Source organism: Rutidosis leptorrhynchoides, chromosome 3 (genome assembly GCF_046630445.1).
Source record: "Rutidosis leptorrhynchoides isolate AG116_Rl617_1_P2 chromosome 3, CSIRO_AGI_Rlap_v1, whole genome shotgun sequence".
NCBI classification, from domain to species: Eukaryota; Viridiplantae; Streptophyta; class Magnoliopsida; order Asterales; family Asteraceae; genus Rutidosis; species Rutidosis leptorrhynchoides.
In genome coordinates this window covers 80,272,615-80,849,330 of record NC_092335.1, presented here as the reverse complement: position 1 = coordinate 80,849,330, position 576,716 = coordinate 80,272,615, and the positions used below count along the sequence as shown (strand labels likewise).

The following is a 576,716-nucleotide window of genomic DNA, read 5'->3' as shown; positions in this document are numbered from 1 at the left end:
AACACCCAGATCAAATGGCCTCGTTAAATGGCTTGCCTGATCAAAAGGCCCCTGCAAACGGCCTGCTAGCCGTTTGCAGGCAAAAATCTTGTTTATTTAAAGGGTCTTTGTCATTCATTCCAACACACACTTCAATTCACTTCTTTCTCTCTCTTGTACAATATTAGTCATACTCTCAAGGCCTTCGACTCCGTGCGGGAAACCTAGTACCCGGAGAAGAACGTTGAAGATTGTATTAGGAGTGGTCTGGAGTCTTGAAGTTGTCACTTTTGTATTCGGAACTCGTTTAATCTACTGGTACTTCTATCCCTTATCTTTATATAATGTCTTCTATCATTATATTATGTGATATTGTTGATGATTAGCGAGTAGTTATCTTTAGTGTATGCTATGATGTAAGTAGTTATAATGCCGAATTTATATTATGGTTTGTGTATGCTGTTGAAATGCTTTCCGATATGCTTTAAACTCAATTAATTTTCCAACTAATAGAACGTAGTTATTGGCTATGTTATTGGGAAGTCGCGAACCTCGATTCAGAGTACACTATCTGTGTCACCCCTTGGTAAGAGAAGTCTATCGGATACAACGTGAAATAGACTGAGGCACACACTATTGTAGTAAGTCTATCAAGCTTTGGATTCTGACTGAGGACTCTTTCGTAGTGAAACATCTGACTAGACCCTTAGTACATTGTCGGTCCCAGACCATGCTAGTGTAGTCACCAAGCATATAAACTTTGTATGTGCATGCTGAAGCATAGCGGTTGTTGTAAGCTGTACCTCTGCTAAGTAAGGCCATGGAACCCGGTTAGTGTTGACTAGTACACTGCACCATAATGCGGTCTCAAGCATTGCACCCCACTTGAGGGATTCTTAGTTAATTAAGGAACTGTATGTTTAGACACATAAAGGATTGGACCGTTAGGATAACTAAATTTGTTCATGGAAGTCAGCTTGACTTGGCCATGGTGTTCTTTATGGTTGAACTCTTTTTAAGGGCCTAACTATCTTTTAAAATCAATCATTAACGTAAGCATTGAAACACATCACGTCTCTCGGATATGGTAAACCATGTATTCTATTATGCTTAAGAAAGTTTAGACCATTGTGGAATGTTAATACGTCACCCAACCGAGTCGCTCAATTGGATGAGCCGTCTGAACGTGTATGCCTGTAGTCAGACTACACGGGCGTCGGGGGTAAGGGACGTTGCTGTCTATTCAGAATCTTTAAGCCTAACGCAGTACCCAGTGACATGTCTTATGACAGGGGAGTTTAGGACCAGTGTAATGAATATAAGGCCTCTGCCTATTCATGAGCCAGCACTCCATAATCTCGGCAGAATAACTGATGAAGTCATAGTATGCACTCATTTTAACCTTATATGAATTACGAATTTTATCGCATTTACTTTATCTGTTTTATAAATAAGGAAATAACAAAATTAAGTAACCACTACTCCTTCCTAACTATCTTAGGCTTAAATATAGGTTCAATTCTACTGATATCTCAAAAATACGACTCTAAGTAATACTTCCCTTACTCATACTAAGGAGTAGTACGATTAGGCCCCGTGTGATGACCCAGAAAATTTCGACTTATTCTGAACCAAAATCTCGATATGGTTTAATATTCCTGACACGATAAGCAAATGGATATGTGGATTTAAAATAATTTCATACGTTTAATTGTTCATAGGACTTAACCCTACGATTCACGAATAAACTGTAAGTAAAAACTGGAAACCATTATGACGTATATATTATATGATTTTACTTTATGAAAATATTTTATGATATAATAATTTCTATTATTTAAACCTTTTAATAAAGTGATTTTGAATATAAGTAGTTTTGGAAAACTAAACCTTATAGTATTATTTGATTTAGTTTCAAACGTACGAAAACATTTTTTTTCGATATAATAGAATTTGATTGTTAAAATGTTTTTATGGATTTTCAATGATATGAAAATAAAAATAGAGATAAAATAAAGGTTTCTAATGAGCACTAAAAGACTACAACATTTCATCTCAAGATTTCAAGTTAAAATGATGGAAATCACTAAACCTGCGCACTTGCACGAGAAAAATCATAACTAAATCATACTGACTCGAAAAAGGGTGATTCCGGTGTCCAGACGTCCGTAACTCAAAAATCTACAACTTTCGTGAAGACACCATACGCGGACCGCGTACCTATCTACGCGAAACGCGTAATGTTTGTCGACATAAAAAGTGATGGCGGTTTATTATTATATTATATATATGTATATATATATATATATATATATATATGCATATCATCTATCATTTTATTTATATTTACTCTGCATCAATTTTATTTTTATTTTCAAAAACGGTTTTTGAGCGGGATGAAGCTAAAGGAAATTATGGGTTATTGCCAAGGAGGTTATGGGTAATGTTCGGGGATATATTTATGAATCAAAGCTAGTGTTTATCATCTCCATTACGTCTACATATTTTCCTACAATATTGAATCTCAATATTGATAAGTTGAGATCTACGATTATTTGATAATCCGAGTTTCGGTCACATTACGATGAACAACTTTATATGCTGCTAAGGTGAGTTTCATTTGCTCTCTTTTACTCTATACATTTTTGGGCTGAGAATACATGCAAATGCTTTATTAACTGTTTTACAATATTTGTATGGTGAGTTTCATTTGCTCCCTTTTTAATTGCTTTTGCAATATATATTTTTGGGCTGAGAATACATGCACTTTATTTTAAACGCAATGGATACAAGTACATACTAAATTCTACACTGAGTCTGAACCGAAAATTCCTTAGCTTTGGTAACTAGTAACTGCCAGTTATAAGAACTGGTGGGCGCGAGTAGTAGTATATGGATCCATAGGGCTTGATATCCCCGTCCGAGCTAGAGCACTAGCCTTTTAACGGACGTATGTGATGTGCGAAAAGTGGTATATGAATTATCGTATGGAAAATACCGGTTTTAGAGATTGCTACACACTAACGGGCAGTGTACCCAATCGTGTAGTAGTATAGTAACTGGTTTAGTTCCGTGTATCGTTCCAAGGACAGTTATATCAGTCAAACTAGAATTAGAAACTATATTATGATTAACTAAGTGAATGAAAGTTAAAAGTACAAGTTTTATGTTTTGGTGGCTATTTAACGATTTAGCCAAATCAAAGAAGGTTAAATGTAAAAACAATATTTTTGTCTTTTAAGTTTATGAAATGATAATAAATGCAAATAAAGCAAGTAAGATAGTTTTGAATTAAATCAAAGAGATGAAATGTTTATCTAGATATTTTACCCTCGGTATTGGATGTAAGTTTAGATATTAAGTCCTGATTGAATAATTATGTGTGTAGTTATCTAATAGGTTCACTAAGAGTTCTCTCGGATAAACACGCAAATACAATAACAAGATCAAGGGTTCCCTTTTCACTATGGTTCTTGTATTTGTAATCAAATAACTATAAGCATGCTAATCACCTAAATCGACTCGCCAAGAATTCTCTTTAGCAAGTACTCAAACTAGAATTACTAAGCGAGGGTTCCCTATTACTTAGATCTTTTCGTCTGTGACTAGTTGATCAACAAGATCAAAGACTTGAATAACAATTGTCTTTGCGTTCGCTCTACACAATTCATTCCTATTTTGTTTAACCGTTTTAATCTAGTTTACCCCTTGGTCCGGTTTAGCAAACAATCAATCTAAGACAAGTTGATTGTAAATCAATATGATACATCAACAAGAGTTCTCTTTATCAACAACATATCAATTAACTAGATACAAATGATTTTAACCACAATAAGCATGGTTCTTAATTCAAGCTTCAATCTATCACGCATAATACATTCAATCAATAAGATTACATCCAATACCTTGGTTATTAATCTAGACAAACATTATAGAAACTAGCCAACAATCATGGTAACAGACAACAATACAATCAAATTATTAACTGAAATCATTGCTGAGAACAAGTAAATAACCTACAAGAACAAGAGTTCTTGGATGAAAAAGGTTTTGATGGATGATGCCTTGATGTTGAGCCTCTTCAAAGAGGTTGGAGTTCTCCAATTTGCTCCTGAAAATCGCCTCTAAACTCTCTGCTTCGTATTCTCTTCTGAAACAGTCCCAAAAACTGAAGTTTTAAAGTGGAGAAAGTAGGTAAAAAGCCAAAAAGTAGGCCAAACCTACTACGGGACGTCGTCCCAAAAGGCAGGATGGCGTCCCATTTCAAAGGTCAAGACGGCGTCCCATATGCCCTAGACGGCGTCCCGATTCGAAAGACAGGACGGCGTCCCACCTTCCAGGACGGCGTCCTGTTGTGCTGATTTTGACTGTTTCGTTTTCTTTTTAATTTCCTTTCATTTGGACGAAGTCTAACATATCTGAAATCTTGTTTTATCATTTTAGAGTGCTATCTTGACTCTAACTCATATCGGGATCAACCAATGTCATAAATCATCGAAATTCTTTGTAAATCATTCTTCCGATACAAATTTGTACATCTTGGCCTATAGCTTGTAGAACACCTTCATTATCTTCGATTCTAGAGCGTTTTTAGTGATATTGCGATAGATATATATGATGTTATTGAGCAATATCAAAACACCCCACACTTAAACCTTGCTTGTCCTCAAGCAATTCTTTCTTTACAAAGTAAAACAATATCAAACATAATCATACAATATAGATTACAAACATTACATGAATCACTTGAAACACACGAAACACACACGTTGATATAAAACACAACTCACGCTATATGAAACACACGCTTTAAGTAACACACTCACGCTATGTACACAATGGAAACACACGCTTTAAGTATAGCACACTTCTATTGAAATAACACGCACGCTATATACACGATGGAAAAACACACACACATTTTTGGGAGATTAGAGCCAAGTATCCGAAAAATTTGATCCTAGGGAAATCAGGACCTTGATGAAAAACGTTTTATGGTTTTGAAAATATCATGCTAGTTTTTAATACTAGACACGTTTTCCGATTTTGTCGGATTTTCTGAATTTTGAAAAATGAGTGCGGGTTTCCCGCTATTAGTCAAGCCAATCCCTCCCACGGTACCTAACATCGCGAGATGTCGGTAGAAAATAATGTGCTTAGAAGGATACACATTACGTCCGGATATCATTGATAATCATGAGGTAATCATATAATCCGTTAAGTCAATCATAAAGATTGAAGTTCATCAGGCTTAAAAGCTAATATATTACCTTTCTGGAGGTTATCCTTCCGGGGATCTGATAAATCACTAACATTTTGTGTATACATGGTGCCCCCCCGTTTTACTAGTTAATCCCCCTCATTGAGACAAACCTTGACTACCAGTTTCCCTGTTTGACGTTGAGGCCTGGTAGATTTCCAGTCGATGTTAGTAATGACTTTTCAAGAGTTTTTGTCACCCTACAACTGGTCTGGACTACATCTTCTGAATTGAATCAGTAAGTGTGTCATTCGGAAGACTTTACTTCCTTGAGGATGGAATAGATACATCCTATTGGTCATAATAGGTGGTCGGACGCAACATTGTCCTTGTTAGGAGAAACAATGAGGATCGTCCTTAAGGTTTTCGATCTGGCGCGAGATCCGGTTTCCGACCACGCTATACAATCACCGCTCTCTCACGGTTTACACTCGTTTTGGTACAAGTGACCTACAAGTTAGCTTACTAAACTAGTAGGATTTTCATTCAAATAATTGAATGATAGAGCAACTTCAAAGACTATTAATAATTTAAAATGCAAAACAACATTTTATAATAAATGCCTTAATTTTTTATTTTTTTTTTTAAAACGAGTTCCCGATAAATTTCTATTCCCCACCCCACACTTGAGATCATGCAAGGCCCTCATTGCATGAAATCACAAAAAGGATTAAATTTAGAGGGCAAAGTGATAGGGTGATTGTAGAAATTTTCAATTTTTTAACCTGTAAATCGTGGAATATGTAGACGGATGCCGCTGAACTTACTGCCAGCATAAGAGCATCGTCCATTCCGCGATTATCATCATACACATATCATAATATCAAATGTCGCTGAACTTAATGCCAGTCTTTGAAGTTCAATCATGCTGCACAAATTAACAAACCACACAAATCATAATAAAAATAACGGTGTTTTTACAACCACAACCGTTTATCAAACCACACCATTAGTAAATTATTACAAACCAAAATATTGTCTAAAATCACACCACACAAATTAAATTGTCTCAAAACAAAGTACAAAATGATCAAAGGCACGCAGGCCTAGTTATCAAACAGCCAAAAATAATTACCCGAACCATCTCTGTACGGGCGTCCCTGTGGATATTGCTGCTCAAATCTGTTCCGAGCATCCTGCAACGCAGCGGTATTATCATAAATCGGGTGAGGCGGAGGTGGGTTTTGAGGATCCGTGTAATATTGGGGTGTCAGACGTGTCGTCCCATAGTACTGCTCGGGGTTGGAATAAAACAACTCTGAGTTATGGTTATTCCAATCAATACCATAACTCATCCATCCCTGATCGTGCACTTGAGCAATCTGTCGTTGCTCCATTCGCTGCTGACTACCCCACATTCGATCGTTGTGCATCCTTTGTTCGTTCGGGCTCAACCTTATGTTATTAACACTACCAACCAAACTGTCCCAACTTGATTGGGACGGATGCCACGGAACCTGTTCACCAACATTAGTCTGTGCCTCCATTTCCGCCTCCTCTTCCTGCCGCTGCTCTTGCTGAACACCACTGCCACTTGCGTCACCTGCACCAACTGCCACAAAAGGCACCAAATGCCCATTTCTATCTTTCATAATGATTTCAGCATTAATATAAAAAACCTTTTTTAATGGTTTCATTACGCTCGTGTACTCCTGTAATCTACTGAAATCAATGTTAAAATGTCGGGCAATTCGGGTGATGTAGTGGCCTCCCAGAAGTGGCTTCTGTAGCCGTGTCTCAGTCGCAATGGCAAGGAAATAATTACCGATTAGCCCAGGAATGTCGGTATAGGAACCCCGCTTGATTTGATCCATAATCTACAAATCTAATGTTTTCACCTTCTCATGACCCTCAATCCTCGCATTAAACGTGCATGCGATGAGTCGATGAAGCAGCTTATCATCCCGGGCTGCGATTTCGTTGTACCTGTGCTTACTTGATCTAAAATGTGCAGGCGCAATATTTGGCTTACAAATTCTGCGCCAATAAGAGGTGTCATCAAAAACATGCCGGCCAACGTAATCAGAAGCCCGCAAATATTCACCTAACTGATTATCGGTGAATTCCCCAAAAATTCCCAGAACTCTACAAAGCTGTAAACTGCTTATACCCCTATCTTGGCCCCCGAGATGAAACCGTAGAAACTCATTCGATAAATAATCGCTGACATTGTTAAACCGCATGGTAGAGTAAAATTCTTTAAGCAGCACCGGATAGATTGGTTCATTGATGCTAAAAAACCTGTTCCCAAGCGTGGGTGACTACTCTACCGTAAGGAATGGCGAGTAAATTAGAAACATGTCGGCGCATGCCCGCCTCTTCCAATGGCCCCCAGATAAAATACCAAGTGGCATTAATCGGCATGCTGTTTATTCTCTCAAACGTTTCGGTGTAGTCTTCGTCGTTCTGAACCTGTGTTAAAAAAACTCGAGGATCATTTAGATCCTCCTCCTCTTCTTCTCCGGAAGACGATGATGAATGATGTTGTTGTTGTGGTGGTGGTGGTTGTCGTGGAGGAGCCAAACCTGCTGTCCTTCCTCTTTTTGCCGGTCCTCCTCTTCTTGGTTGTCCCTGCAAAACATTATACACCAAACCAAAAGAACATAGAAACCGTTGTGTTAATGTTAGCTAAAACATAACCGAGTAGCAGGAGAACTTAATCATTCAATTCCTAGTTCAAAAGTATCAGGATTCATTTACACAAAAGTGCATGTTCACCGTTTCAAACCAAAATCAACCAAAGTCAACATGAATTCGTTAAGACACCTTTAAAAATGAAAATCATAACTTCACAAAGTAGCACAAACTTAGGACTCAAAGATTCAAGTATGTTGTGTCATAGGTCATAACATTTAACTTTGTATTCTAATCATATTCATCACAAATCATAATACAATTTTCACATTTTTTAGCTCAAATGACCATTATAACATCATACATTAAGGCATTCCATTCCCTTAATTTGATTCAACAGGCCCTTACAAATGAAAAACAAGCATACACATTTCATAAATTCATTACAATTCAACAATATGCTTAGAAATTTACTAACATTAAAAAAAACGACCCGGCCAAGTTGACATCAACATCACCAACACAATCATATACTTCACAAGAATCATAAACATCATACATAAACTCAACTTCATAAGTTAAGCACCCTAAATTCGGATTTAATTTCTACAAACCCTAGAATCATGAACAAAACCCTTAAAAGCATGTAATCTTTGCAAAATAAACACATTAAGGGCAATTAAAACATCTAAGGCATGTTAATCTTAACAATAATCATGCAAATCAAACACCCCACACTTATCTTTAACCAATTGATAGATATAAACATACAATTCAAGTAATTGATAAAGAAAAGTGTAAAAATGGAGTATCCATACCCAAAAGTCCATGATTTGAAGCTTGAATTTGAAGAAGGAAACGCAAAATTGAAGTAGAAATTAGGGTTTTTGGAGAGTGGTTCGGGTTAGGGCAGAGAGAAATAGAGAAGAATGTGTTTTGTGGATAAGAAATGAGTGGGGAGGTGTTTTAAAACGTCATTTTTTTCTGAGTCAGTAAGTTGGGACGGCGTCCAGGGTTCCAGGACGGCGTCTAGCTTTTAACATTGGGACGGCGTCTTGCCCTTTAGGACGGCGTCTAGATATGTAAAACGGGATGGCGTCTAGCAATTTGGGACGACGTCCTGTTACACTAAAACCCACTGATCTGTTTTTCTGAGTCGCGCGCGTTTAGAGGTCATACGTTAATCATTTTGTACCAAACTAAAATTTATCGTGCACACAATACAAACCTAATTACAAATGTGAACCATTTTTTTACGAGTCGTTCACCAAACTCGTCCCCATTTAGATTTAGGGGTTTTTCTTGAAGTTGAGGCTAACCTCATCCTCAATTTCTAGGGGACCATCAACATAGTGTTTGACCCGGTGGCCATTCACTTTAAAAATATCACCCTTCCCGTTCTCCATTTCGACTGTACCATAAGGGTACACCTTTCTAACAACAAAAGGTCCCATCCATCGGGACTTAAGCTTTCCTGGTGATAGCTTGAAACGGGAATTGTAAACAAGGACACGATCTCCTTCCATGAATTCTTTTGGATGTTTCAATCTTTTGTCGTGCCATTGTTTGGTTTTTTCCTTGTAAATTAGAGAGTTGTCATAGGCTTCAAGCCTCAACTCGTCTAATTCTTTTAGTTGGGTCAAACGTAACCGACCCGCTTCTTGGTAATCCAAATTGCATGCCCTTAGCGCCCAATGTGCTTTATGTTCAATCTCCAACGGGAGATGGCATGCTTTTCCGTATACCATACGGAAAGGAGTTGTTCCAATTGGTGTTTTGTAGGCCGTGCGAAAGGCCCACAATGCATCGTTTAACTTGGTTGACCACTCTTTTGGATTGGCACCAACGGTCTTTTCAAGTATGCGTTTTAATGACCGGTTGGTGTTTTCTACTTGCCCACTCGTTTGGGGATGATAAGATGTCGAAATTCTATGAATTACTCCATATCTTTTCATCACCTTTTCCAATTGCTTATTGCAAAAGTGGGTACCCCGGTCACTTATAAGAGCTTTTGGTGTGCCGAACCTAGAGAAAAGTTCCATCAAAAAGTTTACCACTACTCGGCCATCATTTGTTGGTAGAGGTTTTACCTCCGCCCATTTAGAAACATAATCTATGGCGACAAGTATGTAGAGGTAAGAATGAGATTTTGGAAAGGGGCCCACAAAGTCAATTCCCCAAACATCGAACACCTCGCATACTTGGATGCTTTGTTGAGGCATTTCATCCCGTTTAGTTATTTGACCGGCCCGTTGGCACGCGTCACAAGCTTTACAGACAGCGTAGGCATCTTTGAATATGGTAGGCCAATAGAAACCGGCCTCGTAAACTTTCTTCCCCGTGATTTGGGGACCAAAGTGCCCACCTGTTGGACCAAGGTGACAGTCAAGCAGAATTTCGGTGCATTCCTTCCCCGAAACACACCGACGGATTATCCCATCGGGACACTGTTTAAAGAGATATGGGTGTTCCCAAAAATAGTATTTTAAATCACTAAAGAATTTCTTTCTTTTCTGGTGTGACATACCGGTTTCTAGGAATCCACCCGCAAGATAGTTGGCAATGTCTACAAACCATGGATCATCAATTTTCTCAACTCTCATGAGATTTTCATCAGGAAAATTATCATGGATAACGGTCTCATGTAGAACCCCAAGATTCGGGTTCTCAAGTCGAGAAAGGTGATCGACAGCTAGGTTTTCGGCACCCTTTTTATCTTTTATATCGATGTCGAATTCTTGCAAAAGCAACACCCAACGTATTAAACGGGGTTTAGCATCTTGCTTAGAAAGCAAGTACTTTAATGCCGAGTGGTCTGTGTAGACAACCGTCTTTGCTAGCACTAAATAGGATCGGAATTTGTCAAACGAAAAGACGATTGCAAGGAGTTCCTTCTTGGTGGTAGTGTAATTAAGTTGGGCTCCTTGCAGTGTCTTAATAGCATAGTAAATGGGCTTGAAATGTTTTTCTATTCTTTGCCCCAAGACGGCACCAATAGCAAAGTCACTGGCGTCACACATAAGTTCGAATGGTATTGACCAATTCGGCGATATGAGAATCGGTGACTGCGTGAGCTTTGCTTTAAGAAGATTAAAGGCGGTAAGACACTCGTCCGTAAAGACAAATAGAGCGTCCTTCTCAAGAAGTTTGTTCATGGGGGTTGCAATTTTGGAAAAATCTTTAATGAACCGCCGGTAAAAACCGGCGTGCCCCAGAAAACTTCTAACACCTTTCACATTCGTTGGTGGTGGTAATTTGGCTATTACTTCCACTTTAGCCCGATCCACCTCAAGACCTGCACAAGAAATTTTATGACCCAATACAATTCCCTCTTTTACCATAAAATGGCATTTTTCCCAGTTTAGTACAAGATTTGATTCTTCACACCTAATCAACATAAGCTCAAGATTTTTAAGACATGAGTCAAAAGAATCACCGAAGACTGAGAAGTCATCCATGAATACTTCCATAAAGTCTTCAATCATGTCATGAAAAATAGCTACCATACACCTTTGAAAGGTAGCAGGAGCATTGCATAAGCCAAAAGGCATACGCCGATAGGAGAAAGTACCATAAGGACATGTAAAGGTCGTTTTCTCTTGGTCCTCGGGTGCTATAGGGATTTGGAAATATCCCGAGAAACCGTCAAGAAAACAATAAAAATTCTTTCCCGCTAATCTTTCCAACATTTGATCAATGTAAGGAAGGGGAAAATGGTCTTTTCGGGTAGCATCATTTAATTTCCTGTAGTCAATGCATACCCTCTAACCCGTGATAGTCCTGGTAGAAATTAATTGGTCGTCTTCATTTGTGACAACGGTCATGCCACCCTTTTTGGGCACGCATTGGACCGGACTCACCCAAGGACTATCCGAAATTGGATAAATAAGACCCGCATCTAGGAGTTTTACAATCTCCTTCTTAACAACTTCTTGCATATTGGGGTTGAGTCGCCTTTATCTTTGTACACACGGCTTATAGTTATCTTCCATTAATATCTTATGTGTACAATAAGAGGGACTTATACCCTTGATGTCATGAATTTTCCATGCTAGAGCCGTTTTATGGGCTTTTAACATGGAAACAAGCTTAGATTTCTCACTTACAGAGAGTTCGGATGAAATGATCACCGGGAGAGTAGAACCTTCTTGTAGGTAAGCATATTCCAAGTGATTTGGAAGTGGCTTTAGTTCCAAAACGGGAGGTTCTTCAATCGATGTTTTACATCGGTATTCATTCCCTAAATCCAACTTTCTGTACTCTTCATCATTTGGCTCATACCCGTTAGCCATCAAAGTGGTCAACATCTCCACTTCTTCCACCATTGTTTCATCATCACCTTCCGCAAAAATGCATTCTCCTGTACCTTGCAATTCTGTAAATTCCTGCAATAACTCCGAATACGTGTCTACGGTTTGCAAATAATAACATTGATCATCAGTAGACTCGGGGTATTGCAAGGCATGGTCAACGGAAAAGGTAACCTTCATATCCTCAATACTAAGGGTCAATTTCTGCCCATGAACATCTATCATAGCTCTAGCGGTATTGAGGAAAGATCGACCTAATATAAGAGGCACACGTGTGTCCTCCTCCATGTCTAGAATTACAAAATCAGCCGGAAATACTAGGGTACCTACTTTTACTAACATATTCTCTAAAATTCCACGAGGGAATTTAACAGAGCGGTCTGCTAGTTGGATTGCCATTCGAGTTGGTTTCAGTTCCCCGGGGTTTAGCTTAACATATAATGAATAAGGCATTAAATTTATGCTAGCCCCTAAATCCGCTAATGCTTTAATGCATTCCAAATCTCCCAGGAGACATGGTATGGTAAAACTTCCAGGATCAGCTAACTTTTTCGGTATTTTGTTCATCAAAATTGCTGAACAATTAGCATTCATGGTGACGGATGAAAGTTCCTCCATTTTCTTCCGATTAGTAAGTAAGTCTTTTAAAAACTTAGCATACTTGGGCATACCTGAGATTACATCAATGAAAGGCATGTTTATGTTAATTTGTTTAAACATATCTAGGAATTTCGACCTTTCGGCCTCTAGCCTCTCTTGCTGTTGTTTTCTTGGGTATGGGAGCGGTGGTTGATATGGTTTTACTACGGGTTTTTCCCGTTCTTCCTTTTCAACCACTTTTTCCGGCTCCTTAACCGGTTCATCATTTTGGTTCAATGGAACCCTGAAATCAGAATTTTCGGGCATTTTTGGAGCATCGTATGCTAGACCACTCCGTGTGGTGATAACATTTGCGTGCTCATTTCGTGGGTTTTTACTGGTATCGCCCGGTAAACTACCTGGTTTCCTCTCGCTCAGTAAATTGGCTAAACCACTCATTTGTTTTTCTAAATTTTGAATTGATGCTTGTTGGTTTCTAAATTGATGTTCGTTTTTCTCGTTGGTTTGGTTTATATTTGTGACAAGCTGAGTTTGTGATGTAATTAACTTTTCCAACATACTCTCTAAATTTGACTTTTTCTCTTCCTGTTGGGGTTTTTGGTAAAAACCCGGAGTTTGTTGTTGGAACCCACCACTTGACCCTTGTTGAAAATTGGAAGTTTGACCTTGAGGGTTGTAGGGGTTGTTAAAGTTTCGGTTAAATTGGGCTCTTCCCTGAAACTAGTTATTATTTCTTTGGCTTATGAAAGCCACTTCTTCTTTTTGAGCCATGGTTAACCCGGCATCACAATCTTTTCCTAAGTGGAGACCTCCACAGTATTCACAACCTACTTTCATACTATGGATTTCCTTGGTGATTTTGTCCATGTTTCGGACAACACCATCTATTTTTACACCTAGGGAGCTTAAGTCATCATAAGCACCGGCGCTTTGGACTTGAGCATTTTGAGTAATTGGGCGTTCTTGATGCCACTCATGAGAATAATCGGCTAGTTTCTCGATTATCTCATAAGCCTCTTGCTCGGTTTTGTCCATAAGAGAACCACCGGCCGCTTGGTCAATTGAAATTCGGGTTGCTACATCACAACCTTTGTAAAAGATTTGGACCTTTTGAAAGGTATCCAAACCATGGTTTGGACAACCTCTTAGCATTTTGGAAAATCGATTCCATGCTTCGTACAGGGTTTCCATCGGCTTTTGACAGAATTGGGTAATTTCGTGTTGGAGTCTCGCGGACTTGGATGCTGGAAAATATTTCTTAAGAAATTTTTCCAACATACCATCCCACGTTTCTATCGTAGCCTCGGCCAATGAATCTAACCAACTTCGTGCTTCCCCTTGGAGTGTCCAAGGGAAAAGTCTTAATAATATGGCCTGGTCAGTTTCTGGTTTAAGTTTAAATAGAAGACATATCTCTTGAAAGAGACGAATATGTTCGTTTGCATCTTCATTCGGACCACCACCAAATTGACACCTGTTATTAATCATTTGAAGAATAGGTCCTTTTATTTCAAAAGTTACCTCACCAGTAGGTGGAGTAATAGCACTACCTTGTCCGGTCCGGGTTGCTTTCATCTTTGCTGCCATTGATTGTCGTGGTACCAACGGTCTTTCTCCTTCCATTTCAAAATTTGGGGGTTGAACGGGTTTACCAAAGTCTGAATATCGAGGCTTGGTCGTACTTGATTCTGAATCAAAGGTTTCTTGCTTTGATGAAGATTCAAAAATTTCAAGTACTTCTTTTGAAATCCTACCAAGCTTTCTATCAGGTTCTGTAAACGGTGTAAGTAATGGAGATTCTGAACTTCGGGTATGTGGCATATGCGACCTATAAACTGTCAATCACACAACTAACAAAAATTATTAAACATACCGATTCTATAAGTTTAAAAATCAAAGATTATTAAATAATTAAGAAACTACTTAATCACAAATCAGTCAATAATTCTATTTTGACACAAAACTGTCCCCGGCAGCGGCGCCAAAAACTTGATGTGCGAAAAGTGGTATATGAATTATCGTATGGAAAATACCGGTTTTAGAGATTGCTACACACTAACAGGCAGTGTACCCGATCGTGTAGTAGTATAGTAACTGGTTTAGTTCCGTGTATCGTTCCAAGGACAGTTATATCAGTCAAACTAGAATTAGAAACTATATTATGATTAACTAAGTGAATGAAAGTTAAAAGTACAAGTTTTATGTTTTGGTGGCTATTTAACGATTTAGCCAAATCAAAGAAGGTTAAATGTAAAAACAATATTTTTGTCTTTTAAGTTTATGAAATGATAATAAATGCAAATAAAGCAAGTAAGATAGTTTTGAATTAAATCAAAGAGACGAAATGTTTATCTAGATATTTTACCCTCGGTATTGGATGTAAGTTTAGATATTAAGTCCTGATTGAATAATTATGTGTGTAGTTATCTAATAGGTTCACTAAGAGTTCTCTCGGATAAACACGCAAATACAATAACAAGATCAAGGGTTCCCTTTTCACTATGGTTCTTGTATTTGTAATCAAATAACTATAAGCATGCTAATCACCTAAATCGACTCGCCAAGAATTCTCTTTAGCAAGTACTCAAACTAGAATTACTAAGCGAGGGTTCCCTATTACTTAGATCTTTTCGTCTGTGACTAGTTGATCAACAAGATCAAAGACTTGAATAACAATTGTCTTTGCGTTCGCTCTACACAATTCATTCCTATTTTGTTTAACCGTTTTAATCTAGTTTACCCCTTGGTCCGGTTTAGCAAACAATCAATCTAAGACAAGTTGATTGTAAATCAATATGATACATCAACAAGAGTTCTCTTTATCAACAACATATCAATTAACTAGATACAAATGATTTTAACCACAATAAGCATGGTTCTTAATTCAAGTTTCAATCTATCACGCATAATACATTCAATCAATAAGATTACATCCAATACCTTGGTTATTAATCTAGACAAACATTATAGAAACTAGCCAACAATCATGGTAACAGACAACAATACAATCAAATTATTAACTGAAATCATTGCTGAGAACAAGTAAATAACCTACAAGAACAAGAGTTCTTGGATGAAAAAGGTTTTGATGGATGATGCCTTGATGTTGAGCCTCTTCAAAGAGGTTGGAGTTCTCCAATTTGCTCCTGAAAATCACCTCTAAACTCTCTGCTTCGTATTCTCTTCTGAAACAGTCCCAAAAACTGAAGTTTTAAAGTGGAGAAAGTAGGTAAAAAGCCAAAAAGTCGGCCAAACCTACTACGGGACGTCGTCCCAAAAGGCAGGACGGCGTCCCGTTTCAAAGGTCAAGACGGCATCCCATATGCCCTAGACGGCGTCCCGATTCGAAAGACAGGACGGCGTCCCACCTTCCAGGACGGCGTCCTGTTGTGCTGATTTTGACTGTTTCGTTTTCTTTTTAATTTCCTTTCATTTGGACGAAGTCTAACATATCTGAAATCTTGTTTTATCATTTTAGAGTGCTATCTTGACTCTAACTCGTATCGGGATCAACCAATGTCATAAATCATCGAAATTCTTTGTAAATCATTCTTCCGATACAAATTTGTACATCTTGGCCTATAGCTTGTAGAACACCTTCATTATCTTCGATTCTAGAGCGTTTTTAGTGATATTGCGATAGATATATATGATGTTATTGAGCAATATCAATATGCTATTTGAGAAACGTATACGTTGGTTTGCGTGTATTATTAAGATGATTATACAAAGGGTATAAATTATATATACGTTAAGTTTAGTTACCAGGGTGCTCAATTTCGTAGAATATTTTGATAAACATTTCTGGATGAAACAACTAAAATCTTGTGATCCACTTTTATATACAGATTATGCGAAATACTAAAACTATGAACTCACCAACCTTTGTGTTGACACTTGTTAGCATGTTTATTCTCAGGTTCTCTAGAAGTCTTCCGCTGTTTGCTTATATGTTATACAAGCTATGTGCATGGAGTCTTACATGACATATTTTTCAAGGAAACGTTGCATTCACCAAATCATCACCATGTATCTTATTTTGACTGCATTGTCAACTGAAGTATCATTGTAAAATGTTATATTACGGTGATTATATATATGTAGAAATCATCAGATGTCGAAAACTTTTGATTTAAATATTCATTTATGGTTTGCCTTTTTAAAATAATGCAATGTTTACAAAACGTATCATATAGAGGTCAAACATCTCGCAATGAAATCGATGAATGACGTGTTCGTCCATATGGATTTGGAGCGATTGTCACAGTTGGTATCAGAGCTTGAGGTCATAGGGAACCAGAATTTGCATTAGTGTGTTTAACTAGTAATCGTTAGGATGCATTAGTGTCTGGACTATGACCGTATCTGTTTTTATCGAGTTTTGCTTATCATTTCTTGTCGAAAATTACCTGCTTATCATTCTTAAGTCTAGACACGTTTTCCTGCATTTATTGCATAAATAGTGTATAGACAAAATTCATATCTTAGCATATCTGTTACTGTAAACTTTTCTTGACACCTTTCGAAAATTTCTCCGTAATTTATGGGATTTTGGTATTATATATACATATGTAAATTATGTATCCGAGAATACCAAAGTTAATCCTATAATCTATTTCATATTAAAAACCCTTTATCCGATCATATAATATAGATTTCTCACTTGATTCCTCGAACTCCTCGAGCTCCGAAAGCAGTGTAACCGGAATAGATCAACCAATCAGCCATCACCTATTCTGGATGAATTGGGGATGGGTCCGTAGTTTATTTAATCATTGGAGACAAGAAGAAGGTGATCCGTTCCATCCACCACATTGCCCTCTTGGCGAAGAACCTGAAGCACTTACCGGCGAACCTATTTAAGACACCATTTTCTCTCTCATTTCCAGAGTATCTCGTCACGATTATATATTATCTCAAATTCTAGATCTTATTCGTCCACTCGTCCGAACCGACAATCACCCAGGTGTAATAGAAGAAGTCAACGAGCTTCGCGCTCGGATAGTGGCTTTGGAGAATATGGTGCAAAGGTTACAAGCACCAGCAGCAGCACCGGCAGCAACAGTACCACCATCAGCAACACCAACAGTACCATCACCACCACCAACAACAACATCCGCATCACACACCTCAACATCACAATCTGTACCTCGAACATCAACGTCATACGCACCATAGATACCAAGGAATACCAACAACAACAAACGATGAAGTATTGATTCATAACTTCATCAAAGAAATATTTTGCAGAGAATATGTAGTTTCTAAAAGTTTTGGAGATTATATATTCTACTCCTAGTTGAAAACCAGATGAGATTAATATTATGTTAACTCATTAAATCCACGATTACATCTAAGGAAAATATATAAGTAGGTATATTTTCATAAAGATTGTAATTAAGAAAATTCTTTTGTACAAACTGTTAATGGTGAGAATATTTTAACGGGTAGGTAATACCCGAGAGATATATAAATTCACAATTAATATGTTACATTTTTCGATTCTGATTCAACAAATCATCAACTATACTCACTACTTTCACACAATATATATTCTTTTATAAAAATCAAAACAACCATCCTCATCCAAATTTGATTACATATTTTGATTTTGACAAATCAAAATCCGAATCAAGATTTAACAAAAGACATTATTCTTAGACTCCTAAATCTTTTAAAGCTATACTTTGACTTCAAAACTGTGCTAGAACATTATATGTATATTAATGATTACAATCCATGTTCAAACCTTTTGAAATTCCTGAAGACACTTCAAATAATGAATCATCGAGATGATGATCCAACCACATGTTAACCGCGGTCTTGTACCTAAAAAACCCCCGAAATCAAAGTCATAGTTTAACACGTATCCGTGTCAGACCCTTTGGCATTTATTAGCTAAAATAACTTTTCAATTCCTTTTCAAAATAGACAGTTTTGTCACCACTCCAGCAAATCACCTTCAATTGTTCATTCGAATAAGCCTTATTATAATGATTACCCCTTCATCATTGTTACCGGGGAACCTTTCAAATTCCACCACATTAGCAATAAATCTACCAACAACTTCATTGATCTTTGACCTTCCGAAAAATCCTTATACTCATAGAAACCCTATCATGTACTCATCCACGTCTTGAAACGGTAATTACCATACCAACTACCGGGAATTAGCAATCAGTATTTCGAATTTCGCAGCAATTCTATGCCAACAGTTATATATATACATATAATGTCTATCTTCTAGACTTACATACTTCGAATGTGAAGTTTCTGAAAAACACCCCAAACTACGAAACTAGTTCTCCGAATTTTGAAAAAATGCTGATGAAGCAGCAAAAACTATAAACGACTTTAACAGTCAAAAGTTTGATGATAAAGAATAGTGTATTTGCAAAGCTCAGAAAAATTTTGGTACTGAAAAATGGATTGAGCAAAGTATGAAGGAGGCTGTAGATAAATCACAAAGACTAAACCTGCCTTCAAAGAATCCAAATGATTCAGTATCTGCTAAAGCCATTAACGAATACCTTGCTTCCGAATCTAAACCCTTGCGGACAATATTCTTCATCATCCTCTGATATTAGAAATTCTAAGATATCAACGTATCTTTCATTATAAATATCCTCCATATTTCTGGAGATAATTTCATAATCATTCTTATCGAAAATTAATTTTCTCCTTGCGATATCTGTGTTACATCATAAAAGAAACTATTTTAGTTTCTAAATTCTGAAACTTTCAAGTTTAAAATATGAATATTTTGGAGTAATGTTGGGAATTGAAGTATGAGTTAGTATAATATAATGACACTTGATCAACGTGATTATATTACAGTAAGTCATGCTGAGTTTCTAATGGAACGTGATAAAGGTTCACAGATTCCACCCTCATCGTGAACCATGTTACATAACTCTTCCATTATATTTAACCTCTAAACATATCAAGAAAATAATATTCTTGATGATTCGGTCTTTTTCGGATATTCTGGTAATTTGACAAATCAAGATCGTGCCATTACGATTACTGATATTGCTCTAAACATACATATTATTCGACGCAATATCAGTTATATTTCATCAGCTTTTATCATTTACAAAGACATTCAACGTATAATATTCAAGAAAAACGACAAAAGTAGACAAGAGCTTGCTATTTGAAGAAACAACGATAAACGATGAGTTTAAATCAAATATATATCGAGAAAACGTTTATCCGAGTTCAAGAATAAAAGTACAAGATAAAAGAAGAAAAGAGTTCAAATGGGAAGTGCCAAATCAGTACACGTCAACACGGGATCAACAAAGAACAAACGAAAAAGAAAAATAAGAAAACTGCTGTTTACTCTTACACGAATCGTGTAGGTCTACACGAAACGCGTAGCAATTAAGCCTTACGCGAATCGTGTAGCCATACACGAAACGCGTAAAATTAGGCCACAAAACTTTCCAGAACGTGATATTGGACGGCTGCTTTATGTATTAAAAATAAATTCTTTTTCTCTAAGTGGTACAGAGCAGCAAGCATTCAACATTTTTTAAGTAATCCTCACCTACTACAAATGATAAATAGAGGTACGAGTCAGTGTGAAAAAGGGAGAGGGAGACTACAAAATTATTATACACACATACAAATTATTGTCATTTATTTTTAGCACTCTGTATCATTTTCATTTTAATCTCAAGGTTCAATATTTAGGATAGTTTCAAATATTAAGGGGGTATTGTTCGTGATTAAGGGGGTGTTATTATTGTAATTTTCTACCGTTTGAAGTTAATGAAAGTGAAGATATTTTAGTAAGTTAACTCTGTTAAAATTATCATTGTTATTATGTTTGCATATCCATATTTTTATGTTTACCCTAGCGTAATGAATAGCTAAATTTTTATAGTGTTTGCTTAGATGTAGAGCCCCTAGTGAAATGGATTGTTACCATTTGTAAAAGTTAAAAATGTAACTTTAGTATTTTTAATATTGAGCCTAGTTAAAAGAACCAATTTTATGTAATTAGGTATTTAACCCTTGCCACTTAATTTATTAAATTTAAAATAACGAAAGTTGTTTTTATTTACATAAATTAAGCTTCAACATTAAAAATGATCTAGACGAATTTATGGATAAGTTATTAACACCAATTTAGAAATAAACTTCGGTGGTTTGGGTAATATCAATAATTATATGACAGTGAAATTGTAAAAAGGGAAACCGTTACAATTTGGGTATTGGCGAAAGTCAAAACTAGGCTAGGTCTCAATTTAAATACTTGGGGAATAGTAGCTATCTAAAAAGAATCCGATGAAAATTAGATTTTAATTAGTTAGTCGTAACCTTATATTTTCTCGAAAGAAAAATATAAAGTTAATACTAAAACATTTTAAATAGGGCGTAAACTCAAAAAAATCCATGGACCTAGGGGTGACACATTTAAGTAAACACTCCCATTTATCCCATTTATATTTATTGTAAACGTATTATTATCATTATTTACGAATTATTATTTTAAAATATAAAAGAATACATAAAAGTACTTTAAATTCGCAACAGACTGTTTGTCACATCGTATAAGTCATACGCGAATCGTGTATGATATACGCGAAACGCGTATGCCTGTAATTCAAACTGTACGACCAGAATCACACAATTCGCGTAGGTTTTAAATTATACGCGATACGCGTATAAATACGCGAAACGCGTAAGGTCTACAACGCGGCTACAGTACCAGTTAGAGTAAAATTAGGGTTTTAATTATTTAATTATTTATATTTAGGTTATTACTATATAATTAATATTAGTTATTATAAAATACCTTAATACATGTTTTAACCTTATAATTAGTGTTAATTAAAAGTTTATAATTTATAATTAGTTTGTAATTAGTTAAATTACTATTCCTAATAATTTATATTAATATAATTAAAACTTGTCATTTAGTTAATTTAAATAAGTTTATATTATAATTACTCAAAACAAAATTCTAAATATATAGTTTTATTAAAAGTTACTATTTTACTAATTACCATTTAGTAATATAATTGATGCATCATAATTAGCATAATTTCATTTAGTTCCTTTTTAAGTTATTTATTGTAATCTTGTAATTTTATTTATGAAGTAAATTAGTTAAGTTATTTTCTGTTACTGTTATATTATAAATTCCTAATCCAAAACCCCCTTTAATTAAGTTTGACATCAAAGACTATTAAAAACCATTAAACACTCCATCTCCCTGTGGAACGAATCGGATTTACCGACAAACTAAACTACATGAATAGGACTAGTTGCCTATATATGTGTGAAATCAACCTAAATTCAATAAAATACCACATATACAATAAATCAATTCGTGTAACAAAACAACTCAAATCCGTTCATAAATAAAGGTTACGATCCAGCACATCAACTTTTTGGCGCCGCTGCCGGGGAAGTTGGCAGTTAAATAAATAGATAATTTTTCTGATTCGTAGTAGTAGTTGGATTTGTACGTGGACCGGGTTGTTGGATCATCAATTTTATTGATCAATAGAAGGATCCTGCCCCTCTGCTGCATCTTTTGGCTATTCGAAACGTGGGCAAAATCAGAAGGAAAATCTGTTTGTTTAAGGGTTTTTATCATTGTTTTTATGTTATTCGATACTCTCGAGGAAATTCATTTCCAAGAAAGTTCAAAGTTTTTGAATAAATCCTTTAGTTCTTTGTACAATTTCCCAAATTGTATGATCCGTTCAATCCTAAACTCGTTAAACTTAATCCGGAACCTCAAAGAATTAATAAAGGACAAAAACAACAAAAAGAAATAGGAAATACTAGTAATTTTAAAACACCGAAAAACACTAAAAAAGAGAAACAAATAGGTAACCCTAGATAAACCTTTAGTGAAGTGATCTCATAATAGAAATTAATGTATGAACTTACGTTCCTCCAACGCTGAATTAACTCCTTCACATCCTGAACCCGAAAGAAGATTCCACGAACGCTTAAGAACTCAAGAAGTAGAATCTCTTGCTAAAAATTTAGAGTCACTTTTCTTAGAATCCGACTCTGAAACAATAATTCAACCAATCATAGAGCCGATTATTAAAGAAGAAGAAGAAATGGCTGATACAAATCAAATGATGGAAGCATTAATGAAGGCCACAAGAAAAGGTCAAGGCCACGCAATCATCCAACCCACGATGACTGATGGCTTTGAAATAAAAGGTCAATTTTTACACATGGTGACTAATACATGTCAATTCGGTGGAGCCCCAAATGAGGATGCTAACGAGCATCTTCGTAAGTTTGTAAGCATTTGCAAGCTTTTCAAAATCAAAGATGTCACCGATGAAGTTGCATGTTTAAAAATCTTTCCATGGTCCTTAAAAGATGATGCAAGAGATTGGCTAGACTCATTACCAGAAGGTTATATTGAAAACTGGAATGATATGATGGATAAATTTTTGTCAGAATTCTTTCCTGCTTCAAAAGCAGCAAAATTACAAAGTGACATAAATCACTTTAAACAAAAGCCTAATGAAACTCTTTATGAAGCTTGGACCCGATTCAATAAAATGCTTCGAATATGTCCTCAACACGGGTTGAATACATTCCAAAAGGTCCAAATATTCTATAAAGGAGTCAATGTGGCAACTAGAAAAGATATAGATGTTGCAGCCGGAGGTTCGATCATGAAGAAAACACCTGAAGACGCTCACACAATCATTGCTGATTTAGCTTCCCATTCTCATAATTGGCATCAAGAAATAGAATTTTCTAGATCATCAAATGTTGCTAGTATTGAAAGCAATGATGAAATTGCTTCTTTAAAAGTTCAAATAGCAAATCAAGCAAGGCAAATCGATAAAGTAACCAAGGAAATGCATGCTATCAGAGTAGGATGTGAACTGTGCCAAGGTCCCCATCTTACTAGAGATTGTGATCAAAGTACAATGGAAGAACAAGCAAATTTCTTAGGTTACTTACGAAAAGGTGAAATGAACTTCAGTGATTTTCCAGCTATAGAAGCAAACAACCGAAAATATCCTCCTATAAACAGCTATCAAGTAGGAGGACCTTCAGGATCAAATAATAATAACTATCAAGGAGGAAATCCAGGTTACCAAAATAACCGGAATTTCCCAAATCAAAATCAAAGAAATCCACCACCAGGTTATAATAACCGAAATCAACCTCAACGAAATTATCAAAATAATTTCCAACACAATCAACCACAACCACTAGCATTCAATCAACCACAACCATTAGCAATTATGCAACCTCAACCTGAGAGGAAATCTGGTTTAGAAGATCTCTTAAGAGATTTTATGGTTAAGCACGAGCAAAATGCAGAGCTCCAAACTCAGCAAATCCGAAATCAACAAGCCACAATACAAAACTTAGAAAGGGATGTTGGAAGGATATCACAGTTACTATCAGAGAGACCACCAGGTACTCTCCCCTCAAATACTCAAGTGAATACCAACAACCCCCAAACAAGGAACGAGCATGTAAATGCTATAACTACTAGAAGTGGTTTAACTACTAAATCAGAGACTCTTAAGTCCCCGGAAGTTTCTTTATGTCCTTCTGTTTTACAAATACCGGTTGATAATGAGCAAGTTGACAAAGAACAAGAGAAAGATGATCCACCAGAGGTCATATCAAAGAAAAGTGAAGAACCACCAGTAAAGGTGCATAAGGAACCTATTCCTTACCCAAAAGCATTAAAGAAGGACAGACTCGCAAGGCGATATGAGAAATTTGCGGACATGATTAAGCAAATTAGCATTAACATGCCACTCGCGGAGGTTCTTAGGGATATGCCCAATTACGGGAAGTTTTTAAAGGATCTCATATCCTCGAAGGGTAAATACCACGACGTTTCTGCCACATTCCTCCATGAGGAATGTTCGGCCATTCTAAAGAAACAAAATGTACCTCCAAAATTAAGAGACCCTGGTAGTTTTATCATACCATGTATGATGGGTGATTCGGTGGTTTACGATGCACTAGCCGACCTAGGTGCAAGTGTTAACTTAATGCCTTACTCGTTATATTTAAAACTTGACTTAGGAGACTTAAAACCAACCCGAATGGGTATTCGATTAGCAAACCAATCATTTGATACTCCCATAGGTATAGCCGAGGATATACTTGTAAAAGTTGGCTCACTTATCTTTCCCGTCGACTTTGTTATTCTAGAAATGCAAGAGGACACAAAAGTTCCTATCATTTTAGGACGTCCTTTCCTAAACACTGCAGATGCTATCATTAATGTCCAAAAAGAACAATTAAGTCTAGGTGTGGGAAACGAGAGAATAATTTGTCACATTGACAAAGCCATGAAAAGACCCACTTCTACCGATGACTCTTGTTTTCAAATTGATGTTATAGATATTTGTGTCGAGAATGAATTGAAGGAGCTACTTGAAATTGATATCCCGGGGTTAGCCCCGGTAAGTGAGAATGAATACTTCAATATTGATAAAGATTTTGATGAGTTGATGAAGGTGATCACGGATGACGAGACCATAATAGAAGAAATTCCCATGGAAGAGGAATCGTTTGAGGAAATCAAAAATGAAGATAGATTTCGTATAAAAAATTCCTTAGAAGAACCACCCGTACTAGAGCTTAAAGAGCTACCCAAACACTTGGAGTATGCTTATCTCGAAGGTACATCTAAATTACCAGTAATTATTGCTTCACATCTTTCAGATAATGAGAAGGATAAGCTAATTTCTGTATTAAAAACCCATAAAAAGGCTATAGCCTGGAAAACAACCGACATTCCGGGAATAAACCCGTCTTATTGTACACATAAAATTCTCCTTGAGAATGACTACAAACCCGTAGTACAAAGACAACGCAGGCTAAATCCCAACATGAAAGAGGTTGTAAAAAAGGAGGTCGTCAAGCTTCTTGACGCCGGGTTAATCTACCCCATCTCCGATAGTCCATGGGTTAGTCTAGTACAAGTAGTACCCAAAAAGGGGGGTACAACCGTTATATTAAATGAAAAGGACGAACTCGTCCCAACTAGAACAGTTACCGGCTGGAGAGTCTGTATTGATTACAGACGTCTAAATGATGCCACTAGAAAGGATCATTTCCCGTTACCTTTTATTGATCAAATGCTTGAACGATTAGCAGGAAAAGAATATTATTGCTTTTTAGACGGTTTCTCCGATTACTTCCAAATTCCAATTGATCCCAACGACCAAGAAAAGACCACATTCACTTGTCCTTTCGGTACCTTTGCCTATCGCCTCATGCCGTTTGGTTTATGCAATGCACCCGGAACCTTTCAAAGGTGCATGATGGCAATCTTTGATGATATGGTAGAGGATTGTATGGAAGTCTTCATGGATGACTTTTCTGTATTTGGAGACTCCTTTGAATCGTGTCTTTTCAATCTAGAACGTATGCTTATCCGATGTGAGAAAGTAAACTTGGTCCTAAATTGGGAAAAATGCCACTTCATGGTGAAAGAAGGCATTGTACTTGGTCACAAAATATCTCGTGCGGGAATAGAGGTAGATAAAGCTAAAATTGAAGTTATCTCTAAGCTACCTAAACCATCAAATGTTAAAGCAATTAGAAGCTTTCTTGGTCACGCAGGATTCTATAGGCGATTTATCAAAGATTTTTCTAAAATAGCCCGCCCATTGACCAAGCTTCTTGAAAAGGATGCTCCATTTGACTTTGACACTAATTGCGAGAATGCATTCTCGATTCTTAAGTCAAAACTCACACAAGCTCCAATTATGGTATCTCCGGATTGGAGTATGCCATTTGAGCTAATGTGTGACGCAAGCGACTATGCTTTAGGTGCTGTTTTAGGACAACGTCCCGATAATCATTTTCTTCCGATTTATTATGCAAGTAAAACTCTAACGGGAGCCCAAATTAATTATACCACCACGGAAAAAGAACTCCTAGCGGTTGTTTATGCATTTGATAAATTTCGGTCATATTTGGTGTTGTCCAAGACCATTGTTTACACGGACCATTCGGCACTTAGGTATTTATTCTCGAAACTAGATGCAAAACATCGTCTCATACGTTGGGTTCTTTTACTTCAAGAATTTGACATTGAGATACGTGACAAGAAAGGAGCTGAGAATCTAGCTGCCGATCATTTATCCCGACTTGAAAACCCCGAATTAGATAAACTTGATGACACAATCATCAAGGACACATTTCCTGACGAATCTCTAATGAGGGTTGAAAAAGAATCTGAAATCCCATGGTTTGCCCATTTTGCAAACTATCTTGCTTCAGGCATTCTACAAAAAGGACTTACTTATCAGCAAAAGAAGAAATTCTTTGCGGATTTAAAGTCTTATTTCTGGAATACCCAGACCTATTTCGTGTTGGTACGGATCAAATAATTCGCCGTTGTGTGTACGGACAAGAAGCTCAACAAATTCTTGAGCATTGCCATCAAGGGCCAACCGGCGGTCATTTCGGACCAAACCACACTGCAAGAAAAATCCTTGAATCAGGCTTTTATTGGCCCACGATCTTTAAAGATGCCCATGATTTCGTTCGGACTTGTAACGCATGCCAACGAACGGGTAACATCACGAAAAAGGATGAGATGCCTCATACCGGCATCCAAGTTTGTGAAATCTTTGACATTTGGGGAATCGATTTCATGGGACCCTTTCCAAGTTCACATAAGTGCAAGTACATACTAGTAGCCGTTGACTATGTATCCAAGTGGGCTGAAGCAAAAGCTTTGCCTACAAATGATGCTAGGGTGGTGGTAAACTTCTTGAAAAATCTCTTCTCACGCTTTGGAATCCCAAAAGCACTCATATCCGACCGAGGAACACATTTTACCAACAACCTTCTTGAAAAGGTGTTGAAGAAGTATGGCGTAACTCATCGTTTCTCTACTTCGTACCACCCGCAAACAAGTGGTCAAGTGGAGAACACGAATCGTGCTTTAAAACGCATACTTGAAAAGACGGTTAATAACAACCCTAAAATCTGGCAACGCAAGTTAGATGACGCGTTGTGGGCTTTTAGGACTGCGTATAAAACACCAATAGGTACCACACCATTTAGACTTGTATACGGTAAAGCGTGTCATCTACCTGTTGAAGTTGAACACAAGGCGTACTGGGCTATGAGAGAATGTAATACCGACCTTGTACAAGCCGGAGAAAATAGGTTATCACAACTTAACGAACTAGATGAATTAAGATTACAAGCCTACGAAAATTCTAAAACATATAAAGAAAAAACTAAAGTATGGCACGATGCACGATTAAAAAAGAAAGAATTTGAACAAGGGGATAAAGTATTGGTATTCCAATCACGTTTCAAGTTTTCACCTGGTAAACTTAGATCCCGATGGAATGGGCCATATATAATAAAACAGGTTTTTCCATCTGGATATGCAGAGTTGTATGGTAAAGACGGTGGAACTTTCAAAGTGAACGGACACAGACTCAAATTATACTTTGAAGAAATCAATACTACGGAAAGAGACGAAACCACCTTCTACCCTAAGGACAAATAAATTCAGGGTAACTCTAAGGTTTTAAACTCCATTCTCGATTTTTATTCTTATCTTTAAGAGTGGGGTTAGATTGGTCTTTCCCTAGCAGACCCTAAAGAACTAGTCTTCTCCCTCCATTCTACCTTTTTAATTTCTTTTTGTTTTTATTGTATAATTTCAAGATGCGCAGTCAGTATATCTACAACCATTTCATTTTAAAGTGCGATAAGATTTTACCGAGGGATGTGGTGTTAGATATTAAGAAAAGATGCGATAAGGCGAGGAAAGAAGAAAGACAGAAACTAAATGAGACAAACTATGCAAGAGGAAAATCTAAATCAGCTAAAAGACGTCGAGCACGTCATTTGGGTAAATGTGTGAAATGTGGAAAACCGACTCACTCCGGAGATTGCCCAAAGAACCAAACGGACTCTAATTACGAGTACGTAACCTTATGCCGAGAAGGGCCTTTAAAATGTGCAGAAGAAAACCTCTTAAACCAGTGAGGTTACGCCTACGAAGCAATGGGGAGCGAAATAATGCGACTCCACTACGAGGCGAGCCAACGAGGCTTCACTCTTTAAATCTTTTTCTCGCCAATTGTGTGTTTGTGCATTTTTTTTTTGTGTGTAATGTTTTGGTGTGTTTGGTTTGTTTTTGTTTGTTGTATGTTCTATTAAAACGGTCTACCATTTAAAAGTGATGAACCTTGAGTTCAATATGTTTTCATTAAAAACGATAAATGTTAAGTGTTACAACTGAATTATCGTTTTTCAAATTGCACGAAATTTCTTATTGGATTCATAAGATATCTGTTAAATAGTAAACCACGAAAAAAAAAATCCTTTCTACTAAATTGAAGGTGAAACGCCTTGAGTTTAACTTGTTTCTTTGAAAATGAAAATGTTTAGGTGTCACAACTGAATTTTCATTCTTCAAAATTGCACAGAATTATTTTTTGTTAAATTCTAAAAGTCTATAGTAGATTGAAAAAAATATACCTTTTTATCAGTAACCGTAAAAATATATAACTTGTAAATCTTTGTCGTGGATAATGATAGGTTTGACGACCGAATTTATCTCTACCTAATCGATAGGAAACAAAGTTTTAAGTTTGAAAATTAGTTGATTTAGGGGTATACAAAAAAAATAGAGTGTATTTTAATTTGTGTAATTTTTATTTTTCATGTACTTAAAATTAAAAATGTTAATCTTTTTAACACAAAAATAGAGTGTTTTATTTTATTTTAAATTTGTTTTCGAAAAACATTAAAAACTTTAACTTTTAATGGATTGAATTTTATAAATTGAAATTAAAAATTTATAAACGGATTAAGATCAGGTGTAACAACCGAATTTCCGTTACAAATATAAATCTATAAAAGATATTTTAAAATCAATTGTTTATAAGTTGAAAAAAAAAAAAAAAATAGAGACAAAGCATACGCGAATCGTGTAGACCTACACGAAACGCGTGGAAGACAAAGCTTACGCGAAACGCGAAGACCTACGCGAAACGCTTAAGGTCAAAAGTAGCTGAACGTAACAGATGGGCAGAGGGCTATTCTTCACACACTCTCTTTCATTTTTTTCTGCTGTGGACGAGAAGAAACCCCAAAAACCCGAAAATCACACCCAAAAACTTAAATTAACACTTCCAATCTTCTCCAATTCTTCAATCTTTCAACATGCCTAGATTGGGACCATTTAGAATGAGGGCATTTAACCAACAACAAGGACAAGATCAAGTTACCCCCGAAATGGAACAACAACTCTTGAACCTACACCCGATCCTGCAATTTCCTAACGAAGTACATCAAAGGGTGCAAAAAGTTAATGATTTACTCATTCTGGTAAATCGAACCATCTCTCCAGTTTACGTTGTTGATTGGGATCCCTTAGGAGACCCAGTCAATTTAGATACACCGATAAGGGAAATTTTAACCCAAAGTTTCACGAATGAATTTGGGGAAATTAGGTATTATAATGACTTTGAGAGATTGTTTAGGTTAAATTCTCCTGTATATAGAGAATGGTGTTTAGAATTTTATTCTACCGTTAGGATGAATATACACCCGGAAAATATCGAAGATACTAGTTTCCTACAATTTAGATTGGGTGGTGTAGATAGAGTAATATCCCTAGGCGACATGACTATGGCTTTAGGGATTTACGACGGTAATGAGATGAATGCTCCAGGTTTTTGGGAATATATTTTTACAGGAGCTAGGTATACAGGAGATTATGATTCTTTGAGTGTCTGGCGCTCTTTTTCCCAAAAGAATACATATGTAGCAGGCCAAGAATCATACCTTAAGATCACTGATGTTCATAAATTTATAGCGAACACAATTAACCAAAGGGCATTCCTTAATACAGATAAGATTAATTATGTTGACCTTTGGTATTTGGATGCAATCATAGATAGGAATACATTTATTAGTATACCCTATGGAGTGGCCTACTTTTTAGCCCACTTTGGTAAGGGTGCTCGAGGATCCAGTGACATGTCGGGGGGTCACTATGTCACGTGTTTGGCAGCCTGGTTCGGTCTCGACCCGAACGAATTTGACCCTCCAATCCAACCAATAGATCAACCGGTTCGTAGTTTGGGATTGGAGGTGTATAGGACAGCTAAGGCTATACGTGTAAGGGGTGGGGTACGTAGTTTAAGGCAACAGGAAGTTGCTGCTCACGCACCTATGGAGGAGGATGATGAACCCGCGAGGGAAGCAAGGAGGAGACGCAGAGAGACAGATCAGGCTAGCTCGTCTCATACAGGTACTTCTGATTTCGATATGCTCCAAAACTCGTTTAACGCATTGAGTTTAGATGTACGTAATTCATATCAAAACTGGGGAGCGAGATCAGAAGATCAGTACACTGCTTTATCTCGGCAATTAGGGGACATTAGGCATACCCAGCTAGATCAATATAATATGCTGTCCAACATCCGATATGATCAGAGGGGAATGGGAAATCAATTAGAGTGGGCGCACCAACAGGCATATCTATACGCGTCTAACCCGCAAGCTTACGCACCCTCAGCCTTTCCATCATATCCCCCATGGCAATCACCCGATGACCCTCTACCTCCACCCTATGACCATAACGCCGCCATAGCCGCGAGTCAGGATGCATATAGGCGTTTCTACGAGGAACAACGCCTAAACGAGCAACGGCAGCGACAGCAACAGGAGGAGGGCGAACGAGGAGGACCATTTTGGAGCCCATTTGACTAGTTCTATTGTTTTAATCATTTTTATTTTTATGGTGTGTAATAACAAAATTGAATGGTGTGTATTGATATTTTTTATACTTCTTATGTTTTATTATATATTAGTAAGAAATTAGTGTGGGGTAATATTGTTTTGTATGATTGAAGTACAACCCCATGTTTGTGTGCTTTTACATGGTTTTGACAGGTACAGAAGAAAATACAATTAGACGAAACGAAACATCGAATTACATTGTGATACAAACGTTGGATAAAATCATAGGTAAAACAATTTGAAAATCCAAATCGGTTAACAAAGGAAGTTCCAAATATTCTACACTTTTTGTCCTCTCAAATTTATACATTATTATCTGCTTTTATGTAATGAGGGCATTACATAATCTTAAGTGTGGGGTGGGAATATATAAATTCTCGAGAACTTATAATTTGGTAATTTTTATCAAGTTTATAAAATTTTTAAACAAATGTAACAAATAAATTTTTAAGGTAACTACGAGCAATTAAAGATCAGGTGTCAAAAACCGAAATTGTTGTCTCAATACATTAAAAACTCATAAGTTATTTGTTTAAAACCTATAAAAGAAAACCAAGTATAACAAGAATTTATAAAACCTTATGTTGAGAACCATATATCACATGTTTCTATGAAGTTATTGCAGATATCATTGCTTTGGAACGTATAAACCTGAATATTCCATTATCACGAGTTATAGAGGATGAATCAAGTCCATCCCGTAAGGAAGTAAAGTCTTCCAAAGTGACACACTTGCTAACTTATGTTAGAAGATGTAGTCCAGAACAGCTGTAGGTTGACGAAAAATCTTGAAAAGTCATCCCTAAAATCGGCTGGAAATCCACCTAACCTCAGCATCAAACAGGGTTTTTGGTGGTCAGATTTATCCTAACCATGAGAAGGATAAGTTTCGTACAATGGGGGGGCACAATGCAAATTAGCTTTTAAGACTAATGAATCTAATCCCCAGATGGATGATCTCCGTAAAGATTAACCGCATCTATGTTTGACCGCGGTCAACATACATATGCCATAACAAATTGAGGTGTGCAAACTCATGGTTCACCGATGATATTTGGACACGATATAATTTTGTTCTAAAACTTATGCTATTTTATGAATTATATTTGTGTAAAACCATTTTTTTGGACATTCGGCTTCAAGTTCCATAATACTACAATCATGGGGGCGAATAGCTTGCTAATCGCCGACTGAGACTTCGGTTTTCAGTTACCCTCAACCGGAATTTGAGGTTAAAACCGGAAAACGTGTCTAGTGTAAAAACTAGCCTGACATTTTATAAAATCATAAAACGTTTTCACAAGGTCCAATTTTCCCTAAGGATCCAAATTTTTAAACCCTAATCACGAGTTTCATGTTTGTTTCTGTTGTCAAAATTTCGTTTCGTGTGCGTGTGATCCAATAAATACTGTGTTGTGTAATATATTTCATATAGCGTGTGTTTCATTTCGTGTAGTGTGTGTTGTGTGATCTAATGTTCGATAATAAAGATATATATAATGTTCTAATTCTGTTCAAAGATGTAATTGCTTGAGGACAAGCAACGTTCAAGTGTGGGGTATTTTGATATTGCTCTAAACATACATATTATTCAACGCAATATCAGTTATATTTCATCAGCTTTTATCATTTACAAAGACATTCAACGTATAATATTCAAGAAAAACGACAAAAGTAGACAAGAGCTTGCTATTTGAAGAAACAACGATAAACGATGAGTTTAAATCAAATATATATCGAGAAAACGTTTATCCGAGTTCAAGAATAAAAGTACAAGATAAAAGAAGAAAAGAGTTCAAATGGGAAGTGCCAAATCAGTACACGTCAACACGGGATCAACAAAGAACAAACGAAAAAGAAAAATAATAAAACTGCTGTTTACTCTTACACGAATCGTGTAGGTCTACACGAAACGCGTAGCAATTAAGCCTTACGCGAATCGTGTAGCCATACACGAAACGCGTAAAATTAGGCCACAAAACTTTCCAGAACGTGATATTGGACGGCTGCTTTATGTATTAAAAATAAATTCTTTTTCTCTAAGTGGTACAGAGCAGCAAGCATTCAACATTTTTTAAGTAATCCTCACCTACTACAAATGATAAATAGAGGTACGAGTCAGTGTGAAAAAGGGAGAGGGAGACTACAAAATTATTATACACACATACAAATTATTGTCATTTATTTTTAGCACTCTGTATCATTTTCATTTTAATCTCAAGGTTCAATATTTAGGATAGTTTCAAATATTAAGGGGGTATTGTTCGTGATTAAGGGGTGTTATTATTGTAATTTTCTACCGTTTGAAGTTAATGAAAGTGAAGATATTTTAGTAAGTTAACTCTGTTAAAATTATCATTGTTATTATGTTTGCATATCCATATTTTTATGTTTACCCTAGCGTAATGAATAGCTAAATTTTCATAGTGTTTGCTTAGATGTAGAGCCCCTAGTGAAATGGATTGTTACCATTTGTAAAAGTTAAAAATATAACTTTAGTATTTTTAATATTGAGCCTAGTTAAAAGAACCAATTTTATGTAATTAGGTATTTAACCCTTGCCACTTAATTTATTAAATTTAAAATAACGAAAGTTGTTTTTATTTACATAAATTAAGCTTCAACATTAAAAATGATCTAGACGAATTTATGGATAAGTTATTAACACCAATTTAGAAATAAACTTCGGTGGTTTGGGTAATATCAATAATTATATGACAGTGAAATTGTAAAAAGGGAAACCGTTACGATTTGGGTATTGGCGAAAGTCAAAACTAGGCTAGGTCTCAATTTAAATACTTGGGGAATAGTAGCTATCTAAAAAGAATCCGATGAAAATTAGATTTTAATTAGTTAGTCGTAACCTTATATTTTCTCGAAAGAAAAATATAAAGTTAATACTAAAACATTTTAAATAGGGCGTAAACTCAAAACAATCCATGGACCTAGGGGTGACACATTTAAGTAAACACTCCCATTTATCCCATTTATATTTATTGTAAACGTATTATTATCATTATTTACGAATTATTATTTTAAAATATAAAAAGAATACATAAAAGTACTTTAAATTCGCAACAGACTGTTTGTCACATCGTATAAGTCATACGCGAATCGTGTATGATATACGCGAAACGCGTATGCCTGTAATTCAAACTGTACGACCAGAATCACACAATTCGCGTAGGTTTTAAATTATACGCGATACGCGTATAAATACGCGAAACGCGTAAGGTCTACAACGCGGCTACAGTACCAGTTAGAGTAAAATTAGGGTTTTAATTATTCAATTATTTATATTTAGGTTATTACTATATAATTAATATTAGTTATTATAAAATACCTTAATACATGTTTTAACCTTATAATTAGTGTTAATTAAAAGTTTATAATTTATAATTAGTTTGTAATTAGTTAAATTACTATTCCTAATAATTTATATTAATATAATTAAAACTTGTCATTTAGTTAATTTAAATAAGTTTATATTATAATTACTCAAAACAAAATTCTAAATATATAGTTTTATTAAAAGTTACTATTTTACTAATTACCATTTAGTAATATAATTGATGCATCATAATTAGCATAATTTCATTTAGTTCCTTTTTAAGTTATTTATTGTAATCTTGTAATTTTATTTATGAAGTAAATTAGTTAAGTTATTTTCTGTTACTGTTATATTATAAATTCCTAATCCAAAACCCCCTTTAATTAAGTTTGACATCAAAGACTATTAAAAACCATTAAACACTCCATCTCCCTGTGGAACGAATCGGATTTACCGACAAACTAAACTACATGAATAGGACTAGTTGCCTATATATGTGTGAAATCAACCTGAATTCAATAAAATACCACATATACAATAAATCAATTCGTGTAACAAAACAACTCAAATCCGTTCATAAATAAAGGTTACGATCCAGCACATCAATTACCTTCTCAGAACATTAACTATGTTCATCCAAAACTCCATACCTACGAATTCTGGACCATTACAAGAGATGCCTAATTGCAAGAAGAAGAAACGAAGGGACAAAGCTCCGAAATAGAAATGGGAGTCTAAATCACAGCAAATAGAAGGGAGCATTAACTGTAGACGACAATGATTATAGAAGGAAGAAGCAGGAACTCCGAAATATAACAGAGAATATAAAGTCCGATAACAACACTTAAATTACAAACCGTGTATATCAATAAGTATTGCAACGTAAAGACACGGGAGAACTAAAAACACTATAAAGCCAAGAGTATAGTAAAAGTGAATAGATTCCTCCGGCGGCAGATGAAAAAGAAGAACGATAGATATGAAAGTTAGAAGTATATCAAGGATCAGAACTGGATAAAGCATTTTCATAATCTTTTGGAAGTATGAAATAAGGAAGAAGATTATAGGAGTGATGAAAATAAATGAAACGGAAGTGGTCAATTTATAACGAAATATCAGACATAGCAATCGAGGCAGATTACGTATTTAATCAAAGGAAATCTTAATTTCCTTACATTTTGAAGAATCAAATCTTATTTGGATTATGAAGATTTTCTATTCCTTAAATTACGGAAATCAATCGTTAATACGTCAAGAATTAAGACGAATCTCTATTCTTCATTTCACTCTTTTATGATAACTTCTCTCATACGTTTCGAGTAATTGGATTGTTTTATCTATATTATTCATCGGTGATAAAACTCTATTTATCGACACATATACGTCATGAAAACATTTTTATTGTTAGCCATGACGACCTCACTCAAATTTCGGGGCGAAATTTCTTTAACGGGTAGGTACTGTGATGACCCAGAAAATTTCGACTTATTCTGAGCCAAATTCTCGATATGGTTTAATATTCCTGACACGATAAGTAAATGGATATGTGGATTTAAAATAATTTCATACGTTTAATTGTTCATAGGACTTAACCCTACGATTCACGAATAAACTGTAAGTAAATACTGGAAACCATTATGACGTATATATTATATGATTTTACTTTATGAAAATATTTTATGATATAATAATTTCTATTATTTAAACCTTTTAATAAAGTGATTTTGAATATAAGTAGTTTTGGAAAACTAAACCTTATAGTATTATTTGATTTAGTTTCAAACGTACGAAAACATTTTTTTTCGATATAATAGAATTTGATTGTTAAAATGTTTTTATGGATTTTCAATGATATGAAAATAAAAATAGAGATAAAATAAAGGTTTCTGATGAGCACTAAAAGACTACAACATTTCATCTCAAGATTTCAAGTTAAAATGATAGAAATCACTAAACCTGCGCACTTGCACGAGAAAAATCATAACTAAATCATACTGACTCGAAAAAGGGTGATTCCGGTGTCCAGACGTCCGTAACTCAAAAATCTACAACTTTCGTGAAGACACCATACACGGACCGCGTACCTATCTACGCGAAATGCGTAATGTTTGTCGACATAAAAAGTTTGTCGACATAAAAAGTGATGGCGGTTTATTATTATAATCTTATATATTATATTATTATATTATTATATTTATATTATTATATTATATATATGTATATATATATATATATATATATATATATATATATATATATATATATGCATATCATCCCTCATTTTATTTATATTTACTCTGCATCAATTTTATTTTTATTTTCAAAACGGGTTTTTGAGCGGGATGAAGCTAAAGGAAATTATGGGTTATTGCCAAGGAGGTTATGGGTAATGTTCGGGGATATATTTATGAATCAAAGCTAGTGTTTATCATCTCCATTACGTCTACATATTTTCCTACAATATTGAATCTCAATATTGATAAGTTGAGATCTACGATTATTTGATAATCCGAGTTTCGGTCACATTACGATGAACAACTTTATATGCTGCTAAGGTGAGTTTCATTTGCTCTCTTTTACTCTATACATTTTTGGGCTGAGAATACATGCAAATGCTTTATTAACTGATTATATCATTGTAAACTACTATATTACGGTGATTATATATATGTAGAAATCATCAGATGTCAAAAACTTTTGATTTAAATATTCATTTATGGTTTACCTTTTTAAAAGAATGCAATGTTTACAAAACGTATCATATAGAGGTCAAACACCTCGCAATGAAATCGATGAATGACGTGTTCATCCATATGGATTTAGAGCGATCGTCACACCCCGCTAAATATAAATTTAAAACAGTACCTTCCCCCTTGGTGGCTGATTCTGGCGTGCTGCGGCCCGACAACACCGCGCGAATAAAACTGTTCGTTTTAGCCATATCAAGGGGGAGCCTACACGGGTTACCTCCTGAGAAGCGCTTGTTTTTGTTCGAGTCACGAGCCTGACTCTAGCCTTATTTCTCAGGAAATCTAGGCGGATCCCTTGCATCCATCAGTAAGACACAAGAGGTAACATTGGAACATACCGATGAGATTGAAGCGGACATAGAATAAGGTATGTCCAACGAGAAGAGAAGGTAGTTTGAAGTGAATGCTTTGTTTAACTTGAGGTAAAACAAAGCTATCAGTTTCTTCTACCTTCTTGATTTGTGCGGGTTGGTTAAAGGGGTCTTCATCACTCCATGATGTGTATGTCATTATGCATTTGAGTGATGATTTATAGGGTAGCCCTGACACAAAACACGTCTTTCTTCTTTGTGACTTCAGGTTGGTCGTAATGTTGTACTCTAAGGATGGAGGTGGGACGATGTCCATTGACGTCTCCAATACGGTAACAACATTAACAACTACCTCGATGCTAGAATCCTCCATCTCTTTCTTCTCATCCAGGCTTTCCATTTCTATTTCTTCATCCACCTCCTCATCTCTCTGGTCAGGAGATTCAAGTATAATTGGTTCAGAGAGTTCTTCTAGAACGAAATCCTCTCCACTCATTAAAAGATCAAAATAAGGTGGGAGTTAAGATTGGGTAGGTCTGGAGTGGTTATTCTTCTTGTCTTCTACTTCTATCTTCTTCTCTTCATTCTCGAAATAGAAGGTGACTTTCCTAGAGGAGATGGTATTTACTTCGGCATTCCCATCAAAAGGACATACAGACTCGTTGATCGTGAAAGTGACTTCTTCTCCACGGGCTCTCAAGGTGATAGTCCGTGAATAAACGTCAACGATCGCTTTGGCTGTATTCATGAAAGGCCTTCCTAAGATGATAGGAGTTTTCATGTCTTCTTTATAGTCCATAACCACAAAGTCGGTCAGAAAGAGGAATTTTTCGACCTTAACCATGGCGTTCTCAGCTATTCCCTTAGGATATATAGTGGATTGGTCAACTAGCTTGATGCTCATTTTGGTAGGGTTAAGGTTTCCAATTTCGAGTCTCTGGAACAGTGAGTAGGGCATGAGATTGATGCTGGCACCAAGGTCAGCGAGAGAATAGATAGTACCAGATTGGTAGATAGAACAAGGAAGGGTAAATCGTCCGGTATCCCCTAGTTTTTCAAGGAAGAGTATTTAAGAGAATGGTTGAACAATCTGCGTTTAGCAGGACATTGGATACTTCGGGTACCTTATCCTTGGTTGATAGGAGTTTCCTAAAATACTTTTTACTATGAGGATTTTTAGACACAGTGTCCAAAAATTTACCGTCAAGCTTGAAAGATTTTATCTTGTTATGTTTTTGCTTGAGACGGCTCGGGAATGGAATGGGTGTTTTAGGTGATGACTCAATGACTACTACCGAACGAGTATTAGCTAGTTTCTTCTCCTTAGAAGAAACTGTAGGTTAGCTATGTGCCACCTTTGAGTCATTTTTAGGACAACCCAGAGAATCGAGACGTTGATTTAGCTGGCTTATTTGATTTTCAAGACTACTCAAGTGATTAGTCATGACTAAGTCAGCTGCATCTTGTCTTGCTATGATCATTTTGATGATTCGCAGTAAGACATCGTTTGGAATTGTCTCTAGTGGGGTAGTAGGTTTAGTGGGTGGGTTGTGTGGATGAGCTAGGATCTTATTGGTGTAGGCAACAGAGTCCTCACATTCAGCCTCGTATACCTTGGTCGGATGTGGGTCAGTACAATTCTGGCATAATTGCACTTGAGACACATGTTGCGGGAGTTTCTTTAGCTCACCGACTTCTTTAGTGAGGTTTTATATTTGGTCCAAGAGAAATTTGATGGTTTTATTTTCGATAGGATCAGAGGCGGAAAGTGGTGTTGCTGATGAAATGTGCTCTTCTGTGTTTCAATCGTGATGGTGCATAGTCATCTCCTCGATCAATCTCCAGGCTTCGTCAGCAGTGAAGTTCATGAAGTTACCCTGAGAAACAACATCAAGAGTAGACTTATTGTTCTGATTCAGACCTTTGTAAAAGGTCAAAATCTGATCAGAGCTCTCAAGACGGTGATTCGGGCATCTTCGAAGCAAGTGTTTGAATCTTTCCCATGCAGTGTAGAGTGATTCATCGTATGCTTGTTGAAAGTTTACGATATCATTCCTAAGTTTGATTTGTTTTGATGGGGGAAAGTACTTGATTAAGAAAGTTATTGCAATTTTCTCCCATGAGGTGATAGACTTGGGTTCCAACCCCTCAAACCAAGTTTTTGCATGAAGAGTTAAGGAATAGGGGAACAGATATAGATGAACTACATCTTGTTCAACCCCGATTTTCTTATATGAGTTGGATAAGGAGAGGAATCTATCTAAGTGATAGTTGGGATCGTCAATTGGTAAGCCATGGAATAGACAGTGATCCTGTATGAGTTTTATGATGCTATGCTTAAGCACAAAAGACGCTCCGTTAACCTCTGGATAGAGTATCGGTCTTCCTCGTCCTTCTAACGAGGGTTTGGTGATGTCAGCGAGAGTGATGCGCGCGACCATCGTTGAACTATCGGCAGGTAAGTGTGGATCTCATCGGATAGGAACAATGCATGATATCGGATAGAAGAAAGTATGTGTTGGAAGAATTCTTAGCGGTCTAAGTAGGTTAAACCATCCTAAAGGTTCACTAATAAGGAAGTCCATTTTAAATTTTTTAATTAATCCAAATTAAGCTAATATTATCTAACCTAACTACGGTAAACTAGTAACTTCTGACAAAGCTAGTCTCAGTCAAAAGGGTCTTCTAAAAACTAACTAATCTAAACAGGCTCCAAATCGTACTACCGCTCCCGACAGCGGAGCTAAAAATTTAACTCTCTCCTGATATGCCCGAAACGGACGGTTTTATTTATGCAGTGTCGTTAGGTCGCAAAACGTCAATTCAGGATATCAACAGAAGAAGTTGATTGTTTAATTTATATGTGCTGGGCCTAAATCTATTATTCCTTCCTATGGGTTAGCAAGGGCAAATATGACCTAGGGTCGTTCCTTGAGCGGTCGAATTTGAAACGGAGCTTATTTAGATAATTTAGTAATTAAGATGGGGTTTGTACACAATTCAGTATCCAAGACTAGTGGCCAGGTACACCTTGTGTGGAGAGGCAGGATCCTTTTGGTCCCAATAAATTGGCGACTGTTCGGAAAATCCAACAACCAAGTCCAACCAGTTTATTCTAGACACCACTTTTATCCGGAATATCAAATTGTGTAAAGGCAATAATTGGGTTGATTTAATTTATAATTGTATTTAAAATATTAAAGCAATATAATTAAAATAAGCTAGCTAGCATGCAACAACTAAGGATAGAGAAGACGTGGTTCACCATGATTTAAGATAACGTAGTGTCGGGATGATTACGAGACACTCATTGGATAGATATACCTCAATGTGAACACTAGATTCCCTACTAAGCGATTTCTCGATTAGCATGTCACGAGGAACTAGACTTTGAAGATTCTGATCAAATGGGCTATGCTCAACTCCTGACGCTTTATCTGGTTTAAGAATATAAGCGGCCCATCTTGGATGCAATGCATACCTTAAGCGCACGAATAAAGTAGCATAGCCTTATATAGATAATATCTAACCTTTCTTAAGACCTTAGTGTATCACCCAAGTGAGTGGTTATGATTATGTTTCGAATTCCTTTCTGTCAATGGTTTGGTAAAATCTAAGGGTTTGTAGACAAATTAGAACCTCTGATGGTTCTCAGCCATCCTTAAAGATTTATAAGCTTAGTTTGTATTGTAGTGCGTTAAATTCCCATTTATGACTTAAACCAGCCCTTACTTAAATCTACCCAATAAATCTCTTAGTTATCCACCATGTACTAGACTTATAGTGGTTCCATAGCTTCTAACCTTGACCACGCTCAAGTGGTCCTATAGTACATCAACACTGTACTCTACTGTTGCAACAATACTTCATCGAGTCTTATACTCTTAACCAATGTCTTGATCTGGTCCTATGGTAATTCCCCATGTACTTTATAGTATTTCTGATGGGTTCATACCTTGACCAATGTATAAACACAGATAATTAATTACCTTTATAATGTCGACTTTATAATAGGTTTTAATCACATTTATTGGTGGAAGGACGATAATAACGAGGTTTAATATCATAGACAGAAAGCGAGTACTCCCTAACTAACATTATTAAATCATGAAAAACAATCAAGCAATTACCCACACATCATGGCAACAAGCATTTCTAATATTAATAAATCACAAACATCTAACAAGAATATTATAATAAATTAATAAAAGAAAGGATAGATATTACCGAATAATGTCGGCAGAATAACACTTGTATTTCTTCATAATATCCATAACGTTACAATGCTTGATAGCTTCTACTACTAACTACATACTAATCTCCTATTGATCACTAGAGAGCGACAATAGAGAGATAATTACATTTCCTAATCTCTGTACTTTTATCTCTCTAGAATCTAGAGAGAAAGTAGAGAGAGAACTAATCTCCTATAGATCACAAGAGAGCGACTATAGAGAGATATTTGAGAGAGAAGTGAAGAATTGGTGTGTTGAAATGAATGCAAAAAGCTCCTTAAATAAGCAAAATTTTCCTGACAAACGGCTGACAGGCCGTTTAGCAGGCCGTTTGGCAGGCCGTTGAAATGTCCCGTTCTTATTGATTAAAAACGTTCCATATTAATTGATTTCGTTGCGAGGTTTTAACCTCTATATGAGACATTTTTTCAAAGACTGCATTTATTTTTAAAACAAACCATAACCTTTATTTTATAAATAAAGGTTTAAAAAGCTGTACGTAGATTATCAAATAATGATAATCTAAAATATCCTGTTTACACACGACCATTACATAATGGTTTACAATACAAATATGTTACATCGAAATCAGTTTCTTGAATGCAGTTTTTACACAATATCATACAAACATGGACTCCAAATCTTGTCCTTATTTTAGTATGCAACAGCGGAAGCTCTTAGTATTCACCTGAGAATAAACATGCTTTAAACGTCAACAAAAATGTTGGTGAGTTATAGGTTTAACCTATATATATCAAATCGTAACAATAGACCACAAGATTTCATATTTCAATACACATCCCATACATAGAGATAAAAATCATTCATATGGTGAACACCTGGTAACCGACATTAACAAGATGCATATATAAGAATATCCCCATCATTCCGGGACACCCTTCGGATATGATATAAATTTCGAAGTACTAAAGCATCCGGTACTTTGGATGGGGTTTGTTAGGCCCAATAGATCTATCTTTAGGATTCGCGTCAATTAGGGTGTCTGTTCCCTAATTCTTAGATTACCAGACTTAATAAAAAGGGGCATATTCGATTTCGATAATTCAACCATAAAATGTAGTTTCACGTATTTGTGTCTATTTTGTAAATCATTTATAAAACCTGCATGTATTCTCATCCCAAAAATATTAGATTTTAAAAGTGGGACTATAACTCACTTTCACAGATTTTCACTTCATCGGGAAGTAAGACTTGGCCACTGGTTGATTCACGAACCTATAACAATATATACATATATATCAAAGTATGTTCAAAATATATTTACAATACTTTTAATACATTTTGATGTTTTAAGTTTATTAAGTCAGCTGTCCTCGTTAGTAACCTACAACTAGTTGTCCACAGTTAGATGTACAGAAATAAATCGATAAATATTATCTTGAATCAATCCACGACCCAGTGTATACGTATCTCAGTATTGATCACAACTCAAACTATATATATATATATACATATATATATATATATATATATATATATATATATATATATATATATATATATATATATATATATATATATATATATATATATATATATATATATATATATTGGAATCAACCTCAACCCTGTATAGCTAATTCCAACATTCACATATAGAGTGTCTATGGTTGTTCCGCAATATATATATAGATGGGTCGACATGATAGGTCGAAACATTTTATACGTGTCTATGGTATCTCAAGATTATATAATATACAATATAAGTTGATTAGGTTATGGTTGGAATAGATTTATTAATAACTTTCACGTAGGTAAAATGAGTAGTTTTTATCAATCTTGTTTTACTCGCCATTTCTTCGTTTCTAATCCGTTTTGAGTGATTCCAGTGGCCACGGTTTCGTATTGAACTTAAATTTATGAATCTAAATAGAAAAAGTATAATTTTATAGTCAGAAATACAAGTTACAAGTCGTTTTTAAAAGAGGTAGTCATTTCCGTCGAAAGAACGACATCTTGATGACCATTTTGAAAAAAAACATACTTTCACTTTGAGTTTAACCATGATTTTTGGATATAGTTTCATGTTCATAAGAAAAATCATTTTTCCAGAAGTATAGCTTTTAAATCAAAGTTCTTCTTAGCTTTTAATTATCCCAACCAAAACAGCCCCCGGTTTTTCTACTACGGCGTATATCCAGTTTTATGGTGTTTATCGTGTTTTCGGGTTTTAAATCATTAAGTTAGAATATAATATAGATATAGAACATGTGTTTAGTTGATTTTAAAAGTCTAGTTAGAAGGATTAACTTTATTTGCGAACAAGTTTAGAATTAACTAAACTATGTTCTAGTGATTACAAGTTTATAACGTTGAATAAGACAGCTTTTTATGTATGAATCGAATGATGTTATGAACATCATTACTACCTCAAGTTCCTTGGATAAACCTACTGGAAATGAGAAAAATGGATCTAGCTTCAAAGGATCCTTGGATGGCTTGAAATTTCTTGAAGCAGAATCATGACACGAAAACAATTTCAAGTAAGATTTCCACTCGAAATAAGATTGTTATAGTTATAGAAATTGAATTAAAGTTTGAATATGATTATTACCTTGTATTAGAAAGATAACCTACTGTAAGTAACAAAGGTTTCTTGATCTTGGATGATTACTTGGAATGGATTTAGAAAACTTGGAAGTAAACTTGCAATCTTGGAAGTATTCTTGATTTTATGAAACTAGAACTTTTGGAATTTATGAAGAACACTTAGAACTTGAAGATAGAACTTGAGAGAGATCAATTAGATGAATAAAATTGAAGATTGAAAGTGTTTGTAGGTGTTTTTGGTCGTTGGTGTATGGATTAGATATAAAGGATATGTAATTTTGTTTTCATATAAATAAGTCATGAATGATTACTCATATTTTTGTAATTTTATGAGATATTTCATGCTAGTTGCCAAATGATGGTTCCCACATGTGTTAGGTGAATCACATGGGCTACTAAAAGCTGATCATTGGAGTGTATATACCAATAGTACATACATCTAAAAGTTGTGTATTGTACGAGTACGAATACGGGTGCATACGAGTAGATTTGTTGATGAAACTGAACGAGGATGTAATTGTAAGCATTTTTGTTAAGTAGAAGTATTTTGATAAGTGTCTTGAAGTCTTTAAAAAGTGTATGAATACATATTAAAACACTACATGTATATACATTTTAACTGAGTCGTTAAGTCGTCGTTAGTCGTTACATGTAAATGTTGTTTTGAAACCTTTAGGTTAACGATCTTGTTAAATGTTGTTAACCCAATGTTTATAATATCAAATGAGATTTTAAATTATTATATTATCATGATATTATGATGTACGAATATCTCTTAATATGATCTATATACATTAAATGTCGTTACAACGATAATCGTTACATATATGTCTCGTTTCAAAATCATTAAGTTAGTAGTCTTATTTTTACATATGTAGTTCATTGTTAATATACTTAATGATATATTTACTTATCATTTAACATAATTAACCAAGTGTATCAATATCTTAATATGATTCATATGTACCTAGTAAGACGTTATAACGATAATCGTTATATATATCGTTTTCGAGTTTCTTAATTTAATAGTCTCATTTTTATGTATATAACTCATTGTTAAAATACCTAATGAGATACATACTTATAATAAAATCATGTTAACTATATATATAACCATATATATGTCATCGTATAGTTTTTACAAGTTTTAACGTTCGTGAATCACCGGTCAACTTGGGTGGTCATTTGTCTATATGAAACCTATTCCAATTAATCAAGTCTTAATAAGTTTGATTGCTTAACATGTTGGAAACACTTAATCATGTAAATAACAATCTCATTTAATATATATATAAACATGGAAAAGTTCGGGTCACTACAGCCGTTTGGCAGGGGGTTTGGCAAGCCGTTTGCCAAGGCCGTTTTTGATGCCCGTTTGCTGGCAGACTGTTTTCAATTATGGCAAGCCGTTTGGCAAGGGGTTTGCTGGATCTTTCACCATTTTCGCTCTAGAATCTTCATTTTAGCTCCGTTTTTGACGATTCTTACTCCCACGTGTTCGTAATTGAATATACTACAACATGAGATTAAGTAATTAAACTTTTCCAAAAATTATAAAATAAGTTATTTAAACGCAAGTTAATCTTCTTAGCCGGTTTTGCTCGTTTTTCCTCGTTTCTCATCCGTTCTTAGTGATTCTTGAAACATAGCCTTTATAATGACTAAATCTACCAAATTAACCAACAAAGTGATTATTTTGGCGATAAAGTTTGGAACTTTATGGTTTTAGGGCTCAATATCGGAGGTAAAAATGTGACTTTTTGGCCGATACCAAAGATCAAGCCAGGCTTCCAAAAATAGAAGATACCTTCCATTTGTAGGCATATAGCCGTTTGATGTTTTTTTATATATAGGGTCCATTATAAATTATCAAAGTACCAATTCAGCTTTATCAATTCATACAAATCAATAAAATGATCAAAGCTTTGTCATATTGTTCTTTATTTCAATTCAAACATGGTATCAGAGCATTATTAATGATCCTGGATCAGTTAACACTCTTTTTCATCATATTCATTCTTTTTTCCCTTCAAATAGCCAACAATGTCTAGAGAAGACAATAATCCCAACAACCAGCTTATTAATGAACTAACTAGCCAATTGGTTAGGTTACTTCAGTCCAATAATGACAATCAAACACAAAGGTTACCAGATTTGAAAATCAATGTTAACCTCAACAATTCCAATTTTTCATTGTGGTCTAGGATGATTAAGGTTGCCATCGGAGGCAAATCCGAAACCCTCCTTAAACATATCACAGAAGACCCACCTGCAAATGATAATCAAAAGTAGAACCAGGATGACCTGGTTATGTTTTCTTGGGTGATTCAAAACATTGAACCACAAATTGCAAGCAATCTTACTCAATTCCCAACTGCAAAGTCATTTTGGAATGCCCTCATCACAACTTACAGTTCAGGCAAGGATAAGTTGTAAACGTTTTATCTACACGTTAAAGCAAACAACATTAAACAAGAAGGTAATTCAAATGAAGATCTGTGGTTAAAATTACAAGGAATTTGGGATGAGATTGAAACGAGGGATCCAAACCCCATGGAACACCCAAATGATATTATGAAATACAACAATTTTAGATCAGAGCAAAAACTTTTTCAATTCTTAAACGCTCTGGATCACAAACATGATAATATCAAAAGGGAATTACTTCGAATCGAACCCTTACCAACAGTTGAGGGAGTGTATACTGCAATTAGAAAAGAAAATGCTCACCTGAATATATTTAACAACAAGATCGAACCCACAAAACACTCAGGCATAGCCTCTGGATTAATTGCACCAGCACCAAAAACCAAAGAGACAGATGGACATGGCCTGTATTCAAGGAACCAACGTCGATCGAATTATCTTTCATCCAAAGATAAAAATAATCTTGTATGTGAAGAGTGTGGAATGAAACGACACACCAAAGATCAATGCTTTCGATGGGTTGGGTATCCCGAATGGTGGAACGATGGTCACAAAAATGGAAAAGCATCGATGGCAGCAGGAGTAACGGTGACCAAAAGCAATCAAGAGACTACCAACTCCGGTGCTACCACTGCACAAGGAGAATTTGGGTTGATGGCGGCTGAAAAACCTGCGTCATCTTCCCAGGTTAAGGTAAATTAGGGTTAGGATTAGGGTTCACACCAAAATCCGTTCAATATTCGGATAGAAAGGGGATGGGTTATTTAACCCAAAACAAATTTCACTTATTGCAAAAAGACCCTTCACCCAATTTTCCTTTAGAGATTAACCCTCTTTTTAACCCTTTGACAAAGACCAACTGTGACGACCCAGAAATTTCCGACCAAATTTAAACCTAACCTTTATATGTTTCCGACACGATAAGCAGAATTTGTAATGTTGAATCTCAAAAAATTTGGAACTACATTCATGTAATCAATTACCCTTTGACCGTGTTCGACGATTCACGGACAATTATGTGTATATAGATATGTATATATAATATATAATATTAACTGAAAACATTAACAAAGTATTAGATATATGATACTTTACATGAACGTATTTGTTTTGATATATTTATCGATAGAATTAAGAGATAATATCAAATGATTGAATTATCAGATACATTATGATATGATTACGGGCCAATGTTATGAGGTCCACTGTGATTTAAGAAATCTATTCTTTTTGACAATATTCAGAAAATGGTAAAGTGATCTATAAGTAAGAACGTGGAGTGTAAATAACTTAGATGTTGGATATCGACAAGTTAAGTAACTCGACATTTTTCATTAAGATGATTTCATACGTTTATTAAACCTTTGGACTTTATCCCATGCTTCACCAACAAACTGTAATTTAAAAACTTGAAACCTATTATGAATATATATAATTTTACTTTTCTAAAATGTTTTATGATATAACGATTTAAATTAATATTAAATATATTTATACGCGTATTATACGTACATAGTTTTATACTTTTACTATACTTTAACTTTACCTTTACTTTACTTTTACTTTACTTTTACTTTACTTTAACTTTAATCACTTTAATAATTCATACTTTAATAATTCACTTTAATAATTCATACTTTAATAATTCACTTTAATAATTCATACTTTAATAATTCACTTTAATAATTCAAAAATCTATTATAAATAGAATTCAATAGGTTTCATTATTTCATAGAAACTTAAAAATATATTTCTCTAAACTCTCTCAATCGAATTACATATATATATATATTTATTTAGTATTATTTCAAGATATTATTAATATACATAAAATACTACGACGGAGTTATATTCAGACGATTTCAAAATAAGTTTACAAACGGGATAGAGCTAAGGAAATTATGGGTTATAGCTATGGAGGTTATGGGTATTGCTCGAGGGTATTGCTCGTGAGGCCAACCTAACATTTATCATTTTCGTTGCGTCTACGTACTTTCCTGCAATATTGAATCACAATATTGATACGTGATCATTCATATCTTATCTTTTATATATTAATAGTGTATCCCTGACTAGTGCTCGAGTATATATGATTATGCATGTTTGTATGCTTAGTTTCATCGTTAAATAGTTTATAATAAATCACGAATTTGATACATATGCTACTGAGATAAGGTATATGATATGCATGTCGTTGAAAAGCTAAATAAAAATTAATAACTTTTCATTTAGAAATCGTGTGGGTTCGATGAACGGATTAAAAGATATGGTCAACTGAATTATTATTAATTTTAATATTATTATTAAAACGATTATTATAATTGTTATCAGTTGATGTTATTACTAAAATTATCTTTATTACTAAAAATTAATATTTTTATTGAAACTATCATTTTATTATTTTTATCATTATTATTATTATCAATATTATTTTATCAAATAAATATGCGTACAAAGATATTTTTACCACACGTAATATAATTACATTAATAATACATACCACTATATTTTTATGATATTAAGTGAATTTTATAAATTTTATTACTTGAGATATATAAAAGTATATTTTTATCATATATGAATTTAAATATAAATTTTTATTTATTAATAAATGACTTGTATTATTTAGTATAATAAGATCTGATAAATATATTTAAATATATAAAATGACTATATATAAGTTATATAATAAACATGTATAGATTTTGGAAGTCATTTTGGGTCAAGTTGACTTTTGTTGACTTTTGCATGTCGGTCTCGAGCATTAGGATTGTGATACACTACGACTTGACCTAAATTGTTAGATAGATATTGACCAACATATAAATATATATACTTAATATAGGTTCGTGATTCCGAGACAAACCCTGCACTTGTTCAGTGCCGTCATATACATAATTGCTACGAAATACAGTATTATGAGTTTCATTACTCCATTTTTATATATATTTTTGGGCTGAGAATACATGCACTGTTTATAACTGTTTTACGAAATGGACACAAGTACTAAAAACATATTCTACGTTGAGTTGTACCACTTTGCATATTTTTCCCTAATAGCTTGGTAACTACCATTTACTTGCGGTATTGTAAACGCGAATCCTGTTGATAGATCAATCGGGCCTGATAACCCCAACCGGACTGGACGACCAGTATTCAACAGTTGCACAGTACTTCGTTTTAGTGACTACACTTGGTACAGTGTAGTGAGATTTCATAATAAAAGGAATATGCGACGTTGATTAAATGTTAAGTATGGTTACCAAGTGCTCAACCACTTAGAATATTTTTATTAAAACGTTTATGTATATGAAATCTTGTGGTCTATTACTATTACGAAAATGATTGATTATGATAAACTAATGAACTCACCAACTTTTTGGTTGACACTTTAAAGCATCTTTATTCTCAGGTATTAATGAAATCTTCCGCTGTGCATTAGCTCATTTTAAGGATATTACTTGGAGTCATTCATGACATACTTTGAAAGACGTTGCATTCGAGTCGTTGAGTTCATCAAGATTAATATTAAGTCAATTATAGTTGGATGTAATATGAAATGGTATGCATGCCGTCAATTTTAGATGTAAAGAAAGTTTGTCTTTTAAAAACGAATGCAATGTTTGTAAAACGTATCATATAGAGGTCAAATACCTCGCGATGTAATCAACTATTGTGAATCGTTTATAATGTATATGAACGGGTCCTTTCAGTTGGTATCAGAGCGGTGGTCTTAGCGAACCAGGTCTTGCATTAGTGTGTCTAACTGATAGTTGTTAAGATGCATTAGTGAGTCTGAACTTCGACCGTGTCTGCATGTCAAAAAGTTTGCTTATCAATTCTAGTCGGAAATCATCTACTTATCATCCTTAGAAAATTACCTGCTTATCATCTTAAGTCTAGACGCGTTTTCCTGCATTTATTGCATAATAGTGTATAGACGGATTCTTATCTTAGCACATCTATTACTGTGAACTTTGACTTACATCTTTTCAAAGATTCTCCGTAATTTACGGAATTTTGGTATTATATATACATATGCAAATTATGTAATTGAAGAATACCAAATCTAAATTCTACAATCTATTTCATACCAAAAATTCTTTCCCTGATCCTATGAGATGGATCCCTCAACCAGTTCGAATTCCTCATATTCTGACAGCTATTCCGATATGGATATCTACCTGAGCTCCGAAAGTAGCATCACCGGAATGGATCAACCAATTTCCCATCATCTATTTTGGATGAATTGGGGATGGGTCCGTAGTCAACTCAACCATTGGAGACAAGAAGAAGGTGATCCCTTCCATCCACCACATTGCCCTCTTGGCGATGAACCTGAAGCACTTACCGGCGAACCTGTTCGAGACACCATTTTCTCACTCATTGCTAGAGTATCTCGTCATGATTATATACTATCCCATATTGCGAATCTTATTCATCCGCTCGTTCCAACCGCCAATCATCCCGGTGTACTAGCAGAAATTAACGAACTTTGCGCCCGAGTAGTGGCTTTGGAACACATGGTGCATGGATTACAAACACCATCAGCAGCACCAGCAGCATAATCAATACCGCCAGTAACATCCACATCGCAAGCCTCAATACCACAAGCTTCAGCTGAAATGTCCCGTTCTTATTGATTAAAAACGTTCCATATTAATTGATTTCGTTGCGAGGTTTTGACCTCTATATGAGACGTTTTTCAAAGACTGCATTCATTTTTAAACAAACCATAACCTTTATTTCATCAATAAAGGTTTAAAAAGCTTTACGTAGATTATCAAATAATGATAATCTAAAATATCCAGTTTACACACGACCATTACATAATGGTTTACAATACAAATATGTTACAACAAAATAAGTTTCTTGAATGCAGTTTTTACACAATATCATACAAGCATGGACTCCAAATCTTGTCCTTATTTAAGTATGCGACAGCGGAAGCTCTTAATAATCACCTGAGAATAAACATGCTTAAAACGTCAACAAAAATGTTGGTGAGTTATAGGTTTAACCTATATATATCAAATCGTAACAATAGACCACAAGATTTCATATTTCAATACACATCCCATACATAGAGATAAAAATCATTCATATGGTGAACACCTGGTAACCGACAATAACAAGATGCATATATAAGAATATCCCCATCATTCCGGGACACCCTTCGGATATGATATAAATTTCGAAGTACTAAAGCATCCGGTACTTTGGATGGGGTTTGTTAGGCCCAATAGATCTATCTTTAGGATTCGCGTCAATTAGGGTGTCTGTTCCCTAATTCTTAGATTACCAGACTTAATAAAAAGGGGCATATTCGATTTCGATAATTCAACCATAGAATGTAGTTTCACGTACTTGTGTCTATTTTGTAAATCATTTATAAAACCTGCATGTATTCTCATCCCAAAAATATTAGATTTTAAAAGTGGGACTATAACTCACTTTCACAGATTTTTACTTCGTCGGGAAGTAAGACTTGGCCACTGGTTGATTCACGAACCTATAACAATATATACATATATATCAAAGTATGTTCAAAATATATTTACAACACTTTTCATATATTTTGATGTTTTAAGTTTATTAAGTCAGCTGTCCTCGTTAGTAACCTACAACTAGTTGTCCACAGTTAGATGTACAGAAATAAATCGATAAATATTATCTTGAATCAATCCACGACCCAGTGTATACGTATCTCAGTATTGATCACAACTCAAACTATATATATTTTGGAATCAACCTCAACCCTGTATAGCTAACTCCAACATTCACATATAGAGTGTCTATGGTTGTTCCGAAATATATATAGATGTGTCGACATGATAGGTCGAAACATTGTATACGTGTCTATGGTATCTCAAGATTACATAATATATAATACAAGTTGATTAAGTTATGGTTGGAATAGATTTGTTACCAATTTTCACGTAGCTAAAATGAGAAAAATTATCCAATCTTGTTTTACCCATAACTTCTTCATTTTAAATCCGTTTTGAGTGAATCAAATTGCTATGGTTTCATATTGAACTCTATTTTATGAATCTAAACCAAAAAAGTATAGGTTTCTATTCGGAAAAATAAGTTACAAGTCGTTTTTGTAAAGGTAGTCATTTCAGTCGAAAGAACGACGTCTAGATGACCATTTTAGAAAACATACTTCCACTTTGAGTTTAACCATAATTTTTGGATATAGTTTCATGTTCATAATAAAAATCATTTTCTCAGAATAACAACTTTTAAATCAAAGTTTATCATAGTTTTTAATTAACTAACCCAAAACAGCCCGCGGTGTTACTACGACGGCGTAAATCCGGTTTTACGGTGTTTTTCGTGTTTCCAGGTTTTAAATCATTAAGTTAGCATATCATATAGATATAGAACATGTGTTTAGTTGATTTTAAAAGTCAAGTTAGAAGGATTAACTTTTGTTTGCGAACAAGTTTAGAATTAACTAAACTATGTTCTAGTGATTACAAGTTTAAACCTTCGAATAAGATAGCTTTATATGTATGAATCGAATGATGTTATGAACATCATTACTACCTTAAGTTCCTTGGATGAACCTACTGGAAAAGAGAAAAATGGATCTAGCTTCAATGGATCCTTGGATGGCTCAAAGTTCTTGAAGCAAAATCATGACACGAAAACAAGTTCAAGTAAGATCATCACTTGAAATAAGATTGTTATAGTTATAGAAATTGAACCAAAGTTTGAATATGATTATTACCTTGTATTAGAATGATAACCTACTGTAAGAAACAAAGATTTCTTGAGGTTGGATGATCACCTTACAAGATTGGAAGTGAGCTAGCAAACTTGAAAGTATTCTTGATTTTATGAAACTAGAACTTTTGGAATTTATGAAGAACACTTAGAACTTGAAGATAGAACTTGAGAGAGTTCAATTAGATGAAGAAAATTGAAGAATGAAAGTGTTTGTAGGTGTTTTTGGTCGTTGGTGTATGGATTAGATATAAAGGATATGTAATTTTGTTTTCATGTAAATAAGTCATGAATGATTACTCATATTTTTGTAATCTTATGAGATATTTCATGCTAGTTGCCAAATGATGGTTCCCACATGTGTTAGGTGACTCACATGGGCTGCTAAGAGCTGATCATTGGTGTGTATATACCAATAGTACATACATCTAAAAGCTGTGTATTGTACGAGTACGAATACGGGTGCATACGAGTAGAATTGTTGATGAAACTGAACGAGGATGTAATTGTAAGCATTTTTGTTAAGTAGAAGTATTTTGATAAGTGTATTGAAGTCTTTCAAAAGTGTATAAATACATATTAAAACACTACATGTATATACATTTTAACTGAGTCGTTAAGTCATCGTTAGTCGTTACATGTAAGTGTTGTTTTGAAACCTTTAGGTTAACGATCTTGTTAAATGTTGTTAACCCAATGTTTATAATATCAAATGAGATTTTAAATTATTATATTATCATGATATTATCATGTATGAATATCTCTTAATATGATATATATACATTAAATGTCTTTACAACGATAATCGTTACATATATGTCTCGTTTAAAAATCATTAAGTTAGTAGTCTTGTTTTTACATATGTAGTTCATTGTTAATATACTTTATGATATGTTTTCTTATCATAGTATCATGTTAACTATATATATATATCCATATATATGTCATCATATAGTTTTTACAAGTTTTAACATTCGTGAATCACCGATCAACTTGGGTGGTCAATTGTCTATATGAAACATACTTCAATTAATCAAGTCTTAACAAGTTTGATTGCTTAACATGTTGGAAACATTTAATCATGTAAATATAAATCTCAATTAATATATATAAACATGGAAAAGTTCGGGTCACTACAGTACCTACCCGTTAAATAAATTTCGTCCCGAAATTTTAAGCTGTTAAAGGTGTTGACGAATCTTCTGGAAATAGATGCGGGTATTTCTTCTTCATCTGATCTTCATGCTCCCAGGTGAACTCGGGTCCTCTACGAGCATTCCATCGAACCTTAACAATTGGTATCTTGTTTTGCTTAAGTCTTTTAACCTCACGATCCATTATTTCGACGGGTTCTTCGATGAATTGAAGTTTTTCGTTGATTTGGATTTCATCTAACGGAATAGTGAGATCTTCTTTAGCAAAACATTTCTTTAAATTCGAGACGTGGAAAGTGTTATGTACAGCCGCGAGTTGTTGAGGTAACTCTAGTCGGTAAGCTACTGGTCCGACACGATCAATAATCTTGAATGGTCCAATATACCTTGGATTTAATTTCCCTCGTTTACCAAATCGAACAACGCCTTTCCAAGGTGCAACTTTAAGCATGACCATCTCTCCAATTTCAAATTCTATATCTTTTCTTTTAATGTCAGCGTAGCTCTTTTGTCGACTTTGGGCGGTTTTCAACCGTTGTTGAATTTGGATGATCTTCTCGGTAGTTTCTTGTATAATCTCCGGACCCGTAATCTGTCTATCCCCCACTTCACTCCAACAAATCGGAGACCTGCACTTTCTACCATAAAGTGCTTCAAACGGCGCCATCTCAATGCTTGAATGGTAGCTGTTGTTGTAGGAAAATTCTGCTAACGGTAGATGTCGATCCCAACTGTTTCTGAAATCAATAACACATGCTCGTAGCATGTCTTCAAGCGTTTGTATCGTCCTTTCGCTCTGCCCATCAGTTTGTGGATGATAGGCAGTACTCATGTCTAGACGAGTTCCTAATGCTTGCTGTAATGTCTGCCAGAATCTTGAAATAAATCTGCCATCCCTATCAGAGATAATAGAGATTGGTATTCCATGTCTGGAGACGACTTCCTTCAAATACAGTCGTGCTAACTTCTCCATCTTGTCATCTTCTCTTATTGGTAGGAAGTGTGCTGATTTGGTGAGACGATCAACTATTACCCAAATAGTATCAAAACCACTTGCAGTCCTTGGCAATTTAGTGATGAAATCCATGGTAATGTTTTCCCATTTCCATTCCGGGATTTCGGGTCCCATTTCCATTCCGGGATTTCGGGTTGTTGAAGTAGACCTGATGGTTTCTGATGCTCAGCTTTGACCTTAGAACACGTCAAACATTCTCCTACGTATTTAGCAACATCGACTTTCATACCCGGCCACCAAAAATGTTTCTTGAGATCCTTGTACATCTTCCCCGTTCCAGGATGTATTGAGTATCTGGTTTTATGAGCTTCTTTAAGTACCATTTCTCTCATATCTCCAAATTTTGGTACCCAAATCCTTTCAGCCCTATACCGGGTTCCGTCTTCCCGAATATTAAGATGCTTCTCCGATCCTTTGGGTATTTCATCCTTTAAATTTCCCTCTTTTAAAACTCCTTGTTGCGCCTCCTTTATTTGAGTAGTAATGTTATTATGAATCATTATATTCATAGATTTTACTCGAATGGGTTCTCTATCCTTCCTGCTCAAGGCATCGGCTACCACATTTGCCTTCCCCGGGTGGTAACGAATCTCAAAATCGTAATCATTCAATAATTCAATCCACCTACGCTGCCTCATATTCAGTTGTTTCTGATTCAATATGTGTTGAAGACTTTTGTGGTCGGTATATATAATACTTTTGACCCCATATATGTAGTGCCTCCAAGTCTTTAATGCAAAAACAACCGCGCCTAATTCCAAATCATGCGTCGTATAATTTTGTTCGTGAATCTTCAATTGTCTAGACGCATAAGCAATCACCTTCGTTCGTTGCATTAATACACAACCGAGACCTTGCTTTGATGCGTCACAATAAATCACAAAATCATCATTCCCTTCAGGCAATGACAATATAGGTGCCGTAGTTAGCTTTTTCTTCAATAACTGAAACGCTTTCTCTTGTTCATCATTCCATTCAAATTTCTTCCCTTTATGCGTTAATGCAGTCAAGGGTTTTGCTATTCTGGAAAAGTCTTGGATGAACCTTCTGTAGTAACCAGCTAGTCCTAAAAACTGGCGTATGTGTTTCGGAGTTTTCGGGGTTTCCCACTTTTCAACAGTTTCTATCTTTGCCGGATCCACCTTAATACCTTCTTTGTTCACTATGTGACCGAGGAATTGAACTTCTTCCAACCAAAATGCACACTTTGAAAACTTAGCGTACAATTCTTCCTTCCTCAATACTTCTAACACCTTTCTCAAATGTTCACAGTGTTCTTGGTCATTCTTTGAGTAAATAAGTATGTCATCAATGAAAACAATGACAAACTTGTCAAGGTATGGTCCACACACTCGGTTCATAAGGTCCATGAACACAGCTGGTGCATTAGTTAAACCAAACGGCATGACCATAAACTCGTAATGACCGTAACGTGTTCTGAAAGCAGTCTTTGGAATATCATCTTCTTTCACCCGCATTTGATGATACCCGGAACGTAAGTCAATCTTTGAATAAACAGACGAGCCTTGTAGTTGATCAAATAAGTCGTCGATTCTCGGTAGTGGGTAGCGGTTCTTGATGGTAAGTTTGTTCAACTCTCGGTAGTCGATACACAACCTGAATGTACCATCTTTCTTCTTGACAAACAAAACAGGAGCTCCCCACGGTGATGTGCTTGGTCGAATGAAACCACGCTCTAAAAGTTCTTGTAATTGGCTTTGCAGTTCTTTCATCTCGCTGGGTGCGAGTCTGTAAGGAGCACGAGCTATTGGTGCAGCTCCTGGTACAAGATCTATTTGAAATTCAACGGATCGATGTGGGGGTAATCCCGGTAATTCTTTCGGAAATACATCGGGAAATTCTTTTGCAATGAGAACATCATTGATGCTCTTTTCTTCAGTTTGTACTTTCTCGACGTGTGCTAGAACAGCATAGCAACCTTTTCTTATTAGTTTTTGTGCCTTCAAATTACTAATAAGATGTAGCTTCGTGTTGCCCTTTTCTCCGTACACCATTAAGGGTTTTCCTTTTTCTCGTATAATGCGAATTGCATTTTTGTAACAAACGATCTCCGCTTTCACTTCTTTCAACCAGTCCATACCGATTATCACATCAAAACTCCCTAACTCTACTGGTATCAAATCAATCTTAAATGTTTCGCTAACCAGTTTAATTTCTCGATTCCGACATATATTATCTGCTGAAATTAATTTACCATTTGCTAATTCGAGTAAAAATTTACTATCCAAAGGCGTCAATGGACAACTTAATTTAGCACAAAAATCTCTACTCATATAGCTTCTATCCGCACCCGAATCAAATAAAACGTAAGCAGATTTATTGTCAATAAGAAACGTACCCGTAACAAGCTCCGGGTCTTCCTGTGCCTCTACCGCATTAATATTGAAAACTCTTCCACGGCCTTGTCCATTCGTGTTCTCCTGGTTCGGGCAATTTCTAATAATGTGGCCTGGTTTTCCACATTTATAACAAACTACATTGGCATAACTTGCTCCGACACTACTTGCTCCGCCATTACTCGTTCCGACACCATTTGTTCCTTTCGTTCTATTAACCCCTGGTCCGTAGACCTCACACTTCGCCGTGCTATGACCATTTCTTTTACACTTGTTGCAAAATTTGGTGCAGAACCCCGAGTGATTCTTTTCACACCTTTGGCATAGTTGCTTCTGATTGTTGTTGTTGTTGCGGTTATTATTGTTGTTGGGATGATTGTTGTAGTTGCTGTTGTTGTTGTTGTTGTTGGGCCGTTTGTTGTAGTTGCGATTGATGTTGCGATTGTTGGGATAATTGTTGCGATTATTGTTGTAATTGCTGTTGTTGTTGTATTGGTGATTCTTATCACCGTTTTCCTCCCACTTTCTTTTGACTTGCTTCACATTGGCCTCTTCAGCAGTCTGTTCTTTAATTCTTTCTTCAATCTGGTTCACTAGTTTGTGAGCCATTCTACATGCCTGTTGTATGGAGGCGGGCTCATGTGAACTTATATCTTCTTGGATTCTTTCCGGTAATCCTTTCACAAACGCGTCGATCTTCTCTTCCTCATCTTCGAATGCTCCCGGACACAATAGGCACAATTCTGTGAATCGTCTTTCGTACGTGGTAATATCAAATCCTTGGGTTCGTAACCCTCTAAGTTCTGTCTTGAGCTTATTGACCTCGGTTCTGGGACGGTACTTCTCGTTCATCAAGTGCTTGAATGCTGACCACGGTAGTGCGTACGCATCATCTTGTCCCACTTGCTCTAGATAGGTATTCCACCATGTTAACGCAGAACCTGTGAAGGTATGCGTAGCGTACTTCACTTTGTCCTCTTCAGTACACTTACTTATGGCAAACACCAATTCAACCTTCTCGGTCCACCGTTTCAATCCGATCGGTCCTTCGGTTCCATCAAATTCCAAAGGTTTGCAGGCAGTGAATTCTTTGTAGGTGCATCCTACACGATTTCCTGTACTGCTAGATCCAAGGTTATTGTTGGTATGTAGCGCAGCCTGTACTGCGGCTATGTTTGAAGCTAGAAAAGTACGGAATTCCTCTTCATTCATATTCACGGTGTGTCGAGTAGTCGGTGCCATTTCCTTCAAAATAGTTAAATGGAACAAGTTAATCATACAGAATATTAAGAGTAGTTAATAGTATTTCGTAGCATAATATGAACTCATTTATAAAAGCTTTTTCTTCATATTAGCGTTTTATAAGTTTAAATTCGGGTAGTACCTACCCGTTAAGTTCATACTTAGTAGCTAATATACAATTCAACTACTACAATTCTATATGAAAAACTGATTATAATAATATTTCGCGTTCAAACTTTTATACAATATTTTACAAACTTACAATACCGCTTATTTTACATAAAGCATGAAATATAGCACACAATAACTTTGATACAAGATAGTTGTGAAGACAATTCTAGCTAGTACACAAGTTGTTCAGCAAAGGCAATAAAGACACGTAATTCATACGTCCAGAAACAAGTCATGCATTCTGGTTTTACTAGGACTACTTCCCATCCTTGGTCTTGTGCAACATAACCGTTATGGCCGTTGATAAGACAGCGTGTTGTAACGTCATCAAAGGGACGAGGGTTACGTAATGTCCAACAGTCCCGTAATAATCTAAAAACCTCATTTCTTACCCCAATTACCGACTCCGTCACTTGTGGAAACGTTTTGTTTAATAGTTGTAGCCCGATGTTCTTGTTCTCACTTTGGTGAGAAGCGAACATTACTAATCCGTAAGCATAACATGCTTCTTTATGTTGCATGTTAGCCGCTTTTTCTAAATCACAAAGTCCAATATTCGGATATATTGAGTCAAAATAATTTCTTAACCCGTTGCGTAAAATAGCATTTGGGTTCCCCGCAATATATGCGTCAAAGTAAACACATCGTAACTTATGGGTTTCCCAATGTGATATCCCCCATCTTTCAAACGAAAGTCTCTTATAAACCAAGACATTCTTGGAACGTTCTTCGAATGTCTTACAAACTGATCTCGCCTTAAATAGTTGTGCCGAAGAATTCTGGCCGACTCTAGACAAGATTTCATCAATCATGTCTCCGGGTAGGTCTCTTAAAATATTGGGTTGTCTATCCATTTTGTGTTTTTAAACTGTAAAATAGACAAGAGTTAGATTCATAAAAAAAAATACTTATTAATACAAGCAATTTTTACATATATCATAAAGCATAAGAACACTATATTCCATATATTACACCACACGAATACAACTATCTTATTCCGACTCGCTCGTTTCTTCTTCTTCGGTTTTGGTTCGTTTTGCCAAGTTTCTAGGGATATATGATGTTCCCCTAATACGAGCCGTCGTTGTCCACATTGGTTTAGAAAAACCTGGTGGTTTAGAGGTTCCCGGGTCATTGTTACAACTTAAGGACTTCGGGGGTTGACGATACATATAAAGTTCATTGGGGTTGGAATTAGATTTCTCTATTTTTATGCCCTTTCCCTTATTATTTTCTTTTGCCTTTTTAAATTCAGTTGGGGTAATTTCTATAACATCATCGGAATTCTCGTCGGAATCCGATTCATCGGAGAATTGGTAATCCTCCCAATATTTTGCTTCCTTGGCGGAAACACCATTGACCATAATTAACTTTGGTCGGTTGGTTGAGGATTTTCTTTTACTTAACCGTTTTATTATTTCCCCCACCGGTTCTATTTCTTCATCCGGTTCCGATTCTTCTTCCGGTTCCGATTCTTCTTCCGGTTCCGACTCTTCTTCCGGTTCCTCTTCGGGAACTTGTGAATCAGTCCACAAATCATTCCAATTTACATTTGACTCTTCATTATTATTAGGTGAGTCAATGGGACTTGTTCTAGAGGTAGACATCTATCACATAATATCAAACACGTTAAGAGATTAATATATCACATAATATTCATATGTTAAAAATATATAGTTTCCAACAAAAATGTTAAGCAATCATTTTTAAAGAAAACACGGTCGAAGTCCAGACTCACTAATGCATCCTAACAAACTCGATAAGACACACTAATGCAAATTTTCTGGTTCTCTAAGACCAACGCTCTGATACCAACTGAAATGTCCCGTTCTTATTGATTAAAAACGTTCCATATTAATTGATTTCGTTGCGAGGTTTTGACCTCTATATGAGACGTTTTTCAAAGACTGCATTCATTTTTAAACAAACCATAACCTTTATTTCATCAATAAAGGTTTAAAAAGCTTTACGTAGATTATCAAATAATGATAATCTAAAATATCCAGTTTACACACGACCATTACATAATGGTTTACAATACAAATATGTTACAACAAAATAAGTTTCTTGAATGCAGTTTTTACACAATATCATACAAGCATGGACTCCAAATCTTGTCCTTATTTAAGTATGCGACAGCGGAAGCTCTTAATAATCACCTGAGAATAAACATGCTTAAAACGTCAACAAAAATGTTGGTGAGTTATAGGTTTAACCTATATATATCAAATCGTAACAATAGACCACAAGATTTCATATTTCAATACACATCCCATACATAGAGATAAAAATCATTCATATGGTGAACACCTGGTAACCGACAATAACAAGATGCATATATAAGAATATCCCCATCATTCCGGGACACCCTTCGGATATGATATAAATTTCGAAGTACTAAAGCATCCGGTACTTTGGATGGGGTTTGTTAGGCCCAATAGATCTATCTTTAGGATTCGCGTCAATTAGGGTGTCTGTTCCCTAATTCTTAGATTACCAGACTTAATAAAAAGGGGCATATTCGATTTCGATAATTCAACCATAGAATGTAGTTTCACGTACTTGTGTCTATTTTGTAAATCATTTATAAAACCTGCATGTATTCTCATCCCAAAAATATTAGATTTTAAAAGTGGGACTATAACTCACTTTCACAGATTTTTACTTCGTCGGGAAGTAAGACTTGGCCACTGGTTGATTCACGAACCTATAACAATATATACATATATATCAAAGTATGTTCAAAATATATTTACAACACTTTTAATATATTTTGATGTTTTAAGTTTATTAAGTCAGCTGTCCTCGTTAGTAACCTACAACTAGTTGTCCACAGTTAGATGTACAGAAATAAATCGATAAATATTATCTTGAATCAATCCACGACCCAGTGTATACGTATCTCAGTATTGATCACAACTCAAACTATATATATTTTGGAATCAACCTCAACCCTGTATAGCTAACTCCAACATTCACATATAGAGTGTCTATGGTTGTTCCGAAATATATATAGATGTGTCGACATGATAGGTCGAAACATTGTATACGTGTCTATGGTATCTCAAGATTACATAATATATAATACAAGTTGATTAAGTTATGGTTGGAATAGATTTGTTACCAATTTTCACGTAGCTAAAATGAGAAAAATTATCCAATCTTGTTTTACCCATAACTTCTTCATTTTAAATCCGTTTTGAGTGAATCAAATTGCTATGGTTTCATATTGAACTCTATTTTATGAATCTAAACCAAAAAAGTATAGGTTTCTAGTCGGAAAAATAAGTTACAAGTCGTTTTTGTAAAGGTAGTCATTTCAGTCGAAAGAACGACGTCTAGATGACCATTTTAGAAAACATACTTCCACTTTGAGTTTAACCATAATTTTTGGATATAGTTTCATGTTCATAATAAAAATCATTTTCTCAGAATAACAACTTTTAAATCAAAGTTTATCATAGTTTTTAATTAACTAACCCAAAACAGCCCGCGGTGTTACTACGACGGCGTAAATCCGGTTTTACGGTGTTTTTCGTGTTTCCAGGTTTTAAATCATTAAGTTAGCATATCATATAGATATAGAACATGTGTTTAGTTGATTTTAAAAGTCAAGTTAGAAGGATTAACTTTTGTTTGCGAACAAGTTTAGAATTAACTAAACTATGTTCTAGTGATTACAAGTTTAAACCTTCGAATAAGATAGCTTTATATGTATGAATCGAATGATGTTATGAACATCATTACTACCTTAAGTTCCTTGGATGAACCTACTGGAAAAGAGAAAAATGGATCTAGCTTCAATGGATCCTTGGATGGCTCAAAGTTCTTGAAGCAAAATCATGACACGAAAACAAGTTCAAGTAAGATCATCACTTGAAATAAGATTGTTATAGTTATAGAAATTGAACCAAAGTTTGAATATGATTATTACCTTGTATTAGAATGATAAACTACTGTAAGAAACAAAGATTTCTTGAGGTTGGATGATCACCTTACAAGATTGGAAGTGAGCTACCAAACTTGAAAGTATTCTTGATTTTATGAAACTAGAACTTTTGGAATTTATGAAGAACACTTAGAACTTGAAGATAGAACTTGAGAGAGTTCAATTAGATGAAGAAAATTGAAGAATGAAAGTGTTTGTAGGTGTTTTTGGTCGTTGGTGTATGGATTAGATATAAAGGATATGTAATTTTGTTTTCATGTAAATAAGTCATGAATGATTACTCATATTTTTGTAATCTTATGAGATATTTCATGCTAGTTGCCAAATGATGGTTCCCACATGTGTTAGGTGACTCACATGGGCTGCTAAGAGCTGATCATTGGTGTGTATATACCAATAGTACATACATCTAAAAGCTGTGTATTGTACGAGTACGAATACGGGTGCATACGAGTAGAATTGTTGATGAAACTGAACGAGGATGTAATTGTAAGCATTTTTGTTAAGTAGAAGTATTTTGATAAGTGTATTGAAGTCTTTCAAAAGTGTATAAATACATATTAAAACACTACATGTATATACATTTTAACTGAGTCGTTAAGTCATCGTTAGTCGTTACATGTAAGTGTTGTTTTGAAACCTTTAGGTTAACGATCTTGTTAAATGTTGTTAACCCAATGTTTATAATATCAAATGAGATTTTAAATTATTATATTATCATGATATTATCATGTATGAATATCTCTTAATATGATATATATACATTAAATGTCTTTACAACGATAATCGTTACATATATGTCTCGTTTAAAAATCATTAAGTTAGTAGTCTTGTTTTTACATATGTAGTTCATTGTTAATATACTTTATGATATGTTTTCTTATCATAGTATCATGTTAACTATATATATATATCCATATATATGTCATCATATAGTTTTTACAAGTTTTAACGTTCGTGAATCACCGATCAACTTGGGTGGTCAATTGTCTATATGAAACATACTTCAATTAATCAAGTCTTAACAAGTTTGATTGCTTAACATGTTGGAAACATTTAATCATGTAAATATAAATCTCAATTAATATATATAAACATGGAAAAGTTCGGGTCACTACATCAGCAGCATCACCAGCAGTTACCGGCAGTATCATCAGCATCAATAATATCGTCAGCACCACCATCACCGTCAGTACTGTCAGCATCATCAGCACTAGCAGCACTTATAACATCACAAGTTCCGTCAGTTCAAGAATCGCCGTGGACGTCATCATTGATCAACAACGAGTATTTTGTATCAACGAGTTATGAAGTATTAACTCATTCTTCTGAAGAAATTATATATATATATTTTATATATAGGAATGCTGAAACTATAAAAATCTTTCGTACTAAGCTATTGAATATGAATTGAAAAAGGGTAGATACTACTCAGTTAAATTCATATTACTAATATGTTATGATGTACATCCTTCGTTAACAACCTAACCATCGTAACTACAATCTTTGATTCAATTAAATGAATTCGGTTTCATAATAAACCAAGTGTATCTTTCAATAACATGTTTGATTTTACACTTTCATCTTCAATGTACTCGAAACTTACTGGAAAACAACATTCGTATCTTGTGAAGTTAGCAAGAGTTCTATGAGCATCAGCATAATTCACTAAGGAAATATCTATAAGAATAAATATTGAAGTATTGATTACATTAGCGAAATACTCTGCGAAGATTATGTAATCTCTAATGTTTTAGAGATTATTCTTTACTAATCCAAGCCGAAAATTAAATGAGCTTAATATGATATTAACTCATTAAATCTATATTACATCTGAAGAAAATATACATACATATATTTTCATAAAGACAGTAATAAAAAATTCTTGTTCAAAATATTATGTGTGATATTTTTTTAACGGGTAGGTAATACCCGAGAGATATATAAATGCACAATTAATATATTACATTCTTCGATTCTAATTCAGTAAATCATCAACTATACTCCCTATTTTGGCAACAGTATACCTTCTTTTATAAGAAATCAAAACAACCATACTCATTCAAATTCAATCACCTATTCTGATTTTTGAAATCTCAGAATGCAACTCGAGATATAAGCAAAACCATCATTCTTAGATCCTTACATTTTTCAAAGCTATACTTTGACTTCAAAACTGTGATAGAACATCACTTTTAATTGTAACACTCAAAAGGATACGAGAATCAATCGAGATTTATGATGAATTTATCCTTTGGATATTGACAATGACAAGCTGCATTTAAAATGCTTCGAAATTTTGAAAGACACTTCAAATAAGGAACAATCGAGATGATGATCCAATCACACATTACCCGAAGTCTTGTACCTGAAAAACTCTCGAACCTAAAGTCATAGTTTAACACGTACCCGCGTTGAATTCTTTAGCATTTATTAGCAAAAACAACCTTACGATTCTTTTCAAAGTAGCCAGTGAAATGTCCCGTTCTTATTGATTAAAAACGTTCCATATTAATTGATTTCGTTGCGAGGTTTTGACCTCTATATGAGACGTTTTTCAAAGACTGCATTCATTTTTAAAACAAACCATAACCTTTATTTCATAAATAAAGGTTTAAAAAGCTTTACGTAGATTATCAAATAATGATAATCTAAAATATCCTGTTTACACACGACCATTACATAATGGTTTACAATACAAATATGTTACATCGAAATCAGTTTCTTGAATGCAGTTTTTACACAATATCATACAAACATGGACTCCAAATCTTGTCCTTATTTTAGTATGCAACAGCGGAAGCTCTTAATATTCACCTGAGAATAAACATGCTTTAAACGTCAACAAAAATGTTGGTGAGTTATAGGTTTAACCTATATATATCAAATCGTAACAATAGACCACAAGATTTCATATTTCAATACACATCCCATACATAGAGATAAAAATCATTCATATGGTGAACACCTGGTAACCGACAATAACAAGATGCATATATAAGAATATCCCCATCATTCCGGGACACCCTTCGGATATGATATAAATTTCGAAGTACTAAAGCATCCGGTACTTTGGATGGGGTTTGTTAGGCCCAATAGATCTATCTTTAGGATTCGCGTCAATTAGGGTGTCTGTTCCCTAATTCTTAGATTACCAGACTTAATAAAAAGGGGCATATTCGATTTCGATAATTCAACCATAGAATGTAGTTTCACGTACTTGTGTCTATTTTGTAAATCATTTATAAAACTTGCATGTATTCTCATCCCAAAAATATTAGATTTTAAAAGTGGGACTATAACTCACTTTCACAGATTTTTACTTCGTCGGGAAGTAAGACTTGGCCACTGGTTGATTCACGAACCTATAACAATATATACATATATATCAAAGTATGTTCAAAATATATTTACAACACTTTTAATATATTTTGATGTTTTAAGTTTATTAAGTCAGCTGTCCTCGTTAGTAACCTACAACTAGTTGTCCACAGTTAGATGTACAGAAATAAATCGATAAATATTATCTTGAATCAATCCACGACCCAGTGTATACGTATCTCAGTATTGATCACAACTCAAACTATATATATTTTGGAATCAACCTCAACCCTGTATAGCTAACTCCAACATTCACATATAGAGTGTCTATGGTTGTTCCGAAATATATATAGATGTGTCGACATGATAGATCGAAACATTGTATACGTGTCTATGGTATCTCAAGATTACATAATATACAATACAAGTTGATTAAGTTATGGTTGGAATAGATTTGTTACCAATTTTCACGTAGCTAAAATGAGAAAAATTATCCAATCTTGTTTTACCCATAACTTCTTCATTTTAAATCCGTTTTGAGTGAATCAAATTGCTATGGTTTCATATTGAACTCTATTTTATGAATCTAAATAGAAAAAGTATAGGTTTATAGTCGGAAAAATAAGTTACAAGTCGTTTTTGTAAAGGTAGTCATTTCAGTCGAAAGAACGACGTCTAGATGACCATTTTAGAAAACATACTTCCACTTTGAGTTTAACCATAATTTTTGGATATAGTTTCATGTTCATAATAAAAATCATTTTCTCAGAATAACAACTTTTAAATCAAAGTTTATCATAGTTTTTAATTAACTAACCCAAAACAGCCCGCGGTGTTACTACGACGGCGTAAATCCGGTTTTACGGTGTTTTTCGTGTTTCCAGGTTTTAAATCATTAAGTTAGCATATCATATAGATATAGAACATGTGTTTAGTTGATTTTAAAAGTCAAGTTAGAAGGATTAACTTTTGTTTGCGAACAAGTTTAGAATTAACTAAACTATGTTCTAGTGATTACAAGTTTAAACCTTCGAATAAGATAGCTTTATATGTATGAATCGAATGATGTTATGAACATCATTACTACCTTAAGTTCCTTGGATGAACCTACTGGAAAAGAGAAAAATGGATCTAGCTTCAATGGATCCTTGGATGGCTCAAAGTTCTTGAAGCAAAATCATGACACGAAAACAAGTTCAAGTAAGATCATCACTTGAAATAAGATTGTTATAGTTATAGAAATTGAACCAAAGTTTGAATATGATTATTACCTTGTATTAGAATGATAACCTACTGTAAGAAACAAAGATTTCTTGAGGTTGGATGATCACCTTACAAGATTGGAAGTGAGCTAGCAAACTTGAAAGTATTCTTGATTTTATGAAACTAGAACTTTTGGAATTTATGAAGAACACTTAGAACTTGAAGATAGAACTTGAGAGAGTTCAATTAGATGAAGAAAATTGAAGAATGAAAGTGTTTGTAGGTGTTTTTGGTCGTTGGTGTATGGATTAGATATAAAGGATATGTAATTTTGTTTTCATGTAAATAAGTCATGAATGATTACTCATATTTTTGTAATCTTATGAGATATTTCATGCTAGTTGCCAAATGATGGTTCCCACATGTGTTAGGTGACTCACATGGGCTGCTAAGAGCTGATCATTGGAGTGTATATACCAATAGTACATACATCTAAAAGCTGTGTATTGTACGAGTACGAATACGGGTGCATACGAGTAGAATTGTTGATGAAACTGAACGAGAATGTAATTGTAAGCATTTTTGTTAAGTAGAAGTATTTTGATAAGTGTATTGAAGTCTTTCAAAAGTGTATAAATACATATTAAAACACTACATGTATATACATTTTAACTGAGTCGTTAAGTCATCGTTAGTCGTTACATGTAAGTGTTGTTTTGAAACCTTTAGGTTAACGATCTTGTTAAATGTTGTTAACCCAATGTTTATAATATCAAAAGAGATTTTAAATTATTATATTATCATGATATTATGATGTACGAATATCTCTTAATATGATATATATACATTAATGTCGTTACAACGATAAACGTTACATATATGTCTCGTTTCAAAATCATTAAGTTAGTAGTCTTGTTTTTACATATGTAGTTCATTGTTAATATAATTAATGATATGTTTACTTATCATAATATCATGTTAACTATATATATAACCATATATATGTCATCATATAGTTTTTTTACAAGTTTTAACGTTCGTGAATCACCGGTCAACTTGGGTGGTCAATTGTCTATATGAAACCTATTTCAATTAATCAAGTCTTAACAAGTTTGATTGCTTAACATGTTGGAAACATTTAATCATGTAAATATCAATCTCAATTAATATATATAAACATGGAAAAGTTCGGGTCACTACAGTACCTACCCGTTAAATAAATTTCGTCCCGAAATTTTAAGTTGTTGAAGGTGTTGACGAATCTTCTGGAAATAGATGCGGGTATTTCTTCTTCATCTGATCTTCACGCTCCCAGGTGAACTCGGGTCCTCTACGAGCATTCCATCGAACCTTAACAATTGGTATCTTGTTTTGCTTAAGTCTTTTAACCTCACGATCCATTATTTCGACGGGTTCTTCGATGAATTGAAGTTTTTCGTTGATTTGGATTTCATCTAACGGAATAGTGAGATCTTCTTTAGAAAAACATTTCTTCAAATTCGAGACGTGGAAAGTGTTATGTACAGCCGCGAGTTGTTGAGGTAACTCAAGTCGGTAAGCTAATGGTCCGACACGATCAATAATCTTGAATGGTCCAATATACCTTGGATTTAATTTCCCTCGTTTACCAAATCGAACAACGCCTTTCCAAGTTGCAACTTTAAGCATGACCATCTCTCCAATTTCAAATTCTATATCTTTTCTTTTAATGTCAGCGTAGCTCTTTTGTCGACTTTGGGCGGTTTTCAACCGTTGTTGAATTTGGATGATCTTCTCGGTAGTTTCTTGTATAATCTCCGGACCCGTAATCTGTCTATCCCCCACTTCACTCCAACAAATCGGAGACCTGCACTTTCTACCATAAAGTGCTTCAAACGGCGCCATCTCAATGCTTGAATGGTAGCTGTTGTTGTAGGAAAATTCTGCTAATGGTAGATGTCGATCCCAACTATTTCCGAAATCAATAACACATGCTCGTAGCATGTCTTCAAGCGTTTGTATCGTCCTTTCGCTCTGCCCATCAGTTTGTGGATGATAGGCAGTACTCATGTCTAGACGAGTTCCTAATGCTTGCTGTAATGTCTGCCAGAATCTTGAAATAAATCTGCCATCCCTATCAGAGATAATAGAGATTGGTATTCCATGTCTGGAGATGACTTTCTTCAAATACAGTCGTGATAACTTCTCCATCTTGTCATCTTCTCTTATTGGCAAGAAGTGTGCTGATTTGGTGAGACGATCAACTATTACCCAAATAGTATCAAAACCACTTGCAGTCCTTGGCAATTTAGTGTTGAAATCCATGGTAATGTTTTCCCATTTCCATTCCAGGATTTCGGGTTGTTGAAGTAGACCTGATGGTTTCTGATGCTCAGCTTTGACCTTAGAACACGTCAAACATTCTCCTACGTATTTAGCAACATCGGCTTTCATACCCGGCCACCAAAAATGTTTCTTGAGATCCTTGTACATCTTCCCCGTTCCAGGATGTATTGAGTATCTGGTTTTATGAGCTTCTCTAAGTACCATTTCTCTCATATCTCCAAATTTTGGTACCCAAATCCTTTCAGCCCTATACCGGGTTCCGTCTTCCCGAATATTAAGATGCTTCTCCGATCCTTTGGGTATTTCATCCTTTAAATTTCCCTCTTTTAAAACTCCTTGTTGCGCCTCCTTTATTTGAGTAGTAATGTTATTATGAATCATTATATTCATAGATTTTACTCGAATGGGTTCTCTGTCCTTCCTGCTCAAGGCATCGGCTACCACATTTGCCTTCCCCGGGTGGTAACGAATCTCAAAGTCGTAATCATTCAATAATTCAATCCACCTACGCTGCCTCATATTCAGTTGTTTCTGATTAAATATGTGTTGAAGACTTTTGTGGTCGGTATATATAATACTTTTGACCCCATATAAGTAGTGCCTCCAAGTCTTTAATGCAAAAACAACCGCGCCTAATTCCAAATCATGCGTCGTATAATTTTGTTCGTGAATCTTCAATTGTCTAGACGCATAAGCAATCACCTTCGTTCGTTGCATTAATACACAACCGAGACCTTGCTTTGATGCATCACAATAAATCACAAAATCATCATTCCCTTCAGGCAATGACAATATAGGTGCCGTAGTTAGCTTTTTCTTCAATAACTGAAACGCTTTCTCTTGTTCATCATTCCATTCAAATTTCTTCCCTTTATGCGTTAATGCAGTCAAGGGTTTTGCTATTCTGGAAAAGTCTTGGATGAACCTTCTGTAGTAACCAGCTAGTCCTAAAAACTGGCGTATGTGTTTCGGAGTTTTCGGGGTTTCCCACTTTTCAACAGTTTCTATCTTTGCCGGATCCACCTTAATACCTTCTTTGTTCACTATGTGACCGAGGAATTGAACTTCTTCCAACCAAAATGCACACTTTGAAAACTTAGCGTACAATTCTTCCTTCCTCAATACTTCTAACACCTTTCTCAAATGTTCACCGTGTTCTTGGTCATTCTTTGAGTAAATAAGTATGTCATCAATGAAAACAATGACAAACTTGTCAAGGTATGGTCCACACACTCGGTTCATAAGGTCCATGAACACAGCTGGTGCATTAGTTAAACCAAACGGCATGACCATAAACTCGTAATGACCGTAACGTGTTCTGAAAGCAGTCTTTGGAATATCATCTTCTTTCACCCGCATTTGATGATACCCGGAACGTAAGTCAATCTTTGAATAAACAGACGAGCCTTGTAGTTGATCAAATAAGTCGTCGATTCTCGGTAGTGGGTAGCGGTTCTTGATGGTAAGTTTGTTCAACTCTCGGTAGTCGATACACAACCTGAATGTACCATCTTTCTTCTTGACAAACAAAACAGGAGCTCCCCACGGTGATGTGCTTGGTCGAATGAAACCACGCTCTAAAAGTTCTTGTAATTGGCTTTGCAGTTCTTTCATCTCGCTGGGTGCGAGTCTGTAAGGAGCACGAGCTATTGGTGCAGCTCCTGGTACAAGATCTATTTGAAATTCAACGGATCGATGTGGGGGTAATCCCGGTAATTCTTTCGGAAATACATCGGGAAATTCTTTTGCAATGGGAACATCATTGATGCTCTTTTCTTCAGTTTGTACTTTCTCGACGTGTGCTAGAACAGCATAGCAACCTTTTCTTATTAGTTTTTGTGCCTTCAAATTACTAATAAGATGTAGCTTCGTGTTGCCCTTTTCTCCGTACACCATTAAGGGTTTTCCTTTTTCTCGTATAATGCGAATTGCATTTTTGTAACAAACGATCTCTGCTTTCACTTCTTTCAACCAGTCCATACCGATTATCACATCAAAACTCCCTAACTCTACTGGTATCAAATCAATCTTAAATGTTTCGCTAACCAGTTTAATTTCTCGATTCCGACATATATTATCTGCTGAAATTAATTTACCATTTGCTAATTCGAGTAAAAATTTACTATCCAAAGGCGTCAATGGACAACTTAATTTAGCACAAAAATCTCTACTCATATAGCTTCTATCCGCACCCGAATCAAATAAAACGTAAGCAGATTTATTGTCAATAAGAAACGTACCCGTAACAAGCTCCGGGTCTTCCTGTGCCTCTACCGCATTAATATTGAAAACTCTTCCACGGCCTTGTCCATTCGTGTTCTCCTGGTTCGGGCAATTTCTAATAATGTGGCCTGGTTTTCCACATTTATAACAAACTACATTGGCATAACTTGCTCCGACACTACTTGCTCCGCCATTACTCGTTCCGACACCATTTGTTCCTTTCGTTCTATTAACCCCTGGTCCGTAGACCTCACACTTCGCCGCGCTATGACCATTTCTTTTACACTTGTTGCAAAATTTGGTGCAGAACCCCGAGTGATTCTTTTCACACCTTTGGCATAGTTGCTTCTGATTGTTGTTGTTGTTGCGGTTATTATTGTTGTTGGGATGATTGTTGTAGTTGCTGTTGTTGTTATTGTTGTTGTTGTTGTTGGGCCGTTTGTTGTAGTTGCGATTGATGTTGCGATTGTTGGGATAATTATTGCGATTATTGTTGTAATTGCTGTTGTTGTTGTATTGGTGATTCTTATCACCGTTTTCCTCCCACTTTCTTTTGACTTGCTTCACATTGGCCTCTTCAGCAGTCTGTTCTTTAATTCTTTCTTCAATCTGGTTCACTAGTTTGTGAGCCATTCTACATGCCTGTTGTATGGAGGCGGGCTCGTGTGAACTTATATCTTCTTGGATTCTTTCCGGTAATCCTTTCACAAACGCGTCGATCTTCTCTTCCTCATCTTCGAATGCTCCCGGACACAATAGGCACAATTCTGTGAATCGTCTTTCGTACGTGGTAATATCAAATCCTTGGGTTCGTAACCCTCTAAGTTCTGTCTTGAGCTTATTGACCTCGGTTCTGGGACGGTACTTCTCGTTCATCAAGTGCTTGAATGCTGACCACGGTAGTGCGTACGCATCGTCTTGTCCCACTTGCTCTAGATAGGTATTCCACCATGTTAACGCAGAACCTGTGAAGGTATGCGTAGCGTACTTCACTTTGTCCTCTTCAGTACACTTACTTATGGCAAACACCGATTCAACCTTCTCGGTCCACCGTTTCAATCCGATCGGTCCTTCGGTTCCATCAAATTCCAAAGGTTTGCAGGCAGTGAATTCTTTGTAGGTGCATCCTACACGATTTCCTGTACTGCTAGATCCAAGGTTATTGTTGGTATGTAGCGCAGCCTGTACTGCGGCTATGTTTGAAGCTAGAAAAGTACGGAATTCCTCTTCATTCATATTCACGGTGTGTCGAGTAGTCGGTGCCATTTCCTTCAAAATAGTTAAATGGAACAAGTTAATCATACAGAATATTAAGAGTAGTTAATAGTATTTCGTAGCATAATATGAACTCATTTATAAAAGCTTTTTCTTCATATTAGCGTTTTATAAGTTTAAATTCGGGTAGTACCTACCCGTTAAGTTCATACTTAGTAGCTAATATACAATTCAACTACTACAATTCTATATGAAAAACTGATTGTAATAATATTTCGCGTTCAAACTTTTATACAATATTTTACAAACTTACAATACCGCTTATTTTACATAAAGCATGAAATATAGCACACAATAACTTTGATACAAGATAGTTGTGAAGACAATTCTAGCTAGTACACAAGTCGTTCGGCAAAGACAATAAAGACACGTAATTCATACGTCCAGAAACAAGTCATGCATTCTGGTTTTACTAGGACTACTTCCCATCCTTGGTCTTGTGCAACATAACCGTTATGGCCGTTGATAAGACAGCGTGTTGTAACGTCATCAAAGGGACGAGGGTTACGTAATGTCCAACAGTCCCGTAATAATCTAAAAACCTCATTTCTTACCCCAATTACCGACTCCGTCACTTGTGGAAACGTTTTGTTTAATAGTTGTAGCCCGATGTTCTTGTTCTCACTTTGGTGAGAAGCGAACATTACTAATCCGTAAGCATAACATGCTTCTTTATGTTGCATGTTAGCCGCTTTTTCTAAATCACGAAGTCCAATATTCGGATATATTGAGTCAAAATAATTTCTTAACCCGTTGCGTAAAATAGCATTTGGGTTCCCCGCAATATATGCGTCAAAGTAAACACATCGTAACTTATGGGTTTCCCAATGTGATATCCCCCATCTTTCAAACGAAAGTCTCTTATAAACCAAGACATTCTTGGAACGTTCTTCGAATGTCTTACAAACTGATCTCGCCTTAAATAGTTGTGCCGAAGAATTCTGGCCGACTCTAGACAAGATTTCATCAATCATGTCTCCGGGTAGGTCTCTTAAAATATTGGGTTGTCTATCCATTTTGTGTTTTTAAACTGTAAAATAGACAAGAGTTAGTTTCATAAAAAAATACTTATTAATACAAGCAATTTTTACATATATCATAAAGCATAAGAACACTATATTACATATATTACACCACACGAATACAACTATCTTATTCCGACTCGCTCATTTCTTCTTCTTCGGTTTTGGTTCGTTTTGCCAAGTTTCTAGGGATATATGATGTTCCCCTAATACGAGCCGTCGTTGTCCACATTGGTTTAGAAAAACCTGGTGGTTTAGAGGTTCCCGGGTCATTGTTACAACTTAAGGACTTCGGGGGTTGACGATACATATAAAGTTCATCGGGGTTGGAATTAGATTTCTCTATTTTTATGCCCTTTCCCTTATTATTTTCTTTTGCCTTTTTAAATTCAGTTGGGGTAATTTCTATAACATCATCGGAATTCTCGTCGGAATCCGATTCATCGGAGAATTGGTAATCCTCCCAATATTTTGCTTCCTTGGCGGAAACACCATTGACCATAATTAACTTTGGTCGGTTGGTTGAGGATTTTCTTTTACTTAACCGTTTTATTATTTCCCCCACCAGTTCTATTTCTTCATCCGGTTCCGATTCTTCTTCCGGTTCCGATTCTTCTTCCGGTTCCTCTTCGGGAACTTGTGAATCAGTCCACAAATCATTCCAATTTACATTTGACTCTTCATTATTATTAGGTGAGTCAATGGGACTTGTTCTAGAGGTAGACATCTATCACATAATATCAAACACGTTAAGAGATTAATATATCACATAATATTCATATGTTAAAAATATATAGTTTCCAACAAAAATGTTAAGCAATCATTTTTAAAGAAAACACGGTCGAAGTCCAGACTCACTAATGCATCCTAACAAACTCGATAAGACACACTAATGCAAATTTTCTGGTTCTCTAAGACCAACGCTCGGATACCAACTGAAATGTCCCGTTCTTATTGATTAAAAACGTTCCATATTAATTGATTTCGTTGCGAGGTTTTGACCTCTATATGAGACGTTTTTCAAAGACTGCATTCATTTTTAAAACAAACCATAACCTTTATTTCATAAATAAAGGTTTAAAAAGCTTTACGTAGATTATCAAATAATGATAATCTAAAATATCCTGTTTACACACGACCATTACATAATGGTTTACAATACAAATATGTTACATCGAAATCAGTTTCTTGAATGCAGTTTTTACACAATATCATACAAACATGGACTCCAAATCTTGTCCTTATTTTAGTATGCAACAGCGGAAGCTCTTAATATTCACCTGAGAATAAACATGCTTTAAACGTCAACAAAAATGTTGGTGAGTTATAGGTTTAACCTATATATATCAAATCGTAACAATAGACCACAAGATTTCATATTTCAATACACATCCCATACATAGAGATAAAAATCATTCATATGGTGAACACCTGGTAACCGACAATAACAAGATGCATATATAAGAATATCCCCATCATTCCGGGACACCCTTCGGATATGATATAAATTTCGAAGTACTAAAGCATCCGGTACTTTGGATGGGGTTTGTTAGGCCCAATAGATCTATCTTTAGGATTCGCGTCAATTAGGGTGTCTGTTCCCTAATTCTTAGATTACCAGACTTAATAAAAAGGGGCATATTCGATTTCGATAATTCAACCATAGAATGTAGTTTCACGTACTTGTGTCTATTTTGTAAATCATTTATAAAACTTGCATGTATTCTCATCCCAAAAATATTAGATTTTAAAAGTGGGACTATAACTCACTTTCACAGATTTTTACTTCGTCGGGAAGTAAGACTTGGCCACTGGTTGATTCACGAACCTATAACAATATATACATATATATCAAAGTATGTTCAAAATATATTTACAACACTTTTAATATATTTTGATGTTTTAAGTTTATTAAGTCAGCTGTCCTCGTTAGTAACCTACAACTAGTTGTCCACAGTTAGATGTACAGAAATAAATCGATAAATATTATCTTGAATCAATCCACGACCCAGTGTATACGTATCTCAGTATTGATCACAACTCAAACTATATATATTTTGGAATCAACCTCAACCCTGTATAGCTAACTCCAACATTCACATATAGAGTGTCTATGGTTGTTCCGAAATATATATAGATGTGTCGACATGATAGATCGAAACATTGTATACGTGTCTATGGTATCTCAAGATTACATAATATACAATACAAGTTGATTAAGTTATGGTTGGAATAGATTTGTTACCAATTTTCACGTAGCTAAAATGAGAAAAATTATCCAATCTTGTTTTACCCATAACTTCTTCATTTTAAATCCGTTTTGAGTGAATCAAATTGCTATGGTTTCATATTGAACTCTATTTTATGAATCTAAACAGAAAAAGTATAGGTTTATAGTCGGAAAAATAAGTTACAAGTCGTTTTTGTAAAGGTAGTCATTTCAGTCGAAAGAACGACGTCTAGATGACCATTTTAGAAAACATACTTCCACTTTGAGTTTAACCATAATTTTTGGATATAGTTTCATGTTCATAATAAAAATCATTTTCTCAGAATAACAACTTTTAAATCAAAGTTTATCATAGTTTTTAATTAACTAACCCAAAACAGCCCGCGGTGTTACTACGACGGCGTAAATCCGGTTTTACGGTGTTTTTCGTGTTTCCAGGTTTTAAATCATTAAGTTAGCATATCATATAGATATAGAACATGTGTTTAGTTGATTTTAAAAGTCAAGTTAGAAGGATTAACTTTTGTTTGCGAACAAGTTTAGAATTAACTAAACTATGTTCTAGTGATTACAAGTTTAAACCTTCGAATAAGATAGCTTTATATGTATGAATCGAATGATGTTATGAACATCATTACTACCTTAAGTTCCTTGGATGAACCTACTGGAAAAGAGAAAAATGGATCTAGCTTCAATGGATCCTTGGATGGCTCAAAGTTCTTGAAGCAAAATCATGACACGAAAACAAGTTCAAGTAAGATCATCACTTGAAATAAGATTGTTATAGTTATAGAAATTGATCCAAAGTTTGAATATGATTATTACCTTGTATTAGAATGATAACCTACTGTAAGAAACAAAGATTTCTTGAGGTTGGATGATCACCTTACAAGATTGGAAGTGAGCTAGCAAACTTGAAAGTATTCTTGATTTTATGAAACTAGAACTTTTGGAATTTATGAAGAACACTTAGAACTTGAAGATAGAACTTGAGAGAGTTCAATTAGATGAAGAAAATTGAAGAATGAAAGTGTTTGTAGGTGTTTTTGGTCGTTGGTGTATGGATTAGATATAAAGGATATGTAATTTTGTTTTCATGTAAATAAGTCATGAATGATTACTCATATTTTTGTAATCTTATGAGATATTTCATGCTAGTTGCCAAATGATGGTTCCCACATGTGTTAGGTGACTCACATGGGCTGCTAAGAGCTGATCATTGGAGTGTATATACCAATAGTACATACATCTAAAAGCTGTGTATTGTACGAGTACGAATACGGGTGCATACGAGTAGAATTGTTGATGAAACTGAACGAGAATGTAATTGTAAGCATTTTTGTTAAGTAGAAGTATTTTGATAAGTGTATTGAAGTCTTTCAAAAGTGTATAAATACATATTAAAACACTACATGTATATACATTTTAACTGAGTCGTTAAGTCATCGTTAGTCGTTACATGTAAGTGTTGTTTTGAAACCTTTAGGTTAACGATCTTGTTAAATGTTGTTAACCCAATGTTTATAATATCAAAAGAGATTTTAAATTATTATATTATCATGATATTATGATGTACGAATATCTCTTAATATGATATATATACATTAATGTCGTTACAACGATAAACGTTACATATATGTCTCGTTTCAAAATCATTAAGTTAGTAGTCTTGTTTTTACATATGTAGTTCATTGTTAATATAATTAATGATATGTTTACTTATCATAATATCATGTTAACTATATATATAACCATATATATGTCATCATATAGTTTTTTTACAAGTTTTAACGTTCGTGAATCACCGGTCAACTTGGGTGGTCAATTGTCTATATGAAACCTATTTCAATTAATCAAGTCTTAACAAGTTTGATTGCTTAACATGTTGGAAACATTTAATCATGTAAATATCAATCTCAATTAATATATATAAACATGGAAAAGTTCGGGTCACTACAGCCAGTTTGTCACAGCTCCAACAAGTCAACTTCCACTTTTCAGTAAAACTAATTTTATTATAACCTCGATAGATACACTGCCCTTTCACCATCGTTACTGGGGAACCTTTCATATCTCACCACATTAGCAGTAAACTTATCAACAACTTCATTAACCTTCGACTTAAACCTCTCCGAAAAGTCACTATACTTATTCATTGAAACTCCATCTCTTACTCATCCGCATCTTGCAACAAGAATTGCCATACCAATTACTGAAAATCAGCAATCAGTATTTTGAAATCTCACAGCATTTGGACTTCAATAGTTATATATACATATAACGTCTATCTCGTGAACTTACACACTTCGAATGTGAAGTTTCTGAAAAACATCTCAAACTGTGAATTAGTTCTCGAAATGCTAATGAAGCAGCAGAAACTGTAAACGACTTTAACAGTCAAAAAGTTTGATGACAAAGAATAATGTGTTGGTAAAGCCCAGAAAAAGAGAAGAGTTGGTACCGAACAATGGATTGAGCAGACCGTGAAGGAGACCAAGGACAAATACAAGGACCAAAGTCTATATTTAAAGAATCTTGATGATTCTGTTTCTGACGAAGTCATTAACGAATACCATGCTCCTGATTCTAAACCTTTGCGGACCTTATTCTTCATCATCATCTTATCTTAAATATTATAAGATATCTTCGTATCTCTCATTATACATATTCTCCATATTTCTGGAGATATTTTCACAACTATTCTTATCTGAGATCATTTATCTCTCCATAATATTTGCAACATAAAAGAAACTGTGTTGGTTTCTAAATTCTGAAGAAAAAAAATCAAATATGAATGTTTTGAAGTAGTATTGGGAACTGAAGCATGAGTTAGTATAATATAATGACACTTGATCAACGTGATTATATTACAGTAATTCATGCTGAGTTTCTAATGGAACGTGATGATTCACAGAACATACCGTCATCATGTGCCATTTACACGACTCTTACATTCTACCAAATCTCCAAACATATTAAGAACATATCTTCTTGATAGTTCTATCTTTCCGGATATTCTGGTAATTTGCCAAATCAAGATCATACCATTACGATTTCCTTCTTAGAACATTAACTATGTTCATCCAAAACTTCATACCTACTAATTCTGGACCATTATTCGCTTGACTTAAAGCCGAAAAGAGACAACAAAAGTATGAAACTCCGAAATGTAAGGGAGAATATAAAGTCCAATAACAACACATAAATTACAAACCATGTATATCAATGTTTATCGCAACATAAAGACACGGGAGAATTAAAAACACTATAACCCCAAGGGCGAAGTAGAAGAAAACAGATTCCTCCGGTGAAAGTTGGAAAATGAGAATGATTGTTGCGATAGTAAGGATAAGGACAAGGATTAGAACTGGATTAAGCATTTTCGCAATCTTTTAAAATTGGAATTGAGTATAGAAGTGGTAAAAACTAATGGAATGGAAAAGGTAAATATATAAGGGAAATATCAGACGTAGTAATCGGGACAGATCATGCATTTAATTAAAGAGATCATAATTTCCTTAAATCTCGAAGAAACAGATCTTATAGATTTCCAAGATTTTTTTTTTAATCCCTTGAATTCCGGAATTCAACCATGACTACGTCAAAAATTATGACGAAACTTATTTTCCTCATTCCACTATTTTGTGATAGCTTCACTCATACGCTTCGAGTAATCGGATCATTTTATCCATATTACTCTATGGTAATAAAATCCTATCTATCAACACATATCCGTCATGAAAACATTTTTATGGTTAGCCATGATGACCTCGATCAAATTTCGGGACGAAATTTCTTTAACGGGTAGGTACTGTGACGCCCCGAAAATTTCCGACCAAATTTAAACCTAACCTTTATATGTTTCCGACACGATAAGCAGAATTTGTAATGTTGAATCTCAAAAAGTTTGGAACTACATTCATGTAATCAATTACCCTTTGACCGTGTTCGACGATTCACGAACAATTATGTGTATATAGATATGTATATATAATATATAATATTAACTAAAAACATTAACAAAGTATTAGATATATGATACTTTACATGAACGTATTTGTTTCGATATATTTATCGACAGAATTAAGAGATAATATCAAATGATTGAATTATCAGATACATTATGATATGATTACGGGCCAATGTTATGAGGTCCACTGTGATTTAAGAAATCTATTCTTTTTGACAATATTCGAAAAATGGTAAAGTGATCTATAAGTAAGAACGTGGATTGTAAATAACTTAGATGTTGGATATCGACAAGTCAAGTAACTCGACATTTTTCATTAAGATGATTTCATACGTTTATTAAACCTTTGGACTTTAACTCATGCTTCACCAACAAACTGTAATTTAAAAACTTGAAACCTATTATGAATATATATAATTCTACTTTTCTAAAATATTTTATTATATAACGATTTAAATTAATATTAAATATATTTATACGCGTATTATACGTACATAGTTTTATACTTTTACTATACTTTAACTTTACCTTTACTTTACTTTTACTTTACTTTTACTTTACTTTAACTTTAATAATTCATACTTTAATAATTCACTTTAATAATTCATACTTTAATAATTCACTTTAATAATTCATACTTTAATAATTCATTTTAATAATTCATACTTTAATAATTCACTTTAATAATTCATACTTTAATAATTCACTTTAATAATTCATACTTTAATAATTCACTTTAATAATTCAAAAATCTATTATAAATAGAATTCAATAGGTTTCATTATTTCATAGAAACTTGAAAATATATTTCTCTAAACTCTCTCAATCGAATTACATATATATATATATATTTACTTAGTATAATTTTAAGATATTATTAGTATATATAAAATACTACGACGGAGTTATATTCAGAAGATTTCAAAATAAGTTTTCAAACGGGATAGAGCTAAGGAAATTATGGGTTATAGCTATAGAGGTTATGGGTATTGCTCGAGGGTATTGCTCGTGAGGTCAACCTAACGTTTATCATTTTCGTTGCGTCTACGTACTTTCCTGCAATATTGAATCACAATATTGATACGTGAGCATTCATATCTTATCTTTTATATATTAATAGTGTATCCCTGACTAGTGCTCGAGTATATATGATTATGCATGTTTGTATGCGTAGTTTCATCGTTAAATAGTTTATGATAAATCACGAATTTGATACATATGCTACTGAGATAAGGTATATGATATGCATGTCGTTGAAAAGCTAAATAAAAATTAATAACTTTTCATTTAGAAATCGTGTGAGTTCGATGAACGGATTAAAAGATATGGTCAACTGAATTATTATTAATTTTAATATTATTATTAAAACGATTATTATAATTGTTATCAGTTGATGTTATTACTAAAATTATCTTTATTACTAAAAATTAATATTTTTATTGAAACTATCATTTTATTATTTTTATCATTATTATTATTATCAATATTATTTTATCAAATAAATATGCGTACAAAGATATTTTTACCACACGTAATATAATTACATTAATAATACATACCACTATATTTTTATGATATTAAGTGAATTTTATAAATTTTATTACTTGAGATATATAAAAAAGTATATTTTTATCATATATGAATTTAAATATAAATTTTTATTTATTAATAAATGACTTGTATTATTTGGTATAATAAGATCTGATAAATATATTTAAATATATAAAATGACTATATATAAGTTATATAATAAACATGTATAGATTTTGGAAGTCATTTTGGGTCAAGTTGACTTTTGTTGACTTTTACATGTCGGTCTCGAGCATTAGGATTGTGATACACTACGACTTGACCTAAATTATTAGACAGATATTGACCAACATATAAATATATATACTTAATATAGGTTCGTGAATCCGAGACAAACCCTGCACTTGTTCAGTGCCGTCATATACATAATTGCTACGAAATACAGTATTGTGAGTTTCATTACTCCCTTTTTATATATATTTTTGGGCTGAGAATACATGCACCGTTTATAACTATTTTACGAAATGGACACAAGTACTAAAAACATATTCTACGTTGAGTTGTACCACTTTGCATATTTTTCCCTAATAGCTTGGTAACTACCATTTACATGCAGTATTGTAAACGCGAATCCTGTTGATAGATCTATCGGGCCTGACAACCCCAACCGAACTGGAAGACCAGTATTCAACGGTTGCACAGTAATTCGTTTCAGTGACTACTGTGACTACACTTGGTACAGTGTAGTGAGATTTCATAATAAAAGGAATATGCGACGTTGATTAAATGTTAAGTATGGTTACCAAGTGCTCAACCACTTAGAATATTTTCATTAAAACGTTTATGTATATGAAATCTTGTGGTCTATTACTATTACGGAAATGATTGATTATGATAAACTAATGAACTCACCAACCTTTTGGTTGACACTTTAAAGCATGTTTATTCTCAGGTATTAAAGAAATCTTCCGCTGTGCATTAGCTCATTTTAAGGATATTACTTGGAGTCATTCATGACATACTTTGAAAGACGTTGCATTCAAGTCGTTGAGTTCATCAAGATTAATATTAAGTCAATTATAGTTTAATGTAATATGAAATGGTATGCATGCCGTCAATTTTAGATGTAAAGAAAGTTTGTCTTTTAAAAACGAATGCAATGTTTGTAAAACGTATCATATAGAGGTCAAATACCTCGCGATGTAATCAACTATTGTGAATCGTTTATAATGTATATGAACGGGTCCTTTCACCAACCCCTGGTTAATATAGATTTACCAAACAGACCCTCAAAAGATACTGAATATCTTGAACAGTCCCATAAACATAAAAATAACCCTAAATGTCAAAAGTTTTTGCAAAACAGGTCCTTTCTAACTAACAACGTTTCATATGCTAATGTTATGTCTAACAAAACAAAAAATGAGGAATGGATTGTCGATTGTGGTGCCACCGACACCATGACATTTGATAAAACTGATTTTTATTCGGAGCCAAAACCAAATAAAACTCATATTAAAAACGGCTAATGGAGGGAGTGTTCAAGTTAAGGGAGGAGGGACGATTAAAATATCACCGAGTTTAAAATTAAAAAACTACCTTTACATCCCCGCACTTTCACACAAACTTCTATCCGTTAGCCACGTGACCAAAGAGCTTAATTGCACCGTATTATTACACCCGACGTTCTGTATCTTGCAGGACATTAGAACCGGGAAGATTATTGGTCGTGGTACTGAACGGGATGGGTTATACTATGTGGACGAACTCACTCAAGATGGTACAATCATGCTAGCTCATGGGACTCCTAATAGATAAGCATGGTTGTGTCATAGACGTCTAGGACATCCATCTGCTGGTTATTTAAAGATTTTATTTCCGAGTCTTTTTTCTTCAAATAAAGTTATTGAATGTGAAACTTGTATTTTGGCTAAAATTCATCAAAGGTCGTTTAATACTAGTGATTCTAAATCTCAACACCCTTTTACCTTAGTTCATTCTGATGTGTGGGGACCCGTAAGGGTAAATGGGGAGCATAACCTTCGATATTTCTTACTCTTTATTGATGATTGCACGCGAATGACATGGACATATTTTTTAACTAACAAGTCCGAATTATTTGAAAAATTCAAAACCTTTTATTCCATGGTTGAAACACAATTCAAAACTAAAATACAAATTTTAAGATCCGACAATGGTGGAGAATTTGTCAACACTCAAATGAAACTTGTTTGCGAAACAAAAGGGGTTATTCACCAAACTACCTGCCCTCATACTCCCCAACAAAACGGCATTTTCGAAAGGAGAAATCAGATCCTTCTTAAAATTACTCGTGCTTTGATGATAGAGTCAAATGTTCCGAGGTCTCTTTGGCCTGAAGCTCTTGCTACTGCGACCTACCTTGTTAACAGACTTCCAACCAAAGCCTTAGAGTATACAAATCCCCTTGAAACCCTTGCTAAATTTTATAAACCTCCGTCAAATCTTACTCTAAAACCTAGAATATTTGAATGCACGGTCATTGTTCATATTCCCAAAGGGGAAAGAACTAAACTCGACCCTTGTGTTGAAAAATGTGTCTTTGTCGGCTACGGGGTTAATCAAAAGGGGTATATGTGTTATAGTCCAAAAAGGAAACACATGTTCACCTCTATGAATTGTGACTTCTTAGAAACTGAGTACTACTATACCCAACACACAAGTCAGGGGGAGTCAGAATCAAGTGACTGTGAGTTGGCTAGATCTGCCGTCATCTGAAGAAGTGACTCATAGTAACCCTCCTATCAGTACTTCTGACAGTGGTCTTCCCAATCCTACTGAGGTTAGTTCTCAATCCTTTGAACTTATTACTATTAACCTTGAAAATGAGGTGGATTCATCAGTACAGGAAACAAGTCAAACTGAGGAACAACCTAACCAACAATGTCAACCCGATCAACCAACTGAACCTGAACCCGAACCTCCACAGGAACAATATGTTCTTCCTCCAAGAGTTAATCGGGGAATTCCACCAAAAAGGTATTCTCCCTAAAGAGAAAATCCAAAGTCAACATATCCAATGGCGAACATTGCCAAAGGTAATCTATCACAAGAAGCAAAACAATTCACTTTCGCGATATACTCTGAAAAAATTCCAAACACTGTTGAGCAAGCCCTAAAATCACCCAACTGGAAAAAGGCAATGGAAGACGAAATGAAAGCTCTTATGGCTAACAATACATGGGAAAAATGCACGCTTCCGGAATCAAAGAAACCAGTTGGATGTCGATGGGTGTTCACAATTAAACATAAATCCGATAGAACTATTGAAAGATATAAAGCTCGGCTTGTGGCAAAAGGATATACTCAGACATATGAGGTTGACTACTCAGAAACCTTCTCACTGGTAGCCAAGATTGATACGATCAGAATCCTCTTTTCAATCGCAGCAAACAAAGATTGGCCACTTCATCAGTTCGACGTAAAAAATGCCTTCCTACATGGAGAATTCAAGGAAGAAGTTTACATTGAAGGACCTCCCGGATTCACGTCTACCTTTAAAGAAAGGAAAGTTTGTCATCTTAAAAAATCTTTTTTTGACTTAAAACAATCTCCTAGGGCTTAGTTTGGGCGGTTTACCATAGCAATGAAAAATTACGGTTTTAAACTAAGTAATTCCGATCATACACTTTTTTTGAAACGTATAATCTTATCACATGTCTGATAATCGATGTTGATGACATGATTATTACCGGGAATGATCAAAAAGAAATTTCAAAATTAAAAGCAAATTTGTTTAAAGAATTCGAAATGAAAGATTTGGGCGGCCTTAAATACTTCCTAGGGATTGAAGTCTTGAGATCCCGACAGGGGATATTTATTTGTCAAAAGAAATACATACTTAATCTTCTTGCTGAAACAGGTATGATCGATTGCAAACCAGCTGACACTTTGATGGTTCCAAATCAAAGGCTTTATATGGAAGGAAAGGCTAGCTTAGCTGATCGAAGTCAATACCAAAAGATCGTGGGAAAACTCATCTATCTTGCTCATACTCGCACAGATATTGCTCATGCTGTTGGGGTCGTTAGTCAATTCATGCATCAACCTCAACATCATCATATGGAAGCCGTATGGTGGATAATCAAATATCCAAAGGGAACCGCAGGAGATGGGGTTTTATTCAGCAAAAACAATCACCTAGACACACAGATATACATAGAGGACGGGTACGGGGGAGAGAAAGGAGATAGAAAATCAACATCCGAGTATTTTTCTCTCGAGGTAACCTGGTCACATGGAGAAGCAAGAAACAAAAGGTTGTAGCCCTATCAAGTGCCGAGGCCGAATTTAGGGGAATTGCTAGAGGTGTAACCGAAGCTTTATGGATTAGGAAACTCTTAACAGAAATCGGGTTTCCTCCTAATGCTCCTATCAATATTATGCGTGATAATAAAGCAGCAATAGCCATCTCCGAAAACCCAGTTCAACACGATCGTACCAAGCATATAGAAATTGACCGACACTTCATCAAAGAGAAACTCGAAGCCGAAATAATCTCTCTACCGTACGTTCGATCCGAAGACCAACTAGCCGATATTTTAACCAAGTCCATCAACGGAAGACTCTTCAAAGATATACTTGTCAAGTTGAATATCGAAAACTCCACTATTCAACTTGCGGAGGAGTGTTAGAAATCAAATAATGTAAATATTGTAAACTTAGGGGATCAGGAAAATATCATCATTTCCCTCTAAATGACAGCAAGGATACATGGACTAGAAGATCAAGACAGCCAACCTTCCAACCAAAAATAGAAGATACCTTCCATTTGTAGGTGATATGCGTAAAACACACATAATCTTATTGTAATATGATTACGAATTCGTCCATAGAGAGCAGTGTTTAAGATTTAAAAACTAATAATTATTCTGAAGATTTAAATTGTAAAAATGGGGGTTTTATTTAGAACTATTGAAACTAAAATACACAAAGTAAATAAACAAGAATTCAGACGAGACAAGGGTATCCACCTAGAATCAATTCCCTAGGATCCGGATTGCTTCAATTAAAACAGATAAATCATGTGACTCAGTCCAGTTTTATTTTCATAAAACATAGGCTACTTTGGTGTCCTTATGTAACCTCACGATTGAAAGAACTAAACGCAAATCAATCTCCAATTATGTTCCTACTTCGGTGTCCCTACGTATTCACACAATTGTCTAGATCACACAAGGTGTTGAAGCATAAGTTATTAATCGTCAATTAACTGTCGTTAACTAATAAATAACCTATGTGACGGGTTCAATTCGAATAATTCAACCAACAATGGATCTTTCAACCAAGCACACAATCTTTTAAATAATAATCATTCAAGATGTCAGTTAGTGAAGGATAAATTAGTGTTTTTTTTTAGTTTCACTATTACCTACTCGATTAATGGGTCAATTGTTATCGTTTTCTTGTAGTTTGGTGTCCCTTATACAATTCAACGAATACTAAATCATGTGTTCATAACCTAGCAAGTCTATCAATCATTTAACTGTCGTTAATTAATCAATGAAACTTACAATTGAGGGATTAATCAATGGGAGTAATAAAAATCAACAATCAAGAACAATTACAATTATGTAGAAATCATAAAAATGAGCAATCCATCACCTAGGTTCACCTAGCTTTAATCATCTAGGTGGATAAAAGGAGATTAGTTCATAATATGGATTGAACAAAAACACAAATAAATTAAGTACAAATAATTCATTACTTGAATAGACACAAATAATTAAATTAAAGTAATAATAATAAATATGTGTTAATAAATCATAATCCAATTCAATCCAGACATGAATTAAATTAAAGGAGTAAAAGTGAAAGATAAGATTAAACCAATTGTAACTTGCAACTCCCTTTTGTCTCCTGTTCGTGACCTGACGTCGACCAACACAAAAGCAAGGCGGGTTCTATCTTTGTTATCTAGCCAAACCAAACACTAACAATTAATTAAATCTACCTCCTTTTGCCTTTGCATACGTCGACGAGCTAGGAACCAAAAATAAATAAATACGGAGCAAACTAAACCTAATAAAAATATGAGACTAAAACTCTCCGTTTGCAAGGGCTACGTGGGGCTTTATATAGTGCAACACTTGTGCCCTTCTCCCAATTAGAACTTCATATTTTTTAAAAGCATCGGACCAAATTTTAATTGAATAAATACCTCTTTTGTTCTTTACAACCGACCCAATTAATTAAACAACTAACCACCCATTTTCATTAACTTGCGTTCGCGAACTATTGTGCCTAAGGAATTTCACAAACTCTCATCCGTTATAATTTATTCTTCTGCCCATTTTATTGTTCAACAACCATGTTTTTCTTCTTTACAATCAATTTAATTCTACATTCTAGCCTTGCAAATACAATTACTTGATCCACCCAGTTTGTTGTTAACTTTTACATTCAATTTTGTTTGATTATATGTTATCAGTTTTTATTTGATGGAACCACGGTTTGTTTGATTGATAGAACCACACTTAATACGCTCAAAATTTTATTGATGTTTCTCTTAGTTGTGTTATCATGTGGGAGTTGAATATTCTCAATACACTCAACTTAATTACGATTATTCGATTCAACCAGGTTTGTTGTTAACTTTTACATTAATTTTGTTTGATTATATATTATTTGATGGAACCACGGGTTTGTTTGATTGATGGAACCACAGTTAATACACTCACAGTTTTATTGATGTTTCTCATAGATGTGTTATCATGTGGGAGTTGAAAATTCTAAATTAGAGCTTAGTTTTATGAAGAAACTTTGAGTGTATTAATATAGTGCTTAGTATGTTCTTAAACTTTGAGTATAGTAATATGATATCTATCTATGCATCTCCGGTTAAGGAAATATCCATTTGCAGTATATAGATATAATTTTTATGATAATAATTTAACTATGAATTTGTAGTATATATCTTATCATTGTGGTGACATCTTTTCTTAGAATGTATGTTACAACAATACAACATCTATGATGGGTATGTACCTATTGGAGTGATGTTGATGAGTTTAGATTGTTGTTTTTCAACTTACTCGTGAAATCACGGGTCATTCGGCTAGTATATTAATATACAACCAAAATTGTAAATACATACTTATTAAAAATATAGAAATACTGAAATAAGGTTGGTTAATGGAATTTCAATTTTAAAATTGAAGCTCAAAAACCGCTTTATATATAATAAAAAGATATTATGATAAGATAAGATTTAATAATTATTTTATATTTAATTTAAAACATCATGAAAGACATGGGCTCTCATACGGGCTTTTCCATAGAAAGTTATCATGTAACAATTCTATTTTATTTACGTTTTCATGTTCCTAGTTTTATAAGCCCGTCCGTTAGACATAAATTGTAATTATTATCGTTAGTATTGACGACAATTGCAGATGTTATATTTATAACATATTTATAGTGTAGATACGAAACCCTAGAACATAATTAAACAATAATGGACCCGAATCTCACAATTGAGCTTCAAGTAACATGCTCACACGAATTAAAATTAAAGCAAAGAAAGCATGAAGATTGATTGTTGTAATCGCTTGAAAATTGCTTGACTTGCTATGAACCCCTGATCGCTTGAAATACGGAATAGAATTGAGATTTGTGGCGATACATTAATTGTGTAATACCCTGGCCCAAGCTCAACTTAAATTTGTAGGAGACATAATAAATGTACTAGTTCAAAGACCCGTGGTAACACGGGGTTTTAAAGGAAAATATATTGAATGATAACTTGTATTTGAAGATGGTTATTTGTCCATGATGTGTATTTGGATGTTCTGTAATCAACGTGTATTCAACGATCTGCAACAGATGTTTAATTTGTGGTTCGTCTAAATCGGGATCACTTTCGTCCACAACTTCATTTAAAAGTTCACAACATTCCCAAATACTCATCTCCAACTTATCCTATTTCTTATACTCTTCTCTCATCTTCTTCACCTGCATTAATCCAATCCTAGTTCATGTTAATCATATGTTAAACATCACTAAAACCAAAATAAAACAATAATCATCATACAAACAAACAACAATCTATAACTGAATCCCATGATTCTATATGTTACATTATCTTAAACAATCTAATCAAGCACAAAAATTAGGATTACACATAACTGAAAATTAAACACAAAAGTCAACAGTTATCTCAAAATCAAACACACACACACAGTTTAAAATGAAGGTTATCAGTCCAAACCCAATTCTCTGCCCATTTAGCCACCTTCAATTTTAGTTAAAACCACATAACTTCAATACAACCTAACATGTTCATTTGATCAATTTACAAAGTACAACTAAGAAAATTAAATACCTAGGGTTAAACTCAACTTCCAAAATATGATAATGTTTGCTTCAAAATTAGATCATCTTCGTCCTATTAGCTGCCTCTCCCGCTCCTCATCTACATGGTTCAATTACATGATACGTGATTATTATTATATTTAACCATAACATTTTTCTATTTACAAAATAATATTTGCTATAACAACAATAATACAAAGACTAACAACCAAATCCAACAAGCTAACAACCAAATCAAAATGGGTCAAAAATAGCAAAGTAAGCTTAAAAACATATGGTATTTCAAAACATCAAAATCTAACAAAAATGAACAAAATATCCAAATTTTGTATAAAAAACAACAATTATTCCAAATTAATATTACCAATATAAAAGCAGTAAAGCTTCTATCATTCTAAACCATATTACTATAATCATAAACAAACTTAAACAATAAATGATATATCACGAAACTTACATGCTATAAGAACAATAACACCAATATTCTTGAACATGAATAACACCACTTAATAACACCAACATTCCAAATTAATATTACAAACATAAAAAAAGTAAACCTTCTTACATTCCAAACAATATTAATGATATATCACGAAACATAAATGGTATACGAACAATAACACCAATATTAAATAACATGAATAACATACACCACCATCTGAAAAACCCTTGATATAAATACAATCGATAAAGAAACAAAGGAAATATTTAATATGTACCGGTAAGTGAACACAATTTCAGCATACATGTACTTCAATATTGAATCGTCATGATATCCTGTATCCAAGTATGAACCAATTTAGTGACTAAAAATGAAAAATAATGCAACCATATATAATTTAAAATAACAATGTTCAAACTTTCGATATGTGATGGGGCGTGGATATACCAAACATAACTCTCTAAATTTATATAAGATCCAAATATTAAAAAAAACACGCACAATCTATCGAGCACTTAAAACCCGGTTATTATAGCACTTAATGCAAGTATTCTTATCAAGTTCGTCCCGTGAGAGCGGTGTAAGTTGATGTATTTGAAACTAATAGTTATGCTAGGGGTTTGTTTGATTGGGGGGTTTTGCGAGAGCTTTTGACTAACAACTAAACTTTGCAATTAACAAACTAAAACTTAACTAGCAACAAGTAGCAAGTAATTAAGAAATGAGAATAAATCAATATGATAAAGAGTGTTCACTTATCTAATCCTCTTTATGCTTAGATGACCCTTGTTTTACCCAATTTGTTATTACTTAGGTTGTTTGAACTAGTAAATGTTCTTAATCCAATTATACCTCACAAATTCACATAAGCTTAGTATCATAAGATCAAGTAATATATGAGTTGATTTTCGAGATTATGCCCGGATTGAAATCACTTAAAACCCTTTAACCATCAAAGTCACCCAAGATAGTCAAACACCACCATGATGAACAAAGGTCAATTGAAAACCAACTTAGACTAGAAACACAATCACTTGGAATCTCTATTCTAGTTATTTAGATCACCTAAGGTGTTGAAGCACAAATTGATTCACTACTCAAATCACTTAGAGAGCTACTCAACCTATGTAATCAAAGTAAAACCAATAACAAACATAACAATGGACCTCATGGCTAACTCAATAACACTAGCTCATGTATTTTCATTCAAAACAACCTCATTCAATAGATTAAGGGCACATCTTATGTGACGCCCCGTACAAAACCATCGTGTACGATTCGCCAACAACAGGATCTTTACACGGTTGAATACTACATGCTGTTTGAAAACCAGTATGCATTCATAAAAACATAACGTTTTACAAAAGATAGCGCGCATCTTACGAATAGGAGCATAAACATAAGTACTTGACCCTAAGGTCGTTACAAAGCCATTGTTTGAAATTAACATAAACTACGAATGCAACAGAAAAGTTCCATGAATGAGACATCTCTAGTAATGCAGCGGATAACTAATACAGCAGGTCCTTAACAGCAATTCAATAACAGCATGACAACAAATCTAACAGCGGAAGCAAGAAACCTCTAGGCACCTGAGAAATACACGCTTAAAAGTCAACACGATTGTTGGTGAGCTATAGTTTAAGTTGTAACAGTAACGTAAGGTAGGCCACGAGATTTCAGTGTAACAAACAGTATGAAAAGTATATGTATAACCGTGGGCACCCGGTAACTAGACTTAACGTTTATAACCCCCTGAAAGTACACTTGGCGAGTGCGTATGTTCACGAAGTATTAAACACCCGTTAAATGCTAGCGCGACTAGCCCGAGTGGGAATGTCAAACCCTATGGATCCATATCTAAGATTCGCGTTCACCGGTTCAAAAACCAATGACTAAACGTTACCGTGCTAAGGGGAATGTTTATGCCGTTGTATAACCCACACACATATAAAGTTTAAGTACTCGTGCCTAGTATGTAAAACGTAAAAGCATGTATTCTCAGTCCCAAAATAGTTAAAGTAAAAAGGGATGCTATAACTCACAGTGATAAAAGCGGTAAAGTCGGTAATGAAAGTACGCAAGTAGTAAGTCGGTCCAAAAGGTCGTCAACCTAAATCAAAGGTTACTAGGTCAGTAGGTTGTCTTTATAAATTCTAATAGTGCATAAAATAAGTTTAAGTGTCATCATCATCATCATTCATCATCATAAAAGCTAAGTAAGTTCGACAAGAATAGAGATCGAAACAATAGGCTGACTTTGGTCAGCTGCTACGACCTCTACGTAAATTGAAAAGACGCATAGTCAGTGGCTTTGGCTCCGTATATGAGTTCCCTAACAGATGACCAATTTTCAGAACCTAACTCGTCTTCGTTTGACCGTGGCGACGGTTTAAGTGCGAGTAGGTCAGAAATTTCAGCACAACGTTAATAGGGTGTAGTGACTCTCGGAGGGCCATAAATCCTAAAATGTAACTCGGATTAAGACGAGGCCTAATCGGAAAATCATATACTCGAATCGAACTAACTGAAAATCAACTTTCCAGTAGCCCAGGTGCTCTGATCAGATACGAAAATCAGTGGACAAGTGCTCCGGTGGGGTTCTTGGTGCTTGATGCTCATCACGGTTCTCATCCTTGATGCTTGTAGCTTCAAGTGTACAACTCGTTGATGGTTTAGCATCACTTTTGACCAAGATTCTACTATCAATACACAATATGTTAAGACCAAGTGGTAACACAACTCATTTAAGAGTCTTAGATGGATGATGAACCAAGGTTACATCATATCCTTAGTCTTAACATAATTACAAGTCCTATTTAACAACAAAGTTACAAACTTTACATCAATCAAATAAGTATGAATATGATCTAAGACAAATGAAGTGATGGAACCCTAAGCTAGAGAGCTTGGATCCTATTCACACAAGTTACAAGGTTGCAAAGCTAGAAAGCTTGAACCTTTATTGTTCTTGAAGATCTTGAAGCATAAAGCTTGGATCTTTAAGTTTCATGAAGACCATAAACACAAGTTTTGATCTTTATAACAAAACAACAAGATCATAAGCTAGAAAACTTAGATCCAACAACAAGATATGAAGATTCAAGCTAGAAAGCTTGCATCTTGGTTGTTCTTGAAGATCTTGAAGCATAAAGCTTGGATCTTGAAGATACATGAAGATTACAAACAAAAGTTTGAATCTTTATCATAAAATAACAAGATTAAAGCATAAAAGAAGTAAATCTACAAAGTTGGTGAAGATTCAAAGCTAGAAAGCTTGAATCTTTCATGTTCTTGAAGGATTCATGCTTGAATCAACAAGATATAATCAAGATCAAGTTAAAGGAACTTGATCTCCATGAAAGAATGATGATGATACACGAAATTGGAAGGGAAAAGAAGAAGAAAAAGAGAAAACTTACAAGTAATACTAGAAAGGAAAGAAAGAAAGAACAAGTGTGTGTGAAAACCAAATGAGCGCAAGTGATTGAATGAGGGAAATGGCTAGTATTTATAAGCAAAAATTGACAAGGATTGATGACTTGGAAGGGCCTAGGGCCGTAGGTTTTAGGGGAGGGGGAGGGGAGACACCATTTTGCTTTATGGATAATGGTTGTCTAAAGTGTGTAATTATGCTAGAATCCTAAGTGACAATATGGATAATCCTTATCCAAATGGCTAGTATGACTCATTTAATTATTTATTTTATTATTATGGGTCACTAATAATAATACTTGGGCTAATTAATTGGGCCACTAGCTAGAGTAGGGTAGGCTTAGGTCCAAAAAGGTAGAAAGTCCAACAAGATTAACTATTGGGCTCTAGCAATTAAATAAATAAAATTAAGCATCCAAAAGCCCAGGTAATTATTATTATAAAATAATAATTAATATTTCGCAGTCATAATATTCCGATTACGACAAAAGTCAAACGTGCGCGCAGTACGCGATTTATTCGTAACGGCAAGTAACACTAACGGTTATAAAGCATCCGGTGGACAAGTTAAGCATTCTACATACACCAAGGCATGTTTTAAAGTATATATGAATATAAAACACGTGTGCCAAGGTTCCGGAGTAATAAAGTAACACAGTATGCACAAATACGCAGTTTCGCTGAAATACAAAGCATAAAAGCTAGTCGAAAAAGTCGGGTCGTTACATTACCCACCTGTTAATGGAAATTTCATCCCGAAATTTAAGCTGATGGTGATGGAGTCGGGAAAAGGTGAGGATACTTTTGCATCATTTGATCCTCTCATTCCCAGGTAAACTCAGGTCCACGCTTGGCATTCCATCGAACTCGGACAATTGGGATCTTATTGCGTTTCAAGGTTTTAAACTCACGGTCCATAATTTTGATAGGTTCTTCCACGAAGTGGAGTTGGTCATCAATGGTAAGTTCTTCCAATGGTATAATGAGTTCCGGTGGAGCAAGGCACTTCTTCAAATTTGATACATGAAAGGTTGGATGAACAGCACTCAACTGAGTCGGAAGATCCAAACGGTAAGCGACGGGTCCAACATGTTCCAAAATTTTGAAAGGACCAATGTATCGCGGGTTTAACTTTCCGCGCTTTCCAAAGTGAATTACACCCTTCCAAGGTGCGACCTTCAACATCACACGGTTACCTACATTAAATTCGAAGTCTTTACGTTTAAGATCAGCATAACTCTTTTGGTGATCGCGGGCCGTCTTAAGTCTCGCTTGAATCTGAGAAATCTTCTCTGCCTTTTCATGGACTATCTCAGGTCCGGTGATTTGCACTTTACCTAACTCGGCCCAACAAATAGGAGAACGGCACTTGCGACTATACAACGCTTCAAAAGGCGCGGCTTTAATACTCGAATGATAACTGTTGTTGTAAGAGAATTCGGCTAGCGGCAGATGCCTTTCCCAAGACTTTCCAAAGTCAACAACACAGGCACGCAACATGTCTTCCAATGTCTGAATCGTTCGTTCACTCTGACCGTCGGTCTGTGGGTGATAAGCGGTGCTCATGTCGAGGCGAGTTCCCAAGGCTTCTTGCAAGGAACGCCAGAATCTGGAAGCAAAGCGGGGATCGCGATCTGAGATAATTGATAGAGGCATGCCATGACGAGATACAACCTCTTTGATGTACAGTTGAGCAAGTCTCTCCATTGTGTCTGTTTCTTTCATCGCTAGAAAATGAGCAGATTTGGTAAGACGGTCAACGATAACCCAGATTGTATCGTATCTGCCCACCATCTTTGGTAGCTTCGTGATAAAATCCATCGTAATTGCTTCCCATTTCCATTGTGGGATTTATGGTTGTTGAAGTAATCCAGATGGCCTCTGATGTTCAGCCTTAACCTTCGAGCAAGTCAAACACCTCCCAACATAAGTTGCAACATCCTTCTTAATATTTGGCCACCAATACTGTTCCTTAAGATCGTGGTACATTTTGTCGGCTCCTGGATGAATCGAATATCTCGACTTGTGGGCTTCATCAAGTAAAAGGCTTCGTAAATCTCCATAACAAGGTACCCAAATTCTTCCGGCATAACATCGGAGTCCAGACTCCTTAACCTCGAATTTAGAGACCAGGATGTTCAGGTATTCAAGAGATAAGTTCTCCTCCTTGAGAGCCTCTTCTTGGGCTACCCGGATTTGACTGTGGAGGTTCGAATGAATGGTGATGTTCAGAGCCCGAACACGAAGAGCTACCGTTCTCTCCTTTCGACTCAGAGCATCGGCTACAACATTGGCCTTACCAGGATGGTAACGAAGTTCATAATTATAGTCATTCAGTGTCTCAATCCATCGTCGTTGTCTCATGTTCAGCTGCTTCTGATCAAAGATGTGCTGGAGGCTTTTGTGATCGGTGAATATGGTACTCTTTGTTCCATAGAGATAGTGTCTCCACAGCTTCAATGCGAAGACCACGGCTCCAAGTTCGAGATCGTGAGTAGTGTAGTTTCGCTCATGAATCTTCAGCTGACGAGATACATAAGAAATGACCTTCGTTCTTTGCATCAATACACAACCAAAACCATTCTTCGAAGCATCGCAGTACACAACGAAGTCGTCACTGCCTTAGGGAAGAGATAAGATAGGTGCGGTGGTTAACTTCTGCTTCAGGGTTTGAAATGCTGCTTCTTGTTCGATTTCCCAAACGAACTTCTTTCCTTTGTGTGTCAGTGCAGTCAAAGGACGCGAAATCAACGAAAAACCTTCAATAAATCTTCTGTAGTAACCGGCAAGACCTAGAAATTGGCGAATGTGAGTCGGAGTAGTGGGTGTCTCCCACTTGCTGATAGCTTCAATCTTGGCGGGGTTAACTTTGATACCTTGATCACTCACAATATGACCCAGAAATTGGACTTCCTTCAGCCAAAATTCACACTTGGAGAATTTGGCATAAAGCTGCTCTCGTCTCAAGAGTTCAAGCACTAACCGAAGATGTTGCTCTTGTTCTTCTTCGTTCTTAGAGTAGATGAGGATATCATTTATGAAGACGATAATGAATTTATCCAGATAAGGCTTGCAGACACGATTCATGAGGTCCATGAACACGGCTGGTGCGTTGGTTAATCCGAACGGCATCACGAGAAACTCGTAGTAACCATAGCGGGTTCTAAACGCAGTCTTTATCACATCACTCTCTTTCACTCTCAACTGGTGATAACCGGATCACAAATCGATCTTAGAGTACACGCTCGATCCTTGTAGCTGATCAAAAAGATCATCAATTTGGGGAAGAGGATATCGATTCTTGATCGTCAATTTGTTGAGTTCGCGGTAGTCGATACACATGCGGAAGGATCCGTCCTTCTTCTTCAAGAATAAAACGGGCGCGCCCCAAGGCGACGAGCTCGGTTGGATAAACCCTCGGTCGAGCAATTCCTGAAGTTGACTCTGCAATTCTTGCAGTTCTGAAGGTGCTAGTCGATAAGGTGCGCGAGCTACGGGTGCAACTCCCGGCACTAGATCGATCTGGAATTCCACGGCTCTCAGTGGCGGTAATCCAGGCAACTCTTCTGGAAAGACGTCAGGGAATTCATTCACGATTCGCACGTCATTTACACTCTTCTCCTCCGTTTCTAAAGCCTTCACGTGCGCTAAAACAGTAAGTCGTCCTTTCTTCATGATCTTCTGCGCTTTCATACAGCTAATGAGGTTCAGCTTCGAGTTACATCTTTCTCCGTAAATAGTCAGTGGCTCACCGTCTCCTTATGGTATACGAAGAGCTTTATCTCCACAGATAATATCGGCCCTTACTTTAGTCAACCAGTCCATACCGATAATCACGTCAAAACTCCCCAATTTGATGGGTATCAAGTCAATTTCGAAATCCATACCAGCTATGTTAATAATAGCTCCTCGGCCAATCTGATCAACTTTCTCAAGTTTCCCATTGGCTACTTCTACTAGCATATTCTCCTCTAGAGGTACTAATGACCAATCTATCTTAGAGCAAAAGTTTCTACAGACATAGCTTCTATCGGCACCAGTATCAAATAGGATAGAGGCTAATAGTTTGTTGATAGTGAATATACCTGTAACCAAGTCAGGGTTCTCACGTGCATCCCTTGCATTAACGTTGAAAGAGGACAAAGTGAAGTACGCTACGCATACCTTCACAGGTTCTGCGTTAACATGGTGGAATACCTATCTAGAGCAAGTGGGACAAGACGATGCGTACGCACTACCGTGGTCAGCATTCAAGCACTTGATGAACGAGAAGTACCATCCCAGAACCGAGGTCAATAAGCTCAAGACAGAACTTAGAGGGTTACGAACCCAAGGATTTGATATTACCACGTACGAAAGACGATTCACATAATTGTGCCTATTGTATCCAGGAGCATTCGAAGATGAGGAAGAGAAGATCGACGCGTTTGTGAAAGGATTACCGGAAAGAATCCAAGAAGATATAAGTTCACACGAGCCCGCCTCCATACAACAGGCATGTAGAATGGCTCACAAACTAGTGAACCAGATTGAAGAAAGAATTAAAGAACAGACTGCTGAAGAGGCCAATGTGAAGCAAGTCAAAAGAAAGTAGGAGGAAAACAGTGATAAGAATCACCAATACAACAACAACAGCAATTACAACAATAATCGCAACAATTATCCCAAGAATCGCAACATCAATCGCAACTACAACAAACGGCCCAACAACAACAACAACAACAACAACAACAACAGCAACTACAACAATCATCCCAACAACAATAATAACCGCAACAACAACAACAATCAGAAGCAGCTATGCCAAAGGTGTGAAAAGTATCACTCGGGGTTCTGCACCAAATTTTGCAACAATTGTAAAAGAAATGGTCATAGCGCGGCGAAGTGTGAGGTCTACGGACCAGGGGTTAATAGAACGAAAGGAACAAATGGTGTCGGAACGAGTAATGGTGGAGCAAGTAGTGTCGGAGCAAGTTATGCCAATGTAGTTTGTTATAAATGTGGAAAACCGGGCCACATTATTAGAAATTTCCCGAACCAGGAGAACACGAATGGACAAGGCCGCGGAAGAGTTTTCAATATTAATGCGGCAGAGGCACAGGAAGACCCGGAGCTTGTTACGGGTACGTTTCTTATTGACAATAAATCTGCTTACGTTTTATTTGATTCGGGTGCGGATAGAAGCTATATGAGTAGAGATTTTTGTGCTAAATTAAGTTGTCCATTGACGCCTTTGGATAGTAAATTTTTACTCGAATTAGCAAATGGTAAATTAATTTCAGCAGATAATATATGTCGGAATCGAGAAATTAAACTGGTTAGCGAAACATTTAAGATTGATTTGTTACCAGTAGAGTTAGGGAGTTTTGATGTGATAATCGGTATGGACTGGTTGAAAGAAGTGAAAGCAGAGATCGTTTTTACAAAAATGCAATTCGCATTATACGAGAAAAAGAAAAACCCTTAATGGTGTACGGAGAAAAGGGCAACACGAAGCTACATCTTATTAGTAATTTGAAGGCACAAAAACTAATAAGAAAAGGTTGCTATGCTGTTCTAGCACACGTCGAGAAAGTACAAACTGAAGAAAAGAGCATCAATGATGTTCCCATTGCAAAAGAATTTCCCGATGTATTTCCGAAAGAATTACCGGGATTACCCCCACATCGATCCGTTGAATTTCAAATAGATCTTGTACCAGGAGCTGCACCAATAGCTCGTGTTCCTTACAGACTCGCACCCAGCGAGATGAAAGAATTGCAAAGCCAATTACAAGAACTTTTAGAGCGTGGTTTCATTCGACCAAGCACATCACCGTGGGGAGCTCCTGTTTTGTTTGTCAAGAAGAAAGATGGTACATTCAGGTTGTGTATCGACTACCGAGAGTTGAACAAACTTACCATCAAGAACCGCTACCCACTACCGAGAATCGACGACTTATTTGATCAACTACAAGGCTCGTATGTTTATTCAAAGATTGACTTACGTTCCGGGTATCATCAAATGCGGGTGAAAGAAGATGATATTCCAAAGACTGCTTTCAGAACACGTTACGGTCATTACGAGTTTATGGTTATGCCTTTTGGTTTAACTAATGCACCAGCTGTGTTCATGGACCTTATGAACCGAGTGTGTGGACCATACCTTGACAAGTTTGTCATTGTTTTCATTGATGACATACTTATTTACTTAAAGAATGACCAAGAACACGGTGAACATTTGAGAAAGGTGTTAGAAGTATTGAGGAAGGAAGAATTATACGCTAAGTTTTCAAAGTGTGCATTTTGGTTGGAAGAAGTTCAATTCCTCGATCACATAGTGAACAAAGAAGGTATTAAGGTGGATCCGGCAAAGATAGAAACTATTGAAAAGTGGGAAACCCCAAAAATTCCGAAACACATACGCCAGTTTTTAGGACTAGCTGGTTACTACAGAAGGTTCATCCAAGACTTTTCCAGAATAGCAAAACCCTTGACTGCATTAACGCATAAAGGGAAGAGATTTGAATGGAAGGATGAACAAGAGAAAGCGTTTCAGTTATTGAAGAAAAAGCTAACTACGGCACCTATATTGTCATTGCCTGAAGGGAATGATGATTTTGTGATTTATTGTGACACATCAAAGCAAGGTCTCGGTTGTGTATTAATGCAACGAACGAAGGTGATTGCTTATGCGTCTAGACAATTGAAGATTCACGAGCAAAATTATACGACGCATGATTTGGAATTAGGCGCGGTTGTTTTTGCATTAAAGACTTGGAGGCACTACTTATATGGGGTCAAAAGTATTATATATACCGACCACAAAAGTCTTCAACACATATTTAATCAGAAATAACTGAATATGAGGCAGCGTAGGTGGATTGAATTATTGAATGATTACGACTTTGAGATTCGTTACCACCCGGGGAAGGCAAATGTGGTAGCCGATGCCTTGAGCAGGAAGGACAGAGAACCCATTCGAGTAAAATCTATGAATATAATGATTCATAATAACCTTACTACTCAAATAAAGGAGGCGCAACAAGGAGTTTTAAAAGAGGGAAATTTAAAGGATGAAATACCCAAAGGATCGGAGAAGCATCTTAATATTCGGGAAGATGGAACCCGGTATAGGGCTGAAAGGATTTGGGTACCAAAATTTGGAGGTATGAGAGAAATGGTACTTAGAGAAGCTCATAAAACCAGATACTCAATACATCCTGGAACGGGGAAGATGTACAAGGATCTCAAGAAACATTTTTGGTGGCCAGGTGTGAAAGCCGATGTTGCTAAATATGTAGGAGAATGTTTGACGTGTTCTAAGGTCAAAGCTGAGCATCAGAAACCATCAGGTCTACTTCAACAACCCGAAATCCCGAAATGGAAATGGGAAAACATTACCATGGATTTCATCACTAAATTGCCAAGGACTGCAAGTGGTTTTGATACTATTTGGGTAATAGTTGACCGTCTCACCAAATCAGCACACTTCCTACCAATAAGAGAAGATGACAAGATGGAGAAGTTAGCACGACTGTATTTGAAGGAAGTCGTCTCCAGACATGGAATACCAATCTCTATTATCTCTGATAGGGATGGCAGATTTATTTCAAGATTCTGGCAGACATTACAGCAAGCATTAGGAACTCGTCTAGACATGAGTACTGCCTATCATCCACAAACTGATGGGCAGAGCGAAAGGACGATACAAACGCTTGAAGACATGCTATGAGCATGTGTTATTGATTTCGGAAACAGTTGGGATCGACATCTACCGTTAGCAGAATTTTCCTACAACAACAGCTACCATTCAAGCATTGAGATGGCGCCGTTTGAAGCACTTTATGGTAGAAAGTGCAGGTGTCCGATTTGTTGGAGTGAAGTGGGGGATAGACAGATTACGGGTCCGGAGATTATACAAAAAACTACCGAGAAGATCATCCAAATTCAACAACGGTTGAAAACCGTCCAAAGTCGACAAAAGAGCTACACTGACATTAAAAGAAAAGATATAGAATTTGAAATTGGAGAGATGGTCATGCTTAAAGTTGCACCTTGGAAAGGCGTTGTTCGATTTGGTAAACGAGGGAAATTAAATCCAAGGTATATTGGACCATTCAAGATTATTGATCGTGTCGGACCAGTAGCTTACCGACTTGAGTTACCTCAACAACTCGCGGCTGTACATAACACTTTCCACATCTCGAATTTGAAGAAATGTTTTGCTAAAGAAGATCTCACTATTCCGTTAGATGAAATCCAAATCAACGAAAAACTTCAATTCATCGAAGAACCCGTCGAAATAATGGATCGTGAGGTTAAAAGACTTAAGCAAAACAAGATACCAATTGTTAAGGTTCGATGGAATGCTCGTAGAGGACCCGAGTTCACCTGGGAGCGTAAAGATCAGATGAAGAAGAAATACCCACATCTATTTCCAGAAGATTCGTCAACACCTTCAACAGCTTAAAATTTCGGGACGAAATTTATTTAACGGGTAGGTACTGTAGTGACCCGAACTTTTCCATGTTTATATATATTAATTGAGATTGATATTTACATGATTAAATGTTTCCAACATGTTAAGCAATCAAACTTGTTAAGACTTAATTAATTGAAATATGTTTCATATAGACAATTGACCACCCAAGTTGACCGGTGATTCACGAACGTTAAAACTTGTAAAAACTATATGATGACATATATATGGATATATATATAGTTAACATGATACTATGATAAGTAAACATATCATTAAGTATATTAACAATGAACTACATATGTACAAAATAAGACTACTAACTTAATGATTTTTAAACGAGACATATATGTAACGATTATCGTTGTAAAGACATTTAATGTAGATATATCATATTAAGAGATATTCATACATGATAATATCATGATAATATAATAATTTAAAATCTCATTTGATATTATAAACATTGGGTTAACAACATTTAACAAGATCGTTAACCTAAAGGTTTCAAAACAACACTTACATGTAACGACTAACGATGACTTAACGACTCAGTTAAAATGTATATACATGTAGTGTTTTAATATGTATTTATACACTTTTGAAAGACTTCAATACACTTATCAAAATACTTCTACTTAACAAAAATGCTTACAATTACATCCTCGTTCAGTTTCATCAACAATTCTACTCGTATGCAACCGTATTCGTACTCGTACAATACACAGCTTTCAGATGTATGTACTATTGGTATATACACTCCAATGATCAGCTCTTAGTAGACCATGTGAGTCACCTAACACATGTGGGAACCATCATTTGGCAACTAGCATGAAATATCTCATAAAATTACAAAAATATGAGTAATCATTCATGACTTATTTACATGAACACAAAATTACATATCCTTTATATCTAATCCATACACCAACGACCAAAAACACCTACAAACACTTTCATTCTTCAATTTTATTCATCTAATTGATCTCTCTCAAGTTCTATCTTCAAGTTCTAAGTGTTCTTCATATATTCTACAAGTTCTAGTTACATAAAATCAAGAATACTTTCAAGTTTGCTAGCTCACTTCCAATCTTGTAAGGTGATCATCCAACCTCAAGAAATCTTTGTTTCTTACATTAGGTTATCATTCTAATACAAGGTAATAATCATATTCAAACTTTGGTTCAATTTCTATAACTATAACAATCTTATTTCAAGTGATGATCTTACTTGAACTTTTTTCGTGTCATGATTCTGCTTCAAGAACTTCGAGCCATCCAAGGATCCGTTGAAGCTAGATCCATTTTTCTCTTTTCCAGTAGGTTTATCCAAGGAACTTAAGGTAGTAATGATGTTCATAACATCATTCGATTCATACATATAAAGCTATCTTATTCGAAGGTTTAAACTTGTAATCACTAGAACATAGTTTAGTTAATTCTAAACTTGTTCGCAAAAAAAAGTTAATCCTTCTAACTTGACTTTTAAAATCAACTAAACACATGTTATATATCTATATGATATGCTAACTTAATGATTTAAAACCTGAAAACACGAAAAATACCGTAAAACCGGATTTACGCCGTCGTAGTAACACCGCGGGCTGTTTTGGGTTAGTTAATTAAAAACTATGATAAACTTTGATTTAAAAGTTGTTATTCTGAGAAAATTATTTTTATTATGAACATGAAACTATATACAAAAATTATGGTTAAACTCAAAGTGGAAGTATGTTTTCTAAAATGGTCATCTAGACGTCGTTCTTTCGACTGAAATGACTACCTTTACAAAAACGACTTGTAACTTATTTTTCTGACTATAAACCTATACTTTTTCTGTTTAGATTCATAAAATAGAGTTCAATATGAAACCATAGCAATTTGATTCACTCAAAACGGATTTAAAATGAAGAAGTTATGGGTAAAACAAGATTGGATAATTTTTCTCATTTTAGCTACGTGAAAATTGGTAACAAATCTATTCCAACCATAACTTAATCAACTTGTATTGTATATTATGTAATCTTGAGATACCATAGACACGTATACAATGTTTCGACCTATCATGTCGACACATCTATATATATTTCGGAACAACCATAGACACTCTATATGTGAATGTTGGAGTTAGCTATACAGGGTTGAGGTTGATTCCAAAATATATATAGTTTGAGTTGTGATCAATACTGAGATACGTATACACTGGGTCGTGAATTGATTCAAGATAATATTTATCGATTTATTTCTGTACATCTAACTGTGGACAACTAGTTGTAGGTTACTAACGAGGACAGCTGACTTAATAAATTTAAAACATCAAAATATATTAAAAGTGTTGTAAATATATTTTGAACATACTTTGATATATATGTATATATTGTTATAGGTTCGTGAATCAACCAGTGGCCAAGTCTTACTTCCCGACGAAGTAAAAATCTGTGAAAGTGAGTTATAGTCCCACTTTTAAAATCTAATATTTTTGGGATGAGAATACATGCAGGTTTTATAAATAATTTACAAAATAGACACAAGTACGTGAAACTACATTCTATGGTTGAATTATCGAAATCGAATATGCCCCTTTTTATTAAGTCTGGTAATCTAAGAATTAGGGAACAGACACCCTAATTGACGCGAATCCTAAAGATAGATCTATTGGGCCTAACAAACCCCATCCAAAGTACCGGATGCTTTAGTACTTCGAAATTTATATCATATCCGAAGGGTGTCCCGGAATGATGGGGATATTCTTATATATGCATCTTGTTAATGTCGGTTACCAGGTGTTCACCATATGAATGATTTTTATCTCTATGTATGGGATGTGTATTGAAATATGAAATCTTGTGGTCTATTATTATGATTTGATATATATAGGTTAAACCTATAACTCACCAACATTTTTGTTGACGTTTTAAGCATGTTTATTCTCAGGTGATTATTAAGAGCTTTCGCTGTCGCATACTTAAATAAGGACGAGATTTGGAGTCCATGCTTGTATGATATTGTGTAAAAACTGCATTCAAGAAACTTATTTTGTTGTAACATATTTGTATTGTAAACCATTATGTAATGGTCATGTGTAAACAGGATATTTTAGATTATCATTATTTGATAATCTACATAAAGCTTTTTAAACCTTTATTGATGAAATAAAGGTTATGGTTTGTTTTAAAATGAATGCAGTCTTTGAAAAATGTCTCATATAGAGGTCAAAACCTCGCAACGAAATCAATTAATATGAAACATTTTTAATCAATAAGAACGGGACATTTCAGTTGGTATCAGAGCGTTGGTCTTAGAGAACCAGAATTTTGCATTAGTGTGTCTTATCTAGTTTGTTAGGATGCATTAGTGAGTCTGGACTTCGACCGTGTTTACTTGAAAAATGATTGCTTAACAAATTTTGTTGGAAACTATATATTTTTAACATGTGAATATTATGTGATATATTAATCTCTTAACGCGTTTGATATTATGTGATAGATGTCTACCTCTAGAACAAGTCCCATTGACTCACCTAATAATAATGAAGAGTCAAATGTAAATTGGAATGATTCGTGGACTGATTCACAAGTTCCCGAAGAGGAACCGGAAGAAGAGTCGGAACCGGAAGAAGAATCGGAACCGGAAGAAGAATCGGAACCGGATGAAGAAATAGAACCGGTGGGGGAAATAATAAAACGGTTAAGTAAAAAAAAATCCTCAACCAACCGACCAAGGTTAATTATGGTCAATGATGTTTCCGCCAAGGAAGCAAAATATTGGGAGGATTACCAATTCTCCGATGAATCGGATTCCGACGAGAATTCCGATGATGTTACAGAAATTACCCCAACTGAATTTAAAAAGGCAAAACAAAATAATAAGAGAAATGGCATAAAAATAGAGAAATCTAATTCCAACCCCGATGAACTTTATATGTATCGTCAACCCCCGAAGTCCTTAAGTTGTAACAATGACCCGGGAACCTCTAAACCACCAGGTTTTTCTAAACCAATGTGGAAAACGATGGCTCGTATTAGGGGAACATCATATATCCCTAGAAACTTGGCAAAACGAACCAAAACCGAAAAAGAAGAAACAAGCGAGTCGGAATAAGATAGTTGTATTCGTGTGGTGTAATATATGTAATATAGTGTGCTTATTGAAATGTCCCGTTCTTATTGATTAAAAACGTTCCATATTAATTGATTTCGTTGCGAGGTTTTGACCTCTATATGAGACGTTTTTCAAAGACTGCATTCATTTTTAAACGAACCATAACCTTTATTTCATCAATAAAGGTTTAAAAAGCTTTACGTAGATTATCAAATAATGATAATCTAAAATATCCTGTTTACACACGACCATTACATAATGGTTTACAATACAAATATGTTACAACAAAATAAGTTCCTTGAATGCAGTTTTTACACAATATCATACAAGCATGGACTCCAAATCTTGTCCTTATTTATGTATGCGACAGCGGAAGCTCTTAATAATCACCTGAGAATAAACATGCTTAAAACGTCAACAAAAATGTTGGTGAGTTATAGGTTTAACCTATATATATCAAATCGTAACAATAGACCACAAGATTTCATATTTCAATACACATCCCATACATAGAGATAAAAATCATTCATATGGTGAACACCTGGTAACCGACAATAACAAGATGCATATATAAGAATATCCCCATCATTCCGGGACACCCTTCGGATATGATATAAATTTCGAAGTACTAAAGCATCCGGTACTTTGGATGGGGTTTGTTAGGCCCAATAGATCTATCTTTAGGATTCGCGTCAATTAGGGTGTCTGTTCCCTAATTCTTAGATTACCAGACTTAATAAAAAGGGGCATATTCGATTTCGATAATTCAACCATAGAATGTAGTTTCACGTACTTGTGTCTATTTTGTAAATCATTTATAAAACCTGCATGTATTCTCATCCCAAAAATATTAGATTTTAAAAGTGGGACTATAACTCACTTTCACAGATTTTTACTTCGTCGGGAAGTAAGACTTGGCCACTGGTTGATTCACGAACCTATAACAATATATACATATATATCAAAGTATGTTCAAAATATATTTACAACACTTTTAATATATTTTGATGTTTTAAGTTTATTAAGTCAGCTGTCCTCGTTAGTAACCTACAACTAGTTGTCCACAGTTAGATGTACAGAAATAAATCGATAAATATTATCTTGAATCAATCCACGACCCAGTGTATACGTATCTCAGTATTGATCACAACTCAAACTATATATATTTTGGAATCAACCTCAACCCTGTATAGCTAACTCCAACATTCACATATAGAGTGTCTATGGTTGTTCCGAAATATATATAGATGTGTCGACATGATAGGTCGAAACATTGTATACGTGTCTATGGTATCTCAAGATTACATAATATATAATACAAGTTGATTAAGTTATGGTTGGAATAGATTTGTTACCAATTTTCACGTAGCTAAAATGAGAAAAATTATCCAATCTTGTTTTACCCATAACTTCTTCATTTTAAATCCGTTTTGAGTGAATCAAATTGCTATGGTTTCATATTGAACTCTATTTTATGAATCTAAACAAAAAAAATATATGTTTCTAGTCGGAAAAATAAGTTACAAGTCGTTTTTGTAAAGGTAGTCATTTCAGTCGAAAGAACGACGTCTAGATGACCATTTTAGAAAACATACTTCCACTTTGAGTTTAACCATAATTTTTGGATATAGTTTCATGTTCATAATAAAAATCATTTTCTCAGAATAACAACTTTTAAATCAAAGTTTATCATAGTTTTTAATTAACTAACCCAAAACAGCCCGCGGTGTTACTACGACGGCGTAAATCCGGTTTTACGGTGTTTTTCGTGTTTCCAGGTTTTAAATCATTAAGTTAGCATATCATATAGATATAGAACATGTGTTTAGTTGATTTTAAAAGTCAAGTTAGAAGGATTAACTTTTGTTTGCGAACAAGTTTAGAATTAACTAAACTATGTTCTAGTGATTACAAGTTTAAACCTTCGAATAAGATAGCTTTATATGTATGAATCGAATGATGTTATGAACATCATTACTACCTTAAGTTCCTTGGATGAACCTACTGGAAAAGAGAAAAATGAATCTAGCTTCAATGGATCCTTGGATGGCTCAAAGTTCTTGAAGCAAAATCATGACACGAAAACAAGTTCAAGTAAGATCATCACTTGAAATAAGATTGTTATAGTTATAGAAATTGAACCAAAGTTTGAATATGATTATTACCTTGTATTAGAATGATAACCTACTGTAAGAAACAAAGATTTCTTGAGGTTGGATGATCACCTTACAAGATTGGAAGTGAGCTAGCAAACTTGAAAGTATTCTTGATTTTATGAAACTAGAACTTTTGGAATTTATGAAGAACACTTAGAACTTGAAGATAGAACTTGAGAGAGTTCAATTAGATGAAGAAAATTGAAGAATGAAAGTGTTTGTAGGTGTTTTTGGTCGTTGGTGTATGGATTAGATATAAAGGATATGTAATTTTGTTTTCATGTAAATAAGTCATGAATGATTACTCATATTTTTGTAATCTTATGAGATATTTCATGCTAGTTGCCAAATGATGGTTCCCACATGTGTTAGGTGACTCACATGGGCTGCTAAGAGCTGATCATTGGAGTGTATATACCAATAGTACATACATCTAAAAGCTGTGTATTGTACGAGTACGAATACGGGTGCATACGAGTAGAATTGTTGATGAAACTGAACGAGAATGTAATTGTAAGCATTTTTGTTAAGTAGAAGTATTTTGATAAGTGTATTGAAGTCTTTCAAAAGAGTATAAATACATATTAAAACACTACATGTATATACATTTTAACTGAGTCGTTAAGTCATCGTTAGTCGTTACATGTAAGTGTTGTTTTTAAACCTTTAGGTTAACGGTCTTGTTAAATGTTGTTAACCCAATGTTTATAATATCAAATGAGATTTTAAATTATTATATTATCATGATATTATCATATATGAATATCTCTTAATATGATATATATACATTAAATGTCTTTACAACGATAATCGTTACATATATGTCTCGTTTAAAAATCATTAAGTTAGTAGTCTTGTTTTTACATATGTAGTTCATTGTTAATATACTTAATGATATGTTTACTTATCATAGTATCATGTTAACTATATATATATCCATATATATGTCATCATATAGTTTTTACAAGTTTTAACGTTCGTGAATCACCGGTCAACTTGGGTGGTCAATTGTCTATATGAAACCTATTTCAATTAATCAAGTCTTAACAAGTTTGATTGCTTAAAATGTTGGAAACATTTAATCATGTAAATATCAATCTCAATTAATATATATAAACATGGAAAAGTTCGGGTCACTACAGTACCTACCCGTTAAATAAATTTCGTCCCGAAATTTTAAGCTGTTGAAGGTGTTGACGAATCTTCTGGAAATAGATGCGGGTATTTCTTCTTCATCTGATCTTCACGCTCCCAGGTGAACTCGGGTCCTCTACGAGCATTCCATCGAACCTTAACAATTGGCATCTTGTTTTGCTTAAGTCTTTTAACCTCACGATCCATTATTTCGACGGGTTCTTCGATGAATTGAAGTTTTTCATTGATTTGGATTTCATCTAACGGAATAGTGAGATCTTCTTTAGCAAAACATTTCTTTAAATTCGAGACGTGGAAAGTGTTATGTACAGCCGCGAGTTGTTGAGGTAACTCTAGTCGGTAAGCTACTGGTCCGACACGATCAATAATCTTGAATGGTCCAATATACCTTGGATTTAATTTCCCTCGTTTACCAAATCGAACAACGCCTTTCCAAGGTGCAACTTTAAGCATGACCATCTCTCCAATTTCAAATTCTATATCTTTTCTTTTAATGTCAGCGTAGCTCTTTTGTCGACTTTGGGCGGTTTTCAACCGTTGTTGAATTTGGATGATCTTCTCGGTAGTTTCTTGTATAATCTCCGGACCCGTAATCTGTCTATCCCCCACCTCACTCCAACAAATCGGAGACCTGCACTTTCTACCATAAAGTGCTTCAAACGGCGCCATCTCAATGCTTGAATGGTAGCTGTTGTTGTAGGAAAATTCTGCTAACGGTAGATGTCGATCCCAACTGTTTCCGAAATCAATAACACATGCTCGTAGCATGTCTTCAAGCGTTTGTATCGTCCTTTCGCTCTGCCCATCAGTTTGTGGATGATAGGCAGTACTCATGTCTAGACGAGTTCCTAATGCTTGCTGTAATGTCTGCCAGAATCTTGAAATAAATCTGCCATCCCTATCAGAGATAATAGAGATTGGTATTCCATGTCTGGAGACGACTTCCTTCAAATACAGTCGTGCTAACTTCTCCATCTTGTCATCTTCTCTTATTGGTAGGAAGTGTGCTGATTTGGTGAGACGATCAACTATTACCCAAATAGTATCAAAACCACTTGCAGTCCTTGGCAATTTAGTGATGAAATCCATGGTAATGTTTTCCCATTTCCATTCCGGGATTTCGGGTTGTTGAAGTAGACCTGATGGTTTCTGATGCTCAGCTTTGACCTTAGAACACGTCAAACATTCTCCTACGTATTTAGCAACATCGGCTTTCATACCCGGCCACCAAAAATGTTTCTTGAGATCCTTGTACATCTTCCCCGTTCCAGGATGTATTGAGTATCTGGTTTTATGAGCTTCTCTAAGTACCATTTCTCTCATATCTCCAAATTTTGGTACCCAAATCCTTTCAGCCCTATACCGGGTTCCGTCTTCCCGAATATTAAGATGCTTCTCCGATCCTTTGGGTATTTCATCCTTTAAATTTCCCTCTTTTAAAACTCCTTGTTGCGCCTCCTTTATTTGAGTAGTAATGTTATTATGAATCATTATATTCATAGATTTTACTCGAATGGGTTCTCTATCCTTCCTGCTCAAGGCATCGGCTACAACATTTGCCTTCCCCGGGTGGTAACGAATCTCAAAATCATAATCATTCAATAATTCAATCCACCTACGCTGCCTCATATTCAGTTGTTTCTGATTAAATATGTGTTGAAGACTTTTGTGGTCGGTATATATAATACTTTTGACCCCATATAAGTAGTGCCTCCAAGTCTTTAATGCAAAAACAACCGCGCCTAATTCCAAATCATGCGTCGTATAATTTTGTTCGTGAATCTTCAATTGTCTAGACGCATAAGCAATCACCTTCGTTCGTTGCATTAATACACAACCGAGACCTTGCTTTGATGCGTCACAATAAATCACAAAATCATCATTCCCTTCAGGCAATGACAATATAGGTGCCGTAGTTAGCTTTTTCTTCAATAACTGAAACGCTTTCTCTTGTTCATCATTCCATTCAAATTTCTTCCCTTTATGCGTTAATGCAGTCAAGGGTTTTGCTATTCTGGAAAAGTCTTGGATGAACCTTCTGTAGTAACCAGCTAGTCCTAAAAACTGGCGTATGTGTTTCGGAGTTTTCGGGGTTTCCCACTTTTCAACAGTTTCTATCTTTGCCGGATCCACCTTAATACCTTCTTTGTTCACTATGTGACCGAGGAATTGAACTTCTTCCAACCAAAATGCACACTTTGAAAACTTAGCGTACAATTCTTCCTTCCTCAATACTTCTAACACCTTTCTCAAATGTTCACCGTGTTCTTGGTCATTCTTTGAGTAAATAAGTATGTCATCAATGAAAACAATGACAAACTTGTCAAGGTATGGTCCACACACTCGGTTCATAAGGTCCATGAACACAGCTGGTGCATTAGTTAAACCAAACGGCATGACCATAAACTCGTAATGACCGTAACGTGTTCTGAAAGCAGTCTTTGGAATATCATCTTCTTTCACCCGCATTTGATGATACCCGGAACGTAAGTCAATCTTTGAATAAACAGACGAGCCTTGTAGTTGATCAAATAAGTCGTCGATTCTCGGTAGTGGGTAGCGGTTCTTGATGGTAAGTTTGTTCAACTCTCGATAGTCGATACACAACCTGAATGTACCATCTTTCTTCTTGACAAACAAAACAGGAGCTCCCCACGGTGATGTGCTTGGTCGAATGAAACCACGCTCTAAAAGTTCTTGTAATTGGCTTTGCAGTTCTTTCATCTCGCTGGGTGCGAGTCTGTAAGGAGCACGAGCTATTGGTGCAGCTCCTGGTACAAGATCTATTTGAAATTCAACGGATCGATGTGGGGGTAATCCCGGTAATTCTTTCGGAAATACATCGGGAAATTCTTTTGCAATGGGAACATCATTGATGCTCTTTTCTTCAGTTTGTACTTTCTCGACGTGTGCTAGAACAGCATAGCAACCTTTTCTTATTAGTTTTTGTGCCTTCAAATTACTAATAAGATGTAGCTTCGTGTTGCCCTTTTCTCCGTACACCATTAAGGGTTTTCCTTTTTCTCGTATAATGCGAATTGCATTTTTGTAACAAACGATCTCCGCTTTCACTTCTTTCAACCAGTCCATACCGATTATCACATCAAAACTCCCTAACTCTACTGGTATCAAATCAATCTTAAATGTTTCGCTAACCAGTTTAATTTCTCGATTCCGACATATATTATCTGCTGAAATTAATTTACCATTTGCTAATTCGAGTAAAAATTTACTATCCAAAGGCGTCAATGGACAACTTAATTTAGCACAAAAATCTCTACTCATATAGCTTCTATCTGCACCCGAATCAAATAAAACGTAAGCAGATTTATTGTCAATAAGAAACGTACCCGTAACAAGCTCCGGGTCTTCCTGTGCCTCTACCGCATTAATATTGAAAACTCTTCCACGGCCTTGTCCATTCGTGTTCTCCTGGTTCGGGCAATTTCTAATAATGTGGCCTGGTTTTCCACATTTATAACAAACTACATTGGCATAACTTGCTCCGACACTACTTGCTCCGCCATTACTCGTTCCGACACCATTTGTTCCTTTTGTTCTATTAACCCCTGGTCCGTAGACCTCACACTTCGCCGCGCTATGACCATTTCTTTTACACTTGTTGCAAAATTTGGTGCAGAACCCCGAGTGATTCTTTTCACACCTTTGGCATAGTTGCTTCTGATTGTTGTTGTTGTTGCGGTTATTATTGTTGTTGGGATGATTGTTGTAGTTGCTGTTGTTGTTGTTGTTGTTGTTGTTGGGCCGTTTGTTGTAGTTGCGATTGATGTTGCGATTGTTGGGATAATTGTTGCGATTATTGTTGTAATTGCTGTTGTTGTTATATTGGTGATTCTTATCACCGTTTTCCTCCCACTTTCTTTTGACTTGCTTCACATTGGCCTCTTCAGCAGTCTGTTCTTTAATTCTTTCTTCAATCTGGTTCACTAGTTTGTGAGCCATTCTACATGCCTGTTGTATGGAGGCGGGCTCGTGTGAACTTATATCTTCTTGGATTCTTTCCGGTAATCCTTTCACAAACGCGTCGATCTTCTCTTCCTCATCTTTGAATGCTCCCGGACACAATAGGCACAATTCTGTGAATCGTCTTTCATACGTGGTAATATCAAATCCTTGGGTTCGTAACCCTCTAAGTTCTGTCTTGAGCTTATTGACCTCGGTTCTGGGACGGTACTTCTCGTTCATCAAGTGCTTGAATGCTGACCACGGTAGTGCGTACGCATCATCTTGTCCCACTTGCTCTAGATAGGTATTCCACCATGTTAACGCAGAACCTGTGAAGGTATGCGTAGCGTACTTCACTTTGTCCTCTTCAGTACACTTACTTATGGCAAACACCGATTCAACCTTCTCGGTCTACCGTTTCAATCCGATCGGTCCTTCGGTTCCATCAAATTCCAAAGGTTTGCAGGCAGTGAATTCTTTGTAGGTGCATCCTACACGATTTCCTGTACTGCTAGATCCAAGGTTATTGTTGGTATGTAGCGCAGCCTGTACTGCGGCTATGTTTGAAGCTAGAAAAGTACGGAATTCCTCTTCATTCATATTCACGGTGTGTCGAGTAGTCGGTGCCATTTCCTTCAAAATAGTTAAATGGAACAAGTTAACCATACAGAATATTAAGAGTAGTTAATAGTATTTTGTAGCATAATATGAACTCATTTATAAAAGCTTTTTCTTCATATTAGCGTTTTATAAGTTTAAATTCGGGTAGTACCTACCCGTTAAGTTCATACTTAGTAGCTAATATACAATTCAACTACTACAATTCTATATGAAAAACTGATTATAATAATATTTCGCGTTCAAACTTTTATACAATATTTTACAAACTTACAATACCGCTTATTTTACATAAAGCATGAAATATAGCACACAATAACTTTGATACAAGATAGTTGTGAAGACAATTCTAGCTAGTACACAAGTCGTTCAGCAAAGGCAATAAAGACACGTAATTCATACGTCCAGAAACAAGTCATGCATTCTGGTTTTACTAGGACTACTTCCCATCCTTGGTCTTGTGCAACATAACCGTTATGGCCGTTGATAAGACAGCGTGTTGTAACGTCATCAAAGGGACGAGGGTTACGTAATGTCCAACAGTCCCGTAATAATCTAAAAACCTCATTTCTTACCCCAATTACCGACTCCGTCACTTGTGGAAACGTTTTGTTTAATAGTTGTAGCCCGATGTTCTTGTTCTCACTTTGGTGAGAAGCGAACATTACTAATCCGTAAGCATAACATGCTTCTTTATGTTGCATGTTAGCCGCTTTTTCTAAATCACGAAGTCCAATATTCGGATATATTGAGTCAAAATAATTTCTTAACCCGTTGCGTAAAATAGCATTTGGGTTCCCCGCAATATATGCGTCAAAGTAAACACATCGTAACTTATGGGTTTCCCAATGTGATATCCCCCATCTTTCAAACGAAAGTCTCTTATAAATCAAGACATTCTTGGAACGTTCTTCGAATGTCTTACAAACTGATCTCGCCTTAAATAGTTGTGCCGAAGAATTCTGGCCGACTCTAGACAAGATTTCATCAATCATGTCTCCGGGTAGGTCTCTTAAAATATTGGGTTGTCTATCCATTTTGTGTTTTTAAACTGTAAAATAGACAAGAGTTAGATTCATAAAAAAAATACTTATTAATACAAGCAATTTTTTTTACATATATCATAAAGCATAAGAACACTATATTCCATATATTACACCACACGAATACAACTATCTTATTCCGACTCGCTCGTTTCTTCTTCTTCGGTTTTGGTTCGTTTTGCCAAGTTTCTAGGGATATATGATGTTCCCCTAATACGAGCCGTCGTTGTCCACATTGGTTTAGAAAAACCTGGTGGTTTAGAGGTTCCCGGGTCATTGTTACAACTTAAGGACTTCGGGGGTTGACGATACATATTAAGTTCATCGGGGTTGGAATTAGATTTCTCTATTTTTATGCCCTTTCCCTTATTATTTTCTTTTGCCTTTTTAAATTCAGTTGGGGTAATTTCTATAACATCATCGGAATTCTCGTCGGAATCCGATTCATCGGAGAATTGGTAATCCTCCCAATATTTTGCTTCCTTGGCGGAAACACCATTGACCATAATTAACTTTGGTCGGTTGGTTGAGGATTTTCTTTTACTTAACCGTTTTATTATTTCCCCCACCGGTTCTATTTCTTCATCCGGTTCCGATTCTTCTTCTGGTTCCGATTCTTCTTCCGGTTCCGACTCTTCTTCCGGTTCCTCTTCGGGAACTTGTGAATCAGTCCACAAATCATTCCAATTTACATTTGACTCTTCATTATTATTAGGTGAGTCAATGGGACTTGTTCTAGAGGTAGACATCTATCACATAATATCAAACACGTTAAGAGATTAATATATCACATAATATTCATATGTTAAAAATATATAGTTTCCAACAAAAATGTTAAGCAATCATTTTTAAAGAAAACACGGTCGAAGTCCAGACTCACTAATGCATCCTAACAAACTCGATAAGACACACTAATGCAAATTTTCTGGTTCTCTAAGACCAACGCTCGGATACCAACTGAAATGTCCCGTTCTTATTGATTAAAAACGTTCCATATTAATTGATTTCGTTGCGAGGTTTTGACCTCTATATGAGACGTTTTTCAAAGACTGCATTCATTTTTAAACAAACCATAACCTTTATTTCATCAATAAAGGTTTAAAAAGCTTTACGTAGATTATCAAATAATGATAATCTAAAATATCCTGTTTACACACGACCATTACATAATGGTTTACAATACAAATATGTTACAACAAAATAAGTTCCTTGAATGCAGTTTTTACACAATATCATACAAGCATGGACTCCAAATCTTGTCCTTATTTATGTATGCGACAGCGGAAGCTCTTAATAATCACCTGAGAATAAACATGCTTAAAACGTCAACAAAAATGTTGGTGAGTTATAGGTTTAACCTATATATATCAAATCGTAACAATAGACCACAAGATTTCATATTTCAATACACATCCCATACATAGAGATAAAAATCATTCATATGGTGAACACCTGGTAACCGACAATAACAAGATGCATATATAAGAATATCCCCATCATTCCGGGACACCCTTCGGATATGATATAAATTTCGAAGTACTAAAGCATCCGGTACTTTGGATGGGGTTTGTTAGGCCCAATAGATCTATCTTTAGGATTCGCGTCAATTAGGGTGTCTGTTCCCTAATTCTTAGATTACCAGACTTAATAAAAAGGGGCATATTCGATTTCGATAATTCAACCATAGAATGTAGTTTCACGTACTTGTGTCTATTTTGTAAATCATTTATAAAACCTGCATGTATTCTCATCCCAAAAATATTAGATTTTAAAAGTGGGACTATAACTCACTTTCACAGATTTTTACTTCGTCGGGAAGTAAGACTTGGCCACTGGTTGATTCACGAACCTATAACAATATATACATATATATCAAAGTATGTTCAAAATATATTTACAACACTTTTAATATATTTTGATGTTTTAAGTTTATTAAGTCAGCTGTCCTCGTTAGTAACCTACAACTAGTTGTCCACAGTTAGATGTACAGAAATAAATCGATAAATATTATCTTGAATCAATCCACGACCCAGTGTATACGTATCTCAGTATTGATCACAACTCAAACTATATATATTTTGGAATCAACCTCAACCCTGTATAGCTAACTCCAACATTCACATATAGAGTGTCTATGGTTGTTCCGAAATATATATAGATGTGTCGACATGATAGGTCGAAACATTGTATACGTGTCTATGGTATCTCAAGATTACATAATATATAATACAAGTTGATTAAGTTATGGTTGGAATAGATTTGTTACCAATTTTCACGTAGCTAAAATGAGAAAAATTATCCAATCTTGTTTTACCCATAACTTCTTCATTTTAAATCCGTTTTGAGTGAATCAAATTGCTATGGTTTCATATTGAACTCTATTTTATGAATCTAAACAAAAAAAATATATGTTTCTAGTCGGAAAAATAAGTTACAAGTCGTTTTTGTAAAGGTAGTCATTTCAGTCGAAAGAACGACGTCTAGATGACCATTTTAGAAAACATACTTCCACTTTGAGTTTAACCATAATTTTTGGATATAGTTTCATGTTCATAATAAAAATCATTTTCTCAGAATAACAACTTTTAAATCAAAGTTTATCATAGTTTTTAATTAACTAACCCAAAACAGCCCGCGGTGTTACTACGACGGCGTAAATCCGGTTTTACGGTGTTTTTCGTGTTTCCAGGTTTTAAATCATTAAGTTAGCATATCATATAGATATAGAACATGTGTTTAGTTGATTTTAAAAGTCAAGTTAGAAGGATTAACTTTTGTTTGCGAACAAGTTTAGAATTAACTAAACTATGTTCTAGTGATTACAAGTTTAAACCTTCGAATAAGATAGCTTTATATGTATGAATCGAATGATGTTATGAACATCATTACTACCTTAAGTTCCTTGGATGAACCTACTGGAAAAGAGAAAAATGAATCTAGCTTCAATGGATCCTTGGATGGCTCAAAGTTCTTGAAGCAAAATCATGACACGAAAACAAGTTCAAGTAAGATCATCACTTGAAATAAGATTGTTATAGTTATAGAAATTGAACCAAAGTTTGAATATGATTATTACCTTGTATTAGAATGATAACCTACTGTAAGAAACAAAGATTTCTTGAGGTTGGATGATCACCTTACAAGATTGGAAGTGAGCTAGCAAACTTGAAAGTATTCTTGATTTTATGAAACTAGAACTTTTGGAATTTATGAAGAACACTTAGAACTTGAAGATAGAACTTGAGAGAGTTCAATTAGATGAAGAAAATTGAAGAATGAAAGTGTTTGTAGGTGTTTTTGGTCGTTGGTGTATGGATTAGATATAAAGGATATGTAATTTTGTTTTCATGTAAATAAGTCATGAATGATTACTCATATTTTTGTAATCTTATGAGATATTTCATGCTAGTTGCCAAATGATGGTTCCCACATGTGTTAGGTGACTCACATGGGCTGCTAAGAGCTGATCATTGGAGTGTATATACCAATAGTACATACATCTAAAAGCTGTGTATTGTACGAGTACGAATACGGGTGCATACGAGTAGAATTGTTGATGAAACTGAACGAGAATGTAATTGTAAGCATTTTTGTTAAGTAGAAGTATTTTGATAAGTGTATTGAAGTCTTTCAAAAGAGTATAAATACATATTAAAACACTACATGTATATACATTTTAACTGAGTCGTTAAGTCATCGTTAGTCGTTACATGTAAGTGTTGTTTTTAAACCTTTAGGTTAACGGTCTTGTTAAATGTTGTTAACCCAATGTTTATAATATCAAATGAGATTTTAAATTATTATATTATCATGATATTATCATATATGAATATCTCTTAATATGATATATATACATTAAATGTCTTTACAACGATAATCGTTACATATATGTCTCGTTTAAAAATCATTAAGTTAGTAGTCTTGTTTTTACATATGTAGTTCATTGTTAATATACTTAATGATATGTTTACTTATCATAGTATCATGTTAACTATATATATATCCATATATATGTCATCATATAGTTTTTACAAGTTTTAACGTTCGTGAATCACCGGTCAACTTGGGTGGTCAATTGTCTATATGAAACCTATTTCAATTAATCAAGTCTTAACAAGTTTGATTGCTTAACATGTTGGAAACATTTAATCATGTAAATATCAATCTCAATTAATATATATAAACATGGAAAAGTTCGGGTCACTACACTTATGCTTTATGATATATGTAAAAATTGCTTGTATTAATAAGTATTTTTTTTATGAATCTAACTCTTGTCTATTTTACAGTTTAAAAACACAAAATGGATAGACAATCCAATATTTTAAGAGACCTACCCGGAGACATGATTGATGAAATCTTGTCTAGAGTCGGTCAGAATTCTTCGGCACAACTATTTAAGGCGAGATCAGTTTGTAAGACATTCGAAGAACGTTCCAAGAATGCCTTGGTTTATAAAAGGCTTTCGTTCGAAAGATGGGGGATATCACATTGGGAAATCCATAAGTTACGATGTGTTTACTTTGACGCCTATATTGCGGGGAACCCAAATGCTATTTTACGCAATGGGTTAAGAAATTATTTTGACTCAATATATCCGAATATTGGACTTCGTGATTTAGAAAAAGCGGCTAACATGCAACATAAAGAAGCATGTTATGCTTACGGATTAGTAATGTTCGCTTCTCACCAAAGTGTGAACAAGAACATCGGCCTACAACTATTAAACAAAACATTCCCACAAGTGACGGAGTCGGTAATTGGGGTAAGAAATGAGGTTTTTAGATTGTTACGGGACTGTTGGACATTACGTAACCCTCGTCCCTTTGACGACGTTACAACACGCTGTCTTATCAACGGCCATAACGGTTATGTTCCACAAGACCAAGGATGAGAAGTAGTCCTAGTAAAACCAGAATGCATGACTTGTTTCTGGACGTATGAATTACGTGTCTTTATTGCCTTTACTGAACGACTTGTGTACTAGCTAGAATTATCTTCACAACCATCTTGTATCAAATTTATTGTGTGCTATATTTCATGCTATATGTAAAATAAGCGGTATTGTAAGTTTGTAAAATATTGTATAAAAGTTTGAACGCGAAATATTATTATAATCAGTTTTTCATATAGAATTGTAGTAGTTGAATTGTATATTAGCTACTAAGTATGAACTTAACGGGTAGGTACTACCCGAATTTAAACTTATAAAACGCTAATATGAAGAAAAAGCTTTTATAAATGAGTTCATATTATGCTACGAAATACTATTAACTACTCTTAATATTCTGTATGATTAACTTGTTCCATTTGATAATTTTGAAGGAAATGGAACCGACTACTCGACACACCGTGAATATGAATGAAGAGGAATTCCGTACTTTTCTAGCTTCAAACATAGCCGCAGTACAGGCTGCGCTACATACCAACAATAACCTTGGATCTAGCAGTACAGGAAATCGTGTAGGATGCACCTACAAAGAATTCACTGCCTGCAAACCTTTGGAATTTGATGGAACCGAAGGACCGATCGGATTGAAACGGTGGACTGAGAAGGTCGAATCGGTGTTTGCCATAAGTAAGTGTACTGAAGAGGACAAAGTGAAGTACGCTACGCATACCTTTACAGGTTCTGTGTTAACATGGTGGAATACCTATCTAGAGCAAGTGGGACAAGACGATGCGTACGCACTACCGTGGTCAGCATTCAAGCACTTGATGAACGAGAAGTACCGTCCTAGAGCCGAGGTCAATAAGCTCAAGACAGAACTTAGAGGGTTACGAACCCAAGGATTTGATATTACCACGTACGAAATACGATTCACAGAATTGTGCCTATTGTGTCCGGGAGCATTCGAAGATGAGGAAGAGAAGATCAACGCGTTTGTGAAAGGATTACCGGAAAGAATCCAAGAAGATATAAGTTCACACGAGCCCGCCTCCATACAACAGGCATGTAGAATGGCTCACAAACTAGTGAACCAGATTGAAGAAAGAATTAAAGAACAGACTGCTGAAGAGGCCAATGTGAAGCAAGTCAAAAGAAAGTGGGAGGAAAACAGTGATAAGAATCACCAATACAACAACAACAGCAATTACAACAATAATCGCAACAATTATCCCAAGAATCGCAACATCAATCGCAACTACAACAAACGGCCCAACAACAACAACAACAACAACAACAGCAACTACAACAATCATCCCAACAACAATAATAACCGCAACAACAACAACAATCAGAAGCAGCTATGCCAAAGGTGTGAAAAGTATCACTCGGGGTTCTGCACCAAATTTTGCAACAATTGTAAAAGAAATGGTCATAGCGCGGCGAAGTGTGAGGTCTACGGACCAGGGGTTAATAGAACGAAAGGAACAAATGGTGTCGGAACGAGTAATGGCGGAGCAAGTAGTGTCGGAGGAAGTTATGCCAATGTAGTTTGTTATAAATGTGGAAAACCGGGCCACATTATTAGAAATTGCCCGAACCAGGAGAACACGAATGGACAAGGCCGCGGAAGAGTTTTCAATATTAATGCGGCAGAGGCACAGGAAGACCCGGAGCTTGTTACGGGTACGTTTCTTATTGACAATAAATCTGCTTACGTTTTATTTGATTCGGGTGCGGATAGAAGCTATATGAGTAGAGATTTTTGTGCTAAATTAAGTTGTCCATTGACACCTTTGGATAGTAAATTTTTACTCGAATTAGCAAATGGTAAATTAATTTCAGCAGATAATATATGTCGGAATCGAGAAATTAAACTGGTTAGCGAAACATTTAAGATTGATTTGATACCAGTAGAGTTAGGGAGTTTTGATGTGATAATCGGTATGGACTGGTTGAAAGAAGTGAAAGCAGAGATCGTTTGTTACAAAAATGCAATTCGCATTATACGAGAAAAAGGAAAACCCTTAATGGTGTACGGAGAAAAGGGCAACACGAAGCTACATCTTATTAGTAATTTGAAGGCACAAAAACTAATAAGAAAAGGTTGCTATGCTATTCTAGCACATGTCGAGAAAGTACAAACTGAAGAAAAGAGCATCAATGATGTTCCCATTGCAAAAGAATTTCCCGATGTATTTCCGAAAGAATTACCGGGATTACCCCCACATCGATCCGTTGAATTTCAAATAGATCTTGTACCAGGAGCTGCACCAATAGCTCGTGTTCCTTACAGACTCGCACCCAGTGAGATGAAAGAATTGCAAAGCCAATTACAAGAACTTTTAGAGCGTGGTTTCATTCGACCAAGCACATCACCGTGGGGAGCTCCTGTTTTGTTTGTCAAGAAGAAAGATGGTACATTCAGGTTGTGTATCAACTACCGAGAGTTGAACAAACTTACCATCAAGAACCGCTACCCACTACCGAGAATCGACGACTTATTTGATCAACTACAAGGCTCGTCTGTTTATTCAAAGATTGACTTACGTTCCGGGTATCATCAAATGCGGGTGAAAGAAGATGATATTCCAAAGACTGCTTTCAGAACACGTTACGGTCATTACGAGTTTATGGTTATGCCGTTTGGTTTAACTAATGCACCAGCTGTGTTCATGGACCTTATGAACCGAGTGTGTGGACCATACCTTGACAAGTTTGTCATTGTTTTCATTGATGACATACTTATTTACTTAAAGAATGACCAAGAACACGGTGAACATTTGAGAAAGGTGTTAGAAGTATTGAGGAAGGAAGAATTATACGCTAAGTTTTCAAAGTGTGCATTTTGGTTGGAAGAAGTTCAATTCCTCGGTCACATAGTGAACAAAGAAGGTATTAAGGTGGATCCGGCAAAGATAGAAACTGTTGAAAAGTGGGAAACCCCAAAAACTCCGAAACACATACGCCAGTTTTTAGGACTAGCTGGTTACTACAGAAGGTTCATCCAAGACTTTTCCAGAATAGCAAAACCCTTGACTGCATTAACGCATAAAGGGAAGAGATTTGAATGGAAGGATGAACAAGAGAAAGCGTTTCAGTTATTGAAGAAAAAGCTAACTACGGCACCTATATTGTCATTGCCTGAAGGGAATGATGATTTTGTGATTTATTGTGATGCATCAAAGCAAGGTCTCGGTTGTATATTAATGCAACGAACGAAGGTGATTGCTTATGCGTCTAGACAATTGAAGATTCACGAGCGAAATTATACGACGCATGATTTGGAATTAGGCGCGGTTGTTTTTGCATTAAAGACTTGGAGGCACTACTTATATGGGGTCAAAAGTATTATATATACCGACCACAAAAGTCTTCAACAAATATTTAATCAGAAATAACTGAATATGAGGCAGCGTAGGTGGATTGAATTATTGAATGATTACGACTTTGAGATTCGTTACCACCCGGGGAAGGCAAATGTGGTAGCCGATGCCTTGAGCAGGAAGGACAGAGAACCCATTCGAGTAAAATCTATGAATATAATGATTCATAATAACCTTACTACTCAAATAAAGGAGGCGCAACAAGGAGTTTTAAAAGAGGGAAATTTAAAGGATGAAATACCCAAAGGATCGGAGAAGCATCTTAATATTCGGGAAGATGGAACCCGGTATAGGGCTGAAAGGATTTGGGTACCAAAATTTGGAGGTATGAGAGAAATGGTACTTAGAGAAGCTCATAAAACCAGATACTCAATACATCCTGGAACAGGGAAGATGTACAAGGATCTCAAGAAACATTTTTGGTGGCCAGGTGTGAAAGCCGATGTTGCTAAATACTTAAGAGAATGTTTGACGTGTTCTAAGGTCAAAGCTGAGCATCAGAAACCATCAGGTCTACTTCAACAACCCGAAATCCCGGAATGGAAATGGGAAAACATTATCATGGATTTCATCACTAAATTGCCAAGGACTGCAAGTGGTTTTGATACTATTTGGGTAATAGTTGACCGTCTCACCAAATCAGCACACTTCCTACCAATAAGAGAAGATGACAAGATGGAGAAGTTAGCACGACTGTATTTGAAGGAAGTCATCTCCAGACATTGAATACCAATCTCTATTATCTCTGATAGGGATGGCAGATTTATTTCAAGATTCTGGCAGACATTACAGCAAGCATTAGGAACTCGTCTAGACATGAGTACTGCCTATCATCCACAAACTGATGGGCAGAGCGAAAGGACGATACAAACGCTTGAAGACATGCTATGAGCATGTGTTATTGATTTCGGAAACAGTTGGGATCGACATCTACCGTTAGCAGAATTTTCCTACAACAACAGCTACCATTCAAGCATTGAGATGGCGCCGTTTGAAGCACTTTATGGTAGAAAGTGCAGGTGTCCGATTTGTTGGAGTGAAGTGGGGGATAGACAGATTACGGGTCCGGAGATTATACAAAAAACTACCGAGAAGATCATCCAAATTCAACAACAGTTGAAAACCGCCCAAAGTCGACAAAAAACTTCAATTCATCGAAGAACCCGTCAAAATAATGGATCGTGAGGTTAAAAGACTTAAGCAAAACAAGATACCAATTGTTAAGGTTCGATGGAATGCTCGTAGAGGACCCGAGTTCACCTGGGAGCGTGAAGATCAGATGAAGAAGAAATACCCGCATCTATTTCCAGAAGATTCGTCAACACCTTCAACAGCTTAAAATTTCGGGACGAAATTTATTTAACGGGTAGGTACTGTAGTGACCCGAACTTTTCCATGTTTATATATATTAATTGAGATTGATATTTACATGATTAAATGTTTCCAACATGTTAAGCAATCAAACTTGTTAAGACTTAATTAATTGAAATATGTTTCATATAGACAATTGACCACCCAAGTTGACCGGTGATTCACGAACGTTAAAACTTGTAAAAACTATATGATGACATATATATGGATATATATATAGTTAACATGATACTATGATAAGTAATCATATCATTAAGTATATTAACAATGAACTACATATGTAAAAAATAAGACTACAAACTTAATGATTTTTAAACGAGACATATATGTAACGATTATCGTTGTAAAGACATTTAATGTATATATATCATATTAAGAGATATTCATACATGATAATATCATGATAATATAATAATTTAAAATCTCATTTGATATTATAAACATTGGGTTAACAACATTTAACAAGATCGTTAACCTAAAGGTTTCAAAACAACACTTACATGTAACGACTAACGATGACTTAACGACTCAGTTAAAATGTATATACATGTAGTGTTTTAATATGTATTTATACACTTTTGAAAGACTTCAATACACTTATTAAAATACTTCTACTTAACAAAAATGCTTACAATTACATCCTCGTTCAGTTTCATCAACAATTCTACTCGTATGCAACCGTATTCGTACTCGTACAATACACAGCTTTTAGATGTATGTACTATTGGTATATACACTCCAATGATCAGCTCTTAGTAGCCCATGTGAGTCACCTAACACATGTGGGAACCATCATTTGGCAACTAGCATGAAATATCTCATAAAATTACAAAAATATGAGTAATCATTCATGACTTATTTACATGAAAACAAAATTACATATCCTTTATATCTAATCCATACACCAACTACCAAAAACACCTACAAACACTTTAATTCTTCAATTTTATTCATCTAATTGATCTCTCTCAAGTTCTATCTTCAAGTTCTAAGTGTTCTTCATATATTCTACAAGTTCTAGTTACATAAAATCAAGAATACTTTCAAGTTTGCTAGCTCACTTCCAATCTTGTAAGGTGATCATCCAACCTCAAGAAATCTTTGTTTCTTACATTAGGTTATCATTCTAATACAAGGTAATAATCATATTCAAACTTTGGTTCAATTTCTATAACTATAACAATCTTATTTCAAGTGATGATCTTACTTGAACTTGTTTTCGTGTCATGATTCTGCTTCAAGAACTTCGAGCCATCCAAGGATCCGTTGAAGCTAGATCCATTTTTCTCTTTTCCAGTAGGTTTATCTAAGGAACTTAAGGTAGTAATGATGTTCATAACATCATTCGATTCATACATATAAAGCTATCTTATTCGAAGGTTTAAACTTGTAATCACTAGAACATAGTTTAGTTAATTCTAAACTTGTTCGCAAACAAAAGTTAATCCTTCTAACTTGACTTTTAAAATTAACTAAACACATGTTCTATATCTATATGATATGCTAACTTAATGATTTAAAACCTGGAAACACGAAAAACACCGTAAAACCGGATTTACGCCGTCGTAGTAACACCGCGGGCTGTTTTGGGTTAGTTAATTAAAAACTATGATAAACTTTGATTTAAAAGTTGTTATTCTGAGAAAATGATTTTTATTATGAACATGAAACTATATCCAAAAATTATGGTTAAACTCAAAGTGGAAGTATGTTTTCTAAAATGGTCATCTAGACGTCGTTCTTTCGACTGAAATGACTACCTTTACAAAAACGACTTGTAACTTATTTTTCTGACTATAAACCTATACTTTTTCTGTTTAGATTCATAAAATAGAGTTCAATATGAAACCATAGCAATTTGATTCACTCAAAACGGATTTAAAATGAAGAAGTTATGGGTAAAACAAGATTGGATAATTTTTCTCATTTTAGCTACGTGAAAATTGGTAACAAATCTATTCCAACCATAACTTAATCAACTTGTATTGTATATTATGTAATCTTGAGATACCATAGACACGTATACAATGTTTCGACCTATCATGTCGACACATCTATATATATTTCGGAACAACCATAGACACTCTATATGTGAATGTTGGAGTTAGCTATACAGGGTTGAGGTTGATTCCAAAATATATATAGTTTGAGTTGTGATCAATACTGAGATACGTATACACTGGGTCGTGGATTGATTCAAGATAATATTTATCGATTTATTTCTGTACATCTAACTGTGGACAACTAGTTGTAGGTTACTAACGAGGACAGCTGACTTAATAAATTTAAAACATCAAAATATATTAAAAGTGTTGTAAATATATTTTGAACATACTTTGATATATATGTATATATTGTTATAGGTTCGTGAATCAACCAGTGGCCAAGTCTTACTTCCCGACGAAGTAAAAATCTGTGAAAGTGAGTTATAGTCCCACTTTTAAAATCTAATATTTTTGGGATGAGAATACATGCAGGTTTTATAAATGATTTACAAAATAGACACAAGTACGTGAAACTACATTCTATGGTTGAATTATCGAAATCGAATATGCCCCTTTTTATTAAGTCTGGTAATCTAAGAATTAGGGAACAGACACCCTAATTGACGCGAATCCTAAAGATAGATCTATTGGGCCTAACAAACCCCATCCAAAGTACCGGATGCTTTAGTACTTTGAAATTTATATCATATCCGAAGGGTGTCCCGGAATGATGGGGATATTCTTATATATGCATCTTGTTAATGTCGGTTACCAGGTGTTCACCATATGAATGATTTTTATCTCTATGTATGGGATGTGTATTGAAATATGAAATCTTGTGGTCTATTATTATGATTTGATATATATAGGTTAAACCTATAACTCACCAACATTTTTGTTGACGTTTTAAGCATGTTTATTCTCAGGTGATTATTAAGAGCTTCCGCTGTCACATACTTAAATAAGGACGAGATTTGGAGTCCATGCTTGTATGATATTGTGTAAAAACTGCATTCAAGAAACTGATTTCGATGTAACATATTTGTATTGTAAACCATTATGTAATGGTCGTGTGTAAACAGGATATTTTAGATTATCATTATTTGATAATCTACGTAAATCTTTTTAAACCTTTATTTATGAAATAAAGGTTATGGTTTGTTTTAAAAATGAATGCAGTCTTTGAAAAACGTCTCATATAGAGGTCAAAACCTCGCAACGAAATCAATTAATATGGAACGTTTTTAATCAATAAGAACGGGACATTTCACATCAATACCCTTAGCTTGAGCCAGTGTGTTCCACCAGGTTAGGGCGCCATCTGATAGCGTACATGAGGCATACTTGGTTTTGTTCTCCTCTGAGCAGTTGCTGACGCGGAACACATCTTCTAATTTCTCAAACCACCTTGTCAAACCAACTGGCCCCTCAGTGCCACTAAAGTTGTGGGGCTTACAGCTTTGAAACTCTTTGTAAGTGTAACCGTTCTGGACGTTCTGGTTTACCGGTGGGGCTGAGGGAATGACATTTGCCATGGCTGCAGCTACTCTCTCGGTGATTATTTCCTCAATCTGTGCTGCTGTGGGTGCTGTTCGTTCGTTTGCCATTGCTCTTCTAAACAGAAATTTTGACTTAAGTCAAAATCCAGCATTCAATAAGTAGTAATATAGTATATAGCAACCAACATGGAATCAACGCAACACATGTTAACTAAGCAATGCAACCAGATACAGATACCACAAAAACACCATACAGTAACGTAAATAGAACACTTTGCAAGAATTAAACAATACAAAGTTCCATTCATTAATAAAGAGTTACATACATTCGCTTAGGTTCGTACAATACATAAGTAAAACATGAACTACAAACGAGATTACATAATGAAATCTACTACAAAGCCCTATGGTGATGGTGGGTAAAGGATGTCCATTACGTGGGACATCTGGTCCTCGAGCTCAGTTACCCGAGCATGGAGGATCTCCACTTCCCTCGCTAGTTCCTCGACAGAGGGAGGGGCTGGCGGAGCAGGCGGTGCAGGTGGTGCAGGTGGTGCCGGTGGTGCAGATGATCCGTCTCCAGAAGTAGAGGTCGCAAAGCGGTAAGGCTTACGCACGAAAGGATCAGCAGGGTAAGGCACAACCCGCTTACGGGCGGTAACCCTACGACGCTGACCATGTGCGTTAGTGAACGCTCGACCTCCGTTGATCCCAGGAATAATGGTACAGTCGAAACGGTACCGCTTCTTCGGCGGGGTGGAGGGTGGCTGTACATGTGCATCATCAGGGTCCTCCTCGTCGGAGTCATCATCACTAGAGTCGTCTGTGGATGAGTCGTTGGATGATGAATCGTCGAAAACAGCTGGAGGTGGCGGCGATCGGCGACCGGTAGTCATGATCCGGTATCTGAAAGGTGGAATTGGTATGACACGTCCATAAGGAAGGCGTCGGCACCAATGGTTATGCTCATTACGGAACAGAACGTCCCCGTATTACCCGGGAATCACAACACCACCGGAGTGGGGCTGTGGCTCCGAGGGTCCTGGGGCAAGTAGAGCTGGAATCTCTGGAGGGGTCCTGGGCTCCGCCTGAGGTAACCACTGGGGCAGGCGTATGGCTGCTGGTTCCGGAGGATGAAGCATCGGGGTCACTGGTTAACGGGACCGATGTGTCGGTAGCAGCAGTAGGTAAGGTGGTTGACGAGTCTGAATCACTGTCCAAAATGATGACAGGTGGAATATCCGACATCTGAACAGGGAAAAATAACTTTTCCATGTCAGTAAGTCATAAAGCAAGCATGTATTAGGCATTACAGCAACCTAGCATGGCAGTAATAATAACAGTGCTAAACAGAATTAACATGTGAAAGCAGATAGTAATCATGCAATAGCGAAAATAAGCATACAACAAGTTCGCATGGCAGTGAAGATAAGCAATAGCATGCAGTAAGTCATACAGCTGAAAAAGTAGACAAAAGCATGCAGTAAGTTTCGTAGAAACAAGTAAACTAGCAAGTTGTAGATTAGTCCTATTAGTGAATCCTAATTAGGTCCGGTCTAGACTCACTAATGTAACCTAATTCCCTACAACCAATGCTCTGATACCAAATGTGACGCCCCGTACAAAACCATCGTGTACGATTTGCCAACAACAGGATCTTTACACGGTTGAATACTACATGTTGTTTGAAAACCAGTTTGCATTCATAAAAACATAACGTTTTACAAAAGATAGCGCGCATCCTACGAATAGGAGCATAAACATAAGTACTTGACCCTAAGGTTGTTATAAAGCCATTGTTTGAAATTAACATAAACTACGAATGCAACAGAGAAGTTTCATGAATGAGACATCTCTAGTAATGCAGCGGATAACTAATACAGCAGGTCCTTAACAGCAAATCAATAATAGCATGACAACAAATCTAACAGCGGAAGCAAGAAACCTCTAGGCACCTGAGAAATACACGCTTAAAAGTCAACACGATTGTTGGTGAGCTATAGTTTAAGTTGTAACAGTAACGTAAGGTAGGCCACGAGATTTCAGTGTAACAAACAGTATGAAAAGTATATGTATAACCGTGGGCACCCGGTAACTAGACTTAACGTTTATAACCCCCTGAAAGTACACTTGGCGAGTGCGTATGTTCACGAAGTATTAAACACCCATTAAATGCTAGCGCGACTAGCCCAAGTGGGGATGTCAAACCCTATGGATCCATATCTAAGATTCGCGTTCACCGGTTCAAAAACCAATGACTAAACGTTACCGTGCTAAGGGGAATGTTTATGCCGTTGTATAACCCACACACATATAAAGTTTAAGTACTCGTGCCTAGTATGTAAAACGTAAAAGTGCATGTATTCTCAGTCCCAAAATAGTTAAAGTAAAAAGGGATGCTATAACTCACAGTGATAAAAGCGGTAAAGTCGGTAATGAAAGTACGCAAGTAGTAAGTCAGTCCGAAAGGTCGTCAACCTAAATCAAAGGTTACTAGGTCAGTAGGTTGTCTTTATAAATTCTAATAGTGCATAAAATAAGTTTAAGTGTCATCATCATCATCATTCATCATCATAAAAGCTAAGTAAGTTCGACAAGAATAGAGATCGAAATAATATGCTGACTTCGGTCAGCTGCTACGACCTCTACGTAAATCAAAAAGATGCATAGTCAGTGGCTATGGCTCCGTATATGAGTTCTCTAACAGCTGACCAATTTTCAGAACCTAAATCGTCTTCATTTGACCGTGGCGATGGTTTAAGTGCGAGTAGGTCAGAAATTTCAGCACAACGTTAATAGGGTGTAGTGACTCTCGGAGGGCCATAAATCCTAAACCGTAACTCGGATTAAGACGAGGACTAAACGGAAAATCATCTACTCGAACCGAACTAACTGAAAATCAAATTTCTAGTAGCCCAGGTGGTCTGATCAGATACGAAAATCAGTGGACAAGTTCTCCGGTGGGGTTCTTGGTGCTTGATGCTCATCACGGTTCTCATCCTTGATGCTTGTAGCTTCAAGTGTACAACTCGTTGATGGTTTAGCATCACTTTTGACAAAGATTCTACCATCAATACACAATATGTTAAGACCAAGTGGTAACACAACTCATTTAAGAGTCTTAGATGGATGATGAACCAAGGTTACATCATATCCTTAGTCTTAACACAATTACAAGTCCTATTTAAAAACAAAGTTACAAACTTTACATCAATCAAACACGTATGAACATGATCTAAGTCAAATGAAGTGATGGAACCCTAAGCTAGAGAGCTTGGATCCTATTCACACAAGTTACAAGGTTGCAAAGCTAGAAAGCTTGAACCTTTATTGTTCTTGAAGATCTTGAAGCATAAAGCTTGGATCTTTAAGTTTCATGAAGACCATAAACACAAGTTTTGATCTTTATAACAAAACAACAAGATCATAAGCTAGAAAACTTAGATCCAACAACAAGATATGAAGATTCAAGCTAGAAAGCTTGCATCTTGGTTGTTCTTGAAGATCTTGAAGCATAAAGCTTGGATCTTGAAGATACATGAAGATTACAAACAAAAGTTTGAATCTTTATCATAAAATAACAAGATTAAAGCATAAAAGAAGTAGATCTACAAAGTTGGTGAAGATTCAAAGCTAGAAAGCTTGAATCTTCCATGTTCTTGAAGGATTCATGCTTGAATCAACAAGATATAATCAAGATCAAGTTAAAGGAACTTGATCTCCATGAAAGAATGATGATGATACACGAAACTGGAAGGGAAAAGAAGAAGAAAAAGAGAAAACTTACAAGTAATACTAGAAAGGAAAGAAAGAAAGAACAAGTGTGTGTGAAAACCAAATGAGAGCAAGTGATTGAATGAGGGAAATGGCTAGTATTTATAAGCAAAAATTGACAAGGATTGATGAATTGGAAGGGCTTAGGGCCGTAGGTTTTAGGGGAGGGGGAGGGGAGACACCATTTTGCTTTATGGATAATGGTTGTCTAAAGTGTGTACTTATGCTAGAATCCTAAGTGACAATATGGATAATATTTATCCAAATGGCTAGTATGACTCATTTAATTATTTATTTTATTTATTTTATTATTATGGGTCACTAGTAATAATACTTGGGCTAATTAATTGGGCCACTAGCTAGAGTAGGGTGAGCTTAGGTCCAAAAAGGTATAATGTCCAACAAGACTAACTATTGGGCTCTAGCAATTAAATAAATAAAATTAAGCATCCAAAAGCCCAGGTAATTATTATTATAAAATAATAATTAATATTTCGCAGTCATAATATTTCGGTTATGAAAAAAGTCAAACGTGCGCGCAGTACGCGGTTTATTCGTAATGGCAAGTAACACTAACGGTTATAAAGCATCCGGTGGACAAGTTAAGCATTCTACATACACCAAGGCACGTTTTAAAGTATATATGAATATAAAACACGTGTGCCAAGGTTCCGGATTAATAAAGTAACACAGTACGCACAAATACGCAGTTTCGCTAAAATACAAAGCATAAAAGCTAGTCGAAAAAGTCAGGTCGTTACATCTTATGCATTAAAGATTCATAGATAAGCAAACACAAGTGATTTAGCTACTCATAGCAAAGATTACACTAGCAATAATGATAAAAGCATCAATAAACATCATCTTGAATGATTATAAGCAACAGATTCAAAGATAAATGAAGATAAACAAGATTACAAGTAAAGATTCAAACTAGATGAAGATAAAGTGAAGATTACAACTAATTGATTCAAAATATGAAAGAGTAAAGTAAAGATTACAACCCAAATTGATAAAAATAGAAAGATCTAGTAATAATGATGATGAAACTTGAGCTTGCTTCCTCCAAATCACCTTAGAACTCTAATAGATGATGAAATTAGGGTTTAGTGTGTGAAATTCGGAGTAAAACTACAGCTCTCTTGAAAAATGACCTATCACTTTCTATTTATAGTGGTGAGAAATTGGGCTGTAATAGCGACAGGAGCGCTGCTTCTACTACAGGAGTGGCGCTTTTGGACTCAATCTGGAACGGCGCTGTAGCTTCTGGTGCATCACTTTTGGCCTGTGAGGAGCGGCGCTTTTGGTCTTGAAGAACGGCGCTTCTGATCACTGTGAAAACGTGGGTTATTGCGCCGCTTTGGGTTGTGGTACGGCGCTCTGGGCTGTGAGGAGCGACGCTTTTGGAGCTATTTTCTGCACTTGTCATTTTCTTTGCACTTTTTGAGCAATTCTTGGTCAATTTTACACCAAGTTAGGCATTTTGCCTTGAGTGTACACTTTGGCGCAGGAAAACAACTTTTAAGCCCCAACGATCATCAAAACCAAATAAAATGAAGTCGATATTGCGTAATAAACATATCTAAATGGTGCAATATCAAACCCCCTACATTTAAACCTTGCTTGTCCTCAAGCAAGCAAATTAATAGAACAAGGCATGGAGAAAATTAACGTTCAATGATTCAAGCCAAAGTGCAATGATTAGGAGACAAGTGATATCTTTGAGAATGAGCACTTTGTTGGCTAGAATGAACTCCAAAACCTATAAAATTGCCGAGGGCCAAGCATTCTCCTACTCTCATTCTTCTACTAGTGGCATGAGCAAAAATCAACGCTTCCATAATCTTCAATCACCACCAAATCAACTACAATTCAAACCTAGGTCTACCCGAAACAATCATTCCCCGGTCAAGGTCAATTACATCACCTAAGAGGCCATCAAACACCAAATCATCAAGCCTAAGATTTTTCACAATCAAAACCTTGACCTCTTTGACTGATGTGTTGAAAGTGTGTGCAGTAGTGCTTAGCTTATTCTTCAACTTTTAAATTTATAAAACCTTTTATTATTACACTTTAACACCCTAACGAGCAACAAAACCCGATCAGAGGTAGTAATTTAGGTTATCGTCCCAAGGAAGTGTAGGTATTGATAAGAGTTGCTTTATTCTTTAATTCTTATTAAAGAATTAAAGATATATTTTTATGTCTTATATGGGATAGATTTATTTCTTAGGAAAGAGATGCTTTTAAGGATAAATAAAATAAAACAAGGAATTGAAGATTCAAAATAAAATAAAATAAAATACAAATAAGAATACAAGTGATTACATGGACAACCAACTCATACGAGAATCATATTAGGTAAGTTTCATAACTTATATTAATACAAAGCAGAATAACAATCATAGACCAATCATTATACCTTAATAGGTTAAACTAAGTGTTGCATATCAATCAATAGGTAGGACTTAAAGCATATGCTAGACATGTGATGTGCATAACTAACATCTTAATTCTTCATGTTTAATTCAATTACATGATACATATCAATCTTGTGATGAGGATCAATATGCAAATAGACAGACAAATTATATAAGCTATTAAATACCAAGTAGATCAACGCAAGTTACTAGCTGAAAGTCAATTACTACTAAGTTCTTATGCAATCATTAATTAAACAAATCCAAACAAAGGTTCTTCGATTAAGCCTAACAATATCAATTCCTATTATATAAGCGTAATTCAAATCAAATAAGTTTATCACTATTAAGCTATTTAACTTAGTTGCATGCAATTCAATTTAACAAGTTTGATGGACTAGATCTAAACAAGTAATATGAATCGAATAATAGATTATCGGATCAAGTACTAATCAACCCTAAAATTATGTTATTTAATTATTAAGCATGGAAAACAAGTGTAATCAAGCTAAACAGATTCGAAATAATTCAAATATCATTACAGAAACTCAACCATACAGATCTGGAAAAGAACCAGAAACTGCACAGAATCAAGCACGAAGCCGGCGGCTTCCTTCACACCAAGACGGCGGATTGAGGGTGAGGCTAGCGACTTCATCTGATTCCCAGATGAAGTTTAGTTTTCGTCCACGTAATCACTATGAACGTTTAGTACATAGTAAAAGACGAACAGAAATAAATACAGAAAATAAAATAGATAAAACAATAAGATAAGGATAGAATCATACCTTTAAAAGAAGGTAGATGTAAAATAACTTGAATTAAAACTTGAATCTTGATTACAATAAGTAAATCTAACCTAAGGGTTTAGAGAAAACCCCTAAAACGACCTAACAAAATTAGTGAATTCTGGAAAAACTAACTACATATGAGAACTGAGACCAGAGGCTGAAATTTATAGAGTTTTGGGGCGGTGGCCAAGCCGGCGGCTTCATTGGGAAGTCGGCGACTTGCCTTGAGTCGGTGACTCATTGTGCAAGTTAAACTTAATCCGCAAGCTAAATCTTTTAACCATCATACTTAAGTCGGCAGCTTCATGCCAGGCCGGCGGCTTCAAAGATCCGCCAGATCTTTTGATTTTATCTTGATTCTGTTTCTACTTTTACTTGAACTTGGTCAAAGTGTTGAGAAACCGTGTCAACCAGGCTGGCGACTTTAGGATGAAGTCGGTGGCTTCCTTTGCCTTTTGCTTGATCAACAAGTTCTTTCAACTTTACATCGATTCTGGAACATTCTGGTGTATTCAGCTCCAAGCCGGCGGCTTTGTATACTCCATGCCGGCGGCTTCATCTAGCCGATTTGCAATTTTCTCTATTTTTGATCCTGTTTAATACATAACTTTGACACAATCATTACAAATATCTTTTTCTCATTTCTACCCATTCTAGTGTGTTTTGGCATTAAAATGACTCAAAAATACTAAGATAACTCCTCAAAATGTTATCAAAAAATTGTATAATTTAGGAGTTATCAAATTCCCCACATTTAAACCTTTACTTGTCCTCAAGTAAACTTTATAAATTATATCATGGGTATTAAAATAAAATTGCAAAGTCAAAAGTATGTCTTAATAAGAAGTTAGTAATTATTATTCGTAAGAACTAGTCTGAACCAGACCAAGGATTACAAGTGGTCCTAATGGTTATTAAGTCAAATTTATACATTTTGGTCATCATTGGACTCTTTTGTTTTCTAACTTTTAAAAGTCTATAGTTCTCATTGGAACTCTTTTCTTTTGTTGGCCTTCATTGGGCTCTTTTTCCTTTTTATTTCTATTGTTTTCATGCTTAGCTTTTAGCTTTACACTTTGGCAAATTTTCTAAATTGGCCCTTTTTTGGACTTTTTTACTGCCTCAGTGGTCCATGCTTCTTATTGTTGGAAATATGTTCTCGGGTTGGCTAATAGTTTGACCGTGGTACATATATTCCGAAGGTATGCCCATGACATTAAATAATATAAAGTCCATTTATCCTATTCGGTCACACACAAAGGCCAATCGTTAATTATTTGATACACCTTCTAATCGAAAATTAATTTATTAATCATTTGTTAATGGTTTAATAAATTAAATAAGTTTTGAGATTAATTTAATTAATTAGTTAATTCATTAACTAGTAATTGATTAAATGATATGCATGAAAGCTACAAGCTAATGTGTCATGCATGCATGAAACCTACTAGCTAATGTGTCATGCATGCATGCTATATAGTGACATGTGTAACTTGCATGTGTAACGACCCGACCAAAACCGTTATTGACGGCGCCGTTAACTTAGGTCCCGTTGCGTGGTCGTAGTCCCTATATGAGACTCGTTTGACCAAAATTATGTCGCATTCATTTGAAAGGTACAAGACTTGCAAGTTTAGTTTACAAAACCGTTCGACAACAAGTCTAAGTTTACAAAAGTCATAAAGTATAAATGAAATAACTTGCGACATAATATAAGTTGAAAAACACAGTTGCTATAAATAGCGTAAGTATGTAAACAAAAGTTTGAATCCAAAAGTACTATCCCTAGCGTATGTATGTATGTATGCTTGACCCCAAGCAAGAATGAGTGTACACGGAAGCATGTATCAAATAGCCAAGTATGAACCTGAGAAACATATAGAAAACTGTCAACGAAAAACGTTGGTGAAATCATAGGTGTTTGTAATAAACGTTGTTTTTGAACCACAAGATTTAGTATTCCCATAACGTTGATTATCAAAATCGTTTGCATTCCAAAAGAATTGTTCGCGAGCACCCAATTATCAAGACTTAACGTTTCCTTCCATAGAACCCCATCACAATAGTGTTAGAACATACACTGTTTCTCGAAAATATATTTCATCCGTAGACGGTAGCGAACCGTCCTTAATGAGGGTTTGTCAAACCCGTATGGCCACACAATATAAGTTCTCGCTTACACCCTGCAAGTGTAACTAATGATAATCGAATTGAGGATTTTTGTTCTAACTCGCTGTGGAATGTTTGTTTTCCTTGTACTTGTGTTTAAAGTATAAAAGTAAGTAGCACAAAATATAACAAAGTATATGTTTCTCAGCCCACAATTTAAAAGTATAAAAAGTTGTTGAAAAGGTGGGACTATGATCTCACCTCGAGTGCACGAGTATAAAAGTACTTCACAAAGTAAACGTGTGCATGATTGTTGCTTAGCCTTGACCTAAACAAGTAAGTTGTATCAATTAACCGGTTACGACACAAGGTCGGGCGAAATGTGTTCAATTAGTCCTATGGCTCGTTATGACTCGAATAGTATAGCATGTGAATCACGTTGTCAAGTTTCATGCAAGAATCAAGTATAAAATAAGATTAGAACGATTGTATAAGTGTTTTGTTAAGTTTGACTAAAAGTCAAACTTGGTCACAGTCAACGAAAAAGTCAACACGTTCGGGTCAAGTCCCAAACTATTTTTCTAAACTTAGAAGTCATATATGAGCATGTTGGCCAAGTTACATGTTAATCGGAGGTGCGTAGCATAGCAAACATTTTTCGAAATTTGACAAAGTAGGTCAGAACCCAAACACGACTATTGCCGCGCCGCGGCCAGAGGTGTCGCGCCGCGACATTAGGCGTGGCCTGGTACCTGGTCAGTTTCAAAAGTTCAAGTCTTGATCCAAAATTCAATTTAGCACAAAACGCAAACCGTAAACACTTAGAATACGCATCTTATATCATTGGAAAGCTCTTTTGACAAGGAATACAATTAACTACCTTTCACAAGCAAAAACATCAATTACAATAACCGAAAACTCGTCAATTGATCAAGTAGGGTTTATTTTCAAAGTTTCAAGTTCGTAAAACGTATTTTATGATTCGGGAATCCAATTTACACACACGATATGCCGTTCCGAAGGTAATTAAGCATACAATGCATCTAAACACTTACTAATAACATTAACAAGCATTCAACGCATCAAAAGTTCATTTCAAAGTCTATCAAACCCTAACCAAAATTCACAAAAATCAATAATCACATTTTTGAAGTTTTCTTAATCAACCTACGCATCAAAACGAAGCTAGTGATACTAGTAACACAATTAAAACATGAACTTTAACAATCAAACAACATTTAATCTTCCAAAATGCAAGATTAAGCAAACCCATTTTAAATGTTCAAACTAGTTACTCAAAACAACAAATCGAGCAAGTAAATCATATATTCATGCTAGACACGAGCCATAGACACTAACTAACACCATTTCAAATCAAAAACACGAATTTAGAGAAATCTAGAGTTTTAGAAATGTTACCCAAACGAGATGAAGTTGGTATCAAATTGTAGAGGATGAAGAGAGGATTCCAAATATGTAATTTGTTTTGTTGTAAGCCTCCTATATCGAATTTAGATGATGAATGATTGAATTGGGTGTTTGTGTGTGTGTTCTTGCTAGAGAGAAAGAGAGAGAGATGGAGATGATTGAATGGTGGTGATTGGGGTGGACTAGTTGACCTAGTCAACTAGTTTGCCCCGTGTCAATTTTAGTCCCTCGAGTTTAGAAGCGGGTGCGGGATTTTACCGAACGGATATTTTGAAAACGCTCGAGTAAATGAGTGATGTTATAATTAAATAACGGAAATATTATGAACGTTAGTCAACGAAAGTTACGAATTTTAAATATCGAAAGATATTATAAATAAAAAAAAGACAGTGTTAAAAATAAATTTAACGGAAAAACGCGGGATGTTACATTACCTACACCTTAAAAGAAATTTCGTCCCGAAATTTAGTTGAAAGTAGTAGTCGTTGTTCCTTCATCGAGATCGTGCGTTGCCCATTCTACGGATAAGTGAAAGTACTTCATCGGGCATTTCAACGAACTTTGACAGTCGGGGTTTTTTTTTTTTTACGTTGGTTTAAAGTTTGGTTTCACGATTCATGGTTTCAACCGGTCCTCCTAGGAAATTAAGTTTATCATCGATAGGAAGTTCATTAAAAAGATATCAAGTTCTTGTTTCGCAAAACACGTCTTTAAGTTGATACAGCGAATGTAGGATAAACGGAGACTCAAATGAGTCGAACAATCTAAGCGGCTAGCAACGGGTCCAAAACACCCCAAGATTTCAAAAGGGTTAAAATATCGCGGATTTAGCTTTCTATGTTTCCCAAAACGGATTTCACCTTTTCAAGGTGCGACTTTTAATATTATGCGGTTCCCCGTGGAATTAGAAAGGTTTACGTCCAACATCGGCGTAGCTCTTGGTGATTATGAGTCGTGTTGGGTCTTGCTTGAATATGAATAAATTTTCTCGGTTGCTCATGAATAAACTCGGGCCCGGTGAATTCGTCATCGTTTACTTGGGTTGACAAAAAGGAGAATGACGTTTCCGGTCACATGTGGTTTCAAAAGGTGTGACTTTAAAACTCGATGAAAATCATGGTAGTACGAGGATGCGGCTAAAGGAGAATACGTCTCTCAAGTAAATTTGAAGTTGATAACACAAACTCGTGTTATGGTTTCCAGGGTTTGAATCGTATGTTCGTTCGGCCAGTCGGGTTGTGGTTGATGCGCGGTACTCATGTCTAGACGTGGTCCCGAGGCTTTTTTTGTGAGGCACTCCGAAGTCTAGGAATGAAACGAGGATCTCGGTCCGAAACGGAGTACATTCCGTAAGGTATATTTGAACAAATCCTTTAGGACTCGAAAACGTTAGTTAGAACAAGTTTCTCAAGAAATTTGCTTTGCGGAAGATTTATCGGTTTTCAAAAACGTTCGTCGGGACTACTCACCCTCGAGGCGAGTACTAGTATAACGTGAAGAGTCTCTCTCCATTGAGAATTTACAATAAAAGATTTCCTGAACCGGAATTACGAGTGTAAGGCGAGAGAAGTTTCCGCCTCGATGCGAGCATAACGAGTAAATTGTAGTTAGTCAATAAGACTGTGCGAGGACGAGATAGTATACACGTGTAACATATGGTCGAAGTCGAAAGAATTCGTCATTCATTCGGAAGCATAAATATAGTTCGACAATAGTCGAAGGTGTGTCCCCGGTATGGTTGTTGTCAGTACTTGCGGAGTTTTCAGATGTCCAAACATGAAAGGATGAAGTCATGTACATGGCACATGGTGGTGATTAGGTTGATCGAGTCTAACCACCATCACGTGTCATTAGAACTTCGGTATGTCTTACCGTAATATAACCACGTTGATCGAGTGTCGTTATATTACGCCAAATCATACCTCCATTCCCACATCACTCCATGGGTTCAAGTTCGTGTCATCGTGAAAATCTAAAATGAACAAAATGTAACGACGTCTCAAACATGATTCGTATTGAATCGAAAAAATTAGTGCAACTCTAAAGATGCGTTCCCCGAGGGAAGTGTATAAGTGATTGTTCACGTCAATGCGGTTCGAATCAGACAATAACGTAGTTAGGTATGAAAAGAGTAACGAGTCATGATAGCGAGTAGTACGCAACCGTAGCGATAAATAGTGATGACGATACTCATCTAGAGTAGTGACAGTGACTTTACAATACTCATGGATAGTAAGATGAAACGGGGTGAATAACAACCAAGGAGTCAGAGTTCCCGAACCAAAGTGGCTGAATACTAGTTCGTATGATGAAGGTTGGGTACCATTAAAAAAAAGTTTTCCTAAGAATGATTCAAGTATAATGCACAAGTAGTCAAGTAAGTGCTATCTATAGCAATGTATGTCAGAATGCAATGGCTAACTATCCGGTTGTAGTCTAGATTCACTAATGCATCCCAACGACTCTGTCAGACACACTAATGCACATCCTAGTTCCCTACAACTAACGCTCTGATACCACTTGTAACGACCTTACCAAAACCGTTATTGACAGCGCCGTTAACTTAGGTCCCGTTGCGTGGTCGTAGTCCCTATATGAGACTCGTTTGACCAAAATTATGTCGCATTCATTTGAAAGGTACAAGACTTGCAAGTTTAGTTTACAAAACCGTTCGACAACAAGTCTAAGTTTACAAAAGTCAAAAAGTATAAATGAAATAACTTGCGACATAATATAAGTTGAAAAACACAGTTGCTAAAAATAGCGTAAGTATGTAAACAAAAGTTTGAATCCAAAAGTACTATCCCTAGCGTATGTATGTATGTATGCTTGACCCCAAGCAAGAATGAGTGTATGCGGAAGCATGTATCAAATAGCCAAGTATGAACCTGAGAAACATATAGAAAACTGTCAACGAAAAACGTTGGTGAAATCATAGGTGTTTGTAATAAACGTTGTTTTTGAACCACAAGATTTAGTATTCCCATAACGTTGATTATCAAAATCGTTTGCATTCCAAAAGTATTGTTCGCGAGCACCCAATTATCAAGACTTAACGTTTCCTTCCATAGAACCCCATCACAATAGTGTTAGAACATACACTGTTTCTCGAAAATATATTTCATCCCTAGACGGTAGCGAACCGTCCGTAATGAGGGTTTGTCAAACCCGTATGGCCACACAATATAAGTTCTCGCTTACACCCTGCAAGTGTAACTAATGATAATCGAATTGAGTATTTTTGTTCTAACTCGCTGTGGAATGTTTGTTTTCCTTGTACTTGTGTTCAAAGTATAAAAGTAAGTAGCACAAAATGTAACAAAGTATATGTTTCTCAGCCCACAATTTAAAAGTATAAAAAGTTGTTGAAAAGGTGGGACTATGATCTCACCTCGAGTGCACGAGTATAAAAGTACTTCACAAAGTAAACGTGTGCATGATTGTTGCTTAGCCTTGACCTAAACAAGTAAGTTGTATCAATTAACCGGTTACGACACAAGGTCGGGCAAAATGTGTTCAATTAGTCCTATGGCTCGTTATGACTCGAATAGTATAGCATGTGAATCACGTTGTCAAGTTTCATGCAAGAATCAAGAATAAAATAAGATTAGAACGATTGTATAAGTGTTTTGTTAAGTTTGACTAAAAGTCAAACTTGGTCAAAGTCAACGAAAAAGTCAACACGTTCGGGTCGAGTCCCAAACTATTTTTCTAAACTTAGAAGTCATATATGAGCATGTTGGCCAAGTTACATGTTAATCGGAGGTGCGTAGCATAGCAAACATTTTTCGAAATTTGACAAAGTAGGTCAGAACCCAAACACAGCTATTGCCGCGCCGCGGCCAGAGGTGTCGCGCCGCGACATTAGGCGTGGCCTGGTACCTGGTCAGTTTCAAAAGTTCAAGTCTTGATCCAAAATTCAATTTAGCACAAAACGCAAACCGTAAACACTTAGAATACGCATCTTATATCATTGGAAAGCTCTTTTGACAAGGAATACAATTAACTACCTTTCACAAGCAAAAACATCAATTACAATAACCGAAAACTCGTCAATTGATCAAGAAGGGTTTATTTTCAAAGTTTCAAGTTCGTAAAACGTATTTTATGATTCGGGAATCCAATTTACACACACGATATGCCGTTCCGAAGGTAATTAAGCATACAATGCATCTAAACACTTACTAACAACATTAACAAGCATTCAACGCATCAAAAGTTCATTTCAAAGTCTATCAAACCCTAACCAAAATTCACAAAAATCAATAATCACATTTTTGAAGTTTTCTTAATCAACCTACGCATCAAAACGAAGCTAGTGATACTAGTAACACAATTAAAACATGAACTTTAACAATCAAACAACATTTAATCTTCCAAAATGCAAGATTAAGCAAACCCATTTCAAATGTTCAAACTAGTTACTCAAAACAACAAATCGAGCAAGTAAATCATATATTCATGCTAGACACGAGCCATAGACACTAACTAACACCATTTCAAATCAAAAACACGAATTTAGAGAAATCTAGAGTTTTAGAAATGTTACCCAAACGAGATGAAGTTGGTATCAAATTGTAGAGGATGAAGAGAGGATTCCAAATATGTAATTTGTTTTGTTGTAAGCCTCCTAGATCGAATTTAGATGATGAATGATTGAATTGGGTGTTTGTGTGTGTGTTCTTGCTAGAGAGAAAGAGAGAGAGATGGAGATGATTGAATGGTGGTGATTGGGGTGGACTAGTTGACCTAGTCAACTAGTTTGCCCCGTGTCAATTTTAGTCCCTCGAGTTTAGAAGCGGGTGCGGGATTTTACCGAACGGATATTTTGAAAACGCTCGAGTAAATGAGTGATGTTATAATTAAATAACGGAAATATTATGAACGTTAGTCAACGAAAGTTACGAATTTTAAATATCGAAAGATATTATAAATAAAAAAAAGACAGTGTTAAAAATAAATTTAACGGAAAAACGCGGGATGTTACATTACCTACACCTTAAAAGAAATTTCGTCCCGAAATTTAGTTGAAAGTAGTAGTCGTTGTTCCTTCATCGAGATCGTGCGTTGCCCATTCTACGGATAAGTGAAAGTACTTCATCGGGCATTTCAACGAACTTTGACAGTCGGGGTTTTTTTTTTTTTACGTTGGTTTAAAGTTTGGTTTCACGATTCATGGTTTCAACCGGTCCTCCTAGGAAATTAAGTTTATCATCGATAGGAAGTTCATTAAAAAGATATCAAGTTCTTGTTTCGCAAAACACGTCTTTAAGTTGATACAGCGAATGTAGGATAAACGGAGACTCAAATGAGTCGAACAATCTAAGCGGCTAGCAACGGGTCCAAAACACCCCAAGATTTCAAAAGGGTTAAAATATCGCGGATTTAGCTTTCTATGTTTCCCAAAACGGATTTCACCTTTTCAAGGTGCGACTTTTAATATTATGCGGTTCCCCGTGGAATTAGAAAGGTTTACGTCCAACATCGGCGTAGCTCTTGGTGATTATGAGTCGTGTTGGATTTTACCGAACGGATATTTTGAAAACGCTCGAGTAAATGAGTGATGTTATAATTAAATAACGGAAATATTATGAACGTTAGTCAACGAAAGTTACGAATTTTAAATATCGAAAGATATTATAAATAAAAAAAAGACAGTGTTAAAAATAAATTTAACGGAAAAACGCGGGATGTTACAGCATGCATGGACATCTCATCTTTAAAAGGAAGAAGAACATGCAATCTCAAGATGTCTCTACTGTAGTGACCCGAAATTTTCCATGTTTATATATATATTAAATGAAATTGTTATTTACATGATTAAGTGTTTCCAATATGTTAAGCAATCAAACTTGTTAAGACTTGATTAATTGAAATAGGTTTCATATAGACAATTGACCACCCAAGTTGACCGGTGATTCACGAACGTTAAAACTTGTAAAAACTATATGATGACATATATATGGTTATATATATATAATTAACATGATATTATGATAAGTAAACATATCATTAAGTATATTAACAATGAACTACATATGTAAAAACAAGACTACTAACTTAATGATTTTGAAACGAGACATATATGTAATGATTATCGTTGTAACGACATTTAATGTATATATATCATATTAAGAGATATTCGTACATCATAATATCATGATAATATAATAATTTAAAATCTCATTTGATATTATAAACATTGGGTTAACAACATTTAACAAGATCGTTAACCTAAAGGTTTCAAAACAACACTTACATGTAACGACTAACGATGACTTAACGACTCAGTTAAAATGTATATACATATAGTGTTTTAATATGCATTCATACACTTTTGAAAGACTTCAAGACACTTATCAAAATACTTCTACTTAACAAAAATGCTTACAAATACATCCTCGTTCAGTTTCATCAACAATTCTACTCGTATGCACCCGTATTCGTACTCGTACAATACACAGCTTTTAGATGTATGTATTATTAGTATATACACTCCAATGATCAGCTCTTAGCAGCCCATGTGAGTCACCTAACACATGTGGGAACCATCATTTGGCAACTAGCATGAAATATCTCATAAAATTACAAAAATATGAGTAATCATTCATGACTTATTTACATGAAAACAAAATTACATATCCTTTATATCTAATCCATACACCAATGACCAAAAACACCTACAAACACTTTCATTCTTCAATTTTCTTCATCTAATTGATCTCTCTCAAGTTCTATCTTCACGTTCTAAGTGTTCTTCATAAATTCTACAAGTTCTAGTTTCATAAAATCAAGAATAATTCCAAGTTTGCTAGCTTACTTCCAATCTTGTAGAGTGATCATCCAACCTCAAGAAATCTTTCTTATTTACAGTAAGATATCTTTCTAATATAAGGTAATACTCATATTCAAACTTTGATTCAATTTCTATAACTATAACAATCTTATTTCGAGTGGTAATCTTACTTGAACTTGTTTTCCTGTCATGATTCTACTTCAAGAACTTTCAAGCCATCCAAGATCCTTTGAAGCTAGATCCATTTGTATCTTTTCCAGTAGGTTTATCCATAAAAATTGAGGTAGTAATGATATTCATAACATCATTCGATTCATACATATAAAGCTATCTTATTAGAAGGTTTAAACTTGAAATCACTAGAACATAGTTTAGTTAATTCTAAACTTGTTCACAAACAAAAGTTAATCCTTCTAACTTGACTTTTAAAATCAACTAAACACATGTTATATATCTATATGATATGCTAACTTAATGATTTAAAACCTGGAAACACGAAAAACACCGTAAAACTGGACATACGCCGTCGTAGTAACACCGCGGGCTGTTTTGGGTTTGATAATTAAAAACTATGATAAACTTTGATTTAAAAGTTGTTCTTCTGGGAAAATGATTTTTCTTATGAACATGAAACTATATCCAAAAATCATGGTTAAACTCAAAGTGGAAGTATGTTTTTCAAAATGGTCATCAAGACGTCGTTCTTTCGACTGAAATGACTACCTCTTACAAAAATGACTTGTAACTTATATTTTTATCTATAAACCTATACTTTTTCTGTTTAGATTCATAAAATAGAGTTTAATATGAAACCATAACAATTTGATTCACTCAAAACGGATTTAAAATGAAGAAGTTATGGGTAAAACAAGATTGGATATTTTTTTATTTTTGTAGCTACGGGAAATATTAACAATTCTATACAAATCATATCCTAATATATTATGTAATCTTGGGATACCATAGACACGTATGCAAATGTTTTGACATATCATATCGACCCATGTATATATATTATTTGGAACAACCATAGACACTCTATATGCAGTAATGTTGGAGTTAGCTATACAGGGTAGAGGTTGATTCCAAATATATATATACTTTGAGTTGTGATCTAGCCTGAGACGTGTATACACTGGGTCGTGGATTAATTCAAGATAATATATATCGATTTATTTCTGTACATCTAACTGTGGACAACTAGTTGTAGGTTACTAACGAGGACAGCTGACTTAATAAACTTAAAACATCAAAATGTATTAAAAGTGTTGTAATTATATTTTGAACATACTTTGATATATATGTACATATTTGTTATAGGTTCGTGAATCGACCAGTGGCCAAGTCTTACTTCCCAACGAAGTAAAAATCTGTGAAAGTGAGTTATAGTCCCACTTTTAAAATCTAATATTTTTGGGATGAGAATACATGCAGGTTTTATAAATGATTTACAAAATAGACACAAGTACGTGAAACTACATTCTATGGTTGAATTATCGAAATCGAATATGCCCCTTTTTATTAAGTCTGGTAATCTAAGAATTAGGGAACAGACACCCTAATTGACGCGAATCCTAAAGATAGATCTATTGGGCCTAACAAACCCCATCCAAAGTATCGGATGCTTTAGTACTTCGAAATTTATATCATATCCGAAGGGTGTCCCGGAATGATGGGGATATTCTTATATATGCATCTTGTTAATGTCGGTTACCAGGTGTTCACCATATGAATGATTTTTATCTCTATGTATGGGATGTATATTGAAATATGAAATCTTGTGGTCTATTGTTACGATTTGATATATATATATATAGGTTAAACCTATAACTCACCAATATTTTTGTTGACGTTTTAAGCATGTTTATTCTCAGGTGATTATTAAGAGCTTCCGCTATCGCATACTTAAATAAGGACAAGATTTGGAGTCCATGCTTGTATGATATTGTGTAAAAACTGCATTCAAGAAACTTATTTCGTTGTAACATATTTGTATTGTAAACCATTATGTAATAGTCGTGTGTAAACAGGATATTTTAGATTATCATTATTTGATAATATACGTAAAGCTTTTTAAACCTTTATTGATGAAATAAAGGTTATGGTTTGTTTTAAAATGAATGCAGTCTTTGAAAAACGTCTCATATAGAGGTCAAAACCTCGTAACGAAATCAATTAATATGGAACGTTTTTAATCAATAAGAAAGGGACATTTCAGTTGGTATCCGAGCGTTGGTCTTAGAGAACCAGAATTTTGCATTAGTGTGTCTTATCGAGTTTGTTAGGATGCATTAGTGAGTCTGGACTTCGACCGTGTTTACTTGAAAAATGATTGCTTGACAAATTTTGTTGGAAACTATATATTTTTAACATGTGAATATTATGTGATATATTAATCTCTTAACGTGTTTGATATTATGTGATAGATGTCTACCTATAGTACAAGTCCCATTGACTCACCTAATAATAATGAAGAGTCAAATGTAAATTGGAATGATTCGTGGACTGATTCACAAGTTCCCGAAGAGGAACCGGAAGAAGAGTCGGAACCGGAAGAAGAATCGGAACCGAAAGAATAAATAGAACCAGTGGGGGAAATAATAAAACGGTTAAGTAGAAGAAAATCCTTAACCAAGCGACCAAAGTTAATTATGGTCAATGGTGTTTCCGCCAAGGAAGCAAAGTATTGGGAGGATTACCAATTCTCCGATGAATCGGATCCCGACAAGGATTCCGATGATGTTATATAAATTACCCCAACACAATTTAATAAGGCAAAAGAGAACAATAAGGGAAAGGGCATAAAAATAGAGAAATTTGATTCCAAACCCGATGAACTTTATATGTATCGTCAACACCCGTATTTCTTAAGTTGTGACAATAACCAGGAAACCTCTAAACCACCAGGTTTTTCTAAACCAATGTGGAAAACGACGGCTCGTATTAGGGGAACATCATATATCCCTAGAAACCTGGCAAAACGAACCAAAACAGAAGAAGAAGAAACGAGCGAGTCGGAATAAGATAGTTGTATTCGTGTGGTGTAATATATGTAATATAGTGTACTTATGCTTTATGATATATGTAAAAATTGCTTGTATTAATAAGTATTTTTTTTATGAATCTAACTCTTGTCTATTTTACAGTATAAAAACACAAAATGGATAGACAACCCAATATTTTAAGAGACCTACCCGGAGACATGATTGATGAAATCTTGTCTAGAGTCGGTCAGAATTCCTCGGCACAACTATTTAAGGCGAGATCAGTTTGTAAGACAATCGAAGAACGTTCCAAGAATGCCTTGGTTTATAAAAGTCTTTCGTTCGAAAGATGGGGGATATCACATTGGGAAATCCATAAGTTACGATGTGTTTACTTTGACGCATATATTGCGGGGAACCCAAATGCTATTTTACGCAATGGGTTAAGAAATTATTTTGACTCAATATATCCGAATATAGGACTTCGTGATTTAGAAAAAGCGGCTAACATGCAACATAAAGAAGCATGTTATGCTTACGGGTTAGTAATGTTCGCTTCTCACCAAAGTGAGAACAAGAACATCGGGCTACAACTATTAAACAAAACGTTCCAACAAGTGACGGAGTCGGTAATTGGGGTAAGAAATGAGGTTTTTAGGTTATTACGAGACTGTTGGTCATTACGTAACCTTCATCCTTTTGACAACGTTACAACACATTATCTTACTATCGGTCACAACGGTTATGTTCCACAAAACCAAGGATGGGAAGTGGTATTAGTAAAACCAGAATGCATGACTTGTTTCTGGACGTATGAATTACGTGTCTTTATTGCCTATGCTGAACGCCTTATTTATTAACTAGAATTATCTTCGCAACTACTTTGTATCAAAGTTTTATGTGCTATATTTATGCTATATGCAAAATAGCGGTATTGTAAGTTTGCAAGTTATTGTATAAAGGTTTGAATATGATATATTTTTTTTTTTTTGTGATTAGTTTTTCATATAGAATTGTAGTAGTTGAAATGGTATGTTAGCTACTAAGTATGAACTTAACGGGTAGGTACTACCCGAATTAAAGAGTATAAAATGCTAATATGAAGAAAGAGCTTTTATAAATAAGTTCATATTACGCTACGAAATACTATTGACTACTCTTGATATTCTATATGATTAACTCGTTTCATTTGACTATTTTTGAAGGAAATGGCACCGACTACTCGACACACCTTGAATATGAGCGAAGAGGAATTTCGTGCCTTTCTTGTTTCAAACATAGCCACAGTACAGGCCGCGCTACATACCAACAATAACTCTGAATCTAGCAATACAGCTAACGGTGCAAGAAATCATGTAGGATGCTCCTACAAGGAATTCACTACCTGCAAACCTTCAGAATTTGATGGGACCGAAGGACCAATCGGATTGAAACTGTGGACCGAGAAAGTTGAATCGGTCTTTGCTATAAGTAAGTGTGCTGAAGGAGATAAAGTGAAGTACGCTACGCATACCTTCACAGGTATTGCGTTAACATGGTGGAATACCTATCTAGAGCAAGTGGGACAAGATGCTGCTTACGCGCTACCGTGGTCAGCATTCAAGCACTTGATGAACGAGAAGTACCGTCCTAGAACCGAGGTCAATAAGCTCAAGTCAGAACTTAGAGGGTTACGAACACAGGGATTCGATATTACTTTGTACGAAAGACGATTCACAGAATTGTGCCTATTGTGTCCGAGAGCCTTCGAAGATGAGGAAGAGAATATCGACGCGTTTGTGAAAGGATTATCGGAGAGAATCCAAGAAGATATAAGTTCACACAAGCATGCCTCCATACAAAATGCATGTAGAATGGCTCACAAACTAGTGAACCAGATTGAGGGAAGAATTAAAGAACAGGTGGCTGAAGAGGCCAACGTGAAGCTAGTCAAAAGAAAGTGGGAGGAAAACGGTGATAAGAGTCACCAAAACAACAACAACTATCCCAACAATCGTAACATCAATCGCAACTACAACAAACAACAAAACAACAACAACAACAACAACTACAACAATCATTCCAACAACAATAACAACCGCAACGACAACAACAATCAGAAGCAGCTATGCCAAAGGTGTGAAAAGTATCACTCGGGGTTCTGCACCAAATTTTGCAACAAGTGTAAAAGAAATGGTCATAGCGCGGTGAAGTGTGAGGTCTACGGACCAGGGGTTAACAAAACGAAAGGAACAAATGGTGTTAGAACGAGTAATGGCGGAGCAAGTAGTGTCGGAGCAAGTTATGCCAATGTAGTTTGTTATAAATGTGGAAAACCGGGCCACATTATTAGAAATTGCCCGAACCAGGAGAACACGAATGGACAAGGCCGCGGAAGAGTTTTCAATATTAATGCGGCAGAGGCACAGGAAGACCCGGAGCTTGTTACGGGTACGTTTCTTATTGACAATAAATCTGCTTACATTTTATTTGATTCGGGTGTGGATAGAAGCTATATGAGTAGAGATTTTTGTGCTAAATTAAGTTGTCCATTGACGCCTTTGGATAGTAAATTTTTACTCAAATTAGCAAATGGTAAATTAATTTCAGCAGATAATATATGTCGGAATCGAGAAATTAAACTGGTTAGCGAAACATTTAAGATTGACTTGATACCAGTAGAGTTAGGGAGTTTTGATGTGATAATCGGTATGGACTGGTTGAAAGAAATGAAAGCAGAGATAGTTTGTTACAAAAATGCAATTCGCATTATACGAGAAAAAGGAAAACCCTTAATGGTGTACGGAGAAAAGGGCAACACGAAGCTACATCTTATTAGTAATTTGAAGGCACAAAAACTAATAAGAAAAGGTTGCTATGCTGTTCTAGCACACGTCGAGAAAGTACAAACTGAATAAAAGAGCATCAATGATGTTCCCGTCGCAAAAGAATTTCCCGATGTATTTCCGAAAGAATTACCGGGATTACCCTCACATCGATCCGTTGAATTTCAAATAGATCTTGTACCAGGAGCTGCACCAATAGCTCGTGCTCCTTACAGACTCGCACCCAGCGAGATGAAAGAACTGCAAAGCCAATTACAAGAACTTTTAGAGCGTGGTTTCATTCAACCAAGCACATCACCGTGGGGTGCTCCTGTTTTGTTTGTCAAGAAGAAAGATGGTACATTCAGGTTGTGTATCGACTACCGAGAGTTGAACAAACTTACCATCAAGAACCGCTACCCACTACTGAGAATCAACGACTTATTTGATCAACTACAAGGCTCGTCTATTTATTCAAAGATTGACTTACGTTCCGGGTATCATTAAATGCGGGTGAAAGAAGATGATATTCCAAAGACTGCTTTCAGAACATGTTACGGTCATTATGAGTTTATGGTCATGCCGTTTGGTTTAACTAATGTACCAGCTGTGTCATGGACCTTATGAACCGAGTGTGTGGACCATACCTTGACAAGTTTGTCATTGTTTTCATTGATGACATACTTATTTACTCAAAGAATGACCAAGAACACGGTGAACATTTGAGAAAGGTGTTAGAAGTATTGAGGAAGGAAGAATTGTACGCTAAGTTTTCGAAGTGTGCATTTTGGTTGGAAGAAGTTCAATTCCTCAGTCACATAGTGAACAAAGAAGGTATTAAGGTGGATCCGGCAAAGATAGAAACTGTTGAAAAGTAGGAAACCCCGAAAACTCCGAAACACATACGCCAGTTTTTAGGACTAGCTGGTTACTACAGAAGGTTCATCCAAGACTTTCCAGAATAGCAAAACCCTTGACTGTATTAACGCATAAAGGGAAGAAATTTGAATGGAAGGATGAACAAGAAAAAGCGTTTCAGTTATTGAAGAAAAAGCTAACTACGGCACCTATATTGTCATTGCTTGAAGGGAATGATGATTTTGTGATTTATTGTGACGCATCAAAGCAAGGTCTCGGTTGTGTATTAATGCAACGAATGAAGGTGATTGCTTATGCGTCTAGACAATTGAATATTCCCGAACAAAATTATACGACGCATGATTTGGAATTAGGCGCGGTTGTTTTTGCATTAAAGACTTGGAGGCACTACTTATATGGGGTCAAAAGTATTATATATACCGACCACAAAAGTCTTCAACACATATTTAATCAGAAACAACTGAATATGAGGCAGCGTAGGTGGATTGAATTGTTGAATGATTACGACTTTGAGATTCGTTACCACCCGGGGAAGGCAAATGTGGTAGCCGACGCCTTGAGCAGGAAGGACAGAGAACCCATTCGAGTAAAATCTATGAATATAATGCTTCACAATAACCTTACTACTCAAATAAAGGAGGCGCAACAAGGAGTTTTAAAAGAGGGAAATTTAAAGGATGAAATACCCAAAGGATCAGAGAAGCATCTTAATATTCGGGAAGACGGAACCCGGTATAGGGCTGAAAGGATTTGGGTACCAAAATTTGGAGATATGAGAGAAATGGTACTTAGAGAAGCTCATAAAACCAGATACTCAATACATCCTGGAACGGGGAAGATGTACAAGGATCTCAAGAAACATTTTTGGTGGCCGGGTATGAAAGCCGATGTTGTTAAATACGTAGGAGAATGTTTGACGTGTTCTAAGGTCAAAGCTGAGCATCAGAAACCATCGGGTCTACTTCAACAACCCGAAATCCTGGAATAGAAATGGGAAAACATTACCATGGATTTCATCACTAAATTGCCAAGGACTGCAAGTGGTTTTGATACTATTTGGGTAATAGTTGATCGTCTCACCAAATCAGCACACTTCCTGCCAATAAGAGAAGATGACAAGATGGAGAAGTTAGCACGACTGTATTTGAAGGAAGTCATCTCCAGACATGGAATACCAATCTCTATTATCTCTGATAGGGATGGCAGATTTATTTCAAGATTCTGGCAGACATTACAGCAAGCATTAGGAACTCGTCTAGACATGAGTACTACCTATCATCCACAAACTGATGGGCAGAGCGAAAGGACGATACAAACGCTTGAATACATGCTACGAGCATGTGTTATTGATTTCGAAAACAGTTGGGATCGACATCTACCGTTAGCAGAATTTTCCTACAACAACAGCTACCATTCAAGCATTGAGATGGCGCCGTTTGAAGTACTTTATGGTAGAAAGTGCAGGTCTCCGATTTTTTGGAGTGAAGTGGGGGATAGACAGATTACGGGCCCGGAGATAATACAAGAAACTACTGAGAAGATCATCCAAATTCAACAACGGTTGAAAACCGCCCAAAGTCGACAAAAGAGCTACGCTGACATTAAAAGAAAAGATATAGAATTTGAAATTGGAGAGATGGTCATGCTTAAAATTGCACCTTAGAAAGGCGTTGTTCGATTTGGTAAACGAGGGAAATTAAATCCAAGGTATATCGGACCATTCAAGATTATTGATCGTGTCGGACCAGCAGCTTACTGACTTAAGTTACCTCAACAACTCGCGGCTGTACATAACACTTTCCACGTCTCGAATTTGAAGAAATGTTTTGCTAAAGAAGATCTCACTATTCCGTTAGATGAAATCCAAATCAACGAAAAACTTCAATTCATCGAAGAACCCGTCGAAATAATGGATCGTGAGGTTAAAAGACTTAAGCAAAACAAGAAACCAATTGTTAAGGTTCGATGGAATGCTCGTAGAGGACCCGAGTTCACCTAGAAATGAGAGGATCAGATGAAGAAGAAATACCCGCATTTATTTCCAGAAGATACGTCAACACCTCCAACTGCTTAAAATTTCGGGACGAAATTTATTTAACGGGTAGGTACTGTAGTGACCCGAACTTTTCCATGTTTATATATATATTAAATGAAATTGTTATTTACATGATTAAGTGTTTCCAACATGTTAAGCAATCAAACTTGTTAAGACTTGATTAATTGAAATAGGTTTCTTATAGACAATTGACCACCCAAGTTGACCGGTGATTCACGAACGTTAAAACTTGTAAAAACTATATGATGACATATATATGGTTATATATATAGTTAACATGATATTATGATAAGTAAACATATCACTAAGTATATTAACAATGAACTACATATGTAAAAACAAGACTACTAACTTAATGATTTTGAAACGAGACATAAATGTAACGATTATCGTTGTAATGACATTTAATGTATATATATCATATTAAGAGATATTCGTACATCATAATATCATGATAATATAATAATTTAAAATCTCATTTGTTATTATAAACATTGGGTTAACAACATTTAACAAGATCGTTAACCTAAAGGTTTCAAAACAACACTTACATGTAACGACTAACTATGACTTAACGACTCAGTTAAAATGTATATACATATAGTGTTTTAATATGCATTCATACACTTTTGAAAGACTTCAAGACACTTATCAAAATAATTCTACTTAACAAAAATGCTTACAATTACATCCTCGTTCAGTTTCATCAACAATCCTACTCGTATGCACCCGTATTCGTACTCGTACAATACACAGCTTTTAGATGTATGTACTATTGGTATATACACTCCAATGATCAGCTCTTAGCAGCCCATGTGAGTTACCTAACATATGTAGGAACCATCATTTGGCAACTAGCATGAAATATCTCATAAAATTACAAAAATATGAGTAATCATTCATGACTTATTTACATGAAAACAAAATTACATATCCTTTATATCTAATCCATACACCAACGACCAAAAACACCTACAAACACTTTCATTCTTCAATTTTCTTCATCTAATTGATCTCTCTCAAGTTCTATCTTCACGTTCTAAGTGTTCTTCATAAATTCTACAAGTTCTAGTTTCATAAAATCAAGAATACTTCCAAGTTTGCTAGCTTACTTCCAATCTTGTAGAGTGATCATCCAACCTCAAGAAATCTTTCTTATTTACAGTAAGTTATCTTTCTAATATAAGGTAATACTCATATTCAAACTTTAATTCAATTTCTATAACTATAACAATCTTATTTCGAGTGGAAATCTTACTTGAACTTGTTTTCGTGTCATGATTCTACTTCTAGAACTTTCAAGCCATCCAAGATCCTTTGAAGCTAGATCCATTGGTTTTTCCAGTAGGTTTATCCACAAAACTTGAGTTAGTAATAATGTTCATAACATCATTCGATTCATACATATAAAGCTATCTTATTCGAAGGTTTAAACTTGAAATCACTAGAACATAGTTTAGTTAATTCTAAACTTGTTCGCAAACAAAAGTTAATCCTTCTAACTTGACTTTTAAAATCAACTAAACACATGTTCTATATCTATATGATATGCTAACTTAATGATTTAAAACCTGGAAACACGAAAAACACCGTAAAACTGGACATACGCCGTCGTAGTAACACCGCGGGGGCTGTTTTGGGTTTGATAATTAAAAACTATGGTAAACTTTGATTTAAAAGTTGTTCTTCTGGGAAAATGATTTTTCTTATGAACATGAAACTATATCCAAAAATCATGGTTAAACTCAAAGTGGAAGTATGTTTTTCAAAATGGTCATCAAGACGTCGTTCTTTCGACTGAAATGACTACCTCTTACAAAAATGACTTGTAACTTATATTTTCGACTATAAACCTATAATTTTTCTTTTTAGATTCATAAAATAGAGTTTAATATGAAACCATAGCAATTTGATTCACTCAAAACGGATTTAAAATGAATAAGTTATGGGTAAAACAAGATTGGATATTTTTTATTTTTGTAGCTACGGGAAATATTAACAATTCTATACAAATCATATCCTAGCTAACTTATATTGTATTATACATGTATTCTAATATATTATGTAATCTTGGGATACCATAGACACGTATGCAAATGTTTTGACATATCATATCGACCCATGTATATATATTATTTGGAACAACCATAGACACTCTATATGCAGTAATGTTGGAGTTAGCTATACAGGGTAGAGGTTGATTCCAAAAATATATATACTTTAAGTTGTGATCTAGCCTGAGACGTGTATACACTGGGTTATGGATTGATTCAAGATAATATATATCGATTTATTTCTGTACATCTAACTGTGGACAACTAGTTGTAGGTTACTAACGAGGACAGCTGACTTAATAAACTTAAAACATCAAAATGTATTAAAAGTGTTGTAATTATATTTTGAACATACTTTGATATATATGTACATATTTGTTATAGGTTCGTGAATCGACCAGTGGCTAAGTCTTACTTCCCGACGAAGTAAAAATCTGTGAAAGTGAGTTATAGTCCCACTTTTAAAATCTAATATTTTTGGGATGAGAATACATGCAGGTTTTATAAATGATTTACAAAATAGACACAAGTACGTGAAACTACATTCTATGGTTGAATTATCGAAATTGAATATGCCCCTTTTTATTAAGTCTGGTAATCTAAGAATTAGGGAACAGACACCCTAATTGACGCGAATCCTAAAGATAGATCTATTAGGCCTAACAAACCCCATCCAAAGTATCAGATGTTTTAGTACTTTGAAATTTATATCATATCCGAAGGGTGTTTCGGAATGATGGGGATATTCTTATATATGCATCTTTTTAATTTCGGTTACCAGGTGTTCACCATATGAATGATTTTTATCTCTATGTATGAGATGTATATTAAAATATGAAATCTTGTGGTCTATTGTTACGATTTGATATATATATATATATAGGTTAAACCTTTAACTCACCAACATTTTTGTTGACGTTTTAAGCATGTTTATTCTCAGGTGATTATTAAGAGCTTCCGCTGTCGCATACTTAAATAAGGACAAGATTTGGAGTCCATGCTTGTATGATATTGTGTAAAAACTTCATTCAAGAAACTTATTTCGTTGTAACATATTTGTATTGTAAACCATTATGTAATAGTCGTGTGTAAACAGGATATTTTAGATTTATCATTATTTGATAATCTACGTAAAGCTTTTTAAACCTTTATTGATGAAATAAAGGTTATGGTTTATTTTAAAATGAATGCATTCTTTGAAAAACGTCTCATATAGAGGTCAAAACCTCGCAACGAAATCAATTAATATGGAACATTTTTAATCAATAAGAACGGGACATTTCATCTACTACTCTTTCCTCGCTTCTTGATCACTAAAATAACTAGTTCTATAAGGTGTGTTTTGGTGATTCTGAAAGTAAGAAGAAAGGATTCGTTAAAGTAGAATGTACATATCGAACAAGGTTGGAATTTTGGGTGCCTACCATTTAGAGGAACTCTTCTTTGGGTTGTCAACTCCGATCTTCAAAAAGGCTACAAAGGTTGTAATCTAAACTTATCTAGTTCATTATATTTTGTTTGCTAAAAGTTTTGTACATGGGTCCTTAGTAGAGTATAATTTTGTAATGTTTTTAAAAATGCTTTCGCTCGCTCTTTGTGTTTGTATCATACTCCAACAGTGGTATCAGAGTAATCTTGTATAAGTTTTAGCAAACTTTTTCTTGTAATATTTAGTTTTGATGGATGTGTTATGCATGATATTGGAGATGATTATGCATAACAAACATGCAAAACATATATCAATATTTATGTTTTTATGTTTCCTAAATGCTAATTTGAATCTTGGGTTTTGGCAAAATGTTAAATGGGTTAATCTTTTCTTAAAAGTTTTTTTTCCAGCATGAACAGTCTGTTTTCCAAGGGCTGTTTCGAGGTTCAAAACTCCATATTTTCGTATGAGACTAATTGCATTTGAAAGCTAACTGAAAGAACTTAAATTTGAAAAAACAATTCGTCAAAAACGGATTAGAAATGAGTAAGATATGACCATTTAAAGTTGAGAGTTGAATATGCCAAAATCATTCCCTAAATCGGAAAAGTAACTTGCATGTTGACTAAAAGAGATTCAAAATTTGGGAAAATAAAGTACATAAATTCATTTCATGTTTTACATGAAATAAGAAAATGTAATTTTGTTTATTATAGACTTTTGAATACAAATCTCCAGCATGTTTTAATTCACTTAATATGTTTGTTTGGATAGTTTTGGCATGAGAACCATACTTACAAAATATGAAGTGAGTTTACATACATATGTTATGTAAACAAGGATTGATTATTATAAGTGCCATTAAATGTTGTTTAAATCAATCCTTATCGAAACATGTTATATGAAAATGGACGGTTGGCACTCCATTTGTTATGTGTGGTTGTTATATGTGTTCGGTGGTATATGCCTCTATTCGACCTTTGTGTGGATGTTTGGTTGTGTTGTTTAATTTATTATTTATTCCGGATGAATGTCATAATTTATTAAATGCCTTGCATGTGGTATTCTATTTTATTGTATTTGTAATAGCATACAAAATAGAATAGATATTTTGTAAATATATACAAAGCAAGTGCAACCATGATTGGAATCACGAAGATAATGTTCACAAGGCGGCCCATCCTAGTATATAATGGAGATGGCGGTTTTAGTGGGAGCCTATTCTCACACAAGGTTTATGTCCCTAGTTGACCTTGTTTTTTCATGTGTTGACTCACCGAAAGAACGCATAGGATTTGAGGCATACTACCGATATTGCGTGTTATGATTATTATTATTTTATTATTTGTCTATGCCATGCTAGCTAGAAAATTGTTTTAAAACAAAAGGACTATGATCATATAAAACGGTTTGGTTAAAAATGGTTTAACAAACGCATCACGCAATACTAAATTAGTAAATGTTTTAAAATGGTATAAAACTACTTTTGCTAAAAGAAAACAAAATCCCGTTTTAAATGTAAACTTTACGCTATCCATGAGTAGTACACACATCTGAACCTTCTACCTGTTAGAGTTCGCGATACCCGAGAGTCTTGGGCCGGGCTTTAATTGGGTGCTGGGAAAGGTGAGGTGATTTTTGCGAAACCCGAGAGTCTTGGGCTGGATTTCACGTGTATCTATCACGGACGGTTTACAATCTAAACTTGTGGTTTGTGCGCAAACCCACCACAAGAGAGGATTAGCGTAGAAGGGATTAAACATGCCAAGTGATATAATGGATATCATTGAATCCCGCAGAAATCTAAGAGTTTCATAATGGATGAAATTGGTAATATAGTTACCTACCTAAATAGCTTATGATTAGCGATCCGCGACAAACCCGTCATTACCATAAGTGAAATATGGATCTTAGCCTTGTTAATTATAATTGTTTGAATATTGAACAATTGGGTAATTATTTTAACAAGGATTAAACATTTCAAACTAACTAATACAACCTACTTTAAAATATGTCAGATTTCTACCACAAACACAAATCCTACTCCGTCATCAATCACTAATTTCTGCCTTAAAGGGCTCCTCGAAAAGGACAAGCTTACGAGCTTGAACTATATGGACTGGCTTCACAACCTAAGAATTGTTCTTAGGATGGAAGGTAAGATTAGGGCTATTGAGGAACCCCTACCGGCAAAACCCGGAACGAGAGCTACTCAAGCGGCTACGGACGAGTTTGAAAAATGGCGTTCAGAGTCAAATGAGGTAGCGTGCTTAATGTTGGTGACCATGTCTCCGGAGCTCCAAAAGAGCATGGAGAGCTTAGGGTCGTATGACATGCTCAATCAATTGAAAGACATGTTCCAACAACAAGCAAAGCAGGAACGGTTTGACACTGTGAAAGCTCTCGTATGTTGCAAAATGGCAACGGGAAGTAGCGTAAGTGTCTATGTACTACAAATGAAAGGGTACATAGACCGGTTGAAGCGCCTTGGTTTTTCCATAAGTCAGGAGCTTGCAACGGATTTTATCCTGAACTCGCTGACTAGTGAATATGAAGGGTTTATCATGAACTACAATATGAACAATATGGAGAAAACAATCATGGAGCTCCATGGCATGTTGAAAACTGTAGAGACTAACATGGCCAAAGCTAAACCCGCAACTTCCGTTCTGGCCATTCGTGAAGGTGGGATCAAGAAGAAGAAAAGCAAAGCAAAGGGCAAAGACAAGGGTAAGGTTGGCACGTCCAACTTCAAACCTAAACCTAAGGGCATTGCAAACTCTTCTACTTCAAAGATTCCACAAACTAAGTCTCCTGAGGAAGCAACATGCTTCCATTGTAGGGATAAAGGACATTGGAGGCACAATTGTTCTAGGTACTTGAAGGAACTTAATCAAATACTGGCCAAGGGTGTCGCCGTACCTTCAGGTTTGTTTATGATTGAACTAAACAATACTTCTATTTCTAATTCCTGGGTATTGGACATAGGATGTGGTACTCACATTTGTACAAATGTGCAGGGACTCACAAGAAGTAGAAAGTTGAAGACCAGGGAGCTTAATCTAATCATGGGGAACAAGAACGTTGCCTCTGTTGATATGATTGGAGAATACAAGCTCACTTTTGATTCTGGTCTATGTATTGTTTTGTCTAATGTTTGCTACAGTGCCGAAATGGCAAGAAACATTATATCTTTTGATGCTTTATTTAATGATGGCTTTGATTTTAGTTTTGATAATGGATCAATACTTGTTTACAAGAATGGAATATTTTATTTCAAAGCTAGTCCTTGTAGAGGTATCTTGAAAACTATAATAAAGCTAAATAGTAGTTCAATCTATAATGTTGATTCATCCAAAGATGGTTTGGATAAAATGTATCTATGGCATTGTCGTTTAGGCCACATAAACAAGAAACGCATAGCCAAACTCCAGTCAGATGGAATTTTGGAATCATTTGATGTTGCATCATATGATGAATGTGAATCTTGCTTATTAGGGAAAATGACAAAGGCACCGTTCACAGGAAACTGTGAACGGGGTAAGGATCTGTTGGAATTGGTACACACTGATGTGTGTGCTGCGTTCAGATCGCCTACTAGACACCATGAACGATACTTCGTTACATTTACTGATGACTTCAGTAGATATGGTTACGTTTATTTAATTAAACAAAAGTCTGAAACTTTGGGAGTGTTCAAGGCATACCAAAACGAAGTAGAAAATCAACTGAACAAAAGAATTAAGATTCTCCGATCTGATAGAGGTGGTGAATATCTTAATGAAGAATTTCGTGATCATCTACGGGGTTATGGGATAATCTCACAATTAGTTCCTCCTAGAATACCACAACATAATGGTGTGGCTGAAAGGAGGAATCAAACATTACTTGATATGGTTAGATCCATGATGAGTCGCACAAAGCTTCTAATTAGTTTTTGGGGGTATGCCCTACAAACTACCGCAAGGATCCTTAACCTCATCTCAACCAAGAAAGTTTCCAAAATACCTTATGAGATATGGCATGGTAAAACTGTGTCTCTCTCATATCTAAGAATCTGGGGTTATGAGGCTTACGTTCGTTGTGAAGCTCAAGATAAACTTGAACCCAGATCCGAAAAGTGTTTATTTGTTGGATACCCAGCTGATTCTTTTGAATATTTGTTTTACAACCCTAATGAGAACAAAGTTTTTGTGTCACGAAGGGGAGTTTTCCTTGAAAAGGATCTCATATCAAAAGGAACTAGTGGGAGCAAAGTTGACCTTGAAGAAATTCAAGAATCAACCGACATGGAAACTGATTCTCCTCAAGAGGACGACAAGCCTGCTGTTGAGCAAGAAACTGACCTGCAACCACCACCCATATGTAGATCTGATAGAGTTCGTCAACCACCAAAGAAATATAGTTTACATATATTTAAGGGTGATGACGAAAATATAGATTCTGTTGAACCTTTTACCTATCAGGATGCTATGACAGGCCCCAAGTCTGCCAAATGGAAGGAGGCTAAGGATAACGAGATCCAATCCATGCATGATAATCAAGTCTGGACCTTGATTGATCATACACCAGGTACTAAAACCATTGGGTATAAGTGGGTCTTCAAGAAGAAGATCGACATGGATGGAAATGTACACACATTCAAAGCTAGACTGGTTGCTAAGGGTTACACGCAACAACATGGTATAGACTACGATGAAACCTTTTCACCAGTGGCTATGTTGAAATCCATTAGAATACTTCTTGCCATAGCTGTATTTTATGACTATGAAATATGGCAAATGGATGTAAAAACAGCTTTCCCTAATGGTAAGCTAACAGAGGACGTGTTTATGACGCAGCCTGAGGGTTATGTACATCCTAAGTATCCTAATAGTGTGTGTGTGACGCCCCGTACAAAACCATCGTGTACGATTCGTCAACAACAGGATCTTCACACGGTCAAACACTATATGCTGTTTGAAAACCAGTTTGCATTCATGAAAAGATAGCGTTTTACAAAAGATAATGTGCATCCTACGAATAGGAGCATAAACATAAGTATTTGACCCTAAGGTCGTTACAAAGCTATTATTTGAAATTAACATAAACTACGAATGCGAAAGAAAAGTTCCTTGAATGAGACATCTCTAGTAATGCAGCGGATAACTAATACAGCAGGTCCTTAACAGCAAGACAGCAAATCTAACAGCGGAAGCAAGAAACCTCTAGGAACCTGAGAAATACACGCTTAAAAGTCAACACAAATGTTGGTGAGCTATAGTTTAAGTTGTAACGGTAACGTAAGGTAGGCCACGAGATTTCAGTATAACAAAACAGTATGAAAAGTATATGTATAACCGTGGGCACCCGGTAACTAGACTTAACGTTTATAACCCCCTGAAAGTATACTTGGCGAGTGCGTATGTTCACGAAGTATTAAACAACCGTTAAATACTAGCGCGACTAGCCCGAGTGGGGATGTCAAACCCTATGGATCCATATCTAAGATTCTCATTCATCGGTTCAAAAACCAATGACTAAACGTTACCGTGCTAAGGGGAATGTTTATGCCGTTGTATAACCCACACACATATAAAGTTTAAGTACTCGTGCCTAGTATGTAAAATGTAAAAAGTGCATGTATTCTCAGTCCCAAAATAATTAAAGTAAAAAGGGATGCTATAACTCACTGTGATAAAAGCGGTAAAGTCGGTAATGAAAGTACGCAAGTAGTAAGTCGGTCTGAAAGGTCGTCAACCTAAATCAAGGGTTACTAGGTCAGTAGGTTGTCTTTATAAATTCTAATAGTGCATAAAATAAGTTTAAGTGTCATCATCATCATCGTTCATCATCATAAAAGCTAAGTAAGTTTGACAAGAATAGAGATCGAAACAATAGGCTGAATTCGGTCAGCTGCTACGACCTCTACGTAAATCGAAAAGATGCATAGTCAGTGGCTATGGCTCCGTTTATGAGTCCCCTAAACGCTGACCAATTTTCAGAACCGAACTCGTCTTCGTTTGACCGTGGCCACGGTTTAAGTGCGAGTAGGTCAGAAATTTCAGCACAACGTTAATAGGGTGTAGTGAATCTCGGAGGGCCATAAATCCTAAACCGTAATTCGGATTAAGACGAGGCCTAAACGGAAAATCATCTACTAGAACCGAAATAACTGAAAATAAACTTTCCAGTAGCCCAGGTGGCCTGATCAGATACGAAAATCAGCGGACAAGTGCTCCGGTGGGGTTCTTGGTACTTGATGCTCATCACGGTTCTCATCCTTGATGCTTGTAGCTTCAAGTGTACAACTCATTGATGGGTTAGCATCACCTTGACTAAGATTCCACCATCAATACATAATATGTTAAGACCAAGTAAGAACATAACTAATTTATGAGTCTTAGATGGATGATGAACCAAGGTTACATCATATCCTTAGTCTTAACACAATTTCAAGTCACATTTACAACTAAAGCTACAAACTTTACATCAATCAAACAAGTATGAACATAATCTAAGTCAAATGAAGTGATGGAACCCTAAGCTAGAGAGCTTGGATCCTATTCACATAAGTTACAAGGTTGCAAAGCTAGAAAGCTTGAACCTTTAGTGTTCTTGAAGATCTTGAAGCATAAAGCTTGGATCTTTAAGTTACATGAAGATAACAAACACAAGTTTGAATCTTTTTAACAAAATAACAAGATCATAAGTTAGAAAACTTAGATCTAACAGAAAGATATGGAGATTCAAGCTAGAAAGCTTGAATCTTGATTGTTCTTGAAGATCTTGAAGCATAAAGCTTGGATCTTTAAGTTACATGAAGATTACAAACACAAGTTTGAATCTTTTTAACAAAATAACATGATTAAAGCTAAAATAATCTAGAGCTACATAGTTGGTGAAGATTCAAAGCTAGAAAGCTTGAATCTTCCATGTTCTTGAAGGATTCATGCTTGAATCTACAAGATCTAATCAAGATCAAAGCTAAAAGGCTTGATCTTTAATGATGATGACGACCATGACATAGAAAGGAGAAGGAGAAGAAGAAAAAGCAAAACTTACAAGTTTCTAGAGTGAGAAAGACTAGAAAGGAAATAAGAGAGCAAGTGTGTGTGAAATTCAAATGAGAGCAAGTGTTAAATGAATGGATTATGGCTAGTATTTATAGTGAAATGAGGGAGGGAATGGTGGTTGTGGCCGAAATTTTGAGGGGGGACAAGGGGGGACAAAAAGCTACTTTTTGGTTAATGGTTGTCTAAAGTAGGTACTTATGCTAGGATCCTATGTAACATTATGGATAATACTTGACATTTTTGCTAGCATGTTCTCTCTAATTAAATGGGTAATTGTCTTATATATTAATGGGTCACTAGTAATTAATAAGTGGGCTAATTAATTGGGCCACTAGGTAGAGTAGGGTGGGCTTAAGCCCAACAAGGTAGAAAGTCCAACAAGACTAACTAGTGTGATCTAGTAAATAATTAAATGAAATTAAGCATCCAAAAGCCCAAGTAATTATTATTATAAAATAATAATTAAGATTTCATAGTCCTAATCTTCCGGTTGCAACAAAAGATAAACGTGCGCGCAGTTCGAGGTTTAATCGAAACGTTAAGCGACACTAACGGTCATAAAGCATCCGGTGATCAAGTTAAGTATCCTACATACTCTAAGGCATGTTTTATCATATAATTGAAAGTAAACCACGTATATCAAGTTTCCAGAGTATAAAGTAGCATAGTACGCACAAAATCGCAGTTTCGCAAAAATACAAGGCACAAAGGCAAGTCGAAAAAGTCGGGTCGTTACAGTGTGCAAGCTTCAAAAGTCCATTTATGGACTTAAACAAGCTTCTCGTAGCTGGAATCTTTGCTTTAATGAGAAAATCAAAGAATTTAGTTTTAATAGAAGCGAAGATGAGCCATGTGTCTATGTTAGGTCTAGTGAGAGTGTGGTAGTCTTCCTTGTACTATATGTCGATGACATATTACTCATGGAAAATGATATCCGGACATTAAAAGATGTCAAAGCTTAGCTAGGGAAATGTTTCGCCATGAAAGACATAGGAGATGTGTAACGACCCGGATTTTTCCAATCGTTTTATACTTATGAGATTAATATTTACATAAATTAAACCTTACCAACATGATAAGCAATCCAAATTGTTGAGACTTGTGTTTTTGAAAAGAGTTTTACACAACGTTTGACCGTCCAATTTGACCGATGATATCACGAACTATATAACATACGATAATTATACGTTTGTGTATATATATGTATTTATATATATTTAACATGATCTAAGGATGGTTTAACATCTCATTGTGTACTAATGACAATGAGTTATAAGTATATTTTGAAACTACTAACTTAAGTTTTCAAAACGATAACTATACGTAACATTCTTTGATATATATACTTATAACCTATAATGCTTATACATGTATCGTATATATAATGTATTTAATCACTTTTTAAGGACTTAAATACATAAAACAATATAAGTATATTCACAAAAGATAGCTATATTTGAATTCTCATTCCGCTTCCTCAAGATTTCTATACGTATATCTAGGGTATATGTACCCGTATCATACCCAGCTTCTATATGTATTTACTATTCGTATATACACATTAAATCAACATCCTAATCAACATTATTACTGCCCTAGATATGAGGTAACTAGGATTTGTCAAGTAGCATGAATTATTAGTAAGAAAACAAAATTAGGAATCCTTTTCTTTCTTTATAAACTAAAAACGTTTTTATGAATGAATACCATTTCTTCACTCCATTTTCTCATACCTACACCCTCATTTCTCTCTCAAAATACTCCTAACTTCATACTTGATCATCTCCAAGCATTTTACCCATCATTTAGCTTCAATTACAAGCCTTAAACACCATAAGAAAACTCTTTCAAGAACATATCAAAATAACCACCCATTTGAAGAAGTATACTTCCAACCTTTTGATCTAACTCCACCACTCTTTGATTCCAAGATTTTTTCTTATCTATTACAGTAACTTTGTCCAAGTAACTTGAGGTAGTAGCCTTGTTCATAATCTTGTTCGATTCATAATTATATAGCTATCTTATTTTATGTTGTAAAATTTTAACAACAAGAACATAGTTTGAATGATTTCAAACTTATTTGCAAACTAAATAGATCCTTCTAACTTAACTTTTAAAACACTTCAAGACCTGTAATATATGATAATGATATGCTAACTTAACAAGATATAACTTGGTTTTACAAAGAACACCTTAAAAACTGAATCTACGTCGTCAGAGTGCAACCGGGGGCTGTTTTGGGTTGGATAATTAAAAACCATCTTGAACTTTGAATTGGAAGTTTATGTTCTGGAAAAATGATATTTCTTATGAATATGTTAACACAAAAAAATTTCATGGTTTAACTCAAAGTGTAAGTATTTTTAGAAAAATGATCATTAAATGTTGTTTTTATGATGGAAAATGATCACTTTCATAAGTTTTACCAAAGTTTGACCTATAACTTGTGATTTTGAATACAAACTAAGGTATTTTCAGTTCATATTCTTAAATTTTGACTCGATCCAAGGAAGTGGCAAGTTGAACCAACAAAAACGGAGTTGTAATGAAGAAACTACGACTAAAACAAGATTGGGTATCCGAAGCTAGTTTAGCTACGAAAATATTTGGAGATAAAGTAAATTAATCATATCTTTTCTAATTAATATGATATTTTATATATAATTACTTATGATTTGATTTTATATATTTCAGGACCACCCGTAAACAACACGAGAAGATTAATCATAAGACCTCATGATTGTACGCAACACGTCATTTGACAACACGGTACTTTATGTACGCAACACGTCATTTGACAACATGGTACCATGGGTCGAGATTAATTCTAATCAATACGAATACGATGGGGTCTTTATTTATTTTATTAAGCAACTAATTGTGGACCACTAATATCGGACTGCTAACTACGGACTAAGAAAATATTAAAAGTATTATAAGTATATATATATATATATATATATATATATATATATATATATATATATATATATATATATATATATATATATATATATATATATAACGATTACTTGAAAAGAAAATATGTTGATATATTATATATATATGGTTAGGTTCGTGATATCTATCGGAGACCAAGTCGAGTTAAATACCTTCTAGGCAAAAGTGAGTATATAGTCCCACTTTTAAACTCTAAATATTTCGGGATGAGAATACATGCATATTATGATTTACGTTATGGACACAAGTGATTAAAAATATATATTCTACGTTGAGTTGTACCACTGGCATACTTCCCTGTAACTTGGTAACTAATATTTACATGAGGTATTGTAAACGCGAATCCTGTTGATAGATCTATCGGGCCTGACAACCCCAACCGGACTGGACGACCAGTATTCAACGGTTGCACAGTACTTCGTTTCGGTGACTACACTTGGTACAGTGTAGTGAGATTTCATAATAAAGGGAATATGAGACGTTGGTTAAATGTTAAGTATGGTTATCAAGTGCTCAACCACTTAGAATATTTTTATTAAAACGTTTATGTATATGAAATCTTGTGGTCTATATTTATAACGCTGCTAGCATTAAACCTATATCTCACCAACTTTATGTTGACGTTTAAAGTATGTTTATTCTCAGGTTCCTAGAAGTCTTCCGCTGTTTGAATATATGTTAGAGAAACCATGTGCATGGAGTCATACATGTTTTATTCGAGGAAGCATTGCATTCACAAAATCATCACCGTGTATTTATTTTGACTGCATTGTCAACGGAAGTATTCTTGTAAACTGTTATTTACGGTGATTGTCTATATGTAGAAATCATCAGATGTCGAAAACATTGAATTTTAAATATTCATTTATGGTATATCTTTTCAAAAGAATGCAATGTTTATAAAACGTATCATATAGAGGTCAAATGCCTCGCGATGTAATTATATGTTATTGTATTCGTCCCTATGGATTGGGTCGGGTCGTTTCATGTGGTATCAGAGCGGTGGTCTTAGCGAACCAGGTCTGCATTAGTGTGTCTAACTGCTAAGTCGTTAGGTTGCATTGACTTCGACCGTGTCTGCATGTCAAAATTTTGCTTATCATTTTGTGTCGAAAATCATCTACTTATCATCTGTAGGAAATTACCTGCTTATCATCTTAAGTCTAAAAGCGTCTTACTGCATTCATTGCATGAATGGTGTATTGACAAAATTCATATCTTAGCGTATTTGCTAATTCATATCTACGCGTATCTGTTACTGTAAACTTTGTCTGGCATATTCCATAAATCCCTCCGTAATCTATGAGATCTTTTGTTCTATATATGTGGATATTCTATATAATTAGAATACCACCCGATAGCCAGAAAATCATTTCATATCGAAAAATCCTTTATTCAATCATACGAAATGGAACTCGTCACTAGTTGAAGTCCCTCGGATTCCGATATGGAATACCACTCAAGCTCCGAAAGCAGTGTGACCGGAATGGATCAACCAATCAGTCATCATCTATTTTGGATGGATTGGGGATGGGTTCGTAGCCTCCTCAATCATTGGAGACAAGAAGAAGGTGAACCCTTCCATCCACCAAATTGCCCTCTTGACGATGAACCTGAAGCACTTACCGGCGAACCTGTTCGAGAAACTATTTTCTCTCTTATTTCCAGAGTATCTCGTCACGATTATATACTACATCAAATTCTAGATTTTATTTATCTGCTCGTCCGAACCGACAATCACCCCGGTGTAATAGAAGAAGTCAACGAGCTTCGCACTCGGGTAGTGGCTTTGGAGAATACGGTACGAAGGTTACAAACACCATCAGCAGCATCAGCAGCATAACCAGTACCGTCAATAACATCAATATCGCAAGTCTCAATACCCTAAGCACCAGCAGCATCACCAGCATCAACGTTATCACCATCATCAACATCAACAGGATCATTACCACCACCAACAATCACATCCGCATCACACGCCTCAATATCACCATCCGTACCTTGGATATCAACGTGACACGCATCATAGATACCAAGAAGTACCAACAACAACAAACGATGAAGTATTGATTCATAACTTCATCGGAGAAACATTCTATGGTGATTATGTAATCTCTAAAGACATAGAGATTACCTATTTCTGCCTTAACCATAAATCAGATGAGTGGACAGAAATGATAAAAGGAAGAGTAGAAACCCCGACAAGAATGATGCGTAAGGTACAAGCTAGACTTGTTTTACCAACAACATCAGCAGTACCCTTAGCCTCACAAACACAGTCAGTGCTGTCAACATCGTTAGAATCGTCAGCAACTTTAACATCACAAGCTCCACCAGTTCAAGAATCACCGTGGACATCATCAATAACGCGTATATTGCATTAACGAGTTATAAAGTATTAACTCATTCTTCTGAAGAATTTATATAAATATTATATATATATGAATTCGGAAACCAAAATAAATCTTTTCGTACTAAGCTATTAAGTATGAATTAAAAAAGGGTAGATACTACTCGTTTAAATTCATACTACAAATATGCAATGATGAACGTCCTTTGTCAGCAACTTAATCATCGTTAACTACAATCCCTGTTTTAATTCAATGAATTTCGTTTTATAATAAACCAAGTGTATTATTCAATAATATGTTTGATTTTACACTTTCATCTTCAATGTACTCGAAGCTTACTAGGAAACAACATTCATATCTTGTGAAGTTAGCAAGAGTTCAATGAGTATCAGCATGATTCACTAAGGAAATATATATAAGAATAAATAATGAAGTATTGATCCATAACTTCATTAATATTCTGTGAAGAATATGTGGTTCCTAATCGTTTTAGAGATTACTTATTCTAGCTCAAACCGAAAATCAAATGAGTCTAATATTATATTGACTTATTAAATTCATGATTACATCTGAAGAAGATATATATGTACATATATTTTCATAAAGATTGTAATAAAATTCTCTGGTACAAAACATTACTTGTGAAATTTTTTTTAACGGGTAGGTAATACCCGAGACATATATAAATTCACAATTAATATGATTATATTCTTCGACTCTGATTCAACAATCATCAACTATACTCACTACCTTCACAATAATATACATTCTTTCATAGAAATCAAAACAACCATTCTCATCCAAATTTGATTACGACAAAACGAAATCCAAGTCAAGACTTAACAGAAGACATCACTCTTAGGACTCTTACATCTTTCAAAACTATACTTTGACTTCAAAACTATGCTAGAACATCATTCAATTCTTGGAACCCAGAAAAACATTTGTATCATTCAAAGTCCTAAAACATCATATGTATATTAACAATTACAATCTATGATCAAACCCTTTGAAATTCCTGAAGACACTTCAAATAATGGACAATTGAGATGATGATCCAACCACACATTACCCGCAGTCTTGCACCTGAAAAGCTCTCGAAACCAAGGACATAATTTAACACGTATCCGCGTTAAATCTTTTAGCATTTATTAGCAAAAATAACTTTGCGATTCCTTTTCAAAATAGCAAATTTTGTCACAGTTTCAGCAAGTCAACCTCGACTTTCCATTCGAAGTAGCCTTATTATAACCTGTAATATATACGATTACCATTTTGTTACCAGGGAACCTTTTATATTCCACGAAATTATCAGCAGATGTACCAGCAACTCGTTACCCCTTTGGCAGAATCAACAATTGGTATTTTGAAATCTCGCAGCATTTCTATTTCGGCAGTTATATATATATATATATATATATATATATATATATATATATATATATATATATATATATATATATATATATACAACGTCTATCCCCAAGAATTACATATTTGATATGTGAAGTTTCTAAAAAATGCTCCAGTCTACGAATTAGTGCTATTAAGTTTGGGAAAAGACTGATAAAGTGGTAAAGACAGTAGACAACAATTATGGTCAGAAGTTTGACAATAAAGAATAATAGATTGGAAAAGCTCGAACAAAAAATTTGGTACTGGAAAACGGATTGACCAAAGTATAAAGGAGGTCGTGGACAAATCACAATGACGAAATCTACATTCAAAGGATTCAAATGATTCAGTGTCTGCTAAAACCGTTAGTTAGAACGTTACTCCTTATTCTAAACCTTCACAGACAGATTTTCCGCGTCATTCCCTGATCTTAGATATTCTAAGATATCATCGTATTTTTCATTATAAATATCTCCGATATTCCTGAAGATATATTCCCAACTATCCTCATCAAAAATCATTTATCTCTTCACAATATTTGCGTTACAACATAAAAGAAACTGTGTTAGTTTCTAAATTCTAAAAAATTCGAGTTTAAAATATGAATGTTTTGAAGTAGTGTTGGAAACTGAAGCATGAATTAGTATAATATAATGACACTTGATCAACATGATTATATTACAGTAATTCATGTTGAGTTTCTAAATGGAACATAATGATTCACAGATCATAACGTCATCATGTGCCATGTTACACAACTCTTATATTCTACCCAATCTCCAAACATATTAAGAACATATCTCCTTGATAATTCTATCTTTTCGAACATTCTGGTAACTTACCAAATCAAGATTGTGCAATTACTATTTCCTTTTTAGAACATTAACTATGTTTATTTCAAAATTCATACCTACGAATTCCGGACCATTATTCGCTTGACTCGAAGTCGGGAAGAGGAAACAGAAGTATGGAACTGTTGAATATAAAAGAAAATATAAAGTTCGACAACAACAAATAAATTACAAACCGTGTATATAAATACGTATTGCAACGTAAATGCACGGGAGAATTAACAATACTATAACCCCAAGGTAATAGTAGAAATAAATAAAATCCTCCGGAGGTAGATGAAAAAGAAGAATGACAGAGATGAAAGTTAAGAGTATATCCAGGATCAGTACTGAATGAAGCATACTGATAAATGTTTTAAAGTATGAATTGAGGGAGGAAGAATAGAAGGTATGAGTTGTAAGGAAATGAAGGGAGGTGGATTTATAGTAAAAGATCCGACAGAGCAATCAAAATAGATGATCGCATTTAAAGCGGATTCTAATTTCCTTGATTATCGAAGAATCAAATCTCATTATGAAGATTTTTCTCCAAATCTCTTGAACTTGGAAATCAATCCTATCTACGTTAAAAGATATGACGAATCTATACCTACTCATTTCACCCTTTGGTGATAGCCTCACTCGTACTCTTCACAAAAATCAAATTGCTTTATCAATATTACTTGATGATAATAAAACTCTAATTTTCAACTCGTATACGTCATGAAAACATACTTATTGTCAGCCATGACCATCCCATTTAAATTTCGGGACGAAATTTATTTAACGGGTAGGTACTGTAACGACCCGGATTTTTCCAATTGTTTTATACTTATGAGATTAATATTTACATAAATTAAACCTTACCAACATGATAAGCAATCCAAATTGTTGAGACTTGTGTTTTTGAAAAGAGTTTTACACAACGTTTGACCGTCCAATTTGACCGATGATATCACGAACTATATAACATACGATAATTATACGTTTGTGTATATATATGTATTTATATATATTTAACATGATCTAAGGATGGTTTAACATCTCATTGTGTACTAATGACAATGAGTTATAAGTATATTTTGAAACTACTAACTTAAGTTTTCAAAACGATAACTATACGTAACATTCTTTGATATATATACTTATAACCTATAATGCTTATACATGTATCGTATATATAATGTATTTAATCACTTTTTAAGGACTTAAATACATAAAACAATATAAGTATATTCACAAAAGATAGCTATATTTGAATTCTCATTCCGTTTCCTCAAGATTTCTATACGTATATCTAGGGTATATGTACCCATATCATACCCAGCTTCTATATGTATTTACTATTCGTATATACACATTAAATCAACATCCTAATCAACATTATTACTGCCCTAGATATGAGGTAACTAGGATTTGTCAAGTAGCATGAATTATTAGTAAGAAAACAAAATTAGGAATCCTTTTCTTTCTTTATAAACTAAAAACGTTTTTATGAATGAATACCATTTCTTCACTCCATTTTCTCATACCTACACCCTCATTTCTCTCTCAAAATACTCCTAACTTCATACTTGATCATCTCCAAGCATTTTACCCATCATTTAGCTTCAATTACAAGCCTTAAACACCATAAGAAAACTCTTTCAAGAACATATCAAAATAACCACCCATTTGAAGAAGTATACTTCCAACCTTTTGATCTAACTCCACCACTCTTTGATTCCAATATTTTTTCTTATCTCTTACAGTAACTTTGTCCAAGTAACTTGAGGTAATAGCCTTGTTCATAATCTTGTTCGATTCATAATTATATAGCTATCTTATTTTATGTTGTAAAATTTTAACAACAAGAACATAGTTTGAATGATTTCAAACTTGTTTGCAAACTAAATAGATCCTTCTAACTTAACTTTTAAAACACTTCAAGACCTGTAATATATTATAATGATATGCTAACTTAACAAGATATAACTTGGTTTTACAAAGAACACCTTAAAAACTGAATCTACGTCGTCGGAGTGCAACCGGGGGCTGTTTTGGGTTGGATAATTAAAAACCATCTTGAACTTTGAATTGGAAGTTCATGTTCTGGAAAAATGATATTTCTTATGAATATGTTAACACATAAAAATTTCATGGTTTAACTCAAAGTGTAAGTATTTTTAGAAAAATGATCATTAAATGTTGTTTTTATGATGGAAAATGATCACTTTCATAAGTTTTACCAAAGTTTGACCTATAACTTGTGATTTTGAATACAAACTAAGGTATTTTCAGTTCATATTCTTAAATTTTGACTCGATCCAAGGAAGTGGCAAGTTGAACCAACAAAAACGGAGTTGTAATGAAGAAACTATGACTAAAACAAGATTGGGTATCCGAAGCTAGTTTAGCTACGAAAATATTTGGAGATAAAGTAAATTAATCATATCTTTTCTAATTAATATGATATTTTATATATAATTACTTATGATTTGATTTTATATATTTCAGGACCACCCGTAAACAACACGAGAAGATTAATCATAAGACCTCATGATTGTACGCAACACGTCATTTGACAACACGGTACTTTATGTACGCAACACGTCATTTGACAACATGGTACCATGGGTCGAGATTAATTCTGATCAATACGAATACGATGGGGTCTTTATTTATTTTATTAAGCAACTAATTGTGGACCACTAATATCGGACTGCTAACTACGGACTAAGAAAATATTAAAAGTATTATAAGTATATATATATATATATATATATATATATATATATATATATATATATATATATATATATATATATAACGATTACTTGAAAAGAAAATATGTTGATATATTATATATATATGGTTAGGTTCGTGATATCTATCGGAGACCAAATCGAGTTAAATACCTTCTAGGCAAAAGTGAGTATATAGTCCCACTTTTAAACTCTAAATATTTCGGGATGAGAATACATGCATATTATGATTTACGTTATGGACACAAGTGATTAAAAATATATATTCTACGTTAAGTTGTACCACTGGCATACTTCCATGTAACTTGGTAACTAATATTTACATGAGGTATTGTAAACGCGAATCCTGTTGATAGATCTATCGGGCCTGACAACCCCAACCGGACTGGACGACCAGTATTCAACGGTTGCACAGTACTTCGTTTTGGTGACTACACTTGGTACAGTGTAGTGAGATTTCATAATAAAGGGAATATGAGACGTTGGTTAAATGTTAAGTATGGTTATCAAGTGCTCAACCACTTAGAATATTTTTATTAAAACGTTTATGTATATGAAATCTTGTGGTCTATATTTATAACGCTGCTAGCATTAAACCTATATCTCACCAACTTTATGTTGACGTTTAAAGCATGTTTATTCTCAGGTTCCTAGAAGTCTTCCGCTGTTTGAATATATGTTAGAGAAACCATGTGCATGGAGTCATACATGTTTTATTCGAGGAAGCATTGCATTCACAAAATCATCACCGTGTATTTATTTTGACTGCATTGTCAACGGAAGTATTCTTGTAAACTGTTATTTACGGTGATTGTCTATATGTAGAAATCATCAGATGTCGAAAACATTGAATTTTAAATATTCATTTATGGTATATCTTTTCAAAAGAATGCAATGTTTATAAAACGTATCATATAGAGGAAAAATACCTCGCGATGTAATCATATGTTATTGTATTCGTCCCTATGGATTGGGTCGGGTCGTTTCAAGATGCATCATATATATTGGGAATCAAGATCTATCGAGATAGATCATGGAGATTGATTGGGCTAAGCCAAAGTGCGTATATAGACAAGATACTGAAGAAATTCGGTATGCATAACTCCAAGAAAGGGTGTGTTCCTATGAACCCTGGCATGATATTGAGCAAGTCTCAGTGTCCTATTTCTGACTTGGAGTCGGCTACCATGAATCGGACCCCATATGCTTCGGCTATAGGATCGATCATGTATGTCATGATATGCACTAGGCCTGATGTATCATATGCACTTAGCATAACGAGTCGTTATCAGGCCAATCCTAGTGAAGCTCATTGGATAGTAGTCAAGAACATTCTAAAGTATCTTAGGAGGACTAAAGAGATGTTCTTGGTCTATGGTGGGAATGACGAGCTGAGTGTTAAAGTATATTCAGATGCTAGCTTTCAATCAGATAAAGATGATTGCTTTTCGCAATCTGGATTTGTGTTTATGTTGAATGGTGGAGCCGTCACTTGGAGAAGTGGCAAGAAAAGTACTATTGCTGATTCTACGACAGAAGCTGAGTATATAACTGTAGTGACCCGAAATTTTCCATGTTTATATATATATATATATATATATATATATATATATATATATTAAATGAAATTGTTATTTACACGATTAAGTGTTTCCAACATGTTAAGCAATCAAACTTGTTAAGACTTGATTAATTGAAATAGGTTTCATATAGACAATTGACCACCCAAGTTGACCGGTGATTCACGAACGTTAAAACTTGTAAAAACTATACGATGACATATATATGGTTATATATATAGTTAACATGATTTTATTATAAGTATGTATCTCATTAGGTATTTTAACAATGAGTTATATACATAAAAATGAGACTATTAATTTAAGAAACTCGAAAACGATATATATAACGATTATCGTTATAACAACGTCTTACTAGGTACATATGAATCATATTAAGATATTGATACACTTGGTTAATTATGTTAAATGATAAGTAAATATATTATTAAGTGTATTAACAATGAAATACATATGTAAAAATAAGACTACTAACTTAATGATTTCGAAACGAGACATATATGTAACGATTATCGTTGTAACGACAGTTAACTGTATATACATCATACTAAGATATATTATATATCATAATATCATGATAATATAACAATTTAACATCTCATTTGTTATAATAAACAATGGGTTAACAACATTCAACAAGATCGTTAACCTAAAGGTTTCAAAACAACATTTACATGTAACGACTAACGATGACTTAACGACTCAGTTAAAATGTATATACATATAGTGTTTTAATATGTATTCATACACTTTTGAAAGACTTCAAGACACTTATCAAAATACTTCTACTTAACAAAAATGCTTACAATTACTTCCTCGTTCAGTTTCATCAACAATTCTACTCGTATGCACCCGTATTCGTACTCGTACAATACACAGCTTTTAGATGTATGTACTATTGGTATATACACTCCAATGATCAGCTCTTAGTAGCCCATGTGAGTCACCTAACACATGTGGGAACTATCATTTGGCAACTAGCATGAAATATCTCATAAAATTACAAAAATATGAGTAATCATTCATGACTTATTTACATGAAAACAAAATTACATATCCTTTATATCTAATCCATACACCAACGACCAAAAACACCTACAAACACTTTTATTCTTCAATTTTCTTCATCTAATTGATCTCTCTCAAGTTCTATCTTCAAGTTCTAAGTGTTCTTCATAAATTCCAAAAGTTCTAGTTTCATAAAATCAAGAATACTTCCAAGATTGTAAGTTTACTTCCAAGTTTTCTAAATCCATTCCAAGTAATCATCCAAGATCAAGAAACCTTTGTTACTTACAGTAGGTTCTTTCTAATACAAGGTAATAATCATATTCAAACTTTAATTCAATTTCTATAACTATAACAATCTTATTTCGAGTGGAAATCTTACTTGAAATTGTTTTCGTGTCATGATTCTGCTTCAAGAACTTTCAAGCCATCCAAGGATCCTTTGAAGCTAGATCTATTTTTCTCATTTCCAGTAGGTTTATCCAAGGAACTTGAGGTAGTAATGATGTTCATAACATCATTCAATTCATACATATAAAGCTATCTTATTCGAAGGTTTAAACTTGTAATCACTAGAACATAGTTTAGTTAATTCTAAACTTGTTCGCAAATAAAAGTTAATCCTTCTAAATTGACTTTTAAAATCAACTAAACACATGTTCTATATCTATATGATATTCTAACTTAATGATTTAAAACCTGGAAACACGAAAAACACCGTAAAACCGGATTTACGCCGTCGTAGTAACACCGCGGGCTGTTTTGGGTTAGTTAATTAAAAACTATGATAAACTTTGATTTAAAAGTTGTTATTCTGGGAAAATGATTTTTATTATGAACATGAAACTATATCCAAAAATTATGGTTAAACTCAAAGTGGAAGTATGTTTTCTAAAATGGTCATCTAGACGTCGTTCTTTCGACTGAAATGACTACCTTTACAAAAGAGACTTTTAACTTATTTTTTCTGACTATAAATCTATACTTTTTATATTTAGATTCATAAAATAGAGTTCAATATGAAACCATAGCAATTTGATTCACTCAAAACGGATTTAAAATGAAGAAGTTATGGGTAAAACAAGATTGGATAATTTTTCTCATTTTAGCTACGTGAAAATTGGTAACAAATGTATTCCAACCATAAATTAATCAACTTGTATTGTATATTATGTAATCTTGAGATACCATAGACACGTATACAATGTTTCGACCTATCATATCGACACATCTATATATATTTTGGAACAACCATAGACACTCTATATGTGAATGTTGGAGTTAGCTATACAGGGTTGAGGTTGATTTCAAAATATATATAGTTTGAGTTGTAATCAATACTGAGATACGTATACACTGGGTCGTGGATTGATTCAAGATAATATTTATCAATTTATTTCTGTACATCTAACTGTGGACAACTAGTTGTAGGTTACTAATGAGGACAGCTGACTTAATAAACTTAAAACATCAAAATATATTAAAAGTGTTGTAAATATATTTTGAACATACTTTGATATATATGTATATATTGTTATAGGTTCGTGAATCAACCAGTGGCCAAGTTTTACTTCCCGACGAAGTAAAAATCTGTGAAAGTGAGTTATAGTCTCACTTTTAAAATCTAATATTTTTGGGATGAGAATACATGCAGGTTTTGTAAATGATTTACAAAATAGACACAAGTACGTGAAACTACATTCTATGGTTGAATTATCGAAATCGAATATGCCCCTTTTTATTAAGTCTGGTAATCTAAGAATTAGGGAACAGACACCCTAATTGACGCGAATCCTAAAGATAGATCTATTGGGCCTAACAAACCCCATCCAAAGTACCGGATGCTTTAGTACTTCGAAATTTATATCATATCCGAAGGGTGTCCCGGAATGATGGGGATATTCTTATATATGCATCTTGTTAATGTCGGTTACCAGGTGTTCACCATATGAATGATTTTTATCTCCATGTATGGGATGCGTATTGAAATATGAAATCTTGTGGTCTATTGTTACGATTTGATATATATAGGTTAAACCTATAACTCACCAACATTTTTATTGACGTTTAAAGCATGTTTATTCTCAGGTGGATACTAAGAGCTTCCGCTGTTGCATACTAAAATAAGGACAAGATTTGGAGTCCATGTTTGTATGACATTGTGTAAAAACTGCATTCAAGAAACTGATTTCGATGTAACATATTTGTATTGTAAACCATTATGTAATGGTCGTGTGTAAACAGGATATTTTAGATTATCATTATTTGATAATCTACGTAAAGCTTTTTAAACCATTATTTATGAAATAAAGGTTATGGTTTGTTTTAAAAATGAATGCAGTCTTTGAAAAACGTCTCATATAGAGGTCAAAACCTCGCAACGAAATCAATTAATATGGAACGTTTTTAATCAATAAGAACGGGACATTTCAGTTGGTATCCGAGCGTTGGTCTTAGAGAACCAGAAAATTTGCATTAGTGTGTCTTATCGAGTTTGTTAGGATGCATTAGTGAGTCTGGACTTCGACCGTGTTTTCTTTAAAAATGATTGCTTAACATTTTTGTTGGAAACTATATATTATTAACATGTATGTATTATGTGATATATTAATCTCTTAACATGTTTGATATTGTGTGATAGATGTCTATCTCTAGCACAAATCTCATTGACTCACCTAATAATAATGAAGAGTCGAATATAAATTGGAATGATTCATGGACTGATTCACAAGTTCCCGAAGAGGAACCGGAAGAAGAGTCGGAACCGGAAGAAGAGTCGGAACCGGAAGAAGAATTGGAACCGGAAGAAGAATCAGAACCGGATGAAGAAATAAAACCGGTGGGGGAAATAATAAAACGGTTAAGTAAAAGAAAATCCTCAAACAACCGACCAAGGTTAATTATGGTCAATGGTGTTTCTGCCAAGGAAGCAAAATATTGGGAGGATTACCAATTCTCCGATGAATCGGATTCCGACTAGAATTCCGATGATGTTATAGAAATTACCCCAACTGAATTTAAAAAAGCAAAAGAAAATAATAAGGGAAAGGGCATAAAAATAGAGAAATCTAATTCCAACCCCGATGAACTTTATATGTATCGTCAACCCCCGAAGTCCTTAAGTTGTAACAATGACTCGGGAACCTCTAAACCACCAGGTTTTTCTAAACCTTTGTGGAAAACGACAGCTAGTATTAGGGGAACATCATATATCCCTAGAAACTTGGCAAAACAAGCCAAAACCAAAGAAGAATAAATGAGCGAGTCGGAATAAGATAGTTGTATTCATGTGGTGTAATATATGTAAAATAGTGTGCTTATGCTTTATGATATATGTAAAAATTGCTTGTATTAATAAGTATTTTTTTTATGAATCTAACTCTTGTCTATTTTACAGTTTAAAAACACAAAATGGATAGACAACCCAATATTTTAAGAGACCTACCCGGAGACATGATTGATGAAATCTTGTCTAGAGTCGGTCAGAATTCCTCGGCACAACTATTTAAGGCGAGATCAGTTTGTAAGACATTCGAAGAACGTTCCAAGAATGTCTTGGTTTATAAGAGACTTTCGTTTGAAAGATGGGGGATATCATATTGGGAAACCCATAAGTTACGATGTGTTTACTTTGACGCATATATTGCGGGGAACCCAAATGCTATTTTACGCAACGGGTTAAGAAATTATTTTGACTCAATGTATCCGAATATAGGACTTCATGATTTAGAAAAAGCGGCTAACATGCAACATAAAGAGGCATGCTATGCTTACGGGTTAGTAATGTTCACTTCTCACCAAAGTGAGAAAAAGAACATCGGGCTACAACTATTAAACAAAACGTTCCCACAAGTGACGGAGTCGGTAATTTGGGTAAGAAATGAGGTTTTTAGGTTATTACGAGACTGTTGGTCATTACGTAACCCTCGTCCCTTTGACAACGTTACAACACGCTGTCTTATCAACGGCCATAACGGTTATGTTCCACAAGACCAAGGATGGGAAGTAGTCCTAGTAAAACCAGAATGCATGACTTGTTTCTGGACGTATGAATTACGTGTCTTTATTGCCTTTGCTGAACGACTTGTGTACTAGCTAGAATTATCTTCACAACTATCTTGTATCAAAGTTATTGTGTGCTATATTTCATGCTTTATGTAAAATAAGCGGTATTGTAAGTTTGTAAAATATTGTATAAAAGTTTAAACGCGAAATATTATTATAATCAGTTTTTCATATAGAATTGTAGTATTTGAATTGTATATTAGCTACTAAGTATGAACTTAACGGGTAGGTACTGCCCGAATTTAAACTTATAAAATGCTAATATGAAGAAAAAGCTTTTATAAATGAGTTCATATTATGCTACGAAATACTATTAACTACTCTTAATATTCTGTATGATTAACTTGTTCCATTTGACTATTTTGAAGGAAATGGCACCGACTACTCGACACACCGTGAATATGAATGAAGAGGAATTCCGTACTTTTCTAGCTTCAAACATAGCCGCAGTACAGGATGCGCTACATACCAACAATAACCTTAGATCTAGCAGTAAAGGAAATCGTGTAGGATGCACCTACAAAGAATTCACTGCCTGCAAACCTTTGGAATTTGATGGAACTGAAGGACCGATCGGATTGAAACGGTAGACCGAGAAGGTCGAATTGGTGTTTGCCATAAGTAAGTGTACTGAAGAGGACAAAGTGAAGTACGCTACGCATACCTTCACAGGTTCTGCGTTAACATGGTGGAATACCTATCTAGAGCAAGTGGGACAAGATGATGCTTACGCACTACCGTGGTCAGCATTCAAGCACTTGATGAACGAGAAGTACCGTCCCAGAACCGAGGTCAATAAGCTCAAGACAGAACTTAGAGGGTTACGAACCCAAGGATTTGATATTACCACGTACGAAAGACGATTCACAGAATTGTGCCTATTGTGTCCCGGAGCGTTCGAAGATGAGGAAGAGAAGATCGACGCGTTTGTGAAAGGATTACCGGAAAGAATCCAAGAAGATATAAGTCCACACGAGCCCGACTCCATACAACAGGCATGTAGAATGACTCACAAACTAGTGAACCAGATTGAGGAAAGAATTAAAGAACAGACGGCTGAAGAGGCCAATGTGAAGCAAGTCAAAAGAAAGTGGGAGGAAAACGGTGATAAAATCACCAATACAACAACAACAGCAATTACAATAATAATCGCAACAATTATCCCAACAATCGCAACATCAATCGCAACTACAACAAACGGCCCAACAACAACAACAACAACAACAACAACAACAACAACAACAACAACAACAACTACAATAATCATCCTAACAACAATAACAACCGCAACAACAACAATTAGAAGCAGCTATGCCAAAGGTGTGAAAAGTATCACTCGGGGTTCTGCACCAAATTTTGCAACAAGTGTAAAAGAAATGGTCATAGCGCGGCGAAGTGTGAGGTCTACGGACCAGGGGTTAACAGAACGAAAGGAACAAATGGTGTCGGAACGAGTAATGGTGGAGCAAGTAGTGTCGGAGCAAGTTATGCCAATGTAGTTTGTTATAAATGTGGAAAACCGGGCCACATTATTAGAAATTGCCCGAACCAGGAGAACACGAATGGACAAGGCCGCGAAAGAGTTTTCAATATTAATGCGGCAGAGGCACAGGAAGACCCGGAGCTTGTTACGGGTACGTTTCTTATTGACAATAAATCTGCTTACGTTTTATTTGATTCGGGTGCAGATAGAAGCTATATGAGTAGAGATTTTTGTGCTAAATTAAGTTGTCCATTGACGCCGTTGGATAGTAAATTTTTACTCGAATTAGCAAACGGTAAATTAATTTCAGCAGGTAATATATGCCGGAATCGAGAAATTAAACTGGGTAGCGAAATATTTAAGATTGATTTGATACCAGTAGAGTTAGGGAGTTTTGATGTAATAGTTGGAATGGACTGGCTTGTAGCGACCCGACCAAATCATGTTTGACGGCGCCGTCTACTTAGGTCCCGTTACGTGGTCATAAGTCTTTAAAACAACATTTGACCAAAAGATGTCGCATTCATTTCAAATGTAAAGGTTGTTCAAGTTTACAAGAATAGTTCCACCACAAGTTACGATACAAAGTTTTAAGTACAAATGAAACTTATGCGACACAATTTAAAAGTATCCAAAAGACACTCCATGTATGCATATATACTCGACATCCAATGCAAGTATCAAAATAATGAGTGGAAGCATGTATCATGTATCGTTCAAGGACCTGAGAAAAACATAGAAATCTGTCAACGAAAACGTTGGTGAAATCATAGGTTTAAGTAAGTAAGTACAAGTGAACCACAAGATTTGCATCAATGAAATAATAGTAATACATTCCAAAAGTTTGTTTCACGAGCACCCAATTATCAATGCTTAACATTTCTCCCATTGAACCCCATCACTTAGTGCTAGAACATACACTGTTTCTCGAAAATATATTTCATTCGTAAACGGTAGCGAACCGTTTGAATGAGGGTTTGTCAAACCCATATGGCCATATAACATAAGTTCTCGCTTACACCCGGCAAGTGTAACTAATGATAATCGAATTGAGGATTTTTGTTCAAACTCGTATGTAGAATGTTTGTTTTCCTGTACTTGTGTTCACTTAGTATAAAGAAACGTTTATGTTTTTCTCATCCCAAATGTAAGTGCAAAAGAGTAAAAAGTGGGACTATGATCTCACCTTGAGTGCACGAGTAGTAAAGTACTTCGACAAGTAAACGTGTGCAAAGAACAATGCTAGTCTTGACCTAAACATATAGGTTGTATCAATAACGGTAAACGCAACGGTCAAAGATGTTCAATTAGTCCTATGGCTCGACACGACTCGATTATGTAGCATGTGAAGAAAATTGTCAAGTTTCATGCAAGATACAAGTATAGAATCATGTTAGAAAGATTGCATAATTAATTGGTTAAGTTTGACAAAAAGTCAAACTTGTTCGGGTCAAAGTCAACGAAAAAGTCAACATGTTCGGGTCGGGTCCCGGACTATTTTTCTATGCTAATTATTCATATACAAGTATATTAGAACAAGTTTCATGCGAATCGGAGGTCGGTAGCTAGTCAAACATTTCACGTGAATTGGGACAAAGAGGTCAGAATCTGACCAGGCCAATCCGCGCGCCGCGCGGGGATGGGGCGCGCCGCGCCACCATCTGGGCAGAGAATTCTGGTCAGTTTTTCAAAGTATGCACGAACCAAAACCTTTTCCAACCCAACTCTTGACCCGCAAACACTTATAATGCCTATCATATATCGTTGGAAAGGTATTTTGACGAGGAATACAACTAAGCACTTATGGTCCAACAATAACATCATTTACAATAGCCGAAATCTCATCAAGCGAATAATAAAAGTCCATTTTCAAAGTTTCAAGTTCATCAATTGCATTTTGAGTTTCGGGAAACCAATTCACACATATGATATGCCGTTTTGAAGGTAATGAAGCATACATTACTACTAAACACTAACAATTAACATTCCATGACATTCAAGCATCCAAAAATTCATGTCAAGAACTATCAAACCCTAGTCAAACATCTCAAAATCAATAATCATGTTTATGAAGTTTTCTAAGGCAACCTACACATCAAATTGAAACTAGTGATGCTAGTAACACAATTAAAACATGAACTTTCATCATCAACCAACATATGTACACCTAAAACTCAAGATTAAACAAGCATTCTTTCAATATGAGTTAGTTACACCAAAATAGCAAGAACAAGTATACAAAACACATAATCATACTAGACTTGAACCATAGACACTAATTAACAACCTTTTTAACTCAAAAACTCAAGAACACATAAAATTAGTGATTTTAGAAAGTTACCCAAATTTGATGAAGCCGGTATGGAATCGAAGAGGAGATCACGAGGAGTTCAAATATGTAATTTGTTTGGTCCGAAGCTTGATCGATTGAATATGGATGATGAATTGCTTTTTGATGAATTAGAGAAAAATATGAAAGTGTTGAAAGAAAAGAAAAAAGAAAATGAGGAAAGAGGTGGAAGATGGTTGACTAGTCAAGTGCTAGTCACCATTTTGGCATGTTGGCAAAACAAGTCCCTCTACTTCCAATCGGGTGCGTTAAATTACCTAAACAAGATAATTTAAAACGCGTATTAACGGGAGATGTTATAAACATATAACGGACTTTATATTAGTATAACGGAAAAGTAAATGGAAAAAGGCGGGATGTTACATTACCTACTCCTTAAAAGAAATTTCGTCCCGAAATTTAAGTAGGCGTAGTAGTCGTTGTTTCTTCCTCGAGATCTTGCGTTTCCGAATTCACGAATAGATGAGGATACTTCCTTTGCATTTGATCTTGTCTTTCCCAAGTAAACTCGGGTCCTCTTTTGGCGTTCCAACGGACTTTAACAATCGGAATTCGGCTTTGTTTCAATGTCTTGACGGAGGTGTCCACAATTTCAACCGGTTCCTCCACAAAATGAAGTTTGTCATCAATAGTAAGTTCTTCGAGAGGGATGACGATATCGGGTTCGGCAAGACACTTTTTCAAGTTAGATACATGGAAGGTAGGATGAACGGAGTTCAATTGAGGCGGAAGATCTAAACGATAAGCAACGGTTCCAATACGCTCCAAGATTTCGAAAGGACCAACATACCGCGGATTTAGCTTCCCGCGTTTCCCAAAACGGATTACACCCTTCCAAGGTGCGACTTTTAACATTACTCGGTCACCGACTTGAAATTCAAGATCGTTGCGTCGTTTGTCGGTATAGCTCTTTTGACGACTTCGGGCCGTCCTAAGCCTATCTCGGATTTGAACGATTTTCTCGGTGGTTTCGTGAATGAGTTCGGGTCTGGTGATTTGCACGTCGCCTACCTCGGCCCAACAAAGAGGTGAACGACATTTGCGGCCATATAGCGCTTCAAAAGGTGCGGCTTTAATACTCGCGTGATAACTATTGTTGTAAGAGAACTCGGCGAGAGGTAAGTGCTTGTCCCAAGCTTTTCCGAAATCAACCACGCAAGCTCGTAACATGTCCTCTAAGGTTTGAATTGTACGTTCGCTTTGTCCATCGGTTTGAGGATGATATGCGGTGCTCATGTCTAAACGCGTTCCCAACGCTTCTTGCAATGTACGCCAAAATCTAGAAACAAAACGGCCATCTCGGTCGGAGATAATCGATAAAGGTACACCGTGTCGGGCTACGATCTCCTTAATGTAAAGTTGTGCAAGTTTCTCCATTTTGTCCGTTTCTTTCATGGCAAGGAAGTGTGCGGATTTGGTGAGACGGTCAACAATAACCCAAATGGTATCATAACCGCCCGTCGTTTTTGGTAGCTTGGTGATAAAATCCATCGTTATCCTTTCCCACTTCCATTGCGGGATCTCGGGTTGTCGAAGTAGTCCGGACGGTCTTTGGTGTTCGGCTTTGACTTTGGAACATGTCAAACACTTGGAAACATAAGTAGCTACGTCCCTTTTGATGTTCGGCCACCAATATAGTTGTTTAAGGTCGTGGTACATCTTATTGGCACCGGGGTGAATCGAGTATCGTGACTTATGGGCTTCATCTAAAATAAGGCTTCGTAGATCCCCATAACTAGGCACCCAAATTCTTCCGGCGAAATATCGGAGTCCGGTTTCTTTAACTTCGAATCGAGAGGTGAGGACGTTCAAGTGTTCGAGAGAGATGTTTTCATCCTTGAGAGCCTCATCTTGGGCTACCCGAATTTGGCTATTAAGGTTGGTGTGAATGGTGATGTTTAAAGCTCGGACACGGAGAGGCACCACTCTTTCTTTTCGACTTAAGGCATCGGCTACTACATTTGCCTTCCCGGGATGGTAACGAAGCTCGCAATCGTAATCGTTTAAGGTTTCAATCCACCTTCGTTGTCTCATGTTTAGTGCTTTTGATCGAAAATGTGTTGAAGGCTTTTGTGATCGGTGAAGATAGTACTCTTGGTTCCATAAAGATAGTGTCTCCACATCTTGAGTGCAAAGACAACGGCTCCGAGTTCGAGATCATGCGTCGTATAGTTTCGTTCGTGAATTTTGAGTTGTCGAGAAGCATAAGCAATGACTTTCGTTCGTTGCATCAATACACACCCAAAACCATGTTTTGAGGCATCGCAATATACAACAAAGTCATCATTGCCTTCGGGAAGTGACAAGATAGGAGCGGTGGTTAGCTTCGTTTTCAAGATTTGGAATGCGGATTCATGTTCGGTCGCCCAAATGAATTTCTTTCCCTTGTGAGTCAATGCGGTTAGAGGACGTGCAACCAAAGAGAAGTTTTCGATGAATCTACGATAGTACCCGGCGAGACCCAAAAATTGACGAATGTGAGTAGGAGTAGTAGGAGTCTCCCATTTGCTAATGGCTTCGATTTTTGTTGGATCGACTTTAATACCTTGGTCACTTACAACATGACCAAGAAATTGAACTTCCTTTAACCAAAATTCACACTTGAAGAATTTGGCATAGAGTTGTTCTTGTCTTAAAAGTTCAAGCACAAGTCGGAGATGTTGTTCGTGCTCTTCTTCATTTTTAGAATAGATCAATATGTCATCGATGAACACAATAACGAATTTATCGAGATATGGTTTGCACACGCGGTTCATAAGATCCATGAACACCGCCGGTGCGTTAGTGAGACCAAATGGCATGACAAGGAATTCATAACTACCATAACGAGTTCGGAAAGCGGTTTTGGAGACATCTTCCCCCTTAACCCTCAATTGATGATAACCCGAGCGGAGATCGATTTTCGAATATACACAAGACCCTTGTAGTTGATCAAAGAGGTCATCGATGCGAGGAAGAGGATATCGGTTCTTAACCGTCAATTTATTTAGTTCACGATAATCAATGCACATTCGTAGGGATCCGTCTTTCTTTTTAACAAACAAAATCGGAGCGCCCCAAGGTGAATGGCTAGGTTGGATAAAACCTCGATCAAGTAGTTCTTGGATTTGACTTTGCAATTCTTGCATTTCAGATGGAGCGAGTCTATATGGTGCACGTGCTACGGGTGCGGCTCCCGGAATAAGGTCGATTTGGAATTCAACCGGTCGATGAGGCGGAAGACCCGGCAATTCGTCGGGAAATACATCGGAATAGTCACTAACAATTGGCACATCATCGATGTGCTTCTCATCGGACTCGACTTTCTTAACGTGAGCAAGAATCGCAAAACAACCCTTACGGAGTAGTTTTCTAACTTTAACACACGAAACGAGGTTGAGTCCGGTGCAACTCTTATCGCCATAGACGATTAAAGGTTCACCATTCTCGATAGGAATTCGGATTGCGTTAAGATCACAAAGAATGTGAGATTTCATTTTGACTAACCAATTCATACCGATTATTACATCAAAGCTTCCTAGTTCCATGGGTATCAAATCAATTTCAAATTCCTTACCCAAAATGTTTATCGTACACCCCCGGTAATACGTGTCGGCACTTAATAGTTTCCCATTAGCCACTTCAATGGTATAAGTGGTATCTAATGGAAGAGGTGGAGTGCTAAAAGAATGAGTCAAAGTCTTGGATACAAAGCATTTATCGGCACCTGAATCGAATAAGCAAGAGACATAAGAATTGTTGAGAAGGAACGTACCCGTGACTAGTTCAGTTTCATCCCGGGCTTCCTCGGTGTTGATGTTGAAAGCTCGGCCGCGCGTGTTGGGGTTATCTTTCTTCTTTGGGCATGCATTTCTATAATGACCTGTTTGACCACATTCGTAACAAGTGCCCGTCTTTGGTGCATTGGGCCACTTTCGAGCAACGGGAGTGGCACTTTTACAATCGTTGGCCTTATGACCAACTCCTTGGCACCGGTGGCAAATTAACTTGCCACATTCACCAAAGTGATGTTTGTTGCATTTGTTGCAAAGAGGTAGGTTCCCGGCATAACCCCTCTTGCCGTCGGAGGTGTAAGGCTTCTTAGCAAAGTTGTTGTTGCTTGATTGGGAGGGTTCCCACTTTCTTTTGTTGCCGCCCGATTTATCCTCGGCCTTAGGTGCCGGAACTACGATTTCGTCAACCGTTTCAATTAGTTGGCGAGCCATGTTCATAGCGGCTTGATGAGTAGTGGGTTTGGATGACATCACCCCTTGTTTGATGCTTTTTGGAAGACCGAGCATGTAGAGCTCAATCCTTTGAGATTCGGGGTTAACAAGATTAGGACACATCAAGGATAGTTCGGCGAAGCGTTGATTATAAGCTTTAAGATCGTTTCCGACCGCTTTCAAAGCTCTTAGTTCTTCCTCAAGCTTTCGGGTTTCTTCGCGCGGAAAATATTCAACAATCATCTTTTCCTTTAGATCGGCCCAAGAGAGGGCATGAGCTTCATCGGTACCCACCGATTGAACATAGGTGTTCCACCATGTTAGGGCAATTCCGGAGAAAGTGTGAGTGGAGTATTTGACCTTGTCTTGGTCCCGACAACCGCTTATGCTAAAGACGGCTTTCGTTTGCTCAAACCATCGGGTGAGCACGACCGGTCCCCCGGTTCCATCAAAAGTGTGAGGTTTGCACCCCATGAAAGCTTTATAGGAGCATCCCTCGTTTGAGTTTCCGGCTCCATTGTTGTTGTTGTTGTTGTTGTTGTGGTTGTTATTATTATTGTTGTTGGATGAGTGACCGGCCATGGCCGCATCTACGGCGGTAGCTATCATCCGTTCGAGAGCTTGTTCGGGAGTTTCATTGCGGCGTACACGACGAGGAGCCATTGTTCCTTCAAGACACAAGAATATCATTGATTAGTATTCTCAATAATACTAACCGTGATATAGAATAAAGATAAAGAGAAGTTTTTCCTCGACTCGCCTTAAATTCTTTATGTCATAATGTCGGAACGTTCATATGAGTCACCGTAATATAATCCCGGAAATTATATTACCCTGATTCATATGTGCAGTCGACATCATTTCATATAGTCAAGGTGGCGCGTCAATCAAATTAAACAACGTGAGATTAAGATGAACTAAGAGTAGATATGAGTAGAAGCGTTCGAGTATAAATGCACAAGTAGTCAAGTAATTCCTACTTCAAGTCTATATGCCGGTTGTAGTCTAGACTCACCAATGTACCCTATGACTCGAGGTTGACACCAATGAACTCTAAATCCCTACAACCAATGCTCTGATACCATCTGTAGCGACCCGACCAAATCATGTTTGACGGCGCCGTCTACTTAGGTCCCGTTACGTGGTCATAAGTCTTTAAAACAACGTTTGACCAAAAGATGTCGCATTCATTTCAAATGTAAAGGTTGTTCAAGTTTACAAGAATAGTTCCACCACAAGTTACGATACAAAGTTTTAAGTACAAATGAAACTTATGCGACACAATTTAAAAGTATCCAAAAGACACTCCATGTATGCATATATACTCGACATCCAATGCAAGTATCAAAATAATGAGCGGAAGCATGTATCATGTATCGTTCAAGGACCTGAGAAAAACATAGAAATCTGTCAACGAAAACGTTGGTGAAATCATAGGTTTAAGTAAGTAAGTACAAGTGAACCACATGATTTGCATCAATGAAATAATAGTAATACATTCCAAAAGTTTGTTTCACGAGCACCCAATTATCAATGCTTAACATTTCTCCCATTGAACCCCATCACTTAGTGCTAGAACATACACTGTTTCTCGAAAATATATTTCATTCGTAAACGGTAGCGAACCGTTTGAATGAGGGTTTGTCAAACCCATATGGCCATATAACATAAGTTCTCGCTTACACCCGGCAAGTGTAACTAATGATAATCGAATTGAGGATTTTTGTTCAAACTCGTATGTAGAATGTTTGTTTTCCTGTACTTGTGTTCACTTAGTATAAAGAAACGTTTATGTTTTTCTCATCCCAAATGTAAGTGCAAAAGAGTAAAAAGTGGGACTATGATCTCACCTTGAGTGCACGAGTTGTAAAGTACTTCGACAAGTAAACGTGTGCAAAGAACAATGCTAGTCTTGACCTAAACATATAGGTTGTATCAATAACGGTAAACGCAACGGTCAAAGATGTTCAATTAGTCCTATGGCTCGACACGACTCGATTATGTAGCATGTGAAGAAAATTGTCAAGTTTCATGCAAGATACAAGTATAGAATCATGTTAGAAAGATTGCATAATTAATTGGTTAAGTTTGACAAAAAGTCAAACTTGTTCGGGTCAAAGTCAACGAAAAAGTCAACATGTTCGGGTCGGGTCCCGGACTATTTTTCTATGCTAATTATTCATATACAAGTATATTAGAACAAGTTTCATGTGAATCGGAGGTCGGTAGCTAGTCAAACATTTCACGTGAATTGGGACAAAGAGGTCAGAATCTGACCAGGCCAATCCGCGCGCCGCGCGGGGATGGGGCGCGCCGCGCCACCATCTGGGCAGAGAATTCTGGTCAGTTTTTCAAAGTATGCACGAACCAAAACCTTTTCCAACCCAACTCTTGACCCGCAAACACTTATAATGCCTATCATATATCGTTAGAAAGGTATTTTGACGAGGAATACAACTAAGAACTTATGGTCCAACAATAACATCATTTACAATAGCCGAAATCTCATCAAGCGAATAATAAAAGTCCATTTTCAAAGTTTCAAGTTCATCAATTGCATTTTGAGTTTCGGGAAACCAATTCACACATATGATATGCCGTTTTGAAGGTAATGAAGCATACATTACTACTAAACACTAACAATTAACATTCCATGACATTCAAGCATAAAAAATTCATGTCAAGAACTATCAAACCCTAGTCAAACATCTCAAAATCAATAATCATGTTTATGAAGTTTTCTAAGGCAACCTACACATCAAATTGAAACTAGTGATGCTAGTAACACAATTAAAACATGAACTTTCATCATCAACCAACATATGTACACCTAAAACTCAAGATTAAACAAGCATTCTTTCAATATGAGTTAGTTACACCAAAATAGCAAGAACAAGTATACAAAACACATAATCATACTAGACTTGAGCCATAGACACTAATTAACAACCTTTTTAACTCAAAAACTCAAGAACACATAAAATTAGTGATTTTAGAAAGTTACCCAAATTTGATGAAGCCGGTATGGAATCGAAGAGGAGATCACGAGGAGTTCAAATATGTAATTTGTTTGGTCCGAAGCTTGATCGATTGAATATGGATGATGAATTGCTTTTTGATGAATTAGAGAAAAATATGAAAGTGTTGAAAGAAAAGAAAAAAGAAAATGAGGAAAGAGGTGGAAGATGGTTGACTAGTCAAGTGCTAGTCACCATTTTGGCATGTTGGCAAAACAAGTCCCTCTACTTCCAATCGGGTGCGTTAAATTACCTAAACAAGATAATTTAAAACGCGTATTAACGGGAGATGTTATAAACATATAACGGACTTTATATTAGTATAACGGAAAAGTAAATGGAAAAAGGCGGGATGTTACATGGCTGAAGAAGGTGAAAGCAGAGATCGTATGTTATAAAAATGCAATTCGCATTGTACGAGAAGAAGGAGAACCCTTAATGGTGTACGGAGAAAAGGGCAACATGAAGCTACATCTTATTAGTAATTTGAAGGCACAAAAACTAATAAGAAAAGGTTGCTATGCTGTTCTAGCACACGACGAGAAAGTACAAACTGAAGAAAAGAGCATCAATGATGTTCCCGTCGCAAAAGAATTTCCCGATGTATTTCCGAAAGAATACCGGGACTACCTCCACATCGATCTGTTGAATTTCAAATAGATCTTGTACCAGGAGCTGCACCAATAGCTCGTGCTCCTTATAGACTCACACCCAGCGAGATGAAAGAATTGCAAAGCCAATTACAAGAACTTTTAGAGCGTGGTTTCATTCGACCAAGCACATCACTGTGGGGAGCTCCTGTTTTGTTTGTCAAGAAGAAAGATGGTACATTCAGGTTGTGTATCGACTACCGAGAGTTGAACAAACTTACCATCAAGAACCGCTACCCACTACCGAGAATTGATGACTTATTTGATCAACTACAAGGCTCGTCTGTTTATTCAAAGATTGACTTACGTTCCGGGTATCATCAAATGCGGGTGAAAGAAGATGATATTCCAAAGACTGCTTTCAGAACACGTTACGGTCATTACGAGTTTATGGTCATGCCGTTTAGTTTAACTAATGCACCAGCTGTGTTCATGGACCTTATGAACCGAGTGTGTGGACCATACCTTGACAAGTTTGTCATTGTTTTCATTGATGACATACTTATTTACTCAAAGAATGACCAAGAACACGGTGAACATTTGAGAAAGGTGTTAGAAGTATTGAGGAAGGAAGAATTGTACGCTAAGTTTCAAAGTGTGCATTTTGGTTGGAAGAAGTTCAATTCCTCGGTCACATAGTGAACAAAGAAGGTATTAAGGTGGATCCGGCAAAGATAGAAACTGTTGAAAAGTGGGAAACCCCGAAAACTCCAAAACACATACGCCAGTTTTTAGGACTAGCTGGTTACTACAGAAGGTTCATCCAAGACTTTTCCAGAATAGCAAAACCCTTGACTGCATTAACGCATAAAGGGAAGAAATTTGAATGGAAGGATGAACAAGAGAAATCGTTTCAGTTATTGAAGAAAAAGCTAACTACGGCACCTATATTGTCATTGCCTGAAGGGAATGATGATTTTGTGATTTATTGTGACGCATCAAAGCAAGGTCTCGGTTGTGTATTAATGCAACGAACGAAGGTGATTGCTTATGCGTCTAGACAATTGAAGATTCACGAACAAAATTATACGACGCATGATTTGGAATTAGGCGCGGTTGTTTTTGCATTAAAGACTTGAAGACACTACTTATATGGGGTCAAAAGTATTATATATACCGACCACAAAAGTCTTCAACACATATTTAATCAGAAACAACTGAATATGAGGCAGCGTAGGTGGATTGAATTGTTGAATGATTACGACTTTGAGATTCGTTACCACCCGGGGAAGGCAAATGTGGTAGCCGACGCCTTGAGCAGAAAGGACAGAGAACCCATTCGAGTAAAATCTATGAATATAATGATTCACACTAACCTTACTACTCAAATAAAGGAGGCGCAACAAGGAGTTTTAAAAGAGGGAAATTTAAAGGATGAAATACCCAAAGGATCGGAGAAGCATCTTAATATTCGGGAAGACGGAACCCGGTATAGGGCTGAAAGGATTTGGGTACCAAAATTTGGAGATATGAGAGAAATGGTACTTAGAGAAGCTCATAAAACCAGATACTCAATACATCCTGGAACGGGGAAGATGTACAAGGATCTCAAGAAACATTTTTGGTGGCTGGGTATGAAAGCCGATGTTGCTAAATACGTAGGAGAATGTTTGACGTGTTCTAAGGTCAAAGCTGAGCATCAAAAACCATCAGATCTACTTCAACAACCCGAAATCCTGGAATGGAAATGGGAAAACATTACCATGGATTTCATCACTAAATTGCCAAGGACTGCAAGTGGTTTTGATGCTATTTGGGTAATAGTTGATTGTCTCACCAAATCAGCACACTTCCTGCCAATAAGAGAAGATGACAAGATGGAGAAGTTAGCACGACTGTATTTGAAGGAAGTCGTCTCCAGACATGGAATACCAATCTCTATTATCTCTGATAGGGATGGCAGATTTATTTCAAGATTCTGGCAGACATTACAGCAAGCATTAGGAACTCGTCTAGACATGAGTACTGCCTATCATCCACAAACTGATAGGCAGAGCGAAAGGACGATACAAACGCTTGAAGAGATGCTACGAGCATGTGTTATTGATTTCGGAAACAGTTGGGATCGACATCTACCATTAGCAGAATTTTCCTACAACAACAGCTACCATTCAAGCATTGAGATGGCGCCGTTTGAAGCACTTTATGGTAGAAAGTGCAGGTCTCCGATTTGTTGGAGTGAAGTGGGGGATAGACAGATTACGGGTCCGGAGATTATACAAGAAACTACCGAGAAGATCATCCAAATTCAACAACGGTTGAAAACCGCCCAAAGTCGACAAAAGAGCTACGCTGACATTAAAAGAAAAGATATAGAATTTGAAATTGGAGAGATGATCATGCTTAAAGTTGCACCTTAGAAAGGCGTTGTTCGATTTGGTAAACGAGGGAAATTAAATCCAAGGTATATTGGACCATTCAAGATTATTGATCGTGTCGGACCAGCAGCTTACTGACTTAAGTTACCTCAACAACTCGTGGCTGTACATAATACTTTCCACGTCTCGAATTTGAAGAAATATTTTGCTAAAGAAGATCTCACTATTCCGTTAGATGAAATCCAAATCAACGAAAAACTTCAATTTATCGAAGAACCCGTCGAAATAATGGATCGTGAGGTTAAAAGACTTAAGCAAAACAAGATACCAATTGTTAAGGTTCGATGGAATGCTCGTAGAGGACCCGAGTTCACCTGGAAACGAGAGGATCAGATGAAGAAGAAATACCCGCATTTATTTCCAGAAGATACGTCAACACCTCCAACTGCTTAAAATTTCGGGACGAAATTTATTTAACGGGTAGGTACTGTAGTGACCCGAACTTTGCCATGTTTATATATATATATATTAAATAAAATTGTTATTTACATGATTAAGTGTTTCCAACATGTTAAGCAATCAAACTTGTTAAGACTTGATTAACTGAAATAGGTTTCATATAGACAATTGACCACCCAAGTTGACCGATGATTCACGAACGTTAAAACTTGTAAAAACTATACGATGACATACATATGGTTATATATATAGTTAACATGATTTTATTATAAGTATGTATCTCATTAGGTATTTTAACAATGAGTTATATACATAAAAATGAGACTATTAATTTAAGAAACTCGAAAACGATATATATAACGATTATCGTTATAACAACGTCTTACTAGGTACATATGAATCATATTAAGATATTGATACACTTGGTTAATTATGTTAAATGATAAGTAAATATACTATTAAGTGTATTAATAATGAAATACATATGTAAAAATAAGACTACTAACTTAATGATTTCGAAACGAGACATATATGTAACGATTATCGTTGTAACGACATTTAACTGTATATACATCATACTAAGATATATTATATATCATAATATCATGATAATATAACAATTTAACATCTTATTTGTTATAATAAACAATGGGTTAACAACATTCAACAAGATCGTTAACCTAAAGGTTTCAAAACAACATTTACATGTAATGACTAACGATGACTTAACGACTCAGTTAAAATGTATATACATATAGTGTTTTAATATGTATTCATACACTTTTGAAAGACTTCAAGACACTTATCAAAATACTTCTACTTAACAAAAATACTTACAATTACTTCCTCGTTGAGTTTCATCAACAATTCTACTCGTATGCACCCGTATTCGTACTCGTACAATACACAGCTTTTAGATGTATGTACTATTGGTATATACACTCCAATGATCAGCTCTTAGCAGCCCATGTGAGTCACCTAACACATGTGGGAACTATCATTTGGCAACTAGCATGAAATATCTCATAAAATTACAAAAATATGAGTAATTATTCATGACTTATTTACATGAAAACAAAATTACATATCCTTTATATCTAATCCATACACCAACGACCAAAAACACCTACAAACACTTTTATTCTTCAATTTTCTTCATCTAATTGATCTCTCTCAAGTTCTATCTTCAAGTTCTAAGTGTTCTTCATAAATTCCAAAAGTTCTAGTTTCATAAAATCAAGAATACTTCCAAGATTGCAAGTTTACTTCCAAGTTTTCTAAATCCATTCCAAGTAATCATCCAAGATCAAGAAACCTTTGTTACTTACAGTAGGTTATCTTTCTAATACAAGGTAATAATCATATTCAAACTTTAATTCAATTTCTATAACTATAATAATCTTATTTCGAGTGGAAATCTTACTTGAAATTGTTTTCGTGTCATGATTCTGCTTCAAGAACTTTCAAGCCATCCAAGGATCCTTTGAAGCTAGATCTATTTTTCTCATTTCCAGTAGGTTTATCCAAGGAACTTGAGGTAGTAATGATGTTCATATCATCATTCAATTCATACATATAAAGCTATCTTATTCAAAGGTTTAAACTTGTAATCACTAGAACATAGTTTAGTTAATTCTAAACTTGTTCGCAAATAAAAGTTAATCCTTCTAACTTGAATTTTAAAATCAACTAAACACATGTTCTATATCTATATGATATGCTAACTTAATGATTTAAAACCTGGAAACACGAAAAACACCGTAAAACCGGATTTACGCCGTCGTAGTAACACCGCGGGCTGTTTTGGGTTAGTTAATTAAAAACTATGATAAACTTTGATTTAAAAGTTGTTATTCTGGGAAAATGATTTTTATTATGAACATGAAACTATATCCAAAAATTATGGTTAAACTCAAAGTGGAAGTATGTTTTCTAAAATGGTCATCTAGACGTCGTTCTTTCGACTGAAATGACTACCTTTACAAAAACGACTTGTAACTTATTTTTCCGACTATAAACCTATACTTTTTCTGTTTAGATTCATAAAATAGAGTTCAATATGAAACCATAGCAATTTGATTCACCCAAAACGGATTTGAAATGAAGAAGTTATGGGTAAAACAAGATTGGATAATTTTTCTCATTTTAGCTGTAGAGACCCGTCCTAATCCATCCGGACAAAGTCCATTTCGATTACAAATGATTCACAACGGTTGATTACATCGCGAGGTATTTGACCTCTATATGATACATTTTACAAACATTTACATTCGTTTTTAAAAGACAAACTTTCTTTACAACAAAAGTTGGTGATATGCATACCATTTCATAATACATCCACCTATAATTATCTTAAAAATAATCTTGATGAACTCAATGACTCGAATACAATGTTTTTCGAAATATGTCATGAATGATTCCAAATAATACCCTTAAAATGAGCTAATGCACAGCGGAAGTTTTCTTTAATACCTGAGAATAAACATGCTTAAAAGTGTCAACCAAAAGGTTGGTGAGTTCATTAGTTTATCATAATAATCATTTCAATTATTTTAATAGACCACAAGAATTTCATATTTCCATTTCTCATAAATATACGACCCATGCATAGAGACAAAATATCATTCATATGGATTGAACACCTGGTAACCGACATTCACAATATGCAAATAAGAATATCTCCATCATTCCGGGATCCTCCTTCGGACATGATATAAATTTCGAAGTACTAAAGCATCCGGTACTTTGGATGGGGCTTGTTGGGCCCGATAGATCTATCTTTAGAGTTCGCGTCAATTAGGGCGTCTGTTCCCTAATTCTTAGATTACCAGACTTAATAAAAAGGGGCATATTCGATTTCGATCATTCAACCATATAATGTAGTTCAATTACTTGTGTCTATTTCGTAAAATAGTTATAAAAAAACATCGCATGTATTCTCAGTCCCAAAAATATATATTGCAAAAGCATTTAAAAAGGGATTAATGAAACTCAAAGTACTGTATTTTGTAGTAAAAATACATATGACGACATTGAACAATGCAGGGTTGGCCTCGGATTCACGAACCTATATTAATTATATATATTTTTATGTTGGTCAATATTTGTCTTAACAATTTAGGTTAGGTCATAGTGTACCACCATCCTAATGCTCGAGACTAATATGCAAAAGTTAACAAAAGTCAATTTGACTCAAAATGATTTTCAAAATTTATACATGATTATTATATAGTTTAAATATCGTCGTTTTATATTTTTAAATATTTTTTTTAAAAGATTTATTAGAGTAAATAATATAATTTATTTATTAATAAATAAAACTTTATATAGAAATATACTTTATATATCTTAGATAATAAAATTTATAAAGTTCATTGAATATCATAAAAATATTATGATAGGTTTTATTAAGGTAATTATATCATTTGTATTATATTTTTATTTGATAAAATAACATTGATAATAATAATAAGTAAAAGTTGTATTATTTTGTATTAATAATTATTATTATTCTACTAATAATAATAACAATATTTATATTTACGAGAATGATATTATAACAATATGATAATTCTTATAAATGATGAAATTTTATAGTAACAATGATATTCCTATTAAAAATAATAATTTTTGTAAAGATGATATTTTTAATATTAATAATAATACTTAATAATAATAATGATAAAAATAATGAAAGATGATAATTTTTATCTAAATCAATATCTTTAAATTTCATCATGATACTCATACTCATTATTTTCTAATTAATTTGTTAATAGCTTTTAAATCGTCTTTTATATCGCGTTCATTTTAATAATAATAATAGTAATCATAATAATTTAGTGTTACTAATATTAATTTTAATTTTAATAATACCAATAACAATAAATATTATGATAAGGATAATACTAATAACTATTTTAATGATAATAATAATAATAATAATACTAATTATAATTTTAATGATAATAACGATGGTAATAATAATAATAATTTTTAATGATAATACTTTTTATTGATAATAATAATAATAATAATAATAATAATAATAATAATAATAATAATAATAATAATAATAATAATAATGATAATAATAATAATAATAATAATAATAATAATAATAATAATAATAATAATAAAAATAGTAGTAATAGTAATTAGGTAAAAATTAGAACGACACTAATAGCGACGATAATAATAATCATTTTTACAAAAATCCAATTGACTATAACTTCTAATCCGTTCATCGAATCCATTCGATATCTAAATGAAAAGTTTATAGTTTTTCGCTAGCTTTCCAACGACATGCATATCTTATACCTTATCTCAACCGCATATGTAGCTAATTTAGGATTCAACATAACCTATCTAATGGCAATATCAAAAGTACAAACATGCATAATCCTAAATATTCGAGCACTAGTTAGGGATACCCTATTAGTATCTAAAAATTAAATTATAAGTACTCACGTATCAATATTGAGATTCAATATTGCAGGAAAGGTACGTAGACGCCACGAAGATAATAAACACTAGATTGACCTCACGAGCATACCCATGATCCATACCCATAACCTCCATAGCTATAACCCATAATTTCCTTAGCCCTATCCTACTCGAAAAACTCATTTTGAGATCACGCGGGCAGAGCCCCGTCGTAGTATTTTATGTATAATACTATACTAATAATAATAATAATATGACTAATAATAATAATAATCTTAATATTAATAATAATAAATAAAAAAAATAAAAAAATAAATATGTATATGTTGTATATCAGAGAGTGAGATCGATAGATGGAATGAATTTAATTCGGACCGAAAATGGGTTTTTAAAGGGAATGTGAGCTCACCAAACACCCCATGCGATTGCATGGGGTTTCTACTTGATTTTCATGTGATTGCATGAATTATATATCCAGCTCACATTTGTCCAATGATACCTGCCGACACCCATTTTTACTTATATTATATGATACGTAACGTGTTATATTATTTAATATATATTATATTTAATCTTTAGAATTAATTAAATATTATATTATATTTACGCTCAAGATAAAAATATAATTTTTACAAAAATGACACGGACGTGGTCTCACGACTCATGTACCACTTTCGGTTTTTCGAGCGCACTCTCGTACATTTAGAAAACTAGCCTTTTACATTACGTGACGCGTACCCTTATTAATAATTTGACTTTCTCATCAACAAATTACTTTATAAAAATGTAGCTTACAAAATTGAGTGTTGTGATCATTTGCTTCTACAAATCAGTGACTCGTTGTTCATCAAAATATATTTTTTTTAAATTAAGACATTTTATGACTAAGTAAATATATATATATATATATATTTTTATTTAAAATTCTAAATTTGTACATTATATATAAATGTTTGAAATATTTATTTACTGATATAATATTTAGTCTTTCAATTCCAATTACATTTCAAAGTTTTTAAATATTAGCAGTTATGCTACCAATTACTGTTTTTAAGATAAAAACTAACGAGTTGATTAATAGAAAGACACGAGTAAATCAAGTAAAGTATACCTTTGAATTTTAAACGGAAACAATTACTAACTTTTGAATATCTCTCGTAAATGACACTTTGGTAATTCACTTTTACCAACTATTCCGAATACCTTTAAAAGAAAAAAGTTTTCTAAATCAAAGTGGACCTCTTAATAGAGACTCGAAATCATAATTCAATGTAACTGTTAAATCACTAATTTGATAACATCTTCTAATTCCATCGATAACTATTTGAATATATATTTTGAGACGATTACGTTTATGTAAAGTATTATACGTTTAATACATTGTTGACGTTTTCAATTTAATATATTTACACATAAACATATCTAATCATATACGTTCATTTAGTGGTTCGTGAATCATTGAAATTTGGTCGAGGCAAAATGAATGTATGAACATAGTTTAAAAATGTTTGAATTTTAACTTAACAAACTTTGCTTATCATGTCGGAATTAAAGTTTAAATTTGGTTGGAAATTCCTGGGTCGTCACATTAGCTACGTGAAAATTGGTAACAAATCTATTCCAACCATAACTTAATCAACTTGTATTGTATATTATGTAATCTTGAGATACCATAGACACGTATACAATGTTTCGACCTATCATGTCGACACATCTATATATATTTCGGAACAACCATAGACACTCTATATGTGAATGTTGGAGTTAGCTATACAGGGTTGAGGTTGATTCCAAAATATATATAGTTTGAGTTGTGATCAATACTGAGATACGTATACACTGGGTCGTGGATTGATTCAAGATAATATTTATCGATTTATTTCTGTACATCTAACTGTGGACAACTAGTTGTAGGTTACTAATGAGGACAGCTGACTTAATAAACTTAAAACATCAAAATATATTAAAAGTGTTGTAAATATATTTTGAACATACTTTGATATATATGTATATATTGTTATAGGTTCGTGAATCAACCAGCGGTCAAGTCTTACTTCCCGACGAAGTAAAAATCTGTGAAAGTGAGTTATAGTCCCACTTTTAAAATCTAATATTTTTGGAATGCGAATACATGCAGGTTTTATAAATGATTTACAAAATTGACACAAGTACGTGAAACTACATTCTATGGTTGAATTATCGAAATCGAATATGCCTCTTTTTATTAAGTCTGGTAATCTAAGAATTAGGGAACAGACACCCTAATTGATGCGAATCCTAAAGATAGATCTATTGGGCCTAACAAACCCCATCCAAAGTACCGGATGCTTTAGTACTTGGAAATTTATATCATATCCGAAGGGTGTCCTGGAATGATGGGGATATTCTTATATATGCATCTTGTTAATGTCGGTTACCAGGTGTTCACCATATGAATGATTTTTATCTCTATGTATGGGATGCGTATTGAAATATGAAATCTTGTGGTCTATTGTTACGATTTGATATATATAGGTTAAACCTATAACTCACCAACATTTTTGTTGACGTTTAAAGCATGTTTATTCTCAGGTGGATACTAAGAGCTTCCGCTGTTGCATACTAAATAAGGACAAGATTTGGAGTCCATGTTTGTATGATATTGTGTAAAAACTGCATTCAAGAAACTGATTTCGATGTAACATATTTGTATTGTAAACCATTATGTAATGGCCGTGTGTAAACAGGATATTTTAGATTATCATTATTTGATAATCTACGTAAAGCTTTTTAAATCTTTATTTATGAAATAAAGGTTATGGTTTGTTTTAAAAATGAATGCAGTCTTTGAAAAATGTCTCATATAGAGGTCAAAACCTCGCAACGAAATCAATTAATATGGAACGTTTTAATCAATAAGAACGGGACATTTCAATAACGATCAATGAAGCTGCTAAAGAGGCCATGTGGATAAAGAAATTCATCGGGGATCTAGGAGTGGTTCCTACAATCCATGATCCCGTTGAGATTTTTTGTGACAATGTGAGTGCGGTTGTCTTGGCTCAAGAGCCTAGGTCACAAAAGCGCACAAGGCACATACTCAGAAAGTACCATTACATCTGCTAACTTGTGGTAGATAATGACATATTATGAAGTAGAGTTGACACGACTAAAAACTTGGCTGATCCTTTCACCAAGCCTTTGCCACAGACTAAACATGATGCTCATAGCATGTCTATTGATATTCGTGTCATTCATGACAAAGTTTGATTGTATTTATTATGTAAGTTTGACACCTTAAACATTGGGCGATATTGTACTACAATTGATCTGATGATTAATATATAGAGATTATATTATACGCACGATGCGATCACTTCATTGTATATTTCCATGTTTCATTTCGCATGTTTTAACTTCCATTGAATATTATTTCATAAACCTCCACAGTCGGTCATTCTCTAAGGAAGAAAGAATTGAATTAAGGCTGCTATGAAGTGTAGTAATATAGGCTTATATGAAACTACATTCAGAGGAACTTGATAGTTGATCAAGGTTTTGGAGTGACCACACTTAGACGCTACTTCATGGTTTTAAGTCAAAAAGGAAGCTCTAAGATGGCAACATCATTTATCCTAGAGTGGAGATGTATGTGGAATCCTGACACAAACTGTGTTATACTTTGACCTGTTTCTAACGCTGTGCGTAAATGCCAGTCATAAGGGAGCAGATCGGGTATATCATGGAATGTGGTGGATGTCTATACAGTTGAAGTAATTTGTTCATTCTTCTCTAAGCGAGTTGAAGCGATATCTCTGGGCCCCTCATTGATTTTTGCTGATTTTAATGCATGGCCATGCTACGACTGAATTAATGAAATATTAGTCTATTTGATCGCCACAAATCTCTATCAGGAAACATAATCTTGAACGATGATGATTGACACTTAACCATGTTACACGTTCATAAAGATATCTAGAACAAAAGGATGTTTGATGTAAATCAAAACATAGGAGTGTAAATTAGTAGACTAGTTGTTACACATGGCGCGTCTTTTAAGACTAGCCAATATTATTAATGTTAGTGCAAGTGGGAGTCTGTTGGAAATATGTTCTCGGGTTGGCTAATAGTTTGATCATGATACATACATTCCGAAGGTATGCCCATGACATTAAATAATATAAAGTCCATTTATCCTATTCGGTCACACACAAAGGCCAATCGTTAATTGTTTGATATACCTTCTAATCAAAAATTAATTTATTAATCATTTGTTAATGGTTTAATAAATTAAATAAGTTTTGATATTAATTTAATTAATTAGTTAATTCATTAACTAGTAATTAATTAAATGATATGCATGAAAGCTACTAGCTAATGTGTCATGCATGCATGAAACCTACTAGCTAATGTGTCACGCATGCATGCTATATAGTGACATGTGTAGCTTGCAGGCATGGACATCTCTTCTTTATAAGGAAGAAGAACATGCAATCTCAAGATGTCTCTACTACTCTTTCCTCTCTTCTTGATTACTAAAATAACTAGTTCTATAAGTTGTGTTGTGGTGATTCCGAAAGTAAGAAGAAAGGATTCGTTAAAGTAGAAGGTACATATCGAACAAGGTTGGAACTTTGGGTGTCTACCATTTAGAGGAACTCTTCTTTGGGTTGTCAACTCCGATCTTCAAAAAGGCTACAAAGGTTGTAATCTAAACTTATCTTGTTCATTATATTTTGTTTGCTAAAAGTTTTGTACATGGTTCCTTGGTAGAGTATGATTTTCTAATGTTTTTAAAAATGCTTCCGCTCGCTCTTTGTGTTTGTATCATACTTCAACACTTATGCCATATGGTAGTGGCTATAAGTTTGCACTCGTTTCACAATTTTTGGCTTTTACTTCTTATCTTAATTAAGTAATCCGATCTCGAAATTGAGAGTAGTTCTATTATTTGCATTAAGATTAAGTTAGTAAAAAGACATAAGTTTAACTAAGAATTTATACCTTTGAAAAAAAATTAAAATTGTACCTATTTTTCAATTTTTTTGGGAAAATTTAACAGTATTTTTTTATAATCTTTTAAGTGATTAATCACTTCCCTCTCCACACTTAGATTATGCAATGTCCTCATTACATTTATAATAAAAGAATGAAATAAATAAGTAAAGGACATAATTGAAAATAGGGGAAAGAGTGATGTTACTTGATTGTAGGATCATAGAATGATTTACGGAGCACTTTTGCAGACTTCCTTTGAATTGAATAAGTAACTTGACAAGATATTACAAAGTATAACACAAATATAATATTTTATTCATAACTTTTCATCACTTAATCATTTAGACACTTAGGAGCTATATTGCTCTTACATTCAACAATAAAACACTTAGACATAATATAGTCCTAATAAACATATATAAAGGGATAGGTAGTTTTGATTATAGAGTCGGTTGCGCGTCTCTCTTCTTCTTACGGAATTATTCCTTAGGCTTATTCTCTTCACACTTACTCTTTTCATACTCATTTAACGCTTTAATTTGTTGTAAGAAATTCAATGTGATGTCAAGACCCCTACGAAAAGACATTTCAAATGAAACACTCAACTCACGGATATGTTTTCTCACTTCAGTGCTAAGCTTATATTGCTCTTTTATAAATTCAATTACAATTCTATCCACGGTAAAGTCATCATCATCCTCTTTATCAACTTTAACCATTTTCACATTAGAGCGAGGAACTTTGGATCTTGGAACTAACGGAATAGATTCAAATATGGCACCATAACGAATAGTTAACGAATTATCATCATAGTTAATGGTAGCACGAGCGGTAGCTAGAAATGGAGATCCTAGGATTAAAGGAGTTATCGGGTCTTCTTTCATGTCCATAACAACAAAATCAATTATATAGAAAGCATAACCAACAATAACTTCAACTTGTCTAACAATCCCCAACGGTTCATGTAAACGACTATCAGCAAAACACACATTTCCTTTGATTGGTTCCAACGATGGCAATCCTAAAAGATTATAAATGGAAAATGGCATAACATTAATGCTAGAACCAGTATTAGCTAATCCCATAATTGGAATTGGACCACAAATTAAAAAAGGGATTTGAAATTCCCCCGGATCAGTGCGCATAACAACAGGAACTTCAGGTGATGTATAAGGATCTATCGAATTAATTGTGAAGGAATAAAGAGGGCGGAAGCCTTCTTTTCTTCTTTCTTCCAACTGTTTCATAGTATCAGTCAACCAATCATCTTTATCTTCACATTCTGATTTTTCAGTTTTTTCACTACTAACTTCATTATTTTCATCAACCTTTTCATTAACTTCTTTTTCCTTCTCATCAAACAACTCATGCATGAAAATTACCTCATCACGATCAAGACATCGAACCTTAGCATCTTTTGATTTATCTTCTTCAGTAGCAGTTAACTTCTTTATTTCTCGATCATATTCTTCCTCTACCATATCAAACTCCCATAAATACTTCAAACTAGGTTCATAAACATCAACCCTATTCACTTCTCTAATAACATTCACCTTTTCAAAACGAACTTCTTTAGTAACTTCAGATTCAATAGGAACTTTACCCTCGACAAGTTTGAATAACTTAGTAACATTGCGTTCTAAGTTTTGAATGGACGCTTGATGATTATTTTGCACTTGGGAAAGTTGAGCTTTTATGTTATCATTAGCTTCATTTTGATTTTTGATGAAAGTGAGGATGCTCTCTTCAAGATTAGACTTCTTATCCGTTTGAGCATTAGAAGAATTTGGAATGAAGGGTGCTCTAACAGGAAAGAAACCAGGTGGGTTTTTATTATTAGTAGGATAAGGTGTATTATAATTACGGTAGTTTGGGTTTCCTTGGAATTGATTCACATACGAAACATTCTCGACTTGCTCCATAGTAAGACTAGCAACACAATCTTTAGTAGCATGAGGACCTTGGAATTTTTCACAACCTACCTTAATCATATGCATTTCCTTAGTAAGCTTTTCAATTTGCCTTCCTAGATTACCTAGTTGCACATTCATAGCCTTAACCATATCTTCAGAATCAAAACTAACAGATTTTACCGAATGAGAAATATCTAAGTCTTGGTGCCATTCGTGGGAATGAGCAGCCAACTTATTAATCAATGTTTCAGCTTCTTCGGCAGTTTTACTCATAATGTTTCCTCCAGCAGATGTATCAATCTCTCTTCTTGTAGCAATATCACAACCCTTATAGAAAGTAGTTACCCTTTTAAACTTATCCAAACCATGTTGTGGACAACCTCTAAGCATTTGACCAAACCAAACCCAAGCAGAATAAAGAGACTCATTAGTTTTCTGACGAAAATTAGAAATTTCAGTTTGAAGGGTGACAGTTTTAGACGCAGGAAAGAATCGAGTGAGAAACTTTTCAACCATCGTATCCCAACTAGTAATATCTCCTTTAGGTAACGAGTTTAACCATTCCCTAGCTTCATCTTTTAGTGGCCATGGGAAGAGACGAAGATAAATAATATTACTTTCCACATTATTAATGTTAAACAGATTACAAATATCTTTAAAATTGCGAATGTGGGCATTAGCACCTTCCTTCTCCGTACTCCTAAATTGATTATCTTTAAGCAAATGAAAAATAGGACCCTTAATATCAAAATTTTCTTTTATTTCGGGCTGAGTAATAGCATGACCTAATCCTTCCCGACCAGCTTTCATTAACGCTTCCATTGAATCGGTCATTTTAATTTCTGAACCAAAAAGGGATCCCAAATTAGAATCAGAACTAGACTGAGGGCTAGATAATGAATCATCATTAGAAGTAGTTCCTTCTTTGAAATCTAATTTCTTAATAATTTTCGAATCCTTAGAAAGTTTAAATAATATATCAGAATTTGACAACGTTCTTTGTAAGACTGGTTTCTTGGACCGAGTAATCATGTGATCTAAAATCATGAAAAGAGATATTTTAGAAGAAAATCTTTTAAGCCTTAAAGGATTTATATATTTAAGTTTTGGATTTATTCTAATTCCTCTTTTAATATTTAAGAAATATATTAGTATATAAGTAAATTTTAAATTAATAAATATAATAAATATTAAGAATTTAATTAATAATATAAATATTAAATAACAACTTTTATCGCATAACAACAAATAATCAAACATACACGGCCTATTGAATTTTTCAATACTTAAGTGATCCGTCAGCGTCTAGGTTTGAGCAGGAGCCTTTAAATCGGAACCCCAACAACCCTTCCCTAAACGAAGACAGTCATCACACATTTTCAAGAAATATCAATAACCAAAGTATATCCAATTTCCGTATATACCGCGCTACACTTCCCCGGCAGCGGTGCCAAAAAGTTGATGTGTTGAAAGTGTGTGCAGTAGTGCTTAGCTTATTATTCAACTTTTAAATTTATAAAACCTTTTATTATTACACTTTAACACCCTAACGAGCAACAAAACCCAATCAGAGGTAGTAATTTAGGTTATCGTCCAAAGGAAGTGTAGGTATGGATAAGAGTTGCTTTATTATTTAATTCTTATTAAAGAATTAAAGATATATTTTTATGTCTTTTATGGGATAGATTTATCTCTTAGGAAAGAGATGCTTTTAAAGATAAATAAAACAAAACAAGGAATTGAAGATTCAAAATAAAATAAAATACAAATAAGAATACAAGTGATTACATGGACAACCAACTCATACGGGAATCATATTAGGTAAGTTTCATAACTTATATTAACATAAAGTAGAATAACAATCATAGACCAATCATTATCCCTTAATAGGTTAAAATAAGTGTTGCATATCAATCAATAGGTAGGACTTAAAGCATATGCTAGACATGTGATGTGCATAACTAACATCTTAATTCTTCATGTTCAATTCAATTACATGATACATATCAATCTTGTGATGAGGATCAATATGCAAATAGACTGACAAATTATATAAGCTATTAAACACCAAGTAGATCAACTCAAGTTACTAGCTGAAAGTCAATTACTACTAAGTTCTCATGCAATCATTAATTAAACAAATCCAAACAAAGGTTCTTCGATTAAGCCTAACAATATCAATTCCTATTATATAAGCGTAATTCGAATCAAATAAGTTTATCACTATTAAGCTATTTAACTTAGTTGGATGCAATTCAATTTAACAAGTTTGATGGACTAGATCTAAACAAGTAGCATGAATCGAATAATAGATTATCGGATCAAGGACTAATCAACACTAAAATCATGTTATTTAATCATTAAGCATGGCAAACAAGTGTAATCAAGCTAAACAGATTCGAAATAATTCAAATATCATTACAGAAACTCAACCATACAGATTTCGAAAAGAACCAGAAACTGCACAGAATCAAGCACGAAGCCGGCGGCTTCCTTCACACCAAGCCGGCGGCTTCATCTGATTCCCAGATGAAGTTTAGTTTTCGTCCACGTAATCACTATGAACGTTTAGTTCATAGTAAAAGACAAACAAAAATAAATACAGAAAATAAATAGATAAAACAATAAAATAAGGATAGAATCATACCTTAAAAAGAAGGTAGATGTAAAATAACTTGAATTAAAACTTGAATCTTGATTACAATAAGTAAATCTAACCTAAGGGTTTAGAGAAAACCCCTAAAAATGACATAACAGACTTATTGAATTCTGAAAAAACTAACTACATATGAAAACTGAGACCAGATGCCAAAATTTATAGAGTTTTGGGGCGGTGGCCAAGCCGACGGTTCATTGGGAAGCCGGCGGCTTCCCTTGAGTCGGTGACTCCTTGTGCAAGTTAAACTTAATCCGCAAGCTAAATCTTTTAACCGTCATACTTAAGCCGGCGACTTCAAAGATCCGCCAGATCTTTCTGATTTTATCTTGATTTTGTTTCCATTTTTACTTGAACTTGGTCGATAAGTTGAGAAACCGTGTCAACTAGGCCGGCGGCTTCATGATGAAGCTGACGGCTTCTTTTGCCTTTTTCTTGATCAACAAGTTCTTTCAATTTTACATCGATTCTGGAACATTCTGGTGTATTCAGCTCCAAGCCGACGGCTTTGTATACTCCATGCCGGTGGCTTCATCTAGCCGATTTGCAATTTTCTCTATTTTTGATCCTGTTTAATACATAACTTTGACATAATCATTAGAAATATCTTTTTCCCTTTTTTACCCATTTTAGTGTGTTTTGGCATTAAAATGACTCAAAAATACTAAGATAACTCCTCAAAATGTTATCAAAAAACTGTATAATTTAGGAGTTATCATTGACCTTGACCAATTATGTAGGATTCGCGGGATAACCATCAATCAAATCAAATACCAACGCTATTCATAATAAAATCAAATTCACCACAATACAAACAAGGTGACTTAAAATATAGGCAACAAGCTCAAATCACCATAAAGCTCGCAAAATGTACCCAAACTGAGAATGAGTCATGAAAAATCATCAAAATTATCGTTCGCCAAGAATTCCTTCGTGTAATAAGCATATGCCATGAAAAGTATGATCCTTTAGTCAACCCCGCAATGGATATCCCTCTTCCACCTCCATGCCCCCAAAACACCTATTTTTCTTCAATTCCAAATATAATATCGTCAATTCCAAATTTAAGGTTAAGGTGGGTGCGCCAAAGGTAGGGGACTGGGTACCCCTATCTTTATTGGTCAACCCGGGCTCGGGTCAACTGGCACTCATCATGCTTTCTATCACAACTCTATGGTTTCTCTCATAGTAGGGCGAAAACATTGACGGAGGTTCGTGGAATTAGGGCCCCACGTGGCTAAAATAAGAGATCCATCAATTCCAAATTTTTGGGCGGAATTTGAATTCCTTGAAGAGCGGGTGTGAGCCACTCAGGAGTGATAAAGACGAAACCTTTAACACCCGGCTAGGGAGACTTTACTCCCTAAGTGAGACAAACTTAACTTGGGAGACTTTACTCCCAAGCTTGGAACAAAAAGTTTGACTTGAAAGACTTTACTTTCAAGTTTGGTACCCGAGAATACTTGGAAGACTTTACTTCCAAGTGTTTGTTGTTCTACTTCCCACATAACAAGCTTTTATGCTTATTTTAAGAAAAGGGTAGGAAGTAGTTACTACCTTTCCGTTAGCTGAAAGATCAACGGGGTGCCATAGCTTTTGGCTATGGGTTGTGTTGTCTAGCAACACTAGCACGAAGCCATTGCTCTTCATCAAGAAGATAGCACACGTTGAAGCTCGGTGGCTCCTCTTCCCTCGGTATGATACATCGATTGAACCATCTTGAAATGATGAGACAACCAATGTCAATATGAAATGGTGTGGATTAGGAAGTGTCCCACACCAAGTAGTACGAAATTCGGGAGACTTTACTCCCTACCAAAGTGGATGAACTCGAGCCATCCGAAAGTGTTAAAGCACGAAGCTTTAAACACTAGGTTTTGAAGCAATGTGCATGAAAGACTTTAAATTTCAAGCACAAGTTTTGATTTCTTTAGAATTTTATCAATTTGAGCACAAAATTACATGAAAAGTGAAAGACTTTACTTCCACTTGGTATTACAATTGCCAACACAAGGGAACACTTTACTTCCCAAACTTTGAAGCACAATGGGGAAAAGACTTTACTTTTCCCCAAAAAGTTTGAAAATTTCACAAGTTTTAACCATTTTAAGTGTTTATGATGTGAGTTAATGTAATGGTTAAAAACTTGTTCCAAAAATTGATCAACAATGCAAGTTTTAATCTTGATAGAGAGTATGTGATAAGTTTAACCCGAAAAAGTTCAAAATGACCTGAGATTTACTCTCCCCCTACATTTAGTTTGATGCAATGCCCTCATTGTATTAAACGAAAAATTTTCAAAAAATTGAGGGAAATTTTGAATTAGAATAGAGAAGAGAAGAGAAAATAAAAACCGGAATAGATCAATTGATCTTTGTTGTTACCATTCGAGAAACTTAGTCACCAAATTCGCTTGCATGTTGTTGCACCACTTGGTGAGCCAAAATAAGGAGCCAAGTGCATATGGCATTCCCTACAATTGAAGTATGCTCACAAGGTACAAGAATGTGTGGGGCCATACTCGGGGGAGTATGATCGCCCACAATAAACCCACAACGATTCACAGATATCAACTAAGATATACCAACATCATGATACAATCAACCAAACAACCTACTTCATCAATATCACATGCAAAAGATAATCTCAACGCTTCAACAACAAGCATGATATAACAATAATTATAACCAAAATCACACATACATAATCCAAAGAATCAACCATCATAACAAAGCGACATTAAACACACAAACAACCATAGATAAAAACATCATAATCCTACAAAGTGTTGTGTTATTACATGCCATGATCGAATTCAAATTGTTTTATCCGGGAAACACATGCCCTCCGGATACAAATACCAACATTCAAAACACAAATTAAATTGTTTTCAAACGCATCACGACCACCAAGCAATTGTTCAAATAACTTCCCAAACCATCCACCCATAATTATTACATGCCAAAGATTCGAATTAAAAAGTTTCACAAGCAAATACCAAATGTTTTAACCAAAACAAGAGTAAAGAGAGTGAGAGCACAACCATAAAATTTACCACCAACTATACCCTCTGGAGTAAGAGCTTCCGGATTGGTCCGGATTCAGGTAGTCGTAATAGTTTGGTGGCATAGTCTGTTGATTTGGATCCTGTGGTTGTTGGTTCCTTAAACTTTCAAAGTAAGCAAACTCCTCGGATCGTCTATACCCTTCATTCGGGTCATAATCAATGAACGATTGGGTCCTCGGGTGTTGTTGATCATACGGGTCGTATGTAGGAGCAAAAGGTTGTGGAGCATTCGGGTCCGCATGGCTGAGTTGGCTACAATGGACTTGCCATTGTGAGACCGCGCGAAGCCCCGAGAAGTGGTAACTCACCTCGTATGCTTGGTTTCCTTGGTTGATGTTGATTTTTTCAAATTGATTTGCAATCCAAGTTAGGTTATACTCGCTCGGAACACTACTCCCTTGACCTCTAGCTCTACTACTCTCATGTCTCGCCCTTTCCTCAGCTTCTTCCTCACCTAACCCATAATCAAACCACTTTCGCATGTTTTTGTTCATATCCCTTCTTAGAATCTTACCTCCTTTGAAATCCACATACCCAAATGTAGCCATTTCATTAGGCGTGAACCTTGAAAGATCAACCATCAAATACTTTGCAATCTTTGTAACAAACACACCACCCACAGTACCCTTTTTCCTTTTTGTCCCACTCTTATCGAAAAGATAGTCAGCAATCACATGGGGAACATGGATATGTGTCCTGTTGGAAATTTGGTGAGTAAGCCAAATGTCTAGATAAGACATTTTCTCATTACTGTGGTAACGGTAGTTGACCGTATTTGCAATGAAACGGGCTATTGTCCGAAGGTCATGGGTCTTGAGGGTGTTGGCTATAGTTTTACCCGGACTAAAGACTCCATCACTAATTTCATGCTAAGCTGCAGGTTAATTAAAATTTTGAGGGTCGAGAATCGGAATGTGGCAATTCAAAAGATAATCCCAAAGGGCGTCGGAATCTCTAAATTTGGTATAGATTCCTAAGGCTCTGACGAATTGAAGTATGCTCATCTTTCTTTCTTTCCCGCCCAATTGAAAGATCATGTAATTCGGGTCAGTGATGCTTGCTATCGTAACATTTACAATCCTTGTGGAGGTGAACTCTTGGGTTGAGACGGCGTAAATGAGCTCATTATACCTGAAAATTGGGACCCAGGGGTTGATTGTCATATTACCATATGGAGCATCGAAAAGACGTTCAGTCTCATTTGTAAAACCGCCCTCGTCTAAAAGAGACCAATCAATCATTTTCCCAGGATAGAAAGGCTCCTTGAGCCTAATCTCTAAACCATCCCTAAAACGTGGGTTAAGCAAAATCTGTTGTAACCAAGGGTCTGTGGAAAGCCTTTAGATATCCTCGGGGACCTGTGGAATTTCCTCATCCTCAGTCTCTTGTTGAACTGGGCGTTTACCCCTGCCCTTAACACCGATACTTTTCTGACGTTTCCCACTCCCTAAGCCACCTTGTAAACCTTGTTGGATCATTAGTCTGCATGATAAGACATCAAAGAAAAACATTGCGGAGAGATAAAAGTTAGCACACAATAATTTAATTTCAAATTTCAATCATAATTTCCAAGTTGATTTCAAAAATTAACACTTGGTTTCATCATGTAAAACGTGTATATCAAACATGAATGAAACAATTGCATTTAGACATGGCAATAAGTGAAATCAAACAAGACCGATAACTCAGTGAAGTCTCAAACTCTTACCAAAAGTTGCACATTTAGCTCTTGCAATAAATTGTCCAACAACATGTAATATCATAAGCTAAACATGCAATATATTCAACTATTAAGCTCCTCTTGGTCAAACGTGGTCAACAAGAAAAAGTTGCAACAAGTCAACCCTAGTCAAAGCCTAATTAGCTTAAAATTCTACTAAGACAAGAGTAATCATCAAATCATATCAACTTCACATGTTATGACGTTAATATACCACAAACAAGCACATTATCACTAATCACATACTCAAATTTGTCAAACCAAGTCAAAACCCTAGCTTATGAACCCTAATTTTTAATTTCAAATCATACAAGCATGAAAGATGGATTCAAAGCAAGATAATCATGGTAGACTAACAATTAAGCATTAACAACAACACTTAATACTCTAATTTTACTCAAAATCAAAAACCCCCAAATTGGATGAACCCTAGAATTTCAAAGTTGAAATCTGTGTAACTAAGCATGCAAAATATGTTAATCAATAACAATGTAGTCTAGAATCATCAACAAATCGAACATTAACATCATAATTCAAGCATAATCTACTAATTAAGCATAAAGAGAAAAATTGTAAAAATCACCCAAATCATGTTAAATAACGAATTAAAATGATAGATTCTTACTTTTCCCATGTTAAATGATGATGATTTGCAAGAAATTGATGTAATTTGAAGTTATGGGTCCATTTATGGTGATTAGGGTTGAAGATGCGCCGCTATTAGAGAGAAAAGTGGAGTCGGGTGTGAAAAAGTAAGGTTTGGTTCGTGCAGAATTGTTTAAGTAACAAGCACAAAAGCACCGCTTTTAACCCAGGTGCGCCACTCTTTCGAGAGCAAAAGCACCGCTTTTAGAGAAAAAGCGTCGCTCTTAGACACACAAAAGCGTCGCTCCTAGATACAAAAGCGTCGTTATTGGCTACTGATCAAAATTGGTTCTAAAACATGGGTTAAAGCGTCGCTCTTGAAACAAGATCATTGCTCTCGGCCGCTCCTTTATCAAAAGCGCCGCTTTTGCACCTGATTGCAGTTTTTCTCATTTTTAAGCGCAATTTGACCAAGTAACAAACTATTTTTTTGATTTTTCAATTTAACAAAGTGCAGAAAAGCTAACTAAATGCAAAAACAACTAAATAAAGAGAATATCATACAATCCTACATGCAATGCAATTAAAGAAAAGTATAAACAAGATTGTGGAAATTGTTTAACGAGTCTATCACCGACTCAATTTCCACTTGAGTCTTAGCTAACACCAGGGTGGTAGACCTCCCCTCCCCTTGAACTAAGGGAAACATTACCTTGACCACTTTCATTCATTACCAACATTACCCAATCATTAATCGCCTTGGTCTCCTTGATTAACTCCTGAAGCTTGCATTTTTCATGTTTTGACAAGTTTGACACTAAACATTTTCTCACCTTCTCATCATTTTGGGATGATACATGATGAATTTGACCATATAACTTTCTCATTGACTTATCAATAACATCATTTTTATGATTAAGCTTACTTTGGACTTTTCGGGTCAAACCACCACCACATCTAGTTGGTGAACCAACTCGCTTTGGGTTTGTAGTGCATTGCACGCTAGCGATAACTTGTGATGTAGTTGAAGGCTTTGGTGGTAATTTAACACTTTTTCTCTTAATGCTTAAGCATTTCCCTTTGTCTCTAAGCGTCAACTTTCCGGTTCTAAAGTCAAAGAAAGAACCCGCGGTTGCCAAAAATGGCCTTCCCAACACTAGGGGTACAACTGGGTCTTCCTTTATATCAACAATTACAAAATGGGTTGGAAATTCCATGTCCCATACCTTGACAATTAGGTCCTCAGCAATCCCCACGCTAGGGTTAATTGATTGGTCAATTAATTTCACTCCCATTTTGGTGGGTGAAAGGTCTCCTAGGCCGAGCTTTTTATAAATGGTTAAGGGCATGAAATTTATGCTAGCCCCTGAGTCGGCTAATGAAGTAAATGGTTTTGACCCGTTTACTTTGCATGGTATTAGGAAAGGTCCGGGATCGCCCATTTTAGTTGGTAAGTTTCGTTTTCTCAAAATTCCATCACACTCCTTAAGTAAGAAAGTGGTGGATGCTTGTTCAACCTCTCCCTTCTTGGCCTTAAATGCTTTTAAGAATTTCCCATAATTGGGCATGTTTTCAAGCACTTCCGTCAAGGGGAGTTTAACATAAACATTGTTGGTTTCGACTTGGGTCAACTTACAATCCACATCCTTTGGATGTGTAGGAGGTAATGGTTGAGGTTGTGAGACCGGTGTCTCCTTGTTTTCTCTGATTGATATAGTGGATTCCTCAACTTTCTTGCTTTGTTCCTTTGTATCCAAGATGCTTTCTACCTTAACTTCCTTCTCCAAGTCACCCAATTTAATCTTCTTTAAATCAACCCGGTAGCTTCCATCATCATAACACTTTTTACTTGATATGGTATAAACTCTGCTTCTTCCGAATCATCCGAGAACTTAAACACTCCGAGGTCCATGGTATCCATATCCAATGCTTCATCTAAAGTAAACTCTCCTTCGTCTAAATCGAATGCAAAAACTCGAGGGGATTCGGTTTGATCCTCCCCTTCCATTGAAGCAATTGAATTAACTTGAGCATAATTGTTGTTAGGATTTGATGAACTTGCTTGGTTGGTGCTTTGATTGGTAGTGTTGCTCTCGATTGGAATAACTCTAGTGTTGTTTTGATTTTGGTTTTGTTGGTTGTTACAGTTGTTATTGTAGTTTCTTGGGTTAACTTGAGTGTTGGATGGCAAGGTTCCTTGAGTTCTTTCGGCAACTTGACTTGAAAGTCTCACAATGGTGCTCTCAAGATTTTGGAATGAGGCTTGGTTATGTCGAATTTGTTGTTTCAGGAACTCGTTTTCCTTTAATAATAATGCTTCGGTCGATTCCAGCTTCTTGATATACATTTGCATCATCTCCTCTAGGCTTTTAGAAGGTTGGGAAGGTTGGTTATTTTGTTGACTTGGTTGGTTTTGTTGAATGTAACCTTGGTTTTGATAACCTTAATTTTGGTAATTTTGATTCCCTTGGTAATTTGGGTTGGAATGATTGTTGTAAGATTGGTTGTTGTAATTTTGTTGGTTGTGAGATTGGAAGTTGTTTTATCGGTTTTGGTTGTAGTTGGAGTTATAGCTTTGGTTTCAGTTTTGGTTTTGGTTGAAGAATCCGGGGGTGTGTTGGTTTGAGTGTTAAATGACACTTGTTTTTGGTTAAAATTGAAGTAGCTATTGTTCGATTGGAAAGAATTGTTGCCTTGGGTTAAAGTTCCTCCTCTTTGAAAGTTTTGGTTACTTACAAAGTTCACGTGAGCATCCGAATTCATAGGAATGTCGTCCAAGTCAATGTGATTGCATTGATTGATTTGGGGACAATTTTTTGTGAGGTGTGGTCCTTCACACCTTTGACAACCGACTTGTATCGCCACGATCGTTTGTTGTATCTTCTTCAACTCTTTTCCATATGATTGAAATTGATTATTCAAGCTTGCTAAGGTAACTTGCCCATCTTCACTCTCCACTTGAGCTACATTCCTCTTTGTCAATTCCCTTGGTGAAGGTGCCCATTCATATGTATTAACTGAAATGTCTTCAAGTAGCTTTTCGGCTGCATTGGGTGATTTGTACATAAACACTCCACCCGAAGATGAATCAAGATATTGCTTTGTTGGCAAATTGGTACCCTGGTAGAACGTATTGATGTACTCCTTCTTAGTCAAACCATGCGATGGGCAAACCCTTAATAACTTCTTGAAACGCACCCACGCATCATAAAAAGACTCATCTCCCCTTTGCGTGAACCCATTAATTTCCATTCTCAAACGTTCAACCTTTGAAGGTTGTGATGACCCAGGAATTTCCGACTAAATTTAAACTTTAATCTTTATATGATACCGACACGATAAGCAAAGTCTGTAATATTGAGTCTCGAAAATTTTGAAACTATATTCGTGTAATCAAATACTCTTTGACCATGCCCGACAATTCACGGACATTTATGTGTAAATAAATATGTAAATATAAATGTAAGTATATATATAGTAATAATTGGAGATAATGAAATATAATATAAACAATAAAGTTATATATTTTAAATAAGATATAAAATGATTAAACTAAATCTACATCCATATATATAACTTTTATACATAATTGATAGTATATGTATATTGTAATAAAAATAAAATATATGGATACTAACAATTCAAATATGATATAAGTATTACATAATTAATAATATGTAATACAAATAAAAAAATATAGTTGTTACTTTAATAAATATTAGTATTAATATTAATACTAAAATAAGTATTATTAATATCAATTGGTACATTTGAATTGTTATTGTTATCATTGTTAATATCATTATTATTATTATTATTATTATTATTAATTATTACTATCATTACTAATATTATTATAAGTAAAATTATTAGCACTAGTAAAATCACTAAATTATTATAAGTATTGTAAATATAATACAAATTATTATTTTTACTATTATGAGAAAATAATACAGTTGATTACTATTATTATTAATAATATTATTATCATTTTTTATCATTATTATTTATATTATTATTAGTAGTAGTTTCATTATTATTAGCAAGTAGTAATGTTTATATAATTAATAATATTATGCCTCCTTATATATATATATATATATATATATATATATATATATATATATACATAATCGATATATATTGTTATACAAACACTGATATATATACATACATATATATATAAATTTCAGTTATATATATAAATACAATTATATATAAATATACATATATAAATTACAGATATACATGTTTATATAAAAACATATACGATTTAATTTATACAAATACTGTATTATTAGATACAGATAAGCACATATGCAATTTCCCATCGAATTCAAGCTGTACGAAATTTGTTTCCTGTCTCTTGATCGTACAAATCACGACTTCAATCCACAGCAGTAATCCAAGAATCTGTTATCGATCAATTTCACCTTTTAATTACTTTTAAATATTTTTATCTGATTAATTCATAGTGAATGTGATTTGCGTACCTTCTGTCTGCTCTTGTTACATGTCCACATCAATTAATCGATGTAATTTTCTATAACCCTTGTACACTCACATTCTTTACAACATTCATCTGAAATTCGATTAAAAAAAAAACAATGAATCAAATAAACCAAAAACCACGACCAAGATCACGCTACCTGCTCACACCACTTTACTTGCTAATTATGTTATTCGACTACATTAAGAACCACCATCATTATCTTCCTTCTTCTTCTTTAAGAGCACCCGCCACCATCTAGTTCATTCGATAAACCCTCTCCTCATCACTCTCCATCACCTCTCTTCTCTCTCTTTTAACTGAAGAACCATGAATACCACCACGACACCCTCATGTACTCTTCTAATTGCAACTCCAGTGAACTAATAACCAACACTTTTTAACCGGCTATCATCTTTTGTTTCTGTTTTCAATTACTACTACTTACCGCCACCTTTACTCTTACTACGATTATCAAAACCATATTTGCTCGAAACCGCTGATCAACTTGCAACCAACCTTCGATCACCATGGGTGCTACATCATGTTTTTGTTTCGATTGAAACCCTCAAACCCAGAATCAAACCCCACGATTACCTACTGTTATTATATTTTTTTTTTACGAATGAAGAAGACAGATTATTCTACAACCTCGGTTGATTTATAGTAGATCAAACCCTTGTAAATCGACACCTGTATCCCACATATTGAAGCTCTTGTTGACAATTTATGATAATGATTTAATAATAAGGATGAGGGTTTAGTGGATGCATACAACTTGCATGTGTCGGTTGATATAAAATAAGAAGGAAAGAAGAAATCGAAATCCTAGATCCAATTTAACAATTGCGTAGTCCATTATGGAAGGTTTTTATATTAGGTGTTAGGCCACCATACTTCCTTTTGAACATTGAAAACACTTCTTTTTCTTTTTGACCGTGAATTTTCCTTCTTGTGGGGCTTGAGGTATAATGGAAGGTAATGAGGTATACAGAGGGGAATATGAGGTTGAGTTGATATGTGGATGAGCTGTAAGGAACTTGTCGAGCACTAGGATTTTAAAACCCAAATCAAGGTGTAACTAGTACTTTAATAGGTTAAGTGGGTTTCAAATTGTTATTATTATCTTCTTTGCCAAGATTCATTTTGGTTGAGCTTGTAAACTATTGTTGAGCCGAGACTTTAAACTAATTAGATGATAGTATATACGTGAAGTGGTGACGAGTATTCGATGGTGAAGTCACAAAAATAGATCGTGATGATAAGATGATGATCATGATTGTGTAGAGATTAGATAATTATGTTAGATTGATGAGGGTGATTGAGTACAAGATATGGTTATGATGAAAGTAGGATAACGATGATGATTATGATGATCATATGAATTATGATGATCCTAGTTAAGAAGATGATGATGTTATAAAGTAGAAGACATTTAAAATAGTTAACCTCCTAGTTATTTCAGAAAGGAAAGATAGTTAGGATGGTTTAGGAGTGGATTGGGTTATCGAAAGGTCTCAGGTTCGATTTCTTGCTGCAGTGATATAAACATATTTTTTTTTTACAACATACTCATAGACTTACATCTTGGGCCGAGAGATCCAGTGTGTTTGATGGGCTGAGATCCACTTTGTTGTTGGACTGAAGGAAATGTGGGCCAATCCACATACTAACGGGTTAAATAGTTTTCATCCGTGTTTAAACTAGAAAAGTAACAACAGAGGAATGGTATGAGGTGTTTGTGGGTGAGCGAGAGGTCGCAGGTTCAAGCCCTGCTCGTGTCAATATATATTTTTTTTGAAAGACTTCATGAAGGTAGTTTTTTTTTTTCAATACAAAAAGTATTCATTTATTACTATTACTATTATTATTATTATTATTATTATTATTATTATTATTATTATTATTATTATTATTATTATTATTATTATTATTATTATTATTATTAATACTAGTATCAATATTATTTTTATCAAATAACTATTAGATATATAAAGACTATATTTACTACATATAACATAATTTTATTAACACATTTATAATAAATATTAATGAATATAACTAATTAGGTTATTAATGAAACACCTAATTAGAATAACAATTAAATCACTAATAACATATAAATCTGTTCGATTACCACTATATGTGTTAATATATATATATGAATAATATAGGTTCGTGAATCCGAGGCTAACCCTATACTTGTTCAATGTCGTTCTATGTATTTTTACTACAAAATACATTAGGTGAGTTCATTTGATTCCCTTTTTAATCTTTACAATTTTGGGACTGATAATACATGCACTTTTATAATTGTTTTTCGCAATAGACACAAGTATCTTAACTGCATTCTATGATTGAATTATCTGGGATTGGGGATGATTATTATGACACGCATTAGCCCCCGGTTTCCGTTAGAGCGTATGAGCTCCCGATCCGGGTGGATGGTTTATTATTTATGACATTTTGGCATCGGTCGGCCTATATTTTATAAACATGTGTTCAGCCGTGGGGTATAAAGACTGGCACAGAGGTTCTATATTTTGAAGGCACATGTATTCAGCCGTGGGGTGAAAGACCGGCACAGAGGGTTACTATTATATTTTGAATCCTCACCAGGTGTTCTTCATATGAAAGATATTTTTTTGTGCAGTTGGAATGGGACTTCTGCACGTTTTATAATATTTAAAATCTTGTGGTCTATTAAAATGATAAAAATGAAATGATTACTATAAATTGTTGAACTCACCAACCTTTTGGTTGACACTTTAAAGCATGTTTATTCTCAGGTTTGAAAGAAATCTTCCGCTGTGCATTAGCTCATTTTAAAGATATTACTTGGAGTCATTCATGACATATTTCAAAAAACATTGCATTCGAGTCGTTGAAGTTCATTAGAGATTATTATTAAGTAAATGACAGATTAGGTCATTTATAGTTTGGATATTATGAAATGGTATGCATATCTGTCAACTTTCGATGTAATGAAAGTTTGTCTTTTAAAAACGAATGCAATGTTTGTAAAATGTATCATTTAGAGGTCAAGTACCTCGTGATGAAATCAACTATTATGAATCGTTTATAATCAATATGGACTTCATCCGGATGGATTAGGATGGGGCGTTTCAGTTGGTATCAGAGCGGTGGTCTTAGTGAACTAGGTCAACATTAGTGTGTCTAACAGGTAGTTGTTAGGATGCATTAGTGAAGTCTGGACTTCGACGTAGTAGTTGTTAGGTTATATTAATGAGTCTGGACTTGAACCTGGTCTGCATGTCAAAAAGTTTTGCTTATCATTTCTTGTCAAAAATTACCTGCTTATCATTCTTAGTCTAGACATATCTTACTGCATTGATTACATGAATAGTGTATAGACAAAATTCATATCTTAGCGTATCTGCTAATCCATATCTTAGCGTATCTGTTACCATAAACTATGCCTGATATATTTCTTAAATTCCTCCGTAATCTATGAAATCTTTTGTTCTATATACATAGATATTCTATGTAATTAGAATATCATCCGATATCCAAAAATCATTTCATATCGAAAAATCCTTTATTCAATCGTACGCAATGGAACTCACCATTTGTTCAAGTCCCTCGGATTCTGATATGGGATCCCATTCCAGCTCCGAAAGCAGCGTCACCAGAATGAATCAATCAATTAGCCATCCCCAAATCATCTGATGAGTTCGTAGTCTACTCAATCATTGGAGACAAGAAGAAGGCGATCCTTTCCACCAACCAAATTCACCTTTTGGCGAAGAACCTGAAACACTTACCGGTGAACCTATTAGAAACACCATTATCACCCTCATTTCCCGAACACCTCGCCATGATCATATACTATCTCAAATTTAAAACCTTATTCATCGCTCTTGTCGATCGATAATCATCCCGGGATAATAGAAGAAGTCAACGAGCTTCGCACCCGAGTGTAGTATTGAAAAATATGGTGAAAAATGTACCAGCTTCAGCAACATCACCAGCACCAATGGTACCACCAACAATAGTACCGACAGCACCAGTACCACCACCAACAACATCCGTATCCCACGCTGCAATTTCACAATCTGTCCCACGAACATCAACATCATACTCACCATATATACCAAGGAGTACCAACAGCAATGAACAATGAAGTATTGATCCATAACTTCATTAATATTCTGCAAAGAATATGTGGATCCTAATAGTTTTAGAGATTACTTATTCTAGCTCAAATCGAAAATCAAATGAGTTTAATATTATATTGACTCATTAAATCCATAATTACATCTGAAGAAAATATATATGTACATATATTTTCATAAGGATTGTGATTAAAAATTCTTTCGTACAAACTGTTAATGTTGAAAATATTTTAACGGGTAGGTAATACCCGAGGAATAGTTAATATTTCAGATTTCACATTAATGAGTTACACTGTACATTCTTCAAATCTGATTCAACAATCATTTCCTATCCTACTTACATCCACACATATACGTATCCGTTCATCAAACAACAACTATTTTCATCCAAGTTCAATTTCATATTCGGATTTTGACTAATCAAAATCCAAGTCAAGATTTGACAAGTGGCATAATGAAGAAAACGTTTAACGAAATAAAATTTGTTAGAAACAAACAAATTAACTATGAGAAGTTTTGTTATGATTCCACACTAACAAAATCCTAGCTAACTGTTCTTAGCTAACTGTGGACTAATCAACTGAGGACTACCAACAATGGACAATTAAAATGAATTGAAATATTGATTATAACATATGAAACTAAACAATTCTTCAAATTTGCCACTTGATTTCATCTTAAACCTCATTTGTATATTGACGATTACAATCTGCGTTCAAACCTTTCGTAATTCTTGAAAACACCTCAATCGGGAGGATGAACCAATCGAACTTCATCTACGGAAGAAAAGATTGATACATATAGTTATGCACCTGAAAAACACTCGAAACCTGAGTAAACGTTCAACACGTATCTGTGCTAGCTCCTTTGGCATTGTTATTACCGAAAATAAGTTTGCAATTTATTTTCGAATTAGCCAATTTTGTCACAGCTCCAGCGAGTTAACTTCAATTTTTCAGTCGGATTAGCCTTATTATAACCTTGGTTTATAAGTTTGCCTTTCGTCATTGTTACCGGGGAACCGTTTACATCCCATCACATTATTAGTAAACTTACCAATAACTTCTTTTCACATTGGCTTAAGTCTCTCCGAAGAACCCTTATATTTGTGTATTAAAACCCTATCATATACTTATCCACATCTTATAACGAGAATGGTCATATCAATTACCGAGAATTAGCAATAGGTATTTCGAATCTCGCAGCGTTTCTACATCAACAGTTATATGTACACATATAACATTTATCTCTTAGAATTATGATTTTACACGCTGAAATTTTGAAAAGCACCCAGTCTACAAATCAATACTCCAAATTCTGAAAAAGCTGAATACAGCAGCAAAAACTGTACAAGCTAAATACAGCAGCAAAAACTGTACAAGCTGAATACAGCAGTAAAAACTGTACACGACCTTAACCGTTGAAGGAATAAAGATAAAGAATAGTATATTGGCAAAGCTCAGAAAAGTTGGAACTGGACACCGGATTGAGCAAACCATGAAGGAGAGTCTGAACAAATTACAAGGACTAAGTACATAAGGAATTCAGATGATTCTGTTTCTGATGAAATCTTTAGCGAATACCTTACTCCTTAACCGTTCTAAATCATCGTGAATGAATTTATTCATTACAATTTGGTTCTAACATTCCAAGATATTATCATATCTTTCATTGTAAATATCCTCAATATTTCTGAAGATATCTTCATAAATATTCTCGTTCGATATTAATTATCTCTCTGCGCTACCCGTATTATATCATAAAAGGAAATTGTTTTAGTTTCTATATTCTGCGAACCTTCGAATTCAAAATATGAATGTTTTTGAAGTAATGTTGGGAACTGATGCATGAGTTAGTATAATATAATGACACTTGATCAACGTCATTATATTACAGTAATTCATGCTGAGTTTCTAATGGAACGTGATGATTCACAGATCCTAACGTCATCATGTGCCATTTACACGACTCTTGCATTCTACTCAATCTTCAAACATATCAAGAACATATCTTCTTGATAATTCCATCTTTCCGGATATTCTGGTAATTTGTCAAATCAAGATCGTGCCATTATGATTTCTTTCTGAGTACATTAACTATGTTCATTTCAAAATCCATACGAATTCTGGACCATTATTCGCTTGACTCGCGGACGGAAAGAGAAAACGAAAGTATGAAGCTCCGAAATATAATGAAAAATATAAAGCCGATAACAACCCCGAAATTACAAACCGTGCATATCAGTACGTATTACCACATAAAGGCACGGAAGAACTAAAATTACTATAACCCCAAGGTAATAATAAAAATAAATAAAATCCTCTGGTGGTAAATGAAAAAGAAGAATGACAGATATGAAAGTTAGGAGTATATCAAGAATCAGAATGGGATGGAGCATATTAATGAATGTTTCAAAGTATGAATTGAGGAGAAAGAATAAGAAGGTGTGAGTTGTGGAAAATAAAGAAACGACGGGGGTGGATTTATAGTAAAATATCCGACAGATCAATCGAAAATAGATTATTGCATTTAAGAAGATCCTAATTTCCTTAATCGCCGAAGAACCAAATCTTATTACGAAGATTTTCTTTAAATTCCATGAATTCCGAAAATCAATCATAATTATGTCATCGGTTAAAACGAATATACGTTACTCATTCCACTCTCTTGCGATAGATTCACTTGTACTCTTCGCATAATCAAATTGTTTTATCCATATTACTCAATGATGATAAAACTCTATTTATCAACTCACATTTGTCATGAAAACATTCTTATTGTTATCCATGACGACCTCTATCAAATTTCGGGGATGAAATTTCTTTAACGGGTAGGTACTGTGATGACCCGGGAATTTCTGACTGAATTTAAACTTTAATCTTTATATGATACCGACACGATAAGCAAAGTCTGTAATATTGAGTCTCGAAAATTTTGAAACTATATTCGTGTAATCAAATACTCTTTGACCATGCCCGACAATTCACGGGCATTTATGTGTAAATAAATATGTAAATATAAATGTAAGTATATATATAGTAATAATTGGAGATAATGAAATATAATATAAACATTAAAGTTATATATTTTAAATAAGATATAAAATGATTAAACTAAATCTACATCCATATATATAACTTTTATACATAATTGATAGTATATGTATACTGTAATAAAAATAAAATATATGGATACTAACAATTCAAATATGATATAAGTATTACATAATTAATAATATGTAATACAAATAAAAAAAATATAGTTGTTACTTTAATAAATATTAATATTAATATTAATACTAAAATAAGTATTATTAATATCAATTGGTACATTTGAATTGTTATTGTTATCATTGTTAATATCAGTATTATTATTATTGTTAATTATTACTATCATTACTAATATTATTATAAGTAAAATTATTAGCACTAGTAAAATCATTAAATTATTATAAGTATTGTAAATATAATACAAATTATTATTTTTACTATTATGAGAAAATAATACAGTTGATTACTATTATTATTAATAATATTATTATCATTTTTTATCATTATTATTTATATTATTATTAGTAGTAGTTTCATTATTATTAGCAAGTAGTAATGTTTATATAATTAATAATATTATGCCTCCTTATATATTTAACATGTATATATATATATATATATATATATATATATATATATATATATATATATATATATATATATATATATATATATGATAATGCTAAAAACGAACATATATTTCATAGCATTATTCTTCAAGAAAGACAAGCGTTTAGTTGCAATTGTTCTAATTTCAAGTAATTATCGTTTAAATAATAAAAGGTGAAGACAAAAGACAGATTCGACGAATTGAAGACGCAAACGATCAAAAAGCTCAAAAGTACAAAAGACAATCAAAGAGGTTCCAATTATTGATAAGAAACGCCTCGAAATTACAAGAGTACAAGATTCAAAACGCAAAGTACAAGATAGTAAATTGTACGCAAGGACATTCGAAAATCCAGAACCGGGACCAGAGTCAACTCTCAACGCTCGACGCAACGGAGCTGAAAGTACAAGTCAACTATGCTCAAGAATATAATATAATAGTTAAATAATTCATAATATGAATAATAATAAATAATAAAAAGTTGTTAATTGAGCATAGTTAAGGGGTCATAAGTGAAAATTTCAAATTATAATTTGCCTATAAAAGGCCATGTAATTCGATGAAATAAGGAGACCTTTTCTTTTCAATCCTAAAATCTATCTATACTCTCTATCGTAATATAAATATAAATATTATAATAATAATTTTAATTTTAATTTTAAATTATAAAAATAATAAAATTATGATAGAGAATATTTTGATTGTGTAAGTCGAAATTCTGTCCGTGTAACGCTACGCTATTTTTAATCATTGTAAGTTATGTTCAACCTTTTTAATTTAATGTCTCGTAGCTAAGTTATTATTATGCTTATTTAATCCGAAGTAATCATGATGTTGGGCTAATTACTAAAATTGGGTAATTGGGCTTTGTACCATAATTGGGGTTTGGACAAAAGAACGACACTTGTGGAAATTAGACTATGGGCTATTAATGGGCTTTATATTTGTTTAACTAAATGATAGTTTGTTAATGTTAATATAAAGATTTACAATTGGGCGTCCCTATAAATAACCATTTACACTCGATCGGACACGATGGGCGGAGTATTTATATGTACGAATAATCGTTCATTTAACCGGACACGGGAATGGATTAATAGCCACTAGAATAATTAAAACAGGGGTGAAATTATGTACAAGGACACTTGGTATAATTGATAACAAAATATTAAAACCTTGGGTTACACTCAGTCGACATCCTGGTGTAATTATTAAACAAAGTATTAAAATCTTGTTACAGTTTAAGTCCCCAATTAGTTGGAATATTTAACTTCGGGTATAAGAATAATTTGATGAGGACACTCGCACTTTATATTTATGACTGATGGACTGTTATGGACAAAAACCAAACGGACATATTAAATAATTCAGGACAAAGGACAATTAACCCATGGGCATAAAATTAAAATCAACACGTCAAACATCATGATTACAGAAGTTTAAATAAGCATAATTCTTTTATTTCATATTTAATTTCCTTTATTTTATATTTAATTTCACTTCTAATTATCGCATTTTTATTGTTATTATATTTAATTGCACTTTTAATTATCGTACTTTTTAATTATCGCAAGTTTATTTTATCGCACTTTTATTATTCGCAATTTCATTATCGTTATTTACTTTATGCTTTAATTTAAGTCTTGTATTTATTTTTAATATTTTACATTTGGTTTTAACTGCGACTAAAGTTTTAAAATCGACAAACCGGTCATTAAACGGTAAAAACCCCCCTTTATAATAATAATATTACTTATATATATATATATATATATATATATATATATATATATATATATATATATATATATATATATATATTGTATTTTTATAAAAGTAAACTAATATAGCGTTAAGCTTTGTTTAAAAAGATTCCCTGTGGAACGAACCGGACTTACTAAAAACTACACTACTGTACGATTAGGTACACTGCCTATAAGTGTTGTAGCAAGGTTTAAGTATATCCATTCTATAAATAAATAAATATCTTGTGTAAAATTGTATCGTATTTAATAGTATTTTCTGCTAAATTTAATAACTATTTTATACCACTCCGCTACATCATCAAGTATTTTTGGCGCCGCTGCCGGGGAAGCGCTAAAACGCTATATTTTTAATTTATATTTGTAAAAGTATAATTATAAAAAAAGTAATTCCTGGGACACTTTTTGTGTCTTTACGGGTTATTTTAGATATTTAACTTAGTTAAGTTAGAATTTGTAAAATACATAAATATTAGATAAGTATAGATTGAATTATATTTGAAAAAAAAAATTAATTTTACACAAGTGCTATTTAATTAACATCAAGTGTCTGGACATATTTAACATCAAGTTTTTTCATTTTTAACATCATGTTTTTGTGTATTATCATCATTTCTATTTCCACAAGAAAACTCACTGTAAACACTTGTAATTAGTTTATGTCAATAATAACCATTTCTACTAACTAGTTTTTGTGTAATTAGTGGACAAATAATTTAATCTTAGTGGACAATTATTTAATCATAGTGGATAAATGCGTTTGATTGTTAGTATAAATTAGTGGACAAATGAGTTGTAAATGTGTATAATTATTTAGTCTTAGAAATGGGTATAATGACTTTTTAATTCGAAAGTAATTTCTAGTTAACCATTCTAAACCACCTAGCGTTACAACTCCTTTTGTTTTGCATAATGATCAATTTTAGCCCGTAGGTGTATTAAGTTGACCATTCAACTTATTAATCACATTATTTCTTTTGTTTTACATTTAGTTTGTACTTTGTGGTTAGACATACTTATCAATAGGTACGAATATAGATACACATATTTTGGCTTCATGTGCTTCTGTTCATGACCCCAAGACCGACATAAACAATTAATTTATTTTCCCTTCTTTCCTTGTTGATCTATACACGCGGGTTCACATCAAGGTGGACCCAGTTATTTGACTTGCACCAATTGCCCAAAATAATTTTACCTATTGTACTATGTTGGTTTTCGTGGCCAAAGACACAAACAAGAACTACCCTCACAAGATGGGGGTCCCAATCGTTGCAACCACCAACTCTTTTTCTCTTTTATTGTTGCTTTGACCAAAGTGAAACCCCACTTTCTACATAGTTTGAATATATAAATATTTGTATTTTTTTTTCTTTCTTATATATTTTCTCTATTTTTTCAAGAATCCATGCAAAAAGTCATAATACCCACAAAATTACGACAAGCTTTCATTTTCATGGGATATAATATTTTGATTAGTTAATTACTTTACTATTGCTAACCTTGATTTTTGTTAAAGGCACACGGCTGCTGCAATCACAACTCCCAACTTTAAAAAAAAAAAAAAAAAACAATTACTTTTATCATTTTAGTTTATATCTTTTTATAATTTTTATCATTTTGTTATTTAGTTCGTTGTTTTTAATCGTATCGTTCGTAATTATAATTTTAAGTCATAGTTTTTGCCATAATTATTTTTATTTCTAGATTTTTAGACTTTGTCGTAAAATCCCTTAAGTGCTTTTTCTTTAGACTAAGATTTAGGTGCTTTAGAATTTTACGACACCTTTTTAAGTTTTAATACCTTTTTAAGTTATTGCCATTTGGGATATAGTTTTACTTGTAAGCCTTAATATTTTTAGACGCAACTTTTAGTTTTTAGTTTCTTTTTAAGTTTCAACGCGCTACTTTCTTATTTTTATTTTTATTTTTCGACGCCTTTTACCTATGTATCAATTATCACTCCAATTAGTAATCTCAATTTGCAATTTCAATTTTAAGTTAGTGATAATAATAAGGTTGGGATAGTCGAGTGTTTTAAAGTTTCATAAGTCACTCTTTTTCTTTCTTATTTTTCGACGCCTTTTATTTTTCAACCCTTTTCTTTTTCGACTTTTTTTGACGCACTCTTTTTCTCTCTTATTTCTCGCCATTCTAGTTTTTAGGACTTAGAATTTTTTCTACTTCTTCTCTAAATTTCTTAAAATTACGAAAATTTATTTTAAGTGGTTAAATTGATAGACATCAAAATTTTCTGGTTCGTAGTAATAGTTGGATTTGTACGTGGACCGGGTTATTGGATCCAAACAGTACTCAATTATATTGAGACCAAACGAATCCTGCCCCTCTGCTGCATCTTTTGGCTATTCGAAACGTGGGCAAAATCAGAAAAGTCTATTGATTGGATAACTTATTATAATTTTTCTTTCCTTTTAAAAACTAATAGGATATTTAGTGAATGCACCGAGCAAGACGTTCACCACCTTTTGTACGTTCACCACCTGTAACTAGATCAAGACATTTAGCAAATATTACCGTCGTTGATTTTTCTTTAGAATCGTCATCAAGTCGACCAAATCCTCAAACTCAAATTTCCGATAATCCAGTTTTTGAAACAAACCTCACAATTGAGAATCCGGAGAATATTCAGGAACGGTTCGTAGATCCCGAACCATTAAACTTTCCTCCGGAACCACCAATCATTCAAACAGAGATTGTTGAGGAACGAACCATTAAATCAGAATCCTCTAGTGATTCCGATTCAACAAATTCAATTATGGAGAATCTGGAACCTTTAAGTATGGAAGACCGAATGAGAGCGAAACGCACTGGCCAAGGTCACGCAATTACTCATCCAGACATTAATGCGCCAGATTATGAAATCAAAGGACAAATTCTACACATGGTGACTAATCAATGCCAATTTAGTGGTGCGCCGAAGGAAGATCCAAATGAACATCTACGTACCTTTAATAGGATCTGCACACTATTTAAAATCCGAGAAGTAGAGGATGAACAGATATATCTCATGTTATTTCCCTGGACTTTAAAGGGAGAAGCCAAAGATTGGTTGGAATCATTACCTGAAGGGGCGATTGATACATGGGATGTTTTAGTTGACAAATTTCTTAAACAATTCTTTTCTGCATCTAAAGCCGTAAGACTTCAAGCAGAAATTGTTACGTTCACACAGAAACCAAATGAAACTCTATATGAGGCATGGACAAGATATGGAAAGTTATTAAGAGGATGTCCACAACATGGTTTAGACACCTGTCAAATAGTACAAATATTCTACCAAGGATGCGACATCACTACAAGGAAAGACATAGATATAGCAGCTGGTGGTTCTATTATGAAGAAAACCGAAACTGATGCTTATAAAATTATTGATAACACTGCTTCCCACTCACATGAGTGGCACCAAGAAAAAGACATCGTTAGATCATCTAAAGCAGCTAGAGCCGATTCTAGCCATGACTTAGATTCCATTTCTGCAAAGATAGATGCTGTGGAAAGACGAATGGAAAAGATGACTAAGGATATTCACTCAATACGAATTAGTTGTGAGCAGTGTGGAGGACCACATTTGACAAAAGATTGTCTCAGTATTGAATTAACAATGGAACAAAGAGAGAATATTTCATACATAAACCAAAGGCCTGGAAATAATTATCAGAATAATTATCAACCGCCAAGACCTATTTACAATCAAAATCAGAACTATAACCGAAATATTCCATACAACAACCAACAAGGTCCTAGCAATCAACAAGTATCCAACAATACTTACAATCAGCAAAGACCTAATTTTCAAAACAAACCACCACAACAAACCGATGATAAAAAGCCAAATTTAGAAGATATGATGACGAAGCTAGTTGAAACTCAAACGCAGTTTTTCACATCTCAAAAACAAACCAATGAACAAAATGCTCAAGCATTTAGAAATCAACAAGCTTCTATTCAAAATCTGGAACAAGAAGTAAGTAACCTAGCAAGATTAATAGGTGAAAGAAAACCGGGAAGTCTACCTAGTGATACAAATGCTAATCCCCGGAATGAAACAGCTAAAGCCATTACCACAAGAAGTGGTACAACACTTAAACCACCTGAAATACCTGTAACTTCTGATGAAGCTATTCATACTCCACAAGAACCACAACCTAATCAAGATAAGGAAAAATAACCGGTAGTTGAAAAAGTTAATGAAGATAACACATTTAAGGCTAAACCTTATGTTAAACCATACCAACCACCACTTCCTTACCCGAGTAAAATGAAAAAAGAGAAACTTGAAGCCGAGCAATCCAAATTCTTGGATATGTTTAAACAGATAAATGTAAATCTTCCTTTCATTGATGTGATTTCAGGAATGCCTAGATACGCTAAATTCTTGAAAGATCTGATCACGAATAGAAAAAAAATGGAAGAACTCTCGGTTGTTACTATGAATGCTAATTGTTCAGCAGTGCAGTTGAATAAAATACCAGAAAAATTATCTGATCCAGGAAGTTTCACAATTCCATGTTTTTTGGGTAGTCTTAGTTCAATAGAAGCATTGGCAGACTTAGGTGCTAGTATAAATTTAATGCCGTATTCACTATATGCTAAACTAGACCTTGGAGAATTGAAACCAACCAGAATAAGCATACAACTAGCTGATCGATCAATAAAATATCCTAGTGGGATAATGGAAAACATGCTAGTTAAAGTTGGTACTTTAGTATTTCCAGTAGATTTTGTTGTTCTGGACATGGAAGAAGATTCTCAAGTTCCTCTCATATTAGGAAGACCATTCTTAAACACGGCTAAAGCAATGATAGACGTGTTCGGTAAGAAATTGACCCTAAGTATAGAGGACGAGAGTGTTATCTTTTCAGTTGATAGAGCAATGCAACAACCGCAATCTGCAGATGATACATGTTATTATATTCAAACTATAGATGCACATGCAGAATTATTAGAAGAATTTCCAGAATTACAAGGAACAGGAGAATGTTCTTTAGGAGAAGGAACAGAACAAATTAATGATGCTGAAATGTTAGATACACTAATAGCTAATGGATATGAACCAACAACAGAAGAAATCCAAATGCTAAAAGAAGAAGACAGATATCGATACAAATCATCGATAGAAGAACCTCCGAAATTAGAGTTAAAGCCACTTCCAAACCATTTGGAATACGCTTATTTACATGGTGAATCTAAATTACCAGTAATAATATCGTCTTCTCTTACTGAAAATGAGAAATCACAACTCATTTCTGTGTTGAAAGCTCATAAACCAGCCATTGCATGGAAGATTCATGATATTAAAGGAATAAGTCCTTCGTATTGCACACATAAAATCCTTATGGAAGAAGGTCATAAAACGTATGTGCAACGCCAACGAAGACTAAATCCTAATATGCAAGATGTAGTTAAGAAAGAGATTATTAAACTGCTAGATGCAGGTTTGATATATCCAATCTCTGATAGTCTATGGGTAAGCCCAGTTCAATGCGTGCCTAAGAAGGGTGGCATGACTGTCATTACAAATGAGAAAAATGAGCTTATTCCTACTAGGACTGTAACAGGATGGCGTGTGTGTATTGATTATAGAAAATTAAATGACGCCACCAGAAAAGATCACTTTCCCTTACCTTTCATAGATCAAATGTTGGAAAGATTAGCCGGAAATAGTTACTATTGTTTTCTAGATGGATTTTCTGGATATTTTCAAATTCCAATAGCACCCGAAGATCAAGAGAAAACCACATTCACGTGCCCTTATGGTACTTTTGCTTACAAACGCATGCCATTTGGACTTTGCAACGCCCCTGCAACCTTTCAAAGGTGTATGATGTCAATTTTTCACGACATGATAGAAGAATGCATGGAAGTTTTCATGGATGACTTTTCAGTCTTTGGTGATACATTTGAATCATGTCTAGTTAATCTGGAACGAATGCTTATTAGATGCGAACAATCAAATCTAGTACTTAATTGGGAGAAATGCCATTTCATGGTTAAAGAAGGCATCGTTCTTGGACATAAAATTTCAAAAGAAGGAATTGAAGTGGATATAGCTAAAGTAGATGTAATTGCTAAACTTCCACATCCCACCAATGTTAGAGGAGTTAGGAGTTTTCTAGGGCATGCCGGTTTTTACCGACGTTTCATAAAAGATTTTTCTAAAATTGCCACTCCTATGAATAAACTCCTAGAAAAGGATGCTCCATTCATCTTTTCAGATGAGTGTATCAAATCTTTTAATATTCTTAAAGAGAAACTCACTAATGCGCCGATCATGATAACACCAAATTGGAATCTACCATTTGAACTAATGTGCGATGCAAGTGATTTTGCAATGGGAGCCGTTTTAGGACAAAGGATTGAAAAACGATTTCAACCTATATATTATGCTAGTAAGACGTGACAAGGAGCACAAATAAACTATACAACTACTGAAAAAGAACTCCTTGCTATTGTCTTTGCATTTGACAAATTTCGATCATATCTCGTTCTAGCAAAAACGGTGGTCTATACCGACCATTCTGCTCTTAGATACCTATTTTCGAAACAAGATGCTAAACCACGATTAATCCGTTGTATCTTACTCTTACAAGAGTTCGATATTGAAATCCGAGATAAAAAAGGAGCAGAAAATCTCGCCGCTGATCATCTTTCTCGTCTTGAAAATCCTGAGTTAGAAGTTCTAAATGAATCGGCCATACAAGACAACTTTCCTGATGAATATCTATTGAAGATAGATTATAATGAAATACCATGGTTTGCAGACTATGCAAACTACTTAGTATGTGTATTCCTTGAAAAGGGATTATCGTACCAAAAACGAAAGAAATTCTTCAGTGATATAAAACACTATTTCTGGGAAGATCCACATTTGTTTAAAAGTTGTCCAGATGGAATAATACGCCGATGTGTATTCGGAGATGAAGCCAGTAAAATATTAAACCATTGTCACACAGGACCAACAGGAGGGCATTATGGGCCTCAATTAACAGCAAGAAAAGTTTATGAAGCTGGATTCTATTGGCCTACAATTTACAAAGACGCACACTTTCTTTGCAAATCCTGTGATGCTTGTCAAAGGGCCGGAAAAATAAGTCAACGTGATGAAATGCCACAAAATGTTATCCAAGCATGTGAAGTATTTGACATTTGGGGTATTGACTTTATGGGTCCATTTCCAAAATCTCATAATAATCTATATATACTCGTAGCCATTGATTATGTATCTAAATGGGCGGAAGCACAAGCTCTCCCAACTAATGATGCACGAGTTGTAGTCAACTTTTTAAAACGTCTTTTTGCAAGGTTTGGAACACCGAAAGCTTTAATAAGTGATCGGGGTACTCATTTTTGTAATAATCAACTTGAGAAAGTTCTTAAAAGATATGGAGTAACTCATAAAATCTCCACCGTATATCATCCACAAACAAGTGGACAAGTTGAAAATACCAACCGAGCTTTAAAACGTATTCTAGAGAAAACCGTAGGATCAAATCCGAAGGAATGGTCCATTAAATTGGAGGATGCACTCTGGGCTTTTAGAACAGCCTACAAAACTCCAATTGGAACCACACCTTTTAGACTTGTTTATGGAAAAGCATGTCATCTTCCAGTAGAAATTGAACACAAAGCATTTTGGGCTTTGAAGACATGTAATCTTGATTTACATGAAGCCGGACGTCTACGATTAAGTCAACTAAACGAATTAGAAGAATTAAGACATGAAGCATACGATAATTCGTTAATCTATAAAGAAAGAACGAAGAAATGGCATGATAAAAGAATCAGAAGTTCAAAAGAATTTAAAGAAGGAGACAGAGTTCTTCTTTTCAATTCACGATTCAAGCTATTTCCTGGAAAATTGAAATCAAGATGGTCTGGACCATTCATAGTCAAAAGAGTTTTCCCATACGGAATGATAGAATTAATAAATTCAAATGGAATTGAATTTAAAGTTAATGGTCACAGAGTTAAACATTACATACATGGTCCGATGGAAGTTGACAATGAAGTTAATCACAATTTCGATACCACAGCTAACTAAGTGTGGGGAGAATCAAGTCTTTAAAGGATAATATGTATTTCTGTTAGAGTTAGATTGTCTGTTTTCGTGTAGTTCTCGAAAATGGAACCCGAATGGTCTTTCCCTAGCAGACCCTAAAGAACTAGTCTTCTCCCCCCATTCTGATTTTTTTTTTTTTTTAGGTTTTTACGAAATGAAGACTGCCTGTGAACTAAACCATGGTCTAATGCTACACGCTTTGATCACTAAACGTAATAATGACACACTACCGAGTGAAATAGTATCAGTAATCAGAGAAAGATTGGACGGAGTAAGAAAAGAATCCAGATGCGAAGATAATAAGTTACAATTTGGTAAAGGAAAATCAAAATCCGCAGCGAAAAGAAGAGCACGACACCTAGAAAGATGTCACAAATGCGGAAAATGGTCACATGGAGGTAAATGTTCAAATAATCAAACCTATTCAAATACCGAATTTGTTACTTTATGCAGAGACGGACCGTTCATATGTTTAGAAGAAAAAACACTGAATGCTCGAGGTTACGCCTATGTAGCCATGGAAAACCAATTAAACCGACTATCTTATGAATGGGATAGATCATATAACTAAGAATACTATCTCACAGGTAAGTCTGTACAGTTTTTAATTTTTTTTATTTTTAACCTTTTGATAATAAACGCTAATTTGTTCGCTATAAAGTATTAAATTAGTATTAAATAAAATTAGGTTTGGCGACCGAAATTATTGATATCATTCAAAAATTTATTACATCACTGCGAAATTTAACGTTTATTCTTAAGGTATAAATATCTTTAATCAATCAACCCAAAATATTTCAAAAATTCGTCATGAGTTAAATTAGGTCTTGGAACCGAAATTACTTTACCGAAAAGAGGGGCGCATATTTTTGATAATATTTGATTGATTAAAGTGGGATAAAAAGCCAAAAATATTTTTAATTTTATTTTTATCATGTTTTTAAAATTAATATATAAATCTTAAATTAATATTGTAAACTTTGTAAAAACAATATATTTAAAATTGTAAATATTTCAAAAATTAATATAAGTTTGGTGTGAATTTATAATATGAATTTTTAAATTAAGTTTGGTGTGAATTTTTAATTTTTAAAATATGAATTTTTAATTTTATGCATTTCAAATTTTAAGTTTGGTGTGAATTTTTAATATTAATTTTGAATTTTATATTTAAATTGTGTGAATTTAAAAACAAAAATTTACTTTATCTCATTAAGTTAGAAATATGATTTTTAAAATTCGTCGTAAGTTGAAGACTAGGTCATTGAACCGAAATTGCTTTACCCGAGGGAGGGACGAGAACTTTTATTATCATTATTTTTAATCTTATTGAATTAAAGTATGCCAAAAACATAAAATAAAAAAAAACCCCTAAAAATCTTAGCTTTTAAAACAATCGCTACAAAAAGACAAATTTTAAAATTTTGTCGAAGGACGGACTAGGACATCGATCCGAAACGACCTCGTCCTAAATAACAAGAGAAACAAATTTTTAAAATTAATTAATTTTTTTTATAAGTTAAAGATTTCTAAAAAAATCCAATATGTTGGGAAACTTTGGTAAAATTTAATCATTTTTCTACGCAAATCACCCTCAATAATTTAAATTGTTACTGATTTCTTGCAAATGAGGGCATTGCAAGATCTTAAGTGTGGGAAGAGGTTAAATTCTTTCGGATTTTAAAATTTTTATCTTAAACACTGGGTTACCATTAAAAATACTAGTAAAGCAGTAGTTGTATTAGAATCTAGTGCTCTCTGATAATAAAGAACAGCCCTAGTCTTATATACTGACTACCCAATTCTAGTAAAATTTTTCAAAATTTTCAATTAAATGAACTCAAAATCATGTTTATACATATTTATGAACGATAAAACTAGGTTTTAACACCGAAATTATTGTAACCTCGGAAAGGACATAAATTGAGAAACAAACCAAAATGTTAAAATTTATTTAAGAACATAATAGAGGAGAACAAAAAGGCAAATAAAAGAAAATAAAAGTCAAGTGTGGAAAAATTTACCAAGTTATTTTAAACATATGTAACATATTTCTGTAACAAATAATTTAAGATACTTTTGCTTTGGACTAATCTAAACAGTTTTACCCGATTTATTATAATATATTTGAAAGAAAGATGGATCTACACGATGAATCAATTCCATCATTAAAAGGAAGTAAAGTCTTCCGAAAAAGAAACGCGCTTCTTGATTTAGGTCATGAAGTTGTCGTCCAGACCAGCTGTAGGTTGACGAAAAATCTAGAAAAGTCATCTCTAAAATCAGCAGGAAATCCACGGACCTCAGCATCAAACAGGGTCGCCAAGTGGTCAGACTTATCCTAACCATGAGAGGATCTGTCTTGTAAAATGGGGAGGACGCCGTGCAAATTAGCTTGATAAGACTAATGAATCAGACCCCCAGAAAGGATAATCTCCTTAAAGATTAAAAATCAGCTTTTAAGACTGATATTACTCAATCCTAGAGATTGACCTTAAAGATTGAGAATTCAAACTCATGGAATTCAATGATATCTAAACTCGAGCTTGAACGAGAAAATATTTTGATAAAAAATACAAACCGATTTGTTTTCTGAAAATCCATTTTCAATGCGTTCATTACCATTGAACGTAAAATCCTAGGAATTCACCTGGAATTCATTAGGTCACCTGAACTAAATCGGGTGTCAACCGTAAGAACGGTGGTTGCATAGCATGGTCGAAGACAGGACCTTGTGTCAGACCGAAAAATCATAGGATGATCTTTACTATTGCTCCTACCAAGGATAGTACTAGCATCCGACACGTTAAAGACCATAATCAAATGCATGTCACGAGACATTGCCTTAACAGTTTCTTGTTCATCGCTTTCCTTTACAACCGGATGGTAGTTTACCAAAAGGTAATATACGGGACAAGTAAACTGGACGTGTTGCTTTCCTAATACAAGGTTAGCAAGTGGGTGACACAAAACCGCAATTTTTGAGCTAAAAATTTTCAAATCTGAAACCCACCAAACCCACAAAAATATTTTGCAAACACCGGTAAAGGGTTATTCCGGAAAACTTAACTAGGGTAAACACTAGATTTAATTTTCAAAAGATCAAATGTTTTCATAAAGATCCAGTTTCATAAAGGATCTAAATTTTATAGTCATGTGGGACTGTAAACCACAACGTTACTATCATTGTTCATACCGCCATATAGAAATCACTGATGTACAAAGTGTGAAGAATAAAGAAGCGATTCTAGTGTTTTTATTTCAAGACTATATTGCTTGAGGACAAGCAACGCTTAAGTGTGGGAATATTTGATAATGCTAAAAACGAACATATATTTCATAGCATTATTCTTCAAGAAAGACAAGCTTTTAGTTGCAATTGTTCTAATTTCAAGTAATTATCGTTTAAATAATAAAAGGTGAAGACAAAAGACAGATTCGACGAATTGAAGACGCAAACGACCAAAAAGCTCAAAAGTACAAAAGACAATCAAAGAGGTTCCAATTATTGATAAGAAACGTCTCGAAATTACAAGAGTACAAGATTCAAAACGCAAAGTACAAGATATTAAATTGTACGCAAGGACATTCGAAAATCCGGAACCGGGACCAGAGTCAACTCTCAACGCTCGACGCAACGGAGCTGAAAGTACAAGTCAACTATGCTCAAGAATATAATATAATAGTTAAATAATTCATAATATGAATAATAATAAATAATAAAAAGTTGTTAATTGAGCATAGTTAAGGGGTCATAAGTGAAAATTTCAAATTATAATTTGCCTATAAAAGGCCATGTAATTCGATGAAATAAGGAGACCTTTTCTTTTCAATCCTAAAATCTATCTATACTCTCTATCGTAATATAAATATAAATATTATAATAATAATTTTAATTTTAATTTTAAATTATAATAATAATAAAAGTATGATAGAGAATATTTTGATTGTGTAAGTCGAAATTCTGTCCGTGTAACGCTACGCTATTTTTAATCATTGTAAGTTATGTTCAACCTTTTTAATTTAATGTCTCGTAGCTAAGTTATTATTATGCTTATTTAATCCGAAGTAATCATGATGTTGGGCTAATTACTAAAATTGGGTAATTGGCCTTTGTACCATAATTGGAGTTTGGACAAAAGAACGACACTTGTGAAAATTAGACTATGGGCTATTAATGGGCTTTATATTTGTTTAACTAAATGATAGTTTGTTAATGTTAATATAAAGATTTACAATTGGGCGTCCCTATAAATAACCATTTACACTCGATCGGACACGATGGGCGGAGTATTTATATGTACGAATAATCGTTCATTTAACCGGACACGGGAATGGATTAATAGCCACTAGAATAATTAAAACAGGGGTGAAATTATGTACAAGGACACTTGGTATAATTGATAACAAAATATTAAAACCTTGGGTTACACTCAGTCGACATCCTGGTGTAATTATTAAACAAAGTATTAAAATCTTGTTACAGTTTAAGTCCCCAATTAGTTGGAATATTTAACTTCGGGTATAAGAATAATTTGATGAGGACACTCGCACTTTATATTTATGACTGATGGACTGTTATGGACAAAAACCAAACGGACATATTAAATAATTCAGGACAAAGGACAATTAACCCATGGGCATAAAATTAAAATCAACACGTCAAACATCATGATTACGGAAGTTTAAATAAGCATAATTCTTTTATTTCATATTTAATTTCCATTATTTTATATTTAATTGCACTTCTAATTATCGCATTTTTATAGTTATTGTATTTAATTGCACTTTTAATTATCGTACTTTTTAATTATCGCAAGTTTATTTTATCGCACTTTTATTATTCGCAATTTCATTATCGTTATTTACTTTATGCTTTAATTTAAGTCTTGTATTTATTTTTAATATTTTACATTTGGTTTTAACTGCGACTAAAGTTTTAAAATCGATAAACCGGTCATTAAACGGTAAAAACCCCCCTTTATAATAATAATATTACTTATATATATATATATATTTGTATTTTTATAAAAGTAAACTAATATAGCGTTAAGCTTTGTTTAAAAAGATTCCCTGTGGAACGAACCGGACTTACTAAAAACTACACTACTGTACGATTAGGTACACTGCCTATAAGTGTTGTAGCAAGGTTTAAGTATATCCATTCTATAAATAAATAAATATCTTGTGTAAAATTGTATCGTATTTAATAGTATTTTCTGCTAAAATTAATAACTATTTTATACCACTCCGCTACCACATCAATATATATATATATATATATATATATATATATATATATATATATATATATATATATATATATATATATATATATATATATATATATATATATATATATATATATATATATATATTGTTATACAAACACTGATATATATACATACATATATATATAAATTTCAGTTATATATATAAATACAATTATGTATAAATATACATATATAAATTACAGATATACATGTTTATATAAAAACATATACGATTTAATTTATACAAATACTGTATTATTCATATATAGATACAGATAAGCACATATGCTATTTCCCATTGAATTCAAGCTGTACGAAATTTGTTTCCTGTCTCTTGATTGTACAAATCACGACTTCAATCCACAGCAGTAATCCAAGAATCTGTTATCGATCAATTTCACCTTTTAATTACTTTTAAATATTTTTATCTGATTAATTCATAGTGAATGTGATTTGCGTACCTTCTGTCTGCTCTTGTTACATGTCCACATCAATTAATCGATGTAATTTTCTATAACCCTTGTACACTCACATTCTTTACAACATTCATCTGAAATTCGATTTTAAAAAAAAATAATGAATCAAACAAACCAAAAACCACGACCAAGATCACGCTACCTGCTCGCACCACTTTACTTGCTAATTATGTTATTCGACTACATTAAGAACCACCATCATTATCTTCCTTCTTCTTCTTTAAGAGCACCCGCCACCATCTAGTTCATTCGATAAACCCTCTCCTCATCACTCTCCATCACCTCTCTTCTCTCTCTTTTAACCGGAGAACCATGAATACCACCACGACACCCTCATGTACTCTTCTAATTGCAACTCCAGCGAACTAATAACCAACACTTTTTAACCGGCTATCATCTTTTGTTTCTGTTTTCAATTACTACTACTTACCGCCACCTTTACTCTTGCTACGATTATCAAAACCATATTTGCTCGAAACCGCTGATCACCTTGCAACCAACCTTCGATCACCATGGGTGCTACATCATGTTTTTGTTTCGATTGAAACCCTCAAACCCAGAATCAAACCCCACGATTACCTACTGTTATTATATATTTTTTTTACGAATGAAGAAGACAGATTATTCTACAACCTCGGTTGATTTATAGTAGATCAAACCCTTATAAATCGACACCTGTATCCCACAGATTGAAGCTCTTGTTGACAATTTATGATAATGATTTAATAATAAGGATGAGGGTTTAGTGGATGTATACAACTTGCATGTGTCGGTTGATATAAAATAAGAAGGAAAGAAGAAATCGAAATCCTAGATCTAATTTAACAATTGCGTAGTCCATTATGGAAGGTTTTTATATTAGGTGTTGGGCCACCATACTTCCTTTTGAACATTGAAAACACTTCTTTTTCTTTTTGACCGTGAATTTTCCTTCTTGTGGGGCTTGAGGTATAATGGAAGGTAATGAGGTATACAGACGGGAATATGAGGTTGAGTTGATATGTGGATGAGCTGTAAGGAACTTGTCGAGCACTAGGATTTTAAAACGCAAATCAAGGTATAACTAGTACTTTAATAGGTTAAGTGGGTTTCAAATTGTTATTATTATCTTCTTTGCCGAGATTCATTTTGGTTGAGCTTGTAAACTATTGTTGAGCCGAGACTTTAAACTAATTAGATGATAGTATATACGTGAAGTGGTGACGAGTATTCGATGGTGAAGTCACAAAAATAGATCGTGATGATAAGATGATGATCATGATTGTGTAGAGATTAGATAATTATGTTAGATTGATGAGGGTGATTGAGTACAAGATATGGTTATGATGAAAGGGATGATGATTATGATGATCATATGAATTATGATGATCCTAGTTAAGAAGATAATGATGTTATAAAGTAGAAGACATTTAAAACAGTTAATCTCCTAGTTATTTCAGAAAGGAAAGATAGTTAGGATGGTTTAGGAGTGGATTGGGTTATCGAAAGGTCTCAGGTTCGATTTCTTGCTGCAGTGATATAAACATATTTTTTTTTACAACATACTCATAGACTTACGTCTTGGGCCGAGAGATCCAGTGTGTTTGATTGGCTGAGATCCACTTTATTGTTGGACTGAAGGAAATGTGGCCTGATCCACATATTAACGGGTTAAATAGTTTTCATCCTGGTTTAAACTAGAAAAGTAACAACAGAGGAATGGTATGAGGTGTTCGTGGGTGAGCGAGAGGTCGCAGGTTCAAGCCCTGCTCGTGTCAATATATATTTTTTTTTGAAAGACTTCATGAAGGTAGTTTTTTTTTCAATACAAAAAGTATTCATTTATTACTATTATTATTATTATTATTATTATTATTATTATTATTATTATTATTATTATTATTATTATTATTATTATTATTATTATTATTATTATTATTATTATTATTATTATTATTATTATTATTAATACTAGTATCAATATTATTTTTATCAAATAACTATTAGATATATAAAGACTATATTTACTACATATAACATAATTTTATTAACACATTTATAATAAATATTAATGAATATAACTAATTAGGTTATTAATGAAACACCTAATTAGAATAACAATTAAATCACTAATAACATATAAATCTGTTCGATTACTGAAATGTCCCGTTCTTATTGATTAAAAACGTTCCATATTAATTGATTTCGTTGCGAGGTTTTGACCTCTATATGAGACGTTTTTCAAAGACTGCATTCATTTTAAAACAAACCATAACCTTTATTTCATCAATAAAGGTTTAAAAAAAACTTTACGTAGATTATCAAATAATGATAATCTAAAATATCCTGTTTACACACGACCATTACATAATGGTTTACAATACAAATATGTTACAACAAAATAAGTTTCTTGAATGCAGTTTTTACACAATATCATACAAGCATGGACTCCAAATCTTGTCCTTATTTAAGTATGCGACAGCGGAAGCTCTTAATAATCACCTGAGAATAAACATGCTTAAAACGTCAACAAAAATGTTGGTGAGTTATAGGTTTAACCTATATATATCAAATCATAATAATAGACCACAAGATTTCTTATTTCAATACACATCCCATACATAGAGATAAAAATCATTCATATGGTGAACACCTGGTAACCGACATTAACAAGATGCATATATAAGAATATCCCCATCATTCCGGGACACCCTTCGGATATGATATAAATTTCGAAGTACTAAAGCATCCGGTACTTTGGATGGGGTTTGTTAGGCCCAATAGATCTATCTTTAGGATTCGCGTCAATTAGGGTGTCTGTTCCCTAATTCTTAGATTACCAGACTTAATAAAAAGGGGCATATTCGATTTCGATAATTCAACCATAGAATGTAGTTTCACGTACTTGTGTCTATTTTGTAAATCATTTATAAAACCTGCATGTATTCTCATCCCAAAAATATTAGATTTTAAAAGTGGGACTATAACTCACTTTCACAGATTTTTACTTCGTCGGGAAGTAAGACTTGGCCACTGGTTGATTCACAAACCTATAACAATATATACATATATATCAAAGTATGTTCAAAATATATTTACAACACTTTTAATATATTTTGATGTTTTAAGTTTATTAAGTCAGCTGTCCTCGTTAGTAACCTACAACTAGTTGTCCACAGTTAGATGTACAGAAATAAATCGATAAATATTATCTTGAATCAATCCACGACCCAGTGTATACGTATCTCAGTATTGATCACAACTCAAACTATATATATTTTGGAATCAACCTCAACCCTGTATAGCTAACTCCAACATTCACATATAGAGTGTCTATGGTTGTTCCGAAATATATATAGATGTGTCGACATGATAGGTCGAAACATTGTATACGTGTCTATGGTATCTCAAGATTACATAATATATAATACAAGTTGATTAAGTTATTGTTGGAATAGATTTGTTACCAATTTTCACGTAGCTAAAATGAGAAAAATTATCCAATCTTGTTTTACCCATAACTTCTTCATTTTAAATCCGTTTTGAGTGAATCAAATTGCTATGGTTTCATATTGAACTCTATTTTATGAATCTAAACAAAAAAGTATAGGTTTCTAGTCGGAAAAATAAGTTACAAGTCGTTTTTGTAAAGGTAGTCATTTCAGTCGAAAGAACGACGTCTAGATGACCATTTTAGAAAACATACTTCCACTTTGAGTTTAACCATAATTTTTGGATATAGTTTCATGTTCATAATAAAAATCATTTTCTCAGAATAACAACTTTTAAATCAAAGTTTATCATAGTTTTTAATTAACTAACCCAAAACAGCCCGCGGTGTTACTACGACGGCGTAAATCCGGTTTTACGGTGTTTTTCGTGTTTCCATGTTTTAAATCATTAAGTTAGCATATCATATAGATATAGAACATGTGTTTAGTTGATTTTAAAGTCAAGTTAGAAGGATTAACTTTTGTTTGCGAACAAGTTTAGAATTAACTAAACTATGTTCTAGTGATTACAAGTTTAAACCTTCGAATAAGATAGCTTTATATGTATGAATCGAATGATGTTATGAACATCATTACTACCTTAAGTTCCTTGGATGAACCTACTGGAAAAGAGAAAAATGGATCTAGCTTCAATGGATCCTTGGATGGCTCAAAGTTCTTGAAGCAAAATCATGACACGAAAACAAGTTCAAGTAAGATCATCACTTGAAATAAGATTGTTATAGTTATAGAAATTGAACCAAAGTTTGAATATGATTATTACCTTGTATTAGAATGATAACCTACTGTAAGAAACAAAGATTTCTTGAGGTTGGATGATCACCTTACAAGATTGGAAGTGAGCTAGCAAACTTGAAAGTATTCTTGATTTTATGAAACTAGAACTTTTGGAATTTATGAAGAACACTTAGAACTTGAAGATAGAACTTGAGAGAGTTCAATTAGATGAAGAAAATTGAAGAATGAAAGTGTTTGTAGGTGTTTTTGGTCGTTGGTGTATGGATTAGATATAAAGGATATGTAATTTTGTTTTCATGTAAATAAGTCATGAATGATTACTCATATTTTTGTAATCTTATGAGATATTTCATGCTAGTTGCCAAATGATGGTTCCCACATGTGTTAGGTGACTCACATGGGCTGCTAAGAGCTGATCATTGGAGTGTATATACCAATAGTACATACATCTAAAAGCTGTGTATTGTACGAGTACGAATACGGGTGCATACGAGTAGAATTGTTGATGAAACTGAACGAGAATGTAATTGTAAGCATTTTTGTTAAGTAGAAGTATTTTGATAAGTGTATTGAAGTCTTTCAAAAGTGTATAAATACATATTAAAACACTACATGTATATACATTTTAACTGAGTCGTTAAGTCATCGTTAGTCGTTACATGTAAGTGTTGTTTTGAAACCTTTAGGTTAACGATCTTGTTAAATGTTGTTAACCCAATGTTTATAATATCAAAAGAGATTTTAAATTATTATATTATCATGATATTATGATGTACGAATATCTCTTAATATGATATATATACATTAAATGTCGTTACAACGATAAACGTTACATATATGTCTCGTTTCAAAATCATTAAGTTAGTAGTCTTGTTTTTACATATGTAGTTCATTGTTAATATAATTAATGATATGTTTACTTATCATAATATCATGTTAACTATACATATAACCATATATATGTCATCATATAGTTTTTTTTACAAGTTTTAACGTTCGTGAATCACCGGTCAACTTGGGTGGTCAATTGTCTATATGAAACCTATTTCAATTAATCAAGTCTTAACAAGTTTGATTGCTTAACATGTTGGAAACATTTAATCATGTAAACATCAATCTCAATTAATATATATAAACATGGAAAAGTTCGGGTCACTACAGTACCTACCCGTTAAATAAATTTCGTCCCGAAATTTTAAGCTGTTGAAGGTGTTGACGAATCTTCTGGAAATAGATGCGGGTATTTCTTCTTCATCTGATCTTCACGCTCCCAGGTGAACTCGGGTCCTCTACGAGCATTCCATCGAACCTTAACAATTGGTATCTTGTTTTGCTTAAGTCTTTTAACCTCACGATCCATTATTTCGACGGGTTCTTCGATGAATTGGAGTTTTTCGTTGATTTGGATTTCATCTAACGGAATAGTGAGATCTTCTTTAGCAAAACATTTCTTCAAATTCGAGACGTGGAAAGTGTTATGTACAGCCGCGAGTTGTTGAGGTAACTCAAGTCGGTAAGCTACTGGTCCGACACGATCAATAATCTTGAATGGTCCAATATACCTTGGATTTAATTTCCCTCGTTTACCAAATCGAACAACGCCTTTCCAAGGTGAAACTTTAAGCATGACCATCTCTCCAATTTCAAATTCTATATCTTTTCTTTTAATGTCAGCGTAGCTCTTTTGTCGACTTTGGGCGGTTTTCAACCGTTGTTGAATTTGGATGATCTTCTCGGTAGTTTCTTGTATAATCTCCGGACCCGTAATCTGTCTATCCCCCACCTCACTCCAACAAATCGGAGACCTGCACTTTCTACCATAAAGTGCTTCAAACGGCGCCATCTCAATGCTTGAATGGTAGCTGTTGTTGTAGGAAAATTCTGCTAACGGTAGATGTCGATCCCAACTGTTTCCGAAATCAATAACACATGCTCGTAGCATGTCTTCAAGCGTTTGTATCGTCCTTTCGCTCTGCCCATCAGTTTGTGGATGATAGGCAGTACTCATGTCTAGACGAGTTCCTAATGCTTGCTGTAATGTCTGCCAGAATCTTGAAATAAATCTGCCATCCCTATCAGAGATAATAGAGATTGGTATTCCATGTCTGGAGACGACTTCCTTCAAATACAGTCGTGCTAACTTCTCCATCTTGTCATCTTCTCTTATTGGTAGGAAGTGTGCTGATTTGGTGAGACGATCAACTATTACCCAAATAGTATCAAAACCACTTGCAGTCCTTGGCAATTTAGTGATGAAATCCATGGTAATGTTTTCCCATTTCCATTCCGGGATTTCGGGTTGTTGAAGTAGACCTGATGGTTTCTGATGCTCAGCTTTGACCTTAGAACACGTCAAACATTCTCCTACGTATTTAGCAACATCGGCTTTCATACCCGGCCACCAAAAATGTTTCTTGAGATCCTTGTACATCTTCCCCGTTCCAGGATGTATTGAGTATCTGGTTTTATGAGCTTCTCTAAGTACCATTTCTCTCATATCTCCAAATTTTGGTACCCAAATCCTTTCAGCCCTATACCGGGTTCCGTCTTCCCGAATATTAAGATGCTTCTCCGATCCTTTGGGTATTTCATCCTTTAAATTTCCCTCTTTTAAAACTCCTTGTTGCGCCTCCTTTATTTGAGTAGTAATGTTATTATGAATCATTATATTCATAGATTTTACTCGAATGGGTTCTCTATCCTTCCTGCTCAAGGCATCGGCTACCACATTTGCCTTCCCCGGGTGGTAACGAATCTCAAAATCGTAATCATTCAATAATTCAATCCACCTACGCTGCCTCATATTCAGTTGTTTCTGATTAAATATGTGTTGAAGACTTTTGTGGTCGGTATATATAATACTTTTGACCCCATATAAGTAGTGCCTCCAAGTCTTTAATGCAAAAACAACCGCGCCTAATTCCAAATCATGCGTCGTATAATTTTGTTCGTGAATCTTCAATTGTCTAGACGCATAAGCAATCACCTTCGTTCGTTGCATTAATACACAACCAAGACCTTGCTTTGATGCGTCACAATAAATCACAAAATCATCATTCCCTTCAGGCAATGACAATATAGGTGCCGTAGTTAGCTTTTTCTTCAATAACTGAAACGCTTTCTCTTGTTCATCATTCCATTCAAATTTCTTCCCTTTATGCGTTAATGCAGTCAAGGGTTTTGCTATTCTGGAAAAGTCTTGGATGAACCTTCTGTAGTAACCAGCTAGTCCTAAAAACTGGCGTATGTGTTTCGGAGTTTTCGGGGTTTCCCACTTTTCAACAGTTTCTATCTTTGCCGGATCCACCTTAATACCTTCTTTGTTCACTATGTGACCGAGGAATTGAACTTCTTCCAACCAAAATGCACACTTTGAAAACTTAGCGTACAATTCTTCCTTCCTCAATACTTCTAACACCTTTCTCAAATGTTCACCGTGTTCTTGGTCATTCTTTGAGTAAATAAGTATGTCATCAATGAAAACAATGACAAACTTGTCAAGGTATGGTCCACACACTCGGTTCATAAGGTCCATGAACACAGCTGGTGCATTAGTTAAACCAAATGGCATGACCATAAACTCGTAATGACCGTAACGTGTTCTGAAAGCAGTCTTTGGAATATCATCTTCTTTCACCCGCATTTGATGATACCCGGAACGTAAGTCAATCTTTGAATAAACAGACGAGCCTTGTAGTTGATCAAATAAGTCGTCGATTCTCGGTAGTGGGTAGCGGTTCTTGATGGTAAGTTTGTTCAACTCTCGGTAGTCGATACACAACCTGAATGTACCATCTTTCTTCTTGACAAACAAAACAGGAGCTCCCCACGGTGATGTGCTTGGTCGAATGAAACCACGCTCTAAAAGTTCTTGTAATTGGCTTTGCAGTTCTTTCATCTCGCTGGGTGCGAGTCTGTAAGGAGCACGAGCTATTGGTGCAGCTCCTGGTACAAGATCTATTTGAAATTCAACGGATCGATGTGGGGGTAATCCCGGTAATTCTTTTGGAAATACATCGGGAAATTCTTTTGCAATGGGAACATCATTGATGCTCTTTTCTTCAGCTTGTACTTTCTCGACGTGTGCTAGAATAGCATAGCAACCTTTTCTTATTAGTTTTTGTGCCTTCAAATTACTAATAAGATGTAGCTTCGTGTTGCCCTTTTCTCCGTACACCATTAAGGGTTTTCCTTTTTCTCGTATAATGCGAATTGCATTTTTGTAACAAACGATCTCCGCTTTCACTTCTTTCAACCAGTCCATACCGATTATCACATCAAAACTCCCTAACTCTACTGGTATCAAATCAATCTTAAATGTTTCGCTAACCAGTTTAATTTCTCGATTCCGACATATATTATCTGCTGAAATTAATTTACCATTTGCTAATTCGAGTATAAATTTACTATCCAAAGGCATCAATGGACAACTTAATTTAGCACAAAAATCTCTACTCATATAGCTTCTATCCGCACCCGAATCAAATAAAACGTAAGCAGATTTATTGTCAATAAGAAACGTACCCGTAACAAGCTCCGGGTCTTCCTGTGCCTCTACCGCATTCATATTGAAAACTCTTCCACGGCCTTGTCCATTCGTGTTCTCCTGGTTCGGGCAATTTCTAATAATGTGGCCTGGTTTTCCACATTTATAACAAACTACATTGGCATAACTTGCTCCGACACTACTTGCTCCGCCATTACTCGTTCCGACACCATTTGTTCCTTTCGTTCTATTAACCCCTGGTCCGTAGACCTCACACTTCGCCGCGCTATGACCATTTCTTTTACACTTGTTGCAAAATTTGGTGCAGAACCCCGAGTGATTCTTTTCACACCTTTGGCATAGTTGCTTCTGATTGTTGTTGTTGTTGCGGTTATTATTGTTGTTGGGATGATTGTTGTAGTTGCTGTTGTTGTTGTTGTTGTTGTTGTTGGGCCGTTTGTTGTAGTTGCGATTGATGTTGCGATTGTTGGGATAATTGTTGCGATTATTGTTGTAATTGCTGTTGTTGTTGTATTGGTGATTCTTATCACCGTTTTCCTCCCACTTTCTTTTGACTTGCTTCACATTGGCCTCTTCAGCAGTCTGTTCTTTAATTCTTTCTTCAATCTGGTTCACTAGTTTGTGAGCCATTCTACATGCCTGTTGTATGGAGGCGGGCTCGTGTGAACTTATATCTTCTTGGATTCTTTCCGGTAATCCTTTCACAAACGCGTCGATCTTCTCTTCCTCATCTTCGAATGCTCCCGGACACAATAGGCACAATTCTGTGAATCGTCTTTCGTACGTGGTAATATCAAATCCTTGGGTTCGTAACCCTCTAAGTTCTGTCTTGAGCTTATTGACCTCGGTTCTGGGACGGTACTTCTCATTCATCAAGTGCTTGAATGCTGACCACGGTAGTGCGTACGCATCATCTTGTCCCACTTGCTCTAGATAGGTATTCCACCATGTTAACGCAGAACCTGTGAAGGTATGCGTAGCGTACTTCACTTTGTCCTCTTCAGTACACTTACTTATGGCAAACACCGATTCAACCTTCTCGGTCCATCGTTTCAATCCGATCGGTCCTTCGGTTCCATCAAATTCCAAAGGTTTGCAGGCAGTGAATTCTTTGTAGGTGCATCCTACACGATTTCCTGTACTGCTAGATCCAAGGTTATTGTTGGTATGTAGCGCAGCCTGTACTGCGGCTATGTTTGAAGCTAGAAAAGTACGGAATTCCTCTTCATTCATATTCACGGTGTGTCGAGTAGTCGGTGCCATTTCCTTCAAAATAGTTAAATGGAACAAGTTAATCATACAGAATATTAAGAGTAGTTAATAGTATTTCGTAGCATAATATGAACTCATTTATAAAAGCTTTTTCTTCATATTAGCGTTTTATAAGTTTAAATTCGGGTAGTACCTACCCGTTAAGTTCATACTTAGTAGCTAATATACAATTCAACTACTACAATTCTATATGAAAAACTGTTTATAATAATATTTCGCGTTCAAACTTTTATACAATATTTTACAAACTTACAATACCGCTTATTTTACATAAAGCATGAAATATAGCACACAATAACTTTGATACAAGATAGTTGTGAAGACAATTCTAGCTAGTGCACAAGTCGTTCAGCAAAGGCAATAAAGACACGTAATTCATACGTCCAGAAACAAGTCATGCATTCTGGTTTTACTAGGACTACTTCCCATCCTTGGTCTTGTGCAACATAACCGTTATGGCCGTTAATAAGACAGCGTGTTGTAACGTCATCAAAGGGACGAGGGTTACGTAATGTCCAACAGTCCCGTAATAATCTAAAAACCTCATTTCTTACCCCAATTACCGACTCCGTCACTTGTGGAAACGTTTTGTTTAATAGTTGTAGCCCGATGTTCTTGTTCTCACTTTGGTGAGAAGCGAACATTACTAATCCGTAAGCATAACATGCTTCTCTATGTTGCATGTTAGCCGCTTTTTCTAAATCACGAAGTCCAATATTCGGATATATTGAGTCAAAATAATTTCTTAACCCGTTGCGTAAAATAGCATTTGGGTTCCCCGCAATATATGCGTCAAAGTAAACACATTGTAACTTATGGGTTTCCTAATGTGATATCCCCCATCTTTCAAACGAAAGTCTCTTATAAACCAAGACATTCTTGGAACGTTCTTCGAATGTCTTACAAACTGATCTCGCCTTAAATAGTTGTGCCGAAGAATTCTGGCCGACTCTAGACAAGATTTCATCAATCATGTCTCCGGGTAGGTCTCTTAAAATATTGGGTTGTCTATCCATTTTGTGTTTTTAAACTGTAAAATAGACAAGAGTTAGATTCATAAAAAAAATACTTATTAATACAAGCAATTTTTACATATATCATAAAGCATAAGAACACTATATTCCATATATTACACCACACGAATACAACAATCTTATTCCGACTCGCTCGTTTCTTCTTCTTCGGTTTTGGTTCGTTTTTCCAAGTTTCTAGGGATATATGATGTTCCCCTAATACGAGCCGTCGTTGTCCACATTGGTTTAGAAAAACCTGGTGGTTTAGAGGTTCCCGGGTCATTGTTACAACTTAAGGACTTCGGGGGTTGACGATACATATAAAGTTCATCAGGGTTGGAATTAGATTTCTCTATTATTATGCCCTTTCCCTTATTATTTTCTTTTGCCTTTTTAAATTCAGTTGGGGTAATTTCTATAACATCATCGGAATTCTCGTCGGAATCCGATTCATCGGAGAATTGGTAATCCTCCCAATATTTTGCTTCCTTGGCGGAAACACCATTGACCATAATTAACTTTGGTCGGTTGGTTGAGGATTTTCTTTTACTTAACCGTTTTATTATTTCCCCCACCGGTTCTATTTCTTCATCCGGTTCTGATTCTTCTTCCGGTTCCGATTCTTCTTCCGGTTCCGACTCTTCTTCCGGTTCCTCTTCGGGAACTTGTGAATCAGTCCACAAATCATTCCAATTTACATTTGACTCTTCATTATTATTAGGTGAGTCAATGGGACTTGTTCTAGAGGTAGACATCTATCACATAATATCAAACACGTTAAGAGATTAATATATCACATAATATTCATATGTTAAAAATATATAGTTTCCAACAAAAATGTTAAGCAATCATTTTTAAAGAAAACACGGTCGAAGTCCAGACTCACTAATGCATCCTAACAAACTCGATAAGACACACTAATGCAAATTTTCTGGTTCTCTAAGACCAACGCTCGGATACCAACTGAAATGTCCCGTTCTTATTGATTAAAAACGTTCCATATTAATTGATTTCGTTGCGAGGTTTTGACCTCTATATGAGACGTTTTTCAAAGACTGCATTCATTTTAAAACAAACCATAACCTTTATTTCATCAATAAAGGTTTAAAAAAAACTTTACGTAGATTATCAAATAATGATAATCTAAAATATCCTGTTTACACACGACCATTACATAATGGTTTACAATACAAATATGTTACAACAAAATAAGTTTCTTGAATGCAGTTTTTACACAATATCATACAAGCATGGACTCCAAATCTTGTCCTTATTTAAGTATGCGACAGCGGAAGCTCTTAATAATCACCTGAGAATAAACATGCTTAAAACGTCAACAAAAATGTTGGTGAGTTATAGGTTTAACCTATATATATCAAATCATAATAATAGACCACAAGATTTCTTATTTCAATACACATCCCATACATAGAGATAAAAATCATTCATATGGTGAACACCTGGTAACCGACATTAACAAGATGCATATATAAGAATATCCCCATCATTCCGGGACACCCTTCGGATATGATATAAATTTCGAAGTACTAAAGCATCCGGTACTTTGGATGGGGTTTGTTAGGCCCAATAGATCTATCTTTAGGATTCGCGTCAATTAGGGTGTCTGTTCCCTAATTCTTAGATTACCAGACTTAATAAAAAGGGGCATATTCGATTTCGATAATTCAACCATAGAATGTAGTTTCACGTACTTGTGTCTATTTTGTAAATCATTTATAAAACCTGCATGTATTCTCATCCCAAAAATATTAGATTTTAAAAGTGGGACTATAACTCACTTTCACAGATTTTTACTTCGTCTGGAAGTAAGACTTGGCCACTGGTTGATTCACAAACCTATAACAATATATACATATATATCAAAGTATGTTCAAAATATATTTACAACACTTTTAATATATTTTGATGTTTTAAGTTTATTAAGTCAGCTGTCCTCGTTAGTAACCTACAACTAGTTGTCCACAGTTAGATGTACAGAAATAAATCGATAAATATTATCTTGAATCAATCCACGACCCAGTGTATACGTATCTCAGTATTGATCACAACTCAAACTATATATATTTTGGAATCAACCTCAACCCTGTATAGCTAACTCCAACATTCACATATAGAGTGTCTATGGTTGTTCCGAAATATATATAGATGTGTCGACATGATAGGTCGAAACATTGTATACGTGTCTATGGTATCTCAAGATTACATAATATATAATACAAGTTGATTAAGTTATGGTTGGAATAGATTTGTTACCAATTTTCACGTAGCTAAAATGAGAAAAATTATCCAATCTTGTTTTACCCATAACTTCTTCATTTTAAATCCGTTTTGAGTGAATCAAATTGCTATGGTTTCATATTGAACTCTATTTTATGAATCTAAACAAAAAAGTATAGGTTTCTAGTCGGAAAAATAAGTTACAAGTCGTTTTTGTAAAGGTAGTCATTTCAGTCGAAAGAACGACGTCTAGATGACCATTTTAGAAAACATACTTCCACTTTGAGTTTAACCATAATTTTTGGATATAGTTTCATGTTCATAATAAAAATCATTTTCTCAGAATAACAACTTTTAAATCAAAGTTTATCATAGTTTTTAATTAACTAACCCAAAACAGCCCGCGGTGTTACTACGACAGCGTAAATCCGGTTTTACGGTGTTTTTCGTGTTTCCATGTTTTAAATCATTAAGTTAGCATATCATATAGATATAGAACATGTGTTTAGTTGATTTTAAAGTCAAGTTAGAAGGATTAACTTTTGTTTGCGAACAAGTTTAGAATTAACTAAACTATGTTCTAGTGATTACAAGTTTAAACCTTCGAATAAGATAGCTTTATATGTATGAATCGAATGATGTTATGAACATCATTACTACCTTAAGTTCCTTGGATGAACCTACTGGAAAAGAGAAAAATGGATCTAGCTTCAATGGATCCTTGGATGGCTCAAAGTTCTTGAAGCAAAATCATGACACGAAAACAAGTTCAAGTAAGATCATCACTTGAAATAAGATTGTTATAGTTATAGAAATTGAACCAAAGTTTGAATATGATTATTACCTTGTATTAGAATGATAACCTACTGTAAGAAACAAAGATTTCTTGAGGTTGGATGATCACCTTACAAGATTGGAAGTGAGCTAGCAAACTTGAAAGTATTCTTGATTTTATGAAACTAGAACTTTTGGAATTTATGAAGAACACTTAGAACTTGAAGATAGAACTTGAGAGAGTTCAATTAGATGAAGAAAATTGAAGAATGAAAGTGTTTGTAGGTGTTTTTGGTCGTTGGTGTATGGATTAGATATAAAGGATATGTAATTTTGTTTTCATGTAAATAAGTCATGAATGATTACTCATATTTTTGTAATCTTATGAGATATTTCATGCTAGTTGCCAAATGATGGTTCCCACATGTGTTAGGTGACTCACATGGGCTGCTAAGAGCTGATCATTGGAGTGTATATACCAATAGTACATACATCTAAAAGCTGTGTATTGTACGAGTACGAATACGGGTGCATACGAGTAGAATTGTTGATGAAACTGAACGAGAATGTAATTGTAAGCATTTTTGTTAAGTAGAAGTATTTTGATAAGTGTATTGAAGTCTTTCAAAAGTGTATAAATACATATTAAAACACTACATGTATATACATTTTAACTGAGTCGTTAAGTCATCGTTAGTCGTTACATGTAAGTGTTGTTTTGAAACCTTTAGGTTAACGATCTTGTTAAATGTTGTTAACCCAATGTTTATAATATCAAAAGAGATTTTAAATTATTATATTATCATGATATTATGATGTACGAATATCTCTTAATATGATATATATACATTAAATGTCGTTACAACGATAAACGTTACATATATGTCTCGTTTCAAAATCATTAAGTTAGTAGTCTTGTTTTTACATATGTAGTTCATTGTTAATATAATTAATGATATGTTTACTTATCATAATATCATGTTAACTATACATATAACCATATATATGTCATCATATAGTTTTTTTTACAAGTTTTAACGTTCGTGAATCACCGGTCAACTTGGGTGGTCAATTGTCTATATGAAACCTATTTCAATTAATCAAGTCTTAACAAGTTTGATTGCTTAACATGTTGGAAACATTTAATCATGTAAACATCAATCTCAATTAATATATATAAACATGGAAAAGTTCGGGTCACTACAATTACCACTATATGTGTTAATATATATAGTTGAATAATATAGGTTCATGAATCCGAGGCTAACCCTATACTTGTTCAATGTCGTTCTATGTATTTTTACTACAAAATACATTAGGTGAGTTCATTTGATTCCCTTTTTAATCTTTACAATTTTGGAACTGAGAATACATGCACTTTTATAATTGTTTTACGCAATAGACACAAGTATCTTAACTGCATTCTATGATAGAATTATCTGGGATTGGGGATGATTATTATGACACGCATTAGCCCCCGGTTTCCGTTAGAGCGTATGAGCTCCCGAGCCGGGTGGATGGTTTATTATTTATGACATTTTGGCATCGGTCGGCCTATATTTTATAAACATGTGTTCAGCCGTGGGGTATAAAGACTGGCACAGAGGTTCTATATTTTGAAGGCACATGTATTCAGCCGTGGGGTGAAAGACCGGCACAGAGGGTTACTATTATATTTTGAATCCTCACCATGTGTTCTTCATATGAAAGATATTTTTTTTGTGCAGTTGGAATGAGACTTCTGCACGTTTTATAATATTTAAAATCTTGTGGTCTATTAAAATGATGAAAATGAAATGATTACTATAAACTGTTGAACTCACCAACCTTTTGGTTGACACTTTAAAGCATGTTTATTCTCAGGTTTGAAAGAAATCTTTCGCTGTGCATTAGCTCATTTTAAAGATATTACTTGGAGTCATTCATGACATATTTCAAAAAACGTTGCATTCGAGTCGTTGAAGTTCATTAGAGATTATTATTAAGTAAATGAAAGATTAGGTCATTTATAGTTTGGATATTATGAAATGATATGCATACCTATCAACTTTCGATGTAATGAAAGTTTGTCTTTTAAAAACGAATGCAATGTTTGTAAAATGTATCATTTAGAGGTCAAGTACCTCGTGATGAAATCAACTATTATGAATCGTTTATAATCAATATGGACTTCATCCGGATGGATTAGGATGGGGCATTTCAAAGGTGGGAAAAAGTGATTGATAAATGCCTCATTTAAATCTTGAAAAGACCTTATAGAATCCGATGGCAAATTCCTTAACCAAGCTTTAGCTTCTCCATCAAGCGTGAAGGGGAATTCTGAAATGTCCCGTTCTAATTGATTAAAAACATTCCATATTAATTGATTTCGTTGCGAGGTTTTGACCTCTATATGAGACGTTTTTCAAAGACTGAATTCATTTTTAAAACAAACCATAACCTTTATTTCATAAATAAAGGTTTAAAAATCTTTACGTAGATTATCAAATAATGATAATCTAAAATATCCTGTTTACACACGACCATTATATAATGGTTTACAATACAAATATGTTACATCGAAATCAGTTTCTTGAATGCAGTTTTTACACAATATCATACAAACATGGACTCTAAATCTTGTCCTTATTTTAGTATGCAACAGCGGAAGCTCTTAGTATTCACCTGAGAATAAACATGCTTTAAACGTCAATAAAAATGTTGGTGAGTTATAGGTTTAACCTATATATATATATCAAATCGTAACAATAGACTACAAGATTTCATATTTCAATAGACATCCCATACATAGAGATAAAAATCATTCATATGGTGAACACCTGGTAACCGACATTAACAAGATGCATATATAAGAATATCCCCATCATTCCGGGACACCCTTCGGATATGATATAAATTTCGAAGTACTAAAGCATCCGGTACTTTGGATGGGGTTTGTTAGGCCCAATAGATCTATCTTTAGGATTCGCGTCAATTAGGGTGTCTGTTCCCTAATTCTTAGATTACCAGACTTAATAAAAAGGGGCATATTCGATTTCGATAATTCAACCATAGAATGTAGTTTTATGTACTTGTGTCTATTTTGTAAATCATTTATAAAACCTTCATGTATTCTCATCCCAAAAATATTAGATTTTAAAAGTGGGACTATAACTCACTTTCACAGATTTTTACATCGTCGGGAAGTAAGACTTGGCCACTGGTTGATTCACGAACCTATAACAATATATACATATATATCAAAGTATGTTCAAAATATATTTACAACACTTTTAATATATTTTGATGTTTTAAGTTTATTAAGTCAGCTGTCCTCGTTAGTAACCTACAACTAGTTGTCCACAGTTAGATGTACAGAAATAAATCGATAAATATTATCTTGAATCAATCCACGACCCAGTGTATACGTATCTAAGTATTGATCACAACTCAAACTATATATATTTTGGAATCAACCTCAACCCTGTATAGCTAACTCCCACATTCACATATAGAGTGTCTATGGTTGTTCCGAAATATATATAGATGTGTCGACATGGTAGGTCGAAACATTGTATACGTGTCTATGGTATATCAAGATTACATAATATACAATACAAGTTGATTAAGTTATGGTTGGAATAGATTTGTTACCAATTTTCACGTAGCTAAAATGAGAAAAATTATCCAATCTTGTTTTACCCATAACTTCTTCATTTTAAATCCGTTTGGAGTAAATCAAATTGCTATGGTTTCATATTGAACTCTATTTTATGAATCTAAACAGAAAAATTATAGGTTTATAGTCGGAAAAATAAGTTACAAGTCGTTTTTTTAAAGGTAGTCATTTCAGTCGAAAGAACGACGTCTAGATGACCATTTTAGAAAACATACTTCCACTTTGAGTTTAACCATAATTTTTGGATATAGTTTCATGTTCATAATAAAAATCATTTTCCCATAATAACAACTTTTAAATCAAAGTTTATCATAGTTTTTAATTAACTAACCCAAAACAGCCCGCGGTGTTACTACGACGGCGTAAATCCGATTTTACGGTGTTTTTCGTGTTTCCAGGTTTTAAATCATTAAGTTAGCATATAATATAGATATAGAACATGTGTTTAGTTGATTTTAAAAGTCAAGTTAGAAGGATTAACTATTATTTGCGAACAAGTTTAGAATTAACTAAACTATGTTCTAGTGATTACAAGTTTAAACCTTCGAATAAGATAGCTTTATATGTATGAATAGAATGATGTTATGAACATCATTACTACCTCAAGTTCCTTGGATAAACCTACTGGAAATGTGAAAAATAGATCTAGCTTCAAAGGATCCTTGGATGGCTTGAAAGTTCTTGAAGCAGAATCATGACACGAAAACAATTTCAAGTAAGATTTCCACTCGAAACAATATTGTTATAGTTATAGAAATTGAATTAAAGTTTGAATATGATTATTACCTTGTATTAGAAAGATAACCTACTGTAAGTAACAAAGGTTTCTTGATCTTGGATGATTACTTGGAATGGATTTAGAAAACTTGGAAGTAAACTTGCAATCTTGGAAGTATTCTTGATTTTATGAAACTAGAACTTTTGAAATTTATGAAGAACACTTAGAACTTGAAGATAGAACTTGAGAGAGATCAATTAGATGAAGAAAATTGAAGAATGAAAGTGTTTGTAGGTGTTTTTGGTCGTTTGTGTATGGATTAGATATAAAGGATATGTAATTTTGTTTTCATGTAAATAAGTCATGAATGATTACTCATATTTTTGTAATTTTATGAGATATTTCATGCTAGTTTCCAAATGATGGTTCCCAAATGTGTTAGGTGACTCACATGGGCTGCTAAGAGCTGATCATTGGAGTGTATATACCAATAGTACATACATCTAAAAGCTGTGTATTGTACGAGTACGAATACGGGTGCATACGAGTAGAATTGTTGATGAAACTGAACGAGGATGTAATTGTAAGCATTTTTGTTAAGTAGAAGTATTTTGATAAGTGTATTGAAGTCTTTAAAAAGTGTATGAATTCATATTAAAACACTACATGTATATACATTTTAACTGAGTCGTTAAGTCATCGTTAGTCGTTACATGTAAATGTTGTTTTGAAACCTTTAGGTTAACGATCTTGTTGAATGTTGTTAACCCATTGTTTATTATAACAAATGAGATGTTAAATTGTTATATTATCATGATATTATGATATATAATATATCTTAGTATGATATATATACAGTTAAATGTCATTACAACGATAATCGTTACATATATGTCTCGTTTCGAAATCATTAAGTTAGTAGTCTTATTTTTACATATGTATTTCATTGTTAATACACTTAATAATATATTTACTTATCATTTAACATAATTAACCAAGTGTATCAAAATCTTAATATGATTCATATATACCTAGTAAGACGTTGTTATAACGATAATCGTTATATATATCGTTTTCGAGTTTCTTAAATTAATAGTCTCATTTTTTATGTATATAACTCATTGTTAAAATACCTAATGAGATACATACTTATAATAAAATCATGTTAACTATATATATAACCATATATATGTCATCGTATAGTTTTTACAAGTTTTAACGTTCGTGAATCACCGGTCAACTTGGGTGGTCAATTGTCTATATGAAACCTATTTCAATTAATCAAGTCTTAACAAGTTTGATTGCTTAACATGTTGGAAACACTTAATCATGTAAATAACAATTTCATTTAATATATATATAAACATGGAAAAGTTCGGGTCACTAAAGTACCTACCCGTTAAATAAATTTCGTCCCGAAATTTTAAGCAGTTGGAGGTGTTGACGTATCTTCTGGAAATAAATGCGGGTATTTCTTCTTCATCTGATCTTCACGCTCCCAGGTGAACTCGGATCCTCTACGAGCATTCCATCGAACCTTAACAATCGGTATCTTGTTTTGTTTAAGTCTCTTAACCTCACGATCCATTATTTCGACGGGTTCTTCAATGAATTGAAGTTTTTCATTGATTTGGATTTCCTCCAACGGAATAGTGAGATCTTCTTTAGAAAAACATTTCATCAAATTTGAGATGTGAAAAGTGTTATGTACAGCCGCGAGTTGTTGAGGTAGCTCTAGTTGGTAAGCTACTGGTCCGACACGATCTATAATCTTGAATGGTCCAATGTACCTTGGATTTAGTTTCCCCCATTTACCAAATCGAACAACGTCTTTCCAAGGTGAAACCTTAAGTATGACCATTTCTCCAATTTCAAACTCTATATCTTTTCTTTTACTGTCCGCGTAGCTCTTTTGTCGACTCTGGGCGGTTTTCAATCTTTGTTGAATTTGGATGATTTTCTCGGTAGTTTCTTGTATTATCTCCGGACCCGTAATCTGTCTATCCCCCACTTCACTCCAACAAATCGGAGACCTGCACTTTCTGCCATAAAGTGCTTCAAACGGCGCCATCTCAATGCTTGAATGGTAGCTGTTGTTGTAGGAAAATTCTGCTAACGGTAGATGTCGATCCCAACTGTTTCCGAAATCAATAACACAAGCTCGTAGCATGTCTTCAAGCGTTTGTATCGTCCTTTCGCTCTGCCCATCAGTTTGTGGATGATAAGCAGTACTCATGTCTAGACGAGTTCCCAATGCTTGCTGTAATATCTGCCAAAATCTTGAAATAAATCTGTCATCCCTATCAGAGATAATAGAGATTGGTATTCCATATCTGGAGACGACTTCCTTCAAATACAGTCGTGCTAACTTCTCCATCTTGTCATCTTCTCTTATTGGCAGGAAGTGTGCTGACTTGGTGAGACGATCAACTATTACCCAAATAGTATCATAACCACTTGCAGTCCTTGGCAATTTAGTAATGAAATCCATGGTAATGTTTTCCCATTTCCATTCCGGGATTTCAGGTTGTTGTAGTAGACCTGATGGTTTCTGATGTTCAGCTTTGACCTTAGAACATGTCAAACATTCTCCTACATATTTAGCAACATCGGCTTTCATACCTGGCCACCAAAAATGTTTCTTAAGATCCTTGTACATCTTCCCCGTTCTAGGATGTATTGAGTATCTGGTTTTATGAGCTTCTCTAAGTACCATTTCTCTCATATCTCCAAATTTTGGTACCCAAATTCTTTCAGCCCTATACCGGGTTCCGTCTTCCCGAATATTAAGATGCTTCTCCGATCCTTTGGGTATTTCATCCTTTAAATTTCCCTCTTTTAAAACTCCTTGTTGCGCCTCCTTTATTTGAGTAGTAAGGTTAGTGTGAATCATTATATTCATAGATTTTACTCTAATGGGTTCTCTGTCCTTTCTGCTCAAGGCGTCGGCTACCATATTTGCCTTCCCTGGGTGGTAACGAATCTCAAAGTCATAATCATTCAACAATTCAATCCACCTACACTGCCTCATATTTAGTTGTTTCTGATTAAATATGTGTTGAAGACTTTTGTGGTCGGTATATATATAATACTTTTGACCCCATATAAGTAGTGTCTCCAAGTCTTTAATGCAAAAACAACCGCGCCTAATTCCAAATCATGCATCGTATAATTTTGCTCGTGAATCTTCAATTGTCTAGACGCATAAGCAATCACCTTCGTCCGTTGCATTAATACACAACCGAGACCTTGCTTTGATGTGTCACAATAAATCACAAAATCATCATTCCCTTCAGGCAACGACAATATAGGTGCCGTAGTTAGCTTTTTCTTCAATAATTGAAACACCTCCTCTTGTTCATCCTTCCATTCAAATTTCTTCCCTTTATGCGTTAATGCAGTCAAGGGTTTTACTATTTTGGAGAAATCTTGGATGAATCTTCTGTAGTAACCAGCCAATCCTAAAATTTGACGTATATGCTTCGGAGTTTTTGGGGTTTTCCACTTTTTAACGATTTCGATCTTTGCCGGGTCCACCTGGATACCTTCTTTGTTCACTATGTGACCGAGGAATTGAACTTCTTCCAACCAAAATGCACACTTTGAAAACTTAGCGTACAGTTTTTCTTTCCTCAATACTTCTAGCACTTTTCTCAAATGTTCTTGGTGCTCTTGATCATTCTTTGGGTAAATAAGTATGGCATCGATGAAAACAATGACAAACTTGTCAAGATATGGCCCACACACTCGGTTCATAAGGTCCATGAACACAGCTGGTGCGTTAGTCAATCCAAACGGCATAACCATAAACTCGTAATGACCATAATGCGTCCTAAAAGCAGTTTTTGGAATATCATCCTCCTTTACTCGCATTTGATGATATCCAGAATGTAAATCGATCTTCGAATAAGCAGACGAGCCTTGTAGTTGATCAAATAAGTCATCAATTCTCGGCAGTGGATAACGGTTTTTGATGGTAAGTTTGTTCAACTCTCTGTAGTCAATACACAACCTAAATGTACAATCCTTCTTCTTGACAAACAAAACAGGAGCTCCCCATGGTGATGTGCTTGGTCGTATGAAACCACGTTCTAATAGTTCTTGTAGTTGGCTTTGCAGTTCTTTCATCTCGCTGGGTGCGAGTCTATAAGGAGCACGAGCTATTGGTGCAGCTCCTAGTACAAGATCTATTTGAAATTCAACAGATCGATGTGGAGGTAGTCCCGGTAATTCTTTCGGAAATACATCGGGAAATTCTTTTGCGACGGGAACATCATTTATGCTCTTTTCTTCAGTTTGTACTTTCTCGACGTGTGCTAGAAGAGCATAGCAACCTTTTCTTATTAGTTTTTGTGCCTTCAAATTACTAATAAGATGTAGCTTCATGTTGCCCTTTTCTCCGTACACCATTAAGGGTTCTCCTTCTTCTCGTACAATGCGAATTGCATTTTTATAACATACGATCTCTGCTTTCACCTTCTTCAGCCAGTCCATGCCAACTATTACATCAAAACTCCCTAACTCTACTGGTATCAAATCAATCTTAAATATTTCGCTACCCAGTTTAATTTCTCGATTCCGGCATATATTATCTGCTGAAATTAATTTACCGTTTGCTAATTCGAGTAAAAATTTACTATCCAATGGCGTCAATGGACAACTTAATTTAGCACAAAAATCTCTACTCATATAGCTTCTATCCGCACCCGAATCAAATAAAACGTAAGCAGATTTATTGTCAATAAGAAACGTACCCGTAACAAGCTCCGGGTCTTCCTGTGCCTCTGCCGCATTAATATTGAAAACTCTTTCGCGGCCTTGTCCATTCGTGTTCTCCTGGTTCGGGCTATTTCTAATAATGTGGCCCGGTTTTCCACATTTATAACAAACTACATTGGCATAACTTGCTCCGACACTACTTGCTCCGCCATTACTCGTTCCGACACCATTTGTTCCTTTCGTTCTGTTAACCCCTGGTCCGTAGACCTCACACTTCGCCGCGCTATGACCATTTCTTTTACACTTGTTGCAAAATTTGGTGCAGAACCCCGAGTGATACTTTTCACACCTTTGGCATAGCTGCTTCTGATTGTTGTTGTTTTTGCGGTTGTTATTGTTGTTGGGATGATTGTTGTAGTTGATGTTGTTATTGTTGTTGTTGTTGTTGTTGTTGTTGTTGTTGTTGTTGTTGGGCTGTTTGTTGTAGTTGTGATTGATGTTGCGATTGTTGGGATAATTGTTGCGATTATTATTGTAATTGCTGTTGTTGTTGTATTGGTGATTCTTATCACCGTTTTCCTCCCACTTTCTTTTGACTTGCTTCACATTGGCCTCTTCAGCCGTCTGTTCTTTAATTCTTTCCTCAATCTGGTTCACTAGTTTGTGAGCCATTCTACATGCCTGTTGTATGGAGGCGGGCTCGTGTGAACTTATATCTTCTTGGATTCTTTCCGGTAATCCTTTCACAAACGCGTCGATCTTCTCTTCCTCATCTTCGAACGCTCCCGGACACAATAGGTACAATTCTGTGAATCGTCTTTCGTACGTGGTAATATCAAATCCTTGGGTTCGTAACCCTCTAAGTTCTGTCTTGAGCTTATTGACCTCGGTTCTGGGACGGTACTTCTCGTTCATCAAGTGCTTGAATGCTGACCACGGTAGTGCGTACGCATCATCTTGTTCCACTTGCTCTAGATAGGTATTCCACCATGTTAACGCAGAACCTGTGAAGGTATGCGTAGCGTACTTCACTTTGTCCTCTTCCGTACACTTACTTATGGCAAACACCGATTTGACCTTCTCGGTCCACCGTTTCAATCCGATCGGTCCTTCGGTTCCATCAAATTCCAAAGGTTTGCAGGCAGTGAATTCTTTGTAGGTGCATCCGACACGATTTCCTGTACTGCTAGATCCAAGGTTATTGTTGGAATGTAGCGCAGCCTGTACTGCGGCTATGTTTGAAGCTAGAAATGTACGGAATTCCTCTTCATTCATATTCACGGTGTGTCGAGTAGTCGGTGCCATTTCCTTCAAAATAGTCAAATGGAACAAGTTAATCATACAGAATATTAAGAGTAGTTAATAGTATTTCGTAGCATAATATGAACTCATTTATAAAAGCTTTTTCTTCATATTAGCGTTTTATAAGTTTAAATTCGGGTAGTACCTACCCGTTAAGTTCATACTTAGTAGCTAATATACAATCCAACTACTACAATTCTATATGAAAAAATTATTATAATAATATTTCGCGTTCAAACTTTTATACAATATTTTACAAACTTACAATACTGCTTATTTTACATAAAGCATGAAATATAGCACACAATAACTTTGATACAAGATAGTTGTGAAGATAATTCTAGCTAGTACACAAGTCGTTCAGCAAAGGCAATAAAGACACGTAATTCATACGTCCAGAAACAAGTCATGCATTCTGGTTTTACTAGGACTACTTCCCATCCTTGGTCTTCTGGAACATAACCATTATGGCCGTTGATAAGACAGTGTGTTGTAACGTCGTCAAAGAGACGAGGGTTATGTAATGACCAACAGTCTCGTAATAACCTAAAAACTTCATTTCTTACCCCAATTACCGACTCCGTCACTTGTGGGAACGTTTTGTTTAATAGTTGTAGCCCAATGTTCTTTTTCTCACTTTGGTGAGAAGCGAACATTACTAATCCGTAAGCATAGCATGCTTCTTTATGTTGCATGTTAGCTGCTTTTTCTAAATCATGAAGTTCTATATTCGAATACATTGAGTCAAAATAATTTCTTAACCCGTTGCGTAAAATAGCATTTGGGTTCCCCGCAATATATGCGTCAAAGTAAACACATCGTAACTTATGGGTTTCCCAATGTGATATCCCCCATCTTTCAAACGAAAGTCTCTTATAAACCAAGACATTCTTGAAACGTTCTTCGAATGTCTTACAAACTGATTTCGCCGTAAATAGTTGTGCCGAAGAATTCTGACCGACTCTAGACAAGATTTCATCAATCATGTCTCCGGGTAGGTCTCTTAAAATATTGGGTTGTCTATCCATTTTGTATTTTTATACTGTAAAATAGACAAGAGTTAGATTCATAAAAAAAAATACTTATTAATACAAGCAATTTTTACATATATCATAAAGCATAAGCACACTATATTACATATATTACACCACACGAATACAACTATCTTATTCTGACTCGCTCGTTTCTTCTTCTTCGGTTTTGGTTCGTTTTGCTAAGTTTCTAGGGATATATGATGTTCCCCTAATACGAGCTGTCGTTTTCCACAACGGTTTAGAAAAACCTGGTGGTTTAGAGGTTCCCGGGTCATTGTTACAACTTAAGGGCTTCGGGGGTTGACGATACATATAAAGTTCATCGGGGTTGGAATTAGATTTCTCTATTTTTATGCCCTTTCCCTTATTATTTTCTTTTGCCTTTTTAAATTCAGTTGGGGTAATTTCTATAACAACATCGGAATTCTCGTCGGAATCCGATTCATCGGAGAATTGGTAATCCTCCCAATATTTTGCTTCCTTGGCGGAAACACCATTGACCATAATTAACCTTGGTCGGTTGGTTGAGGATTTTCTTTTACTTAACCATTTTATTATTTCCCCCACCGGTTCTATTTCCTCCTCCGGTTCCTCCTCTTCCGGTTCTGATTCTTCTTCCGGTTCTGATTCTTCTTCCGGTTCTTCTTCGGGAACTTGTGAATCAGTCCAATATATATTCGACTCTTCGTTATTATTAGGTGAGTCAATGGGATTTATGCTAGAGGTAGACATCTATCACACAATATCAAACATGTTAAGAGATTAATATATCACATAATATATACATGTTAATAATATATAGTTTCCAACAAAAATGTTAAGCAATCATTTTTAAAGAAAACACGGTCGAAGTCCAGACTCACTAATGCATCCTAACAAACTCGATAAGACACACTAATGCAAATTTTCTGGTTCTCTAAGACCAACGCTCGGATACCAACTGAAATGTCCCGTTCTTATTGATTAAAAACGTTCCATATTAATTGATTTCGTTGCGAGGTTTTGACCTCTATATGAGACGTTTTTCAAAGACTGTATTCATTTTTAAAACAAACCATAACCTTTATTTCATAAATAAAGGTTTAGAAATCTTTACGTAGATTATCAAATAATGATAATCTAAAATATCCTGTTTACACACAACCATTATATAATGGTTTACAATACAAATATGTTACATCGAAATCAGTTTCTTGAATGCAGTTTTTACACAATATCATACAAACATGGACTTCAAATCTTGTCCTTATTTTAGTATACAACAGCGGAAGCTCTTAGTATTTACCTGAGAATAAGCATGCTTTAAACGTCAACAAAAATGTTGGTGAGTTATAGGTTTAACCTATATATATCAAATCGTAACAATAGACCACAAGATTTCATATTTCAATACACATCCCATACATAGAGATAAAATGAAATGTCCCGTTCTTATTGATTAAAAACGTTCCATATTAATTGATTTCGTTGCGAGGTTTTGACCTCTATGTGAGACGTTTTTTTTCAAAGACTGCATTCATTTTTAAAACAAACCATAACCTTTATTTCATAAATAAAGGTTTAAAAAGCTTTACGTAGATTATCAAATAATGATAATCTAAAATATCCTGTTTACACACGACCATTACATAATGGTTTACAATACAAATATGTTACATCGAAATCAGTTTCTTGAATGCAGTTTTTTACACAATGTCATACAAACATGGACTCCAAATCTTGTCCTTATTTTAGTATGCAACAGCGGAAGCTCTTAGTATTCACCTGAGAATAAACATGCTTTAAACGTCAACAAAAATGTTGGTGAGTTATAGGTTTAACCTATATATATCAAATCGTAACAATAGACCACAAGATTTCATATTTCAATACACATCCCATACATAGAGATAAAAATCATTCATATGGTGAACACCTGGTAACCGACATTAACAAGATGCATATATAAGAATATCCCCATCATTCCGAGACACCCTTCGGATATGATATAAATTTCGAAGTACTAAAGCATCTGGTACTTTGGATGGGTTTTGTTAGGCCCAATAGATCTATCTTTAAGATTCGCGTCAATTAGGGTGTCTGTTCCCTAATTCTTAGATTTCCAGACTTAATAAAAAGGGGCATATTCGATTTCGATAATTCAACCATAGAATGTAGTTTCACGTACGTGTGTCTATTTTGTAAATCATTTATAAAACCTGCATGTATTCTCATCCCAAAAATATTAGATTTTAAAAGTGGGACTATAACTCACTTTCACAGATTTTTACTTCGTCGGGAAGTAAGACTTGGCCACTGGTTGATTCACGAACCTATTAAAATATATACATATATATCAAAGTATGTTCAAAATATATTTACAACACTTTTAATATATTTTGATGTTTTAAGTTTATTAAGTCAGCTGTCCTCGTTAGTAATCTACAACTAGTTATCCACAGTTAGATGTATAGAAATAAATTGATAAATATTATCTTGAATCAATCCACGACCCAGTGTATACGTATCTCAGTATTGATCACAACTCAAACTATATATATTTTGGAATCAACCTCAACCCTGTATAGCTAACTCCAACATTCACATATAGAGTGTCTATGGTTGTTCCGAAATATATATAGATGTGTCGACATGATAGGTCAAAACATTGTATACGTATCTATGGTATCTCAAGATTACATAATATACAATACAAGTTGATTAAGTTATGGTTGGAATAGATTTGTTACCAATTTTCACGTAGCTAAAATGAGAAAAATTATCCAATTTGTTTTACCCATAACTTCTTCATTTTAAATCCGTTTTGAGTGAATCAAATTGCTATGGTTTCATATTGAACTCAATTTTATGAATCTAAACAGAAAAATTATAGGTTTATAGTCGGAAAAATAAGTTACAATTCGTTTTTGTAAAGGTAGTTATTTCAGTCGAAAGAACGACGTCTAGATGACCATTTTAGAAAACATACTTCCACTTTGAGTTTAACCATAATTTTTGGATATAGTTTCATGTTCATAATAAAAATCATTTTCCTAGAATAACAACTTTTAAATCAAATTTTATCGTAGTTTTTAATTAACTAACCCAAAACAGCCCGCGGTATTACTACGACGGCGTAAATCCGGTTTTGCGGTGTTTTGCGGTGTTTTTTGTGTTTCCAGGTTTTAAATCATTAAGTTAGCATATCATATAGATATAGAACATGTGTTTAGTTGATTTTAAAAGTCAAGTTAGAAGGATTAACTATTATTTGCGAACAAGTTTAGAATTAACTAAACTATGTTCTAGTGATTACAAGTTTAAACCTTCGAATAAGATAGCTTTATATGTATGAATAGAATGATGTTATGAACATCATTACTACCTCAAGTTCCTTGGATAAACCTACTAGAAATGAGAAAAATAGATCTAGCTTCAAAGGATCCTTGGATGGCTTGAAAGTTCTTGAAGCTGAATCATGACACGAAAACAATTTCAAGTAAGATTTCCACTCGAAACAATATTGTTATAGTTATAGAAATTGAATTAAAGTTTGAATATGATTATTACCTTGTATTAGAAAGATAACCTACTGTAAGTAACAAAGGTTTCTTGATCTTGGATGATTACTTGGAATGGATTTAGAAAACTTGGAAGTAAACTTGCAATCTTGGAAGTATTCTTGATTTTATGAAACTAGAACTTTTGGAATTTATGAAGAACACTTAGAACTTGAAGATAGAACTTGAGAGAGATCAATTAGATGAAGAAAATTGAAGAATTAAAGTGTTTGTAGGTGTTTTTGGTCGTTGGTGTATGGATTAGATATAAAGGATATGTAATTTTGTTTTCATGTAAATAAGTCATGAATAATTACTCATATTTTTGTAATTTTATGAGATATTTCATGCTAGTTGCCAAATGATGGTTCCCACATGTGTTAGGTGACTCACATGGGCTGCTAAGAGCTGATCATTGGAGGGTATATACCAATAGTACATACATCTAAAAGCTGTGTATTTTACGAGTACGAATACGGGTGCATACGAGTAGAATTGTTGATGAAACTGAACGAGGATGTAATTGTAAGCATTTTTGTTAAGTAGAAGTATCTTGATAAGTGTCTTTAAGTCTTTCAAAAGTGTATTGAATACATATTAAAACACTACATGTATATACATTTTAACTGAGTCGTTAAGTCATCGTTAGTCGTTACATGTAAGTGTTATTTTGAAACCTTTAGGTTAACGATCTTGTTAAGTGTTGTTAACCCAATGTTTATAATATCAAATGAGATTTTAAATTATTATATTATCATGATATTATGATGTATAAATATCTCTTAATATGATATATATACATTAAATGTCGTTACAACGATAATCGTTACATATATGTCTCGTTTCAAAATCATTAAGTTAGTAGTCTTGTTTTTTTTACATATGTAATTCATTGTTAATATACTTAATGATATGTTTAATTATCATAATATCATGTTAACTATATATATATCCATATATATGTCATCATATAGTTTTTACAAGTTTTAACGTTCGTGAATCACCGGTCAACTTGGGTGGTCAATTGTCTATATGAAACCTATTTCAATTAATCAAGTCTTAACAAGTTTGATTGCTTAACATGTTGGAAACACTTAATCATGTAAATAACAATTTCATTTAATATATATATAAACATGGAAAAGTTCGGGTCACTACATCAAAAAATCATTCATATGGTGAACACCTGGTAACCGACATTAACAAGATGCATATATAAGAATATCCCCATCATTCCGAGACACCCTTCGGATATGATATAAATTTCGAAGTACTAAAGCATCTGGTACTTTGGATGGGTTTTGTTAGGCCCAATAGATCTATCTTTAAGATTCGCGTCAATTAGGGTGTCTGTTCCCTAATTCTTAGATTACCAGACTTAATAAAAAGGGGCATATTCGATTTCGATAATTCAACCATAGAATTTAGTTTCACGTACTTGTGTCTATTTTGTAAATCATTTATAAAACCTGCATGTATTCTCATCCCAAAATTATTAGATTTTAAAAGTGGGACTATAACTCACTTTCACAGATATTTACTTCGTCGGGAAGTAAGACTTGGCCACTGGTTGATTCACGAACCTATAACAATATATACATATATATCAAAGTATGTTCAAAATATATTTACAACACTTTTAATATATTTTGATGTTTTAAGTTTATTAAGTCAGCTGTCCTCGTTAGTAACCTAAAACTAGTTGTCCACAGTTAGATGTACAGAAATAAATCGATAAATATTATCTTGAATCAATCCACGACCCAGTGTATATGTATCTAAGTATTGATCACAACTCAAATTATATATATTTTGGAATCAACCTCAACCCTGTATAGCTAACTCCCACATTCACATATATAGTGTCTATGGTTGTTCCGAAATATATATAGATGTGTCGACATGATAGGTCGAAACATTGTATACGTGTCTATGGTATCTCAAGATTACATAATATATAATACAAGTTGATTAAGTTATGGTTGGAATAGATTTATTACCAATTTTCACGTAGCTAAAATGAGAAAAATTATCCAATCTTGTTTTACCCATAACTTCTTCATTTTAAATCCGTTTTGAGTGAATCAAATTGCTATGGTTTCATATTGAACTCTATTTTATGAATCTAAACAGAAAAAATATAGGTTTATAGTCGGAAAAATAAGTTACAAGTCATTTTTGTAAAGGTAGTCATTTCAGTCGAAAGAACGACGTCTAGATGACCATTTTAGAAAACATACTTCCACTTTGAGTTTAACCATAATTTTTGGATATAGTTTCATGTTCATAATAAAAATCATTTTCCCAGAATAACAACTTTTAAATCAAAGTTTATCATAGTTTTTAATTAACTAACCCAAAACAGCCCGCGGTGTTACTACGACGGCGTAAATCCGGTTTTACGGTGTTTTTCGTGTTTCCAGGTTTTAAATCATTAAGTTAGCATATCATATAGATATAGAACATGTGTTTAGTTGATTTTAAAAGTCAAGTTAGAAGGATTAACTTTTATTTGCGAACAAGTTTAGAATTAACTAAACTATGTTCTAGTGATTACAAGTTTAAACCTTCGAATAAGATAGCTTTATATGTATGAATAGAATGATGTTATCAACATCATTACTACCTCAAGTTCCTTGGATAAACCTACTGGAAATGAGAAAAATAGATCTAGCTTCAAAGGATCCTTGGATGGCTTGAAAGTTCTTGAAGCAGAATCATGACACGAAAACAATTTCAAGTAAGATTTCCACTCGAAATAATATTGTTATAGTTATAGAAATTGAATTAAAGTTTGAATATGATTATTACCTTGTATTAGAAAGATAACCTACTGTAAGTAACAAAGGTTTCTTGATCTTGGATGATTACTTGGAATGGATTTAGAAAACTTGGAAGTAAACTTGCAATCTTGGAAGTATTCTTGATTTTATGAAACTAGAACTTTTGGAATTTATGAAGAACACTTAGAACTTGAAGATAGAACTTGAGAGAGATCAATTAGATGAAGAAAATTGAAGAATGAAAGTGTTTGTAGGTGTTTTTGGTCGTTGGTGTATGGATTAGATATAAAGGATATGTAATTTTGTTTTCATGTAAATAAGTCATGCATGATTACTCATATTTTTGTAATTTTATGAGATATTTCATGCTAGTTGCCAAATGATGGTTCCCACATGTGTTAGGTGACTCACATGGGCTGCTAAGAGCTGATCATTAGAGTGTATATACCAATAGTACATACATCTAAAAGCTGTGTATTGTACGAGTACGAATACGGGTGCATACGAGTAGAATTGTTGATGAAACTGAACGAGGATGTAATTGTAAGCATTTTTGTTAAGTAGAAGTCTTTTTATAAGTGTCTTGATGTCTTTGAAAAGTGTATGAATACATTAAAACACTACATGTATATACATTTTAACTGAGTCGTTAAGTCATCGTTAGTCGTTACATGTAAATGTTGTTTTGAAACCTTTAGGTTAACGATCTTGTTGAATGTTGTTAACCCATTGTTTATTATAACAAATGAGATGTTAAATTGTTATATTATCGTGATATTATGATATATAATATATCTTAGTATGATATATATACAGTTAAATGTCATTACAACGATAATCGTTACATATATGTCTCGTTTCGAAATCATTAAGTTAGTAGTATTATTTTTACATATGTATTTCATTGTTAATACACTTAATAATATATTTACTTATCATTTAACATAATTAACCAAGTGTATCAATATCTTAATATGATTCATATATACCTAGTAAGACGTTGTTATAACGATAATCATTATATATATCGTTTTCGAGTTTCTTAAATTAATAGTCTCATTTTTTATGTATATAACTCATTGTTAAAATACCTAATGAGATACATACTTATAATAAAATCATGTTAACTATATATATAACCATATATATGTCATCGTATAGTTTTTACAAGTTTTAACGTTCGTGAATCACCGGTCAACTTGGGTGGTCAATTGTCTATATGAAACCTATTTCAATTAATCAAGTCTTAACAAGTTTGATTGCTTAACATGTTAGAAACACTTAATCATGTAAATAACAATTTTATTTAATATATATATAAACATGGAAAAGTTCGGGTCACTACAAATGCCCTTAGCTTAAAAGCGTCTTCGGTGACATCTTTGTTCTTGTAGATGTCACAAATATCATTAAAGTATTGAATGTGATCAAAAGGATTTTCATCTATTAACCCACGAAAGAGCCTATACTTGAACATTGTGAAAAAGTTACCCTCAATTTTCCAATTATCCGCTTCAATTGGTGTTTTTGTGATAGCCGAAGGCACAACCGTTTGTGCCACCATCCTAACATTCTAAATTGGAGTGTCATTTGGATCGTTTGCAATTCCTTCATTAATCACCGATGGTGGTGGATTACCCTCTTCTTCTTCGTCCATTTCTATCAAACAAAATGGCAAAACCTCAAAATTCTTCCTTAAATCCCGTTCTTCTCTACACTTATAAATCCCGTGTATGTGTTTTTCAGGATCGGAAAATGGTTGAGTGAAATCTTGATCCTTTTAGGATCTTCTTCTCATGCACCAAAAGACCTAACCTTCAAAGACAACACAAACACAAGTGATTATCCAATATAAAATAAATAAAAGACAATAAAAGTAACTTTTGTAAGGACGAATCCTTACAAAAGGATCGAATAACTAAAAGCTTGAACCAAATACACAACCTAACTTAGCTAACCGCTCTCCAGCAGGGGCGCCAAGAAAGTGTGATGGGGCATGGATATACCAAACATAACTCTCTAAATTTATACAAGATGCAAATATTATAAAAAGCACGCAAAATCTATCGAGCACTTAAAACCCGGTTATTATAGCACTTAATGAAAGTATTCTTATCAAGTTCGTCCCGTGAGAGCGGTGTAAGTTGATGTATTTGAAACTAATAGTTATCCTAGGGGTTTGTTTGATTGGGGGTTTTGCGAGAGCTTTTGACTAACAACTAAAATTTGCAATTAACAAACTAAAACTTAACTAGCAATAAGTAGCAAGTAATTAAGAAATGAGAATAAATCAATATGATAAATAGTGTTCACTTATCTAATCCTCTTTATGCTTAGATGGCACTTGTTTTACCCAATTTGTTATTACTTAGGTTGTTTGAACTAGTAAATGTTCTTAATCCAATTATACCTCACAAATTCACATAAGCTTAGTATCATAAGATCAAGTAATGTATGAGTTGATTATTGATATTATGCCCGGGTTGAAATCACTTAAAACCCTTTAACCATCAAAGTCACATAAGATAGTCAAACACCACTATGATGAACAAAGATCAATTGAAAACTAACTTAGACTAGAAACACAATCACTTGAAATCTCTATTCTAGTTGTCTAGATCACCTAAGGTGTTGAAGCACAAATTGATTCACTACTCAAATCACTTAGAGAGCTACTCAACCTATGTAATCAAAGTAAAACCAATAACAAACATAGCAATGGACCTCATGGCTAACTCAATAACACTAGCTCATGTATTTTCATTCAAAACAACCTCATTCAATAGATTAAGGGCACATCTTATGCATTAAAGATTCATAGATAAGCAAACACAAGTGATTTAGCTACTCATAGTAAAGATTACACTAGCAATAATGATAAAAGCATCAATAAATATCATCTTGAATGATTATAAGCAATATATTCAAAGATAAATGAAGATAAACAAGATTACAAGTAATGATTCAAACTAGATGAAGATAAAGTGAAGATTACAACTAATTGATTCAAAATGTGAAAGAGTAAAGTAAAGATTACAACCCAAATTGATAAAAATAGAAAGATCTAGTAATAATGATGATGAAACTTGAGCTTGCTTCCTCCAAATCACCTTAGAACTCTAATAGATGATGAAATTAGGGTTTAGTGTGTGAAATTCGGAGTAAAACTGCAGCTCTCTTGAAAAATGACCTATCACTTTCTATTTATAGTGGTGAGAAATTAGGCTAAAACAGTGACAGGAGTGCCGCTTCTACTACAGGAGCGGCGCTTTTGGACTCAATCTGGAATGGCGCTGTAGCTTCTGGTTCGTCGCTTTTGGCCTGTGAGTCATGAAGAACGCCGCTTCTGCTCACTGTGAAGAAATGGAGACAAAACGTGGGTTATTGCGCCGCTTTTGGTTGTGGTGCGGCGCTCTGGGCTGTGAGGAGCGACGCTCCTTTGTCTGGAGCGGCACTTTTGGAGCTGTTTTCGGCACTTGTCATTTTCTTTGCACTTTTTGAGCAATTCTTGGTCAATTTTACACCAAGTTTGGCATTTTGCCTTGAGTGGACACTTTGGCGCAGGAAAATAACTTTTAAGCCCCAACGATCATCAAAACCGAATAAAATGAGGTCGATATTGTGTAATAAACATATATAAATGGAACAATATCAATACGCATGAATCAAATAGTAGTCCATTTATAACAAACTAAAAGTCATACCAAGGCCTAAAATATCTTATATTCAACCTTGCTTCTATATATTCAATTGTTGCTGAAATCTCTTATTAAAGATTACACACAAAATAACACTTTATACAAAAATACCCATTTTAACCATTTGAACAGCCCTATATTTACAGTAGGTTTTAACCCATTTAAATCCCTGTTCAGCAGTTCGAAACTTGTTTATTGGAAAAAGGACTCATAGACCTTTCCGAAAAGTGCTCGCACGCCCCACACGGAGCTACGGTTGATTTTAGACGACCTTTACAAAATCATGATTTGTGCAGTTTTCTTAGATACGGGTTTAACATTCCTTCAACCAATTCCAACCCATAAACATACCCAAAACACCAATTTTTCTAATTCATGCTTAACCTTACCATTATAACTAACAAATTTTAACTAATAGTTAACTCATCAAACAACTTTCCTTATAAAATTCATTTTCCAATCATTCGTTTTCCTTATAAAATCACTCAATCTCAAAATCCTACTAACAAAAGTCACGATTATGGTTCTTACCAAATCTTTGAGGTATGAAGATGGTGATGAAATGCAGAAAATTCACTTCCATGGCATTAGGTCAAGCCCCAATTGCGATTTCTCAAAACCCTAGCTTCCAATTCCTCCAAAAATTGAAGCATCCAAGCTTTCTCTCACTAAACCCACGTCTCTCTCTCTCTCTTCATGTTTCTGGTTCGTTCTTATAAAGAGGGAGGGTGTTTGGTGTGTGTGTTTTGCTAGGATGAAGATGCATAAGTAAAAAATGGATGAGGATGGTTTTAAAATTGAAATTGAAAGTGAAATAGAAAAGGGTAAAGCCGTCACGTTTGTGTGTGTGCAACTTCCAAGAAGAGAAAAATTCAGTATTCAAAAGCTTTAAAAAGTTGCTACATTTTTAAAATTCAAATTCAAATTCAAATTCAGTATTATAAATTAGTTAAATAATTAATAATGTTTTATTTTTGAAAAATATAATTTTTATGACATCACTTTGAAGCCCTCAAATTTTTTATTTTTATTTTTATTTTATTTATAGAGAGGGAAAAATTATTAATGATGCCATGAAGTTAGAGTTTTATATGATTAGAATAGACTGGCCTGCCTATATAACTTTAGGCCCATTTTGCGTTGCAAATTCCGAGGTAGTTAGAAACACAAGCCTCCTTATATATATATATATATATATATATATATATATATATATATATATATATATATATATATATATATATATATATATATATAATAGCTCGTGTGTTGCACGCTGGCTTTAAAACTTGGTATCAGTAAGATGTCAATATTCAGATATATTGTATGTGTTAGACATTAAGTATTTAATTTAATGTCGTTTTTTTAGCATATGGTACAAAAGTTACATGCAAATTCTGAGTAGTATTTGAATTTGTTACTTTTGTTATTGCTTACATGTACTACACAAATACGAATACGAAATCAATCACTAATGAAGTATTCAAATTAAGTAACCTGTAACGATATTGATATGGCCAAAACAGACGGTTTTATTCGTGCGGTGTCGTTAGGCCGCAGGACGTCTGATTCAGTTGATCAAGGTAGCACACAGTGGTTTTGTTTATTTATATTATGCGGGGCCTAAATTTACTTTACTTTCTAAGGTGTAGAAGGTGTAAGTTAATCTAGTGTCGTGTTTTTTATGGATTAACGAATTGAAGATCAAGTGGATAATTGTCTTTTAGTTAAATTACCTAGATAAAAGATAGTAGTTGATTTTAGCTAAAAGTCATAAGTGCAGAAAAGTAAATAAGTGGAAGGATACCCGGAGTATGCAGATTAGGGAAATGTTGACCAGGTTATCAGTGTTGGGTTAGGGAAAGGTAATTATACTTATGTTAAGACTGTGCTTGGAATGATGTAGATCTGTTTGGATGAGCCAATTACACAGACCTACTTGTCTCTGAACTCTCGGAGTTCTCTTTGAGCAGTGAGAAGTATGTCACTTGGTCGTATAACTGAAGGGTAGCTATACCTAGGAGGTTATCCTCAGTAAAGTACTAGGTTTATTAGTGAGTTAAGCTCTAATCCTAACTCTCGTTATCAGTTTAGTTAACTGAATAACAATGTGCCGTGTTGATTGAACACTGATCACAAACAGAAGGAATCCGTCGGTTTCAGTTGACAAAACCTTAATAGAAAACTAACAACCATTCCATCATACTAATGAGATCATATCATTTCAAACATTATACATCATTACAGTTGATATACTGATAGTAAAACAGATAGAAACCTAATGAATACCTAAACAGTTGATATGACTAAGTCCTAAGGCAACAATCAAACAAGAACATGCAATAGGCTTGGGTCTCATAGTGAAGGCACTAACTAGATCTTAACAGCTCCTAAGAAGTCTATTCGGAACAGTCAATAGGCATACTAGGTCATTCATGTCTCAATTCCTAAGTTCCGTGTCCTAAAAGCGCATTAAATGCCTCTCGGGAACTCCGGCCATACCGAGTTCATAGAATCTTCAGATACAGTATAACCAGGGGTCTTAATCCTATGAAGTAGCTAATTTCATATAGGTGGAAAAGTCCTGATCATAACCTAGGTTGGTGAATCCTTAAGATGCTAGCATACAAATCTATCAGAATTCCTAGTTCAGTATTACAAAAATAACCGTACTAAATTAACATAATTACGCTAACCAAAACTTCTATCATGGAAACATACAGATTAATTAAGCTATCATGGTAATATCAGAACGCATTATTAAACATAAAAAGTAAGAACACATGTTTAATACAGAAGACAAGCGTTTCGGATAAAAACCTGAAAAGGTCGAAGAAATCTGCCGAGATCGCAGGGACTCGCCGGGATATCCTCCAGAAAATAAAAGCTAAGCTAACTACTACTAAAAACTAACTAAAAGCTTGAAAATATGAAATGAACTACAAATTGAGTGTGTGTTGAAATGGATGGAGAAAAGCCCTTTAAATAGACTTGATTTTTGCCTGCAAACGGCTAGCAGGCCGTTTGGCAAGCCGTTTGCAGGGCCCGTTTGACAGGTTTGCCCGTTTAAGGTGCCCGTTTGCTCTGACCGTTTGGCAGGCCGTTTGCCATACTGGCAGGCCGTTTGGTAAGCCGTATGGCAGGCCGTTTGTTATGCCTGGTCAGCTTGATTTCACTGGATCATAACTTGATTTCTTGTCTTTCACCGTTTTCGCTCTAGAATCTTCGTTTTAGCTCCGTTTTACTTGATTCTTTTTGCATCACCTTCGTAATTACTTAATCTACAAAATCAACCGAAAAAGAGATAATTTTGCCGACAAAGTTTAAATTTTTATTGTTCTAGGGCTTAATATTGGGGATAAAAATGTGACTTTTTGGCCGATATCAAATACTCCACACTTGGCTTTGCTTGTCCTCAAGAAAAAAGTGGGAATATAAGGATCTTCCTAATAGATTCTCCCTTGCCCCATCTATAGATCTTTTTATTATGCCTTCATCGGAAGTCGGCACATCTTTCAAAAGTATTAAAAAACGTTTCGAGCTTCGATGATTTGGTCGCTAGATTTCAATCGCGTCTATAGTGAAAAAGGCGTACTTTTCAACTCTCAGATGTAGAGTATACATGATCAGGCTCCTCACTAGGGGATCACTCATATCACTCAAGTGTTTAGGGTGTCCTATTCTAATTTTATTGTCGCTCAGAAGCCATTCATGTAACAGTTCTCATCATAGGCTTGGTAAAGCATCGATTTCTCCACTGGTTAAGTAAGGACGGCACTGATCTTCTTCCTAGGCATTCTTAAGAGGAAGACGGGTTGTAAGGTTTTGGTCGGGAAATTTATGGATTGGTGAAAGGTATCCAGATCTTTTGATTTTTAGAGAATTGATAGACTTTGATTCTTCAGAGTATCCATTTTTGGATAGTGAGTGTCTTGGAATCCGTAAAAGGTTTCTTTGGAAGAGGCGAACTTTGCTAAGACTTTGTCTAGAATTTTCTTTGGCTCTTCCGGTATCTTTCTTCAGGGCAACTTCTCGGGATTTTCTTTGCCTTATTCATAGAGACTTTGCTCTTTCATCAAACGTTTTTTTTTTCGGCACACCCTTTCTTCATAACTTTTGTCTTTCGTTCCTGGTGCCCAGAGAGGAAGTGATAATTCACTAAAAATAGGTCTTTGACCTATCAAAAACAATCAGGGGTTCGGAATCCTTCAACAAGTGCTTTTGAAGCGAATTTGATCGATCTATCTCTTTATTAATCTCTGGATCTTTTGATGAATGTAAAGGGGAGTGAAGGTAAATGGTGTATTTTAGGAGTGAATTTGGGGTGAATATTTCTGATTCATCAACTCTTTATGTGAGTTGGTCGGTTTAAATTGCGTGGAGTGGAAACGGAAACGGATGGCTTTTTGTCTTTCTCTATTCAGAATGATTTCGGAAGGAGTATCGCACCTGCACCACGTATGGCGCTTACTAACCGTTGGTCTTGAAACGTATGTCAGACCAAGTTCTTACTTAAACCATACACCGGCACGCTCATCAGTTGAAATGACAAAGTACTGTAGATTTGATGGGTCATACAGATACTTTGGGTCCAAAATTCCTCACCTTTTTGGGAGTAGGGGTCGTGCTTGATCATTCGTAGCCTTTTACATATTTTCTTAAAAGAAATCTTTTGACACAAAACATAAGTTTCAGCTTAATCGTTCCGTTCTAATAAATGTTCCGAAAACCAATTTCTAGCAATTTTATTAGATCTTTTGGGCAAAAACAGGGTAAGAATTTTTCGAAATCACCCAATATCTATTGCTTAATTACTTTTTGGACAAAAGAATTTTTCAAAACTTGGCGTTTTACGGTTACTCGACCTTTAAAACCTTTACCCATTACCCCACACTTGGAAGAACATTATCCCTAATGTTCTCTGAAAAAGAATATTTTAATACTTTATAAATCAAGGACATTGTCTTCTAAAATTTCCAAGTTAGTTGAGGGGGTTACCCCACACTTAGAGATTTTAGTGGGTAATAATCGAAATAGGTTTGAGGAAGGATTACTTCCCTATGGTCATGTTACTTTCCTAGTGCTAGGCCTTCCTACGGTCAGTCTCCTAATTGCTGGAAAGGACCAGTCTCTTTTGATAAGATTTCTGCATGAAGAACAAAAAGAGAAAGGCAGCATTTCCACTATATATAACTTTTTAGTACAATGCTTCAAAAAGATAAAACTAAAAATAAAGTAAAGTAGTCTATGGAATACTATCCTGGTCAATGTGCTGAGTCGTGCCTGCGAAGTATCCATGAAGTCCGAAGGGATCATCATCATCCTCTAGTCTCGGCAAATGCTCAAGTGGTTGTCCTATATCCAACTCAGGGCCTAGTAGTGAATCCAGACAGAAGTCTGATGGCAACTTCAGGTGGGATAGGCTCGGGAAAGGCTCCTCGTCAGGTATGCTCCCGGGGATCTCAAATGCCTAGGCCATTGGTGGCTCAACTGATATGGGAATAGTGACTAGGTGACAACCCTCAGGTAGCTCAGTAACTGGGACTGGCTCGGTAACTGGAGCAGGTGGCGTGATGGGAATAGGAGTGGCATGTGCAGGCATGCAGCTGAGGCAACTGAGTGAACTGAGGCCAGTGTGGAATGCCTGGGGGTAGCTTGTCGTGTCAGCTGAACACGGTGCGCTAGCCTAAATGACGATGGACCTAGAGTACTGCGTGGAATCCCCTCGCGCTGAAGGTATGCTCTAAGAGCTCGGTAGAGTCTCTGCTGGTCTCTGAGTAATGCCCATGTAACATCAGGGTCATTCAAGGTGGCTCCATAATGTATCACCGTCTGTGGCTCATGTGTCTCTAGTAGCTGTGTGTGCTCAGCAGGTCTCCTGGCTAAATGTCTAGATCGTCGAACAGGAGGAGCTGGCGGTGCTGTGCCAATATACTCCTCAACACTCTCTAATATCAATCACGTTGGGCCTAACTGCCCTGTTGATGGCCTATTCTGATAAGCACTGCTTCCGGATGAGTAAACTCTAGGAGTCCTCCTCCTATGTACTGGGATGTAAACTGAAGCTCCTAAACTTGGCATTTTTGCCTGAACACATTCAACAAACTTGTAAGTACTAAGCGCAAGTATGGGGCTTAGTTGTTAGTACACATAGATAATATTTTAAGACTGAAAAATAATAAATAAAATAAAAAGGATAAGCAAGGGGTGCCTCCCAAGAGTGCTTTGTTTATCAAGTCGTTACAGCTCGACTTTTCTCTGTCAGATCTTCAGAATGGATCAAAGGAGAAGAGGTGCTCCTCCTTATCGTGGTCTTCTAAATAAGCTTTTAGCCGGTGGCCATTGACTTTGAAGTTACCAGTTGGTCCTTCTAATTCCACGGCTCCATGTGAAAAAGCATGTACAACTTTGTATATGCCACTCCATCTTGATCTAAATTTTCTGGCGAACTTCTTGAACCGAGAATTAAAGAGCAGAACTTTATCTCCAGGGGCGAACTTTGTAGGAATCAATTTTGCGCCATGCGTAAGCTTCGTTCGTTCCTTGTAGATGTTTGACGTTTCATATGCTTGGTCTCTTAATTCGGCGAGTTCGTTCATCTGCATCTTTTGATGCTTTGCGGTAACTGAGGGATCAAGGTTGCAGGTCTTCAGCGCCCAGAGAGCTTTATATTCAAGTTCCAGCGGAAGGTGACGGGCTTTTCCATAGATCATGCGGTAGAGTGTAGTCCCTAGAGGATTCTTGTAAGAAGTCCGGAATGCCCACGGAGCATCGTCTAGTTTCTCGGCCCATTTATTTCCATGATGGCTGACAGTTCGTTCTAGGATTCTTTTGAGTGCTATGTTCGTGACCTCTGCTTGTCCATTAGTCTGCGGATGATAGGCAGTGGACATTTTGTGGGTAACTCTGTATTGTTGCATCACCTTCATAAATTCAGTACTACAGAAGTGTGTGCCTCTATCACTTATTATAGCACGGGGAGCTCCAAATCGGCAGAAGAGTCTATTCAGGAAGTTGGTGACTACTTTGGCATCATTGGTTGGAAATGCTTGGGCTTCGACCCATCTGGAGACGTAATCTACTGCTACGAGGACATATTCTTTCCCATTAGACTTTGGGAATGGTCCCATGAAGTCTAATCCCCATATATCGAAGATCTCTCAAGCTTAGATATTAGTCTAAGGCATCTCATTCTTCATAGAGATAATACCTTGCCTTTGGCATGCGTCGCAACGCTTTACAAGCTCTTGCGCATCTCGGAATATAGACGACCAATAAAATCCTGATTTGTAGACTTTTCTTGCGGTTAAGTTTGCTCCATGATGACCTCCAGTTGGTTCATGGTGACATTGGTGAAGAATCCCTGCTGCTTGTTTTTCATCTACGCACCTCCTGATTATCTGATCAGGGCAAATTCTAAACACGTAAGGATCTTCCCAGTAGTAGTACTTGGAATCCCTGAAGAAATTCCTTGTTCGGGAGGTGCTCATTCCCTTCTGTACTACTCCGGCAACTAGGTAGTTGGCCATGTCAGCATACCAAGGAGTGTCAGTGAATTGTGATCCTATGTGAGTTTGTTTCCGGAAATTTATCTCTGATATCTTTTTAAGTAAGTTGCTCCATCGCTGGGTTCTCCAAACGACTAAGATGGTCTGCTGCGACATTCTCTGCTCCTTTCTTATCTTTAATCTCAATATCGAATTCCTGAAGGACTAAGATCTATTGTAGGAGTCTTGGTTTTGCATCTTGCTTAGTGAATAGATATTTGAGGGCTGAATGATCTGTGTAGACTGTAGTTTTGGATACGATGAGATAGGAACGGAATTTGTCGAAGACGAACACTACAGCTAGCAGCTCCTTTTCTGTGGTAGTGTAATTCTCTTGAGCTCCGGTTAAGGTTTTGCTGGCGTAATAGATTGGATGAAAGTGCTTATCTGTTCGTTGTCCAAGCACGGATCCAACTGCGAAGTCATTTGCATCACACATGATTTCAAACAGTAGACTCCAATCAGGAGCTATCATGATGGGTGCAGGTGTTAGCTGTTCCTTCAGATAGTTGAATGCTTTTCAACATTCTTCATTGAAGATAAACGAGACTTTCTTTCCTAGGAGATGAGTGAGAGGTCGTGTGACCTTTGAAAAATCCTTAATGAATCGTCGGTAAAAACCGGCGTGTCCAAGGAACTCCTTATTGCTTTTACTGTGCTAGGTTTTGAAAATTTAGTAATGGTCTCAATCTTAGCCTTATCAACTTCTATTCCTGCTTTTGAAATCTTATGTCCTAAACCTATCCCTTCTTTAACCATGAAGTGACATTTTTCCCAATTCAGAACTAAATTTGACTCTTCACACCGGGTGAGCATCTTGTCAAGGTTTGAAAGACACGAATCAAAGGTACTACCAAAGACTGATAAGTCGCCCATGAAGACTTCCATACAACGTTCAATCATGTCGTGGAGTATTGCTACCATGCATCGCTAGAATGTAGCTGGTGCATTGCATAACCCAAAGGGCATGCGTCGATAAGTAAATGTTCCATAAGGACAGGTAAAGGTTGTCTTTTCTTGGTCCTTTGGATCGAGGGGAATTTGAAAGTAGCCGGAAAAACCGTCAAGGAAACAATAGTATTCATTTCCTGATAGACGTTCCAACATTTGATCGATGAAAGGTAATGGAAAATGATCTTTTCGGGTTGCATCGTTTAGTTTACGATTGTAACTACCCGCCTTTTCCGTTAATTTATTTTAACGCCCGTCTTTTTTTTATATATAATATCTTTCGCTATCTAGATTCGTACCTTCCGTTAACTGATGTTCTTAATATTCCCGTTATTGGATTATAACATCTTCTATTTACTTTCGCGTTTATATAATATTTCGTTCGGTTAATTCACGCACCCGCTTTTAAACTTGAGGGACTAATGTTGTCAAGTGGACAAACTAGTGACTAGGTCAACTAGTCAACCCACCCCTCCCCACCATTCATTTTCATCTCTTTTCTTTTCTCTTTATCTTTCACTTATTACTTCCATTTTTGAATCATTTTCACCTTCTCCACAAACTCATCATCTACTCAAGATTTAGCAAACCTCAACTCAAACAAATTGTACTTTTGGAATCCTTGCATCTTCCTCTACGTTTTGATACTAATTTCATCACTTTTGGGTAACTTTCTAAAAACTCTAGATTTCATGTTCTTGATGTTCTTGACTTAAAAGTGTGTTAATTAGTGTCTATGGCTCAAGTCTAACATGAATATGTGATTGGGTTGCTCGATTTTGTATTTTGAGTAACTAGCATGAATACTTGAAATGGGTTTGTTTAATCCTTGATTTTGGTTGATTAAATATTGTTTAAATGTTAAAGTTCATGTATTAAATGTGTTACTAGCATCATGAGCTTCGTTTTGGTATGTAGGTTGATTTAGAAAAACTTCATTTACAAAATTGTTGAATTCATGATTCTTGGTTAGGGTTTGATAGCTTTTAATATGAACTTTTGATGCATTAAATGCTATGAAATGTTGTTAGTAAGTGTTAAGTTGCAATGTATGTTTAATTACCTTCGAAACGGCATATCGTATGTGTAAATTTGTTTCCCGAATCACCGTTTGCATTTATGAGCTTGAAATGTTATAAAATGATCATTTGACGAGTATTTGATTAATGTAAATGATGGATTTGATTGATGATATGTGCTTAGTTGTGTTCCTCGTTAAATTACCTTTTCAACGATATAAGATACGTGTTTTGAATGTTTACGGTTCGTTAATTGTGAATTGGTGAATTTTGGTTCGAGACTTGAACATTTGAAACAGCCCAGGCACCAGCTCACGCCATTTGGCGCGACGCGGCCACCTTTGGCGCGGCGCGGCATAAGCTGTGTTTGTGGGCTGTTCAAATTCGCATTATCACGTTTAATTCTAACTATGCTACGCACCTCCGATTAACATGTAACTTGTTCTAACATGCTCATATATGATTAATTAGCTCAGAAAGAAAAATTGTCCGAGACCCGACCCGAACGTGTTGGCTTTTTCGTTGACTTTGACTTTGACCAAGTTTGACTTTTAGTTAAACTTAACCAAAAACTTATGCAATCGTTCTAATCTTCTTTTATACTTGATTCTTGCATGAAACTTGACAACGTGATTCACATACTATATAATCGAGTCGTAACGAGCCTTAGGACTAATTGAACACATTTCGACCGACCTTGTGTCTTGCCCGGTTTTGATATAACTTACTTGTCTAGGTCAGGACTAAACAAATTTCATTGCACAACGTTTAAAATGAAGTACTTTGGCATGCAACTACGGTGAGATCATAGTCTCATCTTTTCAACAACTTTTATACTTTTAAAACATGGGATGAGAAACATATACGGTTTATACTTTATACTAAACATTCCACGTACGAGTTAGAACAAAAATCCTTAAGTCCAATTATCATTAGTTACACTTGCAGGGTGTAAGTGAGTACTTATGTTGTGTGGCCATACGGGTTTGACGAACCCTCATTCGGACGGTTCGCTACCATCGGCGGATGAAATATATATTCGGGTACAGTGTAGGTTCTAACACTATGATTCATAGGTACCATTCAGTTAAGCCTTGATAATTGGGTGCTCGTGATACAAACAACATCTTTGGAATGCAAACGATTTGGATAATCAACTTATACTAAATCTTGTGGTTCAAAAACAACGTTTACAAATACACCTATGATTTCACCAACGTTTTTCGTTGACAGTTTTCTATATGTTTCTCAGGTTCATACTTTGCTACTTGATACATGCTTCCACACACTTTGATTACTTGCTTGGGGTCAAGCATACATGCACACGCTAGTGATAGCACCTTTGGATTCAAACTTAATGTTTACATGCATACGCTATTGATAGCATTTGTGATTTTCAACTTATATTATGTCGCAAGTTATTTTATTTATACTTTACAACTTCTGTAAACTTAAACTCGTTGTCAAACCGTTTGGTAATTTAAAACTTTGCAAGTCATACACGTTTCAAATGAATGCGACATAATTTTGGTCAAACGCGTCTCATTTAGGGACTATGACCACGTAACGGGACCTAAGTTAACGGCGCCGTCAATGGCGATTTTGTCGAGTCATTACAGTTGGTATCAGAGCGTTGGTTGTAGGGATCTAGGATATGCATTAGTGTGTCTGACAGAGTCATTAGGACGCCTTAGTGAATCTAGACTACAATCGGATAGTTAATCATTGCATTCTGACTTGCATTTGCTATAGATAACACTTACTTGACTACTTGTGCATTTACATTTGAATCTTACCTAGGCGAATTTATTAATTGTACCTAACCTCCATCATGCGAAATCGTACTCTGCCACTTTCGGGTAACACACGTAAATTCAAGATTCATACGCGTAAGGATAACGACGCCTTCATTCGTTAAACTATTTGGAAATTCTGTCTTCCCATGTTATTCGCCGCCGTCCCGGCTTACTACCTACCAGTGTGGTAAAACTTTCACAACTATTATGGTCACTACTCACTACTGATAATACACTAGTGCTCCTCACTATACATCATTATTCGTTACTACTGCCACTACTATTGATGAGTATCGTCATCACTACCTATCACTATGGTTGCGTACTACTCGTTACCATGATCCATTACTCACTTTATACCTAAGGATACCACTAATCGACTTTGAACATTTTGACGTGAACAATCAGTTATACATTTTCCGTGGGAAACACATTTTCAGGGATTGCACTAACTCTTTCGATTAAATACGAGTCTTGTTAAAGACGTCGTTACACCTTAATCATTTGCAATTGATGTGTCAAGACGTAACCTTTAAAATGTAGACAATATGCTTAATAATTAACACATAATACAGGCAACTAAAACCCGATCATGCAGTAACTAGCAAGTAAATTGACCAGTTCGATCCACAAGGAGAAAGTTGTTTTAAGGACTTTAACAACGATTAATTATTCTAAAGGGGGGATTTGTGTTAGAAATTGTATTTTCGTTTAATGAAACAGTAAATAAATACAATGAATAATAAGAATGAGAATGCGGTGTTTACTTCTATGCTTGATAAATGACAGGGATTGTTCTTTTGTAATTAAAACCATTATGTGATAGTTACAATAGAGCAGTTTATATCAATTTCACAATTTCTATAAACTTAAGAGCTATGTTTAATCAACAATATTCTTTCGTGGTTGAATTCACATAAAACCTAGTTTACTAAGATCACTCTAAGTAAACTACATGATTGTATATCCTAAATATTATTCAATTAACATCCTATACTCACATATAGGTGGCTAGATCACTAGGTGTTGAAGTATAAGCTATGGTCTTTGATAAACTCACATAAACTAAGTCATAACTTACATAATAGAACTATGATACAAGGATGATTACAACAATGGATCTTTTGAAAGAACATGGTGATTTAGATTGATTAACTAACTAGATCCAACCCGGTTAAACTCACGTGAAACCTAAATCACAACAATCACTTGAGGTAATTTCATAACTATGTTGCTTTGGAACTTGTTCAATTACCGAATTAAACACATAACAAAATCACTTAAGTTTATGTATCTAATCGTCTAGATTACTAGATGTATTGAAGTATAGATTGTTTTCCTAGTTAACTCACATTAATAGGTTTGCAATCTATATAATTGAAGTAATGAACTAAGCAAGCATAACAATGGTTCTTACGGTTGAACTAGATAATTTAATCAATAAAACATATGTATAACTAGCATAACATTAAAGTATAGAACAATCCCAAGCCATAAATCTTACATTGAAGCAAACACACAAGGCTTTTAGCCTAACATAATCATAGTAGAACTAATGGAACAGTAAATACAAGTTGAATTCATGTTTAAAAGATATAGAACAATAATACCAATAGTGACGAATGATCCTAGCTTGATCTTGAGGTTGAAAGAGTGGAGATTGACTTTTAGCCTTCTTTGAACCTTGAAAATCGTATTAGAACTGAGGGAAAATGTAGTAGTGAAGGTATGTGAAGTATGTAACCAAAGGCTTCATTAAATAGGCTCAAAAGTTAGGTATTTTGGCCAAAAAGTGACCAGATGCACCGCATCTCTTTGGGATGTGCCGCATCTCTTTACGCTCAGTAGATTCCAGCTTGATTCTGCACTCAGAACTGTTGGCAGGGACCAGATGCACCGCATCTGGGACAGATGCGCCGCATCTGGCTTGGATGCGCCGTATCTGGGATAGATACGCCACATCTGGTGTTGTTTTGGTCCAGAAGTCTTTATGCTCCACATATGAAACTGTCGGGAGTTATTTGGTGCAGAGATGCGCCGCATCTAAGAGAGATGCGCCACATTTGGACCTGTTCAGTGGTTTTGGGCTGTTTTATGCGTTCAATCTTCGTTTTAACTCGGTTTTCGCTGTTGGTCTTCATTTACTCATTCACAATGGAATTTTACAAATATACACGAATTATATGTAACGACCCGCATTTTTTTCGATCATTCTATACTTATAAGATTAATATTTACATAAATTAAACCTTGCCAACATGATAAGCAATCCAAATTGTCGAGATTTATATTTCCGAAAAGAGTTTTACACAACGTTTGACCGTCTAGTTTGACCGATGATATCACGAACTATACAATATATGATAATTGTACGTTTGTGTATATAAATGTATATATACATATTTAACATGATTAATAAATGTTTTAATATCTCATTTTGTATTAATAACAACAAGTTATATGTGTATTTTGAAACTACTAACTTAAGTTTTCAAAACGATAACTATACGTAACGTTATTTGACATAAATACTTAAGACTTATAATGTTTATACATATATCGTATAAGTAATGTATTTAATCACTTTTAAGAACTTAAATACATAAAATCATATAAGTGTATTCACAAAAGATAGCTATATTTGAATCCTCATTCCATTTTTCACAAAATTTCTATACGTATACCTAGAGTATTTGTACTCGTATCATACCAAGCTTCTATACGTATTTACTAATAGTAAATACACATCAAAATCACCACCTAACCAGCCATTATTCATGCCATGAGGGCTAGGTAATTGAACTTGGAAGCAATTAGGACTAGATACATAAAATTATCACTTGAAATTTTGTCTCCATACTCCCCCATTCACGTTTTTTTAAAGGGTTAGGAGTAACCCATTTTTGATTCATTTTACTCCAAGTATCTAGCCAAAACACACACATACTTATGAACCCTAAAACACCTTAACCACCTCAGCTCATAACCTTGAAGATCTAGCTTCAAAAACCATACTAAAACACCATAAGAAAACCATACAAAAACACTTCAAGAAAACCCTCCAAGAACACCAACTTACTTCCAATCTTTCATCCACTTCTATCACCCTTTTGATTCTAGCTTCTTACTTCTCTTTTACAGCAACTTCATCCAAGGAACTTGAGGTAGAATATATGTTCATAACCTTATTCGATTCATATATATATAGCTATCATATTTTGTGGTATACAAGTTTAACAACAAGAACATAGTTTGAATGTTTTCAAACTTGTTTGCAAACTAAATAGATCCTTCTAACTTAACTTTTAAAATACTTCAAGACCTGTAATATAACTTATGTATATGCTAATTTAACAAGGTAAAACTTGGTTTTTCAAAGTATAGGTATTTTTAGAAAAATGGTCATTAAATGATTTTGTTGTAACGAAAATGATTAACTTCATAAGTTTCACTAAAGTTTGACCTATGCCGTGTGATTTTGAATACAAACTAAGGTATTTACAGTTCATAGTCTTAAAGAGGGACTCGATCCAAGGAGATGGCAAGTTGAATCAACGAAAACGGACTTGTAACGAAGAAACTATGACCGAAACAAAATTGGTTATCCAAGGCTTAAATGACTTCGGGATTCATTGGAAAAATTTACATAAAATCACATACTTCTAAGATAACATGATATTTTATATATATGTACTCATAATTCAATTTCATATGGTTCAGGATCACCCGTAAGCAACACGAGAAGATTAATCATAAGATCCCATGATTGTACGCAACACGTCATTTGACAACACCGGTACCATGGGTCAAGATTAATCTCGACCAATACATTTATGATGGGGTTTTACGGGAGTTTTATTTATTTCGTTGGGGGTTGTATTTATTCATTGCGGGTATATTAAACATCTAAAAATGAACCATTAAAAATTGAATTGCTAACCTCGGACTGCTAACTTCGGACTAAGGAAATATTCAAAGTATTAAAAGTATAACAAGTATATATATATAACGTTTGTTTAAAATGAAAACATATTGATATATTATATATGGATAGGTTCGTGATATCAACCGGAAGACCGAGTCAAATTATTTATATCATCAAGACAAAAGTGAGTATATAGTCCCACTTTTAAACTCTAAATATTTCGGGATGAGAATACATGTACTTTATGTTTTACGCTATGGACACAAGTAACTGAAAAATATATTCTACGTTGAGTTGTACCACTGGCATACTTCCCTGTAGCTTGGTAACTAATATTTACAGCGGTATTGTAAACGCGAATCCTGTTGATAGATCTATCGGGCCTGACAACCCCAACCGGACTGGACGACCAGTATTCAACGGTTGCACAGTACTTCGTTTTGTGACTACACTTGGTACGGTGTAGTAAGATTTCATATTAAAGGGAATATGCGACGTGAAAATGTTAAGTATGGTTACCGAGTGCTCAACCACTTAGAATACTTTTATTAAACTGTTTATATACGAAATCTTGTGGTCTATATATATATATTGCTGCCGGCATTAAACCTATATCTCACCAACTTTATGTTGACCTTTTTAAAACATGTCTATTCTCAGGTGATTTCTAAAGCTTCCGCTGTATCATGTTGGATCTAACCAGGATCTTGCGTACGCATGTTTGTGTCAAAAATAAAACTGCATATCCGAGATGTTGCATTGTAAAATATGCTAGAAACCGTGTTGTTGTCATCATTTGTAAAGTTTGTAAGTCGAAGATTATCGCTAAACGGTAATCTTCTTTTTATTGTCTTAAGCTTGTAACAAAAATAATGGTTATGGTTTGTAATGTATAATATATGCAGTTTTCTTTCAAAAATGTCTCATATAGAGGTCAATACCTCGCAATGAAATCATACGTTATCTAACGCGTTCTTATGGTTAAGGACGGGTTATGACATGTGGTATCAGAGCATTGGTCTTAGCGAACCAGGTTTGCATTAGTGTGTCTAACCGATAAGTCGTTAGGATACATTAGTAAGTCTGGACTTTGACCGGGTCTGATTTAAAAACCATTGCTTATCATTGTTGGTTAAAATTTATATGTAAATATTATGTAGTACTAATGGGTTAGTTGTTATATGATAGATGTCGGGCTCAAAACTTGTTATCACATTCAGCGATTCCGAACCAGAATCTTCAGATTGTGTTTCAGTCATTAACATATCCGATGACGAAAATGGTATTTTTGGGGAAGACTCACAATTTCCAGATGAACCAACTATAGAAATATCGGAAAGTGAACCCGAGGAGGAAAGTGAACCCGAAGAGGAAAGTGAACCCGAGGAGGAAAGTGAACCCGAAGAGGAAAGTGAACCCGAGGAAGAAATACTAGAAATTACGAAAGAAAAATTCGATCAAGGAAAGAAACGAAAAGCGAATGAATTAGAAAATTCAAATCCCGAACTTAGTAAGAATGACGTGGCACCAATTCCACTCAACACTACCACCCCTATTCCCGCTATTCCTATTAGTGCAATCCCCGCATCTAGTTCTTCGGCTCCTCAGCCAAAACGTAGGCAGACAGCTAGGATAAGCGTTAGGCCATTCATTGGAACTAAACGCCCTAGAAAATAGACCGAACGATGCACTGCCGTATTAAGCCATGGAATCATATAATGTTTTGTATAATATTATTAGTGTGGTTTGCTTAAAGTTTGATGTAAGATAAGCATATGTAAAATAGCGAAGTATGAAATGCAATAATTTTCCATGGTTAAGTATTATTTAGATTGTAGTAATTGATTCTGTACTAAGCTATTAAGTATGAACATTAACGGGTAGGTACTACCCAAGATATAATTATAAAACGCTAATAAGAAGAAAAGGCTTTTATAATAATACCTGGTTCATATTATTAACAAGCTATAAATGTACTATAAATACACACTACATCTATAATAATCCATGTGAATAATTATTTTCTTTCATTAGGAAATGGCGCGATTGAACCGAATGACGGAACAAGAAGTCGAGAACTTCATCAACCAGCGAGTCAACGATAGAATGCTATGGGTCGAAGCTGCAAGAGCTACTGCAGCTAATCCAAATCCTCGCGTAGGATGCTCCTACAAGACGTTTCAAGCTTGCAAACCTTCATCATTCAGTGGAACGGAAGGACCTATCGGTTTAACCCGATGGATAGAAAAGATGGAGACGGTGTTCAAAATCAGCGGTTGTGATGAAAAAGACATGACCAAGTATGCATCGTGCACTTTACAAGATAGTGCACTCACATGGTGGAAGAATTATGTGAAGGCGGTAGGAGGAGATGCAGCTTATGATACTCCATGGGAAGAATTCAAAGCAATGATAATCACCGAGTATTGTCCAAGGAATGAGGTTATTAAGTTAGAAGATGAGTTACGAAGTTTGAAGGTGGTTGGTACTGAAATCACCAACTACAATCAGCGATTCATGGAATTGGTTTTACTATGTCCTGAATTGGTTCCAACCGAAGCACGGAAGATTGAAATGTACAAAGGTGGTTTGCCCAAAAAGGTCAAGGCAAACGTTACAGCATCGAAACCTAAGACAATTCATGAAGCTATAACCATGGCAAACGAGCTAATGGATCAGGTCATTTTGGACAAGAAAGCATTCAATACTGAGGTGAAGGTATTGGGGAACAAGAAAAAGTGGAATGGAGGTTATGATCGAGGTAACCAACAACAACCTTATAAGAAACAAGAAACCACGAAAGGTGCGGGTAGCGGTTCAGGCTTTGGTTACAAAGGACAAAGTCCTTTATGCAACCGTTGTCACAAACATCATTTTGGTTACTGTAGTGTGTTGTGCACTAAATGCAATAGACAGGGACATCTTGCTGAAGATTGTAAGGCTCTCGTTACAAATGCAAATGGTAACAAGACTCCTGCCACCAACGCAAATAGAACTGCTTTGGCTAACATTACTTGTTTTGGGTGTGGAAAACAAGGTCACTATAAGAGCCAGTGCCCGAATCAGAATGGCGGACCTGCACGTGGAAGAGCGTTTGTTATTAATGCTAGAGAGGCACGAGAAGACCCGGAACTTGTTACGGGTACGTTTACCATTAATAACTTATCAGCATCTATTTTATTTGATACTGGCGCCGATAGAAGTTACGTGTGTATAAATTTTTACACTAAATTGAATTGTTCATCATTACCTCTAGATGCTAAGTACTTGATTGAGTTAGCTAATGGTAAGCTAATTAAAGCCGATAAAATTTGTCGTGATTGTGAAATAAATCTAGCCGGAGAAACGTTTAAAATCGACTTAATACCCGTGGAATTAGGAGGTTTTGATGTAATAGTCGGCATGGACTGGATGTCCAAAATAGGAGCGGAAATTGTTTGTGCCAAGAAGGCAATTCGTATTCCTGGTAAGGATAAAATACCGGTGATGATTTATGGAGAGAAGGGTAAGTCAAAGCTAAAACTCATTAGCTGTTTGAAAGCCAAGAAGTGTTTAGAAAAGGGATGTTACGCTATTTTAGCACATGTTAATAAAGTCGAAAAGAAAGAAAAGTGCATCAACGACGTGCCTGTGGCAAGAGATTTTCCTGAAGTTTTTCCGGAAGAGTTGCCGGGATTACCTCCATTTAGATCGGTAGAATTTCAAATAGATTTAGTACCAGGAGCTGCACCAGTGGCTCGTGCTCCATATAGACTTGCACCGTCCGAGTTAAAAGAACTTCAAAGTCAGTTAAAAGAATTACTGGACCGTGGATTCATACGACCGAGTACTTCACCGTGGGGAGCTCCAATTTTATTTGTTAAGAAGAAAGATGGATCTTTTAGGATGTGTATAGACTATCGTGAATTAAATAAGTTAACTATCAAGAATCGGTATCCACTACCGAGAATTGATGACTTATTTGATCAATTGCAAGGATCATGTGTTTATTCAAAAATCGACTTAAGATCGGGCTATCATCAACTACGCGTCAAAGAAGAGGATATTCCGAAAACTGCTTTTCGGACACGTTATGGTCATTACGAATTTTTGGTTATGCCGTTTGGATTGACGAATGCGCCAGCTGTATTCATGGACCTCATGAATCGAGTTTGTAGTCCGTATTTAGATAAGTTTGTTATCGTTTTCATTGATGATATTCTTATCTATTCCAAGAATGAGCAAGAGCATGAAGAGCATTTAAGGTTGATACTGGAGTTGTTGAGAAAAGAACAACTTTATGCTAAATTTTCTAAGTGTGCTTTCTGGTTGAAAGAAGTGCAATTTCTTGGTCACGTTGTTAATAGCGAAGGAATTCAGGTTGATCCAGCAAAAACTGAAGCTATTGAAAAATGGGAGACTCCTAAGACACCAACGCAGATACGTCAATTTTTGGGTTTAGCCGGTTATTATAGAAGGTTTATTCAAGATTTTTCCCGAATAGCTAAGCCGCTGACAACATTAACGCAAAAAGGGAAGAAATACGAATGGACCTCGGAGCAGGAGAACGCATTTCAATTACTGAAGAAGAAGTTAACTACGGCGCCTATTTTATCGTTACCTGAAGGGAACGATGATTTTGAAATATATTGTGACGCTTCGCGACAAGGTTTTGGTTGTGTTCTTATGCAACGAAAGAAAGTAATTGCATTTGCATCTCGACAATTGAAGATTCACGAGCGGAATTATACGACGCATGATCTAGAATTGGGAGCAGTCGTGTTTGCATTGAAGATGTGGAGACACTACTTGTATGGGGTTAAATTCACTGTGTTTACTGATCATAAAAGCCTTCAACATATTTTTGATCAGAAACAGCTGAACATGAGGCAACGTAGGTGGGTCGAGCTGATAAACGACTATGATTGTGAAATTCGTTATCATCCCGGGAAGGCGAACGTGGTGGCCGATGCTCTAAGCAGAAAGGAACGAGAACCAATCCGAGTACGAGCGATGAACATAAAAATTCGCATGAATCTCAACTCACAAATCAAAGAAGTTCAACGAGAAGCACTTACTAAAGAAAATATAGGAAATGAAATAATGAAGAAGTATGAGAAGCAACTCGTTATGCGGGAAGATGGAATTCGATATTTTGCAAATCGTATTTGGGTACCGAAGTTGGGTGGATTAAGGAAGTTGATATTGAACGAGGCACATAAGACAAGATATTCGATACATCCTGGAGTTGGAAAGATGTACCAAGATCTTAAGACGCATTATTGGTGGCCTAATTTGAAGATAGACGTTGCAACATATGTTGGGGAGTGTTTAACTTGTTCTAAGGTCAAAGCAGAACACCAGAAGCCGTCAGGGTTACTTCAACAACCAGAAATCCCAGAATGGAAATGGGATGGTATTACCATGGATTTCATCACGAAGTTACCAAAGACTGCCTGGGGATACGACACCATTTGGGTGATTGTTGATCGTCTCACCAAGTCTGCACATTTCTTGCCTATAAAGGAAACGGATAGAATGGAGAAACTATTACGATTGTATATAAAGGAAGTTGTTTCAAGGCATGGGATACCTATTTCCATTATATCCGATCGTGATAGTAGATTTACCTCAAAGTTTTGGCAATCACTACAGGAGGCATTAGGAACTCGTTTGGATATGAGTACCGCATATCATCCGCAGACCGACGGGCAGAGTGAAAGAACAATTCAGACTCTTGAAGACATGCTCAGGGCATGTGTGATCGATTTTGGAAACGGTTGGGATAAATATCTACCGTTAGCAGAATTCTCGTATAATAATAGTTATCATGCGAGCATTGGAGCTGCGCCATTCGAAGCATTGTATGGAAGGAAGTGTAGATCTCCTATCTGTTGGAATGAAGTAGGAGATCGACAATTAACTGGTCCCGAGATCATACATGAAACGACTGAGAAGATAGTGCAAATCAAGGAGAGATTAAAAACAGCCCGCAGTCGCCAAAAGAGCTACGCCGATGTCCGAAGGAAACCATTAAAGTTTCAGGTCGGGGACATGGTTATGCTAAAGGTGTCACCTTGGAAAGGTGTAATACGTTTCGGCAAAAGGGGTAAACTGAACCCAAGATACGTAGGCCCGTTTAAGATCATCGAACGCATTGGACCGGTAGCTTATCGACTCGAGTTACCACAACAACTCGCCGGAGTACATAATACCTTTCACGTCTCAAACCTTAAGAAGTGTCTTGCAAAGGAAGACCTCACCATTCCTCTTGAGGAAATCCATGTCGACGAGAAACTACAATTCGTCGAAGAACCAATCGAAATCATGGACCGTGAAGTTAAACAGCTCAAACAGAGCAATATACCGATTGTTAAGGTTCGTTGGAATGCTAGAAGAGGTCCCGAGTTTACTTGGGAACGAGAGGATCAGATGAAGCAAAAGTATCCACACTTGTTTCTCGATGACGCAAAATAGGTACAATTTTAAAATTTCGGGACGAAATTTATTTAACGGGGAGGTAATGTAACGACCCGCATTTTTTTCGATCATTCTATACTTATAAGATTAATATTTACATAAATTAAACCTTGCCAACATGATAAGCAATCCAAATTGTCGAGATTTATATTTCCGAAAAGAGTTTTACACAACGTTTGACCGTCTAGTTTGACCGATGATATCACGAACTATACAATATATGATAATTGTACGTTTGTGTATATAAATGTATATATACATATTTAACATGATTAATAAATGTTTTAATATCTCATTTTGTATTAATAACAACAAGTTATATGTGTATTTTGAAACTACTAACTTAAGTTTTCAAAACGATAACTATACGTAACGTTATTTGACATAAATACTTAAGACTTATAATGTTTATACATATATCGTATAAGTAATGTATTTAATCACTTTTAAGAACTTAAATACATAAAATCATATAAGTGTATTCACAAAAGATAGCTATATTTGAATCCTCATTCCATTTTTCACAAAATTTCTATACGTATACCTAGAGTATTTGTACTCGTATCATACCAAGCTTCTATACGTATTTACTAATAGTAAATACACATCAAAATCACCACCTAACCAGCCATTATTCATGCCATGAGGGCTAGGTAATTGAACTTGGAAGCAATTAGGACTAGATACATAAAATTATCACTTGAAATTTTGTCTCCATACTCCCCCATTCACGTTTTTTTAAAGGGTTAGGAGTAACCCATTTTTGATTCATTTTACTCCAAGTATCTAGCCAAAACACACACATACTTATGAACCCTAAAACACCTTAACCACCTCAGCTCATAACCTTGAAGATCTAGCTTCAAAAACCATACTAAAACACCATAAGAAAACCATACAAAAACACTTCAAGAAAACCCTCCAAGAACACCAACTTACTTCCAATCTTTCATCCACTTCTATCACCCTTTTGATTCTAGCTTCTTACTTCTCTTTTACAGCAACTTCATCCAAGGAACTTGAGGTAGAATATATGTTCATAACCTTATTCGATTCATATATATATAGCTATCATATTTTGTGGTATACAAGTTTAACAACAAGAACATAGTTTGAATGTTTTCAAACTTGTTTGCAAACTAAATAGATCCTTCTAACTTAACTTTTAAAATACTTCAAGACCTGTAATATAACTTATGTATATGCTAATTTAACAAGGTAAAACTTGGTTTTTCAAAGTATAGGTATTTTTAGAAAAATGGTCATTAAATGATTTTGTTGTAACGAAAATGATTAACTTCATAAGTTTCACTAAAGTTTGACCTATGCCGTGTGATTTTGAATACAAACTAAGGTATTTACAGTTCATAGTCTTAAAGAGGGACTCGATCCAAGGAGATGGCAAGTTGAATCAACGAAAACGGACTTGTAACGAAGAAACTATGACCGAAACAAAATTGGTTATCCAAGGCTTAAATGACTTCGGGATTCATTGGAAAAATTTACATAAAATCACATACTTCTAAGATAACATGATATTTTATATATATGTACTCATAATTCAATTTCATATGGTTCAGGATCACCCGTAAGCAACACGAGAAGATTAATCATAAGATCCCATGATTGTACGCAACACGTCATTTGACAACACCGGTACCATGGGTCAAGATTAATCTCGACCAATACATTTATGATGGGGTTTTACGGGAGTTTTATTTATTTCGTTGGGGGTTGTATTTATTCATTGCGGGTATATTAAACATCTAAAAATGAACCATTAAAAATTGAATTGCTAACCTCGGACTGCTAACTTCGGACTAAGGAAATATTCAAAGTATTAAAAGTATAACAAGTATATATATATAACGTTTGTTTAAAATGAAAACATATTGATATATTATATATGGATAGGTTCGTGATATCAACCGGAAGACCGAGTCAAATTATTTATATCATCAAGACAAAAGTGAGTATATAGTCCCACTTTTAAACTCTAAATATTTCGGGATGAGAATACATGTACTTTATGTTTTACGCTATGGACACAAGTAACTGAAAAATATATTCTACGTTGAGTTGTACCACTGGCATACTTCCCTGTAGCTTGGTAACTAATATTTACAGCGGTATTGTAAACGCGAATCCTGTTGATAGATCTATCGGGCCTGACAACCCCAACCGGACTGGACGACCAGTATTCAACGGTTGCACAGTACTTCGTTTTGTGACTACACTTGGTACGGTGTAGTAAGATTTCATATTAAAGGGAATATGCGACGTGAAAATGTTAAGTATGGTTACCGAGTGCTCAACCACTTAGAATACTTTTATTAAACTGTTTATATACGAAATCTTGTGGTCTATATATATATATTGCTGCCGGCATTAAACCTATATCTCACCAACTTTATGTTGACCTTTTTAAAACATGTCTATTCTCAGGTGATTTCTAAAGCTTCCGCTGTATCATGTTGGATCTAACCAGGATCTTGCGTACGCATGTTTGTGTCAAAAATAAAACTGCATATCCGAGATGTTGCATTGTAAAATATGCTAGAAACCGTGTTGTTGTCATCATTTGTAAAGTTTGTAAGTCGAAGATTATCGCTAAACGGTAATCTTCTTTTTATTGTCTTAAGCTTGTAACAAAAATAATGGTTATGGTTTGTAATGTATAATATATGCAGTTTTCTTTCAAAAATGTCTCATATAGAGGTCAATACCTCGCAATGAAATCATACGTTATCTAACGCGTTCTTATGGTTAAGGACGGGTTATGACATTATAATACATACGTACAACAATTACATACAGATGGAACAACTTTGGATCGAAATAACGGCAATAAATGTCACGACCCGGAAAAATTTCGACTAATTTTGAACCAAACTCTCGATACGATTTAATATCTTTAACACGATAAGCAAAGTCTGTTAGGTTGAGTCTCAAAAATTTTGAACTGTTTCATATATTCATTGAACTTCGACTATTTTCGACGATTCACGAACCTTTAATTGTAGATAGATATGTGTGTGTGTATATATATATTTATATATATTAATTTGAAATATTATATATTGTTCTTATTAAATGTAATTATGATACAATGATAATTATTATTTAAAAATATATCTATATATATATATATATATATAAATAATGTATATTAAATATATATTTTGTGATTTCGAATCTATTTAGTAAACGGCTAATTACACTTAATTATCATTCGATGGATATTACATGAGTAAAATACGAACTAATATTATTTTAAAATAAATGGTGATCCGAAAATGAGTTCTATAAATTCTAGGCTTACTAAAAATGTATTTAGGATCTAGTTATTTAATTTTAACACTTTTTATATTTTTCTCAGAATTGAGAGGGACAGTTGATGTATTTTTTTAACAAATTAATGATCGAATTTTATACCATAATGACTGAAATAAATAAAGATAATTATTATAAAAATATGGAATTTTTCTGAAGACTTTTTATTCTCCACTGAGTGAACAATGGGGCACGATATAATAGTCCTTAAAACTGTCGGCAGATAATTTTAAACTCTTACAAATATTTTCACACGTTTTCCTTTTATAATATATTATAAATTATAATCATTATTATATTATATTATTATTATTATAATAGACTGTGTTTGTATATACATATATGTATCGAATATATCTGTCTTCCTATATATTATATACATGCATATAAGTACTCCTAACCCACTCACAAACCTTCCTATTGTTTTCCCTACTTCACACGTTCATTTTATTTAGTCATACCCCACCCCAATTCAATTTGTTCACGGATTGTTTTATTTTGAGAGAATACACATTATATTTACTGTTTTTGTCTATCAACCACCCATCATCCTTTTTATATATATATAACATACACACATATAGATAGGTATATTACAAACATGCACACACACACAAACCTCTTCTCCTTCCACCCTACACCACCGTGAGCCACCTTGACCTCCCTACAAGTAACCATCATCGCCTACACCATCACAATAAACCCACAGCCACCTCTAATGAATACCCTTGCTGTTGTTGCAGTGTTTTCGGTTTCAATCTTCGACCCAACAAAACACCACCAACGATCATCGTTTCACCAAAACCCACTTGTCATTTTCTTTTCTGTTTCCTGTTTAGCTTCGAAAGCAATCACTACCAACTATTTCTTCTGTTTTTCTGCTGCCACAACCGACACCCTCACAATCATTACAATCACCACCTACAGCCACTGTTTCAATGCCTTTTCCACCGCTGTAAACAGCCGAGAACGACCACCACGAACACCCATGAATTTGCAGCTGCTGCTGCACTATATTTCTATTATAACCGTAGCAAATCATCACCGGAACATCCCTTTAACTACCATTAATTCGCTATTTCAGTTGAACCACAATAAACCGAGATCATCACCACCTTTCGACTTTTACTTACTCGATCACTATAACCATTCCACCACCTTCTGCTCAAGTTTCTGTTTCGGTTCAAGCCTATACCAACACCACTACAACACCATTTTTTTTCCTGCTGCCATGCGAGCTACTACTGCTGCTGTTTTCTAGCCGCTAAACCACCACCAAAACCATCATCTATCACCGTATGCTACTGCTGTCCTATTCATTTAATTTTACTTTAACAATGATGAAAGTGATCTTCATATAATTATATGCTAATCAAGAAACAATAATGACACAAGTGGTTGATTGATGTCCCACTTTTCGATTTTAATAAAAAAAAGGGTGTGACACTATAATAAACAAAGAGTATCCAAGAAAAACATATGTATCCAGTATATTGTTTTTAAAACCGTTCCATTTAAAAATATGTATCAAGAAACGAGTACTCAATAGTTTCTATTTGGGCCGTGGCTCTCTTCTTTCTTGGGCCGAATTGATAATGAAAATTTTAGGATAAGAGGGTTAGTAATGTTGCAGCAAGAATTAAGGTATGATGAAGTTTGATGATGATGTGTTACAACGAATGAAGATGATGCCCATTGATATAAATGATGATGATATAATGACCATGATGATGATGTATGTATCGATGATAATGATGGTGATAGATATTAGAATTAAGATGAAGAAATTTTGATAAAGAGATATACTGTTCGTCATCATAAATAAATAGAAAGTTGAAATATACCAAAAGAATATAACAATTCATTGGTTTAGGGGGTGTTTAATAAACCAGTGGTCCTGAGTTCGAATCTAGGCGGCCACAGTTTATTTATTTATTTTTTCATCAAGCAACTGCACAAGTTTTTGAGCCACTTAAATCTTAAATGGTTTGTAACTTGGGCTTCATGAAAACATAAATGGTTTATGACTTGGGCTTATTAAATTGGACCTGGGCTTCAAGATCAATCTAACTTAAATCCTTACATTTGTCTACAAAGTTAAGGTATATTATTATTATTATTATTATTATTATTATTATTATTATTATTATTATTATTATTATTATTATTATTATTATTATTATTATTATTATTATTATTTTTATCATTATTATTATTATTATTATTAGTAAAAATATTATTATCATTACTATTACTAAAAGAACCATTATTTTTGAAATTATCATTTTCATTGAAAATTTCATTTTTATTTTTCATTAAAATTATTAGTATTATCAAAAGTATCATTATTATTAAAAATTTTCTTTATTTAAAACTACCTTTTTATCTAAAATTTCATTATCATTATTATTAATATATTATTATAACAAATAAATATTTTGTAAATAAAAATATACTTATACAATAATTATATTAATATTACCTATAATTATATATTAAAAATATTAACATTTCTATTATATACATACACACAAAACAAATAAACATATAACATAAGATATATAAATATAGATAAAATATATTAGAATTTAGTACAAATTATATATAAACTACAACACTAAATATATAAATACTATATAATTAATAGATAGAATTATTTAAATTACGATTATATGTGTTAATATATATATAACTAATATAGGTTCGTGAATTCAAGGTTAACCCTATACTTCTTAAATGACGTCATATGTATTTTTACTACAAAATACAGTATGGTGAGTTTCATTTGCTCCCCTTTTAATTGCTTTTGCAATATATATTTTTAGGCTGAGAATACATGCGCTGCTTTTATAAATGTTTATGAAATAGACACAAGTACTTAAAAATACATTCTACGTTGAGTTGTACTACTGGCATACTTCCCTGTAGCTTGGTAACTACTATTTACATGGGTATTGTAAACGCGAATCCTGTTGATAGATCTATCGGGCCTGACAACCCCAACCGGACTGGACGACCAGTATTCAACGGTTGCACAATACTTCGTTTTGTAGACTATACTTGGTACGGTGTAGTGAGATTTCATAATAAAGAGAATATGCGACGTTGATTAATAGTCAAGTATGGTTACCAAGTGCTCAACCACTTAGAATGCTTTACATACACTTGCAAGTGTATTATGTTTATGGTTATGAAATCTTGTGGTCTATTAATATATTGAAATGATTGTTATGATAAACCTATGAACTTACCAACCTTTTGGTTGACACTTTTAAGCATGTTTATTCTCAGGTACGAATTAAGTCTTCCACTGTGCATTTGCTCAATTGAAAGATATTATTTGGAGTCATTCATGGCATATTTAGGTCAGAACCTCGCAATGGGACCAGATGATGATGACTTCGTCCAGGAGGATAAGGACGGGTCGTTTCAATAAACATGTATGATTTTGGCGTTATCAAAATCCCCACACTTAAACCTTGCTTGTCCTCAAGCAAGACTTACAAGAAATCGAAATTTACTACAGTAAACACACTTATTTAATTGAGAACACAAAAATAGGAATCACACTCACTCGATATAGTACACAAGATACACAAGTTATTTTGGAACACAATAACTCACGCTATATGGAACACACACTCGGGTCACAATATATACACACTCACACTTTTTATTTCACACACGAATCAAACTCACGCGTTTCGAGTATACACACACCTTTGGAGTACACACGCTTTTATTTATTTCACAATGTAATACACACACTTTGAGTACATACACGAAATGAAATCACACCAAAGTCGAAAGGTGGGTTTTAAAGTCCACATTTTTTAAAAATTTGGATCCTTAGGGAAATTAGGATCTTTGCGAAAAACCTTTTATATTTTGAAAATTAGACATGTTAGTTTTTACACTAACAAGTTTTCCGGTTTTAACCTCAAAGTCCGGTTGAGGGTAACTGAAAACTGAAGCCTCAGTCGGTGCTTAGCAAGTTACTCGCCCCCATGATTGAAGTATCATGGAACTTGAAACCGGATGTACAAAAAATGGTTTTACACAAGAGAAATTCTAGATTCACCCAAATTTTCACTCAAATTAATTCACTCAGTGACGTGGCCCATTGACATGTATATCCACATCAGATTTGTAACTGGCCTTTTTTATTTTTACTTGAAAACCTTTATTTATAATTATCGTTTCCACTTATTTCTCACTCAAAATATTCAAATATCACTTTCTTCCCCAAGGAAATAGCTTTTGAAGCTTGTATTGTTAAAGGTGTTTAATAGCTAACACATTTCTATGAGTTGATTGAGAGTATGATTTACATGCAATTTAACAGTTATTTTCTGAATTACCTACATCTCTATTACTAGGTTTTTATTGATATATATATTGCTTCTGAATTTCGTCTGATACAAGGTGAGAATGAAATTGCAAGTATTAAATCACTTGAAATAGGTTAACTTAATAATCCAAAAGGGTGATATTATAACATCGTGGGGCATAAATGGTTAAGGATATTTACTGACCGAAAACTACATCACCAAGGGGGTTGGGTGTTAAAAAGGACTTAATGAGTTAATACCAGAGGCGTCTTTGGAAAGAGACAAGATAGGCACCCGCCTAGTACCCAAAAACTTATAAGGGCCCAAAATTTTTAATATATATATATTTTTCTTAAAATATTCAAATGAATAAGATAGATAATTGTCAATTAATGTATTATTGTAATTTTAAATAGTTAAATACATTGTATGTGAAAAAAATAGATAAATTTAAGTGTTATCTTTTTATATGTACTAAAAAAAAAACAACGTGTATGAAGGTACATTTTTATTTTCGTCTAGAGCCTCGAAATTATTAAGACGGCCATGGTTAATACGGAGTAGTAAATAGTAATGGAGGAAAATAAAGATAGTGGATGGATTCTTATGAGTGCAGAAGATGATGACATGATTGTAATTTGATTGAGAAGTCTGTGAGTTTAGAATGCTACGTATTATTTTTAGTTGGAAATGATAAACTAATTACTACTAGTAATTAGTTACACCTTATTAGTTACTCGTATTAATTATTAAATAAAATAATATATTTGACAAAAATTGTGCAGTTATAAATTTGACCTGGATATACATGTCAATGGGCCATGTCACTGAGTGAATTAATTTGAGTGAAAATTGAGTGGATGTAGAATTCCTCTTTACACAATATAGTTCATAAAATAGCATAAGTTTTTAGAAGAAACTATATCATGTTCAAATATCATCGGTGAACCATGAGTTTGCACACCTCAATTTGTTATGGCATATGTATGTTGGCCGCAGTCAACATAGATGCGGTTGATCTTTACGGAGATCATCCATCTGGGGATTAGATTCATTAGTCTTAAAAGCTAATTTGCAATGTGCCCCCCTATTGTACGAGACAGATCCATCTCATGGTTAGGATAAATCTGACCACCAAAAACCCTGTTTGATGCTGAGGTGAGGTGGATTTCCAGCCGATGATAGAGATGACTTTTCAAGATTTTTCGTCAACCTACAGCTGTTCTGGACTACATCTTCTAACATAAGTTAGCAAGTGTGTCATATTGGAAGACTTGACTTCCTTCACAATCATTACATAGATGAGCATTGGATTAGATTGTTAGAACAACAAATTACTTGATGATTCTTTTTCATTCAGAATGTGGTATAGCATGATGATTATATCTTTTATATGACTACTAGTTTTATGATTTTTAACAAAATAAACTCAATCATTTGGTTGTTTCTTAATTTGTTTTATGATAATAATTTCGGTGTATACACCTAGTTTTAAAATCTACAAATTTTAAACAAAATTTGAATTTATGAAGATAAAAGTTTAAAAATTTTCACCATTTTAAGCCTTTTTAACCAAAATCAAAAACCCGAAAGAATTTATAACTTCCTCCCCACACTTGAGTTCATGTATCGCCCTCGTTACATGAAATCAGAAAAATTTTAAATTCAAGAGGGTTAAAGAGTGTAAGAGAGTTTATTACTTTCAAGGTCTAAAACTGAAGTTCACGGGATGATGGCGCTGAACTGAATGCCAGCATAAGAACATCATCCACTTCTTGCAACCACAAAATAATCACCAATCAAGTATGTGCTGAACTTACTGCCAGTCTTTGTAAAAAAATGCAGCATATGGCACAATGCTCACCTGTATCAATTCAAACAAAGCAAACATACGATTCACACAAATAAATGGCGGTGTACTCCATGTACTAAAAACCCCACTTTTAATTATCTAAATTATTCAAATTACAATCATCCAAAATACTATCAAGTTATTACACACTAAACATAAAGATAAATTGTTTTTTTTTTTAAACAAACCAACATCAATCAAACCTTTCACAAACTTCTAGAATAATCACGTTAACTTCAGAAGAATCCCCAAAAAGAGTTACTTGGGCCAGCTCCACCTTCATTTTGGTTTCCCGCGTCGTCGTTCTAAAATATTGAAGGGTTGTACCCCTGATAAGTTGCTTGAGCAGGGACGACAGCAGTGTCTTCATTAGGCGGGTTAGGGGGAGGAGGATAAGGTGCAGGATATGGATCACCCATTCGAACCCATGGTTCATATGCAGGCCAAGGAGAGGGGGTATAGTTAGCGGGATCTGCAGCGTATGACACAATTTGTTCATGTATCCAGTTAAGCTGATTTTGCTGCCCCGCTTGAGTGTACCACGTTCGATCATTCCCTACATCAATGTAATGTTGCATCTCCCTGTTACCTGTATCGTAGTGATCATTTACCTTTTGTGTAATAACCCGTCCTTATCCCCCTGGACGAAATCAACAACATCTGGTTCCATTGCGATGATCGACTCCAAGTAATGTCTTTAGTATGAGCTAATGCACAGTGGAAGACTTAATTCGTACCTGAGAATAACATGCTTTAAAATGTCAACATAAAGTTGGTGAGATATATAGGTTTGATGCTAGCAGCGTAATAACTATGGACCACAAGATTTCATATGTAAACATTTTAATAAAAAAAAAAATTCTAAGTGGTTGAGCACTTGGTAACCATACTTAACATTTAATCACGTCGCATATTCCCTTTATTATGAAATCTTACTACACTGTACCAAGTGTAGTCACGAAACGAAGTACTGTGCAACCGTTGAATACTGGTCGTCCAGTCCGGTTGGGGTTGTCAGGCCCGATAGATCTATCAACAGGATTCGCGTTTACAATACCGCTGTAAATATTAGTTACCAAGCTACAGGGAAGTATGACAGTGGTACAACTCAACGTAGAATATATTTTTCAGTTACTTGTGTCCATAACGTAAAACATTTATAAAAACAGCGCACGTATACTCAGCCCAAAAATATTTAAAGTTTAAAAGGGGACTATATACTCACCGAATGTATTTTGTAGTAAAAATACATATAACATCATTGATCAAGTATAAGGTTGGCCTCGGATTCACGAACCTATATCCAGTATATATATATTAACACCTATACAAGTAATCGAACAAATGATGTATTGATATTAATAATATATATTATTTCAATTGTTATATAGTTATATATATATATATATATATATATATATATATATATATATATATATTTGTATATATGTTTCATATAAGTATTTATTTGATAGAGTGATAATAATAAAGATAAGGAATAATATGTTGTTTTATTTGGTAATAATAATAGTAGTCATATTAATAATGATAATATTGGTAATAATAGTATACATAAAATAATACTAATAATAATAATGATAGTAATAATAATTTTAAAAAAAATTTTGATAATCTTACAAAAATAAAAATGCTAATTTTAATAAAAAAAAATGATAACTTTCATAATAATAATAATAATAATAAGTGTATTAGTAATAACTACCTCGAATAAATAGCCCTTAACAATATGCCCAAGTCCGGGTTCAAACCGCGACGTCCCGTTAACCCGATAACACCCGTTACCATTCCTCTGTCATCATCATACATCTCTAACCTATTTATCACCTCATTTCATAAACATCATCATCATCATATTTCAATCGTCATCATCAAGATTATATTTTTTTTTCCTCATGTATCATTTTCATTATCATATATCATTTATTATCTTATTTCATCTCGTCATCATCGAATTATCTAGTTCGTGATCATAATCGTCATCATTCCTATCGTCTATCACTCATCATCGTTCATCATATTTATCTTAGGTAAAATTGGGTTTTGGCCCAGCTAAAAGAACAAAGTTTTTGGAATACGACCCATGAAATATCATACTTGGATTTTGTCACCTTACAAAAACATGTATTCGGCCCACCTCATAAATTATAAGTACGACAATCCAAAAGCAAGAACATGGCTCGTTTTTAAAAAAAAAATCGATGGCCACATGTTGGGTAATATAGTACTCCGTATTACTTCCAAGTGATTGTAACATACTTTATAAAATTCCAACTAATTACCCACAATTGTCTGCCACTATGTCTTAAATTTTGTCCCCCATATATAATAATTTTTCATGGAAATCTTATCTTTTCAAGACATAAAAAAATATTTTCAATAAGGTGATGGCTTGTTAGCGATTGCAACAGAAAATGGATAACAGAATTGGGATAACCTAAACTCGATACTAGTCATCTCAAGGTGGTGTTCATGGAGATGGTAGTGTGGTGATTGAAGATGACGACAGGGTGGTGGTAGCGATGGTTCTTTGTATACGGTTAGGATAGAGTGAGAGTTTGATGGAAAAAAAGAAAGATGGCGTGACTTATAAATGAGGAAGAAGGTGGTGCGTTTATGTTGTTTATCAAACAAAAACAGAAAGTTTAAGTGGATCTCGGTTGTGGAGCTGAGTTAACAAACTCGATGGTTTAGGATGGTGAACGATAATGGTACGGTGGCTTGCGATGGGATATGGTTGGTTTGTTGGTGAAGAATGGTAGGTGTAATGATAGATGGTGGTGGTGATCGTTGTAAGTAATCCAATGGTTGTTTAGTTCGATTGAAACAAAAACATACTCGACGGTTGTGGGGTGTTTAAATGGTTGAAGAGAAGATATAAAGCGATGATATAGTTAAGTTGATGGTATTCGAACGAGACTAAAAAGAAGAAAGGAAGAGAGAGTTCGGTTATGCCGAGATTCATGAGGGAGATGACAAGTAAGGTGATGGTTAAGGTGGCGGTTCATGGTGGCGTAAGGTGGTCCGGTGAATGAAGGTGCCGAAGGTGAAGGAAAGGATGTGCTTGTATATCTATGTAGTTGTACAATATGTGTGTATATATATATATATGGAGAATGGATTCAGTGGGAAAAGAAAAGAACAAAAGCAACAGTGATCGAATAGTAATAATATTAAACTCTCGTGAATTTCAATTGTCATATACTACCGACATAGATATTTTAACTTCGCGGAGTGATATATCGTGTCCATTGCTAAACAGTTGACGTACAAAAGTGTTCCTAAAAATCCCGAATTTTTAAATTAAATATATTTAATTATTTCACTCATTAATTGCTTGAAACATGATCAAAAAGGTTCAGTAATTGATTATTTTATGTTCCAATTTTATATATATACGGAGTACAAAAACTTAGTTCGAAAAGGTAAAAAAAATAATTATCAAAACTATTATCTTTTTATTCAAATTTTGAAACAACATATATTTTAAAACTTCATATATATATATATATATATATATATATATATATATATTAGACCTATTCTAGAAATAATGAATCGTCAACCGAAAGTTACAGACATTTACCATTTAAATTCAAAACTAATTATATTTAAAATATACTATGTGTATATATAAACAATTTTAATTAACAAGATTTACTATACAAATAAATATATATTAAATAATTAAACAATATATATATACAAGAAATATACATATTAAATAATAGTTTTTATTACAATATATTTTATTGTACAAATTTATTTATAACAATAAATGTATAAAATAGTTTATTAATGTTCATGTTATTATTTATATTATACATATATTTATATATATACACACACACATATATATATCTACACATTTACAAGCAATGGTTCGTGAATCGTCGGGGACAGTCAAAGGGTAATTGATTACCTAAATATAGATTTCAAACTTTCTAGACTCGATATTACAGATTTTTGCTTATCGTGTCGGAAACATATAAAGATTAGGGTTTAAATTTGGTTGGAAATTTCCGGGTCGTTACAGTACCCACCCGTTAAAAAAATTTCGTCCCCGAAATTTGAGTGAGGTTGTCATGGCTAACAATGAAATTGTTTTTTTTTTTTTTATGACGAATATGAGTTGATATATAGAGTTTTATCATTATTGATTAATATAGATAAAACAATTCGATCATGTGAAGCGTACGAGTGAAGCTATCACAAAAGATCGAGATAGAGATTTAACCTTTGACGTAGTCACGGTGGTTTTTCGAAATTCAAGGAATTTAAGGAAATCTTCCAATTAGAAAGAAAATGTGATAGCACGATTTATTAGCAACTGTTGGAATTACGGGAGAACAGAAATATCAAGGAAATATTTCCGTGATATGCTTAGAGATCAAGTAGAATGAAAGAGTCGTGTAACATGTCACATGACGATGGTACTGTGAATCATCACATTCCATTAGAAACTCAACATGACTTACTGTAATATAATGAAGTTGATCAAGTTTCATTATATTATACTAATTCACGTATCAGTTCCCAACACTACTTCAAAACATTCATATTTTATTTTCGAAGGTTTCAGAATTTAGAAATTAACACAGTTTCTTTTATTTTATAGCACAGATATTACGGAGAGATACATGATCGCAAATAGAAATAGTTGTGAAAATATCTCCAGAAATATGAAGAATATATATAACGGAAGATATGTAAAATATCTTATAATATCCAAGATTAAATGATGATGAAGAATATCTGTCTGTGAAGATTTAGAATAAGGAATGGGGTTCTTACTGATGGTTTTAGCAGACACCGAATCTTTTGGATTCATTGAAGGCAGGTTCAGTTTCCACGACTGGTCCATAGCCTTTCATACTTTGCTCAATCCGTTATCCTTCTTTGTTTCTATGTTTTACCAACACACCGTACTTTATCATCAAACTTTTGACTTGTTAAAGTCGTCTACAGTTTTTGCTGCTTCATCAGCATTTCAAGAATTATTTGTAGTTCAAGATGTTTTTCAGAACTTCACATTCGAAATATGTAACTCTTAGGGATAGACGTTTTTCGGTATAACTGGGAGAATTTCTACGAGATTTTCAAAATACTGATTGCGGATTTCGCCAAAGAGATAATGAGTTGCTGGTACATCTGCTGATGATGTTGTGAAATATAAAAGGTTCTCCGGTAACGACGGCGAAAGGACAAGGTATAAATATCGAGGTTATAATAGGAGTAGTCTCACTGAGAAGTTTTAGTTGACTTGCTGGAGCTGTGACAAAATTGGCTACTTTAAAAGGAGTCGTAAGGTTGTTTTTGATGATGAATGATAAGGTATTCGACGCGGATATGTTTAACTATAACTTCGGTTTCGAAAGTTTTTCAGGTGTATAACTGTATGCATAAATCTTTCTTCCATAGACGAGGTGCGGCTGGTTCAACCTCTCTATCGAGGTATTTTCAAGAAATATTTGAACGCAGATTGTAACTGTCGAGGTACAAATGAGGTTTAAGATGGAATCAAGTGGCAAACTTGAAGAATTGTTTAGTTTCATATGTTATAAACAACATTTTAAATCATTTTAATTGTTCAAAGTTAGCAGTCTAATAATCCAATTGTCCATTGATCCAATAAATTCATATATAAACTAGATATATATAATATTCGAATTACTTAATACGTATCGTGACCCGTGTACCGGTCTCGGTGTCGATCACAACTCAAAGTATATATATATTTTGGAATTAACTCCGACCCTGTATAGCCAACTCCCACCTTCACGTATAGAGTGTCTATGGTTGTTCCGAAATATATATATAGATGGGTCGATATGATAAGTCGAAACCTTGTATACGTGTCCCGTTATTTAAAGTGCGTAAAATAAATAAATATATATCATGACCCATACACCGTGTTGTCTCAGAATTAATCCGACGTATTGCGTACATGTGTCCCGACTTAAAAATGCATAAAAGTAAATAACAGAAATTAAATGACGTTAAATAAAATTGCGAGAATGTAAATTGCGATAAATTAAATGTTAATCAGTTAGCTGGGAACAGTTAGCTGGAACAGTTAGCGTGAAATCCTATCACAATTTCAATTAATTAAATCGTTTGTTTCTAACACTTTTTATTTTTGTCCAATGTTTCCTTCGTTTTGCCACTTGTTGGATTCTGATGGGTCAAAATCCAAATATGAAATTTGAATAGAAATGGTTATTCTGTGGTGAACGGATACGTATATCGGTAGTTGTAAGTAGGATAGTAAATGATCGTTGAATCAGATTCGAAGAATGTACAGTGTAACTTATTATTGTGAATTCTAAATATACCTCGGGTACTACCCACCCGTTAAAATATTTTCATCATTAACAGTTTGTACGAAAGAATTTTTAATTGCAATCTTTATGAAAATATACTTGCATATATATTTTCATCGGATGTAATCATGGATTTAATGAGTCAATAAGATATTAAACTCATTTGATTTATCGTTAATACTAGATTACATAATTTCTGAAACTTTAGAAATTACATAATCGTCTTGTTGAACAACAATAAACGAGGTAAAACGATACGTAGGCGAAGATAATTGATGTAGAATGATATGTAGAACGAAGATCATATTCGAAGTACATATGGTAATATTGAGGCGTGTGATGTTGGTATCCGAGGTACAGATTGTGATGTTGAGAGTTACGGTGCGGTTATGGTTTAGGGATAATAAGGGTACTATCGACGTCGATAATGGTGGTACTAATTATGCTGCTGGTGCTGCTGCTGGTATTCGTAACCTTCGCACCAGGTTCTCCAAGGTCATCACACGAGCGCGTAGTTTGTTAATTTCTTCTAGTACTACGGAATGATTGACGGTTGAGACGAGCAGTTGAGTAAGATTCGAAATATAGGATAATATATAATCGTGACGGGATACTCTAGAAATGAGAGGGTAAATGGTTATCTTACGGCATATGACAAGCAAGTCTACAGATGCGCTAAGATATGAATTATCAGATACGCTAAGATATGAATTTTGTCTATACACTATCGATGCACTAAATGCAGTAGGACGTGTCTAGACTTGAGAATGATAGGCAGGCAATTTCCTAAGGATGATAAGCAGATAGTTTCCGACTAGAAATGATAAGCAAAGCTTTTTGACAGGTAGACACGGTCAAAGTCCAGACTCACTAATGTATCCTAGCAACTACCAGTTAGACACACTAATGCAAGGCCTGGTTCGCTAAGACCAACGCTCTGATACCAAATGTAATAACCCGTCCTTATCCCCCTGGACGAAATCAACAACATCTGGTTCCATTGCGATGATCGACTCCAAGTAATGTCTTTAGTATGAGCTAATGCACAGCGGAAGACTTAATTCGTACCTGAGAATAACATGCTTTAAAATGTCAACATAAAGTTGGTGAGATATATAGGTTTGATGCTAGCAGCGTAATAACTATGGACCACAAGATTTCATATGTAAACATTTTAATAAAAAAAAAAATTCTAAGTGGTTGAGCACTTGGTAACCATACTTAACATTTAATCACGTCGCATATTCCCTTTATTATGAAATCTTACTACACTGTACCAAGTGTAGTCACGAAACGAAGTACTGTGCAACCGTTGAATACTGGTCGTCCAGTCCGGTTGGGGTTGTCAGGCCCGATAGATCTATCAACAGGATTCGCGTTTACAATACCGCTGTAAATATTAGTTACCAAGCTACAGGGAAGTATGACAGTGGTACAACTCAACGTAGAATATTTTTTTCAGTTACTTGTGTCCATAACGTAAAACATTTATAAAAACAGCGCACGTATACTCAGCCCAAAAATATTTAAAGTTTAAAAGGGGACTATATACTCACCGAATGTATTTTGTACTAAAAATACATATAACATCATTGATCAAGTATAAGGTTGGCCTCGGATTCACGAACCTATATCCAGTATATATATATTAACACCTATACAAGTAATCGAACAAATGATGTATTGATATTAATAATATATATTATTTCAATGGTTATATAGTTATATATATATATATATATATATATATATATATATATATATATATATATATATATATATATATATTGTATATATGTTTCATATAAGTATTTATTTGATAGAGTGATAATAATAAAGATAAGGAATAATATGTTGTTTTATTTGGTAATAATAATAGTAGTCATATTAATAATGATAATATTGGTAATAATAGTATACATAAAATAATACTAATAATAATAATGATAGTAATAATAATTTTAAAATTTTTTTTGATAATCTTACAAAAATAAAAATGCTAATTTTAATAAAAAAAAATGATAACTTTCATAATAATAATAATAATAAGTGTATTAGTAATAACTACCTCGAATAAATAGCCCTTAACAATATGCCCAAGTCCGGGTTCAAACCGCGACGTCCCGTTAACCCGATAACACCCGTTACCATTCCTCTGTCATCATCATACATCTCTAACCTATTTATCACCTCATTTCATAAACATCATCATCATCATATTTCAATCGTCATCATCAAGATTATATTTTTTTTCCTCATGTATCATTTTCATTATCATATATCATTTATTATCTTATATCATCTCGTCATCATCGAATTATCTAGTTCGTGATCATAATCGTCATCATTCCTATCGTCTATCACTCATCATCGTTCATCATATTTATCCTAGGTAAAATTGGGTTTTGGCCCAGCTAAAAGAACAAAGTTTTTGGAATACGACCCATGAAATATCATACTTGGATTTTGTCACCTTACAAAAACATGTATTCGGCCCACCTCATAAATTATAAGTACGACAATCCAAAAGCAAGAACATGGCTCGTTTTTTAAAAAAAAATCGATGGCCACATGTTGGGTAATATAGTACTCCGTATTACTTCCAAGTGATTGTAACATACTTTATAAAATTCCAACTAATTACCCACAATTGTCTGCCACTATGTCTTAAATTTTGTCCCCCATATATAATAATTTTTCATGGAAATCTTATCTTTTCAAGACATAAAAAAATATTTTCAATAGGGTGATGGCTTGTTAGCGATTGCAACAGAAAATGGATAACAGAATTGGGGTAACCTAAACTCGATACTAGTAATCTCAAGGTGGTGTTCATGGAGATGGTAGTGTGGTGATTGAAGATGACGACAGGGTGGTGGTAGCGATGGTTCTTTGTATACGGTTAGGATAGAGTGAGAGTTTGATGAAAAAAAAGAAAGATGGCGTGACTTATAAATGAGGAAGAAGGTGGTGCGTTTATGTTGTTTATCAAACAAAAACAGAAAGTTTAAGTGGATCTCGGTTGTGGAGCTGAGTTAACAAACTCAATGGTTTAGGATGGTGAACGATAATGGTACGGTGGCTTGCGATGGGATATGGTTGGTTTGTTGGTGAAGAATGGTGGGTGTAATGATAGATGGTGGTGGTGATCGTTGTAAGTAATCCAATGGTTGTTTAGTTCGATTGAAACAAAAACATACTCGACGGTTGTGGGGTGTTTAAATGGTTGAAGAGAAGATATAAAGCGATGATATAGTTAAGTTGATGGTATTCGAACGAGACTAAAAAGAAGAAAGGAAGAGAGAGTTCGGTTATGCCGAGATTCATGAGGGAGATGACAAGTAAGGTGATGGTTAAGGTGGCGGTTCATGGTGGCGTAAGGTGGTCCGGTGAATGAAGGTGCCGAAGGTGAAGGAAAGGATGTGCTTGTATATCTATGTAGTTGTACAATATGTGTGTATATATATATATATGGAGAATGGATTCAGTGGGAAAAGAAAAGAACAAAAGCAACAGTGATCGAATAGTAATAATATTAAACTCTCGTGAATTTTAATTGTCATATACTACCGACATAGATATTTTAACTTCGCGGAGTGATATATCGTGTCCATTGCTAAACAGTTGACGTACAAAAGTGTTCCTAAAAATCCCGAATTTTTAAATTAAATATATTTAATTATTTCACTCATTAATTGCTTGAAACATGATCAAAAAGGTTCAGTAATTGATTATTTTATGTTCCAATTTTATATATATACGGAGTACAAAAACTTAGTTCGAAAAGGTAAAAAAAATAATTATCAAAACTATTATCTTTTTATTCAAATTTTGAAACAACATATATTTTAAAACTTCATATATATATATATATATATATATATATATATATATATATATATATATATATATATATATATATATATATATATATATATTAGACCTATTCTAGAAATAATGAATCGTCAACCGAAAGTTACAGACATTTACCATTTAAATTCAAAACTAATTATATTTAAAATATACTATGTGTAGATATAAACAATTTTAATTAACAAGATTTACTATACAAATAAATATATATTAAATAATTAAACAATATATATATATACAAGAAATATACATATTAAATAATAGTTTTTATTACAATATATTTTATTGTACAAATTTATTTATAACAATAAATGTATAAAATAGTTTATTAATGTTCATGTTATTATTTATATTATACATATATTTATATATATACACACACACATATATATATCTACACATTTACAAGCAATGGTTCGTGAATCGTCGGGGACAGTCAAAGGGTAATTGATTACCTAAATATAGATTTCAAACTTTCTAGACTCGATATTACAGATTTTTGCTTATCGTGTCGGAAACATATAAAGATTAGGGTTTAAATTTGGTTGGAAATTTCCGGGTCGTTACATTTTGGGTGTTTCGATCATTATGGAGTCGCAAATCTGAAAATTGTCGCGCCATGTAAGCCTCCCAATCATTTCCCGGACCCGAACTACTTCCAACATTCTGCTGTGGATCTGGCTGCGGTTGTGGTTGTGGTTGTTGTGGTTGCCTGTTCTCGGGATCCACATACCTAGTTAGAAGGCCGTTCGACCCCCACATCAAAATGTTTGCCCTTGTATAACTTACTCTATCAAAGGCAATCATATGTTTCTCCTCTAACCCACTTGTATTAATACGAAAATGTTGGGCAATCCTGGTTACAAAATGGTCGCCCATGATTGGTGTAATCTTTTTCCTTTCTTCGAGAAGGAAAGTGAGAATCATTCGTGGAATATGAACATGGGTGTGATCCATTATCGCGTGAATGTACCAGATATCCAAGTTGGTAACTTTTTCGCTACTGTCTTTTCGACAGTTTATGGTACTTGAAATGAATCTTTAGACGCATCGATGCTGGTAAGTACGTAGCTTGCTACAGGTCTGCTTGCATGCACTATATGCGCTATTGCTCATGTCCACCCATGCTTCTGAATGATTAAAAGAAGAAACATAGTATATACATTGATTAAAGTAATTTTGCATCAATTGGTGTGGCAACCCTTCATAGATATCCAACGCCTTTACAAATTGTAGCAGTGTTAATGTCCGGTATTTTCCTCCAAGACGAAATCTCATAAAGGTACCTGATGTTGGTGACGTGTAATCAACCCTAAGTGAACTAACGAATTCTTTGACTAAGAGTGGGTACACTCTTTCTTGCATTCTGAACAGGTTTTCCTATGCATGTATTCAATGGCCTTGATACGTTACTCGGAAAAGGTTGCGAAAATTTTGATATTCACCGGCTTCTTCTAATGGTTTCCAATCGATATATTTCCCCGGATATACGTCTTTGTGTAGAAGTGCCTTCATCCGTTCATGATATTCCGGATGCCTCAAAACTGCATTGATCCATAGATCCGGAGTGGTTAATCCACAGACATTTAATTGCCGGTTGTCAATATCCATTTCTTCTTCTTCAACAGCATTTTCTTCCTCACTTGTTTCCTGATCTATAATTGCCGGGGCTTTTTGCTTCTTTGATTTTGGGTTTGATGATGATGCCCTAGTCTACAAAAACACAACAAAACCAAACAAAAACTGAAAGAACCCGTTCATATACATTATAAACGATTCACAATAGTTGATTACATTGCGAGGTATTTGACCTCTATATGATACATTTTACAAACATTGCATTCGTTTTTAAAAGACAATCTTTCTTTACATCGAAAATTGACAGGCATGCATACCATTTCATAATATCCACTATCCAACTATAAATTGATTTAATAATAATCTTTGATGAACTCAATGACTCGAATGCAACGTTCTTCGAAATATGCTATGAAAGACTCCAAGTAATATCTTTAAAATGAACAAATGCACAGCGGAAGATTTCTTTAACACCTGAGAATAAACATGCTTTAAAGTGTCAACCAAAAGGTTGGTGAGTTCATTAGTTTATCATAATCATTTATTTCCATCATTTTAATAGACCACAAGAATTTCATTTCCAGTTCTCATAAATATACGTCCCATGCATAGAGACAAAAATAATCATTCATATGGTGAACACCTGGTAACCGACATTAACTAGATACATATAAGAATATCCCCTATCATTCCGGGATCCTCCTTCGGACATGATATAAATTTCGAAGTACTAAAGCATCCGGTACTTTGGATGGGGTTTGTTAGGCCCAATAGATCTATCTTTAGGATTCGCGTCAATTAGGGTGTCTGTTCCCTAATTCTTAGATTATCAGACTTAATAAAAAGGGGCATATTCGATTTTGATAATTCAACCATAGAATGTAGTTTCACGTACTTGTGTCTATTTTGTAAATCATTTATAAAAATTGCGCATGTATTCTCAGTCCAAAAATATAAAGGGTAAAAAGGCAAATGAAACTCACCATACTGTATTTCGTAGTAAAAATACATATAACGTCATTGAACAAGTGCAAGGTTGGCCTCGGATTCACGAACCTAAATTAATTATGTATATATATGTGCTGGTCAATATTTGTCTAACAAATTAGGTCAAGTCATAGTGTATCACAATCCTAATGCTCGAGACTAATATGCAAAGATCAACAAAAGTTAATTTGACTCAAAATGATTTCCAAAATTTATACATGATTATTATATAGTTTAAATATCGTCGTTTTATATTTTTAAATATTTTTAAAATATTTAATAGAGTAAATAATATAATTCATTTATTAATAAATAAAATTTTATATAAAAATATACTTTTATATATCTTAAGTAATAAAATTTGTAAAGTTAATTTAAAAAAAATATTATGATAGGTTTTATTAAGGTAATTATATTATTTGTATTACATATTTATTTGATAAAATAACATTGATAATAATAATAAGTAAAAGTTGTATTATTTTGCAATAATAATTATTATTATTCTTTTAAAAATATCAATATTTATATTTACTAATAATGATATTATAATAAAACGATAATTCTAATTATGATAACTTTAATATTTATGATACTTTTTAATATTAACTTTAAAATAATAATTCTATTTGAAATGATAATAATAATGATATTTTATAATAACAATGACATTTCTATTAAAATGATATTTTTTTGTTAAAATGATAGTTTTAATACTAACGATACTTTTAATAATAATATTAATGATAAAAATAATAAGAATGATAATTTTATCTAGATCAATATCTTATAATATTTTAATTTCATCATGATACTCATACTCATTATTTCCTAATCGTTTCGTTTAATAGCTTTTAATCGTCTTTTATATTGTGTTTATAATACTAATAATAATAGTACTAAAAAGAATTAGGTGTTACTAATATTAGTTTTAATTACAATAATACTAATAATGATAATTACTATGATATTATTAATAATACTAATAACTATTTTAATGATAATAATAATAACAATAACAATAACCATTTTTAAATAGTGATATATATATTAATAATGATAATAATAATAATAATAATAATAATAATAATAATAATAAGATAATAATAATAATAATAATAATAATTATTATTATTATTATTATAATAATAATAATAATAATAATAATAATAATAATAATAATAATAATAATAATAATAATAATAATAATAATTATTATTATTATTATTATAACTTTAACGATGATAACAATAGTAATAATAATAAAAATAACAATTTTTAATGATAATTCCTTTTATTAATAATGATAATAATAAGATAAAACTAGAACGACGATAATAACGACGATAATAATAATCATTTTTATAAAAATTCAATTGACTATAACTTCTAATCCGTTCATCGAACCCATTCGATATCTAAATGAAAAGTTCTCAATTTTTCGCTAGCCTTCCAAGGACATGCATATCTTATACCTTATCTCAACCGCAAGTGTAACTAATTCAGGATTCAACATAACCTATCTAAGGGCAATATCAAAAGTACAAGCATGCATAATCCTATATTCTCGAGCAATAGTCAGGGATACACTATTAATATGTAAAAATAATTTACGAGTACTCACGTATCAATTTTGAGATTCAATATTGCAGGAAAGGTACGTAGACGCAACGGAGACGATAAACACTAGATTGACCTCACAAGCATACCCATGAACCATACCCATCACCTCCATAGCTATAACCCATATTTTCCTTAGCTCTATCCCGCTCAAAAAATCCATTTTGAAATAATACGCTCATGACCTCGTCGTAGTATTTTATGTATACTAATAATATCTTGAAATAATACTGAGTAAATATATATATGTAAGTCGATTGAGAGAGTTTAGAGAAATATATTTCAAGTTTCTATAAAATAATAAAACCTATTGAATTCTATTTATAATAGATTTTTGAGTTATTAAAGTGAATTATTAAAGTATGAATTATTAAAGTGAATTATTAAAGTATGAATTATTAAAGTGAATTATTAAAGTATGAATTATTAAAGTGAATTATTAAAGTATGAATTATTAAAGTTAAAGTAAAGTAAAAGTAAAGTAAAGGTAAAGTTAAAGTATAGTGAAAGTATAAAACTATGTACGTATAATACGCGTATAAATATATATATATAATTAATTTAAATCATTATTTATATTTAATAAAATAAAATATAAATATCGTTATCTTTATCTTTATCATACTGGTTAAGTAATGTGTTGTCAAAAGTGGTTCTAGATATTTATAAAAGTTATATACGTTTTAATAATAAAGTTCTTTTTAAACTAAAAACGTTTTTGTACGTTTGAAAATAAATCAAATAAATATGATAATTTTGTTTTCCAAAACTAAATATATTTAAGAATCATTTTGTTAAAAGGTTAAAATAATGGAAATCGTTATATCATAAAACGTTTTAGAAAAGTAGAATCATATATATTCATAATAGGTTTCAAGTTTTTAAATTACGGTCTGTTGGTGAAGCATGGGATAAAGTCCAAAGGTTAAATAAACGTATGAAAAATGTCGAGTTACTTAACTTGTCGATATCCAACATCTAAGTTATTTACACTCCACGTTCTTACTTATAAATCACTTTACCATTTTCCGAATGTTGTCAAAAAGAATAGATTTCTTAAATCACAGTGGACCTCATAACATAGACCCGTAATCATATCACAATGTATCTGATAAATCATTCATTTGATATTATCTTCTAATTCTATCGATAAACATATTGAAACAAATGCGTTCGTGTAAAGTAATATACGTTTAATACTTTATTAATATTCTCAAGTTATAATATATATATATATATATATATATACATATATATACATATCTATTTATATATAACGGTTCCTGAATCGTCGGAATTTGGTCGAGGTTATAATGAATGTATGAACACAGTTTAAAATTCTTGAGATTTAACTTAACAAACTTTGCTTATCATGCCGGAATAATATAAAGATAAAGTTTAAATTTGATTGGAAATTTCCGGGTTATCACAGTACCTACCCGTTAAAGAAATTTCGTCCCGAAATTTGAATGGAATGGTCATGGCTGACAATAAGTATGTTTTCATGACGTATACGAGTTGAAAATTAGAGTTTTATTATCATCAAGTAATATAGATAAAGCAATTTGATTTTTGTGAAGGGTACGAGTGAAGTTATCACAAAAGAATGAAATGAGTAAATGCACGTTCTTTTTAACCAATGACATAGTCACGGTTGATTTTCGAAATTCAAGGAATTTAGAGAAAATCTTCGTAATAAGATTTGGTTCTTCGAAAATTAAGGAAGTTAAGATCAGCTTTGATTAAATGCGATAATATGTTTTGATTGCTCTGTCGGATATTTTACTATATATCCACCCCCTCCGTTTCCTTATTTCCACAACTCACACCTTTTATTCACTAATATGCTCCATCCAGTTCTGATTCTTGATATACTCCTAACTTTCATATCTGTCATTCTTTTCTTTCATCTGCCACCGGAAAAATCTATTTACTTTTACTATACTCTTAGTTTTATAGTGTTTTTAGTTCTCCCATGTCTTTATATTGCTATATGCATCGATATATATGGTTTATAATTTCTGGGTCGTCGTTGGGCTTTATATCCTCCTTTATATTTCGAAGTCCCTGCTTCTGTCTTCTATAATTATTGTCATCCACAGTTAATGCTCCCTTCTATTTGCTGCGATTTATACTCCTATTTCTATTTCGGAGCTTCATTCTTTCGTTTCCTCTTCTTGAGATTAAGCACCGTATGTAATGGTCCAGAATTCGTAGATATGAATTTCTGAATGAACATAGTTAATGTTCTAAGAAGAAAATTGTAATGGCACGATCTTGATTTGTTAAATTACCAGAATACCCTAGAAAAGACCGAATCATCAAGAAATATTTTCTTGATATTTTAGAGATTAAATAGAATATAGGAGTCGTGTAACATGGCACATGATGACGTTATGATCTGTGAATCATCACGTTCCATTTAGAAACTCAGCATGAATTACTGTAATATAATCACGTTGATCAAGTGTCATTATATTATACTAACTCATGCTTCAGCTCCCAACACTACTTCAAAAAAAAAAAAATTCCTATTTTAAACTCGAATGTTTCAGAATTTAGAAACTAAAATAGTTTCTTTTATGATGTAATACAGATAGCGCGAAGAGGTAAATGATTTCGGATAAGAATAATTAAGAAAATATCTTCAGAAATATGGAGGATATTTATAATGAAAGATATGATGATATCTTAGAATTTCTAATATCAGAGGATGATGAAGAATATTGTCCGCAGGGGTTTAGAGTCAAGAGCAAGGTATTCCTTTAATGACTTCAGCAGGTACTGAATCATTTAGATTCTTTGAAGGCACGTTTCGCCCTTGTGATTTGTCCACAGCCTCTTTCATACTTTGCTCAATCCGTTTTCCAGTTCCAAAACTTCTCTTTTTCTGAGCTTTGCCAATACACTATTCTTTATCATCAAACTTTTTACTGTTAAGATCGTTTACAGTTGTTGCTGCTTCGTTAGCATTTCAAGAACTAGTTCACAGTTCAAGGTGTTTTTCAGAAACTTCACATTCAAAGTATGTAAGTCCAGGAGATAGACGTTGTACGTACACATATAACTGTTGGCGTAGACATGCTGCGAGATTTCAAATTAATGATTGCTAATTCCCGATGATTCGTATGGCAATTCTTGTTACAAGATGCGAATGAGTAAATGGTGGGGTTTCAATGAATAACTATAATGACTTTTTGGAGAGGTTAAAGTCAAAGGGTAATGAAGTTGTTGGTACATCTGCTAATAATGTGGTGGGATGTAAAAGGTTTCCTGGTAACGATGGTGTATATCTCAAGGTTATAATAAGGTTAGTCTGACTGAAAAGTTGAAGTTGACTTGCTGGAGCTGTGACAAAATTGGCTACTTTGAAAAGGAATTGCAAAGTTATTTTTGCTAATAAATGCCAAAGAATCTGACACAGATATGTGTGGAATTATGACTTTGGTTTCGAGTGCTTTTTAAGTACCTAACTGTGGGTAATATGTGGTTGGATCATCATCTCGATTGCTCATTATTTGAAGTGTCTTCAGATATTTTTGAAGGGTTTGAACACAGATTGTAATCGTTAATATACATTTGATGTTCTAACACAGTTTTGAAGTCAAAGTATAGCTTTGAAAGATGTAGGAATCTAAAAGTGATGATACCGGTTATATCTCGAATTGAATTCTGAGGTTTCAAAATCAAAATTTGTAATTGGGTTTGAATGAGTATGGTTGTTTTGATCTCTATGAAAGAATGTATATTATTGTGAAAGTAGGAAGTATAGTTGATAATTTGCTTGATCAGATTCGAAGAATGTAACATATTAATTGTGAATATATATATATCTCTCGGGTATTACCTACCCGTTAAAAAATTTCACAATTAATATTTTGTACATAAGAATTTTATTACAGTCTTTGTGAAAATATATATGTATATATTCTCCTCAGACATAACATAAATTTTAATGAGTTAATACTTAATTAAACTCATTCGATTTACGGTTGAAACTAGAATTGAATAATCCCTTGAAGGCTTTAGAGATTACATAAGTATTTCTTCAATAATATTGAAATTACGAATCAATACTTCGTTATTTGTTGAGGCGTGATGTTGATTTTTGTTAAATTCTTGTGAACTTCGCAAAGTACGAGTGATGGTATCTGAGAAGTTTCGGTTACATCGATGATGAAAGTGTAAAATCAAATATATACTTGATTTATTATGAATTGGAATTTGTTGAATTGAGACAGAGATTGTAGTTAATGATGGTTAAGTTGCGGGTGAAGGACGTACATTATTGCATATTTGTAAAATGAATTAACCGAGTAGTTAAGATTCACACACAATAGCTTAGCACGGAAAGATTTATTTTTATTTCAAAATATGTATATATAAAATATACATATAATTTCTTCAGAGGGAATGAGTTAACTCTTCATAACTCCTTGATACAATATACGCGTTATTGATTCGTAATGATGTCCACAGTGATTCTTGAACTGACGGAGTTTGTGATGTTATAGGTGTTGTTGATTCTGATGTTGACTGTACTCACGATGCTGGTGACGCTGACAGTACTGTTGATGCTGTTGGTAAAACAAGTTTAGCTTGTTAATCACACAACATTTTTATCAGGGTTTCTACTCTTCCTTCTATCATTTTGGTTCGCTTAACTGATTTATGGTTAGGGCTAGATTAGATAATCTCTAAGACTTTAGAGATTACATAATCTCCGTGGAATGTTTCTCCAATGAAGTTATGAATTAATACATCGTCAGTTATTGTTGTTGGTATTCCTTGATATCTATGGTGCGTATGACGTTGATGCTCGTGGGACAGATTGTGAAGTTGAAGTTTACTACGCGGTTGTGGTTGGAGGTGGTAATGGTACTGTTGGCGTTGATGATGGTGGTACTGGTTATGCTGCTGGTGTTGCTGCTGGTGCTGCTACTGGTGTTTGTAATTTTTGCACCATATTCTCCAAAGCCACTACCCGAGCGCGAAGCTCGTTGACTTCTTCTATTACACCGGGGTGATTGTCGGTTCGGACGAGCGGATAAATAAAATCTAGAATTTGATGGAGTATATAATCGTGACGAGATACTCTGGAAATGAGAGAGAAAATGGTGTTTCAGACAGGTTCGCCGGTAAGTGCTTCAGGTTCTTCGTCAAGAGGGCAATGTGGTGGATGGAAAGGATCGCCTTCTTCTTGTCTCCAATGATTGAGGAGACTACGAACCCATCCCTAATTCATCCAGAATAGATGATGACTAATTGGTTGATCCATTCCGGTCACACTGCTTTCGGAGCTTGAGTGAGATTCCATTTCAGAATCCGAGTGACTTGAACTGATGACAACTTCTATTTCGTACGATTGGATAAAGGATTTTTCGATATAAAATGATTTTCCGGCTATCGGGTGGTATTCTATTTACATAGGATATCCATATATTTATATAGATCAAAAGATTTCGTAGATTACGGAGGAATTTACGGAATATGTCAGGCAAAGTTTACAGTAATAGATACGATAAGATATGATTTAGCAGATACGCTAAGATATGAATTTTGTCTATACACTACTCATGCAATTAATGTAGCAAGACGTGTCTAGACTAATAATGATAAGTAGGTAATTTCCTAAGGATGATAAGAAGATGATTTCCGACTAGAAATGATAAGCAAAACTTTTGACATGCAGACACGGTCGAAGTCCAGACTCACTAATGCATCCTAACGACTTATCAGTTAGACACACTAATGCAGACCTGGTTCGCTAAGACCACCGCTCTGATACCAACTGAAAGAACCCGTTCATATACATTATAAACGATTCACAATAGTTGATTACATTGCGAGGTATTTGACCTCTATATGATACATTTTACAAACATTGCATTCGTTTTTAAAAGACAATCTTTCTTTACATCGAAAATTGACAGGCATGCATACCATTTCATAATATCCACTATCCAACTATAAATTGATTTAATAATAATCTTTGATGAACTCAATGACTCGAATGCAACGTTCTTCGAAATATGCTATGAAAGACTCCAAGTAATATCTTTGAAATGAGCAAATGCACAGCGGAAGATTTCTTTAACACCTGAGAATAAACATGCTTTAAAGTGTCAACCAAAAGGTTGGTGAGTTCATTAGTTTATCATAATCATTTATTTTCATCATTTTAATAGACCACAAGAATTTCATTTCCAGTTCTCATAAATATACGTCCCATGCATAGAGACAAAAATAATCATTCATATGGTGAACACCTGGTAACCGACATTAACTAGATACATATAAGAATATCCCCTATCATTCCGGGATCCTCCTTCGGACATGATATAAATTTCGAAGTACTAAAGCATCCGGTACTTTGGATGGGGTTTGTTAGGCCCAATAGATCTATCTTTAGGATTCGCGTCAATTAGGGTGTCTGTTCCCTAATTCTTAGATTACCAGACTTAATAAAAAGGGGCATATTCGATTTCGATAATTCAACCATAGAATGTAGTTTCACGTACTTGTGTCTATTTTGTAAATCATTTATAAAAATTACGCATGTATTCTCAGCCCAAAAATATAAAGGGTAAAAAGGCAAATGAAACTCACCATACTGTATTTCGTAGTAAAAATACATATAACGTCATTGAACAAGTACAAGGTTGGCCTCGGATTCACGAACCTAAATTAATTATGTATATATATGTGCTGGTCAATATTTGTCTAACAAATTAGGTCAAGTCATAGTGTACCACAATCCTAATGCTCGAGACTAATATGCAAAGATCAACAAAAGTTAATTTGACTCAAAATGATTTCCAAAATTTATACATGATTATTATATAGTTTAAATATCGTCATTTTATATTTTTAAATATTTTTAAAAGATTTAATAGAGTAAATAATATAATTCATTTATTAATAAATAAAATTTTATATAAAAATATACTTTTATATATCTTAAGTAATAAAATTTATAAAGTTAATTTAAACAAAATATTATGATAGGTTTTATTAAGGTAATTATATTATTTGTATTACATATTTATTTGATAAAATAACATTGATAATAATAATAAGTAAAAGTTATATTATTTTGCAATAATAATAATTATTATTCTTTTAAAAATATCAATATTTATATTTACTAATAATGATATTATAATAAAACGATAATTCTAATTATGATAACTTTAATATTTATGATACTTTTTAATATTAACTTTAAAATAATAATTCTATTTGAAATGATAATAATAATGATATTTTATAATAACAATGACATTTCTATTAAAATGATATTTTTTTGTTAAAATGATAGTTTTAATACTAACGATACTTTTAATAATAATAGTAATGATAAAAATAATAAGAATGATAATTTTATCTAGATCAATATCTTATAATATTTTAATTTCATCATGATACTCATACTCATTATTTCCTAATCGTTTCGTTTAATAGCTTTTAATCGTCTTTTATATTGTGTTTATAATACTAATAATAATAGTACTAAAAAGAATTAGGTGTTACTAATATTAGTTTTAATTACAATAATACTAATAATGATAATTACTATGATATTATTAATGATACTAATAACTATTTTAATGATAATAATAATAATAATAACAATAACAATAACCATTTTTAAATAGTGATATATATATATTAATAATGATAATAATAATAATAATAATAATAATAATAATAATAATAATAATAATAATAATAATAATAATAATAATAATAATAAGATAATAATAATAATAATAATAATAATAATAATAATAATAATAATAATTATAACTTTAACGATGATAACAATAGTAATAATAATAAAAATAACAATTTTTAATGATAATTCCTTTTATTAATAATGATAATAATAAGATAAAACTAGAACGATGATAATAACGACGATAATAATAATCATTTTTATAAAAATTCAATTGACTATAACTTCTAATCCGTTCATCGAACCCATTCGATATCTAAATGAAAAGTTCTCAATTTTTCGCTAGCCTTCCAAGGACATGCATATCTTATACCTTATCTCAACCGCAAGTGTAACTAATTCAGGATTCAACATAACCTATCTAAGGGCAATATCAAAAGTACAAGCATGTATAATCCTATATTCTCGAGCAATAGTCAGGGATACACTATTAATATGTAAAAATAATTTACGAGTACTCACGTATCAATTTTGAGATTCAATATTGCAGGAAAGGTACGTAGACGCAACGGAGACGATAAACACTAGATTGACCTCACAAGCATACCCATGAACCATACCCATCACCTCCATAGCTATAACCCATGTTTTCCTTAGCTCTATCCCGCTCGAAAAATCCATTTTGAAATAATACGCTCATGACCTCGTCGTAGTATTTTATGTATACTAATAATATCTTGAAATAATACTGAGTAAATATATATATGTAAGTCGATTGAGAGAGTTTAGAGAAATATATTTCAAGTTTCTATAAAATAATGAAACCTATTGAATTCTATTTATAATAGATTTTTGAATTATTAAAGTGAATTATTAATGTATGAATTATTAAAGTGAATTATTAAAGTATGAATTATTAAAGTGAATTATTAAAGTATGAATTATTAAAGTGAATTATTAAAGTATGAATTATTAAAGTAAATTATTAAAGTTAAAGTAAAGTAAAAGTAAAGTAAAGGTAAAGTTAAAGTATAGTGAAAGTATAAAACTATGTACGTATAATACGCGTATAAATATATATATAATTAATTTAAATCATTATTTATATTTAATAAAATAAAATATAAATATCGTTATCTTTATCATACTCGTTAAGTAATGAGTTGTCAAAAGTGGTTCTAGATATTTATAAAAGTTATATACGTTTTAATAATAAAGTTCTTTTTAAACTAAAAACGTTTTTGTACGTTTGAAAATAAATCAAATAAATATGATAATTTTGTTTTCCAAAACTAAATATATTTAAGAATCATTTTGTTAAAAGGTTAAAATAATGGAAATCGTTATATCATAAAACGTTTTAGAAAAGTAGAATCATATATATTCATAATAGGTTTCAAGTTTTTAAATTACGGTCTGTTGGTGAAGCATGGGATAAAGTCCAAAGGTTAAATAAACGTATGAAAAATGTCGAGTTACTTAACTTGTCGATATCCAACATCTAAGTTATTTACACTCCACGTTCTTACTTATAAATCACTTTACCATTTTCCGAATGTTGTCAAAAAGAATAGATTTCTTAAATCACAGTGGACCTCATAACATAGACCCGTAATCATATCACAATGTATCTGATAAATCATTCATTTGATATTATCTTCTAATTCCATCGATAAACATATTGAAACAAATGCGTTCGTGTAAAGTAATATACGTTTAATACTTTATTAATATTCTCAAGTTATAATATATATATATATATATATATATATATATATATATATATATATATATATATATATATATATATATATATACACACATATATATACATATCTATTTATATATAACGGTTCATGAATCGTCGGAATTTGGTCGAGGTTATAATGAATGTATGAACACAGTTTAAAATTCTTGAGATTTAACTTAACAAACTTTGCTTATCATGCCGGAATAATATAAAGATAAAGTTTAAATTTGATTGGAAATTTTCGGGTTGTCACAAAAACAACAACCCAAGTTGATTAGCGTTAAAGAAATTCAAAACATCTTTCATATAGCACAAGACAAAACCAGGTAGAACATGTTATATAGTACGCATTACACATACTCTCATGTCAAACATAATTCTATCATAGATGTACTTATCTCTCTTTTAACAAACATGTACTAGTATGACTCATAATCTTTATCACTTCATAAGTTCAATCATATCTAGCATAATTAGTTTCACCAAAACAAGTATATGAAACCATTAGCATTCATCAATAAGCATGTCAAACAATATGCAATCAATGGTTATCATACATTTAGACACCAAAGTCGACTCAAGTCAACAATTTCATCAAAAAGCCTAAGCATACAATCCTTAACTTCCGTAAATAAAACTTTTCAATTCTAACAAACACTAAGTTAAGGCATATATGAGTTTAGCATAATCAATGAATTGCTTTAATTCCACTTAGAACACTTACTAGTCAACAAAAGTCAAAAATCCTCAATTTAAGAACCCTAAAATTCAATAATTTGTGTAATCGTGTAATTCAACTAAGGTGCATGCGGATTTGCTAATGTATACTAGTAATTGAACTCTAAAACATCCCAATTTAAACAAGTAATGGTCATTCTTTTGAAATCCCCTAATTCATGAAGAACAATAATTTCTAAAGTAAATTTTTGAGCAATTAATCAAGAAATTCGAGCATGAATAAGGATTAGTAACAACAATACAAGTATATAATTACCAAAATATGAAGATTTAAACTTCCCCACACTTAGAACAAGCTAAATCCGAATTTGAGAATGAAGAACACAAGAACCATGATGAAATGAGGATTAATCTTACCTTTCTCATGTTGATAGACAGATTAGATGCTCAAAGATGGGTTTAATCGGTTGATTTAGTGTTTAGAGATGGAATCCTTGAGAGAAAATGAGATGAAGTTCGGAGTTGTAGGTGAAAAAATGAGTAAAATTGATAAACTCCCATATTTGTGCAAAAAAAATAGGCAGACTCCAACATTCAGATACAGATGCGGCGCATCTGGAGCAGATGCGACGCATCTGGCTCAGATGCGGCGCATCTAAAGCAGATGCGGCGCATCTGGTGGCCCAAATGCTGCGCATGACCAGTTCTCGGTGCATCAAAAACTATCGGGATTTTTCTTGTGTTCAGATGCGGCGCATCCAGCCTAGATGTGGCGCATCTGACCCTGTTTCATCAGTTTTTGATGTTTTTTCCCATTTTAAACATTGCGGAAGGTCCCTAAACAACTTGGTTCGTACTAAAGTTCAAAAAATCACTCAAATCACTCAAAACAATCAATCCTAAGAAACGAACACACGAAAGGAACTATTTACAATTTGTGAAGTTTATTAGCGAGTCGTTCACGCGACACCTTCCCAAGCTAATTAGCGTTGGGGGAGAAAGTGATGTCATCTTGAACCGTGGTATCAACTCCATAAAAATAGAGTTTTAATCGATGACCATTCACTTTAAAAGTTTTTCCGTTTCCAAACAATTCAACATATCCCGATGGAAATGCTTGTTTCACCAAATAAGGTCCCGTCCATCGGGATTTCAACTTTCCGAGAGAAAATTTAAACCGTGAGTTAAAAACCAAAACCTTATCACCAGTTTTAAAGTCTTTCACTTCTTTCAATCGGGCATCATGCCACCTTTTCGTTTTCTCCTTATACGATCTTGAATTCTCGTACGCTTCTAACCTCAACTCTTCTAATTCATGCATTTGCATGAATCGGTTTTCACCAGCCTTTTCCATGTCTAAATTACAAAGCTTCAATGCCCAGTATGCTTTATGTTCCACTTTAACCGGAAGATGGCACGCTTTTCCATATACAAGTCTAAATGGTGTGATACCGATTGGTGTTTTAAAAGCAGTCCTAAAGGCCCACAATGCATCATCTAACTTGCGTTGCCAAATCTTAGGGTTGTTATCAACCGTCTTCTCAAGTATGCGTTTTAAGGCACGATTCGTGTTCTACACTTGACCACTCGTTTGCGGGTGGTACGGAGTAGAGAAACGATGAGTTACGCCATACTTCTTCAACACCTTTTCAAGAAGGTTGTTGGCAAAATGTGTTCCTCGATCGGATATGAGCGCCTTTGGGATTCCAAAGCGTGAGAAGAGATTTTTCAAGAAGTTCACCACTACCCTAGCATCATTCGTAGGTAAAGCTTTCGCTTCAGCCCACTTAGATACATAGTCAATGGCTACTAGGATGTACTTGCACTTATGGGAACTTGGAAATGGTCCCACGAAATCGATTCCCCAAATATCAAAGATTTCACAAACTTGGATGCCGGTTTGAGGCATCTCATCCTTTTTCGTGATGTTACCCGTTCGTTGACATGCATTACAAGTCCGAACGAAATTATGGGCATCTTTAAAGATTGTGGGCCAATAAAAGCTCGAGTCAAGGATTTTTCTTGCGGTGTGGTTTGGTCCAAAATGACCGCCGGTGGGCCCTTGATGGCAATGCTCAAGAATTTGTTGAGCCTCTTTTCCGTACACACAACGGCGAATCATTTGATCTGCACCAACACGAAATAGGTCGGGGTGTTCCCAGAAATAGGACTTCAAATCCGCAAAGAATTTCTTCTTTTGTTGATAAGAAAGTCCTTTTTGAAGAATGCCTGAAGCAAGATAGTTTGCAAAATGGGCAAACTAAGGGATTTCAGATTCCTTGTCAACCCTCATTAGAGATTCATCAAGAAATGTGTCCTTGATGATTGTATCATCGAGTTTATCTAATTCGGGGTTTTCAAGTAGGGATAAATGGTCGGCGGCTAGATTCTCGGCTCCTTTCTTGTCACGTATCTCAATGTCAAACTCTTGAAGTAAAAGAACCCAACGTATGAGATGATGCTTTGCATTTAGTTTTGAGAGTAAGTACCTAAGGGCCGAATGTAGACAACACCAAATATGACCGAAATTTATCAAACGCATGAACAACCGCCATGAGCTCCTTTTCCGTGGTGGTATAATTAATTTGAGCTCCCGTTAGAATTTTGCTCGCATAATAAATTGGACGAAAATGATTATCAGGGCGTTGTCCTAAAACAGCACCTAAGGCATAGTCGCTCGCGTCACACATTAACTCAAAAGGCCTACTCCAATCCGGAGATACGATAATGGGAGCTTGTGTGAGTTTTGACTTTAGAATGGAGAATGCATTCTCGCAATTAGAATCGTAGTCAAATGGAGCATCCTTTTCAAGAAGTTTGGTCATTGGGCGGGCCATTTTAGAAAAATCTTTGATAAATCGTCTGTAGAATCTCGCGTAACCAAGAAAGCTTCTAATGGCCTTAACATTCGTCGGTATAGGTAGCTTAGAGATAACTTCAATTTTAGCTTTATCTACCTCTATTCCAGCACGAGTTATCTTGTGACCAAGTACAATGCCCTCCTTTACCATGAAGTGGCATTTTTCCCAATTCAGGACCAAATTTTCTTTCTCACATCGGATAAGCATACGTTCAAGGTTAAAAAGACACGATTCAAATGAGTCTCCAAACACAGAAAATTCATCCATGAAGACTTCCATACAATCCTCTACCATATCATCAAAAATTGCCATCATGCACCTTTGAAAGGTTCCGGGTGCATTGCATAAACCAAATGGCATGCGGTGATAGGCAAAGGTACCGAAAGGACAAGTGAATGTGGTCTTTTCTTGGTCGTTGGGATCAATTGGAATTTGAAAGTAACCTGAGAAACCATCTAGAAAGCAATAATATTCTTTCCCCGCTAATCGTTCAATCATTTGATCAATAAAAGGCAATGGGAAATGATCCTTTCTAGTGGCATCATTGAGACGTCTGTAATCAATACAGACTCTCCAGCCGGTAACCGTTCTAGTTGGAACGAGTTCGTCCTTTTCATTTACAATAACGGTTGTACCCCCCTTTTTGGGTATTACTTGTACTGGACTAACCCAAGGACTATCGGAGATGGAGTAGATTAACCCGGCGTCAAGAAGCTTGACTACCTCCTTTTTAACAACCTCTTTCATGTTGGGATTTAGCCTAGTTGTCTTTGTACTACTGGTTTGAAGTCATTCTCAAGGAGAATTTTATGTGTACAATAAGACGGGTTTATCCCTGGAATGTAGGTCGTTTTCCAGGCTATAGCCTTTTTATGGGTTTTCAAAACAGAGATTAACCTTTCCTTCTCGTTACCGGAAAGATGTGAAGCAATAATTACCGGTAATTGAGATGTACCTTCGAGATAAGCATACTCCAAGTGTTTGGGTAGCTCTTTAAGCTCTAGTACGGGTGGTTCTTCCAAGGAATTCTTTATTCAGAATCTATCTTTATTTCCGATATCTTCAAATGATTCCTCTTCCTTGAGAATTTCTTCTTCTATGGTCTCATCATCCGTGACCACTTTCATCAACTCATCAAAAGCCTCATCAATATTGAAATATTCACTTTCACTTACTGGGGCAAACCCCGATGTATCAATTTCATGTAGCTCCTGCAATTCATCCTCAACACAAAGATTTATAACATAAATTTGAAAACAAGAGTCATCGGTGGAAGTGGGTCTTTTCATGGCTTTGTCAATATGACAAATTATTCTCTCGTTTCCCACACCTAGTCTTAATTATTCTTTTTGGACATTAATGATAGCATCTGCGGTGTTAAGGAAAGGACGTCCTAAAATGATAGGAACTTTTGTGTCCTCTTGCATTTCTAGAATAACAAAGTCGACGGGAAAGACAAGTGAGCCAACTTTTACAAGAATATCCTCGGCTATACCTATGGGAGTATCAAATGATTGATTTGCTAATCGAATACCCATCCGGGTTGGTTTCAAGTCTCCTAAGTCAAGTTTGAAATATAACGAGTAAGGTATTAGGTTAACACTTGCACCTAGGTCGGCTAGTGCATCGTACACTACCGAATCACCCATCATACATGGGATGATAAAACTACCTAGATCTCCCAATTTTGGAGGTACATTTTGCTTTTTCAAGATGGCCAAACACTCCTCATGAAGAAATGTGGCAGAAACTTCGTGCTATTTACCCTTCGAGGATATGAGATCTTTCAAAAACTTCCCGTAATGGGGCATACCCTTAAGAACCTCCGCGAGTGGCATGTTAATGCTGATTTGCTTGATCATATCCGCAAATTTCTGATATTGGCTCGTGAGTCTGTCTTTCTTCAATGCTTTTGGGTATGGAATAGGTACCTTGTACACCTTCACTGGTGGTTCTTCACTTTTCTTCGATATGACCTCTGGTGGATCATTTTTCTCTTGTTCTTTTTCAACATGCACATCTACATCAACAGGTACCTGCAAAATAGAAGGAGACAAAGGAACTTCCGGGGACTTAAGGGTCTCCGGGTTAGTGGTTAAACCACTTCTGGTAGTTATAGCATTTACATGCTCATTCCTTGTTTGATTATTACTGGGATTCACTTGAGTATTTGAGGGGAGAGCACCAGGTGGTCTCTCTGCTAGTAACTGTGAGATCCTTCCAACATCCCTTTCTAAATTCTGAATCATAGCTTGTTGATTTCGAATTTGCTGAGTTTGAATTTCCGCATTTTGCTCGTGTTTAACCATAAAATCTCTCAAAAGATCTTCTAAACCGGATTTCTTCTCGGGTTGTGGTTGTACATGTGCTTGTGGTTGTGGTTGATTGTGTTGGAAATTATTTTGGTAATTTCGTGGAGGTTGATTACGATTTTTTAGATGATTGTAACCCGGTGGTGCATTTCTTTGATTTTGATTTGGGAAATTCCGGTTATTTTGGTAACCTGCATTTCCTCCGTGGTAATTGTTGCTTGAACTTAAAGGTCCCCCTATTTGATAACTGTTGACAGGAGGATATTTTCGGTTCATTGCTTCAACCGCTGAAAAGTTGTCAAAATTCATTTCACCTTTACGCAAGTAACCTAAGAAATTTGCTTGCTCTTCCATCATCGTTTGGTCACAATCTCGAGTGAGATGGGGACCTTGGCACAATTCACACCCTACCCTGATAGCGTGCATTTCTTTGGTTACCTTCTCAATTTTCCTTGCTTGATTTGCCAATTGAACTTTTAATACAGTGATTTCATCGTTGCTTTCGACATTAGCAACCGTTGAAGATCTAGAGAACTCCATCTCTTGATGCCAATTATGAGAATAGGCTGCTATATCGGCAATTATTGTGTGAGCTTCTTTGGGCTTTTTTTCATGATTGATCCTCCTGCTGCAACATCTATATCCTTTTGGGTAGCCACATTGACTCCTTTATAGAATATTTGGACCTTTTGGAATGTATTCAACCCGTGTTGAGGACATACCCTAAGCATTTTATTGAATCGGGTCCAAGCTTCATAAAGAGTCTCGTTAGACTTTTGCTTGAAGTGATTTATATCACTTTACAATTTTGCTGGTTTTGAAGCAGGGAAGAATTCGGACAAAAACTTGTCCATCATATCATTCTAATCTTCAATATAACTTTCCGGTAATGAGTCAAGCCAATCTCTTGCATCGTCCTTTAGTAACCATGGAAAGATTTTTAAACATGCTACTGTAGTGACCCGAACTTTTCCATGTTTATATATATTAATTGAGATTGATATTTACATGATTAAATGTTTCCAACATGTTAAACAATCAAACTTGTTAAGACTTGATTAATTGAAATAGGTTTCATATAGACAATTGACCACCCAAGTTGACCGGTGATTCACGAACGTTAAAACTTGTAAAACCTATATGATGACATATATATGGTTATATATATAGTTAACATTATATTATGATAAGTAAACATATCATTAAGTATATTAACAATGAACTACATATGTAAAAACAAGACTACTAACTTAATGATTTTGAAACGAGACATATATGTAACGATTATCGTTGTAACGACATTTAATGTATATATATCATATTAAGAGATATTCGTACATCATAATATCATGATAATATAATAATTTAAAATCTCTTTTGATATTATAAACATTGGGTTAACAACATTTAACAAGATCGTTAACCTAAAGGTTTCAAAACAACATTTACATGTAACGACTAACGATGACTTAACGACTCAGTTAAAATGTATATACATGTAGTGTTTTAATATGTATTTATACACTTTTGAAAGACTTCAATACACTTATCAAAATACTTCTACTTAACAAAAATGCTTACAATTACATCCTCGTTCAGTTTCATCAACAATTCTACTCGTATGCACCCGTATTCGTACTCGTACAATACACAGCTTTTAGATGTATGTACTATTGGTATATACACTCCAATGATCAGCTCTTAGCAGCCCATGTGAGTCACCTAACACATGTGGGAACCATCATTTGGCAACTAGCATGAAATATCTCATAAAATTACAACAATATGAGTAATCATTCATGACTTATTTACATGAAAACAAAATTACATATCCTTTATATCTAATCCATACACCAACGACCAAAAACACCTACAAACACTTTCATTCTTCAACTTTCTTCATCTAATTGATCTCTCTCAAGTTCTATCTTCAAGTTCTAAGTGTTCTTCATAAATTCCAAAAGTTCTAGTTTCATAAAATCAAGAATACTTTCAAGTTTGCTAGCTCACTTCCAATCTTGTAAGGTGATCATCCAACCTCAAGAAATCTTTGTTTCTTACAGTAGGTTATCATTCTAATACAAGGTAATAATCATATTCAAACTTTGGTTCAATTTCTATAACTATAACAATCTTATTTCAAGTGATGATCTTACTTGAACTTGTTTTCGTGTCATGATTCTGCTTCAAGAACTTCGAGCCATCCAAGGATCCATTGAAGCTAGATCCATTTTTCTCTCTTCCAGTAGGTTTATCCAAGGAAATTAAGGTAGTAATGATGTTCATAACATCATTCGATTCATACATATAAAGCTATCTTATTCGAAGGTTTAAACTTGTAATCACTAGAACATAGTTTAGTTAATTCTAAACTTGTTCGCAAACAAAAGTTAATCCTTCTAACTTGACTTTTAAAATCAACTAAACACATGTTCTATATCTATATGATATGCTAACTTAATGATTTAAAACCTGGAAACACGAAAAACACCGTAAAACCGGATTTACGCCGTCGTAGTAACACCGCGGGCTGTTTTGGGTTAGTTAATTAAAAACTATGATAAACTTTGATTTAAAAGTTGTTATTCTGAGAAAATGATTTTTATTATGAACATGAAACTATATCCAAAAATTATGGTTAAACTCAAAGTGGAAGTATGTTTTCTAAAATGGTCATCTAGACGTCGTTCTTTCGACTGAAATGACTACCTTTACAAAAACGACTTGTAACTTATTTTTCCGACTATAAACCTATACTTTTCTGTTTAGATTCATAAAATAGAGTTCAATATGAAACCATAGCAATTTGATTCTCTCAAAACGGATTTAAAATGAAGAAGTTATGGGTAAAACAAGATTGGATAATTTTTCTCATTTTAGCTACGTGAAAATTGGTAACAAATCTATTCCAACCATAACTTAATCAACTTGTATTGTATATTATGTAATCTTGAGATACCATAGACACGTATACAATGTTTTGACCTATCATGTCGACACATCTATATATATTTCGGAACAACCATAGACACTCTATATGTGAATGTTGGAGTTAGCTATACAGGGTTGAGGTTGATTCCAAAATATATATAGTTTGAGTTGTGATCAATACTGAGATACGTATACACTGGGTCGTGGATTGATTCAAGATAATATTTATCGATTTATTTCTGTACATCTAACTGTGGACAACTAGTTATAGGTTACTAACGAGGACAGCTGACTTAATAAACTTAAAACATCAAAATATATTAAAAGTGTTGTAAATATATTTTGAACATACTTTAATATATATGTATATATTGTTATAGGTTCGTGAATCAACAGTGGCCAAGTCTTACTTCCCGACGAAGTAAAAATCTGTGAAAGTGAGTTATAGTCCCACTTTTAAAATCTAATATTTTTGGGATGAGAATACATGCAGGTTTTATAAATGATTTACAAAATAGACACAAGTACGTGAAACTACATTCTATGGTTGAATTATCGAAATCGAATATGCCCCTTTTATTTAAGTCTGGTAATCTAAGAATTAGGGAACAGACACCCTAATTGACGCGAATCCTAAAGATAGATCTATTGGGCCTAACAAACCCCATCCAAAGTACCGGATGCTTTAGTACTTCGAAATTTATATCATATCCGAAGGGTGTCCCGGAATGATGGGGATATTCTTATATATGCATCTTGTTATTGTCGGTTACCAGGTGTTCACCATATGAATGATTTTTATCTCCATGTATGGGATGTGTATTGAAATATGAAATCTTGTGGTCTATTGTTACGATTTGATATATATAGGTTAAACCTATAACTCACCAACATTTTTGTTGACGTTTAAAGCATGTTTATTCTCAGGTGAATATTAAGAGCTTCCGCTGTTGCATACTAAAATAAGGACAAGATTTGGAGTCCATGTTTGTATGATATTGTGTAAAAACTGCATTCAAGAAACTGATTTCGATGTAACATATTTGTATTGTAAACCATTATGTAATGGTCGTGTGTAAACAGGATATTTTAGATAAACTACGTAATGCTTTTTAAACCTTTATTTATGAAATAAAGGTTATGGTTTGTTTTAAAAATGAATGCAGTCTTTGAAAAACGTCTCATATAGAGGTCAAAACCTCGCAACGAAATCAATTAATATGGAACGTTTTTAATCAATAAGAACGGGACATTTCAGTTGGTATCCGAGCGTTGGTCTTAGAGAACCAGAAAATTTGCATTAGTGTGTCTTATTGATAATGCTAAAAACGAACATATATTTCATAGCATTATTCCTCAAGAAAGACAAGCTTTTAGTTGCAATTGTTCTATTTACAAGTGATATTCGTTTAAATAATAAAAGGTGAAGACAAAAGGCAGATTCGACAAATTGAAGACAAAAAGGTCCAAAGAGCTAAAAAGTACAAGATACAACTAAAAAGGTTCAAAATATTGATGAGGAACGTCTCAAAATGACAAGAGTACAAGTTGCGGAACACAAAGTACGCGATTTAAAATAATACGCGAGGACGTCCGAAAATCCGGAACCGGGACCTGAGCCAAGAAGAAACGCCCGACGCAACGGACCAAAAATATCTAGTCTACTATGCACAAGAATATAATATAATATATATATAATTATATATAATTATATATTATATATATTATTATTATTATATTACGTCGACAAAGAAGAAAACAAAAGCATTTGGCTGGATCCAGGGTGGCCATGCGACTCGCATGGCCAGAAGCACAAAACCATGCGAGTCGCATGGTGTAAGATTGCTGGTCAGGTCCTATAAAAAGCCAGTTTTTCTGCCGAATTTAATCATCTTTTTCTCTTCCTCTTCATAAGTAATATATATTTATATTTATAATTTATATTTTAATTTTAATTATAATTCTAATAATAAGGGTATGTTAGCGAATGTTGTAAGGGTGTAAGTCGAAATTCTGTCCGTGTAACGCTACGCTATTTTTAATCATTGTAAGTTATGTTCAACCTTTTTATATTAATGTCTCGTAGCTAAGTTATTATTATGCTTATTTAAAACGAAGTAATCATGATGTTGGGCTAATTACTAAAATTGGGTAATTGGGCTTTGTACCATAATTGGGGTTTGGACAAAAGAACGACACTTGTGGAAACTAGACTATGGGCTATTAATGGGCTTTATATTTGTTTAACTAAATGAAAGTTTGTTAATGTTAATATAAAGATTTACAATTGGGCGTCCCTATAAATTACCATATACACTCGATCGGACACGATGGGCGGGGTATTTATATGTACGAATAATCGTTCATTTAACCGGACACGGGAATGGATTAATAGCCACTAGAATAATTAAAACAGGGGTGAAATTACATTCAAGGGTAATTGGTGTAATTGTTAACAAAGTAATAAAACCTTGGTTTACACGCAGTCGATAACCTGGTGTATTCATTAAACAAAGAATTAAAACCTTGTTACAATTCGAATCCCCAATTAGTTGGAATATTTAACTTCGGGTATAATAATAATTTGACAAGGACACTTGCAATTTATATTTATGACTGATGGACTGTTATGGACAAAAACCAGACGGACATATTGAATAATCCAGGACAAAGGACAATTAACCCATGGGCATAAAACTAAAATCAACACGTCAAACATCATGATTACGGAAGTTTAAATAAGCATAATTCTTTTATTTCATATTTAATTTCCTTTATTTTATATTTAATTGCACTTCTAATTATCGCACTTTTATTTATTTTTATTGTTATTTAATCGCACTTTTAATTATCGTACTTTTAATTATCGCAATTTAATTTTATCGCATTTTTATTATTCGCAATTTCATTATCGTTATTTACTTTACGCTTTAATTTAAAGTCTTGTATTTATTTTATATTTTACATTAGGTTTTAACTGCGACTAAAGTTTTAAAATCGACAAACCGGTCATTAAACGGTAAAAACCCCCCTTTATAATAATAATATTACTTATATATATATTTGTATTTTTATAAAAGTAAACTAATATAGCGTTGAGCTTTGTTTAAAGATTTCCCTGTGGAACGAACCGGACTTACTAAATACTACACTACTGTACGATTAGGTACACTGCCTATAAGTGTTGTAGCAAGGTTTAAGTATATCCATTCTATAAATAAATAAATATCTTGTGTAAAATTGTATCGTATTTAATAGTATTTTCTGCTAAAATTTAATAGTATTTTATACCCCTCTGCTTTGACATCAAGTATTTTTTTGGCGCCGCTGCCGGGGAATCATTCGCCGAAGCGAAACGCCATATTTTTAATTTTTAAGTTATAATTAGTTTTTGTAAAATTTATATTTTTGTTTAAAAATTAAAAAAAAAAAAAAAGCTTTTAAAATCGAAAAAAAAAAAAATATATTTTAAGTATATTTTTAAGTTTTTCTTTTATTTTTACAAAATTATAAAGTATTTTAAGTTTATTTTTAAGTTTTTATTTTAATTATATATATATATTTATCTTTTAAATATAAAACAAGAAAAAAAGAAAATAAATATTAAATATACGTGACCTGTCAAATTGAACCTGTCCAATTGAACCAGTTCAGGGTGGTCATGCGACTCGCATGACCCAACCCCTTAAACCATGCGACTCGCATGAGGGGTCTGACAGGGCCACATCCAACCCTAATTTCGCATTTATTACGGAGTATATTATATTATTATTATAACTAAACCCTAATACTAATATTATTATTATAATTAAGTTTAATTATTTAGTTATTTTTACTTTTAATTAGTTTTATTATATTTAAAACTTAATACTTTAATATAATTAATATAAAAATAATATTTTAATAAAAATTGTATTTTTTTTTATAACTTTTTATAACTTTTAATATTTTGTCCCTTTTTAATCGTTGTAGCGTAATATTTGTATTTTTAGCTCATATTTAATTTTAAACTTAGTTTTTGCTATAGTTATTTTTACTCCTAGATTTTTAGGCTTTGCCGTAGAATTCCTTAAGTGCTTTTTCTTTAGACTAAGATTTAGGTGCTTTAGAATTTTGCGACGCCTTTTTACGTTTTAGTTTCTTTTTAAGTTATTTCTATTTGGGATTTAGTTTTTCCTTGTAAGCTTTAATATTTTTAGACCTTTTACTATGTATCAATTATCATTCCAATTAGTAATTTCAATTTGCGATTATAATTTTAAGTTAGTTGTAGTAATAAGGTTAGGTTAGTTAAGTATTTTTAAGTTTTTATAAGTTTCTTTTATTTTTCCGTCACCTTTTATTTTTCAACCATTTTTTCTTTTTCAACCTTTTTCGACGAACTCTTTTTCTCTCTTATTTCTCGCTATTCTAGTTTTTAGGACTTAGAATTTTATTCTACTTCTTATCTAAATTTCTTAAAATTACGAAAATTTATTTTAAGTGGTTAAATTGATAGACATCAAAATTTTCTGGTTCGTAGTAATAGTTGGATTTGTACGTGGACCGGGTTATTGGAGCCAAACAGTCCTCAATTATATTGAGACCAAACGAATCCTGCCCCTCTGCTGCATCTTTTGGCTATTCGAAACGTGGGCAAAATCAGAAAAGTCTATTGATTGGATAACTTATTATAATTTTTCTTTCCTTTTTAAAACTAATAGGATATTCTGTGAATGCACCGAGCAAGACGTTCACCACTTTTTGTACGTTCACCACCTGTAACTCGATCAAGACATCGTTTAACAAATATAACCGCCGTTGATTTTTCTTTAGAATCGTCATCCAGTAGACCAAGTACTTCAGTTCAAATTTCCGATAATCCATTTTTTGAAACCAAACTCACAATTGAGAATCCAGAAAATATTCAGGAACGGTTCATAGATCCTGAACCATTAAACTTTCCTCCGGAACCACCAATCATTCAAACAGAGATTGTTGAGGAAAGAACTATTAAATCAGAATCATCTAGTGATACCGATTCAACAAATTCAATTATGGAGAATCTGGAACCTTTAAGTATGGAAGACCGAATGAGAGCTAAACGCACTGGCCAAGGTCACGCAATTACTCATCCAGACATTAATGCGCCAGATTATGAAATCAAAGGACAAATTCTACACATGGTGACTAATCAATGCCAATTTAGTGGTGCGCCGAAGGAAGATCCAAATGAACATCTACGTACCTTTAATAGGATCTGCACACTATTTAAAATCCGAGAAGTGGAGGATGAACAGATATATCTCATGTTATTTCCCTGGACTTTAAAGGGAGAAGCCAAAGATTGGTTGGAATCGTTACCTGAAGGGGCGATCGATACATGGGATGTTTTAATTGATAAATTTCTTAAACAATTTTTTCCTGCATCTAAAGCCGTAAGACTTCAAGCAGAAATTGTTACGTTCAAACAGAAGCCAAATGAAACTCTATATGAGGCGTGGACAAGATATGGAAAGTTATTAAGAGGATGTCCGCAACATGGTTTAGACACCTGTCAAATAGTACAAATATTCTACCAAGGATGCGACATCACTACAAGAAAAGACATAGATATAGCAGCTGGTGGTTCTATTATGAAGAAAACCGAAACTGATGCTTACAAAATTATTGATAACACTGCTTCCCACTCACATGAGTGGCACCAAGAAAAAGATATCATTAGATCATCTAAAGCAGCTAGAGCCGATTCTAGCCATGACTTAGATTCCATTTCCGCAAAGATAGATGCTTTCGAGAGACGAATGGAAAAGATGACTAAGGATATTCATGCTATACGAATTAGTTGTGAGCAGTGTGGAGGACCACATTTGACAAAAGATTGTCTCAGTATTGAATTAACAATGGAACAAAGAGAGAATATTTCATACATAAACCAAAGGCCTGGAAATAATTATCAGAATAATTATCAACCGCCAAGACCGATTTACAATCAAAACCAGAATTATAACCGAAATATTCCATACAACAACCAACAAGGTCCTAGCAATCCACAATTATCAAATAATACTTACAATCAGCAAAGACCGAATTTTCAAAATAAACCACCACAACAAACCGATGATAAAAAGCCGAATTTAGAAGATATGATGACGAAGCTAGTTGAAACTCAAACGCAGTTTTTCACATCTCAAAAACAAACCAATGAACAAAATGCTCAAGCATTTAGAAATCAACAAGCTTCTATTCAAAATCTGGAACAAGAAGTAAGTAACCTAGCAAGGTTAATAGGTGAAAGAAAACCGGGAAGTCTACCTAGCGATACAAACGCTAACCCCCGGAATGAAACAGCTAAAGCTATTACCACAAGAAGTGGTACAACACTTAAACCACCTGAAATACCTGTAACTTCTGATGAAACTATTCCTACTCCACAAGAACCACAACCTGATCAAGATAAGGAAAAAGAACCGGTAGTTGAAAAGGTTAATGAAGATAACACAGTTAAGGATAAACCTTATGTTAAACCATATCAACCACCACTTCCTTATCCGAGTAAAATGAAGAAAGAAAAACTAGAAGCCGAGCAATCCAAATTCTTGGATATGTTTAAACAGATAAATGTAAATCTTCCTTTCATTGATGTGATTTCAGGAATGCCAAGGTATGCTAAATTCTTGAAAGATCTAATCACGAATAGAAAGAAAATGGAAGAACTCTCGGCTGTTACTATGAATGCTAATTGTTCAGCAGTGCTGTTGAATAAGATACCAGAAAAACTATCTGATCCAGGAAGTTTCACAATTCCATGTTTTCTGGGTAGTCTTAGTTCAATAGAAGCATTGGCAGACTTAGGTGCTAGTATAAATCTAATGCCGTATTCACTATACGCTAAACTAGACCTTGGAGAATTAAAACCAACCAGAATAAGCATACAACTAGCCGATAGATCAATAAAATATCCTAGAGGGATAATGGAGAACATGCTAGTTAAAGTTGGTACTTTAGTATTTCCAGTAGATTTTGTTGTTTTGGACATGGAAGAAGATTCTCAAGTTCCTCTCATATTAGGAAGACCATTCTTAAACACGGCTAAAGCAATGATAGACGTGTTCGGTAAGAAACTGACCCTAAGTATAGAGGATGAGAGTGTTACCTTTTCAGTTGATAGAGCAATGCAACAACCACAATCTGCAGATGATACATGTTATTATATTCAAACTATAGATGCACATGCAGAATTATTAGAAGAATTTCCAGAATTACAAGGAACAGGAGAATGTTCTTTAGGAGAAGGAAATGAACCAATTGATGAAGCTGAAATGTTAGCTACACTTATAGCTAATGGATATGAACCAACAACAGAAGAAATTCAAATGCTAAAAGAAGAAGACAGATATCGATATAAATCATCGATAGAAGAACCTCCGAAATTAGAGTTAAAGCCACTTCCAAATCATTTGGAATACGCTTATTTACATGGTGAATCTGAATTACCTGTAATAATATCGTCTTCTCTTACTGAAAATGAGAAATCACAACTCATTTCTGTGTTGAAAGCTCATAAACCAGCCATTGCATGGAAGATTCATGATATTAAAGGAATAAGTCCTTCGTATTGCACACATAAAATCCTTATGGAAGAAGGTCATAAAACGTATGTGCAACGCCAACGAAGACTAAATCCTAATATGCAAGATGTAGTTAAGAAAGAGATTATTAAACAGCTAGATGCAGGTTTGATATATCCAATCTCTGATAGTCCATGGGTAAGCCCAGTTCAATGCGTGCCTAAGAAGGGTGGCATGACTGTCATTACAAATGAGAAAAATGAGCTTATTCCTACTAGGACTGTAACAGGATGGCGTGTATGTATTGATTATAGAAAATTAAATGACTCCACCAGAAAAGATCACTTTCCCTTACCTTTCATAGATCAAATGTTGGAAAGATTAGCCGGAAATAGTTACTATTGTTTTCTAGATGGATTTTCCGGATATTTTCAAATTCCAATAGCACCCGAAGATCAAGAGAAAACCACATTCACATGCCCTTATGGTACTTTTGCTTACAAACGCATGCCATTTGGACTTTGTAACGCCCCTGCAACCTTTCAAAGGTGTATGATGGCGATTTTTCACGACATGATAGAAGAATGCATGGAAGTATTCATGGATGACTTTTCAGTCTTTGGTGATACATTTAAATCATGTCTAGTTAATCTGGAACGAATGCTAATTAGATGCGAAAAATCAAATCTAGTACTTAATTGGGAGAAATGCCATTTCATGGTTAAATAAGGCATCGTTCTTGGACATAAAATTTCAAAAGAAGGAATTGAAGTGGATAGAGCTAAAGTAGATGTAATTGCTAAACTTCCACATCCCACCAATGTTAGAGGAGTTAGGAGTTTTCTAGGGCATGCCGGTTTTTACCGACGTTTCATAAAAGATTTTTCTAAAATTGCCACTCCTATGAATAAACTCCTAGAAAAGGATGCGCCATTCATCTTTTCAGATGAATGTATCAAATCTTTTAATATTCTTAAAGAAAAACTCACTAATGCGCCGATCATGATAACACCAAATTGGAATCTACCATTTGAACTAATGTGCGATGCAAGTGATTTTGCAATGGGAGCCGTTTTAGGACAAAGGATTGAAAAACGATTTCAACCTATATATTATGCTAGTAAGACATTACAAGGAGCACAAACGAACTATACAACTACTGAAAAAGAACTCCTTGCTATTGTCTTTGCTTTTGACAAATTTCGATCATATCTCGTTCTAGCAAAAACGGTGGTCTATACCGACCATTCTGCTCTTAGATACCTATTTTCAAAACAAGATGCTAAACCAAGATTAATCCGTTGGATCTTACTCTTACAAGAGTTTGATATTGAAATCCGAGATAAAAAAGGAGCAGAAAATCTCGCCGCTGATCATCTTTCTCGTCTTGAAAATCCCGAATTAGAAGTTCTGAATGAATCGGCCATACAAGACAACTTTCCTGATGAATATCTATTGAAGATAGATTATAAAGAAATCCCATGGTTTGCAGACTATGCAAACTACTTAGTTTGTGGATTCCTTGAAAAAGGATTATCGTACCAAAGACGAAAGAAATTCTTCAGTGATATAAAACACTATTTCTGGGAAGATCCACATCTGTTTAAAAGTTGTCCCGATGGAATAATACGCCGATGTGTATTTGGAGATGAAGCTAGTAAAATTTTAAACCATTGTCACACAGGACCAACAGGAGGGCATTATGGGCCTCAACTAACAGCAAGAAAAGTTTATGAAGCTGGATTCTATTGGCCTACAATTTACAAAGACGCACACCTTCTTTGCAAATCCTGTGATGCATGTCAAAGGGCCGGAAAAATAAGTCAACGTGATGAAATGCCACAAAATGTCATCCAAGTATGTGAAGTATTTGACATTTGGGGTATTGACTTTATGGGTCCATTTCCAAAATCTCATAATAATCTATATATACTCGTAGCCATTGATTATGTATCTAAATGGGCGGAAGCACAAGCTCTCCCAACTAACGATGCACGAGTTGTAGTCAACTTTTTAAAACGTCTTTTTGCAAGGTTTGGAACACCGAAAGCTTTAATAAGTGATCGGGGTACTCATTTCTGTAATAATCAACTTGAGAAAGTTCTTAAAAGATATGGAGTAACTCATAAAATCTCCACCGCATATCATCCACAAACAAGTGGACAAGTTGAAAATACCAACCGAGCTTTAAAACGTATTCTAGAGAAAACCGTAGGATCAAATCCAAAGGAATGGTCCATTAAATTGGAGGATGCACTCTGGGCTTTTAGAACAGCCTACAAAACTCCAATTGGAACCACACCTTTTAGACTTGTTTATGGAAAAGCATGTCATCTTCCAGTAGAAATTGAACACAAAGCATTTTGGGCTTTGAAGACATGTAATCTTGATTTACATGAAGCTGGACGTCTACGATTAAGTCAACTAAACGAATTAGAAGAATTAAGACATGAAGCATACGAAAATTCGTTAATCTATAAAGAAAGAACGAAGAAATGGCATGATAAAAGAATCAGAAGTTCAAAAGAATTCAAAGAAGGAGACAGAGTTCTTCTTTTCAATTCACGATTCAAGCTATTTCCTGGAAAATTGAAATCAAGATGGTCTGGACCATTCATAGTCAAAAGAGTTTTCCCATACGGAACGATAGAATTAATAAATTCAAATGGGATTGAATTTAAAGTTAATGGTCACAGAGTTAAACATTACATACATGGTCCGATGGAAGTCGACAACGAAGTTAATCACAATTTCGACACCACAACTAACTAAGTATGGGGAGAATCAAGTCTTTAAAGGATAATATATATTTCTGTTAGAGTTAGATTGTCTGTTTTCGTGTAGTTCTCGAAAATGGAACACGTATGGTCTTTCCCTAGCAGACCCTAAAGAACTAGTCTTCTCCCCCCATTCTGAATTTTTATTTTTTTAGGTTTTTACAAAATGAAGACTGCCTGTGAACTAAACCATGGTCTAATGCTACACGCTTTGATCACTAAACGTAATAATGACATACTACCGAGTGAAATAGTATCAGTAATCAGAGAAAGAATGGACGGAGTTAGAAAAGGATCCAGATGCGAAGATAATAAGTTACAATTTGGTAAAGGAAAATCAAAATCCGCAGCGAAAAGAAGAGCACGACACCTAGAAAAATGTCACAAATGCGGAAAATGGTCACATGGAGGTAAATGTTCAAATAATCAAACCTATTCAAATACCGAATTTGTTACTTTATGCAGAGACGGACCGTTCATATGTTTAGAAGAAAAGACAATGAATGCTCGAGGTTACACCTATAATCAGCCATGGAACCCGGACGCGAACATGAATTGGGATCCATATCCTAATTTTCCTCCTAACCCACCTCCTGATCAGTAGAGATAAGTTGGTAATTTTCATTTTTATTATTTTAAACACTTAACATTTTATTACGTTTATGTAATGTTTGATATTCTTATTATTATTGTGTACTAATATTTTTCTTATAATTTGAAAGTGGGATGCCAAAGTTCCATTTCAAATTGCATGTATGATAATATTTGTATTGTATGTATTCTATTTTATGCACAAAACAGGGTAAAACAACGCGTTTTCAAAGACTGGCATTAAGTTCAGCAAAAGCAAGTAATTTTGACGACAATGATGCAAAATATATGTGAAATAACAACAAGACGGAATGAACAAATGACGTGCACCATTTATCATTCAGCAAACAAACGCCAATATATTTGGAAACTTTGGTAAAAATTTAATCATTTTCACACAAATCACCCTCAATAATTTAAATTGTTACTGATTTCTTGCAAATGAGGGCATTGCAAGATCTTAAGTGTGGGAAGGGGTTAAATTCTTTCGGATTTTAAAATTTTTATATTAAACACTTGGTTACCATTAAAAATACTAGTAAAGCAGTAGTTGTATTAGAATCTAGTGCTCTCTGATAAAAAAAGAACAGCCCTAGTCTTATATACTGACTACCCAATTCTAGTAAAATTTTTTAAAATTTTCAATTAAATGAATTCAAATCATGTTTATACATATTTATGAACGATAAAACTAGGTTTTAAACACCGAAATTATTGTTACCTCGGAAAGGACATAAATTGAGAAACAACGAAAATGTTAAAATTCATTTAAAATGGAATAGAGGACGATAAAAAGAAAAATAAAAAGCCAAGTGTGGGAAAATTTACCAAGTTATTTTAAACATATGTCACATATATCTGTAACAAATAACTGAAAATACTTTTGCTTTGAACTAAACTAAACTGTTTTACCCAATGAAAGAAAAGAAGAGATGGATCTACACGATGAATCAATTCCATCATTAAAAGGAAGTAAAGTCTTCCGAAAAAGACACGCGCTTCTTGATTTAGGTCATGAAGTTGTCGTCCAGACCAGCTGTAGGTTGACGAAAAATCTAGAAAAGTCATCACTAAAATCAGCAGGAAATCCACGGACCTCAGCATAAAACAGGGTCGCCAAGTGGTCAGATTTATCCTAACCATGAGAAGGATTTATCTCGTACAATGGGGAGGCACCGTGCAAATTAGCTGGATAAGACTAATGAATCAGATCCCCAGAAAGGATAATCTCCTTAAAGATTAAAAATCAGCTTTTAAGACTGATATTACTCAATCCTAGAGATTGACCTTAAAGATTGAGAATTCAAACTCATGGAATTCGATGATATCTAAACTCGAGCTTGAACGAGAAAATATTTTGATCAAAATTATAAACCGATTTGTTTTCTGAAAACCCTATTTTCAATGCGTTCATTACCATTGAACGTAAAATCCTAGGAATTCACCTGGAATTCATTAGGTCACCTGAACTAAATCGGGTGTCAACCGTAAGAACGGTGGTTGCATAGCATGGTCAAAGACAGGACCTTGTGCCAGACCGAAAAATAATAAGGGTGAGCTTTACTATTGCTCCTACCAAGGATAGTAATTGCGTCCGACACGTTATAGACCATAATCAAAAGCATGTCACGGGACATTGCCTTAAACAGTTGCTTGTTCAACGCTTTCCTTTACAACCGGACGGTAGTTTGCCGAAAGGTAATATACGGGACAAGTAAACTGGACGTGTTGCTTTCCAAATACAAGGTTAGCAAGTGGGTGACACAAAACCGCAAGTTTTGAGCTAAAATTTTCAAATCTGAAACCCACCAAACCCACAAAAATATTTTACAAACACCGGTAAAGGGTTATTCCGGAAAACTTATCTAGGGTAAAAACTAGATTTCGAAAGATCAAATGTTTTCATAAAGATCCAATTTCCTTAATGGATCTAAATTTTTATAGTCATGTGGGACTGTAAACCATATCGTTACTACCATTGTTTATACCGCCGTATAGAAATCTCTGATGTACAAAGTGTGAAGAATAAAGAAGTGATTCTAGTATTTCAAGACAATATTGCTTGAGGACAAGCAACGCTCAAGTGTGGGAATATTTGATAATGCTAAAAACGAACATATATTTCATAGCATTATTCCTCAAGAAAGACAAGCTTTTAGTTGCAATTGTTCTATTTACAAGTGATATTCGTTTAAATAATAAAAGGTGAAGACAAAAGGCAGATTCGACAAATTGAAGACAAAAAGGTCCAAAGAGCTAAAAAGTACAAGATACAACTAAAAAGGTTCAAAATATTGATGAGGAACGTCTCAAAATGACAAGAGTACAAGTTGCGGAACACAAAGTACGCGATTTAAAATAATACGCGAGGACGTCCGAAAATCCGGAACCGGGACCTGAGCCAAGAAGAAACGCCCGACGCAACGGACCAAAAATATCTAGTCTACTATGCACAAGAATATAATATAATATATATATAATTATATATAATTATATATTATATATATTATTATTATTATATTACGTCGACAAAGAAGAAAACAAAAGCATTTGGCTGGATCCAGGGTGGCCATGCGACTCGCATGGCCAGAAGCACAAAACCATGCGAGTCGCATGGTGTAAGATTGCTGGTCAGGTCCTATAAAAAGCCAGTTTTTCTGCCGAATTTAATCATCTTTTTCTCTTCCTCTTCATAAGTAATATATATTTATATTTATAATTTATATTTTAATTTTAATTATAATTCTAATAATAAGGGTATGTTAGCGAATGTTGTAAGGGTGTAAGTCGAAATTCTGTCCGTGTAACGCTACGCTATTTTTAATCATTGTAAGTTATGTTCAACCTTTTTATATTAATGTCTCGTAGCTAAGTTATTATTATGCTTATTTAAAACGAAGTAATCATGATGTTGGGCTAATTACTAAAATTGGGTAATTGGGCTTTGTACCATAATTGGGGTTTGGACAAAAGAACGACACTTGTGGAAACTAGACTATGGGCTATTAATGGGCTTTATATTTGTTTAACTAAATGAAAGTTTGTTAATGTTAATATAAAGATTTACAATTGGGCGTCCCTATAAATTACCATATACACTCGATCGGACACGATGGGCGGGGTATTTATATGTACGAATAATCGTTCATTTAACCGGACACGGGAATGGATTAATAGCCACTAGAATAATTAAAACAGGGGTGAAATTACATTCAAGGGTAATTGGTGTAATTGTTAACAAAGTAATAAAACCTTGGTTTACACGCAGTCGATAACCTGGTGTATTCATTAAACAAAGAATTAAAACCTTGTTACAATTCGAATCCCCAATTAGTTGGAATATTTAACTTCGGGTATAATAATAATTTGACAAGGACACTTGCAATTTATATTTATGACTGATGGACTGTTATGGACAAAAACCAGACGGACATATTGAATAATCCAGGACAAAGGACAATTAACCCATGGGCATAAAACTAAAATCAACACGTCAAACATCATGATTACGGAAGTTTAAATAAGCATAATTCTTTTATTTCATATTTAATTTCCTTTATTTTATATTTAATTGCACTTCTAATTATCGCACTTTTATTTATTTTTATTGTTATTTAATCGCACTTTTAATTATCGTACTTTTAATTATCGCAATTTAATTTTATCGCATTTTTATTATTCGCAATTTCATTATCGTTATTTACTTTACGCTTTAATTTAAAGTCTTGTATTTATTTTATATTTTACATTAGGTTTTAACTGCGACTAAAGTTTTAAAATCGACAAACCGGTCATTAAACGGTAAAAACCCCCCTTTATAATAATAATATTACTTATATATATATTTGTATTTTTATAAAAGTAAACTAATATAGCGTTGAGCTTTGTTTAAAGATTTCCCTGTGGAACGAACCGGACTTACTAAATACTACACTACTGTACGATTAGGTACACTGCCTATAAGTGTTGTAGCAAGGTTTAAGTATATCCATTCTATAAATAAATAAATATCTTGTGTAAAATTGTATCGTATTTAATAGTATTTTCTGCTAAAATTTAATAGTATTTTATACCCCTCTGCTTTGACATCACTTATCGAGTTTGTTAGGATGCATTAGTGAGTCTGGACTTCGACCGTGTTTTCTTTAAAAATGATTGCTTAACATTTTTTGTTGGAAACTATATATTTTTAACATATGAATATTATGTGATATATTAATCTGTTAACGTGTTTGATATTATGTGATAGATGTCTACCTCTAGAACAAGTCCCATTGACTCACCTAATAATAATGAAGAGTCAAATGTAAATTGGAATGATTTGTGGACTGATTCACAAGTTCCTGAAGAGGAACCGGAAGAAGAGTCGGAACCGGAAGAAGAATCGGAACCGGAAGAAGAATCGGAACCGGAAGAAGAAATAGAACCGGTGGGGGAAATAATAAAACGTTAAGTAAAATAAAATCCTCAACCAACCGACCAAAGTTAATTATGGTCAATGGTGTTTCCGCCAAGGAAGCAAAATATTGGGAGGATTACCAATTCTCCGATGAATCGGATTCCGACGAGAATTCCGATGATGTTATAGAAATTACCCCAACTGAATTTAAAAAGGCAAAAGAAAATAATAAGGGAAAGGGCATAAAAATAGAGAAATCTAATTCCAACCCCGATGAACTTTATATGTATCGTCAACCCCCGAAGTCCTTAAGTTGTAACAATGACCCGGGAACCTCTAAACCACCAGGTTTTTCTAAACCAATGTGGACAACGACGGCTCGTATTAGGGGAACATCATATATCCCTAGAAACTTGGCAAAACGAACCAAAACCGAAGAAGAAGAAACGAGCGAGTCGGAATAAGATAGTTGTATTCGTGTGGTGTAATATATGTAATATAGTGTTCTTATGCTTTATGATATATGTAAAAATTGCTTGTATTAATAAGTATTTTTTTATGAATCTAACTCTTGTCTATTTTACAGTTTAAAAACACAAAATGAATAGACAACCCAATATTTTAAGAGACCTACCCGGAGACATGATTGATGAAATCTTGTCTAGAGTCGGCCAGAATTCTTCGGCACAACTATTTAAGGCGAGATCAGTTTGTAAGACATTCGAAGAACGTTCCAAGAATGTCTTGGTTTATAAGAGACTTTCGTTTGAAAGATGGGGGATATCACATTGGGAAACCCATAAGTTACGATGTGTTTACTTTGACGCATATATTGCGGGGAACCCAAATGCTATTTTACGCAACGGGTTAAGAAATTATTTTGACTCAATATATCCGAATATTGGACTTCGTGATTTAGAAAAAGCGGCTAACATGCAACATAAAGAAGCATGTTATGCTTACGGATTAGTAATGTTCGCTTCTCACCAAAGTGAGAACAAGAACATCGGGCTACAACTATTAAACAAAACGTTTCCACAAGTGACGGAGTCGGTAATTGGGGTAAGAAATGAGGTTTTTAGATTATTACGGGACTGTTGGACATTACGTAACCCTCGTCCCTTTGATGACGTTACAACACGCTGTCTTATCAACGGCCATAACGGTTATGTTGCACAAGACCAAGGATGGGAAGTAGTCCTAGTAAAACCAGAATGCATGACTTGTTTCTGGACGTATGAATTACGTGTCTTTATTGCCTTTGCTGAACGACTTGTGTACTAGCTAGAATTGTCTTCACAACTATCTTGTATCAAAGTTATTGTGTGCTATATTTCATGCTTTATGTAAAATAAGCGGTATTGTAAGTTTGTAAAATATTGTATAAAAGTTTGAATGCGAAATATTATTATAATCAGTTTTTCATATAGAATTGTAGTAGTTGAATTGTATATTAGCTACTAAGTATGAACTTAACGGGTAGGTACTACCCGAATTTAAACTTATAAAACGCTAATATGAAGAAAAAGCTTTTATAAATGAGTTCATATTATGCTACGAAATACTATTAACTACTCTTAATATTCTGTATGATTAACTTGTTCCATTTAACTATTTTGAAGGAAATGGCACCGACTACTCGACACACCGTGAATATGAATGAAGAGGAATTCCGTACTTTTCTAGCTTCAAACATAGCCGCAGTACAGGCTGCGCTACATACCAACAATAACCTTGGATCTAGCAGTACAGGAAATCGTGTAGGATGCACCTACAAAGAATTCACTGCCTGCAAACCTTTGGAATTTGATGGAACCGAAGGACCGATCGGATTGAAACGGTGGACCGAGAAGGTTGAATCGGTGTTTGCCATAAGTAAGTGTACTGAAGAGGACAAAGTGAAGTACGCTACGCATACCTTCACAGGTTCTGCGTTAACATGGTGGAATACCTATCTAGAGCAAGTGGGACAAGATGATGCGTACGCACTACCGTGGTCAGCATTCAAGCACTTGATGAACGAGAAGTACCGTCCCAGAACCGAGGTCAATAAGCTCAAGACAGAACTTAGAGGGTTACGAACCCAAGGATTTGATATTACCACGTACGAAAGACGATTCACAGAATTGTGCCTATTGTGTCCGGGAGCATTCGAAGATGAGGAAGAAAAGATCGACGCGTTTGTGAAAGGATTACCGGAAAGAATCCAAGAAGATATAAGTTCACACGAGCCCGCCTCCATACAACAGGCATGTAGAATGGCTCACAAACTAGTGAACCAGATTGAAGAAAGAATTAAAGAACAGACTGCTGAAGAGGCCAATGTGAAGCAAGTCAAAAGAAAGTGGGAGGAAAACGGTGATAAGAATCACCAATACAACAACAACAGCAATTACAACAATAATCGCAACAATTATCCCAACAATCGCAACATCAATCGCAACTATAACAAACGGCCCAACAACAACAACAACAACAACAACAACAGCAACTACAACAATCATCCCAACAACAATAATAACCGCAACAACAACAACAATCAGAAGCAGCTATGCCAAAGGTGTGAAAAGAATCACTCGGGGTTCTGCACCAAATTTTACAACAAGTGTAAAAGAAATGGTCATAGCGCGGCGAAGTGTGAGGTCTACGGACCAGGGGTTAATAGAACGAAAGGAACAAATGGTGTCGGAACGAGTAATGGCGGAGCAAGTAGTGTCGGAGCAAGTTATGCCAATGTAGTTTGTTATAAATGTGGAAAACCAGGCCACATTATTAGAAATTGCCCGAACCAGGAGAACACGAATGGACAAGGCCGTGGAAGAGTTTTCAATATTAATGCGGTAGAGGCACAGGAAGACCCGGAGCTTGTTACGGGTACGTTTCTTATTGACAATAAATCTGCTTACGTTTTATTTGATTCGGGTGCGGATAGAAGCTATATGAGTAGAGATTTTTGTGCTAAATTAAGTTGTCCATTGACGCCTTTGGATAGTAAATTTTTACTCGAATTAGCAAATGGTAAATTAATTTCAGCAGATAATATATGTCGGAATCGAGAAATTAAACTGGTTAGCGAAACATTTAAGATTGATTTGATACCAGTAGAGTTAGGGAGTTTTGATGTGATAATCGGTATGGACTGGTTGAAAGAAGTGAAAGCGGAGATCGTTTGTTACAAAAATGCAATTCGCATTATACGAGAAAAAGGAAAACCCTTAATGGTGTACGGAGAAAAGGGCAACACGAAGCTACATCTTATTAGTAATTTGAAGGCACAAAAACTAATAAGAAAAGGTTGCTATGCTGTTCTAGCACACGTCGAGAAAGTACAAACTGAAGAAAAGAGCATCAATGATGTTCCCATTGCAAAAGAATTTCCCGATGTATTTCCGAAAGAATTACCGGGATTACCCCCACATCGATCCGTTGAATTTCAAATAGATCTTGTACCAGGAGCTGCACCAATAGCTCGTGCTCCTTACAGACTTGCACCCAGCGAGATGAAAGAACTGCAAAGCCAATTACAAGAACTTTTAGAGCGTGGTTTCATTCGACTAAGCACATCACCGTGGGGAGCTCCTGTTTTGTTTGTCAAGAAGAAAGATGGTACATTCAGGTTGTGTATCGACTACCGAGAGTTGAACAAACTTACCATCAAGAACCGCTACCCACTACCGAGAATCGATGACTTATTTGATCAACTACAAGGCTCGTCTGTTTATTCAAAGATTGACTTACGTTCCGGGTATCATCAAATGCGGGTAAAAGAAGATGATATTCCAAAGACTGCTTTCAGAACACGTTACGGTCATTACGAGTTTATGGTCATGCCGTTTGGTTTAACTAATGCACCAGCTGTGTTCATGGACCTTATGAACCGAGTGTGTGGACCATACCTTGACAAGTTTGTCATTGTTTTCATTGATGACATACTTATTTACTCAAAGAATGACCAAGAACACGGTGAACATTTGAGAAAGGTGTTAGAAGTATTGAGGAAGGAAGAATTGTACGCTAAGTTTTCAAAGTGTGCATTTTGGTTGGAAGAAGTTCAATTCCTCGGTCACATAGTGAACAAAGAAGGTATTAAGGTGGATCCGGCAAAGATAGAAACTGTTGAAAAGTGGGAAACCCCGAAAACTCCGAAACACATACGCCAGTTTTTAGGACTAGCTGGTTACTACATAAGGTTCATCCAAGACTTTTCCAGAATAGCAAAACCCTTGACTGCATTAACGCATAAAGGGAAGAAATTTGAATGGAATGATGAACAAGAGAAAGCGTTTCAGTTATTGAAGAAAAAGCTAACTACGGCACCTATATTGTCTTTGCCTGAAGGGAATGATGATTTTGTGATTTATTGTGATGCATCAAAGCAAGGTCTCGGTTGTGTATTAATGCAACGAACGAAGGTGATTGCTTATGCATCTAGACAATTGAAGATTCACGAACAAAATTATACTACGCATGATTTGGAATTAGGCGCGGTTGTTTTTGCATTAAAGACTTGGAGGCACTACTTATATGGGGTCAAAAGTATTATATATACCGACCACAAAAGTCTTCAACACATATTTAATCAGAAACAACTGAATATGAGGCAGCGTAGGTGGATTGAATTATTGAATGATTACGACTTTGAGATTCGTTACCACCCGGGGAAGGCAAATGTGGTAGCCGATGCCTTGAGCAGGAAGGACAGAGAACCCATTCGAGTAAAATCTATGAATATAATGATTCATAATAACATTACTACTCAAATAAAGGAGGAGCAACAAGGAGTTTTAAAAGAGGGAAATTTAAAGGATGAAATACCCAAAGGATCGGAGAAGCATCTTAATATTCGGGAAGACGGAACCCGGTATAGGGCTGAAAGGATTTGGGTACCAAAATTTGGAGATATGAGAGAAATGGTACTTAGAGAAGCTCATAAAACCAGATACTCAATACATCCTGGAACGGGGAAGATGTACAAGGATCTCAAGAAACATTTTTGGTGGCCGGGTATGAAAGCCGATGTTGCTAAATACGTAGGAGAATGTTTGACGTGTTCTAAGGTCAAAGCTGAGCATCAGAAACCATCAGGTCTACTTCAACAACCCGAAATCCCGGAATGGAAATGGGAAAACATTACCATGGATTTCATCACTAAATTGCCAAGGACTGCAAGTGGTTTTGATACTATTTGGGTAATAGTTGACCGTCTCACCAAATCAGCACACTTCCTACCAATAAGAGAAGATGACAAGATGGAGAAGTTAGCACGACTGTATTTGAAGGAAGTCGTCTCCAGACATGGAATACCAATCTCTATTATCTCTGATAGGGATGGCAGATTTATTTCAAGATTCTGGCAGACATTACAGCAAGCATTAGGAACTCGTCTAGACATGAGTACTGCCTATCATCCACAAACTGATGGGCAGAGCGAAAGGAAGATACAAACGCTTGAAGACATGCTACGAGCATGTGTTATTGATTTCGGAAACAGTTGGGATCGACATCTACCGTTAGCAGAATTTTCCTACAACAACAGCTACCATTCAAGCATTGAGATGGCGCCGTTTGAAGCACTTTATGGTAGAAAGTGCAGGTCTCCGATTTGTTGGAGTGAAGTGGGGGATAGACAGATTACGGGTCCGGAGATTATACAAGAAACTACCGAGAAGATCATCCAAATTCAACAACGGTTGAAAACCGCCCAAAGTCGACAAAAGAGCTACGCTGACATTAAAAGAAAAGATATAGAATTTGAAATTGGAGAGATGGTCATGCTTAAAGTTGCACCTTGGAAAGGCGTTGTTCGATTTGGTAAACGAGGGAAATTAAATCCAAGGTATATTGGACCATTCAAGATTATTGATCGTGTCGGACCAGTAGCTTACCGACTAGAGTTACCTCAGCAACTCGCGGCTGTACATAACACTTTCCACGTCTCGAATTTAAAGAAATGTTTTGCTAAAGAAGATCTCACTATTCCGTTAGATGAAATCCAAATCAACGAAAAACTTCAATTCATCGAAGAACCTGTCGAAATAATGGATCGTGAGGTTAAAAGACTTAAGCAAAACAAGATACCAATTGTTAAGGTTCGATGGAATGCTCGTAGAGGACCCGAGTTCACCTGGGAGCGTGAATATCAGATGAAGAAGAAATACCCGCATCTATTTCCAGAAGATTCGTCAACACCTTCAACATCTTAAAATTTCGGGACGAAATTTATTTAACGGGTAGGTACTGTAGTGACCCGAACTTTTCCATGTTTATATATATTAATTGAGATTGATATTTACATGATTAAATGTTTCCAACATGTTAAACAATCAAACTTGTTAAGACTTGATTAATTGAAATAGGTTTCATATAGACAATTGACCACCCAAGTTGACCGGTGATTCACGAACGTTAAAACTTGTAAAACCTATATGATGACATATATATGGTTATATATATAGTTAACATTATATTATGATAAGTAAACATATCATTAAGTATATTAACAATGAACTACATATGTAAAAACAAGACTACTAACTTAATGATTTTGAAACGAGACATATATGTAACGATTATCGTTGTAACGACATTTAATGTATATATATCATATTAAGAGATATTCGTACATCATAATATCATGATAATATAATAATTTAAAATCTCTTTTGATATTATAAACATTGGGTTAACAACATTTAACAAGATCGTTAACCTAAAGGTTTCAAAACAACATTTACATGTAACGACTAATGATGACTTAACGACTCAGTTAAAATGTATATACATGTAGTGTTTTAATATGTATTTATACACTTTTGAAAGACTTCAATACACTTATCAAAATACTTCTACTTAACAAAAATGCTTACAATTACATCCTCGTTCAGTTTCATCAACAATTCTACTCGTATGCACCCGTATTCGTACTCGTACAATACACAGCTTTTAGATGTATGTACTATTGGTATATACACTACAATGATCAGCTCTTAGCAGCCCATGTGAGTCACCTAACACATGTGGGAACCATCATTTGGCAACTAGCATGAAATATCTCATAAAATTACAAAAATATGAGTAATCATTCATGACTTATTTACATGAAAACAAAATTACATATCCTTTATATCTAATCCATACACCAACGACCAAAAACACCTACAAACACTTTCATTCTTCAACTTTCTTCATCTAATTGATCTCTCTCAAGTTCTATCTTCAAGTTCTAAGTGTTCTTCATAAATTCCAAAAGTTCTAGTTTCATAAAATCAAGAATACTTTCAAGTTTGCTAGCTCACTTCCAATCTTGTAAGGTGATCATCCAACCTCAAGAAATCTTTGTTTCTTACAGTAGGTTATCATTCTAATACAAGGTAATAATCATATTCAAACTTTGGTTCAATTTCTATAACTATAACAATCTTATTTCAAGTGATGATCTTACTTGAACTTGTTTTCGTGTCATGATTCTGCTTCAAGAACTTCGAGCCATCCAAGGATCCATTGAAGCTAGATCCATTTTTCTCTCTTCCAGTAGGTTTATCCAAGGAAATTAAGGTAGTAATGATGTTCATAACATCATTCGATTCATACATATAAAGCTATCTTATTCGAAGGTTTAAACTTGTAATCACTAGAACATAGTTTAGTTAATTCTAAACTTGTTCGCAAACAAAAGTTAATCCTTCTAACTTGACTTTTAAAATCAACTAAACACATGTTCTATATCTATATGATATGCTAACTTAATGATTTAAAACCTGGAAACACGAAAAACACCGTAAAACCGGATTTACGCCGTCGTAGTAACACCGCGGGCTGTTTTGGGTTAGTTAATTAAAAACTATGATAAACTTTGATTTAAAAGTTGTTATTCTGAGAAAATGATTTTTATTATGAACATGAAACTATATCCAAAAATTATGGTTAAACTCAAAGTGGAAGTATGTTTTCTAAAATGGTCATCTAGACGTCGTTCTTTCGACTGAAATGACTACCTTTACAAAAACGACTTGTAACTTATTTTTCCGACTATAAACCTATACTTTTCTGTTTAGATTCATAAAATATAGTTCAATATGAAACCATAGCAATTTGATTCTCTCAAAACGGATTTAAAATGAAGAAGTTATGGGTAAAACAAGATTGGATAATTTTTCTCATTTTAGCTACGTGAAAATTGGTAACAAATCTATTCCAACCATAACTTAATCAACTTGTATTGTATATTATGTAATCTTGAGATACCATAGACACGTATACAATGTTTCGACCTATCATGTCGACACATCTATATATATTTCGGAACAACCATAGACACTCTATATGTGAATGTTGGAGTTAGCTATACAGGGTTGAGGTTGATTCCAAAATATATATAGTTTGAGTTGTGATCAATACTGAGATACGTATACACTGGGTCGTGGATTGATTCAAGATAATATTTATCGATTTATTTCTGTACATCTAACTGTGGACAACTAGTTATAGGTTACTAACGAGGACAGCTGACTTAATAAACTTAAAACATCAAAATATATTAAAAGTGTTGTAAATATATTTTGAACATACTTTAATATATATGTATATATTGTTATAGGTTCGTGAATCAACAGTGGCCAAGTCTTACTTCCCGACGAAGTAAAAATCTGTGAAAGTGAGTTATAGTCCCACTTTTAAAATCTAATATTTTTGGGATGAGAATACATGCAGGTTTTATAAATGATTTACAAAATAGACACAAGTACGTGAAACTACATTCTATGGTTGAATTATCGAAATCGAATATGCCCCTTTTATTTAAGTCTGGTAATCTAAGAATTAGGGAACAGACACCCTAATTGACGCGAATCCTAAAGATAGATCTATTGGGCCTAACAAACCCCATCCAAAGTACCGGATGCTTTAGTACTTCGAAATTTATATCATATCCGAAGGGTGTCCCGGAATGATGGGGATATTCTTATATATGCATCTTGTTATTGTCGGTTACCAGGTGTTCACCATATGAATGATTTTTATCTCCATGTATGGGATGTGTATTGAAATATGAAATCTTGTGGTCTATTGTTACGATTTGATATATATAGGTTAAACCTATAACTCACCAACATTTTTGTTGACGTTTAAAGCATGTTTATTCTCAGGTGAATATTAAGAGCTTCCGCTGTTGCATACTAAAATAAGGACAAGATTTGGAGTCCATGTTTGTATGATATTGTGTAAAAACTGCATTCAAGAAACTGATTTCGATGTAACATATTTGTATTGTAAACCATTATGTAATGGTCGTGTGTAAACAGGATATTTTAGATAAACTACGTAATGCTTTTTAAACCTTTATTTATGAAATAAAGGTTATGGTTTGTTTTAAAAATGAATGCAGTCTTTGAAAAACGTCTCATATAGAGGTCAAAACCTCGCAACGAAATCAATTAATATGGAACGTTTTTAATCAATAAGAACGGGACATTTCAGCTACCTCATCAGTGACATCTTTGATTTTGAAAAGCTTGCAAATGCTTACAAACTTACGAAGATGCTCGTTAGCATCCTCATTTGGGGCTCCACCTAATTGACATGTATTAGTCACTATGTGGAGAAATTATCCCTTTATTTCAAAACCATCAGTCATCGTGGGTTGAATAATTGTGAGGCCTTGACCTGTTCTTGTTGCCTTCATTAATGTATCCATCGTTTGATTTGTAGCAGTCATCTCTTCCTCTTCTTTAATAACTGGCTCGATGATTGGTTGAACAATTGGTTCAGAGTTAGAATCTAATGAAAGTGATTCTAAACCCTGAGCAATAGATTCTACTTCTTGAGCTCTTAAGCGTTCGTGAAGTTCTCTTTCAGGTTCAGGATATGAAGTAATTAAATTAGAGTTGGAAGAACGTAGATTCATGCATTAATACCTATCCTGCAATCACAACACCACAAACAAACCAATTGCAAAAACACAAGCTTACAATAAAAAGTAACTTTTCTAGGAATTGAATTCCTACAAAAGGATCGAATGATTCAAAGTTTATTAAAATCTTTTAACAAAACCGATCCCCGGCAGCGGCGCCAAAAAGTTGATGTGTCAAGACGTAACCTTTAAAATGTAGACAATATGCTTAATAATTAACACATAATACAGGCAACTAAAACCCGATCATGCAGTAACTAGCAAGTAAATTGACCAGTTCGATCCACAGGGAGAGAGTTGTTTTAAGGACTTTAACAACGATTAATTATTCTAAAGGGGGGATTTGTGTTTGAAATTGTATTTTCGTTTAATGAAACAGTAAATAAATATAATGAATAACAAGAATGAGAATGCGGTGTTTACTTCTATGCTTGATAAATGACAGGGATTGTTCTTTTGTAATTAAAACTGTTATGTGATAGTTACAATAGAGCAGTTTATATCAATTTCACAATTTCTATAAACTTAAGAGCTATGTTTAATCAACAAGATTCTTTCGTGGTTGAATTCACATAAAATCTAGTTTACTAAGATCACTCTAAGTAAACTACATGATTGTATATCCTAAATATCATTCAATTAACATCCTATACTCACATATAGGTGGCTAGATCACTAGGTGTTGAAGTATAAGCTATGGTCTTTGATAAACTCACATAAACCAAGTCATAACTTATATAATTGAACTAGGATACAAGGATGATTACAACAATGGATCTTTTGAAAGAACATGGTGATTTAGATTGATTAACTAACTAGATCCAACCCGGTTAAACTCACGTGAAACCTAAATTACAACAATCACTTGAGGTAATTTCATAACTATGTTGCTTTGGAACTTGTTCAATTACCGAATTAAACACATAACAAAATTACTTAAGTTTATGTATCTAATCGTCTAGATTACTAGGTGTATTAAAGTATAGATTGTTTTCCTAGTTAACTCACATTAATAGGTTTGCAATCTATATAATTGAAGTAATGAACTAAGCAAGCATAACAATGGTTCTTACAGTTGAACTAGATAATTTAATCAATCAAACATATGTATAACTAGCATAACATCAAAGTATAGAACAATTCCAAGCCATAAATCTTACATTGAAGCAAACACACAAGGCTTTTAGCCTAACATAATCATAGTAGAACTAATGGAACAGTAAATACAAGTTGAATTCATGTTTAAAAGATATAGAACAATAATACCAATAGTGATGAATGATCCTACCTTGATCTTGAGGTTGAAAGAGTGGAGATTGACTTGTAGCCTTCCTTGAACCTTGAAAATCGTATTAAAACTGGGGGAAAATGTAGTAGTGAAGGTATGTGAAGTATGTAACCAAAGGCTTCATTAAATAGCCTCAAAAGTTAGGTATTTTGGCCAGAAAGTGACCAGATGCGCCGTATCTCTTTGGGATGCGCCGCATCTCTTTATGCTCAGTAGATTCCAGCTCGATTCTGCACCCAGAACTGTCGGCAGGGGACCAGATGCGCCGCATCTGGGACAGATGCGCCACATCTGGGACAGATGCACCGCATCTGGCTTGGATGCCCTGCATCTGGGACAGATGCGCCGCATCTGGTGTTGTTTTGGTCCAGAAGTCTTTATGCTCCGCATCTAAAACTATCGTGAGTTATTTGGTGCAGAGATGGGCCGCATCTAAAAGAGATGCGCCGCATTTGGACCTGTTTCAGTGGTTTCGGGCTGTTTTATGCTTTCAATATTCGTTTTAACTCTGTTTTCGCTGTTAGTCTTCATTTATTCATTTACAATGGACTTTTACAAATATACACGAATTACAATACATAGGTACAACAATTGCATACAAATGGAACAACTTTGGATTGAAATAACGGCAATAAACATGTATGATTTTGGCATTATCAGCAATCTTCACGATTACACAAAGTTAACCACATGGAGAGGTGTTGGAATGGAGGTATGAATTAGCGAAATATAACGACAATTGATCGACGTGGTCATATTCTGATAAGTCATACCAAAGTCCCAATGGCTCAAAATGATGGTGGGTAAGGAATTCAAAATCTATCTAATACCTTTAGACTAGAAAACTTCGATATAATTTTTGGTATGGATTGGTTAGCCAAGACAAAAATCCAACATTTCTTGTGATCTTAAAACCATTCGTATCCCTATCGAGAACGGTGAAACCTTGATCATTTATAACAAAAAGAGTTACATCGGGCTCAACCTCATTTCATACTTCAACGTTGAAATATCTTCGTAAGGGTTGTTTTGCGATCCTAGCCCACGTTAAGAAACTCTAGACCGATGAGAAGCATATCGACAATATGCCAACTGTTAGTGACTTTTCTGATGTAATTCCTGAAGAATTTCCGAGTCTTTTACCTCATCGACCGGTTGATTTCCAAATCGATCTTATACCAGGAGCCGCACCCGTAGCACGTGCACCGTATAGACTCCCTCCTTCTGAAATGCAAAAAGTACAAAGTCAACTCCAAGAACTACTTGACTGTGGTTTTATCCAACCTAGCCGCTCACTATAGGGAGCCCCGATCCTATTCATTAAGAAGAAGAATGGTTCCCTATGAATGCAAATCGATTACCGTGAACTAAATAAATTACCGATTAAGAACCAATAGCCTCCTCCCCGTATCGATAACCTCTTGATCAATTACAAGGCACTCTTGTGTATTCCAAAATCGACCTCCATCCCGGTTATCATCAATTGAGGGTTAAGGGAGAAGATGTCTCCAAAACTGCTTTCTGAACTCACTACGGTAGTTATGAATTCCTTTTAATGTCGTTCAGTTTAACTAATGCCCTGACCGTATTCATGGATCTTATGGATCGCGTATGCAAGCCTTATTTAGACAACTTCGGCATCTTATTCGTCCACGACATTCTAATATACTCCGAAGGAGAAAAGAACACGAACAACATCTCCGTCTCATGCTCGAGCTCTTGAGAAAAGAGCAACTCTATGCAAAATTCTCCAAGTGTGAATTTTGGTTAAACGAAGTCCAATCTCTAGGCCCTGTTGTTAGTGGTCAAGGTGTTATAGTCGATCCCGCAAAAATCGAGGCTATTAGTAAATGGGAAAGCACTACTATTCCTACTCATATTCGTCAAATTTTTGGATCTCGTTGATTATTACCGAAGATTCATTTCCGACTTTTCCCGTTTTGCTCGTCCTTTAACCTCGTTAACTCACGAAAGAAAGAAATTCATTTGGCCCACCGCACCGATCTTACCTCTTCCCGAGGGCAATGATGATTTTGTAGTATTTCGTGATGCCTCTAAACAAGGTTTTGGGTGTTGTAAATACAACGAAAGAAAGTTATTACTTACGCTTCCCGACAATTGGAATATACGAACAAAACTACACGACACATGATCTTGAATTAAGAACCATTGTCTTTACACTTAAAATGTGGAGACACAATCTTATCGAATCAAAAGTACCGTTCTCGCCGACCACAAAAGCCCCCAACACATTTTTGATCAAAAATAACACAGCATGAGGCAACGACGATGGATTGAAACTTTAAATGATTATGATTGTGAACTTCGTTACCATCCGGGTAAGGCAAATATTGTAGTCAACGCCTTGAGCCAAAAGGAAAGAATTAAACCTCTCTGTGTTCGAACCTTGAACGTGATTATCCACACCAACCTTACTAGTCAAATTCGTGTAGCGGAAAATAGAACTCAAATATGAAAATATTTCTAAGTGAACACCTGAAAGGCCTCCCCTCACCACTCGATATCAAAGAAACTGGAATTTGTTGTTTTACCTGATAATTGGAGTACCTAATTATGGGGCCCGATCAACTTTCTCATCACCACGTACTATGTTACATAACTATGTTATTTCACAGTTGCCGTCTGATATTACCGGGACCCAAGATAACACAATCTAAGGATACACCTTTCTTCATTGACTTATCGTCCTTATGCTTCTGATATATGGCCATCTACTACTCAACTCCGAAATATATAACTACATGTACTATCTCGTTTCCACCAAGTCTCAACATTTGACCACAAGGTGCGCGATGTAAGTATACCAAAATGAAAACTCCTCCTATCATTAAGCTCATACTTTCGTTTAAGGAAATCTCATCATCTAAACTCTCAATGGAGAGAGACTCTTCGCATTATACTAGTATTCGCTACGAGGGTGAATAGTCCTAACTAACGTTTTCAGAAACCGATAAGAAACGTGTTCCAACAAACATTTTTCAGAAACCGACAAGATGGGAAAAACTTGTACAACTATACATTATAGGAATTCTATCTCGACACGGTGTGCCATTGTCATTTATGATCGAGATGCTCGTTTCACTTCTAGACTTACAAGAAGCCTTGGGAACACGCTTAGACATGAGTACAGCGTGTCATCCACGAACTGACGGACCAAGCAAACGTACAATTCAATCCTTGGAAGATATATTATGAACTTGTATTTTTATTCTTAGCCGAATTCTCTTACTACAATAGCTATCATTCGAGTCTTAACGCCACACCTTTTGAAATCTTATATGACCGGAAACGTCATTCTCCTTTTGTAGAACCAAGTAAATGATAATCAAATCACTGGACCCGCACTCATTCATGAAATAACCGTTAAGATCGTTCAAATTCAAGAAAGGCTCAAGACAGCCCGTAGTCGCCAAAAGATCTACGCCGATGTTAGACGTAAACCTCTCGAATCCCAAGTGGGAAACTGGGAAATGTTAAAAGTCTCACCTTGGAGAGGTGTAATCCGTTCCAGAAAAATGTAGAAAGCTAAATCCGTGGAATATTGATCCTTTTGAAATCTTGGGGCGTATTGGACCCGTTGCATACCGTTTAGATCTTCCAACTCAATTAATTTCCGTTCATCCTACATTCCATGTATCGAACTTGAAAAAGTGTCTTGCCGAACATGGACTTGGTATTCCTTTCGATGAGCTTACTATCGATGATAAACTCCACTTCATAGGAGAACCGGTTAAAATCATGTATCTTGAAACCAAACCCTAAAACGGAGTAAAATTCCTATTGTCAAAGTTCGTTTGGATACCAAAAGAGGACCCGAGTTTACGTGGGAAAGACGAGATCAAATGAAAGGGAAGTACCCTCACTTATTCGTAGAATTGGTAATTCGAGTTCTCGATGAAGAAACGACAACTACTACTTCCAACTAAATTTTGGGACGAAATTTCTTTTAAGGTGTAGGTAATGTAACAACCCGCCTTTTTTCGTTAATTTATTTTAACGCCCGTCTTTTTTTATATATAATATCTTTCGTTATCTAGATTCGTACCTTCCGTTAACTGACATTCTTAATATTCCCGTTATTGAATTATAACATCTACTATTTACTCTCGCGTATATATAATATTTCATTCGGTTAATTCACGCACCCGTTTTTAAACTCGAGGGACTAATGTTGTCAAGTGGGCAAACTAGTGACTAGGTCAACTAGTCAACCCACCCCTCCCCACCATTCATTTTCATCTCTTTTTTTTTCTCTTTTTCTTTCACTTATTACTTCCATTTTTGAATCATTTTCACCTTCTCCACAAACTCATCATCTACTCAAGATTTAGCAAACCTCAACTCAAACATGACTTATGTTTAATATGAACTTTTGATGCATTAAATGCTATGAAATGTTGTTAGTAATTGTTTAGTTGCAATGTATGTTTAATTACCTTCGAAACGGCATATCGTATGTGTAAATTTGTTTCCCGAATCATCGTTTGCATTTATGAGCTTGAAACGTTATAAAATGATCATTCGACAAGGATTTGATTAATGTAAATGATGGATTTGATTGATGATATGTGCTTAGTTGTGTTCCTCATTAAATTACCTTTCCAACGATATAAGATACGTGTTTTGAATGTTTACGGTTCGTTAATTGCGAATTGGTGAATTTTGGTTCGAGACTTAAACATTTGAAACAGCCCAGGCACCAGCTCACGCCATTTGGCGCGGCGCGACCACCTTTGGCGTGGCACGGAATAAGTCGTGTTTGTGGGCTGTTCAAATTCGTGTTATCACGTTTAATTCTAACTATGCTACGCACCTCCGATTAACATGTAACTTGTTCTAACATGCTCATATATGATTAATTACTCAGAAAAATTGTCCGAGACCCGACCCGAACGTGTTAACTTTTTCTTTGACTTTGACCAAGTATGAATTTTAGTCAAACTTAACCAAAAACTTATGCAGTCGTTCTAATCTTCTTTTATACTTGATTCTTGCATGAAACTTGACAACGTGATTCACATGCTATATAATCGAGTCGTAACGAGCCATAGGACTAATTAAACACATTTTGACCGACCTTGTGTCTTACCCGGTTTTGATATAACTTACTTGTTTAGGTCAGGACTAAACAACTTTCATTGCACAACATTTAAAATGAAGTACTTTGGCATGCAACTACGGTGAGATCATAGTCCCATCTTTTCAACAACTTTTATACTTTTAAAACATGGGATGAGAAACATATACGGTTTATACTTTTATACTTTGAACACAAGTACGAAAACAAACATTCCACGTACGAGTTAAAACAAAAATCCTCAAGTTCAATTATCATTAGTTACACTTGCAGGGTGTAAGCGAGAACTTATGTTGTGTGGCCATACGGGTTTGACGAACCCTCATTCGGATGGTTCGCTACCGTCGGTGGATGAAATACATTTTTGGGTATATTGTAAGTTCGAACACTATGATTCAGAGGTACCATTCAGTTAAGCCTTGATAATTAGGTGCTCGTGATACAAACAACATCTTTGGAATGCAAACGATTTGGATAATCAACTTATACTAAATCTTGTGGTTCAAAAACAACGTTTACAAATACACCTATGATTTCACCAACGTTTTTTGTTGACAGTTTTCTATATGTTTCTCAGGTTCATACTTGGCTACTTGATACATGCTTCCACACACTTTGATTACTTGCTTGGGGTCAAGCATACATGCATATGCTAGTGATAGCATCTTTGGATTCAAACTTAATGTTTACATGCATACGCTATTGATAGCATTTGTGATTTTCAACTTATATTATGTCGCAAGTTATTTCATTTATTCTTTACAACTTCTGTAAACTTAAACTCGTTGTCGAACCGTTTGGTAATTTAAAACTTTGCAAGTCATACACGTTTCAAATGAATGCGACATAATTTTGGTCAAACGCGTCTCATTTAGGGACTATGACCACGTAACAGGACCTAAGTTAACGGCGCCGTCAATGGCGATTTTGTCGGGTCGTTACAATGATAATCTTTGCAAACCCTCCAACCGGTGACTTACCGAGTTGGAATAAGCTCATTATTCTCATTTTGAATTACGGTTGTCCCTCCCTTTTTGGGTACCACTTGAACAGGACTAACCCATGGTGAACCAGAGATGGGATAGATCAGATCGGCATCCAGAAGTTTGATTACTTCTTTCTTGATAACTTCTTGAATCATAGGGTTGACCTTTCTTTGCCTCTGAACTGAAGGTTTGAAATCATCTTCCATGAAGATCTTGTAGGTGCAATAGTTGGGACTGATTCCTTTTATGTCGGAGATCTTCCAAGCAATTGCCTTCTTATGTGATTTCAAAACTTGAATCAATTTCTCCTTCTCTTGTGGCGTGAGGTCTTTCGAGATGATTACAGGGAGTTGCGATTCTCCTTCTAAGAATGCATACTCCAGATTGTCCGATAACTTCTTTAATTCCAATTCAGGAGGTTCCTCGATAGATGGCTTCATCCTAGCTATCTTCTTTCGATCTAACGAGTCATACTTCTCCTGGAATTCTGATTCTTCAGTAGCAGTCACTGATGCTATCTGTTCTTCATTTCTGGAAATTGTCCTTCTTAATGCTTCCTCTTCAGAAACGTCTTCTTTAGTTTCGAAGGTAGGTTCGGGAAAATTCTCATAGTCCTCTTTTGACTGGGGTTCCTGATATACAGGAACGAAATCTTCCTGTATCTCCTAACTTAGGGTAAATTCCATGTTGTAACACTAACGAGCATTCTTCACTTAAGGGCAAGCTAACTATCTCTCTTAATCTCTCTTTGTTTGAAAGCAGTTCTTTGAAAAATTTAGCGCAGTTTCGGATTTCTACTAAAGCATCTACTAGTCGTACATTCAAATGCAAATTCTTAATAATATCCCAATACTTTGCAAATTGCGCTTCTTGTTTTTTCTTCCTGAGCCTGCCTGGGAAAGGTATGCGGGCACGCGGAATAATTTCCGGAGCCTTAGGAGAGATAGGTTCCGGTGGATTGACAACTGGATCAATTAACACAGGTTCCTTATCGAAAAAATCTTGTATGGGTATGTTAACAGTTGTTTCCTTCTCTCCTCTAGTAATTACTAGGGCATCAAACTCACTACACTCTATATCAACTTTAGTGGTTAAACGTTTAAGCGTGAGCTGAAAATTAGTGATTAATTCTTCAAAAGTCTTTATCAAAGTGTCGAACTTATTTTGACATTCTATGACTTGAAGGTTTATCATGTATTGCTTTTTGATAACTTCAACTAAAATTTCCTTAGAGTGGAGAGTAGGTTTGTGCAACGGGAATATTATGTTATGATCCGAGCTATTTTGTTGTTTGTGTGCCCATCTGGGGTAAGGATACCTTAGATTGGTTCTAGTAGCATCGGGGTTTCTAGGAATTGGTAAACTTTGAAGAGTGAGGGTGAGATCTTGTAACCTGGTTTCCAGCATTTTTACCGTATGAGCGAAGACGTCATCCTTCTCAGCAACTTCATTGCTCCAATCTTCCTGCTGTGCAGCTCTTGTATCCAAGAGATTACATGCTTCGTCTGTTGTTCGGGACATGAAATTGCCTTGCGAGGCCATGTCTAGGAGAGACTTATCATCCTTGGTCAAACCATTGTAGAGCGTACATATTATGTCTGCCCGACTTAACGAATGATTCAGATATCTTTTAAGCATCATCTTTATTCTATTCCATCCTAGACACAATGACTCATTTTCTTTTTGAGAAAAGTTCGTGATGTCATTTCTTAAACAGGTTTACAGGGAGGGTGGATAAAATTTGTTTAGAAATTTAGTGGCTAAATCCTCCCATGAATGGATTGAATTTGGGTTAAGTTCGTCAAACCATGCTAAAGCGTGTGCGGAAAGTGAATATTGAAAAAGATGAAGTTTTAAAATGTTTTTCTCGTTTTCTTCCTTCTTAAAAGAGTCAACCAGACTGATAAATTTGTTTAAGTGAAAGTTTGGATCGTCAGTCGGTAATCCTTGAAATTTACAGATCATACTGACTAGTTTAATCATGTGTGAACTGATTTCAGGAATTCCTTCGGTTCCTAAGGTGATTGGTCCTCCTCTTTCCTCTAAGCATGACTTATGCATAGAAGCAAGGGTATCTTGTTGTGCCATTTTTTTTGATTTTCTGTTTAAAAAGACTTAAAAGTAACTTTTAGAAAATATTAATTTACTAAAAGGATCGATAATGTAATAAAAAAAATTATTCTTGAAATTCGGTCGCTAACCAAATTGGATATCTTAACTGATAGGATTTCTCACAGATTACTTGTATCGAGGTGGCCAGGCCGACTACGGAGAGGTAGGATCCTTTTGGTTCCAATATAATTGGAGACTGTTTAGAAATCCAACAACCAAGTCCGTGTATAATTGTCTTTCTTCGACACCACCAAAAAACACTTTTATCTGTTTAAAATCTTTCTCAATCAAAACATTTGATCCCCGGCAGCGGCGCTAGAAAACTTGTTACTACTATGATATGGCCGAAACGTATGGTTTTATTCGTGCGGTGTCGTTAGGCCACAGGACATCTGATTCAGTTGATCAAGGTAGCACACAGTGGTTTTGTTTATTTATATTGTGTGGGGCCTAAATTTACTTTACTTTCTAAGGTGTTAAAGGTGTAAGTTAACCTAGTGTCGTGTTTTTTTATGGATTAACGAATTGAAGATCAAGTGGATAATTGTCTTTTAGTTAAATTACCTAGATAAAAGATAGTAGTTGATTTTAACTAAAAGTCCTAAGTGCAGAAAAGTAAATAAGTGGAAGGATATCCGGAGTATGCAGATCAGGGAAATGTTGACCAAGATATCAGTGTTGGGTTAGGGAAAGGTAATTATGCTTATGTTAAGACTATGCTTAGAATGATGTAGATCTGGTTGGATGAGCCAATTACACAGACCTACTTGTCTCTGAACTCTCGGAGTTCTCTTTGAGCAGTGAGAAGTATGTCACTTGGTCGTATAACTGAAGGGTAGCTATACCTCGGAGGTTATCCTCAGTAAAGTACTAGGTTTATTAGTGAGTTAAGCTCTAATCTTAACCCTCGTTATCTGTTTAGTTAACTGAATAACAATGTGCCGTGTTAATTGAACACTGATCACAAACGGAAGGAATCCGTTGGTTTAAGTTGGCAAAATCTTAATAGAAAACTAACAACCATTCCATCATACTAATGAGATCATATCAATTCAAACATTATACAGCATTAAAGTTGATATACTGATAGTAAAGCAGATAGAAACCTAATGAATACCTAAACAGTTGATATGACTAAGTCCTAAGGCAACAATCAAACAAGAACATGCAATAGGCTTGGGTCTCATAGTGAAGGCACTAACTAGATCTTAATAGCTCCTAAGAAGTCTCTTCGGAACAGTCAATAGGCATACTAGGTCATTCATGTTTCAATTCCTAAGTTCTGTGTCCTAAAAGCGCATTAAATGCCTATCGGGAACTCCGGCCATACCGAGTTCATAGAATCTTCAGATACAGTATAACCAGGGGTCTTAATCCTATGAAGTATCGAATTTCATATAGGTGGACAAGTCTTGATCACAACCTAGGTTGGTCAATCCTTAAGATGCTAGCATACAAATCTATCAGACTTCCTAGTTCAGTATTACAACAATAACCGTACTAAATTAACATAATTACGCTAACCCAAACTTCTATCATTACAACATACAGATTAATTAAGCTATCATGGTAATATCGGAACGCATTATTAAAAATAAAAAGTAAGAACACATGTTTAATGCAGAAGACAAGCGTTTCGGATAAAAACCTGAAAAGGCCGAAGAAATCTGCCCGAGATCGCAGGGACTCGCCGGGATATCCTCCGGAAAATAAAAGCTAAGCTAACTACTACTAAAAACTAACTAAAAGCTTGAAAATATGAAATGAACTACAAATTGAGTGTGTGTTAAAATGGATGGAGAAAAACCCTTTAAATAGACTTGATTTTTGCCTGCAAACGGCTGACAGGCCTTTTGGCAAGCCGTTTGCAGGGCCAGTTTGCCAGGTTTGCCCGTTTAAGGTGCCCGTTTGCTCTGACCGTTTGGCAGGCCATTTGCCATACTGGCAGGCCGTTTGGCAAGCCGTATGGCAGGCCGTTTGCTATGCCTGGTCTGCTTGATTTCACTGGATCGTAACTTGATTTCTTGTCTTTCACCGTTTTCGCTCAAGAATCTTCGTTTTAGCTCCGTTTTACTTGATTCTTTTTGCATCCCCTTCGTAATTACTTAATCTACAAAATCAATCGGAAAAGTATTAATTTTGTCGACAAAGTTTAAATCTTTATTGTTCTAGGGCTTAATATTGGGGATAAAAATGTAACTTTTTGGCCGATATCAGATATAAAGTTAAACATGAGTTTCATATATCAAATGATCAAAGAAAATGATATGGGTCAAAGTGTCTAAATAGGTCAAAATGTATAAATGAACATAGAAATAGATATAGTAATTTTACTACAACATGTTTAAATAAACAGGTAAACCATTCCAAATGTCATCAAAATTATAACTCAATGCATAAAAGTTCATTGGAGTTGCCCAACTATTAAGTAGTACGAAAAAAACGAAGAGTGTTTAGGTCAACCTTATCTTAGCTGATTTGCCCAATACCACCAAGTGTAGCCAGGGCCGGACCTAGGGTAGGGCCACAGGGGCGACTACACCCGGGCATCACATTTTAAGGGGCATCAAATATGGAGTTCTGAGTTTTTTTAAGTGCAGTTGAGTTTTTTTTTTCTCTTCTTTTTGTGTAAGTTCAGAGGAGAAATTTCATGGAGGAAAGGAGAGGAAGAAGGAAAAGTCAAAAGTTGAAAAGAGAAAAAATATTTTGTTCCTTGATATTGTAAACTTTTTTTCATTTGTCAAATGTGTTAATTTTATTAGAATCCAGTATATTGTACAACATATATTGAAATGTCCCGTTCATATTGATTATAAACGTTCCATATTAATTGATTTCGTCGCGAGATTTTGACCTCTATATGAGACGTTTTTCAAAGACTGCATTCATTTTTAAAACAACCATAACCTTTATTTTATCGATAAAGGTTTAAAAAGCATTACGTAGATTATCAAGTAATGATAATCTAAAATATACAGTTTACACACGACCATTACATAATGGTTTACAATAAGAATATATTACATCAAAAATAAGTTTCTTGAATGCAGTTTTTACAAAATATCATACAAGCATGGACTCCAAATCTTGTCCTTATTTTAGTACGCAACAGCGGAAGCTCTTAATAATCACCTGAGAATAAACATGCTTAAAACGTCAACAAAAATGTTGGTGAGTTATAGGTTTAACCTATATATTATCAAATCATAATAATAGACCACAAGATTTCATATTTCAATATACATCCCATACATAGAGATAAAATTCAATCATATGGTGAACACCTGGTAACCGACATTAATAAGATGCATGTAAGAATATCCAGTATCATTCCGGGAAATCCTTCGGACATGATAAAAATGAATTCGAAGTACAAAAGCATCCGGTACTTTGGATGGGGTTCGTTAGGCCCAATAGATCTATCTTTAGGATTCGCGTCAATTAGTAGATCGGTTTACTAATTCTTAGGTTACCAAGCAAAAGGGGCATATTTGGCTTCGACCATTCACCCATATAATGTAGTTTCAATTACTTGTGTCTATTTCGTAAAACATTTATAAAACTGCATGTATTCTCATCCCAAAATATTAGATTTTAAAAGTGGGACTATAACTCACCTTCACAGATTTTTACTTCGTCGGTAAGTAAGACTTGGCCACTGATCGATTCACGAACCTATAACAAATATGTACATATATATCAAAATATGTTCAAAATATATTTACAACACTTTTAATACATTTTAATGTTTTAAGTTTATTAAGTCAGCTGTCCTCGTCAGTAACCTACAACTAGTTGTCCATAGTTAGATGTACAGAAATAAATTGATATATATTATCTTGAATTAATCCACGACCCAGTGTATACAAGTCTCAGGCTAGATCACAACTCAAAGTATATATATTTTTAGAATCAACCTCAACCCTGTATAGCTAACTCCAACATTACTGCATATAGAGTGTCTATGGTTGTTCCAAATAATATATATACATGGGTCGATATGATATGTCAAAACATTTGCATACGTGTCTATGGTATCCCAAGATTACATAATATATTAGAATACATGTATAATACAATATAAGTTAGCTAGGATATGATTTGTATAGAATTGTAACAATATTTCCCGTAGCTACAACAATCATAAAATATCCAATCTTGTTTTACCCATAACTTCTTCGTTTTAAATCCGTTTTGAGTGAATCAAATTGCTATGGTTTCATATTGAACTTTATTTTATGAATCTAAACATAAAAATTATAGGTTTATAGTCAGAAATATAAGTTACAAGTCATTTTTGTAAAGGTAGTCATTTCAGTCGAAAGAACGACGTCTAGATGACCATTTTGGAAAACATACTTCCACTTTGAGTTTAACCATGATTTTTGGATATAGTTTCATGTTCATAAGAAAAATAATTTTCCTAGAAGAACAACTTTTAAATCAAAGTTTATCATAGTTTTTAATTAACTTACCCAAAACAGCCCGCGGTGTTACTACGACGACGTATATCCGATTTTACGGTGTTTTTCGTGTTTTCCGGTTTTAAATCATTAAGTTAGCATATCATATAGATATAGAACATGTGTTTAGTCGATTTTAAAAGTCAAGTTAGAAGGATTAACTTTTCTTTTCGAACAAGTTTAGAATTAACTAAACTATGTTCTAGTGATTACATGTTCAAATCTTCGAATAAGATAGTTTTATATGTATGAATCGAATGATGTTATGAACATAATTACTACCTCAAGTTTAGTAGGTAAACCTACTGTAAGTGACAAGAAATGATCTAGCTTCAAAGGATCTTGGATGGCTTGAAAGTTCTTGAAATAGAATCATGACACGAAAACAAGTTCAAGTAAGATTATCACTCGAATTAAGATAGTTATAGTTATAGAAATTGAATCAAAGTTTGTATATGAGTATTACCTTGATTTAGAATGATATCTTACTGTAAACAACAAGGATTTCTTGAGGTTGGATGATCACTTTACAAGATTGGAAGTGAGCTAGTAAACTTGGAAGTATTCTTGATTTTATGAAACTAGAACTTGTAGAATTTATGAAGAACACTTAGAACTTGAAGATGGAACTTGAGAGAGATCAATTAGATGAAGAAAATTGAAGAATGAAAGTGTTTGTAGGTGTTTTTGGTCATTGGTATATGGATTAGATATAAAGGATATGTAATTTTGTTTTCATGTAAATAAGTCATGAATGATTACTAATATTTTTGTAATTTTATGAGATATATCATGCTAGTTGCCAAATGATGGTTCCCACATGTGTTAGGTGACTCACATGGGCTTCCAAGAGCTGATCATTGGAGTGTATATACCAATAGTACATATATTTAGAAGTTGTGTATTGTACGAGTACGAATACATTGATGAAACTGAACGAGGATGTAATTGTAAGCATTTTTGTTAAGTAGAAGTATTTTGATAAGTGTCTTGAAGTCTTTAAAAAGTGTATGAATACTTATTAAAACACTACATGTATATACATTTTAACTGATTCGTTAAGTCATCGTTAGTCGTTACATGTAAATGTTGATTTGAAACCTTTAAGTTAACGATCTTGTTAAATGTTGTTAACCCAATGTTTATTATATCTAATGAGATGTTAAATTATTATATTATCATGATATTATGATATATTAATATATCTTAATATGATATATATATATATATATATATATATATATATATATATATATATATATATATATATATATATATATATATATATATATATACATTTAAATATCGTTACAACGATAATCGTTACATATATGTCTCGTTTCGAAATCCTTAAGTTAGTAGTCTTGTTTTTACATATGTAGTTCATTGTTAATATACATAATGACATGTTTACTTATCATTTATCATGATTAAACATAGTGTAACAATATCTTAATATGATTCATATGTAATTAGTAAGACGTTGTTATAACGATAATCGTTATATATATATATCGTTTAGTGTTTCTTAATTCAATAAACTCAATTTTATGTGTATAACTCATTGTTAAAATACCTAATGAGATACTTACTTATCATAATATCATGTTAACTATATATATAATCATATATATGTCATCATATAGTTTTTACAAGTTTTAACGTTCGTGAATCACCGGTCAACTTGGGTGGTCAATTGTCTATATGAAACCTATTTCAATTAATCAAGTCTTAACAAGTTTGATTTCTTAACATGTTGGAAACACTTAATCATGTAAATATCAATTTCATTTAATATATATAAACATGGAAAAGTTCGGGTCACTACAGTACCTACCCGTTAAATAAATTTCGTCCTGAAATTTTAAGCAGTTGGAGGTGTTGACGTATCTTCTGGAAATAAGTGCGGGTATTTCTTATTCATCTGATCTTCTCGTTCCCAGGTGAAATCGGGTCCTCTACGAGCATTCCATCGAACCTTAACAATTGGTATCTTGTTTTGTTTAAGTCTTTTAACCTCACGATCCATTATTTCGACGGGTTCTTCGATGAATTGAAGTTTTTTGTTGATTTGGATTTCGTCTAATGGAATAGGGAGATCTTCTTTAGCAAAACATTTCTTTAAATTCAAGACGTGGAAAGTGTTATGTACAGCCACGAGTTGTTGAGGTAACTCAAGTCGGTAAGCTACTGGTCCGACACGATCAATAATCTTGAATGGTCCAATATACCTTGGATTTAATTTCCCTCGTTTACCAAATCGAACAACGCCTTTCCAAGGTGCAACCTTAAGCTTGACCATCTCTCCAATTTCAAATTCTATATCTTTTCTTTTAATGTCGGCGTAGCTCTTTTGTCGACTTTGGGCGGTTTTCAACCGTTGTTGAATTTGGATGATCTTCTCGGTAGTTTCTTGTATTATCTCCGGACCCGTAATATGTCTATCCCCTACTACACTCCAACAAATCGGAGACCTGCACTTTCTACCATAAAGTGCTTCAAACGGCGCCATCTCAATGCTTGAATGGTAGCTGTTGTTGTAGGAAAATTCTGCTAACGGTAGATGTCGATCCCAACTGTTTCCAAAATCAATAACACATGCTCGTAGCATATCTTCAAGCATTTGTATCGTCCTTTTGCTCTGCCCATCAGTTTGTGGATGATAGGCAGTACTCATATCTAGACGAGTTCCTAATGCTTGCAGTAATGTCTGCCAGAATCTTGAAATAAATCTGCCATCCCTATCAGAGATAATAGAGATTGGTATTCCATGTCTGGAGACGACTTCCTTCAAATACAGTCATGCTAATTTCTCCATCTTGTCATCTTCTCTTATTGGCAGGAAGTGTGCTGATTTGGTGAGACGATTAACTATTACCCAAATAGTATCAAAACCACTTGCAGTCCATGGCAATTTAGTGATGAAATCCATGGTAATGTTTTCCCATTTCCATTCTGGGATTTCGGGTTGTTGAAGTAGGCCTGATGGTTTCTGATGCTCCGCTTTGACCTTAGAACACGTCAAACATTCCCCTACGTATTTAGCAACATCAGCTTTCATACCTGGCCACCAAAAATGTTTCTTGAGATCCTTGTACATCTTCTCCGTTCCAGGATGTATTGAGTATCTGGTTTTATGAGCTTCTCTAAGTACCATTTCTCTCATATCTCCAAATTTGGTACCCAAATTCTTTCAGCCCTATACCGGGTTCCGTCTTCCCGAATATTAAGATGCTTCTCCGATCCTTTGGGTATTTCATCCTTTAAATTTCCCTCTTTTAAAACTCCTTGTTGCGCCTCCTTTATTTGAGTAGTAAGGTTAGTGTGAATCATTATATTCATAGCTTTTACTCGAATGGGTTCTCTTTCCTTTCTGCTCAAGGCGTCGGCTACCACATTTGCCTTCCCCGGGTGGTAACGAATCTCAAAGTCGTAATCATTTAACAATTCAATCCACCTACGCTGCCTCATATTCAGTTGTTTCTGATTAAATATGTGTTGAAGACTCTTGTGGTCGGTATATATAATATTTTTAACCCCATATAAGTAGTGCCTCCAAGTCTTTAATGCAAAAACAATCGCGCCTAATTCCAAATCATGCGTCGTATAATTCTGTTCGTGAATCTTTAATTGTCTAGATGCATAAGCAATTACTTTCGTTCGTTGCATTAATACACAACCGAGACCTTGCTTTAAGGCGTCACAATATATCACAAAATCATCATTCCCTTTAGGTATTGACAATATAGGTGCCGTAGTTAACTTTTTCTTTAACAACTGAAACGCTTTCTCTTATTAATCTTTCCATTCAAATTTCTTCCCTTTATGCGTTAATGCAGTCAAGGGTTTTGCTATTCTGGAAAAGTCTTGGATGAACCTTCTGTAGTAACTAGCTAGTCTTAAAAACTGGCTTATGTGTTTCGGAGTTTTTGGGGTTTCCCACTTTTCAACGGTTTCAATCTTTGCTGGATCCACCTGAATACCTTCTTTGTTCACTATGTGACCGAGGAATTGAACTTCTTCCAACCAAAATGCACACTTTGAAAACTTAGCGTACAGTTTTTCTTTTCTCAGCAACTCTAGCACTTTTCTCAAATGTTCTTCGTGCTCTTGATCATTCTTCGAGTAAATAAGTATATCATCGATAAAAACAATGAAAAACTTATCAAGATATGGCCCACACACTCGGTTCATGAGGTCCATGAACACAGCTGGTGCGTTAGTTAATCCAAACGGCATAACCATAAACTCGTAATGACCGTAACGCGTCCTAAAAGCAGTCTTTGGAATATCATCCTCCTTCACCCGCATTTGATGATATCCAGAACGTAAATCGATCTTCGAATAAACAGACGAGCCTTGTAGTTGATAAAATAAGTCATCGATTCTCGGTAGTAGGTAGCGGTTCTTGATGGTAAGTTTGTTCAACTCTCGGTAGTCGATACACAACCTAAATGTACCATCTTTCTTCTTGACAAACAAAACAGGAGATCCCCATGGTGATGTGCTTGGTCGAATGAAACCACGCTCTAAAAGTTCATGTAATTGACTTTGTAATTCTTTCATTTCGCTGGGTGCGAGTCTGTATAGAGCACAAGCTATTGGTGCAGCTCCTGGTACAAGGTCTATTTGAAATTCAACGGATCGATGTGGGGGTAATCCTGGTAATTCTTTCGAAAATACATCGGGAAATTCTTTTGCGACTGGAACATCACTGATGTTCTTTTCTTCAGGTTTAACTTCCTCGATGTGTGCTAGAATGATGTAACAACCTTTTCTTATTAGTTTTTGCGCCTTCAAACTACTAATAAGATTTAATTTCGCGTTGTTCTTTTATCCGTACACCATTAAAGGTTTTCCTATTTCACGCATAATGCGAATCGCATTTTTGTAACAAACGACCTCTGCTCTCACCTTTTTCAACCAGTCCATGCCAATTATTACATCAAAACTCCCTAACTCGACTGGTATTAAATCAATTTTAAACATTTCATCCCCTAGTTTAATTTCTCTCTCCCGACATATATTATCTGCTAAAATTAATTTACCGTTTGCTAATTCGAGTAAAAATTTACTATCTAAAGGCGTCGATGGGCAACTTAATTTAGCACAAAATTCTCTACTCATATAGCTTCTATCTGCACCCGAATCAAATAAAACATAAGCAGATTATCATCAATAAGAAACGTACCCGTAATAAGCTCCGGGTCTTCCTGTGCTTCTGCCGCATTAATATTGAAAACTCTTCCACGGCCCTGCCCATTAGTATTGCCTTAATTCAGACAATTTCTAATAATGTGGCCCAGTTTTCCACATTTATAACAAACAGCGTTGGTATTACTTGCTCTGACACTATTCGTTTCGGCATTACTTGTTCCGACATTATTTGTTCCTTTAGTTCTGTTAAACTTTGGTCTGTAGACCTCACACTTTGTCGCGCTATGACCATTTCTTTTACACCTGTTGCAAAATGTCGTGCAAAACCCCTGATGATTTTCTTCACATCTATGACATGGCTGTTTTTGGTTTTTGTTGCCGTTGTTGTTATTGAGGTTGTTGTTGGGATTGTTATTGTTGTTGAAACGGTTGTTGTAGTTGTTGTTGTTGGGATGTTTGTTGTAGTTATTGTTAGGTTGCGGTTATTGTTGCGATTGTTGTTGCGGTTGTTGGGATAGTTGTTGCGATTGTGGTTGTAATTATTGTTGTTGTTGTACTGGTGACTCCTGTCACCATTTTCCTCCCACTTCCTCTTGAGTTGTTTTGTGTTGGCTTCTTCAGCCGCCTGCTCTTTAATTCTTTCCTCAATCAGATTTATGAGTTTATGAGCCATTTGACTTGCCTTCTGTATAGAAGCGGGCTCGTGTGAACTCACATCTTCTTGAATCCTTACTTGTAACCCTTTTACAAACGCGTTCACCTTCTCTTCTTCATCTTCGAATGCTCCCGGACACACTAGGCACAACTCTGCGAATCGTCGTTCATATGTGGTAACGTCGAACCCTTGTGTTCGTAACTCTCTAAGTTCTGCCTTGAGTTTATTGACTTCGTTTCTAGGACGGTACTGCTCGTTCATCAATTGCTTGAATGCCGACCACGGTAGTGCGTAAGCAGCATTTTGTCCTACCTGTTCAAGATAGGTGTTCCACCACGTTAATGCAGTACCTGTGAAGGTATGCGTAGCGTACTTAACTTTATCCTCTTCAGTACACTTACTTATCGCAAACACCGATTCGACTTTCTCGGTCCACCGTTTCAATCCAATTGGTCCTTCGGTTCCATCAAATTCCAAAGGTTTGCAGGCAGTGAATTCTTTGTAGGAGCATCCTACACGATTTCTTGCGCTGTTAGCTGCATTCCTAGATTCAGAGTTATTGTTGGTATCTAGCGCAGCCTGTACTGCGGCTATGTTTGCAGCAAGAAAGGTACGAAATTCCTCTTCGCTCATATTCATGGTGTGTCGAGTAGTCGGTGCCATTTCCTTCAAAATAGCCAACTGAATCTAGTTAATCATACAGAATATTAAGAGTAGTCAATAGTATTTCATAGCATAATATGAACTCATTTATAAAAGCTTTTTCTTCATATTAGCGTTTTATAAGTTTAAATTCGGGTACTACCTACCCATTAAGTTCATACTTAGTAGCTAATATACAATTCAACTACTACAATTCCATATGAAAAACTGATTATAATAATATATCACATACAAATATTCTTCAAACTTACAACTTCGCTATATTACATATAACATGAAATATAGTATACTATGATACATGACAGTTTTGAAGATAAATCTAGTTAATACGCAAGTTGTTCAGCAAAGGAAATAAAGACATGTAATTCATAAGTCCAGAAACAAGTCATGCATTCTAGTTTTACTAAGACGACTTCCCATCCTTGGTCTTGTGGAAAATAACCGTTATGACCATTGGCTAGGCAGCATGTTGTAATGTCATCAAAAGGACGAGGATTTCGTAATGTCCAACAGCCCTGTAATAATCTAAAAACCTTGTTTCTCACCCCAACTACTGAATCCGTCACTTGTGGGAAGGTTTTATTTAAAAGTTGCAATCCGATGTTCTTTTTCTCACTTTGGTAAGAAGCGAACATCACTAACCCGTAAGTATAACATGCTTCTTTATGTTGCATGTTAGAAGCTCTTTCTAATTCATGAAATCCTATGTTGGGATATGTTGAGTCAAAATAGATTCTTAACCCGTAGCGTAAAATTGTATTTGGGTTCCCCGCATTTAATGCTTTAAAGAAAACACGGCGTAACTTACGGTCTCCCCAATGTGATATACCCCACCTATCAAAGGAAAGCCTTTTATAAACTAAGGCATTTCTGGAAAGTCTTTCAAATGTTTGACAAGTTAATTTCGCCATAACTAAATGTGCTGATGAATTCTGACCGACTCTAGACAAGATTTCCTCAATCATATCCTCTGGTAGATCTTCTAAAATATTCGGTTGTCTACCCTTAACGTCCATTTTGTTTTTATACTTTAAAATAGACAAGGATTAGATTCGTAAAAGATAATTAACAAACAATACAAGCAATTTTTACATAGAACATAAAAGTACAAGCACACTACAATTCATATAATACACAACATGATTACAACCCTCTAATCTGAATCACTGGTTTCTTCTTCTTCGGACTTGGTTCGTTTTTCTAATTTTCTAGGAATATATGGTGTTCCTCTAATACGAGCCGTAGTTTTCCATAATGGTTTAGAAAAACCTGGTGGTTTAGAGGTTCCCGGGTCATTGTTGCATTTTAGGAAATACGGATGTTGCCGATACATATAAAGTTCATCGGGGTTGGAATCGGGTTTCCCTATTTTTATACCTTTTCCCTTATTATTTTCTTTCGCTTTATTAAATTGGGTCGAGGTAATTTCTATAACATCATCGGAATCCTCATCGGGATCCGATTCATCGAAAAATTGGTAATCTTCCCAATATTTTGCTTCCTCGACGGAAACACCATTGACCATTATTAACTTTGGTCCGTTGGTTGAGGATTTTCTTTTATTTAATCGATTTACTATAGGTATCAATATTTCTTCCTCCAGAACCTCTTCTTCTTCTGGTTCCTCCTCTTTCGATTCCTCCACTTCTGGTTCCTCTTCTTCCGGTTCCTCCTCTTCCGGTTCCTCCTCTTCCGGTTCCTCTTCGGGAATTTGTGAATCTTCCCAAAATATATTCGACTCTTCATTATTATTAGGTGAATCAATGGGATTTGTACTAGAGGTAGACATCTATTACACAATATCAAACACGTTAAGAGATTAATATATCACATAATATTTACATGTTAATAATATATAGTTTCCAACAAAAAAATGTTAAGCAATCGTTTTTGAAGAAAAACACGGTTGAAGTCCAGACTCACTAATGCATCCTAAGAAACTCGGTAAGACACACTAATATAATTTTCTGGTTCTCTAAGACCAACGCTCGGATACCAACTGAAATGTCCCGTTCATATTGATTATAAACGTTCCATATTAATTGATTTCGTCGCGAGGTTTTGACCTCTATATGAGACGTTTTTCAAAGACTGCATTCATTTTTAAATCAACCATAACCTTTATTTTATCGATAAAGGTTTAAAAAGCATTACGTAGATTATCAAGTAATGATAATCTAAAATATACCGTTTACACACGACCATTACATAATGGTTTACAATAAGAATATATTACATCAAAAATAAGTTTCTTGAATGCAGTTTTTACAAAATATCATACAAGCATGGACTCCAAATCTTGTCCTTATTTTAGTACGCAACAGCAGAAGCTCTTAATAATCACCTGAGAATAAACATGCTTAAAACGTCAACAAAAATGTTGGTGAGTTATAGGTTTAACCTATATATTATCAAATCATAATAATAGACCACAAGATTTCATATTTCAATATACATCCCATACATAGAGATAAAATTCATTCATATGGTGAACACCTGGTAACCGACATTAATAAGATGCATGTAAGAATATCCAGTATCATTCCGGGAAATCCTTCGGACATGATAAAAATGAATTCGAAGTACAAAAGCATCCGGTACTTTGGATGGGGTTCGTTAGGCCCAATAGATCTATCTTTAGGATTCGCGTCAATTAGTAGATCGGTTTACTAATTCTTAGGTTACCAAGCAAAAGGGGCATATTTGGCTTCGATCATTCACCCATATAATGTAGTTTCAATTACTTGTGTCTATTTCGTAAAACATTTATAAAACTGCATGTATTCTCATCCCAAAATATTAGATTTTAAAAGTGGGACTATAACTCACTTTCACAGATTTTTACTTCGTCGGGAAGTAAGACTTGGCAACTGGTTGATTCACGAACCTATAACAAATATGTACATATATATCAAAATATGTTCAAAATATATTTACAACACTTTTAATACATTTTGATGTTTTAAGTTTATTAAGTCAGCTGTCCTCGTCACTAACCTACAACTAGTTGTCCATAGTTAGATGTACAGAAATAAATTGATATATATATTATCTTGAATCAATCCACGACCCAGTGTATACACGTCTCAGGCCAGATCACAAGTCAAAGTATATATATATTTGAAATCAACCTCAACCCTGTATAGCTAACTCCAACATTACTGCATATAGAGTGTCTATGGTTGTTCCAAATAACATATATACATGGGTCGATATGATATGTCAAAACATTTGCATACGTGTCTATGGTATTCTAAGATTACATAATATATTAGAATACATGTATAATACAATATAAGTTAGCTAGGATATGATTTGTATAGAATTGTTACAATATTTCCCGCAGCTACAACAATAAAAAAATATCCAATCTTGTTTTACCCATGACTTCTTCGTTTTAAATCCGATTTGAGTGAATAAAATTGCTATGGTTTCATATTGAACTCTATTTTATGAATTTAAACATAAAAAGTATAGGTTTTTAGTCGTAAATATAAGTTACAAGTCATTTTTGTAAAAATAGTCATTTCAGTCGAAAGAACGACGTCTAGATGACCATTTTGGAAAACATACTTACACTTTGAGTTTAACCATGATTTTTGGATATAGTTTCATGTTCATAAGAAAAATAATTTTCCCAGAAGAACAACTTTTAAATCAAAGTTTATCATAGTTTTTAATTAACTAGCCCAAAACAGCCCGCGGTGTTACTACGACGGCGTATATCCGGTTTTACGGTGTTTTTCGTGTTTTCCGGTTTTAAATCATTAAGTTAGCATATCATATAGATATAGAACATGTGTTTAGTTGATTTTAAAAGTCAAGTTAGAAGGATTAACTTTTGTTTGCGAACAAGTTTAGAATTAACTAAACTATGTTCTAGTGATTACATGTTCAAATCTTCGAATAAGATAGTTTTATATGTATGAATCGAATGATGTTATGAACATCATTACTACCTCAAGTTTAGTAGGTAAACCTACTGGAAGTGACAAGAAATGATCTAGCTTTAAAGGATCTTGGATGGCTTGAAAGTTCTTGAAATAGAATCATGACACGAAAACAAGTTCAAGTAAGATTATCACTCGAATTAAGATAGTTATAGTTATAGAAATTGAATCAAAGTTTGTATATGAGTATTACCTTAATTTAGAATGATATCTTACTGTAAACAACAAGGATTTCTTGAGGTTGGATGATCATTTTACAAGATTGGAAGTGAGCTAGTAAACTTGGAAGTATTCTTGATTTTATGAAACTAGAACTTGTAGAATTTATGAAGAACACTTAGAACTTGAAGATGGAACTTGAGAGAGATCAATTAGATGAAGAAAATTGAATAATGAAAGTGTTTGTAGGTGTTTTTGGTCATTGGTATATGGATTAGATATAAAGGATATGTAATTTTGTTTTCATGTAAATAAGTCATTAATGATTACTAATATTTTTGTAATTTTATGAGATATTTCATGCTAGTTGCCAAATGATGGTTCCCACATGTGTTAGGTGACTCACATGAGCTGCTAAGAGCTGATCATTGGAGTGTATATACTAATAGTACATACATTTAGAAGCTGTGTATTGTACGAGTACGAATACGGATGCATACGAGTAGAATTGTTGATGAAAATGAACGAGGATGTAATTGTAAGCATTTTTGTTAAGTAGAAGTATTTTGATAAGTGTCTTGAAGTCTTTGAAAAGTGTATGAATACATATTAAAATACTACATGTATATACATTTTAACTGAGTCGTTAAGCCATCGTTAGTCGTTACATGTAAATGTTGATTTGAAACCTTTAAGTTAACGATCTTGTTAAATGTTGTTAACCCAATGTTTATTATATCTAATGAGATGTTAAATTATTATATTATCATGATATTATCATATATTAATATATCTTAATATGATATATATACATTTAAATGTCGTTACAATGATAATCGTTACATATATGTCTCGTTTCGAAATCCTTAAGTTAGTAGTCTTGTTTTTAAATATGTAGTTCATTGTTAATATACATAATGACATGTTTACTTATCATTTATCATGATTAAACATAGTGTAACAATATCTTAATATGATTCATATGTAATTAGTAAGACGTTGTTATAACGATAATCGTTATATATATATCGTTTCGAGTTTCTTAATTCAATAAACTCAATTTTATGTATATAACTCATTGTTAAAATACCTAATGAGATACTTACTTATCATAATATCATGTTAACTATATATATAATCATATATATGTCATCATATAGTTTTTACAAGTTTTAACGTTCGTGAATCACCGGTCAACTTGGGTGGTCAATTGTCTATATGAAACCTATTTCAATTAATCAAGTCTTAACAAGTTTGATTGCTTAACATGTTGAAAACACTTAATCATGTAAATATCAATTTCATTTATATAAACATGGAAAAGTTTGGGTAACTATATATATAGCGTATTGTACAATCACATATGGATTTTTAAATTGTAGTCTGGCAATAGAGGTGCCATAATAATGTGAAAGTCCTATTTTATTAGTGTGTCACAGGCACTATAAAAATTATAACTAGACTCGAAGTCATCACTTTTATCGTAATTTGATCTCTTCAAATTGTCACACTAAATTTAGTTAAAAAACATAACGTGAAAATGAGTTATATAAGTTGATTAGCTTTCAAACCCTTGTTTACAAATAGAGTAGGGGGCATTATTTGATTAATTCACCTCGGGCAACAGAATACTCAAGACCGGCCCTGAATGTAGCTGACCCATTGTCCGAAAGCTATTATTCGTAGATACATTCATCAGCGTGCCATAAGTTGTAAATCTTACCATCCGTTTCATGCAACCCAATTATCTTCAAACTACAAAAAAATAGCGAATTAATAAATCAAACACTTGAAGTGCACCGATTGATGTAAACATCGATTAAATAAATGAAAAAGAAAACGAACATAAAAAGGTTAGTCCATTTTAGCCAACCTGTTCCAGATTCAAATCATATAGACCAAATCCAATTTTGTATCAAAATCGTCATAATTCATATTCATAATAAAAGATAAAAGAAACATGAAAAGGAAAAAAAAAAAAAAAGAACAATGTTTAAACCTGCTACAAATATATGATCTTCGATTAGTTAAGGATTTAATATCGCTGGCAAGGAATTCATTTTACATTTTTGATAGATCTTCATGGCAAGCAGTTATTCAAAGGTGAAATACATTCTACTTATCAAGAGTATTAAAGTAAAAAAAAAAATGATAATAATTCAAGAAACAGCAAGTTCAAAATTTCAAGTCATCCCTACATTGAATAATGCAGGTGTTGTGTAGCCAGAACAAATTGACTTTTCAAGTCATCCCTTTGCTATAGAACCCTAAAATAATCTGGAATCAAACAATACTTGTAGAATCCTAAAGTCGAAACCCTAATTTTATCTTTTTGTACATCTGAAAATAAATGTAATTTGAATATGCAAAAAGAAAATTTAAATCTGATTGTAGCGATAAAAAAGTCCTGGTTTTTTTGTAAGTTCCAACAGATTGATTATACGGTTTGATAATGGCGTTCGTGTTTTTCTTTTCAGAAATGATTCGTTCACAAAAGTTTTAATCCGTATAAAATTATGTTCACAAGATGATGTGTACCAATAAAATGAGGAGTGAGAATTATGAGAGAGCAATAGTCAAGAAGAAAAACTCAGGACTAGGAAAGAAAGGCAGAGACAGAAGTATGCGCCAATAAGACCACCAAAAGCCTTTGTGGCACTAGTGGTACACAGAAGTCATGGGTGATCATATAAAATGATAGCTTTAATAGCCCGATGGCTTAGAAGTAGTATTTTAAAACATTAGTATTGATACTAATTATTTCTATGATAAAACTACAATATAAACTCTTCATTATTGATATTATTTGTATTGAAAATATTAGTATCGTAAAAGTTATCAATGAATAAAATTGCAATGCAACAATTAATGTTTTTAGTCATTGTCACCAAGTTTCCTGAACTTGCTCCATGATATTAAAAAGATGAATAGATTCTAAATAAAACAACTACATGTCATTGAGATGGAAAAAATGGGCTTTCAATTGTAAAAGGGTTAGATGTATTGATCCTTATATAAAAGGTTGGATGTTTAATGAGAAATCACGAAAATCACACGACAATATCACACGACTAATATAACACGGCTATTATAAACCTTTAAGTGTTCAATGTTATAATTAGTTAACTACTAAACTTTAAACCAAGTACTTGAGACGTAGATGATACCTTGATTTACTGTCAATGATGTCGGGTTTACTTGTACTAATGTAAACCTTTGTAGTATTCCGGTCAGTGACATGAGGCATCCTGTATTGTGACATTATAGGTTATAGCAAAGGTAACTCTATAAGAATGTACTAAACATATGAAATAGTTTGAAATATTAGGCATACCCAAGTAGTCTGTCTTTCCAAAGTGTATTTGTGAAACGACCCGTCAAGTACCCTTAACGGCTTCGTTACTTGGTCCCACAGCTTGATAATAACTCTAAATGAATTTAATAAACAACATTGCATTCTTTATTTAGGATTTCCTATAAAGGAAATCCACCAAAATATGTAGTTTAGAAAAACCCAACATATATAAATAACCAAAGTTGACCAAAAACAAGTCAACCAAAACACCCACAATGTAGCATAACCAAAATAGAATGCAAAGTTTAATGTTATAATAAATATCTGCCAACATGCATGCAGACTCTCTAGCACAGCGGAAACCAATTAATCAAGTACCTGAGAAAACATGCGAGTAAACTGTCAATAAAAATGTTGAGTGAATTATAGGTTTTAAAATAACGAATAAACTTTAGACCACAAGATTTCAAATGTTAGAAAACATAAAACTATTATTCCATTAATCCATGAGTCACCTGGTAACCACTTAACCGTTTCCATACCCTTACCAAACAATAATATACACTGAACATGTGTATCTTCAAAAATAAAGAAGTACTAATACATTTCGATTATAAATTGCTAGCGCAATTAGCTCGAAATGGGGCTGTCAAGCCCGATTGATCTATCCATAGGGTTCGCGTTCACCAGTAGAAACTAGTGATTATAGTTACCAGACTAGGGAATATTTTCATTCAACTCATAATGAATAATTTAAATTTAATTCCATTTGTGTCTAAACGTAAAACAAAAATTGCATGTAATCTCATCCCAAAAATACTTTAAATAGTATGAAAAACGTTCTGTACACCAGAAAATGTTCCTGAAAGTGTCTGTAAATGCGCGCAGCAGAAAGCGCCACTAAAAGTGAACCTAACACTTATGCATTTTCAGAATTTACATCAGAATCAGAGTTAGGCAATTTCAGTCCCTGTACTTTAAAATCAGAATCAGACACAGAACTGAGCCGCGCCGCGAGCCAAAAGGTTGCGCCGCGAGTTAAAGCGTGAGTTGAGGGTCTGTATATTGTAAAGTGTCGATGTTGAATTTTAGTGTTAAGCCGCGCCGCGGCCTATAACTGCAGAAAATGCTGAATCTTTTAAAAGAAGTTAAATGAAGGGTAAAAGGGTAATTTCACTTGTGGTTGGTTTTTGGCCACAAATGGAAGATTTGGGACTCATTCCCCATAATCTTATCCTTTCATTTCTTCATCCTCTCAAACCCTTTCATCTTTTAGTGAGAGATTAGAGTGAGAAAGCTCAAATCAAGGAAGAAAAAGAGTGAATTGGGTGAAGGTGCAAGTGTTAAAGTTGCTCATCTCGTTCTTGGCTACATTTTGGTAGTGGTGGTAAGTCCCGAATCCGAATTTCAATTGTTTAATTCTTGTTCATGTTTAGGGTTGAGCTAGTTAGGGATATAAACCCCATTTCTCATGAAATTGGGGGTTTTGTTGTATGTATTGTGTAAGTAAACCCGATTATTGTGAGTTTAGGGTTTGATAAAGAATTTGCAAGTATTTGTCATGGTTTGGGTGTTAAATTACTAGGTTGTGAGTTTGTTAGTGATTATGGTGTTCTTAGGAACAAGTTTACTAGTCAAATGGGTGTTGACTTGATTTGGTGTCAAAATGGGTTTTGAGTCAAGTTTTGGTGAATCAAGTATGTAAATACTTGATTTAGTTGTTAATTGGTGTTTTGGAAATATAATCACTAGTCGTTAGTGATTTTGGGCGTTTTGGGACTTATGTCAAAATGGGTTGACTTTGATTGGGTCGAATTTGGTAATGACACTAGTTTTGGTTAAATGGATGTTAAACACTTTTGTTAAGTGTTAAATGGCGTTTTTGAATGAATGTAATTGTGGGAAGTATTTTTGGGTTAAAATGACATTTTAACAATAGTCAAACGTGGTTAAAGGCAATGTGGGTCAATATTGCACGTGTTGGAGTTTTTGGTGTAATTGGCATTTGAAATGATTACTACCTATGTAGTAATTTAGTGTTAAGACCTAGGTTTGGTCTAATTGGTGTAAAGTATGATTTGGGTTAAATTGTACTTTGTTGTGTGGGTTTGAATTACCACCCGAAGTGGTAATTGGTCTGTGTCCATTAGGTGTTAAATGGGCGGGTTTTGGCGAGCAAGGTGTAATCCCTCGGTTAAGGGATGTTTGTGTCGGATTCTCTTTTAGAGAATGGCTATTTATGTGTATATTGTACCTATGTGTGATATAGGTGGTTACTTGCTCGGATTTGAGGACGGAGATCATGTTGTACATGACGTGTGCGGGCATTCCAAGGGAGTGGAATAAGTATATATGTATGTATATAATGTATTTATTTGTATGGGATAGATATGTGTTGTCCTTACCCCCTATGAGTTAGTGATATATGTCGTTGTACACTAACGGTTTTTATGAACGGATATGTGTTGTCCAAGTTAGTGATATATATCGTCGTACACTAACGGTTTTTGTGAACGGATATGTGTTGTCGTTCCGCCAAGGGTTAGTGATATATGTTGTTAAACACTAACGGTTGTTATGAACACCGATGGGAAATGCGAGTACCACTCCTTTGTATGATTGGTTAACCATGGTTATGTGTTGTAGTTTTAGCATATTATATAGTGAACTATATGCTATTGGTGATGCTAGCTTATTGTGAATTGAGGATATTTAGTATATGCATTGTGATTGCATGGTTGTTGTGTTGCTAGCTCGTATGCGGTATTTGTGTAAGTGTTTGCAAGTGAGTAGATTATATATGTATATGTATAATTATTGCATTCACTAAGCTTCAAGCTTACCATCTCATTGTTTACCTTTTTATAGGTATCGTTGATGCGGAGTTACCTAGTTGCTAGACTAGGAATGATAGACGTTGCTTAAGCTTGGAGGTTTAGCTTTTGGATAATTGGATGAGGATTGGAGATTTGGTAGTCCTCAGGATTATGCTCTTGGTATCGGGTTGGGTTATTGAGTATTAGCCCGTGTTTGTGCAATTGGATTATTATTACAAATATTTTTGTAATGTGTCATTTGTGTACCAAGAGTCGTTATAAATTGTTAAACGTGTCGTTACGATATTATGTTTTTGGTTAAAACAGAGTTGGAAATTATTATGTAGTATGAAATCGTTAATGGGACCTAACTTATAAAAAAAATGTGCTTCGTTTTTGGTAAACGGGTTGCGGTCGTTACAAGTGGTATCAGAGCATAGTCTAAGGGAATTAGGTGACCTTGGAGTAGGTGCCTAGTCTTAGACTTATTGACGGTTTGGCGTTATATGGGGGACTTGTAGGAATACAGGTCAGATTGAGATTTGTTAGTGCTTTAGAGTAGGTGACTAACTAGGACTTGTGCTTGTCCAATGTGGGATTATGTGGGGCCTCATTTCGTGAGTAAATTAGTGCCTTAGATAGCTAGTGCCTAATGTAAGTAGGCGAACTTGAAAGCTATTTTAGTGATAGTCACCTAGGTTGTAGGTTGACTTGTTGTGGCGGTGTACTGGTGTATATTTATTATTATATTGTATACAGGTGTATATATACAGATATCTATTGGTGCGGTGTCCTAGAGACGAATCTATTGGAGAGATTCGGATGTTTGGTAGTTTTGAGTGATCAAGTTCACGGTAAGGACTTTGGTCATTCGGGTACTAGGAGTTATCACGTGTTGTTTTGTGTGAATGTTGCGTCAGTCCCGGTAAAGTACTTTGCATGACCATGTGGAAATGGTAAGGTACGCAATTGTAATAGTGACTGATCACCATTATTACGAAAGTGTATCTTGGCACCAAGCTTGACATGACGAGTACCGAGCGAAGGAAACGTGGCATGGTTGGGGTAGAATCGGGACAAGTTAGGAATCTTTTATTGGTTCCTAGTATATAGTGGTCTCGAGTGATGTGCTTGTTGTCACATCGGGTTCTTTTTTATTCGGGAAAGTGTTACGGTTGTTTCGGTTAGTTAAGGTGAGTGAGCGAACTCATGAGCTTGGTGCGTGCTTAGTCACCGTAAGTAGTGGATGTACTATTGAGATTGTCATTGGTTTTAGTTACACATCGTAACTAGGATGACCGACTTTTGTGTGCGTGCGTGTGGGACGAGGACTTGAATTCCGTAATGGGATGCGACAAGTCTAATGATGGTGGTATTGGGTTACACTCGGTAGAGTGTATGGTTAGAGAATCGTGTAGGGATTCTACTTGTGATTCTCTTTGGAATTATCGAGTCAAGGAGTCTTCGGGTCCTTAAACTCATGTGAGTGAGACTCGTATGATGATGTTTGCCTTAGCGTGTTGTGGATTATAGGGCAACATTCCTAACGGAATACCCCTTGTTGATGTGGTTGTGTAGATATACGGAAGAGTGTAAGACTTGGTCTTTCTAAGCATCTCTTTAGTGTTTGACGGAAGGTTTCGTTAGGCTATATCATTTGGCATTGTGGGAATTGCGGGTAGCGTGTGATCGCTAGGAATGTTTTATAAGACAACAAACTGTAAGGTTTGTCGGATAGGTATGACTTCGGGTCATTACTATAGAGAGATGGGTGACATCGGGTGTATGGAACCTAAAGATCGAGTTCCTAAAATTCGGTAGATTGTGGTGGGAGTCTGCATGACACTGCGTCAGGTGCCTCTTTATACCTACTGGTGTGATGTTCAACTCCGGTGATGATGTGATCACTTTGTGCTTAGGGTGCCCGTGAGATACCCTGGGAAGCAGTGGAGATTTCAATAGTGATCGACGGGCGATAGTAATTCGACGGTTGCGAAAGTCGAAGTTTAAGAGCATTGTGATAGATACTTCTTATGAAGTGACGGATGAGCGAATCTTGTTGCTCTTAAGTGATAGACGGGTAAAGATGACCGGTGAGCCGGTGATTCACTTAATGTTCTGTTAGACCGAAGGTTATGATGAGGTGTTGATATTGCGGTCGATGCAATTATTGTGTCGAACTGGTCACTCTTCTCCATGAGAGTGAGCCAATGTTGATAAAGGTTCGTTGGGTGGAAGGTCGGGTGATCTCGACTGAGATGCACGACTGATTAATCGGACTGGCGTATGCTTAGGCGTAGAGACGTATGTGGGACTTTGGTGGAGTTCGATTTGCGAACAATGAAGGGCTGCTAGTTATGGTTGTTGTTATAAAATTGTGATGTCGTCGCATGTACGACATCTCTAGTGATTGTGTATGATGGCTCTGAGAGCCTAAAGTGAATTTGCGGTGATTCGGTGATTATGATCAATGATGAAAATGATCATGTGTGTGTTGTGGAATGGAAATTTCGCAGGATGTCATTATCTTGGCGGTGAGAATGTGGAGCTGAATCCTAAGTGGGGGAGTTTTACTGCCGCCCGAGGAAGCTCCGGGGGTATCATGTATAGTGAAATGTCGGACTGTACCGTGCTAAGCCTTAATAGGTATTCGGAGTTCCTAACGAGGAAGAGTGACGGGTTGCTAATGTTGACTCGAGATCGTGCTTTACGATTGTGAGTTACAGTTTCGGAATGTTATGCGTGAAGATTGTGATGATGGGATCGAAGGAAGTGTAAGTCTTCTTATGTAAGGTGGTCATGTAGTATCAATGTGTGGTATGAGACCAAATGTGAAGTTTGAGATCCCAGAGTAAGAGAATGAAACTGTCGTTGCAGGTGCTCTTGCGATGTAAATTTGGCTTGGTATGAAACCCAGATAGTACTGTTGAGTAGGTACAAGTTAGTTATTGTGGTGTTTATCGTATTTTCCCTGTCGGGAAGTGTGATCGTGGACATTGTCAGTGGATTATTCCACTTTATAGACGATTGTGAGGCAGAGAATGTCGGTCCTGATTTTCTCGCATCGAGACACGCGGATTTTGTTTGTTTGCAAGGGTGTGTTCCCTAGCGATGTGACCCGTTAGTTTTATTTTAATGCCGAGGCCATCCTCAACGGACGGTTTAGGAAGGAGGATTCACCCTGCATAGGTGAATATATTTGTGGGTCGTTTGGAAAATCGCGAATTGTTATAATGATAATTCACTGTTGACGGGATTCTAGTACACGAATAGTTTCCATGCTATTACTAGGAAGCCGTAGTGTATGGATGTGGTGTAGGGTTTAAGGGAGAAACCCTGTGTCTAGTGTTGATGTTTTGCCTAGTTCGTGGTGTATTATTGTCGTCCTGGATTAATCCAGAGACTGGTGGTCGTATGCGGATCGATCGATGGGAAAGTTTGTGTTCCCTAGAGTGATTATTTTGGTGATACCAAAATTTCTTCGTTGAAGGAATAATCCGGTTGCGGAGACGAAGGAAGATGGTTCTAGAAATAGAGAACATACTTGATTGGCCGGTTGAGTGGTGCGTTATGGACTGTTGAAGTACGGAGTTCAACGCGGCATGAATCCTTCTCGATTTGGATTAATGCAAGACTTGGTTCACGGCGTAGTGGATTTAGTAGATCACGTTGGGTGATATAGTTATGGATATAGCTTGTTGCAAGTTGTAGCCGAAAGAACCTTAAGAAATACATGGTGTTTTCCGTATTTCCTAAGTCGGCATTTTGGACGTTGAGCGCATGAGAGACCGCTCATTGCGGTAATGCAGGCTAGTGATTATTAGAGTGTGGTGAGACATTCGGGTTAATGGATATCGTTGTGGACATCGAGTTCGGATGTGTGTCGGAGGATCATAGAGTGTGGGTCCGGTTGGTTGAGTGACAAAGATCACGGGGACGTGATCCAGTTTAAGTGGGGGAGAGTTGTAAGATCCTGAATTCTGTACACCAGAAAATGTACCTGAAAGTGTCTGTAAATGCGCGTAGCAGAAAGCGCCACTAAAAGTGAACCTAACACTTATGCATTTTCAGATTTTACATCAGAATCAGAGTTAGGCAATTTCAATCCCTGTACTTTAAAATCAGAATCAGACACAGAACTGAGCCGCGTCGCGGGCCAAAAAGTCCGCGCCGCGGGCCAAAAGGTCGCGCCGCGGGTTAAAGCGTGAGGTGAGGGTCTGTGCATTGTAAAGTGTCGATGTTGAATTTTAGTGTTAAGCCGCGTCGCGGGCTATTTAGCCGCGCCGCAGCCTATAACTGCAGAAAATGCTGAATCTTTTAAAAGAAGTTAAATGAAGGGTAAAAGGGTAATTTCACTTGGGGTCGGTTTTAGGCCACAAATGGCAGATTTGGGACTCATTCCCCATAATCTTATCCTTTCATTTCTTCATCCTCTCAAACCCTTTCATCTTTTAGTGAGAGATTAGAGTGAGAAAGCTCAAATCAAGGAAGAAGAAGAGTGAATCGGGTGAAGGTTGATATCGGGCAAAAAGTCACGTTTTTATCCCCATTATTAAGCCCCAGAATGATAAAGATTTAAACTTTGTCGGCAAAATTATTGCTTTTCAGTTGATTTTTTAGATTAAGTAATTACGAAGGCGATGCAAGAAGAATCAAGTAAAACGGAGCTAAAACGAAGATTCTAGAGCGAAAACGGTGAAAGACAAGGAATCAAGTTACGATCCAGTGAATCAAGACTGATCAGGCACAAAAATGGCCTGCCATACAGCTTGCCAGTATGGCAAACGGCCTGCCAAACGGTCCAGCAAACGGCCCCTTAAAACGGCTTGCCTTGCAAACGGCTTGCCATACGGCTTGCCAGCCATTTGCAGGCAAAAATGAAGTCTATTTAAAGGGCTCTCTTCATCCATTCCAACACACACTCAAATTGCAATTCATTTTATATTTTCAATCTTTTAGTTAGTTTTTAGTAGTAGTTAGCTTAGCTTTTACTTTCCGGAGGATATCCCGGCGAGTCCCTGCGATCTCGGGCAGATTTGTTCGGCCTCTTCAGGTTTTTATCCGAAACGCTTGTCTTTTGTATTAAACATGTGTTCTTACTTTTTATGTTTAATAATGCATTCCGACATTTCCATGATAGCTTAATTAATCTGTATGTTTCCATGATAGAAGTTTGGGTTAGCGTAATTATGTTAATTTAGTACGATTACTATTATAATACTGAACTAGGAAGTCTGATAGATTTGTATGCTAGCATCTTAAAGATTGACCAACCTAGGTTATGATCAGGACTTGTCCACCTATATGAAATTAGCTACTTCATAGGATTAAAACCCCTGGTTATACTGTATCTGAAGATTCTATGAACTCGGTATGGCCGAAGTTCCCGAGAGGCATCTAATGCACTTTTAGGACGCGGAACTTAGGAATTGAGACATGAATGACCTAGTATGCCTATTGACTGTTCCGAAGAGACCTCTTAGGAGCTGTTAAGATCTAGTTAGTGCCTTTACTGTATAACCCAAGCCTATTGCATGTTCTTGTTTGATTGTTGCCCTAGGTCTTAGTCATATCAACTGTTTAGGTATTCTTTAGGTTTTTATCTGCTTTACTATCAGTTGTTGACTGTAATGCTGTATAATGTTTAAATTGTTATGATCTCATTAGTATGATGGAATGGTTGTTAGTTTTCATTTAAGGTTTTGCCAACTTAAACCGACGGATTCCTTCCGTTTGTGATCAGTGTTCAATCAACACGGCACGTTGTTATTCAGTTACCTAAACTGATAACGAGGGTTAGGATTAGAGCTTAACTCACTAATAAACCTAGTACTTTACTGAGGATAACCTCCGAGGTATTGTTACCCTTCAGTTATACGACCAAGTGACATACTTCTCACTGCTCAAAGAGAACTCCGAGAGTTCAGAGATAAGTAGGTCTGTGTAATTGGCTCATCCAACCAGATCTACAGCATTCCAAGCATAGTCTTAACATAAGCATAATTACCTTTCCCTAACCCAATACTGATATCTTGGTCAACATTTCCCTGATCTGCATACTCCGGATATCCTTCCACTTTATTTACTTTTCTACATTTAGGACCTTTAGCTAAAAACAACTATTATCTTTTATCCAGGTAATTTAACTAAAAGACAATTATCCCATTGATCTTCAATTCGTTAATCAGCATAAAATACGATACTAGATTAACGTACACCTTCTACACCTTAGAAAGTAAAAGTAAATTTAGGCCCCGCAAAATATAAATAAATGAAGACACTGTGTGCTACCGAATCGGACATACTGCGACCTAACAACATCGCACAAATAAAACCGTCCGTTAGTGGCATATCAGTAGTAGCTTTTTTTCTTGGCGCCGCTGCCGGGGATCGAATATCTTGATCGAGAAAGATTTTAAACAGACAAAGTATTGTTTGGTGGTGTCTAAGAAAGACAATTATACACGGACTTGGTTGTTGGATTTTCCGAACAGTCTCCAATTATATTGGAATCAAAAGGATCCTGCATCTCCGTAGTTGGTCTGGCCACCTCGATACAAGTAATCTGTGAGAAGTCCTATCAGTTAAGATATCCGATCTGGTTAGCGACCGAATTTCAAGAATAATTGTTTTTATTAAATTATCGATCCTTTTAGTAAATTAATATTTTCTAAAAGTTATTTTCAAGTCTTTTTTAAACAGAAAATCTAAAAAATGGCACAACAAGACACCCTTGCTTCTATGCATAAGTCATGCTTAGAGGAAAGAGGAGGACCAATCACCTTAGGAACTGAAGGAATTCCTGAAATCAGTTCACACATGATTAAACTAGTCAGTATGATCTGTAAATTTCAAGGATTACCGACTGACGATCCGAACTTTCATATAAACAAATTTATCAGTCTGGTTGACTCTTTTAAGAAGGAAGCAAATGAGAAAAACGTTTTAAAACTTCATCTTTTTCAATATTCACTTTCTGCACACGCTTAAGCATGGTTTGACGAACTTAAGCCGATTTCAATCCATACATGGGAGGATTTATCCACCAAATTTCTAAAAAAAAATTATCCACCCTCCCTGCAAACCTGTTTAAGAAATGACATCACAAGCTTTTCTCAAAAAGAAAATGAGTCATTGTGTCTAGCATGGAACAGAGTAAAGATGAAGCTTAAAAGATGTTCGAATCATTCGTTAAGCCGGGCAGACATAATCTGTATGCTTTATAATGGTTTGACCAAGGATGATAAGTCTCTCCTAGACATGGCCTCGCAAGGCAATTTCATGTCCCGAACAGCAGACGAAGCATGGAATCTCTTAGACACAATAGCTGCACAGTAGGAAGATTGGAACAATGAAGCTGCTGAGAAGGATGACGTCTTCGCTCATAAGGTAAAAATGCTGGAAACCAGGTTACAAGATCTCACCCTCACTCTTCAAAGTTTACCAATTCCTAGAAACTCCGATGCTACTAGAACCAATCTAAGGTATCCTTACCCTAGATGGGCACACAAATAGCAAAATAGCTCGGATCATAATATAATCTTCCCGTTGCACAAACCTACTCTCCACTCTAAGGAAATTTTAGCTGAATTTATGAAAATGCAATATATGATAAACCTTCAAGTCATAGAATGCCAGAATAAGTTCGACACTTTGATAAATACTTTTGAAGAATTAATCACTAATTTTCAGCTTACGCTTAAATGTTTAACCACTAAAATTGATATAGAGTGTAGTGAGTTTGATGCCCTAGTAATTACTAGAGGAGGGAAGGAAACAACTGTTAACATACCCACACAAGATTTTTTCGATAAGGAACCTGTGTTAATTGACCCAGTCGTCAATCCACCGGAACCTATCTCTCCTAAGGCCTCGGAAATTATTCTGCGCGCCCGCATATCTTTCACAGGTAGGCTTAGGAAGGAAAAACAAGAAGTGCAATTTGCTAAGTATTGGGATATTATTAAGAATTTGCATTTGAATGTACGACTAGTAGATGCTTTAGTATGATGCCAAACTGCGCTAAATTTTTCAAAGAACTGCTTTTAAACAAAGAGAGATTAAGAGAGATAGTTAGCTTGCCCTTAAGTGAAGAATGCTCGTTAGTGTTACAACATGGAATTCCCCCTAAGTTAGGAGATACAGGAAGGTTTACGGTACCTTGCTACCTGCAAGATGTCCAAATTAGCAATGCGTTAGCCGACTTAGGAGCCAGTATAAACCTAATGCCCTATTCGTTATTTAAGAAGCTAGGATTAAATGACTTAAGGCCTACCAGAATGACTATCCAACTCGCGGACAGATCAGTTAAGATTCCTCAGGGAATAGCTGAAGATGTCCTAGTTAGAGTGGATAAGTTCGCGTTCCCGTTGATTTCGTCATTATGGATATTGAGGAAGACACGAAGGTCCCACTCATTCTTAGCAGACCATTCCTAAATACTGCCAAGGCCGTAATTGACGTCCACGAGAAATCTATGAAGTTAAGGGTTGGAAGAGAAGAAATCACATTCAATGTTGATCGCCTCATGAACCATACTAAGGAAGAAGATGTGAATCTCTCTCATTCTTTTCAAGAACTCTTCAACGAATACCTGGAAGAGACTATGGCTATATGTAGTCGAGATCAAATTTCTAAGGTTCTGTTCTTTACACCTCCTAAAGGAAATCTCGACAACCATTCCGCCATAGACCTTAGTCAACACATATCTCCCCTCTCTGAAAGTAAATTTCTTGGCAACACTATTCAAATAGCACCGCTAGGACAAGGCATTCCTCTACCTCTATTAAGGAGAAGACCGAATGAAGAAACAGATTTCATTCTAGTATATCAGGAACCCAGTCAAAGGAAGACTGTGAGGAGTTTCCCGAACCTACCTTCGAAACTAAAGAAGACGTTTCTGAAGAGGAAGCATTAAGAAGGACGATTTCCAGAAATGAAGAACAGATAGTGATAATGCTAAAAACGAACATATATTTCATAACATTATTCCTCAAGAAAGACAAGCTTTTAGTTGCAATTGTTCTATTTACAAGTGATATTCGTTTAAATAATAAAAGGTGAAGACAAAAGGCAGATTCGACGAATTGAAGACGCAAACGACCAAAAAGCTCAAAAGTACAAAAGACAATCAAAGAGGTTCCAATTATTGATAAGAAACGTCTCGAAATTATAAGAGTACACGATTCAAAACACAAAGTACAAGATATTAAATTATTCGCAAGGACGTTCGAAAATCCGGAACCGGGACCAGAGTCAACTCTCAACGCTCGACGCAACGGACTAAAAATTACAAGTTAACTATGTATATAAATATAATATAATATATAATTAATTCTTAAAATTAATATATATATTATAATATATTTATAATTCGTCGGCAAACAAAGAGCCAAAGCTGAGTGAGCTGTAATTTCAAACTCCGCGACTTGCGGAGTTTGAAGAAGGAAAATGCCGCGAGTCGCGGAGTTCCCCTGGACTCAATTCCCTATAAAAGCCAACGCAGTTCGACGTAAAAAATATCCTAAAATCTCTCTTTCTCTATATGTAAACGTAATATATATATATATATATATATATATATATATATATATATATATATATATATATATATATATATATATATTAATTTTAATTTTAATTTTAATTATAATTCTAATAATAAGGGTATGTTAGCGAATGTTGTAAGGGTGTAAGTCGAAATTCTGTCCGTGTAACGCTACGCTATTTTTAATCATTGTAAGTTATATTCAACCTTTTTACATTAATGTCTCGTAGCTAAGTTATTATTATGCTTATTTAATCCGAAGTAATCATGATGTTGGGCTAATTACTAAAATTGAGTAATTAGGCTTTGTACCATAATTGGGGTTTGGACAAAAGAACGACACTTGTGAAAATTAGACTATGGGCTATTAATGGGCTTTATATTTGTTTAACTAAATGATAGTTTGTTAATGTTAATATAAAGATTTACAATTGGACGTACCCATAAATTACCATATACACTCGATAGGACACGATGGGTGGGGTATTTATATGTACGAATAATCGTTCATTTAACCGGACACGGGAATGAATTAATAATCTATGGAATTATTAAAACAGGGGTGAAATTATGTACAAGGACACTTGGCATAATTGATAACAAAGTATTAAAACCTTGGGTTACACTCAGTCGACATCCTGGTGTAATTATTAAACAAAGTATTAAAATATTGTTACAGTTTAAATCCCCAATTAGTTGGAATATTTAACTTCAGGTATAAGGATAATTTGACGAGGATACTCGCACTTTATATTTATGACTGATGGACTGTTATGGACAAAACCAGACGGACATATTAAATAATCCAGGACAAAGGACAATTAACCCATGGGCATAAAACTAAAATCAACATGTCAAACATCATGATTATGGAAGTTTAAATAAGCATAATTCTTTTATTTCATATTTAATTTCCTTTATTTTATATTTAATTGCACTTCTAATTATCGCACTTTTATTTATTGTTATTGTATTTAATTGCACTTTTAATTATCGTACTTTTTAATTATCGCAAGTTTATTTTATCGCACTTTTATTTATCGCAATTTCATTATCGTTATTTACTTTACGTTTTAAATTAAGTCTTTTATTTATTTAATATTTTATATTTTGTTTTAACTGCGACTAAAGTTTTAAAATCGACAAACCGGTCATTAAACGGTAAAAACCCCCCTTTATAATAATAATATTACTTATATATATATTTGTATTTTTATAAATTTAAACTAATATAGCGTTAAGCTTTGTGAAAAAGATTCCCTGTGGAACGAACCGGACTTACTAAAAACTACACTACTGTATGATTAGGTACACTGCCTATAAGTGTTGTAGCAAGGTTTAAGTATATCCATTCTATAAATAAATAAATATCTTGTGTAAAATTGTATCGTATTTAATAGTATTTCCTGCTAAAATTTAATAGTATTTTATACCCTTTAGCTTTAACATCAAGCATTTTTGGCGCCGCTGCTGGGGAACTTAAACGCCGAAAGCGCAACGCTAAATATTAAAAAAAAAATTATTTTTAGTTTACTTTTATTAAAATACGCTTTTGTAAAAATACGTTTTAAATATTCGAAAATATAAAAAGAAAACAAATATATAAATATTACTAAGAGTTTGTGAAATATTTAAGTTTTATAAAGTTTCTTTATTTTTATTTTATAAAAATATAAGTTTTATTTAAATATTTTGTTTTTATTTAAAACATAAAATCAAAAACCGAAAAAAAAAACATTTATAAATCTAGTTTTAAGAGTTTTATTTATAAAATTATAAAATATTTCTATTTTTATTTTAGATTTTAAAATATAAGTTTTATTAAATTTATATAAATATATTTTATTTAAAACTGAAAAATAAATAAATAAAATATAAATAAAACTGACCTGTTGAATTTTGACCTGCATCTCGTCTGAGCCTGAACCCTCCGCGACTCGCGGAGTTATTGAACCGGACCAACCGCGACTCGCAGAGCCGTCTGACACGGGCCACACAGGAACCCTAACAGCATTAATTACGGGATAATAATTATTATTATTAATTTTAAAACCTAATTAGGGTTTGATTAGTTAATTAATTTTAATTAATTTAGTTTTATTTATTTAATTTGTAATATTAAGTTTATTTAGTTTTATTAATATATAAAAATTAATAGTTTTATAAAATAAATAATATAAAAATAATATTTTTATAAAAAATTGTACTTTTTTACAACCTTTAGTATATTTTTATATTTTGTCCCTTTTTATTTGTTTTTAGCGTAACTTTTGTGTTTTTCGCTAGTTTTTAGTTTTAAACTTAATTTTTGCCATAGTTATTTTTATTTATAGATTTTTAGACTTTGTCGTAAAATCCCTTAAGTGCTTTTTCTTTAGACTAAGATCTAGGTACTTTAGAATTTTGCGACGCCTTTTTAAATTTTAGTACTTTTTTTTTTAAGTTATTGCCATTTGGGATATAGTTTTACTTGTAAGTTTTAATATTTTTAGACATCTTTTACCTATGTATCAATTATCATTCAAATTAGTAACCTCAATTTGCGATTATAATTTTAAGTTAGTGGTAGTAATAAGGTTGGGTTAGTCGAGTGTTTTTAAGTTTTAAAGTCATTTTTTTTTCTTTCGTATTTTTCGACGCCTTTTATTTTTCGACCTTTTTCGACGCGCTCTTTTTCTTTCTTATTTCTCGTCATTCTAGTTTTTAGGACTTAGAATTTTTTCTACTTCTTATCTATACTTCTTAAAATTACGAAAATTTATTTTAAGTGGTTAAATTGATAGACATCAAAATTTTCTGGTTCGTAGTAATAGTTGGATTTGTACGTGGACCGGGTTATTGGAGCCAAACAGTCCTCAATTATATTGAGACCAAATGAATCCTGCCCCTCTGCTGCATCTTTTGGCTATTCGAAACGTGGGCAAAATCAGAAAAGTCTATTAATTAGATAACTTATATAATTTTTCTTTCCTTTTAAAAACTAATAGGATATTCAGTGAATGCACCGAGCAAGACGTTCACCACCTTTTGTACGTTCACCACCTGTAACTAGATCAAGACATTTAGCAAATATTACCGCCGTTGATTTTTCTTTAGAATCGTCATCCAGTCAACTAAGTACTCCAATTCAAATTTCCGATAATCCATTTTTTCAATCCGATCTCACAATTGAGAATCCGGAGAATATTCAGGGACAATTCATAGATCCTGAACCATTAAATTTTCCTCTGGAACCACCAATCATTCAAACAGAGATTGTTGAGGAACGAACCATTAAATCAGAATCCTCTAGTGATTCCGATTCAACAAATTCAATTATGGAAGTAATGGAACCTTTAAGTATGGAAGACCGAATGAGAGCTAAACGCACTGGCCAAGGTCACGCAATTACTCATCCAGACATTAATGCGCCAGATTATGAAATCAAAGGACAAATTCTACATATGGTGACTAATCAATGCCAATTTAGTGGTGCGCCGAAGGAAGATCCAAATGAACATCTTCGTACCTTTAATAGGATCTGCACACTATTTAAAATAAGAGAAGTGGAAGATGAACAGATATATCTCATGTTATTTCCCTGGACTTTAAAGGGAGAAGCCAAAGATTGGTTGGAATCGTTACCTGAAGGGGTGATTGATACATGGGATGTTTTAGTTGAAAATTTTCTTAAACAATTCTTTCCGGCATCTAAAGCTGTAAGACTTTAAGGAGAAATTGTTACGTTCACACAGAAACCGAATGAAACTCTATATGAGGCCTGGACTAGATTTGGAAAGTTATTAAGAGGATGTCCGCAACATGGTTTAGACACCTGTCAAATAGTACAAATATTCTACCAAGGATGCGACATCACTACAAGAAAAGACATAGATATAGCAGCTGGTGGTTCTATTATGAAGAAAACCGAAACTGATGCTTACAAAATTATTGATAACACTGCTTCCCACTCATATGAGTGGCACCAAGAAAAAGATATCGTTAGATCATCTAAAGCAGCTAGAGCCGATTCTAGCCATGACTTAGATTTCATTTCTGCAAAGATAGATGCTGTCGAGAGACGAATGGAAAAGATGACTAAAGATATCCACTCAATACGAATTAGTTGTGAGCAGTGTGGAGGATCACATTTGACAAAAGATTGTCTCAGTATTGAATTAACAATGGAACAAAGAGAGAATATTTCATACATAAACCAAAGGCCTAGAAATAATTATCAGAATAATTATCAACCGCCAAGACCGATTTACAATCAAAACCAGAACTATAACCGAAATATTCCATACAACAACCAACAAGGTCCTAGCAATCAACAAGTATCCAATAATACTTACAATCAGCAAAGACCTAATTTTCAAAACAAACCACCACAAACCGATGATAAAAAGCCGAATTTAGAAGATATGATGACGAAGCTAGTTGAAACTCAAATGCAGTTTTTCACATCTCAAAAACAAACTAATGAACAAAATGCTCAAGCATTTAGAAATCAACAATCTTCTATACAAAATTTTAAACAAGAAGTAAGTAACCTAGCAAGGTTAATAGGTGAAAGAAAACCGGGAAGTCTACCTAGTGATACAAATGCTAACCCCCGGAATGAAACAGCTAAAGCTATTACCACAAGAAGTGGCACAACACTTAAACCACCTGAAATACCTGTAACTTCTGATGAAGCTATTCCTACTCCACAAGAACCACAACCTGAACAAGATAAGGAAAAAGAACCGATAGTTGAAAAGGTTAATGAAGATAACACAGTTAAGGATAAACCTTATGTTAAACCTTAACAACCACCACTTCCTTACCCGAGTAAAATGAAAAAAGAAAAACTTGAAGCCGAGCAATCCAAATTCTTGGATATGTTTAAACAAATAAATGTAAATCTTCCTTTCATTGATGTGATTTCAGGAATGCCTAGATATGCTAAATTTCTGAAAGATCTAATCTCAAATAGAAAGAAAATGGAAGAACTCTCGGCTGTTACTATGAATGCTAATTGTTCAGCAGTGCTGTTGAATAAGATACAAGAAAAACTATCTGATCCAGAAAGTTTCACAATTCCATGTTTTCTGGGTAGTCTTAGTTCAATAGAAGCATTGGCAGACTTAGGTGCTAGTATAAATCTAATGCCGTATTCATTATACGCTAAACTAGACCTTGGAGAATTGAAACCAACCAGAATAAGTATACAACTAGCCGATAGATCAATAAAATATCCTAGAGGGATAATGGAGAACATGCTAGTTAAAGTTGGTACTTTAGTATTTTCAGTAGATTTTGTTGTTCTGGACATGGAAGAAGATTCTCAAGTTCCTCTCATATTAGGAAGACCATTCTTAAACACGGCTAAAGCAATGATAAACGTGTTTGGTAAGAAACTGACCCTAAGTATAGAGGACGAGAGTGTTACCTTTTCAGTTGATAGAGCAATGCAACAACCACAATCTGCAGATGATACATGTTATTATATTCAAACTATAGATTCACATGCAGAATTGTTGGAAGAATTTCCAGAATTACAAGGAACAGGAGAATGTTCTTTAGGAGAAGGAACTGAACAAATTGATGAAGCTGAAATGTTAGCTACACTAATAGCAAATGGATATGAACCAACAACAGAAGAAATTCAAATGCTAAAAGAAGAAGACAGATATCGATATAAATCATCGATAGAAGTACCTCCGAAATTAGAGTTAAAGCCACTTCCAAACCATTTGGAATACGCTTATTTACATGGTGAATCTGAATTACCTGTAATAATATCGTCTTCTCTTACTGAAAATGAGAAATCGCAACTCATTTCTGTGTTGAAAGCTCATAAACCAGCCATTGCATGGAAGATTCATGATATTAAAGGAGTAAGTCCTTCGTATTGCACACATAAAATCCTTATCGAAGAAGGTCATAAAACGTATGTGCAACGCCAACGAAGACTAAATCCTAATATGCAAGATGTAGTTAAAAAAGAAATTATTAAACTGCTAGATGCAGGTTTAATTTATCCAATTTCTGATAGTCCATGGGTAAGCCCAGTTCAATGCGTGCCTAAGAAAGGTGGCATGACTGTCATTACAAATGAGAAAAATGAACTTATTCCTACTAGGACTGTAACAGGATGGCGTGTATGTATTGATTATAGAAAATTAAATGACGCCACCAGAAAAGATCACTTTCCCTTACCTTTTATTGATCAAATGTTGGAAAGATTAGCCGGAAATAGTTACTATTGTTTTCTTGATGGTTTTTCCGGATATTTTCAAATTCCAATAACACCCGAGGACGAAGAGAAAACCACGTTCACGTGCCCTTATGGTACTTTTGCTTACAAACGCATGCCATTTGGACTTTGCAACGCCCCTGCAACCTTTCAAAGGTGCATGATGGCGATTTTTCACGACATGATAGAAGAATGCATGGAAGTTTTCATGGATGACTTTTCAGTCTTCGGTGATACATTTGAATCATGTCTAGTTAATCTGGAACGAATGCTTATTAGATGCGAACAATCAAATCTAGTTCTTAATTGGGAGAAATGCCATTTCATGGTTAAAGAAGGCATCGTTCTTGGACATAAAATTTCAAAAGAAGGAATTGAAGTGGACAGAGCTAAAGTAGATGTAATTGCTAAACTTCCACATCCCACCAATGTTAGAGGAGTTAGAAGTTTTCTAGGGCATGCCGGTTTTTACCGACGTTTTATAAAAGATTTTTCTAAAATTGCCACTCCTATGAATAAACTCCTAGAAAAGGATGCTCCATTCATCTTTTCAGATGAATGCATCAAATCTTTTAATATTCTTAAAGAGAAACTCACTAATGCGCCGATCATGATAACACCAAATTGGAATCTACCGTTTGAACTAATGTGCGATGCAAGTGATTTTTGCAATGGGAGCCGTTTTAGGACAAAGGATTGAAAAACGATTTCAACCTATATATTATGCTAGTGAGACGTTACAAGGAGCACAAACGAATTACACAACTACTGAAAAATAACTCCTTGCTATTGTTTTCGCTTTTGACAAATTTCGTTCATATCTCGTTCTAGCAAAAACGTTGGTCTATACCGACCATTCAGCTCTTAGATACCTATTTTCGAAACAAGATGCCAAACCAAGATTAATCCGTTGGATCTTACTCTTACAAAAGTTCGATATTGAAATCCGAGATAAAAAAAGGAGCAGAAAATCTCGCCGCTGATCATCTTTCTCGTCTTGAAAATCCCGAATTAGAAGTTCTAAATGAATCGGCCATACAAGAAAACTTTCCTGATGAATATCTATTGAAGATAGATTATAATGAAATTCCATGGTTTGCAGACTATGCAAACTACTTAGTATGTGGATTCCTTGAAAAAGGATTATCGTACAAAAAACGAAAGAAATTCTTTAGTGATATAAAACACTATTTCTGGGAAGATCCACATTTGTTTAAAAGTTACCCAGATGGAATAATACGCCGATGTGTATTCGGAGATGAAGCTAGTAAAATTTTAAACCATTGTCACACAGGACCAACAGGAGGGCACTATGCGCCTCAACTAACAGCAAGAAAAGTTTATGATGCTGGATTCTATTGGCCTACAATTTACAAAGACGCACACCTTTTTTGCAAATCCTGTGATGCTTGTCAAAGGGCCGGAAAAATAAGTCAACGTGATGAAATGCCACAAAATGTCATTCAAGTATGCGAAGTATTTGACATTTGGGGTATTGACTTTATGGGTCCATTTCCAAAATCTCATAATAATCTCTACATTCTCGTAGCCATTGATTATGTATCTAAATGGGCGGAAGCACAAGCTCTCGCAACTAACGATGCACGAGTTGTAGTCAACTTTTTAAAACGTCTTTTTGCAAGTTTTGGAACACCGAAAGCTTTAATAAGTGATCGGGGTACTCGTTTCTATAATAATCAACTTGAGAAAGTTCTCAAAAGATATGGAGTAACTCATAAAATCTCCACCGCATATCATCCACAAACAAGTGGACAAGTTGAAAATACCAACCGAACTTTAAAACGTATTCTAGAAAAAACCGTAGGATCAAATCCGAAGGAATGGTCCATTAAATTGGAGGATGCACTCTGGGCTTTTAGAACAGCCTACAAACTCCAATTGGAACCACACCTTTTAGACTCGTTTATGGAAAAGCATGTCATCTTCCAGTAGAAATTGAACACAAAGCATTTTGGGCTTTGAAGACATGTAATCTTGATTTACATGAAGCTGGACGTCTACGGTTAAGTTAACTAAACGAATTAGAAGAATTAAGACATGAAGCATACGAAAATTCATTAATCTATAAAGAAAGAACGAAGAAATGGCATGATAAAAGAATCAGAAGTTTAAAAGAATTTAAAGAAGGAGACAGAGTTGTTCTTTTCAATTCACGATTCAAGCTATTTCCTGGAAAATTGAAATCAAGATGGTCTGGACCATTCATAGTCAAAAGAGTTTTCCCATACGGAATAGTAGAATTGTTAAATTCAAATGGGATTGAATTTAAGGTTAATGGTCACAGAGTTAAACACTACATAGATAGTCCGATGGAAGTCGACAATGAAGTTAATCACAATTTCGACACCACAGCTAACTAAGTGTGGGGAGAATCAAGTCTTTAAAGGATAATATGTATTTCTGTTAGAGTTAGATTTTCTGTTTTCGTGTAGTTCTCGAAAATGGAACCCGAATGGTCTTTCCCTAGCAGACCCTAAAGAACTAGTCTTCTCCCCCCATTCTGAATTTTTATTTTTTTAGGTTTTTATGAAATGAAGACTGCCTGTGAACTAAACCATGGTCTAATGCTACACGCTTTGATCACTAAACGTAATAATGACACACTTTCGAGTGAAATAGTATCAGTAATCATAGAAAGATTGGACGGAGTAAGAAAAGAATCCAGATGCGAAGATAATAAGTTACAATTTGGTAAAGGAAAATCAAAATCCGCAGTGAAAAGAAGAGCACGACACCTTGAAAGATGTCACAAATGCGGAAAATGGTCACATGGAGGTAAATGTTCAAATAATCAAACCTATTCAAACACCGAATTTGTTACTTTATGCAGAGATGGACCGTTCATATGTTTAGAAGAAAAAACACTGAATGCTCGAGGTTACGCCTATGTAGCTATGGAAAACTAATTAAACCGACTATCTTATGAATGAGATAGATCATATCACTAAGAATACTATCTCACAGGTAAGTCTGTACAGTTTTTATTTTTATTTTTATTTTTAACCTTTTGATAATAAACGCTAATTTGTTTGCTATAAAGTATTAAATTGGTATTGAATAAAATTAGGTTTGGCGACCGAAATTATTGATATCATGCAAAAATTTATTACATCACTGCGAAATTTAACGTTTATTCTTAAGGTATAAATATCTTTAATCAATCAACCCAAAATATTTCAAAAATTTGTCATGAGTTAAATTAGGTCATGGAACCGAAATTACTTTACCGAAAAGAGGGGCACATATTTTTGATAATATTTGATTGATTAAAGTGGGTTAAAAGCCAAAAAGATTTTTAATTTTATTTTTACCATGTTTTTAAAATTAATATATAAATCTTAAATTAATATTGTGAACTTTGTAAGATCAATATGTTTAAGTTTGTCAATATTTGAAAATTTTTAATATTTTTAATATAAGTTTGTATGTATAACAATAAAATTAAATATAAGTTTGGTGTGAATTTATAATATGAATTTTTAATTAAGTTTGGTGTGAATTTTTAATTTTATGCATTTTAAATTTAAGTTTGGTGTGAATTTAAAAACAAAAATTTACTTTATTTCGTTAAGTTAAAAATATGATTTTTAAAATTCGTCGTAAGTTGAAGACTAGGTCTTTGAACCGAAATTGCTTTACCCGAGGGAGGGACGAGAACTTTTATTATCATTATTTTTAATCTTATTAAACTAAAGTATGCCAAAAACATTAAAAAAAACCCAAAAATCTTTACTTTTAAAACCGCGCTTTGAATTGACAAATTTTAAAATTTTGTCGAGGGACGGACTAGGACATCGATCCGAAACACCGTCGCTCCTAAAGGAAAAACAAATTTTTAAAATTTAATTAATTATAAGTTTCATAAAGTATAAGGTTTTATATAAACAAAAAAAAAAACAAACGCCGCGAATTGCGGAGTTTGTAACGTCCAAATACCGCGACTCGCGGAGGACCAAAAACCCAGAAAAAAAAAATAAAACGCAAAGAAACAGATCAGTCCACCCACAACCACACTCCAAACTGCGAAAATACACTCGAAAATACCGAAAAACACACACCAAATTCGCAATTTTTGACCATTTTTCATCAAATCTTTTACTAAAATCATGTTGAGAAGGATGCTATCAAGGAATTACTCAAGAAAAACGGTAAATTTCTACATCTAAACACCATTTAATCCGAAAATTGGTGTTCTTGAGCAATTTTTTCTCCAATTCGATTTTGATACTTTTTAGTGTAATTATGCTTAAATTGCTTATGTATTATGCTTGTATAACCTAGATTGATGCTATTTAACATGATTAGAAGCCTTAAACTTCAAATTTTGAGTAATCTAGGGTTTGTGTTCTTGAGCAATTTGGGGCTTTTTGATATAAACAGGTTATGGCCGATTTTTGTCATGAATTGTTGCTAAATTAAGTAGTGTAACATGTTTAGGTAGTTAAATGATCCAAACTTTGAGCCTAAACATGATTTTGAGAATTAAAGTGGACTTTTTCAAGTCTAAAATTCATGAACTTGATTTTTAAGAGATAATGCCATTTGAAACTTGTTTAATTGCTAGTAATGATTATTTTGACATGTTATTTGAGTTGAATGCTTATGAACTTGGCGAACATTTTCGTATATGCTTATTTGAAAAATTGTAGATTTGATAAAAATATGAAAATGAGCTTAAGTTTGATATAAATTGAACATGTCATTGTAATTATTTTGATTGATGATTTTGCTGACACTAATGCATATTTGGATGCACAAAAATTGTGTTTGATGTGTTTTGCAGACTGAAAGGGGTGAATCTTCATCCCAAGCTCGCAATGCTCCTCCTGAGAATGCGGAACAACAGGATGTTGATAGCTATTATAAACAAGATATACCTCATCCAGTTATGACATTTTCAGATATGCACTTGGAAGATTTGCACCCGAACTTGAGATTTGACAGTCGTTGGATAGATTATCCAAAATACCAAAGGGGCTTGCATACTCTTCATTCTAAAGCTGTTGAAGTACCCAGGGTAATAGAATGAGGACCATTAGAAGCTGTAGAATTGGCCGGGCTAATTAGAGAATTACTTACACAGAGGTATGGTAATTCTACTTTTAATGATTGGGTACGTTTATTCAACATGCGTAGACCTGTATATATAAAGTATGGTGTGAAGAATTGTTGTGTAGTATAGAAATAAATGATCAGGTAGCTAGTTTAACCGATCGATCTTTTATTAGATTTTTGTTAGGAGGTTCGATGCGCCACATGTATTTACTAGACATGGCTCACACCTTACGTATATATACGCCTGAGGAGCTAGCATCTGCCGATTGTAGAGGGTTGATATTGAACGGTAGGAAAATTGATGAAAATTTTGATACGCATGGTGTATGGAGTCAAATGACTAGCCATCACCGATTTAAAGGGGGAAATTACTCTTATTTGGATATAGATAGAGCAGAGTTAAGAGTAATTCATAGGTTTTTAGCCAATTCAATTACACAACGAGGTAAGAATAAAGAAAAGGTAAATGAACAGGATTTGTTTTACCACATGTGTATTCGAGACCCACAAAGCGCTGTAAGTATACCTTATTGTGTGGGTTATTATTTATCAGCTATGGTTAGGGGGATGAGACCGCATAGCATAATAGGAGGTGGTATATTTATTACACTAATTTCTGAGTATCTCAATGTGGATATAAGTCGGGGGGTATTATTAATCGAAGAACCAGAACCCCGCGATACAATAGGTTTAAATGTATATCATGGTGCGAAGGTTTTGAAGAGGCGAAATAACGCCGCAGTACAATACCATGGTAGACATCCACAGGTTGAGAGAAACCAACAGCAAGGTAATGTGGGAGGGGGAAATGAAATGACAGAAATGCAAAGGTTTATAGCTTCACAAGAGTACAAATATGCTAGACATCGAGCATTTGAAGATTGGCAAGTTCATCAAAACCAAATCATAGCTTATTGCCAACAAATAGGTAGAAACTATATTCCTACTCCATCGCCCGTATTTCCTCCCTGGTCTATAGAGATCCAACCACCGTATCCTACGTATAACCCAGTCGAAGCATTCTATAACATATACGGTTATGCATGGAACCCCTACTGGTATCAGTATCATCCCTAGTCTACTTAGTTTTATTTATTTTATTATTTGTAATGTTGATACATTTAATACTTATGTTAATATTGTAATAGTTTTTATAATTTTCTAACTTTTATTATTAGATTTTAATAATTTTTGAATGTGGGGTATAATACCAAACTTCATAAATATGTATATATATTTGCAGTTTATCTTATGTACACAACAGGGTAAAACAACACATTTTCAAAGACTGGCATTAAGTTCAGCAAAAGCAACTAATTTTGACGACAAGATGCAAAATATATGTGAAATAACAACGAGAAGGAATGAACAAATGATGTGCACCATTTATCATTCAACACAAACAACAATATGTTTGGAAAATTTGGTAAAATTTAATCATTTCTACGCTAATCACCCTCAATAATTTAAATTGTTACTGATTTCTTGCAAATGAGGGCATTGCAAGATCTTAAGTGTGGGAAGGGGTTAAATTCTTTCGGATTTTTAAAATTTTTATCTTAAACACTTGGTTACCATTAAAAATACTAGTAAAGCAGTAGTTGTATTAGAATCTAGTGCTCTCTGATAATAAAGAACAGCCCTAGTCTTATATACTGACTACCCAATTCTAGTAAAATTTTTCAAAATTTTCAATTAAATGAACTCAAAATCATGTTTATACATATTTATGAACGATAAAACTAGGTGTTAACACCGAAATTATTGTTACCTTGGAAAGGACATAAATTGAGAAACAAACCAAAATGTTAGAATTCATTTAAAATGGAATAGAGGACAATAAAAAGGAAAATAAAAGCCAAGTGTGGGAAAAATTACCAAGTTATCTTAAACATATGTCACATATTTCTGTAACAAATAACTGAAAATACTTTTGCTTTGGACTAAACTAAACTGTTTTACCCGATGAAAGAAAAGAAGAGATGGATCTACACGATGAATCAATTACATCATTAAAAGGAAGTAAAGTCTTCCGAAAAAGAAACGCGCTTCTTGATTTAGGTCATGAAGTTGTCGTCCAGACCAGCTGTAGGTTGATGAAAAATCTAGAAAAGTCATCTCTAAAATCAGCAGGAAATCCACGGACCTCAGCATAAAACAGGGTCGCCAAGTGGTCAGATTTATCCTAACCATGAGAAGGATTTATCTCGTACAATGGGGGGGGCACCGTGCAAATTAGCTGGATAAGACTAATGAATCAGATCCCCAGAAAGGATAATCTCCTTAAAGATCAAAAATCAGCTTTTAAGACTGATATTACTCAATCCTAGAGATTGACCTTAAAGATTGAGAATTCAAACTCATGGAATTCAATGATATCTAAACTCGAGCTTGAACGAGAAAATATTTTGATCAAAAATTACAAACCGATTTGTTTTCTGAAAACCCTATTTTCAATACGTTCATTACCATTGAACGTAAAATCCTAGGAATTCACCTGGAATTCATTAGGTCATCTGAACCAAATCGGGTGTCAACCGTAAGAACGGTGGTTGCATAGCATGGTCAAAGACAAGACCTTGTGCCATACCGAAAAAATTATAAGGGTGAGCTTTACTATTGCTCCTACCAAGGATAGTAATTGCGTCCGACACGTTATAGACCATAATTAAAAGCATGTCAGGGGACATTGCCCTAACAGTTGCTTGTTCAACGCTTTCCTTTACAACCGGACGGTAGTTTATTGAAAGGTAATATACGGGACAAGTGATCTGGACGTGTTGCTTTCCTAATACAAGGTTAGCAAGTGGGTAACACAAAACCACAAGTGTTGAGCTAAAATTTTCAAATCTAAAACCCACACAAACCCACAAAAATATTTTGCAAACACCGGTGAAGGGTTATTCCGGAAAACTAATCTAGGGTAAAAGCTAGATTAAAATTTTCAAAAGATCAAATGTTTTCATAAAGATCCAATTTCCTTAAAGGATCTAAATTTTATAGTCATGTGAGACTGTAAATCATATCGTTACTACCATTGTTTATACCGCCGTATAGAAATCTCTGATGTACAAAGTGTGAAGAATAAATAAGTGATTCTAGTATTTCAAGACTATATTGCTTGAGGACAAGCAACACTCAAGTGTGGGAATATTTGATAATGCTAAAAACGAACATATATTTCATAGCATTATTCCTCAAGAAAGACAAGCTTTTAGTTGCAATTGTTCTATTTACAAGTGATATTCGTTTAAATAATAAAAGGTGAAGACAAAAGGCAGATTCGATGAATTGAAGATGCAAACGACCAAAAAGCTCAAAAGTACAAAAGACAATCAAAGAGGTTCCAATTATTGATAAGAAACGTCTCGAAATTACAAGAGTACAAGATTCAAAACACAAAGTACAAGATATTAAACTATTCGCAAGGACGTTCGAAAATCCGGAACCAGGACCAGAGTCAACTCTCAACGCTCGATGCAACGGACTAAAAATTACAAGTTAACTATGTATATAAATATAATATAATATATAATTAATTCTTAAAATTAATATATATATTATAATATATTTATAATTCGTCGGCAAACAAAGAGCCAAAGCTGAGTGAGCTGTAATTTCAAACTCCGCGACTTGCGGAGTTTGAAGAAGGAAAATGTCGCGAGTCGCGGAGTTCCCCTGGACTCAATTCCCTATAAAAGCCAACGCAGTTAGACGTAAAAAAATATCCTAAAATCTCTCTTTCTCTATATGTAAACGTAATATATATATATATATATATATATATATATATATATATATATATATATATATATATATATATATATATATATATATATATATATATATATATATTAATTTTAATTTTAATTATAAATCTAATAATAAGGGTATGTTAGCGAATGTTGTAAGGGTGTAAGTCGAAATTCTGTCCATGTAACGCTACGCTATTTTTAATCATTGTAAGTTATGTTCAACCTTTTTACATTAATGTCTCGTAGCTAAGTTATTATTATGCTTATTTAATCCGAAGTAATCATGATGTTGGGCTAATTACTAAAATTGGGTAATTAGGCTTTGTACCATAATTGGGGTTTGGACAAAAGAACGACACTTGTGGAAATTAGACTATGGGCTATTAATGGGCTTTATATTTGTTTAACTAAATGATAGTTTGTTAATGTTAATATAAAGATTTACAATTAGACGTACCCATAAATTATCATATATACTCGATCGGACACGATGGGCGGGGTATTTATATGTACGAATAATCGTTCATTTAACCGGACACGGGAATGAATTAATAGTCTATGGAATTATTAAAACAGTGTTGAAATTATGTACAAGGACACTTGGCATAATTGATAACAAAGTATTAAAACCTTGGGTTACACTCAGTCGACATCCTGGTGTAATTATTAAACAAAGTATTAAAATATTGTTACAGTTTAAATCCCCAATTAGTTGGAATATTTAACTTCGGGTATAAGGATAATTTGACGAGGATACTCGCACTTTATATTTATGACTGATGGACTGTTATGGACAAAAACCAGACGGACATATTAAATAATCCAGGACAAAGGACAATTAACCCATGGGCATAAAACTAAAATCAACACGTCAAACATCATGATTACGGAAGTTTAAATAAGCATAATTCTTTTATTTCATATTTAATTTCCTTTATTTTATATTTAATTGCACTTCTAATTATCGCACTTTTATTTATTATTATTGTATTTAATTGCACTTTTAATTATCGTAATTTTTAATTATCGCAAGTTTATTTTATCGCACTTTTATTTATCGCAATTTCATTATCGTTATTTACTTTACGCTTTAAATTAAGTCTTTTATTTATTTAATATTTTACATTTTATTTTAACTGCGACTAAAGTTTTAAAATCGACAAACCGGTCATTAAACGGTAAAAACCCCCCTTTATAATAATAATATTACTTATATATATATTTGTATTTTTATAAATTTAAACTAATATAGCGTTAAGCTTTGTGAAAAAGATTCCCTGTGGAACGAACCGGACTTACTAAAAACTACACTACTGTACGATTAGGTACACTGCCTATAAGTGTTGTAGCAATGTTTAAGTATATCCATTCTATAAATAAATAAATATCTTGTGTAAAATTGTATCGTATTTAATAGTATTTCCTGCTAAAATTTAATACTACCCCTTAGCTTTAACATCAGATAGCATCAGTGACCGCTACTGAAGAATCAGAATTCCAGGAGAAGTATGACTCGTTAGACCGAAAGGATATAGCTAGGATGAAACCATCTATCGAGGAACCTCCGGAATTGGAAATAAAGAAGTTACCCGACAATCTGGAGTACGCATTCTTAGAAGGAGAATCGCAACTCCCTGTAATCATATCGAAAGACCTCACGCCACAAGAGAAGGCGAAATTGATTCAAGTTTTGAAATCACACAAGAAGGCAATTGCTTGGAAGATCTCCGACATCAAAGGGATCAGCCCCAACTATTGCACCCACAAGATCTTTATGGAAGATGATTTCAAACCTTCAGTTCAGAGGCAAAGAAGGGTCAACCCTATAATTCAGGAAGTTGTCAAGAAAGAAGTAATCAAACTTCTGGACGCCGGCCTGATCTATCCTATCTCTGATTTGCCATGGGTTAGTCCTGTTCAAGTGGTACCCAAAACGGGAGGGACGACCGTAATTCAAAATGAGAATAATGAGCTTATTCCAAATCGGGAAGTCACCGGTTAGAGGGTTTGCATAGATTATCGTAAACTAAACGATGCAACCTGGAAGGATCATTTTCCATTACCTTTCATCGATCAAATGTTGGAACGTCTATCAAGAAATGAATACTACTGTTTCCTTGACGGTTTTTTCGGCTACTTTCAAATTCCCCTCGATCCAAAGGACCAAGAGAAAACAACCTTTACCTGTCCTTATGGAACATTTGCTTATCGACGTATGCCCTTTGGGTTATGCAATGCACCGGCTACATTTCAGCGATGCATGGTAGCAATATTCCACTACATGATTGAACATTGTATGGAAGTCTTCATGGACGACTTCTCAATCTTTGGTAGTACGTTTGATTCGTGCCTTTCAAACCTTGACAAGATGCTCACCCGGTGTGAAGAGTCGAATTTAGTTCTGAATTGGGAAAAATGTCACTTCATGGTAAAAGAAGGGATAGTTTTAGGACATAAGACTTCAAAAGCAGGAATAGAAGTTGATAAGGCTAAGATTGAGACCATTACTAAACTTCCAGAACCTACCACAGTAAGAGCGGTAAGGAGTTTCCTAGGACACGCCGGTTTCTACCGACGTTTCATTAAGGACTTTTCAAAGGTCACATGACCTCTCACTCATCTCATAGGAAAGGAAGTCCCGTTTGTCTTCGATGAAGAATGTCGAAAAGCATTCAACTATCTGAAAGAACAGCTAACACATGCGCCCATCATGATAGCTCCTGATTGGAGTCTACCCTTCGAAATCATGTGTGATGTGAGTGATTTCGCAGTTGGATCCGTGCTTGGACAACGGGTAGATAAACACTTTCATCCAATCTACTACGCAAGAAAAACCTTAACCGGAGCTCAAGAGAATTACACTACCACGGAGAAGGAGCTGCTAGCCATAGTATTCGCCTTCGACAAATTCCGTTCCTATCTCATCTTGTCCAAAACTACAGTCTATACAGATCATTCAGCCCTCAAATATCTATTCACTTAGCAAGATGCGAAGCCAAGACTCCTACGATGGATCTTACTCCTTCAAGAATTCGATATCGAGATTAAAGATAAGAAAGGAGCAGAGAACGTCGCAGCAGATCATCTTAGTCGTTTGGAGAACCCAGCGATGGAAAAACTTGCAGAACAAGATATCAGAGATAAATTTTCGGAAGAACAGCTTATGAGTTTACGACAAACTCATATAGGATCACAATTTACTGACACTCCTTGGTATGCCGACATGGCCAACTACTTAGTTGCCGGAGTAGTACAAAAGGGAATGAGTACCTCCCGAAGAAGGAAGTTCTTCAGGGATTCCAAGTACTAATACTGGGAAGATCCTTACCTGTTTAGAATTTGCCCTGATCAGATAATCATGAGGTGCGTAGATGAAAAGCAAGCAGCAGGGATTCTTCACCAATGTCACCATGGACCAACTGGAGGTCATCATGGAGCAAACTTAACCGCAAGAAAAGTCTACGAATCAGGATTCTATTGGCCGTCTATATTCTGAGATGTGCAAGAGCTTGTAAAGCATTGCGACGCATGCCAAAGGCAAGGTATTATCTCTATGAAGAATAAGATGCCTCAGACTAATATTCAAGCTTGCGAGATCTTCGATATATGGGGATTAGACTTCATGGGCCCATTCCCAAAATCTAACGGGAAAGAATATTGTAGTGACCCAAACTTTTCCATGTTTATATATATTAATTGAGATTGATATTTACATGATTAAATGTTTCCAACATGTTAAGCAATCAAACTTGTTAAGACTTGATTAATTGAAATATGTTTCATATAGACAATTGACCACCCAAGTTGACCGGTGATTCACGAACGTTAAAACTTGTAAAAACTATATGATGACATATAATGGATATATATATAGTTAACATGATCCTATGATAAGTAAACATATCATTAAGTATATTAACAATGAACTACATATGTAAAAACAAGACTACTAACTTAATGATTTTTAAACGAGACATATATGTAACGATTATCGTTGTAAAGACATTTAATGTATATATATCATATTAAGAGATATTCATACATGATAATATCATGATAATATAATAATTTAAAATCTCATTTGATATTATAAACATTAGGTTAACAACATTTAACAAGATCGTTAACCTAAAGGTTTCAAAACAACACTTACATGTAACGACTAACGATGACTTAACGACTCAGTTAAAATGTATATACATGTAGTGTTTTAATATGTATTTATACACTTTTGAAAGACTTCAATACACTTATCAAAATAATTCTACTTAACAAAAATGCTTACAATTACATCCTCGTTCAGTTTCATCAACAATTCTACTCGTATGCACCCGTATTCGTACTCGTACAATACACAGCTTTTAGATGTATGTACTATTGGTATATACACTCCAATGATCAGCTCTTAGCAGCCCATGTGAGTCACCTAACACATGTGGGAACCATCATTTGGCAACTAGCATGAAATATCTCATAAAATTACAAAAATATGAGTAATCATTCATGACTTATTTACATGAAAACAAAATTACATATCCTTTATATCTAATCCATACACCAACGACCAAAAACACCTACAAACACTTTCATTCTTCAATTTTCTTCATCTAATTGATCTCTCTCAAGTTCTATCTTCAAGTTCTAAGTGTTCTTCATAAATTCCAAAAGTTCTAGTTTCATAAAATCAAGAATACTTTCAAGTTTGCTAGCTCACTTCCAATCTTGTAAGGTGATCATCCAACCTCAAGAAATCTTTGTTTCTTACAGTAGGTTATCATTCTAATACAAGGTAATAATCATATTCAAACTTTGGTTCAATTTCTATAACTATAACAATCTTATTTCAAGTGATGATCTTACTTGAACTTGTTTTCGTGTCATGATTCTGCTTCAAGAACTTCGAGCCATCCAAGGATCCGTTGAAGCTAGATCCATTTTTCCCTTTTCCAGTAGGTTTATCCAAGGAACTTAAGGTAGTAATGATGTTCATAACATCATTCGATTCATACATATAAAGCTATCTTATTCGAAGGTTTAAACTTGTAATCACTAGAACATAGTTTAGTTAATTCTAAACTTGTTCGCAAACAAAAGTTAATCCTTCTAACTTGACTTTTAAAATCATCTAAACACATGTTCTATATCTATATGATATGCTAACTTAATGATTTAAAACCTGGAAACACGAAAAACACCGTAAAACCGGATTTACGCCGTCGTAGTAACACCGTGGGCTGTTTTGGGTTAGTTAATTAAAAACTATGATAAACTTTGACTTTAAAGTTGTTATTCTGAGAAAATGATTTTTATTATGAACATGAAACTATATCCAAAAATTATGATTAAACTCAAAGTGGAAGTATGTTTTCTAAAATGGTCATCTAGACGTCGTTCTTTCGACTGAAATGACTACCTTTACAAAAACGACTTGTAACTTATTTTTCCGACTAAAACCTATACTTTTTTTTGTTTAGATTCATAAAATAGAGTTCAATATGAAACCATAGCAATTTGATTCACTCAAAACGGATTTAAAATGAAGAAGTTATGGGTAAAACAAGATTGGATAATTTTTCTCATTTTAGCTACGTGAAAATTGGTAACAAATCTATTCCAACCATAACTTAATCAACTTGTATTATATATTATGTAATCTTGAGATACCATAGACACGTATACAATGTTTCGACCTATCATGTCGACACATCTATATATATTTCGGAACAACCATAGACACTCTATATGTGAATGTTGGAGTTAGCTATACAGGGTTGAGGTTGATTCCAAAATATATATAGTTTGAGTTGTGATCAATACTGAGATACGTATACACTGGGTCGTGGATTGATTCAAGATAATATTTATCGATTTATTTCTGTACATCTAACTGTGGACAACTAGTTGTAGGTTACTAACGAGGACAGCTGACTTAATAAACTTAAAACATCAAAATATATTAAAAGTGTTGTAAATATATTTTGAACATACTTTGATATATATGTATATATTGTTATAGGTTCGTGAATCAACCAGTGGCCAAGTCTTACTTCCCGACGAAGTAAAAATCTGTGAAAGTGAGTTATAGTCCCACTTTTAAAATCTAATATTTTTGGGATGAGAATACATGCAGGTTTTATAAATGATTTACAAAATAGACACAAGTACGTGAAACTACATTCTATGGTTGAATTATCGAAATCGAATATGCCCCTTTTTATTAAGTCTGGTAATCTAAGAATTAGGGAACAGACACCCTAATTGACACGAATCCTAAAGATAGATCTATTGGGCTTAACAAACCCCATCCAAAGTACCGGATGCTTTAGTACTTCGAAATTTATATCATATCCGAAGGGTGTCCCGGAATGATGGGGATATTCTTATATATGCATCTTGTCATTGTCGGTTACCAAGTGTTCACCATATGAATGATTTTTATCTCTATGTATGGGATGTGTATTGAAATATGAAATCTTGTGGTCTATTATTATGATTTGATATATATAGGTTAAACCTATAACTCACCAACATTTTTGTTGACGTTTTAAGCATGTTTATTCTCAGGTGATTATTAAGAGCTTCCGCTGTCGCATACTTAAATAAGGACGAGATTTGGAGTCCATGCTTGTATGATATTGTGTAAAAACTGCATTCAAGAAACTTATTTTGTTGTAACATATTTGTATTGTAAACCATTATGTAATGGTCGTGTGTAAACAGGATATTTTAGATTATCATTATTTGATAATCTACGTAAAGCTTTTTAAAACCTTTATCTATGAAATAAAGGTTATGGTTTGTTTTAAAAATGAATGCAGCCTTTGAAAAACGTCTCATATAGAGGTCAAAACCTCGCAACGAAATCAATTAATATGGAACGTTTTTAATCAATAAGAACGGGACATTTCAGTTGGTATCCGAGCGTTGGTCTTAGAGAACCAGAATTTTGCATTAGTGTGTCTTATCGAGTTTGTTAGGATGCATTAGTGAGTCTGGACTTCGACCGTGTTTACTTGAAAAATGATTGCTTAACAAATTTTGTTGGAAACTATATATTTTTAACATGTATATATTATGTGATATATTAATCTCTTAACGTGTTTAATATTATGTGATAGATGTCTACCTCTAGAACAAGTCCCATTGACTCACCTAATAATAATGAAGAGTCAAATGTAAATTGGAATGATTCGTGGACTGATTCACAAGTTCCCGAAGAGGAACCGGAAGAAGAGTCGGAACCGGAAGAAGAATCGGAACCGGAAGAAGAATCGGAACCGGATGAAGAAATAGAACCGGTGGGGGAAATAATAAAACGGTTAAGTAAAAGAAAATCCTCAACCAACCGACCAAGGTTAATTATGGTCAATGGTGTTTCCGCCAAGGAAGCAAAATATTGGGAGGATTACCAATTCTCCGATGAATCGGATTCCGACGAGAATTCCGATGATGTTATAGAAATTACCGCAACTGAATTTAAAAAGGCAAAAGAAAATAATAAGGGAAAGGGCATAAAAATAGAGAAATCTAATTCCAACCCCGATGAACTTTATATGTATCGTCAACCCCCGAAGTCCTTAAGTTGTAACAATGACCCGGGAACCTCTAAACCACCAGGTTTTTCTAAACCAATGTGGATTACGACGGCTCGTATTAGGGGAACATCATATATCCCTAGAAACTTGGCAAAACGAACCAAAACCGAAGAAGAAGAAACAAGCGAGTCGGAATAAGATAGTTGTATTCGTGTGGTGTAATATATGTAATATAGTGTGCTTATGCTTTATGATATATGTAAAAATTGCTTGTATTAATAAGTATTTTTATTTTTATGAATCTAACTCTTGTCTATTTTACAGTATAAAAACACAAAATGGATAGACAACCCAATATTTTAAGAGACCTACCCGGAGACATGATTGATGAAATCTTGTCTAGAGTCGGTCAGAATTCTTCGGCACAACTATTTAAGGCGAGATCAGTTTGTAAGACATTCGAAGAACGTTCCAAGAATGCCTTGGTTTATAAAAGGCTTTCGTTCGAAAGATGGGGGATATCACATTGGGAAATCCATAAGTTACGATGTGTTTACTTTGACGCATATATTGCGGGGAACCCAAATGCTATTTTACGCAATGGGTTAAGAAATTATTTTGACTCAATATATCCGAATATTGGACTTCGTGATTTAGAAAAAGCGGCTAACATGCAACATAAAGAAGCATGTTATGCTTACGGATTAGTAATGTTCGCTTCTCACCAAAGTGAGAACAAGAACATCGGGCTACAACTATTAAACAAAACGTTCCCACAAGTGACGGAGTCGGTAATTGGGGTAAGAAATGAGGTTTTTAGATTGTTACGGGACTGTTGGACATTACGTAACCCTCGTCCCTTTGACGACGTTACAACACGCTGTCTTATCAACGGCCATAACGGTTATGTTCCACAAGACCAAGGATGGGAAGTAATCATAGTAAAACCAGAATGTATGACTTATTTCTGGACGTATGAATTACGTGTCTTTATTGCCTTTGCTGAACGACTTGTGTACTAGCTAGAATTATCTTCACAACCATCTTGTATCAAATTTATTGTGTGCTATATTTCATGCTATATGTAAAATAAGCGGTATTGTAAGTTTGTAAAATATTGTGTAAAAGTTTGAACGCGAAATATTATTATAATCAGTTTTTCATATAGAATTGTAGTAGTTGAATTGTATATTAGCTACTAAGTATGAACTTAACGGGTAGGTACTACCCGAATTTAAACTTATAAAACGCTAATATGAAGAAAAAGCTTTTATAAATGAGTTCATATTATGCTACAAAATACTATTAACTACTCTTAATATTCTGTATGATTAACTTGTTCCATTTGACTATTTTGAAGGAAATGGCACCGACTACTCGACACACCGTGAATATGAATGAAGAGGAATTCCGTACTTTTCTAGCTTCAAACATAGCCGCAGTACAGGCTGCGCTACATACCAACAATAACCTTGGATCTAGCAGTACAGGAAATCGTGTAGGATGCACCTACAAAGAATTCACTGCCTGCAAACCTTTGGAATTTGATGGAACCGAAGGACCGATCGGATTGAAACGGTGGACCGAGAAGGTCGAATCGGTGTTTGCCATAAGCAAGTGTACTGAAGAGGACAAAGTGAAGTACGCTACGCATACCTTCACAGGTTCTGCGTTAACATGGTGGAATACCTATCTAGAGCAAGTGGGACAAGACGATGCGTACGCACTACCGTGGTCAGCATTCAAGCACTTGATGAACGAGAAGTACCGTCCCAGAACCGAGGTCAATAAGCTCAAGACAGAACTTAGAGGGTTACGAACCCAAGGATTTGATATTACCACGTACGAAAGACGATTCACAGAATTGTGCCTATTGTGTCCGGGAGCATTCGAAGATGAGGAAGAGAAGATCGACGCGTTTGTGAAAGGATTACCGGAAAGAATCCAAGAAGATATAAGTTCACACGAGCCCGCCTCCATACAACAGGCATGTAGAATGGCTCACAAACTCGTGAACCAAATTGAAGAAAGAATTAAAGAACAGACTGCTGAAGAGGCCAATGTGAAGCAAGTCAAAAGAAAGTGGGAGGAAAACGGTGATAAGAATCACCAATACAACAACAACAGCAATTACAACAATAATCGCAACAATTATCCCAACAATCGCAACATCAATCGCAACTATAACAAACGGCCCAACAACAACAACAACAACAACAACAACAGCAACTACAACAATCATCCCAACAACAATAATAACCGCAACAACAACAACAATCAGAAGCAGCTATGCCAAAGGTGTGAAAAGAATCACTCGGGGTTCTGCACCAAATTTTGCAACAAGTGTAAAAGAAATGGTCATAGAGCAGCGAAGTGTGAGGTCTACGGACCAGGGGTTAATAGAACGAAAGGAACAAATGGTGTCGGAACGAGTAATGGCGGAGCAAGTAGTGTCGGAGCAAGTTATGCCAATGTAGTTTGTTATAAATGTGGAAAACCAGGCCACATTATTAGAAATTGCCCAAACCAGGAGAACACGAATGGACAAGGCCGTGGAAGAGTTTTCAATATTAATGCGGCAGAGGCACAAGAAGACCCGGAGCTTGTTACGGGTACGTTTCTTATTGACAATAAATCTGCTTACGTTTTATTTGATTCGGGTGTGGATAGAAGCTATATGAGTAGAGATTTTTGTGCTAAATTAAGTTGTCCATTGACGCCTTTGGATTGTAAATTTTTACTCGAATTAGCAAATGGTAAATTAATTTCAGCAGATAATATATGTCGGAATCGACAAATTAAACTGGTTAGCGAAACATTTAAGATTGATTTGATACTAGTAGAGTTAGGGAGTTTTGATGTGATAATCGGTATGGACTGGTTGAAAGAAGTGAAAGCAGAGATCGTTTGTTACAAAAATACAATTCGCATTATACGAGAAAAAGGAAAACCCTTAATGGTGTACGGAGAAAAGGGCAACACGAAGCTACATCTTATTAGTAATTTGAAGGCACAAAAACTAATAAGAAAAGGTTGCTATGCTGTTCTAGCACACGTCGAGAAAGTACAAACTGAAGAAAAGAGCATCAATGATGTAGTGACCCGAACTTTTCCATGTTTATATATATTAATTGAGATTGATATTTACATGATTAAATGTTTCCAACATGTTAAGCAATCAAACTTGTTAAGACTTGATTAATTGAAATAGGTTTCATATAGACAATTGACCACCCAAGTTGACCGGTGATTCACGAACGTTAAAACTTGTAAAAACTATATGATGACATATATATGGTTATATATATATAGTTAACATTATATTATGATAATTAAACATATCATTAAGTATATTAACAATGAACTACATATGTAAAAACAAGACTACTAACTTAATGATTTTGAAACGAGACATATATGTAACGATTATCGTTGTAACGACATTTAATGTATATATATCATATTAAGAGATATTCGTACATCATAATATCATGATAATATAATAATTTAAAATCTCTTTTGATATTATAAACATTGGGTTAACAACATTTAACAAGATCGTTAACCTAAAGGTTTCAAAACAACATTTACATGTAACGACTAACGATGACTTAACGACTCAGTTAAAATGTATATACATGTAGTGTTTTAATATGTATTTATACACTTTTGAAAGACTTCAATACACTTATAAAAATACTTCTACTTAACAAAAATGCTTACAATTACATCCTCGTTCAGTTTCATCAACAATTCTACTCGTATGCACCCGTATTCGTACTCGTACAATACACAGCTTTTAGATGTATGTACTATTGGTATATACACTCCAATGATCAGCTCTTAGCAGCCCATGTGAGTCACCTAACACATGTGGGAACCATCATTTGGCAACTAGCATGAAATATCTCATAAAATTACAAAAATATGAGTAATCATTCATGACTTATTTACATGAAAACAAAATTACATATCCTTTATATCTAATCCATACACCAACGACCAAAAACACCTACAAACACTTTCATTCTTCAATTTTCTTCATCTAATTGATCTCTCTCAAGTTCTATCTTCAAGTTCTAAGTGTTCTTCATAAATTCCAAAAGTTCTAGTTTCATAAAATCAAGAATACTTTCAAGTTTGCTAGCTCACTTCCAATCTTGTAAGGTGATCATCCAACCTCAAGAAATCTTTGTTTCTTACAGTAGGTTATCATTCTAATACAAGGTAATAATCATATTCAAACTTTGGTTCAATTTCTATAACTATAACAATCTTATTTCAAGTGATGATCTTACTTGAACTTGTTTTCGTGTCATGATTCTGCTTCAAGAACTTCGAGCCATCCAAGGATCCATTGAAGCTAGATCCATTTTTCTCTTTTCCAGTAGGTTTATCCAAGGAAATTAAGGTAGTAATGATGTTCATAACATCATTCGATTCATACATATAAAGCTATCTTATTCGAAGGTTTAAACTTGTAATCACTAGAACATAGTTTAGTTAATTCTAAACTTGTTCGCAAACAAAAGTTAATCCTTCTAACTTGACTTTTAAAATCAACTAAACACATGTTCTATATCTATATGATATGCTAACTTAATGATTTAAAACCTGGAAACACGAAAAACACCGTAAAACCGGATTTACGCCGTCGTAGTAACACCGCGGGCTGTTTTGGGTTAGTTAATTAAAAACTATGATAAACTTTGATTTAAAAGTTGTTATTCTGAGAAAATGATTTTTATTATGAACATGAAACTATATCCAAAAATTATGGTTAAACTCAAAGTGGAAGTATGTTTTCTAAAATGGTCATCTAGACGTCGTTCTTTCGACTGAAATGACTACCTTTACAAAAACGACTTGTAACTTATTTTTCCGACTAGAAACCTATACTTTTTTTGTTTAGATTCATAAAATAGAGTTCAATATGAAACCATAGCAATTTGATTCACTCAAAACGGATTTAAAATGAAGAAGTTATGGGTAAAACAAGATTGGATAATTTTTCTCATTTTAGCTACGTGAAAATTGGTAACAAATCTATTCCAACCATAACTTAATCAACTTGTATTATATATTATGTAATCTTGAGATACCATAGACACGTATACAATGTTTCGACCTATCATGTCGACACATCTATATATATTTCGGAACAACCATAGACACTCTATATGTGAATGTTGGAGTTAGCTATACAGGGTTGAGGTTGATTCCAAAATATATATAGTTTGAGTTGTGATCAATACTGAGATACGTATACACTGGGTCGTGGAGTGATTCAAGATAATATTTATTGATTTATTTCTGTACATCTAACTGTGGACAACTAGTTGTAGGTTACTAACGAGGACAGCTGACTTAATAAACTTAAAACATCAAAATATATTAAAAGTGTTGTAAATATATTTTGAACATACTTTGATATATATGTATATATTGTTATAGGTTCGTGAATTAACCAGTGGCCAAGTCTTACTTCCCGACGAAGTAAAAATCTGTGAAAGTGAGTTATAGTCCCACTTTTAAAATCTAATATTTTTGGGATGAGAATACATGCAGGTTTTATAAATGATTTACAAAATAGACACAAGTACGTGAAACTACATTCTATGGTTGAATTATCGAAATCGAATATGCCCCTTTTTATTAAGTCTGGTAATCTAAGAATTAGGGAACAGACACCCTAATTGACGCGAATCCTAAAGATAGATCTATTGGGCCTAACAAACCCCATCCAAAGTACCGGATGCTTTAGTACTTCGAAATTTATATCATATCCGAAGGGTGTCCCGGAATGATGGGGATATTCTTATATATGCATCTTGTTAATGTCGGTTACCAGGTGTTCACCATATGAATGATTTTTATCTCTATGTATGGGATGTGTATTGAAATATGAAATCTTGTGATCTATTGTTACGATTTGATATATATATAGGTTAAACCTATAACTCACCAACATTTTTGTTGACGTTTAAAGCATGTTTATTCTCAGGTGAATATTAAGAGCTTCCGCTGTTGCATACTAAAATAAGGACAAGATTTGGAGTCCATGTTTGTATGATATTGTGTAAAAACTGCATTCAAGAAACTGATTTCGATGTAACATATTTGTATTGTAAACCATTATGTAATGGTCGTGTGTAAACAAGATATTTTAGATTATCATTATTTGATAATCTACGTAAAGCTTTTTAAACCTTTATTTATGAAATAAAGGTTATGGTTTGTTTTAAAAATGAATGCAGTCTTTGAAAAACGTCTCATATAGAGGTCAAAACCTCGCAACGAAATCAATTAATATGGAACGTTTTTAATCAATAAGAACGGGACATTTCAGTTGGTATCCGAGCGTTGGTCTTAGAGAACCAGAAAATTTGCATTAGTGTGTCTTATCGAGTTTGTTAGGATGCATTAGTGAGTCTGGACTTCGACCGTGTTTTCTTTAAAAATGATTGCTTAACATTTTTGTTGGAAACTATATATTTTTAACATATGAATATTATGTGATATATTAATCTCTTAACGTGTTTGATATTATGTGATAGATGTCTACCTCTAGAACAAGTCCCATTGACTCACCTAATAATAATGAAGAGTTAAATGTAAATTGGAATGATTCGTGGACTGATTCACAAGTTCCCGAAGAGGAACCGGAAGAAGAGTCGGAACCGGAAGAAGAATCGGAACCGGAAGAAGAATCGGAACCGGAAGAAGAATCGGAACCGGTGGGGGAAATAATAAAACGGTTAAGTATAAAAGAATCCTCAACCAACCGACCAAGGTTAATTATGGTCAATGGTGTTTCCGCCAAGGAAGCAAAATATTGGGAGGATTACCAATTCTCCGATGAATCGGATTCCGACGAGAATTCCAATGATGTTATATAAATTACCCCAACTGAATTTAAAAAGGCAAAAGAAAATAATAAGGGAAAGGGCATAAAAATAGAGAAATCTAATTCCAACCCCGATGAACTTTATATGTATCGTCAACCCCCGAAGTCCTTAAGTTGTAACAATGACCCGGGAACCTCTAAACCACCAGGTTTTTCTAAACCAATGTGGACAACGACGGCTCGTATTAGAGGAACATCATATATCCCTAGAAACTTGGCAAAACGAACCAAAACTGAAGAAGAAGAAACGAGCGAGTCGGAATAAGATAGTTGTATTCGTGTGGTGTAATATATGTAATATAGTGTTCTTATGCTTTATGATATATGTAAAAATTGCTTGTATTAATAAGTATTTTTTTATGAATCTAACTCTTGTCTATTTTACAGTTTAAAAACACAAAATGGATAGACAACCCAATATTTTAAGAGACCTACCCGGAGACATGATTGATGAAATCTTGTCTAGAGTCGGCCAGAATTCCTCGGCACAACTATTTAAGGCGAGATCAGTTTGTAAGACATTCGAAGAACGTTCCAAGAATGTCTTGGTTTATAAGAGACTTTCGTTTGAAAGATGGGGGATATCACATTGGAAAACCCATAAGTTACGATGTGTTTACTTTGACGCATATATTGCGGGGAACCCAAATGCTATTTTACGCAACGGGTTAAGAAATTATTTTGACTCAATATATCCGAATATTGGACTTCGTGATTTAGAAAAAGCAGCTAACATGCAACATAAAGAAGCATGTTATGCTTACGGATTAGTAATGTTCGCTTCTCACCAAAGTGAGAACAAGAACATCGGGCTACAACTATTAAACAAAACGTTTCCACAAGTGACGGAGTCGGTAATTGGGGTAAGAAACGAGGTTTTTAGATTATTACGGGACTGTTGGACATTACGTAACCCTCGTCCCTTTGACGACGTTACAACACGCTGTCTTATCAACGGCCATAATGGTTATGTTCCACAAGACCAAGGATGGGAAGTAGTCCTAGTTAAACCAGAATGCATGACTTGTTTCTGGACGTATGAATTACGTGTCTTTATTGCCTTTGCTGAACGACTTGTGTACTAGCTAGAATTATCTTCACAACTATCTTGTATCAAAGTTATTGTGTGCTATATTTCATGCTTTATGTAAAATAAGCGGTATTGTAAGTTTGTAAAATATTGTATAAAAGTTTGAACGCGAAATATTATTACAATCAGTTTTTCATATAGAATTGTAGTAGTTGAATTGTATATTAGCTACTAAGTATGAACTTAACGGGTAGGTACTACCCGAATTTAAACTTATAAAACGCTAATATGAAGAAAAAGCTTTTATAAATGAGTTCATATTATGCTACGAAATACTATTAACTACTCTTACTATTCTGTATGATTAACTTGTTCCATTTAACTATTTTGAAGGAAATGGCACCGACTACTCGACACACCGTGAATATGAATGAAGAGGAATTCCGTACTTTTCTAGCTTCAAACATAGCCGCAGTACAGGCTGCGCTACATACCAACAATAACCTTGGATCTAGCAGTACAGGAAATCGTGTAGGATGCACCTACAAAGAATTCACTGCCTGCAAACCTTTGGAATTTGATGGAACCGAAGGACCGATCGGATTGAAACGGTGGACCGAGAAGGTTGAATCGGTGTTTGCCATAAGTAAGTGTACTGAAGAGGACAAAGTGAAGTACGCTACGCATACCTTCACAGGTTCTGCGTTAACATGGTGGAATACCTATCTAGAGCAAGTGGGACAAGATGATGCGTACGCACTACCGTGGTCAGCATTCAAGCACTTGATGAACGAGAAGTACCGTCCCAGAACCGAGGTCAATAAGCTCAAGACAGAACTTAGAGGGTTACGAACCCAAGGATTTGATATTACCACGTACGAAAGACGATTCACAGAATTGTGCTTATTGTGTCCGGGAGCATTCGAAGATGAGGAAGAGAAGATCGACGCGTTTGTGAAAGGATTACCGGAAAGAATCCAAGAAGATATAAGTTCACACGAGCCCGCCTCCATACAACAGGCATGTAGAATGGCTCACAAACTAGTGAACCAGATTGAAGATAGAATTAAAGAACAGACTGCTGAAGAGGCCAATGTGAAGCAAGTCAAAAGAAAGTGGGAGGAAAACGGTGATAAGAATCACCAATACAACAACAACAGCAATTACAACAATAATCGCAACAATTATCCCAACAATCGCAACATCAATCGCAACTACAACAAACGGCCCAACAACAACAACAACAACAACAGCAACTACAACAATCATCCCAACAACAATAATAACCGCAACAACAACAACAATCAGAAGCAACTATGTCAAAGGTGTGAAAAGAATCACTCGGGGTTCTGCACCAAATTTTGCAACAAGTGTAAAAGAAATGGTCATAGCGCGGCGAAGTGTGAGGTCTACGGACCAGGGGTTAATAGAACGAAAGGAACAAATGGTGTCGGAACGAGTAATGGCGGAGCAAGTAGTGTCGGAGCAAGTTATGCCAATGTAGTTTGTTATAAATGTGGAAAACCAGGCCACATTATTAGAAATTGCCCGAACCAGGAGAACACGAATGGACAAGGCCGTGGAAGAGTTTTCAATATTAATGCGGTAGAGGCACAGGAAGACCCGGAGCTTGTTACGGGTACGTTTCTTATTGACAATAAATCTGCTTACGTTTTATTTGATTCGGGTGCGGATAGAAGCTATATGAGTAGAGATTTTTGTGCTAAATTAAGTTGTCCATTGACGCCTTTGGATAGTAAATTTTTACTCGAATTAGCAAATGGTAAATTAATTTCAGCAGATAATATATGTCGGAAGCGAGAAATTAAACTGGTTAGCGAAACATTTAAGATTGATTTGATACCAGTAGAGTTAGGGAGTTTTGATGTGATAATCGGTATGGACTGGTTGAAAGAAGTGAAAGCGGAGATCGTTTGTTACAAAAATGCAATTCGCATTATACGAGAAAAAGGAAAACCCTTAATGGTGTACGGAGAAAAGGGCAACACGAAGCTACATCTTATTAGTAATTTGAAGGCACAAAAACTAATAAGAAAAGGTTGCTATGCTGTTCTAGCACACGTCGAGAAAGTACAAACTGAAGAAAAGAGCATCAATGATGTTCCCATTGCAAAAGAATTTCCCGATGTATTTCCGAAAGAATTACCGGGATTACCCCCACATCGATCCGTTGAATTTCAAATAGATCTTGTACCAGGAGCTGCACCAATAGCTCGTGCTCCTTACAGACTCGCACCCAGCGAGATGAAAGAACTACAAAGCCAATTACAAGAACTTTTAGAGCGTGGTTTCATTCGACCAAGCACATCACCGTGGGGAGCTCCTGTTTTGTTTGTCAAGAAGAAAGATGGTACATTCAGGTTGTGTATCGACTACCGAGAGTTGAACAAACTTACCATCAAGAACCGCTACCCACTACCGAGAATCGATGACTTATTTGATCAACTACAAGGCTCGTCTGTTTATTCAAAGATTGACTTACGTTCCGGGTATCATCAAATGCGGGTGAAAGAAGATGATATTCCAAAGACTGCTTTCAGAACACGTTACGGTCATTACGAGTTTATGGTCATGCCGTTTGGTTTAACTAATGCACCAGCTGTGTTCATGGACCTTATGAACCGAGTGTGTGGACCATACCTTGACAAGTTTGTCATTGTTTTCATTGATGACATACTTATTTACTCAAAGAATGACCAAGAACACGGTGAACATTTGAGAAAGGTGTTAGAAGTATTGAGGAAGGAAGAATTGTACGCTAAGTTTTCAAAGTGTGCATTTTGGTTGGAAGAAGTTCAATTCCTCGGTCACATAGTGAACAAAGAAGGTATTAAGGTGGATCCGGCAAAGATAGAAACTGTTGAAAAGTGGGAAACCCCGAAAACTCTGAAACACATACGCCAGTTTTTAGGACTAGCTGGTTACTACAGAAGGTTCATCCAAGACTTTTCCAGAATAGCAAAACCCTTGACTGCATTAACGCATAAAGGGAAGAAATTTGAATGGAATGATGAACAAGAGAAAGCGTTTCAGTTATTGAAGAAAAAGCTAACTACGGCACCTATATTGTCATTGCCTGAAGGGAATGATGATTTTGTGATTTATTGTGACGCATCAAAGCAAGGTCTCGGTTGTGTATTAATGCAACGAACGAAGGTGATTGCTTATGCGTCTAGACAATTGAAGATTCACGAACAAAATTATACGACGCATGATTTGGAATTAGGCGCGGTTGTTTTTGCATTAAAGACTTGGAGGCACTACTTATATGGGGTCAAAAGTATTATATATACCGACCACAAAAGTCTTCAACACATATTTAATCAGAAACAACTGAATATGAGGCAGCGTAGATGGATTGAATTATTGAATGATTACGATTTTGAGATTCGTTACCACCCGGGGAAGGCAAATGTGGTAGCCGATGCCTTGAGCAGGAAGGATAGAGAACCCATTCGAGTAAAATCTATGAATATAATGATTCATAATAACATTACTACTCAAATAAAGGAGGCGCAACAAGGAGTTTTAAAAGAGGGAAATTTAAAGGATGAAATACCCAAAGGATCGGAGAAGCATCTTAATATTCGGGAAGACGGAACCCGGTATAGGGCTGAAAGGATTTGGGTACCAAAATTTGGAGATATGAGAGAAATGGTACTTAGAGAAGCTCATAAAACCAGATACTCAATACATCCTGGAACGGGGAAGATGTACAAGGATCTCAAGAAACATTTTTGGTGGCCGGGTATGAAAGCCGATGTTGCTAAATACGTAGGAGAATGTTTGACGTGTTCTAAGGTCAAAGCTGAGCATCAGAAACCATCAGGTCTACTTCAACAACCCGAAATCCCGGAATGGAAATGGGAAAACATTACCATGGATTTCATCACTAAATTGCCAAGGACTGCAAGTGGTTTTGATACTATTTGGGTAATAGTTGATCGTCTCTCCAAATCAGCACACTTCCTACCAATAAGAGAAGATGACAAGATGGAGAAGTTAGCACGACTGTATTTGAAGGAAGTCGTCTCTAGACATGGAATACCAATCTCTATTATCTCTGATAGGGATGGCAGATTTATTTCAAGATTCTGCAGACATTACAGCAAGCATTAGGAACTCGTCTAGACATGAGTACTGCCTATCATCCACAAACTGATGGGCAGAGCGAAAGGACGATACAAACGCTTGAAGACATGCTACGAGCATGTGTTATTGATTTCGGAAACAGTTGGGATCGACATCTACCGTTAGCAGAATTTTCCTACAACAACAGCTACCATTCAAGCATTGAGATGGCGCCGTTTGAAGCACTTTATGGTAGAAAGTGCAGGTCTCCGATTTGTTGGAGTGAGGTGGGGGATAGACAGATTACGGTTCCGGAGATTATACAAGAAACTACCGAGAAGATCATCCAAATTCAACAACGGTTGAAAACCGCCCAAAGTCGACAAAAGAGCTACGCTGACATTAAAAGAAAAGATATAGAATTTGAAATTGGAGAGATGGTCATGCTTAAAGTTGCACCTTGGAAAGGCGTTGTTCGATTTGGTAAACGAGGGAAATTAAATCCAAGGTATATTGGACCATTCAAGATTATTGATCGTGTCGGACCAGTAGCTTACCGACTTGAGTTACCTCAACAACTCGCGGCTGTACATAACACTTTCCACGTCTCGAATTTGAAGAAATGTTTTGCTAAAGAAGATCTCACTATTCCGTTAGATGAAATCCAAATCAACGAAAAACTCCAATTCATCGAAGAACCCGTCGAAATAATGGATCGTGAGGTTAAAAGACTTAAGCAAAACAAGATACCAATTGTTAAGGTTCGATGGAATGTTCGTAGAGGACCCGAGTTCACCTGGGAGCGTGAAGATCAGATGAAGAAGAAATACCCGCATCTATTTCCAGAAGATTCGTCAACACCTTCAACAGCTTAAAATTTCGGGACGAAATTTATTTAACGGGTAGGTACTGTAGTGACCCGAACTTTTCCATGTTTATATATATTAATTGAGATTGATATTTACATGATTAAATGTTTCCAACATGTTAAGCAATCAAACTTGTTAAGACTTGATTAATTGAAATAGGTTTCATATAGACAATTGACCACCCAAGTTGACCGGTGATTCACGAACGTTAAAACTTGTAAAAACTATATGATGACATATATATGGTTATATATATATAGTTAACATTATATTATGATAATTAAACATATCATTAAGTATATTAACAATGAACTACATATGTAAAAACAAGACTACTAACTTAATGATTTTGAAACGAGACATATATGTAACGATTATCGTTGTAACGACATTTAATGTATATATATCATATTAAGAGATATTCGTACATCATAATATCATGATAATATAATAATTTAAAATCTCTTTTGATATTATAAACATTGGGTTAACAACATTTAACAAGATCGTTAACCTAAAGGTTTCAAAACAACATTTACATGTAACGACTAACGATGACTTAACGACTCAGTTAAAATGTATATACATGTAGTGTTTTAATATGTATTTATACACTTTTGAAAGACTTCAATACACTTATAAAAATACTTCTACTTAACAAAAATGCTTACAATTACATCCTCGTTCAGTTTCATCAACAATTCTACTCGTATGCACCCGTATTCGTACTCGTACAATACACAGCTTTTAGATGTATGTACTATTGGTATATACACTCCAATGATCAGCTCTTAGCAGCCCATGTGAGTCACCTAACACATGTGGGAACCATCATTTGGCAACTAGCATGAAATATCTCATAAAATTACAAAAATATGAGTAATCATTCATGACTTATTTACATGAAAACAAAATTACATATCCTTTATATCTAATCCATACACCAACGACCAAAAACACCTACAAACACTTTCATTCTTCAATTTTCTTCATCTAATTGATCTCTCTCAAGTTCTATCTTCAAGTTCTAAGTGTTCTTCATAAATTCCAAAAGTTCTAGTTTCATAAAATCAAGAATACTTTCAAGTTTGCTAGCTCACTTCCAATCTTGTAAGGTGATCATCCAACCTCAAGAAATCTTTGTTTCTTACAGTAGGTTATCATTCTAATACAAGGTAATAATCATATTCAAACTTTGGTTCAATTTCTATAACTATAACAATCTTATTTCAAGTGATGATCTTACTTGAACTTGTTTTCGTGTCATGATTCTGCTTCAAGAACTTCGAGCCATCCAAGGATCCATTGAAGCTAGATCCATTTTTCTCTTTTCCAGTAGGTTTATCCAAGGAAATTAAGGTAGTAATGATGTTCATAACATCATTCGATTCATACATATAAAGCTATCTTATTCGAAGGTTTAAACTTGTAATCACTAGAACATAGTTTAGTTAATTCTAAACTTGTTCGCAAACAAAAGTTAATCCTTCTAACTTGACTTTTAAAATCAACTAAACACATGTTCTATATCTATATGATATGCTAACTTAATGATTTAAAACCTGGAAACACGAAAAACACCGTAAAACCGGATTTACGCCGTCGTAGTAACACCGCGGGCTGTTTTGGGTTAGTTAATTAAAAACTATGATAAACTTTGATTTAAAAGTTGTTATTCTGAGAAAATGATTTTTATTATGAACATGAAACTATATCCAAAAATTATGGTTAAACTCAAAGTGGAAGTATGTTTTCTAAAATGGTCATCTAGACGTCGTTCTTTCGACTGAAATGACTACCTTTACAAAAACGACTTGTAACTTATTTTTCCGACTAGAAACCTATACTTTTTTTGTTTAGATTCATAAAATAGAGTTCAATATGAAACCATAGCAATTTGATTCACTCAAAACGGATTTAAAATGAAGAAGTTATGGGTAAAACAAGATTGGATAATTTTTCTCATTTTAGCTACGTGAAAATTGGTAACAAATCTATTCCAACCATAACTTAATCAACTTGTATTATATATTATGTAATCTTGAGATACCATAGACACGTATACAATGTTTCGACCTATCATGTCGACACATCTATATATATTTCGGAACAACCATAGACACTCTATATGTGAATGTTGGAGTTAGCTATACAGGGTTGAGGTTGATTCCAAAATATATATAGTTTGAGTTGTGATCAATACTGAGATACGTATACACTGGGTCGTGGATTGATTCAAGATAATATTTATCGATTTATTTCTGTACATCTAACTGTGGACAACTAGTTGTAGGTTACTAACGAGGACAGCTGACTTAATAAACTTAAAACATCAAAATATATTAAAAGTGTTGTAAATATATTTTGAACATACTTTGATATATATGTATATATTGTTATAGGTTCGTGAATTAACCAGTGGCCAAGTCTTACTTCCCGACGAAGTAAAAATCTGTGAAAGTGAGTTATAGTCCCACTTTTAAAATCTAATATTTTTGGGATGAGAATACATGCAGGTTTTATAAATGATTTACAAAATAGACACAAGTACGTGAAACTACATTCTATGGTTGAATTATCGAAATCGAATATGCCCCTTTTTATTAAGTCTGGTAATCTAAGAATTAGGGAACAGACACCCTAATTGACGCGAATCCTAAAGATAGATCTATTGGGCCTAACAAACCCCATCCAAAGTACCGGATGCTTTAGTACTTCGAAATTTATATCATATCCGAAGGGTGTCCCGGAATGATGGGGATATTCTTATATATGCATCTTGTTAATGTCGGTTACCAGGTGTTCACCATATGAATGATTTTTATCTCTATGTATGGGATGTGTATTGAAATATGAAATCTTGTGATCTATTGTTACGATTTGATATATATATAGGTTAAACCTATAACTCACCAACATTTTTGTTGACGTTTAAAGCATGTTTATTCTCAGGTGAATATTAAGAGCTTCCGCTGTTGCATACTAAAATAAGGACAAGATTTGGAGTCCATGTTTGTATGATATTGTGTAAAAACTGCATTCAAGAAACTGATTTCGATGTAACATATTTGTATTGTAAACCATTATGTAATGGTCGTGTGTAAACAAGATATTTTAGATTATCATTATTTGATAATCTACGTAAAGCTTTTTAAACCTTTATTTATGAAATAAAGGTTATGGTTTGTTTTAAAAATGAATGCAGTCTTTGAAAAACGTCTCATATAGAGGTCAAAACCTCGCAACGAAATCAATTAATATGGAACGTTTTTAATCAATAAGAACGGGACATTTCAAATGATGTTCCCGTCGCAAAAGAATTTCCCGATGTATTTCCGAAAGAATTACCGGGATTACCCCCACATCGATCCGTTGAATTTCAAATAGATCTTGTACCAGGAGCTGCACCAATAGCTCGTGCTCCTTACAGACTTGCACCCAGCGAGATGAAAGAACTGCAAAGCCAATTACAAGAACTTTTAGAGCGTGGTTTCATTCGACCAAGCACATCACCGTGGGGAGCTCCTGTTTTGTTTGTCAAGAAGAAAGATGGTACATTTAGGTTGTGTATCGACTACCGAGAGTTGAACAAACTTACCATCAAGAACCGCTACCCACTACCGAGAATCGACGACTTATTTGATCAACTACAAGGCTCGTCTGTTTATTCAAAGATTGACTTACGTTCCGGGTATCATCAAATGCGGGTGAAAGAAGATGATATTCCAAAGACTGCTTTCAGAACACGTTACGGTCATTACGAGTTTATGGTCATGCCGTTTGGTTTAACTAATGCACCAGCTGTGTTCATGGACCTTATGAACCGAGTGTGTGGACCATACCTTGACAAGTTTGTCATTGTTTTCATTGATGACATACTTATTTACTCAAAGAATGACCAAGAACACGGTGAACATTTGAGAAAGGTGTTAGAAGTATTGAGGAAGGAAGAATTGTACGCTAAGTTTTCAAAGTGTGCATTTTGGTTGGAAGAAGTTCAATTCCTCGGTCACATAGTGAACAAAGAGGGTATTAAGGTGGATCCGGCAAAGATAGAAACTGTTGAAAAGTGGGAAACCCCGAAAACTCCGAAACACATACGCCAGTTTTTAGGACTAGCTGGTTACTACAGAAGGTTCATCCAACACTTTTCCAGAATAGCAAAACCCTTGACTGCATTAACGCATAAAGGGAAGAAATTTGAATGGAATGATGAACAAGAGAAAGCGTTTCAGTTATTGAAGAAAAAGCTAACTACGGCACCTATATTGTCATTGCCTGAAGGGAATGATGATTTTGTGATTTATTGTGATGCATCAAAGCAAGGTCTTGGTTGTGTATTAATGCAATGAACGAAGGTGATTGCTTATGCGTCTAGACAATTGAAGATTCACGAACAAAATTATACGACGCATGATTTGGAATTAGGCGCGGTTGTTTTTGCATTAAAGACTTGGAGGCACTACTTATATGGGGTCAAAAGTATTATATATACCGACCATAAAAGTCTTCAACACATATTTAATCAGAAACAACTGAATATGAGGCAGCGTAGGTGGATTGAATTATTGAATGATTACGACTTTGAGATTCGTTACCACCCGGGGAAGGCAAATGTGGTAGCCGATGCCTTGAGCAGGAAGGACAGAGAACCCATTCGAGTAAAATCTATGAATATAATGATTCATAATAACATTACTACTCAAATAAAGGAGGCGCAACAAGGAGTTTTAAAAGAGGGAAATTTAAAGGATGAAATACCCAAAGGATCGGAGAAGCATCTTAATATTCGGGAAGACGGAACCCGGTATAGGGCTGAAAGGATTTGGGTACCAAAATTTGGAGATATGAGAGAAATGGTACTTAGAGAAGCTCATAAAACCAGATACTCAATACATCCTGGAACGGGGAAGATGTACAAGGATCTCAAGAAACATTTTTGGTGGCCGGGTATGAAAGCCGATGTTGCTAAATACGTAGGAGAATGTTTGACGTGTTCTAAGGTCAAAGCTGAGCATCAGAAACCATCAGGTCTACTTCAACAACCCGAAATCCCGGAATGGAAATGGGAAAACATTACCATGGATTTCATCACTAAATTGCCAAGGACTGCAAGTGGTTTTGATACTATTTGGGTAATAGTTGACCATCTCAGCAAATCAGCACACTTCTTGCCAATAAGAGAAGATGACAAGATGGAGAAGTTAGCACGACTGTATTTGAAGGAAGTCATCTCCAGACATGGAATACCAATCTCTATTATCTCTGATAGGGATGGCAGATTTATTTCAAGATTCTGGCAGACATTACAGCAAGCATTAGGAACTCGTCTAGACATGAGTACTGCCTATCATCCACAAACTGATGGGCAGAGTGAAAGGACGATACAAACGCTTGAAGACATGCTACGAGCATGTGTTATTGATTTCGGAAACAGTTGGGATCGACATCTACCGTTAGCAGAATTTTCCTACAACAACAGCTACCATTCAAGCATTGAGATGGCGCTGTTTGAAGCACTTTATGGTAGAAAGTGCAGGTCTCCGATTTGTTGGAGTGAAGTGGGGGATAGACAGATTACGGGTCCGGAGATTATACAAGAAACTACCGAGAAGATCATCCAAATTCAACAACGGTTGAAAACCGCCCAAAGTCGACAAAAGAGCTATGCTGACATTAAAAGAAAAGATATAGAATTTGAAATTGGAGAGATGGTCATGCTTAAAGTTGCACCTTGGAAAGGCGTTGTTCGATTTGGTAAACGAGGGAAATTAAATCCAAGGTATATTGGACCATTCAAGATTATTGATCGTGTCGGACCAGTAGCTTACCGACTTGAGTTACCTCAACAACTCGCGGCTGTACATAACACTTTCCACGTCTCGAATTTGAAGAAATGTTTTGCTAAAGAAGATCTCACTATTCCGTTAGATGAAATACAAATCAACGAAAAACTTCAATTCATCGAAGAACCCGTCGAAATAATGGATCGTGAGGTTAAAAGACTTAAGCAAAACAAGATACCAATTGTTAAGGTTCGATGGAATGCTCGTAGAGGACCCGAGTTCACCTGGGAGCGTGAAGATCAGATGAAGAAGAAATACCCGCATCTATTTCCAGAAGATTCGTCAACACCTTCAACAGCTTAAAATTTCGGGACGAAATTTATTTAACGGGTAGGTACTGTAGTGACCCGAACTTTTCCATGTTTATATATATTAATTGAGATTGATATTTACATGATTAAATGTTTCCAACATGTTAAGCAATCAAACTTGTTAAGACTTGATTAATTGAAATATGTTTCATATAGACAATTGACCACCCAAGTTGACCGGTGATTCACGAACGTTAAAACTTGTAAAAACTATATGATGACATATAATGGATATATATATAGTTAACATGATCCTATGATAAGTAAACATATCATTAAGTATATTAACAATGAACTACATATGTAAAAACAAGACTACTAACTTAATGATTTTTAAACGAGACATATATGTAACGATTATCGTTGTAAAGACATTTAATGTATATATATCATATTAAGAGATATTCATACATGATAATATCATGATAATATAATAATTTAAAATCTCATTTGATATTATAAACATTAGGTTAACAACATTTAACAAGATCGTTAACCTAAAGGTTTCAAAACAACACTTACATGTAACGACTAACGATGACTTAACGACTCAGTTAAAATGTATATACATGTAGTGTTTTAATATGTATTTATACACTTTTGAAAGACTTCAATACACTTATCAAAATAATTCTACTTAACAAAAATGCTTACAATTACATCCTCGTTCAGTTTCATCAACAATTCTACTCGTATGCACCTGTATTCGTACTCGTACAATACACAGCTTTTAGATGTATGTACTATTGGTATATACACTCCAATTATCAGCTCTTAGCAGCCCATGTGAGTCACCTAACACATGTGGGAACCATCATTTGGCAACTAGCATGAAATATCTCATAAAATTACAAAAATATGAGTAATCATTCATGACTTATTTACATGAAAACAAAATTACATATCCTTTATATCTAATCCATACACCAACGACCAAAAACACCTACAAACACTTTCATTCTTCAATTTTATTCATCTAATTGATCTCTCTCAAGTTCTATCTTCAAGTTCTAAGTGTTCTTCATAAATTCCAAAAGTTCTAGTTTCATAAAATCAAGAATACTTTCAAGTTTGCTAGCTCACTTCCAATCTTGTAAGGTGATCATCCAACCTCAAGAAATCTTTGTTTCTTACAGTAGGTTATCATTCTAATACAAGGTAATAATCATATTCAAACTTTGGTTCAATTTCTATAACTATAACAATCTTATTTCAAGTGATGATCTTACTTGAACTTGTTTTCGTGTCATGATTCTGCTTCAAGAACTTCGAGCCATCCAAGGATCCGTTGAAGCTAGATCCATTTTTCCCTTTTCCAGTAGGTTTATCCAAGGAACTTAAGGTAGTAATGATGTTCATAACATCATTCGATTCATACATATAAAGCTATCTTATTCGAAGGTTTAAACTTGTAATCACTAGAACATAGTTTAGTTAATTCTAAACTTGTTCGCAAACAAAAGTTAATCCTTCTAACTTGACTTTTAAAATCAACTAAACACATGTTCTATATCTATATGATATGCTAACTTAATGATTTAAAACCTGGAAACACGAAAAACACCGTAAAACCGGATTTACGCCGTCGTAGTAACACCGCGGGCTGTTTTGGGTTAGTTAATTAAAAACTATGATAAACTTTGATTTTAAAGTTGTTATTCTGAGAAAATGATTTTTATTATGAACATGAAACTATATCCAAAAATTATGATTAAACTCAAAGTGGAAGTATGTTTTCTAAAATGGTCATCTAGACGTCGTTCTTTCGACTGAAATGACTACCTTTACAAAAACGACTTGTAACTTATTTTTCCTACTAGAAACCTATACTTTTTTTGTTTAGATTCATAAAATAGAGTTCAATATGAAACCATAGCAATTTGATTCACTCAAAACGGATTTAAAATGAAGAAGTTATGGGTAAAACAAGATTGGATAATTTTTCTCATTTTAGCTACGTGAAAATTGGTAACAAATCTATTCCAACCATAACTTAATCAACTTGTATTATATATTATGTAATCTTGAGATACCATAGACACGTATACAATGTTTCGACCTATCATGTCGACACATCTATATATATTTCGGAACAACCATAGACACTCTATATGTGAATGTTGGAGTTAGCTATACAGGGTTGAGGTTGATTCCAAAATATATATAGTTTGAGTTGTGATCAATACTGAGATACGTATACACTGGGTCGTGGATTGATTCAAGATAATATTTATCGATTTATTTCTGTACATCTAACTGTGGACAACTAGTTGTAGGTTACTAACGAGGACAGCTGACTTAATAAACTTAAAACATCAAAATATATTAAAAGTGTTGTAAATATATTTTGAACATACTTTGATATATATGTATATATTGTTATAGGTTCGTGAATCAACCAGTGGCCAAGTCTTACTTCCCGACGAAGTAAAAATCTGTGAAAGTGAGTTATAGTCCCACTTTTAAAATCTAATATTTTTGGGATGAGTATACATGCAGGTTTTATAAATGATTTACAAAATAGACACAAGTACGTGAAACTACATTCTATGGTTGAATTATCGAAATCGAATATGCCCCTTTTTATTAAGTCTGGTAATCTAAGAATTAGGGAACAGACACCCTAATTGATGCGAATCCTAAAGATAGATCTATTGGGCTTAACAAACCCCATCCAAAGTACCGGATGCTTTAGTACTTCGAAATTTATATCATATCCGAAGGGTGTCCCGGAATGATGGGGATATTCTTATATATGCATCTTGTCATTGTCGGTTACCAGGTGTTCACCATATGAATGATTTTTATCTCTATGTATGGGATGTGTATTGAAATATGAAATCTTGTGGTCTATTATTATGATTTGATATATATAGGTTAAACCTATAACTCACCAACATTTTTGTTGACGTTTTAAGCATGTTTATTCTCAGGTGATTATTAAGAGCTTCCGCTGTCGCATACTTAAATAAGGATGAGATTTGGAGTCCATGCTTGTATGATATTGTGTAAAAACTGCATTCAAGAAACTTATTTTGTTGTAACATATTTGTATTGTAAACCATTATGTAATGGTCGTGTGTAAACAGGATATTTTAGATTATCATTATTTGATAATCTACGTAAAGCTTTTTAAAACCTTTATCTATGAAATAAAGGTTATGGTTTGTTTTAAAAATGAATGCAGCCTTTGAAAAACGTCTCATATAGAGGTCAAAACCTCGCAACGAAATCAATTAATATGGAACGTTTTTAATCAATAAGAACGGGACATTTCAAATATGTCCTCGTAGTAGTAGATTACGTCTCCAGATGGGTCGAAGCTCAAGCATTTCCAACTAATGATGCCAAAGTCGTCACCAACTTCCTGAAGAGACTCTTCTGCAGATTTGGAGCTCCCCGTGCTATAATAAGTGATAGAGGCACACACTTCTGTAATACTCAGTTTATGAAGGTGATGCAACAATACGGAGTTACCCACAAAATGTCCACTGCCTATCATTCGCAGACCAACGGACAAGCAGAGGTCACGAACAGAGCACTCAAAAGAATCTTAGAACGAATTGTCGGCCATCATGGAAATAAATGGGGTCGAAATGCTAGATGATGCTCTGTGGGCATTCTGGACTACCTACAAGAATCCTCTAGGAACTACACCCTACCGCATGATCTATTGAAAAGCATGTCACTTTCCGCTGGAACTTGAATATAAAGCTCTCTGGGCGCTGAAGACCTACAACCTCGATCCCTCAGTTACTAGAAGACATAGGAAAATGCAAATGAACGAACTCGCCGAATTGAGAGATCAAGCATATGAAACGTCATACATCTACAAGGAACGGACGAAGATCACGCATGATGCAAAATTAATTCCTACAAAGTTCGCCCCTGGAGATAGAGTTCTTCTCTTCAATTCTCGGTTCAAGAAGTTTGCAGGAAAATTTAGATCAAGATGGAGTGGCCCATATAAAGTTGTACATACTTTTCCACATGGAGCCATGGAATTGGAAGGACCTACTGGTAACTTCAAGGTCAACGGTTACCGGTTGAAAGCTTATCTAGAAGATCACGATAAGGCGAAGCACCTTTTCTCCTTTGATCCATTCTGAAGATCAGATCTGTTAATGAAAAGTCAAGCTGTAACGACTTGATAAACAAAGCGCTCTTGGGAGGCACCCCTTGCTTATCCTTTTTATTACTTATTATTTTTATTTTTATTATTTTCAGTCTTAAGATATTATCTCTCTGTACTAACAACTAAGCGCCATACTTGCGCTTAGTACTTATAAAGTTTGTTGAATGTGTTCAGGCAAAATGCCAAGTTCAGGAGCTTCATCTTACATCCCAGTTCGCAGGAGGAGAACTCTTAGAGTTTACTCTTCCAGAAATAGTGCTGATCAGAACAGGCCATCAACAGGACAACTAGGCCCAAGGCGATTGATATTGGAGATCTTTGAGGAGGATATCGGCACAGCACCGCCAGCTCCTCCCGTTCGACGATCTAGATGTTTAGACAGGAGACCGGCCGAGCACACACATTTTAATGATACACGTGAGCCACAGATGGTGATCCATTACGAGCCACTTTGAGTGACCCTGATGTTGCATGGGCACTAATCAGAGATCAGCAGAGACTCTACAGAGCTCTGAGAGCATACCTCCAGTGCGAGGGGATGTCGCGCATTACTCTGGTCCCATCTTCATTTAGGCTAGCATGCCGTGTTCAGCTGACACGATAAGCTACGCCCAGGCGTTCCACACCGGCCTCAGTTCACTCAGTTGCCTCAGCTGCCATGCCTACACATGCTACTCCTATTCCCGTCACAACGCCTGCTCCGGTCACCGAGCCAGTTCTAGTCACTGAGTTACCAGAGGGTTATCACCTAGTCACTATTCCCATTTCAGTGGAGCCACCAATGGCCCAGGCATTTGAGATCACTGGGAGCATACCTGACGAGGAGCCTTTCTCGGACTTATCCCACCTGGAGATGCCGTCAGACTTATGTCTGGATTCACTACTAGGCCCTGAGTTGGATATAGGGCAACCTCTCGAGTACTTTCTGAGCCTAGAGGATGATGAGATCTTCAGATACTTCACAAATACGACTCAGCACATTGACTAGGATAGTATTCCATAGACTACTTTATCTTTATTTTGTCTTTTAGTTTTTATCGTCTTTTTAAAGCATTGTACTAAAAAAGTTATATATAGTAGAAATGCTGCCTTTCTCTTTTTGTTCTTCATGCAGAAATATTATCAAAAGAAACTGGTCCGTAGGAAATTGACCGTAGGAAGGCCCGGCACTAGGAAAGTATCACGACCGTAGGGAAGTAATCCTTCCTTAAACCTATTTTAATTATAACGCACTAAAATCTCTAATTATGGGGTAACCCCCGCAATTAACTTAGAATTTTAGAAGTCAATGTCCTTAATTTATAAAGTATTAAAATATTCTTTCTAGAGAACATTAGGGACAATGTTCTTCTAAGTGTGGGGTAATGGGTAAGGTTTTTAAAGGTCGAAGTTTTAAAAGTCAAGTAACCATAAAACGCCAAGTTTTGAAAAATTCTTTTGTCCAAAAGTAAGTAAGCAATGGATATTGGGTAATTTTGAAAAATTCTTACCTTGTTTTTGCCCAAAAGGTCTAATAAAATTGCTAGAAATTGGTTTTCGAAACATTTATTAGAACGGAACGATTAAGCTGAAACTTATGTTTTGTGTCAAAAGATTTCTTTTAAGAAAATATGTAAAAGGCTACGCATGATCAAGCACGACCCCTACTCCCAAAAAGGTAAGGAATCTTGGACCCAAAGTATCTGTATGACCCATCAGATCTGCAGTACTTTGTTATTTCAATTGATGAGCGTGCCGGTGTATGGTTCAAGTTAGAACTTGGTTCAGACATACGTTTCAAGACCAATGGTTAGTAAGCTCCATACGTGGTGCAGGTGCGATACTCCTTCCGAAATCATTCTGAATAGAGAAGACAAAAAGCCATCCATTTCCGTTTCCACTCCACACAATTTAAACCGACCAACTCACATAAAGAGTTGATGAATCAGAAATATTCACCCCAAATTCACTCCCAAAATTCACCATTCACATTCACTTCCCTTTCCATTCATTGAAAGATCCAGAGATTAATGAAGAGATAGATCGATCAAATTCGCTTCAAAAGCACTTGTTGAAAGATTACGAACCCCTGTTTGTTTTTGATAGGTCAAAGACCTATTTTCAGTGGATTATCACTTCCTCTCTGGACACCAGGAACGAAAGACAAAAGTTATGAAGAAAAGGTATGCCGAAAAAAAAAATGATTATGAAAGAGCAAAGTCTCTAGAGCAAAGTCTCTATAAATAAGGTAAAAAGAAAAAAGAAAAAAAACCGAGAAGATACCCTGAAGAAGAATGCTGGAAGAGCAAAAGAAAATTCTAGACAAAGTCTTAGCAAAATCTGCCTCTTCCGAAGAAAACTTTTACGGAATTCTAAGCCATTATCTATCCAAAATGGATACTCTGAAGAATCAAACTCTATCAATTCTCTCAAAAATCAAAAGATCTGGACACCTTTCACCGAATTCATAAACTTCCAACCAAACCCTATAACCCGTCTTCCTCTTAAAAGAATGCTTAGGAAGAAGATCAGTGCCGTCCTTACTTAACCGGTGGAGGTATCGATGCTTTACCAAGCCTATGATGAGAACTGTTACACGACTGGCTTCCGAGTGGCAATACAATTAGAATAGGACACCCTAAACACTTGAGTGATATGAGTGATCTACTAGTGAGGAGCCTGATCATGTATACTCTACATCTGAGAGTTGGAAAGTACGCCTTTTTCACTATGGACGCAATTGAAATCTTATGACCAAATCATCGAAGCTCGAAACTTTTTCTAATACTTTCGAATGATGTGTCGACTTCTGATGAAGGCATAATAAAAAGATCTACGGGTGGGGCAAAGGAGAATCTATTAGAAAGATCCTTATATTCCCGCTTTCTTGCTTGAGGACAAGCAAAGCCAAGTGTGGGGTATTTGATATCGAGCAAAAAGTCACGTTTTTATCCCCATTATTAAGCCCCAGAACGATAAATATTTAAACTTTGTCGGCAAAATTATCACTTTTTCGGTTGATTTTGTATATTAAGTAATTACGAAGGCAATGCAAGAAGAATCAAGTAAAACGGAGCTAAAATGAAGATTCTAGAGCGAAAACGGTGAAAGACAAGAAATCAAGTTACGATCCAGTGAATCAAGACTGATCAGGAACAAAAATGGCCTGCCATACGGCTTGCCAGTATGGCAAATGGCCTACCAAACGGTCCAGCAAACGGCCCCTTAAAACGGCTTTCCTTGCAAACGGCTTGCCAAATACGGCCTGCCAAATGGATTGCCATACGGTTTGCCAGCCGTTTGCACGCAAAAATGAAGTCTATTTAAAGGGCTCTCTCCATCCATTCCAACACACACTCAATTTGCAATTCATTTTATATTTTCAATCTTTTAGTTAGTTTTTAGTAGTAGTTAGCTTAGCTTTTATTTTCCGGAGGATATCCCGGCGAGTCCCTGAGATCTCGGGCAGATTTGTTCGGCCTTTTCAGGTTTTTATCCGAAACGCTTGTCTTTTGTATTAAACATGTGTTCTTACTTTTTATGTTTAATAGTGCGTTCTGATATTGCCATGATAGCCTAATTAATCTGTATGTTGCCATGATAGAAGTTTGGGTTAGCGTAATTATGTTAATTTAGTACGATTACTGTTATAATACTGAACTAGGAAGTCTGATATATTTGTATGCTAGCATCTTAAGGATTGACCAACCTAGGTTGTGATCAGGACTTGTTCACCTATATGAAATTAGCTACTTCATAGGATTAAGACCCCTGGTTATACTGTATCTGAAGATTCTATGAACTCGGTATGGCCGGAGTTCCCGAGAGGCATCTAATGCACTTTTAGGACATGGAACTTAGGAATTGAGATATGAATGACCTAGTATGCCTATTGACTGTTCCGAAGAGACCTCTTAGGAGCCGTTAAGATCTAGTTAGTGCCTTTACTATATGACCCAAGCCTATTGCATGTTCTTGTTTTTATTGTTACCCTAGGTCTTAGTCATATCAACTGTTTAGGTATTCTTTAGGTTTCTATCTGCTTTACTATTAGTATGTTAACTGTAATGCTGTATGATGTTTGAATTGTTGTGATCTCATTAGTATGATGGAATGGTTGTTAGTTTTCATTTAAGGTTTTGCCAACTTAAACTGACGGATTCCTTCCATTTGTGATCAGTGTTCAATCAACACGGCACGTTGTTATTCAGTTACCTAAACTGATAACGAGGGTTAGGATTAGAGCTTAACTCACTAATAAACCTAGTACTTTACTGAGGATAACCTCTGAGGTATTGTTACCCTTCAATTATACGACCAAGTGACATACTTCTCACTGCTCAAAGAGAACTCCGAGAGCACAGAGATAAGTAGGTCTGTGTAATTGGCTCATCCAACCAGATATACAGCATTCCAAGCATAGTCTTAACATAAGCATAATTACCTTTCCCTAACCCAATACTGATATCTTGGTCAACATTTCTCTGATCTGCATACTCCGAATATCTTTCCACTTTATTTACTTTTCTGCATTTAGGACCTTTAGCTGAAAACAACTACTATCTTTTATCCAGGTAATTTAACTAAAAGACAATTATCCCCTTGATCTTCAATTCGTTAATCAGCATAAAATACGACACTAGGTTAACTTACACCTTCTACACCTTAGAAAGTAAAAGTAAATTAAGGCCCCGTAAAATATAAATAAACGAAGACACTGTGTGCTACCGAATCGGACATCCTGCGACCTAACAACATCGCACAAATAAAACCGTCCGTTAGTGGCATATCAATGGTGCAAGTGTTAAAGTTGCTCATCTCGTTCTTGGCTACATTTTGGTAGTGGTGGTAAGTCCCGAATCCGAATTTCAATTGTTTGAATATTGTTCATGTTTAAGGTTGAGCTAGTTAGGGACATAAACCCCATTTCTCATGACTACCCCTATGCAATCACTCCGGATGTAATTGAACCCATTTTGTGTTTCTTTTGACATGTTACTTAGATGCATTTATATTGTTGATTAAAAGAGTAAGTGCGGATCAATAAAAGTTGTGAAGGATATTTGTTTAACTTAGTCTAAGTGTTGATCCATTTGATGATTCGGGGAAATGATTGAGGTTTATGATGTTATGACTAGTGTTGGAATTGTAGACTAAGGAATATCCGATGAAGGAAAGTTCATGATTGAATGTGTTAGAGGTTAAAAATTGTTTGAGGTTTTGAGTGATTGGCCCGTATTGTCCTTACATCTCGATTAATAGTTAATCTTGCTTGCAAAAAATTATTTGAGTTAATACCACCTAGGTGGTGTTGTCTTGTAGTTAAAAACAGATTTGCTTGAGGACAAGCAAAAGCCAAGTGTGGAGGGTTTGATCGTTCCTTATTTGACACGATCATTTATGCTTAAATACGCGAAATTAACCATGTGTGAGTGAAAAAGGAGATACTTTGATATGGTTTTATGTTTTACAGGCAAGAAATATGTTGGCGTGAAATGCGGTACAAAACAGCGGTTAAAAGGCGGATTATGGACAAGAATTAAGAGATTGAAAAGTGACCAGGAAATCAACATTAGCCTAAAATACGCCATTTTGGGTGTAAAATATGCCACATCTCAGGTTCGTGCAGAACAAAAGTCCATTTCTGGTGTCAAAATACGCCCAGGAAGAATTACATTGGCGTAAAATATGCCAAAGCTGGCGTAAAATACGCCAGTACAATTTTGCTGGTGCCGGGAAATTCGAATTTTAGCATTGTGATCAAGTTATCCACCCCCTATATAAAGGGAGCACTAGGGTTACGAAACCTACACTTTTTCCATCAGTTTTTGCAGCAGAGATCACTCCCAAACACACCAAAACACTCTCCAATCATCATTATTCAAGGATTCAAGCTAGGATTAAGGTGTGGTTCATCATGCAATCTTAAAGAATCTCCATGATCATCATCACCAACATTCTTGGCTAGTCTTCTTAACTTTATCCTTTCCATGAACAATTAAAATATGTATGATTTCATTCAAGATTATGTGATTTGTGATGTTTTAATACTTTTGGATTATGATATTGTGAATCAAGTTAATTATTGCTTTTAGATTATGCAAGCTCTTATTTTATTGCTTTTGATTAAATTAGAAAAACCATAAAAATTATAAAATCAATAAAAATCCAAAAATAGTGTTTTTTTTATTTTGTTTTTGTCAGTTTTACGCTCAGTGTTCTTGTTTTTGTTGAAGTGCAGGTTAGTGTATGCAAACTCGGAGTTCGGAAGATCAAAATCTTATGTCTTTAGACCCGGAAATCGAGAAATCCGCAAAAGCTAATCGAAAAGCTACAAGAATCTTAAAGGGCTCGATAGTGGCTTCAGCATCCAGTCAACCACAGTTAGAGTCACATCCGATTGTTCCACCAAACTCTCCAAAATCAGATTCCGATACTGAAGAGGAAGTTTTTGATCAACGAGACGAGATGGCCGAACGACAAAGAGGGGTAGATACCTACTACCAACCGGGTGATTTTTAGGATCACTCACCCATTGAATATCCTGCACCGGCAGGAGGAAACACACGATGATTTGAGGTCCAACCTCAACTCATTTTGATCTTGCCAACCTACCGAGGTATGGCTAACGAGGAACCATATGAACACATCACTGAGTTTAATGAGATATGTGCTACTAATCCTGTAAATGGTTTCACTGATGATGAGGTACGTCTGCGATTATTTCCTTATTCATTAAAAGATAAGGCAAAATGATGGTTTCTCTCTTTACCCGCCCAGAGTATTAATACTTGGGTGAAAATAAAAAACGATTTTTAGAGGAATTTTACCCCATAAGTAAAACTTCAGACATGCGTACGCAAATAAAATCTTTTAAACAATTACCGAGTGAATTATTTCATGAATCGTATATCACACCCCCAGTTAGGGCCTGGGTGAAATGTGACTTAATATCAAATAAACCAACATATTATAATATACGAGAACAATACTAAATGATAAAACAAACTTTATTGAGTACGCAGCGAAAAATGAAATGTCGCTACTATGATAGAAAATTCAATAAAGTAATTATTTAAATGCAAGAATAGTAAATGCGATATCTCTTGATCCTATGTCCAAGTAGCATCACATAAGCAGTAAATAAATAAGCTCAATCAATCAGCACCTGAGACAAAACATACTAAAGTGTCAACCAAAAAGGTTGAGTGAAGTTCATAGGTTTAACAAATAAGTTTGACCGTTGTTTTAGACCACAAGATTTAGTTAATAAAGTTGATCTCGAAGGGATCAAAAAGTTATGCTAATTCATGATATTTAGACTAAACGTTCAAGTTGCCCCAAAGACAAGTTGTGTATATACTTGTCAGTTTAATTTTATTATTAAGTAATAAAATGACTTGGTAAAATGTATCGGGGACATTACTCCCGATAGGCCTACCCCCAATAATTAAGCATACATTCAACGAGAAATTAAAAATATCACTGTAGGGACTTAGTCGGACATAGTCGGGTATAGCATAGTTTAACAGTTGGTACTCGTGTCTAAATTGTAAATAGTAAAAACATCATGTGTCTCACCCCAATAAAAGTTAAATAAGTTGTGCACAATATAAATTGGGGCTATGAATTCACCTTAGTAAGTAGAGAGAGATGGTTATTCCTCGGAATAGGAAGTTGGATGAATGAGCAGAAAGTCAACCTATTGACATTTAAGAGTAGTTAAATGTTTTACCCAAGTTTAAGTTTAAGTTTAAAAGTGTTTTAAGTATAGTTCGTGTTACTAAGTTTCCATTCCTAGTAAGTTTCTACTTTTAGAAAGTTTCCATTTTTAGTATGTTTCTCATTTTAGTAAGTTTATAATTAAAAAGTTTATATTTTAAAAGTGTTTCCATTTTAGGATATTTTCCATATTAGATATACTTCCAATTACCCCTTTCCCTTCGAATGGCCATTTCAGGTCTAGGGGCTTGAGCTATAGGACCCTTTAAATCAGAAATCCAAACCCTTCCTCCTAGAGTTTCGTCGACACCATTCATCAAGAAAGTTCGAAGATCTATATATATCTAATACATATCCAAAATGCTTTTATGTGTTATAATATAAGTAGTATAGTATATGTGTTAATAATAGTATAAGTGTATGTGTTAGTAGTATATAGTAGTATTAGGGTTTCATTAATTAATTAGGGTTAAATAATTAAAGTAGTATTTAATGATTAGGGTTTAATTAATGTCCTAGGGTTTAGGTTTAATTAGTTAGGGTTTTAATAAATTATGGTTTTAATATGTATATGTATATATAAATCTTATATATGTATATATATAATTAATATTTTTATTTTATTTTTTTTATATATTTCGGCCCTACATATATATATATTTTATATATATATATATATATATATACATGTAAATATATATATATATATATATATATATATATATATATATATATATATATATATATATATATATATATATATATATATATATATATATATATATATATGTATATATATATATATATATGTATATATATATATATATATATATATGTATCGATTTATGTATATGTATATATATTTATATTTTGTTTCCTTAATTAAACACAAACAAATCTTTTATCTAATCTCCTAGGGTTTAAAGATCAAACACCCCTATCTTTCTCTTTCTTTTTTCGGTCGACACATACACATACATAATTTTTTTTCTTTCATGTATATATAGATCTATGTGTGTACATGTGTATATTGTATATGTTTATGAATTAACAACTTTGTAACATGAATATGAATTGAAACAAAGATCTAGAATTATATAAATAAGTTTTAGGGTTTATGTTACACCTTGAAGATTCGAAGATGATTAACAAAGAAAAGATGAAACACTTGAAGATTGAAGATCAAAACCTTGAAGATTAAAAGAACACCTTTGAAGATTGTTGAAGAACTTCGAAGAATGCGAAGAACACGATGAATATTGCTTGAAAACCCTTTAAGGTGGTGGTGGATTTCGATGGTGGTGGTGGTGGCTTTGGCTTCTTTGGCCGAAAATAGGGAGAGAGGGGAAAGAGACTTGAGAGAGAATTGTGTTTGTGATTTAGTACAAAGAAAAGGTTTAGCTTAGGCCTCTATTTATAGGAGTGTTAGGAAAATTCTAGAATTAGGGTTAGGGTTAGGTTTACTTAGGGAACAAGTTGGCTTGAAGAGGGGGTTAAGGGAGCCGAAAATTAGAGGGGCAATTTGGTCATTTCATTTATTTATTTTTAAAAAAACTGGCTAGGGCTTTTTAAGGGATGAGTTTTGGGATTTTTCACTTTAAACCTTGTACTTTAATTTAGCTTAAATGGTTCCTCATTATCCAAGTTTAATTATTTTAAGTACACAAGTTTTAAAGTTATTTGTTTGTTCACGAAGGTTAATAAGCTCATTATTTTTATCTTTTTATTAATTATTACACAAAGTTAATTATTATATTTTATAGTTCTTAACGCTTAACAATTATCGATTAAAGTTTAATCATTACGTTTAATTATATTGTTGGGCATTTAATAAGGAAAAATATAGAATGGAAAAATGAGGGTCGTTATAGTACCTCCCCGTTATTGAAAACTTCGTCCCGAAGTTTTAGGTAGATTCCTCGTTTGCATCAGCAGTTGAGAAGAGATGGGGATATTTCCATATCATGTGGTCTTTGCGTTCCCAGGTATATTCGGGGCCTCTACCTGAATTCCAACGGACTTTAACGATAGGTATGTTGCTTTTACGCGTTTGTTTGACCTCTCCTTCCATGATTTCTATATGTTCTTCAACGAAGTGCATTTGCTCATCAATGCGGACATCATCCAAAGGAATAACCAGTGTGTCATCGGCAAGACACCTTTTAAGATTTGATACATGAAACACATCATGTCCTTGACTGAGTTAAGTTGGTAGTTCTAATCGGTATGCCACGGGACCGACTCTTTGAGTGACTGTGAATGGTCCAACATATCGTGGACTGAGTTTACTTCGTTTACCAAAGCGAACAACGCCTTTCCAAGGGGATACTTTCAACATACCTTTATCTCCAACTTGGTATTCTATATCCTTTCGTTTCTTGTCGGCATAGCTCTTTTGTCGGCTACGGGCAGTTTCTAAACGTTGCTTAATCTGGACGATCTTTTCGGTAGTTTCGTGAATGATTTCAGGACCAGTTAAATGTCTGTCCTAGAGTTCGTCCCAACACAAAGGGGATCTACACTTCCGTCCATATAAAAATTCAAAAGGTGCAGCTTTAATGCTAGAGTGATAACTGTTGTTGTAAGAAAATTCAACTAAAGGTAGATGTCTATCCCATACTTTGCCAAAATTGATTGCACAAGCACGTAGCATATCTTCCATGGTTTGAATAGTTCGTTCACTTTGACCATCAGTTTGTGGATGATAGGCTGTACTCATGTCGAGTTGAGTTCCAAGAGCAGATTGCAAAGTTTTCCAAAATCTAGAAACGAATCGACTGTCGCAATCAGAAATAATCGAGATAGGAACCCCATGATGCGAGACAATTTCTTTAATATAAAGCTGTGATAATCTCTTCATCTTATCGGTTTCCTTGATCGGTATGAAATGCGCAGATTTAGTAAGACGATCAACTACGACCCAAATAGTATCGTTACCGTTTGAAGTCTTAGGTAACTTAGTAACGAAGTCCATAGTGATACACTCCCACTTCCACTGCGGGATATCGGGTTGTGTTAACAGACCAGAAGGCTTTTGATGTTCGGCCTTGACTTTCAAACAAGTGAGACACTTGCTAACATAAGTAGCAATGTAGGCTTTCATGTTAGGCCACCAGTAGAATTCCTTCACATCGTGATACATCTTACTGGAACCGAGATGAATAGAATATCTAGTCTTATGTGCTTCATCCAAGACTAGCTCACGGAGATTACCGAAGCGAGGAACCCAAATTCTGTTGCCAAAGTACCGTGTACCATTAGATTTCACTTGGAGTTGGTTCTCGAAACCGATAGGTCCTTCACCTTCGAGAAGTGTCGGTTTAAAAGCTTCCAATTGAGCTTCACCGGTTCGTGATATAAGATTCGATTTGATTTTCAGGTTTAAAGCACGAACTCATCTAACATTGTCCTTTCGACTAAGAGCATCGGCAACCACATTCGCCTTGCCAGGATGATATTCCAGCTTACAGTGATAATCGTTCAATGTCTTGAGCCATCGACTTTGCCTCATATTCAACTATTTTTGATCAAAGATGTGACGAAGACTTTTATGGTCGGTGTACACCGTAAAGTGGGTACCATATAGATAATGTCTCCATATCTTTAATGCAAATACCACGGCACCTAACTCAAGGTCATTTGTGGTGTAGTTCTCCTCGTGTTTCTTCAACTGCCTAGATGCGTAGGCAATAACCTTTTCACATTGCATCAAAACACAACCAAAGCCTTGCTTTGAGGCATCGCAGTAAACAACAAAGTCATCAGTACCTTCAGGTAAAGACAGAATCGGGGCTGTGGTCAATTTCTCCTTCAGAATCTTAAAAGCAGATTCCTGTTCATCGAACCACTCAAATTTCTTCCCTTTTTGAGTTAGCTTCGTAAGAGGTTTAGCAAGGAGGGAAAAATATTTTATGAATCTCCGATAATAACCGGCAAGTCCCAAAAATTGGCGAATATGCTTCGCAGTCTTTGGTATCTCCCAGTTCTGAATAGCAGTAATCTTAGCTAGATCGACATGTATTCCATCTTTATCAACAACATGTCCAAGGAATTGTACGGTTTTGAGCCAAAACTCTCACTTAGAAAATTTATCATAAAGTTGTTCTTTTCGTAAGAGTTCAAGAATCATGCGCAAATGCTGCTCATGTTCTTTCTCACTCTTTGAGTAGATCAAGATGTCGTCAATGAATACAATGACAAATTTGTCAAGATACGGCTTGCAGACACGATTCATAAGATCCATGAACACAGCAGGAGCGTTGGTCCAACCAAAAGGCATAACACAGAATTCATAGCACCCATAGCGTGTACGAAAAGCAGTCTTAGAAATATCGGATTCCTTGACTCTAAGTTGGTGATAACCGGACCTCAAATCAATCTTTGAATAAACACTTGACCCTTGGAGTTGGTCAAATAGATCATCAATACGCGGCAATGGGTAACGGTTCTTGATAGTAAGCTTGTTAAGTTCGCGGTAATCAATGCACATCCTTAACGTACCATCCTTCTTTTTAACAAACAAAATAGGAGATCCCCATGGGGACGAGCTTGGATGAATAAAACCCTTATCCAATAATTCTTGGAGTTGGTTTGAAAGTTCCTTCATCTCGGAGGGTGCTAATCGGTATGGAGCTTTAGCAATAGGAGCAGCATCGGGAGTTAAATCAATTTGGAATTCAACTTGTCGAGGAGGTGGAAGACCAGGAAGATCTTCGGGAAACACATCAGGAAAGTCTTTAAACACTGGTACATCTTCAATACACTTCTCTTTCGATTCAATTAGCTTAACGTGGGCTAGAATAGCTAGATAACCTTTCATAAGGTACTTGCGGGTTTTAATATAGGAGACAATGTTGAGATTGGAACCACTCTTTTCACCTTGGATGACAAGAGTCTCTCCATTTCCCAATGAAACATGAACAGTTTTATCGTAACACATGATGGCAGTATGTAATGGACGTAACCAATCCATTCCAACTACGACGTCAAAACTTTCGAGCTCGACCAGTAAAAGGTCTATCTTAAATTCTTTGTTGGCTAAGATTAGGTTGCAGTTTTTATAGATTTTATCGACTTGCATGATCTTTCCATTGGCTACTTCTACTAATCTTTTAGTTTCTAAGGGTTGAGGCTTTTCAGTAAACAGGGTACAAAAATCACTAGACACGTAACTTCTGTCGGCACCAGTATCGAATAAAATAGTTGCATAACAATTATTGACAAGATACATACCCGTGATGACCTCATCTTCATCTCGGGCTTCAGCAGCAGTAATAACAAACGCACGACCCTTTGCAGCAGTAGTATTTGCTCCAGTAGCGGGATTATCCTTCTTCTTAGGGCAATTTGGACTAATGTGTCCCTTTTTTCCACAAGTGTAACAAGTAGGAGTAGCTTTGGCAGGAACAATAGCCTTATCCTTTGGAGGAGTCTTACACGTCTTAGCAGCGTGTCCCACCTTCTTACACAACGAACAAGTGGCAGTGCATCGCCCCGGGTGACACCTCTCACAACGAACACAGAAAGGATAGGTACCCTTATAATTTGACCTTGTACTATCCGCAGGCTTCTTACTAACATTTTGAGTCAAATCTTGAGATGGCTCAAACTTCCTCTTACCATCATTACCCTTGGTCTCAACCTGCTTACTAGACGACGCTCTTCTTCTCTTGGCCAACATTAGATTTTGTGCCATTAGAATCACAGCATCAAGAGTAACCTTCTCGGCAGTAATAACATTCCCCTGAGCATCCTCGGGGAGACCTTCAATATACCTTTCAATTCTCCTTGCTTCGGTAGGAAACATTTCGGGACATAGAGTAGAAAGCTCAAGATAACGGTTGGTGTAGCTTTCAATATCAGTTCCCTTCACCTTTATAGTGACCCGAACTTTTCCATGTTTATATATATTAATTGAGATTCATATTTACATGACTAAATGTTTCCAACGTGTTAAGCAATCAAACTTATTAAGACTTGATTAATTGAAATAGGTTTCATATAGACAATTGACCACCCAAGTTGACCGGTGATTCACGAACGTTAAAACTTGTAAAAACTATACGATGACATATATATGGTTATATATATAGTTAAAATGATTTTATTATAAGTAAGTATCTCATTAGGTATTTTAACAATGAGTTATATACATAAAAATGAGACTATTAAATTAAGAAACTCGAAAACGATATATATAACGATTATCGTTATAACAACGTCTTACAAGGTACATATGAATCATATTAAGATATTGATACACTTGGTTAATTATGTTAAATTATAAGTAAATATATCATTAAGTGTATTAACAATGAACTACATATGTAAAAATAAGACTACTAACTTAATGATTTCGAAACGAGACATATATGTAACGATTATCATTGTAACAACATTTAACTGTATATATATCATACTAAGATATATTATATATCATAATATCATGATAATGTAACAATTTAACATCTCATTTGATATAATAAACAATGGGTTAACAACATTTAACAACATCGTTAACCTAAAGGTTTCAAAACAACATTTACATGTAACGACTAACGATGACTTAACGACTCAGTAAATATGTATATACATGTAGTGTTTTAATATGTATTCATACACTTTTGAAAGACTTGAATACACTTATCAAAATACTTCTACTTAACAAAAATGCTTACAATTACATCCTCGTTCAGTTTCATCAACAATTCTACTCGTATGCACCCGTATTCGTACTCGTACAATACACAGCTTTTAGGTGTATGTACTATTGGTATATACACTCCAATGATCAGCTCTTAGCAGCCCATGTGAGTCACCTAACACATGTGGTAACCATCATTTGGCAACTAGCATGAAATATCTCATAAAATTACAAAAATATGAGTAATCATTCATGACTTATTTACATGAAAACAAAATTACATATCCTTTATATCTAATCCATATACCAACGACCAAAAACACCTACAAACACTTTCAATCTTTAATTTTCTTCATCTAATTGATCTCTCTCAAGTTCCATCTTCAAGTTCTAAGTGTTCTTCATAAATTCCATAAGTATAGTTACATAAAAATCAAGAATACTTCCAAGTTTGCAAGTCTACTTCCAAGCTTTCTAATCCATTCCAAGTAATCATCTAAGATCATGGAACCTTTGTTATTTACAGTAGGTTATCTTTCTAATTCAAGGTAATATTCATATTCAAACTTTGATTCAATTTCTACAACTATAACAATCTTATTTCGAGTGAAAATCTTACTTGAACTGTTTTCGTGTCATGATTCTGTTTCAAGAACTTTCAAGCCATCCAAGGATCCTTTGAAGCTAGATCCATTTTTTTCATTTCCAGTAGTTTTATCCAGAAAACTTGAATTAGTAATGATGTTCATAACATCATTCGATTCATACATATAAAGCTATCTTATTCGAAGGTTTAAACTTGTAATCACTAGAACATAGTTTAGTTAATTCTAAACTTGTTCGCAAACAAAAGTTAATCCTTCTAACTTGACTTTTAAAATTTACTAAACACATGTTCTATATCTATATGATATGCTAACTTAATGATTTAAAACCTGGAAACACGATGAACACCATAAAATCGGATATACGCCGTCGTAGTGAAACCGGGGGCTGTTTTGGTTTGGATAATTAAAAACTATGATAAACTTTGATTTAAAAGTTGTTCTTCTGGGAAAATGATTTTTCATATGAACATGAAACTATATCCAAAAATCAAGGTTAAACTCAAAGTGGAAGTATGTTTTCTAAAATGGTCATCTAGACGTCGTTCTTTCGACTGAAATGACTACCTTTACAAAAATGACTTGTAACTTATATTTCCGACTATAAACCTATACTTTTTATGTTTAGATTCATAAAATAGAGTTCAATATGAAACCATAGCAATTTGATTCACTCAAAACGGATTTAAAATGAAGAAGTTATGGGTAAAACAAGATTGGATATTTTTGATCTTTTTAGCTACGGGAAATGTTTAACAAATCTATACAAATCATATCCTAGCTAACTTATATTGTATTATACATGTATTCTAATATATTATGTAATCTTGAGACACCATAGACACGTATGCAAATGTTTTGACATATCATATCTGAAATGTCCCGTTCTTATTGATTAAAAACGTTCCATATTAATTGATTTCGTTGCGAGGTTTTGACCTCTATATGAGACTTTTTTCAAAGACTGCATTCCTTTTTAAAACAAACCATAACCTTTATTTCATAAATAAAGGTTTAAAAAGCTTTACGTAGATTATCAAATAATGATAATCTAAAATATCCTGTTTACACACGACCATTACATAATGGTTTACAATACAAATATGTTACATCGAAATCAGTTTCTTGAATGCAGTTTTTACACAATATCATACAAACATGGACTCCAAATCTTGTCCTTATTTTAGTATGCAACAGCGGAAGCTCTTAATATTCACCTGAGAATAAACATGCTTTAAACGTCAACAAAAATGTTGGTGAGTTATAGGTTTAACCTATATATATCAAATCGTAACAATAGACCACAAGATTTCATATTTCAATACACATCCCATACATAGAGATAAAAATCATTCATATGGTGAACACCTGGTAACCGACAATAACAAGATGCATATATAAGAATATCCCCATCATTCCGGGACACCCTTCGGATATGATATAAATTTCGAAGTACTAAAGCATCCGGTACTTTGGATGGGGTTTGTTAGGCCCAATAGATCTATCTTTAGGATTCGCGTCAATTAGGGTGTCTGTTCCCTAATTCTTAGATTACCAGACTTAATAAAAAGGGGCATATTCGATTTCGATAATTCAACCATAGAATGTAGTTTCACGTACTTGTGTCTATTTTGTAAATCATTTGTAAAACCTGCATGTATTCTCATCCCAAAAATATTAGATTTTAAAAGTGGGACTATAACTCACTTTCACAGATTTTTACTTCGTCGGGCAGTAAGACTTGGCCACTGTTGATTCACGAACCTATAACAATATATACATATATATTAAAGTATGTTCAAAATATATTTACAACACTTTTAATATATTTTGATGTTTTAAGTTTATTAAGTCAGCTGTCCTCGTTAGTAACCTATAACTAGTTGTCCACAGTTAGATGTACAGAAATAAATCGATAAATATTATCTTGAATCAATCCACGACCCAGTGTATACGTATCTCAGTATTGATCACAACTCAAACTATATATATTTTGGAATCAACCTCAACCCTGTATAGCTAACTCCAACATTCACATATAGAGTGTCTATGGTTGTTCCGAAATATATATAGATGTGTCGACATGATAGGTCGAAACATTGTATACGTGTCTATGGTATCTCAAGATTACATAATATACAATACAAGTTGATTAAGTTATGGTTGGAATAGATTTGTTACCAATTTTCACGTAGCTAAAATGAGAAAAATTATCCAATCTTGTTTTACCCATAACTTCTTCATTTTAAATCCGTTTTGAGTGAATCAAATTGCTATGATTTCATATTGAACTCTATTTTATGAATCTAAACAGAAAAAGTATAGGTTTATAGTTGGAAAAATAAGTTACAAGTCGTTTTTGTAAAGGTAGTCATTTCAGTCGAAAGAACGACGTCTAGATGACCATTTTAGAAAACATACTTCCACTTTGACTTTAACCATAATTTTTGGATATAGTTTCATGTTCATAATAAAAATCATTTTCTCAGAATAACAACTTTTAAATCAAAGTTTATCATAGTTTTTAATTAACTAACCCAAAACAGCCCGCGGTGTTACTACGACGGCGTAAATCCGGTTTTACGGTGTTTTTCGTGTTTCCAGGTTTTAAATCATTAAGTTAGCATATCATATAGATATAGAACATGTGTTTAGTTGATTTTAAAAGTCAAGTTAGAAGGATTAACTTTTGTTTGCGAACAAGTTTAGAATTAACTAAACTATGTTCTAGTGATTACAAGTTTAAACCTTCGAATAAGATAGCTTTATATGTATGAATCGAATGATGTTATGAACATCATTACTACCTTAATTTCCTTGGATAAACCTACTGGAAAAGAGAAAAATGGATCTAGCTTCAATGGATCCTTGGATGGCTCGAAGTTCTTGAAGCAGAATCATGACACGAAAACAAGTTCAAGTAAGATCATCACTTGAAATAAGATTGTTATAGTTATAGAAATTGAACCAAAGTTTGAATATGATTATTACCTTGTATTAGAATGATAACCTACTGTAAGAAACAAAGATTTCTTGAGGTTGGATGATCACCTTACAAGATTGGAAGTGAGCTAGCAAACTTGAAAGTATTCTTGATTTTATGAAACTAGAACTTTTGGAATTTATGAAGAACACTTAGAACTTGAAGATAGAACTTGAGAGAGATCAATTAGATGAAGAAAATTGAAGAATGAAAGTGTTTGTAGGTGTTTTTGGTCGTTGGTGTATGGATTAGATATAAAGGATATGTAATTTTGTTTTCATGTAAATAAGTCATGAATGATTACTCATATTTTTGTAATTTTATGAGATATTTCATGCTAGTTGCCAAATGATGGTTCCCACATGTGTTAGGTGACTCACATGGGCTGCTAAGAGCTGATCATTGGAGTGTATATACCAATAGTACATACATCTAAAAGCTGTGTATTGTACGAGTACGAATACGGGTGCATACGAGTAGAATTGTTGATGAAACTGAACGAGGATGTAATTGTAAGCATTTTTGTTAAGTAGAAGTATTTTGATAAGTGTATTTAAGTCTTTCAAAAGTGTATAAATACATATTAAAACACTACATGTATATACATTTTAACTGAGTCGTTAAGTCATCGTTAGTCGTTACATGTAAGTGTTGTTTTGAAACCTTTAGGTTAACGATCTTGTTAAATGTTGTTAACCCAATGTTTATAATATCAAATGAGATTTTAAATTATTATATTATCATGATATTATCATGTATGAATATCTCTTAATATGATATATATACATTAAATGTCTTTACAACGATAATCGTTACATATATGTCTCGTTTAAAAATCATTAAGTTAGTAGTCTTGTTTTTACATATGTAGTTCATTGTTAATATACTTAATGATATGTTTACTTATCATAGTATCATGTTAACTATATATATATCCATATATATGTCATCATATAGTTTTTACAAGTTTTAACGTTCGTGAATCACCGGTCAACTTGGGTGGTCAATTGTCTATATGAAACATATTTCAATTAATCAAGTCTTAACAAGTTTGATTGCTTAACATGTTGGAAACATTTAATCATGTAAATATCAATCTCAATTAATATATATAAACATGGAAAAGTTCGGGTCACTACAGTACCTACCCGTTAAATAAATTTCGTCCCGAAATTTTAAGCTGTTGAAGGTGTTGACGAATCTTCTGGAAATAGATGCGGGTATTTCTTCTTCATCTGATCTTCACGCTCCCAGGTGAACTCGGGTCCTCTACGAGCATTCCATCGAACCTTAACAATTGGTATCTTGTTTTGCTTAAGTCTTTTAACCTCACGATCCATTATTTCGACGGGTTCTTCGATGAATTGAAGTTTTTCGTTGATTTGGATTTCATCTAACGGAATAGTGAGATCTTCTTTAGCAAAACATTTCTTTAAATTCGAGACGTGGAAAGTGTTATGTACAGCCGCGAGTTGTTGAGGTAACTCTAGTCGGTAAGCTACTGGTCCGACACGATCAATAATCTTGAATGGTCCAATATACCTTGGATTTAATTTCCCTCGTTTACCAAATCGAACAACGCCTTTCCAAGGTGCAACTTTAAGCATGACCATCTCTCCAATTTCAAATTCTATATCTTTTCTTTTAATGTCAGCGTAGCTCTTTTGTCGACTTTGGGCGGTTTTCAACCGTTGTTGAATTTGGATGATCTTCTCGGTAGTTTCTTGTATAATCTCCGGACCCGTAATCTGTCTATCCCCCACTTCACTCCAACAAATCGGAGACCTGCACTTTCTACCATAAAGTGCTTCAAACGGCGCCATCTCAATGCTTGAATGGTAGCTGTTGTTGTAGGAAAATTCTGCTAACGGTAGATGTCGATCCCAACTGTTTCCGAAATCAATAACACATGCTCGTAGCATGTCTTCAAGCGTTTGTATCGTCCTTTCGCTCTGCCCATCAGTTTGTGGATGATAGGCAGTACTCATGTCTAGACGAGTTCCTAATGCTTGCTGTAATGTCTGCCAGAATCTTGAAATAAATCTGCCATCCCTATCAGAGATAATAGAGATTGGTATTCCATGTCTGGAGACGACTTCCTTCAAATACAGTCGTGCTAACTTCTCCATCTTGTCATCTTCTCTTATTGGTAGGAAGTGTGCTGATTTGGTGAGACGATCAACTATTACCCAAATAGTATCAAAACCACTTGCAGTCCTTGGCAATTTAGTGATGAAATCCATGGTAATGTTTTCCCATTTCCATTCCGGGATTTCGGGTTGTTGAAGTAGACCTGATGGTTTCTGATGCTCAGCTTTGACCTTAGAACACGTCAAACATTCTCCTACGTATTTAGCAACATCGGCTTTCATACCCGGCCACCAAAAATGTTTCTTGAGATCCTTGTACATCTTCCCCGTTCCAGGATGTATTGAGTATCTGGTTTTATGAGCTTCTCTAAGTACCATTTCTCTCATATCTCCAAATTTTGGTACCCAAATCCTTTCAGCCCTATACCGGGTTCCGTCTTCCCGAATATTAAGATGCTTCTCCGATCCTTTGGGTATTTCATCCTTTAAATTTCCCTCTTTTAAAACTCCTTGTAGCGCCTCCTTTATTTGAGTAGTAATGTTATTATGAATCATTATATTCATAGATTTTACTCGAATGGGTTCTCTGTCCTTCCTGCTCAAGGCATCGGCTACCACATTTGCCTTCCCCGGGTGGTAACGAATCTCAAAGTCGTAATCATTCAATAATTCAATCCACCTACGCTGCCTCATATTCAGTTGTTTCTGATTAAATATGTGTTGAAGACTTTTGTGGTCGGTATATATAATACTTTTGACCCCATATAAGTAGTGCCTCCAAGTCTTTAATGCAAAAACAACCGCGCCTAATTCCAAATCATGCGTCGTATAATTTTGTTCGTGAATCTTCAATTGTCTAGACGCATAAGCAATCACCTTCGTTCGTTGCATTAATACACAACCGAGACCTTGCTTTGATGCGTCACAATAAATCACAAAATCATCATTCCCTTCAGGCAATGACAATATAGGTGCCGTAGTTAGCTTTTTCTTCAATAACTGAAACGCTTTCTCTTGTTCATCATTCCATTCAAATTTCTTCCCTTTATGCGTTAATGCAGTCAAGGGTTTTGCTATTCTGGAAAAGTCTTGGATGAACCTTCTGTAGTAACCAGCTAGTCCTAAAAACTGGCGTATGTGTTTCGGAGTTTTCGGGGTTTCCCACTTTTCAACAGTTTCTATCTTTGCCGGATCCACCTTAATACCTTCTTTGTTCACTATGTGACCGAGGAATTGAACTTCTTCCAACCAAAATGCACACTTTGAAAACTTAGCGTACAATTCTTCCTTCCTCAATACTTCTAACACCTTTCTCAAATGTTCACCGTGTTCTTGGTCATTCTTTGAGTAAATAAGTATGTCATCAATGAAAACAATGACAAACTTGTCAAGGTATGGTCCACACACTCGGTTCATAAGATCCATGAACACAGCTGGTGCATTAGTTAAACCAAACGGCATGACCATAAACTCGTAATGACCGTAACGTGTTCTGAAAGCAGTCTTTGGAATATCATCTTCTTTCACCCGCATTTGATGATACCCGGAACGTAAGTCAATCTTTGAATAAACAGACGAGCCTTGTAGTTGATCAAATAAGTCGTCGATTCTCGGTAGTGGGTAGCGGTTCTTGATGGTAAGTTTGTTCAACTCTCGGTAGTCGATACACAACCTGAATGTACCATCTTTCTTCTTGACAAACAAAACAGGAGCTCCCCACGGTGATGTGCTTGGTCGAATGAAACCACGCTCTAAAAGTTCTTGTAATTGGCTTTGCAGTTCTTTCATCTCGCTGGGTGCGAGTCTGTAAGGAGCACGAGCTATTGGTGCAGCTCCTGGTACAAGATCTATTTGAAATTCAACGGATCGATGTGGGGGTAATCCCGGTAATTCTTTTGGAAATACATCGGGAAATTCTTTTGCAATGGGAACATCATTGATGCTCTTTTCTTCAGTTTGTACTTTCTCGACGTGTGCTAGAACAGCATAGCAACCTTTTCTTATTAGTTTTTGTGCCTTCAAATTACTAATAAGATGTAGCTTCGTGTTGCCCTTTTCTCCGTACACCATTAAGGGTTTTCCTTTTTCTCGTATAATGCGAATTGCATTTTTGTAACAAACGATCTCCGCTTTCACTTCTTTCAACCAGTCCATACCGATTATCACATCAAAACTCCCTAACTCTACTGGTATCAAATCAATCTTAAATGTTTCGCTAACCAGTTTAATTTCTCGATTTCGACATATATTATCTGCTGAAATTAATTTACCATTTGCTAATTCGAGTAAAAATTTACTATCCAAAGGCGTCAATGGACAACTTAATTTAGCACAAAAATCTCTACTCATATAGCTTCTATCCGCACCCGAATCAAATAAAACGTAAGCAGATTTATTGTCAATAAGAAACGTACCCGTAACAAGCTCCGGGTCTTCCTGTGCCTCTACCGCATTAATATTGAAAACTCTTCCGCGGCCTTGTCCATTCGTGTTCTCCTGGTTCGGGCAATTTCTAATAATGTGGCCCGGTTTTCCACATTTATAACAAACTACATTGGCATAACTTGCTCCGACACTACTTGCTCCGCCATTACTCGTTCCGACACCATTTGTTCCTTTCGTTCTGTTAACCCCTGGTCCGTAGACATCACACTTCGCCGCGCTATGACCATTTCTTTTACACTTGTTGCAAAATTTGGTGCAGAACCCCGAGTGATACTTTTCACACCTTTGGCATAGCTGCTTCTGATTGTTGTTGTTGTTGTTGCGGTTATTATTGTTGTTAAGATGATTGTTGTGGTTGTTGTTGTTGTTGTTGTTGTTGTTGGGCCGTTTGTTGTAGTTGCGATTGATGTTGCGATTGTTAGGATAGTTGTTGCGATTATTGTTATAATTGCTGTTGTTGTTGTATTGGTGATTCTTATCACCGTTTTCCTCCCACTTTCTTTTGACTTGCTTCACATTGGCCTCTTCAGCAGTCTGTTCTTTAATTCTTTCTTCAATCTGGTTCACTAGTTTGTGAGCCATTCTACATGCCTGTTGTATGGAGGCGGGCTCGTGTGAACTTATATCTTCTTGGATTCTTTCCGGTAATCCTTTCACAAACGCGTCGATCTTCTCTTCCTCATCTTCGAATGCTCCCGGACACAATAGGCACAATTCTGTGAATCGTCTTTCGTACGTGGTAATATCAAATCCTTGGGTTCGTAACCCTCTAAGTTCTGTCTTGAGCTTATTGACCTCGGTTCTGGGACGGTACTTCTCGTTCATCAAGTGCTTGAATGCTGACCACGGTAGTGCGTACGCATCATCTTGTCCCACTTGCTCTAGATAGGTATTCCACCATGTTAACGCAGAACCTGTGAAGGTATGCGTAGCGTACTTCACTTTGTCCTCTTCAGTACACTTACTTATGGCAAACACCGATTCAACCTTCTCGGTCCACCGTTTCAATCCGATCGGTCCTTCGGTTCCATCAAATTCCAAAGGTTTGCAGGCAGTGAATTCTTTGTAGGTGCATCCTACACGATTTCCTGTACTGCTAGATCCAAGGTTATTGTTGGTATGTAGCGCAGCCTGTACTGCGGCTATGTTTGAAGCTAGAAAAGTACGGAATTCCTCTTCATTCATATTCACGGTGTGTCGAGTAGTCGGTGCCATTTCCTTCAAAATAGTTAAATGGAACAAGTTAATCATACAGAATATTAAGAGTAGTTAATAGTATTTCGTAGCATAATATGAACTCATTTATAAAAGCTTTTTCTTCATATTAGCGTTTTATAAGTTTAAATTCGGGTAGTACCTACCCGTTAAGTTCATACTTAGTAGCTAATATACAATTCAACTACTACAATTCTATATGAAAAACTGATTATAATAATATTTCGCGTTCAAACTTTTATACAATATTTTACAAACTTACAATACCGCTTATTTTACATAAAGCATGAAATATAGCACACAATAACTTTGATACAAGATAGTTGTGAAGACAATTCTAGCTAGTACACAAGTCGTTCAGCAAAGGCAATAAAGACACGTAATTCATACGTCCAGAAACAAGTCATGCATTCTGGTTTTACTAGGACTACTTCCCATCCTTGGTCTTGTGCAACATAACCGTTATGGCCGTTGATAAGACAGCGTGTTGTAACGTCATCAAAGGGACGAGGGTTACGTAATGTCCAACAGTCCCGTAATAATCTAAAAACCTCATTTCTTACCCCAATTACCGACTCCGTCACTTGTGGAAACGTTTTGTTTAATAGTTGTAGCCCGATGTTCTTGTTCTCACTTTGGTGAGAAGCGAACATTACTAATCCGTAAGCATAACATGCTTCTTTATGTTGCATGTTAGCCGCTTTTTCTAAATCACGAAGTCCAATATTCGGATATATTGAGTCAAAATAATTTCTTAACCCGTTGCGTAAAATAGCATTTGGGTTCCCCGCAATATATGCGTCAAAGTAAACACATCGTAACTTATGGGTTTCCCAATGTGATATCCCCCATCTTTCAAACGAAAGTCTCTTATAAACCAAGACATTCTTGGAACGTTCTTCGAATGTCTTACAAACTGATCTCGCCTTAAATAGTTGTGCCGAAGAATTCTGGCCGACTCTAGACAAGATTTCATCAATCATGTCTCCGGGTAGGTCTCTTAAAATATTGGGTTGTCTATCCATTTTGTGTTTTTAAACTGTAAAATAGACAAGAGTTAGTTTCATAAAAAAAATACTTATTAATACAAGCAATTTTTACATATATCATAAAGCATAAGAACACTATATTACATATATTACACCACACGAATACAACTATCTTATTCCGACTCGCTCGTTTCTTCTTCTTCGGTTTTGGTTCGTTTTGCCAAGTTTCTAGGGATATATGATGTTCCCCTAATACGAGCCGTCGTTGTCCACATTGGTTTAGAAAAACCTGGTGGTTTAGAGGTCCCGGGTCATTGTTACAACTTAAGGACTTCGGGGGTTGACGATACATATAAAGTTCATCGGGGTTGGAATTAGATTTCTCTATTTTTATGCCCTTTCCCTTATTATTTTCTTTTGCCTTTTTAAATTCAGTTGGGGTAATTTCTATAACATCATCGGAATTCTCGTCGGAATCCGATTCATCGGAGAATTGGTAATCCTCCCAATATTTTGCTTCCTTGGCAGAAACACCATTGACCATAATTAACTTTGGTCGGTTGGTTGAGGATTTTCTTTTACTTAACCGTTTTATTATTTCCCCCACCGGTTCTATTTCTTCATCCGGTTCCGATTCTTCTTCCGGTTCCGATTCTTCTTCCGGTTCCGACTCTTCTTCCGGTTCCTCTTCGGGAACTTGTGAATCAGTCCACAAATCATTCCAATTTACATTTAACTCTTCATTATTATTAGGTGAGTCAATGGGACTTGTTCTAGAGGTAGACATCTATCACATAATATCAAATACGTTAAGAGATTAATATATCACATAATATTCATATGTTAAAAATATATAGTTTCCAACAAAAATGTTAAGCAATCATTTTTAAAGAAAACACGGTCGAAGTCCAGACTCACTAATGCATCCTAACAAACTCGATAAGACACACTAATGCAAATTTTCTGGTTCTCTAAGACCAACGCTCGGATACCAACTGAAATGTCCCGTTCTTATTGATTAAAAACGTTCCATATTAATTGATTTCGTTGCGAGGTTTTGACCTCTATATGAGACTTTTTTCAAAGACTGCATTCCTTTTTAAAACAAACCATAACCTTTATTTCATAAATAAAGGTTTAAAAAGCTTTACGTAGATTATCAAATAATGATAATCTAAAATATCCTGTTTACACACGACCATTACATAATGGTTTACAATACAAATATGTTACATCGAAATCAGTTTCTTGAATGCAGTTTTTACACAATATCATACAAACATGGACTCCAAATCTTGTCCTTATTTTAGTATGCAACAGCGGAAGCTCTTAATATTCACCTGAGAATAAACATGCTTTAAACGTCAACAAAAATGTTGGTGAGTTATAGGTTTAACCTATATATATCAAATCGTAACAATAGACCACAAGATTTCATATTTCAATACACATCCCATACATAGAGATAAAAATCATTCATATGGTGAACACCTGGTAACCGACAATAACAAGATGCATATATAAGAATATCCCCATCATTCCGGGACACCCTTCGGATATGATATAAATTTCGAAGTACTAAAGCATCCGGTACTTTGGATGGGGTTTGTTAGGCCCAATAGATCTATCTTTAGGATTCGCGTCAATTAGGGTGTCTGTTCCCTAATTATTAGATTACCAGACTTAATAAAAAGGGGCATATTCGATTTCGATAATTCAACCATAGAATGTAGTTTCACGTACTTGTGTCTATTTTGTAAATCATTTGTAAAACCTGCATGTATTCTCATCCCAAAAATATTAGATTTTAAAAGTGGGACTATAACTCACTTTCACAGATTTTTACTTCGTCGGGCAGTAAGACTTGGCCACTGTTGATTCACGAACCTATAACAATATATACATATATATTAAAGTATGTTCAAAATATATTTACAACACTTTTAATATATTTTGATGTTTTAAGTTTATTAAGTCAGCTGTCCTCGTTAGTAACCTATAACTAGTTGTCCACAGTTAGATGTACAGAAATAAATCGATAAATATTATCTTGAATCAATCCACGACCCAGTGTATACGTATCTCAGTATTGATCACAACTCAAACTATATATATTTTGGAATCAACCTCAACCCTGTATAGCTAACTCCAACATTCACATATAGAGTGTCTATGGTTGTTCCGAAATATATATAGATGTGTCGACATGATAGGTCGAAACATTGTATACGTGTCTATGGTATCTCAAGATTACATAATATACAATACAAGTTGATTAAGTTATGGTTGGAATAGATTTGTTACCAATTTTCACGTAGCTAAAATGAGAAAAATTATCCAATCTTGTTTTACCCATAACTTCTTCATTTTAAATCCGTTTTGAGTGAATCAAATTGCTATGATTTCATATTGAACTCTATTTTATGAATCTAAACAGAAAAAGTATAGGTTTATAGTTGGAAAAATAAGTTACAAGTCGTTTTTGTAAAGGTAGTCATTTCAGTCGAAAGAACGACGTCTAGATGACCATTTTAGAAAACATACTTCCACTTTGACTTTAACCATAATTTTTGGATATAGTTTCATGTTCATAATAAAAATCATTTTCTCAGAATAACAACTTTTAAATCAAAGTTTATCATAGTTTTTAATTAACTAACCCAAAACAGCCCGCGGTGTTACTACGACGGCGTAAATCCGGTTTTACGGTGTTTTTCGTGTTTCCAGGTTTTAAATCATTAAGTTAGCATATCATATAGATATAGAACATGTGTTTAGTTGATTTTAAAAGTCAAGTTAGAAGGATTAACTTTTGTTTGCGAACAAGTTTAGAATTAACTAAACTATGTTCTAGTGATTACAAGTTTAAACCTTCGAATAAGATAGCTTTATATGTATGAATCGAATGATGTTATGAACATCATTACTACCTTAATTTCCTTGGATAAACCTACTGGAAAAGAGAAAAATGGATCTAGCTTCAATGGATCCTTGGATGGCTCGAAGTTCTTGAAGCAGAATCATGACACGAAAACAAGTTCAAGTAAGATCATCACTTGAAATAAGATTGTTATAGTTATAGAAATTGAACCAAAGTTTGAATATGATTATTACCTTGTATTAGAATGATAACCTACTGTAAGAAACAAAGATTTCTTGAGGTTGGATGATCACCTTACAAGATTGGAAGTGAGCTAGCAAACTTGAAAGTATTCTTGATTTTATGAAACTAGAACTTTTGGAATTTATGAAGAACACTTAGAACTTGAAGATAGAACTTGAGAGAGATCAATTAGATGAAGAAAATTGAAGAATGAAAGTGTTTGTAGGTGTTTTTGGTCGTTGGTGTATGGATTAGATATAAAGGATATGTAATTTTGTTTTCATGTAAATAAGTCATGAATGATTACTCATATTTTTGTAATTTTATGAGATATTTCATGCTAGTTGCCAAATGATGGTTCCCACATGTGTTAGGTGACTCACATGGGCTGCTAAGAGCTGATCATTGGAGTGTATATACCAATAGTACATACATCTAAAAGCTGTGTATTGTACGAGTACGAATACGGGTGCATACGAGTAGAATTGTTGATGAAACTGAACGAGGATGTAATTGTAAGCATTTTTGTTAAGTAGAAGTATTTTGATAAGTGTATTTAAGTCTTTCAAAAGTGTATAAATACATATTAAAACACTACATGTATATACATTTTAACTGAGTCGTTAAGTCATCGTTAGTCGTTACATGTAAGTGTTGTTTTGAAACCTTTAGGTTAACGATCTTGTTAAATGTTGTTAACCCAATGTTTATAATATCAAATGAGATTTTAAATTATTATATTATCATGATATTATCATGTATGAATATCTCTTAATATGATATATATACATTAAATGTCTTTACAACGATAATCGTTACATATATGTCTCGTTTAAAAATCATTAAGTTAGTAGTCTTGTTTTTACATATGTAGTTCATTGTTAATATACTTAATGATATGTTTACTTATCATAGTATCATGTTAACTATATATATATCCATATATATGTCATCATATAGTTTTTACAAGTTTTAACGTTCGTGAATCACCGGTCAACTTGGGTGGTCAATTGTCTATATGAAACATATTTCAATTAATCAAGTCTTAACAAGTTTGATTGCTTAACATGTTGGAAACATTTAATCATGTAAATATCAATCTCAATTAATATATATAAACATGGAAAAGTTCGGGTCACTACAATATCGACCCATGTATATATATTATTTGGAACAACCATAGACACTCTATATGCAGTAATATTGGAGTTAGCTATACAGGGTTGAGGTTGATTCCAAAAATATATATACTTTGAGTTGTGATCTAGCCTGAGACGTGTATACACTGGATCGTGGATTGATTTAAGATAATATATATATCGATTTATTTCTGTACATCTAACTGTGGACAACTAGTTGTAGGATACTAACGAGGACAGCTGACTTAATACACTCAAATCTTTAAAACATAATAAAAATGGTTGTAATTATATTTTGATCATACTTTGATATATATGTACATATTTGTATAGGTTCGTGAATCAATCCGTGGCCAAGTCTTATTTTCGAGGAAGGAAATATCTGTGAAAGTGAGTTATAGTCCCACTTTTAAAATCTAATATTTTTGGGATGAGAATACATGCAGCTTTTATAAATGATTTACAAAATAGACACAAGTACGTGAAACTACATTCTATGGTTGAATTATCGAAATCGAATATGCCCCTTTTTATTAAGTCTGGTAATCTAAGAATTAGGGAACAGACACCCTAATTGACGCGAATCCTAAAGATATATCTATTGGGCCTAACAAACCCCATCCAAAGTACCAGATGCTTTAGTACTTCGAAATTTATATCATATCCGAAGGGTGTCCCGGAATGATGGGGATATTCTTATATATGCATCTTGTTAATGTCGGTTATCAGGTGTTCACCATATGAATGATTTTTATCTCTATGTATGGGATGTGTATTGAAATATGAAATCTTGTGGTCTATTGTTACTATTTGATATATATAGGTTAAACCTATAACTCACCAACATTTTTGTTGACGTTTAAAGCATGTTTATTCTCAGGTGAATACTAAGAGCTTCCGCTGTTGCATACTAAAATAAGGACAAGATTTGGAGTCCATGTTTGTATGATATTGTGTAAAAACTGCATTCAAGAAACATATGTCGATGTAATATGTTTCTATTGTAAACCATTATGTAATGGTCGTGTGTAAACAATATATTTTAGATTATCATTATTTGATAATCTACGTAATGTTTTTAAAACCTTTATTGATAAAATAAAGGTTATGGTTGTTTTAAAAATGAATGCAGTCTTTGAAAAACGTCTCATATAGAGGTCAAAATCTAGCAACGAAATCAATTAATATGGAACGTTTATAATCAATATGAACGGGACATTTCAGTTGGTATCAGAGTGTTGGTCTTAGAGAACCAGAAAATTTACATTAGTGTGTCTTATCGAGTTTGTTAGGATGCATTAGTGAGTCTGGACTTCGACCGTGTTTTCTTTAGCAATGATTGCTTAACATTTTTGTTGGAAACTATATATTATTAACATGTAAATATTATGTGATATATTAATCTCTTAACATGTTTGATATTGTGTGATAGATGTCTACCTCTAGCACAAATCTCATTGACTCACCTAATAATAACGAAGAGTCAAATATATATTGGCAAGATTTACAAGTTCCCGAAGAACCGGAAGAAGAGGAAACGGAACCGGAAGAAGAGGAACGGAAGAAGAGGAACCAGAAGAAGAGGAACCGGAAGAAGAAGAGGTTCCAGAGGGGGGAATAGTAGGAACCACCGAAAACCGGTCAAATAAAAGAAAATCATCAACCAATGGACCAAAGTTAATAATGGTCAATGGTGTTTCCACTAAGGAAGCAAAATATTGGGAAAATTACCAATTTTCTGATGAATCGGATCCTGATGAGGATTCCGATGATGTTATAGAAATTACCCCGACCCAATTTAATGAGGAAAAAGAAAATAATAAGGGAAAAGGCGTCAAAATAGAGAAATCTGATTCCGATCCCGATGAACTTTATATGTACCGTCAACACCTGTATTTTCAATATCGTGACAATAACCCGGGAACCTATAAACCACCAGGTTTTTCTAAACCAATGTGGAAAATGACGACTCGTATTAGAGGAACATCATATAACCCTAGAAGATGTAACATCCCGCCTTTTTCCGTTTACTTTTCCGTTTAATTATTTAAAGTCTGTTATATGTTTATAACATCTCCCGTTAATATGCATTTTAAATTATCTCGTTAGGTAATTCACGCACCCGAATGGAACTAGAGGGACCAAACTTGCCCAAGTGCCAAACATTTGACTAGGTCAAATGGTCAACACTCCATCTCCTCCACCCATTATTTTCCATTTTCATTTTCACTTTTCATTTAATACTTTCAACTTTTCTCTCAATCTTCATCTTCAAGAATCATTATCTAAATTCGTTCAAGCAAGCTTCAATCAAAACAAATTACATATTTGGAATCCTTGCTACTTCCTCTTCGATTCCATACCAATTTCATTACATTTGGGTAACTTTCTAAAATCACTAGATTTTGTGTTCTTTATATTTTTAAGTTATAAAGTTGTTAATTAGTGTCTATGGCTCAAGTCTAACATGATTATATGATTTATATGCTCGATTTCGTTATTTGAAGTAACTAGCTCGAGTATGAACTTTGGTGTGTTTGATTTGGTGATTTGGTTGTTTGAATGTTGTTAAATGTTATAAATGCATGTATTAAATGTGTTCCTAGTATCACTAGCTTCAATTTGATGTGTAGGTTGCTTGAGAAAACTCCATAAACTTGATTAGTGAATTTGGTGAGTTTGAGTTAGGGTTTGATAAACTTGAAATGAATATTTGATGCATTGAATGCCATAAATTGTTGTTGGTAAGTAGTTAGTTATATTGTATGCTCGATTACCTACGAAACGGCGTGTCATATGTATGCATTTAATTCCCAAATCATATTTTGTGCATTTATGAACTTGAGCATTAATTGAGCATTTAATGTTGGAAAGTCGGTTTTGCAAATAATGTTTTCGGTTGGTGAAATGTGTATAGTTGTTTTCCTTGTCAAAAGAGCTTTCCAACGATATAAGGTGCGAGTCATAAGTTGTAACATCCTGTTTTGTTCAGTACTTGGGACGCCGTCCAAACCATTGGGACGCCGTCCAAGTTCAAAAGAGGGGACGCCGTCCAGATTTCGGGACGCCGTCCAGAAGCACTGACGGGCCAGTTTGGGTTTTTAGATATTTTTAAAGGGCATTTTGGTATTTTCACTCTTGGAACGAATTGAAGGCCTCTAGATCAGTTTTGGTGGAGCCATTACTCTACTTACACCAACCTTATCTTCTTCACTTCATTATAGAGAGAGAGTGATTCCTAGAGTGAGAGAGCTCAAGCAAAGGAGGAAGAAGCTATTTTTGGGTCTTACCTCGCGTTGTAAAGTTGTTCATCTAGTCACTAGCTTCGTGGTGTTAGTGGTGGTAAGTCCTAATCTCCATTTTCTTATTTGATTAGTGTTAAATGGTTAGGGTTTGGGTTAGGGTTGAACATAAATACCCATTTGGGTCATAAATGCCTAGTTAGGTTAGTTGGTGGAAAGTCCAACTTGTTATGTGTATTAATTGAGAATTAATTGTGTTAGGTGACTCGCTTTGAAGTTACAAGTTATTATTTGGAAATCTTGCCAAGACATCAAAGGTGAGTGGAATATTTTTGTATGTATATATATGATTTATGTGCCCGTGTTAATGGTGCCACTTAGCCATTTTGGGGACCATAGTTGTGGGACATAGCCTTTTTGTCCAATTGATAATTATGCACATAGCCGTGTTTATGCATAGGGTGGTGAGTAATAGCCGTGTTTTACTCCCACGTGGTTGTCCGTATTAATTGTTGCCCATAGCCGCGTTTGTGCACATGATTGTGAGTAATAGCCGTGTTTTACTCACTCATTGATCAAGTGATGCCATAGCCGTTTTTGGAACACTTGGGGGTGATGCCATAGCCGTTTTGGAAACACCTCGGGGGTTAGCATACCATAGCCGTGTTTGGGAGCTAACGGTTGTTATGAACATCGATGACTTGTTTCGCGAAGTCATTCCCTTGCGAAGAATTTGTTAATCCATGGGTTATAGTTTGTTGATGGTAGCATTTAATTATTACTATGATTATTTATGTTAATGAGGTTGCTAGTTGTACGTTTGATGATACTAGCCTTGTTAAGAGTTGTTATGCGATTGTATGAGTTATATGGTATCGTGGATGCGAGTAGGTAAGTTTTATATGCATGTATATATCTATTCTACTCACTAAGCGTTAGCTTACCCTCTCGTTGTTTACCTTTTTAGGATCCGGCTTGGATAAGGGCAAAGGTATTCGCTTGGACTAGTGGCTCTCGGGGGTTTTAGCATTTTGGAAAGTTCGGCCAAGATTTGGGTAGTTTAACCCCAAACACCATGCTCTAGATGTCGTTTGGTATTTAAACTTTTGTGGTCGAAACTTATATTTTTGAACGAAATTGTAAAACGGGTCGTTGTGGGCTCGGTGATGTAAACTTGGTTTTTATTGTGGAAATCTCTTAGTTTTACTTATATTGATGTGTTGTGATAATTGGTTTCGTTGAAAAGTGTCGGGAGTCGGGTTTTTCGCACACGAGTAAAGGCAAACTGATCAGTAGGTTTTAGTTTATTGGGACGCCGTCCCAAATCCTTGGACGCCGTCCCAGTTTTAAGTGCTGGACGCCGTCCTGATTTCTGGACGCCGTCCAGATGGGCAGTCACAGAATTTTTTTTTTTTTTGTGTCGTGTTTTTGTTATAATGAGGGTTGGGACGTTACAAGTGGTATCAGAGCATGGTCTAAGGGATTTAAGTGACTTGAGATAGGCGCCTAGACTTAGACTTTTGTGTTGTTGAATTATATGCGGGACTTGTAGGATTACGGGTCGGTGCGGGGGTTTGATTAGTTTTTATGCATAGGTGGATTAACCATGCTATATTATGACGTTACTAATCGTGTATTAATTTTTTGGACATCGAGCGAGATGGTTGTGATACGTTTGAGCGTGGCACGGCATGTGAGCGTAATAGTGAGTCGCGACCACTATTACAGTTGCAAGTCAAGTCAAGCAATGACGTGTGACAAGTATTGAGCTAGATGTGGTGTGTGTGCGGTCATATGCATAGGTATATATGTGTATAAATTCGTTGGTGATGCCTAATCCGTTTTTAATCTTTAGAATGAAGACGAGAAACGAAACGGATACAAATGGCGATGGTGGTCCTTCTCATACGGAGGAAGCGGACGAAATGACCACTAAGATAGAGGCCGCTCTAGAAAACTATGTTTCGGTATTCTCTCGGAAGGTTAAGTAAATTCTTGAAGAGTCGGTTTCGAAACAAATTGTCGATATGATTCAAGAACGGATGACTAATGCCATTAAAGAAGAAGTTGAAAGGAGGTTTCCTAGACCTCAAGATGCGGGCGAATTGGGGTTTAGCTATGAGAACTTCTTAGCAACTAAGGCTCCTCACTTTCACGGGGATCCCGACCCCATGAAGAGTGCGGCTTGGATTTCCGATATTGAAGGTTGTTTTCACACGACCGAGTGCCCTCCCGAAAAGAAAACAAGGCTTGCTACTAGTTTGTTAAGGGGTCATGCTAAAGATTGGCTCGATGGCAAGATTGATATGGTGGGTGATGCGGCTTTTGTAGGATTATCTTGGGCGGATTTCAAGAATGAGTTTTTCCTTGAGTATCGTACGCAAGTGGATCTTTCCAAATTGCGCAACGAGTTAAGGAACATGCGTCAAGGGTCTTTGGACCTAAACACTCTCAAAACCAATTTTCTCGCCAAGGAGCGTTTTTGCCCCGAGTATGTGGGGAATGATCAATTATTAATGGAAGACTTTCATGCGACCCTTAGAGATGATTTGAAGGGTAAGATTAGTATTGGTCATGTTGAAACTTTTGCTAAGCTTTTGGCGGTGGCGAAAGGGTTTGAAGCGCAAGCTCCGGTTCTGGTTTCGATGGTTAGTTATGGGTCGAGTAAGAGAAAATTTGGGGCATCTAATTACTCCAACAAGAAAAGCAAGGGTGTGGCCGAATGCGTCGGAAGTGTGAAGAAGGGTGGTTCGAATACTTTTACGCCTACTTGTTATAGTTGTGGGAAGCCGGGTCACTACGCCCGTGATTGTTTGGATAAGTTGGTCACGTGCTTTAATTGTCAAAAGACGGGGCACCGGAAGGCGGAATGTCCCGAATTATCAAATGACCAAGTGAAGAAGCTAGAAAGGGCGGCGGGTACGGCTAGAGCAAGAAACTACTTGATGACTGTAACAACCCAAACCAACCCGCGAACAAACCACGTGAAAATACAAAATAAAATAAAAAATTGCTGCACAGTGAACTGGCGCGGTGCGCCAGTATGGCCGCGCGGCGCGCCAGTATGGCCGCGCGGAGCGCCATTCGGGTCTATCCGGAAAGTCTCAAAATGCAAAAAAGATTGACTAGTTCCAGACACTTTTAGACGAAACGCTTTTTACCATACATCCAAATATGTAAAACTAACTTGTTTCAAATATAAAATCAATGATTTACAGGCGGGGCCCACATCGGCCGTTTTACGAGTTTAATACAATTTACGAGTTTCGACCACCAAAAAGTTTAAGTTCCAAACTACACAATGAGCATGGCGTTTGGGATTAAACTACCCAACTATCGGTCAAACTCCAAGAGCTACTAAAGCCAAAAGCGTCCCCTAGCATCAAGCGGGATCTCTAGTCCAAAACGATGCCCTTACCCTTGTCCAAAACCGAACCTATAAAATGGTAAATAACGAGAGGGTAAGCAAAGCTTAGTGAATGCAATAATTATACGAATACATATATAATTATACCTACTTGCATACACTTACACACCAAACCACAAACACGCTAGCATACACACTTAGCTTACCGTCACAATAACGAGCTATAAATCACCAATACTACAAGCTAGCATAATAACCGCATATGAATATAACTCGAATAATATAATACGCTTACAACACAAATAACCATGGTTAACCAATAGTACAAGGGAACGACGCTCGCGAAAACGCCATCGGTGTTCATAACATCCGTTAGGGCACTTAACACCACGCACCACTAACCCCTAGGGTGGCACCTTAACACCTCGGCACATCACCCTGAGTGGCATCTTAACATCTCGATGCATCACTCATTATTTTTATGGAGTGGTGTCTTAACACCTCGACACTACACTCCTAGGTGGCATCTTAACACCTCGATGCTACACCCGAGTGGCATCTTAACACCTCGATGCTACACTCTTCACGTGAAACGTGGTGTCTTAACACCTCGACACTACACATTTCACGCTACAACAAATAGATACATTATATACCTACACATATAATTATTCCACTCACCTCAAAGTCTTGTGAAAAGATACCCGAGCTTGCAAGACCTCAAAGTAACGTACCTATCATATTATACACATCATCAAACGCAAACTCAAGTCGGTCAACCAAACCCTTTCACCATTCTAAGCCATTTTGACCCAATGGTGCAATTTCAACCCATTTGCACCCTTAACCCTAAATTGGGTCAACACACACCAAAACCCTAATCATTCGTCAAGATGGGTTTAAAACACATTTAGGTCACAAGGCTAACTCGTTTTCATAATTGCTAGGCCACTTAGGTCATTAAAGACTCATTTGACCCATTTCAAGGTCAACACACCCATTTGGGTCATCCATACCCAATAACACCCATTTACATATTATTAAAGTGTTCTAGCACTAACTAACTAAATTTAAGACTCAAAAGTTCAATTAACACATTCAAACCCTAGGTTAGTCATCAATGAGCCTTCATAACCCATATTCACCCAAAATCCCCAAAATACTAACAAAATGGGTCTTTGGTTCATCACTAGCCCAAACCCTAACCCTTAAAGCAATTAAAGTAAGAAATTGGGTTTTATAACTTACCAACACAATCACCACGTAGCTAACGACTAGATGAACGACTTTATAACTTGCACCGAGACCCGATTCAACCTCTTTTACCCTTTAATGGAGCTTTCTCTCTCAAGGATTGCACTCTCTCTCTAGAGTTTAATTGGAGAAGATGAGGTTGTTGTGGAAGTAGTAAATGAGCTCCCCAAAACTGATCTAGGGTATTAAATTCGGCCCCAAGTGAAATTACACAATCGCCCTCAAAATATCTATTTTAAAAAGAAGAAAGGAATCTGTCGCAGACAAATGGCGCGGCGCCACCTAGCCGCGCGGGGCGCGACCTCCCAGTTCAGCATCTTTTGTCTTTTTAATTATGTGCAACAAAAACCCCAAACTTGAGTAACTCATATACACATATGTACACTACGAATATTCGGGTCTTACAACTCTCCCCCACTTATTCGGATTGCGTCCTCGCAATCCAAGCCGCATGACACGAGGGAAGATAAACTAACACGAACTCTTCGGGCTCCCAAGTGAACTCGGAACCTTTACTTCGTCGCCATTGAACCTTAAAGGTCCTCACCTCTTTATTCCTCAACATTTTCACCTTCTCGTCAAGGATAGCAATCGGTTCTTCGACATATTCTAACTTGTTGTCTAGCTCGATCTCGTCTAAAGGCATCCATGAGGAATCATCCGCAAGACACTTACGGAGGTGGGAAACATGAAATGTATTATGGATCCCCGCAAGCTCTTCGGGTAATTCTAATCGATATGCAACTTCACCAACACGAGCTAAAACCTTGAACGGTCCAATAAACCGAGGAGCTAACTTTCCCCGTTTTCGAAATCGAATAATACCTTTCCATGGCGAAACCTTAAGCATCACCATATCGCCTTCTTGGAACTCAATCAATTGCCTACGTCTATCGGCATACGACTTTTGCCTATCTTGAGCCTTCTTCAAATGTTCCCGAATCAAATCGATCTTGCTATTAGTCTCTAAAACCAAATCGGTACTCCTGATCTCTCTTTGACCCACTTCTCCCCAACAAACGGGAGTTCGACACCTACGCCCATAAAGCATTTCGTAAGGTGGCATCCCGATACTAGTATGATAACTATTATTGTACGAGAATTCCACCAAAGGCAAATGCTCATCCCAACTACCACCGAAGTCAATGATGCATGCTCGTAGCATATCTTCCAAAGTTTGATTCGTACATTCGGTTTGACCGTCCGTTTGGGGATGATACGCCGTGCTCAACTTCAATTGCGTACCCATATCTTCATGAAACTTTTCCCAAAACCGAGATGTAAAACGGGTATCTCGATCCGAAATAATAGATATAGGAACCCCATGTCACGAGACCACTTCCTTGATAAACAACTTAGCCAAGGTCTCTGACGATATCGCTTCTTTAATGGGAAGAAACAAAGCGCTTTTTGTCAATCGGTCAACTATAACCCAAATCGAATCGAATTGGGTTCTCGCCGTTTTAGGTAACTTTGTAATGAAATCCATGGTAATGTGCTCCCATTTCCATTTCGGGATTTCTAACGGTTGCAACTTACCATATGGCTTTTGGTGTTCGGCTTTTACTTGTAAACACGTGACACATTGCTCAACGTACTTCACAACATCACGTTTCATGCCCGGCCACCAATAATCTTTCTTCAAGTCATGATACATTTTTGTCACGCCCGGATGAATGGAATATTTTGACTTATGTGCTTCATCAAGTAGCACCCGTCGGTAATCACCCATCTTAGGCACCCACACCCTTCCTTGAAAGGACAACAAACCATGCGGGCCTATAGTAATGAACTCCGATTGGCCCACGATTCGTTCCACATGCTTATTGTGAACGTAAGCCTCTATTTTAATCTCTCCAAGCTTCTCAAGAAAATCGTTGGAAATAATCAAACGTAATGACCCCACTTTTATCGCCGGATGTTGACTCTTTCGACTCAACGCGTCCGCGACAACATTCGCCTTACCCGGATGATAAAGTATTTCACAATCGTAGTCTTTCACCACATCCATCCACCTACATTGGCGATAATTCAAATCTCGTTGATTAAAGAGATGTTTCAAACTCTTATGATCCGAATAAATCGTACACTTGACACCATACAAGTAATGGCGCCAAATTTTCAATGCATGCACTACCGCCGCCAACTCAAGATCATGAGTCGGATATCTTGTTTCGTGTTCCTTTAATTGTCGAGAGGCATAAGCGATGACTTTACCTCTTTGCATTAGAACACACCCGAGCCCATTTAGCGAAGCATCACAATAAACCGTCATATCTTCCACACCTTCCGGTAATACTAACACCGGAGCTTGATACAACTTCACCTTTAACAATTGAAAAGCTATTTCTTGTTCGTTCTCCCAAATAAACTTAGCATTCTTCCTCGTCAACTTCGTTAATGGAGAAGAAATCTTAGAAAAGTATTGGATAAACCGACGATAATAACCGGCCAATCCAAGAAAACTTCGGATTTCCGTAGGTGTAGTCGGTCGTCCCCAACTCTTCACCGTCTCTATCTTCCCCGGATCTACTAGAATACCGTCTTTGTTCACAATATGACCAAGGAATTGGACTTCCCTTAGCCAAAATTCACATTTGGAGAACTTAGCATACAACTTCTCCTTTCGTAGCGTCTTCAATACTTCACGCAAATGACGTTCATGCTCGTTCATACTTTTCGAGTAGACTAGTATGTCGTCAATGAACACTATTACCGACTTGTCCAACATAGGTTGGCACACTCGGTTCATAAGATCCATGAATGCTGCCGGTGCATTCGTAAGGCCAAAAGGCATCACCACAAACTCAAAATGCCCATACCGCGTTCTAAAAGCCGTTTTCTCAATATCTTCCTCACGGACCCGCATTTGGTGATAGCCGGACCGTAGGTCGATCTTAGAGAAATACGTTGCACCTTGAAGTTGATCAAATAAATCGTCAATCCTAGGTAATGGATAACGATTCTTGATCGTCACTTTATTCAACTCACGGTAATCAATGCACATACGCATACTACCATCTTTCTTCTTCACAAATAACACCGAAGCGCCCCACGGTGAAGCACTCGGTCGAATAAAACCCTTCTCGAGCAATTCTTGAATTTGATTTAACAACTCTTGCATCTCCGTTGGCGCTAAACGATAAGGAGTTTTAGCAATGGGTAGCCCCCGGAACCAACTCGATGCGAAATTCAACTTGTCTTTCCGCCGGAACACCCGGTAATTCGTCCGGAAAAACGTCTTCGAAATCACTAACAACCGAAATTCGACGAATGGGTGGAGGCTCATCATGAGTATCAACAACATGAGCAAGGAAAGCCATGCCGCCAGTAACAACATGATGATGTGCCCGTGCAAAAGTGCATATCGGCACCGGTCTCCTCCGCCTATCACCATGAATAATCAACTCTCCCCCACTTGGGGTCTTCACACGAATAAACTTATCATGGCATGCAATATCGGCTCTATAACGATCAAGCCAATCCATACCAATGAAAATATCAAAGTCGCCCAAGGTCATTGGAATAAGATTAATTTTAAAGGTTTCGGCACCAAAAACAACATCACAATTTTCATACACATCAACCACTAGCACCGTCTTGCCGTTCGCTATTTCGACTTCTACCGGACGACTCAACTTAGCTAATGGTCTATCAAGTTTAGGCATAAATTTAGGAGACACAAACGACAAATTTGCAGCGCTATCAAAAAGAATCCTCGCCGGATTAGAATTAACCATGAAAGTACCTGAGACAACTTTGTTCGATTGTTTGGCTTCATCATTAGTCATCAAGTAGTTGCGACCCCTAGCCATACCCGCCGCCTTCTCTAACCGCTTCACATTATCATTTCGCAAATCGGGACACTCCGGCTTCTTATGCCCCTCTTTGCCGCAATTAAAACAAGTGATTTTGTTTTCGGAACGTGGTTTCAGACACTCACGAGCCATATGACCAGGTTGCCCACAGTTGTAGCACGTATAAGAAAACCCGCCGGTAGTGCCCTTCTTCGCACTATTGACACTTTCGGCCCCCCTCTTGCTCTTGCTCTTCTTGCTTGAGGCGTTAGAGTAACTAGAACCTTCAAACTTTCTTTTGAAAAACATGAAATCACTCTTGCTTGGAACCTCCGGCTCAAAACCCCGAGCCAACTCGAACAATTCATCAAAAGACTTAGCAATACCCCTACTAATCTTCCCCTTGTACTCATCATTCAAAGTACGGTAGAAATCCTTCATGAGCTTATGATCATCACCCACATATTCCGGGCAAAAACGAGTCTTTGCCAAGAATGTAGACTTGAGGGTAACCAAATCCATGGAACCTTGTTGCAAATGGTGCAACTCGTCCCGGATTCTATCGAGATCGGATGAAGTTCGGTATTCTCTGAATAATTCTTTCTTGAACTCCTCCCATGTCAAGCCCATACATTGTTCTTCACCATACAAGTTGATTTTATCGTCCCACCACAACTTAGCTTCTTCGCGTAACATGCTAGAACCATACCTCGTCTTCCTTTCGGGAGGACATTCCGCGGTACGGAAGGCTCCCTCAATATCGGAGATCCAACATGTACTTTTTAAAGGATCCCGCACCCCATTAAACATCAGGGTTTGAGCATCCTTGAAGTTCTTGTAGTGGAAGTCCCGCCTTCCTTCACCTCCTTCACCGCGAGGGTAGATATTCCTATCGTCAAGGGCCTCTTCGATAGTGGCCTTCATTCGTTCGTTAATTAGATCGGTTATTTGCTCATCAACCGAATCTTGGAAGACCTTTCGAACGTCCGCAAGAAAATCCGATTTTAACTTCTTAAAGATGGCCTCAACCTTGGTTGAGAACTCGGCGTCCCCGCTTGTACTTCCATTATCATGTTCGGGACCGTTTCTCGTCTTCATTCTATAAAACGAATTAGGTTAAACCATAAAACGGAAGGACAGATTACATATATACATACATATACGCCACACTACTCCATCTCGCTCAACAATCGCCGTACATTACTTGTTTGACACGATTTGCACTCGTAGTGATGGTAGCTAGTCATTACTACGCGAGCACGTCGCGTTAACTCGCTAGTACAACGTCCATCTCGCTTGATGATTGCTAAACACAACACAACAAATAGCGCATGATTAGTTCACATAAACCTATGCACTAACCATCCCGATCCGACCCAAAGTCCTACAAGTCCCGAATAAACGCGCACACAAAAAGTCTAAGTCTAGGCGCCTATCTCAAGTCACCTAAATCCCTTAGACCATGCTCTGATACCACTTGTAACAACCCAAACCAACCCGCGAACAAACCACGTGAAAATACAAAATAAAAAAAAAAATGCTGCACAGTGAACTGGCGCGGCGCGCCAGTATGGCCGCGCGGCGCGCCATTCGGGTCTGTCCGGAAAGTCTCAAAATGCGAAAAAGATTGACTAGTTCCCGACACTTTTAGACGAAACGCTTTTTACCATACATCCAAATATGTAAAACTAACTTGTTTCAAATATAAAATCAATGATTTACAGGCAGGGCCCACATCGGCCGTTTTACGAGTTTAATACAACTTACGAGTTTCGACCACCAAAAAGTTTAAGTTCCAAACTACACAATGAGCATGGCGTTTGGGATTAAACTACCCAACTATCGGTCAAACTCCAAGAGCTACTAAAGCCAAAAGCGTCCCCTAGCATCAATCGGGATCTCTAGTCTAAAACGATGCCCTTACCCTTGTCCAAAACCGAACCTATAAAATGGTAAACAACGAGAGGGTAAGCAAAGCTTAGTGAATTCAATAATTATACGAATACATATATAATTATACCTACTTGCATACACTTACACACCAAACCGCAAACACGCTAGCATACACACTTAGCTTACCGTCACAATAACGAGCTATAAATCACCAATACTACAAGCTAGCATAATAACCGCATATGAATATAACTCGAATAATATAATACGCTCACAACACAAATAACCATGGTTAACCAATAGTACAAGGGAACGGCGCTCGCGAAAACGCCATCGGTGTTCATAACATCCGTTAGGGCACTTAACACCTCACACCACTAACCCCTAGGGTGGCACCTTAACACCTCGGCACATCACCCTGAGTGGCATCTTAACACCTCGATGCATCACTCATTATTTTTATGGAGTGGTGTCTTAACACCTCGACACTACACTCCTAGGTGGCATCTTAACACCTCGATGCTACACCCGAGTGTCATCTTAACACCTCGATGCTACACTCTTCACGTGAAACGTGGTGTCTTAACACCTCGACACTACACATTTCACGCTACAACAAATAGATACATTATATACCTACACATATAATTATTCCACTCACCTCAAAGTCTTGTGAAAAGATACCCGAGCTTGCAAGACCTCAAAGTAACGTACCTATCATATTATACACATCATCAAACGCAAACTCAAGTCGGTCAACCAAACCCTTTCACCATTCTAAGCCATTTTGACCCAATGGTGCAATTTCAACCCATTTGCACCCTTAACCCTAAATTGGGTCAACACACACCAAAACCCTAATCATTCGTCAAGATGGGTTTAAAACACATTTAGGCCACAAGGCTAACTCGTTTTCATAATTGCTAGGCCACTTAGGTCATTAAAGACTCATTTGACCCATTTCAAGGTCAACACACCCATTTGGGTCATCCATACCCAATAACACCCATTTACATATTATTAAAGTGTCCTAGCACTAACTAACTAAATTTAAGACTCAAAAGTCCAATTAACACATTCAAACCCTAGGTTAGTCATCAATGAGCCTTCATAACCCATATTCACCCAAAATCCCCAAAATACTAACAAACTGGGTCTTTGGTTCATCACTAGCCCAAACCCTAACCCTTAAAGCAATTAAAGTAAGAAATTGGGTTTTATAACTTACCAACACAATCACCACGTAGCTAACGACTAGATGAACGACTTTATAACTTGCACCGAGACCCGATTCAACCTATTTTACCCTTTAATGGAACTTTCTCTCTCAAGGATTGCACTCTCTCTCTAGAGTTTAATTGGAGAAGATGAGGTTGTTGTGGGAGTAGTAAATGAGCTCCCCAAAACTGATCTAGGGTATTAAATTCGGCCCCAAGTGAAATTACACAATCGCCCTCAAAATATCTATTTTAAAAATAAGAAAGGAATCTGTTGCAGACAGATGGCGCGGCGCGCCACCTAGCCGCGCGGCGCGCGACCTCCCAGTTCAGCATCTTTTGTCTTTTTAATTATGTGCAACAAAAACCCCAAACTTGAGTAACTCATATACACATATGTACACTACGAATATTCGGGTCTTACAATGACCAACGATGAAGCTAAGCAATCCAACGACATTGTCTCAGGTACTTTTATGGTTAGTTCTAATCCGGCAAGGATACTAGTTGATAGCGGTGCCAATTTATCGTTTGTGTCTCCGCGTTTTGTGTCTAAGCTTAATAGGCCGCTAGCTAAGTTTTGTGTCTAAGCTTGTTATGCGAGGCGTATATGAAATAGCTTATATTTTACTAGGAAATACTATTAAATATGATACAATTTTACACAAGATATTTATTTATTTATAGAATGGATATACCTAAACCTTGCTACAACACTTATAGGCAGTGTACATAATCGTACAGTAGTGTAGTTTTTAGTAAGTCCGGTTCGTTCCACAGGGAAATCTTTTAAACAAAGCTTAACGCTATATTAGTTTTAATTAATAAAAATACAAATATATATAAGTAATATTATTATTATAAAAAGGGGATTTTTACCGTTTAATGACCGGTTTGTCAATTTTTAAAACTTTTAGTCGCAGTTAAAACCTAATGTAAAATATTAAATAAATAAAAGACTTAATTTAAAGCGTAAAATAAATAACGATAATGAAATTGCAATAAATAAAAGTGCGATGAAATAAAATTGCGATAATTAAAAAGTGCGATAATTAAAAGTGCAATTAAATACAATGATAATAAATAAAAATGTGATAATTAGAAGTGCAATTAAATATGAAAATAAAGGAATTATATATGAAATAAAAGAATTATGCTTATTTAAACTTCCGTAATCATGATGTTTGACGTGTTGATTTTAGTTTATTCCCATGGGTTAATTGTTCTTTGTCCTGGATTATTCAATATGTCCGTCTGGTTTTTGTCCATAACAGTCCATCAGTCATAAATATAAAGTGCGAGTGTCCGCGTTAAATTATCCTTATACCCGAAGTTAAATATTCCAACTAATTGGGGATTTAAACTGTAACAAGGTCTTAATACTTTGTTTAATAATTACACCAGGATATCGACTGCGTGTAATCCAAGGTTTTAATACTTTGTTAACAATTATGCCAAGTGTCCTTGTACATTATTTCACCCTTATTTTAATAATTCCATAGACTATTAATCCATTCCCGTGTCCGGTTAAATGAACGATTATTTGTACATATAAATATCCCGCCCATCGTGTCCGATTGAGTGTATATGGTTATTTGTAGGTATGTCCAATTGTAAATCTTTATATTAAAATTAACAAACTATCATTTAGTTAAACAAATATAAAGCCCATTAATAGCCCATAGTCTAATTTCCACAAGTGTCGTTCTTTTGTCCAAACCCCAATTATGGTACAAAGCTCAATTACCCAATTTTAGTATTTTAGCCCAACGTCATGATTACTTCGTCTTAAATAAGCATAATAATAACTTAAGTACGAAACATTAATTTAAAAAGGAGAACATAGCTTACATTGATTATTTATAGCGTAGCGTTACACGGACAGAATTTCGACCTACACCCTTACAACATTCGCTAACATACCCTTATTATTAGGATTAAAATTAAAATTAAAATTAAAATATATATATATATATATATATATATATATATATATATATATATATATATATATATATATATATATAAGTATAAGTTTACGTATGAGTGAAGAGAAAAAGATGTGTAAAAATCGGCCGAATGCTCGGCCTTTTATAGGCCCACTTTTACTGTTTGACCTCCGCGAGTGCGGTAGTTATTGCCTTTATAAGCTCCGCGCGTGCGAAGCAGTGGAATCCAGCTCACACAAGTTTGGATCTTAGTCTGCCGACGGATTTTATTATATAAATATAATATAAATATATAATTTATATAATTAATTATATATTATATTATATTTATATACATAATTAATTTGTAACTTTTGGTCCGTTGCGTCGAGCGTTGAGAGTTGACTTTGGTCCCGGTTCTGGATTTTCGAATGTCCTTTCGTATAATTTAATATCTTGTACTTTGCATTTTGCGTCTTGTACTCTTGTAATTTTGAGACGTTTCTTATCAATAATTGGAACCACTTTGATTATATTTTGTACTTTTGAGCTTTTTGGTTGTTTGCGTCTTCAATTCGTCGAATCTGCCTTTTGTCTTCACCTTTTAATATTTAAACGAATATTCCTTGTTAATAGGACAACTGCAACTAAAAGCTTGTCTTTCTTGAGGGATAATGCTATGAAATATATGTTCGTTTTTAGCATTATCAAATATTCCCACACTTGAGCGTTGCTTGTCCTCAAGCAATATAGTCTTGAAATATACTAGAATCACTTCTTTACTCTTCACACTTTGTACATCAGTGATTTCTATACGGCGGTATGAACAATGGTAGTAACGTTATGGTTTACAGTCCCACATGACTATAAAAATTTAGATCCATTAAGGAAATTGGATCTTTATGAAAACATTTGATCTTTTGAAAATTAAATCTAGCTTTTACCCTAGATAAGTTTTCTGAAATAACCCTTCACCGGTGTTTGCAAATTCTTTTTGTGGGTTTGGTGGGTTTCATATTTGAAATTTTTAGCTCAAAACTTGCGGTTTTGTGTCACCCACTTGCTAACCTTGTATTGGGAAAGCAACACGTCCAGTATACTTGTTTCGTATATTACCTTTCGATAAACTACCGTCCAGTTGTAAAGGAAAGCGTTGAACAAGCAACTGTTAAGGCAATGTTCCCTGACATGCTTTTAATTATGGTCGATAACATATCGGATGCAATTACTATCCTTTGTAGGAGCAATAGTAAAGCTCACCCTTATAATTTTACGGTCTGGCACAAGGTCCTGTCTTTGACCATGCTATGCAACCACCGTTCTTACGGTTGACACCCGATTTGGTTCAGGTGACCTAATGAATTCCAGGTGAATTCTCAGGATTTTACGTTCAATGGTAATGAAAGCATTGAAAATGGGTTTTCAGAAAACAAATCGGTTTGTAATTTTGATCAAAATATTTTCTCGTTCAGCTCGAGTTTAGATATCATTGAATTCCATGAGTTTGAATTCTCAATCTTTAAGGTCAATCTCTAGGATTGAGTAATATCAGTCTTAAAAGCTGATTTTTTATCTTTAAGGAGATTATCCTTTCTGGGGATCTGATTCATTAGTCTTATCAAGCTAATTTGCACGGCGTCCTCCCCATTTTACGAGACAGATCCTCTCATGGCTAGGATAAGTCTGACCACTTGGCGACCCTATTTTATGCTGAGGTCCATGGATTTCCTGTTGATTTTAGAGATGACTTTTCTAGATTTTTCGTCAACCTACAGCTGGTCTGGACGACAACTTCATGACCTAAATCAAGAAGCGCGTTTCTTTTTCGGAAGACTTTACTTCCTTTTAATGATGGAATTGATTCATCGTGTAGATCCATCTTTCTTTTAAATATATTACAGTAAATCGGGAAAAACTGATTAAAATCTTCCAAAACAAAAGTATCTTCAGTTATTTGTTACAAAAATATGTGTGATATATGTTTTAAATAACTTGGTAAATTTTCCCACACTTGGCTTTTATTTTCTTTTATTTGCCTTTTTATTGTCCTCTATTCCATTTTAAATGAATTCTAATATTTTGGTTTGTTTCTCAATTTATGTCCTTTCTGAGGTAACAATAATTTCGGTGTTAACACCTAGTTTTATCGTTCATAAATATGTTTAAACATGATTTTGAATTCATTTAATTGAAAATTTTGAAAATTTTTACTAGAAGTGGGTAGTCAGTATATAAGACTAGGGCTGTTCTTTGTTATCAGAGAGCACTAGATTCTAATACAACTACTATGTTACTAGTATTTTTAATTGTAACCAAGTGTTTAAGTTAAAAATTTTAAAAATTCAAAAGAATTTAATCCCTTCCCACACTTAAGATCTTGCAATGCCCTCATTTGCAAGAAATCAGTAACAATTTAAATTATTGAGGGTAATTAGCGTAGAAAAATGATTAAATTTTACCAAAGTTTCCAAACATATTGGCGTTTGTTTGCTGAATGATAAATGGTGCATATCATTTGTTCATTCCGTCTGTTGCTACATCACATTTGTTTTTCGTTTTGTCGTCAAAATTAATAGCTTTTGCTGAACTTAATGCCAGTCTTTGAAAATGCGCTGTTTTACCCTGTTTTGTACATGAGATAAACTACAAACACATATATACATATTTTTGAAGTTGGGTTTTCACACCACATTCAAAAATTATTAAAATCTAATAAAGTTAGAAAATTATAAAAGCTATTATAATAATAAAATATGAAATAAAAAATAAGAAAATTAAGAATTAGTAACATTACAATAAAATAAACAAAAATAGAAAATTACGGATGAGGAGGATGGTTCCAGTATGGGTCCCAAGCGTATCCATAATTGCTGTAAAATGCTTGGGCCAGGTCATATGTAGGATATGGTGGTCGGCTCTCTAAAGTCCAAGGAGCAAATTCGGGCATAACGGTAGGAATGTAGTCTCTACCTACGTGTGTACAATGACTTATGATTTGGCTTTGATGATACTGCCAATCTTGAAATGCTTTTTGTCTAGCCATTTCATACTCGTGTCGAGCCATAAAAATTTGTATTTCCGTCATTGGATTACCCCCTCCCGGTTGACCTTGCTGTTGATCTCTCTCAACCTGTGGATGCTTGCCATCATAATGTGCTACCGCATTGTTTCGTTTCTTTAAGACCTTAGCTCCATGATAAACATGCAAATCTATTCTATCGCGGGGTTCTGGTTCTGCCATTAATAATCCCCCCGACTTCTATCCACACCGAGATATTCAGCAATTAAAGTAATAAATATACCACCTCCTATTATGCTACCACGCCTCATACCCCTAACCATAGTCAATAAATAATAACCCACACAAAAAGGTATACTTACAGCGCTATGTGGGTCTCGAATACACATGTGGTAAAACAAATCCTGTTCATTTACCTTTTCCTTATTCTTACCTCGTTGTGTAATCGAATTGGCTAAAAACCTATGGATTACTCTTAATTCAGCTCTATCAATATCAAGATAAGAGTATAATCCCCCCTGGAATCGGCGATGGCTAGTCATCCTACTCCATACGTCATTTGTATCAAAATTCTCATCCACCCTCCTACCATAAACTATTAACCTCTGGCAATCATAAGATGCTAGCTCCTTGGGCGTATATATACCTAAAGCCCAAGCCATGTCTAATAAGGACATATGGCGCATCTCCCCTCCTAATAAAAATCTAAGAAAACTACGATCGGTTAATGTATCTACCCGATCATTTATTTCAATAGTACATAATAACTCTATACACCATTCTCTATACACAGGTCTACGCATGTTGAATAAACTTACCCAATCACTAAAAGTAGAATTACCATACCTTTGAGTAAGTAATTCCCTGATTGGCTCGGCCAATTCCACTACCTCTAATGGTGCCCAATCTATAACTCTGGGTACCTCAACATTATTAGACACAAGGTTGTGCAGGTTCTTTTGATATTTTGGATAGTCTATTCAATATCTATCAAATCTCAAATTCGGATGTAAATCTGCCTCATGAATGTTTGAATATGAAACAATTGGGTGAGGCATATCTTGTCGGTATTGGTTATTAATTTCCTGTTGATCTGCATCTTTCGGAGGAGCATTGCGAGCCTGAGATGAAGATTTACCCCTTTCAGTCGATTTCCTTGAGTAATTCCTTGATAATAGTCTCCTCATTGTGATTTTAGCAACAAATTTGACGATTTATGGTGAAAAATTTCGATTTTGAGAGTTTTTTGTGTGTGTTTTTCGTGAAAAATGGGTGTGGTGGTGAAGGGGACTGGTCTGTTCGACCAGATATGTTTCTGGGTTTTTTGACCTCCGCGAGTGCGGTGGTGTGGCCATTTAAACCTCCGCGAGTTGCGGTGGTTTTTTTTTTTTTTTTTTTTTATAAAACCTTATAACTTTATAAAACATAAAATTAATTTAAAAATTAAAATTTTGTTTCTTTTTAGGATGAAGGCGTTTCGGATCGATGTCCTAGTCCGTCCCTCGACAAAAATTTTAAAATTTGTCATTTTTAAGCGTGGTTTTAAAAGCAAAGATTTTTAGGTTTTTTAATGTTTTTGGCATACTTTAATTCAATAAGATTAAAAATAATGATAATAAAAGTTCTCGTCCCTCCCTCGGGTAAAGCAATTTCGGTTCAACGACCTAGTCTTCAACTTACGACGAATTTTAAAAATCATATTTTTAACTTAGCGAAATAAAGTAAATTTTTGTTTTTAAAATCACACCAAACTTAAATTAAAAATGCATAAAATTAAAAATTCACACCAAACTTATATTATATTTTTGTTTTCATACATTTATATTAAAAATATTAATTTTTCAAATATTTACAATTTTAAATATATATTAATTTAAAAAGTTTACAATATTATTTTAATATTAATTTTAAAAACAAAGTAAAAATAAAATTAAAAATCCTTTTGGTCTTTTATCCCACTTTAATCAATCAAATATTATCAAAAATATACGCCCCTCTTTTCGGTAAAGTAATTTCGGTTCCATGACCTAATTTAACTCATGACAAATTTTTGAAATATTTTTGGTTGATTGATTAAAGATATTTATACCTTAAGAAATAAACGGTAAATTTCGCAGTGATGTAATAAATTTTTAAATGATATCAATAATTTCGGTCGCAAGACCTAATTTTATCGAATATCAATTTAATACTTTATAGCGAACAAATTAGCGTTTATTATCAAAAGGTTAAAAATAAAAATAAAAATAAAAATGAAAACTGTACAAACTTACCTGTGAAAGAGATTTCTTAGTGATATGCTCTAGCCCACTCATAAGATAGTCGAACTAATTGGTTTTCCATAGCTACATAGGCGTAACCTCGAGCATTTATCGATTTTTCTTCTAAACATATGAACGGTCCGTCTCTGCATAAAGTAACAAATTCGGTGTTTGAATAGGTTTGATTTGTCAAGCATTTTCCTTCGTGTGACCATTTTCCGCATTTGTGACATCTTTCAAGGTGTCGTGCTCTTCTTTTCGCTGTGGATTTTGATTTTCCTTTACCAAATTGTAACTTATTATTTTCGCATCTGGATTCTTTTCTTACTCCGTCCAATTTACCTCTGATTAATGATACTATTTCATTTGGAAAGGTGTCATTATTACGTTTAATGATCAAAGCGTGTAGCATTAGACCATGGTTTAATTCACAGGAAGTCTTCATCTCGTAAAACCTAAAAAAATAAAAATTTAGAATGGGGGGAGAAGACTAGTTCTTTAGGGTCTGCTAGAGAAAGACCATTCGGGTTCCATTTTCGAGAATTACACGAAAATAGAAAATCTAATTCTAACAGAAATACATATTATCCTTAAAATACTTGATTCTCCCCACATTTAGTTAGCTGTGGTGTTGAAATTGTGATTAACTTCGTTGTCAACTTCCATCGGACTATCTATGTAGTGTTTAATTCTGTGACCATTAACCTTAAATTCAATTCCATTTGAATTTATCTATTCTACTGTTCCGTATGGGAAAACTCTTTTGACTATAAATGGTCCAGACCATCTTGATTTCAATTTTTCAGAAAATAGCTTGAATCGTGAATTGAAAAGAAGAACTCTGTCTCCTACTTTAAATTCTTTTGAACTTCTGATTCTTTTATCATGCCATTTCTTCGTTCTTTCTTTATAGATTAACGAATTTTCGTATGCTTCGTATCTTAATTCTTCTAATTCGTTTAGTTGACTTAATCGTAGACGTCCGGCTTCATGTAAATCAAGATTACATGTCTTCAAAGCCCAAAATGCTTTGTGTTCAATTTCTACTGGAAGATGACATGCTTTTCCGTAAACGAGTCTAAAAGGTGTGGTTCCAATTGGAGTTTTGTAGGCTGTTCTAAAAGCCCAGAGTGCATCCTCCAATTTAATGGACCATTCCTTCGAATTTGATCCTACAGTTTTCTCTAGAATACGTTTTAAAGCTCGGTTGGTATTTTCAACTTGTCCACTTGTCTGAGGATGATATGCAGTGGAGATTTTATGAGTTACTCCATATCTTTTGAGAACTTTCTCAAGTTGATTATTACAGAAATGAGTACCCCGATCACTTATTAAAGCTTTCGGTGTTCCAAACCTTGGAAAAAGACGTTTTAAAAAGTTGACTACAACTCGTGCATCGTTAGTTGGGAGAGCATGTGCTTCCGCCCATTTAGATACATAATCAATGGCAACGAGAATGTAGAGATTATTATGAGATTTTGGAAATGGACCCATAAAGTCAATACCCCGAATGTCAAATACTTCACATACTTGAATGACATTTTGTGGTATTTCATCACGTTGACTTATTTTTCCGGCCCTTTGACAAGCAACACAGGATTTGCAAAGAAGGTGTGCATCTTTGTAAATTGTAGGCCAATAGAATCCAGCATCGTAAACTTTTCTTGCTGTTAGTTGAGGCCCATAATGCCCTCCTGTTGGTCCTGTGTGACAATGGTTTAAAATTTTACTAGCTTCATCTCCTAATACACATCGACGTATTATTCCATCGTGACAACTTTTAAATAAATGTAGATCTTCCCAGAAATAGTGTTTTATATCACTGAAGAATTTCTTTTGTTTTTGGTACGACAATCCTTTTTCAAGGAATCCACATACTAAATAGTTTGCATAGTCTGCAAGCCATGGAATTTCATTATAATCTATCTTCAATAGATATTCATCAGGAAAGTTGTCTTGTATGGCCGATTCATTTAGAACTTCTAATTTGGGATTTTCAAGACGAGAAAGATGATCAGCGGCGAGATTTTCTGCTCCCTTTTTATCTCGGATTTCAATATCAAGCTCTTGTAAGAGTAAGATCCAATGGATTAATCGTGGTTTAGCATCTTGTTTCGAAAATAGGTATCTAAGAGCAGAATGGTCGGTATAGACCACCGTTTTAGCTAGAACGAGATATGAACGAAATTTGTCAAAAGCAAAGACAATAGCAAGGAGTTCTTTTTCAGTAGTTGTGTAATTTGTTTGTGCTCCTTGTAACGTCTTACTAGCATAATATATAGGTTGAAATCGTTTTTCAATCCTTTGTCCTAAAACGGCTCCCATTGTAAAATCACTTGCATCGCACATTAGTTCAAATGGTAGATTCCAATTTGGAGTTATCATAATCGGCGCATTAGTGAGTTTTTCTTTAAGTATATTAAAAGATTTGATACAGTCATCTGAAAAGATGAATGGAGCATCCTTTTCTAGGAGTTTATTCATAGGAGTGGCAATTTTAGAAAAATATTTTATGAAACGTCGGTAAAAACCGGCATGCCCTAGAAAACTCCTAACTCCTCTAACATTGGTGGGATGTGGAAGTTTAGCAATTACATCTACTTTAGCTCTATCCACTTCAATTCCTTTCTTTGAAATTTTATGTCCAAGAACGATGCCTTCTTTAACCATGAAATGGCATTTCTCCCAATTTAGAACTAGATTTGATTGTTCGCATCTAATAAGCATTCGTTCAAGATTAACTAGACATGATTCAAATGTATCACCAAAGACTGAAAAGTCATCCATGAAAACTTCCATGCATTCTTCTATCATGTCGTGAAAAATTGCCATCATGCACCTTTGAAAGGTTGCAGGGGCGTTGCAAAGTCCAAATGGCATGCATTTGTAAGCAAAAGTACCATAAGGGCACGTGAACGTGGTTTTTTCTTGGTCCTCGAGTGCTATTAGAATTTGAAAATATCCGGAAAAACCATCAAGAAAACAATAGTAACTATTTCCGGCTAATCTTTCCAACATTTGATCAATAAAAGGTAAGGGAAAGTGATCTTTTCTGGTGGCGTCATTTAATTTTCTATAATCAATACATACACGCCATCCTGTTACAGTCCTAGTAGGAATAAGCTCATTTTTCTCATTTGTAATGACAGTCATGCCACCCTTCTTAGGCACGCATTGAACTGGGCTTACCCATGGACTATCAGAAATTGGATAAATTAAACCTGCATCTATCAGTTTAATAATTTCTTTCTTAACAACATCTTGCATATTAGGATTTATTCTTCGTTGGCGTTGCACATACGTTTTATGACCTTCTTCCATAAGGATTTTATATGTGCAATACGAAGGACTTATTCCTTTAATATCATGAATCTTCCATGCAATAGCTGGTTTATGAGCTTTTAGCACAGAAATGAGTTGAGATTTTTCATTTTCAGTAAGAGAAGACGATATTATTACATTTAATTCAGATTAACCATGTAAATAAGCGTATTCCAAATGGTTTGGAAGTGGCTTTAACTCTAATTTCGGTGGTTCTTCTATCGATGATTTATATCAATATCTGTCTTCTTCTTTTAGCATTTGAATTTCTTCTGTTGTTGGTTCATATCCATTAGCCATAAGTGTAACTAACATTTCAGTTTCATCAATTGGTTCAGTTCCTTCTCCTAAAGAACATTCTCCTGTTCCTTATAATTCTGGAAATTCTTCTAACAATTCTGCATGTGATTTTATAGTTTGAATATAATAGCATGTATCATCTGCAGATTGCGGTTGTTGCATTGCTCTATCAACTGAAAAGGTAACACTCTCATCCTCTATACTTAGGGTAAGTTTCTTACCGAACACGTCTATCATTGCTTTATCTGTGTTTAAGAATGGTCTTCCTAATATGAGAGGAACTTGAGAATCTTCTTCCATGTCCAGAACAACAAAATCTACTGGAAATACTAATGTACCAACTTTAACTAGCATGTTCTCCATTATCCCTCTAAAATATTTTATTGATCTATCAGCTAGTTGTATGCTTATTTGTGTTGGTTTCAATTCTCCAAGGTCTAGTTTAGTGTATAGTGAATACGGCATTAAATTTATACTAGCACCTAAATCTGCCAATGCTTCTATTGAACTAAGACTACCCAGAAAACATGGAATTGTGAAACTTCCTGGATCTGATAGTTTTTCTGGTATCTTATTCAACAGCACTGCAGAACAATTAGCATTCATAGTAACAGCCGAGAGTTCTTCCATTTTCTTTCTATTCGAGATTAGATCTTTCAGAAATTTAGCATATCTAGGCATTCCTGAAATCACATCAATGAAAGGAAGATTTACATTTATCTGTTTAAACATATCCAAGAATTTGGATTGCTCGGCTTCGAGTCTCTCTTTTCTCATTTTACTCGGGTAAGGAAGTGGTGGTTGGTATGGTTTAACATAAGGTTTAGCCTTAACTATGTTATCTTCATTAACCTTTTCAACTACCGGTTCTTTTTCCTTATCTTGATCAGGTTGTGGTTCTTGTGGAGTAGGAATATCTTCATCAGAAATTACAGGTATTTCAGGTGGTTTAAGTGTAATACCACTTCTTGTGGTAATGGCTTTAGCTGTTTCATTTCGGGGGTTAGCATTTGTATCACTAGGTAGACTTCTCGGTTTTCTTTCACCTATTAACCTTGCTAGGTTACTTACTTCTTGTTCCAGATTTTGAATAGAAGCTTGTTGATTTCTAAATGCTTGAGCATTTTGTTCATTGGTTTGTTTCTGAGATGTAAAAAACTGTGTTTGAGATTCAACTAGCTTCGTCATCATATCTTCTAAATTTGGCTTTTTATCATCGGTTTGTGGTGGTTTGTTTTGAAAATTAGGTCTTTGCTGATTGTAAGTATTATTGGATACTTGTTGATTGCTAGGACCTTGTTGGTTGTTGTATGGAACATTTCGATTATAATTCTGGTTTTGGTTGTAAATCAGTCTTGGCGGTTGATACTTATTCTGATAATTATTTAAAGGCTTTTGGTTTAGATATGAAACATTCTCTCTTTGTTCCATTGTTAGTTCAATACTGAGACAATCTTTTGTCAAATGTGGTCCTCCACACTGCTCACAACTAATTCATATTGAGCGAATATCTTTAGTCATCTTTTCCATTCGTCTCTCGACAGCATCTATCTTTGCGGGAATGGAATCTAAGTCATGGCTAGAATCGGCTCTAGCTGCTTTAGATGATCTAATGATATCTTTTTCTTGGTGCCACTCATGTGAGTGGGAAGCAGTGTTATCAATAATTTTGTAAGCATCAGTTTCTGTTTTCTTCATAATGGAACCACCAGCTGCTATGTCTATGTCTTTCCTTGTAGTGATGTCGCATCCTTGGTAGAATATTTGTACTGTTTGACAAGTGTCTAAACCATGTTGCGGACATCCTCTCAATAACTTTCCAAATCTTGTCCATGCCTCATATAGAGTTTCATTTGGTTTCTGTGTGAACGTAACAATTTCTCCTTGAAGTCTTACGGCTTTAGATGCCGGAAAGAATTGTTTAAGAAATTTTTCAACTAAAACGTCCCATGTATCAATCGCCCCTTCAGGTAACGATTCTAACCAATCTTTGGCTTCTCCCTTTTAAGTCCAGGGAAATAACATGAGATATATCTGTTCATCTTTCACTTCTCTTATTTTACATAATGTGCAGATCCTATTAAAGGTACGAAGATGTTCATTTGGATCTTCCTTCGGTGCACCACTAAATTGGCATTGATTAGTCACCATGTGTAGAATTTGTCCTTTGATTTCATAATCTGGCGCATTAATGTCTGGATGAGTAATTGCGTGACCTTGTCCAGTGCGTTTAGCTCTCATTCGGTCTTCCATAATTAGAGGTTCCAGATTCTCCATAATTGAATTTGTTGAATCTGAATCACTATAGGATTTTGGTTTAATGGTTGGTTCCTCAACAATCTCTGTTTGAATGATTGGTGGTTCCGGAGGAAAAATTAATGGTTCAGGATCTATGAATTGTCCCTGAATATTCTCCGGATTCTCAATTGTGAGGTCGGGTTCAAAAAATGGATTATCGGAAATTTGAATTGGAGTATTTGGTCGACTGGATGACGATTCTAAAAAAAAATCAACGGCGACAATATTTGCTAGATGTCTTGATCGAGTTACAGGTGGTGAACGTACAAAAGGTGGTGAACATTTTGCTCGGTGCATTCACTGAATATCTTATTAGTTTTTAAAAAGAAAGAAAAATTATATAAGTTATCCAATTAATAGACTTTTCTGATTTTGCCCACGTTTCGAATAGCCAAAAGATGCAGCAGAGGGGCAGGATTCGTTTGGTCTCAATATAATTGAGTACTGTTTAGCTCCAATAACCCGGTCCACGTACAAATTCAACTATTACTACGAACCAGAAAATTTTGATATCTATCAATTTAACCGCTTAAAATAATTTTTCGTTTGAAATTTAAAGAAATATTAGATAAGAAATAGAGAAAATTTTAAGTCCTAAAAACTAGAATGGCGAGAAATAAGAGAGAAAAAGAGCGCGTCGAAAAATGTCGAAAAATAAAAATAAGAAAGTAGCACTTTGAAACTTAAAAAGGATCTAAAAACTAAGAATTTGCGTCTAAAAATATTAAAGCTTAATAGGAAAACTATATCCCAAATGGCAATATCTTAAAAAGGAACTAAAAATTAAAAACAGCGTCGCAAAATTCTAAAGCACCTAAATCCTAGTCTAAAGAAAAAGCACTTAAGGGATTTTACGGCAAAGCCTAAAAATCTAGAAGTAAAATAACTATGGCAAAAACTATGTCTAAAAACTAAATATAAGCGAAAAATACAAAAATTACGCTAAAACAATTAAAAAGGAACAAAATATAAAAATATACTAAAAGTTGTAAAAAGTACAATTTTTATAAAAATATTATTTTTATATTATTTATTTAATAAAACTATTAATTTTATAAATTAATTAAACTAATTTAGACTTAAAATACACATTAAATAAAAAAAACTAAATTAACTAATTAAATAATCTAAACCTAATTAGGGTTTAAATTAAATTATAATAATAATAATAATAATTACCCCGTAATGATTACAGAATTATGGTTGTTTGTGTGGCCTGTCAGAAGACCTCCGCGAGTGCGGATAGTCCCAGTTCAAAACCTCCGCGAGTCGCGGAGGGTTAAATTTCAGCTCAAAAGGGGTCGATTTTTACAGGTTCAGTTTTTTTTTAATATTTTTATTATGTTTTTCTGTTTAATCAAATATATATAAAATATAAATATAACTAAATATTTTTATAAAACAATAAAATACTTATTTTTAAACTCAAAAGTAAAAAATACTTTTTTTTCTTTTAAACTTTATATGTTTTTTAACAAACTCTTTTTGTATTTTTATATTTTTATATTTTAAAAAAACTTATATTTTTATACGAAGGACTTAATAAAAACTTTTATCTTTTTTTTTATATCATTAGCGTTGCGCTTTCGGCGTTTAAGTTCCCCGGCAGCGGCGCCAAAAACACTTGATGTTATGCGAGGCGTATATGAAATAGCTTATATTTTACTAGGAAATACTATTAAATATGATACAATTTTACACAAGATATTTATTTATTTATAGAATGGATATACCTAAACCTTGCTACAACACTTATAGGCAGTGTACCTAATCGTACAGTAGTGTAGTTTTTAGTAAGTCCGGTTCGTTCCACAGGGAAATCTTTTAAACAAAGCTTAACGCTATATTAGTTTTAATTAATAAAAATACAAATATATATAAGATATATTATTATTATAAAAAGGGGGTTTTTACCGTTTAATGACCGGTTTGTCGATTTTTAAAACTTTTAGTCGCAGTTAAAACCTAATGTAAAATATTAAATAAATAAAAGACTTAATTTAAAGCGTAAAATAAATAACGATAATGAAATTGCAATAAATAAAAGTGCGATGAAATAAAATTGCGATAATTAAAAAGTGCGATAATTAAAAAGTGCGATAATTAAAAGTGCAATTAAATACAATGACAATAAATAAAAATGTGATAATTAGAAGTGCAATTAAATATGAAAATAAAGGAATTATATATGAAATAAAAGAATTATGCTTATTTAAACTTCCGTAATCATGATGTTTGACGTGTTGATTTTAGTTTATTCCCATGGGTTAATTGTTCTTTGTCCTGGATTATTCAATATGTCCGTCTGGTTTTTGTCCATAACATTCCATCAGTCATAAATATAAAGTGCGAGTGTCCTCGTCAAATTATCCTTATACCCGAAGTTAAATATTCCAACTAATTGGGGATTTAAACTGTAACAAGGTCTTAATACTTTGTTTAATAATTACACCAGGATATCGACTGCGTGTAATCCAAGGTTTTAATACTTTGTTAACAATTATGCCAAGTGTCCTTGTACATAATTTCACCCTTGTTTTAATAATTCCATAGACTATTAATCCATTCCCGTGTCCGGTTAAATGAACGATTATTCGTACATATAAATATCCCGCCCATCGTGTCCGATTGAGTGTATATGGTTATTTATAGGTATGTCCAATTGTAAATCTTTATATTAAAATTAACAAACTATCATTTAGTTAAACAAATATAAAGTCCATTAATAGCCCATAGTCTAATTTCCACAAGTGTCGTTCTTTTGTCCAAACCCCAATTATGGTACAAAGCCTAATTACCCAATTTTAGTATTTTAGCCCAACATCATGATTACTTCGTCTTAAATAAGCATAATAATAACTTAAGTACGAAACATTAATTTAAAAAGGAGAACATAGCTTACATTGATTATTTATAGCGTATCGTTACACGGACAGAATTTCGACCTACACCCTTACAACATTTGCTAACATACCCTTATTATTAGGATTAAAATTAAAATTAAAATTAAAATATAAATATATATATATAAGTTTACGTATGAGTGAAGAGAAAAAGATGTGTAAAAATCAGCCGAATGCTCGGCCTTTTATAGGCCCACGTTTACTATTTGACCTCCGCGAGTGCGGTGGTTGTTGCCTTTATAAGCTCCGCGAGTGTGGAGCAGTGGAATCCAGCTCACACAAGTTTGGATCTTAGTCTGCCGACGGATTTTATTATATAAATATAATATAAATATATAATTTATATAATTAATTATATATTATATTATATTTATATACATAATTAATTTGTAACTTTCGGTCCGTTGCGTCGAGCGTTGAGAGTTGACTTTGGTCCCGGTTCTGGATTTTCGAACGTCCTTTCGTATAATTTAATATCTTGTACTTTGTGTTTTGCGTCTTGTACTCTTGTAATTTTGAGACGTTTCTTATCAATAATTAGAACCACTTTGATTGTATTTTGTACTTTTAAGCTTTTTGGTTGTTTGCTTCTTCAATTCGTCGAACCTGCCTTTTGTCTTCACCTTTTAATATTTAAACGAATATTCCTTGTAAATAGGACAACTACAACTAAAAGCTTGTCTTTCTTGAGGGATAATGCTATGAAATATATGTTCGTTTTTAGCATTATCAGTAAGTGAATTTGAAGATGTTTTTTCGGATGATTTAATGGGTGTTCCGGCGGAAAGACAAGTTGAATTTCGCATTGAGTTGGTTCCGGGAGCTACTCCCATTGCTAAAACTCCTTATCGTTTAGCGTCAACGGAAATGCAAGAATTGTTGAATCAAATTTAAGAGTTACTTGAGAAGAGTTTTATTCAACCGAGTGCTTCGCCATGGGGTGCTCCGGTTTTATTCGTGAAAAAGAAGGATGGAAGTATGCGTATGTGCATTGATTATCGGGAGTTGAATAAAGTGACGATCAAGAATCATTATCCATTGCCTAGGATTGACGATTTGTTTGACTAACTCCAAGGTGCGACGTATTTCTCAAAAATTAACCTACGGTCCGGCTATCACCAAATGCGGGTCCGTGAGGAAGATATTGAGAAAACGGCCTTTCGAACGCGTTACGGGCATTTTGAATTTGTGGTTATGCCTTTTGGTCTTACAAATGCACCGGCGGCATTCATGGATCTTATGAACCGAGTGTGCCAACCTATGTTGGACAAGTCGGTAATTGTGTTCATTGACGATATTCTTGTCTATTCTAAGAGCATGACGGAACATGAACACCACTTGCGCGATGTATTGAAGACGTTGAGAAAAGAGAAGTTGTATGCTAAATTCTCGAAGTGTGAATTTTGGCTAAGGGAGGTTCAATTCCTTGGCCATATTGTGAACAGGGATGGTATTCAAGTGGATCCAGGGAAGATAGAGACGGTAAAGGATTGGGGACGACCGACTACGCCTACGGAAATCCGAAGTTTTCTCGAATTGGCCGGTTATTATCGTCGGTTTATCCAAGACTTTTCCAAGATTGCTTCGCCATTAACTAAGTTGACAAGGAAGAATACGAGATTCAATTGGGAGAATGAGCAAGAAATCGCTTTTCAATTGTTGAAAGAGAAATTGTGTAAAGCTCCGGTCTTAGTATTGCCGGAAGGTGTAGATGATATGACGGTCTATTGTGATGCTTCTTTGAATGGTCTCGGGTGTGTTCTAATGCAACGAGGTAAAGTCATCGCTTACGCCTCTCGCCAATTAAAGGAACATGAAAAGAAATACCCGACTCATGATCTCGAATTAGCGGCGGTGGTCCATGCTTTGAAAATTTGGCGCCATTACTTGAATGGTGTCAAGTGTACGATTTATTCGGATCACAAGAGTTTGAAACATCTTTTTGATCAATGGGATTTGAATTATCGTCAACGTAGATGGATGGATGTGGTGAAGGATTATGATTGTGAGATAATTTATCATCCGAGCAAAGCGAATGTGGTCGCGGATGCGTTAAGCCGAAAGAGTCACCACCCGGCATTACGATTGGGATTGTTACGTATGATTATTACTAACGATTTTCTTGAAAAACTTGGTGTGATTCAAATAGAGGCTTACGTTCACAACAAGCATGCGGAACGAATTGTGGGGTAATCGGAATTCATTACTATGGGTTCGCTTGGTTTGTTGTCTTTTCAAGAAATAGTGTGGGTGCCGAAGATGGGTGATTTTCGAAGGGTGCTTCTTGATGAAGTGCATAAGTCTAAATATTCTATTCATCCGGGTGCGACAAAGATGTACCTTGATTTAAAGAAAGATTATTGGTGGCCGGGCATGAAACGTGACGTTGTTAAGTATGTTGAGCAATGCGTCACGTGTTTGCAAGTTAAAGCCGAACACCAAAAGCCGTATGGTAAGTTGCAACCGCTAGAAATTCCGATGTGGAAGTGGGAGCATATTACCATGGATTTTATTACCAAGTTGCCGAAAACAGCAAGATCCCAATTTGATACTATTTGGGTGATCGTTGATAGATTGACGAAGAGGGCATTGTTTCTTCCTATTAGAGAAACAATTACATCGGAGGTGCTTGCGAAAATGTTCATTAAAGAAGTGATATCGAGACATGGCGTTCCCATGTCTATTGTTTCGGATCGGGACACGCGTTTTACTTCTCGATTTTGGAAAAAGTTCCATGAAGATATGGGTACGAGGGTGAATATGAGCACGGCGTACCATCCTCAAACGGACGGTTAAACCGAACGTACGAATCAAACGTTGGAAGATATGTTACGTGCGTGTATTATTGACTTTGGTGGTAGTTGGTGTAGTGACCCGAACTTTTCCATGTTTATATATATTAATTGAGATTGATATTTACATGATTAAATGTTTCCAACATGTTAAGCAATCAAACTTGTTAAGACTTGATTAATTGAAATATGTTTCATATAGACAATTGACCACCCAAGTTGACCGGCGATTCACGAACGTTAAAACTTGTAAAAACGACTTGACGATATATATATGGATATACATATGGTTAACATGAGATTATGATAAGTAAGTATCTCCATAAGTATATTAACAATGAGTTATATACATATAAACAAGACTACTAACTTAAGGATTTCGAAACGAGACATATATGTAACGATTATCGTTGTAACGACATTTAAATGTATATATATCATATTAAGATATATTAATATATCATAATATCATGATAATATAATAATTTAACATCTCATTAGATATAATAAACAATGGGTTAACAACATTAATTGAGATCGTTAACTTAAAGGTTTCAAAACAACACTTACATGTAACGACTAACGATGACTTAACGACTCCGTTAAAATGTATATACATGTAGTGTATTTAGATGTATTAAAATACTTTTGGAAGACTTCAAGACATATATCAAAACACTCATACTTAACGAAAATGGTTACAGTTACTTTCCCATTCTTTTCTTTCATCAAGAATTCTAGTCGTATTCTTACCCGTATTATACACAGCTTCAAAACGTACTTACTATGGGTATATACCAATAGGAACTAGCATGGGATTCCACTCTTGATTATGTCATGTATGACTAATCAATTTTAACTTCTACCATGAGCTAGTCAACTAACTAGAACTCCTTTTAACCCCACTCACCACTCACCAATTAACACTCATCATTCACTCCATTTCACTTCCAAATCTCTTTCTAATTCTCTCTCAACACACCCACACTATTATGAACGTATTTTTCCAGTAGTTAATCATCATCTTCATCAAAAATCACTTCAAGAATCAAGCTATAATCATCATAGGAAGAACACTTCAAGAATACTTCAAAAATCCCTTCAAGTTTACTAATTTACTTCCAAGCTTTCTAATCCATTCCAAGTAATCATCTAAGATCAAGAAACCTTTGTTATATACAGTAGGTTATCTTTCTTATTCAAGGTAATATTCATATTCAAACTTTGATTCAATTTCTATAACTATAAACTATCTTAATTCGAGCAAAAATCTTACTTGAACTTGTTTTTGTGTCATGATCCTACTTCAAGAACTTTCAAGCCATCCAAGATCCTTTGAAGCTAGATCATTTCTTGTCACTTCCAGTAGGTTTACCTACTAAACTTGAGGTAGTAATGATGTTCATAACATCATTCGATTCATATATATAAAACTATCTTATTCGAAGGTTTAAACTCGTAATCACTAGAACATAGTTTAGTTAATTCTAAACTTGTTCGCAAACAAAAGTTAATCCTTCTAACTTGACTTTTAAAATTAACTAAACACATGTTCTATATCTATATGATATGCTAACTTAATGATTTAAAACCTGGAAACACGAAAAACACCGTAAAACCGGATTTACGCCGTCGTAGTAACACCGCAGGCTGTTTTGGGTTAGTTAATTAAAAACTATGATAAACTTTGATTTAAAAGTTGTTATTCTGAGAAAATGATTTTTATTATGAACATGAAACTATATCCAAAAATTATGGTTAAACTCAAAGTGGAAGTATGTTTTCTAAAATGGTCATCTAGACGTCGTTCTTTCGACTGAAATGACTACCTTTACAAAAATGACTTGTAACTTATTTTTCCGACTATAAACCTATACTTTTTCTGTTTAGATTCATAAAATACAGTTCAATATGAAACCATAGCAATTTGATTCATTCAAAACGGATTTAAAATGAAGAAGTTATGGGTAAAACAAGATTGGATAATTTTTATCATTTTAGCTACGTGAAAATTGGTAACAAATCTATTCCAACCATAACTTAATCAACTTGTATTGTATATTATGTTATCTTGAGATACCATAGACACGTATACAATGTTTCGACCTATCATGTCGACACATCTATATATATTTCGGAACAACCATAGACACTCTATATGTGAATGTTGGAGTTAGCTATACAGGGTTGAGGTTGATTCCAAAATATATATAGTTTGAGTTGTGATCAATACTGAGATACGTATACACTGGGTCGTGGATTGATTCAAGATAATATTTATTGATTTATTTCTGTACATCTAACTGTGGACAACTAGTTGTAGGTTACTAACGAGGACAGCTGACTTAATAAACTTAAAACATCAAAATATATTAAAAGTGTTGTAAATATATTTTGAACATACTTTAATATATATGTATATATTGTTATAGGTTCGTGAATCAACAGTGGCCAAGTCTTACTTCTCGACGAAGTAAAAATCTGTGAAAGTGAGTTATAGTCCCACTTTTAAAATCTAATATTTTTGGGATGAGAATACATGCAGGTTTTATAAATGATTTACAAAATAGACACAAGTACGTGAAACTACATTCTATGGTTGAATTATCGAAATCGAATATGCCCCTTTTTATTAAGTCTGGTAATCTAAGAATTAGGGAACAGACACCCTAATTGATGCGAATCCTAAAGATAGATCTATTGGGCTTAACAAACCCCATCCAAAGTACCGGATGCTTTAGTACTTCGAAATTTATATCATATCCGAAGGGTGTCCCGGAATGATGGGGATATTATTATATATGCATCTTGTTAATGTCGGTTACCAGGTGTTCACCATATGAATGATTTTTATCTCTATGTATGGGATATTTATTGAAATATGAAATCTTGTGGTCTATTATTATGATTTGATATATATAGGTTAAACCTATAACTCACCAACATTTTTGTTGACGTTTTAAAGCATGTTTATTCTCAGGTGATTATTAAGAGCTTCCGCTGTCGCATACTTAAATAAGGATGAGATTTGGAGTCCATGCTTGTATGATATTGTGTAAAAACTGCATTCAAGAAACTTATTTTGTTGTAACATATTTGTATTGTAAACCATTATGTAATGGTCGTGTGTAAACAGGATATTTTAGATTATCATTATTTGATAATCTACGTAAAACTTTTAAACCTTTATTGATGAAATAAAGGTTATGGTTTGTTTTAAAATGAATGCAGTCTTTGAAAAACGTCTCATATAGAGGTCAAAACCTCGCAACGAAATCAATTAATATGGAACGTTTTTAATCAATAAGAACGGGACATTTCAGTTGGTATCCGAGCGTTGGTCTTAGAGAACCAGAATTTTGCATTAGTGTGTTTTATCGAGTTTGTTAGGATGCATTAGTGAGTCTGGACTTCGACCGTGTTTACTTGAAAAATGATTGCTTAACAAATTTTGTTGGAAACTATATATTTTTAAAATGTGAATATTATGTGATATATTAATCTCTTAACGCGTTTGATATTATGTGATAGATGTCTTCCTCTAGAACAAGTCCCATTGACTCACCTAATAATAATGAAGAGTCAAATATAAATTGGAATGATTCGTGGACTGATTCACAAGTTCCCGAAGAGGAACCGGAAGAAGAGTCGGAACCAGAAGAAGAATCGGAATCGGAAGAAGAATCGGAACCGGATGAAGAAATAGAACCGGTGGGAGAAATAATAAAACGGTTAAGTAAAAGAAAATCCTCAACCAACCGACCAAGGTTAATTATGGTCAATGGTGTTTCCGCTAAGGAAGCAAAATATTGGGAGGATTACCAATTCTCCGATGAATCGGATTCCGACGAGAATTCCGATGATGTTATAGAAATTACCCCAACTGAATTTAAAAAGGCAAAAGAAAATAATAAGGGAAAGGGCATAAAAATAGAGAAATCTAATTCCAACCCCGATGAACTTTATATGTATCGTCAACCCCCGAAGTCCTTAAGTTGTAACAATGACCCGGGAACCTCTAAACCACCAGGTTTTTCTAAACCAATGTGGGAAATAACGGCTCGTATTAGGGGAACATCATATATCCCTAGAAACTTGGGAAAACGAACCAAAACCAAAGAAGAAGAAACAAGCGAGTCGGAATAAGATAGTTGTATTCGTGTGGTGTAATATATGTAATATAGTGTGCTTATGCTTTATGATATATGTAAAAATTGCTTGTATTAATAAGTATTTTTTTATGAATCTAACTCTTGTCTATTTTACAGTATAAAAACACAAAATGGATAGACAACCCAATATTTTAAGAGACCTACCCGGAGACATGATTGATGAAATCTTGTCTAGAGTCGGTCAGAATTCCTCGGCACAACTATTTAAGGCGAGATCAGTTTGTAAGACATTCGAAGAACGTTCCAAGAATGATTTGGTTTATAAAAGGCTTTCGTTCGGAAGATGGGGGATATCACATTGGGAAATCCATAAGTTACGATGTGTTTACTTTGACGCATATATTGCGGGGAACCCAAATGCTATTTTACGCAACGGGTTAAGAAATTATTTTGACTCAGTATATCCAAATATAGGACTTGGTGATTTAGAAAAAGCGGCTAACATGCAACATAAAGAAGCATGTTATGCTTACGGGTTAGTAATGTTTGCTTCTCACCAAAGTGAGAACAAGAACATCGAGCTACAACTATTAAACAAAACGTTCCCTCAAGTGACGGAGTCGGTAATTGGGGTAAGAAATGAGGTTTTTAGGTTATTACGAGACTGTTGGTCATTACGTAACCCTCGTCCCTTTGACGATGTTACAACACGCTGTCTTATCAACGGCCATAACGGTTATGTTCCACAAGACCAAGGATGGGAAGTAATCCTAGTAAAACCAGAATGCATGACTTGTTTCTGGACGTATGAATTACGTGTCTTTATTGCCTTTGCTGAACGACTTGTGTACTAGCTAGAATTATCTTCACAACCATCTTGTATCAAATTTATTGTGTGCTATATTTCATGCTATATGTAAAATAAGCGGTATTGTAAGTTTGTAAAATATTGTGTAAAAGTTTGAACGCGAAATATTATTACAATCAGTTTTTCATATAGAATTGTAGTAGTTGAATTGTATATTAGCTACTAAGTATGAACTTAACGGGTAGGTACTACCCGAATTTAAACTTATAAAACGCTAATATGAAGAAAAAGCTTTTATAAATGAGTTCATATTATGCTACGAAATACTATTAACTACTCTTAATATTCTGTATGATTAACTTGTTCCATTTAACTATTTTGAAGGAAATGGCACCGACTACTCGACACACCGTGAATATGAATGAAGAGGAATTCCGTACTTTTCTAGCTTCAAACATAGCCGCAGTACAGGCTGCGCTATATACCAACAATAACCTTGGATCTGGCAGTACAGGAAATCGTGTAGGATGCACCTACAAAGAATTCACTGCCTGCAAACCTTTGGAATTTGATGGAACCGAAGGACCGATCGGATTGAAACGGTGGACCGAGAAGGTCGAATCGGTGTTTGCCATAAGTAAGTGTACTGAAGAGGACAAAGTGAAGTACGCTACGCATACCTTTACAGGTTCTGCGTTAACATGGTGGAATACCTATCTAGAGCAAGTGGGACAAGATGATGCGTACGCACTACCGTGGTCAGCATTCAAGCACTTGATGAACGAGAAGTACCGTCCTAGAACCGAGGTCAATAAGCTCAAGACAGAACTTAGAGGGTTACGAACCCAAGGATTTGATATTACCACGTATGAAAGACGATTCACAGAATTGTGCCTATTGTGTCCGGGAGCATTCGAAGATGAGGAAGAGAAGATCGACGCGTTTGTGAAAGGATTACCAGAAAGAATCCAAGAAGATATAAGTTCACACGAGCCCGCCTCCATACAACAGGCATGTAGAATGGCTCACAAACTAGTGAACCAGATTGAAGAAAGAATTAAAGAACAGACTGCTGAAGAGGCCAATGTGAAGCAAGTCAAAAGAAAGTGGGAGGAAAACGGTGATAAGAATCACCAATACAATAACAACAGCAATTATAACAATAATCGCAACAACTATCCTAACAATCGCAACATCAATCGCAACTACAACAAACGGCCCAACAACAACAACAACAACAACAACAGCAACCACAACAATCATCTTAACAACAATAATAACCGCAACAACAACAACAATCAGAAGCAGCTATGCCAAAGGTGTGAAAAGTATCACTCGGGGTTCTGCACCAAATTTTGCAACAAGTGTAAAAGAAATGGTCATAGCGCGGCGAAGTGTGATGTCTACGGACCAGGGGTTAACAGAACGAAAGGAACAAATGGTGTCGGAACAAGTAATGGCGGAGCAAGTAGTGTCGGAGCAAGTTATGCCAATGTAGTTTGTTATAAATGTGGAAAACCGGGCCACAATATTAGAAATTGCCCGAACCAGGAGAACACGAATGGACAAGGCCGCGGAAGAGTTTTCAATATTAATGCGGCAGAGGCACAGGAAGACCCGGAGCTTGTTACGGGTACGTTTCTTATTGACAATAAATCTGCTTACGTTTTATTTGATTCGGGTGCGGATAGAAGCTATATGAGTAGAGATTTTTGTGCTAAATTAAGTTGTCCATTGACGCCTTTGGATAGTAAATTTTTACTCGAATTAGCAAATGGTAAACTAATTTCAGCAGATAATATATGTCGGAATCGAGAAATTAAACTGGTTAGCGAAACATTTAAGATTGATTTGATACCAGTAGAGTTAGGGAGTTTTGATGTGATAATCGGTATGGACTGGTTGAAAGAAGTGAAAGCAGAGATCGTTTGTTACAAAAATGCAATTCGCATTATACGAGAAAAAGGAAAACCCTTAATGGTGTACGGAGAAAAGGGCAACACGAAGCTACATCTTATTAGTAATTTGAAGGCACAAAAACTAATAAGAAAAGGTTGCTATGCTGTTCTAGCACACGTCGAGAAAGTACAAACTGAAGAAAAGAGTATCAATGATGTTCCCATTGCAAAAGAATTTCCCGATATATTTCCGAAAGAATTACCGGGATTACCCCCACAGCGATCCGTTGAATTTCAAATAGATCTTGTACCAGGAGCTGCACCAATAGCTCGTGCTCCTTACAGACTCGCACCCAGCGAGATGAAAGAACTGCAAAGCCAATTACAAGAACTTTTAGAGCGTGGTTTCATTCGACCAAGCACATCACCGTGGGGAGCTCCTGTTTTGTTTGTCAAGAAGAAAGATGGTACATTCAGGTTGTGTATCGACTACCGAGAGTTGAACAAACTTACCATCAAGAACCGCTACCCACTACCGAGAATCGACGACTTATTTGATCAACTACAAGGCTCGTCTGTTTATTCAAAGATTGACTTACGTTCCGGGTATCATCAAATGCGAGTGAAAGAAGATGATATTCCAAAGACTGCTTTCAGAACACGTTACGGTCATTACGAGTTTATGGTCATGCCGTTTGGTTTAACTAATGCACCAGCTGTGTTCATGGACCTTATGAACCGAGTGTGTGGACCATACCTTGACAAGTTTGTCATTGTTTTCATTGATGACATACTTATTTACTCAAAGAATGACCAAGAACACGGTGAACATTTGAGAAAGGTGTTAGAAGTATTGAGGAAGGAAGAATTGTACGCTAAGTTTTCAAAGTGTGCATTTTGGTTGGAAGAAGTTCAATTCCTCGGTCACATAGTGAACAAAGAAGGTATTAAGGTGGATCCGGCAAAGATAGAAACTGTTGAAAAGTGGGAAACCCCGAAAACTCCGAAACACATACGCCAGTTTTTAGGACTAGCTGGTTACTACAGAAGGTTCATCCAAGACTTTTCCAGAATAGCAAAACCCTTGACTGCATTAACGCATAAAGGGAAGAAATTTGAATGGAATGATGAACAAGAGAAAGCGTTTCAGTTATTGAAGAAAAAGCTAACTACGGCACCTATATTGTCATTGCCTGAAGGGAATGATGATTTTGTGATTTATTGTGACGCATCAAAGTAAGGTCTCGGTTGTGTATTAATGCAACGAACGAAGGTGATTGCTTATGCGTCTAGACAATTGAAGATTCACGAACAAAATTATACGACGCATGATTTGGAATTAGGCGCGGTTGTTTTTGCATTAAAGACTTGGAGGCACTACTTATATGGGGTCAAAAGTATTATATATACCGACCACAAAAGTCTTCAACACATATTTAATCAGAAACAACTGAATATGAGGCAGCGTAGGTGGATTGAATTATTGAATGATTACGACTTTGAGATTCGTTACCACCCGGGAAAGGCAAATGTGGTAGCCGATGCCTTGAGCAGGAAGGACAGAGAACCCATTCGAGTAAAATCTATGAATATAATGATTCATAATAACCTTACTACTCAAATAAAGGAGGCGCAACAAGGAATTTTAAAAGAAGGAAATTTAAAGGATGAAATAACCAAAGGATCGGAGAAGCATCTTAATATTCGGGAAGACGGAACCCGGTATAGGGCTGAAATGATTTGGGTACCAAGATTTGGAGATATGAGAGAAATGGTACTTAGAGAAGCTCATAAAACCAGATACTCAATACATCCTGGAACGGGGAAGATGTACAAGGATCTCAAGAAACATTTTTGGTGGCCGGGTATGAAAGCCGATGTTGCTAAATATGTAGGAGAATGTTTGACGTGTTCTAAGGTCAAAGCTGAGCATCAGAAACCATCAGGTCTACTTCAACAACCCGAAATCCCAGAATGGAAATGGGAAAACATTACCATGGATTTCATCACTAAATTGCCAAGGACTGCAAGTGGTTTTGATACTATTTGGGTAATAGTTGATCGTCTCACCAAATCAGCACACTTTCTGCCAATAAGAGAAGATGACAAGATGGAGAAGTTAGCACGACTGTATTTGAAGGAAGTCATCTCCAGACATGGAATACCAATCTCTATTATCTCTGATAGGGATGGCAGATTTATTTCAAGATTCTGGCAGACATTACAGCAAGCATTAGGAACTCGTCTAGACATGAGTACTGCCTATCATCCACAAACTGATGGGCAGAGCGAAAGGACGATACAAACGCTTGAAGACATGCTACGAGCATGTGTTATTGATTTCGGAAACAGTTGGGATCGACATCTACCGTTAGCAGAATTTTCCTACAACAACAGCTACCATTCAAGCATTGAGATGGCGCCGTTTGAAGCACTTTATGGTAGAAAGTGCAGGTCTCCGATTTGTTGGAGTGAAGTGGGGGATAGACATATTACGGGTCCGGAGATTATACAAGAAACTACCGAGAAGATCATCCAAATTCAACAACGGTTGAAAACCGCCCAAAGTCGACAAAAGAGCTACGCTGACATTAAAAGAAAAGATATAGAATTTGAAATTGGAGAGATGGTCATGCTTAAAGTTGCACCTTGGAAAGGCGTTGTTCGATTTGGTAAACGAGGGAAATTAAATCCAAGGTATATTGGACCATTCAAGATTATTGATCGTGTCGGACCAGTAGCTTACCGACTTGAGTTACCTCAACAACTCGCGGCTGTACATAACACTTTCCACGTCTCGAATTTGAAGAAATGTTTTGCTAAAGAAGATCTCACTATTCCGTTAGATGAAATCCAAATCAATGAAAAACTCCAATTCATCGAAGAACCCGTCGAAATAATGGATCGTGAGGTTAAAAGACTTAAGCAAAACAAGATACCAATTGTTAAGGTTCGATGGAATGCTCGTAGAGGACCCGAGTTCACCTGGGAGCGTGAAGATCAGATGAAGAAGAAATACCCGCATCTATTTCCAGAAGATTCGTCAACACCTTCAACAGCTTAAAATTTCGGGACGAAATTTATTTAACGGGTAGGTACTGTAGTGACCCGAACTTTTCCATGTTTATATATATTAATTGAGATTGATATTTACATGATTAAATGTTTCCAACATGTTAAGCAATCAAACTTGTTAAGACTTGATTAATTGAAATATGTTTCATATAGACAATTGACCACCCAAGTTGACCGGCGATTCACGAACGTTAAAACTTGTAAAAACGACTTGACGATATATATATGGATATACATATGGTTAACATGAGATTAAGATAAGTAAGTATCTCCATAAGTATATTAACAATGAGTTATATATATATAAACAAGACTACTAACTTAAGGATTTCGAAACGAGACATATATGTAACGATTATCGTTGTAACGACATTTAAATGTATATATATCATATTAAGATATATTAATATATCATAATATCATGATAATATAATAATTTAACATCTCATTAGATATAATAAACAATGGGTTAACAACATTAATTGAGATCGTTAACTTAAAGGTTTCAAAACAACACTTACATGTAACGACTAACGATGACTTAACGACTCCGTTAAAATGTATATACATGTAGTGTATTTAGATGTATTAAAATACTTTTGGAAGACTTCAAGACATATATCAAAACACTCATACTTAACGAAAATGGTTACAGTTACTTTCCCATTCTTTTCTTTCATCAAGAATTCTAGTCGTATTCTTACCCGTATTATACACAGCTTCAAAACGTACTTACTATGGGTATATACCAATAGGAACTAGCATGGGATTCCACTCTTGATTATGTCATGTATGACTAATCAATTTTAACTTCTACCATGAGCTAGTCAACTAACTAGAACTCCTTTTAACCCCACTCACCACTCACCAATTAACACTCATCATTCACTCCATTTCACTTCCAAATCTCTTTCTAATTCTCTCTCAACACACCCACACTATTATGAATGTATTTTTCCAGTAGTTAATCATCATCTTCATCAAAAATCACTTCAAGAATCAAGCTATAATCATCATAGGAAGAACACTTCAAGAATACTTCAAAAATCCCTTCAAGTTTACTAATTTACTTCCAAGCTTTCTAATCCATTCCAAGTAATCATCTAAGATCAAGAAACCTTTGTTATATACAGTAGGTTATCTTTCTTATTCAAGGTAATATTCATATTCAAACTTTGATTCAATTTCTATAACTATAAACTATCTTAATTCGAGCAAAAATCTTACTTGAACTTGTTTTTGTGTCATGATCCTACTTCAAGAACTTTCAAGCCATCCAAGATCCTTTGAAGCTAGATCATTTCTTGTCACTTCCAGTAGGTTTACCTACTAAACTTGAGGTAGTAATGATGTTCATAACATCATTCGATTCATATATATAAAACTATCTTATTCGAAGGTTTAAACTCGTAATCACTAGAACATAGTTTAGTTAATTCTAAACTTGTTCGCAAACAAAAGTTAATCCTTCTAACTTGACTTTTAAAATTAACTAAACACATGTTCTATATCTATATGATATGCTAACTTAATGATTTAAAACCTGGAAACACGAAAAACACCGTAAAACCGGATTTACGCCGTCGTAGTAACACCGCGGGCTGTTTTGGGTTAGTTAATTAAAAACTATGATAAACTTTGATTTAAAAGTTGTTATTCTGAGAAAATGATTTTTATTATGAACATGAAACTATATCCAAAAATTATGGTTAAACTCAAAGTGGAAGTATGTTTTCTAAAATGGTCATCTAGACGTCGTTCTTTCGACTGAAATGACTACCTTTACAAAAATGACTTGTAACTTATTTTTCCGACTATAAACCTATACTTTTTCTGTTTAGATTCATAAAATAAAGTTCAATATGAAACCATAGCAATTTGATTCATTCAAAACGGATTTAAAATGAAGAAGTTATGGGTAAAACAAGATTGGATAATTTTTATCATTTTAGCTACGTGAAAATTGGTAACAAATCTATTCCAACCATAACTTAATCAACTTGTATTGTATATTATGTAATCTTGAGATACCATAGACACGTATACAATGTTTCGACCTATCATGTCGACACATCTATATATATTTCGGAACAACCATAGACACTCTATATGTGAATGTTGGAGTTAGCTATACAGGGTTGAGGTTGATTCCAAAATATATATAGTTTGATTTGTGATCAATACTGAGATACGTATACACTGGGTCGTGGATTGATTCAAGATAATATTTATTGATTTATTTCTGTACATCTAACTGTGGACAACTAGTTGTAGGTTACTAACGAGGACAGCTGACTTAATAAACTTAAAACATCAAAATATATTAAAAGTGTTGTAAATATATTTTGAACATACTTTAATATATATGTATATATTGTTATAGGTTCGTGAATCAACAGTGGCCAAGTCTTACTTCTCGACGAAGTAAAAATCTGTGAAAGTGAGTTATAGTCCCACTTTTAAAATCTAATATTTTTGGGATGAGAATACATGCAGGTTTTATAAATGATTTACAAAATAGACACAAGTACGTGAAACTACATTCTATGGTTGAATTATCGAAATCGAATATGCCCCTTTTTATTAAGTCTGGTAATCTAAGAATTAGGGAACAGACACCCTAATTGACGCGAATCCTAAAGATAGATCTATTGGGCTTAACAAACCCCATCCAAAGTACCTGATGCTTTAGTACTTCGAAATTTATATCATATCCGAAGGGTGTCCCGGAATGATGGGGATATTCTTATATATGCATCTTGTTAATGTCGGTTACCAGGTGTTCACCATATGAATGATTTTTATCTCTATGTATGGGATATGTATTGAAATATGAAATCTTGTGGTCTATTATTATGATTTGATATATATAGGTTAAACCTATAACTCACCAACATTTTTGTTGACGTTTTAAAGCATGTTTATTCTCAGGTGATTATTAAGAGCTTCCGCTGTCGCATACTTAAATAAGGACGAGATTTGGAGTCCATGCTTGTATGATATTGTGTAAAAACTGCATTCAAGAAACTTATTTTGTTGTAACATATTTGTATTGTAAACCATTATGTAATGGTCGTGTGTAAACAGGATATTTTAGATTATCATTATTTGATAATCTACGTAAAACTTTTAAACCTTTATTGATGAAATAAAGGTTATGGTTTGTTTTAAAATGAATGCAGTCTTTGAAAAACGTCTCATATAGAGGTCAAAACCTCGCAACGAAATCAATTAATATGGAACGTTTTTAATCAATAAGAACGGGACATTTCAGTTGGGATGAACATTTACCGTTGGTGGAATTCTCGTACAATAATAGTTTTCACTCTAGTATTGGAATACCACCATATGAGATGTTATACGGTAGCAGGTGTCGAACCCCGATTTGTTGGGGTGAAGTGGGACAAAGGGAAGTCGGGAGCACCGACTTGGTATTGGAGACGAATAGCAAGATCGATATGATTCGTGCTCGTTTAAAGGCGGCGCAAGATAGACAAAAGTCTTATGTCGATAAACGTAGGTAACCGATTGAGTTTCAAGAAGGTGACATGGTGATGCTTAAGGTTTCGCCGTGGAAAGGTATTATTCGGTTTCGAAAGCGGGGAAAGTTAGCTCCTCGGTTTATTGGGCCATTTAAGATTTTGGCTCGTATTGGTGAAGTTGCTTATCGGTTGGAATTACCCGAAGAGCTTGCGGGGATCCATAATACATTTCATGTTTCCCATCTCCGTAAGTGTCTTGCAGATGATTCGTCATGGATGCCACTAGATGAGATCGAGTTAAACAACAAGTTGGAGTATGTCGAAGAACCGATTGCTATACTTGATGAAAGGGTGAAAATGTTGCGTAACAAAGAGGTGAGGACTTTTAAAGTCCAATGGCGTCGTAGTAAAGGTTCCGAGTTTACATGGGAACCCGAAGAGTTTGTGTTGGTTTATCTTCCTGCGTGTCATGCGGCGTGGATTGCGAGGACGCAATCCGGTTCAAGTGGGGGAGAGTTGTAACATCCTGTTTTGTTCAGCACTTGGGACGCCGTCCAAACCATTGGGATGCCGTCCAAGTTCAAAAGAGGGGACGCCGTCCAGATTTCGAGACGCCGTCCAGAAGCACTGACGGGCCAGTTTGGGTTTTTAGATATTTTTAAAGGGCATTTTGGTATTTTTCACTCTTGGAACGAATTGAAGGCCTCTAGATCAGTTTTGGTGGAGCCATTACTCCACTTACACCAACCTTATCTTCTTCACTTAATTATAGAGAGAGAGAGTGATTCCTAGAGTGAGAGAGCTCAAGCAAAGGAGGAAGAAGCTATTTTTGGGTCTTACCTCACGTTGTAAAGTTGTTCATCTAGTCACTAGCTTCGTGGTGATAGTGGTGGTAAGTCCTAATCTCCATTTTCTTACTTGATTAGTGTTAAATGGTTAGGGTTTGGGTTAGGGTTGAACATAAATACCCATTTGGGTCATAAATGCACTAGTTAGGTTAGTTGGTGGAAAGTCCAACTTGTTATGTGTATTAATTGAGAATTAATTGTGTTAGGTGACTCGCTTTGAAGTTACAAGTTGTTATTTGGAAATCTTGCCAAGACATCAAAGGTGAGTGGAATATTTATGTATGTATGTATATGATTTATGTGCCCGTGTTAATGGTGCCACTTATCCATTTTGGGGACCATAGTTGTGGGACATAGCCTTTTTGTCCAATTGATAATTATGCACATAGCCGTGTTTGTGCATAGGGTGGCGAGTAATAGCCGTGTTTTACTCCCACGTGGTTGTCCGTATTAATTGTTGCCCATAGCCGCGTTTGTGCACATGATTGTGAGTAATAGCCGTGTTTTACTCACTCATTGATCAAGTGATGCCATAGCCATTTTTGGAACACTTGGGGGTGATGCCATAGCCGTTTTTGGAACACCTCGGGGGTTAGCATACCATAGCCGTGTTTGGGAGCTAACGGTTGTTATGAACATCGATGACTTGTTTCGCGAAGTCATTCCCTTGCGAAGAATTTGTTAATCCATGGGTTATAGTTTGTTGGTGGTAGCATTTAATTATTACTATGATTATTTATGTTAATGAGGTTGCTAGTTGTACGTTTGATGATACTAGCCTTGTTAAGAGTTGTTATGCGATTGTATGCGTTATATGGTATCGTGGATGCGAGTAGGTAAGTTTTATATGCATGTATATATCTATTCTACTCACTAAGCATTAGCTTACCCTCTCGTTGTTTACCTTTTTAGGATCCAGCTTGGATAAGGGCAAAGGCATTCGCTTGAACTAGTGGCTCTCGGGGGTTTTAGTATTTTGGAAAGTTCGGCCAAGATTTGGGTAGTTTAACCCCAAACACCATGCTCTAGATGTCGTTTGGTATTTAAACTTTTGTGGTCGAAACTTATATTTTTGAACGAAATTGTAAAACGGGTCGTTGTGGGCCCGGTGATGTAAACTTGGTTTTTATTGTGGAAATCTCTTAGTTTTACTTATATTGATGTGTTGTGATAATTGGTTTCGATGAAAAGTGTCGGGAGTCAGGTTTTTCGCATACGAGTAAAGGCAAACTGATCAGTAGGTTTAAGTTCATTGGGACGCCGTCCGGGGAACCTTGGACGCCGTCCCAGTTTTAAGTGCTGGACGCCGTCCTGATTTCTGGACGCCGTCCAGATGGGCAGTCACAGAATTTTTTTTTTTTTGTCGTGTTTTTGTTATAATGAGGGTTGGGACGTTACATAAGTGTTTACGGTTTGTGATTTGTGTTTGTTCGAAGTGTCATACCCCGTCCTAATCCATCTGGACAAAGTCACCAACATCTGGTTTCATTGCGATGATCGACTCCAAATAATGTCTTTAAAATAAGCAAATGCACAGCGGAAGGTTTCTTTCATACCTGAGAATAAACATGCTTTCAAGTGTCAACCAAAAGGTAGGTGAGTTCATTAGTTTATCATAAATCATTTCATAATTTTAATAGACCACGAGATTTCATATTACCAATTCTCATAAATAAACGTCCCCTGCATAGAGACAAAAATATCATTCATATGGATTGAACACCTGGTAACCGACATTAACTAGATGCATATAAGAATATCCCCTATCATTCCAGGATCCTCCTTCGGACATGATATTAATTTCGAAGTACTAAAGCATCCGGTACTTTGGATGGGGTTTGTTAGGCCCAATAGATCTATCTTTAAGATTCGCGTCAATTAGGGTGTCTGTTCCCTAATTCTTAGATTACCAGACTTAATAAAAAGGGGCATATTCGATTTCGATAATTCAACCATATAATGTAGTTTCAATTACTTGTGTCTATTTTGTAAAACAGTTATAAAAATAGCGCATGTATTCTCAGTCCCAAAAATATATATTGCAAAAGCATTTAAAAAGGGAGCAAATGAAACTCATGCATATAAATATTGTAAAATAGTTATTAAAACATTGCATGTATTCTCAGCCCAAAAATATATATAAAAAGGGAATAATGAAACTCACGCATATAAGTATTGTAAAACAGTTAATAAAGCATTTGCATGTATTCTCAGCCCAAAAACGTAAAGAGTAAAAAAGGGTAAATGAAACTCACCGAATGTATTTTGTAGTAAAAATACATATAACTATATTGAACAAATGCAGGGTTGGCCTCGGATTCACGAACCTATATCATTTGCATATATTAACACATATATTTAACATGTAATAAAAATCAAACTCGTTTGTATATATTACTTAGATATATTACTCATTTAAATAGTAAGGTAATATTTATATAGCAATCATATATGTATTTGATGTATCTATATCTAAATAACTTTTGGTTTGTTAAAATAATGATTTCAATAATTACGAAGATAGTGTTGTTATAATAATAATTAGGTTTAGTAATGAAAATATTGATTTTTGATAATAATACTAGTTATTTTATTTGTAGTAATAATAATAATGATAATAATAATAATAATAATATATTGAAACTAATGATACTTATAATAATGATAATATTAAAAATAAAAATAATGATAATAATAATTTTAATACTAATAATAAAATCATGTTTAATGACAACAATAATAATGATAAAAATACTTTCGATAATAATACTAATAACTAATAATATTACCAATAATAATCATAATAATAAGAAGAGTAATACTACCTTAAAGTGATTAAATACGCTTCCTTAAAAACATTATTGTCACAGTCAAGGTTTGAACCCCAGACCTCAAGCTTAAACATAACGCCCTGAACCCATGCTCCATCTATTACTTTCCTGATTCACTTAACCCTTAAATTCTTTTAACCAGATATTGGTACGTTTCATTTATTTCTTTCCCATTTAATCGGGCCAATCATACCAAATTGATATACAGCTCAAATAGTTTCAAGCCCATCCAGCATGTTATAGTCCAAATCTTTCAAGAGCCCATAAATCCTATTAATCCACTAAGTTGTAAAAAAAATATCTGCAATTTAATTTTAGTGGGATACAACCGTGACTTTACTTTTAATTATAAAACTTGACATATTTGGTCTTTACAGCTATTCCATCACCATCATTAACCACTTCATTCTCACACATCCTCATTATTCCATCATACATGTTATCTTATCAGAAAAACGATTATATAACAGTAGCACTCGAGAAAAGAAAAAAAAATATGGAAAATCTGTGGAACAGGAAGAAGAAAAGAAGAAAAAGAAATATATGATGGTTGTAGTGGTTTACACGAACGAAACAGTAGCAGGTGATATGGGTTAGGGGTTTGATCGACATTAGAAAATAGTGGTTGATTGGGTTGCAGGTTTACAAGGTAATATCGTAGGGTTAGTTTGATTAGGGTTTGTCGACCAAAGAAAGAAAGGAAAAGGAACCATGCTATCATAATCATTATTTATCATCAATCGTAACTGTTCTTTCTTCCTTTTCAATTACTTATTCGGCCATTAACAAAAACAAAAGAAACGGGTAGCAATGATAATAGTCGATCTTTTAGCATATGGGTTTGTATTGATCATCAAATAAGGGTATGTAGGGTTTTAAAATAAGAGAAAAGCAGATATATATTAAAAAGGTTTGTGGGGATCTTCGAGTAATCTGTGGTGGTGGGTATTTTAAATGGCGAGTGGTGATGGCATGGGTTTGATTTTTTGAAGGTGATAAAATGGGTGTTGTTCTTGGAGGATATGAACCGGATAATAATAATAACAGGAACCTCGACAGGTGGTTGATTTAGGTTGTAATGATATAAGGTGATGATTCAAAGTGATGGTGGTTAATGATGTTTGGTTCACGAAGGGGTTGCAGAGAGAGAGAATAGAGAGAGAGAGAGAGGGGGGGAGGGGGGTGGTTTTCGTGGGTGATGAAGATGAGGTGGTTTGGTGAAGATGACGATAACAGGAACTATGAGTAACATAAACAATCCAATGGGATGGGCTTGCAGCTTGATCACTAGTACACAGAAAAGAAAGTTAGTAGTAGAAGGTTGTAGGTTATATTATGGTTGTATAGTGGTTGGTGATGATCATTGTTTAAGGCTCGTGGGTTGATCAAATGAAGAAGAGGAGGATATACATCCGAAATATGGTACTTTATTGGATTGTTGATTGATAAAATATAAAAGGAGTAAGGGACACAGAAAAACCTCCCTCCCCATGTGTACGTAGTAGTATATGTAACATATAGGTAAAGAAGATAATAGATAGGTAATGAAGAAAGACAGCTCATACTCAATCATCATTTGAGTTCACGGATGTAATAATAATTTAAAGTAATAATATAAAATTAATAATAGTTAATAAAATAATTAACTTTATCTTAAGTGAAAGGAGTGACAGATAACAGTAATGGAATAGTATGCAGCCGGGTATTTGGCTTATTATCAATTCACGAAGTGTTATATCGTGGTTCAGTGCTAAACAGTTTACGTATAGTTTAATTCAGAAAAATCTCATATTTTTAGATCAAACATATTTTATTATTTCACTCATTACCTGTTTGAAACCTGATCAAAAAGGCTCGAAAATTATTTATTTTCGGTTCTGATTTATATGTACAGAGTACGAATATTTAAACTTAAAGAGGTAAAAATTCTTTTAACAAATCTAAAATCTTCGTAATTGATTTACAGTTCGACTTTTATTTTAATCTTTCATAAACTCATGTTAAATCTACATGGATGCTAACGAAATTTCAACTGAGTATTACTGATGTTTACTAATTAAGCTCGAAATCATTTATTCCCTTTTCTATATATAAACAGTTTTAAAACAACATGTTCATTTTACTAAAAAAAATATATTATATATTTTTAAACAACTAGAGTTAATATAACTTTATATATTTACAAGTAATATTTATATATATTTATATATATCTATATATTCTTAAAATTAGTTTTCACTACATCGCATTTTATTTAATTTATTTTACAATATAAATTCTAATAATTAAATTATATAATATTCAAAATTATATTTCAAATCATAAATACTTATTTAAATATATATGTTATCTATTTACAAATAGTTGTTCGTGAATCCTCGGGAATAGTCGAAGGTCAAAATAGATATCTGAAACAGTTCAAAATTTTTGAGATTTAATTTAATAGACTTTGCTTATCGTGTCGAAACTATATAAAGATTAAGTTTAAATTTGATCAGAAATTTCCGGGTCGTCACACGAAGTTCGGAAAAAGACTTGAACAATTGAAACTGACCAGGTACCAGCACCCGTTAAATGCCGCGGCACGGAAGCCTTGGGTCGCGGCTCGACCTAAGGCGTGTTAAGTTTCTGACCAACATGTCAATTATATAAAAAATGTTTGGCACCCTATGGACCTCCGATTCACATGAGACTTGTTCTAACATGTTTATATATGAATAATTAGCACATAAAAATAGTTCGGGACCCGACCCGAACGCGTTGACTTTTTCGTTGACTTTGACCGATCAAAGTTTGACTTTTTGTCAAACTTAACCAAATGATTATGCAATCTTTCTAACATGATCCTATACTTGTATCTTGCATGAAACTTGACAATTTGATTCACATGCTACATAATCGAGTCGTATTGAGCCATAGGACTAATTGGACATCTTTGACCTATCGTGTTTACCGTTATTGATACAACCTATTTGTTTAGGTCAAGACTAGCATTGTTCTTTGCACACGTCACTTGTCGAAGTACTTATTTACTCTTGCGCTTAAGGTGAGATCATAGTCCCACTTTTACTTATTTGAACTTACATTTGGGATGAGAAAACATAAACGTTTCTTTTTAACTAAGTGAACACAAGTACAGGAAAACAAACATTCTACATACGAGTTTAGAACAAAACCCTCAATTCAATTATCATTAGTTACACTTGCAGGGTGTAAGTGTAGGCGTGAACTTATGTTGTATGGACATATGGGTTTGACAAACCCTCATTCGGACGGTTCGCTACCGTTATGGGGATGAAATATATTTTCGGGAAACAGTGTATGTTCTAACACTATTGTGATGGGGTACTATTGAAGGAAATGTTAAGCCTTGATAATTGGGTGCTCGTGAATATTAACTTTTAGAATGTATTACTATTTATCAATGATGCAAATCTTGTGGTTCGACTTACTTTTACTCACTTACTTACTTAAACATATGATTTCACCAACGTTTTCGTTGACAGATTTCTATGTTTTTCTCAGGTCCTTGAACATTAGGTGATACATGCTTCCACTCATTCTTTTGATACTTGCTTTGGATGTAGAGTATACTTGCATATGTGGAGCGTCTTTTGACTACTTTAAACTGTGTCGCACGTGTTTCATTTGTACTTTAAACATCGTTATGTACTAGTTATGGAAACTACTTTTGTAAACTTTGAAACATCCACACTTATGAAATGAATGCGACATATTTTCTGTCAAACTTTGTCTTAAAGACTTACGACCATGTAATGGGACCTACGTAGACGGCGCCGTCAAACATGATTTGGTCGGGTCGCTACAAATGGTATCAGAGCATTGGTTGTAGGGATTTAGAGTTCATTGGTGTCGACCCCGAGTCATAGGGTACATTGGTGAGTCTAGACTACAACCGGCATATAGACTTGACGTAGGAATTACTTGACTACTTGTGCATTTATACTCGAACTCTCCTACTCATATCTATTCTTATTCTACCTTAATCTCACGTTGACTAAATTGATTGACACGCCACCTTGACTATATGAAGTAATGTCGAATGCACATATGAATTAGGGTAATATAATTTCCGGGATTATATTACGGTGACTCATATGAACGTTCTGACATTATGACATAAAGAATTTAAGGCGAGTCAAGGAAAATTTTCTCTCTATCTTTATTCCATATCACAGTTAGTATTATTTAGAATACTAACCAACGGTATTCTTTTGTTTTGAAGGAACAATGCCTCCTCACAGTGTGCCACGCCGTGAAACTCCCGAACAAGCACTACAACGAATGGTGGCCACCGCCCTAGAGGCAGCCATGGCCGGTCACTCCACCAACAACAACGACAACAATAACAACAACCACAACAACAACAACCAAGAGGTCGGTAATGTAGTGACCCGAACTTTTCCATGTTTATATATATTAATTGAGATTGATATTTACATGATTAAATGTTTCCAACATATTAAGCAATCAAACTTGTTAAGACTTGATTAATTGAAATATGTTTCATATAGACAATTGACCACCCAAGTTGACCAGTGATTCACGAACGTTAAAACTTGTAAAAACTATATGATGACATATATATGGATATATATATAGTTAACATGATACTATGATAAGTAAACATATCATTAAGTATATTAACAATGAACTACATATGTAAAAACAAGACTACTAACTTAATGATTTTTAAACGAGACATATATGTAACGATTATCGTTGTAAAGACATTTAATGTATATATATCATATTAAGAGATATTCATACATGATAATATCATGATAATATAATAATTTAAAATCTCATTTGATATTATAAACATTGGGTTAACAACATTTAACAAGATCGTTAACCTAAATGTTTCAAAACAACACTTACATGTAACGACTAACGATGACTTAACGACTCAGTTAAAATGTATATACATGTAGTATTTTAATATGTATTTATACACTTTGGAAAGACTTCAATACACTTATCAAAATACTTCTACTTAACAAAAATGCTTACAATTACATCCCCGTTCAGTTTCATCAACAATTCTACTCGTATGCACCCGTATTCGTACTCGTACAATACACAGCTTTTAGATGTATGTACTATTGGTATATACACTCCAATGATCAGCTCTTAGCAGCCCATGTGAGTCACCTAACACATGTGGGAACCATCATTTGGCAACTAGCATGAAATATCTCATAAAATTACAAAAATATGAGTAATCATTCATGACTTATTTACATGAAAACAAAATTACATATCCTTTATATCTAATCCATACACCAACGACCAAAAACACCTACAAACACTTTCATTCTTCAATTTTCTTCATCTAATTGATCTCTCTCAAGTTCTATCTTCAAGTTCTAAGTGTTCTTCATATATTCAACAAGTTCTAGTTACATAAAATCAAGAATACTTTCAAGTTTGCTAGCTCACTTCCAATCTTGTAAGGTGATCATCCAACCTCAAGAAATCTTTGTTTCTTACAGTAGGTTATCATTCTAATACAAGGTAATAATCATATTCAAACTTTGGTTTAATTTCTATAACTATAACAATCTTATTTCAAGTGATGATCTTACTTGAACTTGTTTTCGTGTCATGATTCTGCTTCAAGAACTTCGAGCCATCCAAGGATCCGTTGAAGCTAGATCCATTTTTTTCTTTTCCAGTAGGTTTATCCAAGGAACTTAAGGTAGTAATGATGTTCATAACATCATTCGATTCATACATATAAAGCTATCTTATTCGAAGGTTTAAACTTGTAATCACTAGAACATAGTTTAGTTAATTCTAAACTTGTTCGCAAACAAAAGTTAATCCTTCTAACTTGACTTTTAAAATCAACTAAACATATGTTCTATATCTATATGATATGCTAACTTAATGATTTAAAACCTGGAAACACGAAAAACACCGTAAAACCGGATTTACGCCGTCGTAGTAACACCGCGGGCTGTTTTGGGTTAGTTAATTAAAAACTATGATAAACTTTGATTTAAAAGTTGTTATTCTGAGAAAATGATTGTTATTATGAACATGAAACTATATCCCAAAATTATGGTTAAACTCAAAGTGGAAGTATGTTTTCTAAAATGGTCATCTAGACGTCGTTCTTTCGACTGAAATGACTACCTTTACAAAAACGACTTGTAACTTATTTTTCCGACTATAAACCTATACTTTTTCTGTTTAGATTCATAAAATAGAGTTCAATATGAAACCATAGCAATTTGATTCACTCAAAATGGATTTAAAATGAAGAAGTTATGGGTAAAACAAGATTGGATAATTTTTCTCATTTTAGCTACGTGAAAATTGGTAACAAATCTATTCCAACCATAACTTAATCAACTTATATTGTATATTATGTAATCTTGAGATACCATAGACATGTATACAATGTTTCGACCTATCATGTCGACACATCTATATATATTTCGGAACAACCATAGACACTCTATATGTGAATGTTGGAGTTAGCTATACAGGGTTGAGGTTGATTCCAAAATATATATAGTTTGAGTTGTGATCAATACTGAGATACGTATACACTGGGTCGTGGATTGATTCAAGATAATATTTATCGATTTATTTCTATACATCTAACTGTGGACAACTAGTTGTAGGTTACTAACGAGGACAGCTGACTTAATAAACTTAAAACATCAAAATATATTAAAAGTGTTGTAAATATATTTTGAACATACTTTGATATATATGTATATATTGTTATAGGTTCGTGAATCAACCAGTGGCCAAGTCTTACTTCCCGACGAAGTAAAAATCTGTGAAAGTGAGTTATAGTCCCACTTTTAAAATCTAATATTTTTGGGATGAGAATACATGCAGGTTTTATAAATGATTTACAAAATAGACACAAGTAAGTGAAACTACATTCTATGGTTGAATTATCGAAATCGAATATGCCCCTTTTTATTAAGTCTGGTAATCTAAGAATTAGGGAACAGACACCCTAATTGACGCGAATCCTAAAGATAGATCTATTGGGCCTAACAAACCCCATCCAAAGTACCGGATGCTTTAGTACTTCGAAATTTATATCATATCCGAAGGGTGTCCCGGAATGATGGGGATATTCTTATATATGCATCTTGTTAATGTCGGTTACCAGGTGTTCACCATATGAATGATTTTTATCTCTATGTATGGGATGTGTATTGAAATATGAAATCTTGTGGTCTATTATTATGATTTGATATATATAGGTTAAACCTATAACTCACCAACATTTTTGTTGACGTTTTAAGCATGTTTATTCTCAGGTGATTATTAAGAGCTTCCGCTGTCGCATACTTAAATAAGGACGAGATTTGGAGTCCATGCTTGTATGATATTGTGTAAAAACTGCATTCAAGAAACTTATTTTGTTGTAACATATTTGTATTGTAAACCATTATGTAATGGTCGTGTGTAAACAGGATATTTTAGATTATCATTATTTGATAATCTACGTAAAGCTTTTTAAACCTTTATTGATGAAATAAAGGTTATGGTTTGTTTTAAAATGAATGCAGTCTTTGAAAAATGTCTCATATAGAGGTCAAAACCTCGCAACGAAATCAATTAATATGGAACGTTTTTAATCAATAAGAACGGGACATTTCAGTTGGTATCCGAGCGTTGGTCTTAGAGAACCAGAATTTTGCATTAGTGTGTCTTATCGAGTTTGTTAGGATGCATTAGTGAGTCTGGACTTCGACCGTGTTTACTTGAAAAATGATTGCTTAACAAATTTTGTTGGAAACTATATATTTTTAACATGTGAATATTATGTGATATATTAATCTCTTAACGCGTTTGATATTATGTGATAGATGTCTACCTCTAGAACAAGTCCCATTGACTCACCTAATAATAATGAAGAGTCAAATGTAAATTGGAATGATTCGTGGACTGATTCACAAGTTCCCGAAGAGGAACCAGAAGAAGAGTCGGAACCAGAAGAAGAATCGGAACCGAAAGAAGAATCGGAACCGGATGAAGAAATAGAAGCGGTGGGGAAAATAATAAAACGGTTAAGTAAAAGAAAATCCTCAACCAACCGACCAAGGTTAATTATGGTCAATGGTGTTTCCGCCAAGGAAGCAAAATATTGGGAGGATTACCAATTCTCCGATGAATCGGATTCCGACGAGAATTCCGATGATGTTATAGAAATTACCCCAACTGAATTTAAAAAGGCAAAAGAAAATAATAAGGGAAAGGGCATAAAAATAGAGAAATCTAATTCCAACCCCGATGAACTTTATATGTATCGTCAACCCCCGAAGTCCTTAAGTTGTAACAATGACCCGGGAACCTCTAAACCACCAGGTTTTTCTAAACCAATGTGGATAACGACGACTCGTATTAGGGGAACATCATATATCCCTAGAAACTTGGCAAAACGAACCAAAACCGAAGAAGAAGAAACAAGCGAGTCGGAATAAGATAGTTGTATTCGTGTGGTGTAATATATGTAATATAGTGTGCTTATGCTTTATGATATATGTAAAAATTGCTTGTATTAATAAGTATTTTTTTGAATTTAACTCTTGTCTATTTTACAGTATAAAAACACAAAATGGATAGACAACCCAATATTTTAAGAGACCTACCCGGAGACATGATTGATGAAATCTTGTCTAGAGTCGGTCAGAATTCTTCGGCACAACTATTTAAGGCGAGATCAGTTTGTAAGACATTCGAAGAACGTTCCAAGAATGCCTTGGTTTATAAAAGGCTTTCGTTTGAAAGATGGGGGATATCACATTGGGAAATCCATAAGTTACGATGTGTTTACTTTGACGCATATATTGCGGGGAACCCAGATGCTATTTTACGCAATGGGTTAAGAAATTATTTTGACTCAATATATCCGAATATTGGACTTCATGATTTAGAAAAAGCGGCTAACATGCAACATAAAGAAGCATGTTATGCTTACGGATTAGTAATGTTTGCTTCTCACCAAAGTGAGAACAAGAACATCGGGCTACAACTATTAAATAAAACGTTCCCACAAGTGACGGAGTCGGTAATTGGGGTAAGAAATGAGGTTTTTAGATTGTTACGGGACTGTTGGACATTACGTAACCCTCGTCCCTTTGACGACGTTACAACACGCTGTCTTATCAACGGCCATAACGGTTTTGTTCCACAAGACCAAGGATGGGAAGTAGTCCTAGTAAAACCAGAATGCATGACTTGTTTCTGGACGTATGAATTACGTGTCTTTATTGCCTTTGCTGAACGACTTGTGTACTAGCTAGAATTATCTTCACAACTATCTTGTATCAAAGTTATTGTGTGCTATATTTCATGCTTTATGTAAAATAATCGGTATTGTAAGTTTGTAAAATATTGTATAAAAGTTTGAACGCGAAATATTATTATAATAAGTTTTTCATATAGAATTGTAGTAGTTGAATTGTATATTAGCTACTAAGTATGAACTTAACGGGTAGGTACTACCCGAATTTAAACTTATAAAACGCTAATATGAAGAAAAAGCTTTTATAAATGAGTTCATATTATGCTACGAAATACTATTAACTACTCTTAATATTCTGTATGATTAACTTGTTCCATTTGACTATTTTGAAGGAAATGGCACCGACTACTCGACACACCGTGAATATGAATGAAGAGGAATTCCGTACTTTTCTAGCTTCAAACATAGCCGCAGTACAGGCTGCGCTACATACCAATAATAACCTTGGATCTAGCAGTACAGAAAATCGTGTAGGATGCACCTACAAAGAATTCACTGCCTGCAAACCTTTGGAATTTGATGGAACCGAAGGACCGATCGGATTGAAACGGTGGACCGAGAAGGTCGAATCGGTGTTTGCCATAAGTAAGTGTACTGAAGAGGACAAAGTGAAGTACGCTACGCATACCTTCACAGGTTCTGCGTTAACATGGTGGAATACCTATCTAGAGCAAGTGGGACAAGACGATGCGTACGCACTACCGTGGTCAGCATTCAAGCACTTGATGAACGAGAAGTACCGTCCCAGAACCGAGGTCAATAAGCTCAAGACAGAACTTAGAGGGTTACGAACCCAAGGATTTGATATTACCACGTACGAAAGACGATTCACAGAATTGTACCTATTGTGTCCGGGAGCGTTCGAAGATGAGGAAGAGAAGATCGACGCGTTTGTGAAAGGATTACCGGAAAGAATCCAAGAAGATATAAGTTCACACGAGCCCGCCTCCATACAACAGGCATGTAGAATGGCTCACAAACTAGTGAACCAGATTGAAGAAAGAATTAAAGAACAGACTGCTGAAGAGGCCAATGTGAAGCAAGTCAAAAGAAAGTGGGAGGAAAACGGTGATAAGAATCACCAATATAACAACAACAGCAATTACAACAATAATCGCAACAATTATCCCAACAATCGCAACTTCAATCGCAACTACAACAAACGGCCCAACAACAACAACAAAAACAACAACAACAGCAACTACAACAATCATCCCAACAACAATAATAACCGCAACAACAACAACAATCAGAAGCAGCTATGCCAAAGGTGTGAAAAGTATCACTCGGGGTTCTGCACCAAATTTTGCAATAAGTGTAAAAGAAATGGTCATAGCGCGGCGAAGTGTGAGGTCTACGGACCAGGGGTTAATAGAACGAAAGGAACAAATGGTGTCGGAACGAGTAATGGTGGAGCAAGTAGTGTCGGAGCAAGTTATGCCAATGTAGTTTGTTATAAATGTGGAAAACCGGGCCACATTATTAGAAATTGCCCGAACCAGGAGAACACGAATGGACAAGGCCGCGGAAGAGTTTTCAATATTAATGCGGCAGAGGCACAGGAAGACCCGGAGCTTGTTACGGGTACGTTTCTTATTGACAATAAATCTGCTTACGTTTTATTTGATTCGGGTGCGGATAGAAGCTATATGAGTAGAGATTTTTGTGCTAAATTAAGTTGTCCATTGACGCCTTTGGATAGTAAATTTTTACTCGAATTAGCAAATGGTAAATTAATTTCAGCAGATAATATATGTCGGAATCGAGAAATTAAACTGGTTAGAGAAACATTTAAGATTGACTTGATACCAGTAGAGTTAGGGAGTTTTGATGTGATAATCGGTATGGACTGGTTGAAAGAAGTGAAAGCAGAGATCGTTTGTTACAAAAATGCAATTCGCATTATACGAGAAAAAGGAAAACCCTTAATGGTGTACGGAGAAAAGGGCAACACGAAGCTACATCTTATTAGTAATTTGAAGGCACAAAAACTAATAAGAAAAGGTTGCTATGCTGTTCTAGCACACGTCGATAAAGTACAAACTGAAGAAAAGAGCATCAATGATGTTCCCGTCGCAAAAGAATTTCCCGATGTATTTCCGAAAGAATTACCGGGATTACCCCCACATCGATCCGTTGAATTTCAAATAGATCTTGTACCAGGAGCTGCACCAATAGCTCGTGCTCCTTACAGACTCGCACCCAGCGAGATGAAAGAACTGCAAAGCCAATTACAAGAACTTTTAGAGCGTGGTTTCATTCGACCAAGCACATCACCGTGGGGAGCTCCTGTTTTGTTTGTCAAGAAGAAAGATGGTACATTCAGGTTGTGTATCGACTACCGAGAGTTGAACAAACTTACCATCAAGAACCGCTACCCACTACCGAGAATCGACGACTTATTTGATCAACTACAAGGCTCGTCTGTTTATTCAAAGATTGACTTACGTTCCGGGTATCATCAAATGCGGGTGAAAGAAGATGATATTCCAAAGACTGCTTTCAGAACACGTTACGGTCATTACGAGTTTATGGTCATGCCGTTTGGTTTAACTAATGCACCAGCTGTGTTCATGGACCTTATGAACCGAGTGTGTGGACCATACCTTGACAATTTTGTCATTGTTTTCATTGATGACATACTTATTTACTCAAAGAATGACCAAGAACACGGTGAACATTTGAGAAAGGTGTTAGAAGTATTGAGGAAGGAAGAATTGTAAGCTAAGTTTTCAAAGTGTGCATTTTGGTTGGAAGAAGTTCAATTCCTCGGTCACATAGTGAACAAAGAAGGTATTAAGGTGGATCCGGCAAAGATAGAAACTGTTGAAAAGTGGGAAACCCCGAAAACTCCGAAACACATACGCCAGTTTTTAGGACTAGCTGGTTACTACAGAAGGTTCATCCAAGACTTTTCCAGAATAGCAAAACCCTTGACTGCATTAACGCATAAAGGGAAGAAATTTGAATGGAATGATGAACAAGAGAAAGCGTTTCAGTTATTGAAGAAAAAGCTAACTACGGCACCTATATTGTCATTGCTTGAAGGGAATGATGATTTTGTGATTTATTGTGACGCATCAAAGCAAGGTCTCGGTTGTGTATTAATGCAACGAACGAAGGTGATTGCTTATGCGTCTAGACAATTGAAGATTCACGAACAAAATTATACGACGCATGATTTGGAATTAGGCGCGGTTGTTTTTGCATTAAAGACTTGGAGGCACTACTTATATGGGGTCAAAAGTATTATATATACCGACCACAAAAGTCTTCAACACATATTTAATCAGAAACAACTGAATATGAGGCAGCGTAGGTGGATTGAATTGTTGAATGATTACGACTCTGAGATTCGTTACCACCCGAGGAAGGCAAATGTGGTAGCCGATGCCTTGAGCAGGAAGGACAGAGAACCCATTCGAGTAAAATCAATGAATATAATGATTCATAATAACCTTACTACTCAAATAAAGGAGGCGCAACAAGGAGTTTTAAAAGAGGGAAATTTAAAGGATGAAATACCCAAGGGATCGGAGAAGCATCTTAATATTCGGGAAGACGGAACCCGGTATAGAGCTGAAAGGATTTGGGTACCAAAATTTGGAGATATGAGAGAAATGGTACTTAGAGAAGCTCATAAAACCAGATACTCAATACATCCTGGAACGGGGAAGATGTACAAGGATCTCAAGAAACATTTTTGGTGGCCGGTTATGAAAGCTGATGTTGCTAAATATGTAGGAGAATGTTTGACGTGTTCTAAGGTCAAAGCTGAGCATCAGAAACCATCAGGTCTACTTCAACAACCCGAAATCCCGGAATGGAAATGGGAAAACATTATCATGGATTTCATCACTAAATTGCCAAGGACTGCAAGTGGTTTTGATACTATTTGGGTAATAGTTGATCGTCTCACCAAATCAGCACACTTCCTGCCAATAAAAGAAGATGACAAGATGGAGAAGTTAGCACGACTGTATTTGAAAGAAGTCATCTCCAGACATGGAATACCAATCTCTATTATCTCTGATAGGGATGGTAGATTTATTTCAAGATTCTGGCAGACATTACAGCAAGCATTAGGAACTCGTCTAGACATGAGTACTGCCTATCATCCACAAACTGATGGGCAGAGTGAAAGGACAATACAAACGCTTGAAGACATGCTACGAGCATGTGTTATTGATTTCAGAAACAGTTGGGATCGACATCTACCGTTAGCAGAATTTTCCTACAACAACAGCTACCATTCAAGCATTGAGATGGCGCCGTTTGAAGCACTTTATGGTAGAAAGTGCAGGTCTCCGATTTGTTGGAGTGAAGTGGGGGATAGACAGATTACGGGTCCGGAGATTATACAAGAAACAACCGAGAAGATCATCCAAATTCAACAACGGTTGAAAACCGCCCAAAGTCGACAAAAGAGCTACGCTGACATTAAAAGAAAAGATATAGAATTTGAAATTGGAGAGATGGTCATGCTTAAAGTTGCACCTTGGAAAGGCGTTGTTCGATTTGGTAAATGAGGGAAATTAAATCCAAGGTATATTGGACCATTCAAGATTATTGATCGTGTCGGACCAGTAGCTTACCGACTTGAGTTACCTCAACAACTCGCGGCTGTACATAACACTTTCCACGTCTCGAATTTGAAGAAATGTTTTGCTAAAGAAGATCTCACTATTCCGTTAGATGAAATCCAAATCAACGAAAAACTTCAATTCATCGAAGAACCCGTCGAAATAATGGATCGTGAGGTTAAAAGACTTAAGCAAAACAAGATACCAATTGTTAAGGTTCGATGGAATGCTCGTAGAGGACCCGAGTTCACCTGGGAGCGTGAAGATCAGATGAAGAAGAAATACCCGCATCTATTTCTAGAAGATTCGTCAACAACTTCAACTGTTTAAAATTTCGGGACGAAATTTATTTAACGGGTAGGTACTGTAGTGACCCGAAATTTTCCATATTTATATATATTAATTGAGATTAATATTTACATGATTAAATGTTTCCAACATATTAAGCAATCAAACTTGTTAAGACTTGATTAATTGAAATATGTTTCATATAGACAATTGACCACCCAAGTTGACCAGTGATTCACGAACGTTAAAACTTGTAAAAACTATATGATGACATATATATGGATATATATATATATAGTTAACATGATACTATGATAAGTAAACATATCATTAAGTATATTAACAATGAATTACATATGTAAAAACAAGACTACTAACTTAATGATTTTTAAACGAGACATATATGTAACGATTATCGTTGTAAAGACATTTAATGTATATATATCATATTAAGAGATATTCATACATGATAATATCATGATAATATAATAATTTAAAATCTCATTTGATATTATAAACATTGGGTTAACAACATTTAACAAGATCGTTAACCTAAATGTTTCAAAACAACACTTACATGTAACGACTAACGATGACTTAACGACTCAGTTAAAATGTATATACATGTAGTGTTTTAATATGTATTTATACACTTTTGAAAGACTTCAATACACTTATCAAAATACTTCTACTTAACAAAAATGCTTACAATTACATCCTCGTTCAGTTTCATCAACAATTCTACTCGTATGCACCCGTATTCGTACTCGTACAATACACAGCTTTTAGATGTATGTACTATTGGTATATACACTCCAATGATCAGCTCTTAGCAGCCCATGTGAGTCACCTAACACATGTGGGAACCATCATTTGGCAACTAGCATGAAATATCTCATAAAATTACAAAAATATGAGTAATCATTCATGACTTATTTACATGAAAACAAAATTACATATCCTTTATATCTAATCCATACACCAACGACCAAAAACACCTACAAACACTTTCATTCTTCAATTTTCTTCATCTAATTGATCTCTCTCAAGTTCTATCTTCAAGTTCTAAGTGTTCTTCATATATTCAACAAGTTCTAGTTACATAAAATCAAGAATACTTTCAAGTTTGCTAGCTCACTTCCAATCTTGTAAGGTGATCATCCAACCTCAAGAAATCTTTGTTTCTTACAGTAGGTTATCATTCTAATACAAGGTAATAATCATATTCAAACTTTGGTTTAATTTCTATAACTATAACAATCTTATTTCAAGTGATGATCTTACTTGAACTTGTTTTCGTGTCATGATTCTGCTTCAAGAACTTCGAGCCATCCAAGGATCCGTTGAAGCTAGATCCATTTTTTTCTTTTCCAGTAGGTTTATCCAAGGAACTTAAGGTAGTAATGATGTTCATAACATCATTCGATTCATACATATAAAGCTATCTTATTCGAAGGTTTAAACTTGTAATCACTAGAATATAGTTTAGTTAATTCTAAACTTGTTCGCAAACAAAAGTTAATCCTTCTAACTTGACTTTTAAAATCAACTAAACATATGTTCTATATCTATATGATATGCTAACTTAATGATTTAAAACCTGGAAACACGAAAAACACCGTAAAACCGGATTTACGCCGTCGTAGTAACACCGCGGGCTGTTTTGGGTTAGTTAATTAAAAACTATGATAAACTTTGATTTAAAAGTTGTTATTCTGAGAAAATGATTGTTATTATGAACATGAAACTATATCTCAAAATTATGGTTAAACTCAAAGTGGAAGTATGTTTTCTAAAATGGTCATCTAGACGTCGTTCTTTCGACTGAAATGACTACCTTTACAAAAACGACTTGTAACTTATTTTTACGACTAAAAACCTATACTTTTTCTGTTTAGATTCATAAAATATAGTTCAATATGAAACCATAGCAATTTGATTCACTCAAAATGGATTTAAAATGAAGAAGTTATGGGTAAAACAAGATTGGATAATTTTTCTCATTTTAGCTACGTGAAAATTGGTAACAAATCTATTCCAACCATAACTTAATAAACTTGTATTGTATATTATGTAATCTTGAGATACCATAGACATGTATACAATGTTTCGACCTATCATGTCGACACATCTATATATATTTCGGAACAACCATAGACACTCTATATGTGAATGTTGGAGTTAGCTATACAGGGTTGAGGTTGATTCCAAAATATATATAGTTTGAGTTGTGATCAATACTGAGATACGTATACACTGGGTCGTGGATTGATTCAAGATAATATTTATCGATTTATTTCTATACATCTAACTGTGGACAACTAGTTGTAGGTTACTAACGAGGACAGCTGACTTAATAAACTTAAAACATCAAAATATATTAAAAGTGTTGTAAATATATTTTGAACATACTTTGATATATATGTATATATTGTTATAGGTTCATGAATCAACCAGTGGCCAAGTCTTACTTCCCGACGAAGTAAAAATCTGTGAAAGTGAGTTATAGTCCCACTTTTAAAATCTAATATTTTTGGGATGAGAATACATGCAGGTTTTATAAATGATTTACAAAATAGACACAAGTACGTGAAACTACATTCTATGGTTGAATTATCGAAATCGAATATGCCCCTTTTTATTAAGTCTGGTAATCTAAGAATTAGGGAACAGACACCCTAATTGACGCGAATCCTAAAGATAGATCTATTGGGCCTAACAAACCCCATCCAAAGTACCGGATGCTTTAGTACTTCGAAATTTATATCATATCCGAAGGGTGTCCCGGAATGATGGGGATATTCTTATATATGCATCTTGTTAATGTCGGTTACCAGGTGTTCACCATATGAATGATTTTTATCTCTATGTATGGGATGTGTATTGAAATATGAAATCTTGTGGTCTATTATTATGATTTGATATATATAGGTTAAACCTATAACTCACCAATATTTTTGTTGACGTTTTAAGCATGTTTATTCTCAGGTGATTATTAAGAGCTTCCGCTGTCGCATACTTAAATAAGGACGAGATTTGGAGTCCATGCTTGTATGATATTGTGTAAAAACTGCATTCAAGAAACTTATTTTGTTGTAACATATTTGTATTGTAAACCATTATGTAATGGTCGTGTGTAAACAGGATATTTTAGATTATCATTATTTGATAATCTACGTAAAGCTTTTTAAACCTTTATTGATGAAATAAAGGTTATGGTTTGTTTTAAAATGAATGCAGTCTTTGAAAAACGTCTCATATAGAGGTCAAAACCTCGCAACGAAATCAATTAATATGGAACGTTTTTAATCAATAAGAACGGGACATTTCAGGTAACTCTAGCGAAGGGTGCTCCTACAAGGCTTTTATGGGGTGCAAACCTCACACATATGATAGAATCAGGGGACCGGTTATTCTTACTCGATGGTTCGAACAAATGGAGGCCGTCTTTAGCATAAGCAGTTGTTGGGACCAAGACAAGGTCAAATACTCCACTCACACTTTCGCCGGTGTCACCCTCACGTGGTGGAACACCTATGTTCAATCGGTGGGTACCGATGAAGCTCATGCCCTCTCTTGGGCCGATTTAAGGGAAAAGATGATTGTTGAATATTTCCCTCGCGAAGAAACCCGAAAGCTCGAACAAGAGCTAAGAGCTTTAAAGGCGGTCGGGAACGATCTAAAAGCTTATAATCAATGTTTCGCCGAATTATCCTTGATGTGCCCTAATCTCGTGAACCCCGAATCTCAAAGGGTTGAACTCTATATGGATGGTCTTCTAAAGAGCATCAAACAAGGTGTGATGTCCTCCAAACCCGCTAATCATCAAGCCGCTTTGAACATGGCCCGTCAATTGATTGAAACGGTTGATAAAATCGTTGTGCCGGCTCCTAAGGCCGAGGACAAATCGGGTGGCAACAAAAGGAAATGGGAAGCCACTCCATCAAGCAACTACAACAACAACACCTTCACCAAAAAGCCTTTCACCAACGACGGCAAGAAAGGTTATGTCGGAACTCAACCTTTTTGCAACAAATGTCACAAGCACCACTCGGGTGAGTGTGGCAAGCTAATTTGCCACTGGTGCCAAGGAGTTGGTCATAGGGCCAACAATTGCACAAGTGCTGCCCCCGTCGCTTGAAAAGGGCCCAATCCTCCAAAGACGGTCACTTGTTACGAATGTGGCCAAACGGGCCATTATAGGAACGAATGCCCGAAGAAGAAAGCCAACCCCAACACACGCGGCCGAGCTTTCAACATTAACAACGATGAAGCCTGGGATGACAATGAACTAGTCACGGGTACGTTTCTTCTCAACAACACTTATGTTACTTGTTTATTCGATTCGGGTGCCGATAAATGCTTTATATCCAAGACTTTGACTCATTCTTTTAGCACTCCACCACTTCTACTAGATACCACTTACATCATTGAAGTAGCCAACGGGAGACTATTGAGTGCCGACACATATTACTGGGGGTGTACGTTAAACGTTTTGGGTAATGAGTTTGAAATTGACTTGATACCTATGGAACTAGGAAGCTTCGATGTAATAATTGGTATGAATTGGCTAGCCAAAACGAAATCTCACATCCTTTGTGATCTTAACGCAATCCGAATTCCTATCGAGAACGGCAAACCTTTGATCGTCTATGGCGATAAGAGTTGCAGCGGACTTAACCTCGTTTCATGCATTAAAGTTAGAAAACTACTCCGTAAGGGTTGTTTTGCGATCCTTGCTCACGTTAAGAAAGTCGAGTCCGATGAGAAGCATATCGATGATGTGCCAATTGTTAGTGACTTTTCCGATGTATTTCCCGACGAATTACCTGGTCTTCCACCTCATCGACCGGTTGAATTCCAAATCGATCTTATTTCGGGAGCCGCAACCGTAGCACGTGCACCATATAGACTCGCTCCATCCGAAATGCAAGAATTGCAAAGTCAAATCCAAGAACTACTTGATCGTGGTTTTATCCAACCTAGCCATTCACCTTGGGGCACTCCGATTTTGTTTGTTAAAAAGAAAGACGGATCCCTACGAATGTGCATTGATTATCGTGAACTAAACAAATTGACGGTTAAGAACTGATATCATCTTCCACGGATCGATGACCTCTTTGATCAACTACAAGGGTCTTGTTTATATTCGAAAACTGATCTCCGCTCGGGTTATCATCAATTAAGGGTTAAGGGGGAAGATATCTCCAAAACCGCTTTCCGAACTCGTTATGGTAGTTATGAATTCCTTGTCATGCCATTTGGTCTCACTAATGCCCCAGCGGTGTTCATGGATCTTATGAACCGCGTGTGCAAACCGTATCTTGACAAATTCGTTATTGTGAAGACCCGTCCTAATCCATCCGGACGAAATCCATATTGATTATAAATGATTCACAACAGTTGATTACATCGCGAGGTATTTGACCTCTATATGACACATTTTACAAACATTGCATTCAATTTTAAAAGACATTCTTTCTTTACAACGAAAATTGACGGCATGCATACCATTTCAGAATATATCCAACTATAATTGACTTAATAATAATCTTGATGAACTCGATGACTCGAATGCAACGTCTTTTGAAATATGCCATGAATGACTCCAAGTAATGTTTCTAAAATGAGCAAATGCACAGCGGAAGATTTCTTTCATACCTGAGAATAAACATGCTTTCAATTGTCAACCAAAAGGTTGGTGAGTTCATTAGTTTATCATAAATAATCATTTCGTAATTTTAATAGACCACAAGATTTCATATTTCCATTTCTCATAAACATACGTCCCATGCATAGAGACAAAAATATCATTCATATGGATTGAACACCTGGTAACCGACATTCACAATATGCATATAAGAATATCCCCATCATTCTGGGATCCTCCTTCGGACATGATATAAATTTCGAAGTACTAAAGCATCCGGTACTTTGGATGGGGCTTGTTGGGCCCGATAGATCTATCTTTAGAGTTCGCGTCAATTAGGGTGTCTGTTCCCTAATTCTTAGATTACCAGACTTAATAAAAATGGGCATACTCAGTTTCGATCATTCAACCATATAATGTAGTTTCAATTACTTGTGTCTATTTTGTAAAACAGTTATAAAAACAGCGCATGTATTCTCAGTCCCAAATATATATATTGCAAAAGCATTTAAAAAGGGATTAATGAAACTCACCTAATGTATTTTGTAGTAAAAATACATATGACTATATTGAACAATGCAGGGTTGGCCTCGGATTCACGAACCTATATCAATCGTATATTTATTAAAACATATAATCGTAATCGAGCAAGTTTATATATATTATTATTAATAATATACTTGTTATATTTCATGTTATTTGGTTCATTTTAATATATTTAATTTATATATTTTAAATAGTTAATATATATCATTATTTATATTATACATATATATGTAAGGTTTTATATATGATAACAATATATATTTGTGTATTAACTGATACATTTTATATATATAATTTAGTAATTATCATTTTAATAATAATCATATAATGATACGTAATATTAATATTATTGTAATGTATTGTTGTATAAAATATCTATTTGTAATAATACCAGTATTGACAAGAATGATAATAGTAATGATAATAATAATAGTAATAATATTAGTAGTAATAGTATCTATTTTAATGTATATGGTAATCTTAATAAAAATGCTAATTTTGATAATTTTAATTAAAATGATACTTTTATTAAATGATAATAATATCAGTGCTAATAATACATATCAGATTTATCCTAAGTTTTTTATAATTTCTAAACTTATGACTACAGTTTCTATAACTTAAATTTGTAATCGTATTCATAATTGTACCTATATTCAAATAATTATGGCCATTTTTCATAATTTTTATCGTATCACTTTTATTATTAATTTTGTAACATGAATGTTGTTAATATGTTCATAATCATCATAATGACGATAATCATAATATTACAATAATAATCATAATAATATTAATAATAATAATAATACTAATACTAATACTAGTAATAATAATAATAATAATATAGTGATAATAATAATAATAATACTTAATGATAATATTAGTAATAATAATAATGATAATACTATTAATTAGATAAATGATAATAATAATAATTATACTTTAATTCTTAGGAACTAATAACACTTATCTTAATAATAACCATAATCAATAATAATGATAACAACAATAATAATAATAATAATAATAATAATGATAATAATAATAATTATTATAATAATAATGAAGTAATAACAATAACAATAAAAGACTACTACCTCACAAGAATAGGTTCCAAAAAGAATATAATTGCCCTTGCCCGGACTCGAACCCGAGACCTCTCGGATACACACAAACAACCTTAACCAACTGATCCATTCGATTTTTACTGATTATAACTCTTCTAAATATTATTTAACCTATTAACTTCTGTTTCCCTTTCATCTTCTCTTCAAACATATAAATCGGCCAAGACAGTTTTAAATTGTCCCAATTAAGATATTTTAAAACATTTGTAAGTAATAGAAATCAGATGTCAGATGTTAGCATTAAAAGGAAAACGAGAAAAAATAAAAAATAAAAATAAAAAATAAAAACTGCTACTGCAGTCTCGACGCATACAGAAAAAAAATCTTGATTTTTAATTAGAGATCATTTTAACAAAAACTTACTTCATGAAATAGGTTGCAAAACCCCTTTAGAAACTATCTGTGTACCTAATTGAATCTGAAACATCGAATTAAAAACGAATTTTGAGAAGAACTATTATTTTGACTTTTGAAAATATATCTTTGACTTCGAAATTCGACTTTGATTTTATGAATTAAGAACTGAAACTTTATATATAGATTAAATGAAGGATTTCTAACAATCCTCCATTTATAGATTTTTAAATGGGACACAGAATCGTGAATTGGCTCAAAAGTTGAAGAACGGGTTTTGCAGTCTGTTTAAAAAAAATTATTAATTTAACTAATTTAACAGTATTGAGTTGTTGAAATTGATATTGAAAATGGAAGGTAGTTCGAATGGATCCAATATTACAATGAATTAGTCGATCTTATAATGGAATCAGTCGACAGCCAGTACAAATATAACAGGAATTAAATAAGAAAAAAATATATAAAAGCAGATTACGTTATCTACTGAGTTTGGATGTTTTCTATTGATTGAATCACAATAGGGGACAGAAACAAGATAATGCTACAGATTGAGAGCTACTGATAACAAATCCTGATTCCAAATGAGTACGTTCTATAATATAATGTATATTAATATATTAATTATTAGTAATTATAATTAATTAAAATCCTATTAATAATTGAATTAATAATAATAATAGTAATAATAATAATAATGTTAATATTATCAAATAATACTAAAAATGATATCAATAATAATTTATAATAATAATAATACTAATTATTAATGGTAATAATAATATCCAATAATAATACTAATATTAATCATAAATACTAAAATTAAAATTTTATTATTAGTTATAATACTAATGATATTAATAATCTTAATAAAGATAATAATAATACATAACCATTTATAGTAATTAAAATTATAATCTTACTACTAATTATGATATGAATAATGATAACAACAATACTAATAACACTAATATTAATAGTAGTTATGTAACAATTCAGTTGTATCAATTTCATATTTATGTAATATACAAAATATTAATAAGAACTTTGTTATTAATATTAACTACATATTCTAATAATAGTAGTGAAAGTAATATTAATATTAGTAAAGGTAACAACTTAATTGCATTAGATTTCTTATCTATATCTATTATCTATAACAGTATAACTAATACTGATATTAATTAGTAATATTAATATTAGTATTAATAATAATAATGAAAGTAATAAAATCTTATTTAATTTGTTTAATAATATATTATTAATTATGTAATATTTAATAATCATATAATATATTATATAGTAACTTTTACTGAATCTTTATCATTTAACTATATATATATATATTATTTAATAATATACATAAATCTCATATGTCTATATATTCATTTTAAATTTTACTTAATTATTTTGTATCTTATTTAACATATCTAATTCCAATGTTTAAATTATATTTTATAATTTTAAATTACTACACATATTTATATTTACATATATATATGTACAATTTTATTTACAAACAATGGTTCGTGAATCATCAGAATTAGTCAGAGAGTAATTGATTACGTGAATATAGTTCCAAAACTTTTGAGGTTAAAAATTACAGACTTTGCTTATCGTGTCGGAAACATATAAAGATAAAGTTTAAATTTAGTCAGAAATTCCCGGGTCGTCACAGTACCTACCCATTAAAGAAATTTCGTCCCGAAATTTGAGTATGGTCATCATGGTTAACAATAAAAATGTTTTCATTATGCATATGAGTTGATAAATAGAGTTTTATCATTATTGATTAATACAGAAAAAATAATTCGATTATTCGAAGAGCACGAATGAAGCTATCACAATAAAGTGAAATGAATAAATGAAGTTTCGTTTTAACTTTTGACGTTGCCTGGGATTTAAAAGAAAATCTTGGAAATCTATAAGATCTGATTCTTCGGCGAATAAGGAAATTAAGATCTCTCTAATTAAATACGATGATCTGCTTCGATTACTCTGTCTGATATTTCCATTATAAATTAAACTCTTCCGTTCCATTATTTTCACCATTCCTATACTTTCCTTCTTGTTTCATACATCCAAAAGATTCTGAAAGTGCTTAATCCAATTTCGATCCTTGTCATTATCCTTTCTATCGCAACAATCATACTCCTTTTTCAACTTTCACCAGAGGAATCTGCTTTCTTCTACTTCGCCCTTGGGGTTATAGTGTTTTTAATTCTCCCATGTCTTTATGTTGCGATAAACATCGACATACACGGTTTGTAATTTCGGTGTTGTTGTTGGGCTTTATATTTTCCCCTATGTATTGGAGCTTCATACTTTTGTTTTCTCTTCCCGACTTTAAGTCAAGCGAATAATGGTCCATAATTCGTAGATATGAATTTCGAAATGAACGTAGTTAATGTTCTAAGATAGAAATGGTAATAGCACGATCTTGATTCATCAAATTACCAGAATATCCAGGAAAGATAGAACTATCAAGAAAAATATGTTCTTGATATGTTTATAGATTAGACAGAACGTAAGAGTCGTGTAACATAGCACATGATGACGTTGTAATCTGGGAATCATCACATTCCATTTAGAAACTCAGCATGACTTACTGTAATATAATCACGTTGATCAAGTGTCATTATATTATACTAACTCATGCATCAGTTCCCAACACTATTTCAAAAACATTCATATTTTAAATTCGAAAGTTTACAGAATATAGAAACTAACAGTTTCTATATGATGTAACACTGATAGCACGAAGAGATTAATGATTTCAGATAAGATTAGTTATGAAAATATATTCAGAAATATCAAGGATATTTATAATGAAAGATACGATAATCTCTTAGAATATCTAAGATCAGAGGATGATAGAAACTATTGTCCGCAAGGGTTTAGAGTAAGGAGCATGATATTCACTAAAGACTTTAGCAGACATTGAATCATTTAGATTCTTTGAAGTCAAACTTATTCTTTGTGATTTTTCCACGGCTTTCTTCATAGTTTCGCATAATCTGCTTTTCGGTACTAAATTTTTCTATTGAATGTTTCCAATATAATGACACACAGGAAGCACGAAGAGGTATATAATTTCGGACGAGAATATTTATGAAAATATCCTCAGAAATATCGAAGATATTGATGATGATATTTTGGAATTTCTAAGTTCGATGGTTGATGGAGAAAGTTTTTCCGCAAGATTTTAACATGACTCCGGAGCAAGATATTCTCTAAAGATTTCAACGGATCCAGAATTACCTGAATCCTTTTAATATAGGGTTTGGTCCATGTATTTGTCCTTGGTCTCCTTCATGGGTAGCTCAATCTGTTTTTCAATACCCAATTTCGAGCGTTCCTAACACTCCTTTCTTTATCATCAAACTTTTGGCCGTTTAGACCATCTACCATTATTCTGTTTCTTCTGCATTTAATGCTATGATATCTGAATCATCGGTTATTAATCCGAGGTGGTTTCAGGAAAATTATGTTTTTAGATGATTAAACGCTGATGGTAATATGGTGGAATATGAAAGGTTCCCTGGTAACAATAAAAGAGCACGCGTATATATCAACGTTATAATAAGGTTGTTTCGTACGAAAAGTCGAAGTTGTCTTGCTGGAGCTGTGACAAAATTTGGCTATTTTGAAGAAGTACTGCAAAGTTATTTTGGGTAATAATAACACTAAAGAAATTAGCACAGTTATGTATTGAACGTTTACTCAGTTTCCGAGAATTTTTCAAGTGCATTACTATATGCATCAATCTTTTCTTCCGTAAATGAAGTGCGGTTGGTTCATCCTCTCGATTAAGGTGTTTTCAAGAATCATGAAAGGTTTGAACGCAGAATGTAATCGTGAAGATACAAATGTTGTTTAAGACGAAATCAAGTGGCAACTTGAAGAATTGTTTAGTTTCATATGTTATAATCAATATTTTAATTCATTTTAATTGTCCAATGTTATTAGTCCATAGTCGATAGTCCACAGTTGACAGTCCAATAATTCATATATAGTTTAATATATAATATTTGTATTAATTAATACGTGTCGTGACCCGTATACGTCTCAGACTCGATCACAACTCAAACTATATATATTATTGTAGAATCAACCTCAACCCTGTATAGAGAACTCGATCATTACTGCATATAGAGTGTCTATGGTGATTCCAAATAATATATATAGATGCGTCGATATGATATGTCAAAACCTTGTATACGTGTCCCGATATTTAAAGTGCGTAAAATATATAACAGAAAATTAAATAACGATAAATAAAGTGCGTAAAGTAAATAACAGAAATTTAATGACGATAATTAAAATTGCGAGAATGTAAATTGCGATAAAATAAATTGCGATAAATAAAATGTAATCAGTTAGCTAGGATTTTGTTAGCGTGGATTCTTAACAAAATTTCTCATAGTTAATTTGTTTGTTTCTAACAAATTTTATATTGTCCAATATTTTCTTCATTATGCCACTTGTCGGATTCTGATAGGTCAAAATCCAAATATGAAATTGAATGAAAATGGTTATTCTGTGATGAACGGATTCGTATAGTTGTGGTTGCAAGTAGGATAGTAAATGACTGTTGAATCAGATTCGAAGAATGTACAGTGTAACTTATTAATGCGAAATCTAAATATTCCTCGGGTATTACCTACCCGTTAAAATATTTTCACCATTAACAGTTTGTACAATAAAAATTTTAATTACAATCTTTATGAAAACATATATACATATATATTTTTTTCAGACGTAATTATGGATTTAATGAGTCAATATGATATTAAACTCATTTGATTTACCGTTAGAATAAGAATATATAATCTCTAAAACATTAGAGATTACCTAATCGCCATGTCGAACGAAGATAAATGATGTAGAACGATTCGTAGAACGATGATTATACTCGAGGTATAGAATGAGATGTTGAGGCATGGATTGTTGAAACTTGGGTTGTTGGTTGTACTGGTCCCATTGGTGCTGAGGCTGGTGATGTTACCAGTGTTGGTGATACAGCTGGTGCTTGCAAATTGTATATCGTTCTCTCTAAAGTTAATACTCGAGCTCAGAGTTCTCTAACTTCTTCTACTAACCCTGGTTGATTATCAGTGTGAGGTAGTGGTCGGATATCTTCTCTAGTTCCGTTAATGGTAGATTCAAGACGAAAAATTCTTGCAAATAGGGTATAAACGGTGTTACGAACGGGTTCGCCGGTGAGCGGGTCAAGTACTCCAAGGTTAGGTGGTAGATTCGATTCATGATATGGAGTACCTTCTTCCCTTCTCCATAGGGTGAGTATGTCGCGAACCCACCCCCATTTTCTCTAGTAATCATGGTAGTTGATTGGTTGGTGTGCTCCTGTCACGCTGTCTTCGGAGTCAGAGGAACTTGGTTGATTCGTAGAGGCCATCTTCCGCGATCTCAGGAAAGATTTTTGGTATGAAGAGTTTAGTGACAGCAATTTATAGTTGGATGGTATTCTCAATGCATAATTTGCATAGATATATATAGTACCAGGATCCCTTAAATTAAGGAGAAATTTACGAGAGATATCAGGCAAGGTCTACAGTAACAGATACGCTAAGATATGAATTATCAGATACGCTAAGATATGAATTTTGTCTATACACTATTCATGCAGTCAATGCAGCAAGACGTGTCTAGACTAAGAATGATAAGCAGATAATTTTCGACACAAAATGATAAGCAAAACTTTTTGACATGCAGACACGGTCGAAGTCCAGACTTACTAATGCATCCTAACGACTTATCAGTTAGACACACTAATGCAGACCTGGTTCGCTAAGACCTCTGCTCTGATACCAACTGTGAAGACCCGTCCTAATCCATCCGGACGAAATCCATATCGATTATAAACGATTCACAACAGTTGATTACATCGCGAGGTATTTGACCTCTATATGGCACATTTTACAAACATTGCATTCAATTTTAAAAGACATTCTTTCTTTACAACGAAAATTGACGGCATGCATACCATTTCAGAATATATCCAACTATAATTGACTTAATAATAATCTTGATGAACTCGATGACTCGAATGCAACGTCTTTTGAAATATGCCATGAATGACTCCAAGTAATGTTTCTAAAATGAGCAAATGCACAGCGGAAGATTTCTTTCATACCTAAGAATAAACATGCTTTCAATTGTCAACCAAAAGGTTGGTGAGTTCATTAGTTTATCATAAATAATCATTTCGTAATTTTAATAGACCACAAGATTTCATATTTCCATTTCTCATAAACATACGTCCCATGCATAGAGACAAAAATATCATTCATATGGATTGAACACCTGGTAACCGACATTCACAATATGCATATAAGAATATCCCCATCATTCCGGGATCCTCCTTCAGACATGATATAAATTTCGAAGTACTAAAGTATTCGGTACTTTGGATGGGGCTTGTTGGGCCCAATAGATCTATCTTTAGAGTTCGCGTCAATTAGGGTGTCTGTTCCCTAATTCTTAGATTACCAGACTTAATAAAAAGGGGCATACTCAGTTTCGATCATTCAACCATATAATGTAGTTTCAATTACTTGTGTCTATTTCGTAAAACAGTTATAAAAACAGCGCATGTATTCTCAGTCCCAAATATATATATTGCAAAAGCATTTAAAAAGGGATTAATGAAACTCACCTAATGTATTTTGTAGTAAAAATACATATGACTATATTGAACAATGCAGGGTTGGCCTCGGATTCACGAACCTATATCAATTGTATATTTATTAAAACATATAATCGTAATCGAGCAAGTTTATATATATTTTTATTAATAATATACTTGTTATATTTCATGTTATTTGGATCATTTTAATATATTTAATTTATATATTTTATATAGTTAATATTTATCATTATTTATATTATACATATATATGTAAGGTTTTATATATGATAACAATATATATTTGTGTATTAACTGATACATTTTATATATATAATTTAGTAATTATCATTTTAATAATAACCATATAATGATACGTAATATTAATATTATTTTAATGTATTGTTGTATAAAATATCTATTTGTAATAATACCAGTATTGACAAGAATGATAATAGTAATGATAATAATAATAGTAATAATATTAGTAGTAATAGTATCTATTTTAATGTATATGGTAATCTTAATAAAAATGCTAATTTTAATAATTTTAATTAAAATGATACTTTTAGTAAATGATAATAATATCAGTGCTAATAATACATATCAGATTTATCCTAAGTTTCTTATAATTTCTAAACTTATGACTACAGTTTCTATAACTTAAATTTGTAATCGTATTCATAATTGTACCTATATTCAAATAATTATGGCCATTTTTCATAATTTTTATCGTATCACTTTTATTATTAATTTTGTAACATGAATGTTGTTAATATGTTCATAATCATCTTAATGACGATAATCATAATATTACAATAATAATCATAATAATATTAATAATAATAATAATACTAATACTAATACTAGTAATAATAATAATATAGTGATAATAATAATAATAATAATAATACTTAATGATAATATTAGTAATAATAATAATGATAATACTATTAATTAGATAAATGATAATAATAATAATTATACTTTAATTCTTAGGAACTAATAACACTTATCTTAATAATAACCATAACCAATAATAATGATAACAATAATAATAATAATAATAATAATAATAATAATAATAATAATAATAATAATAATAATAATAATGATAATAATAATAATAATAATAATTATAATAATAATGAAGTAATAACAATAACAATAAAAGACTACTACCTCACAAGAATAGGTTCTAAAAAGAATATAATTGCCCTTGCCCGGACTCGAACCTGAGACCTCTCGGATACACACAAACAACCTTAACCAACTGACCCATTCGATTTTTACTGATTATAACTCTTCTAAATATTATTTAACCTATTAACTTCTGTTTCCCTTTCATCTTCTCTTCAAACATATAAATCGGCCAAGACAGTTTTAAATTGTCCCAATTAAGATATTTTAAAACATTTGTAAATAATAGAAATCAGATGTCAGATGTTAGCATTAAAAGGAAAACGAGAAAAAAAATAAAAAATAAAAATAAAAACTGCTACTGCAGTCTCGACGCATACAGAAAAAAAAATCTTGATTTTTAATTAGAGATCGTTTTAACAAAAAAGATTTTTAATTAGAGATCGTTTTAACAAAAACTTACTTCTTGAAATAGGTTGCAAAACCCCTTTAGAAACTATCTGTGTACCTAATTGAATCTGAAACATCGAATTAAAAACGAATTTTGAGAAGAACTATTATTTTGACTTTTGAAAATATATCTTTGACTTTGAAATTCGACTTTGATTTTATGAATTAAGAACTGAAACTTTATATATAGATTAAATGAAGGATTTCTAACAATCCTCCATTTATAGATTTTTAAATGCGACACAGAATCTTGATTTGGCTCAAAAGTTGAAGAACGGGTTTTGCAGTCTGTTTAAAAAAAATTATTAATTTAACTAATTTAACAGTATTGGTTTGTTGAAATTGATATTCGAAATGGAAGGTAGTTCGAATGGATCCAATATTACAATGAATTAGTCGATCTTATAATGGAATCAGTTGACAGCCAGTACAAATATAACAGGAATTAAATAAGAAAAAAATATATAAAAGCAGATTACGTTATCTACTGAGTTTGGATGTTTTCTATTGATTGAATCACAATAGGGGACAGAAACAAGATAATGCTACAGATTGAGAGCTACTGATAACAAATCCTGATTTCAAATGAGTACGTTCTATAATATAATGTATATTAATATATTAATTATTAGTAATTATAATTAATTAAAATCCTATTAATAATTGAATTAATAATAATAATAGTAATAATAATAATAATGTTAATATTATCAAATAATACTAAAAATGATATCAATAATAATTTATAATAATAATAATACTAATTATTAATGGTAATAATAATATCTAATAATAATACTAATATTAATCATAAATACTAAAATTAAAATTTTATTATTAGTTATAATACTAATGATATTAATAATCTTAATAAAGATAATAATAATACATAACCATTTATAGTAATTAAAATTATAATCTTACTACTAATTATGATATGAATAATGATAACAACAATACTAATAACACAAATATTAATAGTAGTTATGTAACAATTCAGTTGTGTCAATTTCATATTTATGTAATATACAAAATATTAATAATAACTTTGTTATTAATATTAACTACATATTCTAATAATAGTAGTGAAAGTAATATTAATATTAGTAAAGGTAACAACTTAATTGCATTAGATTTCTTATATATATCTATTATCTATAACAGTATAACTAATACTGATATTAATTATTCATATTAATATTAGTATTAATAATAATAATGAAAGTAATAAAATCTTATTTAATTTGTTTAATAATATATTGTTAATTATGTAATATTTAATAATCATATAATATATTATATAGTAACTTTTACTGAATCTTTATCATTTAACTATATATATATTATTTAATAATATACATAAATCTCATATGTCTATATATTCATTTTAAATTTTACTTAATTATTTTGTATCTTATTTAACATATCTAATTCCAATGTTTAAATTATATTTTATAATTTTAAATTACTACACATATTTATATTTACATATATATATGTACAATTTTATTTACAAACAATGGTTCGTGAATCATCGGAATTAGTCAGAGAGTAATTGATTACGTGACTATAGTTCCAAAACTTTTGAGGTTAAAAATTACAGACTTTGCTTATCGTGTCGGAAACATATAAAGATAAAGTTTAAATTTAGTCAGAAATTCCCGGGTCGTCACAGTTATCGTGTTCATCGATGATATTTTGGTTTATTCTAAAAGCGAAGAAGAACACGAGGAACACCGTCGACTTGTGCTTGAACTTTTAAGACAAGAACGACTCTATGCCAAATTCTCCAAGTGTGAATTTTGGTTGAAGGAAGTTCAATTTCTTGGTCATGTTGTAAGTGACCAAGGTATTAAAGTCGATCCATCAAAAATCGAAGCCATTAGTAAATGGGAGACTCCTACTACTCCTACTCACATTCGTCAATTCTTGGGTCTCGCCGGATACTATCGTAGATTCATCAAAGATTTCTCTCTGGTCGCTCGTCCTCTAACCGCGTTAACTCATATGGGAAGAAAATTCGTTTGGGCAACCGAACAAGAATTCGCATTTCAAATCTTGAAAACGAAGCTAACCACCGCTCCAATCTTTTCACTTCCCGAAGGCAATGATGATTTTGTTATGTATTGCGACGCCTAGAAACATGGTTTTGGGTGTGTGTTGATGCAACGAACGAAAGTCATTTCTTATGCTTCTCGACAACTCAAAATTCATGAACGAAACTACACGACACATGATCTCGAACTCGGAGCCGTTGTCTTTGCACTAAAAATGTGGAAACACTATCTTTATGGAACCAAGAGTACTATCTTCACCGATCACAAAAGCCTCCAACACATCTTTGATCAAAAGCAACTAAACATGAGACAACGAAGGTGGATTGAAACCTTAAACGATTACGATTGCAAGCTTCGTTACCATCCCGGGAAGGCAAACGTAGTAGCCGATGCCTTAAGTCGAAAAGAAAGAGCGGTGCCTCTTCGTGTCCGAGCCTTAAACATCACCATCCATACCAACCTTAATAGTCAAATTCGGGTAGCCCAAGATGAGGCTCTTAAGGATGAAAACGTTTCACACGAGCTCTTGAACATTCTCGTCTCTCGATTCGAAGTTAGGGAGACCGGACTTCGATATTTCGCTGGAAGGATTTGGGTGCCTAGATACAGAGACCTACGAAGTCTTATTTTAGATGAAGCCCATAAGTCACGATACTCGATCCACCCCGGTGCCAATAAGATGTACCACGACCTAAAACAACAATATTGGTGGCCGAACATCAAAAGGGACGTAGCTACTTACGTTGCCAAGTGTTTGACTTGCTCTAAAGTCAAAGCCGAACACCAAAGACCGTCCGGGTTACTTCAACAACCTGAGATCCCGCAATGGAAGTGGGAAAGGATAACGATGGATTTTATCGCCAAACTACCGAAAACGTCGGGCGATTATGATACTATTTGGGTCATTGTGGACCGTCTCACAAAATCCGCACACTTCCTCGCCATGAAAGAAACGGACAAAATGGAAAAACTTGCACAACTTTACATCAAGGAGATCGTAGCCCGACACGGTGTACCTTTATCGATTATCTCCGACCGAGATAGCCGTTTTGTTTCTAGATTTTGGCGTACCTTGCAAGAAGCGTTGGGAACGCGTTTAGACATGAGCACTGCATATCATCCTCAAACTGATGGACAAAGCAAACGCATAATTCAAACCTTGGAGGACATGTTACGAGCTTGTGTTGTCGATTTTGGAAAAGCTTAGGACAAGCACTTACCTCTCACCGAGTTCTCTTACAATAATACTTATCACGCGAGTATAAAAGCCGCACCTTTTAAAGCGTTATATGGTCGAAAATGTCGTTCACCTCTTTGTTGACCGACGTAGGTGACGTGCAAATCACCGGACCCGAACTTATTCACGAAACCACCGAGAAGATCGTACAAATCCGAGATAGGCTTCGGACGGCCCGGAGTCGTCAAAAGTGCTACACCGACAAAAGACACAACGACCTCGAATTTCAAGTCGGTGACCGAGTAATGTTAAAGGTCGCACCTTGGAAAGGTGTAATCCGTTTTGGGAAACGCGGGAAGCTAAATCCGTGGTATATTGGTCCTTTCAAAATCTTGGAGCGTGTTGGAACCGTTGCTTATCGTTTAGATCTTCCGCCTCAATTAAACTCCGTTCATCCTACCTTCCATGTATCTAACTTGAAAAAGTGTCTTGCTAAACCCGATATCGTCATCCCTCTCGAGGAACTTACTATTGATGACAAACTTCATTTTGTGGAAGAACCGGTTGAAATTGTGGACACCTCCGTCAAGACATTGAAACAAAGCCGAATTCTGATTGTTAAAGTCCGTTGGAATGCCAAAAGGGGACCCGAGTTTACTTGGGAAAGGCAAGATCAAATGCAAAAGAAATACCCTCACTTGTTCTCGGTTCCGAAGACGCAAGATTCCGAGGAAGAAACAACGACTACTACGCCTACTTAAATTTCGGGACGAAATTTCTTTTAAGGAGTAGGTAATGTAACATCCCGCCTTTTTCCGTTTACTTTTCCGTTTAATTATTTAAAGTCCGTTATATGTTTATAACATCTCCCGTTAATATGCGTTTTAAATTATCTCGTTAGGTAATTCACGTACCCGAATGGAACTAGAGGGACCAAACTTGCCCAAGTGCCAAACATTTGACTAGGTCAAATGGTCAACACTCCATCTCCTCCACCCATTATTTTCCATTTTCATTTTCACTTTTCATTTAATACTTTCAACTTTTCTCTCAATCTTCATCTTCAAGAATCATCATCTAAATTCGTTCAAGCAAGCTTCAATCAAAACAAATTACATATTTGGAATCCTTGCTACTTCATCTTCGATTCCATACCAATTTCATTACATTTGGGTAACTTTCTAAAATCACTAGATTTTGTGTTCTTGATATTTTTAAGTTATAAAGTTGTTAATTAGTGTCTATGGCTCAAGTCTAACATGATTATATGATTTATATGCTCGATTTCGTTATTTGAAGTAACTAGCTCGAGTATGAACTTTGGTGTGTTTGATTTGGTGATTTGGTTGTTTGAATGTTGTTAAATGCTATAAATGCATGTATTAAATGTGTTCCTAGTATCACTAGCTTCAATTTGATGTGTAGGTTGCTTGAGAAAACTCCATAAACTTGATTAGTGAATTTGGTGAGTTTGAGTTAGGGTTTGATAAACTTGAAATAAATATTTGATGCATTGAATGCCATAAATTGTTATTGGTAAGTAGTTAGTTGTATTGTATGCTCGATTACCTACGAAATGGCGTGTCATATGTATGCATTTAATTCCCAAATCCTATTTTGTGCATTTATGAACTTGAGCATTAATTAAGCATTTAATGTTGGAAAGTCTGTTTTGCAAATAATGTTTTCGGTTGGTGAAATGTGCTTAGTTGTTTTCCTTGTCAAAAGAGCTTTCCAACGATATAAGGTGCGAGTCATAAGTGTTTACGGTTTGTGATTTGTGTTTGTTCGAAGTTCGGAAAAAGACTTGAACAATTGAAACTGACCAGGTACCAGCACCCGTTAAATGCCGCGGCGCGGCAGCCTTGGGTCGCGGCGCGACCTAAGGCGTGTTCAGGTTCTGACCAACATGTTAATTATATGAAAAATGTTTGGCACCCTATGGACCTCCGATTCACATGAGACTTGTTCTAACATGTTTATATATGAATAATTAGCACAGAAAAATAGTTCGGGACCCGACCCGAACGCGTTGACTTTTTCGTTGACTTTGACCGACCAAAGTTTGACTTTTTGTCAAACTTAACCAAATGATTATGCAATCTTTCTAACATGATCCTATACTTGTATCTTGCATGAAACTTGACAATTTGATTCACATACTACATAATCGAGTCGTATTGAGCCATAGGACTAATTGGACATCTTTGACCTATCATGTTTACCGTTATTGATACAACCTATTTGTTTAGGTCAAGACTAGCATTGTTCTTTGCACACGTCACTTGTCAAAGTACTTATTTACTCTTGCACTTAAGGTGAGATCATAGTCCCACTTTTACTCGTTTGAACTTACATTTGGGATGAGAAAACATAAACGTTTCTTTTTAACTAAGTGAACACAAGTACAGGAAAACAAACATTCTACATACGAGTTTAGAACAAAATTCTCAATTCGATTATCATTAGTTACACTTGCAGGGTGTAAGTGTAGGCGTGAACTTATGTTGTATGGCCATATGGGTTTGACATACCCTCATTCGGACGGTTCGCTACCGTTATGCGGATGAAATATATTTTCGGGAAACAGTGTATGTTCTAACACTATTGTGATGGGGTACTATTGAAGGAAACGTTAAACCTTGATAATTGGGTGCTCGTGAATATTAACTTTTAGAATGTATTACTATTTATCAATGATGCAAATCTTGTGGTTCGACTTACTTTTACTCACTTACTTACTTAAACCTATGATTTCACCAATGTTTTCGTTGACAGATTTCTATGTTTTTCTCAGGTCCTTGAACATTAGGTGATACATGCTTCTGCTCATTCTTTTGATACTTGCTTTGGATGTAGAGTATACTTGCATATGTGGAGCGTCTTTTGACTACTTTAAACTGTGTCGCACGTGTTTCATTTGTACTTTAAACATCGTTATGTACTAGTTATGGAAACTACTTTTGTAAACTTTGAAACATCCACACTTATGAAATGAATGCGATATATTTTCGGTCAAACTTTATCTTAAAGACTTACGACCATGTAATGGGACCTACGTAGACGGCGCCGTCAAACATGATTTGGTCGGGTCGCTACAGAAGATTAGGAAAAAATTGCTTGTATTGTTTGTTTTTACGAATCTAATCCTTGTCTATTTTACAGTATAAAAACAAAATAGACGTTAAGGGTAGACAACAGAATATTTTAGAAGACCTACCAGAGGATATGATTGAGGAAATCTTGTCTAGAGTCGGTCAGAATTCATCAGCACATTTAGTTATGGCGAAATTAACTTGTCAAACATTTGAAAGACTTTCCAGAAATGCCTTAGTTTATAAAAGGCTTTCCTTTGATAGGTGGGGTATATCACATTGGGGAGACTTTAAGTTACGCCGTGTTTTCTTTAAAGCGTTAAATGCGGGGAACCCAAATGCAATTTTACGCTACGGGTTAAGAACCTATTTTGACTCAACATATCCCAACATAGGATTTTGTGAATTAGAAAGAGCTTCTAACATGCAACATAAAGAAGCATGTTATGCTTACGGGTTAGTGATGTTCGCTTCTTACCAAAATGAGAAAAAGAACATCAGATTGCAGCTTTTAAATAAAACTTTTCCACAAGTGACGGATTCAGTAGTTGGGGTGAGAAACAAGGTTTTTAGATTATTACGGGGCTGTTGGACATTACGAAACCCTCGTCCTTTTGACAACATTACAACATGCTGCCTAGCTAATGGTCATAACGGTTATTTTCCATAAGACCAAGGATGGGAAGTCGTCTTAGTAAAACCAGAATGCATGACTTGTTTCTGGACTTATGAATTACGTGTCTTTATTTCCTTTGCTGAACAACTTGCGTATTAACTAGATTTATCTTCAAAACTGTCCTATGAAGCGACCCGACCTAATCCATCTGGACGAAGTCTTCAACAGTTGGTCCCATTGCGAGGTTCTGACCTCTATATGCCATGAACGACTCCATATAACATGAGCAAATGCACAACGGAAGATTTCTTTCATACCTGAGAATAAACATGCTTTAAAGTGTCAACCAAAAGGTTGGTGAGTTCATAAGTTTATCGTAACAATAAAATTCATCATTTTGATAGACCACAAGACTTAAATACAGTACACCTATCTCGTGTACAAAACCATTTTTCATAATACTTAGCAGAGTAGGTTCGTATCCTTTTCTCCCCCGTAGGTTGCCTCGCGATTTTTAAATAACCGTACACATATCTCGTGCACAAAAATAACATACACATAATGTAGTGACCCGAACTTTTCCATGTTTATATATATTAATTGAGATTGATATTTACATGATTAAATGTTTCCAACATGTTAAGCAATCAAACTTGTTAAGACTTGATTAATTAAAATATGTTTCATATAGACAATTGACCACCCAAGTTGACCGGCGATTCACGAATGTTAAAACTTGTAAAAATGACATGACGATATATATATGGATATACATATGGTTAACATGAGATTATGATAAGTAAGTATCTCCATAAGTATATTAACAATGAGTTATATACATATAAACAAGACTACTAACTTAAGGATTTCGAAACGAGACATATATGTAACGATTATCGTTGTAACGACATTTAAATGTATATATATCATATTAAGATATATTAATATATCATAATATCATGATAATATAATAATTTAACATCTCATTAGATATAATAAACAATGGGTTAACAACATTAATTGAGATCGTTAACTTAAAGGTTTCAAAACAACACTTACATGTAATGACTAACGATGACTTAACGACTCAGTTAAAATGTATATACATGTAGTGTATTTAGATGTATTAAAATACTTTTGGAAGACTTAAACACATATATCAAAACACTCATACTTAACGAAAATGGTTACAGTTACTTTTCCATTCTTTTCTTTCATCAAGAATTCTAGTCGTATTCTTACCCGTATTATACACAGCTTCAAAACGTACTTACTATGAGTATATACCAATAGGAACTAGCATGGGATTCCACTCTTGATTATGTCATGTATGACTAATCAATTTTAACTTCTACCATGAGCTAGTCAACTAACTAGAACTCCTTTTAACCCCACTCACCACTCACCAATTACCACTCATCATTCACTCCATTTCACTTCTAATTCTCTTTCTAATTCCCTCTCAACACACACACACTATTATGAACATATTTTTCCAGTAGTTAATCATCATCTTCATCAAAAATCACTTCAAGAATCAAGCTATAATCATCATAGGAAGAACACTTCAAGAACACTTCAAAAATCCCTTCAAGTTTACTAATTTACTTCCAAGCTTTCTAATCCATTCAAAGTAATCATCTAAGATCAAGAAACCTTTGTTATATACAGTAGGTTATCTTTCTTATTCAAGGTAATATTCATATTCAAACTTTGATTCAATTTCTATAACTATAAACTATCTTAATTCGAGTAAAAATCTTACTTGAACTTGTTTTTGTGTCATGATCCTACTTCAAGAACTTTCAAGCCATCCAAGATCCTTTGAAGCTAGATCATTTCTTGTCACTTCCAGTAGGTTTACCTACTAAACTTGAGGTAGTAATGATGTTCATAACATCATTCGATTCATATATATAAAACTATCTTATTCGAAGGTTTAAACTCGTAATCACTAGAACATAGTTTAGTTAATTCTAAACTTGTTCGCAAATAAAAGTTAATCCTTCTAACTTGACTTTTAAAATTAACTACACACATGTTCTATATCTATGTGATATGCTAACTTAATGATTTAAAACCTGGAAACACGAAAAACACCGTAAAACCGGATTTACGCCGTCGTAGTAACACCGCGGGCTGTTTTGGGTTAGTTAATTAAAACCTATGATAAACTTTGATTTAAAAGTTGTTATTCTGAGAAAATGATTTTTATTATGAACATGAAACTATATCCAAAAATTATGGTTAAACTCAAAGTGGAAGTATGTTTTCTAAAATGGTCATCTAGATGTCGTTCTTTCGACTGAAATGACTACCTTTATAAAAACAACTTGTAACTTATTTTTCCGACTATAAACCTATACTTTTCTGTTTAGATTCATAAAATAGAGTTCAATATGAAACCATAGCAATTTGATTCACTCAAAACGGATTTAAAATGAAGAAGTTATGGGTAAAACAAGATTGGATAATTTTTCTCATTTTAGCTACGTGAAAATTGGTAACAAATCTATTCCAACCATAACTTAATCAACTTGTATTGTATATTATGTAATCTTGAGATACCATAGACACGTATACAATGTTTCGACCTATCATGTCGACACATCTATATATATTTCGGAACAACCATAGACACTCTATATGTGAATGTTGGAGTTAGCTATACAGGGTTGAGGTTGATTCCAAAATATATATAGTTTGATTTGTGATCAATACTGAGATACGTATACACTGGGTCGTGGATTGATTCAAGATAATATTTATCAATTTATTTCTGTACATCTAACTGTGGACAACTAGTTATAGGTTACTAACGAGGACAGCTGACTTAATAAACTTAAAATATCAAAATATATTAAAAGTGTTATAAATATATTTTGAACATACTTTGATATATATGTATATATTGTTATAGGTTCGTGAATCAACCAGTGGCCAAGTCTTACTTCTCGACGAAGTAAAAATCTGTGAAAGTGAGTTATAGTCCCACTTTTAAAATCTAATATTTTTGGGATGAGAATACATGCAGGTTTTATAAATGATTTACAAAATAGACACAAGTACGTGAAACTACATTCTATGGTTGAATTATCGAAATCGAATATGCCCCTTTTTATTAAGTCTGGTAATCTAAGAATTAGGCAACAGACACCCTAATTGACGCGAATCCTAAAGATAGATCTATTGGGCCTAACAAACCCCATCCAAAGTACCTGATGCTTTAGTACTTCGAAATTTATATCATATCCGAAGGGGGTCCCGGAATGATGGGGATATTCTTATATATATGCATCTTGTTAATGTCGGTTACCAGGTGTTCACCATATGAATGATTTTTATCTCTATGTATGGGATGTGTATTGAAATATGAAATCTTGTGGTCTATTATTATGATTTGATATATATAGGTTAAACCTATAACTCACCAACATTTTTGTTGACGTTTTAAGCATGTTTATTCTCAGGTGATTATTAAGAGCTTCCGCTGTCGCATACTTAAATAAGGACGAGATTTGGAGTCCATGCTTGTATGATATTGTGTAAAAACTGCATTCAAGAAACTTATTTTGTTGTAACATATTTGTATTGTAAACCATTATGTAATGGTCGTGTGTAAACAGGATATTTTAGATTATCATTATTTGATAATCTACGTAAAGCTTTTTAAACCTTTATTGATGAAATAAAGGTTATGGTTTGTTTTAAAATGAATGCAGTCTTTGAAAAACGTCTCATATAGAGGTTAAAACCTCGCAACGAAATCAATTAATATGGAACGTTTTTAATCAATAAGAACGGGACATTTCAGTTGGTATCCGAGCGTTGGTCTTAGAGAACCAGAATTTTGCATTAGTGTGTCTTATCGAGTTTGTTAGGATGCATTAGTGAGTCTGGACTTCGACCGTGTTTACTTGAAAAATGATTGCTTAACAAATTTTGTTGGAAACTATATATTTTTAACATGTGAATATTATGTGATATATTAATCTCTTAACGCGTTTGATATTATGTGATAGATGTCTACCTCTAGAACAAGTCCCATTGACTCACCTAATAATAATGAAGAGTCAAATGTAAATTGGAATGATTCGTGGACTGATTCACAAGTTCCCGATGAGGAACCGGAAGAAGAGTCGGAACCGGAAGAAGAATCGGAACCGGAAGAAGAATCGGAACCGGATGAAGAAATAGAACCGGTGGGGGAAATAATAAAATGGTTAAGTAAAAGAAAATCCACAACCAACCGACCAAGGTTAATTATGGTCAATGGTGTTTCCGCCAAGGAAGCAAAATATTGGGAGGATTACCAATTCTCCGATGAATCGGATTCCGACGAGAATTCCGATGATGTTATAGAAATTACCCCAACTGAATTTAAAAAGGCAAAAGAAAATAATATGGGAAAGGGCATAAAAATAGAGAAATCTAATTCCAACCCCGATGAACTTTATATGTATCGTCAACCCCCGAAGTCCTTAAGTTGTAACAATGACCCGGGAACCTCTAAACCACCAGGTTTTTCTAAACCAATGTGGAAAATGACGGCTCGTATTAGGGAAACAACATATATCCCTAGAAACTTGGCAAAACAAACCAAAACCGAAGAAGAAGAAACAAGCGAGTCGGAATAAGATAGTTGTATTCGTGTGGTGTAATATATGTAATATAGTGTGCTTATGCTTTATGATATATG

At 34.7% G+C, this 576,716-nt stretch overlaps 1 non-coding gene across 1 annotated transcript; it reads left to right on the top strand.

Moving 5' to 3' along the window:
• The first annotated feature begins 39,830 nt into the window (after nt 1-39,830).
• LOC139903584 (small nucleolar RNA R71) lies at nt 39,831-39,937 on the top strand. Its single transcript, XR_011778394.1, has one exon. It is a non-coding gene; the product is annotated as a small nucleolar RNA R71 (small nucleolar RNA).
• Nucleotides 39,938-576,716: the final 536,779 nt, after the last annotated feature.